This window comes from Ovis aries, chromosome 13 (genome assembly GCF_016772045.2).
Source record: "Ovis aries strain OAR_USU_Benz2616 breed Rambouillet chromosome 13, ARS-UI_Ramb_v3.0, whole genome shotgun sequence".
Lineage (NCBI taxonomy): Eukaryota > Metazoa > Chordata > Mammalia > Artiodactyla > Bovidae > Ovis > Ovis aries.
In genome coordinates, this window is record NC_056066.1 from 63,781,806 (window position 1) to 64,268,135 (window position 486,330).

Genomic DNA, 486,330 nt, shown 5'->3' on the forward strand with positions numbered 1-486,330 from the left:
ATGGACATGAGTTTGAGTGAACTCCGGGGGTTGGTGATGGACAGCGAGGCCTGGCGTGCTGCAATTCCTGAGGTCGCAAGGAGTCGGACACGACTGAGCAACTGTACTGACCGGGAGTAATCCAAGAGTCCCTCCCACCTAGCTAAATACAAGCTCGGATTTAGCTGCGCTCACCAGCCTCCGCTAGGTCTTCCTGCCCGCAGCTGGTTAGTGCGCAAGGACTTCTAGGGCTTGTAGTCCTGATAGCTCCGGAGCTGGAGGCGCCTGCGCGTTGGCCGCCAACTCGTTCTAGTAGCTGTGGTCCGGAATCGGGACCGGCTGCCATCTTAGTCGAGGGACTGAAGAGTAGCCGCCGCCCCGTGTCCCGGTAAAAACCCGCGGGCGGACTGGAGGCAATTTTGGGGAGAGGGAGGGTCCTGGATGAATACGTCGGAGGAGGGCGAGAGGTAGAGGAGTGCGGCGCGTCAGCCGGGACCCGAGCCGCGGCTGCTTCCTCTTCCCTCAGAGCCGGTGCCCGTGGTGGGCGCGGGGAGCTCGGGCTAGTGGCAGGGGCCGGGCGGAGGGGTGGCGGGGATGGGTCATCTGGAAGCCCCGAGCGGCCCCTGTTGGGCTCAGACGGTCGGAGCCCCTCTCCTCGCGGGCGCCAAGTTCTGAGAGAACTGGGCCCCAGCGGGCGCCCCCGGGGTCCAGCCCAGAGCCCGTCAGCCCCGCCCGGGGGCTCTGCTCCTGCGGCCCGGCCTACGCGAGGGGCCCCGCGGCAGCGGCCGGGGCGGGCGACGTGGCCCTGCGAGGGGCGGCGGCCGGGCCCACCTGCCACCCGCTGCCCTTCCCGAGACTTTTTGGAGCTCGCACCAGCGAGAGGGGCCAAGTACAGCGGCTGCCTCTCTTCTCTCTTCCATTCCCCTCCGTCTATTGTCCCCCAGCGTGGTGGTCCCGGCCCCGGCGTCGTCGTCGGCGCCCGCCGCCGCCGCAGCGGCCCCGCCGGCGCCGAGTTTTGCAGACGTGGAGCTGTCACTGCCCTTCCTCCTGAAAGTGCCCTTTTCTTTAGCGGAGAGAAGGAAAAAGTAGTCGTGATGAGGACAGGACTTGGTGGGGACTAAGTGGGGAACTCAAGTTCTTAGACTTTGCTCCGGGCCGCGACGTAGAGCGAAACACAGGATCTCTGCGCCCCAGGTAGACGCTGGGCCTCAAGTTAGCGATGTAACCTGGTGGATTTGCAAACTACCCGAAATCCACGATTCCCCAGTAACAACTCACCTTGTTTTCTTGCTAATGTTTGTATCTTGTTAGATTTTCCGCTGTTATTCAGCTTCAGTGTAGTTTTTGGGAGTGAGGGGTGGGGAAGGAAGAGACATTTCAGGGAATTTTTCTCTGAAAATTAACGAGGCACTTGAGCCATCCATCTATCACTGTACTTAGTTTGAGTCTTGCATGTATTCCTAATATAATTAGATCGTAGGGAAGTACTAGAGGCAGTGTATTTCCACCCTCAAAATGGGCTAGAGAGTTGTTTCTCTGCCGAAATAAAGTTCTCAGAGCAGGTCTGGTGAGAGTCTTAATCATGTATTCATAGGTTTACTCAGGTTACAGTTACTTCATTTTTAAGATTTAGAAATGAAGGTGGAAATTCACCTGCTGTTTTCAACAGTGGATATAAGTTTTTTGGGTGTGAGTCCGAAAGGAATTCCTTCATCTTCAGCATATGAGTCAAGTCAACAAGGATATGAAATAAACAAGTGCAGGATAATTCCTCAGTGTATTCTAGAGTAAATCATTTTTCCATTCCTTAAAGAAACGTCTTTACACCAACTGGAAGAGACAAACCAGTAGCCCCCAAATTTGGTCATTAAAATAATCAGGGCAGCTTTTTTAAAAGTAGAAATTTCAGAGCCTTATTTCCCGAGATTGATTTAATAGGTTTGGGTCGGCCTTGAGGATTAAAACTTGCCTCAGGCAATTTTGATGGTTTTGGAAACCTTTGAGACAATACTTTGAATAAACCAAAAGCTTTGAGATGGAAGAGGAGGTAATCAGTTGTGTCTGATTTGAGGAGGAAGAATCTGCTTCAAGCTGAAGTTGGGTCTTAGCTGAAGTGTTATTGTAATGGAGAAAGGGAAGGACAGGGCAGAGGAAACACCTCAGTACTGTTAGTAAACACAGGATTGTGGAAGATAAAAGGGAGCAGGGAGTGGGATGGGGAAGGAGAGCATTATGGATGTGAGGCAAGAAAAAAACTTGTTTTATGTTGTTAGCAATAGATACAGATTTTTTATTATTTATTTATTTATTTATTTTTAGATACAGATTTTTTAACAGGAAAATGATATTGAGTACATGTTTGCTTTGGGAAGATTGCTTTGTGGCATGAGTGAAAGGACGGAAGAATGGCTGTTGCAGTGGTTTAGGTGAGAAGTGAAAGGCTTGTCCTCATTGAGAGGCCGTGGGCATGATCAAGGGATTAAATTTAGTTCTTTACTAGTGCAATATTGTCCTATTTTTGTATGAGGATTTCTTTAGGGCCATTCTGGGTAAAAGGTTCCTTTTCTGTCAAAAGAACCCATTAGCAAATCAGAATAGTATTGCACAGTTATATATGTTAATGGTATCAGAATTTATTGTTAGCATCCTTGATCAGGTACAATTTGTAGAATTTAGAGATTAGACTGAAATTTATGGCTATCAATGCTATTGGTTTATGAGCTTTTTGGGAAGTGTTTTTTCTCCCACCCTCAGAAACTTGGTTTTAGAATTTTAGAGTTGGGGGACTCCCCTGGTGGTCCAGTGGCCAAGACTCTATGCTCCTAATGCAAGGGTTGTGTGTTCGATCCCAGTTCTGAGAACTGGATTCCACATACTGCAACTAAAGATTCTACATACCACATCTGAGACCCAGCATAGCCAAATAAATAAATAATACATATTAAAGAGTTGGAAGAGATTGTAGAGATTATCTAGTCCACAGTAGCAGATACATTTTGATTTATGGGCCAACTTTCACTTGAAGTAGCTGCCAGAAGCCCTGTGTTGAGAAGGATTTTAATCATAAGGGTTCTCTGGGAAAGTGAGTTATGATTGATTAGTGATGACTCCTGTGGACACTAGTTATCTAGTGGTTGGTATCAATATATGTGCCAGGTATATGCTATTCTTGGACTAGCCAACCTTTTCTGTTTTGTTTTTTTTTTTAAATAAAGAATCAGAGCTAAAAGTAGAACCAACTTTTGTAACTCTTAGTCTGTTCTCCAGTGTACCAAGATGAATGTGTACTACTAAAGAACTTTTGGTATTAGACCAAAAGAAAAAGTATTTCTAGCCTGTGCCTCTTGACTGTTCAGAGTTTAACAAGGAACTTTGGCCTAGAAGTGAGTTGTATTCATTCTGGCTTAGGAAATTTGTGTTTATACTCACAGAAAAATAGCCACCCTCTGCCGCCTTTTCTTGTTCCTCACCCTTCTCTGTTTTGGGTTTAGGGGATTGGTTTCTTCCAAGTTGCGGGGATAGTCCTTACTGTGACCTCAAAAGGTAGAGTATGTATTTATATGGCCCTCCTCATTTTGCCATGTAGCTATACGCAGGTGAGGAGTTACTCTATAGTATGGGTTAAGGCAAAAGTGTATTAAAGGCCCCCCTCCCCCCCAACCCCATATTTATATCACCTAGCCAAATTTTGGGCTTATAATATGCACTCAGTAAAGGCATGTTGACTTTTGTGGCTGTAAATGATACTGGCTTTGAGTCAATATAAATTAGCAAGTGGGGTTGAAGAACTGAATTGCAGCATTCTCTCACTAAGAGGTCAGCCCTCTGCTAAAAATGTTGGGCTGGAAACTAGCCTCACAACTAGAAGTAGTTAACCAGAATCTGTTCCTTTTTTTGTCCTCTTTCAGTCTAGCAGTGTACTGTCCTTGGAGGACTGATGCCAACTCAGCTCTTTGCTTCTTTACAGAATTGGCTATACTCAGATCCTTGGAGTACTTTTTTCTTTTCTTATCCCTAGGAGCTTCCAAGTTGCAGGGATAGTCCTTACTGTGATCTCAAAAGGTAGAGTATGTATTTGTATGGCCATCCTCATTTTGCCATGTAGCTATACGCAGGTGGGGAGTTACCGTATTGTATGCGTGAATCATTTTCTTCCCAATTTAACCTTATTATCCTGCCTGCTCCATCAAAAATTATCTATTCTGTGAAACTTTTTAAAGGACATTGTGCTGTCCTATTCCAAAGGTCATTGCTGATCTGATGTGTTTAAACACAGGAGTAATGTGTTAATGGACCCTCCTTCCTTTCTCAGGTAACATGCATTTAACCGTGGCCTTCTGGAGACAGCGCCTTAATCCAAAGAAGTGACTTCAAACAGTGAAAACTTCAGGTATGGTGGCATGCTTGTGAAAGAGTGGGGGTCAGAAATGATGCTGAGGGTGAGCACTGGTCCTGTTAACAGCTGTGGGAGTATGGGGAGAGACCAGTGTTGATGCTGCCTACATCACTTGGTTGAAGACATAGTTTCCATTTGGATCTGAAACCCATAGCTGCCTCTACAAGGATTAGCCTGTGAGCTACATTGTATTCTTAATTTGGGTCCTTTGACTTTTGTTTTTCTAAATAGCTTCCCTATACAGTCATATACTTTTCTCATTTGTGCTATTTTAGAAACATTTATCTCTATACTTGTCCATACATGTGCACATATATTGGTTAAAATATGTAGGAATTAAAAAGAAAACAATATAGTTCAATGGAAACAGAATAGAGGACTTGGAAAGAAAAGGTCTGGGTTCTGATTTGATTTTGCTGCTGACAAACTTGATTTTTGGCAAAGTATTTAATCTTGGCAAGACTTAGTTTATATGTAAAGTAGTTATGTTGATTTCTGCCTGCCTCCCTGGCATTGTTGTGAGGATCAAATAAAATAATACATATTAAATCTTTAGAAAAAAGTGAATTCCCATCTGAAGCCATTATCCAGATTTATAAGGTGGGAGGGGTTGGCAATAATATTGAAAAGGAAAACAGGACAGGACAGATTCATCTGAAAAGATCAGGAGAGGGAAAAAAAAAAAGACCAGGAGGAAGAAAAGGAAGTCTGCTGGTTAAGAGAAAAAGTAGAGCACAGGAAAAGTCAAGCAGTGAGAGAATAAGGAGTAAAGGAAGTAGAGCACATGAATTGGTGAGAAAGCTGTATAGGAAAGAGGATCCCTTTCATTTGCTTAACCCTAACCTTGCAACTGTTGTTATTACCACATCTCTTCATATGAGTGTCCCGTCCGTACTTAAGCTTCTTGTCCCCATTGTAAAATCATAGTAAAATTAAAATTGTGTGACTCTTTGTGTTTAGTTTATATTTTTGTTAACAAATTGCCTCATAAATGCCAAGAGACCAAGGCTGTGGCTTGCTTATTATGGTATCCCATGTTAGTCTATAATCAAATGTGTGATTAATCTGTGGGTTTAAAAAAAAAATAATTACAAAGAGAAAAGGAGATGGTAGGGTGGTTTGTGAGATACTAAAGAAAGGAAGTGGATAAGAGGAAAAGTAGATAAATCAGAGGCAGTGAGAGGAAGAATTCTCAGAGGATAATGAAAGGAAAGTATGAAATGAAAATGAAAAAAGTATATAGAACAACAGGGGAAAAGATGGCGTTATCTGCAATGATTGGAACAAGGCAAATTTCATATCTTTACTGGTGGTATAATACCTCACAAAAAGTTATGTACTGGGGAAGATCATCCTCCATACCAAATATCTTTAAAATATTTCTAAAAGTATCCATTTCATCCTGAGCTCACAGAGTAGTTCTTTGTGGAAAGAAAACTGGGCCAGCATTCAGGAAATATGTGTTCTGGCCTTGATATTGCTTGTTACTTAATTTCTGTGATCTTGAGCAATTTGCTTAAATCTCTGGACTGCATTACTTTCTACTGAAGGTATGAACATGATGCTTTCTCCTTCCAGCTCTTTGGTTATTCTTTGTGCTGCTTATGCCAGCTCACCAATTTTTCAGGGCTTTGTTGATACAATGTGGGACTGGTCTCAAAAATATCTTATAATAGGATTTCAGAGCATCCATTGCTTTGTAAATGAGAAGCCATTTTAAATTCTACTTTATTTTTTATTTTTAGCTGGGCCATGCAGGTTGTAGGATCTTCATTCCCCCATGCAGTGGACGCTCGGAGTCCTAACCACTAGACCACCAAGGAATTCTCTTTCTGCTTTAAACATTGGTTGAGAGACCTGCAGGAAGAAATGTTGAGCTTGTAATATTAAGCAAGCGTTTATTGAGCCCTGTTATGCTAGTTTCCAAGGGATACTCTACCTCAAGGATTTTGTGTTTTTGTGAGGAAAATAAAACTATTCACTAGTAATTACTGTAAAAAAGCAAGATGATAAATGCTATAATAAGGATTTCATTGCATTTCAATTTAAGATGTTTGGATTTCTTGGTTCCTTTATTATAACTGAATATGTGCTAATTGCAGGAACTCATGGAAAAAAGCAGTTCCTGCCCTCAAGAAACTTAATTCTTTTCATGTCTGCACACTGTTTACTCTCGTAGATATATCCTTCTACCCCAAGAAAGAGAAGAGTTTTATGCTGTATCATCACTTTGTAGTTTTGAACTAAGGATTCATCTCATTATTGAGCTTACCTTACTCCGGGAGTAGTCTGATAACAAATATATAGTTTGATTGGATTCCCTAATATTTCAGTTACAGATATAGTTTTCTTTTAAGGTGAGGAAAAAAATTCAAAAATGCCATCTGCATTTAGGTGAACTTTGGTTTGCTTCTTAGTCATTTGTGCAAAGAAAGAATAGGCTCTAAAATTTAGTCTCTTGAGTCTTCGTTCCAGGCAGTTAATTCAGTTGGTCACAGAAGAAAGGATGGTAGTCTTAAGGAATCATATTGTAGGGATTAACAGTGTTCCCTGGAGTTAGACTATCTGATTTTGAATTCTTACTGTACCTTAAGTACTGGCAGTGTGACCTTGGCTGAGTTGTTTCACTTCTCTGTGCCTTAGTTTTTTCATTTATAAATCGAGAATAATAATAGTGTATATCCATAGGGTTTTTGTGTGGATTAAATGAGATAATGTATTTTTGCTTGAACAATAGTTGGTTCACAATAAAGCAGGAAATGTTAATTGCCAGTGTTGTTACCATTATCACATTATCATCATCACCAACCTTGTCTGTTCTAAAACTATCATTAACCAACCTTGTCTGTCTTAAAATTGTCATCTTAATTTATTCATTCAGTAAATTTGTATAAGGGGAGCACTGTAAAGTCAGATGCCTACAAGGGCTAGATTTAAATAGTAATGGTAGAGCAGGTTGGGACTTAAGTGATTTACGGAATTCATGTTACTCCAGGGGGGCAGCTGTTCGGCAGCTTTGGTTTACTTTTTTAAAAAAATTGAGGTGAGATTTATCCATCTGGCAGGAGGTAGGGCAGGAGGCATATAGATGAAGTGTGACCTGAACATCTTTTTTGTGAAGAGAAGCTGGAATTTAAGATTTTGTGAGAAATTTTTATTTTTAAATGTTGGCAACATAATGAATTCATAAAAATGCTGTGAGCCAGACAGATTCACCACTGTGGGCAGACTTTGTCTTGTGGGTTGCTGTTCTGTAACCTCTGATCTGGGACTTGACTTTTTGCTGCATAACCCATGTTCACTGCTCTCTGGGAAGAGAGTCCTTACTCACATAGAGATTTTTAAAGTTCAAGCGATACCTTACTGCTGTCTAGGGCTGAATGAGGCGTAAACAGAAAGATTAAGGCAAAGAGGAGGAGGGAAGTTATTTAAAACTGGGATTCAGAATGGGAAAATTGCAGGAATGAACTTAAGGTGGTGAAAGAAAGTGCAGTGAATTTAAATTAATCTGAAGAGGGTTTGTGTGGTCCCAGTAAGAACAGAAAGTTTAGAAAAATTAAGAGATCAGTGTAGGGGCAAAATAATTTTCTCGTCTTCCCTTTCAGATTCTTTGACTGGTCTAATAATTGCTGTAAGATAGAGTAACAAGAGAAAAACAAATTTCCTAAATACAGTGTGGGAGCCTCATAAAACTGAGACCCAAAAGGCAGCCATAATAGGGGCTTATATAAATATCCTGAGCCTTATAAGGAAAAGGGGTAGGGGCTGGTGATACAAAGGGAAGAGGAGAGATGTTTGGAAAATAAAGGTTGCCCTGTTACTTACTTAGTTTAGTTTCTTTTCTTTCTTTCTTTCTAAAATCATTTATTTGGCTGTGCTGAGTCTTAGTTGCTGCATTGAGAATCTTTTAGTTGTAGCATGGGAACTCTTAGTTGCAGCTTATGGGATCTAGTTTCCTGACCAGGGATCAAACCCAGGCCCCCTGCATTGGGAGTGTGGAGCGTTAACCACTGGACCACCAGTGAAGTCCCTGCAGTTAAGTTTCTTAGGTAAAAAGATACTTTCTGGTAATAATTCTCTTCTTAGTACAGGCCTCCTTTCCAGTGTAAATGTAGGCAGTTGTGGGAGGGAGAGAGGTAAAGAGCTTTTGCAGCTGAGTTTTGATTTTCTTTAGTTCAGAATAATTCTTATGCCAAAGTGGCATATTTTGGGGTAGTGTACTCTGCTGCCCTTCAGCAGTCTTCTTATTTTTAGGATAAACTTAAGTCCTATTGACTGGTAGGATGAAGTGGTATTTTATGAAATTTATTTTGTTAATATTGAAGTCTACAGTATTTATTGGCACCCCACTCCAGTACTCTTGCCTTGAAAATCCCATGGATGGAGGAGCCTGGTAGGCTGCAGTCCATGGGGTCGTTCAGTTGGACACGACTTAGCGACTTCCCTTTCACTTCTCCCTTTCATGCACTGGAGAAGGAAATGGCAACCCACTCCAGTGTTCTTTCCTGGAGAATCCTGGGGACGGGGGAGCCTGGTGGGCTGCCGTCTATGGGGTCGCACAGAGTCGCACACGACTGAAGCGACTTAGCAGCACAGTATTTATTAGAGTTGATAGGGTCCAGAGGCAGGGAGACCAGGCTAGGGAGGTTGTAGTGAGAATGGAAAGTGAGGGACAAAAGCTTGTATCTGGGTCACCCTGTGACAGTGGGACACTGCAGTCAAGAGGCAGATTTTGAAAGCTCTTCCCATATTTGTTCTTTTGTAATAATTAGGATATGTGAGGATAATACTGAAGAGGCTACCCCTCCGTTTTCATAAGGATCTTCGTTACTGTCAGCCGTGGCACCCCCTTTAATGGTGGATCATGTATATAGTCTCATAATTACCCAGCTTTAAAAGAATAGAAAAGGTAAAATCAAAGTAGTTCAACTGCTTATTACATTTCTAGTTTAGCATTTTTGGTCATCTTGATTAACCTCTTCTGTAGACTTTGAACATGGAATTTTTTTTATTTACCAAGGTTTGGATACAGTGACAAAAGGTTTTCTCATGGAAAAGATGTAGAATTTTGTTGCAGAAACTGGACACAGTAATTAATTTATGATTCAGAATGTTTAAAACTGATAAATGTAGAAACGTGAAATGTGTTTATTTTGTATAGCCTGAGAAAATGATTTTCAGAATTTGATTTTCAGTAGGCCTTTGGTTCTGTTTATACTTTTCTCATGAAACTTTTCTTGACATATACAGGAAAGTTAACTTCTTATTCTTGACTAAAATGCAAAATGTAGTCATTGTAAGTAGTCTTCTTAATAAGTAAATCTAATAGTGTGTTCAGTTCAGTTCATTTGCTCAGTCGTGTCCGACTCTTTGCGACCCATGAATCGAAGCACGCTAGGCCTCCCTGTCCATCACCAACTCCTGGAGTTTACTCAGACTCATGTCCGTTGAGTCGGTGATGCCATCCAGCCATCTCCTCCTCTGTCATCCCCTTCTCCTGCCACCAATCCCTCCCAGCATCAGTCTTTCCAGTGAGTCAACTCTTCACATGAGGTGGCCAAACTATTGGAGTTTTAGCTTTAGCATCAGTCCTTCCAATGAACACCAGGACTGATCTCCTTTAGAATGGACTGGTTGGATCCCCTTGCAGTCCAAGGGACTCTTAAGAGTCTTCTCCAACACCATAGTTCAAAAGCGTCAATTCTTCGGCGTTCAGCTTTCTTCACGGTCCAACTCTAACTCTCAAATCCATACATGACCACTGGAAAAACCATGGCCTTGACTAGACGGACCTTTGTTGGCAAAATAATGTCTCTGCTTTTGAATATGCTATCTAGGTTGGTCATAACTCTCCTTCCAAGGAGAAAGCGTTTTTTAATTTCATGGCTGCAGTCACCATCTGCAGTGATTTTGGAGCCCCAAAAAATAAAGTCTGATACTGTTTCCACTGTTTCCCCATCTACTTCCCATGAAGTGATGGGACCAGATGCCATGATCTTAAGTTTTCTGAATGTTGATCTTTAAGGTGTGTTAGAGCCTGAATATTCAGAATATTTGAGAGACAGCAACTTTTCCCTCATCAATGAATAAGAACACTGAACTGAGCCTGTGAAAAGTAGAGTTGCAGCCATCATAGAAATGCAGTAAAAGGATCAAATTGAGCTAAATCCAAGTCTAATTTAATGCAAAGAGAATTTGTTTTTTGAATTTTTGAAGCATGGTCTAACCTAGATTCTGAAGTTCATTTGTTTTGAAAATTTAAAGAGATTTTTAGGTGGTTCATTTAATTATGGGTCTGCTGTGGAAGGAAAGGAATATCAAAGAGGGATTAGCTGCATTTGCTTCTGTGGAAAGCTAGTAAAAGGGAAATCCTAGATTATCTTTTACCCTTGAATTTCTGGAAGGAAAGATAATTACTGTAGGTCTTAATTAAAAACTGTTAATGTATGTATTGAAATGTATAGAACCTGGCTACTATTGCTTTTTATTGTCCAGAATGTTGCTGACATTGATGTGCAGTCATCTGCTCTCCCTTTCTCTTTGCCCTTCAGGATTTAAACTTTTTTCCTTTTTCTTGTTGGAGTTTTGGGAGAGTTGGAGATATAGCATAGATGTTCAGTCTGTTCTGTTGATTTTACTGTTTAAATTGATACTTTCATTAATAAGGGGCAAAGAAAATGATAGACTTATATGTCCTGATTATTTTTTGTCATTGTAAAATATGCATAGCATGTTGGTAAAATATGCATAAAATTTACAACTTCAACCATTTTTAAGTGTTTAATTCAGTGATATTAAATATATTCCCATGCTGCATACCTATTACCACTATGCATCTCCAGAATTTATCATTCCAAACTGAAACTCTGTATGTGTTATTAAACAATAATGCCATTCCCCTCCCTGGTATCACTGCATTAATTTTTGTCTCTATAGAATTTGACTATTCTTGCTACTTCATATCAGTGGAATCATACAATATTTGTCCTTTGTGTCTGGCTTTTTAACTTAGCAGTGTCTTCAAAGTTCATGTAGCATGTTTCAGAATTTCATTCCTTTCTAAAAAGCTGAGTAACATCCCATTTTATGTGTATAATCACGTTTTGTTTATCTGTTCATCTGTCAGTGGCCTTTTGGATTACCTTTTGGCTATTGTGAATAATGATGCTATGAATGTGGCTGTATAGGTATCTGTTCAAGTCCCTTCTTTCAGTTCTTTAGGTGTATTCTCAGAAGTGGAACTGGTGGATCAAGTAGTAATTCCATGGTGGGTTTTTATTTATTTTTTTATTGAAATATAATTGATTTACAAATGTTAATTTCTGCTGTACAGCAAAATGACTCAGTTATGCACGTGCACATTCTTTTTTATGTTCTTTTCCATTATGGTTTATCCCAGTGCTTCCCAGGAGGCTCAGTGGTAAAGAATCTGGCTGCCATGCAAGAGACTCAGGTTTGATCCCTGGTTCAGGATGATACCCTGGAGAAGGAAGTGGCATTCCTCTCCAGTTTTCTTGCCTGGGAAATCCCACAGACAGAGGAGCCTGTCAGGCTACAGTCCACAGGGTCACAGAGAGTCAGACACGACTTAACAACTCAACAACAACAACATGGTTTATCCCAGGATATTGAGTATAGTTCCCTGTGCTATATAGTAGGACCTTATTGTTAGTAACGCCATGTTAATTTTTTTTAGTATCCACCATAGTGTTTCCCCAGCCGCTATGCCTTTGTACATTCTCACCAGCAGTTCTCAAGGGTTCCAATTTTCTACACCCATGACAACATTTCATTTCACTTCTTTTTTTTTTTTTTAAAGAATAGTCATTCTAATGATGAGAGAAGTGGTATCTTGTTGAGGTTTTGATTTGCATTTCTCTAGTAATTAGTGGTACTTTTCTTTTCCTATGCTATTTGTATATCTTCTTTGGAGAAGTGTCTATTCAGTTTCGTTGCCCTTTTTTAAACTGGGTTGTTTGATTTTTTTAGTGTCTTAATTATCTTGTAGGCTATTTCTTGTGCTAGGGTCTTGTGCTATTCCACCTCCTTTCCTGTTATTGACAAAGCAGTTAGAACCATTCTCTAATACATAGTCTCTCAGTAAATGAATGTTTGATAAAATGTTAAAAGTAGTGCTTTCTGGAAAGGTAAAGGTTGGTTGGGGCAGGATTTTCATTACATTTTCTTTGGTTTTGTAATTCTATATTCTCTTTTAACTATTTACTTGGGTGGGGTAAACATTTATAAAGGATTAAGCTTTAGGCAAAGAAGTCCCTGTGTCATCCAGATTTTATTTTGGAGAAGGAAAATGTTTTAATATCTTATTAAAAGAAACTTCACTCTTATAGGACTTGCTGTTGCTACTGCTTGCCTAAGAAAATATGAATCATTCTGAGGTATCCAGACAAATATTTTACCTTTTGTAATTCTGAAAAGGAAGAAGTCTGTTTTAATCATTTCAGTGATTACTTGATTTTTGTGTGATGATTTTGAATTTCTTTTTTGTGCTATTTATTAGGGGTTTTTCTGTTGTTGTTCAAGAGGGATTTGAGAGTGGTCCTAGACTCCATATATAAATACTTTTGAAATGGACCAAATTGAGTAAGTTCAGGTATGCAGTGACATAGATTTTTTTGTTTCATTTGTTTCCCTGTTGTTCTTTTCTTTTTTGGGGGGAGGCTCAGTTATGGAACCGGAGAAGGCAATGGCACCCCACTCCAGTACTTTTGCCTGGAAAATCCCATGGATGGAGGAGCCTGGTAGGCTGCAGTCTATGGGGTCCCAAAGAGTTGGACACAACTGAGCGACTTCACTTTCACTTTTCACTTTCATGCATTGGAGAAGGAAATGGCAACCCACTCCAGTGTTCTTGCCTGGAGAATCCCAGGGACGGAGGAGCCTGGTGGGCTGCCGTCTCTGGGGTCACATAGAGTCGGACAGGACTGAAGCGACTTAGCAGCAGCAGCAGCAGTTATGGAACTGTGGTTTTAAATCATGAAATTAACATTGAGCAAGACTAGAGATCTCAGTTTTCGGCTGCATCTTCTGTTCTGACCTTGGACCATTCATTTTGATTGGGTTGTTTGTTTATTATTGAGTTCTAAAAGTTCTCTGTGAATTCTGGGTGTAAGCCCTTTATCAGATAAGTGTTATATTTTAGTTAGATATATTCTCCCAGCCTTTTGCTTCTTTTTTCATTTTCTTAATGGTGTCTTTTGAAGAGTTCAGTTCAGTTCAGTCGCTCAGTCATGTCTGACTCTTTGCGACCCCATGAATCGCAGCACGCCAGGCCTCCCTGTCCATCACCAACTCCTGGAGTTCACTCAGACTCACGTCCATCGAGTCAGTGATGCCATCCAGCCATCTCATCCTCTATCGTCCTCTTCTCCTCCTGCCCCCAATCCCTCCCAGCATCAAGGTCTTTTCCAATGAAGAGTAGAAGTTGAAGAGTAGAAGTTCCTAATTTTAAAAAGGCTAAATTTCTCGATTTTATATTTTGTGGACGGTACTTTTGGTGTCACAGCTAAGAAATCTTTGCCTGATTGGGCACTCCATTTAACTTTGCTGGATTCCCAAGCATTTATCTGTAAGAACAAATAAGATGTGTGCGGTATTTTGCTTTCTTTGAAATGGTGTTTTATTCAGTTCCTTTGGGACTCAAAGTAGAGGAGGTAGTCTTTGTAAATTTTTTTTAATTGGAGTATAATTGCTTTGCAATATTGTGTTAGTTTCTGCTATACAACAAAGTGAATTAGCTATATATACACATACATCCCCTCCCTCCTGAGCCTCCTTCGCATCCCCCCGTCTCACCCCTGCGGTCATCGCAGAGCGTGAAATGGTGCTCCCTGTGCTGTACAGCTCCCCACTGGCTGTCTGCATGCTCGTGTGTACTGTCCGTGCCGCTCGCTCCGTTCGTCTCACCCTCCCCTTCCCCCATGACCGCACGTCTGGTCTCTATTCCTGCCCTGCATATAAGTTCATGGGTACCATTTTCCTAGATTCCACATGTATACGTTAATGTACAATATTTATTTTTCTCTTTCTGACTTCACTCCGTATGACAGACTCTAGGTTGATCCACATTACTGCAAATGACACAGTTTTGTTCTTCTTTAATGGCTACTATCCCCTACATTTGTGTACCACATCTTCTTTATCCATCTGTCTGTCGATGGAGATTTAGATTGCTTCCATGTTCTGGCTGTTGTAAATAGTGCTGCAGTGAACATTGGGGCACTTGTGTCTTTTTGAATTATGGTATTCTCAGGGTATATACCCAGTAGTGGGATTGCTGAGTCATATGGTAGCTCTATTTTTAGTTTAAGGAACCTCCATACTGTTCTTCATAGCAGCTGTATCGGTTTACATTCCCACCAACAGTGCAAAGAGTTCCGTTTTTCCACACAGTCTCCAGAACTTATTGTTTATAGATTTTTTTGAGAGGAGGTAGTCTTGGAATAGAATACTAAGGTGAAAATTTGCAGGCCCAAACTGGAGTGTAAAATTGACTCTGCTTTCATAATCCTATTTGTTTCCTAATGGATAAATGGTTATTTGTCCCAAATGGCAACCCACTCCAATATTCTTGCCTGGAGAATCCCATGGTCGGAGGAGCCTGATAGGCTGTAGTCCGCGGGGTCGCAAAGAGTTGGGCACAACTGAGCAACTTCACTCACTCACTCACTCTGCCCCCAGTGTTTAGAACTCTTGGAAATAAATGATTCTGATTTTTTTCGCTGGATTTTTAATACAATATTTAAAACTATGCTTTTTAGTTCTTTTAATATAAATGCATCAATTTGTTTATGTAGTATACATAGACATTACTTGTTAGCTCATTATTGACATCTGGTTTCCTCAATAATTCTCTTTCTAAAGAAATGTTTATTTTGGCTTCCCTGTGTCTTTGTTTCTGCTCTCAGGCTTCCTCCAGTTGCCGTGAGCAGGAGCTACTCCCGCTGCAGTGTGCAGACTCCCCATTGCTGTGGCTTGTCTTGCTGTGAAGCACAGGTTCTGGGCACATGGGCTTCAGTAGTTGCTCAGTGGCATGTGGAGTCTTTCTGGAACAGGGATTAAATCTGTGTCCCTTGTATTGGCAGGTGGATTCTTAATCACTGGACTACCAGGGAAGACTGATAATTCTTAAACAATGTGTAAAAATGATCTGAGAAAGGCTTGTTGGAAGGATGGAATGGTGGCTGTCCAGAGTCTTTATTTTGAGGAAAATTTATGGGTTTTAAGAGATAGTCAGAAACAAGAGTTCTTGGACACCAGGAAATTGAGCTTTATATTTAATCGAGTTGTATAGTTTCGCACAAGACTTTTGGCAGAAGAGAGCAATATTTAGAGTAGTACAACAGTAGTTATATTTATTGTGGCATGTTAAATCCTTTAAACTCTAGCAGTAAATAATCAAAGCCAGGACACAGCTTATAATAATAGTTAATACTAAGATGTTTATCCGAAAGCTGTTTGGGAGAACTGGGAGAAAAATTGCCTTCTGTAATACTAGGTGCAAAGTTCAAACCAGCAAATGAATATTAAAACTTACAGTTCTGGTGCCAGTTTCCTTCAACTCTTTTATACTGTTGAACCTTGAAAATTGTACCTTCTTATGTTTCTCTTTGGGATTCCCTGGTGGCTCAGACGGTAAAGCGTCTGATCGCAATGCGGGACACCTGGGTTTGATCCCTGGGTCGGGAAGATACCCTGGAGAAGGAAATGGCAACCCACTCCAGTACTCTTGCCTAGAAAATTCCATGGATGGAGGAGCCTGGTGGGCCACATACAGTCCATGGGGTCGCAAAGAGTCAGATACAACTGAGCGACTTCACTTCATGTTTCTCTGAGTAAGATAATTGTCTTTTTTACACCTATGCTTTAGAATTCACACTGGATTCCTGTTTGGCTGGAAGATGGGGAAGAACTCTGGATTATCTGAGATCATTACATGATGTTCAGAGCCAAAGTGTCACTGTTGTGGGGGATAGGGGATGGTCTACATCCTGCTTCCCTATTAAGGTAATTTTTTCCAGTAAATAGGAAAGCAGTTTTTCCCCATTGTGAATGGATCTGAGTTAGTTTCTCTCCTTTTGTTGAGAAATTAAGTTATGGGAATTAGCATTTGCTTTCTACCCCAACCCAAAGAACTGTTAATCCCTCTGTCAGTATCTTTGTCAACCCATGAGCCAAAGTTAGCTCCTTTGCTGTCATTAGTGGAGAATGAGATCTAAACATTGCTCTTACAGTCTTTGCTGCTGTGACCCCAGTGAATAGGAATTAGTTTTCAGCTCAGCTGGGTAATGTGGCTACTGGTTGCATACACCAGAACTACTTCAAACCCCCATATTTCCACTTCCAACTGGGTTGAGGCTGGAGTCCATTCTGCATTGTAGTGGCTAGTGAATGAGGACAGATTTTTCAAAACAGGTCTTTTGATATGTAGCCCTTTCACTTGAGTAGGGGTTTGGGAGCATGGCTGAGTGGCCCTATCCATGGGAGACTACTCAATATTTAATTACCACGTATGCTTTTGTATTTTAGTAAGGCTGAGAGTTTAGCTTCATTTGGTTTTAGTTCTCTGAATACCACTGTGTATTTTAGCTCTTTGAACTCTGTCTGTACTTAATGCTTCAGCAAGCAGTTTTTCTCCTTACTGGTTTTGTGTGTTTTCTGAAATGTCTTTTTGGTGGCTTCTTTTAAGAAATTACAGGCCTATAATTATCAAGTTTTGTAGGATAAATTAGACATGGCCTATAAAAATAACTGATTATGTTGGATGTGTTATTTCTGAAAAGGAACCCAAGCAAATTTCATAATGCCCTGGTTATTTAATGATTTATGTATAAATAGGACACATATTTAAAATAAGGCTAGAAATGTAGTTTCTCTGTTTGTTACTTATGGGATAAGATGTTACTGAAATAATCTTGTGAACTGTGTGTCTTTCCACATTTTTTTTCCCCACTGCCTTTCATGAAGATGTTAAGGTTAGTTTTTATTGCTGGCAATATTTTAGCACCTTTTTACATTAGACATTCAGTCACATTTTTCTAATGTGATAGTAAACATTACTCAAAATAAATGATAAAGTATTAAGAATTGGCCCTGTTTTAAGTTTCTTTGTACCTGACAAGACTAATAAATAATGGATTATTTTAATATTGTACTAGATTTTAGATTCAAATTGCTATCTTCATTGACTCAAATCACAGTGGTTTACTAGGTGAAGATACAGGCTCTACAGTGTATTCGATTGTGAAAGTGTTTTAAAAAATCATGTGAAACGTCACAGTTTTCCATAGGAAATTCATAGTCACCTATTTCCATTTCTGTGAATTTTAAAGCTGTAAATGGAGGCAAAGTTGAAATTGGCTTTAGAAATAATCTTTGGAGGAGGTGAAAGAAGATTATAAAACGAAAGAGACATTAAAACAGATAGATTAATCTAGCAATGAGAGACAGAGGTAGAAGAGAGATCCTTGAAAGGGACATGAGTCCTGGAGAGATCTCCCTAAGATACATAAATCTAATGTCAGATGTTTTCTTTTGTTGTTGTTGTTGTAAAAACTAAGAGCATTTTTTGGTCCCCCAGCCCCATTCCTTAGGAAGCACTCATTTTTCTCTCCCAATGTTTTTGCCTTTTCCAGAATGTCACATAAATAGAAATCATAGGCTATGTTAGTTTCTTAGGATTGCTGTAATAAATTGCCACAAACTGGGCAGTTTTAAAACAGCACAGCTTCATTTTCCCCCCATGTTCCAGGAGTCTAAAAGGCCAAAATAAGGTATAACTAAAGTTGGAACTTCTCAGGAATAATCTGTTCTATGCCTCTGATTTCTCGCATTCCTTGTCTTGTGTATATATATATCTCCAGTTTGTGTCTTCATCTTTAGCTTGATCCATTATATTTGTGATTTATATTTGATTATATTTGTGAAGATCCTTTAAGATCAAGTAAAGTCAAATTCTCGTTTCCACGTGGACATAAATTTAAGGGGAGACACTGTTCAACCCAGTGGTAGTCTTTAAAATTTTTAATTAATGTTTTAAGTGTTTAAAAAAATTATCATACAGTGATTGGCTTTTTTTTGGGTGTTCAGTTCGGTCACTCAGTCGTGTCTGACTCTGCAATCCCATGGACTGCAGCACGCCAGGCCTCCCTGTCCATCACCAACTCCTAGAGTTTACTCAAACTCATGTCCATTGAGTCAGTGATGCCATCCAACCATCTCATCCTCTGTCGTCCCCTTCTCCTCCCGCCTTCAATCTTTCCCAGCATCAGGGTCTTTTCCAGTGAGTCAGTTCTTCATATCAGGTGGCCAAAGTATTGACTTTCAGCTTCAACATCAGTCCTTCCAGTGAATATTTTTGGGTGTACAGTTGTATGAGTTTTAACACATTTATTGATTCTTGTAACTAATACCACAATCAGGATACAGAACAATTTCATCACACCAAAAACCTCCCTTGTGCTGTATTTTTTAGTCAAGCTCACCCTCAGTTCTTAACCTCTGGCAGCAACAAGTTTGTTCTCCATTTCTTTGTTTTGTCTTTTGGAGACTGTCACATAAATAGAATAGTACATATTAAACTTTTTGAGAAGGGGTTTCACTCAGTATGATGCCTTTGAGATTCCTCTGAGTTGTATTTTTAAAAAAATTATTTACTTTTGGCTACACTGGTATTTGTTGCTAGAATGGGCGTTCTCTAGTTGTGGTAAATGGAGCTACTCTTCATTGTGTGTGAGCTTCTCATTGTGGTGGCTTCTCTTGTTGGGGAGCATAGGCTCTAGGTGTGCAGGCTTCAATAGTTGCAGCATGCGGGCTCAGTAGTTGCAGTTACCAGAATTAGTTGCTCTGAAGCATGTGGAATCTTCGCGTACCAGGAATTGAACCCATGTCCCCTGCTTGGCAGGTGGACTCTGATTCATTGTGCCCCTAGGGAAATCCTGTTGCGTTTTGTTAAAAACATTATTGCTGAGTAGTATTCCAGTGTGTAAATGTACTACAGTTTATTGATTTACCTGTGGAAGGAGATTGGTTTCCCTGGTGGTTTGGGGGTAAAGCATCTGCCTCCAATGCAAGAGATGTGGATTTGATCCCTGGGTCCAGAAGATCCCTTGGAGCAGGATATGGTAACCCACTATAGTGTTCTTGCCAGGAAAATCCAATGGACAGAGGAGCCTGGCAGGCTACAGTCCATGGGGTCATAAAGTCAGACACTACTGAAGTGACTGAGCATGCACACGCACGTGGAGGGAGATCACCTTGTTTCACATATTTTGTAACTGTGAATAGAGCTACTGTAAACATTGTTGCACAGATTTTATATGGACATAACTTAGTGACTAAACAATAGCAGCACTTTACAGGTATTATATCAATCTTAAAAGCAAAACTACAATTAAGTTATTCCTGTTTTGTGGATGAAGAAAGTAATTCAGTGATTTGCTTAAGTTCACACAGTAAGCAATACATGTGGATGTGGAGAGATGTGGGTCTAGATCTATTTGACTCCAAAGCCTGCACGCTTAATTGCCGGGGTCCAGCCCCAGCAGGATCCAGGGGTTCCCTCAGGATGGATGGAGTTGAAGAGAGAGACGGGGAGAGAGATGGAGAGACCAAGCTTAAGTGGAGCAGGTCTGTAACTTTATTTTTTAAAAAGAGCTTTTATACCTTGGGTTGTACATAGAGGGGAATGGAAGATGCAGAGTCATGCAGGGTCAGCAGTTCTGACCTGTATTGAAACCAGGCTTTCTTTCTGCATACCTTTCATATACAAAAGTCTTATGTGATTTACATCATCTTCTGGCCTGGGGACCTGTTAACATTTTATGACCCTTTTTTCTGATAAAGGTTTGTCAACCAGAAAACTTATTTTTCTCTAAAAGTGTTTTTTCTAAAGTCTGGTGCCACTCTCAGAAAGTACTAAATAAAGTTACATTCCTATGGGGCAAAGGTGCAGTGGGTTATAACAAAGAAAAAATTTATTAACTCAAAGGTCTAATGTTGCTAACACCAAGGCTACTACTTATTTTCCCTGCATACCAACTATATTAACTAATATACTTCCAGGCACACAATGGGTAAGGGATATAGAAACTTGGCAGCAAGCATCGTTTCAACAGTAAAATCCTTCACCAGCACTATTCTAATAATTTTTACTCCTCGAAGGGCTCTTTACCTCTTAGGACTTTAGAATGTTTAAGTTCCCCTGCCTTTCATGGTTGGGAAGTTGTGAACAATCATGTGCGTTAGTGTAAGAGTATGAATAAACCTGCCACGAAAGTTAGAATGCTAACAGAGGGGTTTGAATTGACATATTCCTTTCATGCCCAGGAGACTTATCGACTAGAGCCCTAAGTTGATTTTCTCCAGAGAAAGGTGGTCGGAGATAGCCCCCTGTTAATGCCAGAAGAGTTGGTGAAAGGCATAATATAGTAAACAGTAGACAGACAGATTTTGGTATGGGGTAGATGCTCAAGCAGGTCCAGGGAGTCCCTCGAGTCCTGATCTGCCTTGCCTGTCAGGTCTCTCCTCATGACCTTGTCATGGGTGGGATCTTGTGTGCTGGCTCCTGGCACTTAATTACCATGTTATAGTATCTTTTAATGTATGCTGTAGAGTAGACTAGAAGAATTGTTTCTGCTTTCTAGTTTAAGGAAGGCTACCAGATGAGATGCTTGAGCAGAATATTGAAGGTTAAGAGAAGACCAGATGACCAGAAATTTAGGGAAATAGTGGGGCAAAGTTTTAACAGAACAAGATAAGTAAATCACAGAAGTATTAAACAGATGGCATTTTGGAGAATGATGAATAATTTTGTGTGACTGGAGCATAGGGTATGTATGGGAGAATGGCATGTGGAATAAGATAATAGGCAAAGCAGGATCATGGCAGATGATCAGAGTTGTGTAGAAAGTTCAGCTTAGAAATCTTTTGATAACACTGTGTGGACAGGTTGGGGTAAGGCACGGAGAAACACTGAAGTGAGTATGATACTACAGGAAGAAGCAAATGAAGGGAGTAGTAATGGGTGTAATGAAGATGTAAAGTTAAGTTTAATTGTAAGATAGTCCACCCATGTCCAACTGTTTTATTCTAATGTCTTAAGAAAGTTTTTGCCTCTTCCATACTTCCCAGTTTTATGCCATGAGTGTGATGTATGTAGGATGTTACAGATTTTTCACTTTAATGCTCAAGAGCATGTGTTAGCAAACTATGACCCATGGGAGGAATCTGGCCTGCTGCTTTTTTTTTCTTTATAAATAAAGTTTTATTGGGATAGCCCCATTCATTTTATGTGTTCTCTGTCACACTGTCACAGTACGATGGCAGTTGAACAATTGTTACAGACATCATATGGTCCCCAAGTCTAAAATGTTTGCTTTTGGCCCTTTACAGAAAAACTTTGAAGAACAGCAGATTGAAAGCTTTCTTCCATCTAATAACCGAAATGCATAGGATAGTGCTTACTTAATATTATATATTGTTCTTTGTTAACTAGGTCACTGACCACATAGTCATTCACAATCTACCCATAGTGTATTTGGAAATTTTTTTGAACCTGGGCCTTGGTTCCCTCTTGTTTAATAATTTTTAAGTTATTCTATTTTTCTGAACACAAGATCAGATCATGTTCAAATAAGGGTAGTTTTACTTCTTTCTCTGCAGTCCATATGCCTTTTGTTTGATTTTCTTGCCAAGTTACACTGGCTAGAACATTTGAATAAAAACGATGAGGGCTGGCATTCTTTCTTGTTCTTGATTTTAGGGGGAGAGCATTCAGTCTTTTACCATTAAGTAGGATAGGAATCCCAGGGACTGGGGAGCCTGGTGGGTTGCCGTCTATGGGGTCGCACAGAGTCGGACACGACTGAAGCTACTCAGCAGCAGCAGCAGGATGTAAGCAGAGACATTACTTTGCCAACAAAGGTCCGTCTAGTCAAACCTATGGTTTTTCCAGTAGTCACGTATGGATATGAGAGTTGGACTGTAAAGAAAGCTGAGTGCTGAAGAATTGATGCTTTTGAACTGTAGTGTTGGAGACGACTCTTGAGAGTCCCTTGGACTGCAAGGAGGTCAAACCAGTCCATCCTAAAGGAAATCAGTCCTGTCCATTGGAAGGACTGATGCTAAAGCTGAAACTCCAATACATTGGCCACCTGATGCGAAGAACCGACTCATTGGAAAAAACTCCTGATGCTGGGAAAGATGGACAGCAGGAGGAGAAGGGGACAACAGAGGATGAGATGGTTGGATGGCATCACTGACTTGATGGACATGAGTAAGCTCTGGGAGATGGTGATGGACAGGGAAGCCTGGTATGCTGCAGTCCATGGGGTCACAAAGAGTTGGACACGACTGAACAACTGAACTGAATTGAAGCTATAGTTTTGATTTTTTTTTAAATTAGATGCCCTTTTCCAGGTCGAGGAAGTTCTCTTTTACTTCTGGTTTCTTCAGTGTTTTTACCATGAAAGGGTGAGTTGTGTCAAATGCCTTTTGTGTGTTGAGATGATGATGTTGTTTTTGTACTCTGTTCTAATATGTCTATGTAATATATATTACATTAATTGATTTCTGGATATTATCCAAGCTTGTATTTTTGGTATAAATTCCACTTGGTCATGGAATATTACTTAATTCAATTTGTTTGTATTTTGTTGATGATTTTTGCCTCTCTATTCAATATAAGAGATTCACCAACTGTGTACAAGCGATCCATATCCTTGCCAACACTTTTAATCTCTCTCTCTTTTTTTTGGTTATTATTGGCTGGACCATGCAGCATGTGGGATCTTAGTTCCCCAACCAGGGATTGAACCTGTGCCCTGTGCATTGGAAGCATGGACCACCAGGGAATCTCCTGTTTGGAACTGTTATAGTTTTTTCTTTTTTTATATATAAAATCATGTCATCTGGGGACAGATAATTTTCCTTCTTTCCTTCCAATTTTTTCTGTCTTTTTAAATGCCTTAATTGCTTTGGCTAGGACTTCCAGTACTGTGTTGACTAGAAATGGTGAGAGTGAGCATCCTGTCTTGTCCTAGTATTAGAAGAAAAAATTTCAGATTTTCACTGTTGAGTGTAATGTTAGCTGTGGGCTTTTTCATATTTTGTTGAGGTAATTTCCTTCTGTTCCTAACCTGACAGTTTTTTATGAAACAGTATTGAATTTTGTCAAATGCTCTTCTGCATTAATTGTGATGTTCATATGGTTTTTATCCTTCATTGTAATTTGGTGTAACATATTGATTTTCTTTATTTTTAAAAAATATTTTAATTTTATTGGAGCATAGATGATTTACAGTGTTATGTTAGTTTCAGGTATACAGCAGATGATTCAGTTCTATATATTTTCATTCTTTTTTAGATTCTTATATGGGTTATCACAAAATACTGAGTAGAGTTTCCTTTGCTATAGAGTAGGTCCTTGTTGGTCACACTGATTTATTTATTTCGTATGTTGACCCCATCTTGCATCCCAGGGATTAATCAATCCTTCTTGGTCATGATGTATTACTCCTTTCAATGTGCTGTTGAATTCAGTTTGCTGGTATGAAAATGAAACATTTTGAATGTTATAATGTGGTAGCTCTGGAAATACCAGATTCTTCTCCCATCTCATGGTTTCTTCTTGCTGCCTACTGTGGTTGTCATTTGATTGATTGTTTCAGACTAATTTTGTATAGTCCTGTTTTCTTTGTCTTGTATGGTCTCTGAAGTCTATTCTGTTAGATTAGTAGTTTGACAGACAACCTTTTCACTGATTGATTGATATAAAATCGGTTTATGATGTTTAAGATTCAAGAGTACAAAATTATATTTTGACTTCTGTATACACTACAACATGCTAACTAGCAAGAATTTAGTTTCCATTCATCACCATGCGCTTGACTTCCTTTATCCATTTTGCCCTTCCCACACTTAGTTTGTGCTAGCCACTATTCTGTTCTCTCTGTGTACTTATTTTTGTTTGGTTTGTCTACTCAACCCCCACCCCCATACACATATGAAAGAAATCATACAGTATTTGCCTTTTTCTGTCTTATTTCACTAGCATAATACCCTCCAGGTCTATCCATATTGTTGCAAATGGCAAATTTCCTCTCTTTAAAAAAAAATTTTTTTCTTTTTTTAAGCTGAGTAATAGTCCCTTGTTTTAAATATATACTACATCTTTTTTTAATCCAGTCATTCATGGATGGCAGCTTAGTTTGTTTACATATCTTGCGTCTTGTATGTAGTGCTAGATTGAACATCAGTATGCATCTATCTTTTCAAAATAGATGTTTTCAAATTTTTTGGATAAATACCTTGAAGTGGAATAGCTGAATCATATTCTTAATTTTTGAGAACTCTCCATACTGTTTTCAGTAGTGGCTACAGTAATTTTCTCTCCCACAAACTATACAAGGATTCCCTTTTCTCAACATCCTCTCTAACACTTGTTATTTCTTGCCTTTTTGATAATACTTATTCTAATGGTGTGAGGCGTTATCTCATTTGTGATTTTGATTTGCATTTCCCTAATATTTAGTGATGTTGACAGCTAAGAGTTTTATGATTTCAGGTATTACATTCAAGTCCTTAATCTGTTTTGAGTTGACCTTTTGTATGGTGTAAAGCTGGTGGTCTAGTTTCATTCTTTTGCATGACCAGTTTTTCCAACATCATTTATTGAAGAGACTATCTATTCGCCATTGTGTGTTCTTTTCTCTTGTGTATTAATTGTCCATATATGTGTGTGTTTATTTCTGAACTCTCAATTCTGTTCCATTGATTTGTGTGTCACTCTGATAGTACTGTGCTGTTTTGATTACTGTGACTTTGTAATATAATTTGAAATCAGAGTGAATGATACTTCAGCTTTGTTTCCCCCTACCCCCCCTCAGGATTGCTTTGGCTATTTGGGGCCCTTTGTGGTTCCATACAAATTTCAGGATTTTTTTGTTCTTCTGTTTCTGTGAAAAATGTCATTGGGATTTTGATAGGGTTTGCATTGACTCTGTAGATTGCTTTAGGTGCTTTAGGTGATACGGACATTTAAAAATGTTAAATTCTTCTAATCTATGAGCCCAAATATCTTTACATTTCTTTGTGTTGTGTTCAGTTTCTTTTAATAATGTCTTTAGTTTTCAGTGAAAGATGATCTTTCACCTAGCTGGTTAAATTTATTCCTAGATATTCTGTTTGTTACGGTTGTACATAGGATTGTTTTTCTTAATTGCTTTCTGATGATTTGTTGTTAGTGTATAGAATAGACTTTTATATATTGATTTTTTTTGGTACCCTGAAATTTTAGTATATTTTACTTTTAATAGATTTTTTGGTGAAAATTTTTTTAAATATATAAAACTATGTCATATTTGTTTCCTGTCTTTTATTAAACTGTAGGACACCCAGTTGGCATTGGAGAATTGGTTGTTGGTGTGGGGAACCCATCCACTGCACTCAACTTGAGACTTGTAGAATTAGCGACCAGCACCTTTAGGCTGTTAAGAAAATGAAAAGAGAAGCCATAGGCTATGAGAAAATGTTTGTAAAACATATAAAGGACTTATATTTAAAATACACAAGTAACTCTTAAAATGCAACAGTAAGAAAACAAATAATGAGTAAAATATCTGAACAGATAGCTCGTGAAACAGTGTACATAGATGGTAAATAGTCAAACAAACAAAAAGATGCTCAACATCATGTCACATGGGAATTACAAACTAAGCCACTAGTGAAACATCATTGTACACCTATTAGATTGGCTAAATTCCAGAAATACTAAATTCTGACAATATCAAATACTTGTGAGGATATGGAGCAGTAGAAATTTTCCTTCAGTTCTAATTGGAATGCAGAGTGGTACAGCCACTTTGGAAGATGATTTGGCAGATGCTTACAGAGCTAAAACATAGGTTTACCCCTATCATCCTGTAATTGTAGTCCTCTTTACCCAGTTGAGTAGAAGACTTACATACACAAAGAACCTGCATGATAGTATTTATAGCAGTTTTATTCATAACTGCCAGAAGCTGGAAGCATCTAACATCCTTGGAATGAACACATGTGAAATGTTTATTCAGCAAATTAAAAAAAAAAAACTGTCAAGTTCTGAAAAGATACAGAGGAAACTTTAATCGTAGTACCAAGAAGCCAGGCTGAGGTTCTTAAATTGTGTGATTCCACTATCTAATATTCTGGGAGAAGCAAAACTGTAGAGACAGTAAAAAGATAAGTGGTTGCCAGAAGTTCTTATTGAGGGAAGAAGAATGAATAAGGGAAGCACGGGATTTTTAGAGTTGGGAGATTATTCTCTGTGACACTATACTATTGAATACGTGGCAGTTATGCATTTGTCAACATCCTTAGGACTGTATAAGTTTCATAAAGAGTGACCCTTAATATAAATTGTGGACATTAGTTAATTAAAACTGTAGAATATTTCAGGTTCTGATTAGCAAGGCAGACAAGGTTGCCTACCTTTGTAGAAATTAATAAAATTAATTTAAAAAGTCAGAAAAATTTCAGTAATGTGGTAGAAAGTAATAGTATGGCTGCATTATACTGGGTAGTCAGGGAAGACCTGAGTACTACCTTGAGGGCTGAATGCAAGATGCTAGCTATTTAAAGATAAGTGGGAAAAACATTTTCAGCAGAGGGAACAGTTAGTGTAAGCCTATAAGTCCAGAATGACTTTAGTGTGTTTGAGAAATAGAATCCAGATTTACAGTGGCTAAGGAGGAGAATGTTAAGGAGAGGAGAACTCAAGAAAGTAGGTCATGTGTGGAATGAAGCGGAGCGTCTGTAAGCCAGAGAGGAATTTGGATTCTGTTTTAGGTGAGTTAGGCAATTATTGGATATTTAAGCAGAGTAGAGCAAGATATAATTCTGATGTTCAGAAGAATACACTAACTTTGATGGGAAATGGCTGAGAGGGAGAAGGAGCAAATGCAGAGGCTGCTGCTGCTGCGTCGCTTCAGTTGTGTCCGACTCTGTGCGACTCCATAGATGGCAGCCCACTAGGCTCCTCTGTCCCTGGGATTCTCCAGGCAGGAATACTGGAGTGGGTTGCCATTTCCTTCTCCAGTGCAGAGGCAGGGAGCCTTATTTAGTGACTTGTAATAGTTTGTTGACAGGGAAGGGCTGGTTGTGGCTTGGGCTAATGTAGTTAAAAGAAAGTAAGCATATATTTTAGGGTATATAGTAGGGTATATTTTGCAGATAGAATCTTTACAACTAGATGAGGGAAAGATTTAATGCTCATAGCTTTGGCTTGAGCAACTGGGTGAATGGTGCTGCTGTTGAGCCAGGCAGAGTTTCACCTTAGTCATTTTAGTAATGCAGACAGTTGTAAAGGTTAGACCTAGGAGTCTGGCGCTCAGGGGAGAAGATGGGCTTTGAAGTGTAGATTCTCTATCTACTTAGTCTTGAGGTATTTTTCAAATTGTACAAGTATGGTATATATTTTCTTTTTAAACTCAAATAATACATATAAAACCACAAGTTCCCCATGACTTCCTTCTTTAGTACACAGGAGGGCAGCCACTATTAACAGTTTGGAATGGATACTTTTTCTGCCTTTATTTATATTTACCTATAGGGATATGCATTTTGTTTTTATTTGCAAAAATATTACATTATATATATTCTATAACTTAAATATTCTTGAACTCTTTCCATTTCAGTTACTAGTAAGTTGTTCTAATTGTTGCATAGTTTTCTGTGGTATGAATTTGTGATTATTTAACTGGTTGCCAATTAATACTAAGGTTTCTTTGATTTGTCTTTACTGTTATCCAAGTGGTGTGTTTTTTTATTCTTAGAGATTTAAAATAAATAATTTTGATTATATGAAACTAATGTGAATTAGAACATACATTATTAAAATTATCAGCATGTTTTTGCAAAGCATCTCACAGTTCTATCACAATGATTCTCTGTAATTATCTGGAGAGAATCACTGTTTCTAAAAATGTTTGTAGTCTGTACTTTCATTAGTCTTCTTTACATGAAATTGTGTTTTAAAATACATTTTATTACGATTTTGAATTTATTTTCTTTGCAACTTTATAATGTTAATTTAGAATAATCTATACTATTTAAAAGGGTATTTTTCCAGCAATAAACTGTCGCTGTAGATCAGCAACTAGAATAATACTTTATCATGCATAAAGTCAGCATCCAAATGTTGGACTTTTCTCACTGCCTCCTAATTTCCTTATCTTGATGTCATAATTCTGAGGCAAACAGTCTTTTGGGTATTGAGGAGACAATAAAAACTATACATATGTGGTACTGATGTCTTTGAGGACTCTTTCTGTAACAAGCAGTTTGAATCAGAAGAATATCCTGTGCAATGCTGTGTTGACTTTTATGGTACACCTCAGTGCCTTTATATTCTGGGTGACTACTAATGGCTTTATTTATGATGTATGCCTTCTGTATTTAAAATAAAATGGCCCTTTTAGTAAATTGTATAAAACATCCGAAATGGTGCAATTTAAGTAGACATAGAAAGTGAAGGAAAAAAATATACAGACCAAGCCAAGGGAATGAGCTAGTCATTTGAGTTAAGGCTGCCAGAATTTTAGCTTTGAACATGTTGTTTTTCATTCTTCCCTACATCTGTCTGTCCCTCCCTCCCTGTCTCCTCAGCATATGGGATTCTGGTTCCCTGACCAGAGATCGAACTCATGCCCCTGCTTTGCAAGTGGTCCTACCCCCTGGACCACCAGGGAATGGAAACCTAATTTTGTATGAATACTGTAGACATGTTTACAGTTTCAGGTTACTTTGTTTGCCTTATTGTATTTATGTATTTCTTACATAGGACCTGGCAGATAGTGAGTGCTTAAGTAAATTTTACTTTAATCCTTGACCCACTCAAAATATTCCTGATATTTTATCAAGTCCCCAAAAGCCTAAGAACATTTTATTTTAAAAACATATTTAGTTAAATTCTGACAGTATGAATAATAAACATTCATAGCATTTTCCCCCCACATACATAATCATTCAGTCTTTCAACAACCTTGTGAGGTAGAGATGGTGTTATCCCCGTTTCTCTGACAGGAAACAGACCTAGAGAGGTTCAGTCAGTTCAGTTGCTCAGTTGTGTCCGACTCTTTGCGACCCCATGAATCGCAGCACGCCAGGCCTCCCTGTCCATTAAAAACTCCTGGAGTTCACTCACACTCAACGTCCATCGAGTCCGTGATGCCATCCAGCCATCTCATCCTCTGTCGTCCCCTTCTCCTCCTGCCCCCAGTCCCTCCCAGCATCAGAGTCTTTTCCAATGAGTCAGCTCTTTTCATGAGGTATCCAAAGTACTGGAGTTTCAGCTTCAGCATCATTCCCTCCAAAGAAATCCCAGGACTGATCTCCTTCAGAATGGACTGGTTGGCTCTCCTTGCAGTCCAAGGGACTCTCAAGAGTCTTCTCCAACACCACAGTTCAAAAACATCAATTCTTCGGCGCTCAGCTTTCTTCACAGTCCAACTCTCACATCCATACATGACCACAGGAAAAACCATAGCCGTGACTAGACGGACCTTTGTTGGCAAAGTAATGTCTCTGCTTTTTAATATGCTGTCTAGGTTGGTCATAACTTTTCTTCCAAGGAGTAAGCGTCTTTTAATTTCATGGCTGCAATCACCATCTGCAGTGATTTTGGAGCCCAACGAAGTAAAGTCTGACACTGTTTCCACTGTTTCCCCATCTATTTCCCATGAAGTGATGGGACCAGATGCCATGATCTTAGTTCTCTGAATGTTGAGCTTTAAGCCAACTCTTTCACTCTCCACTTTCACTTTCATTAAGAGGCTTTTTAGTTCCTCTTTACTTTCTGCCATAAGTGTGGTGTCATCTGCATATCTGAGGTTATTGATATTTCTCCCAGCAATCTTGATTCCAGCTTGTGCTTCTTCCAGCCCAGCGTTTCTCATGATGTACTCTGCATATAAGTTAAATAAGCAGGGTGACAATATACAGCCTTGATGTACTCCTTTTCCTATTTGGAACCAGTCTGTTGTTCCATGCCCAGTTCTGACTGTTGCTTCCTGACCTGCATATAGGTTTCTCAAGAGGCAGGTTAGGTGGTCTGGTATTCCCATCTCTTTCAGAATTTTCCACAGTTTATTGTGATCCACACAGTCAAAGGCTTTGCATAGTCAATAAAGCAGAAATAGATGCTTTTCTGGAACTCTCTTGCTTGTTAGAGAGGTTGAGTGAGTGAAGTCGCTCAGTCATGTCCGACTCTTGGCGACCCCATGGACTGTAGCCTATCAGGCTCCTCCATCCATGGGATTTTCCAGGCAAGAGTACTGGAGTAGGTTAGTATCATACAATAAGTGTTGTAGCCAGGAATCAAGCCCAAGTGTCCTGATTTTGTTATAAAATCCCTGTTATGTAGATCATGCCCTTACCACATGAGGATTAACTCTTCTGAGACTATGGACTGAAGAAGACATGTTAGGGTTGTTTATTTTAGTATAATTCAGGAGCCATCTTTGTTCCTTTCACAGATCAGATGTTTAAGTGTTTGCAATGTGTCAGGCACTGTTTTGGGATTCTGGGTTTTATCAGTGAACCAAAAAAAATGATTCCTGCTCACATGGAGTTTATATTCTATCCCAGAGAATCAAAACCAATAAACATAATGACCAAGTCAATTACTTGGTATGTCAAAAGATCACATTGTCTGTAGAAGAAAAAAATGATCAGGATAGGTGGAACAGACTGTTAATATTGTGAAGAAAACAAATAGAACAAAGGTCTTAAGGCAAGAATGTGCTGGCATGTTTGAAAAATAATAGGTAGGTGCCTGAGTAGGGGTGGAAAGTAGAGGGGAAATAAGATCATGAGGTAGGGAGGAGTGGAAGCTTGTATCATATAGGGTCTTTCAGTTGAGTGAAATGGGAAGATTTGAAGAACTTCTTAACATCTTAAAATCATCCAGGTTGTGTTAAGAATAGGTACTGAGGCTGGACAAGGATGGGAAAAGGGAGACGTTTTAGGTTAATCTGGGCTTCCCTTGTGGCTCAGCTGGTAAAGAATCTGCCTACAGTGCGGGAGACCTGGGTTCGATGCCTGGGTTGGGAAGATCATCTGGAGAGGGGAAAGGCTACCCACTCCAGTATTCTGGCCTGGAGAATTCCATGGACTGTACAGTCCATGGGGTCACTTTAGGTTAATCTAGGAGAGGGGCATAATTTAGGAAGAAGATAGCTGTCAGGTGGCTATGAACAGGTTGATGATAGAAGTGATGAGAAATGGCTGGATTCTAGGTGTATTTTGCAAATAGAGACCTTAGAATTTGTCAGCAGATGGGAAGGGACATATGAACAAAGGAGTCAAGAATAACTCCATAGTTTTTAGCTTGAGCATCTGAATGGATGAAATTGTCTTCGACTGAGATAGTTTACTGAGGACATTGGGGTTCCGTTTTTGATGTGTTAGTTTCGAATGTCTTTTAGATACCCAAGTGAAGTTGCTGTTTATAATTCAGGAGTGAAATCTGGGATAGAAATGTAAAGTTGGGACTTGTTGCTATATAGATGATATTTAAAGCCATAACACTGGATGATATCCTTGAGGAAATGAATATGAAGATATGAGAGAAGAGGGAACCAATAACTGAGCCCTAGGACCTTCCAGTATTAAGAGGGTAGAGAGACCAGAAGGAATCATCAAAGAAGACTAAGAAGGAATAATCAGTAAGGTAGGACATTAAACCTCGAGAATGTGTCTTGGGAACTAAAAGAAGAAAGTAAACCACAGAAGAAAGAAATTCAGCCATTTCAGATTTTGCTGATAGTTTAGCGCAGGATGGATACTAGAATTTTAGCAGTGTGAAGGCCACTGGTATTTTGTGGTCTTCCGTGGGACGTGGAAATGGCCTGGTTAGCATTTACCTAGTTTTCAAGTGGGAATTTTTAATGTTTACAGTGTTTCCTTTGCCCTGTTCAGGTTTGCCTTCCTGTTGGTGATATGTCTGGCAGTGGATCACAGCTTGGTTCAATGGGTAGTTTGACCATGAAATCACAACTTCAGATCACTGGTAAGTCTTAAAAACATCCACTGCATTATTTCCCTCATTCTCTTTGTGCCCCCCCCACCCCGCCACCCTCTCCAGTATCCTGGAGAATTTCCATGGACTGTATAGTCCATACGGTCGCAAAGAGTCGGATACGACTGAGTGACTTTAACTTCACTTTCACCATCAATAAAAAATCTTCTGAGAAGAAAACCTTTAGTGGCTGTTACATATCAGGTGTTAAATTTTTTGCTGAATGAATAAATGAACATAATGTGTAGATACATAAAAATAACATTTTAATTTCAGGTTGTTATTGGGTATGGTATATGATTTGGGTTTGTTAAACATGCTTGGGCAGTTGCTATTGTTTTTTGTTTTGATTTGGATTTTTTTTAGCTTTGTTGAGAGCTAATTCACATACTATACAGTTTACTCATTTAGAGGTCAGTGATTGTTAATACATTCTCAGAGTAACCATCACCAGTCAATTTTAGAACATTTTCACCATTCCAGAAAGAAACCTCTGCCCCATATTCCCCAGCCACCTTCAGCCCTAGCTTAATTATTTTTCTCTCTATAGCTTTGCCTACTTTGGTCTCATACAAATAGAATCATAAAATGTGTGGCCTTTGTCTGTTGACTTTTTCACTCATTGTTTTCAAGATTCATCCCTGTTGTAGCATGCATTAGTATTTAATTTCTTTTTATTGCCAAATACTATTCCATATGTGGAAATACTTTATCCATTTATCAATTGATGGGTGTTTGGATTGGTTCCACTTTTTGGCTGTTATGAATAATGCTATGAACATTTGTGTATAACTGTTTGTGAAGTTGTATGTTTTCCGTTTTCTTGAGTGTGTTCCTGGGAGTAGAGTGACTGGGTCATGTAATATCCACATTTAGCATTGTGAGGAATTCCAAATTAATTTTCAAAGCATCCAGACCAATTTGTATTCCCAGCAGTCATGTATGAGGGTTACAGTTTTGTAAGCACCCTTGTAATGCTTATCTTTGGTTAGAGACATTGTAATGGGTGTGACATAGTATCTCGAGAGTTTGAGTTCATTTCTCTGATGGTTAATGATGATGAGCGTTTTTTTCATGTGCTTATTATTAGCCATTTGTATATCTTTTTTTTTGAGAAATGCCTATTTAAATTTTTTGGTTGCTCTTACTACTTTCCTAATACCTGTTTTTTTCCTCTAACCATACTAACCAAGTGGATCACTTTCAGATTAATGTTTCTTAAAATGCCACCTGATTTGTACCTGCTCAAAAACCTTCAGTGCTTCTCCTTGGCTGTGTTAGTGAATTTCTTTAAAACTGGGCTAAGACCTTTCACAGTCAGGCTCCATATGATCTCTTTGTAGGGTCTTTTTATATAAACCATTTGTACTAGCCAGTGAGGCACTGGATTTTTCTCTAGACAAGCATGTGTGTATTACACAATGGAAACTTAGTCTCTCTCCTTTTAATTTAATGGCATTTATTGATTATATTAGTTTCTGTTAATACTGTACCTGGCTTACAGCCGCCTCTAGATTATGAATATAAAGTTATAAACTGTATTATTATTATCTTTCTCGAAACCTAAAAGTATTTAAGTTATATAAAAGTAACACCTTCTTAAGTTGAAAGCAGGCTAAAATTTATTCTTGGGAATTCTTTCACTGACTCCAGTCTTTTTTCTTAGTGATATCTGATTTTCAGTGAAAGATTCTAATATTTCTTTGCCAAAGCCAGATTCTAGTTGTTTCTCCCTTCCCCATCTCTGGTGGCTCAGATGGTAAAGAATCTACCTGCAATGCGGGGGACCCAGGTTCAATCCCTGGGTCAGGAAAATCCTTTGAAGAAGGGAATGGTTACCCACTCCGGTATTCTTGCCTGGAGAATTTCGTGGACAGAAGAGTCTGGAGGGCTGCAGTCCATGGGATCCCAAAGAGTTGGACACGACCGAGCAACTAACACTTTCACTTTCTCCCCATCTTCAGTCTAGTCTGAGTAGCTGTTTTACATTGGGCCAGGCTTCCTAAGACCTTTTTTTAGGGGACAGCTTAAGTTAAAATTTTTCATTTAGAGAATTTAATAATCAGCTTTTCAAGTTATGTAAGCAATATACATGCTTTTTTATTTTTTAAAAGTCAGCAATTTAAAATAGTAATATGAGGAAAGAAAAAGTGAAAGTGTTAGTGTCTCAGTCGTGTCCTACTCTTTTCGATCCCATGGACTATAGCCCACCAGGCTCCTCTGTTCATGGAATTCTCCAGGCAAGAATACTGGAATGGGTAGTCATTCTCTTCTCCAGGGGATCTTTCTGACCCAGGGATCGAACCTGGCTGGGTCTCCTGCATTGTGGGCAGATTCCTTACCATCTGAGCAACAAGATTTAAGTTATATTCGTTTCAACTTTTCTTTGCATAAGCTATCTATCTTTGCTATTGTGACTGTCATGGGAAGAAAAACACTTAATACCTAAATGTGCCTCAAGAAGACATAATTCTTAGCCATTTATAAGCTTTTAATCTTGAGTCTAAAATTTCTGAGAATGTACAAGTATAGGGCAAAAGCATTTTAACAAAAACAGGCACTGTGAATTATAGATAAAAGTTATATATTTAGCAAAGACATCATTAGATATGGCAGATATGGAGAACATCAGATAATAAACAGTAGAGTGCCAAGTTGACTACAATCAAGTGTCCTTTGTAATTCACTATTTACTTTGCTTTTGGTGCTAGAAACCTCAGAACAAAGTTTTTTTCCCGCAAGTCATTTTAATTGACATTGTATTTTTTATTCTGTGTTAATGGATTAGCTGCAGTATTTGAATTTTTTGTTTATTATTTTATTTTGGTAAGCTGCCTCAACACTTCTAAAATTCAAGAAAGGCATAAATATGCAAGTATGAAATATATGCCCTGGTATATGGTAATGGCAAGTGATAATGACTTTGGTCAGGAAAAAGGGGTAGTATTTGACTAGAGTTGCTGTGAAAGAAAGTGGTGCTTGAAGCATTGCTACTATTTAAAAAGTAGAAAGGTATAAAAGGATCTTTCAGGAATGAACATGACAGAGCAAATGGCCCGAAGGAGGGAAATGCCAAGGCTGCCCTCGACATCCCTGAAAGCCGCTGCTGCAGAGCAGGGACCTGTGAGAATGCATGGGATGGGTCATCTCCTCGACATGAGTCAAGGCTGCCAAAAAAAGTCATTGCTAAGGGAGCTGGGAAGTAACCAGCGTTTTTAACAAAGAGCAGTGGATTGGTGTTTTAGAAAGCTGCTGTAAAAGACTGGTAGGGAAATTTAGTGTCAAAAGTTAAAATGTTACTCTGGGGTTCTGCTCAGATTTATTTCTTTAACTCTTTCTGTCATGCATACATTACATGCGTACATACATAATTTGTTTACAGTATATACATTTGCTAATGGCTTTTCCTTAACAGATGAGGGCAAGTAGAAAATTTATTAGAGAAATGACACCTTATAATAAGTTTTAATAAAAACTTGTATAAGTTGTAGCAAGAGTTTTAAAAAATTAATTCATAAATTGATACTATGTTGATAAATAGATTGTTTAGAGAACTTGATGTGTTTTAATTTCACATAATTCTTTATAGGAACATCAAGGGAAAGGCAGCCTTGCTTTTCTTTTTCAGAATTTACATAAAGTATACCTCATCACAAGTGATCTAGTTCTCACAGGGAAAAAAATTCCTTTTCTATTTCTTTAATTTTGTATCTATATGAGGTGATGAATGTTCACTAAATTTAATTGTAATTATTTCCTGATGTCTTATATTTACACATTTACACCTTAAACTTTAAAATCATGCCAGTTCATTAGTCACACTTTTTATGATTTGACTCTTAATTTATAGAAATAACATGAATAGCCATTTTGTTATTCTAATTTGAACTGGAGTACAAAGGTGGTCTTTTGTGCTACGCTTTCATTGATCAAGGTACTATATGAGGCATCCCCTTGGGAACTTCTGTTGGCATTGAAGTGATTTCTTAACACTTTTGTTGGGTATTGAATATACCTGTATTGATCCTTGTGTTGGGCAGATCCTTTTGTAATTTATCAGATAGTTACAAAAATTACAGCAGGAAATCAGAAATACCTACTTACTCTTAAATATTTTTGAGAGTTTATCATATTGCTAATCATAACTTGATCTCAGTACCCTTGTTTGTTTTAACCTTGTCTTTATAGCCTTCCGATTCCCAGAATAAGTTGATTTCCTGGATCATTCTTTATTCTTTATCTCTAATTCTGTGGCCTGTTCCTTTACCTTGGACATAAGTCTGTTTTCTTACATCCTCCCCTATCTTTAGCCATTTCCTGTTTAATTATGTTCTGCACTTAACTTCAGCTATTATACTTACATGGGCGGAATAAGTACTTTGGTATTTCCTAGAAATTTCTTAGTCTCAGTCCTTACTCAGAGCTCATCATTTGAGGAAGAGAAACCATCTTATTTCAGTTCTTAAAAATTGAAATTAAACATTACTGTATTTTTCCAGATTTACTAGAATACCATATATTTAGCTCTCAATGCTTAGAGACCAGGAGGGTCCTTCATACTTTAAAGTCGAGAGTTTATATCCAGTTCTGCCCAGACAAACCATAGTTCTGCTACAGAGGCCTCTTGTGGCCTCTCATGACTTCTGACCACAGAGGGTAATCCTTGCATAACTGGTTTTATCTCCTATCAGTTCATCATATTGCTAATCATAACTTGATCTCAGCACCCTTATTTGTTTTACCTTGTTCCTTACAGCCTTCTGATTCCCAAAATAAGTTGAATAACCCAAGGATTCACTTTTACTTTCTTTACATTTATTTATTTATTTATACTTTCTTTATACTTAAATTGTCAAAACTTTTATTTCATATTGGAGAGGAAGTTTAAATATACACGCTTGGTATACCTTCCCATGAAGGGGATTGCAGGTTGAGTTAAATAAGTAAAAACTAAGAACTAAGACTGAATGAAAAGCGACAGGAGCCATATATAAATAAGAAAATGCTGTGCAAGCATAGAATGATTTTGACTTGTTAGGTTTAAAGAACCCTTCAAAGAGAAGAGATTAAAGACAACTCAGGAAGTAGAATTGTGTTGGATGAAAAGGAAAAAGGATCATTATCAGTGGAGGGAAGTAGCACATATGAGCCGTCAAAGTACATGGTCCTTGTGAGGGACAGCAAACTGGTAAGAGTGGTTAGAACACCAGGGGCCTGTGTGGGATTTTGTATAGCAAGAGGCTGTAAAAGTGCATAATAAGCAATGTAAGATGCCCCAGAAGAATTTGAACTTCATTTTTCAGGCATTAGGGAGTTGAAAAGTATTGACATGGTCACCTCTGTTCTGGGAACAATTCTAGTAGCTATGAGGAATTGGATTGGAGAAGTGAGAGTAAAAATAGACAGTGGTTAGAGGCCTTTAGGTGTAGGCCAGGTAACAGATGATACTGACATTTTTCTGATTCATTTTCTTCTAGTTTATAGTTCATAGTCTTTTAATTTATCTTGGGAATTTAAATTTTAGGAAGTAGTACATTGATCTGTTTTACAATGTTAGGACTGTAATGAAAGTTCTGTGCAATCTAAACTTTGAGATTTGAACACTTAACATAATTTCTCCTGTCCAAGCTTTGCTGTGACCGTTGGATAAACTTTTAAATTCTATTGATCTTGTTCTTTTTTTATGTGTAAAAATTAAGATGATAATACCTGTCTTGCAGGATAGTCGTGAGAGTCAGAATGATAATATTTAGGTGCCAGACACAGTAAAACACTAACAGTTGGTGTTAGTCTCCCTTACTCTTTTTATTTTCCCATTTAAACTTTCCTAAAATGGCTCTAGTGGGGTTAAGTGGGATTATGTGGTAAATAGCTTTCAAAAGTTTGAATCCTAAAAAGCCACTCAGGATAGCTGCATTTCTCTTTGTTCTAGGCTTAATCAGTTTTAGAGGATCACAAGAGCCCCTGAAACAAAATGAACTTATGCATGATTGTATGGGCTGTTTCACTTTTTCTCGGACCACAAATGTATTAAAAATAGGGATTTTTATGGGGTAATCCTGTGATTAAATTAAGTTTTGTATTAAGTAGTAGGGCTTTATACTACATATTAGTCAGAGAAAGGTCTGATCCCCACTTGAGCATTTTCTGGTCTGAAAAAGACATTTTGCTTAGTGTTTCCACTTTGATGTCTCACAAGCATCTCAAATTTATACATTCATTATAATACACTTGATTTCCTGCCCATGCCACCCTCCTCAAACTTGTTCTTTCCTAGATCTTTTCCATCTTATTCAATGATACCACCTTCTATCCAGTTACTCATGCCAGAAACACAGGAAATATCTTTGCTGCTTTTCTGTAGCTCACTGATGTAATCTAATCCTGTTGATTCTCATTAGAAAATATTGATTCCTCCCCATATCCATGTTCACCACCCTAGTCTAACCTACTGTCTCTTAGATGGCTGTGGCAGTCTCTTACGTGTAAAAGGACAGAAGTAAAATATTAGATCAAAGTGAAGTTGGGGGATTCAGGGCCACCACTTGGGACTGTGCCTGCTAGAGTGCCCAGATTGTCTATGTGTTGGACTATATATTGCACTTCTTGCGTAGCTCCTATATAAACTTTCCTAGCAACTTGCAACAGCCTGTTAGTCTTGATAGGCACTGGCATCTCTGAACTTTGCTGTTAGAGTAGATATCCAGGTAGTAAAATAGTTCCTTGGCTGTGGTCATCTCATTTATAGGGGACCAGTCAGTTGTCTCCTGTGGGAGCTGTGGGGTGTTGCAGATGCGAATCTACTCTTGGTGCCTTCCTTCCACACAAGGCTGGGACAAGGCTGTTTTATGTTTTATGGCAGTGGTGACTAACTCAGGCTCAGGATGTGAGAAGCTCTTGCTAAGGTAATACATGAGATGCTGGACATAATCTTAGTTGGTAACTCTTCCTTCAGTGGCTTTCTAGCATGCTTAGAATAAAACCCAAATTCCTTATCTTGGTTTGCAAAGCCAAATGTGATCTCACCTTATTTACCATTTTTCTCTGTTTGCTCTACTTTTCTTAGATCAAAGCTTTTGTACCTCTTTCTTAATGTTCCCTTCTTCCTACCTTTGATCTTGACATGGATAGCTCCTTGTTGTTTAGACGGTTGCTTGAAAGTACCGTATCCTTAGAAAACTTCTTTACTACCAACTCATATTCTGCCACCTTAGGCTGTTTTTCATCACAAGGGCTTATCTCTAATTATAAACTGTTCTGTCCAGGGTTTAGAACAATAATATCTGATAGATGGTAGGCATTCACATATTTGTTAACCAAGTTTGTCAATGTACTTTTTAATTGACCTCGAGATCTCTGGGACTGGTGATACTGCTGATGGGAATTTGTGTGGATGGTGTGAGGAAGTCCTATATTTTTTAATAAGATGGTAAGAAATACACAGGTCATACGTGAATAAAATTTGTGAATATTTTAGAACAAACTGCTTTGCTTCTCTTGAGTAAAAATAATGCTCTGTTTAATCTTTGTGAAATTAAATTGATTTGAAGGATGGACTAACATCTCAAATACTGAAATATTTTCTCTCTTATTTAGTCATTTCAGCAAAGCTTAAAGAGAATAAAAAGAATTGGTTTGGGCCAAGTCCTTATGTGGAAGTCACAGTAGACGGACAGTCAAAGAAGACAGAAAAATGCAACAATACGAACAGTCCCAAATGGAAGCAGCCTCTCACAGTGTAGGTTTGAAAGTATTTTCTGTGGTGTTTTTTGTTTATTAGGTCAACAGAAATGCAGCTTTTAGAAAGTTTTTCACTTTTTTTTCGTTCCTCCTCCCTCTTAATTTTATCCCCGTTGTTCTTTTAGTCTCGTTTCTCTTTAATTATTTGTTTTCCTAGTTTCTCCTTTTCATTGCCTTCTCGTTTAGTTGTTGATGGTATCTCTGTTGCCACTAAATAGTAGCTGAGAGATCCCAGGGTTGCTGCTGCTGCTAAGTCGCTTCAGTCGTGTCCGACTTTGTGTGACTCCATAGATGGCAGCCCACCAGGCTCCCCGTCCCTGGGATTCTCCTGGCAAGAACACTGGAGTAGGTTGCCATTTCCTTCTCCAATGCATGAAAGTGAAAAGTGAAAGTGAAGTCGCTCAGTTGTGTTTGACTCTTCGCAACCCCATGGACTGCAGCCCACCAGGCTCCTCCGCCCATAGGATTTCCAGGCAAGAGTACTGGAGTGGGTTGCCATTGCCTTCTCTGGATCCCAGGGTTATGGGCCCAGAAATATTAGCAGCTCTTTCCTTAATTTAGTTTGGAAATAGAGGGATATCAGGAACTCACTTCATTTTTTCTTATTTAATTTTTATTTTAAATTTTAGTTTTAAAATGTTGTGTTTTTTTTTTTTTATTTAAATTTTTGGTTTTTTAAAATTACAGTGCCCACACCAAACCTACCCACTTTTTTTTTTTTCTTTAAAAAAATTATACATTTTGTTCTATCACCCTATTTTTATATTAAACAAACATTCTTTTTTTGTGAGTACATACAGGTCTAACATCCCTAATATAACTATATAATACTGTTTAATATGGATGGACTGTGATTAATTTTACTAGTTCCCGATACAGCTGATTTCTAATGTTGTGCTGTTAGTGCAGTATACATTCCTGTGCATATGTCTGTGTGTTGCTGTTTTTATCTATCACTTAAATTCATAGAAGTGGGATATAGCTCAATTTCAGCACTAATTGACAAAGCCCTAAATGTTGGTAAGAAAAGCATAATAGGTTGAAGGGAATTGTAGGTTAATTTTTTAACTTTTTCTACTAAAATGGAAGAAAATGTATGATTTATCAACAAATAGATTTTAAAATAATACAGCATGTTATATATTAAAGCATAGTTCAAAATATAACCAGTTGTTATTTTATCAAATGTAGACAAATTGCTTTCATTCCCTAACATTTGAAATTGTTCATTTTTTTCTCTTTGAAAAACAAACCTGTTACTAAAAATGTTTTATTTTTAAATGGTGAGATGAGACACCTGAAATGATAAGCTCTTCTCTTTACATGATACATGCCTCTGTGAACAATATTTCTAATAAATGACAAAACAAATTGGATATACCTACATTAATCTTTAACATGGATTTTTGAAGTTCTAGTATATCTTGTTGTACTTAATAATGATTTGGAACAAATAAATGAAACTTAAGAATTTTCCAAAGATGATCTTGAGACCTAATTTCAGAAGTATCATTCTAATGTTTCTCATCTGTATTTATTTCAACATTAGTGTTTCTTAGACTTCATTTTTAATTAGTGCCCCATTAGAGATTTGATCTAGATTAAAACAGTGTATGAGTAACATTTTTTTAAAAAAACAAACCTTCAAAAGGCCACAGGCTCCAGTAATGACTGGAGATGTTCAGAATAATAGGCTGAATGCTCATCTATTTTCTACCAACTGCTATCTGTGCTTACTATAAATATACTTTCAGGCTCTTGAGCTGGTAGCAACATGAACTTAGTGGTTTAAAAGTTAAGAAAAAAAGCTCTCCTTGTGACCCTATATGGTAGTGCTCTTCAGCCTGGATATTTGGAGGGAACACTTACTTCTGAATTTTTAAGTTACAGGAGATTGGCCTGCAATTTTAACACAGCTTCCATTGTTAGGTAGCATGCTTTCCATACTTGTCTCGAGTTGAATTGAAATATTCTGCCATCTTTGATGGTAGAGTTTATCTGTCAAAGTAAAATTAAATTTATTAACTTTTATTCCATCCCCATTGTGATTACTCAGATGACTAACAGAGAAATGTTCTCTTAATATTTACTATATGTTCTCCTGAAAGTAACATCTGAAAGTTTTGAAAGAGAATGAATACATTGTACCAAAAATGGGCAATGATTAGGTGAAAGTTTCTTACTTCGGTTACAGTATCTGCCCCTGGGAAGTCCTTGGTGGTCTAGTGGTTAGGACTCTGCACTTCCACTGCAGGGGGCGTGAGTTCTGTCCTTGGTTAGGAAAGTCTTACAGCCTTGAACCATAGGGCTATTATAGGTTTTATATTGTTCTGTTTTTCTAATTGAAATAGTGTTTATACAGCTTATTGCAAATTCAAATTTTTATTCTGTATTGGCATTTAGCAAGGTATGGCCTTATTTGACAGTTGTCCTGGACACTTTGCCTCTAGCAGTGTGAAACATGGGGTAATATAATCCTAAAATCTCTAAGTAGCTGACTGAGAACATTCTTAATACAAATTTTAATGACAGATCTTTGTTCAGATTACAGTCTGTCACCAACTGGCTGTGTGATATTTGGCAATTTGCTTATTCTCAGAATATCAGCTTCTGTATGTGAAGATGAAAGAGGTATTCTCACCTCAGGGTTAGTGTGAAGATTAAATGAAATAATCCTAAGCTCAGCACACTACCTGACATAAAATAAGAATTTAGTTTTTTGTACAAATCACTTTTTTGTACTCAGTTCTTTTCAGTCTCTCAGTCGTGTCTGACTCTTTGTGACCCTGTGAATAGCACGCCAGGCCTCCCTGTCTATCACTAACTCCCAGAGCTTGCTCAGACTCACGTCCATCGCATTGGTGATGCCATCCAACCATCTTATCCTCTGTCGTCCCCTTCTCTTCCTGCCTTCAATCTTTCCCAGCATCCAGGTCTTTTCTAATGAGTCAGTTCTTTGCACCAGGTGGCCAAAGTATTGGAGCTTCAGGTTTTTGTACTACTAAAGTAAAATTATTTTTCAACAGTTTGTAGCATGATGAGCACTTTTACTTTTGTTGGTAATGCATACATGTAATCGTCCCTATAGGTCAGCAGTGCGTGAAGATGACCGTGCAAACCTGTAGCATTCAGATACGCTTTTCATAAGATTATAGAATACAGGCAGTATTGGCTGTAAACTGTAAGATAGGCGGTGATATTTTAATTGTAATTTATTTAGAATTCCATTGTGATATTAAAGGAAATACTTTTTTCACCTTTTTTTTTTTCATTTGTAGTATTGTCACCCCTGTGAGTAAATTACATTTTCGTGTGTGGAGTCACCAGACACTGAAATCTGATGTTTTGTTGGGAACTGCTGGATTGGATATCTATGAAACATTAAAGTCAAACAATATGAAACGTATGTATGTGAAAAAAGAATAAGCTCAGCTTTTGTTATTTTGCAAGAAATTCATGTGCCAAATGTGGAGAAAATGACTGTTCACTATTTGTTTTTAAGTTTACATGGTTGTAACATTAATAGAGAGATAAAGCTAGAACTATTTAATGCATTCTTAATTTCTGGTTTGGCCATTCATTTTGGATCCAGTATTTTAAGTAAATTTTTAGTAGATATTTATTGAAGGCTATACTCAATTATGGAAAAGAAATAGAGCAGAGACGATTTTATTTTAGATGGTTTTATTTATATGTGTGTACCTCTCTTTTGATATCTATAGATACATAAAAACTTGTAACATGGCTTATTTTAATTAATATATCATGATTTTAAAAGACTTTTAATCCCTTGAGTATCTAAAGCATACTTCTAAGAATTTTATTTCTCATTTAGGATTTATAAGACAAAAATTAAGATTATGTTTTCACTCCATATAATTCAGACATACCTTGCTGAGTAGTCTTAGTTGTCCTGATGGCTCATTTTGAAGAAGAGAATGAATATAATAAGTGAGATGATTGAGCTATTTAGTGTTTTTGTTTGTTGTTTAGTTACTAAGCTATGTCCAACTCTCTTGTGATCCCATGAACTATAGCCTGCCTGGCTCCTCTCTCCATGGGATTTCCCAGGAAAGAATACTGGAGTGAGTTGCCATTTCCTTTTCCAGGGGATCTTCCTGATGCAGGGATCAAACTCACGTCTCCTGCATTGGCAGGCGGATTCTTTACCACTCACTGAGCCACCTGGGAAGCCCCATTTAGTATCTTACATTGTGGATATTAAGCGCTAGGAAATTTTTTTCTATTTTTTAAAATGTTTTTGGTATGAAAAATCCTGAAACCTTGGGTGAAGGGTATTAAAACAATATGTGTACATATAAATATACATTTTCTGACAGTCATGTTTTTAACAGTTATGACTTAAAAAAAACAGTGACCATTTTCTGTAATTTTATTCTCTTCCAGTTGAGGAAGTAGTTGTGACTTTACAGCTTGTAGGTGACAAAGAACCAGCAGAGACAATAGGAGATTTGTCAGTCTGTCTTGACGGGCTGCAACTAGAGTCTGAAGTTGTTCCCAATGGTGAAACTGCATGTTCAGAAAGTAAGTAATCATTTAAAAAAAATTCGTTTTTATTTATTTGGCTGTGCAGAGTACCAGCTGCAGCACACGATCTTCGATCTTCATTGTGGCATGCAGGATCTTTAGTTGTGGCATGTGGGATCTAGTTCCCCTAACTAGTGATTGAACCCAGGCCCCCTGCATTGGGAGCACAGAGTCTTAGCCACTGGACCACCAGGGAAATATATAGGGTCTTTTCTTAAACTAGCCACTGTAAAGTATGTTGTAATTACTGCCATTCTTTTTCACATAAAGAAATTATTTTATTTCCATTTTATAAAGAGACATTTTTCATTTAAACTTTTAGTACATTGTTTCTATTAGGAATTAAGAGTTGAAAAGCTAGCCAAATATAAGCCAAATCACTGTTGTCTCTGAGAGTGAATTGATTTATAAAGTAGCCGTTCTGTAGGCCAACAGTGGCAGTCAATATGACACATTTGATGCTACACCTTCTCCAGTGCCAGTGGTAGACATAGTTTACTGTCTGTAGCAGTGTCTGATTTAGTTTAAATTTGGCTCAAAATCCTTAGTACGGTACTAGACAAGCCAGTACAAGCTGGCATTGTTTGCCATTCCTCTTCCATTTTTGTAGGCTACATTTACTGAGCTGTCTTTGAGTTATAATAATGACAAAACCAATTTGTTTTATGTTGATGTATTTTATAGTTTATGATTTACTAGTGTTAAAGGGAATAAATATGAGATGTAGTTAAAAGAAGTTTGGCACCTGAGTTAGTCCCTGAACAGCTAGCATGCTTAATAAAACCACCTCTCAGTGGATTTCCTTTAGATATTTCCATCCCTTATTTGCTAATAAGTGTATTTTCACCTGGAACACAGATTTTTGAGACAAAGCACAGGTTAATGATTTCCTTGATTAGTCTGACAGAGATCTTTCTTTTTACCTAGAAACTGCATTATGAAGCATTTTGCGGTTATCAGGTGCTATTATACTTCTGTTTCTACTTTGGGAGACTTCCTACTTCGTTTCTAATTCATGACCTTTTTTTCATAGCATAACCTTCAAAGTAGTCCTGGTTATATCTTCCAGATTGGTTCTTTGGGGTTAATGAGGGTAGAAAGAAATTTCTGAATTGGTTATACTGGTTCAGAGTTGACACATTCATATAAATGGAATCATAACAATAGGTAGTCTTTGTATCAGGCTTCTTTCACTTAGCGTAGATAATGTCATTTCAGGTTTATCAGTGATGTAGCATGTCTCAATAGTCTGTTGCTTTTTATTTCTGCATAGTTTTAAATTGCATAGATGTACCATATTTTATCTATCCACCTGTACCATTTTTTTTTTTAATTTTTTTTTTTTTTAGTTTTTTATTTTTTAAATTTTACAATCTTTAATTCTTACATGCATTCCCAAACATGAACCCCCTCCCACCTCCCCTCCCCATAACATCTTTCTGGGTCATCCCCATTACCTGTACCATTTTTTAAAATAAAACCTTGAGACACTTGCCCACCTTGCTGAGTATGATATAGCAATAATATAGTGGTGGCTCAGCATCTTTTAAATGAAGTAATCCATTACTTCATTGGAGTAGTATAGTGATGATCTCACTCTTTGAAAGCCGGGACTGTATTCAGGGACTGTTGTTCTTTAATTCAGTGGACCTAGGCTGTTACACTTGTTCTTTTTGCATTTTATAGTTTTTTAAACTTCTCTGTGTACTACTCTTGCTGCAGTCTGTGCCTACCTATAGTACTCTGCCTCTCTATCATAGTTCCTTACTGAATCCTAAGGATATTTCATGAAAAAAACTTGAAGAAAGTATGACTGTTGTAGCATTTGTTTTGGCCACTTTGAGACCCATTTGTGCCTTTTCTGTTCTCAAAGCTATTTTCAGGGCCTTTGCATAAGAAAGATATTACTGATTTTTCTATTTTCAAAATCTTCTCATTATCCTGCTGATAATCAGCACTTTTAGGGGGAGGTAGTTGGAATACAAAAGATGACTAAAATACATTTGAATTAGATAGAATCAAGCAAATGGGGACTTCTGTGGTGGTTCATTGGCTAATAGTCCACACTCCCAGTAGAGGAGGGCCTGGGTTCCATCCTTGGTCAGGGAACTAGATGCCACATACCACAGGACAACAAAGCCACAACTAAGAGTTTGTATGCCACAGCTAGAGAACCTGTATGCCACAGCGAAAATCTTCAAAGTTCCCGTGTACTGCAGCTAAGACCTGGTGCAGCTAACTAGCTAGCTAAATAAGTAAGTAAGTAAATAAGACATCTGAGACAAGGCAGAAGTAGCACGTGAGTAATATATCTTGACTCATTACCATCTCTTATACAAAATAATCATTTGCACACAGACAAAAAGTAGTCATTTGCACAATTTTGATAAAACTTCTCAGTCACGTGAACATTTATCTTATTTTCCTTTTAAATATCACGTTGGACTTTAACTCCATTCCAGCGTGTTCTTTTTACCTCACGCATGCTCAGTCTCTTCAGCCATCTCCAGTGCTTCACGACATCATGGACCGTAGCCTGCCAGGCGCCTCTGTCCGTGGGGTTTTCCTGGCAAGAATACTGGAATGGGTTGCCATGCTCTTCTCCAGGAATATCTTCCCAACCCAGGGTTGGAACCCAGTCTTTGTTACTAGAAAGATACAATGAATGGTTTTGATTACAAAGCATCTTTACGTACAAGGTGCATACGACTTCTTGAAATTCATTTTCTGTCTAACTTTTAATGTTGTTAAAGGTGCTTCACAGAATGATGATGGCTCCAGACCCAAGGATGAAACAAGGTAAGAGTTCACTTGTTACATATCATAGAATGCAGAAAGAAACAAGGGAGAATGAATAAATTTCATTTTCATCAAAACTTCAAGTTCCAGTTGATATAAAAATGTGTCAAATTTCAGAGCTCTAGGTAAGAAAGGAAATATTCATGGAAAATTCAAGAGCCTTAGCGTATATGACTGCAGTTCTGTGATGCAGGCCAGAGGTACCCAAACACTAATAGTTCTTCAGCTTATAGAAAGTGAATATCTTGGCGCTTTCCCAAAGGTAGGGAAGTTTAGAATCCTAAGGTCATTGTTGGACTGTTCCTTTTCTAGGAAAGCTGGGCTCTAATTTTCTCACTGTGATTAAAGATAGAAAAGGTTTTAAAAATTAATAACTCTCTGTAGACTGGAAGACATCCTATGTTTTTGTGTTTCTTTTAGTTTTATTTTTTCTTCAGGTTTTTCTGAAGCCATGAAACGCCCCTCATACGGGTGTCCTAATATTTCAGTGCTCCTTTGCCCTCTCTTGCATAATGAACCCACACTTTCACATTAGAGACGATGGCATACAATTTTGTAGTGCGTTGAAAGATTCTGTTATGCCACTCTATTTCATTTTTGTGAATCTTTCTCAAAATACTTTACTTTATGAAACCACTCTAGACAGCTGTAAATTTCTTGCAAAGGCATTGCTAGAGCCCTGGCTTTATGCTATTTATTTATTTAATGCTTTGTGTTTTCCCAAGTGAATCATTGTCACAAATAACCTGAGGAACAATGTCTTCCAGGTTTATGAGATTGCCAGACTGATCTTTGAGCATGTCTTTGTGTTAAGCATGAATTCCTTTGCTTTAGCGTTTTCCAGAGAGCATGTCTCTTAGATGACGGGTTTGAAAAACATTTTGTAAACTGTCACATGCTGTTTAAATGTTGCTATACAGGAATCATGGCAGTGAACCCTTTGCTTTTGTTTGCTGACTTCATCACTTGGGCATGTGTCCAGTGAAAAAGGCAAAAACCTCCCCCCACACCAGACATTTAAGAAGTTTACTAAACAGCTTTAGGTTCTTCTACTTTTTTGTTTAAATCAAGCACTACATGTATCATCAACATAGTCCTGTTGGTCTCCTTTCCCCCATAGCACGTCTGGGTATTTTGTATTTCTCAGTGTTGTCTTCTGTCACTTTTATGAATTACCAAGGTGACTGATGCTTAATGTTCAAGATTTTGTTTTTCAAAGTGCCTTCTTGACTGTTAATCATTGATTTGTATATTATGACCTTATTGTATTAGCATCTGGGTTCTCAGGGTTCTTTATCTTGTTCATAAACATCTAAACTTACATATACTAATAGATCAGGTAAATATGTATGGTGAAATAAACAGGCTTGTAAGAGTGAAGCAGAGAGCAAAGCCATGGTAGCACTTAATTTGTAGCTAATTGTTTTTCAAATATAATGGTGATATGTTCACACTGACAGCTTTGTATAGTATATTGTTGTTGTTCAGTCACTCAGTTGTGTTCAACTCTTTGTGACCCCATGGACTGCAGCATGCCAAGCTTCTCTGTCCTTCACTATCTCAGAGTTTGCTCAAGCTAATGTCCATTGAGTTGGTGATGCCATTCAACCAACCATCTCTTCATCCCCTTCTCCTGCCCTCAATCTTTCCAGCATCAGAGTCTTTTTCCAGTAAGTCAGCTCTTCACATCAGGTGGCCAGAGTATTGCACTTTCAGCTTTAGCATCAGTCCTTCCAATGAATATCAGGGTTGATTTCCTTTAGGATTGACTGATTGGATCTCCTCTCAGTCCAAGGGACTCTCAAGAGTCTTCTCCAGCACCACAGTTCGAAAGCATCAATTCTTTGGTGCTCAGCCTTCTTTATGGTGAAATTCTCACATCCATACTTGACTACTGGAAAAACCACAGCTTTGACTATACAGAACTTTGTCACCAAAGTAATGTCTCTGCTTTTTAATATGCTGTCTACATTTGTCATAGCTTTTCTTCCAGGGAGCAAATGTCTTTTAATTTCATGGTTGCAGTCACCATCTGTAGTGTTTTTGGAGACCAAGAAAATAAAGTCTGTCACTGTTTCCGCTGTTTCCCCATCTATTTGCCATGAAGTGATGGGACCAGATGCCATGATCTTAGTTTTTTGAATGTTGAGTTTTGAGGCAACTTTTTCACTCTCTTTCACCTTCTTCAAGAGGCCCTTTTGTTCCTCTTCACTTTCTGCCATAAGGGTGGTATCATCTGCATATCTGAGGTTACTGATACTTCTCCCAGCAATCTTGATTCCAGCTTGTGCTTCATCCAGCCCAGCATTTCACTTGATGTACTCTGTATATAAGTTAAATAAGCAGGGTGACAATATACAGCCTTGACGTACTACTTTCCCAATTTTGAACGAGTCTGTTGTTCCATGTCCAGTTCAAATTGATGCTTCTTGACCTTCATACAGATTTCTCAGGAGGCAGGTAAGGTGGTCTGGTATGCCCATCTCATTAGGAATTTTCCAGTTGGTCGTGATCCACTCAGTCAGAGACTTTAGCATAGTCAGTGAAGCAGAATTAGATGTTTTTCTGGAATTCCCTTGCTTTTTCCATGATCCAGTGGATGTTGGCAATTTGATCTCTGGTTCCTCTGCCTTTTCTAAATCCGGCTTGTATATCTGGAAGTTCTTGGTTCATGTATCATTGAAACCTAGCTTGAAGGATTTTGAGCATTACCTTGATAGCGTGTGAAATGAATGCAGTTGTGTAATAGTTTGAACATTCTTTGGTGTTGCCCTTCTTTGGGATTGGAAGGAAAACTGACCTTTTTCAGTCCTGTGGCCACTGCTTAGCTTTCCAAATTTGCTGATATAGTGTGTGCAGCACTTTAACAGCATCATCTTTTAGTTTCAAATAGCTTAGCTGAAATTCCATAACGTCCACCAGCTTTGTTCGTAGTGATGCTTCCTAAGGCCCATCTGACTTCGCATTCCAGGATGTCTGTCTCTAGGTGAGCTATCACACCATCTTGGTTTTCCTGGTCATTAAGACTGTTTTGTGTACTTCTGGCTTGTGCTTCTGTTAGGTCCATACCACTTCTGTCCTTTATTGTGCCCATCTTTGCTTGAAATGTTCCCTTGGTATCTCTTATTTTTTTGAAAAGTTCTCTAGTCTTTCCCATTCTATTATTTTCCTCTATTTCTTTGCATTGGTCACTGAGGAAGGCTTTCTTATCTCTCCTTGCTATTCTTTGGAACTCTGAGTTCAGATGGGTGTATCTTTCCTTTTCTCCTTTGCCTTTAGCTTCTCTTCTTTTCTCAGCTATTTGTAAGTCCTCAAACAAGCATTTTGCCTTTTTGCATTTCTTTTTCTTGGCGAGATGGTCTTGATCACTGCTTCCTATTCAGTGTCATGAACCTCTGTCCATAATTCTTCAGGTACTCTATCAAATTTACTCCCATGAGTCTATTTGTCATTTCCAGTGTATAATCATAAGGGAGTTGATTTAGGTCTTACTTGAATGGTCTAGTGGTTTTCCCTATTTTCTTCAGTTTAAATCTGAATTTTGCAATAAGGCGTTCATGATCTGAGCCACAGTCAGCTACCAGTCTTGTTTTGCTGACTGTATAGAGCTTCTCCATCTTTGGTTGCAAGGAATGCGGTCAGTCTGATTTTGGTATTGACCATCTGGTGATGTCCACATGTAGAGTCATCTCTTGTGTTTTTGGAAGAGGGTGTTTGCTCTGACTAGTGCATTCTCTTGGCAAAACACTGTTAGCCTTTGCCTTGCTTCATTTTGTACTCTTAAGGCCAAATTTGTGGTTACTCCAGGTATCTCTTAAGTTCCTGCTTTAGCATTCCACTACCCTATGATAAAAAGGATGTCTTTTTTTGGTGTTAGTTCTGTAAAGTCTTGTAGGTCTTCATAGAACCGTTCAACTTCTTTGGCATTAGTGGTTGGGCCATAGACTTGAATTACTGTGTTATTGAATGGTTTGTCTTGAAAATGAACCAAGATTGTTCTGTCATTTCAGAAATTGCACTCAAGTATTGCATTTTGAACTCTTGTTGACTATGAGGGCTACTTTATTTCTTCTACGGGATTCTTGCCCACGATAGTAAATACAGTGGTCATCCGAATTAAATTCACCCATTCCCATCTTAAAGTAGTGAAGAGAGGCAACACTCAGAGTCTCAAAAAGGTGTACAACTCAAAAGGAGTTTAAGACTCATCACCAGTGTCAGAGCTGACTCTTGCTGCATTCTGTTCATGTTCTGAGGTTGCTCGGTCTTCCTGCAGGCAGTCAGCACCAATCAGGTGCTGACTGCCTGTTACTGAGCTTTTCCGTTTATTCAGAGTAAGCATTTGAGGAACGCCCACAGCAGTATGTGTCATGCCCTACTGTTCACACAGATCATCTGGAGATCTCGTTAAAATGCTCTCTCTGATATAGTGCATCAGGAGTGAAGTCCAAGATTGTGTGTTTCTAACAGGCTCCTGTGAATTGTGCTTGACTCTGGTCCAAATATCGTACTTTGATTTCTGGGGACCATAATGTGAAGATGATTTAATACATGGTACTACCTCTGTTTTGGTTTCTTGGATCTATTAAATTTTATTCAGGATTTCCGTGAGGCCCAGGGTATGATTTAGTGCAGTGTAGTGGTTTCCAATTACCAGGTAGTAGGTTATCAGAGCTTTAGCTGAATCGTCTCCAAACTAATTCATGCTCTGCCTTGTAATCAATGATTCCCCTGGGAAAAGGAATTGACTATATTTAACTAACAGTAGTGACTTTGTATGGCACCCCACTCTAGTACTTATGCCTGGAAAATCCCATGGATGGAGGAGCCTGGTAGGCTGCAGTCCATGGGGTCACGAAGAGTCGGACACAACTGAGCGACTTCCCTTTCACTTTTCACTTTCATGCATTGGAGAAGGAAATGGCAACCCACTCCAGTGTTCTTGTCTGGAGAATCCCAGGGATGGGGAAGCCTGTTGGGCTGCCATCTGTGGGGTTGCACAGAGTTGGACACGACTGAAGCGACTTAGCAATAGCTGCAACAGTAACTTTGTATCTGACATTCCTGTTCCTGTTCTCCCCCTTTTCTTTCTCTCCAACTGAAGACATTGCTCTGAAGAAACGATAGTTCCTTTAAAAAAAAAAAGTCTGTGGACACCTCTGTTCTAGATCACTTGGAACATTTTGTATACCATTTTCTGGGGTAGAAGGAGAACACCTAGCTCTTGGAAGTAAATGTACTTCCTTCTCCTGCTGTGGAACAGTAGCCTTGTTTCAGACCTAGATATTAAAGAGCTAATGAAAACCAAGAAAATGATGACAAAGTTATCTGTGGTTGTGATAAAATAGTGCCCTTTCTAAGTCATTTGGAATTTTGAGAATCTGACTGTTTCTGCTTATGCAGGGCCTCTGAAGAGTTATTTGAAATCTGAACCAGCATACCTTATAGTTCTGAATAGTCCCAACTATTTCTGTACCCTTGAGTAACTCCTTACTCTATTTCTAGATGTGCTTTGAGAAGCTGTATGTACATCTGCCATAAGAGCTGTTTATGTATTTGGTAGGGCTGGCCAGAAATTAGGAAGCTTTTCTCAAGCTCCTAAAAGTTGTGGTCCTCCTGTTGGTTTTCTGTTAAATTTAAAGAGCATTCTTATTCCCTTCCATGCCTTTTTACCCAGAGCGAATGCAAGTGGATCAGATGACCCTGAGGATGCAGGGCCTGGTGAAAATAGGAGGATCAATGGGAACAATTCTCCATCACTCTCAAATGGCGGTTTTAAACCTTCTAGGCCTCCAAGACCTTCACGACCACCTCCACCTACCCCACGTAGACCAGGTGTGTATTCCAGCCATACACTAGAGATATAGATCTCAGTACTGTTTATTATAAAATTCTATTTGGGAGTTGATCCTCAGATAAATGTTAAGAGACACTGGTAGGTTGATTTTCAAGCTGAATTTTTACATTTAAGTTTTTGGCCAAGAATAATCTTTCTATAGTTAATTAAGATATGGCCTGTTCCCTAAGTTTTTCTGCCAGGGTTGAGGCAGATGCTCTACTAAGAATGAAAATCATGTGTGTGCTATGAGTTCCCTAGTAGTTAGGATTCGGGGCTTTCACTGTTGTGGCCTGGGTTTAGGAAACTGAGATTCTAAGTGTGCCCCAAAGCAGGAGGGGGCAGAAATCACATGTGTGCTATAAAAAGTATAGGCAGTACAGATAAGCTTGCACCTTTCTCTCCATGTTTGTACCTGCGTTGACATAAGCATTTCATAGAGTCAAGGATCTGTTTGCTTATTCTTATTATATCCTTTTAAAAAAAACAATCAGTGATTGGCAAATAACCTAACAATGGTAAATGATACTTGGATTTTTAAAGCAAAAATCATGCAAGTCAACATTTCATGTAGTAAAAATAGAAACATCTATCGTCTACCTTTTTATTTAAAATTCTATCCTGTTTTTAAATTCCTAAAAATTGTTTTTCTGTTTTCCTCAAATCTTAAAGCATCTGTCAATGGCTCACCATCTACCACTTCTGAAAGTGATGGCTCTAGTACAGGCTCTCTGCCACCAACAAATACAAATTCAAGTACATCTGAAGGAGCAACATCTGGATTAATAATTCCTCTTACTATATCTGGAGGTGCAGGCCCTAGACCATTAAATCCTGTACCTCAAGCTCCCCTCCCACCTGGGTGAGTAATTGTTTTTGGTTAACATTTGTTTTCTTTAGGCTTCTGCATAAACTTACTAATAAGGAAAATAGTACTGAATTCCATTCTCTTAAAAAAATATCACTGTGGTTATGCATGTGTGTTGGGAAGTCTAGAGTCAAACTGAACAAAATAGCTTGCCGTATTTGAAATTACTCCCTCATTTTAAAGCCAACTGGAAGAAAAAAAAAAATTTTTTTTTTAAGAAGGACTGAGCCTTACCAAGGCCAAGTAATAAAATAGTTGCCTAATTCAGGTTGTCTTTTCTTTGAAGGGAAAATATCACTTAAATTTTATTTCTTTGCCATTGTAAAGTCATGGCAGAGTTGAATTTAGGAAACTGAAAAATTGCAACTCAATCTCATGTACATCTCTACTTACTGTTTTTAAAATTAATAATGCTGAATAGTTATACACAGATACATTGTGGCAGTTCAAAATGCTAATCAAAATTAACTAGGTGATAAGAAACTCATGAGGATTTTAATTGCTAAAAGAGACTGTATTATTTATGTCGGTAGTTAGGCCATTTTCATTTTTGAAAGCCAGATTAGGAAATTCTTTGTGTCGGGGATTAGTGAAGAGAATCTGGGTGGATTCTCTTAGAAGTAACTGGTTCTTCTAAACTCTGCTGGTTTATTCCTGTCTTTTTACTTTAGATAAACCTACCAAGGAAACTAAAATACTCAGGTTGCCTTTGTCCTTAAGCTTGCAGGAGCACATCTGATAGTCTTATTCTTTGATTTCAACTTTTCTAGAACCCAAACTGTCCTTTGCCCTTCATTTAACAGCTCTCAGTCTTTCTTCAGATTTTGTAACAATAATTACAGTTTTCTTTGCCACTCAAGTTCTGTGTATACTCTGATCAGATTGAAACAGATTTTGTCACCTGAGTGCATTGCCTCAGCCTCTTTAGATATAGAAGACATCTCCTCAAGCAGATACTTAAGCAAGAGAAATCTCATCCACTGTTACCCTCAGGATAACATTTCTTGACTTCATTCCTTAATTCTTTTGGTATCTGCTTTATATACTGAAATGCTCATTTGTCTCAACTCTGGGATTGAAAAACGAGGCAACTCATACATGTAGCTTATCAGCCTTTTTAATTTTGTGTTTAAGTTGGGAGCAGAGAGTGGACCAGCATGGGCGAGTTTATTATGTAGATCATATTGAAAAAAGAACGACGTGGGATAGACCAGAACCTCTACCTCCTGGGTAAGTGTCTGAATTGGAAAAAAAAAGTATTCAGAACTATAGATTACATCTGTGGGGCTTCCCAGGTGGCGCTAGTGGTAAAGAACCCACCTGCCAGTGCAGAAGACATAAGAGACATGGGTTTGAGCCCCAGGTCAGGGAGATCCCCTAGAGAAGGACATGGCAACCCACTCCAGTAGTCTCGCCTGAAGAATCCCCTGGACAGAGGAACTGGCAGGCTACAGTCTATAGCGTCACAAAGTTAGACATGACTGAAGCGACTTAACACTCACATAGCATAGATTACACCTATACAAAATTTCCCTGCCTTCCTCCTTTTCCTCTTCTGTCAGTCTCGTTTCTATCTACTTTGCTTTATGATGGGTGCAGACTGAAAAGAGATTCTGGGGAATTGATTGACCATGATGAAATATGTTTATTTTCACTCATTTCTGACCTAAAGAAAGATTCCCTAAGTTTACTTTGTGAACTTACCTGGCTCAAACTGCAGGGTTTTAAAAGGAGGGTTTTTTCCTCCTTATTTATTTTTATTAACGTATGGTTGATTTACAGTGCTGTTAATTCTTATTGTACAGCATGCTGCTAAGTCACTTCAGTCATGTCTGACCCTTTGTGACCCTAAAGACTGTAGCCTGCCAAGCTCTGCTGTCCACGGGATTTTCCAGGCAAGAATACTAGAGTGGGTTGCCATTTCCTCCTCCAGGGGATCTTCCCCACCCAGGGATCGAACCTGGATCTCCTTCATTGCAGGCAGATTCTTTACCACTAAGCCACCTGGGAAGCCCTTGTACAGCACAGTGATTATGTTATATATGTTATTTTTAATATTCTTTTCAATTATGGTTTATCATAGAATATTTTTTCACGGGAGGATAATTCCTTTACAATGTTATTAGTTTCTGCTGTACAACAGGGTTAGTTTTTTTTTTAACTGAGTAAGAATTATAGACCCTATCATATTTATGGTAAAGTTCTTATAAAAGCTAATACATAATAGCAAAGTCATTATAAGATATTTGGAGAAATATTAATATTAAATGGGATATATTGATATATGGTGTTAATCATTTAACATATAAAATAATTGGAAGGAAGAAAATATTTTTATTTGAGGGAAGCCAGGCATAAATACATGAAAATATTTAATCTTGCTAGTAATCTTAAATAAACACCTAAAAGGTGTTTTGTGTGTTAAATTAACATATAATATCCAGTTTTGGCGAAATTGTAGGGGAGCTTTGCCTCTTAATGTTGCTGGTGGTAGTCTAAAGTAGTTACAGCTCTCACAGAAAGTATATATAACTGTAGCAATACCCATACCCTTAGTAACCCTCTCCAGGAAATGCATCCTAAAGAAGTAATGCAAAGGAAGAAAAAAATTTTCAATACATAAAAGGTATTAATTATTTTACCACAGTTGGCCTGCATGCATAGATCGAAATATTGGGGGAAAATTTTAAGGTGTCCCAGAAGACAAAACCTGAATTTGCCACGCCCTGGCAACTGTTTACGTAACATTAATGTTATGTTGACAGTTGTTTAGCATTTACATTGTATTAGGTATTGTTAGTAACCTAGAAATGATTTAAAGTATATGGGAGGATGTGCCTGGTTATATGCAAAGCCTTGCTATTTTATATGAGGGACTTGAGTACCCAAGGAGTGTCCTGGAACCAATTCTGGATAATATTAAACTAATAGACATAACCCCAAACTATCAGCCAGGTAGACATCAAGTTACTTTATCAATGTTTCCTTGAATGTTATGCATCCATTTCAAATGATAAATAAAATAGTTTTCTTCTTGAGCAAAAGTGCTATTCCTGACATCCGTGAAAAGCACTTGCACTCTCTGGCTCTCACGTATATTTCTGTTCCTATTAGGATTGCAACAGTGAAAAGAACATTTCAAACAAAGAAAATGAGAGCTTTTGTCTTACTGATTTGCAATTTAATCAGTTAAGATACATTGTTTTAGAAACCTGACTGATACATCTTAACTTTTAAGAAAGAGATTTTTATATACATTCCTTTTAAGTTCATTTATAGACCATTTAAAAATATATAAAAGGTCCCCCCTGGTGATACAGTGGATAAGAGTCTGCAGTGCTGGGTATATGGGTTTGATCCCTGGTCCAGGAAGAGTCCACATGCTTTGGAGCAGTTAAGCTCATGTGCTACAACTACTGAGCCCGTGCTCTAGAACCCTACAAGCCGTAGCTACTGAGCCTGCATGTTACAACTCCTGAGCTCTGGTGAGCTCGCACACCCTAGAGCCCGTGCTCCACAACAGGAGAAGCCCACGCATTGCAACTGGAAAGTAGCCCCCACTCTGCACCTAGAGAAAACCTACACAGCAACAAAGACCTAGTGCAACCAAAAAATAATAAGTAAATAAGTTTTTTAAAAACTGTAAAGTACATACTTTTTTTTTCTTTTTTTTTTTTTTTTTCTTTTATTTTTACTTTATTTTACTTCACAATACTGTATGGTTTTGCCATACATTGACATGAATCCCCATGGGTGTACATGCGTTCCCAATAAAGTACATACTTATAAAAGACTTCAGGTAACTGAAAAGTAGCTGTGTAAGGTAAAGTCTTGCCAAATCTGTACCAGGGCTAAAATGAAGTCCCACTTAGTTCTTAACAGTTTCACAAATATTTGTTGAATTCAGTTGTTTTTATCTTGATATAGCTGGGAGCGGCGGGTTGACAACATGGGACGTATTTATTATGTTGACCATTTCACAAGAACAACAACGTGGCAGAGGCCAACATTGGAATCCGTCCGAAACTATGAACAATGGCAGCTCCAGCGTAGTCAACTTCAGGGAGCTATGCAGCAATTTAACCAGAGGTTCATTTATGGGGTGAGCATATGTACTTGGCTTTATAACCTTAATGAGGGTTGAGTTTTAACCTTTTCTTACATATAAAATGTAAAGCACTAAAAAGAAAGTACAAATAAGATGGCAACCCAGTTGTTGCTATTGATGATATTATTATTTTTCCATCTTGTTTCCCATAGTCTGTGTAGGTGATTTATTCTTTTCTTTTTAAAATTTCCTTAAGTTCAACTTCCTTTGCTTTGTTACTGGCAGAAAAGAAGTTCCGACAACTTAAAATTTATTTACAAAAGAATGATAAAAATAAATCCAAGCAGTGTAAAAAGAATTCAAACAGTTCTGAATTTAATACTGCCTAGCTTAGCAGAACATTAGACTGTTTGGGTCTAACAGCACCTGACTCAAGTGAAACTCATGATAGAATTGAATCATTTTGTAACATGTAAAGGTAAAATTTACACAATACACTATTTAGTGCTTGAGAAGACTAAAGTTTGATTGCTTATAGAATTATGTTAAATATATTATTATGACTTTGAAGCCATATTATCTTTGGTATCAAAATGTCTCCTTTCTGGAAATCTTTTAAATTTATGTAAACCAACTCACCAAGAGTTCAAGAGAAGTTGACCCTCTCCGTTGCCGTCTCTTCCCTTCTACTGCCATCAGTATCATCTCTGTTAGAATCCATCAAAATAAATTCCTGTTCTCATTAGGCATTACCTTTTTGCCTTTTCTCCGTATTTCTGTTTCTTGGACTTTGTCATCATAATAGTTACCACTCACCAATGTAGATAAATTTGCACCTTGCTCAGCAGCTTTCGCTTCACCACCTGGTTATGACTAAGATAACTTTCTTTCATGTAACAATTTTTCCTGCCAACTTCTGTAGACAGCTGTCAATGTTTTCCCCTTCCCAGTGGTTTTAGAAGTGAAATTAATTTTTGTCTCATCTACCTTACAGTTTTCTTTTTTTTTCCCAGTGCTGTTTTACATCTTCCTTCCTTTCTAAATTATAATCATCTTGGGTATACCTGGCTAAATTTCTTTTAGGTTTGAATGCCTAGCTGGCTTGCCTTCTTTAAAGCTAGTTTCCACATGGGTGTCCAGTGGAAAGAGCATGGGCTTTGGAGTCAGACGCATCTGGGTTCGAATCCTGGTTCCACAGTTACTTTCTCTGTATGATTTAGAGTAAGTTCCTTAACTTCATCAAGACTCCTTTACTTTTATCTATACAATAGATCCATAGATAAAGTTCCAAATTTTGGGGGTACATATTAAATGCATAAAAATGTCAGTTTTCATGTGTGTTTTTTTAAAATCTTTTTTCTCCCTGCATTTCTGTCCACAAATGCAGGTATGCATTTTAGAATACATGATCTTTTACTTTTATTGAAGTATGGTTGGTTTACAATACTTTATTCGTTTCAGGTACACAACATAGTTATTCAAATTTTTATAGATTATGTAACATTTAAAATTACTGTATTGACTCTATTTCCTGTGCTACATAATATATTCTTGAAGCTTATTTTATATGTAGTAGTTTTTTTACCTTGTAATCCACCACTGTCTTACTTCTCTCTTCCCACTGGTAACCGTTAGTTTGTTCTCCCTATGAATCTGTTTCTATTTTGATTATTCATTTGTTTTAGTTTTTGTAGTTTTAGATTCCATATATAGGTGATAACATACAGTATTGGTGTTTCTCTGACTTACTTCACTAAACATGATACCCTCCAGGTTCATCCACTTTGTTGCAGATGGCAAAATGCCGATTTATGTGGGTGGCTGAATAGTATTTCATTGTATATGTATGGTATATATTCTTCAGTTATTCATCTGTTGATGAAACACTTAATGTTGCTTCTCTATCTTTCTTGGCTATTATAAATAATGTTACTGTGAACATTGGGGTGCATATATTTTTTTGAATTCATATATATATATATATATATATATATATTTATCCACGAGTTGAGTTGTGTCATATGGTAGGTCTCTTTTTAGTCCTTTTGTTGTTTTTAGGTTTTTTGGCCATGCCACGCACTTAGTTCCCCAGTCAGGGATTGAACCCAGGCCCTCTGCAGTGGAAGCATGAAATCTTAACCATTGAACCACCAGAGAACTTCCTATTTTCAATCTTCTGATGAATCGCCATACTGTATTCCAAAGTAGCTGCATCAGTTTACATTTCTGCCAGTAATATACAGGATTCCCTTTTTCTGTACATCCTTGCCACATTTGTTATTTGTGACATTTGTGATGATAAGCATTCTGATGGGTGTGAGGTTGTCTTTCATTGTGGTTTTGATTAGTGGTGTTGAGCATTTTTCATGTGCCTGTTGGCCTTTTGTATCCAGTATATGATCTTTTAAAACCCTCTTTTTAAAGACAGTTAGAAAATTCCTAAAGCACCCACATTGTGTATTGCTTCACTGTAACTTAACCGTTTTGATACTCTAAGAAATTTTTCTTGAATTGCAGCTTTTATTCGTGAACCATTTTTTCTTTTCTCCTGTCTACATTCCTACTTTTCACTCTTATTATAGAGTGGTTCTAAATTACAAAGAACTTAAACAGCCTATTTTAGTTATGAACTGAATTGAATATTCTTAATGCTAGCTACTTAAAAAGTGGTGAGGTGTTGTTAAGAAAATCTGCTTATTTGGTAGGTGAAGTGGCCTTTGTTCTGACCCTGGTTATAGGGCAGCAGATGCTCATACACTCAGCATTTTCAACCTCAGAATGGATATGGTTGATGATGGATCGTTATGTAATGGTTCTGGCCCATGGCGTCATTTTGCCTATTCTTAGCTTATCTGTCTAGGGAAAGTCGGTGGGATAGGCTTGGGTCTTAGAAAAATTATCAGAGCAGTTTGTCATATGCTGAACTGCTCCAGACTGTTAACAAGGGTCAACCCTTGTATAGTGTTTCTCCTTGGCTTCCCTATTCCCTATTTTTTCATTACTGTTGTCTGTCAAGAGAAGGGCCAGTCCTTGACTGGTCTGGTCTTCTATGAGCTTTTATGAGAAATAGAGTATCTCTCATATGCTTTTAAAACTTTTTAGTCAGTTAACTCAGTTTCCATAATAAATCAATGATATGGGGCAAAAAAGACCAACAGTGGAGGAAACTGCCATAAATTTAGACTTAAGAGCCTAAAGCAATGTGCAATATGATGATTTTGGATTCTGATTCAACCCAGTAAGTAGCCAGAGGCATTTAATAGAGATTGTGTATTAGATGATAAAATTAACATGGATTCTTTGGTAGGTGTAATAATAATACTGTGATTGTATAAGAAAATTTTCACAAATTTTAGGTGTACTAAAATAGGAGTGAAATGATGACTACTTTTTCCCCCTCTTTTTTTGCTCAGTAAAGAATATGAAAGAAAAATAAATGTTGGCAGTTTTGGTTACTGTTGAATCTTGTTGCTGGGTACATGGGGTACACTATCTTATTTTACTTGTGTATATTTTCCCATAATTTTTAAAGCAATTAGTCTATTATTTATTTGCCTGTCTTACAGAAGAAAGGGTTTAATTGCATCTTACTGAGAGACCAAAAGTATCCCCCACTTTATTACATATTTAAACTAAAACACACTCATTAACCCTTCATCCTACACACTCACAGTATGACTTTTGCTTCTCTTTTTCCAGTGGTTGACTCCTATTTTCCTTTTATCTAGCCAGACCTCTCTCTCCACCAGTGTGATGGTTTCAAATGAATTTTTGAAATCTTCTCTACAGTTCTAGGCTTATCAATGCCTTCCAAACTGGAATTCTTTCCTTTTGCTCATCTGATAGCCTATTCTTCATATTCCTCCAACTCTCTTCTCATGATTTTGGGGTTAGAAATACAAGATTTTTCTCAGCCAACTGATAACTGAGTACTGTTACTCTTAAGTGACTTTTGTAAGGTTTATATATTTCTGTAATTTACTGATTTAGGGGAACAGTGGTCAATTTGGGTGTAAAAGTACTTGTAATACTTGAATATCAGATCGTTTCAAATATTAACAGATTTTTTTTTTTTTTCATGAGAATGCATTGACTTTCGTTCTTGACTTTCATTCACACTTCTCTAAGATGTGGACTGTATAAGAGTATGTTATGTTGCAGATGGCCAGGGAAAGGCTTATCAGAATTCATAAGCTTGCTTTCCAATTATCTGTTAGTTATTTAACCATTTTGGGGATGATTCTTTTTAGAATCAAGATTTGTTTGCTACATCACAAAATAAAGAATTTGATCCCCTGGGTCCCCTGCCGCCTGGATGGGGTAAGTCACATGGATTTTTTTTTTAATTAAATTCAGTCATTTTAACAATTACGTATTTATGAATGGATGATACACCTTGCTCTTGCTTGAGTGAATATCTGAGAAGCTTTTTGGGTGTCTTGGTTTAATTTGGAGTGCCAGATAAGCATTAAATTCCCCAAACGTTCTAAGTTACTCTTCTAAAATTTTAAAGTATTTTGCCCACTCAGCATAAGAAGGACTGGATTATGATACGAGGAAAATCAGGATGGACCTCCAGAGCATTATGCTTAGTGAAAAAAAATTCATTTCAAAAGATTATGTGCTAATATAATTCAATTCATATATCATTCTTAAAATGACAAAACTATAGAGATGAGAAATAGATTAGTAGTTGCCAGGAGATAGCCACTGACTGGTAGGTGGTTCCAAATACAGGAGGTAACATGAGTGGTTCTTATGTAGTGGTAGAACAGTTCTGTCCCTTGACTATGGCAGTGATTACACAGATCTGTACGTGGAATAAAAGTTTATAGAACTATATATTACAGAAATGATTCTATATATTACAGAAATGAATTCAAACTTTAAAAATCAGTAAAGATTGAGTTAAGTGTATAGTCAACAGTAATGCATCAGTGTCAGCTTCCTGATTTTGATACTTTGCTATCATTGATGACATAAGATGTCATCATTGGGGTAAACTGATCAAAGGATATGTGAGATTCTTTGAGCACTTTTTGCTTCATACTATAATACTTATCTCAAAATAGAAAGCTTTAAAGATGATTTTGATCATATTCGTGCTTTTAAAACACAGTTCAGAGGTTGATAGAGTCGATGTTATCTGAAAGAACAGTGGAAGGGGAAATGTGGTAGGGTACTGACTTTGTGTCCTGCACCAAGGAGTACTTGAGTAAGCTCTATTATCAAGTACCTTAGTTATTAAAACTTTGTTAATAGACTTTAAGATGAGCCTGCCCTACCAGATTATTTCATATGTGTTATATAAGTCATAGAGCTATAGTAAGTTTCTAGAATAAACATGACAATATAGAAACAGTTCTGCATGGAAGAGAAAGACTATATATCAGTAGAAAGTGGAAAACAGCAGAGTAGAACCATTTATGGAACCAGTTGAAGTTTTATCTTCAAGAGCTCCAGATATTTCAGAAAGTAATAATTCTAGGTAGTTTTGTTGGGAAACATCAGTTTGATAGATTGCTCTAGCATTGTTTTGGGAATGGAGGGGAAAAAAATTGATGTCCAGGTCACATGAATCTGGGCAGTAAATAAAATTGGCTGTTTAAGCCTGCCTTTCAATTACGGCTCAGCTGGTAAAGAATCCACCTGCAATGCGGGAGACCTGGGTTCAGTCTCTGGGTTGGGAAGATCCCCTGGAGAAGGGAAAGGCTATCCACTCCAGTATTCTGGCCTAGAGAATTCTATGGAACTGTATAGTCCATGGGTCACAAAGAGTCAGACTGAGCGACTTTCACTTACCACAGAATACACAGAACTGTGCAAAAACGTTCTTAATGACCCGGATAACCACGATGGTGTGACCACACACCTAAAGCTGGACATCCAAGACTGTGAAGTCAAGTGGGCCTTAGGAGGCATCACTACAAACAAAGCTAGTGGGCGTGATGGGGTTCTAGCTGAGCTATTTCAGATGCTAAAAGATGATGCTGTTAAAGTGCTGCACTCACCATATCAGCAAATTTGGAAAACTCAGCAGTGGCCACTGGACTAGAAAAGGTCAGTGAAGGACAATGCCAAAGATTGTTCAAAGTACCACACCATTGCATTCATTTTGTGTGCAAGAAGGTCATGCTCAAAATCCTTCAGGCTAGCCTTCAACAGCATGTGAACCAAGAACTTCCAGATGTACAAGCTGGATTTAGAAAAGGCAGAGGAACCAGAGATCAAATTGCCAACATCCACTGGATCATAGAAAAGGCAAGAAATTCCAGAAAAGCATTTACTTCTGCTTCACTGACTACACTAAATAAAGCCTTTGACTGTGTGGATCACAGCAAACTGTGGAAAATTCTTCAAGAGACAGGAATATCAGACCACCTCACCTGCCTCCTGAGAAACCTGTATGCAGGTCAAGAAGCAACAATTAGAACTGGACATGGAAACAACAAACTGGTTGAAAATTGGGAAAGGAATTTGTAAAGACTGTATATTGTCACCCTGCTTATTTAACTTATATTGAGAGTACATCATGTGAACAGGCTGGATGAAGCTCAAGTTGGAATTAGGATTGCCAGGAGAAATACCAATAACCTCAGATATAGATGACACTACCCTAATGGCAGAAAGGGAGAGGAACTGAAGAGCCTCTTGAAAGTGAAAGAGTGAGTGAAAAAGCTGGTTTTAAACTCAGCATTCAGAAAACTAAGATCATGGCATCTGGTCCCATCACTTCATGACAAGTAGATGGGAAAAAAATGGAAACAGTGACAGACTTTATTTTCTTGGTTTCCAAAATCACTACGGATGGTGACTGCAGCCATGAAATTAAAAGACATTTGCTCCTTGGAAGAAAACCTATGACCAACCTAGATAGCCTATTGAAAAGCAGAGACGTCATTTTGCTGACAAAGGTCCATATAGTCAAAGCTATGGTTTTTCCAGTAGTCATGTATGGATGTGAGCGTTGGACCATAAAGAAGGCTGAATGCCAAAGAATTCATGCTTTCAAACTGGTGCTGGAGAAGACTCTTGAGAGTCCCTTGGACAGCAAGGAGATCAAACCAGTCCTAAAGGATATCAACTCTGAATATTTGTTGGAAGGACTTTGCTGAAGCTGAAGCTCCAGTACTTTGGCCATCTGTTGTGAAGAGCTGACTCATTGGAAAAGACCCTGATGCTAAGAAAGATTGAGGGTAGGAGGAGAATGGGGGCGATAGAGGATGAGATGACTTGATGTCATCATTGACTCAATGAACAAGGTTGAGCAGACTCAGGGAGACAGTAAAGGACAGGGAAGCCTGGCATGCTGCAGTCCATGGGGTCGCAGAGAGTCAGACACGACTGAGCGACTGAACAACAATTGCCCTTGAAGTAATTTGTCCTTAACATTCCTGTGAATCAGATAAAAAATGTAATAGTTCATAGTTATAACTATCATTGTTACTAGCTTATAAAACAAAAGGAAGGCATATGAAAGTGGTGAAGGTCCTTATTCACCAGTGTCTGGTAGTTTGGTAAGGGGTCTTTTGGCTCTGTGGGACCTTATAATGGACAGTGTATGATTGTTATGAAGTACTTTAGAAAAAAATGTTCTTAGAAAAAAATGAACTAGAGCTGTTTGGTTGCATTCCCTGACATGAATGGTCTTAGCTTTATTTCAGGAATTGTTTTACATTCATGTTACAGAAGAGAAGCTGTTGGACTGAAACATCCGTAGGTTGTGTATTAATCCTCTTGGTTTTATTGCAGAAAAACCTTGACCTGATTTGCTTCTGTTAGAAACGCAAACTAGTTTGTATCTTCTCTAGGGTAGCTGTTAAGAAAAATTGTTTCTTGCTCACAGAAGCATGAATTGCAGTCTGTGTTGCCTTTATTTGAAAAGCCTTTCCTGCAGAGCTAGTCCTTGTTTCTTTGTTTATCATTATATCATCAGGATCTTTCTCATTTTAGCCAGCAACACCTCCCTGAAATACTGCCTCTAGAGACCCAATCCCTCCTTGTGTATGTTATCAGAATTTTTCCTTGGTTATTTTATGTTCTGCTTATTTTTAGGTTTCATGCTCCTGAAGTTGAGATGCAGCCCCTCCCCCTTCTTAAATGAGTTCATGATCATCCTGTTATTTAGACTGAGCACTGCTTTATTTGTGAACTGTACTCTTCCTTTGGGGCATATGCTTTATTTGTGGAGCCAGGGATGGCTCTGGTATTAAATGAGAAGCACCTGATAGACCCTCATCATTGATCCAGGAAATAAAATCCCAGTTTGTAGCCTGTGTTGGTGTTCTGAAATTGTCAGCATTATTTTTGTGATGCCATGTATTTTTAAATCCCACTTCCTCACCCTTTCGGACTTTTGTATGCTTGGACTAGACATTACTATATTAGAAGCTGACAGTGAAGAATTTATAACACATGCAAACTGTAGAGGCTGGAGAACAAAGAATGCTTTTGGTTCAACAATATAGTCTAATAGGGCTTTTTATAGCTGGTTTACCCATCAAGTACAAAGCTGTCTTCTCATTTTCAGAGTTGCTATGAAAGAATACATAGAACATCAAGCAGCTTCTGTTGTTCAGTGCCTTACTCATCAGGTCAGGAAATGGTTTGATGTGTATTCAGGTTTGGTGTTCAGTAATTTCAGAATTGTTTATCATATGATTTTTCAACAAAGTAAGAAATCAGCTCTGTAATCACAGCACATCTCATTAAGCACATGAGCCTTCAGTTTGCAAGTTTGAGGTCCCATCTTTGAAGTTTTGGTCTTCACACCCTCTTGCAAGAAGTGCTGGTATCAGCACTATATACTTAGATCAAACATAGGAATAAGTTTTCTTTTTTTTTTCCCTGGGTAAAATCATTTTGTTAACCTACCAAAGCACTTCATTTTTTCTGATTTGAGGTACAACCATTAAACATGGTTCACAAGAAAATACAATGACTATTCAACTACAATTACAGGAGTTTGAAACCTCACTTATTGTTCATACAATACTTTTACGACTTCATACAACTGTACAGTCTGTTTAAGCTAAGTTTGAGTTTATTGCTAACCAAAAGACGAACATCAAAGCCCTATAGTTTTCTAACAACAGAAGAATAACTTACGTTAGGAATCCACTACTTTAAAAACCACTTGACTAGTGATGTGTATGGTTTTCTTATTCTCTTAAGCTTTCTTTCCACTTTATCTTACCTTGTGTTAGCCTTTGATGGAGTTGTGTTTTCGTTTTGAAATGTTTTTAAGCTTTTATTTAGAAAGCCTACCTAGTAAAGTCACAGAACTACAAATGTGTGAGCTGTAATCTAAGTGCACAAACTAAATATTTAAAATGTCAAAAAGCATTATTCAGATTTTTCATTGAACAGAGAAACTGTTTGGATAAGACATTTTAAAATGATAAAAACCAAAGCACACCAAAAAAAAAAAAAGTTTTGGAATAAGGCAAAACTACTCCAAAGCCTTAAATCTGTTTATCTGAAAAGAAAAAAATGGGAAATCTCCATGCCATCCCTAGCTTCATGCCACCATTCAATAAACATTGACTGTGGGTAAGATGAGGGTGTCCTTAGCTGAGGTCAGTAACTCACCAGGGCTCTCAGACCTCACACTCCTTGGAGAACCCAGGCAATGACTCTATTCATGTTAGGTTTTTGAGAGAATCTCTGGCCCTGAAATCTGAACTTATATGGCAGTTAATAGATAAATATATACTCAACTAGGCACTTATGATGTTAGTTTTAGATTACAAAAGTTACTTAAGATTGTTGGTGTACAAGAAATTTATAAATTCTGTAAGTGTATTTAAAAATTTAAATTTAAACTTTCTGGAACATTGACTTTTTTATTTATTATGTAGCTAGCTATAGTACTGTGGATGCTTCTTTTTGCCTCAGAGACAGTTCTTAAAGTTGGTTACATGTTTCCACAGTCTAGGTGGCATGACCAGCAAAGTCACAGTTACTATCTAGGGTGTGTCACAAGATGCAGAGTCCATTTCCTGTATTTTATGTATTCAGAGGTTTTGTTTCCATTTTAGGCTCAGCTGGTAGAGAAAGTAGCAGAGCTGTCGGGAGCAGATTCATGATACTCACGAATATATTCCTTCTTTCCTAGCACCAGCCTTACCCCCACCTTCCACCCCCCTACCCCAGTATCATCACTGCTACTTGAGATCATGGATTCAATGCTGGAGAGAAGTTGAAAGTTACCAAACACTACCTTGACAAGGCCTATATTATATGTAATTTAGCCTAACGCTCATTCTGCAATATCTTGCTTAAAGAAAAGTCCAAAAGTTTTACATAAGTGTTGTTTGGAAAATAGACATGAACTTTCAAACCGTAGGAATAAAAATTGGTTTTCTCACCATGGAGTTAAGCTTAATTTTTTTTTAATTGGTAATTTTAAGGTAACCATGCTTTTTAAAAAGTGGGAATCCATTTTATAATATTTAATACTTAAGTGTTCATTTTGAGACATCTTGGCCAAATTTAAAAGATTTAGACAGTGGAAGAGACCTGTCTTTTGAATAATTAACTTGTAATGGAGCAGAGAAAACAATAATTCAAAACAGCAGAACTAATGTTAATATTAAAATTTCAAAACTACTTGGTTATTAAAAGAAAATGACATCTACACATCTTCTAAACTTAGTGAGAAAGCTCAGAGAAGCAGAACAATTGTGTAGAATGGGTATAAGAGAACTAGGAGAATCCTAAAACAAGATGCAGGTGGGGAAACACACTGCTTCAGATACAGATCCAGTAAATTAAAGAGGAGCCCTGCTGCCCAACTCTGGTGTAAAACGTTACTATAGATATTTAGGATAGGAAACTGGTTGTATTACGGAACAGGATGTATTTTGAAACAGTGTCTTCTCTAGTTAAGTAATACCTAGCATATAGCAAAGAAACAGGTTTCCCTGGTGACTCAGATGGTAAAGAATTCACCTGCAATGCAGAAGACCCAGGTTTGATCCCTGGGTCAGGAAGATGCCCTGGACAGAGGAGCTTGGCAGGCTATAGTCCACGGGGTCACAAAGAGTCAGACACAACTCAGTGACTCAGCACATAACAAAGAAACAGTTAAATTACATACCCCCATTATATTTTCAGAAATGAGATGGTGCGATATGAAATAAAAATCTCTGAATGGAGATGTCAGTTTCCATCCTGCATCAGCTAGAGTCTAGCTACTACTTAATTCTGAGATTAGGGGCTGATCACTTAGCCTGTCTGAAAATCCTTATCTTTAAAGATAAGTGAAAACTACCTACTCTGTGGGACTGTTAAGGTTAATATAAGGTCATGTATGCAAATTTAATACAGTTAATTATTCTTGCTGTTGGTTAGGTTGAACAGAAAGATTCTGTGGGCAGGATATTGTGAATTATATCTGTTTAGTTTCTAGGATATAACGATATTTGTATAACTTGAGTAAGTATGTAGATTTAGTAGTGAAAGAATAAATTAAAGCTCTTAAAGTTATGATTTTAAAGCTACAAAATCAACAGTGCAGTGAAAAAATGGCAAAATCAGCTCATCTTAGTTTGAGGAAGAAGACTATGCCAACTCGATAACGCTTTGCCTCTTTTTTTTTCTGTTTTAAAGAGAAGAGAACGGACAGCAATGGTAGAGTATATTTTGTCAACCACAACACTCGTATTACACAATGGGAAGACCCCAGAAATCAAGGGTAAGAACTTGTAGTTAAAAAAAAAACCAAAAAACAAAAAAAAAAACCTTGTAGTTATTAGTATACAGATAACCTCTTAAAGATTATACTGTATTTCCAACTTATTTATGAAAAAGATCAGACTTACATATTCTTTCCCCAAAGGGCTTAATCACCCACATATTTTAGAAAGAGAAAAAATATACAATTACATTTTTTTCCCCAAAAAATTACCTGTTTGTTATAAGACCAGCTTACTAATTCTAAAGCAGGGTTTTGCAAGCTGAGATCTCTCAGTAGAATTCAGGGTGTATGTGACTTAGAGGGGGGAAAAGACATGTTGGTGTGTGCAGGACCAAGGTCCAAACCTTTACCTGAAACTGAGTGTTCTTTCCATTTTGATTGTAGGTCACAGCTATAGTAGAATTAACAATCCTAGGACTTTGCCACCAGTAGAAATCCCAGATGTTTTAAAATACCATTCTGCAGTTGTTGCAGATATTTCAAAATATTGTTAACATACATCATTACAAGAACTTGCTGGTTAATGTGTCACTAAAGGGATACATTATTACAAGCTTGTCTTTTTAATGTTTACTATGTATATAGAATTGTCTTTGTGACATTGTGATACTGTATTAGTTTGCTAGAGCTGCTTTAACAGTACTACATATGGAGTGACTTGAACAACAGAAATTTGTCTTATACATGGAAACATAAGATTTTATATCATTTTATGCTGCTTTAAAACCTTATGTTTTTAAAAGAAATATTTATATAGGCCACACCAGCTGGTGGGGCTTCCCAGGTGGGACTAGTGGTAAAGAATAGGAGACGTAAGAGACACTGGTTCTATCCCTGGGTCAGGAATACCCTCTGGAGGAGGGCACTGCAACCCACTCTAGTATTCTTGCCTGAAGGACCCTGGCGGGCTGCAGTCTGTGGGGTCACAAGCAGTTGGACATGACTGAAGTGACTTAGCACGCAAGATATTAGCAACAAGCTGGGAGGTCTCCAGGGGTACTTTCACTTGAGACTGACTACAAATTTAGGGCATCTCCCCAATGACTTTCAGGTTTAATACCTCACTAGAGAGACTTGAACTCATCAAAACATTTTATACTCACAGCCACATTTGTTACTGGTAAAGGATATAAATTAGAACGATAGAAGGAAGAGATGTTTAGGGCAGAGCCTGAGAAGGGTTCCAGATACCCCGAACTGATGTGGAATATAGTATGTTTTGAATATTACCAACCAGGGAATCTCACCTTTCTAGTATCCAGAGTTTTTTATTGGGGCTCCATCATGTACTGCCTGCAAAGCTAACCTTCAGTTTCCAGCTCTTCCCCAAAGATGGGCTAATACCTTTTAGTGTCTAGTTTATTCCAGAGATCAGAGCTGATAATGGCATATATCCCAAAGCCTTCTTTATAAACCACCTGATTAGCGGTCTGATGTTTGAAGACCCTAAGCTTCAAAGGGGTTTCAAAGTATCTTCAGAGATACTCTTGACAGGCAGGATATTCCAGAGGCGTAGAGATCTTTTCCCAGTAGCTGAGGGCAGAGGTCTGATCTCTATTTGGGTGTGATTAAATCTTCGTGTCTCACATAGGTCAGAGTTTTAAGAACCTCTATATGCTTTAAATTTAAAATCTATTTCTGGGTACCAGCAGATCACATTTTATATAGTTATAGTATTTAACTTTAAATATTTTTGGGACTTCCCTGGTGGTCGAGTGGATAGAGTCCATCTGCCAGTGCAGGGGATATGGGTTCAGTCCCTGGTCTGGGAAGACCCCACATGATGCAGAGCAGCTAAGTTCGTGCACCACAACTACTGAAACCCATGTGCCGAGAGCCCATGTTCCACAGTAACAGAAGCCACCGGAACAAGAAGCCTTTAGACCACAACTAGAGCATAGCTCCTGCTCAACACAATTAGAGAAAGTCCATGTGCAGCAAGAGAGCAGCCTAAATAAATAGAACACTTAGCTTTCAACTTTTAAAATATGTATTTTCAGTTTCTTAAAAAGTAATAATTAAGAATTTCATAGGTAACATTTTTAATTTTAAAATTCTATCACAAAGGATAGACTAGACCACATCACCTTTCTCTAATTTGCTATCATTTTTCGTTCCCCCTTGAACCTTTTAAAGCTTCAGAGTGGAAATAAGAATCATATTTTTTACGAATAATACCAATGAGCCGGTTCTACCCAATTTGTTTTCAGGACAACTTGTTACTGATACTGTCCTGCAAATATGACTACAACAAATGAGAAGTATTATCTTCTTAAAAGTTTTAGATAGTCTGTTTGTCTGACATTTGCATGTAGTTCTGTGAATATAGTTAAATGTTAACTTTTTGACGTTCACAAAATATTGTTCTAGGTGGTGATTCTAAGCCTTTTGTTTTTCTGAAGTAAACTTGAGGAAAGTGACACTCCTGTCAGCAATAGTGGCTCTCTAAAACAGTGAGATTAAATGCCACCAGCCCCTCCTTTTCTTCCTTTCTGATGTGAACTTGAATATTTCCATTGTTTTGTCATCTCACCAAACCCACCAGATGAGAAAATTGAACCTGGAGAATAGACAAAAATGAATTGGAAAATATGGATAAAACTTGAAACATTGAAGTTTAAAGAGCTTAAGCAAGATCTTAAGACAGGTATTAAGTAAGTGGTTAGGCATACTCCCTTAGAAAGATTTGAGTTGCCTTAACAGAATAATAGAGATTCTGGACAAGGGGAAGGTCTTCCCTTGGAGGTTTGGCAGAATGTCTTGGGAAATGGTGAGTAGCCGTCTACTACACAGGGTTCATGGAAGGGACTTGGAGATAGAATGCAGAGGTAAAACTGAAATGGAACATAGAGGGTGCAGCATAGGGGCAAAGTGAGGGCCAAATGGAGGCGTTTAGATCTTGTATTTGGTTAGTGATGAATAGTGATACCACTTTAGAAGAGAATAGATTTGTTCAGATCTCTGTTTTGGTATTCTGTCAGCAATATGAAATGAGTCAAGGACCAGAGTAAGACTCAAAGCAGGAAAACCTTTTAAGTGGCTATTTTGAAAGTTTAAAAGATAAATAGAGCCAGAGTAAGGAAATCAGCCCTAAATATTCATTAAAAGGACTGAAGGCGGCAGAGGATGAGATGGTTAGATAGCATCACTGACCCAATGGATGTGAGTTAGTAAATTCTGGGAGATAGTAAGAGACAGGGAAGCCTGGCATGCCACAGTCCATGGGGTTGCAAAGTCAGACACAACTTAGAACTAAACAACAGAACAACAACAAGGATGGTACTAGGGATTGGAAGCTGTGATGAATGAACATGAAGAGTTGTAAGGCAGAAATGGTGGAGCTCGGTTACCATGAGATGTTCAGGCAGGTAGGTAATTCAGGCAGAGTAGACGAGAGAAGACTGGTTGATAGATCTGGTCACATGTTTACCGTGCTTGTAGGATTTTAGTAAACCGCTGGAAAATGCTAGACTAAAAACTGGTTTTCTAGAAGATATCTACTGCATTTATGGGTATGTTTAGTTTCTGTACTTGGCAAACAAGGAACTCTTAACACTGTTTATTTGTTTATATATTTTCCTATGTTTTTTATAGTCAATTAAATGAAAAGCCCTTACCTGAAGGCTGGGAAATGAGATTCACGGTAGATGGAATTCCGTATTTTGTGGACCACAATAGAAGAACAACCACCTATATAGATCCCCGCACCGGAAAATCTGCCTTGTGAGTTTTCTAAATGTTTCGATTAAAAGTAAAACTGATTCCTAAGATTTTGATGTAAAGATATCAATTACTGAAAAGTGCAGTTCTTACTATTTTTATCTGTTAACACAGCACTAAATGAAAGTATTTAGTAATTATCAATACAGTACTGCTCACCAATTAATCCCTGATTTATGATATCCACATTCTTTCATTTCTGTCACCTTTTAACTTGAAGGCTCCTTTCTTTTTCATTTCTGAAAAGTAACTATGTTTGTTTAATGTATTTTGTTTGGGTTTTTTTTGTGTGTGGTCAAATAGACATAACAAAGTTGAACATTCTAGGTGTACATCTTAGTGGCATTAAGTAAACTTATTATTGTGCAACCATCACCACCATCCATCTCTAATACGTTTTTTTAACATCCTATACTGATACTCTGTACTCAGTAAGGTCTTCACTCTTGTTCTCCCCCAGTCCCTGATAACTACCATTCTACCTTCTGTCCCTGTGATTTGACTAATCATATAATTTGTCCTTTGTGACTGGCTTCTTTCGCTTAGCATCATGTTTCCAAGTTTCATCCATGTTTTAGCTTTTATCAGAATTTCATTCCTTTTTGCTGCTGCTAAGTTGCTTCAGTTGTGTCCGACTCTGTGCGACCCCAGAGACGGCAGCCCACCAGGCTCCCCCATCCCTGAGGTTCTCCAGGCAAGAACACTGGAGTGGGTTGCCATTTCCTTCTCCAATGCATGAAAGTGAAAGTGAAGTCACTCAGTCATGTCTGACTCCTAGTGACCCCATGGACTGCAGCCCACCAGGCTCCTCCATCCATGGGATTTGCCAGGCAAGAGTACTGGGGTGGGTTGGGGCATTGCTTTCTCCGTCATTCCTTTTTAAGGCTGAATAATAATCCATTTTATGTGTTACCATATTTCGTGTATACGTGTGGCTCATGGACATTTGAATTATTTCCACCTTTTGGCTATTGTGAATGATGCTGTGAACATGAGTGTACAAATATCTCGTTAAGTCCTTGCTTTCAGTTCTTTTGTGTATATACTCAGAACTGTTGAATCAAATGATAATTCTGCGTTGTTTTGAGGCATTGCCAGACTTTTCCACAGTGGGCATACTGTTCTAATATTCTTACTGGTAGAGCACATGGGGTTCCAGGTTTTCCACATCAGTGCCAACAGTTGTTACTCTGTGTGTGTGTGTATGTGTGGTGGTGGTGTTCAGTTGCTAAGTCGTGTCCAACTCTGTGACCCCATAGACTCCAGCATGCCAGGCTTCCCTGTCCTTCACCATCTCCTGGAGTTTGCTCACATCCATGTCCATTGAATCTGTGATGCTGTCTAACCATCTTACCCTCTCCCACCTTCTTTGCCTTCAATCTTTCCCAGCATCAGGGTCTTTTCCAGTGAATTGGCTCTTCATATCAGGTGGCCGAAGTATTGGAGCTTCAGCTTCAGCCCTTCCAGTGAATATTTAGGGTTGATTTTCTTTAGGATTGACTGGTTTGACCTCCTTGCTATCCAAGGACTCTCAAGAGTCTTCTCCAGCACGATTTGAAAGCGTCAGTTCTTTGCTGCTCAGCCTTCTTTATGGTCCAGCTCTCACATCCGTACATGATGTGTATAATGCCATCCTAGTTAGTATGGAGTGGTATCTCATTGTACGATACCAAAATCAGCCAAAAACAGTATACGAAAATTATTGAGTAATATTTTTATCAACACAGATGTAAGCATCTTTACCAAAATAATGGCAAATTAAGTCCAGCAAGATATAGGAGGGATATTACACCATCATCATGTGGAGTCCCTCCTCCCCGTGCAAGATTGATTGAATTTTGTATATTAAACCTATTTAATTCAGCACATTACTAGATTAAAGGAGAAAAAGCAATGTACAGAGTATACAAAATACAGTGCTAGTTTACTATAAACTTTCAGTTGCCTTAGAAACTTTCTTATCTGAAAAATAGTAGCTGTATAAGATTAATGGCAAAATACCTCTTACGATCAGGAATAGGACAAGTATTTCTTCTGTCACTACTTCCAAATTCAACATTGTGTTGGTAGTCCTGTGAGATGGGAAAGAAATAAAATTGAAAGAAGTAAAACTTTTTTCACGCAGATCACAGGTAACACAATTGTCTATAAAAATCATATGGAATCTAGGGAAAAAAACTACTAGAACTAGCAAGTGAATTTAAGTGTTGCCAGATACAAAGTCAATATATAAAATCAATTGTATTTCTACTTTGAACATTTAGAAAATGAAGTTAACAGTAGCTCAGGGAAAAAGCAAATAATCTTGTGGTGTGAAGTCCAGGCCTAGTTTGAAAGCCCATGGTGTCATCAGTGATCTGAGCTTCTTTCTTTCTGTCCTACCATGCCAGACCATCATCTCTGTGAGAGTCACCTAATAGTTTGTGATAGCTGCTTGAGGCTTCAGCTGTCATAGTCCCACTCCAAGGTGGGATATGGAGGAAGAACAAATTGGAAAGGGGGAAGAAAATGCCTTTCCAGCTATCCCAGCTCTCTTTAAAAGAGCCTTCCTTCTTGGAAGTCCTATTCAATAGCACTTCCACTTAAGATCACTAGCCATAGTTAAGTCACACAGCCACACTGGGAAGTGTTTTTATCCTAGGTAGCAGTCTGCCCAAGTAAACCTCAAGATTCTGTTAAGGAGAAAGAAGAGTGAATTTGGGAATAGATGCCCTTCTCAGACAAAACCTCCTTTACCTAGCCCTGTTATATTTGGCTGAATATAAGAGAGAATCTCAGAAACAGCGGCTTTAAAAAGATCAAAGTGTACTTCTGTTTTCTTATTTAAAAGTAGTCATGGGGAATATTTCATTTTTAAGGTGGTTTTAGGAGTATGTTGTACTGGGACATTTTTGTATTTAACTACTAAGTACTTAGGGGGTGTGATATTGTGTTTTCCTTCAGTATTTTATCTTACAAGCAGATTTATGTCCTATTAACATTCTTCCTCAGAGACAATGGACCCCAGATAGCCTATGTACGGGACTTCAAGGCAAAGGTTCAGTATTTCCGTTTCTGGTGTCAGGTTAGTACCAGTACTGTATTTCTGTACTCCTTTTATGATGTTGCTTACACAATCAGTGATTGTAGAATTAATTAACGTATAGACAAACAGGTAAAAAATATGGAAGGATTGGACTTTTTCTATTTTTAGATTCAAGAAATAGATGTACCACTTAGATAATTTATGACTTCTCTTGTCCAGAAGAATAAATTTGAAATCATTTGAAAAAGGAAGCATTGCTACTCATTTTAGTACTCACTGTTTTCAAGTTGGAGAAATCTTCAAATGAGTTAAAACTTTTTCTGGTGTATAAATTGTAGCCAGCTCCTTTCATATCTAGCATTTGGTATGGCTTTGATAGATCCATGTATATGTGTCACTTTGATAGATACATTAGTGCACATATGTGATTATATTCAGAGTATTTTTAACAGACATTATCAGTTATTTTTAATATAAATGTTTAGTGAATTAGTGGTTTATGGGTTCTCAATAAAATAAATGCCCTAGTCCAAGTGTGACTATGATGAATATTTTTAAACTTCAAACTCTTATAATTAAGTGGGCCCATGTAAGCTAAAACAATTTGAATTAACTTTTTGAAAATTTAGATTTCTCCTGGTAGCTCAGACGGTAAAGCGTCTGGCTACAATGCGGGAGATCTGGGTTTGATCCCTGGGTCAGGAAGATCCCCTGGAGAAGGAAATTTGAAAATTTAAGTAAAAACTTGACTCATTAAGTAATCACTGGTGTGTACAACATCTTCTTTCTTCTGTTTTTTATATATCAGATGATTTATAATTAGCATGAATACTCACAAATGTATGGTTAAACATTATTAAATAAAAATTCATATTCATAGTCTACTTATTACTGTAAATGAAAAAAAGTAAGTAAAACTTTATTCTTTTGGTTTTTCGATAGGCCATTTTAATGGTGAGAGTTTACTTAAGACATTCTTATATTTCAGCAACTGGCCATGCCACAGCACATAAAGATTACAGTGACAAGAAAAACATTGTTTGAGGATTCCTTTCAGCAGGTACTGTTTTATTCATCAATGGTTTGCCCCCTGGCTTCTAACCCAAAACATTTTGGTGCTGGCAGTTTAATCTAAACACTTCAGTTTTTTGAGATGAAGTCCTTGAATTTTTTAAGTCAATTTCATCATCAGATTCCTTAGTACTTAAAATTTAGGAAACTGAAGATAGCTTTGTGTGTGTATGTCTTGTGTATGTTCTGTGCTTTTGAAATGTCATAGTAATTTAATACTAGTTTCATGTTTCCATTTCTAAACTCAGTATTTGATTTGAAATAGATATTTAAGTAAGAAAATAGGCTTTTGGTAGATAAATGTCTACCAAAGTTCCATATGAACAAAGTTCATATGAAGATTGTTGGCTCCAGATAGAGAAAGAGAGGGAGAATTTATATTTATACTTCTGTATTACTTGCATCTTTACAATACGCATATTTATTCTTATAATTTTAGGAGTTTTTTTATGTAGTAAAAAGTGTAATTGGTCATTGATGGCAGTATCTAAAAATAATGTTCTCAGGAGTAGTCTCAAATGTTTTGGTTATCTTTAGAACCTGAGTTACTTTACTGCTTGGTCCATTTTACAACTTTGTTTACTAACCAAATGCAGCTAAGTATTAAGTGATTGGGCTTCCCTGGTAGTTCAGCCCGTAAAGAATCCACCTGCAATGCAGGAGTCACAGGAGTCTCAGGAGACATGGGTTCGAATCCTGGGTTGGAAAGAACTCCTGGAGGAGAGCATGGCAACCCACTTGAGTATTCTTGCCTGGAGAATCCCATGGACAGAGAAGCTTGGCAGGCTACAGTCCATAGGGTTGCGAAGAGTTGGACATGACTGAAGCAACCGAGTATGCACGCAATCATTAAGTGATTGTTGTATGAAAATAACCAGTGAGAAAAATATCTTAATATGAAATCTTCCGGTTCGTTCTTGTTTTATGGACAGATGTGGATGTGATTCTTTACTATCAAACCTTTATGATAATTTTGGTAGCTACAGCTTCACAAAGTGCCAAACTGCATGCAAACAAAAACAAGATTGAGATAGTTGACAGTGGCTGTCTGCTTACCTTCAGAAACAATTACATTCTTTACTAATGGAACCTCAGTTGTTAACCTTGAAGGGAAATGCTGGTTGGCATCCTGCTAAGCAGGACAGATAGTTTTTTAGGAACAGAGCTTCACTAAGGCCACTTTAGGGAATTATGAGTCCTTCTCTTGGTCTGATGTAAGCAAAGCTCCAAGGCCATTCTCTGTCCCATTGTTGCCTGTTTCTTCTTTTCATGTTCATAACCAGTATGTAGTCACTGAGTGGTCAGTCCCTGGTGAGCCAGTTTCTTGGAGCATGACTTGATGATAGCAGTGCTGAAAAGATGCAGACATGAGTAAATGTCCCTTTAGCATCTGACACTAGAGACTTCTGCAGAATGACAGACCAGGTGGTGGTAAAACAGTTTTAAAAAATTCTTACCCTAGACTGTACATCCATCCAATAAATGTGAAATAACTTAAAAATGTGTTTGCTTTGGAAGAGTGACATATAACAAAATTAACATCAGATTTTCTTCATAATGTTTGGATAAAGTTGTTTAGGGTGGTGTGTGTTTCGACATAGCAAAACTGCTTATGGGGGAAATGGCAGGAGAAACATTTCCTTTTTTCCTTCATCTTGTGTGCTGGGTGTGCTAAGTCACTTCAGTCATGTCTGACTCTTTGCGACCCTGCCAGGCTTCTCTGTCCATGGGATTCTCTAGGCAACAATACTAGAGTGGGTTTCCATGCCTTCCTCAAGGGGATATTCCTTACCCAGGGGTTGAACCTGTGTCTCTTACATCTCCTGCATTGGTAGTTGGGTTCTTTACCACTAGCACCATCTGCAAAGCCCTCCTTCATATTAGACATTTGTTAAAGGGTATTATTTAAAGGGGAACAGCAAATGAGATCAGGGACTATCCTGTGGTTTGGGGAGCAGCCACAGGGACAAAGAATAACCAGAAGGAACAAATGAACAAAAAAGATAATTTTAACTACATATCTCATTTCCACTGGTATATTTCTAGCCTATAGTATTTGTAGAACATTTGTCATAAGCATCAAATTATTTGTTTCATGTGGGATATGAATTCATGAACATATAGGAACTGAGAGATCCTTAGAATAAGCAGGTCACTTCCTGGGCCTCTCTAGATATTTAAATTTGATTGTTCATTCTTGTCCCCTTATAAAATAGAATCATTGTATGGACTTTCTTCTCTCCATGTCATTTTTTTTCTTCTAAGAGTAATGTTTGTAATCTACATGCTCAGTTTGGGGCAAGTATTTAAATACTTTTAAAAAGGAAGAGCCTGACTGACCTCTCCACTGTTGCTCAGTAATGGCACTGTCCTAAAAATATGAAGATGATCATATTAACTACTGTAGTAGAATACAAACTTTGAGCAATTTTTCCAGTTTTCCACTGAGAACGAGTTTCCAAGGTAACTGTTCTCTCACAGCTGCTGTTTTTCATTTTCAAGTTAGCCAATTGGCTATTATCTGTACCTTTTGGGTATAAAACAAACTGAAACCTGGCCCAGACCAAATAAGGACCTGACGTCTGATTGTGGTCAGTTACTCTGCTCTAAGCAAGTGAGAGAAGGAATTTTGTTATATATATATATATATATATGTATATGTATATATATATATATATATAATTTGTATATATATATAAAATTGTTATTTTGTTATAAATATATTTTTCTATATATAAAAATTGTTATATATATATATATATATATATATATCTGTTTTGAGAGTATAGAAGGCTATGTAAAATAGGACTTGAAATTTTAAATTCTCTTTTCTTAATGTTGAAGCTTCTAATCAAACCCTGGAAGACAGACTCAAGCAGTGGTAGGATCATTTAAAAGAAAATTATATATAAAGTATAGAGAAATATAAATATGTGTAATTTATAAAATATTATGAAACTTTAATGTATTTTCTAATATGTGTGGAATTGACCAAACTACAAACACCATTCTATATCCTGAGGAATTTAAGTTACTTATAATGAAGGAGATTTCTAACCCGGAAGTAAGTGATTAAGGTGTTTCTACTTTTACCAATTTTATACCTTTTTTTTTTTTCGGTAGATAATGAGCTTCAGTCCTCAAGATCTGCGAAGACGTTTGTGGGTGATTTTTCCAGGAGAAGAAGGTTTAGATTATGGAGGTGTAGCAAGGTAGTGATAATATGAATACTCAGAACTTAGTTCCTTTCCTCCAAAGGTATCATTACACTTTGCTTGCAAGTATTTTCTCAATTTTCTATTTCAGGAAAATGAAATGTAGCAAATTTTTGTACCTTTATTAAATGTTGCAGTTATAAAACTTCAAAAGCCATTAATTGAACACTTCTCTCTCTAAGGTACCGCTAGTTGATTTCACCCACATCACTCATTTATTCATCAGGATAATTCTGTGAGAGAATTTTCCAGGTAATAATGAGGTATAGAGAGTCACCAGAGACACATAACTAAGTTGTAGAGCCTGGATGCAAGTTTCACATCATCAAACTAGAAGCCAGTGTTCAGTTGACTGTATCATATCTGTTCCGTAAAATGTACAAGGCCCTAGAGTGTTCAGGTCACATTCTGCAACACAGACTGTTGATAGAAATAATAGTCATTCAGTTCCTAACTGAGTTTAATATATATATAACTGTTTTGAGAGTATAGAAGGCTATATGAAATAGGACTTGAAATTTTAAATTCTCTTTTCTTAATGTTGAAGCTTCTAATCAAACCCTGGAAGACAGACTCAAGCAGCAAGTTGCTTTGCTTATTCCATAATGATATATCATACAGAGTTAAAAATTTGCATATCAGTGGCCTTACAAAAAGCCAAGGATTTTGAAGTCAAGATTGCATTTGAATCCTTTTTCTGTACTTAGTAGTATGACTTGGGGCAACTGCCTTCATCTGTATAATAAGAGTGATCATAACTGCTTCTCTGGGATTGCTGTAAAGTGTAGAAATATAGTTTATTAATATCCTACTTCAGACCCTGAGTCTTTGTGGAGTCACTAACTGGTCGCTGCATTTTAGTGGTTTTTACTTAGGTTTTGTTTCAAAGTTCATATTTCAAAATGTATGAAGTAATCACAGGTAAATAAAAATATGAGTAGAAACATTTAATTTTGTTTAAAGTAAAGATAATTCAGGAGGAGGGTAATCATTCATTCCTAGCTAGTAGTATTAAGTATAAGCAAGACTACCACCAGAGGCCATAAATCAACAAAAAAAGGAATCTCGGGCATGAACTGATAAATTGCCCCAGATTCACTCTACCGACTGTTCTGCCAGATCCTCACCCCTGTTACATAGTTAGTAACTATAATCTTACATTAGTATTGGTTGATACTTTCACAGCATTTGAATTAGAGCTTCTCAGTGTATTTTTCTAATGAATGAGTAGCTTGAATTAAGTGTTTTATTGCCTCTGTGATATTGGAAGTTTTTTCATATTTAAGAGAGCAGTAGCACTTAATGAGCATCACTGAGGGGCTTGGACATGGATGGAATAATGTTAGACTTGTTTCAGCTACTCTAACCACATGGGTCGACAGTGAAGTTTAAACTTGCCTATGTTTAGTATTTCACTGATTCTAAGACTAAAGTTTTCATATTTTAACATTTCTGAAACTGAGATGTGTATTACAGTTGGAAATTTTTTTTAGTGGTTCATCAAATAATGTTGTCTTTAAAGTCAATGATGTCTTAGATTCTTTGAAATAAGCAGTGTGTAAATATCTTTGTAAAATAGATGGCGGTTTGTACAGAAGCTGTAAAAATCAATGTGAAACTAGAGAAATATCACCACGTGAGGAGTATAGATTCCTGAGAGCTTTATAGCACTTCTCTTTGATTTATTGGTATGGTTACTTACAAGATTTTTCACCCTAAATTTTCTTTTGGTTTCAGAGAATGGTTCTTTCTTTTGTCACATGAGGTGTTGAACCCAATGTATTGCCTGTTTGAATATGCAGGGAAGGATAACTACTGCTTGCAGATAAACCCCGCTTCTTACATCAATCCAGATCACCTGAAATATTTTCGTTTTATTGGCAGGTTTATTGCAATGGTAAGTTCAAGTGGAGAACTGTGTTTACTTTGCTAATTCAGCAATACTAAAGCATTGTGCCTTTAACTTTCTCGTTGGAAATTTTCTCATCACTAAGACATGTCTTAAGATTGGGTTCTTATATCTTCCCTTTTCCCAGAAATATTCCATAATAGATTGTATGATGGGGAGTTTGTTTTGTCTTTTAACTGAAGAACTCATCTTAACATTCTGAAATACAGGGACCATTATAAAATTATGGATTGTTTTCTTCTTGCATAGGCTCTGTTCCATGGGAAATTCATAGACACAGGTTTTTCTTTGCCATTCTATAAGCGTATCTTGAATAAACCAGTTGGACTGAAGGATTTAGAATCGATTGATCCAGAATTTTACAATTCTCTCATCTGGGTTAAGTAAGTTTGTTTCCTTTTAATTATCAAAATATAATCTATATGTTTTCTTTTTAAAAAAATATTTATTTCTTTGGCTTTGCTGGGTCTCAGTTCGTGGCACACAGGATCTTTGATCTCCTTTGGGGCATGCAGGATCTTTTAGTTGCAGCATGTGGGATCTAGTTCCCCGGACCAGGGATTGAACCTGGGCCGCCTGCATTGAAGTCTTAGCTACTGGACCACCAGGGAAGTCTCTAGTCTGTATGCTTTCATTATAGTATTGGTAATGTATTCAGACTGTAAGCATGTAATTGGTTTACTGAATTTACATGATTTATGTTAAATCTCATTATTCAGTGTGATTATTTTTATAGAAATATACCCAAAAATCTTAGGTAAAATATGACTATTAGAGCATCATATTCCAGCTTTGTTATTCTGATGTTACAGTTTGACAATAATTATTGAAGAACATACTGCTTCCCAGGTGGCTCAGTGGTAAAGAATCCACCTGCCTATGCAGGAAAACAAGGATTTGACCCCTGAGTTCGGAAGATCCCCTGGAGAATGGAGAATCCCGTGGATAGAGAAGACTGGCAGGCTGTAGTCCATGATGTCGCAAAAGAGTTGGACAAGACTTAGTGACTAAAACATTAATTACTGAAGAACATAGTCCTTTAGTTTTAAAAAGAACCTTAAATGATTGAATTAGTGTAACAGTGTTACTTTCATTTGGGCAGAGAAAACAATATTGAGGAGTGTGGTTTGGAAATGTATTTCTCCGTTGATAAAGAAATTTTAGGTGAAATCAAGAGTCATGATTTGAAACCCAATGGTGGCAATATTCTTGTAACAGAAGAAAATAAAGAGGAATATATCAGGTAAGAGAATGCTCTTTTTGGCATAGTTTTTAGCCATTCTGTTGGACTATATAGCATGTTGATAAATTGCTTAGTAATATACTAGTATACAGTATTTCAAAAAGTATTATTTGCCTTTATACTAATTATTATGAAACCTGATTCTGTGTTATTAAGGACACAATTCATCACTTCCTATCTTGTAAGTACATTGAGAGGAACAAATACTATAGGAGACATTGTTTTATCTAGTTATAATCATGGAACTGGAATCTGATGATATTTAATTTGAGACTTGATGTTTGGGAAGCATTCAGTTATGTAGAAATAGAGCAAAAGTTATTGGAAGCAATATATAGGGTGGAAAGCACAAGTCACAGATTGTGAATAGAGTTGCCATAGTGTGTGGTGCTGTCAGGAAGCTCAGGATTAATAGCCCCTTTGCCATGTCCTGTACTTCAGAAGCCAAGGAAAATGAACCTTTAGACAGTGTGGTGGCAGTAAGTTACAATAATCCTTGTAACAGTTAGAAATATAGCCCAATGGTAGATATAGAAGCCAGGTGACAAGAAGTTAAGAACTAAGTTCAATAGACAGTATAAATTTCTTTGTAGCAACAAGTCTGACAGCAAAGCACGTGAAAGGTAGGATGGATTCTTGTGGAGGCAGCAGGGTAGAGGGACTACCATGAAGGTTAATTCAAACTGTAAGCCTTACAAAGAATTAGTCTAGTGGATGTTAATGAGTTTTATCTCCCCTTTATGGTATATTTCAGTGTAACCAGAAATATGAAGATTTATAAAGTAATAGAAAAGAATTTTGAACGGATTTATAAAGTAATAGAAAAGAATTTTGAACAGATAAGACCTTTCAGTTTTTCTCCAGAAGTGAAAGTTTGAAGGGTAGAGGCAGTGTTGGATCACCCTTTTAAATACCAATTCTGTAACTACTATGCCGTCTAACATCATGGCATTGAAAACAATCTCAATTTTATATGCAAATGTTTTTGTGGGGAATATTGAAAGATCAGGTAAAATTTTTAAGTAAAATGATTTTCTCTGTATATTCTCTTATGCTTTGCTTTCATACTTTTAGTCTCGAGTTATTAGTTCACTCACATATTCTCAGCACTAGTTCTGTCAGATATGGGTGAGATTTCACATAACTGCTGCTGCTTGAATTCCTGCTTCTGGATCTCTTGCCTGTTTTTCTATTTTTCAAATGTTAATATATCCTCTCCAACTTTCTTGTGATTAATATTTGCATGACTTATCTTCCTCTATGCTTTATTTTCAATCCTTTGTCTTTCTGTTTAAAGTATGTTTCTTATAAGCAGAATATTTTAGGTCTTATTATTTTTATCCAGTCTGATAATCTTTATTTTTAATTGCAATTAGTACATTTAAGTTGAATGTTGTTACCGACATGATTGGATTTACATTTGCCACCTTGCTATTTGTTTCTTCTTTTTCCCAATTTCTTTTGTTCCTCGTTTCCTACCCTCCTTTGTATTAATAATTTCTAGTTTTCTTTTTATATATCTTTGGTGTTTTTCTTCACTATACCTCTTTAATTTTTTAATGATTGCTCTAATGAAAATATACATCCTTAACTTACCACTTTTAATTAATTTTACACTGCTACATTCATATGTGTAACATTGTACTAATATACTAATATATTATAAGAGGCTCATAATAGTATAATTTTATCTCACTTCAGCCATTTGTGCTATTTTTATCATTGTATTTCTGATGTTTATAGCCCCATAATACTATTTTCTTGCTTTAAGAAATCAATATATTTTAAAAGAAATTAAGGAATAGTAGTCTTTTATATTTACTCACATTACCATTTCTAGTTTTCTTCATTTTTTTCTGCAGATACATTTTTTCACCTGGAATCATTTCCCTTCAGCTTTAAAAACTTCCTTCACCATTTCTGTTAATGTGTGCTTGCTGGCAGTGAATTGTCTCAGCTTTTATCCGAAAATACTTGTATGTCACTTTCAATATTTGAAGGATATTTTCACTCGATTTAGAATTCTAGGTTTGTAGTTGTTGTTGTTGTTGTTGTTTTAGCACTTTCTTTCAATGCTGTTATTCCATTATTGGCTTCTGTTTTTGATGATATGAGCCATTGTTTTTATTTGCTAGATGAAGTATATGCTTTCTTCTCTGGCTTTTAAAAGATTTTGTTTTTTTAAGCATTTTTACTCTGCTGTATCTAATTGTGATTGCTTTTATATTTATCCTTTCTGGCATTTTGTAAGCTTCTTGTGATTGATGCCATTTTAGCAGTTATGGAAAATTTTTGTGCTTTCTCTCTATAGATGTTCCTTTTGCTTTGGTTCCTTCTTTCATTCTTCAGAGACTTCAGTTATATGTATATTTAACCTTTGATATTATCCCAGATGGTGTTTATATTTTTTACATTTTCTCTGTGATTCAGTTTGGGCCATTTTGATTGATCTGTCTTTGAATACAGTGCTCTTAAACTCATCCAATTAAATTTTCATTTCAGATATTCTTAAATTTCCATTTGGTTCTTTCAAGAGTTTCTGTGTTGAGAATCTTTATCTCTTCATACAGTTTGTCCATCTTGTCCTCTAAATTATTTAATACACTTTAATAGTTTTTTAAAAGTATTTACTAACTTCAACATTGGGCTATCAGTTTTCCCAGTTATTATTTATGGACTTTTTTCACTTATGAGTCACGTTTTTCAGCTTCTTTACACATGTAGGCATTTTTTCATTATGGATAACACATGGTAGAGACTCTGAATTCTTTCTTTTTTTTCTTTGAAGTATATTGAGTTTTGTTTTGACAAAAAGTTAAGGACAGATCACATTCATTTTGTGGATGCTTGCTAGAGCTACTCTATTTCCATTTTGCTTTTAATCCTAAAACATATTCTTCATTCCTTAGAACAGTGGAAAGCCCAGGTATTTTCCATGTAACTTGTGAGAATTAAATTCTGTCTCTGCAGCGCTGGGTGACTACCAAAATTTCTGCTTGGGTCTTTGACTCTCCAGTTGTTCACTGGACAGGGTTCCCTGGCATCTCATCATTTTGCACATGTGTATTTAGGAGTCAGTTAAGGATTTGAAGTGTATTTGAAGTGCAGATTTCAGAACTCCCTCTGTCTTTTTTCTTTCAGGGATTTTTCTGTGGCTGCTTTGGCAGCTTTAAGCTGTCAACCTTATGTCTCCACAGCCCAGTGATACTGTTTCTTTTGAGTTTCATTTCTCTGTGCTCTATGTAAACTGTCAGTGCCCTCCGAGGAAAAGTGTAGTAAATGTGGCTTTGCTCCAGTGTGCCAGGCTCCTTCAGGAATCTTGTCCCCACCAGTTTCTGCCTGCCTTTGGTTTCTATCTGATGCCTTCAGACATTTGATATCTATTATTTGCCCAGTGTTTATAATTATAATCACCAGGGAGATTGGTCCAATACAACCAACACTGCTATTTTCCAAAATTTCAGAGTTTAATGAACTTTAGAATTTTTGTTGTCTGAAATTGTCATCAAGTAATCAAATGCCTAAAATATATGTTTGTTTGCTCATTAAAATCATTCTGTAACAAAGCAGAAAGTTTTTTATTTGATGTGATTTTAACTGTTCATATTGATATGTGTCTTTGTAGATGAAAATTAGAAGAAAATTGAATCTGATACAGTCAGTATGTCCAAAAATTTGAGTCAGTCAGTAGAAGTTGAGCATTGAATATTTGATATAAAGGAATTATTGTTACCTTTTTTGTGTGATGATAGGAATATAGTTTGTTTCTTGAAAAGAGACTAATAGAAATATATACTAAAATACTTGTTTAAGATGAAATTACATGCTGTCTAGGGTATGGATAGAAGCATAATGAAATAAGATTGGTATTGTCTTGAAGCTAAGATATCTGTACATAGGGTTCATTTATTTTACTTATATGTATTTGACACTTTTCATAGTAAAGTTTTTAAAAATTATTTTTATACTCAAAATTTAAAGGTAAAATCTAAACTTCCTCATAGTCCTTTTTTTATAATTACTTACCAGAATGGTAGCTGAATGGAGATTGTCTCGTGGTGTTGAAGAACAGACGCAAGCTTTCTTTGAGGGCTTTAATGAAATTCTTCCCCAGCAATATTTACAGTACTTTGATGCAAAGGAATTAGAGGTAATGAGTTCTCCTTTCTTCTGAAGCATGCTGGTAAATAATGCTTCACGTATCTGTTTTCAACTCACTTCACTATCTTTCCAATGGCAGTAATATTTTTTTCTTCTGGCAGTATGTTTCTGAAGAATCCCCAGTGGTTAAAAGTCTATAGTTTATCCAAAAAATATAAAATTTTGCCAAAGGTATTAGAACCTCTGCCCAGTGAGGAACTTATTCACCTGAATATGTGTATATATGATACCAAACATGGAAACTCAACTTTTATATATTAGTTCAGTTTAGTTCAGTCGCTCAGTCATGTCCGACTCTTTGCGACCCCATGAATTGCAGCACGCCAGGCCTCCCTGTCCATCACCAACTCCCAGAGTTCACTCAGACTCACATCCATCGAGTCAGTGATGCCATCCAGCCATCTCATCCTCTGTTGTCCCCTTCTCCTCCTGCCCCCAATCCCTCCCAGCATGAGTCTTTTCTAGTGAGTCAACTCTTCGCATGAGGTGGCCAAAGTACTGGAGTTTAAGCTTTAGCATCATTCCTTCCAAAGAAATCGCAGGGCTGATCTCCTTCAGAATGGACTGGTTGGATCTCCTTGCAGTCCAAGGGACTCTCAAGAGTCTTCTCCAACACCATAGTTCAAAAGCATAATATAGCTAAAAGTTTGATGAAATTCTTGACACACACATTTTTAGCTAAAGCCTCCTGATTAATTTTTGAAAATCATTTAATATGTCTTATCTACGTCTAGCATTTTTATATAGGTTGTACATTTACCTAAAGAAACTATCTTGTCTTTTTTATCCCTAAAGGTTCTTTTATGTGGGATGCAAGAGATTGATTTGAATGATTGGCAAAGACATGCCATCTACCGTCATTATACTAGGACAAGTAAACAAATCATGTGGTTTTGGCAGGTTTGTCTCAGTTTCTTTCTTATGGAAGATAAACCATAACTTTGTAGAAAATGCTTACCACATATGGAAATGAGTAATAGAACAAAATGTACCAGTATGTTCAGGGTCCTCATTCCATTTTATGCATTGTAATAAGTGAATACAGCATTCTTTGACTGTTGCTAAGTAAGCAACACATGCCTTGTACCTTTGCCTAGAGAATAAGATAACGCCAGATAATAACATTCCCCTGCATTTGATCTAAATGCTTTGAGGATTGTATAGAATTGGCTGAACTATGATTTTCATTATTCTTATCTCATTAAGAATTATTTAATGTTTAGAACTTAGAGGCCCTTGGTTTGGAATCATAATGGTGTCTCCTCAAAAATTTCTGCTACAAGCACCTGAAAAATTGCTCACTAATCATTAGAAAAGTGCAAATCAAAACTAAAGTGAGATGTACACCCATTAAGGTGTTTAATAACACCCACTTAAGGTGTTGTTAAAAAAAATGAAAAATATTCATCCTTGGCAAGGATGTGGAGAAATTGGGGTTCCTCCTACATTGCTGGTAACAATATAAAATGGTATACCACTATGGAAAACAGTTTGGTGGGTCCTCAAAATGTTAAACATAGAATTATCTTATGGTTCAACAATATATTCTTTTGGTCATACCCAAAAGAATTTAAGGCAGGAACTCAGATACTTATCGTATAACTATGTTCATAATCAGCATTATCCATATTAGCCAAAAGGTGGAAGCAACTTAAAATGTCTATCAACAGATGACTGGATAAACAAAATGTGATATGTACATACGATGCAATATTGTCCAGCCTTAAAAAGAAAGGAAATTCTAACACAGGCTATAGCATGGATGAGCCTTAAGGATATAATGCTAAGTGAAATTAGCCACAAAAGGACAAATATTGTATGATTCCACTTGCATGAAGTATCTAGAATAAGCAAATTTATAGATACAGAAAGTAGAATAGAGTTTACCAAGGACAGGGGAGAAGGAAGGCAGAAGCAAGGAGGAAAGTTTAAAGAAATGAGTTTTTGTTTGGTAAACTAAAGTTCTGGAAATGGTGGCGATGGTTACACAACAGTGTGAATGTATTTAATGTCATTGAATTGAATACTTAAAATGGTAAATTTTTATTTTATATATATTTAACCACAGTAAAAAAAAATTTTTTTTAATGCCTGCTTTTTATGTAAAGAAACTTGTAAGAAGGGAAGGGATATTTGTATACTTCTGGATGATCCACGTTGATGTATGGCAGAAACCAATACAATATTGTAATTATCCTTAAATTAAAAATAAATTAGAAAAAAATAAAAATAAAAATAAATAAATTAGAAAAAAACTCATAAGCTGAAATGACCAAGCTTGTATAAGTTAGTACCGTAAGATAAAAATTGTTTACAAAAAATTTCGCTGAGCCAAAATTCTTGTGCTGCAGGCTAGAAAGCATTCTCTAGAAACTTAATGTTTTGAGTCAGGGTTGTAGGAGTTAAAAGCCACATAATTCTGGCAACACATAGCTATACCAAAACATAAAGAACATTGAGAGAAGAACATTCCTGGGATATAACCAGGTCAGAATTTGTCAGCTTAATTTCATTTGTTCATAAAACCAAAAAGTCTGTTCTAACTCAAACTTTGCGTCCTTTGTAACCACATGTATGTCTGTGGGACAGGCAGATCTAGGGGTAAAAGGAGGGGTGCCCTAGAGGAGCGGATCTTGAGGCTGCACGAGTAGGGTACTCTCGAGCCCAGGGCACTCTTCTTTTTCTATTTACCTATAAGGTTGTGGTACTAGGATTGGTATTGGTGGAGGGGGCTGACTAGTGGGGCTTTTGACAAGCAGGAAGCAGCTCTACCATCCACGGTGATAGGTGCATTTTCTGGTGCATCTGACCCTGGTAGTTCAACTAAGATATGAAATGATCTTTTTTCCTTTTTTGTTTAGTATTCTGAATGCATACTCTTTTAATGTGCTTTTAACAGTTTGTTAAAGAAATCGATAATGAGAAGAGAATGCGGCTTTTGCAGTTTGTTACTGGGACCTGCCGACTACCAGTTGGAGGATTTGCTGACCTCATGGGTATGTCTACAGGATCACACTACTGTTACCTTAATGTGTAGACAGTATATCAGAAATAACAAAGTATAGCTATTTTCTTAATTAGATACAGTTAACTGGGATTTGTGTCAACTTTTAAATCACTTTGTAATCCGTATCTCAAAAATGTTTAATTCTTAGGCTAGACTCCACATTGTTCAGTCATTTGGCAAACATTTCAGTGTCTCCTGTGAGCCAGCCACTGTTGTTTGTATTATATTTTAATGACTTATTTACTACTCTTCCCTGTTATATCTGGAGCTGCTTGAGATATAGATCCATATCTTCCATCTTTTTATTTCTAATGCCTGTCACATAATAGTCACTGATTAAATTGTATGTTGTTTAGAAATGAATGACTATAAGAATATTTTGTGATTAAATAATAAGTAAATTCAGGTCTTTATTTAACACTAACAATATGCAAGTAGCATGGGAGGATAGAAGTTGGAATCCTTAAGTCTGCTACAAAAAGAGTCAAAATTAAAGAATCAAGTAGGTGACTTCCCTGGCAGTCCAGTGGTGAAGACTCAGCATTGCCAACACAAGGGTCACAAATACAATCACTGTCCGGGGGAGTAGGATCCCATGTGCCCTGTGGTATAGCCAAAAGGTAAAAAAAATAAGTAGATCAAGTAGATGATTTTGGATAGTGCGTTGAACCAGTTCAAGACTTTAAAAACCAGACCAAAAGAATTTGGACATTACTTAGAGTTTTGGAAGCTCTGGGAGCTTTTTGAAGACAGAATTTGCTGAAGCTGAATTTTAGGAAGACTTGATAGTATAGCATGCAAATAGAAAAGCGTGGAAATAGGAAGAAACCATTAGAGCTATGATAAAAAACTGATCTTAAGAGAGAAAATAGGGATGGAAAAAGCAGAAATAAGAGGAGTTCCAAAGGCAGAAGTAAAACTTGATTAGAAGATTAAATAAAAAGGAAGAATGCTCACATTTTATGCAACATGGAGAAGCTGTGGAGTGTAAGGAATCTGCTGAGTATAAGGTGACTGTCAGAAGACCAAGTAGAAAATTTCAATGAGAGGACAGTTTTACAAGTGTTGAATTTAGAGGTAAGAGTTAGAGAAAGTAGACTCATAAGAGCAGTGAAGCAGTGACATTTGAAGCTGTGAGAATGGATGGGCTTGTGCAGAAATAGAAGACAAAGAATAGAGAGCTGATGCTTAAAAACATGTGTATTCAGGGTTGAGACAGAACTACCCTAGAGGCAGAGGAGAGGCCAGGGAGTAAAAAAGAAAAATATTTTAGTCTCTCCGAAGCAATATAGAAGGGAAGTTTTTATCTAGTGCTGCAGAGAAAGAAGTCTCAAAAAGGATAATTTCCAAGTACCTTTTTGGAGAGGTCACCTTTGAGAATGCTCTCTAGTTTGAAAAAGAGAGACCATGTTGGGGTTTGGAGAGGTTAAGGAATAGTGACTAAAAGGAAGGAAAAAATGCTACAAGTTTCTCAATAAAAACTGGGAACTTGATTATGAAAAAAATAAGAACTAGGTCTTAGAAATAATATTAGGATTGGGTGGAGTAGTCTGAAGCAATACAGAAGGATACTTTTGGAAGACATACAGTGAAATTGTGATTCATCAAATTTTAGAGGACAATTAGTTTAACCTCCCTTCCACCCAGTATAGGAAAAGAAAGTTGTAAGAGTAAAGTATATAATAATTAAATCTGGTGGATCTTGACCTTATCAGGTCTAATATCCCATTTTTGTAACATATTTATATCTTTAATATTATATAATGAAGTTGGTAGATATGAGTGTATCTACAACCTCCAAAAAATACATAACATAACACTAACTGTAATATCGTGAAGTTTTTAAGTGATTTATGAAGAAATTATATTTATTTCAGTACATGTATATCTGGGAAACTATTAGAAGACACAAAAAGTTGTTCCTGTTTAAATGAGCTGATCTAAGAGAAGGTCAGAAGCTCTTTGTATATAAGAATTACTGAAATATGAAAGAACAGATAGAAAAGGTAAAAAATAATAGACAAAAAAAAATTAGTGTAAGAGAAAGAGGGAAATAGCCTAAATGAATTAAGGATAATATACTTGCCAAAATATAGCTGATTAAAATAGAGGAAAAATGAGGTAGAACTTAAAGTATAATGTCTAACCATGGAATTCCAGGATAAGCCCAGGCTCTGATATTTAGGACTTCCCTGGTGGCTCAGACGGTAAAGCGTCTGTCTACACTGCGAGAGACCTGGGTTCGATCCCTGGGTCGGGAAGATTCCCTGGAGAAGGAAATGGCAATCCACTCCAGTACTATTGCCTGGAAAATTCCATGGACAGAGGAGCCTGGTAGGCTACAGTCCATGGGGTCGCAAAGAGTCGGACACGACTGAGCGACTTCACTTTCACTTTCTGATATTTAAAAGGCCTCAGACCTTTTTAAAGTTGAAATAGGTTGAAAAATAGGAATAAACGTACAGGAGTCTATATGAAGGTTGTTTGGTTTAGGGACAGTTGTCAGTAAGATTGAAAACAATAGACAGCCTAAAATTTCAGTTTATGTTTACAACATGATGTCTTACAAGTCCATAAAATTTTAGAAAGCATCCAGGGTAACTGATATTATTTGTCAAATAGCCTTTATCAGTGAAATTCACTGAGAATCCTTCATTTCATATTTCTCTATTTTGATATTTGATTCAGTCTATTAATAGTAATCCAGACTCTACTGTTATATACTAATTAGCACTATTAAACTTGTCATCTGTGTGGCTAGAAATGCTATAATACATGGAGAGAATGTGCAGTACATAAACTAATGATTGCAAGCTCAATTATTATTTTAGCTATCCTATTTCATAATCACAGTATCTTATGTTACTGGGCTTTTCACATAACTACTTAAGAAAACACTTCAGTGTTAGTAGATGCAAAAGTACTACCAGTTTATATTAGTATTTGTGTTTAGTCAGGTGGAACATGAGGAAATTCTTTGGCTTGACTTATTTTACCCATGGCAGAACATTAAATGTGCCTGGTGCAGTCTTATTCAAAAGTCCAGTAGTACTTCCAATCCTCGTGACCACCAATAAATGCTGCTTAGGGGGCAGTAGTGATGTTTTTAGAAAACTAGTACTAAAAGATAACCAGTAACAGCCGACTCAAGATAAATGAGAGGCAAGAGCTGGGTAAAAAGGGGGTAAGGGTACACCCTACCGGACCTATTGAATTCACTAGGTAGTTTACATTTTCTAAAGTTGTCACAGTTTTCTATTTAAGTCAAGTTTTATAAGATAGTGAGTTTTAAGTTTCCCTGTTTAAAACTGAAATTAAACTTTTTATGCATTCTATTCTTATGTGAGATATTATTAATTAGAGCATTCTGGTGTTCTAGCTAAGGGGTGTAGATGAAACTGCATTTTCTCCTCCTTAGCATGTATTAACAATATGGTTCTCAAACTTGAGCACTCATCAGAATCATCTGGAAGCTTGTTAAAATATTGTTGCTGAGCCTCACCCCTAGAGTTTTTGATTCAGTTCAGTTGGGCCCTATGTATTTGTGATTCGTAAGTTCCCTGGTGATGCTGATACAGCTGAATTGGGGATAGCAATTTGAGAACCATTACACTATCAAACTGTTGATGATTTCACTACATTTTAGGGAGCAATGGGCCACAGAAGTTCTGCATTGAAAAAGTCGGGAAAGAAAATTGGTTGCCTAGAAGTCATACCTGGTAAGTAAAATCAGAAAGAGTGTTTATGTATAACTGAAACTCTTTACTGTCCACCTGAAACTAACACAACAATTTAATCAACTGTACTCCAAAATAAAAATTTTAAAAAGTGTAGAAAATAGCCTTTTCTCATTTATCTTGTATATACTAAAGCATGTTACAAATTAGAAATGAAATATTTTCCCCATGGTATTGAATTATTTTTAACAGCTTTAGTGACATATAATTTATGTAACAAAAAACTTACCCATTTTAATCTAGTAATATTTAGTAGATTTTCAAAGAAGTAACCATCACTACAGTCCAGTTTTAGAGTATTTCTGTCACCCCAAAACAGTCCCTGTTACCAATTTACAGTTAATCCCTTTTCTCACCACTGCATTTTTTTTTTTTTTAAATGTGATATTTAGGAAACACTTCAACATTTCTCTGTAGACAGAGGAGGAAATCAAATCTAGGTAGCTATAGAGAGAGATACTCTTAGCATAGTGACAGAAATAATATTTTCTTATTATAAATGTAGTTTAACCGCATTTCCAAAAATGTACAAAACTAAAAACCCCAATCTTAACTCAAATACAAAATGTCGGAATTCAATGTAATGCCAACAATATTTGCACTTTATTTTGTGAGACATTTCAGTAGTCATATATAGACCTTGCCGGACATTTGTGTATTTTCCCTATCTGCCCTTTTTATGAGAGGGCAATGGCAACCCACTCCAGTACTCTTGCCTGGAAAATCCCACGGATGGAGGAGCCTGGTAGGCTGCAGTCCATGGGGTCGCTAAGAGTCAGACATGACTGAGCGACTTCACTTTCACATTTCCTTTCATGCATTGGAGAAGGAAATGGCAACCCACTCCAGTGTTCTTGCCTGGAGAATCCCAGGGACGGGGGAGCCTGGTGGGCTGCGGTCTGTGGGGTCACACAGAGTCAGACACGACTGAAGTGACTTAGCAGCAGCAGCAGCACCAGCAGCCCTTTTTATGCTCTTGTGTGCTCTTTTGTATTTTCATTAATACGACTTTTTAAAACAGCTTGGCATGTTTGTTGAAGAATCGGTTGACCATAAACACATGGGTTTATTTTTGAATTCTCACGTCTTTTCCATTGATCTTTATTTGTCCACGGTGACAGTAACATTGTGTTGATTATTTTCTTTTCAGTAAGTTTTGATATTAGATATGCATTCTCCAACTTTTTTCAAGATTGTTTCTGCTCTTCTGGGTCCTTTGGATTTCCATATGAATTGTAGGATCAGCTTGTCCAATTCTGCAGAGAGATCAGCTGGGATTTTGATACAAATTGATTGATTAATTTAGGGGAGTATTGCCATCCTAACCGTATTATCTTCTGACTCTGAATATCAGGTGTCTTTCCCTTTACTTAGATGTCTGATGTATTTCAACAGTGTTTTGTAGTGTTTATTACATAAGTCCTTCTTTTCTTTTGAAAAATTTATTCCTAAGTATTTTATTCTTTTAGAAACTATTATAAATGGAATTGTTCTCTTAATTTCACTTAAGATTATTCATTGCTAGTATATCGAGATACAGTTGATTTTCTTACACTCATCTTGTACACATATGTTTTGATTTGACTTTTGTCCCTTTTTTTAAACTTGGAACACACTGTGCCATTACGTTATTGTGAACAGCTTATCTCAGTCATGCATGAAAACCAGTCTCATTACTTTTTCAAGTTCCATGTTTTTATTTGTTCATTTCTATAACTAAATTTAGTTTCCCTTTGTGGTTACATTATTTCATCTGTTACCAAGTATCTGTTGAGTGAGTGCTCAGTCATGACTGACACTTTGTGATTCCATGGATCACAGCCTTCCAGCCTCTTTTGTCCATGAAATTTTCCCAGCAAGAATACTAGAGTGGGTTGCCATTTCTTCCTCCAGGGGATCTTCCCAACCCACCCAAGGATCAAACTTATGTCTCCTGTGTCTCCTGCATTGGCAGGCAGCTTCTTTGCGACTGAACTGCCTGGGAAGCCCGCCAAATATCTCCCTGCACTTATCCTAAAACTATAGCAGAAGGCCAAGGCTTTAGGGCAGATTCACTGCCTGTACCTTGTGAAAGTGTCCTTAATATGCCCCCAAATTAGAAGATATCTTTTAAAATTCACAGTTAAGAATAAGAGAAAGTCAGTAGGGCCAGCATATTAGATATGAGAGCAGAAAATATTTTTATTGTTAATGGGGTATGTTTAAAACCTTTTGATAAGAGACCTATGACCCACAAAGCCTAAAGTATTAATGTTGACCATCTAGCCCAAACAGCAAATGTTTGTTGGCCACGTTTGATTATAGAGTAAATGGGAAAGTTTAAGAGGACTGGCATTTTACTGTGTACCTATTGAGCATCTGGTACTATGCTATATATGCTTATTTCTTCTTTATTGTATCCTGAGAGGTAAATACTGTTAACTTTCATTTTACCAAAGAAAAAAGACTCAGAAAAGTTAAAAAAACAAAAACAACAAAAAAAACACAGGTGCCCAAGGGCCCAGTGATGGAGCTGAGATTTCGACCTAATTTTGCCTGGCTTTGAAACCATTGTTAGTATATATCCTTTTCTCAAGGTAACAATTCTTTCTTTTAGTTTTAACCGCCTGGACCTGCCACCCTACAAGAGCTATGAGCAACTGAAGGAAAAGCTGTTATTTGCTATTGAAGAAACAGAAGGCTTTGGACAAGAGTGAATTCTGAGAGCCTGCACCACCAAAGGACAAGAACTTATTTGCAACGATTGTCCTTTTCCTTCTTTACCTATTGCACACTTGTAAAATTGGACTGTGACTGTTTAGAGAGTTACCTTGAGTGTAAGTAAATTAATGTTATCATTGAGATTTATCTCCCAGTGATTCTGGGTTTCTTCTCAGTGTTTTCAGAAATCAGATCTGCAAATGACTTAGTCATAAACCTTACTTACCATGAGATTAACACAGCAATGAAATCTGCCTTGTCTTATTCCACTAGATTGTTTCCTTAACAAAAAATTTGTGTATGTGTCTCAGAAGTCTCACTTAGGTTTTTTTTCTTTTAGAGATTCTGAAAATATGCAGGGAATTTCCATGGTAACTAAAATATGTAAGATCTACCTATTACACCTCATGGAAAGAGGTATTTGTTTAATACAGCCCAGCTTCTGAGGTTGTGAGCAAACTTCCGGCTTGTGCTCTCCCTCTTCTTTCAGCCTGGCCTGACTGTTGTTTTTCCTTTCCGGAGCATGAAATCCATGCATCGTTTGATGTTATCCCTAGAAAAGAGATGCTAGACTCTTGTATCTCACCACAAAGTAGTTTTGTTAATTTGAATTCAGAGAGAAGTTGGTCCCGGTCTACAAATGACTTAACACTCTTCATTTGGAAATTTGATTGTTTTAATTGCCTTGCAAATACTAAACTGCACAAACAATATTGACACTATGCTGCCTTCACTGTAGAGGAAAAAAAAAAAGCCAATTTTTGGAATTAATTTGGGTGAATTTATCGAAGGCCATCGACAGTTTTTGCATGTTCCTGTATATCGATTCCATCTTTAAATTTCACCATAATCCAACAATTCCAGTTACATTTAACTCCTGCTAAGGAGTTCAAATTAGAGTGCTTTCTAATCCAACTAGAGGTCAATTTTTATCTATAAAATCACATTTTCATTAGGGAAGAAGAGCTGTGGTACTGGCTAAAAAAGCAAATAATGCATTTATAGCAGGACGTTTCTAGTGACCACAGAAATGTATCATTGTCTGTGTGAATTAAAACTTCACAAATTGACAGTTTCTCTGACAAATGTTACAGTAGTTACTTCCATTCTCTCTTGTCCTGATTTGGATTTTCTGTTCACCTCTAACAATTTTAACAGGTTTTTCCCATGACTATTTAACATTAGATTGCTCTGTTAGTAACTGATTAATGCACTTTGACCTTCTCTGTGGTCATTTTTTTTAACTTAGCCTGCTTAGACTTAGCAAGATGACTGCTGTCAGAGGACAGTGGGAGAAAGCCTAAGCCAGCTGAGTGCCTATCATAACTGAACTTATAACCTAATATCTCATGAAATAGGGACTTTGGCAGGTTTCAGTAGCATAGCATGAAAAAGTAACATTGAGCCAAAAATAAGCAAATAGCAAACCCCTGTTCTATTTGGAAAGGAAATGGGGGTTTTTGTCCCTAACTGCTCTTCCTTTTACATCTTGAAACATTGACAAAAACATTTCTAAACTTATATATCTGTATTCTAAAACACTGCCATCATAAAGCAGACATGTGAGTGAAAGGGTTGCCTCATCCAGAAGTTGTTGTGTAAAGGGAGAGATGGGGCGGCTCCCCCCAGTCCCATCTTTATTTTGATTTTATTCTACATAGTCCAGGAAGTGTACTATGGTCTCTAAAAGCCCTAGTTTTTCAAAGTGACTCTGCCTTTTGTTGGTAGGGGGCAAAAAACTATTGCTTTGTCTTTCAGAGCGAATGTCTGCCAACTACCCATTCATTATATGTCTGAACTTTGGTAATATATGGCCATGGAGATTAAACCTTCTATAAAGACTTCCTATTGAGGTGAATGCTCATATTGAAATGTAGTTACCTACAATATTTACTAGAGATTTATGAGATTAAATTAAGAGATAATGTAAGAAAGTAGACTTTTTTGTTCTACATAATGCTTGATGATTCATTTAGGGACCTAGAAATATTGTGCGAAAATGTATAAATATCATCCAAAAGGCTTTCTGCCCTATATTTTTAAAATACAGAATAGTTATATATGAAGTAGTCCCGGCCCTAGTTCTATAGGGCTTGGCTATTAATATTTTTATGGAAGAAATGTTTAGTTCTGGAAAAGGTAAATGCTTGTATATATTTTTGCAGCCTGGGATCTCCCTTACTCCATTTCTTCCTTTAATTTAAATGGCCACATGTATATGTCTTTCCCTGCTGTGTTAGGAAAATGGGGGCTGGATATCCCAAGAATCAGAGGTTATATAAAAATACTGCAGATAGACAGCAGACATAAGTATCTACCAAATGCTATCTTAAATTTTGGTCCAAACTGATCATTTGGAAATAGATTTATTGTAAGTGTTTAATTAGAACGATTTCTTAAATCTGAACTAAATTGCTTTTAGAGTCCTTTTTCTTTGTAAGCATTGTAAATGCTAATAAATCCTGTTAATTTTTTTACTGCATGTTATGTTGAAATAAAAACAAAGTAAAATGAGCAATTGCCTTATTCTTCTGCTCTTTTGGGAGGTTGGGGAAGGCAGTGTTTCACATAGCCTGGGTGAGGAGGGAAGGACCTTACTTGTTTTATCAAATAGATTGATTTAAAACTGGTCCAGCAGCTCATAATAATGAATTCCTGCTCTGGCTTTTATGATCTTAAATCAGAGTGCAGGAGAATTTTAATTTCATAAGACTTACAATAACTCTATTTAAAAGTTTGTGTACTAATTTTTCATCAAGAGATTGACATACCAATGTCATCTCATCAGAAATTTTAGTGAAACATGACTCACCAGCCCATAGAGGTTCATCCTAAATCAACTATGTCAATTAGGCCCACTCTGCCAATTTTTTATTTACCTGGTTAATAACTTGAAATGTTATTAGGGATGACTTGTGGAATTAGACTTCTGTTTTTCATATCCCTCCTTGTTTTGGATGTAACTCCATCCTTTTAAATTCCTTTAGGTTAACTACTTGTATTTAATATTGTTGGCATCTCCAGCCCCCCCCCCCCATTTATTTTTTTAGTTGCTTTCAGAATTATTTGTATATATGCTATGCTTTTGTTAACCAAAAATGGAATAGCAGCACTGGATTGTATATTATTGTATTGGAGTTCCTTTGTTTTCTTAAATTGTCATTTCAAATACTCAGGTAACTCTACAAATACCATAGGGAGTCAAGTGCTGTTATAAAGGTCCTGCAGTGGGCTCCTTCACTTGCGTTTCCTAAAAGATGTAAGACTGTTTACAATTAAACTTTTTGGTCCTTCCTTTGCACACTTTGCTATTAGTCTTGAATAAGGTTTTCCCCACCTGCAGGGAAGTCTTTTATGTGACCAGGATGTATAGATTTCTCCCCCTCTACTTTCGTACGTGGGCAAGTTACTGCCTGTCTGTGCTTGGAGTAGATGGGAGAAAAACTAGGAAGGCTCGGGTGAGACTGGATTTGGTGCCTGTGTTGAAGAGAACCAAGATGAAGATGTCTCCTTTTCTGGCACAACTAAGGGTGCCCTAAGACAGAATCTCAGCCATGGGTGCTCAACAGAGAATCACCAGCTAGTTAACAAGATTTTTTCTTATTAGGAAACCAAGTGGTCATGCTGTTATTTAAAACTGACCCAGTGGAAAGACGCTAAGAGAAGTGGGTTTTTTTTTTTTTTTTAATTTATTTTAATATGGTGATCTAATGGTGACTGGAAGACAGGTTCCTTGGAGATCCTTCAAAGTAGACCTTATCGTCTTTAATCTGTCCTATATAAGCAGCTAGGAAGCTCTAGTTTCACCGTTGCTAAGGAAAAGAGGGAAGAAGACCTGTTTCCCCCAGCATGAGGAAATCCTCCCTGGGAAAATAAGTAGTTATTTTTACTGAACATTTGGCTTTCCAGCCCCAAACTCTTCAAAGCATCAAACTGGGACTCAGCTGTGGCTGACTGGTTGCTAGTCTCTGGACTTATAGAAAGAGGATCTCATGTTGTAGAACTCCGGAACAGAAACTGCTGTCACTCCCAGCTCATTTCATTGGTCAGTTTCCATGTGTCTGTAAAGCTTCTTTGTGGTCAGGACATTTAAGGGGAGGATCCATGGGAATCTTTTAGGTCTTAAGTGGAGACCTAGGAAGGACAGTATTGGTCCCCCATGAACAAGTTCCCATTGCGCAAAGATGCTGTGAGCATCAGGGTTTCCTCAAAACAACTCACAAGGAAGGGACCTTGAAAATTTTTAGTCACTCCTGCAGATAAGTGAAAACAGCCACGCTGTTACTTTCCTCATTTCTAATTCAGACCTCTTCTGTTTGTCTTGTCTACCCTAGCAACCAATATCACACCTCTATTCACTTACTCCGGGACAACTCTCAGCATTTATTACTATATCTCAAACACTTAGATATGTAACATGCACTGTCATTTAGTGTTCCTGGTCACTTTACAGATGAATGATCATCTCTGTTTTACAGAAAATAGGTTCAAGATGATTGAGAAACTACAAGGGTCCTTAGCTGTTATGGCAAGGGTACAAATTGGAATCCAGGACTGTCTGACTCCAAAGACTGTGTGCTTAAACATTTTGCTGTACTTCTACTTAACAGCAACTCTGGGAGTCTTCTGTAACTAGTCCTATCTAATTGGCCTTCAAATCCTGTTAAGTCCATCTCCAAAACTTGAGAATCATTTCTTTCAGAGCTGCCCCCATTGCCACAGCCCACATCTTCATCCCTACCCTCATTGACTGTAGCAACTTGTCATTACTTTCATTCTCTCTGGTCCATTCCAGTCCGTTTGTGCTGCCTCAGAATGATCTGTGTAAGACTTTAGTCTCAAATAGTTCTCCCTAGTGGTTCCTCCATTCCACAGAATATTAATTCCAAAACTCAAAGCCTATCACTCAAAGCCTTAACTACTTCCAACTCCTTCCAGTGCCTCCTTAATTCTTACTCTGGCTCCAGCCAGTCACATAAACTATAAGCCATACTCTTTTGTTCTTTTTTTTTTTTTTTTTTGCTTTTATGATTATGATCTTGTTCAATTCATTCACCCCTCTCAGTCTGGTTCACCATATGTAAGATGGTGATGATACTCCTGTGCTTATCTTGGGGTCCAGTCACTGTATCCTTCTTCCCTTGCTAAGCACTTTTCTAATGTTTCCTGCATTCAATAATCATTTCTTTGTGTCCAATCCTTTTTTAAAAAACTTTACTTTGAAATGATTTTAGATTTACAGAACTGTTGCAAAAACAGTACAGAGAATTCCTGCACAACCCTTCACCCAGGCTTTCCCCAATGTTAACATCCCATATAACTTGGTACAATTATAAAAACTTGACCATCAATAAAGTAACACTCAACTTTAATACTAAACTTTTTAAACCTTTATACAGCTGTCACCAGTTTTTCCACCAGTATTTTTCTCAGTCTCGTCCAACCTGTGACAGTCCCTCATTCGTTCCTAGTCTTTCATGACCTTGATTTTTTTTTTGAAGAGTATTTCCCCGGGCACATTGTAGAATGCCCCTCAAGTTTAATGTTTTCTCAGTCAAGGCCATGGATTTTTGTGGAAAAAAAACAAAACCGGAGGTGGTGTACCCTTGGTGCATGGTATCAAAGGGCACGTATGAATATGTCCCGTTTGCAGCTATATTAACCTGAACCCTCCGGTTAACACGGTGTCTGCCAGGTTTACTCATTGTAAAGTCACTATTCAGTCCTGTTAATGTGCGGACGCCCATGGAAAGAGAACCAAGTCCTCCCCAACTGAGGCTACGGTGGAAAGAACTTCGGGAGCTAGATCATCTGTTGAAATTCAGCAAACTCCAGTGACTAGAAGAAACTAAACTGAGCCTACTGGAGTTAGGGAGGGTGTCAGCCCAGTAACGCGGAGGTTCACTAATTAGTAAATCATTCCCTGCTATAGACCACAGGAAGTTCTGCGAAAGACGGAACACACACAGGGCTCTGGGACGGTGAGGGAGCACGGAATGTGAAGGGGCTCCTCCAAGGGAACACAGGGATTCAGAGTATGCAGACTGCCAGGCTAGCCTTGACCACTTCTCAGAGCCTGCATGGAATATTCCAAAGTGAGTCGCTCTGGAGACCCCCAAGGACGCTTGACTCCAGCCCGAACTCCAGGTTTTCTAGCGTTTTTAGAGCATTTGGGCTTCGCGCCTTGTTTTTGCCTCAAACTGAGAGCAAAGGCCTTAGCACCCCCAGTCCTCGCCTTCAGAATCGCTAATCACCCTCCACCCAGAGCCAACTCAAGACGAGGGTTGAAAGCCTCTTCCAACAACGCGAACGAGCATCTTTTCGGCACAGTGGGAGTGAGGAATTTTCCATAGCTGAAGTGCTCCTTTGCTCTCTTGCCGCTCACTTTCTGACTGCACAAGGCAAATTCCCCTCGAACCCTGAGGGAGCTGACTAAGATCCGCCTACCCGCCCGCCCCGCCGTCCTACGCTGGTTTCTGATAGGCTATCAAGGCTGTCCGCCTTGACAGGGAGTTGTGCGCAGGCGCAGAGAGGCTGCGGGACTGGGCTGAGGGCCGGCGACGCAGAGCTACCGGATCGGTCCGAGATGGTGAGTGTCCGCCGGGAGCTTGTGGCAGGCGGCCGGGAGGTGGCCGAGCACGACTTTCCACCACCATGAGCCTGGCCTTCCATCCTCCGGGGACGGCTCTGAGCGCCTGGCTGGGCATCCGCGGGGCTGGGCGGGGCCGGGCCCGAGCTGTCTGGAAGGCGGAACTGGGGCGGCGCGGGCCTCCAGACTCAGAAGGGACTGAGGCGGGGCCACCGGATCCGGCAGTCCCTTGACCGGAAGCAGTTGTTTAGGGCTCGGCTAGGGGTGGATGGAGGTGGGGAGGCCTGCCCACAAACCCCTGCATCCTAGCATCCTGGACCTTGTTGCACGACTGTAACTGTAATGATTACATTTACTGGAAGCTTAATTCGTGTCTGGCTCTGCTAAACGCCTCCCCGTACCTACATACGTACATGTAGGTACACCCCGTAACTATGTAGGTGTACCTACATAGATAAGTAGGTACACCCATTATCCCCGTTTTACATACTTGGAATCTAAATCCCAGTGAAGCTAAGTGTCTTGCCCCAGGAAATGGCGGAGGTGGATTTGAACCCTAGAAGCTTGATTGCTGCCTTTGTGTCCCCGTAATTCTTTTGAGCCGCTGGGACATGATGCATGAGTCAGAAACGAGTGGGATCCACCCTTGGGGTTCTTGCCCTGCTGGCTGGAACTGTGGGCTCATTACAGGTTTGTTTTCTTGTGTTTTTAATCCTCCCAACTTTAAAATAACTTGAGAAGACCTTTTAAAGGTTAAAGGTTTAAAACCGTTCCCACGTTTAAAACTTGTGAATGGTTTTTTAAAATCTTATATAAGTATTTAAAGACCATAAGAAAAATGGAAAAGGAATAAGAAACAATGCCATGATGTGGAATTAAGTAACGACTTATGATTAGGTATATTACAATTAGTCTTTTTCTCTTCAGTTTTTCCTCTGTATAGTTTAGCAATGTACTTTGCTTTATATAGTTAGCTAGGTTATAATATAGAGAAGTAACTTCATCTTTCACATCACTTTTTAAACTGTAAAGAAAAAAATTAACTTTTAACAGATAAATCTTACACACAGTTAAAAAGAAAATCTGAAAAGATATAAATGGAAAATAGATCTCCCACCCAACTGGGACCCCCAACCTCGGTCTCGCAACCTTGGTCTCCTTCAGAAACAAACACTGTTAGTTTCTTTTATTATATCTGTATGTATATATCAGTTCAGTTGCTCAGTCGTGTCAGACTCTGTGACCCCATGGACTGTAGCACACCAGGCTTCTCTGTCCATCACCAACTCCTGGAGCTTGCTCAAACTCATGTCCATTGAGTCGGTGATGCCATCCCATCTCATCCTCTGTCGTCCCCTTCTCCTCCTGCCTTCAATCTTTCCCAGCATCAGGGTCTTTTCCAAAGAGTCAGTTCTTCGAATCAGGTGGCCAAAGTATTGGAGTTTCAGCTTCAGCATCAGTCCTCGCAATGAATATTCAGGACTGATTTCCTTCAGGATTGACTGGTTTGATCTCCTTGCAGTCTGAAGGATTCTCAGGAATCTTCTCCAGAACTCTCAGGAGCCTTCTCCAGCACCACAGTTCAAAAGCATTGATTCTTCGGTGCTCAGCTTTCTTTATAGTCCAATGCGCACATCCATACATGACTACTCAAAAAACCATAGCTTTGAGTACATGGACCTTTGTTGGCAAAGTGATGTCTCTGCTTTTAATATGCTGTATAGATTTGTCAGCTTTTCTAGCAACGTCTAGGTTTTCTAGCTACGTCATAGCTTTGTCTAGGTTTGTCATAGCTTTTCATATATATATATATATATATATATATATATGAGACCCCTTTTTCTTACACGAATCAGAGCTTCCTGCAACCTGTACCATGCTATTGTGTATTCATAAAAACAAAACATACTTTAGATGCATGTTTTAACAAATTCAACCATTACGGAAATATGTAACTTAGAAAAGTGTATGTAGTCCCCATCTCACTCCCCTCTGCTGATCACTGTTGACAGTTGGATATGTCTTCTTCCAGATTTGTTTAGTGCATAAGCACATTTGTATATAACGTTTGTTACATGAAATTGGAATGTGTGTATTTATACGTATCAAGGTGACACAGTGGTAAAGAATCCGCCTGCCAGTGTAAGAGACAAGGATTCGATTCCTGGGTTGGGAGGATCCCTCGGAGTACCAAATGGCAATTCCATGGACAGAGGAGCCTGGCGGGCTACAGTCCGTGGGGTCAGAAAGAGTCAGACACGACTAAGAAAGCACACACACAAGCTTATTTTAGGTTATATGTATAATCTCATTCTTTAACTTTGTTCATTAAAAAAAAAAACAAATATTTTTCATGTTGATACATACAAATCTATTTTATTCTTTTATAGGACTGTTTTCCATTCCATTGCATTATATCCATTTAGATGGTTTACAGTTTTTCATTCCAGACAGTGCTGCAGTACTGTTGTTTTTCTTTTTTCCCACTCATGCTCATGTTGATGTAGCATTATGTAGTAGTGATACTTATGGCGTGCACATTTTAACATTTTGGGGGGGGTGTGTGTGTGTTAGTTGCTCAGTCATGTCTGATTCTTTGCGACCCCATGAACATTTTGGTAGAAAATGACAAATTGCCCTTTACTCTGGTGATATAAAAATCGGCTATAATTAGCATCCAGTTTTACTCCACCACACAAGTTATTTTCATCTTTGTACATTCTCCTTCCTCTTTGTTCATGTATTCACATTCAAGATATACCTGCTAGTTTTTTGTTTCTGTTTGTTTTAATACCTAAAACATATAACTTTGTTGTTATCTCTCTTTGTAATGAATCATTTTTAGTGACTGAATAATAATCAATGAAATATTTTTATCATAATTTGCTAAACATTCCCCCCGGTATACATTTGGGTTGCATCTAGTTCTTCAGTAATAGAAATAACGCTGTGATGAGTGTCTCTGAATGTGTAGTTTCTTTTTCTTTCTTTTTTTCCCCACATTTATTAGATTATTTCCTTAGGAGAAATTCTCAAAGAATTTGAAGCAAGGGGATCAGCACATACGGTTCTCATAATAGTGTTGTCCTATAGCTTTCCCAAAAGGTCTCATTGCCTTTGTACCAGTTTTGCCGTAATAACTGCCAGTGTTCAAAAACATAACCTCGGCATTGCTGTAATTTTCATGTCTTTATTTACAGGGAACGTTGAACATTTTTCTTGTGTTTGTGGTTTCTCTGAGGTGTATTTTCTCCTCTTATCCTTTTTGCCCACTTAATTTTTAGAGACTTGCTGTTTTTCTTAATCAGTCTGTGTGATGTTTTGAAATTACTCTCTTGTCTGTTGTATTTGATGCAGATGTTGTCCCCTCCTTGTAATTTCTTTTTGTTTAACAGAAATTAAAACTTTTTTATGCTTGGTCGTCACATTGGTCACAGTTTCTTTGTGAATCATTTGCTTCAATGGTTACCCCTCCTGTGCCAAACCAGCAAATAATCCTGGAGTTTTATTGCTACTTGTTTTTTTATTTGTTTGGAGTGTTTTTTTTGTCTGTTAGCAGCATGCACCTAGAAATTAGAGAACCCAGGAGCCTGGCCCCTTCTCTGGTGCAGACTCCCATGTTAATAGAAATAAAGACTCGGGGTGCTGAGGATCCCAGCCGGGCTCTTTCTAGGAACAGGGCAGGAATTTGGAGATGTGAGCCGACCCCGAGGGGCTGCATATCCACTTAGATACATCTGGTACCAGTCGGCCAGCACTGCAGGGATAACAGACTTTAGAGACAAAGGTGGCATGACTTGGATGCCTGGCTGGGACTCTCGCATCTGCTAATGTTGCTGTGGCTGCTCTTGTCCTTTTGGCAGCGTTTGTTTTCTTTCTTGGCTCCTTCAGGGCTGAACCTGACATTTGTTTTAAGCAGTTGCTCCTGAAGGCAGGTGCCTACTGTAGGCACCTGTAGACCTCATGACCCCCACCCCCCAGGCCTAACCCCACCCTACTAGCTGTGATCAGGCTGGAGAAGCTATTGTCTAGTCTTCCAGAAAAAGGTTTTTATTAAGTTTGATTACATAAAAATTCAGAACCTCTGAGTTATTGAAGAACACTGTAAACTTAAATTAGAAAAGTGGGAGAAGTGTAATTTATATGATGGGCAGAAATCTAAAATTTCTAACTTAAGAGTTTTTGAAAATCAATAAAATTAGTAGAAAAAGCAAAAGACTTGGAAAAGGAGAGATGCAGACAGTCAAATTCCAGCTTACCTTCACTGATAAGTTTTGGTTTTGTTTTTTTTCTGACTAGCCTCATTGATAGTTCTTCTTCTTTTTTTTTATTTGGCTGTGTTGAGTCTTAGTTGTGGCATGTGGGAGCTTCATTGCAGGGCACAGACTCTCCAGGCCAGGGGGCGCAATAGTCATGGTTCCATGGTATGTGGGATCTTAGTTCCCTGTCTGAGGATCGAACCCACATCCCCTGCATTGCAAGGCAGATTCTTGACCACCAGACCATCAGGGAAGTCCCCTCACTGATAATTCTTAAAAATTAAGAAAGGTTGACTTTCTGTTATTTGGGTTTTGCTTGTCAGATTAGCAGAGAATCAAAAACCTTCCAATACCGACTCTGTCTATTCCTTGAACATGCCGAACTGCTTCCCATTTCACTATGTTTTCATGCTGCTTTCTGGAGTACTTTTCTTTCTCATCATTTAGTTCTTGGCTTAAGGATTACATCCTTGGGTGTTCTGACCACACTCATCCAAGAAGCATCCCCCTGCCCACCCCGGCCCCCTGGCCCCCATCCCTGTACGCTACAGGAGTATTGCCACTTGTTTTTGAAAGTCTCTTGTACCAAAATCAGAACTCGTGAGGATGGGGACATCTTCATTTGTGGTCAGTGGTGTATTCAATGCTTCTCTTGACCTTCTGTGTGTCCTTGGGCAAAATGCTTCTCCTTTCTGAACCTTGGTTTCCTCCTTGTAAAATGGATCTCATACTAACCATGGAAGGTTCAGATGAGATGTGTCTGAAGACATTCATCCTAATATCTGACCTGCAGCAGATACTGAGTAGGTCAGGTATACTTGTGTGTCCTCCCTTTTTTGGTAAGCATGTTTACGTTTTAAGCAGCTAGATCTCAGTGGTTGGGTCTCATTAAATTTAGGATCATATAAACCCTCGCTCATCACGCTGGGTACTGTAAGCCCAGGGTACTATACTTAAAAAGGTTGATTTTTGTAAAACACAGTTGAGGAAATGGTTTTTATTTGTTCCTCAAGTATCTATTAAGCTGTACCAGGTACTGGGATTATAAAATATCTGGGTTCCTACTCCCAGGTTTCCTTGGATCTGGAGGAAGAGATCAGAGAAGGCAATGCCACCCCACTCCAGTACTCTTGCCTGGAAAAATCCCACGGACGGAGGAGCCTGGAAGGCTGCAGTCCATGGGGTCCCAAAGAGTCGGACATGACTGAGCGACTTCACTTTCACTTTTCACTTTCATGCATTGGAGAAGGAAATGGCAACCCACTCCAGTGTTCTTGCCTGGAGAATCCCAGGGATGGAGGAGCCTGGTGGGCTGCCGTCTCTGGGGTCACACAGAGTCGGACACGAAGGAAGCGACTTAGCAGCAGCAGCAGCAGGAGATAAGCAGAACAGATAGTTACACTCATAGCTGATAAGTGCCATGGAGTCAGGGTGCCTTGGGTACCTAGAAGAGGGGCAGGTGTCCAGAGCAGGCCTCGCACAGGAGGCTCATGAGCGGAGCCCAGAGACTTGGGAGTTAGTTACATCTAGTGGTGAGTGAGGGAGAGGAGGTTGTCCGCTTTCGGAAAGAGCAGTACTCACGAGGCCAGGCTGGGTTCCGGCGGGCTGTGCTTGCCCCCTGCAGTCCATTCTCCACACAGCAGCCAGGGCATCCTTATGAAACAGATCTTGTCATTGCTCACCCGAAACCTGCTAGTGGCTCCTCATACCCCCTGCCTTTAAAAACCAAAGTCATCACTCTGGTCTACGACACCGCTGAAATCTAGTCTGATCCTGCCTCCCTCTCCTCTGGCTGCCTGCCACCCACTGCCCTCAGCCACACTGACCCCTTTGCATTTTTTCTGGAACATTCTCCCTGGAAATCCACCTGGTTAGCTCCTTTGTTTCTTTTCAGATCTCTACTCAACTATCACCTTAGCGAGGCCTTCTGTGACCACCTTGTTTAAAATTGCCATCAGCCCCTTGCTTTCCAGATCCCCCATCCCTACTGAATCTGACATTTGTATTTTATTTATGCTTTTGCTTAATGTCTGATTCCCTCCCCCCACTCCACCCCCAAAATCAGCTTCATGAGGACAGGGTTTTTGTTGTACTGTGTCCAGCACAGCACCCCTAGGCCTAAACAACATCTGACACATAGAAGATTCCCATACAGTTATCGAATGATTGTCGTACAGAATTTCATCTTTTTCATTTCAGCCTCACTTTCCAACCTCCAGGGGTATTTTGGACTTCGATTCTGCCATATTTAGCTTTCCCCATCCCTAGTTTGATTGCACGTTGATTGAAATGTCCTAAACTGCCATCCTGCTTATTCTTAGGTATTCTTATTCTTGCAATGTTGAGAATGTCAGAGCTCTGTAGTCCCATGTCAGAGATCTGTGATCTCTTGGATACACAGAGAGATGGGTTAAAAAATGTTTTTAAATAAAAATAATATAATAGAGTAAAAGAGGCTGTTAAAAAAAAAGAAAACCTTATCTATAATTCCCTACTCTTGGTGTGGCTTTTTATTTCATTCGTGATCCTTCTAGCCCTCTTCTTGTTTTCACGCGGATGCCATTTCCCAAGCACTTTCTTTTTAAGGTGTTATAAATATTCTGATTACCATCGTTAATGTGTTATATTCCTGTGAATGGACATTCGTAATCCCCTTGACGTTTTCCCTAGATGTTGGGCAGTTTTGGCTCTTCCTGCTTTTTGTTACTAAAGATGTCACTGCAGCAAACATCTTGCCCTTAGTTCTCTCGGATCGTTTCCTTAGGATGAATTCCAGGAGGGCTGCCAGGTCAGGTTGAGTACTGTGTAGTATTGACCACTATCCTATAATACTCTATCACTCCTCTCCGGAATAGTGTGTGGTCGGAGTTCAGTGAAAGTCCAATGAATGAATTAAGATCTCATCCACGCATAACCCACTGCATTGTACTTTCAGTCCACATAGCTAGCCATGTCCTTTTACCAGGGCTCCACATTACAGAGGCATCAGGCTCTTTGCCATTTTGTAGGAGGAACTTGTTTGCCCTTCCCTCCAGCATTTGAGAGTATTCACACGTCAGTGGAAAGTGGGTGGCAGTGACTGGATTGTGAGGCTTGGGCCTACTAGAAAAACAATCTTTCTTTGTGCTGTCTCCATCCTCTGCCGAGAAGCTCCTCCTCTGGGCCAGCTCATCAGCCTGTGAGGGTGGGGTACCACTCTCTTTTGGTGAACAGAGCCTCTGTGTCCAAGAGTCTGACCTTCAGCCTGTGAGGAACATCTCACTAGATTCTGGATGGTCTAGAAGGGACCTCCTGAGATCAAACACACTTGAAGACCAATTTCCATCCACAGGGGGAGTTAGGCCTAGTTCAGTTTAACAGCTGTTCATTGAGCCCCTGCTCTGCAGACCATTAGAGAGACTTTAAGTCAAACAACACTTACTGATTCCCAGAGAGAGAGACAGTCAAGAGTTCAGGGAGTCCGTCGGAAATGGCCAAAGGCCACTGAATTGGAATCAGTAAAGGCTTCGTGGAGGACGTGATATCTAAGATGATCCTGAAGAATTTGTTGGATTTCAGCGAAGAGGCCTTGTTTGGTAAAAGCTGTGGAGGCAGGGAGACACGGACATACAGGTGGAGAGCGGAGGGAAGGGTAGAAGAGATGGGAGTAACGACAGAGAAGGTCTTGCCTGGCGAGGTGAGGACTCACAGTCTGATTGTCCACTCGGTCTACAAATCGCACGTGCCAGAGTCACCCACCCAGACCAGCTCCTGACGATGCAGGATTCACGAGCCCCTCCCCTGCCTTTCCTCTGGCTGTGTGCTGGGTCACACTGTCTCAGGTGCCAGCTTACCAGTCACTGAGTCCATCCTCATGGGATCATTTTGCCGCCTTTGGGATGTGCTCTTCAGGCCACAGATGACTGTGTATCTCCTTCCTGTGAGACACCTCCATTTGGAACTTTTCAAATCATTAGTTTCCTCTGGTTTGTCCCCCAGCTGTACCAAGTAGCTGAGTCATGGATGTGCCTATACTCCTGGGAATAGTATTTGAGTTCTGCTCCCTACTAAGTGAGGGGCAGAGAGCCCCTGGTGGGCAGAGGGAGCAGCCCCACCCCACACTGTTGGTTTTGATGCTGGTGGTGGCCTCAGGACTGTTCTAGGTAGTCCCGGGGAGCTTGCAGGAGGTGCCATGTGCCCGGGTATTAGCTGTTTGTTGTTGGGAAGTGTGATTCATCTGCCTCGGGTACGAGGGAGTTGATCCAGGCTTCCTGACTGCTCTAACCGTGGTCTTATTCTCTCTGGCAGGCAGAGGTGGAGGAGACCCTGAAACGACTCCAGAGCCAGAAGGGTGTGCAGGGAATCATCGTGGTAAACACAGAAGGTACACCCTCCTTCCAGCCATGAGCTGAGTGCTGGCCGGCCCCCAGAAAAGAGCCCAGCACGGCATAACGGTTGCTTTTTCCTAAACCTCTCATGTACCTGATCTAGTTCTCATCCTTTTATTTTTTTAAGTCACCTCCAGTTTCCTAGTACCATTACTAGAATTCTAAATTTAAAAAAAGGAAAAATCCTCCCTACCCCACTGCCCTGACACGTCATACTTCTCAGTGTGCCATACTTCTTCAGTCAGCCCTTGTCCAGTGCCTTTTCTCTCGGTCATAATTATAGTTGTTACTCTCTTGCATCTGTTTACTCACGAGTTCCTGTTTGGGGTTTTGATTTTGCTCCGTGGTTCACATATACAAAATTTTTAGCTCCAGCCCAATGTCCATTCTCCATTCCCCCTTAATGTTGTCTCTGCTTCTCTTCTGCTGTCTCACACTGCTGTCAGCTGCTTTGGGCCTATAGTTTTCCTTCCTCTTCTGGGACATTATTTCAACAACTGTAAAACGGTATAGATGCTAATTTTTCTCAAACCACAGTAGACGTGATGAAGAAGGAGACCGATACTATTACACACCTGTTCTCTGCCAGGCCGCGGGCTGGTGCTCCACAGACAGGTCCTTTCTGTCATTTCTTGAAGCGGCTCTGTTGTCTCCATTTTGCAGTGGAGAAGAGTGAGTCTAGAAATTCGATTTTCCCGCCATTATAGAGCCAAGATTTTACCCCAAGTCTGTCCGAGCGCACTTGGGCTCCCACAGGGTTCCCTGAAGGACCAGAGAGTGGCTGCTGGGCTCAGTCCCCGGCCGTGTCCAGGGTCCCCCAGCTGGGCCCCCTGCCCCATTCTCCAGCCCAGTGCATTCAGTCCGATTGGCTTTGTTTGACGCTCCTGGAGAGCCTCTGTGTGTATGCATTGTCATTCTGGGCCTTATTTTGGAATGGCAGAATTCTCAACAGTGCCTGCTTAAATAGAGCAGAATGAAAGTCACCAAGGGTAACAAATTGAAGGTGGCGTGTCCTCAGTTAGAATGTTGTGTTCCAAGTCGTCAGACCCCGGCCAGCCCATAGCTAGGTAGAATGTGTGCCCCAGCTTTGTCAGGCTCTGATTAAACCGTGTGGTCACTGCATTCAGAGGCAGCGGGGTGGGGAGCCTGAGGACACTATGGGAGGCATCTCAGGTCCACCACTCATCAGCTGGGTGGCCAGGGCTTTCCCTTCCCCTCTTCAGAACTTAGCCGCCTCAAGCTGCTTCCTTGGTCCTTGCTCCAAGGAGCTTCTTGCTCTAAGACCCAGAAGACTTGGTATGAGACTCTTCTGTAAATAGACATTTTAGAAACAGCCCCAGGGGCTGACTCCCCAGCTGGGACCCCCCCTAGACTGCCACCAGTATTCCAGACCACAAGCCTCCATTCTTGTGTAAAACTGCCCTCAAAGTTGAGCTTTTTCATTAGGAAAATAGAGCCCCAGCTTCTTACCTTTTTGACACTGATGAGCACTTACTTTTTGTGTACTAATGTGGCAGTATGGCACAGTAGCTAATGTGGAATGTGCAGTCAGACTGCCTGGGCGTGAATCCTGACTCTGCTCTCTTACCAACTATGTGATCTTAAACAAGTCACTTAACCTCTCAGCTTGTTTTCTCATCTGTAAAATGTGGACAGTCACACTATCTCTTTCTGAGGGAAGCTTTTAGAACAGTGCCTGATGTATAGTAAATGCCACATGAATGTCAAAAATTCTTGTGTGTTTCTTTCTTTATCCGTCTGTTTATTTGCTTGTTTATTTGATGGCAGAGCCACACAGCATGCAGGATCTTAGTTCCCTGACCAGGGATCGAACCTGTGCTCTCTGCAGTGGAAGTATAGCGTGCTAACCACTGAACCACCAGGAAATTCCCCGTGTGTTTTTTAATTTGTGGTCCATTCATAGATCTCCCTCTTTAGATTCTCATTTACATTTCACACATTTCTGCAAAGTAGGGACATTTGCCCATTTTTCAGATGACAAACCAGAAGCTGAGAGCAGTCAGGTTGACCTGCCCTGGATCACCCAGCCACAGATGGAGGTGGTCAGAACTCACTGCTCTGGGGGACCCTTAGCCCCTCTGAAGGCTTGCATTAGAGGTGCTCAGTCAGGGTGATTGTATTAGGGATCTCTGATACACCTCTGGGGCTTTCCACCTCCGTGATTCAGTTCAGCTGCCTCTTCCAGCAGGATGTCCTCCCTGACCAGCTCAACCTGGAGGGATTGCTCCCCTCCTCTGAAATCAGGACATGCTCTTGTCCCAGTCGCTTACCAACCACCTGCCACTGCCTGGTGATGTCTCACCCTTGGCCAGATTTAAATGATGTTTCAAAATAAAAATGTACCTTTAAGCAGACTTAACCAAGAATGGAATGTAAGGAACATCCTATTTGTACCCTCCAGACCCCCTGCCATCTGCTGCTACCCACACAGGGCAAAATAAAAGTCTCAGATGTGTAAATCCCTGAGGGCAGAGCTTTTATCCCTTATGATCATTTCTGTATCCCAGCACCCACAGTAATGCTGACACAAAGTTGGTTCTCAATAAATACCTGTTAAGTTTTACTGTTGTGTTTTAATTGTTGATTGATGAGGGGGGTTGGTGGGCGGACCTGGCTATACAACCTGACAGATCTGAGCCCCAGATTCGAAATCACGGCTTTGAGGTGACCAGCCACCACTGCAGGCGCTCAGCCCCCGTTTGTGGAGGCCACGGCCTGCAGTAGGCCACCTACTCACTTGGCTGTCTTTGAGGTGTTCCCCAGCTCTGGCATCCTGTGAATCTGGAATTCTCTCTTTTGCTTGTTTGAAATTATCCCCGGTGTTGGTCCCTGCCCTCCGTCCCCACCCTGCCAGCTCCATGTTTTCTTTCGTTTTTACAGTGAGCCAACAAGAGGTTAGTTTCTTTTCTCCCTTACACACCCTCTCACTTGGTAGACATGTGATCACACTCATGACAGTATATTTGAACTACTAAAAGCACACCTGTGTCTACTCATTTTTTAACAACAGCCATAAATATTTGATGCAGTCTCCCTAAAGACACTGGTGAGCACATCAGATCTGCCTCTGGCCCTTCGGGAGCGTCCAGTCTGCTGGGGACAGGCGTCAGGGGCGCCTGACCACGTCCGGGGGTGGAGGGAGACATGAGGGACAGCGGGAGTCAGGAGAGAGCAGGGAAGGGAAAGACAGCTCCAGGCAGAGGGACCTGAGAGAAGGTGGCCTGACGGAATACAAAAAGAAAGCCAAGGGGCTTGACCCCCACCCACCCCCAGACTTTGCCAGGCCTCAAGACTGGCCCCTCAGGTTACCTGGGGATGGCGTTTATAGCATGGGTAATGTCAATAATAAATCAACACTTACTCTGTGCATGCTTTTGCTCAATATTTTCAGATGAATTAAGACACATGTAGGCCTCCCAGCAGCACGATGAAGCACAGGCATTATTTTACAGATAAGGAAATGGAGGCTTAGGTTAGATCACTTGTGTAAGGCCACGTAGCCAGGAAGGGGCAGAGCCAGGGGAGAAGCCCAGGTCCTCGATTTCAGAGTTCCTACTGGTCATCTCCCCAGCTGCTTATACTGCTGTCCCAAGGAAGGTTCCACCACTGAATGAGGCCTCGTGGGGCCCTGGTGGGTACCTAGTTGCCACCCAGGACACAACATCTGCCCTCGTGACCTGGTCATCTTCTCCTTTAGAGGCAAGTGATCACTGCAACCTGTCCTCATAACTCCACTTGGCTCAGAGCAGCCTCTGACTCACTGCTGCTTCTCCTGCTCCCATGCCCTCTTCTGCCTATACTCACTGTGCCATAATAAGACAAGGTTTGGTCAGTTTCTTGCCACCCATGGGTAGGTCTGCGGGTGACTGTCTTTGGCTGAGCCTTTGGCTGGTCAGTTCTAGGCCAGATGGCAGGGTCCTAGAGCCGAAATCCAGCCACTGATGTGTGGGGAGCGACTTGGGGCACACTTGTCACAAGAGCCTGTGCACTGTGAGCACTTGGGGCCCCATCGCTGGAGCCTCTAGCTGACATGTTACAGTGATTCATTGGCTCCTGATGACCTAGTCGTGGCCTGAGGTGTCTCAAGCTAAGCCCCATCCCTCACCTCCATGACAGCAGGCACCGTCCAGTGAGGGTGGGCCATTTAATAGTTCATTGCAAGGACGCAGTCCTCAAAACAGGAAAGGCTTGGTGCAGGATGTTGTTCAGTACGAGGTGATTAAGTAAAAAATGCAGCCTGAGTCCCCAGCAATAGGGGAATGATTAACCCTGTGGAATGGCCACTTGTGGGCTCATTGAAAGCAGTAGCAACGCTGTTTACAAGGGTGTGTGCAGACAGAGAAACAGGCTTTAACTTGGGGGCACCGTCATGTGTGTAGACAGTGTGTTTATGCCTGAGCCCTAAGCCTTCCTTGTTAGGAACTGGAGCTTTAAAACACTAGTGATGGTTCTGTCTTGGCACGGGCTGACCTTCTTGTACTTTTCAGTATTTACAGATTTGTAGGAACTATTCTTTGTTCATATTCTCAGTGTTATGAGTGATAGTCTATCCTTCTGTTTCTGGAAACCAGTCAGTATGTGGCCCTGTGAAGGGAGCCCAGCAGTGAAGCCGGCAGGACTTCATTGGAATCCTGGCCCCACTGCTTCTGTTTATCTGCTGTGAGACCTCAGCAGGCCACCTCATTGCTCAGAGCTTCTGTTGCCTGGTTGACAAGTAAAGATGGTGACGCCATCCTTAGAGCAGTTCTGGGGACTGGAGCTAACATCCTTCAAGTGCTCAGCACTTGCCTGTCAAGTCCTCAGTGAACACTGGGCGATGAGTGTTAACTGCCAGTCTAGGCTCTGGACTTCTGGGTGCGGGGCTGGGAGCAGGGCAGAAAGGCACTCCCAGGGTTCTGCTCAGTCTCTGCTCTCCCCACAGGCATTCCCATCAAGAGCACCATGGACAACCCCACCACCACACAGTACGCCAACCTCATGCACAACTTCATCTTGAAGGCCCGGAGCACCGTGCGCGAAATTGACCCCCAGAATGACCTCACCTTCCTTCGAATTCGCTCCAAGAAAAATGAAATTATGGTTGCACCAGGTAAGGGGTCTTCCCCATCCCCACTTGAGAGCAGACCCTCACTGTGCAGGCTCTGTAGCTATCGGGAAGGCTTCGGGTGTGGGTGTGTCCGTGGGTTCCACAGAAAGGCCTGAAGAGCAGAAGGTACAGATTGGAGAGTCCCATCACCTGGCCCAGCCCGGCTGGCATCCCCAGCAAGTCCTCATTCACAGTGACTCTAGGCAGACCCTGTCCTGGGTTCTGGGCCCTAGTAGGGAATTATAGTGTCATGGGGGAGATAGACGTACGTGTGTGTGTGTGTGTGTCTGTGTGTCTGTGTGTGTCTGTGTGTGTGTGCGTGCGTGTGCGTGTGCGCGCGCGTGTGTGTCTGTGTGTGTATCTGTGTGTGTGTCTGTGTGTGTCTGTGTGTGTGTGCGTGTGTGTGTCTGTGTGTCTGTGTGTGTGTTGGGCACATGGAGGAGGGCGTGATTAGGATTGCTTGTGGCAGTCAGCAAAGGCTTCCCAGAGGAGGGCACAGGTGAAGAGGAAGCGAGTGGGGGGGCGGGGGGTGGTGGTGGTGGAGTTGGAGCTGTGCCGGAAGGAAAAAGAATGCAGTGACTCTAAACCAAAGCGTGAGGCAAAACCACCATGCACTCATTCATTCTAAAAAAAAAAACACAAAAAACATCAGTTTGCCCAGTTCTTAAATACAGTCCTGTTTCTCTGGTCCCCATGCAGACAGTCTTTCCTCCAGCACGGGAAGGGATTGCTCTGTTTTCACATGAAGTACTTGGGGACTGTGTGGTGCAAACAGTACCGGTCTTAGCATCTATTCTCAGGGTGACGAGATGCTCACCCTGGGAGGTGCCCCTAAGCACCTGACCACAGGAGGGGTCAGCAGGGCCACCTGCCCTGCCCCACTTCACTCACATGCACAGCCTGCTGTGGTAGACAGATCCTCCAGCACTGTCTGCAGTTACTCCTCTCTCACCGTCCCCTTGGTGGCTGAGCCCCGAGGTGAGTGAGCGTGAGGTGTTGGAGCAGCAGGATGCGTGTAGGAAGGAGGGGAGGTGATGTGTGTGGTCCAGTTTAGAAGGCCTCAGGCGCCAAACTCAGCTGTCTGACTTGACTTAGTGAGCGGAGGTTTTTTCAAGGCAGTCAGTAATAGGATTGATTGGGGGCCTGGATAAAGGAGGGCAGGGGGAAGGCTGGCACAGTGACTGGCCCTGGGCTTGCCACACAGGCAGCGAGGAGGCTGGCTGCAGAATTCTGAGGTAATTTGAGAGGGGCCAGCCCCTCGCAGCAGAGCATCACTGCTCCTGTCCCCAGGCCTGTCTGGGCCCAGTGGCGCTGTTTGGAAGGCTGTGAAGGAGAGCCCCATAGAGCCAGTCACAGGGGCCCCCAGTCTCCTGGGGACACTCCCTAGAGGGCTGGAGACAGAGCAGGTCAGTTCCAAGTGAAAACATAGAATAACTTCAGAGTCATTTATTCCAAAGACATACATACATTGTTTATCATCATCGTCGTCTAATGGGTCTCAGGCCAACCAATGATGAGGTCTCTGATACTGTCAGAAAATAGACTGCAGCGGGCACGCCAGCTGTTTTTCCAGCTTCACCTCTTATGAGTCTGACCTTAAGCAAATCACAGAGCACCAGCAAACCTGTTTCCATCTCTGTAAAATGTCTGGCAGGGGATGGTCCTGCTCTGGTATTCGGGATGCCTCATCTGGTTGAATATGTTGGCACGAGGTCAGCAGAAAAGCTTGAGATCAGATTTAAATTCAAATTCCTCTCAAGATTTCATGCTCTGTGGTTACAGACAAACCTCCACTCCCCTAAAAGTTAGGCTGCCAACCCTCCAAATCGGAGCAGACCTCATACCCCCACATGGGAGCTCACAGTGTGAAGCAAGGACAAATGATGTCTCCAAATCGCCAGACTCTCCATAGACAGCATTTCTTGGCTTAAAGCTTCTAAGAATGTCTGCTTGGAACACCTGAGTTAACACAGGGCAATCAAGCCTTAACACACTACTTCCCACAAAGCACTGGAGTGCTGTTATTGAATGTGGAGCCTGGTTATTTGGAAGAAAAGACATGGGTATTGCTAATAGTATCTATTCATTAGCTGTGTTGGTAGCTTGTTATTTCTATTTTTGTTAGTGATTTTTCACTTACACAGATTGCTTAGCCATGAGACTTGTTAGATAATAGCTGGTCCTTCCAAGATGTCCATCGTCAAGGGAAGAAGCAAGGTTTAGGCTTGACTCTGAACAGACACAAAGCAGATATGGCCAAGGTTTTCAGGTGTCCAGCAAGAGGCAGACCAGAGGCGCCCAGCACCTGAGTCAAACTCAGCTCTCCCACCTGGCGTATTAGCCTTGGCTTGGCCAAGTCATTTAATTCTCTGAGCCTTCGTGTTCTCATTAGTAAAAATAAGAAAACACTGGTCCCTGCCTCATAAAGTGATTTGAGGATTCACTGATATGCTGTTTGAGAAGGGATCAACCCAGAGCCAGCACGGGGAAGCCTTGATAAATGTTTGAGTGTGATTATTAAGTGGGCAAAGTTTAAACACCCTGCTTCTCCCATTTCCTCTTCTGTAAAATGAGAGGCAGTCAGGCTCACCCCAGAGGACTTGGACTTGCTGTGATTTCATAACGGACATTCCTTCTGACTGGCTCGATCCCCAGAGCTGGAACTCAGGTGCTTTGGCCCCCTTTGACCTGGTGCCTTTGAAATTTTCTACTTCAGAAGGTTCTGGAAGGCCAGCAACTGAACTTGTGACAGAACTGACATTAACCCAAGACCAGCAGGGTTGAAACGGCAACCCACTCCAGTATTCTTGCCTGGAGAATCCCAGGGACTGGGGAGCCTGGTGGGCTGCTGTCTAAGGGGTCGCACAGAGTCGGACATGACTGAAGCGTCTTAGCAGCAGCAGCAGCAGTGTTGAGGTTAGAATTCCATCTTGGATACTAACTATCCTGGTAACCTTAAACAAGTGGTTCTCCCAGAACCTGCAGCATCAGCATCACCTGGAGCTTGTTAAAATGCAAATTTTTAGGCTCCACCCCAGGCCCAGGGAGTCCAAGCCCTTGGAGTGGGGCCATCTGTGTTGTTTTAAACAGCCCTCCCGGTTATTCCAGCACTCTAGTTGGAGAACCAGTACTGTAGGCAGTTCATTTAAACTCTGAACCTGAGTTTCCCAACCCCAAAACTTGATAACCCTACCTCTCTGTTGGTACTGGGAAGATTAGAAATGAGGGTGCTCTGCCAAGCGCCACTGCTGGGCAGGGTTAGGAGCCTGCTTGCTTATGGCGTGTGCAGAAGCCCGCACAGCAAACATGCGGGTTCATCTTGTTTCCCAGCCACAGGAAGCAGCCTGAGCGTCCATGCTTTTCACCCCTCTCCACCGCACCAGCATTTTACAGTTGGTGATTGAATGATTTATTGGCTTTGTGGTGTGTTTTTCTCCCATTTTACAGTTGGTGATTCTTTTTTTCATGTTTCCTCTCTTGCAGATAAAGACTATTTCCTGATTGTGATTCAGAATCCAACTGAATAAGCCGTTTTCTTGGCTCCCTGCGTCATTCCTTAATTTAATGCCCCTTAAGAGTAATAGCGTTAGTCATGTCCACTGACGGGCACGTGGAAGGCACGCCGGCGCCCTCCCAGGCCAGTCCGTGGCCCGGTGGGCCGCACCCCTCCCCCGCGCCCCTCCTGGCCGGCTGCCCGATTTCCGCGAGGAAGCCACGCCCAGGTTTCGCAGCAAGAGCTCGTGGGAAGCCCACGCCCCATTTCCTTCTGACTTTGTCGCCCTTGGAAGAGGCTGCTTTTCTTTAACTAAAAATAACCACAATGCTCACCCGGCTGGCTGTGTGTCTTTAAACACGGGGTTGAAAGGGTCTCGCTTCCTGTGTGGTCACGTGGTCCGGAGGCTGCGCCGGCACCGCCCGCAGCCGGGTGTGCTCTGTGCTCTTTGAGTACCTGTGGCCGCACTTGCTGAGCCGGACACGGCTTATAACTGCTGTCCCGGTTTCTGGGCCTCTTGGCCCTCGCCATCCCTTTTATCGTTTCTCATCCCATCAGTGGTTTGAAAGATTTTTTTCCGACTGCACTTCACTAGGGAAAGGAGAGTGAAATTTGTTGAGTGCCAGGTGTGGCTCATATCACCCTTGCAGTTCGCTGCGGACGGGGTGGTTCAGCGTCTTTAACGGTCAGGAAGTTGGGTTCTCCGGAATGGCTTGCCTGAGACCTCATGGACGGAGCACAGGGCTCCGACTCCAGGAGCTCTGCTGTTTCCATACTGCCTTCCCCAGAAATCCTAAGTGGTCTGGTTCACCTATGTGCGCACCCTGAGTAAGCATCCGCCTTCCCTTAAGGCGCGGAATGGGGTGCAGTGGGGCGGGCGGGGTCAGGGGGTGCGTTCACCACTCAGTGAAGCCAAGCCATAGGCCATTGGTCGCTCAGCAGCACTCTGGGGGTTTTCCCTCCTGAAACTATGTGTATTTACTTTTTGTTAGGGTTTGTTTTTGTCTTTTGTTTCTTGTGACAGAGGAAAAGGGCTTCCCTGGTGGCTCAGATGATCAAAAATCCCCCTGCAATGCAGGAGACTTGGGTTGGATCCCTTGGTGGAGAAGATCCCCTGAGAGAAGGGAATGGCAACCCACTCCAGTATTCTTGCCGGGAGAATTCCATCTACAAAGGATGGTGGGCTACAGCCCATGGGTCACAAAGAGTCGAACACGACTAAGATGACTAACACTGACTGACAGAAGTAAAAGATTTCAACTATAAAGCAGACCTCAGCTTTCCCCCTCCTTGTCCTGCTCCCTTCCCCAGCAGTAACCTCCATCCCCAGTGTGTGTGTGTCCATCCAACAAAAATGCTTTTCTAAATTTTCCAGTGAAGTTTCCTTCACAGTGCATTCCCAGGGGAGTGTACCCTTGGGAGCCTGGAGGTGTAGTTTATAAGGGCTCAGCAAAATTTCTTCAAAATCTGTTTTAGTGGAAGATCATAGGAACTTTTCACTTCATAATCCGTTTGTCTTAGTATAGAAATAATCCTTTTAAATACTTATCCCCAAATCTTCAAGCACACCTGAACCTCTGGGCAGTCACTTCTGCTCTTCCTGTCGCTGTGGGCTGGGAAGTGGTGATCACAGACGACACTGATAAGTAATTCTCAGAGATTCAGGGCTCGAGAGGAAGTGCGATGTGACCACCATTGTCTTTGTTCTCAGAGGCTATTGAGTCTTGGATTCAAATCTAAGGTTCTCCTGTCCTATCTTGAGTTTCTTCAAAAAGAGTAGCAGGGGAAGATGGTCTGGTTGGCAAATTACCCCAGAGGAGAGGTCAGGTTTCTATTACAGGACTATAGGAAGTCTGGCTCTAGGGCAAGAGTTTGGAAATGGTTTAGGGACCTGGCCCTCCTCCCTGCATTTAGTTCCCCGACCACTCCCTCTTGTTTGCCTTAAAATTCTCCATGGTAAAACTTCCCTCCAGGCCCTGAGGAAAGTTTGGGCTCCCTCTGGCTTTGTGGAAAACCAGATGGTCTATGAACAGAAAGATGCTCCACCTCCTAATCCCCTGGGCAGTGGAACCTCACACCCGGGAAGCTTGCCTTGGATTCATTCCACTAAATAATGCTATAACACATGCGAATACCCTAGTGTTTTCTGTACTTAAAAGTAGTAAGTATACAGGAATAAAATAACTGCTAAGGTTAGAAACTGACAGTGGAGGAAGGGCGTGGCTTCTGGGTTTCAGAAGTATATTTGCCCAAATAACAGGGTGTTTCTATTCCCAGCATTATGGGGGGGGGGGAAAATTGGTTTTTGACTGCATGAAGTGGCATGCAGGATCTTAGTTCCCCAACCAGGGATCGAACCCACACCTGCGTGGGAGCACAGACTTTTTACCACTGGACCATGAAGGAAGTCCTGAATATTCTTAGAGAAGTTGAAATAATTTTATATCCTCCATTTAATTCTATAATTGCTACAAGTAACATTTTGCTGTGTTTATCACATAACCAGCCATTGCTCCCTCCATCCATCCATCTGTTGAGTTTTTGGATGCATTTCGAAGTACCGCTGCTGTTGCTAAGTCGCTTCAGTTGTGTCCAACTCTGTGCAACCCCACAGACAGCAGCCCACCAGGCTCCCCCATCTTTGGGACTCTCCAGGCAAGAACACTGGAGTGGGTTGCCATTTCCTTCTCCAATGCATGAAAGTGAAGTCGCTCAGTTGTGTCTGACTCTTTGGGACCCCATGGACTGCAGCCTGCCAGGCTCCTCTGTCCGTGGGATTTTCCAGGCAAGAGTGTTAGAGTGGGGTGCCACTGCCTTCTCCAGATTTCGAAGTACAGTTGCAGGCAGGACATACTACTAAACACACGTGCGTATCATTAACTAGTGTGTTTGCCCTTTTTAGAGAGTCGGTAAGATCTGCATACAGTGAAATGCAGAGACCTCAAGTTTACCATTGATGTAACAAATGCTTACACCTGTCAATCCAGCCACCGCCCCCCCACCCCCTCCCCCCAGCCCTTTGAGATCACTTCCACCCAAAAAGCTTTCTCCTGCTGCTGCCCAGGCCGTCTCCACCTCGTCTCACCAGAGGCAGCACCTGTCTGATTGCCTTCAGGTGTGATCTTCACCCTCCATGCTGTCACTGGGCTCCCCACACGGGGCCTGAGTTCAGGTAAGTGGTTGCCTCCCTTCACCAATTATCTTTCCTTAGCCCCTGCTGCTGTTCTGGAATTTGGATGTTCCTCTGTGAGCTGGTATTGCCTTTTCTTCTGAAATGAGTCCTAAAAACACTCCAGGAATTACAGGTTTTCTCCCTTTTCATATATTGGACTCAAACCCAACTGTTCTTTTTGTGCATTTTTTCATTGAGAATCCTAAATCATCTTTCTGCACCAAATCCAAGTTCTCATGAATTACCCAAAAAAGAACAAAGAAATGGAGACCTCATGAATTGGATCATTGCAGCAAAGATCAAATCATTAAATTTGAAGATTTGATAGAAGTCATTTGATAGGTAGAAATCATTAAATTGGCAGGTACATCAAACTGGTAGACAAAATCCAGGGTCAGTGAGCTTAAACTGATGCTGCTGCGGCTGCTAAGTCACTTCAGTTGTGTCCGACTCTGTGTGACCCCATAGACAGCAACCCACCAGGCTCCCCGTCCCTGGGATTCTCCAGGCAAGAACACTGGAGTGGGTTGCCATTTCCTTCTCCAATGCATGAAAGTGAAAAGTAAAAGCGAAGTTGCTCAGTCGTGTCCGACCTCAGCGACCCCATGGACTGCAGCCTTCCAGGCTCCTCCGTCCATGGGATTTTCCAGGCAAGAGTACTGGAGTGGGGTGCCATTACCTTCATATTCAATTGAGAAAGAAAATAACACATTCAAAGTACTGGTCCTACCATTTTGTTAAACAAGCTCAGCTGGATCAAAGGGCACTTTTTTTGCGTCTCCCAGGTCTTTAACTTTATTCCCTGGGGCTTGCTCTTCCCCTGCCCCTGGATGGAAAGTAGGGCAAGTCCTGGGCTTCTCCCATCAGCAGATGACGTGTCCAGTCCAGTGTAACAAAATGACTAAAAGGTGTTTGAGATAGAAGCTGCCCCTTCCTCAGGCTGGGTGCGCTGCCAGCCTTATACCTGGCAGTGGAGGGAACAGCAAGTGCTTGACTGTGGCCTATTTCCCCACCTTGTACTGTCTTATTTGCAAAGAGGGGAGTGAGATGAGGAAAGTTCATGCTTTATCAGTATCGTGAACTGGCTTCTTCCTCTCGGAGCCTGGTGTGTTCAAAGCTGATGCTTGTGCTTCTGGTGCATTCTACTTGGTTTTCAAAACTCTGGCTCTTGTCCCCCTAGCCCCGTTACCTTCCACCGTGCAGGCCCAACCTTCCATTCCCTTACTTGATAATGCATTCTCTCTGGCTGGCCCTCTGTAACTTTCCTTTAGACTCCTGGTTCTCAGGGTCCTCTCTGCATGGTCCCCCTCTGTTGATTCAAGGTTAAGCAGAATCACCCTCCCACTTCCCTCCATCTGTGGTGAGACTCCAGCAGATTCCACAGTTTCTAAAAATTGTCCTCAGATTTCTAGCTCTTTTGTGGGATAAGATCAGGCGGAAGTGTGAATTCACTTTGGGCTGCTTTGTCTTGCCGTCCTGCATTTGTCCTGTTACCCCTCCTGGCATATGGCAAGTATTGGGGGTCTCAGCAGAAACTGAGATGAAAATAATCACACTTTAACATCCTCGTTCACAAGATATATGTTGTTGAAGACTTGCCTAAAGGTGAGATGGAATAGGGAATTTCATCATTTTTAATTCTCTGGGCTTAAGCACTGTTTTGACATGCAAGATTGTGTTTTGGCTTTCAGGTAATAGGTTTTCATATATATTTAGGAAAAATATCATGAGCAAAAACAGCAGACTACCTAAAACTTTTTATTTTGCAAACTGCTGCAAAAGAGTGCTTTGTTCATTCAGTTACTAGTGAATGACTGCTATGCACTAGGTCCCAGTCTAGACATAAAGGAGACAGTGGCAAGAGCTTATTTCTAGTGAAGATGAGCCAGCCAATTGAAAAGCAAAAACCAAGCTATGCTTGGGCCCCACCCTAGGCCAATTTAATCATAATCCCTGAGAGTAAGCTCAGTTTATAAAAGCTCCTTGGGTTTTTGTGACATACAGCTAGGGTTGAGAACCTCTGGCATAGTCCTTCATGCCCTGGTTAAGAGTATAGGAGGCTAAAACAAAAACATCATACAGAGATAAGAACTTTTGAAAGATAAAAAAATATGAAGGGAATAAATGCAAGAGAAGAGTTGTAAGATTAAGTTATTAAGATCTCCCAGAAGAGGGAAAAAAGAAACAAAGATTTTGTTCCAAGTTATGCTATAAGTAATGAAACTGCTTTAGACTCAGATCTGTCTCTGTTGAGTAAAAGAGCAAACAGAGGCTCAGAGAAGGAACCTGCTGGGTCACAAGGTAATTGGTGGCCCAGACCAGGGGTGGTTCCACCCTCACCTGACAGCCAAGGCCAGCTCTGCGCTTCCTCAGGCCCATGAGTTGCAGGCAGAAACCACACAACAGCACAGAAGAGGCGCTGCCCAGAGCTGATGCTGTTTTCTCACCAGTCTTCTCTGAGCCCTGAGTGCCCAGCATCAGTGCTCAACCTAGACTCAGGCTCTGCTCATGGTGTGGGTGGGAGACCACCCCTCAGATAGGCAGCGTCTCGGAGAGATGACACAGTGGGTGCTCAGAGGAGAGGTCCTCACCCAACAGGTATTTACTAAGCATGTGCCATGCACTATATTCTGTCTAGGGGCCAGGAGAGAGCAGGGGCCAAATATGTAGGAAATGCTGCCCTTAAGGGGCTTACATATTAGTGGGAAAGAGAAATAAAATACATTTGTAAAATTATATAGCATATTAAATTTAAGCTCGCAGTGAGGTATCACTACGTGACCATCATAACGGCAAAATTTAAAAAACTGGCAACACCGGATATCAACAAGGAAGCAGAGCAGTTGGAACTCTCACGTGTCATTGACAGGAATCTAAAGTGGGACACTGTGTTAGTTCCAGGTGTGCAGCATCTTCAATATCTGTACACTGGGAACGATCAGCACAGTCTAGTTAACATCTATCACCATACGTAGTTACAGAATTGTTTTTCTTGTCATGGGAACCTTAAGGTCTACTCTTTTAGGAAATTTCAAATATAAGTGTTGTTAACCATAGTCACCATCGTTGTTCAGTTGCTCAGTCGTGTCTGACTCTGCTGGGCTGTAGCATGCCAGGCTCCCCTGTCCTTCACTATCTTCAGGAGTCTGCTTGAGTCAGTGCTTGATGTCCATCTAGTCAGTGAAGCCATCCAACCATCTCATCCTCTTCTGCCCCCTTCTCCTGCCTTCAGTAGCCACCATGCTGTACCTTATATCCCCCATGACTTTTATGTGTTTATTTTAACCATCCCCAACCTCTGGCTACCACCTGTCTGCTCTGTTCTCAGTATCTGTGAATCTGTTTTTTGTTTTATTTATTTGGTGTTTTTTTTCCTCCATACTTCATGGCTTGCAGGATTTTAGTTTCCTGACCAGGGATCAAAGCTAGGCCCTTAGCAGTGAGAGTGCAGAGTCCTTGCCACTGGACTGCCAGGGAATTCCCTTTATTTCCTTGCTTTTCCTTAAAAAAAAAAATGTTTATGTGGCTGCTTCAGGTCTCAGCTGTGGCATGCAGGATCTTCCTTGTGTCACGAGGAATCTTTCCTTGTGGTGCACAGGCTCTCTAGTTGTGGTGCACAGGCTCTCTAGTTGTGGTGCGTGGGTGCAGTACTTGTGGCCCATGGGCTTAGTTGCTCCTCAGCAAGTCGGATCTTAGTTCCCCTACCAGGGATTTAACGTGTGTTCCCTGCAGTGCTGGGTGGATTCTTAACCCCTGGACCACCAGGGAAGCCCCTTTCTTGCTTTTAGATTTCACACAGAAGTGAAATTATGGTCCATCCATGTTGTCAAAAATGATAAGATTTCCTTCCTTTTTCATGACTGAATAATGGAATATTTTCCATTGTGTGTGTGTATATATATACACCATATTTTCTTTATCTGTTCATCTATTGATAGACACTTAGGTTGTATCCGTATCTTGGCTATTGTAAATAATGCTGCAGTGAGCATTGTTGGTTAGTCTTTCAGTCGTGTCCAATTCTGGGGCGACCCCACGGACTGTAGCCCACCAGGATCCTCTGTCCATGGGATTTCCCAAGCAAGAATAATGGAGTGGGTTGCCATCCTTCTCCAGGGGATTTTCCCAACCCAGGGATTGAACCTGTGTCTCCTACTTGGCAAGCAGATTCTTTACCACTGAGCCAACCAGGAAGCCTGCAGTGAACATAAGGGGTACTTTTATCTTTTCAAGATAGTGATTGTTTTCTTTGGATAAACACTCAGAAGTGGAATTGCTGGATCATATGATAGTTCTACTTTTTGTTTTTTGAGGAGCTGCCACGGTGTTTTCCATAGTTGTTGGGACCAATTTACTTTCCCACCAACAGTGCACAAGGGTTCTCTTCTTTCCACATCCTCACCAACACTTGTTATTTCTTCTCTTGAGAATAGCCATTCTAACAGTTGTGAGCTGCCATATCCATGGTTTTGATTTGCATTTCCCTGATGGATTAGTGATACAAGCACCTTATCATGTACGTGTTGGCCATCTCTATGTCTTTTTTGGAAAAAGTCTACTCAGGTCCTCTGCCCATTTTTTAATTGAATTGCTTGTTACTGTTGAGTCATATGAATTATGTATATATTTTGGATAGACACCTTTTATATCCAAAACCTCTAAATTTTATTGTATAAATTGTCTCCTATTTGGTAGGTTTCTTTTCATTTTGTTGATGTACAGAGCTTTTAAGTTTGATATAGTCCCAGTTTATTTTTGCTTCTGTCGACTTTGCTTTTGGTGTCAATTCCAAAAAACCATTGCCACAGGGACTTCTCTGGCTGTCCTGTGGTTAAGACTCCATGTTTCCAATGCAGAGGGCATGGATTCAGTCCCTCATAGGGGAACTAAGATCCCACAATGCCATGCGGCATAGCCAAAAATAAAATCATCACCAAGACTGATGTCAAGGACTTTACCATCTGTGTTGTCTTCTAGGAGTTTTATGGTTTCAGGAATTATAGTCCCGTCTTTATTTTGAGTTGATTTTTGTGATTTTTGTGTCTGGGGTCTAGTGTCATTCTTGTGCACGTGGCTGTTCAGTTCCCCCAGGAAGACTGTCCTTCCCCACTGTGTATTCTTGGTTTCTTTGTAGGTAAGTTGACTAGATATGCATTGGTTTATTTCTGGGCTCTCTATGTTGTTCCATTGATCTATGTGATACTATTTTATTATAGCTTTGTAATATAGTTTGAAATCAAGGAGTGTGATGTCTCCAGTTTTCTTTTTCTTTTTCAGATTGCTTTGGCTATTCAGTCTTCTGTTCTATTTCTGTGAAAAAGGCCATGGTAATTTTAATAGGGCTTGCATTGAATCTGTAGAATGCTTTGGGTAGTATTAACATTTTAACAGTATTACTTCTTCCAGTCCTAATGAGCACAGCATGTCTTTCCATTTATTTGGGTCTTCAGTTTCTTTCAGCAGTGTCTTCTAATTTTCAGGGTACAGGTCTTTCACCTCCTTAAATTTATGCCAATATAATTCATTCTTTTTGATGCAAGTTTAAATGGAACTGTTTTCTTATTCTTAATTTCTTTCTGATAATTCATTTTAGTATATAGAAAGGCTACAGATTTTTATATATTGATTTTGTATCCTGCAACTGTACTGAATTTATTAGTTATAACAGTTTTTTGGTGGCATCTTTAGTATTTTCTACGTATAGTACCATATCATCTGCAAAGAGTGACAGTTTTACTTTTTTCTTTGTGATCTGAATAGCTTTCATTTATTTTTCTTGCATAATCTCTCTGGCTAGGACTTCCAATACTATGTTGAATAAATGCAGTGAGAGTGGGAATGTGCTTGTCTGTTCCTGATTTTAGAGGAGAAGTTTTCAGCTTTGAGTAAGATGTTAGCTAAGGGCTAGTCATATATGACCTTTATTACACTGAGGTATGGTCCCTCTGTACCCACTTGGTTGAGATTTTTATCATCAATGGATGTTGAATTGCAACTTACTGAAATACATCAAAAAGATAAAATTTTAAAAAAACTATAAATGGATGGACGGACAGATAGTAATGAACTAAGTGTTAGATGTAGAATGTACCTGGTGAGTATATGGGAGGTCATTGAACAGTTATTTCAGGTGTTCTATTTGCTTGAAAATTTTCATCATAAAACAGTTAGAAAAACATATATTAGAAGGTGATAACTGCTCTGGGGAAAATTAAGCGAAGTATTGGGTGGGAGGATAGTGACTAGGGTGGGAGCTGCAATATTCAATAAGATCATTCAGGAAGGCTTTCCTTGAGGAGACCTTGGAAATAAGTGCTCCAGGCAAAGAGACCAGTAACTGCAGAAATGTCCTGGGGCACATGCCTGTCTGGGATTCCCAGAGTTGTGATAGCAAGGCCGCCAGTGCAGTTGAGGCCAAGAGGGCAAGAGTGAGGTAGATAAACCTAGAGAAGCAACAGGGAGGAAGATCCTACAGGCCTCACGGGCTAACTGTTCAACCTTTGACTTTTAACGATTGGGGTGTAGGAATAACCTGATCCAACACCTGTGTGCCCATGATGACTCTTGTCATTGTAGTGAGACCAATCTCAAGTGGGCAAGGCCAAAGCAAGGAGACCAGGGAGAAAACAATGGCAGAAGACAGTCAAGAGGTGATGATGGCTCTGACCTGAGTGGCAGGAGTGGAAGTGGAAAGAAGTGGTAAGATTCTGGAGCTACTTTGAATGTAGAACTACAAGGATATGGGCATGGATGACGGGGTGTGGGAAAGAAGTCAAAGATGACAGATGGAGTCAGGGAAGATTACAATTAGAGTCTCTTTGGGGGAAGATCTTCGGTTCATTTTGAGTAGGTCAAGTTTGAGATGTCTGCTAGACTTCCATCTAGAGACATAAAACAGGCCAGGCCTTTGGATTCAGGGAAGATACGGAGACAAGCAGTGAGAGTAACCAGAAGACTGGTGGAGGGGGTTGTCAGCCCTGCTGCTGACTGGCCAGATAGGAGGAAGATGGAGCAGAGACCTTGGGATTTGGGGATGGGTTATCCCCAAAGGCTTACCCTGACAAAAGAAAGGTGTAGCCACTTCCTCAATGCCATGGCCGACCTAATTCTTCCAGCTGCTCTTAATGGTTCTCATCACAGTCTCCTGGAATTTTGTGTATGTGGGATATGTCCACTTTGACACACAGACCTAGATCAAGAGTCAGCAACTAAAGCCCTCAGGCCAATTTTGTCTGTTTTAGCCAATAAAATATTATTGGGACACAGCCATGCCCATTCAGTTGTTTAGGCCTGTTTCTGCACTCCAATAGAACCGCGTGGCTTCCAGAGACCCTACGGCCTGCAAAGTTGAAAATATCTAGTTTGCCTGACCCTGTCTCTCCCTCTTTCACTACAGGAACATTCTGTTGTTCTGTTACACAAGATATTTAATGATTAGACATTTAGGTGCCTCCCCCCTTTTTTTGGCTATTAGGAAAATGTTCCAACAAACATACCTAACTGTATTTCTTTGGGCTCATGTGTACATCTGGATTGCAGGATATGAGCATCTTCAGCGTTGGTAGATTTTGTCAAATTGCTCTCCAGTGAGGCAGAAATGATTTACACTTTCATCAGCAGTGTAAAGAGTTCTCATTTTCCTGTACTACCCTAAAACTTAAGTCTTGTATGTTTTTAGACTGTATTAGTTAGCAGTCATGGACATCATGAGATGGTCAACACCGAAATCAGATTGATTATATTCTTTGCAGCCAAAGATGGAGAAGCTCTATACAGTCAACAAAAACAAGACCGCGAGCTGACTGTGGCTCACATCATGAACTCCTTATTGCCAAATTCAGACTTAAATTGAAGAAAGTAGGGAAAACCGCTAGACCATTCAGGTAAGACCTAAATCAAATCCCTTATGATTATACAGTGGAAGTGAGAAATAGATTTAAGGGTCTAGATCTGATAGATAGAGTGCCTGATGAACTATGGAATGAGGTTCGTGACATTGTACAGGAGACAGGGATCAAGACCATCCCCATGGAAAAGAAATGCAAAAAAGCAAAATGGCTGTCTGGGGAGGCCTTACAAATAGCTGTGAAAAGAAGAGAGGCGAAAAGCAAAGGAGAAAAGGAAAGATATAAGCATCTGAATGCAGAGTTCCAAAGAATAGCAAGAAGAGATAAGAAAGCCTTCTTCAGCGATCGATGCAAAGAAATAGAGGAAAGGAACAGAATAGGAAAGACTAGAGATCTCTTCAAGAAAATTAGAGATACCAAGGGAACATTTCATGCAAAGGTGGGCTTGATAAAGGACAAAAATGGTCTGGACCTAACAGAAGCAGAAGATATTAAGAAGAGGTGGCAAGAATACACGGAAGAACTGTACAAAAAAGATCTTCACGACCCAGATAATCATGATGATGTGATCACTAATCTAGAGCCAGACATCTTGGAATGTGAAGTCAAGTGGGCCTTAGAAAGCATCACTACGAACAAAGCTAATGGAGGTGATGGAATTCCAGTTGAGTTGTTTCAAATCCTGAAAGATGATGCTCTGAAAGTGCTGCACTCAATATGCTAGCAAGTTTGGAAAACTCAGCAGTGGCCACAGGACTGGAAAAGGTCCGCTTTCATTCCAATTCCAAAGAAAGGGAATGCCAAAGAATGCTCAAACCACCACACAATTGCACTCATCTCATATGCTAGTAAAGTAATGCTCAAAATTCTCCAAGCCAGACTTCAGCAATATGTGAACCGTAAACTCCCTGATGTTCAAGCTGGTTTTAGAAAAGGCATAGGAACCAGAGATCAAATTGCCAACATCCACTGGATCATGGATAAAGCAAGAGAGTTACAGAAAAACATCTATTTTTTCTTTATTAACTATGCCAAAGCCTTTGACTGTGTGGATCACAATAAACTGTGGAAAATTCTGAAAGAGATGGGAATACCAGACCACCTAACCTGCCTCTTGAGAAACCTGTAGCAAGTCGGGAAGCAACAGTTAGAACTGGACATGAAACAACAGACTGGTTCCAAATAGGAAAAGGAGTATGTCAAGGCTGTATATTGTCACCCTGCTTATTTAACTTATATACAGAGTACATCATGAGAAACGCTGGACTGGAAGAAACACAAGCTGGAATCAAGATTGCTGGGAGAAATATCAATAACTTCAGATATGCAGATGACACCACCCTTATGGCAGAAAGTGAAGAGGAGCTAAAAAGCCTCTTGATGAAAGTGAAAGAGGAGAGTGAAAAAGTTGGCATAAAGCTCAACATTCAGAAAATGAAGATCATGGCATCTGGTTCCATCACTTCATGGGAAATAGATGGGAAACAGTAGAAACAGTGTCAGACTTTATTTTTGGGGGCTCCAAAATCACTGCAGATGGTGACTGCAGCCATGAAATTAAAAGACGCTTACTCCTTAGAAGAAAAGTCATGACCAACCTAGATAGTATATTCAAAAGCAGAGACATTACTTTGCCAACAAAGGTCCGTCTAGTCAAGGCTATGGTTTTCCAGTGGTCATGTATGGATGTGAGAGTTGAACTGTGAAGAAGGCTGAGTGCCAAAGCATTGATGCGTTTGAACTGTGGTGTTGGAGAAGACTCTTGAGGGTCCCTTGGACTGCAAGGAGAGCCAACCAGGCCATTCTGAAGATCAACCCTGGGATTTCTTTGGAAGGATGATGCTAAATCTGAAACTCCAGTACTTTGGCCACCTCATGCAAAGAGTTGACTCATTGGAAAAACTCTGATGCTGGGAGAGATTGGGGGCAGGAGGAGAAGGGGATGACCCAGGATGAGATGGCTGGATGGCATCACGGACTTGATGGACGTGAGTCTGAGTGAAGTCCGGGAGATGGTGATGGACAGGGAGGCCTGGCATGCTGCGATTCATGGGGTCGCAAAGAGTTGGACACGACTGAGCGACTGAACTGAACTGAACTGAGTTAGCAGTCTTTCATTGTTTGTAGACTCCTTTGGGTTTTCTGGCTATGGATAATAGTTTTGCTCCTTTCTTGTCTTGATGCTCTGGCTGGGCCCTCTACACAATATTGCATTTTGTTCAATGATAGGATTCAAAATTTTGTTCCTGGCTCTAAAGAGAATAATGGTTAACATTTACCATAGAGCATGGTGTTTTACCATCAAGTATAATATTTGACACACGTTTGAGTTTTTTTATTTTTATGTTGGGAGAACTCAACTAGAAAACCATCTGGACTCATTTTTTGTATATGGCTACTTGGTTTGTCTACTTCTTTTTAAATTGTTCTTGGCAAACTATCTTTTTTTCTAGAAAACTGTCCATTTCTAATTTTTTAATGTATTGGTATAAAGTTTATAATCTTATTTTGTCATTTCTGCTGTATCTGTAGTTACATCCCTTTTGTACATTATGTTAGTCGCTCAGTCGTGTCCGACTCTTTTCGACCTCATGGTCTGTCCATGGAATTTTCTAGGCAAGAATACTGGAGTGGGTTGCCATTCCCTTCTCCAGGGGATCATCCCAACCCAGGGATCGAACCTGGGTTTCCTGCATTGCAGGCAGATTCTTTACTGTCTGAACTACCAGGGAAGCCCTTTTGCTCATTATTTTATTGGTCTTTTGAAAGATCCAGCTTTGTTTTGTGGCCCATATTGTGTTTCTGTTGTCTATTTCAATTTCTGCTCTTCATTATCTTCCACTTTCTTTGGGTTTACACTTACTGCATTCTAAAATTCTTTGACACTCTGCTCATAAATTTTCCATATTTCTTTTTACCTAATATCACTAATGGGCTTCCCTAATGGCTCAGAGGTTAAAGCATCTGCCTCCAATGCGGGAGACCTGGGTTCAATCCCTGGGTCGGGAAGATCCCCTGGAGAAGGAAATGGCAATCCACTCCAGTATTCTTGCCTGGAGAATCCCACGGACGGAGAAGTCCATGGGGTCGCAGAGTCGGACACAACTGAGTGACTTCACCACCACCACCAATATCACTAATAAAGATCTTTTAAATTCTGCTTTAGTTCCCCGTACCCTCAACCTGGAGTTTTTATATGCATTCTCATTTTTAGTTTGACCCAAGTAGTTTTCATTTCCATATGATTTCATCTTTAAGTAAAGAGTTTTCAATAAGTGTTTTAAATATCTGAAGACCTAGACTTTACTCTGCTCTTGTTTGTGGTCAGAGAACATAGTCTGTATGAAATTGATTATTTGATATCTATTGAGATTTGTCTTGGGGCCTAGTAATCAGGTCATTTTTTAAGATAAATGATTTCCTGTGTGCCTGAAAGTAATATATTGGGTTCAAGTTTCTACCAGGGTCCATTGATTAGAATTATTAATAGTATTAAAATCTTCTATATCCTTTTTCTTTGACTGGTCTATCAGTTACTGTACAAGGTCTTAAATCTCCCACTGTGATGAAGGATATGGTCGTATCTTCTTGTATCCTGTCACTTTTGCTTCATATTCTTTCAGCCTTTTTTTTTCTTTAACCTCTAACACACATTTGGAATTGTTCTATCTCCTTAGAAAATTATTCTTTCCATCCTTTTGTGTTGACCCTCTTCATCACTAATAATGTCTTTAGTCTTAAGACTATACTTTCAGGGATCATTTCTATATTTCGTTACTATTTTAGTGTTTGGAAATACTGTTTACCTTCTGAAGTGTTTGAAAATATGTACTTGACTTTACAAAGCCAGGTAATTACTAATTATCTTTATCCTCCTCTTCTCAAATAAATGAAGCTTCTGAGAACACTTAAATTCCGACCACCCTCTCCAGTCCTACCTGTGATCATGTCCTGCTCCTTGCTCTGCTCTCCACAGTCACCACTCACGTTCTGTGGCAAGTGCTTGTTCAGATAGACTTCCATGCTTATCAGTTTAGTTACTTGCCACTTCTCTAATTTCTTCCCTTTAGGGTTCTGCAAATTCACTACAAAGTGTTTAAAGTGAAGTCGCTCAGTCGTGTCTGACTCTTTTGCAACCCCATGGACTGTAGCCTACCAGGCTCCTCTGTCCATGGGATTTTCCAGGCAATAGTACTGGAATGGATTGCCGTTTCCTTCTCCAGCAGATCTTCCCGATCCAGGGATGGAACAAAGTGTTTAGATGAGATTTATTTTTATTTATTCCGTTCCAGATTTTAGGTGAGGCTCCCCATCTTTAATCAGTTTTGGAAGTTGTTGAGGAATTGCCTGTCCCACATTCTCTTCTCTTCTGGAAAGCTGACTGGACCCGAGTTCTCCTCACTTTACCATTCCTGTCCCTTCCTCTTTTATATGTTCCATCTGGCTTGTTTTCTCGCTCATTGCTTCTGACCTTTCATCCGGTTCAGTGATTTTCTCTTCTGCTGTATCTAATAGGCTTTCTTGCCTCATCCTTTGAGAACTTGACTTTCAGTAGCTCTGTTTTTCAATTCTAGAAATTCCATGTAAAACTTTCACGCTCCTTTGTAGTGTCTTGCTCCAAGTGTCTTCATGTGTTAATCCCCCACCCCGACCACCTTTATCTTTCTCTAACCAAGAACCCCACAAAGGCAAGGACGTTTGTTTCAGTGCTGTCATCCCCAGTGCCTCCTACCGTCCCAGGAACGGAACAGGCTGTGAGCGCTGTCAGATGACACAGTAACAGTGGGGACAGGAGGATGCTGTGCCGCAGCCCGGCCCCGCCCCTCCCGCCGGCGGAGCTCTGCTCCCCTACCCGCCTTGGCAACGAGGATTTGCAGCCTCCCCTCAGACCCGGCCTTAGGAAGACGGCGCCCCTCCGCAGGCCGTGACGTCACGGGACTGTGACGCGCCCTCGGAGCCCCCGCCCCTTCGCGTCGCGGGGCTGGCAATACAGGCTTTCTGCGCCGTGACGTCACGGGTCCGGGTGGGTGGATTTTGCGTCGGCCCAATGGGAGCGGCGCGCCGGCCTCCCCTTTAAGGAATGTTGTGACCTGACGTCACCCAGGCGAGTTACCTCCCCGAGCCGCCGCCGCCGGGCTCAGCGCGAGCTCCGGAGCCCTTGTGCGTGAGGCGCGGAGCCCCCGGAGCCCCCGGACCGCAGCCACATCCCTGCGTCGCGCGCCTCGGAGGTCCGGCCTGCGCGCCCCGCCGGGCCGGCGCGATGCCCTCAGACCGGCCTTTCAAGCAGCGGCGAAGCTTTGGTGAGGCCCAGTGGGCGATCTGCGAGCGCAGGGTAGCGGCGTGGGGGTTGGGGGTGTTGGCCGACCGACCCGACTGCCGCAGGTGACGTCAGCTCCGTGACGTCAGGCTCGGGCTGGACCCCCAGGCTGGGAAGCCGGCTCGGGCCTGGGCCGGGGCCTCTGCCTCCCATCTCTGTGTTGTGCCCGGGCCGTGGGGCACGAAGGCCCCCGGGGGCGGGAGCGTCGAGGAGGCGGGGCAGGGTGGGGCGGGGTCGGGGCCGCCCCTCGGGTACCCGCGGGGCGGAACCTCGGCCCGGCCTCATCCCCGCCCGCTGTCCGTAGCCGACCGCTGTAAAGAGGTGCAGCAGATCCGCGAGCAGCACCCCAGCAAAATTCCGGTGAGTCCCTCCGCCCCCTCCCATCCCGGCCCGACCCAGGCCCCAACTCGGGCTCACGCGTCCCCCGTCCCACCCCGCTCCCAGGTGATCATCGAACGCTACAAGGGTGAGAAGCAGCTGCCGGTCCTGGACAAGACCAAGTTCCTGGTCCCAGACCATGTCAACATGAGCGAGTTGGTCAAAATCATCCGGTGCGCGGGCAGCAGCTGTCAGAGGGGGACTTGGGTTCTGCTGGGATCAGGCAGGGCGCTGGGTCTTCCGGCAAAAGATGGAGTGGAGGTGGGGTATGGGACCGGGAGCTGGGTCCCTGTTCTGGGGAGGTTGGGAAAGGTCAAGGTCAAGGCTGGGGTCAGTGTCCAGTCAGAGGTAACCGCCTCTAGAAGGGCCTGGGATGGGTGTGAAATGGAGGATCAGGGTCATTTTGGGGAGGGGTTCAGGCTGCGCTCCCCAACATCCAGGCCCCTCACAGTGTGCTGCCTCCTGCCCCCCTCAGGCGCCGCCTGCAGCTCAACCCCACTCAAGCCTTCTTCCTGCTGGTGAACCAGCACAGCATGGTGAGCGTGTCCACGCCCATCGCGGACATATACGAGCAGGAGAAGGACGAGGATGGCTTCCTCTACATGGTCTACGCCTCCCAGGAAACCTTCGGCTTCTGAGCCAGCAGTAGGGGGGGGGGTTGGCTTGGGTATGGGGGGGGGTGCTGTCAGGCTCTGCCCAGGGAGCTCCTTAACTGAGCTGCCTCTGCCCCTGCCCCTGGTGGGTGGGGCAGAGGTGCCACCTCCTAGCCAGGGGGTACCAACTACACCTCCTCTGCCTCTGGGTGGATCCTGGCCCAGTCATGTTAGGGGGTTGCTCTTCTGGGTGCTGGCTGGGATTGGGGAGAGTGGGGAGCAGCCCCCAGCACCCCTGCTCTGTGTGGTTTCTTTTTTTTAGGCCCCTGCCTGTCTGCCCATCTGCCCCTCCCTGACCTGAGGCGCTGCCCCTGCCTGGACCTGCCCACCCCTAAAGGACTGGCCCCGGGCTCACCTGGTCTTGATGTGGTGTATGGATCTGTGGTCACTGTCCCTCTGCAGAATAAAGATTGCTCAGGCCTGCCTGGCCCTCTGCCTCCAGCTGCTTGGGGACTGGGAACGGCTGGGGGGTGGGGAGAGGACTGCCCCACACCATTTTTGGCTGGCGTGCACACAGACCTGTGTTCTGTAGACTCAGAGCTTTCTCAGGAAACCCACACCTGTGTGTAGTGCCCCACGGCAGTATTATGGGTCATGCCCACCCCTTCCAAGAGTGCAGTGTGGTCCCAGGGCAGATGTGTTGGTAACAAAAAACATTTATTAAGTAGCCACAACCTAACAAACCCTGCTCACCTGCTTCGTCCCCTTTCCTGCTTGGGAGGGAGGGCTCCTTGGTATGTAGAGCCACAAAGTGGGTGATCCAAGGGGAGATGCTCTTGGTGACTCCCCCCACGGACCTTGCTGCTGGCGTTGGCTCCTCACTGGTACCAGTAGTCGTCACCCTGGACTCAAACCTCATCTGCCCTTGGACTTGCCTACTGGCAACTCTGGTTAGAGGGCCTTGGCCCAGCTGCTGGCCCTTTCACCCTGGAAGTCTGTGCAGCCTTGTGCCCAGCCAGGCCTACTTGAGCACAAGCATGGCCTCCGTGCCGTCCTTGGTGGTCAGGTAGAGGCCGTGTGTGAGGTAGTACTCGCGCCGCAGGAAGGCATAGAAATAATCAGAGATGAGCAGGATCTGGGGGGAGAGAGAGGTTGTGAGAAGCTTTATGATACCTGCCCCTGAACCTTGGGTCATTGAGGGGCCAGGTAGGTGTTAGGGAGATGCTGCCCAAGGAACCCCCCCATCTCAGGGCATACACTTGACCCTGCAGGGTCTCACTGGCCCCTCAGAAGTTGCCGTACCTCCTCCACCAAGCCCTGGCCTCAGCTCTCCACTGGTGCCCCTCCATCTCACCTGGGTGCCCACTGGCCCTTTCACACCAGCTGTGTCCCCTGTCAAGCCTGCTTCTCCCACTGGGAACCTATATCCCCCATCTTCCATCCAGGTGTTCAGGCCACAGAATCAGCAGACTCATCTCTTCCCCACACCAGGCCCCCAAGCCTGTTGGTTCTTTTTCTGCCTGCCCCTACAGACATCACCCCGGACAAAGCCACTGTCACACGAACAGCAGTGGTCTCTCTGGGCTTCCTGACCTCAAACCTCCCGCCTGCCCCACCCTAGAAGCAGAGGTTGCTTTTCAAAACACAAATCTGGTCGTGCTGCTTCCTAGCTTCAGGCCTGTAAAGGTGCTCCATGGCTCTTCGGGTGAAGATCAAACTCGGGGGCTCTGAGGCCTTGCGCCTGGTGTGTGTGCTTTAGCCTCTCCCGTGCTCCACCTCACTCAGCTCCAGCCACACTGGCTTCTTCCCTCCCAGGTCCGGACCTTTGCTGTTTCCTCTGCCTGAAATGTTCTCTTTCCCTTTCATCTCGTCAACACCTGCTTGCCCTTCAGGCTCAGAAAGGATCACTTCTTCAGGGAAGCCTCCCTCACACCCCAGACTGGGTCTTGACACCATTCACTTCTATGATAGCACAGACCCATCCAAATTGCAGTTCTGCTTTCATCCGTGTGACTGCCTGATGACCGCGGCCCCTCCCCTGGCCTGGGCAGAGTCTAGAGTGATTCTGCCCTCATGATGTCTGTGCCTGGCTTGGTCTGTCTGTTCTCTCTGGGCCCCAGAACTGAGAGGTCCCTAGCAGCTCAGTCCACCACCCCCCTCCCTGATGCCCTGAAGTGAACAGGGATTTGCCAAGGCCCCCAAACCCTGGACCTGCAGTCTTACAATTCCATTCATCCTAAGCCCCCAGGACCTCTGCTGCCTGAAACAGGATGGATGTGGGGAGAAGGGCTCACCTCTACAGACACCACCAGTTCTCAGGCACTTTAAAGCCTTTCAGACTATCCGCACCAACCACCTCAACACGTAAGCCTGGAGCTGGGGGAGCACCTGGCTAGGGTCTCTAAAGGCAAGTCAGAGGTGGGCTATGGAGCCTGGGGTCTCAGCCTCTGACTCCCCAGGCCCCGGTCCTGGAAAGCCACCCTCACATGTGGGCAAGAAAGAGGGCACAGAGGGGTCTGGAGGAGGCCCTCAGAACCCACACCATCAATGGCCTCAGGACCACGACCTGCCATTCTGTCACCGCAGGAACTCATCTGGAAGGCTGATGGAACCCATCTTACAGATGAGGAAACTGAGGCACCAAGAGTTCAGTAGTTGGCCTAAGGCTGTACTGGGAGAGCTGGACTGGTGGTCATCATCCTGCAAGGCGATACATCTGGGACCCAGTGTGCAAAAGGCCCAGAACCCTGCCACTGAGGCTGTCAGAGCAGAGGCCCTGAGGCCTTGTCCCATAACTGCCCGTGGGGCACAGTTACCACAGCAACGGTGGTCCTCACCCCCAGCAGTTGCTTTCTCACCCAGGTCCAAGTGCCTGGGGAAGGGGAGCCTGGAGCTGGTGGGGACTGATCCCTGAGCCAGGTCAGATGACAAAAGAACTCCAATGTCACACATAATCAACCAGCCAAGTAGGAAGTCAAAATACTAGGTTATTAGTTTGAACTATATGAAACCGCCATTTATGCAGATCAAAAATGGTTGAGTATTAACAATTTGATATGATTCAACTTAATATAAACTGGAAGAAAATCAAGAAAGCGTAGTAATCTAGAAGTGCCAGAGCAAATAACTGTTAAGACCTTAAGGAGCTATTCTTTTTCCTATAAGCCTAAACTTTGTAAATTATATATTCATGTTATGGTGACAAAAATTAAAATCCAATTAAAAATAATCAGTCAACAAATGACTGAATAAATAAATAAATGGAGAATCCTTTTTGGAATCCTTTCAAGAGAATTCCAAATAATATATGTAGAGACTCTCCCCTTAGGAGGAATTTAATTCTTGCTCACTCACTACCCCCTGCCCCCAAGCTTAGGCTAGACTTCGTGACTCACTTCCAAAGAACAGGGAAAAGAGAAAATAGCCACTCTGCACTGGAGAAGCCTGGCAAACACTATCTTAACCAAACGATGAAGGATAAACAGCACGAAGTGTGGCTAGTGTGTACTGCCTAGGCTTTCCAAAAACCTTAAATGTGGCCTCATGATGAGAAAAGCATCAGACAAACCCAGAGGGGACACTCTTTTGGGATACCTGGCCAGGATACCTCAAGACTGTCTGAGTCACGAGAAATTAGGAGAGAGAGTGTGAGCAGAGGACACAGGAGATGTGACGACTGAGGTAGTGTGGTACTGGGGGCTCGATCCTGGGAGGAAAAGAAGACATTACAGGAAAAGCTGGTGAGATCCACATCAGATCAGGAGTTTGCTTCGTAGTAACAGACCAGGGTCAGTTTATTGGTTTGGACAAACATACCATGGTAATAGGGCTTCTCCAGTGGCTCAGCAGTAAAGAACCTGCCTGCCAATGCCAGAGACATGAGTCATAGGTTTGATCCCTGGGTGGGGAAGATCCCCCAGAGGCGGGCATGGCAACCCACTCCAGTATTCTTGCCTAGAGAATCCCCAGGGACAGAGGAGCCTGCGGGCTCAGTGCATAGGGTTGCAAAGAGCTGGACAGGCCTGAAGCAACTGAGCATGCGTGCACGGTGATACTATGTTAAAATGGGAGACTAGGTGGGGGGCATATGGAAATTCTCTGCACTATAAATTCATTCCAACATTTAAACATTTTAAAAAGCAATGTATTATTGTTATATGCAACAACATGAATGAGCCTCAAAAATATCTTGCTGACTGAAAGAAGGCTTCAGGAAATGTACGTGAAGATTTGTTTTACCATTAATAAAGGAAATTGAAGATGATTCGATGAAATGGAAAAATCTCTCATGCTCTTGGACTGGAAGAATTAATATTGTTAAAATGGCATGCTACCCAAAACAATCTACAGCTATAATGTGACCCCTTATCAAGTTACCCATGACATTTTTCACAGAACTAGAACAAATAAACCTAAAATTTATATGGAACCATGAAAGACCCAGAACTGCCAAAGCAATTCTGAGGAAAGAGAACAAAGCAGGAGGCATAACCGTCCCAGACTTCAGATAATACTACAAAAGCTACAGTAATCAAAGTGTCATGATACTATCACAAAAGAAGATATGGATCAATAGAACAGAAAGCCTAGAAGTAAATCCACACACCTACAGTCAATTAATTTTCAACACAGGAGGTGAGAATATACAATGGGGAAAGACAACCTCTTCAGCAAGGGGTGTTGGGAAAGCTGGACAACTGCATGAAGTCAGCAGTAAGAACACATCCTCCTACCACAGACAGAAATAAACTCAAAACAGCTTAAAGACTGAAACATAAGACATGACACCATGAAACTGGAACACAGTCAACATTCTCTGACATAAAGTGTGCCTATGTTTTCTTACGTCAATCTCCCAAGGCAATAGAAATAAAAGCAAAAACAAACAAATGGGACCTAATCAAGCTTATAGGTTTCTGTACAGCAAAGGAAACCATAAACAAAATGAAGAGACAACCTACAGAATGGGAGAAAATATTTGCCAATGATGTGACTGACAACGGCTTAATTTCCAAAATATACAGCTTATACAGTTCAACAACAAAAAGCAACCCAATTGAAAAATGAGCAGAAGGACTAAATAGACATTTCTCCAAAGACGACATACAGATGGCCAACAGGCACATGAAAAGATGCTCAACGTCGCTAATTATTAGAGAAAAGGAAATCAAAACTCCCATGAGATATCACCTCACACTGGTCAGAATGGCCACCATTAAAAAGTCCACAAATAACAAATGTTCTGGGGAGGGTGTGGAGAAAAGAGAACCCTCCTATACTGTTGGTGGAAATGGAAGTTGGTGCAGCCACTATGGAAAACAGTAAGGAGCTTCCTCAGAAAACTTAAAACCAGAGCTGCCATATGATCCAGCAATTGTGCTCCTGGGCATATATCCAGAAAAAACCCTATAATTCAAAAACTATACACGTCCACAGCAGCACTATTCCCAGTAGCCGAGACGTGGAAACCTAAATGTCCATCGATAGATGAACAGGTACAGAACACACACGTACAACAGAGTACCACCTGGCCAAAAAAAAAGAACCAAATAACACCCGTTTGTAGCAACATGGATGGAACTAGAGATTACTACACCAAATGCAGTAAGTCACAAGACAAATATCATATATCATTTATACGTGGAATCTAAAATATGATACATATGGACTTACCTACAAAACTGAAACAGACACACAGACACCGAGAACAGACTGGCGGCTGGCAAGAGGGTGACGGGGAGGGACTGAGCGGGAGTCTGGGGCTCAGCAGAGGCAAACTGTTCCATACAGAATGGAGTGACAAGGTTCTACTACACAGCACAGGGAACTGCATTCAATATCCTGTGATAAGCCACAATGGCCAAGAACATTAAGAAAGATAGGGACTTCTTTGGTGGTCCAGCAGCTGAGACTCCACGCTTCCACTGCAGGGGCATGGGTTCGATCCCTAGTCAGGGAACTAAGATTCCGCATGCCACACAGCAGCCAAGAAAAAAAATGTATATAACTGAATCACTTTGCTATACAGCAGAAATTAACACAATATTATAACTATATGTCAATATAAAGTTTTTTTAAAGATTTGTGTTTTTCACTGTATGTAAATTTCACATAAGAAAAATATAAGTTTTGAGCTCTGGTTAATGATACACATGCTGAAATATTTGGCAGGAAATGTACCGATATCTGTATTTCACTATGAATACATCACAGAAATAAGATGGATTTAGAAATGGATCATTTGTGATCACTCAAGTATAGGAAAATGGTAATGGTGAAGTCCAGGTGGTAGGTATACAGGTGTTCAAGGTTACATCTTTCAACTTTGCTTGTATGTGTGAAACTTTTCATAATAAAGCAACAGGGGAGGGTGGTGTGAGGGAGAGAGTCCTGCATGTTGGCTTGGTTTTCTGGAATCGAAGGTCACTAGTCCTGAGTGGGTGCCCTGCCTCTGCCCCCAGGGAGAGGGCATGTCGGGGATACACTGGCCTGGAGGCTTTGCGCTGAGGGAAGCCCCCAGCTGTCACAGGCTGGCTGAGAAAGCCTCGTTTGACCTCAAGACTTTCCATGTGGGCCAAGAAGGGATTTCCCTGAGGCCCTGGGATTCAGCCGACACCCTATCTGCAGACCCAGTGCCCCTTTGCCCCATCTGAGCAGGGCAAGTCGGGAGAGGAGCCTGGCCAAGTCGGTGGCTGTGTGACCCTCTGTGAGCGACTGCCCCCTCCCTCCCTATGCAGCACTGTCCACGTCTGTAAAATGAATGATAAACTCTAGTTTATTCCTTACAATGGTGGCCCCCCTGGTTCCTGCTCTGACCCTCTGTGCTTCCAGAGACCTGAAGAGCAACCCATTCTTTTGTTTTTTTTTTTTTAAATCTTTTAATGGCTTTAATTTGAAAACAAAAGTGAAAAATGTTTTTATGGAGTATGAAAACCTGGTTGTAGGGAGTTCCCTGGTGGCCTAGTGGTGGCCGGGGTTCAACCCCTGGTTGGTGGAACTGAGATCCCACAAGCTGAGCAGCACGGCCACAAAAACCGCCAAAAACTGAGTTGCAGGATTTCCAGTTTATTACATGAAAGTGAGAATTACACGATGTAGGAACTGAATGCTTTCTAAGGTAGTTAGTGGTCAGAACTGCAAAGGTCAGTGTCTGAGAGAGGAGAAAAACACTAGTGCTGATAAACGCTGCCCATTACAATATTTTATTCTTATGAATAAAAATGCTGATAATACTCAGGCATTAAACACTTCACACATGTTAAAACAATTACTTCTTGCAATAAACCTTCATAGTAGGTACATTATAATTATCCTATCTTAGAACAAAGAAACAAAAGGTTCTTCAAGTAACTTGACCAAAGTCGTATACCAGCAAGTGTCAGAGGCAGGCTCTGAACCCAGACTGTCAGGCATCAGACACCACACGCTGACCCATGCTGCTGGAGCCGCTCTGCTCTAGTGGAGCAGCCTGTTAAAGCCGCCCTCAGTGACCACAGCTGAGCCCCTTGGCCTCACTTGCCATCAACCACCAGTTGCCACCAGTTTCCCTCAGAATTCCAACTCAGCCCCCTTTTGCTCGAAGGCCTTCCTCATCCTCCTGGCCCCTGAGGGGTCACACACACACACTCACTCACTCTCTCTCTCATACACACACACACACCATGAAAGCCTCTCACTTGCCCGCTCAGAAGCCTCCAGTGCTCCCCTCTTCCTGCGCTGCACCTGCATGTCCCCGAAGCCCCAAACACAGCCGGGGCCACACCTTGGTGCTTCTGCGCAAGCCCCATCCCTGGGCTAGGATGATCTTTCTCCCAAAGGGCTCCTTCTCATCCCTAGAGAGGCAACGTCTCCCCCCCAACCCCCACACTCAATGAAGTCACTTCCCACTGCCTCCCCACCAAATGGTGGCATCTACTCCAGCTCTGGGACCCCAGACCCAGCATGCAGCTTGCATCCTGCCCCCGTGAGGGCTCAGTCAGACAACATTCCTCTCAGTGGCAGCTCTGGGTCATGATGAAGATACCGACAGACAGACAGTCGTGCTGAGTGGCTTGTGGGATATTAGTTTCCTGACCAGGGATCAAATCCAGGCCCTGGCAGTGACAGCACCGAGTCCTAACCACTGGACCACCAGGGATGTCCCAGAAGATGAAGACTGAATGGGGCAGCTGATAAAAGGTGGCTGAGGACAGAGTGGGTAGATCAGAAGTGGTATGAAATGGTCAGAAGGTGCTCCACTACAGGGTGGGAGTGAGGAGAGACCAAGAAACCAACACCTGAGTATCTGCCCTGGGCCGGGTCCTTTAATAATAAGCACATCAGTGGCTCAGCAGGTAGAGAACCTGCCTGCAATGCAGGAGACCCAGGGGATGCGGGTTCAATTACTGGGTTGGGAAGATCCCCTGAAAGAGGAAATGGCAACCCACTCCAGTATTCTTGCTGGGAAATCCCATGGGCAGAGGAGCCTGGCGGGCTAGTCTATAGGGTTGCAAGATTCGGACACGACTGCACAATTAATACACACACTCAGGAACTGTCACAATACCCTGGGGCAGGGCTTAGAAGCCTCAGAGGTGAGCAGACTCAGAGGTTAAGGGTCTTGCCTGGGATCACTGGGGAGTAAGTGACACGTTGGGGCTGCAGTGTCTATCCTGCCTGTCTGAGGCCTAAACACCAGTCGATCCTGGCCCCCACAACCCTCCTCAGGGGTCTGCACCCACACACGCTGGGTCCTGTTGTGGCCCTGTGCTCACGCTTCATATCCACTAGGCCCAGAGCTGTGCTCCCAGTTCACAACTGTGTCACTGAGCCAAGGAGACAGTTTCTTGAGAAAAGGCAAAACGAGCATATGAGACATCAGAGTCAGCAATTAAGGCAGCGTGTCTAGAAGCCATGGGGTTCAGGATCGCAGCCATGGCCAACAGCCCTGGGCTGCAGTGTCCTGGAGAGGCAGGTGCTGTCATCCCAGGCATGTCCCGGCTCCCCAGGTCTCACCTGTGCTGGGGATGCTGACACCTGACAGCCACGGGAGAACTCCCGTGACTGTCATCACTGGCAATCATAGTGCCTCAGCCCCCACCCTTGCTGCCCAGGATCTAGGAAATGGGGATTTAATGGGGAGCAAGCGGGGCCAAGGGCTGGTGCTGGATGGGGCTTAGGTGTGACCGGCCAACTCAGGCCTCAATGGACAGGCATGGGAAGAGATGGTGGAGAAATGGCCCCACCCTCTAAAGTTCTAAAGATGCAAAACAGTAGGGAAATCACTGGATCTCAGCCTCAGGGTCGGGAAGGTCACGAAGGTAGATCATAGCTAGTTATGAAGGCAGTTATCATCTAGGCGGCACTTTCCAATTCATCCACGTTTTCCCCACTCACTTCCATATTCTCCACTCATGACCCTGTTCCAGGCTGGGGACACTGAGGCTACCAGCCGCTCACACCAGGTCTCAAGATCCCCCTCCCTGTGCTCCAGATTCCAGCCCACACCCCTGATCTCTTCCCTTCCTGGCAGAGGGAGGTTTTCAGAGCACAAGTCTGGCCTCAATTGTCTTTACTTCAGACCAACAGCTCAGCCTGGTCCTCAGCATAACTTGTGGCTCTGAGCACGGCTGTCTTGAAAGGGCCTCATTCCCTATCAGGTGGCACGTGCTGGTCCTACAGAACTGCATTCCACAGCAGCTCCCTCACAAGCTCTCACCCCCAGTCCTCACCTCCCAGAACCTGGTTTGAACCTGGCAGGTCCTGCAGGACTCCACTTAGAGGCGTCCTCCCCGCAGAAGCGTCCTTAACCACCAGCTCTGAGCTCCCAGCACAGTCACCCTGCCCTGGCCCCGCCCATTTCCTTTTCTTTCTCTCCCACAGACAGCAGAGCTACTGGGAAGCAGGGCTGTGTCTCACATACCCCTAGCAGAGTGCCTGGCACCTAGTTAATATTTACAAATCAATCAACTAGGCACGAAGTTATGTGACTTGCCCAGGGCCAGTGAGCTGGGCAGGCAGGGGGCTGGGAGGCACTGTGGAGTTCCTGTTGGCCTTGACACCGCTGTACTCCGTCTGTGCTTTTTCTCTCTGGTTGTGTGGGTAAGACAAAGGTGGGGGAAAGGGCCTGTGAAAGACAAGTCTGGGATGCTGAGTGTTAAGTCTGAGGATGGGAGGGACAAAAGAATGAGCTAAGATGTTAACAAAACGCTACCAGCTGAGGAGAGCGAGCACCCACGCATGTAGAGCTGGACAAGGACGAGGGCTCCAGCCTGGGCCACTGGCACCTCACACCACGAGGAGCAGGCCTCCCAGCCGGGGCCATATACCACAAGAATGAGCCTGACAGTCCCTTGTCTGTGCATAACACAGGCTCCACACCACTGGACCACTGGTGACCTGCACAACCCGTCCCCACTTTTTCTCACTGGGGAAGGCAGATTCCCTTCCCCAGAAGGACACACAGGACTGAATGAGCTTCCACATGAGTGAACAAGAAAAGATCATGGAGATGTTTCATTAAAAAGAAAAAAGTCATACTTTCATCATGCAGCCAACAATAAACATGAGTGAGTGAAGTTGCTCAGTTGTGTCCGACTCTTTGCGACCCTATGGACAGTAGCCTACCAGGCTTCTCCGTCCATGGGATTTTCCAGGCAAGAGTACTGGAGTGGGGTGCCATTTCCTTCTCCAACAATAAAACACATACACAAACAGAACTCCTCCACGAGCAGACGAGGTCATGTCAACACACAGGGAAATGTCCAGGAGGCTGGACAAGCATGTGATCCAAAAGATTAAAGGGATCACTTGGGCTTGCTCCCCAGTAAGAGCTCTTTCAACATGAGCCACTATTAATCATAACTCTAGGGGAAGATTTCCTTATGTTACCTGTTTTTAAGTTGAATTAAGGCAAGTGGGACACCTTACCTTCCTCTTAAAACAGCTGAATTTAAACATTCCTGTTTACATGTAATCTGGCTCAGCAGTAAAGAATCCGCTTGCCAAAGCAGAAGACTCAGGTTTGATTCCTGGGTCAGGAAGATGCCATGGAAAAGGAAATGGCAACCCACTCCTGTATTCTTGCCTGGGAAATCCCATGGATAGAGGAGGACAGAGGAGGATAGCCGTGGACAGAGGAGGGCGACAGTCTGTGGGGTTGCAAAAGAGTCGAACACAACTGAAGCAACTAAGCAACAAGTCCTAGATGACAACATTATCCATCTGCTCATCTCTGAATTGCAGAAAAAAGAGAGAAGGCAAGCAGATTGCTCTCTTTCCCTTGGTTTCTAGGTCTGAGTGCTTCCTTAGGAATTTGCTCTGGGTATTTGAAGAGCACCTTGCTCATAATAGCTCCCATGTCAACACGTGTCAACATACAGATCCTCTCACCCTGCCCCACCTGACCTGGAGGTCACTTGCTGAAGGTCATACAGTGGCAGAGTGGGGGACCTTGCGGCACGTGTGCATGTGAGACACAGACTCACCTCTTACGTACCTACAGGTGGTTTCCTGTTGCTATTTCCTGGTTACTGACTCTCAGGCACAATTATAATCAGCAAATGATCTGTGCCACAGGCTAAAAAATACTTCATGGCTCTGAGGAAAGGATGGGGCCTAAGTCACTAGTTTACCTGCCAGTATCATTAATAATTACCAATGATTTGTTCTATTATGAAACATGGAACTGACCAACTCAAACAGCAGGATTTCAAATCTTCAGGCTGAGATGCAGTCTACATTCAGCTCCAGAGTCAGCAGTGATGGGCCAGACACCTGCTGAAAATCCGTAGTCATCTGGTTCCCAGGACAGCTTTGCTCTGTCTTGCCCAGGCAGGGGAGAATAAAGACCAGGTAACTACCAGGCACTGCTGCAGGTAGAAGAGCTGGAAGGAGCAGGCTGAGAGACTGAGGACACCCTCCGAATGCCACACAGCTCACCAGAAGCACTAACTCTAGGTCAGACGGAGGCTGCACTGGCTAGGGCTATGGACGACACGCAGGGGCTTCACTGGCCATTGAGACCAGGATCTGGCAAAAGTGGGACAGAGCTGCCACCCCTTGACCTTAGCCAGTGAGGGTGACCTGGCTCCCACTCTGCCCACCTCCCCCCTTCCTTCTGAGTCTGGAAGGCCCAGCCCATACTCTTATTCCCTAAGGCTTTCCCTGACCACTCAACAGGAAAGTTGATCTTGCTCTCTTGGGATTCCTACAGTGGTTATACTCTGCACATTTGGCCATTAATCACATGATGTTCTCCCTGCCTCTCTTTGGTTCCTTCAATCATTCCACAAATATCTGCTAAACAACTGCCCTGTGCCAAGCACTGACTGGGTAGCTGGGGACTCTGCAGTGGGTAGGAGGGTGGATTTCTGCCTTCGTGAAGCTCACAGGCTAGCGGGGGAGGCAGAGAGAGAAGCAGGTAAGTTATGTAGAGTTATAAGCTGGGTAAGCGCTATGAAGGAAACACGCAGAATGCCAAGACAGAGACTGTGGGACAGGGAAACCTCACAGAAGATCTCTCTGGGGAGGTGACAATTAATCGCTACCAACTTCTAAATGTCCATTTGCACTTTGTAGCTCCCAACAGGCTGGAGGGCAGGGGAAGCAGACCCTCACAACAAGGGGTGCTCTTGTAGCTCAGTTCGTGCTCTGGGACAAGAATGTGACTCTAAGGACTGCCTTGGTGAGTAAGTGCCCCCTGTGACACGCCCCTTGAGTGATCCAGCGGTGGCAGCAACAACAAAACCCGAAGCCAGCAGTCCCAGAAAGTATTTGACTCAACAGACCTGTCTCTGGCTCAGAGCACAAAGCCCAGACCAAGGAGGTCAACGAAACAGGCATGCTGGATGCCTGAACAAACGGCCAGCTTCAGGACACCTGGCCCACTGCCAGGAGGCCTGGAGGCTGGCATAACTTGTCTGAAGGGCAACTTGGCAAAATCTGCCAAAACATACAATGCTTACGCCCTCTGACCCAGTAAATCCCATCACCTGGAATCTATCCTAGAAAATACTGGCATGTGTGCGCAACAATATGTGAGGAGATACGCAGGGTTCTTCCATTTATAACATCAAATCACCAGAAGCAACGTCAATGTCCATCACTTGCGGCCTACCAGTCACAGAAATCACAGGACATCCCGCCACAGAATGGGTATCACGGAGCCGTTACAAAAAAAAAAGTGATCTCAAGGTAAAATTATCAAGTGGAAAAACAGCCAGTTAAAGAACAGTACTCAGCATGGGATGTCTTTATGTTTGCATGTGGACTTAGAGCTATAAGTCTCTTAACACACAGAGGAAGCTTGCAAAGACACACACCAAACTGATTCTAACAATCACATCTGCCACAGGACAAGAAGAGATGCAGGCTTTACTTTACATCTCATATGCTTCTATTTTGTCTTCTTTTCCCCGGCAGTAATGAATTCACTCATATGATTAAAAATGCATTTTAAACAGTTTTTTTTTTAAGATAAAGTTCAATGCCAAGAGATCAACCTAGTGTTTCTCCATAGCTCAGCCTCTAATACTCATCATCCAACTGGCCTTGGTTCCTACCCCTAACCACTTCCTCCTTTTTCCAACAATTCAGTTTCTCCTGGCTTTGCGGCACCTGACGACTTGTAAACATTTCCTGTAACATTTTCAGACACCGTTTTTTCATAAAGACAGCCACAGGACAGAAAGCTGTTATCTGGAAAGTTCCATGGATACTTCATACCACTGCAACTGTATTCCTGACCCACAGTGACCTGACAACAAGCTGTGGACTATTTCAGTGGAGCTTGCCAAGCCCCCCAGAGGCCCAGGGCAGGCCCCATGCCAGTCATCATTTTCAAAGGAAAAGGAAGGGGATTTTAACAAGACAGAAGAGCCAGAACAACTTTTTGAATTTCTTCAATGTACTTCAAGAAATTTGCAGCCTGCAGATTTCTGTTTGCGTGGACAGAGGCAGGAGGTGCTGAGTATCTATCCACCAACAGTAACCTGTGTGTGTGACAGGCAGAACAGATTCCCTGGCTTGCTCCCACCCAGCCTACCGGGCTCTCCATCTCTCTTCCTGCTGTGCACAAACTAAGACAAATAGCCAGGCTGGACATGAGTTGTCCAAAAACGTCCATGCAGGAAATACCAGACTCATCACTCATTGCAAGAGCCCTAACTCCCTTCTTCTTTTCCAGCAGCTAACCTTGGAGGCAAAAAGTCTCCATGGGGATTATTCACTGGCATCACTGGTCTCTCTAGCGAGCTGTGCTTCCCATTCGTCCATTATGCACAGGAAATGCCAGGCTGTGCCAATGGCAATTGAAATGGTGAAGGGCACAAGTGATTCTCATAAGATCTCGACAATTAGGACACAGCTGACCTGAGGGAACACAGCATGGTGAACGAGGGGCCGGCCCTCAGAGAAGCGTGCTAGACAACCTGCAACAGAATCGCTGGAGAACTTGTTAAAAATACAAAATCCAAGGACTTCCGTGGAGGTCCGGTGGCTAAGACTCCACACTCCCAATCAATGCAAGGGGCCTAGGTTCGATCCCTGATCAGGGAACTAGATCCCAAGGGCCGCAAGTAACGATCCCGGTGCAACCAAATAAAGAAATATTTTTTAAAAATACAAAATCCAATCGACACCTCTGGGAGTGGGATCAGGGAATCTGCTTTAAAAAAATCAAAGCCATGTAATTATGACAGCTGTAGCATAAACACGGGACTTAAAAACACCTTAACAAGGAATCTGTATTTTTTAACAAGCTTCCTGCAATGATTCTGATGCAGAGAAGCACTGCTCCATGGCCCCAAGGGAGAGGCTGTCCCCAGGTCAGAGTTCCATGCTGGTCCTTCTCATTCTAGGATGCCTCTCGGCCTCCTCTCTGGCTAAACTACTTCTCTCCTAAGGACTCTGCCTTTGCTCCTGCTGCTCCAAAGTCCGCAGTCTCCCCTCCCCACCCTCACAAACCACTCTCACCCTGGGGGCCGCAGTCGAGGAAGTCATGGAAAGCAGAGTGCAGGGGAAGAGCACACTAGCCAGGATGGTGTGGTCAGGCTCTCACCCCACGGTCTCTCGCTCTTGCCCCACGTTTTGTAAATAATGATGATGTAACAGCTGAGATCACTGAGAGCCCTGCTCATGTGCATCACGAGGTACTCGCGTGGCCATGGGCTACTTCTGTTCCGTAAGGACATATACGCTCCACCTGGAAAGCCAGTGGGTTATGTGATGTTATGGCTACTGCTGAGTCTGCCACACCAGCCAGAAGAGGATAAATGTGTTTGCAGTTCCTATTGCTCCTTGCGTCTTCTTCTAGCCTCTTAGCTTGCGCCTTGCCTATCCTGGGTTCAACTAATAGTGCGCACAGTGAGATACAGCGAGACAGCTGGTGCCGTGAGCAGGATCGGCGATACACCAAGCCTTCCCCGAACTTGGTTCTTGGCTCCTCCAATGATCTTGGGCAATCGACAATCTCTGTGAGCCTTGGTTCCCATTTGTAAAACAGGGATCACTGTCTCACAGGCTTGCTGTGAGAATTCAATGCAATAAACGTCAGCCAAGTTCAGTTTCCCCCACTGCTCTTACTGCCCTACCTTCTCTATAGAACATAGAGCTACTTGAGGGGAAGAACTGCCCCTCGTTCACATCCAAACACTTGTTGGCAGAACCCAGGGCCCAGGTGGAATGTTTGAGGCTGCAAAATGAATCCCTGTTGCTGGGCTGTCCTTGACTCTTACCTGTCCAATGTTGAAGGTCAGTGTGATGGCATAAAAGAAGTTGGAGTTGGCACTTCCTGCATAAATCCAGAGATGCCACAGGACAGGGAAGAGCAGGGAGCAGATGATGATGATACAGGCGAGGACAAATATGTTTCGCAGAACTGCAAAGAAGATGGCCACCATTAGCAGGACTGCAAAGACACACACGGTCACCGTTAGCCTAGCGCTGACTCTCTCTGGGTCCCTTGCAGTGATGTCCCTGCAGCACAGAGAGGCCCAGGAAAAGCTTGGTGGAGCTCAAAGGCAGAACGCCCCTGCTTCCCCACCCCAACACATACATACACACACACACTCAGACGCGCACACACACACAAGACGCAACCTCAGACCCTTGGCAATGGCTCCTTCCGCCTCCTTCCATGGGAGGTACAAGACTTTAACTCTACCTCCGACTCCAGGCTCAGCTGGCTACAGTCGGTAATGCTGTGAATGCCTCTGGGCACTGCAAGGGGCGGGGGAACTTCAGCAAGACACTGCCCTTAAACCCCCAATCCCAGGGTGTCCATGAGTGACTCCTCTCCTGGCCCCAAGCAGGGTGCTTTCTGACCTCTGTGGATCATAGATACGAATGGCAGCACCAACCCCTCAGTGTCTCTACGGTGCCACAGCCCAGGTCTTAGGAAACACATTTTCCATTCTCCTCAGTTCATATCTTAGGTACCCTACCTTGCTTTTCAAATGTCCCTCACTCTTCCTTAGATGATCTCTTTTTCATACCCTCCCTCTTTACCATCATCCCCCCACTCCCTGAGGGAACGTAGAATCTCACCAGAGAGAAGCTCCCCCAAAGCCCCTGAGAGGACCGGCTACACACAGTGGTCTGGGGGCAGGCTGGCAGGCAGAGTTCCACTGGGGTAAGGCAGCCTGACAGTGGGGCACAGACCTCAGAGAGACCTTGGTTAAAATTCCTAGGGACTTTCCTGGTGGTTCAGTGGTTAAGAATATGCCCTGCAATACAGGGAATGCACTTTTATTCCATGGTTGGGGAACCAGGATCCCACATGCCACAGAGCAACCAAGCCTGCGCACTGCTTCTAGAAGTCCCCCATGCGCCACATGAAAATCCAGCAAGCTGCAGTGAGACCCAATGAAGCCAAATAAATAAATTTAAAAACAATTCCTGCTCTGCCAGCAAGTTTCTCAGAATCTCAGCTTCCTCATCTCTAAAATAGGGCTAAAATGCCTACTTCATGGAGTGTTCCATGAATTGAACAAGTTGTGGAAAAGCTAGCAAGGATGTATTACTGTGTGTTTGCTATTGCTATGGTAACAAATGATCGCAAACTTAGTGGCTTAAACAATAGAATGCATTGTCTTACAGTCCGGGAGGACGGAAGTCCACAGGCTCTGGTGGCTCTAGAGGAGAATCCACTTGCTGGCCTTCACAGCACCCGGAGGCTGCCGGCATTTCTGGCTCAAGACTCCCATTTTCAACCAGCAATTGATTGAGTCCTTCTCATGTCGTATCATTATGACCTCCTCTTCTGCCTCCCTCCTCCACTTTTTTTTTTAAACGGACTTTAGTTTTTAGAGCAGTTTTAGGTTCACAGCAAAGCTGAGTGGTACGTTCACAGCAAAGATGAGTGGTACGTAGAGACTGCCCATGTACCCTCCTGCCTCTACTTCTGCTCTTAAGGGCACTTGTGTGGATAATCTAGGATACTCTCCCCATCTGCAGGCCGTCTGTCACGTAAGGTGATCTAGTCACAGGTTCCGGGATCAAGGAGGGGGCGTTATTCTGCCTAACACAGGGGTCTCCAGGGTCTGGGATCTAATGCCTGATGTGCTGAGGTGGAGCTGATATAATAGAAATAAAGTGCACAATAATGCAATGCATTTTATATATAATATATAGTATATATAACATATTTATATGTAACTTATATATTCTATATATATATCTTATATATTCTATATTATATATATATAGTCTATATTATATAACCCAAACCATCCCTCCCCACTCCATCCATGGAAAAATTGTCTTCCATGAAACCAGTCCCTAGTGCCAAATGATTTTTCCCTCCTTTTAATTCAACAGGAGATATCTGACAGTAGGATTATATGCCATTTTTGTTTCTTTATATTTTATTATATTTTTAAATAAAGTAATAAATATTTACAATTAATTAATTAGAATACCTTAAAAAAAACTGAGCGATTAATAAAAGCTTAGGTCTGATTCTCAGCAGACACTCAGTCAGTAGAGGTTCCCCTCCCCTCTCTGATCCTGACCGTCAGGAAATCCCTTCTCCAAACTCAGAGTTCAGAGATATTTAAGAGATAGGGAAACTCCTGAACCTTAAGGCCTCTTATCTCAGCTGTACAACGACTTGGCTGAAATGCTATTCTGGGAGTTCAGGCGTTGGAAAGGGGACTGGGTTACAGCCAAGGTTCTCAATTCTGGTTGTAAAATGAACTCACCTGGGGAGCACCACCCATGCTACGTGAATCAGTCTACAGAGGTGGGGCCCAGGAATCCATATTGGTTTCTACAAGCTTCCCTGGTGATTCCAATATGCAGCCAAAGCTGTGAGCCACTGGGTCACAGTGGCAGACCTCTGCCCAATACGGGCCCGTGCTGGTCTGCAGCAGAGACTTGGCTGGTCAGTGTCACAGTGAGGATAACCAGCCAAGGTAGTTCAGAGATCTTGTCAGAGCTGAATGTTTCCAACTTAAGCTTCATTCTTTATTGAGTAATTACAGGTGTCTTGCTGCTGCCTGCTGTTGTTAAAAAGTCCTTTCTTTCATAAAATCGAGACAAATGGCCAGTAGTTGACTGTTTTAGTGTCTTCAGTAAAATAAAAAGTTGGAAACTCTGTCACCAGGATTTTTTTTTTAATGCTAGTAGTCCCTGAAATCCCATGATTTGGAAACACTGACTTGGAGGGCTTACAAGGTACTCTCTTCTGATCTGAAATTTCCACACTTCTGGGTTTTCAAAGCTGAGAGGTGAAAGCCCTGACTCAAGCCTCTTAGAGAACTCTAAGAGGCCTCAGTCTTGCTCCCAGAAACAGGAGTCTGGGGAGAAAGATGTCTGCACTGAGAGTTATTAGTAAACAAAGTTACAACCTCAAGAAAAGAGATGAAGTGAGTGAAGATCACTCAGTTGTGTCCGACTCTTTGTGATCCCATGGACTATACAGTCCATGGAATTCTCCAGGCCAGAATACTGGAGTGGGGAGCCTTTCCCTTTTCCAAGGGATCTTCCCAACACAGGGATTGAACCCAGGTGTCCAGCATTGCAGGCGGATTCTTTGCCAGCTGAGCCTGGTGAAGGGAAGCCCAGGATATGTCTATTTACCATTCCTCCACTTCATCACTATTTACATATTTTTCTCAATGGTTCTTTCTTTAAAAAACAAAACAAAACACTCCTAATACTTTCAGAGGTTTTGTTTTGTTTTTTCTTTTTCTGCATTGGGTCTTCGCTGCAGCAAATACGTTTCTCTCTAGTTGAGGTGCTTAGGCTCAGCAGGCCCGAGGTATGTGGATCCTAGTTCCCCTACCAAGAATCAAACCTCTTTCCCTTGCACTGGAAGCTGGATTCATAGCTAATCGATCACTAGGGAAGTCCTTCAGTGGTTCTTTCTGATTTCTGGGTAATTATTTTGCTGAAAAGAATACACAGTATTCCTAAAATAAAACTCCTGTGGTCTGACAGTCCAGCTGGCTCTTTGCTCCATGTCTCCAGTCACTCTGTATTTTAGGACGGGTGACAAGGAGGTGACCAAGTGCAGAGACTGAGAGAGGTTCACATGCACCTCCTGGGGGCAATCACAGAAAGCTCTGACAATGCTTTCCCTGTGCCCTGAAGAACTGTCACCACATCCAACTGGCTTCTGGCCTGTGGTGACCTTTGCAGGACTGTGGAGCTGCTACTCACTCTTGCTGGCTGACTGGCCTGAGGATTCCAGCTATACGCCAGAGCAGATGGAGCCAGGGACCCGGGGCACAGGACGGCCTGTTCCAGCACCACGATGTGTCGGAGATGTCAGAGGTGACCAGGTGACCCTTCATCCGCCACGCTGGGCCAGATAGAATCAGATTTCCCACCAAGTTCCCTGGGTGACTTCCTCAGATCTCTGGCTCCATCACTGACAAACTGAAACCTCAGGCAAGTCACTTTCCCTCTCTGAGCCTCAGGCATTGAGAAATAAAATTCCACTGGAAGAATCCAGTCCCATTGGGAGGGGCACAGAAGGTATTTAGGGACTTCAAAGGTCATGGTGCTGTTTCTTTTCTTAAACTAGGTGCTGGGCACATGGAAATTTATTGTATTTTTTTAGTAACAAATGCATATTTTAAAATCAATATTCCTTTATCTGTATGTAATAATTAATACCAAAAAAGAAAAAATGAAGGACACACACACACACAAAATCCAGCCCTTTGGTAACTGGCTCTTTGAGCTTGACCACTGCAGGCTGGCACGGGCCTTGCCAGCAGGCTGTTCCCTAACACCGCGCTTGTGTGTCTGTGTGACTCATCCTGGCCCCAAGCTCCGCAGAGTCCCAGCATCTGGGACCTGCACTCGGGGGAGGGCCCACATGCCTCTCCTCCCCACTAAGCAGGACAGGAAAACAAAACGGCGAATGTGTGAGCAGGCATGCTGACACTGGTAACTCATGTCTAAACCGAATTCTTAAACACATTAGAAGCTGATTATATTCAACCTAGGTGTAAAGACCTCACAAGGATTCCACTCACACGTCCACACAACCAGGCTGAAGATGCCCTGGACAAACAGAATGACTCATAGTTGTCTTGCCCCAAACAGACATGCCAAGTCTGAGCGTTCTCTGCTTCAGGAGCTGCACCTGGCAGACAACGCTGTCTGCGGGCCCTTCAGACAAGCTCAACTTGCTCAGTGAGCCAACAACAGCATCTATTAGCTCATCCAGGTTTCCGGAAACCCCATCCTTATTTTTTGTGCCTCATCACCCAGAGGGCATAAAATAGTTCAAGTTTTGAAAAATATGTTTATTTCAATGACTCTGAGTGACTCTGGTTTTCAAGCCTGAAGCTTTGATCATGAAACTATGCAGGAGACCTCCCTGTGTAATTACTACTACTAATAATAACAGTGGGGCTATTTACATTTATTCTTTCTCAGACCTCAAACACCCCTGAAAGATATTCTGACAGATGAAAAAATGGGAAACTCAGAAAGGTTAAACGACTTGCTAGTAATGGGAAAGCCAGAATTCAGACTCAAGACTGTCTGGCTCCAGACTCTCTTTAGCAATAGGGGATGAAAGATCTCACCTGAGGGAGACACCCTCTGTGGGAGAGACAGCCAGAGCAACTCCATCTTAGGGGAAAGAGGACCAACGTCCCCCAGACTCACCCCATCACAAACTAGGGTATGTTCACATGTCCTGTGCCTTTGGGACTTGCCAAGGGGCCCCAGGCTGACTCTGAGACCCCTCTACTGGGTGAACTGGGTGATTCTTGTCTGTTCAATGAGGATGCCACAAGCAGAAGATGCTACTTCCTGCTTCTGATCTGCTCGACTGGTCACTGCCCCACCTGGAGGAGCAGTCCTGCTTGTCCTGCCCACTCAACCTGTTTACCTTTGCTCAAAGGCCCACTCCTATAGACAGGTTTCTTTCTAGCAGCTGGTCAGTTTCACTTCCCGGTTGATGCTCAGCAGCCCCAAAACAACAATAAAGACATTTCCTCTGAAGCCTGTCCTCCCCAGGTTTATTGCTGTGCAAGGAAAATTCTGTAGCTCCCTTCCTGTTTTAGAGAATCAGGTGGTGTTGGGCCACTGGCACTGCTTCTTTATTGAAGTGAAGTCGTTCAGTCGTATCCGACTCTTTGTGACCCCATGGACTGTAGCCTACCAGGCTCCTCCGTCTGTGGGATTCTCCAGGCAAGAGTACTGGAGTGGGTTGCCATTTCCTTCTCCAGGAGATCTTCCCAACCCAGGGATCGAACCCAGGTCTCCCGCATTGCAGGCAGGCGCTTTACCATCTGAGCCACCAAAAATCCCATCCACACAGATTAGGACTGACATATACACAAGAGTACCATATATAAAACAGATAACTAATAAGGACCCACTGCATAGCACAGGGAGCTCTCTAATAGCCTGTATAGGAAAAGAATCTAAAAATGGAGTGGATGTATGTATATGCATAATTGATCCACTTTGCTATATTCCTGAAACACAACATTATAAATCAACTAAACTCCAATAAAAACTATTTAAAAAAAAAAAAAACCATCCACAAACATTTGAACATTTGTTAGGTTGTTCTGTGTGTCATCGGGTGTAATCCTGGATGCTGGGGACACAAAGGTGAGTGAGTCATGAGGCTACTCTTAGGGAGCCCACAAACAGTGTAAAGAACCCAGAGGACACAGAGCCTGACTCAGGGCAACAGCAGGAAATACTAGAAAGAACAACTAGATCAGCACTAGGCCGACTTCGGAGGAAGAGCCTGAACGGGTCTTCACATCAGGCACGAAGTCTACGGTGCAGCACGGGGAAATGGTTCAAAGCCACACTGTCCAGCATGACAGCCACTACCCATGTGTGGCTTCTTTAAATTAGATTAAAATTCAGCTCCCCAGTCACACTCGTGGTTACTCTATTGGACTGGGCAGATACAGGGCATGTCTATCATCACAGAAAGCCCTACTGGGCAGTGCTGGCTGGAGGCTCCTGCATTTGGATGCCAATGCCAGCCCTTCTACTACCAGTCTTGTGCCCTTGAACAAGCGACTCTATCTTTCTGTACCCTAGTTTTCTCATCTGCAAATGGGGATACTTTTCCTCAAAGTCTGGTGTGAAGATAAAATGAGCTGATGCACATAACATTCTTAGAACCACAGCGACCAGGTACACAGTCAGTGCTCAATAAATGCTGGTTATTTTTATTATTACCACTTGTGTGTAGCACCAAGGGGCAGATGTTGTGCTTCATGTCACTGCTGCCACAGCAGGTGCCCAAAAAATGCCTGTTCCTTCCTAACCACCGGCTGTTTTCTTCCAGGGCGAGGTGACACAAACCTGTGCCAGAGGGTGCGAGGTGGGGGTACTCACATCTGTAGAGATGGTTCCACACGGGGAAGAAGGCCATGTAGAGGGCCACATCCCCCACCGTCGGGTAGGACTTGAAGATGGCGATGATGGCGATCTGGATGAACATGAAGAAGATAGGGTGCTCCCTGGGGCAAGGTGGGGCAGACAGAGAGAGAGGCGGAGGTCAGTCAGGGACCAGGCCCACCCAAGAGTCTCCTCACCCCAGCCCTGAAACCCAAATACATTCTCCAAGGGACTTTATGCAGGGCAGGCCCCACCACCCACAAAACACAGGGCCAGGCCCAGCAGGAGGGCAATAAACTGCAGGAACCCTAAGATGCCCACAGGTAGTGAGAAGAACCCAGCACACACTAGAGACACAGCCCACAGAGACACTTCCCATCAACCCCCACCCCCTGCAGCTCCGGGCCTTCCCCCAGGAGCCTAGAGGAGGAAAACAAGTGAAGTCAGCGGCCTCTATTACTGGGTTTAAACGACTGCTTGTCAGAGTAATTAGGCAGCACCCTTGCCAGAGGCCCCTGACACTGGACCCCAGCAGGAAGTACCTCCTGGCTGATGCTTGTTTTCTCTGACAACAGGGTCAGTGGGGACTACAGATCTTTAGCTGTGATGAGCTCCTTTCCTGAAATGGCTGCATGCAGCTTTTTGCTCTTAAGGGCTGGAACTGGGGAATTTTCTGGTGGTCCGGTGCTAAGGCTCTGTGCTCCCAATGTGGGGGGCCTGGGTTTGACCTCTGGTCAGGAAACTAGATCCCACAAGCCACGACTAAGAGTTTGCATGCTGCAACTAAGACCTAATGCAGCCAAATAAATAAAAACGAACTTTAATGGGGGAGGGAGGGGCTGGAACTGGAGTTCTAGTCACCTTAAACCAGTAAGACTGGCTGCCACTTCCTGAACCTTCGCTTGTGCTCAATTCTGTGCTAGGCATCTTTTCCTGCATCATTACACGTGATCCTCACTACCTCCCACCTGGAAGGAGGCAATGCTGTCACTTCACTTTGTGGATGAGGAAATCAGGTTCAGAGAACATAAGAGAGTTCGAAAGTGATGGAGTGGCTTGTCTCCAGAGCACCTAAGCACCGCCGGTGCTGTTCTCTCGAGTGCCCAGCAGGACCACAGCTCTGATCAGGAAGGCTGAGATGGAACTCAGCCTCCAGTGCTCCTCCAAGAGCTGACTGAGTGCAGAAGAGAATCTGCCAGGAAGAAGCCAGATGTGCAGCCTCCTCAGGTCTGAGCAACGTGCACATGGCCTACTTCTGCACAGGACCCAGAAGGGTGTCTTCAGGTTAATGCCCAGTTCAGGAGGGTGTCTTCAGGTTAATGGCATTCTTGCCTTGTAGGTCAAAGGTCAGGTCACTCAATGGATGTAAATCTGAGATGTGGAGACAAATTTGTACACAACCAAATACTACTATGAGGCAAATGACTCAGAAACTCAGCTAAAAAGTTTCTGAGTCGAAGTTTCTGACTACAAACTCATGCAGTCCTGTAATCTCTAGGAAGGGTCTGGCTATCTCAGTGAGCATTTTCCTAAGGCTCATCCAAGTCATTGGTTTGGGCTTTTTAGGTAGCTGGTAACAGCTGCACCATTTCCAGGAAAAGGCTAATGACAAGGTGGTACCAAAAGACATGGTTAATGTATGGCTGAGTCCCTTTGCTGTTCACCTGAAACTATCGCAAAATTGTTAATTGGCTCTACTCCAATACCAAATAAAGAGTTTCTTTAAAAAAAAAAAAAACCCACACAACAATGAGACTTCCCTGGTAGCTCACCTGCCAACACAGGGGACAGGGGTCAATCCCTGGTCTAGGATGATTCCACATGCTGCGGAGCACCTAAGCCCGTGTGGCACAACTACTGAGTCCACGCTGTAAAGCCAGAGCCGCAACCATTGAGCCCACTAGCCACAGCTATTGAAGCCCATGTGCCTAGAGCCTGTGCTCCGCAACAGGAGAGACCACCGCAATGACAAGCCAGCGCATCATAACTGGAGGGTAGCCCCCGCTCGCCACAAATAAGGAAAAGCCTGTACAGCAACAGAGACCCAGCAGAGCCAAAAATAATACATACATAAATATATATAAACAAATACTGACACCAGAACCTCCTGCAAGAGCCGCTGGGGAGCAGTGACTGGTGGCCCTGTTCTCACAAAGCCGGCACTGCAGGGGCTGGAGTGGAACTGTATCCAGACACAGAAGGGCAGCCAAGAGGGAGGTCAGGTATCTTCCTACCTTCCATTCCCACAGCTCTGTGGCCCTTGGTGGGGGTTGGGGGCAGGGTGTCACAAGATGGTGGTGGTCCCCAGGAGCTATCTGTAGCCTTTCACATGCCGACAATAGAAGGTGGTGGAGAACAGGCTATACACGTGAGGACAGGTGTGCCAGGTTCCCTGCTTCTTTCAGCCCAGACCCAGGCCTGACCAGAACCGGGGAAGGACATATGTACCACAGACAGCTGGAGAGCCTGGCTGAGTAAGGCTGCCAGAATTCTGGAGCCTGCCAGGCCAAGAAAGAAGGCTTTTTCTGTCAGATACCAGGCCAAGGCTATGTTATAAGAAGGGAACACCAGCTCTGAGCTTTACAGAAAGGGAACTGTGAGCCTTGGTTCACTGGCCATGGAGAATGAATGAAAGGTCAGAGCAAAGAACTCAGCTCTTGAAATCTAAATCCAGCCCTTCTACCTCCCTGGACCACCCAGCTGTATCTATGCTGATTGGTGCCTGTTTGCCCCTCTCTGAAGCTAGGATAACAAAACCATTTCCGGGAGCTATTTAATCCTATGTGTGATCTCTCTCAGGAGCTTGGCAAGGTGCAGAGGTCTGAGCATAAATTCTGCAGCCAAACAAACCTGGTAACCCCAGCTCCACTGCTAACTGGCTGTGTGACTCTGGGAAAATCGTTTCACCTCTCTGAACAGCAATTTCCTAGACTAGCAAATGGAAGTGACAGTAACATAATGCCTACCTCCAAGAGTTGCTGGAAGGGTTAGGCATGAATATAACTAAAAAAGGTGGGATGGACAACACATGTTAGCTCTCTTACTCTGCAGAAGAGTATTCCATAGGCAATCCATTTGAGGGAAGTTGATCAAAGCTGCAGGTGACCAGCCCCTCAACTAACACCTCCTGAGTCCCTTTGGGCAAACTATCACTGGGACACAGCTAGAGGACTCCCAGCGAGATCCTCTTTTTCCAAGGATATCGTCCCCACCTCAGTCCAGCTCTTGTCTAAAACAGTGACTGGGGAGGTGGGAGGGAGGTTCAATAGTGAGGGCACATATGTATTCCTATGGCTGATTAATGTTGATGTATGGCAGAAACCAATACAATATCATAAAGCAAATACCTTTCAATTAAAATATATTTTTTAAATGAAAAAATACACAGAATAAAATAAATTGTGATATATACACACACAAACACACAAATAAAACAGTGACTGGGCTCAGCGGCAATGTGGGTTCAAGTACCCCAAAGTGAGGCCAGGGGGCATATGGGGCTCCAAAGCACTGCCCCTTATAGCTGGCACCTTGTGTGTCACTCTCCTGCAGGGTACAGTCACTGAAGCAACTCAGGGTGAGGTTCCCTGGGCAGAAATGCCTCAACCCAACAGCAGATGCTCCGAGTGAGAAGGACATCTGTAAAGCTACAAATGACTCTGGGGACAAAAACTCAGTAGGTCCAACCACTTACTTTAGCTTTATAGCTAAGGGGATGGTGTAGAAGAAGACGTTGATCTGAAACACACACACAAAGAAGAGGCTGAAGTGCTCAAACATCTCTGCAAAAAAGTACCAGAAGAGGCCAATGTTCGGGGTGAGATCTGGAACAGAAAGTCTGGAATGAAGAAAACAAAGGGAGAGAAAAAACACAGCCAAGTTAGAAACAACCTCCTTTGACCTGCTTTTCTCCTGAAGGTTTTGGTCACTGTTGGGTAGTCAAGGAAGACTCTATCTCCACAGAGATCAGGATGTGAGGGGCTCTCTGGGCACCCCAGATATAGGTAATTAACAAAAACAAGGGGCAGAGACTCAGAGAAAAATAACCCATAAAAAGGATCACCTGAGCCAAACTCTGGCATGCAGCAGAGATCTAAAACAAGGCAGGGATTCATGCTAGAAATCAAAAGACCAGCCCCTTCTTTTCCTGCCCCAGATACATACGCTCAAAACCAGGAGATACCTAGCACTGTCGCAAAAGACAAATGGGTTTGAAATATGTTCCTCTAACCTATTTTGAGCATTCTAAGGATTTGTCTAGGGGAAAAACTCAAAGATCCTGTTACTGCCCATTCTTTCTCCAGATGCATACAGCAGGAGCCAGAAGACTGAGTTCCTCACACAGAAGTGAGACTTCCAGGGGTCCAAGGAGCCACTGCCAGGCTCTAGCAATGATCCCAGACCCTCCTGGAGAAATGGGGTTTAACTGGAAAACTTTTTGTCTTGGTGATATCAGATAAAGATGGGTTACAATTCTGGCTGTTCCAAAAATCTTACATAACATTAAAAACATACATATGGGGCTGACACGGAAGTCAGTTCAGTTTTAAAAGCACAAGGGAAGCATGGACAGGAAGACAGAGGCCATGGTTCACGGTCAGCTTTCAGACAAGACCATGGCTCATGGTCAGATTTCACTGAAGAAGGCCTCCACCCAGGCAAGTCTTTGCTTCTTGCTGTAACTATATTTCCTTTTCTGTGAAATGAGGGAAAGAACACAATCTGTGCACCAGCAGAAAACTAGGAAGTTTTTCACCAGGCATTACAAACTCTTATAGGAGGCAGAGGATGAGAAGCTGAAGGTTAAGTCACTGTTAGGCTCAGCCAGGATTTAACACAAATAAGCAGCTCAGAATCCCAAAGGGAAGCCAACCACAGACCCCCTTCCCACCCTGGTGGGGTAAAGAGTCCATGACCCTCTGAGCTGTGAGTTCCTTCAGGCCTGAGCAGGTATCCCCCTCAGCAGACCACAGAGAAGTGAAGTGAAGTGAAGTCGCTCAGTCGTGTCCGACTCTTTGAGACCCCATGGACTGTAGCCTACCAGGCTTCTCTGTCCATGGGATTCTCCAGGCAAGAGTACTGGAGTGGGTTGCCATTTCCTTCTCCAGGGGATCTTCCCAACCTAGGGATCGAACCCAGGTCTCCCGCATTGCAGGCAGACGCTTTAACCTCTGAGCCACCAGAGGATATTTGGAAATATTTGCAGAATTCATCTTGCAAACCCATTTTGATTTTCTCTATAAGTTTGACATATGGAAAGTGTTAAGTCACTCAGTCATGTCCAACTTTCTGTGACCCTATGGACTGCAGCCCACCCCTCCTCTATCCATGGAATTCTCCAGGCAAGAATATTGGGGTGGTATTCTTCTCCAGGGGATCTTCCCAATCCAGAGATCAAACCTAGGTCTCCTACTTTGCAGGTGGATTTTTTACCATCTGAGCCACCAGGGAAGTCCCTTGACATATGGAACGTGGCTTTATTTTAAAACTGTTGGAGACCCTTTTGCAATAGAGGAATAAATACATCCATTCCTGTTTGAGACTGAATTGAAACCTTCTAGTTCAAGGCTGATAAGTGCTTTGGATGTTCCCAGAGAGTGTTCTTTAATTGACTTAGATCAAACCAGTGGTTCTTGAAGTGTGTTCCTCAGATTGGCAGCATCATACCACCTGAAAATTTATATATATAGATATGCGAATTCTGGGGTACTAATGAGAGGGTAACAGGCAGGAAGGCCAGGGGTCTCCAAACAAAGGAAATAGGCTGCAAGTGTCAGACAAGTTTTTATTTCTCTCTTAAGCAGCAGGAGGAAACAAACTACAAGTGTCAGCTTTTTTCCCTTCTCCATACAAAATTAAAAGGAAGTTTCTCTTAAAATTGTGTTGCCATGACGACACTTGGTTCCACCTGAACTTAACTTTTCTCAAACCTTGAGCTAACCAATGCATTTTTCTTATGGAAATGTTTTTCTTAAGCTATGTTAATGAACTATGTATTTACCCTAGACTCTGTCTTCAAGTTGGTTCTGCCTAAGACTCAGAACCAACTTGACAAACCAGTATGTTTTACTCATAAAATTGTTCTCCTAATCTATGTTAATGAATCTATATATTTACTTGGAAACCTGTCTTTCTACAGGATTCATGTCAATCGTGTTATGGCCCGGGATGACTCACCTAGTGCCAATGTTATCTCAGAATGGATGTTGTGGGTGAGGGGCCTGGTGCCACTCTGAGTTTTGAGACATCTCCTTTCTCTAATTAACAGCTTGCTGATAGGTATATAACATACTGCTAAAGGCTAGCAGGGGGGCACTCTTTCTGCCCCCTTCTGATGTCTATGTCAGAAGCTTTCTCTATCTCTTTTATACTTTAATAAAACTTTATTACACAAAAGCTCTGAGCGATCAAGCCTCATCACTGGCCCCGGATTGAATTCCTCTCCTCTGGAGGCCAAGAATCCTGACATCTTTCACGGCTCAGCAACAACCTTTCACTTACCCCAGACTTACTTAATCAGAATCTATGGAGGTGGGGCCCAGCAACCTGGGTGTTCAAGCCCTGCAGTGATTCTGGTGCACACCAATGTGAGGACCACTGCTCTAGATGTGGCCTCTGCTTGGTCTCCCTCTGATTCCAGATGGAGCTGTAAAAACTAAATCAGCTTCCAGAGTTTTCTAATGGAGGCATTACTTACATGAAGCCATAGACTGCAGGGATGAAATCCCAGGAACTGAGAAGGAAGAAGGAGAGGCAAACGACTACCACTAGACTTCCAATATACATCATGGCATACTCCCAAGAGAAGATCCAGAAGGCTTTGCTCTTCACTTTCACAGGTATGTACTGCCGCTAGGAGAGAAGGCAGAATGGTATACTTAAGGATTTTAAAGACAAAAAGCAGTTATGAGTCAACTTTAAGATCCTTCCAGCAAAAAAACACAGGATACAGAATAGGTGAAAAACCTAAGGACTGAAAAGATATGTTAGGTACAGTGAAAATGTTAGTCACTCAGTCATGTCTGACTCTTTGCAACCCCATGGACTGTAGTCTGCCAGGCTCCTCTGTCGATGGAATTCTCCAGGCAAGAATACTGGAGTGGGTAGCCATTCCCTTCTCCTCGGGATCTTCCTGAAACTGGGATTGAACCCAGGTTTCCCAACTTGCAGCCAGATTCTTTACCTTCTGAGCCTAGGTAAACACTAACCAAAAGAAAATCAATTTGGCTATTGTTACCAAATAAGATAGAGTTTAACATAAAAAGTATTTTAGAGATAAAGATGTTCTATCATTATAAAAGTGTCATCAGAAAGATATTACAGTTCTAAACTTGTACGTACCTAATAACACAATCTCAAATATATAGAACAAACATGGACAGAGTTACAGAGGAAAAATATACAAATCTACCATCAGTGGATAACTGGTAAATCTAATAGACAAAAATCATAGTGAAATAGAAATATGAATAGCATACTTCATGAACTTGTTCACCTAAGAGCTTACCAAACAAATTTATAATTCCATACACTGAGTCATATTTATAGTATTCTATTTATCAGAAGCAAGTCACTGGTTTTGATCTTACTCAAAAGGATTGTGTACTCTGCATATAATTGTGCGGTCATGAGAAACTCTGGGCTGGAAGAAGCACAAGCTGGAATCAAGATTGCCAGGAGAAATATCAATAACCTCAGATATGCAGATGACACCACCCTTATGGCACAAAGTGAAGAAGAACTCAAAAGCCTCTTGGTGAAAGTGAAAGAGGAGAGTGAAAAAGTTGGCTTAAAGCTCAACATTCAGAAAACGAAGATCATGGCATCTGGTCTCATCACTTCATGGCAAACAGATGGGGAAACAGTGGAAACAGTGTCAGACTTTATTTTGGGGGGCTCCAAAATCACTGCAGATGGTGACTGCAGCCATGAAATTAAAAGATGCTTACTCCTTGGAAGAAAAGTTATGACCAACCTAGATAGCATACTCAAAAGCAGAGACATTACTTTGCCAACAAAGGTCCGTCTAGTCAAGGCTATAGTTTTTCCACTGGTCATGAATAGATGTGAGAGATGAACTGTGAAGAAAGCTGAGTGCTGAAGAATTGATGCTTTTGAACTATGGTGTTGGAGAAGACTCTTGAGAGTCCCTTGGACTGCAAGGAGATCCAACCAGTCCATTCTGAAGGAGATCAGTCCTAGGTGTTCTTTGGAAGGAATGATGCTAAAGCTGAAACTCTAGTACTTTGGCCACCTCATGCGAAGAGTTGACTCATTGGAAAAGACTCTGATGCTGGGAGGGATTGAGGGCAGGAGGAAAAGAGGACGACAGAGGATGAGATGGCTGGATGGCATCATGGACTCGATGGACGTGAGTTTGAGTGAACTCCAGGAGTTGGTGATGGACAGGGTGGCCTCGCGTGCTGCGATTCATGGGGTCGCAGAGTCGGGCACAACTGAGTGACTGAACTGAACTGAACTGAAAGGGATTGTGATTAACATTAGTATGTAGAGATCATGGAGGCCACATTAAGATTATGTCCACCACAGTTGATTTAACACCTGAAAAATCAATTACTGTAACATCCCATACTAACAGATTAATATAACCAAATCAATTTTCTATATACTTTAACAAGTAATTCAAAATTGAAATTAAGCAGACAATTCCATTCATTATAGTGTAAGAGAGAAAAAACACTTTAAAAATAAAATTAACAAACATAAGTACAAGGTATGCATACTATAAAATATGTAATATATGAACTATAAAATATTTCTGATGGACATTAAGATCCAAATAAATAAAGAGGTATTAAAAAATACATTTATATAAAACAGCATGTTTGGAGAATTCACATTCATTTAAAACATTTTGCTGCTGCTATAGCTGCTGAGTCACTTCAGTTATATCTGACTCTGTGCGACCCCATAGATGGCAGCCCACCAGGCTCCCCTGTCCCCGGGATTCTCCAGGCAAGAACAATGGAGTGGGTTGCTATTTCCTTCTACAATGCATGAAAGTGAAAAGTGAAAGTGAAGTGACTCAGTCGTGTCCGACTCTTAGCAACCCCACGGACTGCAGCCTACCAGGCTCCTCCGTCCATAGGATTTTCCAGGCAAGAGTACTGGAGTGGGGTGCCATTGCCTTCTCCATAAAACATTTTGGGGGATTAGTAAAAACCGACCAGAGGGACTTCCCTGGTGGTCCAATGGTTAAGAATCCACCTTGCAATGCAGGTTCAATCCCTGGTCACGGAGCTAAGATTCCACAGAGCATCTAAGCCCAAGCACTGCAACTACTGAGCCTGTTAGTCACAAGTAGAGAGTCCATGTGCTGCAATGAAAGATCCTGCACAACACAACAAAGGTCCCACACGCCACAACTAAGACCTGACACAGCTTAAAAAAAAAATGACCACATACCTTAATCAGGCCCCAAAGCAATATCAATAAACTTTAAATAAAGAATCTGTTCCATACAGACCCCATTCTCTGACCATAATGTAACTGGTCAAAATCATTAATAAAAAGATAAAAACACATTAGGAAAAATTTAAACACTTTTGTAAATAACTGAGGAGTCAAAGAAGGAATGATAATAGAAAGCTTTGATATTAGAAATTAATGGTTATGAAAATATCTTATGTAGGTAAAACAGTACTCTGAGGGAAACACAACCATATAAACTTTGTGTGTGTGTGTGGTTGCACAGCGTGGCTTATGAGATCTCAGTTCCTTGACCAGGGATTGAACCTGTGCCCCCCTGCAGTGGAAGCATGAAGTCCTAGCCACTGGACCACCAGGGAAATCTCCATATAAACTTATATTTGAATACAAGGCTGAAAATAAACAAACATCCATTTTAAGATTTTAGAAAAAGAACAGAATAAACTTCAAAAGAAGGAAGGAAATAATAAAGGTAAGAGTAGAATCTGTGGAAACAGAAACAAAGACACAGGCATACTTCATTTTCTTTATTGCACTTCGGCTTACTGCACTTCATAGGTTTCACAGATACTGTTCATCACAAACTGAAGGTCTATGGCAACCCTTATCCAAAAGCATTTGCTCACTTTGTGTCTCTCTGTCACATTCAGCAATTCTTGCAACATTTCAAACTTTTTCATCATTATTATGCTTGTTATGGAGATCTGTGATCAGGGGTCTTGGATGTTACTATTGTAACTGTCTAGGTGAACAAGATGCCCTCTAAGTGTTCAAGTCAAAGGAAGCATTGCACATTTCTTACTTAAAATCAAAAGTGAAAGTCGCTCAGTCGTGTCCGACACTTTGCAATCCACGGACCGTATAGTCCATGGAATTCTCTAGGCCAGAATACTAAAGTGGGTAGCCTTTCCCTTCTCCATGGGATCTTCCCAACCCAGGGATTGAACCCAGGGATTGAACCCAGGTCTCCCGCACTACAGGCAGATTCTTTACCAGCAGAGCCACAATCAAAAGGTACAAATAATTAAGGAAGGTACATCAAAAGCTGCGATAGGGTGAAAGCTAGGCCTTTCACCAATTAGCCAAGCTGTGTATCCAAAGGTAAAGTTCTTGAAAGGAATGAAAAGCACTACTCCAGTGAATACATGAATGATAAGAATGCAAAACAGCCTTCTTGCTGATGTGGAGACCAGCCACAACATTGCCTTAAGCCAAAGCGTCATCCAGAGCAAGGCCCAACTCTCTTTAATTCTATGAAGGCTGAGAGAGGAGACAAACCTGTAAAAGAAAAGTTTGAAGCTAGCAGAGAGTGGTTGATGAAGTTTAAGAAGAGAGGTCCATCTCTGTAACACAGAAGTGCAAAGTGAAACCATAAGTGTTGATGTAGAAGCTCCAATAAGTCATCCAGAAGATCTACCTAAGAGAATTAATGAAGGTGGCTACACTGAACAACAGATTTTCAATGTAGACAAAACAGACTTACATTGCAGGAAGATGCCACCTAGGATATTCACAGTTAGAGAGGAGAAGTCAATGCCTTGCTCCAAAGCTTCAAAGATCAGGCCAGCTCTCTCATTAGGGGCTAACGAAGCTGGTGACTAAGTTGAAGCCAATGGTCATCTACCATTCCTCAAATCCTAGGGCCCTTAGAAATGATTCTAAATTGACTTTGCAAACACTCTTTCTACAAATGGAAACACAAAGACTGGGTGACAGCACATCTACTGAATATTTTAAGCCTACTTAAAATGTTGAGACTGACTGCTCAGAAGAAAAAAAAGGTTTCCTTTCAAAATATTACTGCTCATTGACAATGTACCTGGTCATCCAAGAGCTCTGACAGAGATGAACAATGAGATTAATGTTCTTTTCATGCCTGCTAACACACATGCATGGGGCTTTCCTGGTAGTTGGTAAAGAATCTGCTTGCAATGCAGGAGATCCTGGTTCGATTCCTGGGTTGGGAAGATCCACTGGAGAAGGGATAGGCTACTCACTCCAGTATCCTTGGGCTTCCCTGGTGGCTCAACCAGTAATGAATCTGCCTGCAATGCGGGAGACCTGGATTGGGAAGATCCCCTGGAGAAGGGAATGGCTACCCACTCCAGTATTCTGGCCTGGAGAATTTCTTGGACGTATAGTCCATGGGGTTGCAAAGAGATGGACACGACTGAGTGACTGTCACTTTCACCACACATTCATTTTGCATCCCATGGATCAAGGAGTCATCTCAACTTTCAAATCTTATTATATAAGAAATACATTATGGGGGCTTCCCTGGCGACTCAGTGGCAAAGAACCTGCCTGCCAATGCAGAAGACGCATGGATTCAATCTCTGGTCCAGGAAGACGCCACGTGCCATGAAGCAACTGATCCCATGCGCCACAACTGCTGAGCCTGTCCTCCAGAGCCCAGGAGCTGCAACCACTGAAGCCTGCACACCTAGAGCCTGCAGAGGCTCTAGGTGAAGAGAAGAAGCCTGAGCACCCAATAAGAAGCCTGAGTACCACAATTAGAGAGAGATCTGCTAGCTGCAACTAGAGAAAAATCCACATAGCAATGAAGACCCAGCATAGCCAAAAATCAAAATAAGTAACTAAAATCACTTAAAAAAAAAAAAGAAAAACCCTTTGTAAGTCTATAACTGCCACAGATAGTGACTCCTCTTTTGGATCTGGGCAAAGTAAATTGAAAACCATCTAGAAAGGATTCTAGATCAGTAAGAATATTCAAGATTCATGGGGAGGTCAAAATATTAAAATTGATAGGCGTCTGGAAGAAGCTGACTCCAACCTTCATGGAGGACTTAGAGGCCTTCGGATCTTCAGTAGAGAAAGTAACTGCAGAGGTGGTAGAAACAGCATGACAACTAGAAGTGGAGCCTGAAGATGGGACTGAATTGCTGCAATCTCATGATAAAACTTGATCAGATGAGGAGTTGTTTCTCATGGATGAGCAAAGAAAGTGGTTTCTCAAGACTGAATCTACTCCTGGTGATGATGCCGTAAAGAATATTGAAATGACAATAAAGACTTAGAATATTATATAAACTTAGTTGATACAGCAGTAGCAAGGTTTGAGAGAACTGACTCCAATTTTGAAAGAAGTTCTACTGTGGATAAAACGTTATCAAACATTGCATGCTACAAAGTAATTGCTTGTGAAAGTACTAGTCAACTGATGTTTGTTGGCAAATTCCATTTGTTGTCTCGTTTTAAGAAACTGTCAATTCAACCCCAGCTTCAGCAACCTTAACCCTGATCAGTCTGCAGCCATCAACATCTTACATAGTAAAAAGATTGATTCACTGAAGGCTCAGATGATGGTTTGCATATTTTAGCAATAAAGATTTCTTTTTTTGGCCCATGCCGCAGCCTGTGGGATCTTAGTTTCCTGACCAGGGATCGAACCTGGGCCCTCTGCAATGGAAGCATGGAATCTTAACCACTGGACAGCCAGGGAAATATCAATGAAGTATTTTTAAATTAAGATATGTACATATTTTTAGATATAATGCTATTGTACTCTTAATAGACTACAGATAGTATAAACGTAACTTTTATTATATCCCAGAAAACCAAAAAATTCATGTAATTTGATATATTGTGATATCTACCTTCCTGCATTTGTCTGAAACCAAACCTGAAACATCTAAGGACTCAAGAAGCCAAAAGTCAGCTCTTAGAAATGACTAATGAGACTGATAAGTCTCTGATAAGATAGACCAAAGAAAAGAAACAACAAATAAACAATATAGGAATGTAAAAGGAGACATATCTATGGCTGCACCAGGATTAATAAATATTAAAAAGTATGCTAATAACGGGCACTTCCCTGGAGGCACAGTGGATAAGAATCCACTTGCCAATGCAGGGGACATGGGTTTGATCCCTCGTCCAGGAAGATTCCACATTCCGCGGAGCAACTAAACCCGTGTGCTACAGCTACTGAGCCCATACTCTAGAGCCTGTGCTCCACAACAAAAGAAGCCACCGCAATGAGAAGCCCAAGCACCACCTCAATAAAGAGTAGCCCCTCTCCCTGCAACTAGAGGAAGACTGTGCGCAGCAATGAAGACCCAGCGCAGCCAAAAATAATAAATAAAAATTATTTTAAAAGTATGCCAAGGGGTATTTAAAAACAGGCAAAATAGACACAGTCTATGGAAATATAAATAATTCAAATGGTTCACTTAAAATGCTGGTATTATTAAAAAAATTAAAAGGTAGCAATAAAGGAAATGACAGTGACCCTTGACTAGATCTTGAACCCACTTCTCCCCCAAAATGCTGTAAGTCATGAATAAACGGGGGAATTTGAATGTATACATTAGACAATATTAATCTTTGAAAGCTAATCTTGGATGTGCTAATAGTACTATGATTACATAGAAGAATGTTCTAGTTCTTAAGAGTTAGTTATTGACTGAGTACTTAGGACTGATATGTCTTGTTTGTAACTTTCCTGCAAACAGGTCAGGAAAAAAAAAAACAAAAGGAAAAGAAATCTGTACATCTACAAAGAGTTATACAAATGGTAACTAGAGAATTCAAAAATAAAGGGTCTTTATTACACTGTCTTACAAATTTCCTGAAAGCATGAAATAAAAAATTGGGGAAAAAAACAAACAATTCAAGAAGAAATTGAATATTTGAATGGTCCTATAACCATTTAAGAAAATGAATCAGCAATGAAATTTTTTCCCATTAAAAAAAAAAAAAGAGCAGGCCAAGCCAGTTTTACAGGAAAATTCTACCAACATTCAAGAAGCAGGTGATTCTAATCTTACATTAACACTTTCACAGCAAATATAACCTTGCTACTAAAATCAACTACCAACACAAAAGCAAAAATGCTAAGTGCAATATTGTCTAATTCAGCAACACATGAAAACGATTACCATAAAGTTGTATTATGACTAGGCTGGGTTTATTACAAAAATTTAAGGTTAGTTAAGATAAGGAAAGCTATTGATAGTGTATCACAAACAGCTTAAATAACTAAGATCAGTATCTAGTTACATGCAACAACTACTCATGATAAAAATAACAAACAAGGTAATTCAGTCAAGTTAGCAGGGTATACAACTAACATACAAACAGACATGATAATCATTTTGTAACGAATAGAAATATCGAATCACTATGCTGTGGGCCAGGGACTAACATAGTGTTGTAGGTCAATTATACTTCACAAACAAACAAACAAAAAAACCCATAGCAAAAGAGATCAGATTTGTGGTCACCAGAGTGGGGAATAGGGAAGGGAGAACTGGATGAAGATAGTCAAAAGGTACAAACTTCCAGTTATAAGATAAATAAGCCCTAGGGATGTAATGTACAACATGATAAAAATATAATTAACACTGCTGGATGTTGTATAAGAAAGTTGTTAAGGGAGTAAATCCTAAAAGTTATCATCACAAGGGAAAAAAATGTTTTTCTTTTGTATCTGTATACATTACATAATAATGTAATGGTAATCATTTCATAATGTATGCAATTCAATCTCTGTATGTATACCTTAAACATATGGTGCTACACATTTAACTACTTCAAGCATGCAATTCAGTGGCCATTTTGGTTATTACTCATAGGTTCTTGACAATTGTCTTGAAAAAAGTTTCAGGTGTGTAAGGGTTAGCTCCTCCTCTAGGATCTCACCACAAAGAAAGCAAGTTTCAGCCTAGATTCTGGCACCCTTAGCAACATTTATTAAATAAATATCCATTAGCAAGCAAGCACACAACAGTTCACACAAACTACTGTAGAAGGCTGATTAAGTCCCAGCTCTCCTCCTATCAGTTGTTCCAATCACCACTTGTAAGGAAGGTTCACTCAAGGCAGAAGTGACAATATACCAGAGATAAAATCACTGCAGATGGTGACTGCAGCCATGAAATTAAAAGATGCTTACTCCTTGGAAGAAAAGTTATGACCAACCTAGATAGTATATTCAAAAGCAGAGACATTACTTTGCCGACTAAGGTCCGTCTAGTCAAAGCTATGGTTTCTCCTGTGGTCATGTATGGATGTGAGAGTTGGACTGTGAAGAAGGCTGAGCACCGAAGAATTGATGCTTTTGAACTGTGGTGTTGGAGAAGACTCTTGAGAGTCCCTTGGACTGCAAGGAGATCCAACCAGTCCATTCTGAAGGAGATCAACCCTGGGATTTCTTTGGAAGGAATGATGCTAAAGCTGAAGCTCCAGTACTTTGGCCACCTCATGCGAACAGTTGACTCATTGGAAAAGACTCTGACGCTGGGAGGGAAAGGGGACGGGAGAAGAAGAGGACGACAGAGGATGAGATGGCTGGATGGCATCACTGACTCGATGGACGTGAGTCTGAGTGAACTCTGGGAGATGGTGATGGACAGGGAGGCATGGGGTGCTATGATTCATGTGGTCGCAAAGAGTCAGACACGACTGAGCGACTGAACTGAACTGAACTGAACTGAAGGTTCTGTTGCCCTTAGGGTCGCATTCAGTTCAGTTATGATGGTGTGATCACTCATCTAGAGCCAGACATCCTGGAATGTGAAGTCAAGTAGGCCTTAGAAACCATCACTACGAACAAAGTTAGTAGAGGTGATGGAATTCCAGTTGAGCTGTTTCAAATCCTGAAAGATGATGCTGTGAAAGTGCTGCACTCAATATGCCAGCAAGTTTGGAAAACTCAGCAGTGGCCACAGGACTGGAAAAGGTCAGTTTTCATTCTAATTCCAAAGAAAGGCAATGCCCATGAATGCTCAAACTACCGCACAATTGCACTCATCTCACATGCTAGTAAAGTAACGCTCAAAATTCTCCAAGCCAGGCTTCAGCAATACATGAATAGTGAACTTCCTGATGTCGAAGATGGTTTTAGAAAAGGCAGAGGAACCAGAGATCAAATTGCCAACATCCGCTGGATCATGGAAAAAGGGTCGCCATTAGGTAACCAGAAATCTAAGAAAAAGCTAGACGCAGGATCAGTTAGGAACTAAGCCTCAGGCACCATCTCCAATGGAAGAAGTTACAGATTTTCCTAGATTCTTATTTCCTCCTCATGCAAATATAGGAAGTATCTAAAATGTTTTAGTCCATTCCACTTCTTTTGAATATTTCGATTTCACCTATGAGTGCCTACTTCTGATATTCAACTAATCTCACCAACAAAAATCCAATCTGCTTCTGACATTAACTGTGCCGTAATCAGCAAAGGTGCAGCTCAAGCTATAGAAGCACGGATGGCAGCCACTTGTGGAGCATGGCCTTTCTGATGCAAAGCTAGTTGAGTACCACAGTGCATGGATGCTTCTTCAAAGTAATTCACTGCCCCTGAAGTTGAGGCTGAAACTAACTGCCATATGTATAATGTCAGATGGCCTATGCAGAAGTATTTTAAGACAAGTTATAAAGATGTCATATATAACTCCATGGTAATGACTTTCAGGAGAATGGGAAGTCAGCCAAGAAAACAGAGATAACATTAGTGTTAACAAACATGAGAAGAAAGGAAACGGATCAACCCCATGGCTGCTCTCTAAGCTTGCACATATGTAGCTCTACTCTTTTTTTTTTTTTAGTGCAGGATATTAGTCCCCCACCGCTGCCAGGTATCAAATCCCTGTGTCCTCTGCAATGGGAACTCAAGAGTCCTAACTGCTGGGTTACTCTTACCTTAAAACTGTGCTGTCCCCTAGTCACATGTGATTATTTAAATTTAAATTAATGAAAATTAATTAATATTAAAAATTCAGTTTCTCAGTCTCACTAGCACACTGCAGGTGTTCAACTGCTACATGAGGCTCCTGACTACTATACTGACAGTATACAGATATACAATATATCCATCATCACAAAAGGTTCTATAGACAATGCTGCACCAAAAGAACAAAGTTTTCAGAAAATAGTACATTTCTGGGAATGGAAAATAATTAAACAAAGAAGAGGCATACATAGACACATTTAAAGAGTAAGCCACCTAGGTTCTGAGTTCCCTTCTAGACTTCTACCTGCCTTTGATAATTCTGATCTTCTCTTCTTCCTGAAAAATACTGCCATCTAGCCTAGAAGGAAGAAAGGGAGGGAGGGAAGAAACCACAACCCATGAAAGAAAAACAAAAAAATTGAAAACACTTCCTACCTGCTAAATGACATTTAAAAAGAAATAAGCTGGGAAGTGAGAATGCCATAAAGAACCCAATCAGGTAGACTGTTCAAAGTGGCTCTCTTTGTAGACCTCTGAAGCATATACCCAACATATGAAGCTTTTCTAACTTGGTGAATCCCATGAGAGCCTCCCAGTTTTTGCTTGCTACCATATTCTCCGTGCTTTATTGGACCTAAAGCGCTATTGTTGTTGAGAGTAGGAAATGATCCCCCTCCTTGCCCCTGGCAAATCTGTGATTATGTGTATTAAATTTTAGGTATAATTTTTAAGACTTGGTCTTAGAATCAGGTTTGCTTTAAGGAACAGAGCTCTGAAAATATAATGTGGAATATTTACTGAGTCTATTTATAAAAACTTGCCTTGCTTAAAGATTAAGTAATCTTTTAGAACTACTTCTGTTTACATTAAAGCAAGGCATACCTGAAATTTTTGAAAAAAGAAACTCAGGCAATCCTTTGATGGCTTGTTATTTATAAATACTCCAGCCAAACTTAATCTAGAGGTCCACACTACAAATTTCTCAGTGAACAAATGAGCATTCCTTTTACTCATCTATCTTGGTCAGTAGCAAATGCTACCTTAAAGTGAAAAGTACATAAGTAGGAAGGGTTGAAAGGGTGGTGACCTAAACATTCTGATCAACTTTTTAAAACTTTTCATTGCAAAAGTAAAATACAAAATACATAAAACCAATATAAAACTTAGTGACTGATTATCAAGCAAAAACATTCATGAGGTCGAGGGAGATAGAGACTTCATGTCACTCCCTAAGTTTCTCTCTGTGCCCTGTCCCAGTCAGAATCCCCTCTTTCCTCAAAGTAACAATTTTTCCTGGTTTTTATAGTACTCACTTCCTTGTATTTCTTAACAGCTTTCCATCTAAATGTGCATTCTTTTATACTTTAATCTTGCTCATTAAAAAAACAGTTGTATCAAATTTTTGAATTTAAGTACAGTTGATTTTACAATATTGTGCTAGTTTTAGGTATACATCATAGTGATTCAGTATTTCTGCAGATTATATTCCATTACAGGTTATTACAAGATATTAAGTATAATTCCCTGTGCTATACAGTATATCTTTATTGCTTATCTATTTTAAATGTAGTAGTTCATATCTGTTAATCTCATGCCCTTAATTTGTCCCTCCCCACTTCCCTCTTCCCCTTTAGTAACCACAAGTTTGTCTTCTATTATCTGTGGGTCTGCTTCTGTTTTGCATATACATTCATTTGTACTATTTTTTTAGATTCCACAGGAGTCTTTGGCAGTTTCCTTGTTTTCTGATAACACAGTGTTCCAGGATTATCCTGCACATTTCCTGCCCTCAACCTAGAGTCAGCCATTTCTCTAAAACCCTAGTTTCTTTCCGAGGCTAAAAATAGTAAGATTACAATCTGAGCGCCAAGGATAATCACTGATACTGGGTTGGTCATTGTTTCTAGATCTTTCAGTGAATATAAACACACATATTCAAATACCTAGAGAAGCCAGGCATGTAACAAACAAGTGAAGTGTAATAGAGATGAGGCATATGGACTGTGGAAAACTAAGGAGGTAAACTAAAAGCCAGATCTTCCAATTTTTCAAAAGGAGCCAGAAATATACATTTTTAACATGAATTTTAAAAACAATGACAATGAATAATATAATTAAACACTAAGGTTACATAAAACATATCTGTGGGACAGATGTGGTCCATGGGCTATGTGTACCTTTAACCTGAAAAATTAAACCAGTGTGTCGTTATATCCCAGAAGTCACATCGTTGCTAACACGTAAAAATATTTAGAGAAGTAAGATAATTCTCAGAGTGCTTCAGGAAAAGCCAAACTATAATAAGAAAGGGGAGAAATGTATAATTATTGCCCTCCCCATTAACTCTCTAAAGTACAGGGAGAAAGGCATTTTTCTACACAGAAACTATTTTCTTTCTAGGACATGGTGAAAAAAGGAAAAAGTCAGTAATCAGAAAAAACAACTCTCAAAGAGAACTGAAATCTAACAAAAGTCTTTATATCTAAGCTATTGAAATCTCAGGCTGAGACCCAGAAGATATATTTTACATGATTAGGTATATTCAGTTCAGTTCAGTTCAGTTGCTCAGTCGTGTCCGACTCTTTGCGACCGCATGAATCGCAGCACGCCAGGCCTCCCTGTCCATCACCAACTCCCGGAGTTCACTCAGACTCACGTTCATTGAGTCAGTGATGCCATCCAGCCATCTCATCCTCTGTCGTCCCCTTCTCCTCCTGCCCCAAATCCCTCCCAGCTTCAAAGTCTTTTCCAATGAGTCAACTCTTCGCATGAGGTGGCCAAAGTACTAGAGTTTCAGCTTTAGCATCATTCCTTCCAAAGAAATCCCAGGGCTGATCTCCTTCAGAATGGACTGGTTGGATCTCCTTGCAGTCCAAGGGACTCTCAAGAGTCTTCTCCAACACCACAGCTCAAAAGCATCAATTCTTCGGCGCTCAGCCTTCTTCACAGTCCAGCTCTCACATCCATACATGACCACAGGAAAACCATAGCCTTGACTAGACAGACCTTTGTTGGCAAAGTAATGTCTCTGCTTTTGTACATACTATCTAGGTTGGTCATAACTTTCCTTCCAAGGAGTAAACGTCTTTTAGTTTCATGGCTGCAGTCACCATCTGCAGTGATTTTGGAGCCCCCCAAAATAAAGTCTGACACTGTTTCCACTGTTTCCCCATCTATTTCCCATGAAGCGATGGGACCGGATGCCATGATCTTTGTTTTCTGAATGTTGAGCTTTAAGCCAACTTTTTCACTCTCCTCTTTCACTTTCATCAAGAGGCTTTTTAGTTCCTCTTCACTTTCTACCAGAGGCAATAAAACTGGTAAAAAGTTTATTGCAAATGCATGATCAACCCCTTACCCTCATTTTCACCTGTTCCAAAAAGAAAGGAAGCTAAGAATGCTGCCACCTCTGCCCTGGTCACTCTCGTGGAAGCAGGAGAATGAACAGAAACTGGCTGGGAAAGGAGCAGTAAGAGGCAAAAATTCTAAACAAGGCCCTGCAGAAAGCCTGGGGAAGTGCCCTGTTATCAAGAAAGACCTGGTTGGCTTTGGCTTCTTTAGTACAAGCCAGTGCCATGTGATTTGCTCCAAGCTCCAGCAATATAGAAATCACAGGGTTAATTTTTCAGTTCAAAGACAAGAGAGGTCAGATTGCATGCGTGCATGCTCAGTGGCTCAGTCGTGTCCAACTCTTTGCGTCTCCGTGAACTATAGCCTGCCAGGCTCCTCTGTCCATGGGATTTTTCAAGCAAGAATACTGGAGTGGGGTTGTCATTTCCACCTCCAGGGGTCAGATCAGATTAAAGCAAAAACCATAAGAACACTCAGAAGGTTATTTCACCCTGGTTTCTGTTATACCCTTTCAAAGAAAATAAGGACCTCAAACGCTCTAAGGAATCCCAAGCAAAAGGAAGGAAGGGAATAGAAACTTCCCTGACTGCACCAGGAGCCTCCCTCTGTCGGCTTCACAGCTTCAGCCTTGAGGTCCTGTGCACTTGGCCCATCCTTCACTGTAGCCTCTTGGTCCTGGGCACTCTAGGGTTGTTTTCTTCTGCATGTGATCAGAGCATAGCATTTTAAGCTTTTCTCTAATTTGGAAACTAGGCCCTAAGCCAAGGTCAGAGAAGAGTAAAGTTGGGGGAAGGGACCAGATGGGCTCAAACTACCATTCTCAGAAGTGACTCACCAGGGAGCCAGCTGCAGCATCCCCTGCCTTTGATCATGAAGCTTCTCTGCATCTCATGTAGGAAAGAGAAAAACAGCTTTGCCTCTGGCACTGATCAGACATGAGCATGTCCACCACCTGCCTCTTGTACCCTCTAGAAATACGACCAGCAGGATGGAGGCAGATTTGCAGGGTCAAAGGTGTAATTTCAAACTAATGCTTACAGTTCTTTTGACTCTAAAGAGTGAATTATTTTCTCTCCTCCCTGTGCTGTGCTTAGTCGCTCAGTCATGTCTGACTCTTTGTGACCCCACAGACTGTAGCCTGCCACGCTCCTCTGCCTGTGGGGATTCTCTAGGTAAGAATACTGGTTGCCCACTCCTCCAAGGGGTCCTCCCAACCCAGGGATCGAACCCAAGTGTCTCTCACTGCAGGTGGATTCTTACTGTCTGAGCCACCAGGGAAGCCCAAGAATACTGCAGTGGGTGGCCTATCCTTTCTCCAGGGGAACTTCCCGACCCAGGAATCAAACTGGGGTCTCCTGCATTGCAGGCAGATTCCTGAGCTACCAGGGAAGCCATCTCCACACTGGTGACCATGTCCTTTCTAAGAACATTTAAATACTAATAACCATAACTAATATCTATTGAACTCATGTCATACTCTGTTCTACATACTAGACATGTATTAACCCTCTGCAGTAGCTACTACTGTATTATCCGCATTTTACAGATAAGGAAACTGAGACATACAGAAGTTAAGTAGTCACTTCCCAGGGTCACAGAGCTTATCAGAAGCCAAGCCAAGCCAAGCCAACTTCAGAGCCTGTATTCTAATGTCTCTCCTTTGCATTATAAAATTCTCACACAGAAAAGTTGAAAAAATATTATAATAATCAACCATATGGCTGTCATCTAGATTAAATATTAATACCCTGCTATATATAAACTTTTCTGTGTGTATGAATTTTCTACACATGACATTTCTCCCACAAACACTTCTGCATATAGCTTCTAAAAATAAGGACATGCTCCTATATACTATAGTACTCTTCTCAATCCAAGAAGTCAACAATTTCCTATAATCATCTAATATCTAATCTATCTTCAAAAATATTCTGAATATCCTCCAAACATCCTTTATAACTATTTTTTCCAAACCAGAGTTCAATCAAGACTCACCCATTTCAGTCAACTACTGTCTCTTTCATCTAGAACAGTCCCTTCACTTTTTCTTTTTTATGACATTGACTTTTTGAAAAGATGTAGACCAGCTGTCTATATCTCTATATTTTGATAGTCCTATATTTTGGTTGGTCGAGTATTTCCTTCCATTGTTTAAATGATAGTATCATTTAATTTGTGCTTCTGCTATTGTGGCTCAGACGGTAAAGCGTCTGCCTGCAATGTGAGAGACCCGGGTTCGATCCCTGGGTCACGAAGATCCCCTGGAGAAGGAAATGGCAACCCACTCCAGTACTCTTGCCTGGAAAATTCCATGGACTGAGGAGCCTGGTAGGCTACAGTCCATGGGGTCGCAAAGAGTTGGACACGACTGAGCGACTTTGCTTTCTTTAGCTTTTCTGCTCTTGTACTTCCTAAAAATCAGAAGTCATATCAGGTTTCCGATATGACTTAGGCTTAACCAAAGTTAACATTCTGGGTAAAAATACCTTGGAGCTGATGCTGTGTGCCCTGAACTGATCACATCATGAGGCACATCATGTCAAGCCATTTCACCATGAGTGATGCTGAACTGGATTGCCTGGTTAAGGTGGTAACTTCCACAGCACTCCTTTGTAAAGATTCAATTTTCCCTTTGCTTTTAGCCAATAATTTAGAGGTAGGCGGGGGTACTAGTTTGGCACCATGAAAATGCAAATACTCTGTTCTCCAAAAAATCTTTCATCTAATGATTTTAGCATCCAGTGATGATCTTTGCTAGATTTAATCATTTCACTGATGATTACCCATTCTAGCCTTCCTTCTGCAGTTATAAGCTGGCAGTTCTGTAAAGAACTTTCCTTCATTAACTAGGGAAGAATTATAGCTCATTTTAAGAAGAAAGGGTAACTGCTTAGTTTTTTCTTCTAAGTACTGATTTTCAGAGTAAAAAAATTGATAAAAGAGCCATATTTAATGATGGCACGTGCATTTTTTTCTCTTCCCCCCCTTTTCTGAGCATCACTATAGACACAGAGACTTTTCTTCAGTGTTTCACAATTACTTGCGGTAATTATTCTTTTGATACTCAGAATATAATAAATTTAGTTACGTTTTAAAAATTATTATTAAAACAAACAACTCAATCAAAAACTGGGCAGAAGACCTAAGCAGACATTTCCCCAAAGAAGATGTACAGATGGCTAATAAACACATGAAAAGGTGCTCAACACTGCTCACTATTAGAACAATGCAAATCAAAACTACAGCGATGACCATGACCTCACACAGGTCAGAATGGCCATCATCAAAACATCTACAAACAATAAATGCTAGAGAGGATGTGGAGAAAAGGGAATCCTCTTGCACTGCTGGTGGGAATGTAAATTGATACAGTCACTATGGAGAATAGTGTGGAGAGTTCTTTAAAGGAACTAGAAATAAAACTATCATATGACCCAGCAATCCCAGTACTGGGCATATACCCTGATAAAACCATTCTAAAAGACACATTTACTCCAGTGTTCACTGCAGTACTATTTACAATAGCCAGGACATGAAAGCAACCTAGATGTCCATCATCAAATGAATGGATAAAGAAGTTGTGGTACATATATACAATGGAATATTACCTAGCCATAAAAATGAATAGATTTGAGTCAGTTCCAGTGAGGTGGATGAACCAAGAGCCTGTATATGGTGACAAATACATTACCATATATAAAATAGATAGCCAGTGGGAATTTGCTGTATGATGCAGGGAGCTCAAACCCTTGCTCTGTGACAATCAAGAGGGGGTGGGATCGGGTGGGAGATGGGAGGGAGGTTCAAGAGGGAGGAGACATGTGTATACCTATGGCTGATTCATGTCGATACATGGCAGAAACCAACACAACATTGCAAGGCAATTATCCTCCAATTAAAAATAAATAAATAATATTATTTTTATTTATTTGGCTGCATGGGTCTTAGTTGCAGTGTGTGGGATCTAGTTTCCTGATGAGGGACTGAACCTGGGTCCCCTGCATTGGAAGTGTAAAGTCTTAACCACTGGACCACCAAAGGAAGTTCCCCATTAGTCTTCAATACTATTTTGCTCTCCATCCATTAAGATGTACCAGTCGAGCCTGTGCTCTCACATAAATGACATAATCTCTCCTAGATGGATGTATGTGCTTATAGAGGGCTTTAAAAACTCTAGAAAAATATAACCTCAAGAGCAGCTGTATCACTTTCCTGTGGTTATCAAATCCAATTCAATTAGGGGGATGAAAGGATTTTTAAGACCATCAGGTCTAACTACCCATATGATGCTTACAGCTTTGCTACAGCTCCCCACTATGTGGCCATTCAGTATGTAGCCTAAACACACTGATCCACAGGAACTCCACTCACTTGAGGCATCCCAGGCTGTCCTGGACCTGCCTTATCCTGGGCTGTTTATGGTTCCCACCCGTTAGTTCTAGGGTCTCTCCTCGGAGCCTACAGATCTCTGTGAAACTCACACCTAACGATAATTTCTTCTTCTGTTCCCTCCCTCATATTTAAACAAGTGGGTTTATTTCCCAGATGTCACTGGATTGATTTTCCAAATGTATTACTGTGCCTCACAAGGCCCTACTGCCTTTCAAGGCCACTTCATATACTTAGATAAAAACACATAAATATAGTATGTGTAATTTCTACATAAATGGGTCCTATAGTTTATCTCACTCTTTCCAGTCCTGTTCACCACATATACACAGCTGCCACACAGCCAATTCTACCTCCTAGAATTCTGCATCTAGTCCCTCATCTATCCATTTCCCATGACACTGATCTGGGCCCTTAGTCAAGCCCTCTGACTCGACCTAATATGATGGCCAAACTCTTCCCAACCTCAGCTCCTCCTCACTCCAATCCAACCCAGGGTGCTGCCAGAGCTGTCTTCCCACAGGACTTCCTGCTCGGCAACCTTTATTAACGGCTTTTTATCTACAGAGTCTCCCAGAGTGTCTAGCATACTGACTCCAGATGCTCAGTCCATATTTGTCGAGGGAGGGGCTGAACAAAGTGACTTCTTGAGTAGCTAGATTTCGTGACTCAGCCACACTGTCCATTGTTATCAGGACAGAATTTCCTTGAGTTTTAAATAAGAGCTATTTTACATAACATAGTATTTAGTATTTGGCTTAACAAGCCACTTAAAATTTTTTGGTCAGTTCATGTGTCTCAGTAAATATATTTTTATAGTATTAATTTGATAAATAGTTGTACAGAAATTCTGGTTGCATGCATTCTTCATGGTGCTCAGATCTTCTAAAGAATAAACTGTAAATATGAAGCAAGAAAGGAAATAACCAACAACATACTGTTATGTAAGAAGATGTCTGCTTTCTACAAGAATCTAGAAAACAAGTCAAAGTAAAATAACTTCACAGCATGATGATATAGCTATTAAACTAGCAATCATAAATCGAATTTGAAAAGCCAGTGCTGATGGCCTGGGAGGAAGTGGTTCACTTTAGATGCTGATGGTGGCCCCACAGATTGGCTCCAGATTTCTGGTGAGCACTGTGGTCTTGCATAAAAAAACTATACAATTTCTCACACTTTTGGTGCCAAAAATTTAGCTAGAAGAACACACCTTAAGGAAATTAAATGTCTATACTACTTATATTAGTGACAACTAGGGCAGCTCTCAAATTCCCCAAATAGGAGAAAGACTAAGCTAACCATGTGCCACTGTACACATCAGCCAAAAGATACATTAGGAAGTCACTTAAAATGATAAGCACACATGGCCTATTTCAGTAAATGGAGTACATACTCAGTTTCAGCAACAGTTGCACAGAAACTTTATAATTAAGAACACGGGTTCTGAGAGCAGACATTTCTTGGTTTGAATCATGGCATTGCCTTCCATACCCTTTCATGAAATGTTTCCTTCTAAGAATGGATTTGGAACCATGCAGGACCTATAAGCAGCTACTTGCTCTTGAGGAGATGTGTATAGTCTTACTTGAGTAGAAAAGACAGATGCTTAGAGAGCAGGCTCTGCCCAAGCTCACATCTCAGCAGTCACTTGATTAAACTGCCATACATTCTAGCTGCAATGTATGTGTCTAATATCATTACTAGTAGATGAATACACAGCTTATAATATGACCAACCTGTTAAAAGTTCTTCTGTGGTTGAAATGAGATGATGCCAGGAGAGTGCTCAGCATAGTGACCAACAAGTAGTAAGTTCTCAGTAAATATTAGCAGTTTGCATTCTTCAACTAAACTACTGATCTCCCACTATGGTCCAGGCACTGCATCCGGTACACTCACAACATTAAATTCATGCAAGAACCTTACAAAGACAGTGTTGTTATACAAAAAAAAGTTAAAGAAATGGGCTCAGAGAAGGATCTGTGAATATTAGGCCAAAAAAAGAAAAAAACCAAGAATCCCAATTACAAACATAAAAATGAAATGCACTGATACATTTGCAATGATATGTATAATTAGAACATAATGATCAATGGGGGTTCCCTGGTGGCTCAGATAAAGAATCTGCCTGCAATGCAGGAGACCTGGGTTTGATCCCTGGGTCAGGAAGATCCCCTGGAGAAGGAAATGGCTACCCAGGGGTTCACTTTGTTTAAAGTTAGTCAAGTTTCTTTGTGTTTTCAAGGAGAAGCAAGTAAATGTGAACTGGGGACCCAGTCCTACAGCCTTTATTGTGCCATGCCCTTCTTTCCCCTAAGCAAGGACCAGGCTGTGTATTAAATGTCACCTGAGTGTTGGCTTCTGACCAACAAGTGCTTACCTGGAGGAGATAGAGGAGTCCTGGGACAAACAAGGTGAGTGGGTACAGAGACTGGTATGTTGCTAAGGCAAGAAAGATAGCACTGAGGAAGGCACTACCTGTAAAAAGAAATAAATACATGGACTAATCCAGGCACATCAATTAGGATTCAATTCAGGCAATCCCCCCAAATAAGAAACTTCCCATAACTGCTGTCAAATAATTTGTGAAATGTCTCCTGGTGCCTAAGATGTATGCAAACTCATAAGACTGAGAACTTCTTGGCTTAATTTCTAATAAAAAGAAACCAAGAAAGTCACAACCACTTACCTTTAGCAATACCACAGGTATATTTCTTATAAAATTTTCAGACCCAGAAAGATTTTACAAAACTTGAGCCCAAAGATGAATAAAAAGATCTAGTCTGTTAACACCCATGTCCTATTTAACTAAACAGTTTATTAAGCTTACAATCATTGCTTATGAGATTCAGAGCTGTGAAACCTATACTGTTTTGGGGGGTCACAATAGGCAGCATGCAGGAACTTTGTTCCCCAACCAGGGATCAAACCTGGACCCCCTCAGTGGAAGCATAGAGCCCTAACCACTGAATCACCAGGCAAGTCCCTAAAACCTATACTTTTGATTGTTGCAACACTCCATCACTATTTTTATAATATCCTTTCCTTTTGTATATGCTTTTTATTTTTTCAAATTAAAATATATTTATCTTCATTAATATTCTACATAAAATGAGCTGCTATTCTCTATTCTCTACATAAAATGGGCCACTATGGAATTACTAAATATGATGTTATAAAGAATTTTCAATGACCTGGAGAGATACTTATACCATTCTATTAACTGAAGATCATAAAAGAGATACATGCTATAACCTCTTTAAAAAAAAAAACATAAATATATTTTTTTAAAACCTAAATGGTTAGGCCGCAAATTTCACAGTGCTTTCCTCTGGGTGGTTGGATTATGGTAATTTTTCATTTTTGCTTCTCTGTATTATCTAAACTTCCTATAAGGATCCTTTGTTTTTGTCTTCAGAAAAAAATGGATATCTTGTCTCCCAAGGTAATAGAAATGAAAGCAAAAATAAACAAATAGAACCTAATCAAATTTATAAGCTTTTGTACAGCAAAGGAAATAATAAACAAAATAAAAAGACAACCTACAGACTAGGAGAAAATATTTCTAAATGATACAACTGACAAGGGATTAATTTCTAAAATATATAAACAGCTCACACAATTTAATAAGAAAAAAACAAAACCCGATCAAAAAACGAGCAAAGACTTATACAGATATTTCTCCAAAGAAGACATACAAATGACCAACAAACACATGAGAAGATGTTCAACATCACTATTAGAGAAATGCAAATCAAAACTATAGTTAGTACCGCCTCACACTGGTCAGAAGGACCATCACTAAAAAGTCTACAAATAACAACTGCTGGAGAAGGTGTGGGAAAAGGCAACCCTCCCACACTGTTGGTGGAAATGTAAGTTGGTGCAGCAACTGTGGAAAACAGTATAGACTTTCCTTAAAAAGCTAAAAAACAGAGTTGCCATATAATCCAAAAATCCCACTTCTGAGTATACATCTGGAGAAAACTCTAATTCAAAAAGATACATGCACTCCAATATTAACAGCAGCACTATTTACAAGACATGGAAACAACCTAAATGTCCACCAACAGATAAAGAAAGAAGATGTGGTATATATACTCAACAGAATACTACTTAGCCATAAGAAAGAATGAAATAATGCCATTTGCAGCAACATGGATGGACCAAGAGATTATCATACTAAGTTAAGTTAGAAAGACAAACACCATACGATATCATTTATATGTGGAATCTAAAATATGACACAAATGAACTTACTCATGAAACAGAAAGACACACAGACATAGAAAACAAACTTACTGTTACCAAAGAGGGAAAGGGGATGACAGAAGGTTAAGTTAGGAGTTTGAGATTAGCAGATACAAACTACAACATTATAAATCAATTATACTTCAGTTTAAAAAAACTAGATGGATGTAAGAAAAAACTGATATATATTTTTAAAAACCAAGTAGCTATTCCCTTTCAGATGGTTTAAGATAAAGGAGTACCCTAAAATCAAAGCTAGAGATACCTAGTTTACCACAGAGATTCTAGAGTGGCCCAGAAATCAGTAGAGATCAAATAATGGTCCAAGGCTGGTATCTATAATGATAATATTTCATCAAATAGTGTTGGCTCATGGTCACTCTTATTAGTGCGGGGTCAAACTTTTACTGAAAAGAAAACAGACATCCTCGCAAAGGTGTTTCATAAAAGAAGGAACTATTCACACCACTCAGTCTAGGGAATTTTACCCTCTCCCAACTCAGCTCCAGAAATAAACAGAAGGAGCTGTTCCATAGGACTTTTCTGCCCACTAATGTGGTCTATGCATAGTGGTCTGACTTGTAGTTGTTGTTGTTTTTTTAATGGTACAAAAGTGATAAGCATTCAGCAGAAACTATACGTCTAATTTTGAATATTCTTTTTCCTCAGACTAGTGATGGTGGGCAGCAGCAGCCACAGCTCCCAGTCAACCACTCAATCTCGAGGTTAAACAATCAACACACTTGCATCCATTCAACTATTCTGCTTGTCACTTTCAGTATAGATTCAATAAACTGCATGAATATTCAACACTTTATTATAAAATAGGCTTTGTGTTGGATGATTTTGCCCACCCAACTGTAGGCTCATGTAGGTGTTCTGAGCACATGTAAGGTAGGCTAGGTTAAACTAAGCTATCATGTTCAGTAGGTGAGGTGTACTCAATGTAGCTCTGACTTAGGATATGTTCAACCTGTGATGGGTTTACTGGGACATAACTTCATTATAAATCAAGGAAGATCTATACTTGGAATATCTAAGAGCCACGTTAGAAGAGAGAGGGTTATGAAAGCGACTACTTCACTGGAGAGTGATGGAGAAAATAACTCTGGGTGCTCCACACTTCAAGCCAACAAAACTCACCAGCTGAAGACAATTCCTCGTTGAAACAAAGTGGAAAGAAGACAGAGAAAGGAGGAAGCTGGAAGTAAAAGACCAAGGACAGAACGCTATAGAATGGGCTATTGTTGACTAATGCCAGCATGATGGCCTATATCCACAGTACTTGTCAATATGACTGAGCAGGGACAGATCATGCCCAGCCAAGCTATGTTACCAGCAGAGGCCCCCACACAGCTAGAACCAGAATCATCCAACCAGTTCTAAGATAGGGAGATGGCAGTGGTGGGCAAGGTCCTATTCTGGAGTCCAACAGCTAGGGGGACTCAGAATTCCTTGACCAGGGCAAAAAGGTGAATGATATTTTGTGGGAAACCAGCAAAGAGAGGGGGAAAGCTGGAATGAACTTTTGGGAAAAAAAAAAAACAAAAAATTTAGCCGTGTCAGGTCTTAGCTGCAGCATGCAGGATCTTTCATGGCAGCAAGCAGGCTTCTCTCTAGCTGCAGAGCATTATCGGCTCAGTAGTTGCGGTGGCATGGGCTTAGCTGCCCCTCGGCATGTGGGATCTTAGTTCCTTGATCAGGGATAGAACAGTGCAGTCCCCTGCACTGGAAGGTGTATTCTTAACCACTGGAGCACCAAGGAAGTCCCAAGAACTTTTAAATTTAACACTGATTTCTACAGAGATTAATGGCCCTGGGAGTGAGAAGAGGCCCAAGGGTCTGTTAACAGAGGAGGGGTAATGTTTCAACTCCATTCATTCTTACAAATGTGGTGAAAACAAACACATGGCTTTCACCCCTCTCTCCCGCAAGAGACTCCAGGGAGTGAAAGAAAGCAAGCCACCTTCTGGCCTAAGCACCCAAGATCAGTAATTATTTGTCTGGAGCAGCTAACTATTTATAAGGCCCAAGAGAGAAGAAACTGCTCCAAGCTAAAGAATGGATTTGTGAGTCCAAGATCAGGAAGAAGCAGTCTTTCTCCTTCGATGAAACAATTAGGAAGGAAAAATCTGTTCCTTCTGCTAGTGCCTCTACCAGTATGTGGCATCAGCAGCTCTCTGGACATTGCAGCTCTTCTTCAACCTTCCTGCTCTCACAATCCTTTCACCAGTCACCACGCCCCACTGACCCACCTCTGGAATATCCATCGCTGCAATGTGCACTCTCATCTTCTCTCACCAGTTTTTAGCAGGTTCTTCTTCTTCTCAGGGGTTTCCCCCCCTCCCTCCCATCTAATCTATCCTCCACAGAAGTACCAGCAGGAAACTTCTAAAAGACAGTTTAGATTGTGACAAGCCCCTCTTAAAAGACTTCTCAGGGTTCTATTTCACCTATCAGATTATGTCCAAATTCTAGCAGCAAACAAGACCCTTCAATGAGAACTTCCCTGGCGGTCCAGTGGCTAAGACTCCATACTCCTAATGCAGGGGCCTGGGTTTGATCCTTGGTCAGAGAACTAGATCCCACATGCCTCAACTAAGAGTTCCCACGCTGCAAGTAAAGATCCCACGTGTAGCTACGAAGATCGAAGATCCTGTGTACCACAACTAAGTCCTGGCTCAGCCAAATAATTAATTATTTTTTTAAAAGACCCTTCACTATCTGGGTCTTATTTCCCGAGCTTCATCTCCTACACATCCTACACATCAGAGCTTCATCTTCTACACATCCTCTGTTCTTCAGCTATACTGGATCATTCCCCAATGTCTAAAAACATCATGCCTTTCATTCTTCTGTGTCTGTTCTCAGGCTATTTCTTAGCTGTCCTTCTCTGTCCTCCTTCTAGTACAGACCCATCCTTTAGTGACCAGTTGAAATGTTACTTCCTCTATGAGGCCTAAGCAGAGATGCTAATGATAGTCAAGTATAGCTACCATTTACTCATCACTTACTAGGGGCTAGGCACCTATCCTCTGTATGTCAAACTTCTTTAGGTGAAGAAACCAAGGTACAGAAACAAAGATAATGTATCATGTTAAGTAATGGGATCATTCAGCTGATTCCAGTGCCCATTTTCTTACTCAACACTCCCATTCAGTACTGACACTCCTCTAATAATTTGCTAATATTTCTCTCTCATGTGTCTGTGAGTTAATCAAAGGCAATAAACCTCTCTTAACTTAGAATCTCTAGCATCTTAGCACAATACCTCGCCCACATGGTGAATGAATGAATATCATTCAGTGATACATGTGAAATCCTTTTTATTTCTGTAATTATCTTGTTTTTATTTGGCTGCACTGTGCAGCTTGTGGACCAGGGATCAAACCCACACTCTCCAAAGTGAAAGTGCAAAGTCCTAACCACTGGACCACCAGGGAGTTCCCCTGAAAACTTTTTTTTAAATCTTAGGAGAAAATCAATTTTCTTTTTTTTTAATTGAGATATAATTGACATATAACATTACATAAGTTTTAGATGTACAACATAATGATTTGCTATTTCTACATATTGTGAAATGATCACCTTAAGTCTAATTGAGACCAATGTTCTTGAGAAAGGAAAACTTATAAAGTATGAAATACAGAGTAATGAAACACGTAGTGTTAGTCATTCGGTCATATCCGACTCTTTGCCATCCCATGGACTGTAGCCCTCCAGGCTCTTCTGTCCACAGAATTCTCCAGGCAAGAATACTGGAGTAGGTTGCCATTCCCTTCTCCAGGGGATCTTCCCAACCCGGGGATCGAACCCAGGTCTCCTGCATTGCAGGCAGATTCTTTACCATCTAAGCCATAAGCTGCTTACCATATATTCTGACTTTTAAATAAAACAGACCCTGCAGAATAGCAGTTGAGGACCTGTGGCAGCCAGCCAGCACAGAGGATGTGGAGCAAACTATTATAAGACTGAGGCCTCTGGTCTGGGGGCAGAAAAATGGTCCTGCAATGGTCAGGAGCCTGGTGTGTGGGAGGCTAGGGCATGTGTGGATGGGGCACACACACAGTCTGAACAACAGTGAGGGGGGAGTGTGGAGTCACACGAGAGACTTAGGGCTGACATGTTTTAAAAAAAAAAAAAAAAAACTAGAAGAGGCAAGAAGAGTGAATTAGGAAGGCAGGAGGATGGTATGTGCTTGAGACAGGGTCAGGAAAGATAAAAATAAAAGGTGTCTTCAAATATTTTAGACATCCTTGAGAGTCCCTTGGACTGCAAGGAGATCAAACCAGTCAATCCTAAAGGAAATCAACCCTGAATATTCATTGGAAGGACTGATGCTGAAGCTCCAATCCTTTGGTCACCTGATGCAAAGAGCCAACTCACTGGAAAAGACCCTGATGCTGGGAAAGATTGAGGGCAGGAGAAGAGGGCTGCAGAAGGTGAGAAGGTTGGATGGCATCACTGACTCAATGGACATAAGTTTAAGCAAACTCTGAGAGACAGGGAAGGACAGGGAAGGCTGGCGTGCTGCAGTCCATGGGGTCACAAAGAGTCGGACACAACTCAGAGACAGAACAACAATACAATATGCAAACATTTCTGGAGTGCCGGTTCTAGGCCAAGCCTGTGCTGAGTGCAGAAGACTGATGACTCAGATAGTTTCTGTCCTCAGGGAGCTCCCAGTAAACAATGACAAAATATGAGAGGAAAGTCCGGTGCAAGTTTTCAGAACCCATCAGGAGAAGATGACGCCTGAGTTTTGAACAATGGATAGGTGAGGTCTGGCAGTCCAAGGGAACAGCGGTTGCATAGGCAGGAGGGCGGAGGGCGAGGGGAAGAATGGTGTGCTGGGGGTGGAGGGATGAGGATGGTAATTAGCTCAACGTGGCAAAAACAGAGTTGGAAGGAGTGGCTGGAACAGGGTACAAAAGGGACTTTTGTGAATGTTGGTAACATCCTGTTTCTTAATGTGTAGGTTACTCATCATCTTGTGAAAATTCATTCAACTGTACACTAATGATTTGTGCTCTCTTCTGTATGTTGTACTTCAACAAAAAGTTATAATCTAAAAAGTCTCAGCAAGGGACTTCCCTGGTGGTCCAGTGCTTAAGACCGTGCTTCCAATGCAAGGGGCGGGGGGTTCAATCCCTAGTCGAAGAACTAAGACCCCACATGCCATGCAGTGTGGCCAAAAAGAGTCTCAGCAAGCAAGTAGGTAGGGGTCAAATCAAGGAAGGCTTAGCTTGCATAATAATTCAAGAACATGTCTACAAGCCTGGGCATGGTATCTCAAATGATAATGAAGTGGCAGCCTCATTTGGGCAAGAGCTAGGGTATCCTGCTCGTCTAACCAGGAGAAACTATACCAAGAAGACTGAATTTTACAAAAAAAAAAAGATATAATTGCTACCATTTATCTGCTAGAATGGCCCAGATACTCAGGCACTAGGTTTTCTGTACCAGCTCTAGTCTTTGGCCTTATCATAAGAATATTAAAGTAAATTAGTCAACTGTATATGTGCACTGGCTACAGGAAATTTCATTATCTAGCCAATCGAGCTTTGACTATGTTTTCTAAGCCTCTATTTGTTTCAGCGTGAAGGCCAAAACAAGCCTTGGCAAGACCTGGGCTAACACTCTGCCTCCAGAGACTGTAATTTGAAGGAATCTGGGCCTGGGTCGGGGGCAGAGCTACAGGACAGTGGAGGAATGTCGATGAAGTGGGGCTGTGGGGGCTGGTTCAACATGTGGAATTCAAGTAGAATGAGCAGAGACTGGGGCACAAACAGAATAGAATATTCTATTCTGTACTAGAATAGGCAGTGGGACAGACTGGAATGTGGTCAAAAGGACTGAGGTCCCAAGGACACTCAGAAGAGGAAGTTGCACTAGGGCCTGACCAGCAAGCAAGGCAACTGGGCAGGAGGAGGGGCTGGGGCCTGGCTGTGTTCCAGCCTCCCCGCCCACTATTCTTTCGACAGTGCAGGCTTTCTCAGAGTGGTCCATCCATATTAGTGATGATGATGACGATAATTCACTGAGCATACATTCTGTTCCAGCCACAACTATAAGCACTTTAAACCTATTAAGTCATTAAGTCCTTCCAATAATTCCATGAAGTGGGTACTATTTCTATCCCCATTCTACAGATAAGTCAACTGAAGGACAGAGATGTTATTTGCCAAGGGTTCCCAAACTGGTGAACAGTAACAGAATATGAACCAAGACAGTCGCATTCCAGAGCCCCTAGTCTTTAACTGCGTCACTATGCTACCTTCTTGACCTCAGTCCATGACTGTATCATTAACATCATAACAAATAGAGCAACTATTTAAAGATAGGCAACTATTGGGTTTTTGTTTCTTGTTTATTCCTCCACTAATCCATGAGGCTGATCTTATCTGTGTGATCAAACTGAAGCTCTAGGGGCTATGTGATTTGCCTGAGGCCTCAGCAGTGGCCACAGGACTGGAAAAGGTCAGTTTTCATTCCAATCGCAAAGAAAGGCAATGCAAAAGAATGCTCAAACTACAGCACAATTGCACTCATCTCACATGCTAGTAAAGTAATGCTCAAAATTCTCCAAGCCAGACTTCAGCAATATGTGAACCGTAAACTTCCTGATGCTCAAGCTGGTTTTAGAAAAGGCAGAGGAACCAGAGATCAAATTGCCAACATCCGCTGGATCATGGAGAAAGCAAGAGAGTTTCAGAAAAACATATATTTCTGCTTTATTGACTATGCCAAAGCCTTTGACTGTGTGGATCACAATAAACTGTGGAAAATTCTGAAACAGATGGGAATACCAGACCACCTAACCTGCCTCTTGAGAAATCTGTATGCAGGTCAGGAAGCAACAGTTAGAACTGGACATGGAACAACAGACTGGTTCCAAATAGGAAAAGGAGTACATCAAGGCTATATATTGTCACCCTGCTTATTTAACTTATATGCAGAGTACATCATGAGAAACGCTGGACTGGAAGAAACACAAGCTGGAATCAAGATTGCCGGGAGAAATATCAATAACCTCAGATATGCAGATGACACCACCCTTATGGCAGAAAGTGAAGAGGAGCTAAAAAGCCTCTTAATGAAAGTGAAAGTGGAAAGTGAAAAAGTTGGCTTAAAGCTCAACATTCAGAAAACGAAGATCATGGCATCCGCTCCCATCACTTCAGGGGAAATAGATGGGGAAACAGTGGAAACAGTGTCAGAGTTTATTTTGGGGGGCTCCAAAATCACTGCAGATGGTGACTGCAGCCATGAAATTAAAAGACGCTTACTCCTTGGAAGAAAAGTTATGACCAACCTAGACAGTATATTCAAAAGCAGAGACATTACTCTGCCAACTAAGGTCTGTCTAGTCAAGGCTATGGTTTTTCCTGTGGTCATGTATAGATGTGAGAGTTGGACTGTGAAGAAGGCTGAGCGCCGAAGAATTGATGCTTTTGAACTGTGGTGTTGGAGAAGACTCCTGAGAATTCCTTGGACTGCAAGGAGATCCAACCAGTCCATTCTAAAGGAGATCAGTCCTGGGTGTTCTTTGGAAGGAATGATGCTAAAGCTGAAACTCCAGTACTTTGGACACCTCATGCAAAGAGTTGACTCATTGGAAAAGACTCTGATGCTGGGAGGGATTGGGGGCAGGAGGAGAAGGGGACGACAGAGGATGAGATGGCTGGATGGCATCACAGACTCGATGGACGTGAGTCTGAGTGAACTCCGGGAGTTGGTGATGGACAGGGAGGCCTGGCGTGCTGCAATTCATGGGGTCACAAAGAATCGGACATGACTGAATGACTGAACTGAACTGAACTCAGCAATGGTCTAAAACAAACAGGTTTCGAAGTTGGGTAGATCTGACAAAATCCCAGCCTGGTTCATCCTAGGGTCCTTGGGCCTGTGAGGTTACCCAGAGGAACCACATATGGAAGTGATGGGTTCATCAGGGCTCAGGATCACTACTCTGCCATGTTCTTCCAGAGCTCCAGGAAGAGAACCTCTCATTTTAACCTTCTCCCAGTCCTTTCCAGAAGACTCAGGGAGATCCTGTCTATCCTGAGGGGTCTTTTAAATAGGAAGATAATATTAACAATCAGCACCACCATTTACTGAGCATCCAGTACCTGCCCCAACAATACACTGTTTCACATTACCATCTCATTCATTATGTTCCCTTTACACAGTAGAGATTGTTTCAGTCCCCATGTTATAGACAAGGAAACTGAGGCCCCAAACAGTTAGGCCACTTACTTAAGGTGATATTGTCAGGAAGGGCTGGAGCTACAGTTAGCCACCAGGTCTGTCTCGACTAAAAACAATGCACAACCTAAAAAATTGAGATTTATGTTTTATTTGGTGGACAAGACTGAGGACTTAAGCTTGAGACAAACCATCTCAGATAGCTTTCAGAGACTGCTTCGAAGAAGGGAAGAACCAGGATATATAGCCGTTTTTTTGTTTTAAACTTTATTTTGTATTAGGGTATAGCTGATTAACAATGTTGTGATAGTTTCAGGTGAACAGTGAAGGGACTCAGCCATGCATATACATGTACCCTACCCACTCCAGTGTTCTTGCCTAGAGAATCCCAGGGACGGGGGAGCCTGGTGGGCTGCCGTCTATGGGATCACACAGAGTTGGATACCACTGAAGCGACTTAGTGGCAGCAGCAGCACCATACAAGTACCCTATGGTAGTTTTTGAAACAAAGACCAGGTAATTTGAACATCAAAAGTCTCCTGTTAATGAAAGAAAACTAGATATCTCAAGTTAAGGAATTTAGCACTTTTCTTTAAAAAAGCAGATGCAAGAGTCTCACTGAAATCACTCCTTTGATATGCACCTCAGCTACCTGGGTGGGTACATTCTCACCCTGAGTCTCCTTAGGGTACACTGTCTGGGGGGGAAGCGGGGAAAGGGGTGGGGAGGCTGCAGCACTGACCGCTAGATGGGTCATCCTGTTTCTATCCCGAGTTCCTTCCGGATTCACTTTGGGGCAGCTGGAATGTGATGCTTGAGGGCTGCAACACCCTTTATTTACTGATTTTGAAGACAACATTTTTTTGTTGACATCTATCTGACATCAGAGGAGCCTGAGCTCTTACTCTGGACTACCTCTGGTAGTACTGATCTTTCTTTTCCCTTGGGAAGCAAGTGCTGTCATCCAGGCCTCTTTTGGTGGAATAAGGACAGTTGGAAGGGTCCTTAGGCAGCAAACCTCAAGAATTTCCAGTCTGGAGCATCTCACTGTTGATAAACAACCACAGTGAACAGGCAGGATACCTATCAACATCTGTTTGTTTTCCTTGTGAAAACCTAATGAAGAGAACTTCAGAGGGATGGAGTATTTTAACTAGCTCACAGATAGGCAGAGTACTCCTTCACCAAAGCTCCAACCTCTGAACTGAAACCAAAGCCACTTCACTAAACTAACATCAACCCTGCCTACAGACCTGAGTTTCCAGGCCAACACCCCAACAAGGACATCACAATACATTGGCCTGGACCTTGTCCTGGCCTGTGGCTCTTGACATGTCCCAGACAACCCTGGCCTGACACACAGGAGGTCAAGGGAGGGCAAGATGGAGTCAAGGAGACAATGCAAATGAGGCCACTCCCTTCTGAGGGGACACTTGCTCCATCGAAGTCTGGGAAGAGAGATACTAAGTTAACTTCCACGGTCCCTCATCAATTAAGTTACTTTTTTTTTTTTTTTAATTCAACTATGGTATTCAATTTATTTATTTATTTATTTTTATTTTTTAAATTTTGGGAATGCAAGTAAGAATTAAAGATTTTAAAATTAAGTTACTTTAAATTATGTGCTCATTGAAGAAACTTTGAGGAAGAAACAAAAATTACTCATGAACTTACTCTACTAGAAACAAGTACTCTTTTGGAATCTATTTTCTATTTGTGCTGTGGTTTTCACATAGTTGAAATTATATTTTATTAAAATATATAATTTTGTACTCAGTTTTAAAAAATAAATGTTCTCTCACATAATTTAGAATTATTATTAAATATCATGTGCATGGGTAAACTGTATTTTCTTTAATTACATCGGCAAACTTATGTTTTACTCAGTCATTCCTCTATTTTGAAGTAGTTTCCAATTTTTCTATTATAAATAATCCTTAATTAATGACTTTGTATCATAAAGCCTGGTCTGTAATTCTGCATTATTTTGGAATTAGGTTATCAAAACTAAAATTCATAAAAGTACAAACATTTTACTGCCAAACTGCTTCTCAAGAGGGTTGTACTAATTTATAAGTCAACTTGCAATGTGGGAAAATGCCAATTTGCCAGCACTTTGCCAGCACTGAGAATTATCTTCTAAAATCTTTGCCAATTTGAAAGGGAATAAAAAAAGCCACTTCTCTGTGTTTTCAATTTGCTTTGCTTTATTAGTTATCTAATAACTAATATCTGAGGTTATTGATTTCTCCCTGCAATCTTGATTCCAGTTTGTGCTTCATCCAGCCCAGCATTTCAAAACATGATGTACTCTGCATAGAAGTTAAATAAGCAGGGTGACAATATACAACCTTGATGTACTCCTTTCCCAATCTGGAACCAGTTCATGTCCAGTCCTAACTGTTGCTTCTTGACCTGCACACAGATTTCTCAGGAGGCAGGTCAGGTGGTCTGGTATTCCCATCTTTTGAAGAATTTTCCAGTTTGTTGTGATCCACACAGTCAAAGGCTTTGGCATAGTCAATAAAGCAGAAGTAGATATTTTTTCTGGAACTCTCTTGCTTTTTTGATGATCCAGTGGATGTTGGCAATTTGATCTCTGGTTCCTCTGCCTTTTCTAAATCCAGCTTGAACATCTGGAAGTTCACGGTTCACATATTATTGAAGCCTGGCTTGGAGGATTTTGAGCATTACTTTGCTAGAGTGTGAGATGAGTGCAATTGTGCGATAGTTTGAATATTCTTTGGCATTGCCTTTCTTTGGGATTGGAATGAAAACTGACCTCTTCCAGTCCTGTGGATACTGCTGAGTTATCCAAATTTGCTGGCATAATTGAGTGCAGCACTTTCACAGCATCATCTTTTAGGATTTGAAATAGCTCAACTGGAATTCCATCACCTCCACTAGCTTTGTTCGTAACAATGCTTGCTAAGGCCCACTTGACTTTGCACTCCAGGATGTCTGGCTCAAGATGAGTGATCACACCATCGAGGTTACCTGGGTCATGAAGATCTTTTTTGTATAGTTCTTCTGTGTATTCTTGCCACCTCTTCTTAATATCTTCTGCTTCTGTTAGGTCCTTACCATTTCTGTCCTTTACTGTGCCCATCTTTGCTTGAAATGTTCCCTTAGTACCTCTAATTTTTTGAAGAGAGCTCTGGTCTTTCCAATTCTATTGTTTTTCTTGCATTGATCACTGAGGAAGGCTTTCTTCTCTCTCCTTGCTATTCTTTGGAACTCTGCATTCAAATGTGTATATCTTTCCTTTTCTCCTTTGCCTTTAGCTTCTCTTTTTTTCTCAGCTATTTGTAAGGCCTCCTCAGATAACCATTCTGTCTTTTTGCATTTCTTTTTCTAGGGGATGGTCTTGATCCCTGCCTCCTGTACAAGGTCACTAACCTCTGTTTATAGTTCTTCAGGCACTCTATCAGATCTAATCCCTTGAATCTATTTGTCTCTTCCACTGTATAATCATTAAGGGATGTGATTTAGGTCATACTTAAATGGTCCAGTGGTTTTCCCTATTTCTTCAATTTAAGTCTGAATTTGGCAATAAGGAGTTCATGATCTGAGCCACAGTCAGCTCTGAGTCTTGTTTTGCTGACTGTATACAGCTTCTCCATCTTTGGCTGCAAAGAATATAATCAATCTGATTTTGGTATTGACCATCTGGTGATGTCCATATGTAGAGTCTTCTCTTGTGTTTGTGGAAGAGGGTGTTTGCTATGACCAGTGCATTCTCTTGGCAAAACTCTGTTAGCCTTTGCCCTGGTTCATTCTGTACTCCAAGGCCAAATTTGCCTGTTATTCCAGGTATCTCTTGACTTCCTACCTTTGCATTCCAGTCCCCTATAATGAAAAGGACATCTTTTTGGGTGTTACTTCTAAAAGATCTTGAACGTTTTCATAGAACCATTCAACCATCAACTGGCTGAGGCATAGACTTGAATTACTGTGATACTGAATGGTATCACAAAATCACTGCAGATGGTGACTGCAGCCATGAAATTAAAAGACGCTTGCTCCTTGGAAGAAAAGCTATGACCAACCTAGACAGCATATTAAAAAGCAGAGGCATTACTTTGCCAACAAAGGTCTGTCCAGTCAAAGCTATGGTTTTTCCAGTAGTCATATATGGATGTGAGAGTCGGACTATAAAGAAAGCTGAGCGCCAAAGAACTGATGCTTTTGAACTGTGGTGTTGGAGAAGACTCTTGAGAGTCCCTTGGACTACAAGGAGAACCAACCAATCTATCCTAAAGGAAATCAGTCCTCAATATTCATTGGAAGGACTGATGCTGAAGTTGAAACTCCAATACTTTGGCCACCTGATGCAAAGGACTGACTCATTGGAAAATGACCCTGATGCTGTGAAGGATTGAAGGCGGGAGGAGAAGGGGATGACAGAGAATGAGATGGTTGCATGGCATCACTGACTCAATGGACATGATTTTGAGTAAGCTTCAGGAGTTGGTGACGGACAGGGAAGCCTGGCGTGCTGCAGTCCATGGGATCACAAAGAGTTGGACATGACTGAGTGACTGAACTGAACTGAACAGTTATCTATGGAGTTGAGTATTTCTTCATCGTTTTTAGTCATTTATATCCCTTCTTCTGTGAATTCTCCCAACTGTTTTCACCTTTAAGGAATTGTTCCATCATTAATTTCATTAAATATCTAATTATGTGGTACAAATGTGAAATGTAGAACTAAGAGTTGGAAATTTTATAACTGAACTAACTTTGTGTATACTGTTAATAGAGATTACTAATATACTCAAAGAGTTAGAGTAGTTTGGAGACCTAACTAAAATAAAATTCTGGAAATATTTTAACAGATTAGAAATGTTACTTGTGACAGTCTCTATTTATAGCCACCAACAAAGGAAAATAACTTAGGTGTCCAGCAAAAGGGAAGGCCTGGGACCCCATGACAAGTATATCTGAGGAATGGAAGAGGAGGTGGGGTAGGGTGGGATGATAAAAGACTTTTACTTCTCATTTCATATGTTTGAACTTCTTTTATTTTTACCAAGTACTTGAACTACTCCTAAAACTTAAAAAAATTAAATTTAGATTTAAAGAAACTAACAAATATGTGACCAATATCATACATGATTCATATGAGACAAATAATAAAAGTAAAACAAAATTGTGCATACAGTATCACAAAAAAGTTTATAAAATTCACTTGACAGAAATCTGGAGTGACATAATAAAAATTTTTTTCTGTGGAATTAAAAACAGTGTGGCTGCCAAAGAGTTATATATACTTTTTAATATGATTTTTCCCCCTCAAACAAAATCTTTTCATTGACCTAAGAAGTCTTATGAAAGGTGTTCTTCAAATGATATACTTTACATTTTTGTGTGAGACTCCTATTGTATATACCTCAGAGGGCATGGCTTCAGTCTTTCTGCCTTTGTGCTTGGCTATTTTATTATTATTCTTTTAATGTCTGGGCATATCGTGTGGCATGTGAGATCTTATTTCCCTGACCAGGTATAGAACTTTCACCCCCTGCATTAGAAGTGAGGAGTCTTAAGCACTGGACTGCCAGGGAAATTCCTCAGCTATTTTAAAGGTGACATTTCCAAAGACCAGTGTTCAATCCCTTCTGCCAGGTGGCAGCAGATAGTTCTTACTTTAATGGACACCAGGCACCTTGATAAATGAATCTACCTGAGATAGACACTCTGGAAATAGGAACTAAGGTGGGGGTGTTCACAAACAGTAAAGAGTCATTTCAAGTAATCTGACAGTAAGTTAAACTAAGTAACCTACAGAAAGACCACCACAACCACTCCAACAGAAGCAATGTCTTAAAAAGACCCAAGTCCTTCCATGTGCTACCCTAGACAAGGTAAATTCTAGGTAAAAGGCTCTATGTGTAACTTTTGAGTCTTTGTTCCCTAAGTGTGTGAACTATTCAGTAATAATGTAGGGAAACAAGGGCTCTCATACATTTCTTATGCCAGTATAAGTTGGTAAAACTCTTGAAGGCAATTTAGTGATAAATTTCAGAAATCCTAAGGAAGGTATATAGCCTATGACACAAAAATTCTATTTCTAGGACTCTATTTCTCTGGTAAGAAAATAATTGAACATGGGTGTGAAAATTACTGTTAGAAATTACATTACAGAATTAACTGCATGGGAATTCCCTGGCCGTCCAGTGGTTAGGACTCAGCACTTTCACTGCTGGGGGCAGGGTTTGATCCTTTGTTGGGGAACTATGCCTGGTGATGAAGCCAAAAAAATTTTTAAATAAAAAGAAGGAAAATTAACTGTAATACTATTTAAACAGCTGAAAACTGAAAACTATTAACTAGTATTTAATAGTAGAAGTTGGTTAAAGAATTTCTATTTATTGGTCAACACAATGGAACAGTAAGCAGCCATGACAAATGACAGACTAAATGTTTATTGACATTTGCAGCAGGCCATATTTTTGGTGCCAATTCTTTATCCCTCCCTATGTCCAGGCTCTTTGCCATATAACTGTGCAGTGCGCTCCCACTGTGGATGGGGAAGTATCTACCCCTGAGCTCAGACATATGTTATGTCTGCATCATGTGATATAACCAGAAACTTCAAATGCTCAAGCCTCACAGTTGTGTCTCTGCCATCAGTATGAGAAGAATATACTTAAATTAGTCCCCTGGTCCATGAGGATGACAGACATGCGGAGAAGAGCCCAGCCTAGATTAGCCAACTACAGCTAGCTGTTGATGCATGAATGAGCCCCAATGAAACCAACAGACTGTCTAGCCACATCCAACCTATATCAGCTGACACCTAGCTGACTTACAGACATACGAGCGAAGTAAACGTTTACTGTTGTTTTAAGCCACTGAGTTTTGGAGTGCTTTGTCAAATAACATTTTTGTGGCAACAGTTAATTGATACATTTAAAAGTCTATAAGGAAAATGGGGGGAAAATCTGGAAATATGTACCTCTAATGTGAGTTTGAGTGAACTCCAGGAGTTGGTGATGGACAGGGAGGCCTGGCGTACTGAGGTGCATGGGGTCACAAAGAGTCGGACCAGAGAAGGCAATGGCACCCCCTCCAGTACTCTTGCCTGGAAAATCCCATGGATGGAGGAGCCTGGTAGGCTGCAGTCCATCGGGTCACTAAGAGTTGGACACGACTGAGCGACTTCACTTTCACTTTTCACTTTCATGCACTGGAGAAGGAAATGGCAACCCACTCCAGTGTTCTTGCCTGGAGAATCCCAGGGATGGGGGATCCTGATGGGCTGCCCGTCTATGGGGTCGCACAGAGTCGGACACAACTGAAGTGACTTAGCAGCAGCAAAGAGTCGGACACAACTGAGCAACTGAACTGAATGCTAATCAACGGAGGATGAGATGGCTGGATGGCATCACCAACTCAATGAACATGAGTTTGAGCAAACTCTGCAAGATGGTGAAGGACAGGGAAGCCTGGCGTGCTGCAGTCCATGGGGTCTCAAAGAGTCGGACACGACTTAGAGACTGCACAAAAACAACAAATCACATGTATGTCATTTTTTCCTCCAAAAACCTCACTGAAATGACAATAAAGCACTAAAAATTGTCTTAAATCACAAAAAGCTGGAGAAGAGGTTATAGTAAAATAAATTTTAATAGTGGAAACATTAAAAGCAGGAAGAAGAGGGGACTTCTTGGTGGTCTAGTGGTTAGGAATTTGCCTTGCAGTGCAAGAGATTTGGGTTCCATCCTGGTCAGGGAACTAAGATCCCACATGCAGCAGCGCAATTAAGCCTGTGGGCCACAACTACTGAGCCTGCATGCTCCTGAGCCCTCGCACCACAACTAGAGAACCTGGGTGCGGCAACAAAAGATCCCACATGAAGCAAAAAATATCCCACATGCCGCAACTAAAACCCGATGCAGTCAAACAAATATTTTTAAAAATGAAACAATATTAAGCTGCATTAACAAAAACTATTTTTTTAAAAAGGAGGAAGAGGGATAAATGAGCAATATGGAACAGATTACAACTTAACAGCCTACAGAGATGAATACCAATAAAAATCAGGCCAACTCACCCCATGCTGAGAAATACAGCACCTTGAAGATATCAGATACTATGGTACGTGGGGTAAGTTACAGAGATGAAAATCAAACTGAAAGGTTTTGTACAGGCCAGCCAGAACCCCAGGTCTCATCTCAACTATGTGCAATCAGTCAGCTACCTCTACACAGCCTCACCCTTTATTCTACTCTACCCCTAGAGATTATAGTTCTGGAGAAAATTAACTAGAGGCACAGGTCAAGGGATATTAAGCACAGTAATAGGCTGAAGAGAAGTGTGGACTAAAGAGTAGTAATGAGATTACATAAAAATGTAAGAAAGAGAAAAACAAATACTGTATATGAACACATACATATGGAATTTAGAAAAAATGGTACTGATGAACCTATTTTACAAGGCAGGAATAACGTGGAGAATAGACTCGTGCACACAGCAGGGGAAGGAGAGGGTGGGACAAACTGAGAGAGTGACTGACATATATACAATACTGTGTGTAAAATAGATGGCTAGTGGGAAGCTTCTGTATAACACAGGGAGCTCAGCGTAGTGCTCTGTGATGACCTAGAGTGGTGGGTAGGAGGGAGGCTCAAGAGGGAGGGGGTATATGCATACTTATAGCTGATTCATCCCTGGAGTAGGAAACGGCAACCCACTCTAGTATTCTTGCCTGGAATATCCCATGGACAGAGGAGCCTGGCTGGCTACAGTCCATGGGGTCGCAAAGAGTTGGACAGGACTGAGTGACTGAGCACACACATAGCTGATTCATGTTATTGTACAGCAGAAACAACACTGTAAAGCAATTATCCTTCAATTTAAAAAAAATTTATGTATTTCAACCAGCCCCCTCCCCTGCTACTGCCCTCACAACTCCAGCAGTTGATCACATAAACCCCCACCCCACTGCAGTTCCAACCCTGTTACCCTTACGCAGGGAACTGGAAGATTCCTCTGTGTAAAAACTAAATACATTCAGAGGAAAAGAAAACCTATAAATGATGACATTTAGGGATCCCTCCATCAAAAAAAGTCAGCCAACTGTCTGATCTTGCTACAGTGAGAGTGATCCATCAACAAGTCTTGCCCATGTACACAGTCTCAAATCGACAAGTTAGTATAATATCCTTAAATGATAAGCAGACAGCTAAGGATCACTATAAATAAGAGAAAATCTCCCCACATGAAAGACAGAGCTCAAGATAAACAGGAAAAAAAAATAGGCAGCCATGGGTGGGAGGAAAGGGGGCGAGTCCAGGAAGACAAAGGGATCATGGTTAGAACAAACGGAAACTAAAAACAAAAACAAAACCAAGAAAACTCAGCTTAGAGAGGACACTGTGCAACAAAATAAGAATGATGCCTCAGAGAAACAACTGGAGACCAACACAGAACTTAAAAGTATAAAATAAAAATTAAAAATTCCACATAAGAGTCAAAAGATAAAAACAAGGAAGTATTCCAGAAAAAAGAGGAAGTAAAAATGATGGGAAAAATCAACAGAAAATAAAACATGCAAATTAGATCAAAGCAGGGGGCCTGGGTTCGATCCTTGGTCAGGAACTAAGATCCCACATGCTGTAAGACCTCACATGCCACAATCAGAGAGTTCATATGCTGCAACGGAGATGGATGATCCTGCATGCTACAACTAAATAAATAAATAAAAGCAATTTTAAAACAAACAAACAAACAATAGATTCTCAATGTAGAGGAAGCAGTCTTCTTTCAGAAGAAGATGCCATCGAGACTTTCACAGCTAGAGAGGAGAAGTCAATGCCTGGTTTCAAAGGACAAGCTGATTCTCTTCTGTGGGGCTAATTTTTTTTTTAATCAATAAACTATGTTTAAATTAAGCTATGTACATCGTTTTAGATATAATGTTATTGCATACTTAACAGAATATAGTATAATGTAGACATGACTTTTATAGGTACTAGGAAACCAAAAAATTCCTGACTCACTTGATTGCAATATTTGCTTTACTGCTGTGATCTGGAACCAAACCCACAATATCCCTGAGGCATGTCTGTATTATTAGGCACTTGAAAGATCTAGCAGAGCAACTGGGGGAAAAAACAGTGAGTGGTACAAAAGGACTAAGCGCAACAAAAACAAGCAAAAACTCCACAATTTAAAAAAAAAAAGGTTGTACAAATAGAAAAAATAACCATAGTTACTACTTTTCCCAGTAGTGAATAATACCAATACTGTCATAAAATATAGGTACTAACTACTGATTTAATCAAAGCTGTGAAGGACTTCCCTGGTGGTCCAGTGGTTAAGATTCCACTTTTCCACTGCAGGGAGCACCAGCAAAGAAACAGGTATCAAAGAGCTAAATTGTTATCTCCCATAATGAGAATCAGCAATAGATAATGAATGTCTAAAATTCATAATTCATCAAACAGCAACACTAGGTCTTATTTACAAACATGGAAATAGATACTAGCAAAAAAAATTAGCTCCTTCAAAGAACCTGAACTAGGGATAGGAAGAAGGAGGCACAGTGCCGGTGTTCTCATTGTAAGCTTTTTAGAATTTTCTCGTTTTTGTTCAAACTATGTTAACAGTGACTCTCTGAGTGGTAGAATCAGGGTGTTTTAATTTTTTCTCTTGGCTTATCTGAAATTTATAAAATAATATTATACTACTTGTGTATTTTTAAACAATCTTTTTGAATGCTGTTTTTTGTGTTTAATCCACTGCATAAGTGTTATAAAAAACCCTGCACAAATCAGGAACTGAGGTTTGTTCTCTCCTTTGGGGCCTTACCTTTCATTGTAGCCAAAATGAAGAAAGCAATGAGGGTGTTGTTGATGGCGCAGGTAGACTTGGCAACACAAGACAAGATCGTGTAGGGATTTAAAAGATAGCTGGAGAAAAACACACATATCTGACATTAGTGATCCTGGTCAAAGGACCAGGGAGGCCTGGCCACCACAGACAGAAAGTTCTTGAGGCTTACTAAAAGCATACTTAAGGGAAGGCAACATCTTAGAAATGAGTTCTCCTAAGTAAAAGAGGATGGAGTAGGGTTGCGGCCAGTGAATAAAAGGCACTGAACATTTACCGCTTATTCGTTGCCATGTGTTTTATAGGAAAACAATCATATTTCATCATCACAGAGATTCTAGAAACTAGCAATAACACTACTCTCATTTTGCAGATGAGAAAACCAAAACTCAGTGGTTAAGTAACAAGCTTAAGGTTTTACAAGCTAATAAATACATTCAAAATCATATCTTTCTGGCTCTAAAGCCTATATTTTCTATTACTTCAGGCTTCAAAAATTTTAAAAGTTCTACTAATTCCCACAGAGCCATATATTTTAGGAATGGCTACACTTGTCTCTGAAAAACAGGAAACTACTTTTTCCTTAATCAGGTTCCTAAACTCTAACACAGGTTACCCCCATTCAAGAGGTGAGAGTGGCTTAAGTTTAGTCCTCTTGGCAGTCAAGCTACACCCACCAAGCCAGACCCTAAGGACAGAATAAGTGTCTGCTGAATTCAACAATAGGAGACTAGGAGAGTCGCACACAAGCTGGTGGCCACTGAACTTCACAGGACAGCTTGAACTTCCACTGGCAAGGAATTAAACCGAAACAGTCTTTTCCTGAGGTGGGAAGGAATGAACTGAAAAAAATGAATTTGTAACAATGAACAGGGAAATCTTAACACAGTCATAACTGTATTTTTATTTATTTTTATCTTGCTTCCACAAAAGATCTGAAGTAGCTCAAATGAGAACAGATGATAAAAGTGAGAGCAAAATTAAAATAAAAATGAAGAATTAAGACCAGGAAAAACATAAAAAGGAAAAAGCCAAGATCAGGGAAAGAAGAACAATAGCTCTTCTACAGCATTGTAATAATCAGCTTTAAATCTGGCTCTGAGGAGTTTCCTGGCAGACACAGTGAAAAGGGAGAACAGTTACATAATTCTGATGATCAGATAGGAAGAAACATACCAGTGTCTCCGGAAGAGATTATAATTATTACTCACAAATAAAGACCTTAAATCCAATACCTCTCAGAGCTGTAAGTTATCAATTCTAAAGCCAACAGCCCAGAAATTGTTAATTTTTTTTCTAGCAATTATAGATAGATTTGTTACACAACCTTTAAGGAAATGACTGCTGCTATAACAAAACCACCCCCGAGTCCATAAGGCATTTGTAATGCTGCCAAACCTCTATTAGGTAGTTCCCACCAATATTTCTGAAATACAGATATGAACTGACATCTCAAATGTGCTTGGTGGGAGGGGGAAAAATGCCATTTCTAAATAGCAGGTGATGTTCAAGAAGCAGCTACACAGCCACCTATCTGGAATACTGAATAGGAGAGTCACACACAAAGCAGAGGGTTGAATAAACTGTCCTCATAAGACCCCTTCTAAATCTGACATTCTAAGGTCATGTCTTTCCATGAGGAAACTGGTCTGCCTTGTTTACTGTGTATCCTTAGGAACAAGTATATTATTAACATTTACCATCAGTTGACTGAATAATTATTCCCATTTGCCTATCTCAGCAACATAAACAGGAATAACCTGAAAGAATTAAAAGTTACAGGCAGCACTGGTACCCCTAGAGAATTCTTTCACAGAACCGCAGTTCAGTAAGTTCTACTCTCCCATGTTCGTCAGCTGGGATGGGTCTGTTTGGCCCTTCAGTTCAGTTTTCTGAACTACAAATGGGGGAGTAAATTCTACATGAGACATAGGAGTTGCTTGGAATAACAGCTGCATAAAGACCAGAATTTTCTGCAACCCATATATTACAACTGAAAAATTTTTTGTTGTTATTGTTTTTAGAAATACTGGTTACATGGAGGCTGGAACCCAGATCAGCATTGAGTGAAAAAGCATCTGTGAAGGGCTGATTGTGTGTGTGCCTGTGTGAGGCTTTGTCCCAACAGAGACAGAATGGCTCTGTCTCTTTTCCTGGCCAGAACCCCAGCTGTGCAACAGAACTATAGCAAACACTTGATGACTAAGACTCCAAATCTCCGAAAATACAACAAACAACATGAGAAAGTCTCATCAGATTTTCCTTGCGTTTGTTGGCACTGAGCCCCGTTTGGTCAGAGGATACTTACAACATGGCCACTTTCAGAGGGATGTAACGCATTTCCATAGGGGTTCGGATGAGTTCGGCCACATCGGGGGCATATTGGTCTAGTTCTAGGAGAAGTTTCTGCTTTTTAAACTGAAAAAAAAAAAAGACAAAACATGAAACAAGTAGTAACTTCCCACTGATTTTAGATTGAAGACAAAAGTCCTTCCATGGCCCATGTGGCCTGCCTTGCTTGGCCCTACTTCTCCAGCCTCAGCTCACACCCACTTCCCACACCTCTCACTTTCTGGGTTCCAGCACCATGAACATGCCACCCTTCTCCTGTTCCCAGGCCTCTGTATTTAACCTGGAACGACCTCTTCTTCTCTCTTCCCAGTTAACTCCCACACAGTCTTTGAGCTCCCAGTTAAATCATCACTTCCTCAGGAAGGCACACTCTCCACCGCCCTAACTGTAAAAATCTCATAACAGCGTTTACGGTTAGAAATTTTTTATTAATTTATGTGACTGACTAACATCTTTCTCCTTCAGCAGACTATAAGTTCCATGAAGGCAGGGACCATGTTTATTTGCCAATACCTGGCACAGTGAGCAAACAATAACTATTGAATGGCTGACTGAATGATTGAATGGCAAGTCAATTTTTAGTCATTTTTTAAAGATATCATCAGTCGCCCAAGGATTTCAAAGTTTCATCAAAGTGAAATATTTTCATACGAAATGGAATGACCCCCCCCCGAATGTCACAATGTCCTGGGTTTTCTTCTGTGCTATCCTTTTTGAAGTTGTTTATATATGTGTTTGTGTATATATGTATCTATATATGTGTATATATATGTATGTATATATATATATATATCTTTTGGCTGGCATACATGCTCTTTGATTTTCATTGCAGCATGCGAACTCTTAGTTGTGGTCTGTGGGAACTAGTTCCCCAACCAGGGACTGAACTTGCACCCCCTGCATTATGAGCTCACAGTCTTAGCCACTGGACCACCAGCAAAGTCCTGTGAAGTTTTTGACTTCCACAGAGGAAGTGGGAAATGACCATGATGAAGAGAAGGAGAAGGGCTGGGTGTGGCTGGGCAGCTGGATAGTTAAGAGGCAGTGAGATGGAGGTGGAAAGCTTTCGCCTTCCCTTGTGTGTGTCCCAACAAGTTCATGTGTGTGTTCTAGAATGAAAAAAAATTAGGCAACCCTATAAGCAAACATGGGTCAAACTACAGATAGAAAAAGCCTCTGAGGGACTTCCCTCGTGGTCCAGTGGCTAAGATTCTGACTTCCCAATGCAGAGGGCCCGAGTTCGATCCCTGGTCAGGGAACTAGATCCCACATGCCGCAACTAAGACCTAGTGCAGGCAAATAAGCCTCCGAACCCCAAATGCGTACCCCTGCTGAGTTAATGATCTTAGTATAAAATCAATGCTGTAACCTATTATAAAACAGTAATTCAGAGAAGCCAAAGTAGTGTGTGATTAAAGATTTAAGGATGAAAACACAGATGGCAACAGAAAATACACTGGGTTATACTACTTACATAAAGTTACAAGCATGCAAAATAATACTATATAGTATTTAGGGATATTTACAAACACAGAAAAAGTTAGGACCATGTGTGGAAATGATAAACACCAAAATCAGAACAGTGGTAACTGGTGAGAAGGGGAGTAAGGAGATGAAAGTATCAGAGACTCAACTACATGTGAAATATTTTACATTTTAAGCTGAAATAGGTTCAGAGTATGTAATATTTTTTACATGTTTTTTCATGTATTGGATATTTAAATTTTAAAATTAAAAAAAAAATTTAAAGAGGCATCTTTCAGTTCGAAAGAAAATCTCAGGATCATCACAGGAACACAGGTAACCCCAGATTTCCTGCACAGGTTCAGGCTGAGGCTTAATCAGAAAACCTGAACAAACTTCAAAAGCCTCCCTTTGATCATCTCTGGGAGTCCAAGTTAAGTGGTAGGAATTATCATCAGTAGGATTTATGCTGCTATTCACAGCTGGGGTTATTTAATTTAAAGGGCAAAATATAAACTAAGGTGCTTTTATCAGAGAAGGGGGCTGGCTCAGCAAACAAAGCCTTTCATGAAGACAGCTGCAGCAGGGGTGGAAGGACGGAGGCCCCACTAGCTGGGGTTCTGGAGTTCAACTGCAAAAAGAAGGCCACCTGGAGGGCAAAAGAGCCACAAAGACAGGCTATTAAAAGGAAACAGGGAGTTCACCCAGGAGCAGCCGGAGAGACAGGTGGGAATGCAGGCCCACTCCCCAGGCTGGAAGCCAGCCAGCAGGACAGTTAAAGAGAGGAGGCAGTTAAACAGGGATGTGGAGGCCCCGGGCAAAGGTGACAAGTGCCAAAAAGGAAAGAAGACTTCCGTGTCACCCCAACCTTCCAAAATACTTTAAAACAGAAAGATTTTATGCAAGGAGAGTCTCCACTAGAGAAGGGTAGTCAGGTCATCAGTCCTCAGACACTCTACTGACTCTCTTTTCGTCTCCCCTAATCTCACCAGCACAGCTGCCATTATGCCTGGCCTCAGAGGCTCAATACTGACTCAGAGCCCTGATGCACAGACAAAATTCCTTTAAAACATCCCCATGCATCCCAGTTACAGAAAGAAGAGTGGCTAAGAATATGAGGAAAACTAAACACACACCAAGAAAATATTAGAAGTATAAAAATAAATGGGAGTAAGGAGTACAATTTAAAATCCAAAGATAAGTATCAGTATATTTCTAGATATATTCAACAGCCACAACAATGAGATATACAGCTATCACAGGAGAGATTAAAAGTGACCTAAAAATTAGTTACCTGAATGTGTTACCTTTGTAATCATGAATCAGCTTCTCTATATACTTCAGCAGAATTAAATAGTCTGCTGAATTTTAATATAATTAAAAATTATATTTTTCTGAATTTAAAAATCTCCAGGGTAGAGTTTTCCTTCCCTTTTACCGACTACTCCATGCAGCCATTTCCTCGTCCCTTGGAAAACTGGTCTTTTCAAGGACATAATTCCCCTACTCCAAATAGAGAGCTTTTTCTAATCACTGAAGCTGTGTCTACACACTTTTGCATCCCCAAAATCTAGGGTGGAGGGTAGGGAATGAATCGTCCACTCCTACTACATCTTTAACTGTTAGTGTCAACACCTTTCAAATGCAGGAACCTACCCTTCAAATTCACAACCCTCTAAGCATATCAGAGGATAGAGGTTTTTATCACTCCCTATCAAACCACCTGCAGCTTTCTGACATGAATTCTGAATTCCAAATGAGCACAATCTCAGCAGAGGACAGACTAGACCAATTTTGCTTTTGTCAAGCGAGGCAGACGTAAAATGTCATGTGAACCAACTGGTCACAATCAATCAGCACCCATATTTCACGTGCTGAAGCTGGAGATGGGGGTGGGGATGCAGTCTTCCCTCTCTACCCTGGTTTTCCAGGAGGCATCTGGGGGCAGATGGGCTTCCCTGGTGGCTCAGACGTTAAAGAATCTGCCTGCAGTGCAGGAGATCTGAGTTTGAGCCCTGGGTCAGGAAGATCCCCTGGAGAAGGGAATGGCTACCACTCTAGAGGAGCCTGGTGGGTTATAGTTCACGGGGTGGCAAAGAGTTGGACCCAACTGAGCGACTAACACTACTAATACTACTACTATAACTTCACTAGCAGGGATAAAAAGTCTCAAATTCCAGCTAGACCGAATTAAAACTATTGGCCCTCTAAATTAAAGTATCTCTTTTACTGACACTAAAGCCTGACTTTGTTAGGAAACTCACTGAAATCTAGTTTCATTATTTCCCTATAAGCTTTTCCTCCCATTAAAAATTGTTTTAATTGGAGTATATGACAATTGGTCAGGAAAAAAAAGGAATACATATGATGTTAGCATCTCTAATCAGCTTTCATTAAAACACAAGAACACAGATGAACATCTGTTTCATCTAAGAACATTGTGTTCTTAGATGAAAGCTACCAACCCTCCCTTAGATATTCAAATATATCCCATATACATACAAACACACACACACACTGGTGAGTATAGACATGGTCTATTTTCTATTTTTTCCTCCAGTGTTTTATGTTAAAAACTTTCAAACTATAGAAATGTTGAAAGAACAATTCAATAAAACACCTAGATCCACCAACTGTTAACACTTCCACATTTTATCTCTACACACACAGACAAAAACACACACCAGATGCATTTTTTCCCAAAACTATTTTAAATTAAGTCACAGATATCATGGCCCTTCACCCCTAAATATTTTAGCATGTAACTTCAAAGAACAAAGATTGGAGTTTACATACACAATCTATCTTGGGAGAAGAAAACAACTACTGCTATTTTATCTCTGAATTCCTCAGCTTAGAAATCTCATGCCCAGTCATTTCACCACTGGCCTTCCAGGGAATCCTGTTAAAGCACTCTGTATGTGTGTGTGCTGTCGTGTCTGACTCTTTGAGATCTCATGGAGTGTAGTCCTCCAGGCTCCTCTGTCCATGGAATTTTCCAGGCAAGAAGACTGGAGTGGGTTGCTATTTCCTCCTCCAAAGGATCTTCCCAAGTCTTTGGGAATGAGAGAACCCGAGTCTCCTGCACTGGCAGGTGAATTCTTTACCACTGAGTTACCTGGGAAGCCCTAAAGCACTCTACATTGGCCCCCAAATTTTTTCTGTTCTCTTCCAGCTTTCTTGATATATAATTGACACATAACATTATATAAACTTAAGGTACACATCATGGTATGAGATCAAGGCTATACATACATATTGCAAAATGATTATTACAATAAGGTTAGTTAACACGTCTATCACCTTGAATAATTATGTGTGCAGGTGGGGGGGAATGAGAGTACATTTAAAGTCTATTCTCTTGGCAACTTTCAAGTAACAATATGATATCGTTAACTAGAGCTACTATGCTGCATAGTAGATCTCTGGAACATAATTATCTTGTATCTGGAAATTTGTACCCTTTGACCAACATCTCTCCATTTCCCCCACCCCCAGCCCCTGGCAACCACCAATATATTCTATCCTACAAATTCGACTTTTTTAGATTTCACATAGAAGTGAGATCACACAATATTTGTCTTTCTCTGATTTATTTTACTTAGAAAATGTCCTCAAGGTTCATCCATGTTGTCACAAACGCTCCATTAGTTTAAGATGTATACTCCCTGGTCTTAGTGATATTTAGTTTCTAAAATGTATTTCTTAATTCTTTAAGGGGTGAAATCAAAGACTCCTTGAGCGCTGGTAACAAATATGGACTTTCTTCTTGGAAAAAAAGCCATAATACACACACACACAATTTTTCACATTTTAAGGATGTCTGCTGCTGCTGCTGCTAAGTCACTTCAGTCGTGTCCGACTCTGTGCAACCCCATAGACAGGCAGCCCATCAGGCTCCCCCATCCCTGGGATTCTCCAGGCAAGAACACTGGAGTGGGTTGCCATTTCCTTCTCCAGTGCATGAAGGTGAAAAGTGAAAGTGAAGTCGCTCAGTCGTGCCCAACCCTCAGCAACCCGATGGACTGCAGCCTACCAGGCTCCTCCATCTATGGGATTTTCCAAGCAAGAGTACTGGAGTGGGGTGCCAATGCCTTCTCCGTAAGGATGTCTGTGGACCCATTAAACCTGAAAATGGACTCCAAGTAAGAACCCTCAGTTTAGATATTTTAAAAATCTCTTTAAGGTCTTAAATTCCAGAATTCAACAAGTTTATGTTATTGATGACCAGTACACAGAAATTCAAACAGCTAATTCTGATTCTACTGCTTAATAACAGAAGTGAAAATGAACCATAAACAGACAATACCAATGGGATGCAGCCTTCACTCACTACAGTCTAAATCCTCTCAGTGGCTCCCAGCCAATCAATGAGGACTGCAGCCAATTTTTAAAATAACTACATGAATAGTACACACGGTTAATCTGTTAACTCTCTCAGAACCTAGGAAAATGAGAATGGACCCAATACACAATTCCCCTGGGCTATTACATATGGCTTTTAACAGGCATTGAATACACGTCAAATTTTCCAATTAAGATTGTTCTATGCAGGGTAACAGAAACTATATTGAGAATCCAGTTTTACCTTGGACAGGCATAAGACAGTGAGTTAAAAGCTATACTCATTTCCCTTTAGAAAGAAACACTGGTGAAAGCAATGGAGGATTTTTAAGGGTCTTAATTAATGTAACAGCAATTCAACTCCATTTGCTCCAGAAAGTCTGAACTTGGATAGGTAAGTGAATACTAAGCCACAAAGATTAAGCTGACCTTTCTGTTAGTAATTAGTAAAGCCATCCTGTTGGTTTGGGTTTGGACATTCCAGGGATGATTGAACAAGCCAGAAGCTTCACTCCCACTTCTTAGGATTTTAAGGCAGTTGATCTTTCAGTACATGACCTTTGTCCCACCCACTGACTACTCACCACAACTTTATTGAAGTCCTGGATTGCAAAATACAGGGCAATGGCAGTGAGTGCATCAGTGATCTGTCAATAGAAAGAGAAATAAGAGGAAATGAACCTACTAAGTGCAGGAGTAATGGAATGCCACCAGAGTCTGGAGTTTTTGGATGGCAGTAGACTATCTATTATAATCAGGCAGAAAGTCAACCCTCACTTTGACCACAAAGATAAGGCCTTTTCAGGGAGATCTGACCAGAAAACTCTGAGGATTAGGACCCAGGCTTAATCAAGTTTGGCGTCCCGTATCTGTTCTGTAATTGCAAGGTATTTCAGTTTTCTATAAAACGAGAATAATACCCATTGCTTTGCAGGGCTGACCCAACTCAAGTGCTTAGTACACAGTATGTCCTCAATAAGCCACAGCCATTATAATTATAAAGGAAGACCTCAGTGGACCTCTTACTTGACCCAGATTTTCAACTCTAGATCAGGCAAGTGTTTCAAACCACTGCACTCAAAACACAGCCCCATTGTCTTAATTTTAAGGTTCTCGCCCTGAAAGTCTCATCTGGCCTATGTCCTCTTCACAAAATCCCTTGGCAGAGTGCTTAGGAAATTCAGGATGCCCTCTCCACTGGCGCCACGATTAAAGATAATCATAGAATCTTGAAGCTAGAAATTCAAGACTACAAAGTCCAGAAATGAAAATTTTAAAGTAGAATGAATTAGAATTGGTCAGATGTCAGAGACAATGCCTCACAATTCCATTATACTATCACAATCTCGTGAATCCACATTTAAAATAGCTTTTTGCTTTTATGTTCTGAGAAATTCCTGAGCTCCTAAAATAGATTTTTTTCCTTAAAAACAAGAGGATAAAGGATTTTTAAAACACATACATATTGATTTTATGCAGAAAGTTACTTACCATAAATACCAATTCAGCATAGTCAATCAGAAAATGAAAGAGGTATATTATCAATGGAGTCTGCAGGAGAAAAACAAACAGATTAAATTTTACTATTGTCAGTTTCCAGAGTAGGGGATAAGAAAGAGGCTATTCTGTCAAGAAAAATCTCTTCTTTGAATAATGTTCTACGCTACTTTGCCAACATACATATAAGGGAGAATTATTTACTATCACTTGAATCATTTTGTGCCACTGGTACTGACAAACTGCTGAATTGACTAAAGAGAATAAACAAAATCTAGTACGTTTTAAATAGGCTTCCCTAGTACTACCTGTGGAGAAGGCAATGGCACCCCACTCCATTACTCTTGCCTGGAAAATCCCACAGACAGAGGAGCCTGGTAGGCTGCAGTCCATGGGGTTGCTAAGAGTCAGACACGACTGAGCAGCTTCACATTCACTTTTCACTTTTCACTTTCATGCACTGGAGAAGGAAATGGCAACCCACTCCAGTGTTCTTGCCTGGAGAATCCCAGGGACGGGGAAGCCTGGTGGGCTGCTGTCTCTAGGGTTGCAGAGTCAGACACGACTGAAGCGACTTAGCGGCAGCAGCAGCAGTACTACCTGACCTGCCTCTTGAGAAACTTATATGCAAGTCAGGAAGCAACAGTTAGAACTGGACATGGAACAACAGACTGGTTCCAAATAGGAAAAGGAGTATGTCAAGGCTGTATATTGTCACCCTGCTTATTTAACTTATATGCAGAGTAAATCATGAGAAACGCTGGGCTAGAGGAAGCACAAGCTGGAATTAAGATTGCCGGGAGAAATATCAATAACCTCAGATATGCAGATGACACCACCCTTATGGCAGAAAGTGAAGAGGAACTAAAGAGCCTCTTGATGAAAGTGAAAGAGGAGAGTGAAAAAGTTGGCTTAAAGCTCAACATTCAGAAAATGAAGATCATGGCATCCGGTCCCATCACTTCATGGCAAATAGATGGGGAAACGGTGGAAACAGTAGCTGATTTTATTTTTCTGGGCTCCAAAATCACTGCAGATGGTGACTGCAGCCATGAAATTAAGATGCTTACTCCTTGGAAGGAAAGTTATGACCAACTTAGACAGCATATTAAAAAGCAGAGACATTACTTTGTCAACAAAGGTCCATCTAGTCAAGGCTATGGTTTTTCCTGCGGTCATGTATGGATGTGAGAGTTCGACTATGAAGAAAGCTGAGTGCCAAAGAATTGATGCTTTTGAACTATGGTGTTGGAGAAGACTCCTGAGAATCCCTTGGACTGCAAGGAGATCCAACCAGTCCATTCTAAAGGAGATCAGTCCTGGGTGTTCTTTGGAAGGAATGATGCTAAAGCTGAAACTCCAGTACTTTGGCCACCTCATGCAAAGAGTTGACTCACTGGAAAAGACTCTGATGCTGGGAGGCATTGGGGGCAGGAGGAGAAGGGGACAACAGAGGATGAGATGGCTGGATGGCATCACTGACATGATGGACGTGAGTTTGAGTGAACTCCGGTAGCTGGTGATGGACAGGGAGGCCTGGCGTGCTGCGTTTCATGGGGTCGCAAAGAGTCGGACACGACTGAGCAACTCAACTGAACTGAACTGAAAGTGTATAGTGTTTAATTTCCAATTATTTTAAAGTTTACTTTTTATATTTTTGTAATGTATTTACTATTATAGTCATAGAAAATACTATGTATTTTCAATGATTTCAATCATTTAAAATGTGTTGTGACTTGCTTTGTGTTCCATCATATGGTCAATTTTGGTAAGCGTTCCACACACAATTGAAAAGAATGTGTATATTAATATTTTTTGGTGTGATATTTTATGGATGACATCTAGGTTGTTTGTTAAGCATTTGTTCAAATCTGCTATGCCCTTATTGATTTTCTGGTCTGTTTGTTATATCAGAGACTGAGACATATATGTTAAAATCTCCCTCTATGACTGTGGGTTTGTCTATTTCTTCTTTTAGTCGTGTCACTTTCATAGATTTTGAAGCTATGTAGTTAGATGAATTTAAGTGTAGAATTACTGTATCATCTGGGTGTTGATCTGTTATTAAAAATAATTCTCTTTGTCTCTAACATTTTGTCTTAAAATGTTCTACCAGGTTCTACTCTGGGCAGGTTGTTTTGCCCTCTGAGTGTTAGTTTCTAGTTTCCTCAGCCATAAAACATATATAGTGACCTATTTCACATGGTTCTTGGGAGAATTAACTGGTAATATTCACAAAGTACTCAGCATAGTGCCTAGCACACAGTAAACCTCAATATGTTAGCTACCTGAGATCAACTTTTTACCTCCTTTTGAAAATAGGGGCCTCAGCTTTGCCTTTCGAAGTTCTAAAAGAATTAAACATTTAAAACTATCTACTAATGGATTCTTTTTTGCATTTATCTTTGTCTGTAAGAGGTAGCAACTTGATATTTATATTACCAATAGCCTACTTTTGAAATGTTTTGATGCTTCAGATAGTTTAGAATGGCACTAAATAGAACAGAACAAAATGTTCTCAAAAAGTCTGTCAGCAAGGGGGGTTGTTTCCTTAATGAACTAACAAGTACACAGCAATTAGTTTAACTGCATATTTCAACTCCCCTCACCAGTTCTCACTTACATTCAACATTTCTTATTTCACTGAGAAAAGAGAAGCAATTACATGAGAACCACCTTATTTTCCCACTACCCAGTTGATCAATTTCCTCTATCTATACTTATACTCTCTACTTTTCTTGTATTAACAATGGATGAAGTTTCATTCTTCCTATTTAAAACCAAATCCTCCCCTGTCAACTGGATCCCATTCCTTCTGACCTCAAAGACACTGCTCATTTGATCTTTCTTACATTCTCAACTTCTTATCTACAGAATTCTTCCCATCAGCATTCAATATGCAGATCTTCATATTTTAAAAATCTTCACTAGACATCTCTATCCAGCTACCATACCATTTCTCTGCCCTCCTTTAGAGTGAAACTCCTCAAAGAGGTTGTCTCTACTCTGTCTTTCCATGTCTTTCCCTCAATGTATATCAGTAAGTTGCTTGTCCCTATACTCCACCGAAATTACTGCTGCCAAAGATCTCAATTTTGGCAAATTAATCATCAATTTTTAGTCTAAATTTTCCTCAACCTTGAAACAGCATTTGACATCATTTTTGTTGTTGTTTAGTAGCTAATTCATGTCCAACTCTGTGTGACTCCATGGACTGTAGACCAGCAGGCCCCTCTGTCCATGGGATTTGGCAGGAAAGATACTGGAGTGGTTTGCCATTTCCTTCTCCAGGGGATCATTCCCAACCCAGGGATCAAACCCACGTCTCCTGCTTAGCAGGCAGATTCTATACCACTGAGCCACCTAGTAAGTTCTGACATAGTTTTTACTCCTTCCTTAAAGCATTTAGCTTCCATGAACTACATTCTCTTGATTTTCTACCCTTTCAGCTCTATTTGCTAGTACCTCTTTCCCTTCCCAACCTTGATGTACTGGGGAGCTCCAGGTCCTCGAATTCTTCTTTATGTAAATTCATTCTCTAGGTATCTCAGTTATCTATTTCTGTGTAACAAATTATCCAAAAACTTAATAGCTTAAAACAGTACACATTTATTATCTCACACAGTGCCTAAGAGTCAGGAATCCAGGAATGGCTTAACTGGGTGGTTCTGGCAGAGTCTCTCGTGAGACTGCAACCAAGCTGTCAGCTAGGGCTGTAGTATCTAAAAGAGCTTAAGTATCTGCTCCCAAGCTTACTCATATGGGTGACACAAGATTCAGTTCCTCAACACAAAGGCTTCCTTAAGGTTGGTCATGACATGGCTTCCCCCAGAGAAAGTCTACAATGGAAGCTGTTAACTGGGTAGCTCCTGGGGAGATCATACCCCAAGATCAAAAGGCCACTGCTACCTCCCTGAAATCCTGGATTGAGACCCTCACCTCCAGGTTGGCTACTCTACCTGAGAATCCACCTGCTCTGACTGGGCTTACTACAAGGCCAATGTGAAGGCTGGCTTAGCAGATGACTTTGAAAATAAGTTTAATTCCTTGCAGGTTCCCATGTCACAGCATAAATATACTAACCAACTGGAGGCTAAAGAAAAAGATGCAAATACTGTTCTGAGTTCTGTCTCTCTCAAAGGCCAGGACTAAGGAATAAGAGACAGCTGGAGCAGATGAAGAACACGGTTCTATTTGATCAGTAACCATTAAGAATTTGAATGAAGTCTTTCCAGAAACCAAATTAGACAAGAAGTAGCCCAATTTTACAGGAGGAAGCTCAGGCGCTCATCTTACAAACAATGGACGTTAAAAACAAATAACGAAATAATTAAATAAAACAATTTTATTAAAAGATAGATAAAGACGAGGGGTAAAGGAGGAGAGAAATAGGTGAGGGAGATTAAGAAGCACAAACTTTCAGGTGAAAAATAAATGAGTCACAGGTCTGAAATGTACAGCAGGGGGAACATGATTAGTAATCATGTAATGTGGTATTAGCGAAGACTCCCGAGAGTACCTTGGAGATCAAACCAGTCAATCCTAAAGGAAATTAGTCCTGAATATTCATTGGAAGGACTGATGCTGAAGCTGAAGCTCCAATAGTTTGACCACGTGATGCAAAGAACTGACTCACTGGCAAAGACCCTGATGCTGGGAAAGATCGAAGGCAGGAGGAGAAGGGGATGACAGAGGATGAGATGACTGGATGGCACCACCAACTCAATGGGACATAAGCTTGAGCAAGCTCCAGGAGCTGGTGATGGACAGGGAAGCCTGGCATGCTGCAATCCATGAGGTCACAAAGAGTCGGACACAACTAAGTGACTGAACTGAATATCCTTGTATGTTGACAAATGACAACTAGACTTATGGTGAGCACTTAAAAATGTATACAAATATGTAGTCACTATGTTATATACTGGGAACTAACACAGTGTTGCATGTAAAATATACTTCAAAAAGAAAAAAGAGATCAGAGTAGGAGGGAAAACTGGATAGTCAAAAGGTACACATTTTCAGTTATAAGATAAATAAGTTCTGTCTAAGGATGTAATGTACAATAAATGATAAATATAGGTAGTACTTCTATAGTTATAAATGAAAGTTGTTAACAGAGTAAATCCTAAGAGTTTGCATCACAAGGGAAAAAAACATTTCTATTTCATTAACGTTGTATCTACTACGGTCATCATTTCATGATGTATAAAAGTTAAATCATTATGCTGTATAAAACTTACACAGTGTTGTATGTCAATTACATCTCAATAAAAGTGGAAAAGAAAAGATACAAAGATAGATAGGGAGATATAGAGATAGAAAGAAAATCTAAACTCCTAACCATGTCTACAAAAAGTCCTGTATCATCAGGCCCCTAATTTCTTACAACTTATCTCTATTATTCCCCTTTGCTCATTCTGCCTTAGCAACACTGATCATCTTTCTGCAACTCACAAATGCCAAACTCATTCCCAAATCAGGGCGATCATATGGCTTGCTTGATTCATTTAGATCTCTTATTCAAATTTCACTTCCTCAAGTGCCTTCCCTGAACACACTAAAATAGTCATATATATGACCACCACTCTTTATCCTTTTACTCAGCTTTATTTTTCTATATATACTTACTATTTAACTACCACATCAAACTTAACATCAAACTACCACACAATTGCACTCATCTCATATGCTAGTAAAGTAATGCTTAAAACTCTCCAAGCTAGGCTTCAGCAGTACGTGAACCATGAACTTCCAGATGTTCAAGATGGTTTTAGAAAAGGCAGAGGAACCAGAGATCAAATTGCCAACATCTGCTGGATCATGGAGAAAGCAAGAGTTCCAGAAAAACATCTATTTCTGCTTTCTTGACTATGCCAAAGCCTTTCACTGTGTGGATCACAATAAACTGTGGAAAATTCTGAAACAGATGGGAATACCAGACCACCTAACCTGCCTCTTGAGAAATCTGTATGCAGGTCAGGAAGCAACAGTTAGAACTGGACATGGAACAACAGACTGGTTCCAAATAGGAAAAGGAGTATGTCAAGGCTGTATATTGTCACCCTGCTTATTTAACTTATATGCAGAGTAAATCATGAGAAACGCTGGGCTGGAGGAAGCACAAGCTGGAATCAAGATTGCCAGCAGAAATATCAATAACCTCAGATATGCAGATGATACCACCCTTATGGCAAAAAGTGAAGAAGAACTAAAGAGCTCTTGATGAAAGTGAAAGAGGAGAGTGAAAAAGTTGGCTTAAAGCTCAACATTCAGAAAATGAAGATCATGGCATCTGGTCCCATCACTTCATGGCAAATAGATGGGGAAACAGTGGAAACAATGGCTGACTTTATTTTTCTGGGCTCCAAAATCACTGCAGATGGTGATTGCAGCCATGAAATTAAAAGACACTTACTCCTTAGAAGGAGAGTTATGACCAACCTAGACAGCATATTCAAAAGCAGAGACATTACTTTGCCAACAAAGGTCCATCTAGTCAAGGTTATAGTTTTTCCAGTGGTCATGTATGGATGTGAGAGTCAGACTATAAAGAAAGCTGAATGCCGAAGAATTGATGCTTTTGAACTGTGGTGTTGGAGAAGACTCTTGAGAGTCCCTTGGACTGCAAGGAGATCCAACCAGTCCATTCTAAAGGAGATCAGTCCTGGGTGTTCATTGGAAGGACTGATGTTGAAGCTGAAACTCCAATACATTGGCCACCTGATGCAAAGAGCTGACTCATTTGAAAAGACCCTGACGCCGGGAAAGATTGAGGGCAGGAGGAGAAGGGGATCACAGAGGATGAGATGGTTGGATGACATCACTGACTCAATGGACATGGATTTGGGTAGACTACAGGAGTTGGTGATGGACAGGGAGGCCTGGCATGCTGCGGTCCATGGGGTAGCAAAGATCAGACACAACTGAGTGACTGAACTGAACTGAACTGAACTTACCATTTAAGTGAAATCACATTTTAAAAAATTTAGCTTTATTATTCCTGCCTGGAAAATCCCATGGATGGAGGAGCCTGGTAGGCTGCAGTCCACGGGGTCGCTAGGAGTCAGACACGACTGAGCAATTTCACTTTCACTTTCAGGCATTGGAGAAGGAAATGGCAAACCCACTCCAGTGTTCCTGCCTGGAGAATCCCAGGGACGGGAGAGCCTGGTGGGCTGCCGTCTCTGGGGTCACACAGAGTTGGACACGACTGAAGTGACTTAGCAGCAGCAGCAGTTGGTATAAAAAAGATATACAACTTGACATGTTCTGACCTATCTATACACCCATGAGAGCATTACCACAATCAAGATAGTGAACATATCTACCATTCCCAAATGTTCCCCTATTTTACTGTTCATTCCAAAGAACCAACTATATTTCTGTGCCTTTCCATACTTTCTGTTTTCTGTTCCATTTGTTTCCACTCAGGCCATTATTATTCCTGTTATTCTGCTTACTTTTGAGTTATCTTCTTTTTCTAGTTTCTTAAGGTAGAAACTGAGGTCAATGATTTAAGACTTTCTTTTCAATATAGGCATTTTACATCATAAATTTCCCACATATTTTGATAGGCTGCGTTTTCATTTTCACTCATTCAAAATACTAATTTCCCTCCTGATTTCTTCTTTGATCATGGGTTATTGAGGAATATGTTACTTAGCTTGCAAATACTTGGGGATTTTCCAGGTATCTTTCTGGTATTAACTTTTCACTTGATTCCATTGTGGTCAGAGAATATACTTTGTATGACGTCAATCCTTTTATCAAATTTATTGAGCCTGTTTTATTTCTCAGAATATGATCTATCTTGCAAATACACACTTGAAGGGATTGTGTGTTTTGCTGTTACTGGATGGAATGTTCTGTAAATGTCAATGAGGTCAAAATGGTTGGTGTATTGTTCAAGTTTTCTATACCCTTGCTGACTTTGTCTTGTTCTATTAATCATTTACAGAGCGATACTGAAATCTCAGACTATAATTGGAGATCTGTCTATTTCTCCTTGCAGTTCTATCCATCTTCATGTACTTTGAAACTCTATTAGGTGTATTAGCATCAGGACTGTTATGTCTTCCTGATAAACTGACCCCTTCATCATGGTGAAATTATTTTCTTTATCCTTGGCAATATTCTTCGCTCTTTTTACTAACTTATTGTCTGTTTCTCTCAGAAATATGAATATAATAATGCCAAAGACTGTGTCTTATTTGATACCCCTAGCATCTAGCAGGGTAGCTGGCATTTGTGTACTTAATAACACTTTGTTAAAGGAAAGAGAGAAGGGAAGAGGGGTTGGAACACCTATGCAGACACAGAGTGAGGCACTAGGAATAAGTGATCAAAAGGTGCCAGAACACGTTCTAAGCAGCACATATCATAATGGGTAAAACAAGTACAGAGGCAGTTTCAAGAGTATGATATGAGTCATGAAAAGGATAAGCACAAGATGCTTCGAAAGATACAGAAGAAACATCTAACTTAGTCTAAGGTGATGAGGGATGGCTTCCTGGAGGAGGCAAAACCTAAGCTAGTATCTGAACAGCAGGGTCAACCACAAAAAGAGAGAAGAATGGCCCTCTATAAAAAGACAACAGCATGAGCAAAGACATAGGTAAGAGAGAATATGGTACTGGAGCATAATAAAAACATGTCAGAACTCTGTCAGGGGGTCCTATTCTGTCTAGAGAACACACTGCCCAAGGCACACAGCACACTGAGCTCTCCTGGGTACTAGGCTATGCTTGTATAAGCCCATATGCTTCTGTTCCCGATTTCTGAACTGTGTGCTCATAAAGAGTCTCAGAGAGACTTCCCTGGTGGCTCAGATGGTAAAAGTGTCTGCCTACAATGTGGGAGACCAGGGTTCAATCCCTGGGTCAGGAAGATCCTCTGGAGAAGGAAATGGCACCCCACTCTAGTATTCTTGCCTGGAAAATCCCATGGATGGAGGAGTCTGGTAGGCTACAGTCCATTGGGTCGCAAAGAGTCGGACACGACTGAGCGACTTCGCTTTCACTTTCCAAGAGTCTCAAATTTTTCCCAACCTGTTTGTGCTAGCAGTTCTTGTTATTGTGGTTCAATTAGATAGTAATACAAAGATAACGAAGTATGAATACAAAAGGGTTGTTACCTCCATGAGAACCAAGTTGAATGCTTTAAAAAGACTAGATAGGAGAACCAAAAAAACTGTTCTCAAAGTAGGTATGAAGGAGATAGTTGTAAAAATTAAGGACCAAATTGCCAAATTAGAAGACGTCTAAGTGACAAAGCCAATAAAAAAGGTCTGGGGCTTTCCTGGAGGCTCAGTGGTAAGGAATTTGCCTGCCAATCCAGAGACATGGGTTCAATCCCTGGTCCTGGAAGATCCACATGCTGCGGAGCAACTAAGCCTGTGCGCCACAACTACTGGGCCCAGGTGCTATAACTACTGAGCCCATGCTCCACAGTAAAAGAAGCCATCACGATGAGAAGCCCGAGTACTACAACCAAGAGTAGGCCCTGCTCGCCAAGACAGAAAGCCCACGCAACACTGAAGACCCAGCAGAGCCAAACATTAAATTTAAAAAAAAAAAAAAATGGGGAGGAAGAAGTGGAAAGACATGTGATTGAGGGAGTGAGCAGGGCCCACAGGGCTTTGTATGCACCCTAAGGTGCTTGGATTTTATCCTGAAATCAGTGCCAAGCAGGACAGGGACAAAATCAGATTCACATTTCAGGAAGACGGCTCTGACTACAGGATAAAATAAAAAGGAGCAAGACTGAATGCAGAAGGGCTTGTCAGGAAGCTGTTTTAGTAACCCAAATAAGAGGTGATGGTGACCTAAGAGTGATTTTACTATTCTTAAGTAACTTTATGGGATAAATGGCTTTGGTGGGCTTTCTAAGAAACCAACACTGCTGACACAGTTTACACGGGAAAGCACGTTCCAAAGAACAAATTACATGTCAATTAGCATATAACCTATTCGTGAACTACGAACCGTTTACAACTTATCTGCCAACAAAAATGGTAACTTCCACAGAAGTCTCATCTGCTTCCCCAAATTACAATCTGGATCATTTCCACTGCAATTATGAAACCCTCTTCTTAAGCAGAAGACATCTAAAAAAAGGGCTGTTTCTAAAAATGATTTTCAAAAATAGATCTTTTTAAATGTTTGTACAAAACAGAGGTTAGGTTTGGCATCTGTGACTATAAACTACTCTTAGTACCCAAAAAAGAAAGCAAAAACACTTACTTCGTGAAATACTGCTCCAGAATAAGGAGACACTCCCAAGTCCAACAGTGAGAGGCCTTCAACCACTGAAAAGTAAGACATCCAAGTTCACTCCTACTTTAGAGACATATGCAGATTGGCCATAAACCAAAGTGCTAGATACTCCCAAGAACAAGAAGGGCTTCCCAATTTGTCTAACCCCCTTCTATCTCATTCCCAGCAAGTGATTTTAAGTCTTGATTTCAGATGATGGTGAACCTTCTTCCCAACAGAGCAACTCTTTTCATTGTGGGGCAACACTCATTACGAAAAAATTTTATATTAAACCTTAACATTCCTTCAATCTTCTTCTAACTTCCACCCATGCTAAAAAGGGTTTTGTTTGCAAATTCCCTGGTGGTCCAGTGGTATGGACTTGGCACTTTCCTGCCCGAGGCCCAGGTTCAATCCCTGGGCAGAAAACTAATATTCTGCAAGCCCCTGCCAAAAAAATAAATAAGTGTTTCACTTCTACATATTCTGCTCCATTGCAAAAAAGAGAAAAATAACAAATTAGAAGCTGTGAGATATATTGTCCACAGAATAGGAAAATGGGCAGTTACTCTCATATGCTGACTGTTTGAGTGACATTTGTTATTAACTTTTCTGCAAGCAACATGTATTTTTAAGTGTGTGCCTCTTGATCCAGAAATGATTGTTCTTAGGGTAGTTTATCAGGGGAAATAACTGGACAAGCGCCCAAAGAAATATGTTCCTTATTATGCTCAGAGTACTAAAATATTAAAAATTAATATTTCATTAATGTTTCATTAATGGATATTTATGTAAATGAATTAAGAAGTGTATACATATATGTATGGGTGGATAGAGAAAAGCACTTTACAGTTAGAAATCATACTTTGCTATTAATAATTGACTAAATAAACAGGTAAAAGAGAAAAGAAAACTCTTCCTTATAGAGAAGTGTAAATGTCAAATGTAGAGGAAAGATGAAAATAGAAAATCACCATTTGGCAGATCCCACAGTAATAATCATGAAAGGCAAGTGTCAATAATGGATACTAACAATTAGTGGGTAAAAATATGACTGGAAATAGTATTTGCAAGGAGAAAAATAAAAACTTATGTGGGTAAACCTGGCATTCACTATCTTTCTCAAGTGACCTACCTTAATATCACCAGTAATATGCTGACTGGTTAACATTATCAATATCAAGTTCCTCCTGACTTGATTCATCATGATGGAGATAAAAAAACTTCTGTGGTGTTTATGCCAAAAATGTAGTTCTTACCAAAAAAAACATAACTTCAATCTCATCATGAGGAAAACATCAAGAAAACCTAAACTGAGAGACAAAATAACTTGCTGACTCATTGGAAAAGACTCTGATCCTGGGAAAGATTGAAGGCAAGAGGAGAAGGGGACGACAGAGGACAAGATGATTGGATGGCATCACTGACTCAATGGACATGAGTTTGAGCAAGCCCCGGGTGATGGTGAAGAACAGGGAAGCCTGGCCTGCTATAGTCCATGGGGTTGCAAAGAGTCAGACACAACTGAGTGACTGAACAACAACATGAAGGAGGAAGTATCCCAGATAGGAAGAGACTAAGGATAGACAACAATTAAATGCAACATGGGATCGTGATGGGATCTTGGACCAGTGAAAGGACATTTGTGGAACAACCGGTAAAAATCCTATAGGTTAGTTAATGGTATTGTATCAATGTTAATTTTCTGGTTTAGGTCATTATACTATGATTATGTAGGATATTAGCAGGAGAAGAAGCTGGGTAAAGGGTGGTAGTGGTGATTCAGTCGCTAAGTCATGTCTGACTGTTGTGACCCCACAGACTGTAGCTTGCCAGGCTCCTCAGTCCATGGGATTTTCCAGGCAAGAATAATGGAGTGTGTTGCCAATCCCTTCTCCAGGGGATCTTCCTGACCCAGGAATCAAATCTGGGTCTCCTGCATTGAGGCAGATTCCTTACCATCTGAGTCAACAGGGAACCTATGGGATATGAAAACTCTAGCATTTAAAGTTTGAGAACATGAAAGGGGACTTCTGTGGTGCTGTTCTGTTTGCTGATCTGGGTGCTGTCTACATGGATGTAGACAGTTTGTAAAAAATTTCTTGAGCTCTAAGTTTATTATACTTTAGGAAGAAAGTTTTTTAGAAAATCTTCAAACTCTGGCCCTAACCTCTCCCCCATCCCATTACTCACCTACTTCGGATATGTTCACTCCCTTCAACATTTCTTGATCCTGTTTATCTTCTACCTGGAACTTCCCTTTCTCTAATCTCCCTTTCCAAACTCTGAATCCTTCAAGAGTTAGCTCAAATTCCATAGCCTTAAGAAACTGGAAAAGGAGGGGACGCTTTCTTCAAGATCAGAACTCCAACAAAGGAACTGGATGTACACAGGAAGTACACTTTCCACAAATGATTATACCTATTTCTCCCATTAGCCTGTGGATCCTTTGGCCCAAATTCTGTCCCTTTAATATAAAACAATGTTTGATAACTCCAATACCTAGGAAGACACAGTAGGAAAAACTGCACTGCAAGTCCCAGAAGGAGAATAGGCTTCCAAGCACACTCACTCACACCCTTTCCTCATTAGCCAGGATTGGTCCCCGCATTGGGGCTCCTCTCACACACCACCCCACACCCCAGGGAACATCATGTGCGAATCTCCCGCCAAATGCACTCCAGCCAGCATGCACTTCCCTCATCCTGACCCTTCCTCAGATCACGCCTCTCAGCTCAAAACCCGTGTGGGACACACCCCCTCAGATCCCCACCCCGCAGGTGACCGGCCTGTAGGGCCCCAACCTCACCACTGCCCCACGCTCCCTCCTCCCAGCAGCCCCGCTCTCCCGCGTTCTCTAAGCACGCTTCAGTGGGTCAGTTCCCTCAGAATCGAGCTTGCGGCCAATGCCCCCGCCTTCCATTCAGAGGCCAGGAGCGCACAGGCGGGACCTGACCGCCTACTCGAGCCGGTGGCCTCACCTCTCTTCCAAGAGCTCAATGGGGACACCACCTCCACCCGCTCCGAGATGAACTCGGCCAGACTGGAGCGGAACAAGGCCGCCCGCACGGTCACGGCCACCACCAGCACCAGGGCCAAGGGAGCCGCCATGATAGCTGGCGCGGGCTCGCAGGCGGGGAGGGAAAGGCGAGTCGGAAGAGCCTGGACCTGCGTACCGCCTCCTGTAGTTCCGCGGACCGTCGCACCTCGCTACTATCGCCGGAGCGGCCATGCTGGGGACTACCACTCCCAGGAGGCCGTGCGGCGAAATGGGGGCGGGACAACGGCAAGCAGGGCGTCTCAACCTCTCCTCAAAGGGTTGGGCGACGTCTCTGACGGTAGTAGGTGAACTGTAAATCGCCCAGAGAACGAAATGCTCCTGAAAGAAGACAGGTGAAGGCAATTGTCGTCCTAGGATTGTGAACGAGGTTTAAAAGACGTTTGTTTCACTCATGTCTATGTTTTTAATGCTTAAAATTTTCTTTTTTATGTTTTTCAGTCAGTTCAGTCGCTCAGTCGTGTCGGACTCTGCGACACCATGGACTGCAGCAAGCCAGACCTCCCTGACCATCACCAACTCCTGGAGTGTACTCAAATTCATGTCCACTGAGTCGGTGATGCCATCCAACCATCTCATCCTCTGTCGTCCCCTTCTCCCGCCTTCAATCTTTCCCAGTATCAAGGTCTTTTCCAATGTTCTTCATATCAGGTAGCCAAGCTTCAGCATCAGTCCTTCCAATGACTATTCAGGACTGATTTCCTATAGGATGGATTGGTTGAATCTTCTTGCAGTCCAAGGAACTCTCAATAGTCTTCCCCAACACCACAATTCAAAAGCATCAACTCTTTGGCGCTCAGCTTTCTTTATAGTCCAATTCTCACATCCGTATGTGACTACTGGAAAAACCATATCTTTGACTAGATGGACCTTTGTTGGCAAAGTAATGTCTCTGCTTTTTAATATGCTGTCTAGGTTGGTCATAACATTTCTTCCAAGGAGCAAGCATCTTAATTTCATGGCTGCAGTCACCATCTGCAGTGATTCTAGAGCCCCCCAAAATAAAGCCAGTCACTGTTTCCATGTTTCCCCATCTATTTGCCATGTAGTGATGGGACTGGATGCCATGATCTTAGTTTTCTGAAAGTTAAGTTTTAAGCCAACTTTTTCGCTCTCTTTCACTTTCATCAAGAAGCTCTTTAGTTCTTCTTTGCTTTCTGCCATAAGGGTGGTATCATCTGCATATCTGAGGTTATTGATATTTCTCTTGATTCCAGTTTGTGCTTCATCCAGCCTGGCATTTCACATGATGTACTCTGCATAGAAGTTAAATAAACAGGGCGGCAATTATACACCCTTGACATACTCCTTTTCCTATTTGGAACCAGTCTGTTGTTCCATGTCCAGTTCTAACTGTTGGTTCTTGACCTGCATATAGATTTCTCAGGAGGCAGGTAAGGTGGTCTGGTATTCCAATCTCTTAAAGAATTTTCCACAGATTTATGTTTTTAAAGAATATTAAATATGTGTTCATTGATTTATTCTACAGTTTGTTGTTGTTCAGTCCCTAAATCCCCTCCAACTCTGTGACCCCATGGACTGAAGCATGCCTGTCCTTCACTATCTCTGGGAGTTTGCTCCAACTCATGTCCATTGGGTCCATGATGCCATCCTGCCATCTCCTGCCCTCAGTCTTTCCCAGCATCAGGGTCTTTTCCAGTGAGTCCACTGTTCACATCGGGTAGCCAAAGTATTGGAGCTTAAGCTTCATCATCAATCCTTCCGATAAATATTCAGGGTTGACTTCCTTTAGGATGAACTAGTTTGATCTCCTTGCAGTCCAAGGGACTCTCAAGAGTCCTCTCCAGCACCATCGTTAGAAGGCATTAATTCTTCGGTACTCAACCTTTTTTATTGTCCAGATCTCTCACCCCTACATGACTACTGGAAAAACCATAGCTTTGACTACACGAACCTTAGATGTCAAAGTGAAGTCTCTGCTTCTTAATACACTAGGCTTGTCATAGCTTTTCTTTCAAGGAGCTAGCATCTTTTAATTTGATGTCTGCATTCACCATCCACAGTGGTTTTGAAGCCCAAGGAAACAAAATCTATTGTTATTTCCCCTTTTCCCACATCTATTTGCCATGAAGTGATGGGTCCAGATGCCATGATCTTAGTTTTCTGAATACTGAGTTTAAACCAGCTTTTTCACTCTTCTCTTTCACCCGCATCAAGAGGCTCTTTAGTTCTTCTTCACTTTTTGCCATTAGAGTGGTGTCATTCTTCATACCTGAGGTTGTTGATATCTCTCCCAGCAATTTTGATTCCAGCTTGTGATTCATCCAGCTCAGCATTTCATATGATGTATTCTGCATATAAGTTGGAGAAGCAGAATGGCAATATACAGCCTTGACATATTGCTTTCTCAATTTTGAACCAGTCTGTTGTTCCATGTCCAGTTTTGATTGTTGCTTCTTTACCTGCATACAGGTTTATCAGGAGACAAGTAAGGTGATCTGGTATTCCCATTCCTTTAAGAATTTTCCACGTGCATGCTAATTCGCTTCAGTCATGTCCAACTCTTCGCGGACATGTCCACTGGACATATGGACTGCCCATTCTCCAATGGACTGTCCATTCTCCAGACAGGAATATTGCCAGAATTCTCCAGGCCGGAATACTAGAGTGGATTGCCATTTCTTCCTCCAGGGGATCTTCCCGACCCAAGGATCGAACCCAGATCTGTTATGTCTCCTGCATTGGCAGGTGGGTTTTTTTTTTTTTACCACTAACACCACCTGGGAAGTTTGTAATCCACAGTCGAAGGCTTTAGTGTAGTCAAAGAAGCAGAAGTAGATGTTTTTCTGGAATTCTCTTGCTTTCTCTATGATCTAATGGATGTTGGCAATTTGACCTCTCATTCCTCTGCCTTTTCTAAATCCACCTTGTACATCTGGAAGTTCTCAGTTCACATACTGCTGAAGCCTAGCTTGAAGTATTTTGATCACTACCTTACTAGTTTGTGAAATGAGCATAATTGTATGATAGTTTGAACGTTCTTTGGCATTGCCTTTCTTTGGGATTGGAATGAAAACACCTTTTCCAGTCCTGTGGCCACTGCTGAGTTTTCCAAATTTGCTGAAATATTGAGTGCAGCACTTTAACAGCATCATCCTTTAGGATTTTTAAATAGCTTAGCTATATGACCCATCAATTCAACCCCTAGCTATATGTCCAAGAGAAATGAAACGTATGTCCACAAAGAAACTTGTGCACAAATGTTTATAGCTTATTCATAGCTATTACATATAATAGCCCAAAAGTGGAAACAATTATCAACCCTGAATATTTTGTTTTCTTGTGAATAGAAAAACAGGATGTGCTATATCTATACAATGGACTATAATTGAGAAAAACAATAATAATGATGAAGTACTGATACATGCTACAATATGAATGAAACTTAAAAACATTATGCCAGGGATTTCCCTGGTGGTCCAGTGGCTGACTTTGTGCTCCCAAAGCAGGGGGCCCAGTCAGGGAACTAGAACTGACAAGCTAAAACTAAAGATCCCCTATGCTGCAACTAACCTGAGTGCCCCCACTAACTGCAGCCAAATACATAAACTAATATAAAAAAAAAGCCAGCCAAGTTCCTCTGTCCAAGGGATTTTCCAGGCGAGAATACTGGAGTAGGTTGCCATTCCCTTCTCCAGGGGATCTTCCCAACTCAGGGATCAAATTCGTGTCTCCTGCTTGGCAGGTAGATTCTTTTTCCCACCAAGCTACGTGGTAGTTAAACGAATACATACACACACACACACACACACACACACACACACACACACACACACACAGAGTACAGTTCCTGTAATTTCCCAATCACCACATGTGGATGAGGAAACTAAGACAAAAAGAGATTTAGTTTGTTTGGGGTCACACAGCTAATAAGTGGCAGAACCATGATTCAAATGTTGTGGTTAAGCTGCTATGCCTGAGAAAATGAGAGGAATTGGGGTTGAATTAGGTTGGGTTGTATTGTTGCTGTAGCTGAGAAGGAAGGGTAGAGAATTGAAAGGAGGGAAATAATACAGGAACAAACAAGGTGATATCTTTCCTGAGATCCTAGATGATGTGTGGGTTCCCTAGAGAAGAAGGATCTGAGGCTCTGAGTCATCAGCCTTAAGCCATATACCCAGGTAGCTTTTTCTTTAGCACTTATTAAATACTCACCATTGCCAGATCCTGCACTAGGCTATAGAAGTACAATCTATCAGGTCCATATTTTTTTGTACTCCCAATAGCAAACTGACTCTGGCCATCTTTAACCTAAAGGAAATTAACTAGGAGGCTGTGAGAGAGCTCAACAGGATCAAAGAAAAACCTAGAGAACCAGACTTGGAATATCAGAACTCAAGAAGACAGCAACACAAAGCCTGGGTAGCTGTCAAGACTACCAGGTACCACCACTGACATGAGTGAACTTCAACCAGTTTTTAATGACCTTGCAGTGTGCCATTCAAGAGTCACAATTCTGGGACCTCCCCGGTAAGAATCTGCCTTCTAATGCAGGAGACTTGGGTTTGATCCCTGGCTTGGGAGCTAAGATCCCACATGCCACAGCTACTGAGCTTGACAGCCTCAATGAAGAACCAATGCAACAAAGACCCAGCGCAGCCAAAAAAAAAAAAGAAGGCCAAAATTCTTGGACACAGCATGGGATTAACTGAGATTAGGTCCTGTACCTACCTCTTGGCTGTGTGTAGGGCAGCAAGAGAAAAGAATCTGTGGGAATACAGATCATGAATTGATTGTATTTGCCTTAGGACAGTACATCCTGAAGGCAATTCAGTGAAATCTTTTGGGTGAAGGTAAAAGGTGATTGCTGACAAAGATATGTATAGTCAAAGCTATGGTTTTTCCTGTAGTCATGTGCAGATGTGAGAGTTGGACCATAAAGAAGGCTGAGCACTGAAGAATTGATGCTTTTGAACTGTGGTGCTGGAGAAGACTCTTGAGAGTCCCTTGGACATCAAGGAGATCAAACCAGTCTATCCCAATGGAAAACAACTCTGAATATTCATTGGAAGGATTGATGTTGAAACTAAAGCTCCAATACTTTGGCCACATGATGCAAAGAGCTGATTCTTTGAAAAAGACCCTGACGCTGGGAAAGATTGAGGGCAGGAGGAGAAGGGGGCAACAGAGCATGAGATAGTTGGATGGCATCACTGACTCAATGGACATGAATTTGAGCAAACTATGGGAAATAGTGAAGGATAGGACGTGCTGCAGTCCATGAGGTCACAAAGAGTAGGACACAACTCCTCTCTGTCCACTGCCACCTCCCAGAGTTTACTCAAACTCATTTCCATTGAGTCGGTGATGTCATCCAACCATCTTATCCTCTGTTGTCCCCTTCTCCTCCTGCCTTCAGTCTTTCCCAGTATCAGGGTCTTTTCCAATAAGTCAGTTCTTCGAATCAGGTGGCCTAAGTATTAGAGTTTCAGCTTCAGCATCAGTCCTTCCAATAAATATTCAGGACCAATTTCCTTTATGATGGACTGGTTGGATCTCCTTGCTGTCCAAGGGACTCTCAAGAGTCTTCCCCAACACCACAGTTAGAAAGCATCAATTCTTCGGCACTCAGCTTGCTTTATAGTCCAGCTCTCACATCCATATGTGACTACTGGAAAAACCATAGCTTTGACTAGATGGACCTTTGTTGGCAAAGTAATGTCTGCTTTTTAATATGCTGTCCCGGTTGTTCACAACTTTTCTTCAACAACAACACAAAAGATGATTGGATGCTGGATAGGGGGAAAAGGAGCAAATATCCACCTATAAGGGTTTCCCCAGTGGCTCAACAGTAAAGAATCCGCCTGTGATGCAAGAGACTTACAGGAGATTTGGTTTGATCCCTGGGTCAGGAAGATCCCCTGAAGCAAGAAATGGCAACCCACTCCAATGTCCTTGCCTGGGAGGTCCCATGGGACAGAGAAGCCTGGCTGGCTTCAGTCCATGGGGTCACAAAGAGTCAGACATGACTGAGCGATTAAACAACAACAAATCCACTAATAATGCTGCTGAGAAACATAGGCACTGTCTCTCCCATGCTGGAGTTTTTAGTCTAGCAGGAAGTCATACAGAATAAGAGCATTAAGACAAATAAAATAATTTGAGGTTATGATTAGACTAATGAGGGCAACAGATCTGGGTCAATGATGATGAATAGCAGAGGACATGCTATAGACTGAACTGGATCATTAAGGAAAGCCTGTCTGAGGAGGTGATATTTAAGCTGAGACCTAAAGGATGAGAAGGAGCTCTTGCTGTAAAGAACTCGCAATGGTGAGTTGTGTGTATGGAGAAGAGGGAACTAAGATTACAATGCGCTTGCAATGAGGGAGGTCAGTGTAGGAGTAAAGTGACTGGAGGAATAGGTAAGAGTCAAATGGCCTTTGTTGGGACTTCCCTGACGGTCCAATAGCTAAGATTCCAAGTTCCCAATGCAGGGGGCCCAGGTTTGATCCCTGATCAGGGAACTAGATCCCATGTGTCACAACTAAGAGTTCATATGGTGCTACTAAAGATCCTTCGTGCTGCAACTAAAAGATTCTGTCCCTCATGCACAGTGAAGATCCAGGGTCCTGCAAAATATGTCCATGGGATTAGCCAAATTTAAATATGTCCATGGGATTTTCCAGGCAAGAGTACTGGAGTGGGGTGCCATTGCCTTCTCTGAAATTTAAATATAAATAGAGATAAATATTTTTAAAATGGCCTTTGTAGAGCATAATGCTGAATTGGACTTTTTGTCTAAGAGCAATGGGAAGTCCACTAAAGAGTTTCAAGGAAAGTTGGAACATGATTACAGTTTAGATTTTAAAAATGATAGCCATCTGGCTACTGAGTGAAGAATGGATGGAGTGAGGAGTGGCAGCAGGGAGGCCAGTGAGGAGGCTGCCCAGTTAACCAGGTGAATGCAGACAGTAGCTTGGCTCAGGAGGGTAGAGAGAACTGGGTGGATTCAAGAGATATTTTGGAGGTAGCATTGATCAATTGTTTCCCAAATTCCCCTATTTCTTATGCCTGGCACTCAAACCCTGGCTTTTATAAAAGTCTGAGACATTCATTAATAAAAAATTGAGACAGAAACTGAGAACCAAAAATTCTCAGATTGAGGAGTAGATAAAATCTCTAAATCTTTTAAATACAACTGAAGCTGAAGGAGGACTTCCCTAATGGTCCAGTGGTTAAGAATCTACCTTCCATTGCAGGGGATGTGGGTTTGATCCCTGGTCAGGGAACTAAGATCCCACATGCCAAGGGGCAGCTATGCCTGTGTGCAGCAACTACTGAGCCCTCTAGCTCTAGAGCGTGTGTACTGCAACAGAGAAGTCCACAAGCCACAACAAATAGCCCCTATAGATATAGATATAGATATAGATATAGATATAGATATAGATATAGATATAGATATAGATAGATAGAGCAGCAAGCAAACAAAACTGAAAGCTTTTCCCCTCCCTGGCTGCCTGATGAGTAGCTGCCATTATGTGACATGGTAACCAGCCAGGCAAGGAAATTCATGACTCACCAAACTGTTGCACACCAAGTCAGTGGTGATACTGGGCCCAGAAAGCAGGGTTCTCAACATCTGTTTCCTATACTAGCTACTAGCTGCCTCTTGTTCCTGGGCTGGGTCTCTGGTGTAGCCCCTTGGGAAATCCATACCTGTTCTCTCCTCAACCCTTGGACCCAAGTATTATAAAGGCCCAAAAGGAACCAGAGGTCTGGTCTTACATAGTGCCCTGAGGACAAATTTCTGGTACCTTCTACCTCAAGACCTCTCAATTTCCTTCCTGTCCCCTACCACAAATACCCACCATTGCAAAAGTCATCCTGTTAGGAAGACCAAGTTATAAACTAGGCCTCCAAAGGCTAAAATTGACTCTGCTTCCCCCAGCCTCTTCTCTCTGAACCTTTATCCCTCCTTAAAGGAGCCATCCCTCCCCCAATTATGCATCCACACCCTTCATGCCCTTCCCCCAAGTACACATTGCTGTTCTGGGAAAGAAGATGGGTATAGTGGGCTTTGTTTACTGCTTTCTAGAATCCATTCTTTCTTTCCCTTTTCCAAACAGGACCCTGAATTTTCAGCCATGTGATCTGAGTAAGATTGACCTCACTCCCATTTTCAGGAATGGGCCCTAAGTGGCTTTAACTAACCAATACATCCCACATCCCTAGCCACAGTAATTGGTGCAGGCATGAGTACATGACGCAAGTCAGGTCAATCAGAGTAAAGAAGACTCAGTTCTGGAATCTTGCATTGAGTCATTTGGGCAATGGCTTTTTATTTTCTGCTAAGTTTGAGCTTGGAAGCACCCAGACCCAGGAGCAGCTGGTAGCTTAAGATAAAATAAGGTAAGGCCACAACTAAGGCCTGACTGATTCTACTGGTCAAGATACAATGAACCAGTTTTCAGTTGAATCAGTTTATTACTTACATAGTCAGCAAGAAGAATAAGCCAGGTTTCCATGACCCTTGCTCTACACACCAAAAAGGATGACACTGAAACAAAAGAGGCTGAACAATTGCAACATGAGTGTAGGGTACCCTATTGCTGAAAAGCCAATTCTGGAGCGCAGTTAGCAGGTATTATTCTGCAACGCCATTCTGAGTAGAGTAGGGAAGAAAGTCCTACAGCTCATCAGTACCCAGGAAGCAATAAGAAAACTGTCTCAGGGCAACCTCCAATGGGAGACAGGGAGGCAAGTGGAAGATGCTCTCATTACCCTACAAGCCTTCCACTCTTTCGTGTTCTGGAAGGATCACTAGCCATTCTGCCAAGACTTAGATAAGCTGCTCAAACTTTTGCCAGTGTGCCCTATATGAATGAATGTACGCAAGGTAACCATGGTGTCCTGGCAGAGACCTTCCCCAATAGACCCAGGGATCGAACCTGGGTCACCCGCATTACAGGCAGATACTTTACCATCTGAGCCACCAGAGAAGAATGCCAGAAAATAGATGTAGGTAGGTATAGATATAGATGCTCCTCCTGGTGGCTCAGAGGTTAAAGCGTCTGCCTGCAATGCAGGAGACCTGGGTTCGATCCCTTGGTTGGGAAGATCCCCTGGAGAAGGAAGTGGCAACCCACTCCAGTACTCTTGCCTGGAAAATCCCATGGACGGAGGAGCCTGGGAGGCTGCTGTCCACAGGGTTGCAAAGAGTCGGACACGACTGAGCGACTTCACTTCACTTCACTTCTTATCTATATCTATGAAGTGAAGTGAAGAAGTGAATAAGCCTTGATACCTCGCACTTTCCAATCCCTTATATACTTTCAAGCTTTGACCTAAACCTACTCCTCTCTATCTTCACTGCCACCACTCTAACCTAAGCCACCAGCATTTCTCACCTACACATGTAGCTGCTGTTCTCTCTTGACTGGTCACCTGCTGCCACCCTCCATCCTCCAGCCGTTCTTCATGCCTGACATTTATTAACTGAATGAATGAAGGGACAAGTGAATATCACTAACCCCTCACTTAAAATCCTTGACTGGTTTTCTTTTACACTTAAATCTATTCTACACTTAAATCAAAGCCATGGGACTTCCCTGATGGTCCAGTGGCTAAGACTCTGTTCTTCCAGTTCACGGGGCCCGGGTTTGATCCCTGGTCAAAGAACTAGGGTTTCCCTGGTGATTTGAATGGTAAAGAAACTGCCTGCAACTCAGGAGACCTGGATTCTGTCTCTGGGTCAGGAAGATCCTTGGAGAAGGAAATGGCAACCCACTCCAGTATTCTTGCCTGGAAGATTCCATGCACAGAGGAGCCTGGTGGGTTATAGTCCATGGGGTCGCAAAGAGTCAGACCCAACTGAGCGACTAACTGTCTTTTAAGGAACTAGATCCGACATGCCACAACTAAGACCCAGCAAAGCCAAATAAAAATAAATAAATATTAAAAAGAAACCAAAGTCCCCTTGTAAGACTGCTTACAAGGGCCAACATGATCTATCCCCCTACCTACCTCCTTTGCCCCATCCCTCACTTTTCTGCCCTATTTGCATCAGAAAAAATAAACTATCAATCATCATGCCCTTGGTACATTATACTTTGTACATCCCAACAGCATTTGTCCTCGTTTGGCAAAGTTCCACTTATCCTTCAAGGCTTATTCTTAGTCTCCTTCTCTGTGAAGACTTTGATTTCATCAAGGAATCTGTTCTTTCAATATGCTTCCAAAGCACTTAGCAGCTACCTCTAACCTGCACTCAGTGATCACTATCTGATAATTCTGTTATCTGAAATACATAGGAGTCTTATTCTTCTGTGCATTTTGTCTACTGAATCTTTTTTTTCCCTCAGTGACAACCTGTTTATTGAATTTTGCAGCAGTATGGGGTATCTCCTATTGTATACTAGAACCCAGGATTCAGAGAGGTGATAAAGTGGCAATGGTTAATTGGACAATCTCGTCTCCAAGAAGAACCTTCCATTCTATCCCTGATTCTGCAGTAGCTGCCAGGTGGATCATGCTGCTGCTGGAACCATCCTGTTTCATGGCCAAAGATAGAGTATTGGCAGTGGATTGCAGACATTCTTTCTTTGTCACGCCTTCCTGGTAGGTAGCCTCAACATAGCCACAGATATAAGAGCTCCCGGAGTACCTGATGGTGAAGGCCTACCTTACCATCATACCCTCCATAGGTACTGAGGACACCTGTCGCCCTTTTTGGGAGTCCCAGCCCTCGGTGATGATTTCTGCCATCAGGTCTTTTCGGTATTGGTAACACATCTCCTTAAGGAGGCTGGCCGCCATGTGTACCAATGGAGGGTCAGTCAGCTCAACACTGTGCCAACCAAGCTGATAAGTGACTACACTGGCTTCTGACTGAGTATCAGCTGCTGAGCCTGAGTGGCAACAGAAAGTACCACCATGAATAGGGGTCAGCTTGTCAGTCACTCGATTGGTGGTGTATGACTCTGTGGTTGTTCTGAAGTTGGCTTCTAGAATTATGTTCCCATCAAATTGCACGGCCAGGATAGGGATCCCTGTGAAGACTTCCTGGTTTTCCCAGTCAGAGGCAATGGCCTTGGGCCCCCAGACTGGCCCCTCTCCCAGAGCAGCTGCTAAGGTGGCTGCCATCTTCCTGCACCGATATTGCTATGTCTGCTGAACCTTACTCATGATGGATTGTTTCCTTGTATACTTTAGCAGTTGTTTCCTTGTGGATTATTAGCTGTCTGGAAGGGCTCTATATATAGGAACTCTGTGTAACCTGCAATGATTGGGGGAGGAAGGGGGTCCATGGAGGAAATCTGGAGGAGATTTGCATTAGTTTCTGCCAGGAATCTGAGAGGTGCTTTTGGAGTAGATCTCCTTAAATGTTAATTTCTCAGCCTTGGAGTTTCCTAGATATGCAGGTATGTAAATATGAACCCCACATTCATCACCTCATTTTCATCAAGGACAAGCATGCAATTTCAAATTCTTAAAGATAGTTTCTTTACCCCATCCAAAGACCAGTTTGTTTGGACCTATATCCCTTTTGTCTTCTTTGCTAAGGACATATATCCTTTTTGTCTTCTTTTGTCTTCTGTACTCAGACATTTGCTTGTTTTCCCCTAGTCTGCACTTTCACTGTTGGTACAGCCCTTTAAGTGTCCTAGGTTTATCAAGGTTCTCAGTTACAACCCTTACCTTCATGTAAGTCAAAGCCTTCATCTCCCCCAAATGTCTATTAAAACCCAAATGGTTGCAAGTCCATTTGTGCATTTAAAAGGATGTTTATTGTTTTTATCTCCAGCAGTTCCATGTGCTGTGTAGCAGGAAGTTCCAGATATTATCAGAAAAGGAAGTCCAACTCAATAGTTAGTAGACAGAATTGTCACTGTCTGTTTACTTGTCTATTTTCTCCATGAGTATCAAGCCCTGAGAGGGCAGAGACAGGGTCTGACTCATCTCTGGCTCAAGACACCCATCTAAGAGACTTCACACAGAATAGAAGCTCAGGGAATTTGTTGATGCCAAACTTCCGTTCAAACACCCCTATTGATAGGGAGCTCAGTTTCTCCCGCTCCCAAAGTAATCTTTCCTTTGGAGAGAGTTGTGTTACCTGGGTGACTATCTGGCTAGTGGGGGACAGCCCTGCCCCTTTTCTGTGTTTATTCTTCCCAACACTTGGCTTACTCATTCAGATTCTGCAGAGTAGGGCTCAGGGTCTGGATGATCCCAGTGATAACCCGTACTTTGAGTTTTGTTCCAGGAGAAAGCACATGGGCAGGTTCAAAAGCAGGTGGCGCAGTGGTAAAGAATCTGCCTACCGGTTCAGGAGACGCCAGAGACGTGGGTTCGATCCCTGGGTTAGGAAGATCCCCTGGAGTAGGAAATGGCAACACACTCCAGTATTTTTGCTTGGAAAATTCCACGGTCAGAGAAGCCTGGTGGGCTACAGTCCAAGGGGTCACAAAGAGTTGGACACAACTGAGTGAGCCCACACAAAGTTCTCATGCACTGTTAGTGGAAGTCTAAACTGCCACAACATTTTGGAAGAGCAACTTGACAGCGTCTATTGAAATTTTAAGTATGTATAACTATCAATCTTGCAGTTTACTTCTTTGAATCTATTCTATTCATATTAATACAAGAAGAGTTACTGCAGCATTGTTCGTGGAAGCAAAAATTGAAACCCAACCAAATGTCCATCAATATGTGTTCAACTAAATAAACTTTCCACAGCCATAGCAGTGGGAAATTGTAAGATGGTCTTTGTATTTAATGAGGAAGACCTAAGCATATTGACGTAAGTAGAACTCCAGTGTCATATTACTGAGTGAAAAATGTGAGTCTGCAGGACAGAGTAAATCATATGACATACTAACGAAACAAACTAACTCATAAGCAGTATAAATTGGTACATCCTGAAGGCTATTTGGCAGTTTCTATCAACTTTAAAATACTATTTAAACTTTTAAAATAACCTCAGCTGACTAATCCCCACTAATAGGCATTCATCTTACAAATAAATAGGCAAAATAATGGATAAAATATTTAATTGCAGCGTTGTTTGTAATAAAATATTAGAAACAACTTTTTATTTTCCGTAGGGGACTGGATAAATACTGTGCATAAATATAATGGGATACCATGTATGTGTGAAAAAGAAGGAGGCTATTTTCCATACTGATTTTTAAAAGTCTGAAAAATATACTATAAAATGAAGAAAAACAAAGTGCAGAAGAGTCTTTCTTTCTTTAGAAAATACATATACGTATTTACACGTTGAGTTTTAAATGCTAGACTATCTCTGGAAGGAATTACAAGAAGCTAGAATTGGTGATTGCCTTTAGGGGAGTAAAGAGACAATTGGGAACAGAGAAGAGAGGGACACCCGCTTTTCACTGTTTTCCCTATTGAACCTTTGGAATTTTGATCTCTGTCCCTGTAATTGTCAGTTCATAAAATTTTTTAAAGCATAGTGCTTCTAAAACTAGAAGCAAAACAAGCCCTTTGAAACAATACACTTCCTGTGTGTACATACATGTGTTGTGTAGAAACAAGGAAAACTCCAAATGAGGAGCAGTAGTGAAAGGTCTCTGGGGTGGGACGAGGGGTGGTCAAGGGTGGCCCTGACTTTATTTTGGTTTTGTTTTTTATACTTTTTAAAAAATTACAAAGTCTGCTTGTGTTTTATATAATACTTTATATAAATTGTTGCATCATTTAAGATACATTTTAATTCAAAAATTTTGTTATTTTCTGACTTCACCGTGTGGCATGTGGGACCCTAGTTTCTTGATTAGGGACAGAACCTGCACCTTCTGCAGTGGAAACATGGAGTCTTAACCACTGGATTACCAGGGAAGTCCTTTCTTTTTTTGCGGGGGCGGGGGGGGGGGATGTCCTTAAATACATTTTAATTTTTAAAAATAGACTTCAGGATATTTTCCTGGTGGTCTATTGGCTAGGAATCTGTCTGCCAATGCAAGGGATGCAGGTTTGATCCCTGATAGGGGAACTAAGATCCCACATGCCGTGGGGCAGCTAAGCTCATGTACTGAAATGAAGAGACAAATAAATATTTTTTAAAAATAGACTTCAGGTGGATAGAATGCAACTACCCACACCCCCAGGCAAAGGAATGAGGCTGACCCCCTCCTTTCGGAGAGAAGGATTCACCTCATGCCATTTGTCCCACCTGCCTTCCCCAAGGACACCCTGGCTCAGATTGGGGCACCCAGGGTACACCCGGCATCATCTAGAGAGCTTCTCCTGTCACCTCTTACCTACATGGCTCCCTGTCTCTAGTGTCTGAGGGTCTCTGGTCTTCAGAGCTGACTGACTGTAGGGTCATATTTTCACAGAATCTCATTGATGTGAGGTTGAGCAGGGTCAGCCCAGGAAACTTGGGACACCTGGCTCTAACATCTTACCTCTCTGGTGTCCCCTTCAATGCCCCCATCACCCTTCTCCCCACCTCCCAATCTGTGTTTTTCTCAGAACGCTCAGTGGATAGAAGGCGTCTAGAAAACCCATTTAGCTAAATGAGTAGGGAGTGAGTGCTCCCTTTCTCTTGACTAGGTGCATTTTAGGAGGCTCTAGAGAGGGCAAGGCTTGGGAACTTCCCTGGTGGTCCAATGGTTAAGACTCCAGGCTGCCAATGCAGGCAGCACAAGTTCGATCCCTGGTCAGGGGACTAAGATCCCATATGCCACAAGGCAGGGCCAAAAGATTAAAAAAAAAAAAAAAAAAGGCAATGCTTAACTGTGAGGGAGGACCCAGTCAATGGTGGAATTTCTGGCAGTAGTGAGGAAGGGGTCCTGAGGCAAAAGGGTTTTGCTGTCACTCTTAGGTCATTTTATAGGTAATGCTGTATAGCATTACCATATAGCACTTAAGAGCTATGTGGACTCTGGAGTCAGGCCGATAGGGTTCATATCCATCTGTCATCTGTGCATGCGTGCTAAGTTGCTTTAGTCATGGCTGACACTATGTGACCCTGTGGACTGCAGCCTGCCAGGCTCTACTGTAGGGGAGAATTTTCTGTCAGACCTCCAGCAGATAACTCAAAGTCTCCATGCCTGAGTTTCCAAACCTGCAAGATGGGGACCACAAAAGGATCTTCTTCAAAGGACAGTACTGAATCTACATTGAGATGTTACGTGCAAAACCTTTAGAACATCTCCTGGAACAGAGAAAGCAAGTAAGCAATGTTAGCCATGGTTATTATTACTTGTACAAATGCTTTTTTTTTTTTCTTTTTTAAAGGGCACAAATTACAAAGCTTTGATAGTCCCTGCAAGAAAAATCCAATCTAGCAAGTTAACACAGCTCCTGGGTAGACAGTGAAGAGGTATTAGTCAACAGCTTTGTAATCCCACCCAAGTCAGGAGCCGTGGTCACGACACAGTGAACAAAAGTCTAAAGGAAATGATGTTCTGACCAAAATCTGTGACGACTTCATCTCAGAGATGCAAGCCTCTGACCTGGGAGTTATGAATGGCTCCAGTGTTCTTGCCTGGAGAATCCCAGGGACGGGGGAGCCTGGTGGGCTGTTGTCTCTGGGGTCGCACAGAGTTGGACACGACTGAAGCGACTTAGCAGCAGCAGCAGCAGCAGCAAACTCAGAGGAGCTGGTGCGAGTTGACTAAGCATGTAGGTCAGTGGTCACATTGTATTTTCTTAACTAAATTGAGTAAATATATTTCAGTGTTGCCTTTTTTTTTTCTTTTAAATCACTTTTTTGAGGTATAATCAATTTTGACAAATATATCTACCCTACCATCCCACAATCAAAACAGAACACTTCTACCACTCTAGAAAGTTCCCTCACTCCCCTTTGTGGTCAGTCCATCCGCTCATCCCCAGGAAGCTATGGATCTGCTTCCTGTCCGTATGTATTACTTTTGCCTGTTCTAGATCTTCTTATAATGGAATCCTATGGCATGTACTCTTTTGCTTCTGGTTTCTTCTGTAAATCATGATATCTTTTTTAAACATTTATTTTTATTTATTTTTGGCTGTGCTGGGTCTTTGTTGCTGTGCACAGGCTTTCTCTAGTTGCAGCGAGTAGGGGGATTATCCAGTTGCAGCGTGTGGGCTTCTCACTGCGGTGGCTTCTCTTGTTGCAGAGCACAGGCTCTAGGGCATGCAGGCTTCAATAGTGTGGCCCACAGGCTTAGCTGCTTCGTGGCATGTGGGATCTTCCTGGACCAGGGATCGAACCCATGTCCCCTGCATTGGTAGGCAGATTCCCAACAACTGGACCCCCAGGGAAGTCCTACATTTTGAGAGAATAAAGATGAATTAAGTCTGAACCCTAGGAGGAGAGGGTGAAGAGGTTAGACCTGGAGGTAGAAGCCTCAAGTTCCTGTTCTGTCCCTCTTGCTCGCATATTCTGTTCCCTGGGCTAGTCCTACCCTCTCATCCAGACTTCAGTTCCCATATTTGTAAATTTGTGGCACTAAATGATCTCTAAATACCATTCCATGCAATTCTATTACAGGTAGAAGGGTTTTTTCTCCTTCAAGAAGGTACTTTTTTTTTTTTTTTAAGGTTCATAGGTAAGGTTATGCCCCAGGATCTTAGAGTAGACCCAGTGAATTCCTCTGGCAGAAAGGTAGGGGAAAGTCTTACCAACTAGCAATGAAGAAACAGAAAACCAACTAGCAATGAAGAATAAGCAGGGAGGCCCCAGGAAAGTCTTGGAGCAGATCAACAAGTATTTACACTCTACTCAGAGCCTCTGGGCTTCCCAGGTGTTGGGCTCAGTGGTAAAGAACCCACCTGCCAATGCAGGAGACACAAGAGATGTGGGGTTCGATCCCTGAGCAGGAGGAAATGGCAGCCCACTCCAGTATTCTTCCCTGGGAAATCCCATGGACAGAGGAGGCTGGTAGGCTACAGTTCAGAGCGTTGTAGGGTGTCAGTCACGACTGAGTGACTGAGCACATGCACAGAGCCTCTGTCTCTGGCTTTTCTGCCCACAACTCCTGGCAGGAGACTCTTGGCTGGAATCAAGAATCCTGGAGGATTTCTAAGACGCAGGAAGAGCTCTGAGGACTTCAGAGAGCAGGCCGTGGTGAAGAGCCGAAGCGACCACTCCGGGTCCCAACAGCAGGGTGGGCAGAACCGAGGGAAAAGGCAGTAGGAAGAGCTTGATCCAGAGGATGGATCAGAATCTGTCAAAAAACATCACTGAGTCCAAAACCTCCCAGTATCCAAATAAATCCGAGGCTTCCAAGTGGCTCAGGCTTAGCACCTTTAATATCACGTTCAAGAACTGCAGTATGAAGGGCAAATTGTTGCAAACAAATGAAAGGTTTAAATATAGGGGACTATCTGAATAAACTTCAATCCATCCTTAATGTGAGACAATGAAATACTATGTGGCTGTTAACAAAGAATTAGGCAGCTCTGTGTACACTGCTAGGGACTCTTCTCCAACATGTATTGTTAAATTTTAAAAAAAGCAAATTTCAGAAAAGTGTGCATAGTACACTATCATTTGTGTTCAAAATAGGGGGATCATACCTACATATGCATGCTTGTACATGTAGAGATTATTTCTGACAGTTCACACGAGAAGCTGGTAACAGCAGTCCCCCCTAGGGACTAGAAGTTGATTGGCGGGTCCCAAAGGCAAAAAATGGGAGGGAAACTTTTACCCTTTGTTCTCTGAGATTTCAAATCATGTCCATTTTAAACTATTCAAAAATGGATAAAAATGTAGTAAATCCAAGAACAATAGTCCAGCTCCCAAGAGCAATTTAAAAATGACTCTAATATTTATCTGTAACTCTCGAGAGACATCAAAGGGTCTCCACCCCTTGTCAACACTCTTTAGAATCTCCTTTGTTCTCACCAGTCCTCCCAAGCCCCACTGCTGCCTCTCAGTGTTGCTCACTTACCAAATCTGTCATTTCCCATCAGAAACTGTCCCCCAGGCCCTTTTCCACAAGTCTTGCTTTTTTCTTTCCTTCCTTCTTTCCTGTCACTTCTCTGTCCTGTTTCTGTCTCCCTGTTATCCCAGTTCTCTACCTAAAAAGCCTGGAAAGTGGTCAGACAAGAAAAAACTCTCCTTAGAAAGCAACTGGCAGAAAAAAAGTGAGCAGGCAAAGGAATTCCCCATGTGTGTGTGCCAAGTGGCTTTAGTCGTGTCCGACTCTTTGTGACCCTATGGACTGTAACTTGCCAGGCTCCTCTGTCCAAGGGATTCTTCAGGCAAGCATACTGAACTGGGTTGCCATGCGCTCCTCCAGAGGAATCTTTTCAACCCAGGGATCGAACCCATGTCTCCTGCACCTCCTGCATTACAGGTGGATTCTTTACCATGGGGCCACTGCAGAAGCCCCAGAGGAATTCCCTGTCATGCAGAGAAACAGAGAAGCAGAGGCCCACTGAAGGTCAGAGAATCACCTAAAGCAAGTTAGAAGCAGAGCCAAGACAGGGGTGTAGGGCTCCTGATATATATATATTTTAATATTTGTTTATTTGGCAGTGCCATATCTTAAGTTGCAGCATGCAGGATCTTCTATCTTCCCTGAGGCATGCAGGATCTTTTGTTGCAGCATGTGGGATCTAAGTCCCTGACCAAGGATCAAACCTGAGCCCCCTGCATTGAGAGCATAAAGTCTTAACCACTGGATGACCAGGGAAACCCTAGAGGGCTCTTGATTTGAATCATATTCCTGGCCTTTCAACCCCAAGGTCAACTTCTACTCATCCTTCAAAGCCCATCTCAGGTGTCCTCTTTTCCAGGAAGGCTTCCATGGAGCCTTTATTTTCCCCCCAGATTCCCCTAGTTCCTTGTTCTAATCACTATCCTAGCCTCTTGGGCTTCCCTTGTGGCTTAGCTGGTAAAGAATCCCCCTGTAATGTGGGAGACCTGGGTTCAATTCCTGGGTTGGGAAGATCCTCTGGAGAAGGGAAAGGCTACCCACTCCAGTATTCTGGCCTGGAGAATTCCATGGACTGTATAGTCCATGGGGTCGCAAAGGGTCAGGCACAACTGAATGACTTTCACAGCCCTTATCTCCCTGCATTTTAAAGTCTTTGATTATATTTCTGCTTACACTGAAGGGGCTTCCCAGGTGGCGCAAGTGGTAAAGGACCTGCCTGCAAATGCAGGAGACATAGGATACATGGATTCAGTCTCTGGGTTGAGAAGATCCCCTGGAGAAGGGCATGGATCTTCTCACAAGACTTTCAGGATCAAGCGATTCTAAGCCAAGAAACAAAAGCAGAATTGTCCCATTCCTCAATGGACTTGAATGAAAACTGATAATAAAATCAGGTGCAACTCCAAGAGAAGACACTGGAGAAGAACCAAGTGGGGTCTATAAGAAGCCTCCTATATAAAGTGGCACACATGCTGTGTGTTAAGATCACTTGTATATTAACCAACCAAGTCTCAGTGACAACATCACTACTGTCTGAACAGCTTATGGGAGAGATGGAATGCTTGGCTCCTGATGTTTCCTGTTTCTTCACTAGCAGTCTATGAGGCTCAGTAATAAATACATGAAACTTTAAAAAAAGGACATGTAGACTTGGGACCTATGGGAACAGTTTCTTACAGTGAGTTACACGAATGTATGCATCTGTCAAAATTTATTGAATCCTACATTTATGACTTGTGCACTGCACTGTAATTTAATCTCCAAAACAAGGCAAAATGATCTTGTTAAAAAAACAAACAAAAAAAGAGAATAAAGGGTGGACAAATTAAGGGGGCGGGGGTGGGGGGAAAGAAGGGCATGGGAACCCACTTCAGTATTCTTGCCTGGAAAATGCTATGGATAAAGGAGCCTGGGGCTTCAGCCCATAGGGTAGCAAAGAGGAGGACACGACTGATGCAACTTAGCATGTTACACTGAAAGAGATTCTCCAGTATAGAAAAGGTTAGATATCTCCTGGAAAGAAACTAGGTATTCCTGAGTATGTGATGAATTCAAAATGTACAGTGCTCTAAGAGACAGGCAGACAATGTGTTTGTTTTGGAGGCTGTGAGAAGTGACAGGTTAATTCTTTTCAAAGACAGCTTGGGAAAAAAAAAAAAAAAACAAAGACAGCTTGGAGAACTTATTGGAGGAAGGTGCCTTTTGGCTGAGATATACACCCTGGATTTGCATCCCACATATGCAAATTACTCGATTTCAACTATATGACTTCAGCAAAAGAAATTATTTGCAATAAGACAAAATGTACTAGAGTAAGATGAATAACTCAAACTGCTTCTTAATTTTCACGCAAAAAAACTTTTCAACACACTCACAAGGCTGAAATCAAGCCCATGTTCTCATCTGGAGACCCAAATAGGGAAAGTTTGGCCCTAGGCTCCCTCATGTTATAGGCAGAATTCATTTTCTTGCTGCCATACTACTAAGATTTCTGTTTTTTTAGTATTTTGAGCAGGGACCACTCTCAGCTTCCAGAAGTCCCTCTTGCGTCCTTGCCATGTGGCCATCTTCACAACACGGCAGTTTGCTCCTTCAAGGCCAACATAGGAGGGTCTGCTGCTCAGGAAAATGATTTTTTAAAAAATACTGTACATTTTTTCACACACAGTCTTTATAGTTGTACGTTATTTATTATCGAACATATAAGCACACAGAATACGGAGCCAGCCATTTTGCAGATGAGAAAACTGAGGCCCAGACAAAGAAAGTGACTTGGACAATGAACCTAGGATAGAACCAGGATTGAAATCTGGATTTACCGACAATCGGGCCAAGGTTTTTTTCATGGTGTATACACACACACACACACACACACACACACACCACAGTTACCCTCAATTCAAACATCTCTTGGTTGAACAACAAAGTTTTTTGAGTATAGGTTCTAAGGAAGTGCCCCTTGGTTAAGGTATAGGTCAGTCTTTTGGGGGAATATGGGGATTATGTTTGCCTTAGCTGGCTTTACCAATTAAATTTCTTTCCCTGTCTCAGTTTTTTCACCAGTAAAATGAGAAGAATAAATTTTATCTATATTAGGTTGTGGAGATTAAAGGAGTTATCAACACAGGTAAGGATGTAGAATGGGCTTCCCTGGTGGTGCTAGTGGTAAAGAACCCGCTTGCCAATGCAGGGGACATAAGGGACATGGATTCCATCTGGGGGTCGGGCAGATCCCCTGGACGAGGGCATGGCAACCCACTCCAATATGCTTGCCTGGAGAATCCCATGGACAGAGGAAGCTGGAAGGTTACAGTCCATAGGGTCACAAATAGACACAACTGAAGCAACTTAGCACACACATAATACCTGGCACATAGAGGTCCTAAGAGTGTCGTCATTAATATGGTTTGTTTAACTCTGTAAATCTAGGGCTAGTTCGGGGTGGGGGGTTGTGTGTCTAGAGTGATCAGGACCTGCTGGTTTCATCAGATTCCAAACTGCCCACCAGGCTCTTGCTCTCTATTTCAGAGGGGAAGAGAAGAGAGGGCAGTGGTGAGTTAGTTCTCCAGGGGGCTCATAATTTTGAGTACATGCAAGATCCCATGAGGGATACACCCAGGCTGACACATCTCTGCCCTTTGAAGTGGAGGAAACCCACGCCATTAGGGAGCCCCCAGAGTTCACTAAAGGGAAGCGCAAGGCCCAGATAGAAGAGAGGCCTCTTGACCTCCAACCCTGGAGCCTGAAAAACCGGGCTAGTTTTGGGACTTCCCTGGTGGTCCAGGGGTTAAGACTCTGTGCTTCCAATGCAGGGGATACGAGTTTGATCTCTGGTTGGGAAACTAAGATCCCATGTGCCCTGCAGCCAAAAAAGAAATATTCAGCAGGTGCTCATATCTGGGCAAAGATTAGAAGGGCATGAGCATCTGTTAACTCTGCAAAGGTGAGCTCATGTGCACGTGTATGTTTGTACATGGATGTCTTCATGTATACACATAGATGCCCGTGTGTATGTGTGTGTACAGGAGTGGCACCTTATGTCTGATTGGAAATGAGATTCCAGGATTACCTTCAGCATGATGCCCAGGCCAGGCCAGGGTCCCAGAATACTAAGCCCACTCCAGTGCCAACCAAGGTCAGTAGATGACTCTGTTGCTTTATAATTCTAAACAAGTAACTTAATCTCTGTGTCTCAGGGTGCCTTAGTTTCTCCACCTATAAAATGAAAATTTGGGGATGAGCTGAGCTCTGAGGTCTTCTCCAACCCTAACAGTAAATCTCTGCAGTAGAGAGGGATAGGTCCCAGGGGTTTCAGGAGGGGATTCTGCTAGGCTCAGCCACTCCACTTTCATGATACCTTTGACTCATGAGAAATGTAAGGCTGAGATCTGGCCTATCTGCCTGTACACAGGGTTTATAAGATGGGGAACAGAATCCAGGCCATTTAGGGGACCAGAGTGTATGACAAGAAACCCTTTCCCTGGGCTTGGGGGACCATAATCCTATGCCCAATAGAATGCTTCCCATACCAGGGTTAAGGGTCCAGGTATAGGAGTCTTCTCATACCAATCATTTCTCTTGAGCTGAGCCTTTAAATTTTTTAATTGAAATATATTTTTTACAATGTTGTGTTAGTTTCAAGTATACAGCAGTTATTCAGTTATACATACACATCTATATTCTTTTTTTACATTCTCTCCTATTATAAGTTTTTACAAGATGTTGAGTATAGTTCCCTGTACTATACAGTAGGTTCTTGTTGGTTGTCTTATATATAGTAGCGTGTATATTTTAATTCCAAATTCCTAATCTATCCCCCATTCTCCAACCTTTAACTGTTGAACCTTTGGTTGCATCTACTCTATGCCAGGCCCAGCACAGGCTGAGTGAAGTATATAGACAAAGATCCTGCCCTTGGGAGGCCCACAGTCTACTTGGGAAAACACATATACACAATTAGTCATCATCACTTACTGTTTATTGAACAAATACATGATTGTACCGTCCATCAAGGTAGTTCTGGACACCTGGGTGGGGACAGGAAATGTGACCTAGAGGAAGAAGGAGTGAGTAGAACCTTGAAGACAGAAAAACTCTGAATTCAGAAAAGCCTGAACAGGGAATTCCAGGAGAAAGCTTGAGCAAAAGTATGGGTGTGGGAGAATGAAGAGACAATAGGAGTCTGAGCATAGCACAAGGTGGATGTAAGTGAGGAAGAGAAATGAAGTGAGAGCACTGGGGCTGGATCATGGAAGGGAAGAATGCCATATTAAGGGGCGTGGTACTGTGGGAGCCACAGGAGGTTTTAGCACAGGCAAATGATGTGACAAGAGAGGTGTATTAGGGATTATCCAGTTTAAGTCAGCAAGAGGTGAAGAGAGGCTATGAGGTTAGCAGGAAGCAGATGTGATGGGCAGAGGCTCAAGGTTGCAAAGAATGAGGATGGTTTGGGGATACCACTCCAAGGGCCAAAACACTGCTCCCTCACTGCTACCCCTCTTCCCCAAGCCGCTGGGTATTGTTTCCCTGTTCCTTCTCCTAGTTGCTAGGATTGAGGAGTCCCTCTGGGGTTTCAGATTAGGCCGGGACAGGATTTTATCAGCAGAGCAGAAGCTCTGGCCTAGTTCTCTTCCCCCCCAACCCCCCCTCCCAGTGAGACAGATGGGCAGTGCTCAGATTCATCCCCACCAGCCCTGCTCTACTGAGAGAGGACGCACAACCTCTGGAGATGCTGAGGATGTGTACTTGTGGTCTTTCCAGCCTCTTCTCAGGCCACTGGGAATGATGGGGGCCTAGAATATGGGACTGGAAGAATCCTGACGGTGATGACTTTGAAAGAATCTCTAAAAGGTAACTTGGATGTTTCGATAGATACGAAAATTGAGGCCCAGAGAGATGACATGACTTGCTTGAGGTCACACAGCAAGTTTGGGGAAAGGATGAAGCCCAGGTTTCCTGGGGGAGGCTGAAGCACCCTCGGGCTTTGATTATCTGGTGCTTGTAGAGAGCGGAGAGTGTTGGAGCCAGGAACTATGTGTTCAAATCCTGGCTTTGCCATTTACTATAACTGTGTGACCCTGATTCCTCAACTTGAAAATGGGGATAACACACACCATTTCGGTTGTTGTGAAGAATAAAAACACATATACAGCAGTATGGCACAATGCCTGGCACTCAGTAAGTGCTCAGAAATGTCAGCTAATGGTCTAGCAGCAGCAATAGTTGCTGTTGAATGCATTACTGAGTATGAATCTATATACTAACCATGAGATCTGTTTCCCTGTGTGGTGGTGGTGGTGGTTAGTCACCCAGTTGGGTCCCACTCTAATAATCAATCAATCCCTGTCTCTCATTTTTCTGTCCAGCCCCAGTAGCAATATGGATTAAATTAGGTGTGTAAGGGCTTCCCAGGTAGCCAGGGGTAAAGAATCTGCCTGCCAGTGCAGGAGAGTCAAGTTCCATCCGGAAGATCCCCTGGAGAAGGAAATGGCAACCCACTCCAGTATTCTTGCCTGGGAAATCCCATGGACAGAGGAGCCTGGCAGGCCACAGCCCATGGGGGTCACAAAAGAGTCGGACACGATTGAGCACACACACGCACAAGATGTGTAAACGTTCCAGTGCAGAGTACTCTCTAGGTCAATGTTTATTTAGCCCAAAGCAATTCCTCTCCAAGTTCTACTGGCAAAATTTTCCTGTCAGCCTAACTAACTCGTCTATACTTCCTGCGATCCCCTGGAACCAGGGAAGAGGGTTGTCTCCCACCTGTTAGGCTTGCCCAGCAGAGGAAAAAAAAGGAGTGGGAAAGCAGCGAGCGTGTACGGCTAAGAAAGGGAGACAGAAAAGGCAGAGCCGGGAGACGGGTGGTGGGGAGGCTGGGGTGCACGAACGTGGTGTGGAGTTGAGAAAACTGTACAGACTGAGGGACTTGAGTGTAAGATGCAGGTGAAAGGACAAGAGAGGCGGCGGGAGAGGTGAGGGAGCTGACAGATGCGGAGGGTGTGCAGAAAGATGGGGGTCTCGTAGGAACGAGTGGGAACCCCCCTCTTAGAGAGGTCCGTGGGTCGCCCAGAGGCAGGGCGGTCCAAGCTTCCAGCAGTTGTTTCTCCAGGCCTCTTCTTCCCTAGCCTGGGAGTCTGGGATCCCCGCGAGGGAGCCACTAGCCGGCTAGCCGCGGAGGAGGCGGGGAGGGGGGATCCGCAGCCTGGGATTGGCCGCCGCTTGGCCGGGCGGTGACGCGAGGCGGGCGGGCCCCTTTGTGACGTCACAATCAGCTGTTTGAACGTTCCAATTTGTGCGGTGAGTCCAGCAGCCGCGGCTGTAGACTCAAAGCCCGGCGCGCGAGCGCAGTCACTCTGAGCGCCGGACTCGCTCCCAACCCAGCCCCCGCGATGCTGCCGGGCCTGTGATCCGCCGCCGATCCCGGGACGCTCCGCCTCACAACTACCTCAGCGCCACCTGGGCCCGCCGCACTGCCCCCAGTCCCCAGGTGAGTTCCCACCGGCTTTGGCCTGGGGGGCTCCTGGAGCCTCGGGACACGCCCCGCGCCCCCAGTTCCCGGGTCTTTGTCAGTCTCAGCGGGCGGCTGCTGGGGCTGCATTCTGGGCTCCGGATTGGCTGCCCCCGCCTGGTAGACCGTGACGTCTCTCTATTTGCATATGACTTTGAGACGTCACCAAGGCCGGCACCGCCCCCCCCACCCCCTCCCGACTCGGGTCGCTTGTCCTCCGGTGACCCGTTGGGCGCTGGGTCGGAACTGGGCCCAAGAGTGAGGGACGCTGAAGGCAGCGGGACCAGAGGGCCCTCTTGTTTCCTGGGCTAACCCAGGAGCTGAGGTCAAACCTCTGATCTACTTTGTCCTTGACACCTGAGAGAGGTTCGAAGAGACTTGAGAGAGGTTCCGAAGGCGCTACTGGGTCTAGATAGGTGGAGGGGGTTGTCAGAAGTTCAGGAGCCCCTGAAGCTTGAACTCTAGATCGCTGGGGCAGCGCCAAGTGGTGGTGCAATCTCCTCTGGCTCCAGGCTCTGCGCCCCTGGGACTAACATAATAACATTCTCCTAATCCCTGACCTGTGTGCAGCGCCTTAGCTGACGTCATTCCCAGCCCCCGAACGAGGGGTCTTAGAGCCCATTTCATGGAAGGAGAAACCGAGGCCCTGAGAGGGGAGGTGGCTTACTCGAGGTCGTGCAGCTAGTTAGAGTCATGCCTCCCTCGTGAGTGGCGGCTGCATTAGCCACTGGCACATACCTAGTAGAAGCTTATTACAAATAACAAGTTACACATCCTCCTTGCACCTAAGACTCTACTTAGGGTTAGTTCAGTTCAGTCGCTCAGTCGTGTGGGACTCTGCAACCCCATGGACTGCAGCACGCCAGGCCTCCCTGTCCATCGCCAACTCAAACTTATGAGTCGGTGATGCCATCCAACCACTTGGGCTAAGCCCCATCCAAATTTGATAATGCTCCCAGGTTTCCTCACTCCTGGATCTTTTTCCAGGAGGTCTCTGGAGACTGGGTCCCCTTTTGAGGCCCCCATCCTCATTCTGTACCTCAGAGTTCTGGAACCCAGTAAAATCACTGCCTCCCAGCTGTTTTGGCCACAGAAAGGTGAGTCAATGGCTGCATCAGAGTGTCTCCCGGGCCAGTGTTGGGATGGGGTGGAGATGAGAGTTCCCTCTGTTTGGCTGTCCTTCACCTCCCACCCTGGTGGCTCAGATGGTAAGGAATCTGTCTGCAATGCAGGAGACCAGAGTTCGATCCCTGGGGTCGGGAAGATCCATTGGAGAAGGAAATGACAACCCACTCCAGTATTCTTGTCTGGAGAATTCCATGGACAGAGGAGCCTGGCAGGCTACAGTCCATGGGATCACAAAGAGTTGGACACAACTGAGCAACTATCACTTTCATCTTGCACCCTCAGAGCTGCCAGCTAGAAATGATTGACCTGGACTAGTGCTGATGATTACAAAGCGTGTGCTCCCCTCTCTGCTCACAGAGAAGCATCAGACACTGAGCAGGAGAGCCTCTGACTTTCCAAATAGATGGGCCTATGGATTGGACCAAGAGTCCTATCTCAGCCTAGACTCTGCTCACAGATGGGCTGGGGTAGAGGTGGCTTGGGGATCAAGTGTTATTCCGGGCACAGCTGTTGCAGTTATTAAAGGGAATGGTTCTCCCAGGAGCAGAACTGGGAATGTGAGAACCAGGAAGTTGGCAGGGCTGGGAAAGAAAAATTCTGGGAGCCTCCCTCTGTGGTCATGAGAGGAGGCGGGCACTGGCTGGCTGGTGAGGCTGTCACTTCTGGCTCTGTCACTGACTTGCTGTGTGACCTCGGGCAGGGAGCTTTCCCAGCCCTAAGCCTTCCTTACCTCAATCGGTTTGTAATTTGAAGAGGCCTGGAGCAGACTCTGGTACACAGTGGATGCTCTGGTAAATGCAGGATGAATCTCCGTGCCAGGAACCTCAGACCCTTTTATAGAGGGACAGAGGGCCCCCTGAGAGGGGCAGTGACTTGATCAAAATCTGACTCCTGTCTGACTCCCCCCGTCTCCCCATGGTTTCTGAAACACCTGTTCACTTTCTTTCCATTTTCTCGATGAAGCAGTAGGTCCTTGGAAACAGGGTGTGCCTCATCAAGGCCCCAGTCTTTCCCTTCCTTCAGGAGGGGTCAAACTCTCTGAATTTTTGGTAACTGAGTCACTAACTCCCTGTGGCTACAAATGGGCTGGGATATGTGGCTTGTGCTGGGCGGGCACTGATTGAGGGTGACCCAGCCTTTCATAATCCCTGAAAATCTACCACCAGGGAGGCCAACACCCAGGCACCACTTCCTTCTGGAGCCCACTGTGGGGTCTGCAAATGTATACATACTCTCAGGGTGTAGAGCTTAGGTGATTCTGTGGCAAGTGTGAAAAATATACCCAGGGATTGGAAGATGTGCAACAACCATAGAAATACCCCAGGTGGGTTTGCAATAAGAGTAGAATGCCTCCAGGGAATGGAATTGTGACTGTATCCCCAGGGAGCTTTATAGAAAGTGTGGAAACATCCTTAGAGGAAGGTGACAAGTAGCTGAGTAGCAAAACTGTTGGCTGTCTTCAGGAGAGTCAAGCTTTAGGGACATCCAGGGGGCCTGGCCAGCAGCCCCTAAACCAGGTCTAGTCCTGAAGTAGGCTGTTTCCATTCCTGGAGCAGAGAGTTTTCTTTCTCATCTTCAGCCAGGCAAGGACTGATTGAGGGCTTGAGTCCTGGTCCAACCCTCAGTCTTCATCCTTAAGGGGTCTTGGGGTCTGATAGCTCTCTCCCTCCATCATCACCTCCCACTGACCTGCTGTTTCACTGGGACCAGGCAACCTGATCTCCCTCCCTAACCAGGGATGCAATCCTTGAGCAGGAGCTTGGAAATAGTGGGGATGAGGGTAGAGGGCCTGTGGAAATAGGACCTTCATCTGACAGACACAATTGAGGTTTATGTAATCACATGGTGAGATGGTAGCTGTTCTGTGGGATTTCTGCTAGTGAGCCCTTTTCAAGCCACACAGGCTCAAGTAGTGGTTCTTTTTTTGTTTTTCTTTTTAAATTGTTTTTGGCTGTACCAGGTCTTAGTCGCAGCGCTCGGGATCTTCAGTCTTTGTTGCAGCATGTGGGATCTAGTTCCCTGACCAGGGATGGAACCTGGGCCCCTGAGTTGGGAGGGCAGAGTCTTAGCCACTGGACCACCAGAGAAGTCCCCTCAAGTAGTGATTCTTAATCTCTGGGGTCAAGGACTGCTGTTTAGGGAATCATGATGAAAACCAAGGTCCTTCAGTTCAGAAAAATACACATGGACCATGGTCCCAGGTCACTAAATTAAAAATGCCTAACCCAGACAGATACCCAGCAAAGGCAATGGAGTATAGTGATCTGGAATCTGCATGGATTAGAATCCTTTCTCTGTGTCTTACTAGCTGTAAGATTTTAGGCAAATCATCTTATGCCTCTGAGCCTCAATTTCTTCACCTGTAAAAGAGGGCTAATAATTATATCCATTTCCTAGAGTTATTATGACGATTACATGAGGTAATAGGTTAAAGGCTTAACACAGTACTTGGCACATGAATATTAGCTATATGATGATGATGATGATAAATAATCACAATATTGGGTGATTTCTTCCTTGCCTGCAGAAGTGTTTTTACCCTTCAAGGTCCAGGTTGGACGTACAGTCCTTTGAGGACCTTCCCTGATAGAGTCTTATATATCAGTCCTAGAGCTTGCATATTAACAATTATTAATAATAAACCAGTTGATTAGTTTATTGAATGCTTAGTCTGTATCCAGGTACTGTTCTGAGCACTTTGTGTTTAGTTCATTTAATTCTCATGAGAGCCCAGAAGAGGATACTATTATTAGCTCATTTAATTCCTTTAAGGCCTGAGAGGAGGATACTATTATTCTTGTCATTTGACAGATGAGAAAACTAAAGCACAGATACGTTAAAATAACTTCTGCTGCTGCTGCTGCTAAGTCACTTCAGTTGTGTCCTACTCTGTGCGACCCCATAGACGGCAGCCCCCCAGGCTCCCCTGTCCCTGGGATTCTCCAGGCAAGAACGCTGGAGTGGGTTGCCATTTCCTTCTCCAAGGCATGAAAGGGAAAAGTGAAGGTGAAGTCGCTCAGTCATATCCGACTGTTAGGGACCCCATGAACTGCAGCCTACCAGGCTCCTCCATCCATGGGATTTTCCAGGCAAGAGTACTGGAGTGGGTGCCATTGCCTTCTCCAAAATAACTTCTAAGGTCATACAAAAGACAGAAAAGCCTGAAGGCAGGCTGACTTAGCAGAAAGTGAACAAACAACACACATACACAAATGTGTTTACACACACACATACACGCACAGGGCAAAGCTTTCCCACACATTTCCATTGTACTCTTATCAATGTTTTGGGTGCTGGGGAAGGTATCCCCAGCCAGGAGTTGAGGGGAGAGCAGTCCCTGGTACCTCTGACTCCTCTCTACCTCACAGGTTTCTGCACTGCCATAGACCATCCCCCTCCCCCAGGCCTCTTTGCTCCCCCACCATGCTTCAGCGCCTCACCAGCCTCTTCTTCAGTCCCCCACCACCTGCCGCCGAGGACCCCGACTGCCCCCAAGCCTTCGTCTCTGAGGAAGATGAAGTGGATGGCTGGCTCATCATTGACCTGCCCGGTGAGTCTGGGGCCAGGACTGACTCCTGAGCCTGTGAAGTTTTCATTAGGGCACATAGTCCAGCCATGAGCAGGGAGCTGCTAGGGGACTGGGGAGTTCCCAAGGCAAATTGGGGCTGAAGCAGTAGCATTGGAGGTAGGGGTAACAGCGCCGTCCCATGCAAGCTGGGGCTCTCTCCTGGCAGAGGTGTTGCAGTCCACACCTCAAGCGCCCTAGGGCAGCAGGTTGAGATTTGTGGGTGCCCCATGGGTGTGGCTGGAGGGGCTACGGGTCTGACTAACGATGCCCTTTCTCTCCCTGTCCCATTGTGTCTGGTATGTGTGTGTGTGTGTGTGTGTGTGGTGTGTCTGTGTCTCCATTGTGTCCGGGGTGTGTGTGTGTGTGTGTGTGTGTGTGTGTGTGTGTCTGTGTCTGGGTCTCCACTGTGTCCGGTGTGTGTGTGTGTGTGTGTGTGTGTGTGTGTGTGTGTGTATGTGTGTCTGGTGTGTCTGTGTCTCCCCACTGCGCCCCCTCCTTCCGTAACCCATAGACAGCTTCACAGCTCCACCCAGCCCCGGGGCTGCTGCTGCCCCAGCAGGCCGCCCTCCACCCGCACCCTCCTTGATGGATGAAAGCTGGTTTGTTACCCCTCCGGCCTGTTTTACTGCAGAGGGGCCTGGACTCGGGCCTGCCCGCCTCCAGAGCAGCCCCCTGGAGGACCTCCTCATCGAGCACCCCAGCATGTCCGTTTACGTGACCGGCAGCACCATAGTGCTGGAGCCTGGCCCTCCTTCCCCGCATCCAGAAGACGATGAAGCTGCCCTGCCTGACGGAGACTCTAGCGACGGGTGAGCGGGCCGCGAGCAGAGCCTGGAGGCCTAGAGAGGAGTGTCTTGGAGCCCAGGAACCCCCTGGCACTGCCCGGGAGGACCCTTTAGAGGCGGGTGTTCGAGGCAAAGGGCGGGGCCGATGGGCCAGGATGTAGCTCGGCCCGAAGGCAAAGGAGCCTTTGAGATTGGGAGAGGCGTGTCTTCGTGGCTGGGGTGGAGCTTGAGAAAGACTGGAGCAGACGCTTAGGGTCTGTTGAGGTTGGAAGGGCGAGGCCGCAGAGCTAAGTAAGTGTGGGGGTAGGGTACAGAATGCCAGGGTCGAATCGGAAGTTGAAGCTGAGCCTTCACGGGGCCACATTTACCCGTTTTAGAGTCTAGGACCGAGGAGGCATCTCGGGGTGGCCTGGAGGAAGGGCTGGTACCCACGAGAAAGGCATTGGGCGCCCCCCTCTGAGCAGAGACTAAACCTTGAGGAGGGTGCGGGGACAAATGGGAGGTGCCAGCACTCCCCTCGATCTGTCCAGCCCTGACTGACTGTCTCTCCCCGCAGGGAGCTGGCGCCTGCTCGCCGCGAACCCCGGGCCCTGCACCACGCCGCCCCTCTGCCGGCGCGGGCTGCGCTGCTGGAGAAGGCGGGCCAGGCGCGGCGGCTGCAGCGGGCCCGGCAGCGGGCCGAGCGCCACGCGCTGAGCGCTAAGGTGGTGCAGAGGCAGAACCGCGCCCGCGAGAGCCGTCCGCGCCGGCCCAAGCACCAGGGCAGCTTTGTCTACCAGCCCTGCCAGCGCCAGTTCAACTATTGAGCTTCCCCCGGCCGTGCTGCAAACCCCTCGCTGACTCCCGACCCCATCCAGCCCCTCCGCCGCAGCCAGTGTGCTGATGGGGGGGGCGCCTGCAGCCCACCTCGGGCTGGATACCACAGCCTCCCTTCTTAATTGTGTGAAGTGGGCTGATCGCCCCTCTCTCCCACCCCTACTTCCCTTTCTCCGATCCTCTAATCTGCCTCTGAACACACCCCTCACCCCGCTCTGCAACCCCGCCCCCCCCCGCCCCCCCCAGCCCCGCTCTCACCTTCTGGCCCCGTCTGGTATCTAATCCTCCATCTCCTCCACTGACAGTCTTTCCTTCCCTGGTGTCCCTTCTGGATCTTTGCTCTGACACTCTCCATCCCCATTCCTCCAGTCCTCTATTTCCGACCCACTCCTGTTTCTGAGACTGTCTTCTTCCAGTCTCATCTGGCTCATTTCCTACCTTCAGCTCCCACTTTACAAGCCTCACTCTATCTAATGTCTGGACCTGCATTCACTCCTACTCCCTTATTACTCAGTGATTCTCCCAGTGAGACTAGAGGGTTCTGCCTTTAGTCTCCCCCTTCCTCTCCTCTGGAGGCTGGGCTCCCTGAAGTTGCTCAGGCATGGAAAGGTAAGGTATGTGGGAAAGGACTGTGAGATGTGAGTTAGTGGGAGAAAGTGGAGGGAATCGAGGAAAAGAGGAAACCTATTGGAAGGGTAGTCAGGTCAGGCGGGTTGAGATGCTGTAGGGAGCAGGGCACAATAGGGGCTCACACTGTGCTTGCTCAGAGAGGCCAAGCCTTGCTCTCAAGCTGGAGCCTGGAGTCTACTCCCTCATCCCTTTTCTATAATTCACCTCCCAAATCTCTTCCTGAAATCAAACCCTCTGCAGATCCCTGTGTCTGAAGGGCTTAGTTAGTACCTTGCTGCCCTTACTTGCAACGTCAACTTAGCAGTAAAGGCTGGGCAAAGCCCTGCCATCCTAGATATCTGTTCATATGCCCAAGGTGCTAGAACTAGCTTAGGAGAGATGCAGGCTGGAGGGATTCTAGGCAGGGGAAGGACACACCCCAGAATAAGAATGCAGAATGGTGATGCTGGGTAGGACAAGCTGTGGGGTGAAGCCATCCCAAGAATGGCAGTGCAGCCTTTATCTTGCCTCTGGCCTGGTATTTCACACTCTGCCAGGATGGCTAATAAACAGTCCCGGGTAGGAGGCCAGGAGCCCCACTGTCCCAATCCCCATAGTCCCTGCCCAGGTTCAGGGCCTTTAAGGAAGGCTCTCTTCATTTTCTTTCCCAGGGCTCTCTCCCTTTCTAGGCTGCTGGGGAGAAATAGGTACCCTAGGGTTTTCTCTTCCCTTCTCCTCCCGTAAGTACATGGGAGAGGGGACCTGGATACCTGGATGAGACACAGGGGATAGGTCAGTCAGCTTTCTCCTTCTCACGGCAGGATTGAATTTTGGGCTCAGACACCAGCAACAGCCTCTTGGGATGCCCCGAGTTGCTTCTCCTTTCCTTTTTCTAACTGTCCTTTTCTAGTGTGTGCTCTTTCTTCCTTGAAACTTTTAATATTTCTTGTTACATATGAACATAGGTCTTCCCCCTCACTCCAGTTCTAGGTTTCTAGGCCTCGTGGCCAAGCTGAAGTTTAGAGAAAACTCTGCTAACCCTAGGCCTCATGGGGGTTGTATGGATAAGGGAGGGGGTAGCCCTACAGAAGTTGGGAAGGGGACAGAGGAAGCCCTGTTGGGGTCTCATACGAAAGGGAATAAGCCACATTTACAATATAAAAGCAGTTCAAAGTCCCCACACTGGTCCACCAGGGCTCCAGTAGTTGACAGCCTTGCCCCTCTCCCCAAGGTTACAACCTAGTCTCTGATTCTTCCAGCTACTCCTTGGTTACATCACAGCCAGCTTAGGGTCTTCAGCACTTCCAAGAGCTGAAACTCCCTCCAGCACTTCTTGCCTACTCTTTCGCTGCCAGCTGGAGCTTAGGCTCAGTTCTGGGCAGTGCTGTTCACAACCCTTCTGTGGGGGAAAAGTGAGTTAGAGCATTTGGCTCCAGTTTTGGAAGGCCCCTACCTTACCCATAATTCTGTAAGGCTCCTGTAGTTTTAGAACCCTCCAATATCATCACCTAGCTGGTTGCAAGGCTCATATTTTTTTACTTTCCTATAGATTTCTGTAGCATTTGAGTGTGGCAATATTTTAATTGTGTATAGATCTCTAAGAACCAACACTAGTTGGTCTTCCTGTTAGTCTGACTCCTGAAGCATCAGACCTCGTCATACTGTACTGACTGTGTACGTGCCTTTCACCTTGAGCATGCTTCAGGATTTTTTTTTAAACCACAGAACTTGAATACATGAGGGAACCAGAACTCACAAAGTCCTATGCAACCTCAGACAGGAGGAGGTTAGAGAGTCTGTCCTTATGATGTTTTCAGAGACCCTGGAGAAGTCTGTTCCAGACTGTATTACTTCATGTCAGCACTACTAGCGCTTTGCTAAAACTCAGTTATATGAGAGGGACCCATTTCTAGAGTGTGTCCCAGTTACATGAAAGGACAACTTCCAGTAATTCCCCAATACAGCTGTCTTCAAGCTGGGTGTCGTTTCCAGCTCTTGCCAGTCTGGCCCCACCAGGGTACCGCGTGTGTATGAATGCAGTGTGCTGCTGTTTTGGAGTATGCTTGCTCCCTGACCCCTGTCTGGAACCCTGGTAGTCTGCTCTGACACATGATGTCAGGTACAATGAGGACCCCACCAGAGCTCCTGGATGACTCCTCAGATCCATGTGGCTTTCTGTGAGGGGACTGAAGGCAGACATAACATGGCCCCGTGTACCTTTCCTCTTGCCCTGCCCCCTGGTTCCAGGTGGAACCAGTAAGATGAATGCATCCCTCTTGGGTGTTTTGTGTTGAGACCGGCTGAAAAGAGGAGACTCTGGTTGACCATGTTGTGACATGTTGCAGACTCGAGGACACAACCCCCTCAGCCTGGTCACGTGGCATGCCTGTGGATGTGTGTAACAGGATTCTGATTGTTAGACTGTAATGTTATTCCTCTATGGGAGAAAAAGTTACTATAAAGAAAAACAAATAAAAATCTATTTAAAGCACATTATGCTTTCTTCCTGAGTAGAGCTAAAGTTGAAGTACTTTGCAATCTCAAACACAGTACTGACATGGTGTGTTATTATAAGGCTGGGTTTGGTTCTGGTTGTGTGTGTCACACAGGGGAGGAAAAGGATAGATGAGCTTGCTGGTGACAGAGCCAGACAATGTGGGGTGACTCAGAAATAACTACTTTTAGAGAAAACTACTTTTATAATGCAAGACACATTTCAAAAAATGAGAATAAGAACATGAGAGCAATTCACTCTTTTGGTCTCAGGCACTGGGTTATGGAGCCACTGCAGGGGAAGGGATGGAGTACATGTCTAGCTATAGGAGACACGGCAGAAGGCTGGGGCCCAGAAGAAGATAAAGACAAGACCTCAAGCACTGATGTCCCCTGAATGTTGGGGGTAGGAGAGGGGCAGAAGCAGCTGGTGTAGAGACCACGATTTTTAATGTAAGGACAGAACCAGGAAAGGGAGAAACCTAGGCATGTCCATAAGTCACCCCAAGCCATGGTGATGTAAATTAAAAACAGAGCAGCCAAAGAGTGGAACACAGTGAGTATCTCTGAACTACATAATGCAAAATGACCACTTTTATTTGGGAGCTGCTCCATCTAACCTCAGATATGGACTGAAGTTAGAAACCTGACCTAAACTGGGCTAGATTCTTGATGCTGTTACAAAAAATCTTGCTGGTCGGTCTGGGCTTCTCTCTTGAATGGAGGAGGTGTATACATGCTTGTTTTGGAGCAATCATGCGCATGGAGAAGCAGATGAAAGAGGTAGAGAAAAGTGCCATCTGATTTGCTGATTGCTTCCTGTTTCTAGATGATCCTGGGTGACTTTGATCCTAAGTTGATTCTGTTGTTTTCAACCAAAGGAAATCTGACCAATGTCAAAGTGCCTGGTACAGTGCTAAAAAGAGCTAATTTTCCAAAGCCAAGCCATGAGCTGAGTGCACAATTATGTTCATTTCCCACAACTTCCCAGACAGGCATCTCAAGTGCAACGAGGACAAGATGGAATTCTAATTCACAAAGAAGGCTGTTCTATTCACTTATGGTCCAAAGAAAGAGCCTGCTTACCCAATAATCCCTTACCAATAACATACGTTTATGTTCTAGGACAAAAGACATTTATTTAACACATTCAGTATTTCACATTGTACAAACCCTTAGATTCTCTTTATTCACTGGTCCATTTCTACAACAAATACATCCAAAACACTATATAATAAAATTATTTACAACATTTCCAAATGAGAAGATTTCCTGTTGCCCTACTACTGCTATTCACACACAGTACTTCCACAGCACAATACATCATTAGAGATCTAAAAATGCTCACCCTGTACTCTAGGCTGCTTAGGAAATGTGAAAACTAATAACATAATCGCATTAGCTCCTCTCAATACATGGCAACATTTTAGAAACCTTGAACTTCCTCTTGCAACACCAAAATGGTTCAACAACTCTCCTTTCCCCATTGCACTTTACGAAACAGGCTGCAGGGACTAGGAAAAGGACCACGTTATTAAAATAACTAACTGTACAGAAATGGATTTTTAAAAAGTCACAGCTCAAAATTGCTTTTTGTAAAATTCACACACATTTACAAATATCAAGTCGTCGTCCAGCTTGTTTACTTGGATTTTCTTCGCTTGGATTGCACCGCACTGGTTACGTCTGTGGGGGAGAAAGAACAGACATGTTCAGCTGAGGCAACTTTTTACCACAGTGCCTTTCAGGCAGTCCACAAGAACCAGGGCTGACCTGAGTGGAGGCCTACTGGACTCTGAGTCAGTCTAAGGGACTCAAAAGGCCCACTTAGTGTGAAGAGGGTCTCAGGCTTCTTGGCCTGATAAGACTAGGGCCTGGCTGGCAACTGGGGAAATGTTATACAGGTAGTAGGAGGTGAAGCAAACATACATGGAAAAGGTGCCAAGGTGGGGACAGCCTCTTTAGTGGGGCAATTAACCCCACCATCTCCATCCCCTGTTTCCATCACTCAACAAAATGATGGATAGACTGACAATGCTTTTAGTCAGAAATCAATGAGTGATGCTACAAGCAAGTGAATATATTGTGCCAGAGTGCAAAACAAAACAGCCTCTGGATCCCTTCTGGAGCTAAGCCATTTTTTTTTTTTTTTTTTCACTGAAGAACTCTTAGCCACGCCATAGTCAAAGTCTCTAAATAACATGACTATGACCTTGGTCAGGAAGTGTCTACTATGGCCTAATAGCAATTCGGAGCACGCCATAGCCTGCTCTGAGCCCAGGTGAGCCTGAAGGCTTCATGGAAGAGGTGGGAACTGAGAGGTTTATATCAGTGACAGGGTAACAGTGACATAAAAGGGAGGGAAGGAGTGTGTTTTAATTCCTTTAGTATTACGTCTTCAACCAACCAACTTAATCTTCTCCCATATTTAAACCATCTTTCTCAAAAACTTTTCAACGTAAGTCTTCTACAGCAAAGTAATAGTGAATAGCCTAAAGCTCTCCAACTGTAAACATTTCTTTAAAATCTCATATTAATATTAAAAATTCACCCTCATTCTTCATGCTGCTCCATAATAGATATTTTTGATTTAAAATATTTTTACTTCCCATAAGGACCAAAAAAGTGCCTTCTATTTAACATAAATGTGTTGGATGAATTCAACTTACCCCTTTCTAGAAACTAGGCTGAATTTTCTGATGCTGCACATTATTAGGTTCAGTATTCTAAGCAATTTTTATTTTCTTTTTTGTATTATATCATATTTTGAGAACCCAGACTTAAAACGTACATACAAAAAGAAAAAATTTCACTAGGTAAAATTTTAGCTAAGTAATTGCTAAGAAGTGAAACCTAGATGATTTTCTAAAAGGTGGCCTGTGTGGTGATTTCAGGCTTCTGTTGGTAGAAGTTTCAATACACCTTGCTTCTTGCGGGGAGATGGTGATGCTCATGCCAGGTGGTAGAATTAGTTTCTCTGATTTACTCATTAGTCTTTTGCTAATCAGAGGACAGTAAATCTGATATGATGTTGATAACGGTGTAAATTCCATATAAATAAACCTAGTCCCACATAGCACACAACTCCCCATGATCAATCAACTCTTTACATCCACCACCTCTCAACCTTCACTTTCATTGTAGATTTGTCATTTGCAGTGAAAACATACAGGGTTTTGTCTTGACTAAGTGTTCATCCTTAGAAAAATATCTGTTACTTAGGTCAACTTTGGGAGCTTCTCCTTTGTTATGATATGAATGATCAAGTGGTGTGTCTAAGCAACACATATGGCTGGGAAGCATGGTTAGCAGTCGGGGAATAAACAACCTTAGGCTCCCCCCTTCATTCCCTCCTTGCTTGTTCCCATCTGTCAGTGCTCCAAAGCACCCAGGGATCTGGCAGGCCGCCTCTGCTTCTGAGGATGAATCAATGAGTGGGGCCATGAATAAACAAGTTATCTATGCTAGAAACTGCAAAAAAAAATAAAAGTCTTTTAGATACTAGGGTGAGAGGTGGCAGTGGTGGTGTAGGGTGTACGTTTATACTCCCATGAAAGAGAAAACCTGGTCTTGAAGTCTCTATCACCTTCTCTGGATAAATCCAACCAATCTGGTCACAGAGCAAAGTTACCTTTGATGTTTCTATAAACCTGAAAAGTTATTTTTATGGTTCAATTTTATACTCCCTCTAAAATATTACCATGTTTACCATTCTGTTGAACACAATAAGAAAGTCTGGAAGCTAAGTTTTTAAGGTAAGGAATTCTGGGGAAGTAATGTAGTAGGCAGAGGTATATTCAGGATGTACTTAATATGTAAGGCCTGCTCCTTATGGCTACCTAGCTTATCTGATTATGCATAATCCTACCCCAAGCCCCTATTATAAATACCATATTGGGGAAAAAATCATATACATTATTGAAAAACTCTCAGGTTTTTTTTTTTTTTTTAACCATCAAATATCTTTTTATTTTTGGCTGCACTGCGCTGCTTGCCAGTATCTTAGTTCTTTGACCAGGGATTGAACTCAGGCCATGGCAGTGAAAGCCCAGAATCCTAACCACTAAGCCACCAGGGAACTCCCAACCTTTAAGGATTGTATAAATTAATGTCTTCACAGATACACAAATAGTCCAAAGACTAATAGTATAGTTACTTCGCTGATGTTCATATTTTACAATTGACTCTATGGTAAAAGTGAGGGTCAGTAACAGTCTTTCAGGTGGTGTCTATGTGTGTCCTTGGGATACATTTAAATTTGTAATTTGAAAGAGCCTTTTTAAAGCATTTTAAAAGTAATTTTTAAATGACTGCCTCATTTTTTGACCTTAAGCAAATCTGGCCAAATCTATATAGTTCAAGTTTCTATTAAATCTTCTAGTATGTGAGCTTTACCTTCTACGGAGTTTTATAAATTAACCTTGACCTTGCTCACTTCATTACGCTTTTTACTATTCTTCTTCTAGCCAAGATTTCCACTTAATTGTAAAAAAATTCTGGAAATTTCCTTTCAAAATTTGTATGGCTTGTTTCTAAATGACAACAAGAGTACAGTTTCTGGCAGTTACTGTTCAGGGTTTTCCTCAGTCTTCCACATGGCAGGTGGATTCTTTACCAGCTAAGGCACCAGGGAAGCTCTTTCCTTCCATATGATGTAGCTAATTATGCTTATTCTATAATAACACCACCTACATTTAAAGTGTATCTGTATCAGTTCACTCAGTCTTATCCAACTCTTTGTGACCACCTGAGCCACTGATTCCAGTGTATCTGTATACTCTGTGCTTTTTAGATTGCTGCTTTTCAAGTCACTAGCTGTGGACAGGACAAAATTATCACCCCACTTTGCTGTCAGAGGCATCTAAGGGCACACCAGGGACACCCACAGCTACTGCTGATTACAGCTTGCTCTGAACTTCCCTCTTATTAGGATATTTCCCCTGGTTTCAAACTTGTACACCAAACTTCATCTTTTTAACTGCTGATCTTTTTTACCAGTTGAAAATATAACACAAAACTACTATAGACGTAAGACTAAATATGGAATGACAAGGGAAACTAGAAAAATCATTTCTGTGTGAATGGGGAATTCATCATGTCAGGAAGAACTACTCATCTGCATATCCGTAACACATCTGATCAAGTGCAATTTTTAAAAGTTCACTGATTGGTGGGAGCCAATTTTCATTGTCTGTAATTAAAAGTGGCAGGACAGGGACTCCGGAGGTCAGGTGGTTAACAATCTGCACTTCTGGCACAGGGTGTAGGGGTTCAATCCCTGGTCAGGTAACTGAGATTCCACATGGCATGAGGTGTGGCCTGACAAACAAAAGTGGCAGGGTGCTGGGGGTTGGTGGTGGTGGGGGGAACCCAACCAACTAAAATCAAACAACAGATTGCAGAGAGTGACCCATCGACCATGTGGGCCTTGCTGGACTTGCGCAGAAATCATCCATCCCACCGGCTCCAATCTGGTAGTCCGGTGGGCCTTGGTTAGCATGAGGTAAGCAAACTCTTTTCTCAAAGCAGAAGCATGATTAAGGTTACTGGTTTTCCAATAATACAGAAAGTACCAATACTTCTCATTAGAAACTGCTCATAATATTTCTCAGCTTTTAAGATTCTCATGAAAAAACACAGACTGTTTCTGATTTTGTTTGGGCATATATAACCAAAATCTTAAGAGCACAAAAAGGCAAAACCCTCTCTTCCTTTCAAAAACTGAAGAAGAACTGATGCTGCAGGAAGATGTTTCAGGTATCTAGCACTATATATGCCTACAAGTTTGGGACATGTAGCTTAGAAGCCAGCTTGATATTTTATGACACTGGTTCATTTTTGGATACAACACAGAAGGCCAAATAATATGCATATTAATTCTTTAATTTGGATCCAAGAGCTCTAACACTTAAAAATCAAGAGCTATAGCTTTCATTTTTGATTTAAAAAGTAACTTACCCTAGAAGAGTTAAAGATAGATAGCCTGAGGGCTTAAAGCTGATGTGGAGATCTAGACAAGACTGTGATTCCTGGGGTCTGGCCAGAACCCTGCCATCCTCTAGGGAGATACTTATGCAGCATTGCTCCATGTAATATCGCAAAGCCTGTGAGTCATTATGACCTCTTCTAAGCCAGTTGCTAAGCCTCAAAGCATGGATGGGACAGGCATTCCAACATGACTACCATCACCTTGGGACAATGTTCAGTTTAAGTGTACAGGCCTGTACACCCCAATCCACTTCTAAAACAGGCTCCAGCTTTACATCTTTTCTTGGCTAGCAGTTATCTACAGAGTGGCTCTAATTTGGGCATCTCTTAACTGTCCCTCCCAGCTACCAGATTAGCTCTTTCTGGTGCACTGTAAATGACATCTTTAGTATCCTGAGGCTCTGGGCTCAGGCCAGATTTCCAAAAATCTGGTTGTATGACATCTCTAAAGGTCAACACTTATCTTCTTGCTTTAAAGATATTCTACAGCCTGGAAAACCATGATCCTTTGGGAAAATACAGAATTGAGGGGAAGCAGATTTCCTCACAGAACTCCAGGAATCTTCCACATTATGCTTCCTTCCGAACAAGTTGTTGCCTAGGAGATGATTCCCAAGGAGGGAGAAGGAAGTTGTTGGTTCCACTTCTGCATCCAAAGTGGGGATACCCACAGGACCCTGACTGTGGTATACATGGTATGTCTGGAGAGGAAAGAAGGCCCCTCCCAACCTCTCCCCTATCTGGCAGGCTGAGGTAAGGTGATGTCTACATCTCTGCTTTGCCTGTACTTGATCTGCAGATTTGTGACCTCCTCGAGGAACTCTTGTGAGGCATTTGATTTCTGACCCAGAAACAGCTGAGCTCTCAGTCAGTGTCTGGTGTTGGGGCATCGCAATCTGCCCTGGTCTTCAGGCTGGTATCCTAATGGTGTGTGACTGTTTCGTAGCAGCCCTGCTGCTATCAGGCACTTGGCCAAGATCCCAGCTCTTGTCCAACTCAAGCTACTTAAGCTCAGTACACTTTCTGAGAAGATGATACCCTCCCTCAGCTCTGGGCATTTGCACATGCTTTACCTTTTACTTGGATGATGTTTCTTCGTTCTCAGTCTCAGCTTAAACATCTTTTTCTCCAGAAAGCCTACACTGACTTGACAGAAGAACAAAGCATCCCAATCAAAAGTTCCTTTGATTTTTAAGTAAAAATAAAAAACATATTTTTCATTTTCACCAACATATTCACTGTTTCGTTCTACTATCTTCCGCCTTTTTTCAGGCAACTTCATAATCCCATCTTCCCAAAACTTTTGATGTGGTTCTTTTGAGCAAAGAACTCTCCCAGGTACCTTCTACAGTCTTCCAGGGAAAGGAAATTTTCTCCATTAAGAGAATTTTGTAAAGACTGAAATAATAGAAATCTGAAGGTGCGATGTCTGGTGAATACAGTGGATGAGTCAGAATTTCCCAGCCAAGCTGTAACAGTTTTTGCCTGGTGATCTGTTGACTAATTCCAGAGACTTTTCGTCAAGTGCTGCTTTCAGCTGGTCTAACCAGGAGTAGTACTTGTTGGAATTAATTGTTTGGTTTTTTGAAAAGAGCTCCTAATAGAGGACTCTCCTCCAATCCCACCATATACAACATCACTTACTTTGGATGAAGACCTGCCTTTGATGTGGTTGTTGGTGATTCACGTCACTTGCCCTATGATCTCTCCTGTTCCACATTATTGTACAGTTTCTACTTTTCACTGCCCATCACAATTTGTTTTAAAAATGGAACACATTCATTACATTTAAATAGAAAATCATATGCAGAAATACGGTTAAGAAGGTTTTTTTGCTTATGTGGGATCCAAACATCAAAGTGCTTAACATAAACAAGCTGGTGCAAATGATTTTCAAGGCTTTATCTGGATATTTTGAGTATGTCAGCTATCTCCTGCGTGGTATAACACTGACTATTCTCAATTAATGTCTCAATTCGATCACTATCAATTTCAACGGGTCTACCAAGCCATAGAGCATCGTCCAGTGAGAAAACTCCAGCACGAAGCTTTGCAAACCACTTTTTACACGTTTGATCAGTCACAGTAGCTTCTCCGTACACTGGACAAATCTTTTTTTTGCACTTCAGTTGTCCTTTTACCTCTCTTGAAATAATAAAAGCATAGTATGTAGAAAATGTTCCCTATTTTCTTCCATCTTCAATACTAAAATGGCCATACAAAAAAATCACCAATTTTGGTAAGTTTTTAAAAATGCACACTGATAATGATAGCTGTCACAGTACAACACAAAAAACTGTTTTAAATGAAGTTAAAAACAACTAAGCACTACTAGAGCTATCTTATGGAAAACAAACTTTTTGGCCAACCCAACCTCTACAAACTACATAACATTGCTATTAAGAGCACCAAAGCCAAATCTTTCTTGATAGCTTACAATCGACGTGACAAAGACTATGTTTTTTCACTGTTACATCCCCAGAGCCTGGCATGCAGTAAGTACTTAACATATAGTTGATAGATGGTTATTAACATAATAATTACTGATTGGATACTTCTTGCATTTAGGCACCACAGTAAGCACCAAGCATACCGTGGTGAGCAAAACCAGACATTCCCTGCCCTAACTGAATATGTATATTAACTACTTACCACATAAATTGACATAAGTTACAACTGTGGTGTTAAGAAGGAGAAGAACATGGTGCTATGGTTCCACATAGCAAGGACAACTGAGTTAAGACAGAGTGAGAAGGAAGAGTGAGAAGTTAATGAGGAAAAAAAACGAAGAAAGAGAGACTACTCCTCACAATAGGCATCACATATACCCAGGCTCTGATGAGAGGATGGCATGTCCAAGATGCTAAGGGAAGTCAAATGAGCTGGGAGAGGTTGACAGGGGCCAGACCAGACAGGACCTGGGGTTCATGCTGGTGTTTTTAGACTTTAATCTCGATTATAATGGTAAGCCATTAAGAGGTTTAAAGCTAGGGTAGCAGTGAAGATGGGGAAAAGTGGATGAACTTGAGTCATCTGAGAGAAAATCAGTGGCTTTCTGAGATATATGTGAGGGTGAAGAACACAGGTGTCAAGCAGGACATGCCGAATGGACAGACAGATGGGAGCAGGGGACCAACAGCAAAGGACCTGGCATCAGGGGTGAAAAATCACATCTGTTTTCAGACATGTTGAGTTTGCGGTCCTGTTAAGAATGTATGTGCAACTGTCTAAGATCTCTAAAGGTCAGTACTAGAAAACAAATGTATGAGTCATCTGTGAAAGGTTGTAACTAAAGAAGGGAGGCATGAATGAGATCACCTGGGGAGAAAATATAAGTTGAAGAGAAAAGGTGACTCAGGATTAAAGTTTGAGTAGGCCAACATCTACTGCACGGGTACAGAATCTGAGAAGGAATAGTCAGAAGACTATTGAGAGCTCTGGGTCAGAGAAGCCAAGAGCAGAGTTCATTTAAAGGAGAGACAGCAATCAACAGAGAAGAGAAAACTGACTGTGTCAGGTTCCTGAGAGGCTCAGAGAAGATGGGATCAAGAAGGCACTGGCCTTTGGACTGAAGGAGAGACAGTTACTCTATTATAGCACGAGCAAAGGAGGACACTGGTAGATTTATGTCCTGGTAGTGAGAGTTCTCTGTGAAGAGGTGAAAGTCTCTGCTGAAAGAGAGGACATAAAGTAGGAGCCAGAGGTTTAAAAAGAGTAGAGAGAAGGAAAACAAGCTGACCATGGAAACAGAGGAAAGACAAAGGAGCCATAGTGAGGACCTGTCTGAAGCGACGATCATGGAGCAATCTGCCCTGTTACGTGCTTGCTGCTCTGATACATACACTGCAAACACACAGTTAAATGAACTAACAAACAAAGGAAGGACCCACTAAGCAGCAGAAGTCAAAGCAACTTGAAAATGTAAGGAATACAAGCGAAGATGAAGGGCTAAGGCCACTGAGCTGTGCTAAGAACCCTGTTCTTCTATGTGACCCAGAAACAGCACCCACAGCCCACTGCTAACCTTTAGTAGAGCTGGAGGCTGAAGCAGGCCGAGAGGATCTCTTTCGATGTCCGTTTTCCACACTTTCAGAAGACACAGCCGGCTCTTCAGTTCGCGAGTTTCTTCGGCTTGGAGTTTTGGACTTTTCAATTATCTCTTTGGGCTCACTGCTAACAGAGGGAAGCAGAAAGTCCAAAGAGGTGAGGAAAACAAGTCACACAAAAAATAAAGATTAACAGTTTCATTCACAAGGTAGGAGATTAAGAACTATATAATTATTCTGATGAGACAATGTTCCAGTCTGGGACAATAATCACAGTTACACTCTAATGTTACTGACAATTTAAAAGTGAGTCCAGCTTGTTATACTGGTAAAAATAAAATAAAATTTAAGCATAATACTGGCAAGATTGTGGAAAAACAGGTAAAAGACATTAAGAACTTGGAACAAACATCATCAAACTTCCTCACCCATTTTACTAAGATGAGGATACTTCCCTTCAAAAGTTAATAGCACCAGGTTCGACGCATGATACAGGATGCTCGGGGCTGGTGCACTGGGATGACCCAGAGGGATGGTATGGGGAGGGTAATGGGAGGGGGGTTCAGGATGGGGAACACACGTACACCTGTGGCAGATTCATGTCAATGTATGGCAAAACCAATACAATATTGTAAAGTAAAAAAAAAAAAGTTAACAGCACCTAAAATCTAGGAAATGAATAACATACACTGACATTTACTATGAGTTAGATAGATAATGGGATATTACAAGTCACACTGGAGAATTTATAGGAGAATATATTTACAATACACTGCTGGGTATATTCTGGAGAAGGCAATGGCACCCCACTCCAGTACTCTTGCCTGGAAAATCCCATGGGCGGAGGAGCCTGGTAGGCTGCAGTCCATGGGGTTGCTAAGAGTTGGACATGACTGAGCGACTTCACTTTCACTTTTCACTTTCATGCACTGGAGAAAGAAATGGCAACCCACTCCAGTGTTCTTGCCTGGAGAATCCCAGGGACGGAGGAGCCTGGTGGGCTGCCGTCTATGGGGTCGCACAGAGTCAGACACGACTGAAGCAACTTAGCAGCAGCAGGAGCAGCTGGGTATATTCGGAGAAGGCAATGGCAACTCACTCCAGTACTCTTGCCTGGAAAATCCCATGGACAGAGGAGCCTGGTAGGCTGCAGTCCATGGGGTCGCTAAAATTTGGGCACGACTGAATGACTTCACTTTCACTTTCATGCACTGGAGAAGGAAATGGCAACCCACTCCAGTATTCTTGCCTGGAGAATCCTAGGGACAGAGGAGCCTGGTAGGCTGCAGTCCATGGGGTCGCTAAAATTTGGGCACGACTGAATGACTTCACTTTCACTTTCATGCACTGGAGAAGGAAATGGCAACCCACTCCAGTATTCTTGCCTGGAGAATCCCAGGGACAGAGGAGCCTCGTGGGCTGCCGTCTATGGGGTCACACAGAGTCGGACACGATTGAAGCGACTTAGCAGCAACAGCAGCAGCAGCAGCTGGGTATATTGATTGCTCCAATCCCCCTTTTAGTACATGAAGATTAAAAAATAGTAATATCCAGTATTACTGAGGGTATAGGGACAAAAACTCATGATGGAGTATGAACTGCACAACCCAATCATTCTCAACGGGGCAGTTTTGCCTCTTAGGGACACTTGGCAATGTCTGGAGATGTTTCTGATTGTTATGACTAGGGGATGCCACTAAACATCCTGCAATGCATAAAGCAGCACCCTCCCCCACACTCCACACAGAATTATCTGATCCAGTCAGTAACGCTGAGGCTGAGACACCCTGGTGTAATCCTCTGGCTCAGCAATTCTGTTTCTAGGTGTCTAAGAAAACAAATCTTTTTACAGAGCTCTGACTACACACATGGATGCCAAAGCATTTTATTCATATTGATGAAGACAGAAGACTGAGATGCTTAACAATAGCAGATTACCTAACTAAATCATGGCACATCTAAATGGAGCTATAAGAATCATGCTGTAGGTTAATAATAAAAACTGTTCATAATGCATTATAATAGGGGAAAAAAGCTATCACCATTATGAACAGTATAATCTCATTTTCATTGTAACATATAGAGTATATATGTAACACATATGAATGGGTGTGACATATTTGTATGTGTGTATACAACATATGGGATTTATATATGGACATAATACTACATATTAGATGTATACAAATACTATAGCATATATTAATATATACCATCCTTTGAGAGTTTTAACTCTATCTGTACAAACTCTGGAAGAGGACTGGAAGAACTAAAATATAAACAATGAATAAAGCTGAAATGTAGGAATACTGGCTAACGGATAACATTCTTCTTCGTAATTCTCTGATCTGAATTTCAATTTATCTTTAGTGAACTCTCACTACTTTCACAGTTCAAAAAAATTCATGTTAAAGTCATTAGGAAAAAAAAGAAGTTGATTACATTTACTTCTAAGACATGGAAATGAAACAAAAGGAATGCAACAAAAACAAAACCAAAAACCAGTTGAAGGGATGCCTCTTCTGAGAAGTCTTCCATGACCTCACTCCCCAAGAGGAGTTGCCCCTTCTGTCTTTTGGGTTCAGAGTCTGTGTCTGGCATTCTAGAGCACCCATTGGGCTGTACAGCATGTTTTTAGTGTCTTGTGTCTTCCACTACAACGTAAGCTTCTTAACCATGGCCTGTCAACTATCCATATCCCTCTACTGCTTACTCTTGCCAGAGGACCCTTTGCCTGCCAATCCGGCCACAGAGTTCATTACCCTAGCTTTACTTTTAACAATTGGCCGGCAAGCCAAGGCAAGTCAAATAGGAGGCTGGGCTGGCACTACAAGTCAGGGGGATGTACATATCCTTTTAGAAATGGTGTGTAAGGATGGCTTTCTGACTAGGAGTCCAGAAAAGGGTCAAAGACTCTAAGGAAGAAGATTCCTAATGGAAGTGCTTCTTTCTCCCGGTAAAACAAAAGCCTCAGCAATACCGTCCTGGTGTTTATAGGGTCAATGGTCAGGCAACTTGGGGAACAACCACCTATAACATATCTTTGGTCTGATTATCTCTTCCCTAGCTATACAGTTGGTGTATACTTTGAAAAATGCAAATGAATTCAAACATAAGCCCAATCCAAATGAAACTAGATAGGCAGAGTGGTGTTGTAGGAACAGCAACGAATCTGAGTCAGAAGAACAGGGGTCGAGTCTTACCCATGCATTTACTGGCCATGATATTTAGCTTTATGTTTCAGATTCTTGATCTATAAATTCCCATCTTATCTGCTGCAATACATTAAGTGTGAGAGCTCTGGAGTTAGAAGGCCTGAGTTTGAATCTCAGCTTCACCATTTACTAAACCTGTGATTCTGGGTGATTTAGTTAACCTCTCTGAACTTTAGGTTCCTTATATGTAAGACAGAATTTTCTTCCCTACTAGATACTGTGAAAATTAAATGTGATAATACATCTAGGGAGCTTTTAGCCCAACATATGACATGGTATAGCATTCAAATAAACATTGGCTATTATTACCACCTCACAGGGTAGTTATGATGATTAAATGAGAAAATGACTGTGAAGCTGTTTTACAATCTAAGTTGATACAGAGCATGACAAATTATTTAAAATGCTGTCTAGTACACTCCTACACTAAAAAAGGAATGACTTTTTTTTAATACAGTAATACTCCTCCCCATGGGGCTAGTGAGGTCGAAGCTACAGTTGTATTTCATCTTGTTAGGTTATGTGGGACAGCACAGTACAAGAGACAAAGCATGAGCTTTGTGGTCAGAGCCCATCTGCCTTTCTCTCACTTGAGGATCAAACAGCTACACTTAGAAGGTATTGCAAGGAATACTATTAATGATAATGATGGCAACAATTCCTATATACTCAACACTTACTATTTACTCACTATGCTGAGTGCTGAAAAATGTTACGTGATTCAGTTTCAAAACAACTACAAAAGGCAGAAAACTGGCCACCAAGTTTTATTCAAAGAAATGTTACCTCTGAGAGGCTGGTACTCACAACAGCTCCCTACTTCAGCAGGAAGAAAAACTGGTACAAAGAGTGAAGGAAAAGGCCAAGGTGAGGAGAGGTTTAAAGGCTGAGAAAGCTGATACCTTTCAAAGAGGCTTATGCCATATTCATGCTAAGTCTATAGAAATGATCATCTTACCTTTGTCCAGAGACTATGGCAGCATTTGCCTCGAGTTCTGTTAAAAATACAAAGGACAGAAATGAGATGTACGAGCTTCTCCTGTATATGTCCACTGGGAGAGGCTAGGTATCTGTGAGAATTCTAAATGCCGTGTTTAGGCTGCTGTGTCTCCAAGTGTGGCAGGATCCTCACCCTAACGCAGTACAGAGACAGAGTTGGCGTGGACACAACTCGACTGTCTGAGGCATAAGACACTAATTCATTCTATTTTCACTTCTACTCCATACTGTGAAATAATCCTGTTTGGATCAACAGAACTAAATTCACACTGCCTGCTTCATATTTCATCTAGCTAACTAGGTTAGTAAAACAATCCTCTTCCTCTCATGTAGAAAGAGAGTGTTTTCATTCTTAGAATATCTCTTCTCTCCTGACATATTTTTTGAACAGTAATCTTCAAATATGTCTTAAATATCCATTAAGGATGTATTCTTCTCCAAAGGATTTCCCCACTGAATTTTAGAGGGCAGACTGCTTTACTCTAAGGTATCACCTACAACCCCATTATGTCCCTCTCTTCCTCAACCTCTCAGCAGTGCCCTCTAAAAATGGAAACCCTCAGTAATTTGTCTAGCTGGGTTTTGCTTAAATGAGCATGCTATGGATTTACCAGGCGCTTCTTAGCACCAGCAGGAAAACATCTTCTTCCTCCATTATCCACCTTTAGGTAGTCTCATCTTTTCCAAAAGACCATCCCCGATGTACCTGGTCTCCAAGAGTCCTTTCCCCATCCCCCCACTTTCAGGGAATTCAGCACCTCAGACTCAGTGTACATGTCTAACCTACCCTATTTATTACAGAATAAACTCCTTGAAAGCAATGAAGTCAAAGTGCCTTGGTTATTCTGACCTCAGTGCCTGTTAGCCATGTGACCTTGGTCAAACTTTTTGACCTCTCTGTCCTCAATGCCTCACCTGAAAAAAAGAGCGATAACCATTTTACCCACTTCAAAGTTAAAAAGATCCATCTTTTGGAGAAAAAAGGTGGGTCAGGAGATGGAATTCTCTTCCCCTTTCTAGCTGCTCCTTTTCTCACCAAAAATGAGTTTAACTATCTATCTGCTCCATTCCTATCCTTCTCAGGTATCATGTGGGTACTTGGGAGCAAAAATATCCGGGTGGTTAAAATTGTGTTTTTTTTCAACCACTTTTTCCAGAGGTCTGGTTTTACCCAAAGAATGTACAATAGAAAGTCCTATCCATCATATAGGACATAGCACCCTGAGGCAGGTTTTAAAATAATCACAACTTTTACCTTACATTAAAAAAAAAAACTTTATTTATTTATTTACTTGACTGTTCTGTTCTGTGTGGCTTGTAGCATTTTAGTTCCCTGACTGGGGACTGAACTGGGCTCTCGTCAGTGAGAGTGTGGAGTCCTAACCACTGGACTACCAAGGAATTCCCAATTCTTACCGTACTTTTACTAACTCGGACTCAAAATTAAACATTAAAAAAAAAAATTCTGTCAAGTGTATGAACTGTATTGTCAGTGAGATTCTAACCTCCTTGTGGAAAACAGTCGTACTTTTTTGGGGGCATACCTACAATAACCTACAATGCAAAGAGCCAGGCAGGACTAAACTGTAACAAATCTATGCTCTTTATCTGCTCTGGCACTCTAATCTATGAAGGCAGTGTGCTATTATTGCCATCAAGATCCTCAAGCATTCAGAGCTGACCCAGCATCTCACAGTAGTTATCTGTCAGATTACCATGGACTCCACCTTCCAGAAACACCATCCGTAGTGCTATTTACAATATCTTGGTCATGGGAAGAAACTTAATGCCATCCAGAGATGACTGAAATGACACTGACTCTCTAGAGGAGTGGCTACCTCACTGCAGCCTAGGTTTTCAGAACAAGCCTCCACTTCTGTGATGATAATCCAATTACTATCCTAATGCAATAATGCCTGCCACCCTAGTGAGTTACCATGTGCCAGTCAGTCAGCTGCCAAGTACGGGGGCAGGGTCATGGAACAGGGCAAACTGTGCAATGGAAACCACCCACGGCTGAGTAGCAGACAGACAATGGGCACTGAGATGCCCTTCTTGAGTTCCCTGGCTGACACCAGGAATGCGTCAGAGAGCAAGCCGCTCAAGGGAAAAATAACCTCAAATAGTACTGCTGCCACTCAACCAAAGTCTGCCCTAAAGCAAGTATAGTTTCAGCATTTCCTGGCACACTGAGAACAGCAGTGGTTCCTTCACACGTGATCAATTCCACTCGAGAAATTTTTCCACGATGGGCCTTACCTGGTCTGGGAACAGACCCCTGCAGTGCTGTGGCTGGAGTTTCCTTTGGGGCTAAACTCTGTGAAGGAGCTAAGGCAAGAAGTAAAAAAGAGAAAGAAACAGGTCTTTAACTTTCTTTTCTAAACAAAGCAGAAAGCACCGAATCAAGAGCTAAGTAACTGCTGAAATACATATACTCTTAGAAAGCAGTACTTGAAGTTAACTTTGAAAGTACAGTACATTTCAAACCTGACTTAAAAATTAATTACTTTAACACTCAGTAACAAAGACTACCGTGAGGAGAGTCTGTTTTTCCTTTTTGTATGTACAAAGATCAAGGAAGGATATGGCCATAAGATAATAGCACCCATAATTTTTGCTTCTTGGAGTCAAGTTCTGTCCAGTATTCTAAAAAACCCCAAAGCATACTTTGGCAGGCAACCCAAACCTCTTTCAGAGGAACAATTATACCATCCAACCTTAGCACTGAAAAAACTGCCTCAATCCTCTAAAGACTACATTCCTTGAGAACTGAATCATATAATTTATCTTATACTTTTCTACAGTACCTGACAAGTGTGATGGGCATAAAGCAGGTATTCAATTCATATTTAATGAAGCAAATCAATTTGATATCTACTTATCTAACAAACAGTTACCAAGAACTTTCTAGGGGCAAGGCTCCGTGCTAGGCACCCTTAGAGACCAAATTACATTTTTCTTGCTCATCAGAAATTCAGTCTAATATTAAAGATATATATACAACTGGCACTCAGGAATGAACTGTGATGTTAAAATGAAGCAGATTCATTAAGTACAAAGTGCTATGGGAGTTCAAAGCAAGGGAGATCAATTCTAAATTGAGAAATCTGAAGGTACCCTAGAGGCAGAAACATCAGATTAGGCTTTGAAGGACAAAGAGAACTTGGGCCCCTGAAGAGGAGTGGAACAGAATACACAATGTACTCTAGAATGGAAACTTCTTGGATCATACAGTAAAGATTGAGGGCATAGATATGCCACAGTCACTCAAGGTTATGTCCTCCCACCTTGATACTTAAACATCCTAGATAAACACAAGTTTTTTCTTCTTGCGCAAATGTGACTCTTGCAGATTTCTCTCTCTGCTTAGTCAATGACACATTTGTGTTAAGAATTTATTTTGGATGCTTATATAACACAGCTTAAAACTATAACTTTTATTTTTTACTCCAGTATTGGTTTCTCACACTTTTAAGATAAAATCACAAAAGGCCTTTGAGAAAGAATGGAAATAATCTTATCTAAATTTGAGAGGTTTCTTTCCAACTACTGGTTCATCTCCCTAACACTCATGTATTTCTCTAGGATTATATAGGACCCTGGTAAAATATTTTCCAAATCATTATCCTCTTGGTACCAGAGGGCAAAGTTACCTGAAAGGAAGTAGAATGGAAACATTTAATAGTGGAAAACATGTTTATGTCACATATATATTTTTAAAATTCTTTTAAAAAAAGTTTTAGAAGGTTTGAAAAATTCTTAGGGCTCACCTACACCAACAGAACTAGAACCAGAAATCTATTAATATAGTACCCAGCTCTATGAACTCTTTCTCCTCCAAGGACAGAGAACTCCTTAAAGGCCTTTATCCCTCCCTGCACCTCTGGTATTGAAGTGAACAGGTAGAGAGGAGAGTTAGCCTTTCCTGGGCTCTGTAGGAGGCAGCGTGCTGGCCTGTATGCTAAGCCCCTCAATGAATCTTTGTATCAATTCTGGGAGGTAGGAATTATTGACACAATCTCAGTTTACAGGTGAAGTCCATAGCTTATAAGAGGTTAAGGGATTTATCCAACCATGATCGGTATCAGTGGAGCTAGAACTTGAACTATGATCCTGTCCTCAAGCTTGTGTTCTTTTCCGCCCCTCCTCCAGCCCCTCCAAGCATTTTAGCTGCATAAACAAGATAGGCGCTCTTGGCTGGCCTAGAATACAGCAAAGGTCCTTTGAGCTTTGGCAGTTTTTGACTGATTCTACTGTGGGGAAACAGAGCTTCTGTACCACTTAAACCTCACAGGAGTAGGAACATTATGTGTATGTGTAGGGGTGGGGAGGTGGCGTGGGGTGGTGGTGAGGGGGACGCCAAGAGAAGGAAGGGAAATGTAAAGACACCTATGTTTCCTATGATGTAGCCCACCTTACCAGTACACAGGAAATAATCTGAACTAGAAATACATCAATGGGATGGTCTAATTTTCAAAGAGACTTCATCAAAAAGAAACTGGTAATAAGAATACTTATTACTGAATGATTACTATATTCTAGCCCTGTGCTAAGCATGTTACATACAGTATCTCATTGAATTTTTGCAATTACTACTTGTCCCTATATGACCAAGGAGGAAACTTAAGTTTGGAGTAAAGTAACCTGCCTAAGATCAAACAGCTGGTAAATGCTGGTTGGCACTGTGATACTTCCTTCCATGTCTATTATCATGAAACCTGGTTTTCTGGAAAGCTCTCCTCTAGCCAGTCAGAAGGATTCCTGGGAGAGAGTACAATGAGGAAGGGGCTATGAGAACCCTGCTCTGAACAGCTAAAAGCAAGTCTTTACCATGCTAAGAACCTGCAGGAGCTGCTGTTCACCGTTCAGCAACAAGGTTAAATTGGACGCTCACATATAGACTTTGAACAACTGAACTCTGAGCTTCCTACCTGTAGGATGAGATGAGGGTTACCTGACATGGTTGGTATGAAGACAAGGTAATGTATGTAAAAATGCCTCTTTGTAAAATGAAAAATTTTATAAAAATATAAGGTATATAATTATTCTAGGAGTTGAGAGAGAACCATATTAATAATGTAAACAACATGGGAATCTAGGAAGTATATTTCCCAATGTACTTCAATGGAACTACCACTATAGCCATTTAGCCCACTCTTCTTCCTCCAAGTAGAAAAGGAGCCATGCTTTCTCTGGTGGGATAGGTCATCAAAAATTGACACGAGATGATGCCAGGTATCAAGTACCTACCTATGCTGGGCAGAAGCTCTGGATGAGATCCCACCTTCTCCTCCACTAGGCCACCTGCAAGTGGCTCAGATGCTATGCCAACATGATTGCTTTTTGTGGTCGGCGCCGCGGAGATGAGTTCAGAGGGTACCAGAGCGGTTACTATTGAGCGTACATTGGTGGGGAGAGTACTGCTAGGTAAGCTGGGTCCTGCTGAGGCGGAGCCCGGGCCCACAGGGCTAGAGGTCATTTTTAGCAGAGTGGGTGCTGGGGGAGTTGGGGTTTTACTGTCCAGCTCTGTGCATAACTGCTCTGTTCCCAAGAGCCCTGGAGCTGGGGTCTCTAGCCCTTGGCCTTCAGTCTCTCCATCGGCACCATACTGCTCTTCCCCTTTCTCGAGGGAGCCTGTAACTTTTTTACATGCCTTGGTCAGCAAAATCTGGCCGATTTTGTCCACTTTTCCTTTGCCCTTACTAGATGAGACTGGGCTTCGCCGGTTGACAGAGGAGCCTGGACTATTGGTCAAAAGGGGAGAAACCACTGTGGTTGTCTGTGAAGAGGGCAGAGTGCTTTGATCTGCTGAGGTGCTCACCTGAGGGCTAGTCTCATCTGGATTCAGTTCTTTTACTTGCTGGACAGGGGGGTGAGGAGGAACAACTGGAGAAGTTGTACAAGGCGGGGAAGGAAGCTGAACAGGGGTGGCTCTTGAGTTAAGGACCAAGGGTCGACCTGTCTGTATGTTTGGAGCAGGACTACTGGTGGGGGCATTAGGCAGCACAGGAGCAGAAGAAAATTTTATATTCTGAGGTATGTGTAAAGGGCCAACGACTGCAACAGAGGGAGGCATCAAGCCAGAGTTGGTTGTCAGCGGGGCTGCAGGAATTGTGCTTGGCTGTGATCCTTTCATAACCTGAATTATTGAGGATGAATTGATAAAGACAGGCGTAATGAACTGAGGCCGGGCATTTGACTGAGCAGCTGACTGTCCCTCAGAAACCATAACCTTGTTACCCACATTGGGCATTGTGACAACTGTTGACATTAATGCAGACTGCAGGTGAGTTGGCAGAGCTGCTGATGTGTTCGCTGAAGTTGTAATGGGATTGGAAGTCACGAAAACAGTTATCTGATTTGGGGGCAAAGGAGTGGAAATGGAGGAAGAGCTGACAGGTCTTGACATTACTTGAGGGATGCTTGGGGTGACATTAGAACTGACCTCACTCAATTCTGGATGCACAAGGGTTGAACACGGCTCGTTACTGTGAGGTAAATTTAGGGAACTGGAGGGTTCTTTAGAAGACGGATCCTGCAGGGAGGGAATGACAGATGCTTTTTTTGGGTCCTCTCCAGACACTCCTGGAGGTGTTACTTCCAGATCTGTAAGCCCGGGGGGTTTAATAGTCACGTTAGGAGCTCCAGAGTTGTCAAGAAGTTGACTTAGCGATGTTGGTGCTTCCCTCATAGCAGGAGACACCAAATTTTTGTTCTCTTCGACATTGGGAGGTTTGTTAGGATCCAAAGGCTGCCCATCCTTTTTGCATTGATCTTCAGGGACAACCATTTTCACTTCTTGGGGAGGGACTGCTTTTAGCTCAATGTTTATCTGCTCCTTCCTAACCTGGGAATTCTGGCAATCACTGTCCTGTGGCATATTCAAGCTCTCCTTGTTATCCTCCAGAACACCCCCTATCGTGGCCACAGGCATGGTAGGATTCTGAGGATTCAGCCCACTGTTGTTAGGGAAGCTCCCAGGTACAGGCGGATTGGCCAAAGGAGTAGGACTAACCAATACATTTCTTGGCAGCTCTACATTTTGCAACAACGTTGCATTTGTTTGAGAGGCAAGTGTAAGTTTAGGGGCTTTCGAATTCTGTCTCCCAGGACTTGGGGTGGTTTTCCTACTTGACCCAGGACTAGACCTGCGGCTGTTGCTTGGACTTGCCCGTTTTGGTGCTCCAGAATTAGACTGCTTTCCAGAATTCACCACCACAGAATCTAATTTGTGAGTCTGTGGGGCAGCAAAATTGGAAGGATTATTCATGGTAAGGTTTGAAGGTGCTTGCCCGATGGCCTTCAAAGTTGTCGGATTTAGGCCCTGTTGATCAAAGCCCCTGTTTAAATTTGGCCTGGGAGGTAAAGGAATATTAATCTGTGGGGGGAAGAGTCCTGCTATGGAGGCATTGAGTCTTTCCGGTGATAGACTGATTTCTGAAGGTTCCGTGCTAGGAGGGCGGTTGTTGGGTGTCTGGGGATAATAGGGTCTGGGGCTGGCTCTGTTGGGTGTTTTAGGCCTAGATGTTTGGGTGGGAGCAGCCACATTTGGAAAGTGGTGGCCATGAGAGCTGGGCAGGGAATTTACAGGAGGTTGCTGGGGAGTTGCACCTTGAGTTGCTGAAAGCGGTGATGGTCCAGGTTTTGGCCCTGTCATCATTAACTGATTCTGGGAGACCACTAAATGTGGAGGCATATTATTTGGGCCTCCTGAGACGGACGGTCCTTCACTGCCACTTGCTTCTGGGAGCGAGGACATCTCCCCCAGTGGTGAGCTGGCAGGGTTCTGGGGGTTCTCCTGGTACATCATTTTCCTTGAAGTGCTTCCCAGAGGAGTAGTCACAGGCATTGGCATTCTCTGCTTGTCAGGTGACGGGGGCACTGAGGCAGGGCCTTGCAGGCTGACCATGACAGGCACGCCGCCGCTCGGCTGCGCGGGCACTCTCTGGGCGTCCGGGGTCAGCGGGCCCCTGGGGGGGTGGGCACTCTGGGGGACCGGAAGCCTGGCGGGCTTGGGGTCCTGCTGCAGCATGAGCATCATCATCATCTGCTGCTGCTGCTGCTGCTGCTGCTGCTGCTGAGACTGCGGCTGGCTGGGAGGTGGCTGCGGCTGCTGCGGTGGCGGCTGTGCTGGGGGTGCCACATGCTGCACGAGCTGAGGAGGCAGCTGCTGAAGTGGCCTCTGTTCAACTGGTTGAGAAGGATAACCTAAAACGAGCCCCCAAAATCAGGGAAGTTAGACTTTCAGCAAGAAAAGCTTTGTGACCTTTAGGGTATGGCCAAGCAATCCTCATCTAGGTGGCACAAATAGCTCAGGCATGCCCGTTTCCAGGGGGGTAAGGGGCGGCCCTTCCTTCTCTGGCATAAGCAAAGAGGCACGCTGCTTCAGGAAGCAAAAAGCAAAGCATCGAGAACCTGGAGCTCCTCAGTCTTCAGGGTTTGCATGAGGCATCACTGTACTAAGACTCTAACAGGCACTGCGCTATGCACTGAAACTGGCCAAGTCTATGCCAGCCTCACATTCAGATGAAATGAGGACAACTCCATCAACAGCACACGGATGACCACCCAGTACTGGGCTCTCATGCAGGCATAATGAACATTTCACTGGATTTGTGAATGAAGCATTTAAGATTCACTTTTTTTCTTTTAGCACAGATTAATTTTTTTAAAGACTTGGTTTTGTTGAAAATACCAGCATTGAAGATAGCCTTTTTATTCCTTCAACAGAAGTAAAATATAAAGTTCTAGGGTTCAATTCCTTAAGAAAGAAGGATTTAAAATCACTTCAATCCATTGACTTCACACACCATGCTGCACCCTCCAGGCTCGCTTCTTTGGGAAACCCAGTGAATTAAACTGTCTCTCCAACGTAAGTCAGTTTAATAAATAGTAGGAGCTAAATAGAAGCTGATACACACACTGAAAATAAAATGAGGGCACTGAAGTTCTTTTTACAAATGCTAATTTCCATTTACTTTTTTACATGTCAAACTGTATTTGGAGAAATACTGTCTTTGAATCCATAAGTGGAGAATAAGTGAGCCAAGAAGCATAGCCCTCAGGAATAAAAAATAACTTTGGGAAAAGAAGTCTGAGGACAATGCCTTATAGATTCCTAGAAGGCGACATCTCAAATGATTCCTTCTTTTGTGAAGATTTTATTTGCATTTTAGAACCAAAACCTTACATAATCAGCAGAAAGGACCAAGAATAAAGGTGGTTCAATGGGAAAAAGTGGACATAAAGCTGGGATACAATTTTTACAAACTAAATTTATTTCACTGTTACACGAAAAATATATTAGGAAAGTTTTACAAAGGCACAGGCATAAGGACAGCTGGCTCTAGTGGTTAGAAGTGCCGGCTCCAGATTTTCACAGAGCAGCTATCAAATGCTATTGAGCCATAGGTTCACACCCTGTGTTTAATAGCTAATCAATGTCTTCTGGCCAATGACAGACATGACACCAGTGAGTAGAATGTTTTCTTTTTTAATTATTTACTTATTTGGCTGAGCTGGGTCTTAGTTGTGGCATGTGAGATCTCGTTACCTGACTAGGGAACAAACCTGGGCCCCCTGCACTGGGTCCAGTCTTAGCCACTGGACCACCAGGGAAGTCCTCAGAACCCACTTTTGAAGTTTTGTGGGTTTTTTTAATCCTTTTTTGTTTTAGGCCCAACTGACTTTACATTTATAACGCCAACAACATATGGCATTTCTATAGGTTTAACTCAGGTTCCCATGTGAAGAAACCTGTAATTTCTGTAGAAATTACACAGCCTCTTGATGTCAGGGCTATGACACAAATGCCTTTGTCTTTAAAATTAGGGCATCAAACAACATAAATACCAAAGAGAGCAGCAGAGACAATACAGCAGCCTCTTGAAAGTAACAGTTAACGGCAAGGCCGCTATAAAGGGTCCAGAAGCTGGAGGCAGCAGTCCAAAGAGCACTAATGGTAAGAAGACAGCCTGGGGCTGTGGTGGCAGAACGGTGAGGAGGCACAGCCAGGACACACACAGTGCATGCAACATAACCAAACCCAGATTTATTAGTTAAAAGATGAAAGTTCATATGCCTTTAGGGGCCAGACTGGTAAAGAGGAGAGGTGGGTTGCTATAAGACAGTAGTAGTTCTGTGGACAGAGCCAAACTGCAGAGCGGATGCTCTACCTAAAGGCATCTAAAACCAGGTTTCTGTTTGCTTTCAGATTCTGCATGACAATTCAAATATACTGCAGGCCAAATTCAGCCTATAGGCTCCCAGTTTGCAAACTGTAGAAAGGAAGCAATAACGTGTGAGAACTTCTGGGATTTATAGAATTCAGATGTGTCTGAGGGAAGAAGGTGCCTTCCTGTTCACAATGCCTCTGGACATACCCGCCAAAGCCTGGTGATCTCTCAGCCTCAACTGTGCTGCTGCAATTCACCGATGGGAAGTGTGGTATGCCCAAACAATTTGCAATCAATAACATATAGTATTGATATCATAATGAATTTACTTTTTTTTTTAATTCACTTTTAAAATACATAAATTAAGGATACTAAAGTTTATCCCTAAAATAACTTACAAAATCACTTCCACTTACAGGCCAAAAAGGATGTGGAATAACTAGAAAGGAAGGAACAAAACATAATCCTTTGTATACACACAGAAGTGTGGCCTGCATGCCATAGGTTTGTGTGTCTTCTTCATAGGGGAATAAAGTTACAAATTACTGCTCAGGCTAATAGTAACCAGGTTTGGAGACATTGTGGCAGCTAGCCTTAGTTCTATAATAGCTACATTAGAATGAATTAATTTTAGGAGACTTTTTTCAACATTTTAGAGGATGGTATTATTTTATAATCAGAGGGGGATACAACACAGAGGATTTCAACAATACTGGTCTTTTTATTATTAACCGGGGTAGGAAGTACATGAGTGTCTCTTTCATTACTCTTTACATATTTTTTTATCTTTAAAGATTCATAATAAAAGCTCTATTAAAAAATCTTATTTTAACCCCTAGTAGTTCTCTGCTTTGAGAAAGCCCCAGTAGAAAAGGCTGCAGGAAAGGCAGGCAAGCAGGATTAGAGTGAAAGCATCATTTCATTTAATCTTATTTCATTTTGATGCCAACTAGAACCTTTGATATTGACAAGAATAAAGAGGCACTAACTTTAGTTTGATTTTATGAGGACCTAATATAACAAAAACTGATTTGAGCAAAACACACACACACAAATACATATACATACACATGCACATACACACACTTTCAGAGGTTATATTTGAAACTTTTCACTAACAAGTAACAAGGCAAAGTTTCCAAATACTAGACACTTTAAATCACTAGTCTAGTTAGTAGACAAAATAAAACACTATTGTTTCCTTGAAAAAAAGCCTTATAATGCTGTAAATAAATGATGACAAGTATATAAACTTTAGCTAACATTTTATCACCTGGTGGTCGGTTTGAAAATTCTGGCAGTTTAGGGCCTGAGCTGTCCAAGTTAATTCCTTGTTCTCCAGGCAATGGCTGTTGATCAGCCTCCTCCAGACCAGCTGGGCGAGTATCTGGGGTGCTAAAAAATAAATTACATGTTTGAGAGTAAGTTGTACAGTTTATACATGAAAACTGCTTAACCCCTCCCCTACGTCTGAATAAATCCATCTGCATTATCGTTCTTAGCATTATTTATATCCCTCTAGTCTGATAAAACGTTCAATATTTGGCATAAAAAAACTGTCAGTTTCATTAAATGTTAAAATCCACTTAATTTAATAAATGGCTATTTACTCTAGGTGCTTTCTACAAAATTCTGATATAATGATTTTCATTTAATTATCCATCCATCCAATGTTTTAAGACCTGATTTTGGGTTATCAGTATTGTACTGTTCCTATGAAACCACACTATCTTTGGCGTAGCTATCAAATTCAACCAGGGAATCCAGACTTCTTTTTTTGTGAATATTGCAACGGTGGCTCCAACAATCCATAACACCTTGCAAGAAATTGGACTGGCTAATGAAAATGGTATTCAGAGAACAAAGAAAGCCGGAGAATACCAGAACAAAGCTAATTAATTTTGTTGCAGAATGTCTATTTAACAGACATCCCCATCAGCTCTGGGATGCTTTCATTTTCACCTAAGTGTACCTTACAATTTTATTAGAGAAGGAAAAAAATGAAGAAACACCCACATTCCCAAAGACCCAGGGCTCACAGCCCTCATTTCGTTTTTGTCCTGGTATTAGTCACCCACTTTTAGATAGTATTTTATCTCGTTGTACTCTGTAGTTTCATAAACCTTACCTTAAATCCATTTTAAAAGCTCTAGCACATGGTAATTTAGAACCTGAAGCAGGTCCTAAGCACAACTAGATTCCTGTATTGATTTGCTCCTTAAATGACTTCTCTCTTGCTTCAATTACAGGTAAGGATTCCTGTAGTATTCTTTACTTTCAAAGAATTATACTGCTAAAAAATATCTCAGGCCCAGCCACCTCATGTTACTGGATAACAAAACAAAGGCCTACAGAGCTGTAAGAAAACAGCCTGAAGATTCCATGGTAAGCTCGTGGTAGAGCTGGGAGCATGCGCTCTTCTTTTTAACTTACTGTCTCCATTCCTAGGAGCCCTGATGTGGTATAAGGCCCTTTCCACATTCTGTAGCTATAACAAGTAAGCAAATCCCTAAGGGCTGGTACAGATACCAAAAATCTATACTAATGGCAACTGAAGAACCTTGCAGTGTTAATCCTAGATTACTGAGAGGAATAAATATTGCCAAAGAAATATTATTCCCATACAGATTGATAGTAGTAAAGAATTTAACTTAGAAAGAGCTACTGGAAAAATCAGATAACCAAAGAGTTTACTAATTTTGAATTCACGAAAAATACAGGTTGCTAATATAAATTATTTTTTGATTTATAAGATTCAAGAAGAAAGTGAATATGATATAGTTTTATAGTACCACCAAAGGCATACTGTAAGAAGACTGAGAGAAAGGTAGTGGGTTGGCCAAAAAGTTCATCCAGTTTTTTTCCAGGTGTTATGGAAAAACACAAACAAACTTTTTGGCCAATCCAATAGATGGTTTTATTTTAAACATTTATGTTTAATTAACTAAAGCTCCCCTATTCTCTTCTGTAATTCTAGTAATTTACTTGAATTAACCCGCTTTTATACTTCTTAGTCATTATTTTCTGGTAATAAATGTCTCTGGATTTCACTTTTGTGATTAAAGGCAGAAAATCCAGTTTAGTCAATATTCCTTTTTTATCAAAGCCAAAAATATGACTTAACACTTAGCTTTAGGAAACGAAATATAAATTAATTGCCCTTCCCACTGTGATCTTGCAAAAGACTCATCTTTACCAAAAGGGTAACTGATTGAAAAGGTCTAGTCATCTTAGTATGAGGTTTTAAGCTGCTAAGGATGATAAAGAGCCTTTAAAAGAAAGGCACTTGCACAAAAAAAAAACATTTCTATTTGAGAGACAGAAGGGAGTCTCCGTAAGTAGTTTTCATTCCTAAAACACATATAGCCTCTCTGGTTCCCCAGCAGTCATTATAAGCCTGACATGCTTTGTAGAGTTGTAGTGTGGTAGCAATGGCTAATTCTCAGGCTCTGAATGGCACAATCCCCTCTGAGACTGTACAGACTTAGGAGACATATATCATTTGACTGCAATATATGAACCTTGTTTGGCCCCTTATTTGAACAAATTGTAAAAAAAAAAAATTATTTTGAGATAATCAGGGAAATCTGGACGCTGTCTGAATATGTGAGAATATGAAGGAAGCATTAGTTTTTTCCAGGTGTGCTAATCGTATTGTATGGTCACAAAAAACAGAAAACAAAAACCAAAAACCTGTCCTTATTTTTTCAAGGTACACAGTGAAATACTTAAAGTGAACTTGCTTTAAAATAATCAAGAGGTAATGGGAAGAACATGAATGAATGCAAGATAGATGATGAGCTGAAAATCTGAAGCATGGGGAATTTCATTATACTGTTCTTATACATGCTCAAAAATTTCCATCAAAAAAGGTGTTCACATAGAAATAAATGAGTAAGATTTCAGACAAGACTATCACAACCTACTTTAGATCCTGCTGACTATTCTTCTTCTTCCGAGGGGGCTTCTTCTTCTTCGGTTTATTTGCGTTGCTATTGTTTTGCTTATTGTTTACCCCGAAATGGCCCGCAGAGATATCACTCTGCAACAAGTTGACCAACAATGGGCTCGTCAGCGTGACATCCTTATTGACCGGGAAGCCTGGATTCTGACCACAGGACATCTGATTTCCATTGGGTGCTCCATTGAAAGGTGCATTGAAGGGCATCCCATGGCCTGAGAAGTGGTTTCCCGAGGCACTGTTCCCCTGCATGGCCTGCACGTGGGGGGGGACCATGTTGCTTTGCTGCATGCTAACATCTGGCATCATCTGAGACAAGCTGACATCATTATTTGCTGTCGTAGCAGGATCACCATGCTGCTGGGCCATGTGGGGGCTGGGCCCTGGTGGCCGCAAGACCTGCCCCTGCATCCCCATAACCTGAGACGGACTGCTGTTCACGGGCCCTTGCTGTGGCAGCATCTGTCCTGACATAGGTCCTGTAAACTGCACCATGTTTCCTTGCAAGTTTGGCGTTGGTCCCCTCATTATCTGTGCTGGTCCCGGCATGACATTAGACTGGTTCTGAGTGTTAAACTGTTGCTTATTCCCCTGCATCTGATTGGTCATGATCTGCTCTATCATTGGATTCTGTTGGAGCAAAACTTGCCCCTGAGGCCCCATCATCTGGTTATGTGGTGCCATCATTTGGGGGCCCTGCTGGGGAAGCATCTGCTTGGGTGGGGTCATCCTTTGGGGTGAGGGCCCAAGATTTTGGCTCTGAGGATTCACCATCATCTGACCCTGTGGCATAAGCTGGGCCCTTGAAAGGATCATGGGGTTCTGAGGGTTCAAGGTTCCTTGTTGCTGGACCATCTGGCCCTGGGAGGGCACGATCTGCTGGTGCATGCTCATCAGTTGAGATGGTGGGCCCTGCTGGGGCTGGCCTTGCATGTTGCCCAGGTTCACTTGAGGAACCCCAGAACTACCAGCCTGTTGGTTGTTCATGTTGCCATGAATTCCCATGAGGCTGGGCTGCATCATATTTGGTGGCCCGTGGGACACCTGCATCTGGTTTTGAGGAGGACCAGCTCCTTGACCACCTGAAAAAAAAAAAAGGCACAGTTTCAGAAAGAAATACTATTATCTTCTTGGTATTAAGATTCTCAAATTACCTTAATTAGAAAAACACCCCTCACCCATATCCAGTGATTAGCATAAACAGATGTGTTATGCTTAACATATTTCTGTGAGTTTTCTATAGTATAAGGCTGTGACTGTGGCATACATTCTCAGTGACCATACAATAGAGAAAAAGAAACCATTTCTTTATTCCTATTTGGTAACTTGATAACATTTTGAAGATCAATATAGTTTTCTTTCTCTTAGACTAAACAAAGAGAAAGGTAGCATCTCATTATTTAAAAATAACTTGTAACTACCTTAAAATGAAGAAAATTAATGAAAAGTGTTATGGGATAATGAAATAAGCTCTACTTTAGATGAGACAGGAAACAAAAAATGTGCTGCAGCCTCTTAAGAAAACCTCAGCAAAGTTGAGAAGATGTTTAACAATGCTCCTTGGGAAACTATATTCAGACTCTCCAAGGTTATGGATGTGTTATCTGGATACTGCACTTTAAAGAAAAGAACAGCTAATACTTCCTAAAGATAGGTCTCCTCCACCCCAATGTGGTAAAAATTATTTAATCTTGATCTGGAAGCTGAGCCTCTGGTGGAAGTCAACTGACAGACAATTAAGAAGCTGCAGACAGAGGACAGACAATAAAGGATGATAAAGCTTCAGTGACCCTCTCCTGCAGCAATCCCTAGGAGACCACATGGGACATGTTTTAGTCTTAATTGTTTCCAGTTCAGACAAAGAGCACTTCCTGGTTTGCCACAGTGTATACTTACTGTTAGGTCTTTGGGGTTTTCCTATAGCTGCTTATATTCTCTCTTCCTTTCTGCAGAATAAACTTCTAGCTTATTTTATCTCCTCCCCACCCTTTTCATTTTGAAATGAGGACTAAAAAGTGATAGCCACAATGAAATCATCAAGCCAGTCCATGTTCCAGCCAGGAGGTGAGAGACAAACTGTCCTTTGTTCATACAATCTAGATTTTTCCGGAATCCTAAGATCTTCCAGACCAGCCTTAAACTGAATTCCATGACCACTGTATATACTATATACACTAAATATTCCAGTATATTCATTCAATTGACAATCATCTATTGAGTAGCTAATATGTGCAAGGTACTTCTGGTACTGAGGTAACATCAATAAGCAAGACAAACCAAATCCCTTACTCCATGGAGTCTAGTTGGCAAGAGTAAAATAACAAACAGACTAAGTATTTTCACAGGAAGAAGTAAAAGCTTAATAAGAGAAATAGAGTAAGAGAACAGGAAACGACAGACAAGAGTAGAGCTATCTTAGATGGGATAAACGGAGAAATCAAAACAGTAAGTGCATGGGGAAGGCACCTTATAAAAATATAAAACAGCTGCACTTATGGGGAGGAATTGTGAATGATTTTATTACTGTTTTAAAACTTCCTACAGAATGTGAATTTACATAGCTCAGGAACTGCAGTTTTGCACTAGCAGATGGAGAAAGTCATGGTTTGCCCTACATTTCTCTAGCCCTTCAAGAGGTAGTTTGAACTTTTTAAGTTTCGAACTTTTCTCCTTTCTTAGTATTTACAATTAACAGTGGAACCACACAACTAAACTAACTCCAAATGGGCATGGGAACTCAGAAAGTATTTGCGCTACCTCAATCCAAACTCCTTATGAGAAAGGGTAAGAGGATTAATCATGTGCTACCTAATAGCAACCAGATACATGCAGTCTCGGCTAATATAATATTGCTTACAAATATTTTCAAGCCATTCTGCTGTACACAATATGCCCTCCTAAATTTCTTCTTATATACACTATTGGCATTACACCTGTACTGATAAAACCTGGTCTTCAAACACCACCTTGTAAACCAGAATTCAGACATTCAACATATACAATGTTAACATGAATTATAGAGATTTTAAATGTTGCAGTTATTCAAAATGCCATATACCTCCATGCCTTTGTAACCACCATCTCCTTTGCCAGAAATACCTTTGGTCCTTTTACTAACTGAGGGGTCAGCAACCTATGATCCATGGATCAAATAAGGCCCACTGCCAGCTTGTAAACAGACGTGAATTCACTCAGAGGTCAGGAACATAGTTTTGTATTAGCATACAGGCATTGTGGAACATTGCTATGCTCATTCTTTTATGTACTGTTTATGGCTACTTTGGTGCTACAACAGCAAAGTTAGGTAGCTGCAACAGAGAACATATAACCTGTGAAGCCTGAAATATTTACTACCTGGTTCTTTTCAGGAAAAAAAAATGCTGACTCCAGCTCTACCTCTAGGTTTATCTCCTTTCTTTAGGTGTTTCTAGATTTTTTCAAGACATTTTACCTACTTTTAATATAACAGTTATTGCCCTGAAAGGATATTTATAGGTCTGAAACGAACGGCAAGGATCAAGGCTTACATTTCTCTGTATTTCCTTGTTGTCTACCTACCACACAATGTTCAATAAATGCTGGCTGAATAAGTCATAGAAAACAAACCTGCATGCTGGACATTTTGATTCGCTTGCAGCTGAGGGGCTCCTGAATTCCCAGGGGTAGTTGCTGTGGTCGAAGGCACCTGACCTTGCATAAAGTTCGGATTGGCCTGTCCTGCTGAGAAGCCAGGTGGGAGGCGTTTAGGCATTCCTTAATAGAAAACAACGAGTAAGGCAGTTACCTAGCAAATTTATACTCTTGCTTAGATGTGGAATGAATAAGGAAGGATGAGCTGCATGAAGTCTCCACTGGCTTAGCTCTCTCTGTCACACTGGTAGGATCTTTAACCAGGTTGGGAAAGATGGTTAAAAAAATCAACACAATTTCTTACATGAGCATTGTCAAAATGAAAAAGAAATACTAAAAAATTTACACTTTGAACATGCCAAGGAAAAGATGGCAATCTGCTCCCTAAATGTGATCTGAGGCCACGTCACAGCAAGGTTTAGGGCTCACTTTTCTGTAATACAACGGACCCCAAACCTTTACATACTTTAACGTAGGTACCAAAGGAATACACTAAATTCTCTCATATTCAAACAAACTGATCAGAAATACTATAAAACAAAGACCTGGGTCCTGATATTAAGCATAGATAGGTGATTTTTTTTTTTTTTATCCATTGAGGGAATAGATGACAATTTTTTTTGTGGAAAAATTTCTCCCCTGTATTGTGCTGGTCTCTTTGGAAGAGATAAGAGATCAGCAACAATTTATAGGAGCATCAAAGTGAAGTTATATTAAATTTATCATTACACCTTCCTCTCAAAAGGGTTTGCTGAAATTCTGACAGCTATGGTACCAAAAACTGTGCTCTAATGGAATCTTACTAAAGTAATACTTTCTTTTATAGGAAGGTTTAATTTCAGAAAACAAATCTGTAATAAGAATCTCAGAACCCATTCACTGTTTATAACATAGGCCTGGATGTGGCCAGATCACCTAGGTGAGCACATCATTTGCTCTATGAAAGCATCAAGACCTAAGCTCACTTGAATTAGTCCATTTATTTAAGGGCCAAATTTTCAATGTCCTGAAAAACGCTTTGTAGACAAATATGCATTTGTCCTTTCTTTAGCAGTGACAAGTCCCCATTTGCATGCTTCCATTGTAATTATATCAGTAATCACATTTGCAGGAGGGACTACCCAGCCCCCACTGATCCAAGGCTAGATGCCCAGAACAGTGAAGTTTGGAGCCAAAACATTCTTGCATTTTCTCAAAACTTCTTAGGATTCAAATATTACAGCCTGCATGTCAGTAAAAGTAATTACAAGAGAGTGAAAAGACTGATGAGCGATTTAATTTTACCAGAAATCATGGGAACATGCCTTTGCTATGTTGCACTAAAGATGCAAGGGTTTTTTTTTCTGGATAGGCAATGGGTGTCTTTTGGTGGGGGGGTATGTTTATCAGGTGACAGTATTACACTCTCTATACCTTACTGAAAAGCTCCAAGCACATTCATGTGCACTAGATCAATGATTAATAAGAATAAATAATAAACATGGAGATGGATAAGTTTTACTGTAATCGTTTTACCTCTCACACATTAAGCTCCATTGCTTTTTCTTCATACAAGAGGCACCTTACAAAATAAATAAATAAATCTCCTTTAGGTATAACTGGTGGAATTCCCTCTCTAAGGAGCAGGCATTGGCATTATAAAACTGTAAAAGTCAATGATTTCTGAACTTACTCCCCTTTAATACTTTAAGCAAATTTAACAAATACCATGCTAATAATATTTTTGCTAACTAGGATTACCAAAATTGAAAACCACAAGGGCCATTTCCCCAACAAAACCCTACACTTATCTTTTCATTTTTGCTCTATTGCATAACCTTATTTTCAACAGCGGAACAGCTTAAGTTGTTAATAAAACCATGATTCTTCCAGACGCCTTAATTTACTAGTACAAGATCAGGCAAAAATATTTGAAAAACAAAATGAACATATATCTATATTGAATTTTACCTGCGTTTTTATCCAGAGGACTAGCTTAAACATAACCAGTAAGACGCTGCATAATGTATCAAGTTAACTAAGTCATATCAAGTGTCATCACTATATTCACAAAACCAAATAGTTACATCCTCGTTTCACTCCCTCCATTAACTCTAAAAATTGAAGTGCTACTAAGATCTAGCTCCAGTCAATTCACAACACAAACAGCTCCAGTGCTCCTCACCTCCTAGGCCTGGATGTAAGCTCTGTGGCCCCTGATTTGGTGGCTGCTGCTGTATCCCCATGAAGTTAGGTGGCACGTTTCCCTGTTGAACCATAGGATTCCGACCCGGAGAGCTGACGGGCTGCTGAAATCCCTGGGGAAGTGGGTTATTTTGAGGTGGCCTTGGTCCCATCTGCTGCTGAGTTTGGTTAACCGTTGGGGAGGAAGCAGGGGATCCCTGCTGGAAGGAGGAGGGTGAGGAGGCAGGAGACTTGTTGGTGAGGTGGGGCTGCTGCAGGGGGGTCGGGACCCTGGAGGGCCCTCCCTGCAAACTCTTCATCTGAGGAGCTGTGAACTGGCCTGGGTTGCTCATCTGAGGAAAGTTTGTATGGGCTTGTGAAGCTTGCTGGCTGCCAAAGGGATATGGAGGGGGAGGGTGGGAAGGTGTCTGTACCGTGGCTAAGGATGGTCTTGCCTGGAGTTGCTGTTGCATTGGGCCAGGCAAGGGAGCCTTCTTCCACCCTTGATTTGCAGTCATTGTGCCCAGAGAACTCTGGGCTGGAGGAGGCTGAAGGGCTCCGGAAGGCAGCTGGTTCCAGCCTGGAGGAACAGGCACCTGAGTTGGGGCAGTAAACTGGGGTCGAATGCCCTGTGGCTGTTGCTGCTGATGTTGCTGTGGGGGTCTTGCCTGCAGCTGTTGCTGCTGTTGCTGCTGCTGCTGTTGTTGCTGCTGCTGCTGTTGCAGCTGGGGAAAACTGGCTGGGTTTATTTGTCTGTTCACAGGGACGGGCTGCATTGGGTGGTGCGGGGGCGCTAAAGATCCTGAGGGATGACTTTGTTGTGGTATATGGAGCCCAGAGAGGAGTGGATCCACTGCATCTGTTTAAAGATAGTCAACAAAGCAATAATTAACTTACTGCAACCTAGATTCTAGAGCAATCCTAGAGTCTTGGCAATTCTGCAAAACAGAGAAAAATCTTCTGGTATCATTTAATGTTTGTGAGCATTTACTATAATGCAAAACAACTATCGAGATGAGAGAAAGACTGAATCTTGTCTATAAAGAGCGTATGATTCTAAAGTGGATATAAGAGCCAGGCAAACTATGCAGAGCAGTATTCTCCAAAGCATATTCTGAGGGACTATATTCATTAGTATTAGAAAACAAAACAAAAAATAAAGTCAATCAGGTTTGGGAGACACTGGACCTAACACAGCCTTAGACAGGTTTCTTCACTATAGGACTTCCAGTGCTTCCAACATGTTACTTTTGGAACTCTGGGAGGGAGGATCTAGTAGGACACATTAACCAAATTTACTTCACTACAGAATTCTCGGTTTGGAGGAGCAGAGAATACATTTTTAGGAATGTTGGGGTATAATTGATAAGAATAGTGAGAAACTCTGAGAAGAAATTTTGAAAAGGAAATAATGACTTCCAGCTTGAAGAAACTAAGGTAGATTTTATATAGAGAACAGCATTTCAGCTGAGCAGTTAGAAATCTGGCATCAGAGAGAGAGCTGAATTCTATGATGCTCTGTGCAGGGAGTGCAGCCTCTTCAATTCTCAAAGGTTGGAGGTCAATACCTGACTGAGAAGCAGGGCGAGGAGTCCTGGGCTGCAGTTCTGAATTGGGGCCTGGTGCCATCATGGAAGATGACACGTTTCCACCCTGGGGTATCATAACAGTGGCAGGGCTGGTCATCCTTATTAACCCTAGAGAAAAAAAAAAAATCTCTAGAATAGAGTACTGGAATTGACACAATGCTTGTTTTTAATGAAATATTTCAAAGATGTAAAAAGGTATAAAAAATTTTTATACCATCGTCTACCTTATTTAAATGTAAACCCTGCCCTACTCTGCCTGCTTCATATATATATGAAATATATATAAGAAGCCTCCTACTCCTTCCCAATCTCATTCCATTCCCTCCTTATCTTATATTGGGTTAACAGTTTCAAGTTTTTATCTTTTCTACATATATAAACTGTAATACATTTTTTGAATGCTTTTAATCTTTGTATAAGTGACACCATTCGATATGTATTGTTTAATTTCCCTTTTCACTTAATACTATTTTTTTGAGATTCACCCATCCTGACTATAATAGTGCCCCATTTTATGGAGTTAATACAGCCATTTGCCTGCTGATGAACACTAAGTTTTCATCCTTAGAATTTTGCAATGGCATATATTTGTCCTGTATTCCATAGACATGTAAGAGTCTCTTTAGATTACATACTTAAAATCAGTAGGTTTTAAAGTATGAGCATCTTCCATTTTACTAGATATTGGTAAACTGCACTCAAAAGTGGTTATACCTATTTATACTTTCACTAGCAATTTGAGAACTCCTCTTGATTCACATCTTGCTAACTTCTGATACTATTAGATTTTCTAGGATTTATTAATAGCATCTACCTTTATAAGTGAAAACAACTTATAATTATCCTCTGCTCTCGTCCTAATTTTAGCATCACATTGAAAACAATTTCGAAGTGAGCTGGAAAGCATCTTTTCTCTTTTTCTATGCTCTGAAAGAATAAGTGTATCTGTTCTTTGAATATTTAGTAACATTCACCTGTAAAATCATCTGAGCCTGTGGTTATACTAGTTGATCCACAGGGAGACAGATTATTTTGTTTCTTAAGTAGTTGTAGATTTTTCATTTGCTATGTCTTACTAAGTCAGTTTCAGTTAAATTATACTTTCAAGAAACCTGTTAATTTGCCAAAGCTTTCAAATTTGTTAGCATAAAGTTATTCATGGAATTTTTTTTCCCATTCTTTCTAAAAACTGAGATATAATTCACATGCCATAATAAAATACACCCTTTAAAGAGTACACTTTTTTTCATTCTTTACACTGCTCATGCCTCTCTCTCTTACTTGTCTTACTAGGATCAATAATTTCAGTTGTCTTTTCAGAGAAACATCTTCTGGTTTTGCTGCTCTGTTCCATTAGGTTTTTTAATTCATGAAAGTGAAAGTGAAGTCGCTCAGTTGTGTCCGACTCTTTGCAACCCCGTGGACTGCAGCCTACCAGGCTCCTCCGTCCATGGGATTCTCCAGGCAAGAGTACTGAAGTGGGTTGCCATTTTTCCTGCTCTTACCTTTATTATTTCCTTGCTCCTAAATTATTACTTTGCTGTTCTTTTTCTCATTCTTATGTCAGACACTTAAGTCTTTTAATTTTCAGACAGCTCTAGTATAAGGTCTGCTCTAAATATCTGAGAGTCAAATTTTCTAGTCTACATCTCACAAGTACTATTTTCATTGCCATGTTATGTGCTTGGTTGTGTCTGACCCTTTGTGACTCCATGGACTGTAGCCTGCCAGGCTCCTCTGTCCATGAAAATTTCCAGGCAAGAATACTGGAGTGGGTTGCCATTTCTTCCTCCAGGGGATCTTCCTGACACAGGGATCGAACCTGCCATCTCCTGCATGGCAGGCAGATTCTAAACCTGCTGAGCCACTGGGGAACTATTCTCATTATTTCCTTCTAAATATTTTCTAATGTCCATCTTGAATGCTTTTTTTAAAAAAAATCACTGGGTATTTAGAATACATTTTAAAACTTCTAAAAATATGGGGTATTTTAGTTTTTTGTTATTTTTGGCCACTGACTTAACTGCACTATGGTCAGAGAAAATGATCTATGTGATACCTGTATTTGGTATTTACTGAAACTCGCTTTTGGAATAACATAATCAGTTTATACAAATGTCATTCATGAGAAGATTAAGAATTCTTAAATTATTAGTACAGTTTCTAAATATGTCCATGTCTAATATGTCTCAAACTATTTTAATTATATTATTTGAGCTTTCTTTATCCTTACCAATTTTTGTTCGATACATCAATTACTATTGGAGGTGTGTAAGAATCTTCCTTAAGATTTGCTATCTACATGAATCCGGGCCATTTTTACTTCACATATTTGAAGCTAGTTTATTAAAAATACAAAAGTTTAGTTATCTTCCTGGATTTTTCCTTTTATATTATACAGTCATCCTTTTTATCTCTAGCAATGCTTTTTATCTGATAAAAATATTGTCATACTCCTTTTTCTCAGTTAATATTCACCTGGATTCTCTATTTTCTTCTATCCTTTTAACTATGAACTGAGACCTTATGTTTTATATGATTCCTCTAAGAGTACATAGCTAAATCTGAATTGCTCAATCTAATTAATCACTTTCTTTATCAGTGCTTATAATCCACTTGCATTTATTGTTAATTACTGGTATATTTTATCATTTTATGATATCACTGTTTTTTACCCTTTTTTTTCTGTGCTGTTTTCCTACTTCTCCTGAATTTTACTAGACTTTTTTTCATCATGTTCTTCCTTTCAACCCCTCCACTACTAGTTTAGAAATTATACCTTCTATTTCTATTATTTTAGTGATATTTTAAAAATGTCAACAGGCATATCTAAAGGCCATGTATGATCATCATTATTACTAAGTAAGTTAATGTTTATTTACATTTACACAATGTTTACCAATTATTTAGCTCACCATTCCTTCTTAGCTCTTATTTCTTCCATCTTAGGTTCAATTTTCTTCTTCCTGAAGTACATCCTTGAGCAGTTCAATTAGCAAGGGTCTGTTAATGGTAAATTCTCTTAGTCTCTTTAAAAAGGTCTTTAATTCACACTACTCTTGATACTATAGCTTTTGTTTAAAATTCTAGGCTGTTAATTTTCTCATCACTTTGAAAATATTATCCTCATGTTTCATGGCATCAATGTTGCCACTGAGAAATTAGCTGCGGGTCTGATAATCTTCCCTTTGTAAATTATTGGGGCTTTATTTTGAATTCCTTTTAACATTCTGTTTTTCTGCTCTGCAGTTTTTCAATTTTGTGTCTAGATGTGAATTTATTTATTTTTTTGTAGGGCTCAGAATTATTGGACTTCTGAATCTGAAGACTCATGTCTTTCATCAATTCTGGAAAAATTTCAGCCATTCTCTTACTATTGTCACTCCTCAATTTCCTTATCATCTTCTGCAACTCTTTTCAGGGATATATATTAAGCTTTTTCATTTTATCCTTCACTTCTCTTGATTTCTTTCATATTTCCATCTATTTATTTATTGTGTGTTGCATTCTCACTGTTGGCATTTTTTCAAATTCACCTTCCAATTCAGCTGTCTCTAATTGGCTGAATAAGTTATTCACTTCAATAATTTTAAAATTTCTGTAGATTCTAATTTCTCCCTAAATTCTCTTTGTGTTTTGATAGTGTCTTGTTCTCTTCTTAGAATTTTCATTATTTTAAACATGCTGATATTTCTGTTACCTAGAATTCTGGAAAGAGGGTCTAATCTTAAATTTATAAATTCAGAGAATAAGCTTGTTTATAACCGGCAATAAATATGAGAAATCTGCAATGGTTTGAGGTGACAGCTTCCATGGTTATTACCACTTTAGAACCACTTAATAACTTAGCATTGCTGTTCCTGGGTCATTTCAGTGACACATGTCCAACATGTATGAGGATAGAGAAGACAATTCTATAACCACCCTTTCCCCAACTCAACTAGAGCCCAGATCAAGGGAGATAAGCTTTGCCTTCGGCCTCCTGTGCCAGAGAGCAAAACTTTTTCTTATTTATCTTTTACTGAAAATACTGGCTTCATGAAGGATTCTGAACTCTAACTTCCTTCTTTATGTGGACCCAAGACAAGGCTTCCTATTTTTTCCCTCTTGGCCATTAAAACTCAAATCCATTGGCTCCTGCAGCATTTCCTCACGTGTTCTGCTGCTGCTGCTAAGTCACATCAGTCGTGTAAGACTCTGTGTGACCCTACAGACAGCAGCCCATCAGGCTCCTCTGTCCCTGGGATTCTCCAGGCAAGAATACTGGAGTGGGTTGCCATTTCCTTGTCCCGTCACCTGTTCACTGTTATTTAAATGTTCTTCTTTGTTGCCCTGAGGATTTTTCCTTATTGTCTTACAAGCTCATCTGTGCATTAAATGTTCTATTTTATCCGACATTTTCAGATGTTCTGTAGCTGAGACAGGGCAGTTAGGCAAATGTTTACCTGTTAAAAATGGATTTGTTTCTTGGAACCCCACCGCACTTTCCAAAGATGGTAACTGGATAGTAAGAAAGTTCTTGGGAAATAAAAAGATATAGGTTTTCTTAGTCTACAATCAGCTTCCTATCCCCAGAAATGTTTAAGCACATGCTGGCTAACATGCTCAGGAGTGATACTGTAGAATACATTCTAGCACGATGTGGGAATCTTGACTAGAGTCATGCTTCACAACTGGGGGCAATTTTGTACCCTAAGGGATATCTGGAAAGGTCTGGAGATAGTTTGTTGGAACAACTAGGAGGAAGGTGTGGTGGCGCTACTGGCACCTGATAGGCAGAGGCCAGGGATGCTGCTGAACATCCTACAAGGCACAGGACAGCTCCCCATAGGAAAGAATTATCGATTCAAAACATCAATAATGACACATGACTAAAAGACTACTATGGTACCTCATAGATACTAGATTCTATGAAGCTTTGAAACAAAATTGGCTATGGATTTTGTTTTCATTTAAAAGGACTCCTGCTTATCAGTCAAGTTTCTGTTGCCAATACAAAGAGAATAAAGTAGTGTTAAGAATAATTTAGTCTAAGACATTCTAGATACACAATTCTAAATTTATTATAAAGGTTAGTTAAGGTCTCTTTCCCTAGAAAAATTTGCTTAACTAAATATTAAATTTTGTTTGCATCCACCGTCCCAGTGGACAACAGAGAAAAAACATTCTTATTTTAAGTATGCTTGGCAGTAAAAAAAGATACCTAGGTGCTAAAATATTACTGTGACTATAGATCATTACTAATTGATTATTCTTGAAACTTTATATTTTATCACAGTGTCCTTCATTAAACAATCTAATTTCAACCTAAATCTTTTAAGTTTCCTATATTGATAATGAACTACATACATCACTAAAATTTACACTCACTTTTCAGAGATACTTAGTAAATATGCCTGCTGTTTGCCAGATACTAGGAGAGCCTGCAATTAGTGTGCTGATATTGGCTTAATGGAGTCAACATTTTAAGGTTGGAAGGGATCTGTAATATTGTTTCTTGGACATAAATATGTTTACAGGTAACTAAGGCCAGTAACTATTAAGACATCTGGCCAGAAGTTGAGACTAGAACCCAGATGTCTCATCCTAGGTCTGGTCTTGCACTAACTATATGCAACTTGGCTATACTCTGCTCACTCTTCTGGCTCTTCAATGGAGGCAACTTCGTTACCTATAATCTCTCATTAAGCTGCCTTAACACCAAATGCTCAGATTTCTGCAGAGAACTAAACTTATTTAACTCCCTACTATAGGTTCCAGGTTGGGTATTTTCCATTTACTATACAGTACTCCAAAACAGCCCAACAACACAGGTCCTGACACACAACAGGAACTCAGTGAAGGTCTGCTACATTGCTCAGGGTGCAACCATCTTCAAAAAAGAGCTCAAAAGATTATAGGGACTATTATCTCAGTGAAGAAACTGTTGCATGGAGAGGTACAGTGATGCGCTTCAGGTAAACACCAAGTGGCAGTGCCAGCATGAAAACCTAGCTCCAACTCTCCATGGCCAAGTCTTCAGCTACAGTTCAGAAAGAACGGCTTTATAAACTGAGCTTCTCTATTCTGCTGCATTTCTTCAAGAGCTACTGTGGTAGGTTGGAAGGGAATGATTGGGTACAATTTCACGTACTTAGATTCTCCTTCAATCACAGCAGCTGTGCTTTTCTGGCTTATTGGAATAAAAGTTCCTACAGCAGAAGAATCCTGAAAGCTGCTAGTGCAGTGAAAACAGCACTGACCTGGGGAGTCAGATTTGCCCACTGCTACTTGACCATGGGCAAACTGCTTCCTTTCTGTGAACTCCATAGTTTCCTCAGCTTAAAATGAGAATACCAACTCAATTTTAACCTTCTGTGACTCACAGAAAGTGGGTTCAGTCTCTAAAGAAGAAATTTCAGGACTGCTACAAAGGTAGCAAATAATCTGTAACTCTCTCAAATTCTAAATACAGAAAAACACATACTCTCCCACATACTTCTACAGATTTCACCTAAGCATGCACAAACTCCTGGATTCTCAGTCACAGAGAAAGGTGACTCTCTTTCATAACATAGAAGGCTACGTTATGCTATAAAACACCCTGAGGATAGAAGATGTTTTATTCAGTTCTATTTGCAACACTTAGCATAGGTCCCGTCATACATTGAGAACTCAATAAATGTTTCCTGTTTCCTGCATGGCTCAGGGCTCATCTACCTTTAAGTATGAGCCCCAACCATTGCGAAGACTATATATGCTCCATGCTCTGTGATCCTAGTCTCCTAAGAGTCTAGATTCATGTCTTGTTTTCCTGAACCAATCAACAGAAGTGTGTCAGGAACCTCCACCTATCTTGCAGGACTCAAACGATCATACATTAGCAAATAAAGCCAAAAAAAAGGAAACTAGTCAAATGTCATACAACTGAGTGGGAGATCTCACCTGGACCGCCTGCCATGGGAAATCCCGCTTCCATCCTAACTGAATTTCCAGCTCCCATGGGTCCATTCATTCTCACATCTTGGCTCCGGTTCTGAGCCAAAGCCAGGTTGATAGCACCTTCCCCTGAAAATGATAGTCAGGTTTAAAAGGAAATCAGAATAAGATGTAAATTTTGTTGAAAAACAGATATACAAGAGCTCTAGGTTTATGTGTTTTTAAAGAATTATGCTAAGTTTATCACCACAAAAAGGGTGAGTTCAATACTATACAGGCCTCTTTTCAACCTCACCTGAGCAGGTTCACTTACATGAAGCACAAGGAGAACATAACTAATTCTCACAATACAGTAGATGGACAATCATTAATGATGTATGGCATCAGCAGAGAGCTTGGAAGGCGGAAATATTTATTTTCAATCAACTCATCTTATATGTGTGTAGGAAGAAAATATTCTCAGAAAGTCTCAAATCCTGGATTACTTTTTGAGAATTTATGATCAGAAATTAGAAATATGAGTAGGTCTAACGCAGAAAGAACATACAATGGCATGGGGACACTGTGATATTTGTAAGTAAAATACCATTTTCCTTTTAACAACTGCAATATAAAGAGATATGCAGAGGAGAAACTCATGCAATGAAGAGTAGATACCCTGGCTACTAATCTACCTCTGAGATATGATAAGAGCAACATTTGTATAGGGATTTTAATGCTTAAGAAACTGTATCTTATTTGAACCTCACAATAGCCTGGTAGGTAATGTCACTACAAGTGTTCCAATTGAGTAGACACTAAAGTTAGAGGCAATTTATTTTATTTTTTTAAAATTAGAATGACATGATGAAATTCATTTTTTAGTAAATATTATATACCTAGAAGAATGTATGAAACAAATTCAATTCAAAGGATAATTACAACGCAAACCTCACATAACCACTATTTACTTTAAGGAGCAAACTCCCTATAAGCCCTCTGTGCTTCTTTAAGATCACATGTTTTTCCTTTCCTGCTGGAGTTGACTACTAAAGGGGCAATTTAAACCTCACTTAATAAAAAGATCTCTGAAACAAGTTTTGGGATGCTTCCTGAGCTTAAGCCCAAATTTTGACTATTCTTACTCTGGTAGACAGCACCACCTTGCGGACAGAAAAAAGTATAGCTAGCCTGTGGTTGAGGATTTGAAAGGCTGCATTCACCATGCTCCTTACTGTTTTAGGGCAAGATGACAAAGAATGAAGCCAATGAAGGCACAGCAGTTTCCTGTCTTGTCACGATATAGGTCAGCTAGATAAATAGATAAAATATTAACTATTGTAACTATTGTACCAGATAGCTTGGTAATAGGGAACAAATATCTTAACAATAAGTGACCAATCACCAGGGGCTATACAATGTTCTAAATTGCCTATGGGAGTTAAGAATAAAAGAGAAAAAGAATACAGATCTTGAGGGTTTCCACCAAAGGGAAAGAACTATTAACATACTAAATTTGCGAAGACGTTCTAGGTGGAAGAGCTTTTGTTTTTGAAATGGACAACAGATCATAAAAGTGGCTTGTGGCTGTTACTAACAGCTCAGATGTGGTCCTTGCCAGTCTCTCTAATCTCAATTCAAACTAGTTTCTCCTTCAATAACAAGGACTCAGGCTCAGTGGCCTTTTTTACTTTCGTAGGCACACAAACCCACTTTTCACCTTAAGGCCTTTGTACAAGTTGTTCTCTCTGCCTAGAGCAATTCTCCGGCACTCCTCACATAAACCGTCTTCTCAATTTTCAGTGTAAGATTAAGTGTCACAAGCCCCTAAAGTCTTCTCCAATCATTTTTTCCAATGTCAGGTCACCCTTATCAAAACATCTTGTTACTTCTTCAGAGCACATCCCATGTAGTTACTCATTCACTTATTTTCTTGTCTGCCTCCCCTTTATGGGCTTCTGAAGTAGCACTAGTGGTAACGAATCTGGCTGCTGATGCAGGAATGCAAGAGACACCAATCCCTTGGTCAGGAAGATCCTCTGGAATAGGAAACGGCAACCCGCTCTAGTATTCTTGCCTGGAAAATCCCATGGACAGAGGAGCCTACAGTCCATGGGGTCACAAAAAGTCAGACATGACTGAGCACGTACACACACTCTTTTATCTGTTCTCCCAGGATAGTTATTAATAGTTATTCATAGTAACTCCATTTATTTTCAATTCCTAATTTAAATGATAAATTTTATGGCCACCTTAATTATATCCTGTAAACACTGAACAGTGCCTGGTGTACATAACAGGCACTCCATTAGCTATTTACGGACTATATGATGAAAAGTCATCTTATCATAACCTTACAAAGAATCATAGACATTTTTCCATATGGCAATTGCATTCCAGGAAAACCTCACGGTCCATAAAAATCTCACACTGAAAATAATAGGTTTCATGGGAGAAATACTGTTGAGGCAAACTCAAAACCCATGCGGCTTTGTAACTAGAGCTCTAATGAAAACAAAAATTGGTGTAGGCAACACACCTGAACACTAGAGTGGAAATGCCTGGTCAAAGCTGGGAGGGAACACAGATGCAGTGGAGCTTTGAGCTAGTGGGGCTGCCCTCCAGGTGGGCATGGGAGGAAGTAAAGTTCACAAGCTGAGAGCCATGCAATGCTGAGGGTGTACTTCTGGGGAAGGTACCTGAGTGTAACTTCTCATTCTCAATTTGCTGAAAAAAAGCTGAAAGGGCTCCCAGCCATGTAGCAACAGATCAAAAGGTTTATGGACAATTAACCTTCTAATCCTACTTTCTAACTGCCTTTGCCCAGGCAAAAAAAAATAATGTATGAATAAACCCAATTTCCACACTATACTACTGTTATTATCCTATTTACAAGCTGCACATAAGTTAGTTGTTGTCAAGGAAACACACATAGAAGAGAACACTACTGGCTCTCCAACGTGCTGACTGGGGTTGGCAGACTATGACCCATGGGCCAAATCAAGCCTGTTGCCTGTTCAGATAAATAAGTGTTACTGGAACACAGCCACATTCACTCATTTACATATTGCTTTGACTGTTTTTTGCACTATAGCAGCAGAGCTGAGTTGTCTTGACAGAGATCTTCTGGCCCACAGAGCCAAAAATTTTTACTCTTTGACCCTTTACAGACTCCTACTTTAAATCAGAATGAATTTACAGGGGAGTCACAAAATGTCCTCAAAAGAGATGTCTCCTCAACTCCCTGGCCAAAACTCAAAAGAAGGGTACAGGGAGTGTTCTTCAATGGAGAAAAGACTGTGTGTCCTTGGGTGTAGGACAACCTGTTCCTCCAGCCCTGCAGCAGACACCACAATAGTGACAAGACCTCCTCTTTAAACCTAAAAGGCATCAGCCCATCATCAGTTTCACAAAAGCAACAGCTGCTGCCACCACTTTCACTCCTGCCTGAATTCCCAGTGAATGCGGAAAGAGAAAAGGAGATCACCCATTTTAGTACACCCTTTTAGATGTACTCTAAAAGTTAAAAAAAAAAACAAAACTCTTTTCTGTAGTATGATAATCACTGCCACATGTAAATTTCATAATTTCTTATAATATATGTGATCTATTTTGCTTCCATGCTGGTATTTGCATTTTAATTTATGGCTATAGGAATAAACAGGAATCTTACTCTTTTGAAGATTTGTAGGAAGTAGGGATGATTAAGAGAAGAAACTTGGGGTCATACAGACAGCGCATTCTGCCCTGCTCACCGAAGTTCTCGAGCAAGCTATGTGTCTGCCCTTTTGGCTTTCTGAACGTCACCAAGACGGTTGGCAAGAATAAGCGTCTTACAAAAGGAGGCAGAAAGGGAGCCAAGAAGATAGTGGTTGACCCATTTTCTAAGGAAGACTGGTATGATGTGAAAGCACCAGCTATGTTCAATACAAGGAATAGTAGGAAAGCACTGACCACAAGAACTCAAGGAAACAAAATCACATCTGATGGCCTCAAAGGTTGTGTTTTTGAAATGAATCTTGCTGATCTACAGAATGATGAAGCTGCCTTTAGACGATTCAAGCTAATTACGGAGGATGTTCAGGGTAAAACCTGACTGAGATTTCCATGGTATGGATCTTACCTGTGACAAAATGTGCTCAACGGTCAAAAAATGGCAGACCATGACTGAAGCACATGTTTATATCAATGTGCTTCATCTGTTCTCACATGTGTTTTACTAAAAAATGCAACAATCAGATTTGGAAGACTTCTTATGCCCAGCACCAGCAGGTGCGCCAGATTCACAAGATGATGGTGGAAATCATGACCTGAGAGGTGCAGACAAATGACTTGAAGGAGGATGTCAATAAATCGATTCCAGACAGCACGGGAAAAGACAGAGAAAAAGCTTGCCAACCTATTTTTCCACTCTATGATGTCTTTGTTAGAAAAGTAAAAATGCTTCAGAAGCCCAAGTTTGAAGTAGGAAAACTCGCGGAGCTACATGGTAAAGGTAGTAGTTCTGGAAAAGTTGCTGGGGATGAGACAGGTGCTAAAGCTGAATAAACTAATGGATATAAGCCAACAGTCCAAGAACCTGTTTAAAATGCAGACTTTTAATAGTGACAAACAAAAGATCTTATTTGTGGTTTAAAAAAAAAAAGAGAAGAAATTTGATGTTTCCTTTCTCCACTGGAAAACACTACCACAAAGCCCTTATAATTCAGGTAAACAGGTAACATAGACTATAAAATGTTTAGGGTTTTTAAGAAACTGCTTATATGTTTCTTATTTAAAAAATGCATGCTGATGTGCTTATAAAACATAAACAACTTATATGGTGTTATTAACAATAGCTGTTTGACTTCTACTCTTCCCAAAAGTTCATCCTATGTTTAATAGATTGCAGTGAATTAATTTTACTTTTCTGAATCCTTTTGGACAATCAAAACAAACTGGTTATTGTTTAAGCCACTATTCTCGTATTTATCAAATTATGGAATTCACCTCATTTCTCAATCTATCTCTTAACAATCTGTTTGTTATTATTGCTCCTTCTGGGGCACAATAATCTACAATCTTAACTGCACAAAATGTGTCTCACTCCTAAACATAAAATGTTGACCTTTCAGTTACTGAGGTTTTGTGGAACTTTTAGGTCCTATGCAAGCACAGGGTCAGAAGGGCTTGGCTGACAAGGGCAAGAAAAGGCTGGAATCACTCACTGGTTGCCACCTTGTTTGCATCAACGCAGGAAGGGGAAAGAAGGTTTTAGTACATTGGACACCAAAAGACAGACGCTCCTCTGTGCTTCCTCATACCTGGTAGTTCCATCTCTCAGGTTTATCTCCCTCATCAAGGTCATGAGTTCCTTCTGAGTTCATAAAGGCAAAGCCTATATTTTGCTTATCACGTATTCCAAGAGCTGAAGCAAACTAGTGCTATTATATATGTGCTTCCTTTACTTTCATTCAGCATATGTTTATTAAAGAACTTAACATGTACAGGCAAGTAAAGATACAACAGTCAGCAAAACAAGATGTGGTTTCTCCCCTACTGGAGCTTGGAGTCCATGGGGGAACAAAACAATCATCAAAATAATTGCTCTAGTGAAGGTGTAAGAAATGATCAGAGCAGGGGAAAACCAGACTTTTGCAAAAGCATGTGAAAAAAGATTCTGATTCAGTCAAGGAGTTCAGAAAACACATCCTTAAGATTGAAGCTGATACTTGAAGGCTGGGTATATAACTAACAGAAAGGGGAATGGTAGGGAACAACATCCATACAGAGGAGACATCAATGCAAAGGACCTGTGACAGGAAGAAGAAATGTATAATCAAGGAACCGAAAGAATGCTGAAGAGGCTAGAACAGACAGCAAGGAGGAGGGAGAGGAGCTGGATGAGAGAAGGCTAGATGAGAAATGTAAAGGTCAGACTATGCGAAGCCCGAGGTCACAATACAGAGTTTGGACATTATTCTGCAAATAATGGCCAGTCATAGCACAGTTTTAAGGTGTGTGTGTACTGTATTTTCATTTTTAAAAGATCATGCTGACAAAAACATCTGCAAATGAATACGGCTACAAAGGGATTGTTCAGGGCCTCTGTTAGATAAATAAAAAATAAATACTAAATCAGGCATATTGGGTGAAAGGAAGCAGATGAAATTAGGTATTTTTTTAAGGGTTTTTTTTTTGTTTTTGATGTGGACCATTTTTAAAGTCTTTATCGATTTGTTGCAATATTGTTTCTCCTTTAAGTTTTGGTTTTTGGCCTCGAGGTATATGGGGTCTTAGCTTCCTGACCACGGATCAAACCCATACCCTCTGCACTGGAGGCAAAGTCTTTACCACTGGACTGCTAGGGAAGCCCTGAAATTAGATATTGTTTAAAAGACAAATCAGTCCTTGGTTGGGGTGCCAGTAAAACCAACGTTGGATGGACTGATAGCCAAAATCAGTCCAAGGGAATGGAGTCTGAGGCTATGGATACTGAAGCATCAGGACCCAACCAGCCTCAACTCCTTTTCATGTGAAGCACAGGTGACACGAGTCGCTGTCATATCTGACTCTTGGTGACCCCATGAACTGCAGCACACCTGACTTCGCTGTCCTTCACTATCTGACTTTGCTCAAACTCATGTCCACTGAGTCACAATGCCATCCAACCATCTTATCCTCTGCCCCCCTCTTCTCCTTTTGCCTTCAAACTTTCCCAGCATCAGGATTTTTTCCAATGAGTTGGCTCTTCACATCAGGTGGCCAGAGTATTAAGAGCTTTAGCTTCAGCATCAGTCCTTCCAATGAATATTCAGGTCTGACGTCCTTTAGGATTGACTGGTTTGATCTCCTTGCTATCCAAGGGACTCTCAAGAGTCTTCTCCAGCACCACAGTTTGAAAGCATCAATTCTTCAGCACTCAATCTTCTTTATGGTCCAACTCTCACATCCATACTGGAAAAACTATAGCTTTGACTAGACGGACCTTTATTGGTAAAGTGATGTCTCTTAATACACTGTCTAGGTCTGTCATAGCTTTCCTTCCAAGGAGCAAGTGTCTTAATTTCGTAGCTGCAGTCACCATCCACAGTGATTTTGGAGCCCAAGAAAACACAATCTGTTACTGTTTCCACTTTTCCCCCAACTATTTGCCATGAAGTGACGGGACCGGATGCCATGATCTTAGTTTTTTCAGTGTTGAGTTTTAAGCCAGCTTTTTCACTCTTCTCTTTCACCTTCATCAAGAGGCTCTTTACTTCCTCTTGGCTTTCTAGCATTAGAGTGGTATTATCTGCATATCTGAGGTTGTTGATATTTCTCCCAGCAATCTTGATTTCAGTTTGAGCTTCATTCAGCTTGGCATTTTGCATGATGTACTCTGTATATAAGTTTAAAAAAGTAGGGTGACAATAATAGCCTTGACGAACTTCTTTTTCAATTTTGCACCAGTTTGTTGTTCCATGTCCGGTTCTGACTTGCTTCTTGACCTGCATATAGGTTTCTTAGGAGGCAGGTAAGGTGGTCTGGTATATTCCCATCTTTTTAAGAATTTTCCACAGTTTGTTGCTATCCACACAGTCAAAGGCTTTAAAGTAGTCAATGAAGCAGAAGTAGATGTTCTTCTGGAATTTCCTTACTTTCTCTATGACCCAACACATGTTGGCAATTTGATCTCTAGTTGCCCTGCGTTTTTTAAGTTAAGCTTGTACATCTGGAAGTTCTCAGTTCATGTACTGCTGAAGCCTAGTTTGAAGGATTTTGAGCATTACACTGCTATCATGTGAAATGAGTGCAATTGTATGATAGTTTGAGCATTCTTTGGCATTGCCCTTCTTTGGGACTGGAATGAAAACCGTCCTTTTCCAGTCCTGTGGCCACTGCTGAGTTTTCCAAATTTGCTGACATAATGAGTGCAGCACTTTAAAAGTTTCATCTTTTTTAGGATTTGAAATAGCTCAGCTGGAATTCTATCACCTCCACTAGCTTTGTTTGTAGCAATGCTTCCTAAGGCCCACTTGATTTCACACTCTGGGATGTATAGTTCTAGGTAAGTGATCACACCATTGTGGTTATCTGGGACATTAAGATCTTTTTGTATAGGTCTTCTGTGTATACTTGCCACCTCTTCTTAGTATCTTCTGCTTCTGTTAGGTCCTTACCATTTCAGTCCTTTCTTGTGCCCATCTTTGCATGAAATGTTCCTTTGGTATCTCCAACTTTCTTGAAGGGATCTCTAGTCTTCCCCATTCTATTGTTTTCTTCTATTTCTGTACACTGTTCACATATGAAGGTCTTCTCTCTCCTTCCTATTCTCTGGAACTCTGCATTCAGCTGGGTATACTTTTCCTTTCTTCTTTGCCTTTTGCTTCTCTTCTTTTCTCAGCTATCTGTAAGGCCTCCTCAGACAACTACTTTGCCTTCTTGCCTTTCTTTTTCTTTGGGATGGTTTTGGTTACCACCTCCTGTATACAATGTTACGACCTCAGCCCATAGTTCTTCAGGCACTCTGTCTATCAGATCTAATCCCTTAATCTATTCATCACCTCCACTGTATCATCATAAGGGATATGATTTAGGTCATAACTGAATGGCCTAGTGGTTTTTCCTACTTTCTTCAATTTAAGCCTGAATTTTGCAATAAGGAGCTGATAATCTGAGACACAGTCAGTTCCAGGTCTTGTTTTTGCTGACTATATAGAGCTACTCCATCGTTGGCTGTAAAGAATATAATCAATCTGATACCTGGTGATGTCCATATGTAGAGTCATCTCTTGTGTTGTTGGAAGAGGGTGTTTGCTGTGACCAGTGTGTTCTCTTGACAAAACTCTGTTAGCCTTTGCCTTGTTTCATTTTGTACTCCAAGGCCAAACTTGCCTGTTATCCTAGGTATTTCCTGACATCCTACTTTTGCATTTCACTCTCCTAAGACGAAAAGGACATCTTTTTTTAGTGTTAGTTCTAGAGGTCTTGTAGGTCTTCATAGAATCAGTCAACTTCAGCTTCTTCAGCATTAGTGGTTGGGGAATAGACTTGGATTACTGTGATGTTGAATGGTTTGCTTGGAAATGAATGGAGATCATTCTGTTGTTTTTGAGACTGCACCCAAGTATTGCATTTCAGACTCAACTGTTGACTATGAGGGCTACTCCATTTCTTCTAAGGGATACTTGCCCACAGTAGTAGATATAATGGTCATGTGAATTAAATTTGCCCATTCCTGTCCATTTTATTTCACCGACTCCTAAAATGTTGATATTCACTCTTGCCATCTCCTGCTTGACCATATCCGATTCACCTTGATTCATGGACCTAACATTGCAGGTTCCTATGCAATATTGTTCTTTACAGCACCAGACTTTACTTTCACCACCAGACACATACAGAACTGAGCAATGTTTCCGCTTTGGCCCAGCTCTCTTTTTGGAGCTATTTCTCTGCTTTTCCCCAGTAGTATATTGGACACCTACTGACCTGGGAAGCTCATCTTCTGGTATCATATTTTTTGCCTTTTTATACTGTTCGTGGGGTTCTTAAGGCAAAAATACTGGAGTGGTTTGCCATTCTCTTCTCTAGTGGACCACATTTTGTCATAGCTTCTTTGAGTTATGCAAGCCCCTTCACCACAACAAGGCTGTGATCCATGTGATCATTTTGGTTAGCTTTCTGTGAGTTACTTGGCATTGTGAATTCAACTTTAGAGGAACAGACAAAGCGGCACATGCTACAAATCATGCTATATTCTAGTATTCCTATAATCTGGAACCAGACATGTACCTTCAATCTGAACGGAGAGAATTCCCAGATCCCGAAGCTGCTGGTTGTTGCTCTGAGCCAGGATCCGAAGCCGCTCCGCTGCTTCCCGGGGGATATTGAACGTCACACGCACGCTATTCCAGGGCTCCACCTTCTGTACCTTTAGCTTGCTGGATTCTTGGTCATGAAAGGAAGAGAATAATATTAGTAATGTTTTAGCCATCAGAAGACATGGAATGAACAACAACAAGGAAGTAAAAGAACAAGGTAGAATACCAGTATGGAATAGCTGAGAGAGCTTAAGCTTTGGTATTAGACCTTAAACTTAATCCCAGCCTTACCACTTAGCACCTGGGAAATCATGAACAAGTTATTTAACATTTCTGAAACTTAATTTTCTCTTCTCTAAAACCATGAAAAAACTACTTCATGAGACTGTGAGTGCTAAATTATATAATAATATGCCGAAAATCTAGCATAGCACCTGACACACCATAGGCACTTAGTAGATGGAAAGCAGTAAGATGGAGTAAGGATCATAGGAGGGAAGGGAGAGATAAGCTTAAATTACTAGAATAAGGTCTACTTCTAGACTCAGTTTAATGTATGTGAACTGAGAAACTAAGCAAATTTAAGTTTCAAATTTTAAGAGAAATTCTATAAAAATTCAACTGGCAGATATGCCAACTGTAGGATATCAGAGAACATGCAGCTACAATTCACTAAACTTGTTTAAAGAAAGAGCACTGAAAAGGAAGATAGTAGATTCACTTATAAAATGTTAAGCAATTATACTTCTTCAAATGAAAAAGTTGAACTTTTAGTACTCATATTTAAATTTTCACTGAGCATCTCTGTGAAACATATTCATAGATATAGGGAGCAAACATTTCTTCCAATGTCCTGTAAATGCTTCAGTTTAAGGAAGGCTTAAGTCTTGATTCTTTACGTCTCTGATTTTTAATCTTTTTATATGTTAAACAAGAGTAGAATTTCCATTGAAGCACACCAAACTGAGGAGAAAAGCAACATAAATCTCACAACTATATTTCAGTTAGGGTAAGAAAACATTACATTTCAGCAAACCTGAAAAGTCAATGCAAACTTCAAAGATGTTTTTAAATTATAATGCAAAAGTTAAACTAACTGAGGAGGTAATGTTGTTTGTAATTATAGTTTACAGATGGAAAGCAAATACCAGGTCCAGTTAGATAATAATAATTAAAAAAAAATTTTTTCCCCAGACAAAACAATTTTCCCTTTTGTTATAAACTCAGCTACATCAAATCTTTTGCAGCCTCTATTCAATTATACATTCAAGCATTGAGAAAATGGTCATTTAGGCATATATGTCCTTAAAATAAGAAATTTACATGGATAGGGGAAAGTATCTACATGTTACCTAAAAGCCCCTTCTACCTCCAAAACCATTATACATTATCAGTTTATCCAGACATGGAGTCCACTTGTTCTAATATGGAAAAAAAGAGACCACTGGCTAAGAGCATTGAGATATATTAATACAGGAAATTTAGGAAGGATTATGCATGATTCAGTCCAAATGTATTTTATAGGGTAGGAAACTGAAGCCCAGAAAATCTAAGAGATTTACCCAGAATCCAGTAGCTGCTGCTGCTAAGTCACTTCAGTCGTGTCCGACCCTGTGCAACCCCATAAACGGCAGCCCACCAGGCTCTGCCGTCCCTGGGATTCTACAGGCAAGAACATTGCAGTGGGTTGCCATTTCCTTCTCTAATGCATGAAGGTGAAAAGTCAAAGTTAAGTCACTGAGTCGTGTCTAACTCTCAGCGACCCCATGGACTGCAGCCTACCAGGCTCCTCCGTCCATGGGATTTTCCAGGCAAGAGTACTGGAGTGGGGTGCCATTGCCTTCTTCAATCCAGTGGCTACCTATCACTAAAATGGCATTAACATCTAGCTCTGATTTTCAGGCCATTTTCCTTTCCATGACACTTATACATCCAAATAGCAAAAGGCAGGGAGCTTGAGATTCTGCTGCCACAGAGGACAAATGCTGCAGGGCTTCTTCTCAGTCTGAACAGCACTGCAATCTTATTCCTACGTGGCCCAGACAGACATTAAACTTGCTTTTGATGTTACCTACTCGTGATAAGCCTACAGAAAAAATTTTAACACTTATATTTTATCAAAAAAATTTTTTCTTAACTTTCATCATATTTGAGAACATCTAATTTAAAATACTTTTTAGATCAAGAATATAACTGATTACCATGTCTGAGCTTACCAATGTATTTAAAAGCCATTAATAAGCTAATTCAGCTATTTAAAAACAAGAAAAAATGTGGATAATTAAGAACAATGAACAATCAGGCCCAGCTAGCCCTTAAAATATGATACATCATAACATGATTATGGTGGCAATTACAACTTTCACCATAAAATTCTCTAATAATGTATTAAATAATCCATAGAAAGAAGCCTGAAACAAGTTATTTTTTTAAAAGAGCCATTAAAAAAAAAAAAAAAAGCTCTCCTCCTGATATTAATTCTAAAGAATAAGACCTCAAAACCTAAAAAAGTTGGTTAGCACTGAAGAGTTGCGATAAAAGGATAAAATCTAGGCTTTGCACTATGTCTGAAGGGATTAAATAACTGCACTAACCAGAAAAGATGGGGAATATATAAACCAAAGTCGACAAGCACAAATTCCTGTAAGACCACTATAGATTATCTAAATGTGTAAAGAGGCCAGATGGGACTATGGTGAGGGGAAGGTATGTCTTCAGCGGCAGCTGCTACTTAGCACCACCTGGGATAGGACAGTTCAATGTTATTAGACCTTTCCTGTATAAAGACAAATCCAAAATCTGAATTTTAATATAAAATATCTATTTCTTGAAGCACTGGCAATAAAATTCAAACACTAAAAAACAAATTTAAAAAAAATCAGAAAAACTCAAGTGAGCTGTATGTAACACATGGCTGCACACTGGATCCAGTAGGCTATCAGTTAACCTCTGATCTAAAATTTAAGAGAACAAATTTCAAATACATTTTAAGTAAAGCCAAAAAAGGCATGGAGTAAAAGATTTTTGAAAGCTTTAAGTGGCCTCAAAGAGCCAGTCATTTTATAGGAAAGGAAACTAAAGACCAGAGAGCTAACAGCAATAAATAAATTTGGGTCTGGAGAATTCCTCCCATCCATTTTTGCTGTTGTTGTTTAGTCACTCAGTCATGTCCAACTCTTTTGTGACCCCATGGACTACAGCTTGCCAGGCTCCTCTGTCCACGGGATTTCCCAGGCAAGAATACTGAAATGGATTGCCATTTCCTCCTGCAGGGGATGGATCTTGCTGACCCAGGGATTGAACCTGTGTCTCTGGCACCTCCTGCATTGCAGCTGGATTCTTTACTACTGAACCACCTGGGAAACCCGCTCCTATCCATTACAACAGATAATTTAAGCATTACAATGCTAAGCAATGCTTTATATTTAGTCACTCCATGTACTTAAGAAAATACAACAGCATTTCTATTAAAAAAAAATCCTAAAATTCCAACTTTCCAATTAAAATCAGCCTTTCAACCTAATACAGCACAGTTGTACTTTGTAAAACTCAAGATAACCACAGAAGGGCAAATCAAAAACAGTAACAAAAGAAAAAATAATTAAGAAAATTACCCATGTGTAACAAATTGGGCACATGCTCCAATATTGTGTCCAATTTCCATTTGAAGTCTTTATCATCTATATTTCCTTTGAAGGCCACAAAGATTGTGGAATCCTCCAAAATATTATCACTTTTTGAGTCATCATCTTCTAGGCCAGAGTCAAAATCCATCTCTGAGTCTTCTACTGTTGATGAACACAAGGAAGTATAGATGTCTTCTAAGTTTGGAAGGTCATCCAAAACCATGGTGAATATTATTCCAGAAGCATATGTCAAGTGGACAATAAAAAAACCTTTCAAAACAGAAGATATAAAAAAGTATTACAACACATACTTACACAATCAATAATACATAGTTCTATGAAAACTAATTTATTTGACAAGTAATAACAAAATACTATAGAGTAAATTAAAAATTACAAGAAGGATAAACTATTTTAATTAAGATATTCTATAAGTTCTTAAAGATACTAGAAATAAAAATTTACCAGTTTTAACTAAAATTCCTTTTACTTTGTCAGCCTAGGATATAGGCAGAAAGGAACAAGAGATCACAAGAAACTAAAATAGGTATCTTCTAAGAGTTAATTCATATAAGCCTTTGGTTGACCCCCACAGAGCAAGATCCAGGCTGACCACAGACTCTGCTTACTCCTGTCCTAACAAATGCTTCAGAGCAACCAAGGTTTCTAAAGTCCTCCTCTTCAACCTGCAAAGGACAACCTGACCTAACTAAGAGCATCTGCAGGACTACCTAAAATTCCAAAGTCTTTCACAAGGATCATTTAAAATAACTTTTAAAGGGTTATTGAAAGTGGCATAGCTAAAAATAATGATTCAGAAACAGAAAAAAAGAAAGACAAAGTTTTGAAAGAAAAAAAAAATACTTTTGCAAAAGTAAAACAACTGGTTACCACATGTTTACAGAGGCAAAGAACTATGTCTAGGACAGAACCAAATTACTTTTTAACTTTCAGGTTTAGAGAACTCAAATTTTCTGCTATTTTCAGTTATGTTGCCTACCAAAGAATACAAATATTAAAGACCACACCACGTGGCCATTTCTTCCATTATCTCTGGGACTGATGATCACATTCTTAATCCAAAAGTGAATGAATAAACATCAATTTTATTAATGTATGTTAAGCAAGAATGGCAAGGAAATAAGAACCTCACACAAATCTTCTAATTAAAATAAATTCCTTACATAAAGCATAATTACATCTACGGGTTTTTTTTTAAAAAGATGATTAAGAAAAAAAGACTGAAAATAAATCAACTAAAATACAAATAGTGATTGTACTAGGTTGGCAAGATTGCTGGTAAATTTTCCTATTTTCCAAATATGCTATAAGTCATTAGGAAAAAGGAAAGCTACATATGTTGTACTATGATTATACTTCCTGCACAAATAGGAAAAAAGAAGAACTTTTAAAAATTAACGATTCTGTTTTAAAAAGAGCAAAGGCTTTTCAAAAACTAACCTAAGCAACCTTAAGGGGGAAAATTTCTTTGCTGTAAATACGAAAAAAAAAAATTTACATTTGAGCAGAGTAATGGCAACCCACTCCAGTACTCTTGCCTGGAAAATCCCATGGATGGAGGAGTCTGGTAGGCTGCGGTCCATGGGGTCGTTAACAGTCAGACATGACTGAGTGACTTCACCTTATAGTCTGGCAATTATAACCTTTACTAGCACCATCAGTGTACAAAGGAATAGTATAATTTGGATGGTTAAGAAAAAACAGCATTCAGAAAATCCTTTATAAATACCATTGCCCTTAGTCAATCACTCTCTACATTTTACTGATATCAAGGAATTTTAAAGGTAAATAAACTAAACTAAAAAATATTCTGAGGGTTTAAAAGCTGCTGCCTGGGAATTCCCTGGTGGTCCACTGGTTAGGGCTCCAGGCTTCTACTGCACGGGGCACAGTTTTGATCCTTAGTTTTGGTCAGGGAACTAAGATCCCCGGGAAAACTCCCCTGCAAAAGTCAAAGAAACAAAACCAAACAAATTCCTGCTTGGTCATGCCATGTAGGCTGTGCATCCAGATTTGGAAAACTCTCTACTGGCAGACAAGAAGTCAGCTACTAACTTTGTTAGGTATGATAATAATGGTGCTGTGGTTATACAGGACAAGAGATGTCTTAAGAGATAGTAAGCATTTATCTTTTTGGGCATGCCACGTGGCACACAGGATCTTAGTTCCTGACCAAGGATCGAACCCTGCAATGGAAGTCCAGAGTCTTAACCACTGACCCCTTGGGAAGTCCCACGAGATGCATACTGAAGCATTTAGAGGTAAAATGTCACGATGTCTATAACTTACTTTAAAATAATTCAGGAAAAAAAAACAGATTAACCAAATGTTGTTGTTTAGTTGCTAAGTCATATCCAAGTTTGTGACCCCATGGACTATAGTCCACCAGACTCCTCTGTTCATGGGATTTCCCAGGCAAGAATATGGATGTGGGTTGCTATTTCCTTCTCCAGGGCATCTTCCTGACCCAGGGATCAAACTCGACTTTGAAGGCGGATTCTTTTACCACTGACCCACTTAACAAAATGTTAATAATGGTTAATTATAGATGATGGGTATATGGGTGTTCACTGTATTTTTATCTGTACTATAATTTATATATATTTGAAATTGATCATAATAAAGAGTTAAAAAATTTTTTTTTAAAGGGAAAAGCAAGCATACCAGAAACACAGTACTGTTTCACAGTAAAACTCCACCAGATATAGGAAATATGAAACAGCTTCTAAATATCTTCCAAATCACAGTAGGTTTTAAATATATATATATTTGAATATATATTTATAAAAATATAAATTTATGTATCACATATTTTACATATATTTAGCTACTTATAAGAGTCTTTTCAGATATAAATATATGTATTTATACATATTCAGATTTATATGTGAATAATCGTTTAAAGATTGTCACACACAAAAAAAGATTGTCACAGACTATTCAGATTATCTGCCATTTGAGTAAAAAGATAAGATACTATTATATACCTCAGAAATCATAAATTCATATACCTACAGGCTTTAGGTGTGTAAAATAAAGGAAGAATGTTGAATATCAAATGTATTTGCATATACTGTATGAATGGTTTGAGCAACGGGAAACTCAAACACCCATCTATGCTAGGCACCCGCTACTTTGCTCCACTTTATTACTTTCTTTCTGGAGGGATGGAAGGAGTTGCGCAGGCACAGGACTAACATTCTGAATTTTAAGAGAAGACTGGCAGCTCAGACGGTAAAGAATCTGCCTCCAATGTGGGAGACCTGGGTATGATCCCTGGGTTGGGAAAATGCCCTGGAGGAGGGCATGGCAATCCACTCCAGTATTCTTGCCTGAAGAATCCCCATAAACAGAGGAGCGTGACAGGCTACAGTCCATGGGGTCGCAGAGTGGGACACAACTGAGCGACTAAGCACAAAATCCGTATGTTCAGTAAAATCTCCAAGTTTAAGAACAGATTTATATTTCTGGAAAATACCCTATGGGCCAAATGAAACACACTGTAGCGGCATATGGCCCACCAGCCATCAGTTTTCAATTTCTAATTAAGTCTAGTCAGTTTCTAATTAAGTCTAGTCAGTTTCTAATTAAGTTTAACTTTGACTTTTCACTTTCATGCATTGGAGAAGGAAATGGCAACCCACTCCAGTGTTCTTGCCTGGAGAATCCCAGGGACAGGGGAGCCTTGTGGGCTGCTGTTTATGGGGTTGCACAGAGTCAGACACGACTGAAGCGACTTAGCGGCAGCAGCAACAGTCTAAGTCTAACCTGGATTAAGTTAAATCCAAGTATAACTTACAAAACTGGTAGAACACTAGAGTGTTAAATCGCTCAGTCGTGTTCTATTCTTTGCAACCCCATGGACTGTAGTCCACCAGGCGCCTCTGTTCATGGGATTTTTCCAGGCAAGAATACTGGAGTGGGTAGCCATTCCCTTCTCCAGACGATCTTTCCTACCCAAGGATCAAACCTGGGTCTCCTGAACTACAAGCAGATTGTTTACTGTCTGAGCCACCGGGGAAGCCTGGTAGAACAAGGGCCTCAGTGAGTTATGCTGTGTTTGGTGGAATGCTGGAAGAGACCAGGTATTCAAAATGCATTTAAGTGTTATGATGCGCCTCTTGGGAGGTCTGTGGATTCACAGAGAGAATAAAAAAAGAGCAAGATCAAAGTCTTAACCTCAGAGAAACAGAAGGCATTTAAACTTAAGAGAATTTCGCTATATAACTTTGGTAGTGTCATTCCACTGGTAGGAATTAAGTTTGAGCCATATTTACTCTCATGTCATTTAAGTTTTCACTCACCAAAATGTTTTTCTTAATTTTTATCATTTGTCCAGGTCATCTTCTAAGTCCAAACAAGCTGGCATTTTTATGGCCTGTATTTTAAGGTAGCAGTCAAATAAATATCCTAAAAACAACAAAAAAAAGGTAAAGTATTATACAGAAATTACAGAGGTGACCATCCTTCCATCAGAACACAAACATGACAATTTATCAAGTCAACTCAGACACATTCAGATAACAATAAAATAGGGTTTTCATGAAATATGCAAAGAATAGTTCCCCCCACCTGGAGATCTTAGAGCACTCATTGGGCTTCCCTGGTGGATCAGATGGTAAAGTATCTGCCTGCAATGCAGGAGACCCAGGTTTGATCCCTGGGTGAGATGGGAATGGCTACCCACTCCAGTATTCTTGCCTGGAGAATTCCAAGGACAGAGGAGCCCGGAGGGCTTTAGTCCATGGAGGTACAAATGTAAAGAGTAACTCCATCAACAAGCAATTTAAAGTATATAGAAGCAAAACTCAGGGATGTATACCAGAATTATGAAACTGGGACCCTAAGCCTTAGAAACCTCCCTATACATTCATTTTTTAAATTGGTCAAATTAGAACACTCTTTGACATAAATTGCAGCAATATCTTTTCGGATTCGTCTCCTAGAACGATGGAAATAAAAATAAATGGAAGAACCAAATTAAACTTAAAAGCTTTTGCACAGCAAAGGAAACCATAAACAAAAGACAACATACAGAATAGAGCAAATACTTGCAAATGAAGTGACCGACAGGGGATTAATTTCCAAACTATAAAACTGACTCACAAACTCAGTTTAAAAAAAACAACCTAATCAAAAAATGCATGGAAGAACTAGACATTTCTCCAAAGAAGACATACAGATGGCAAACAAGCACATGAAAAAATGTTCAACATCACTAATTAATTATTAAAGAAACACAAATCAAAACTTCAATAAGGTATCACCTCACTCTGGTCAGAATGGCTATCATCAAGAGTCTATAAATAATAAATGCTAGAGAGGGTGTGGAGAAAAATAAATCCGTCTACACTGTTGGCTGGAGTATAAATTGGTACAACCACTATGGGGGAACAGTATGGAGGTTCCTTTAAACTAGTTATCTACATTCCCACTTCTGGGCATATACTGAACAAAACTATAATTTAAAAAGATACATGCACCCCAATATTCACTGTAGCACTATTTACAATAGCCAAGACATGGAAGCAACCTAAATATCAATCGACAGGATAAAGAATATGTGGGGTGTGTGTGTATACAGATATACACACACACAAATGGAATATACTACTCAAGTATAAAAAGAATGAAATAATGCCATTTGCAATTATACTGATGGACCTAGAGATTATCTGAAGTCAGACAAAGACAAATATCACAGGACATGCAGAATCCTGAAAAAAAAAAACAAAGAAGATACAAATCAATTTATTTACAAAACAGAAAAAGACTCACAGACACAGGAAAAAAAACTTACGGTTACTAAAGAGAAAGGGGGAGTGATACACTGGCATTACCATATATACACTACTATATATAAAACAGAGAACCAACAAAAACCTACTGTATAGCACAGGGAACTACACTCAATATCGCCTAATAACCTGTAAGGAAAAAGAATATATACATATACGTGAAGTGAAAGTAGCTCAGCTGTGTCTGACTCTTTGAGACTCTACAGACTGTCACCTGACAGGCTCCTCTGTCCATGGAATTCGCCAGGCAAGAATACTGTTCCCTTCTCCAGGGGATTTTCCCAACAGGGACCAAACCCAGGTCTCCCACATTGCAGGCAGATTCTTACCATCTGAGCCACCAGGGAAGCCCAAGAATACTGGAATGGGTAGCCTATCCCTTCTCCAGGGGATCTTTCCGACCCAGGAATCAATCAGGGTCTCCTGAATAGCAGGAGGATTTTTTACCATCTGAGCTACCAGGGAAGCCCATATATACTACTTTGTATATATACTAAATACAAGACCTACACTTTTTTTCCTATTTTATCTATACTAGCTATACATTTTATTTTTCATTAAATTTTCAGTTCAAGTTTTAAAGCATTCTTTATTGTACATATAGAAACTTATGTATGGAAACTGCATAATTTTGGTATGCATCAGAAAAAATTTCCCTCTTAAGAAAATATGTCTACAATGTCTTTAACTGGGCTGCTAACGTTTTACATTATTGCCAAATACAGATTTTATCATCTCAAATTTTTATTTTATTTATTTTTAAAAATTTTGGATGTGCTAGGTCTTCATTACTGCATACAGGTGGAGAGCAGGGGCTACTCTCTAGTTGCAGTGGCTGGGCTTCTCAGTGCAGTGGCCTCTCTTGTTGTGGAGCAGAGGCTATAGGCACATGGGCTTCAGTAGCTGCAGCACACAGGCTCAGCAGCTGTGGCTCACGGGCATAGTTGCTCTGCAGCATGTGGAATCTTCCTGGAACAGAGATCGAACCTGTGTCCCCCGCAGCGGCAGATTCTTATCCACTGTACCACCAGGGAAGTCCTACAATCTCAAAATTTTAGGTAGGGCTTCACTGGTGGTCCAGTGGTTATGAACCCGCCTGCTAAGGCAGGGGACATGGGTTTGATCCCTGATGCAGGAGGATCCCACATGCTGAGGAGCAACTAAGCTCACGAACCACAACTACTCAGCCTACATGCTGCAACTACTGAAGCCCACGTGCCTACAGCCTGTGCTCCACAGCAAGAGAAGCCACTGCAATGAGAAGCCCGCATACCACAACTAGAGAGCAGCCCCTGCTCGACACAACTAGAGAAAGCCCGAATGCAGCAATGAAGATCCAGTGTAGCCAAAAATAGATAAACCTTAAAAAATTTTAGATGGATGTATGAACTGCTGCTGCTGCTGCTAAGTCACTTCAGTCGTGTCCAAATCTTAGCGACCCCATGGACTGCAGCCCACCAGGCTCCTCCGTCCATGGGATTTTCCAGGCAAGAGTACTGGAGTGGGTTGCCATTGCCTCCTCTGGATATATGAACTAGGTATTAATAAATAATTATTAGAGAAATAACTATCGCTTAACTATTTTTATCAAGAAAAAGCCAATTTTTAAGTTTCCAATCAATAAAAATTAACCTTTAAGAAAGGCCATAAAGAAAATCTTAATAAATCCAAAAGTAACAACAGGAGAGTCAAATTACTCTGGTGACAATGCACCAAAATTATAAATTTAAAATAAAACCATGGCTTTTTCACCTTAAAGCAACAACAAAACCTTTGGATCTGGGTTAAAAAAGAAATCAAAACAGCAAAACTTTTAGAAATAAGGAGAATACTACATATTGGAACCTAAAGAATATAGCCAAACCAGTTGAGAAGAAAATTCACACAGCCAAGAACACCTATATCAGGAGAAAATAAAGTGAATTAAACATTTGGCTAAAAAAGTTAGACATGGTATAGTCAAAACCCACATCCCCAGGTAAGGAACCCACAAAGGAGAGGATAATCACAGTTGCAGGGCTTTTCCCCAAGGAGTGGGGGGTTACAGACACACACAAGGATCCCCAGCACAGAGATTCTGCACTGGGAATACGAGTCCCCAGAACACATAGCTTCGAAGGTCAGCAGGGCTTGTGTACAGGACAGCTAGAAGACTGTAAGAAAGAGACTCTGCTCTTAAAGGGTGCATGTCAAATCTCACGTGCTCTCCCAGTACAGAGGCAGTAACTTGACAAGAGCCTGGGTCAGAAACACTTGCTAATCTCGCAGAGCCTCCTGGAGAGGAAGGTATCAACTGGGACACTACCTGGGGACACAGATATTGGCAGCAGCCAAATGGGGGAGCTTGTTCTACCATGAGAATACTGGTGCTGGTAAGAGACGTTTTGGAGTACTCCCTCTAGCCTTCTAGCCTATTAGTCTTGGGGGCTTTACCCACCCACTAGCAGGCCAGGACCAGCCTCAGCCTCTGAGGGATCTTGCCCCTTCCACCCACGGGCCAACACCAGATCTGAGACCCCTGGGATCCTACAGACAGTTGTGCCAGGACCTAGGCCCACCACCAATGGGTTGGCAGCCATCCATGAGGCAGGACCTGGCAGGCAACTAGGCTGGGAGCCAGCCTTGCCTACCAGCATGTCTATAGTACACGGCCCCCCAACAAAATGACCCACACAGTCCACGGAGGGCACCTCGAGAGTATATAGCTCCAAGTGACCAAGAGTAGCATGCAGCTGGGCCCCATAGGACGTCTCCTGTATAAGGCTACTTCTCCAAAATTGGGAAATGTACAATAACTGACTTACCTATTACATATTGGGTTGGTCAAAAAGTTTGTTCAGATTTTTCCATAACAGTGAAAAAATCTGAACGAAACTTTTGGTCAAACCAATAGAAATAAACAGAGATTTAGGCAAAACAAGGAGATAGAGGAGTATGTTTCAAACAGAGGAACAAAACAACACCAAAGAAGAAGAACGAAAGTTAGTGGAGATAAACAATCTACCTGACAAAGAGTAAAGGGTAATGATCATAAGATGCTCAACAAACTTGGAAGAATGAATGAACAAAGTGAGAAATTAAGAGTTAGAAAATACAAACAAGAACCAAACAGAGCTGAAGGACACAATAACTGAAATTAAAAATACACTAGATGTAATCAACAGTGGATTAGACAATACAGAGGAACAGATCAGCAAACAGGAAGTCAGAGTAATGGAAATCACACAAGCTGAACAGAAAAATGAACTTATGAAAATGAGGACAGCTTAAGAAATCTCTTGGAAAACTGCAAGCATACTAACATTAGCAGTTGAGAGGCCCAAACAGGAGAAGACAGAAAAAGGTAGAGAATTTATTTGAAAAATTAAGAGTTGAAAATCTTCCTAACCTGGGAAAGGACACAGACATCCACATCTAGGACTTAGTACAGAGTCCCAAACAAGATGAACCCAAAGAGGTCCACACCAAGATAAACTATAATTAAAATGGCAAAAGTTATAGACAAAGAGAGAATCTTAAAAGCAGCAAGAGTTGGGAGTTCCCGGTTGTCTAGTGGTTAGGATTCAGCTCTTTCACTGCCATTGTTGGGGTTCAATCCCTGGTTGTGGACCTGAGATCCCAGAAGCCACACAGAATGGCCAAAAGAAGAGAAAACAAAGCAGCAGAGAAAATGCAAATAGTTACACCCAAAGGAATTCCCACAGGACCACGAGCTGTTTTCGGCAGAAACTTTACAGACCAAAAGTGGCATGATATAATCAAAGAGATGAAAGGAAGAAACCTACAACCAAGAGCAGCTTACCCAGAAAGGCTATCATTCAGATTTGAAGGAGAGATGAAGAGCTGTGCAGATAAGCAAAAGCTAGAAGTTCAGTGTCACTAAACTGGCTTTACAAGAAATGTTATAAGGACTTCTCTAAAAAGAAAAGACCGCAACTAGAAATATCAGAATTATGGGGAATTCCCTGGCAATCCAATGGTTAGGATTCTGTGCTTCCACTGGAGGGGGAACAGATCTGACTTCTGGTTGGCAAACTAAGATCCTGAAAGCTTTGTGGCATGGTAAAAAAAAAAAAAAAAAAACTTATTTGTAAAGGAAAGCATACGGTAAAGGCAGATCGACCACATATAAAACTAGTAGGAAGGTTAAAAGGTAAAAGCAGTACATCATTTCTATCCACAGTAAGTAGTCAAGGGATACACAAAACAAGAAGAGGTAAAATATAATGTCAAAACATTAAACGTGGTTGGGGACGGAGTAAAAACGCAGAGTTGTTAGAATGTGTTTGAACTTAATTTACACACCCACAGAGCTATATATGAATCTCACGGTAATCACAAAGCAAAAATCTTTAATACACACATGCAAAACAGAAAGGAATCCAAACATAACACTAAAGATAGTCATCAAATCACAAGGGAAGAGAGAGAAAAAAATAAGGAATACAAAAAAATCACAAAACAATCAGAATAAAATTAACAAATGGCGGAACCTGGTAGGCTACAGTCCATGGGGTCGCAAAGAGTCAGATTCGACTGAGCAACTTCACATGAAGGAAATGGCAATCCACTCCAGTATTCTTGCCTGGAGAATCCCATAGACAGAGGAGCCTGGCAGGCTACAGTCCGTGGGGTCGCAAGAGTCGGACACGACTTAGTGCACTGTCTCATATACCATCAATTACTTCAAACCTGAATGGCTAAATGCTCCAATCAAAAGACACAGAGTAGCTAAATAGATACAAAAACAAGACCCAGCCTTCAAAAGACTCATATCAGATCTAAAACAAAACACAAGACCGAACATGAGGGTATGAAATAAGGTATTACATGAAAATAAAAAGAAAGCTGGGGTAGCAATACTTGTATCAAACAAAATAAACTTTAAAACAAAGACTAACCAAGAGTATTTTAAACCTTGACTATTTGATATCAATGTTATCACATTTCCCTGAGAAACTGCAACTTATTTGGTACAGATATTTAAAACTCTTCCTTCTTCCACTAGTGGCTACTATTCTCTACTCTTCTCTCATCTTCCTTCTTTCAAAAAGTTAACAGTAAGCTGGAGCTAAAATGGAGGCTACCGAACAATGCCTGGTTCATCTCTATCATCACCTCCATCCTAATTTTTCACTGATATACTTAAGGACACACTGAGACTCAAAGTTATTAACAGCACTGGCAACTAGGGCTGCTGCTCAAACAACTGCTGGACTCAAAAATGACTTTTCTGCCGAAGAGCAGGCACAAATGGGAGCCAGGAGGATAGCAACAGATTTATAACTTCCTCCAACTACCTGTTCCTAAACAGCTTTCTCCAGAGGCAGCAATGGCAATGCTGTTACATTACCCTTCTGTAAGAGATTCACTTAAAATGGTCAGTGCTAATAGTACTATATAGCCACAACCTTCCTCCTGTACTTCAGACTTTGTAACATACAAAATAGTATACACACCCTGAGATTTGAAGGCAAATGCAGGAAGGGCTGAGACAGCAAAAGCCCTGGGAGCATTACATACTGGAAATCATTTTTTTGTAGCCTAGACTTCAAATTATCAGCAGTAACAAAAAATCACCTCTTTCAAAGTAAAATTACCAGGCCAAAGGAAGGAATTTCCTCTCCTCAATCCAGCAGGAAACACATAAATGACTGCTGGACACTCGAAAGTATTCAGAAACTATGTGAATCAATTAGTCCTTTAGTTTAACACCTTAAAAGAGAATTCCTACAGCTACCAAATAGCCAATGAAGCAACAAGTCTACCCTATCTGTCACACACTAGACCTATATACCCCTCTCCTTACTCAAGGAAGAAAAATTGAGGGGAGCGATAGAAAAACTTTCTGCAACATAAAAGAAGAGAAACTCTGCCTCTGTAATCCAGAAAATGAAAATATAAGGCAGCAATCGGTTAAATTTTAGAAATCAATTACATTGCTCTCAACAAACTTGATAAAGCACATTGAAATAAGAGCTCAAAGTTCACAGGCAGAAATGAAAGAAGCTAGTTGAGATGCAGGAATAAATACAAGGGGAAGAGAAAGGTAAAAATTACAAATATACCAAAGCAGAATTCAAATCTTTACTAGAAAAGTAAAGAGCAGAATACTTTATTAGAAACACAGGGACAACAAATTCAAAACTTTGTTTCAGAATGGAGTAGGGAAGGACAAATAATGCAAAGTATGAGAGAGGGCTGATGAGAAGAGAAAAATAAACTTCAACTAATTTGCTATCCTGGAAACAAACGCACAGAAATAATAATCAAAGATTTTTTTAAAGGAAATGTAAACTTTCCTGGATCAAAGAATGTTCTGCATCTCCAGCTCAAAAGAGCTCACAAAAGATCAGCAAAATTACTAAAAAGAGAGTGACTGGATTTGTTCTAGTGAAACTTTCAGATTTTAAGGATAAAGAAAATGCCCCACAATCAACCAATAAGGAAAAGAGAAGTCATATACAGAAGACCAAAACTTGCTCTGGCCACAGATTTTTGCTTTGCAAGACCAGAAGATAATGGCAATATATTAAAGAATTAAGAATGGAAAAAACAAGGTGACCTAATAATTCTGCTCCCTTCCCCACCAAGTTGTCATTCACTGTGAAATCAACAGGATACTTTCAGATGTACACCAATCATGTACTTTTTAATAAAAAGTACATAAAAAGTACATTGTCTGAATCTAATTAACCAAAAACAAAGACCTTGAGAATAGGAAGGAAAAATGCAATCAGTTAAACATAAGACTGTGCTGTGCTTAGTCGCTCAGTCGTGTCTGACTCTTTGCAACCCCATGGACCGCAGCCCACCAGGCTCCTCTGTCCATTGGGATTCTCCAGATAAGAATACTGGAGTGGGTTGCCATGCCCTCCTCAAACATAAACATAAACATAAGACTAAGTCTAAATAGTTATTATAAATATCAGTTCAGTTCAGTCACTCAGTTGTGTCTGACTCTTTGTGACCCCATGGACTGCAGCAAACCAGGCCTCCCTGTCTATCACCAACTCCTGGAGTTTACTCAAACTCACGTCCATTGAGTTGGTGATGCCATCCAACCATCTCATCCTCTGTCATCCCCCTTTTCCTGCCTTCAATCTTTCCCTGCATCAGGGTCTTTTCCAATGAGTCAGCTCTTTGCATCAGATGGCCAAAGTATTGGAGTTTCAGCTTCAGCATCAGTCCTTCCAATGAACACCCAGGACCGATCTCCTTTAGGATGGACTGGTTGGATCTCCTTCCTGTCCAAGGGACTCTCAAGAGTCTTCTCAAACACCACAGTTCAAAAGCATCAATTCTCCAGTGCTCAGCTTTCTTTACAGTCCAACTCTCACATCCATACATGACTACTGGAAAAACCATAGCTTTGACTATACAGACCTTTGTTGGCAAAGTAATGTCTCTGCTCTTTAATATGCTGTCTAGGTTGGTCATAACTTTTCTTCCAAGGAGCAAGCCTCTTTTAATTTCATGGCTGCAGTCACCATCTGCAGTGATTTTGGAGCCCCCCAAAATAAAGTCAGCCACTGTTTCCACTGTTGCCCCATCTATTTCCCATGAAGTGATGGGACCAGATGCCATAATCTTAGTTTTCTGAATGTTGAGCTTTAAGCCAACTTTTTCACTCTCCTCTTTCACTGTCATCAAGAGGCTCTTTAGTTCTTCTTTGCTTTCTGCCATAAGGGTGGTGTTATCTGCATATCTGAGGTTATTGGTATTTCTCCCTGCAATCCTGATTCCAGCTTGTGCTTCATCCAGTCCAGCATTTCGCATGATGTATTCTGCATAGAAGTTAAATAAGCAGGGTGACAATATACAGCCTTGACATACTCCTTTCCCGATTTGGAACCAGTTTGTTGTTCCATGTCCAGTTCTAACTGTTGCTTCTTGACCTGCATACAGGTTTCTCAGGAAGCAGGTCAGGTGGTCTGGTATTCTCATCTCTTGAAGAATTTTCCAGAGTTTGTTGTGATCCACATGGTCAAAGGCTTTCACGTATTCATAAAACAGAAGTAGATGTTTTTCTGGAATGCTCTTGCTTTTTCGATGATCCATCAGATGTTAGCAATTTGATCTCTGGTTCCTCTGCCTTTTCTAAATCCAGCCTGGACATCTGGAAGTTCATGGTTCATGTACTGTTGAAGACTGGCTTGGAGAATTTTGAGCAATTTACTTTGCTAGCATGTGAGATGAGAGCAATTGTGTGGTTGTTTGAATATTCTTTGGCATTGCCTTTCTTTGGGATTGGAATGAAAACTGACCTTTTCCAGTCCTGTGGCCACTGATGAGGTTTCCAAATTTGCTGGCATGCTGAGTGCAGCACTTTCACAGCATCATCTTTTAGGATTTGAAACAGCTCACCTGGAATTCCATCAACTCCACTAGCTTTGTTCATAGTGATACTTCCTAAGGCCCACTTGACTTCACATTCCAGGATGTCTGGCTCTAAGTGAGTGATCATACCATCGTGATTATCTGGGTCATGAAGATCTTTTTTGTACAGTTCTTCTGTGTATTCTTGCCACCTCCTCTTAATATCTTCTGCTTCTGTTAGGTCAATACCTTTTCTGTCCTTTATTGTGCTCATATTATAAATATGATTAATACCAAATACTATTTTTGAAAAATTGTTATTCAAAACAAAGGTACAAAATAAAAATTACTATCAGTCACCACGATCTTTATTTGAGTAGTATGAACAATTTTGCTAATATGCTCTGTCATTAATTTAATGGGTTACCTGCCCCTCCCCATTAAAGGATAATGAGTTTTAGGCTAGGTCAAGGAACACTGGCCTATTCGAGATACCTCATACAATAAGAACCATACAATAAGTGGTCTTTTGTGACTGACTTCTTTCACTTAGTTTTATTTCTCCAAGGTGCTGTATAGCAATAACAGTACTTCATTATTTTAAATTACCATATAATTTCCCTTTGTATGGGCTTCCAGGGCTTCCCCGGTAGCTCAGCTGGTAAAAAATCTGCCTGCCATGTGGGAGACCTGGGTTCGATCCCTGGGTTGCGAAGATCCCCTGGAGAAAGGCACGGCTACCCACTCCAGTATTCTGGCCTGGAGAATTCCATGGACACAGGAGCCTAGCAGGCTACAGTTCCTGGAGTTGCAAAGAGTCGGACACGACTGAGCGACTTTCACTTTCACGGCCTTCCCAGGTGGCGCAAGTGGTAAAGAGCCCACCTGCCAATGCAGGTAGACATGAGATGCAGGTTTGATCCCTGGGCTGGGAACATCCCCTGGAGGAGGGCATGGCAATCCACTCTAGTATTCTTGCCCGGAGAATCCCATGGACAGAAGAGCCTGGCAGGCTGCAGTCCACAGGGTTGCAGAGTCAGATATGACTGAAGCGACTCAGCATGCACACACACATCCCTTTGTATGTAAACACCATATTCATTCATTCATTCATCAGTTGATAGACATTTGGATTGTGTCCACCATTCGCTATTATGACTAATGTTGCTATGAATATTGGGGTATACAAAATTTTGGTGTGGATATATGTTTTTATTTCTCTTGAGTATATATACACTGAGGAGGAAAATTGCTGGGTCATATGTTATCTATATTTAACCTTTTGAGTCAGACTTTTTTCTGAAGGAGTTACATCATTTTGCATTCCCATCAGCAGTATACAGGAGTTCCAATTTCTCCACATCTTCACCAATATTTGTTATCTTTCTGATTATAACCATCCTAGTGGGTGTGCAACTGTATCTCACTGTGGTTTTGACTTGCATTTCCTTGACAGCTAATGGTGTTCAGCAAATTTTCATGTTTATTGGCTACTAGAATAATTTCTTTGGGGAAATATCTATTAAAATTCTTTGCCAATTTAAAAATTAGAATGCTTCTCTTTATTACTGAATTGCAAGAGTTCTTGATTAGATATAAATTCCTTTTTAGATATGATTTGCAAATATTGTTTTACATTTTGCGGGTTGCTATAAGTGACTTTTTAAATTTGGTTCTCTTCTGACTGTTCATTATTGGATATTGTATCATATGTCTTTACAGGAGATGACTTTGTTTTGTAATTTGGGACAAATTGAGTATCCGGAAAAAGTTTTATTAAATTCTTACTTCAGGACTTCCCTGGCAGTCCAGTGGTTAAGACTCTGAGCTTCCACTGCAGGAGGCATGGGTTCAGTCCCTGGTTGGAGAACTAAGATCCTGCATGCCTCAAAATAGGGCCAAAAAAAAGCAAAAGTTAAATATAAAAAGTAAAACTACAATCACATATTGGTTATATATTCATACACAGTATATTTATCAGGTCATGGACTGAAGAGCTAAAGCAAAATATATAATATTATATAATAGATAATATGTATTATACAAATCATTATATAATTTCATTATTATTTTTAAAATTTTGCAGGACAAAGTACACAAGAGTAAAAAGGCAAAATATAAAGTGGGAATTATATTTGTAAATGACAAAAGGTTAATAAATTTAACATTAAAAATTCAGGAAATATTAACACCCCCCTCCAAAATTGGCCCTCCAAATAGAAAATCTATAAAATTAGAAGTAAAAATCATCAAATATATGAAAAGTTTGTTCATTTCATAAGTAATCCAAAAAACCAAAATGAAATATGCCTTTCTTCCAACATAAACATTTTTAATGAAATACTCAACTGCAGCAAAGGTTAATATAAGGCAGATTAACATTCATATTTTGCTCATAAGTGTTCATTTTCCTTAACATCGTAATTATAATCCTCATATCTAGGAATCTAACAATAAATAATTAAAGATGTGGTTAAAGATTCATATTCAAAGATGTTTATCAAAATACTGATGGTGAAAAACTGGAACCTAGCTCAAGGCTCAACAACAAAAGTGGTGAATCCATTTAAATGTACTCAAATATTGCTTCTCCATTAAAAGTCATGTTTTCAAAAATACTTAACATCATGGGAAATGCTCACATTTTAAAGATAAGAAGTATATAAAGCTGATTATTTTTATTTTCTTAATGTTTGAACACACGTTGGGAAAAAGACAAAGGAAACCCAATAATAAGACAAACAACCCAATAAAAAATCTGCAGAAGATTTGAACAGATACATTACACTGAGAACATGAAAACATGTTCAACATCATTGGTCATCAGCAAAGGCAAATTAAAGCTACACCTACTATAATGGCTAAAATTAAAAAGAATAATAAAATCAAATGTTGACAAAGATGTAGAGCAACTGGAACTCTCATGCTGGTGGGAATGTAAAAATGAAATAAATGATTTGGCAGTTTAAAGTTATATAAAGTTTCTTACCATAAGACCCAGCAATCACTCTCCTAGGTATTTACCCAAAATAAATGAAAACATGTCTACACAAAGACATGCCTATGAAAATGAACAGAACTTTATTTACAATGGCCTCAATTGAAAGTAAATTGGCAACAAATCAAAGGTCTATCAGTTAGTATGTGGATAAACTGAAGTATATTCCTATAGTAGAAAACTGACAAATAATAAAAAGCATCAACTACTGAAAGGATTTTCAAGTAGAGCAGGGAGGGGATTTTGTCCTCTATTGAACATTTGGCAAAGTCTGGACACATTTCTGATTGTTACCACTAGAGAGGGGAGAGCTAATGACTTCTAGTGGATAGCAGTCAGGGATGCTACTGAATAACCCACACGCATGGGACAATCTCCAAGACAAAGAATTATCCTGTTCAAAATGTCCACAGTGCCAAGGCTGAAGACTTCTGAACCACTGATACATGCAACAACATGAATGAATGTAAAAAACCTCATGGTGATCAAAAGAATATTTCTATGACATTCTAGTAGGCAAAACCAACCTACAGCAATAGGCATCAGATGGGTACTTGTCTGGGATTGGGGTGGGGACTGATTACACAAGGATGAGGTACCTTTGGAGTGAAAATGTTCTATATCTTTATTGTGGGGATATATACATCTATCAAAACTCAAACTGTGCATCTTACTATACATAAATAATACATGTAAGATTAGTAAAAAAATAAATTGTCGAAGCTGGGTTAAAGGTACATGGGGGTTCAGGATAGCATTCTACTTTTGTATCTGTCTCAAGTTCCATGACAAAATGTTTAAAAATAATACATATATAAACACTAAATGATACAGGGAGAAGCCTTAATTGAATCGTAAAACATACACACACACCACCCACTCAAGATTAAAATCTCACTGTGAGAATGATCTTTGTATAATGTCTCCATTTTTGAAGGGGAGAGAAGCTAATGTTAAAGATAGAAGGAAGAAAGAGAGATAGTTTGATACAGGGAAGGTAAAGAAAATTTTACAAACTACTCCTCACTATCACTATTCCCTTTAATATCCCACTGACTCCCAGCCTGGCACTAAGCCATGTCTTCTGTGGTAGACAGACTTTTAAGATGGCCACCAATTATCCCAGCCTCCTGGTATTCATGCCCTGGTATAATCACCCCTGCCCCTCTTCCTCCCCTTGAATGTGGGCTAGCCTAGTGACTTACTTATAGCCAAATATATATAGTAAAGGTGATGGGATGGTATTCCCATGATTAGGTTATAAAAGAACGAGACTTCCATCTCCCTAGGAGACTCTACTGCCTTCTCAGCTTGCCACGTTGGAGGGGCTACAAGGTAAGGAACTGACGATTGTCTCCAGCCAACAGCCAGTGAGAAACCAAGGCCTTAAAAATCCAACATCCCTTGACAAAATAAATTCTGCCAACAACCAAGTAAGCCTAGAGGAAATCCTTCTTCAGTTGGTCACTGAGATGACTCCACTCCTGGCTGACACCCTGACTGCTGCCTGTGAGACCCTGATACAGAGGGCCCACCTAAAACTGTGTCCAAACTCCTGACTTCTGGAAACTGTGCCCTAATAAATACATGTTTCAAGCGGCTAAATTTGTGGTAATTTGTTATGTAACAATAGATAACTAAGGCACCCTCCTTAGAAATTCTGCTGAACATTCATGTCTCTTTAAACTGGCAGGGACTTCCCTGGTAGTCCAGTGGCTAAGACTCTGTGCTCCCAATGCAGATCCCTGCTGGGAACTCTTGATCCCTGGTCAGAGAACTAGATCCCACATGCCACAGGTAAGAGTTCACAAGCTGCAACTAAAGATCCCATGTGCTACAACTAAGACCCAGCACAGCAAAAGAAACAAATAAATATTTTAAAATAAATAAATAAACTGTCTGGCAGTTTCTTAACAAGTGAGATATACCAGTTTTGTTGTTGTTTAGTTGCTCAGTTGTGTCCAACTCTTTTGCAACCCCATGGACTGCAGCCCACCAGGCTCCTCTGTCCATGGTTGAAGTGGGTTACCACTTCCTTCTCCAGGGGCATCTTCCTGACCCAGGGATCAAAACGGCATCTCCTACATTAGCAGGCAGATTCTTTACCACTGAGCCACCAGAGAAGCCCAAGATATACCATACAACTTGCTTAAGGTCCTACTACTAAGTGACCGAGCTGTGACTAGAGCCCAGTCAGTCAGTCATAAAGGCTGGACTCTTCACTACCCCCCCCCCCCCCCCACCACTCTACTCTATATCTCAGACCCCTCGTGTACTAGGTAAAAGCACACTCAGTTCACTAAAGAAGGATAGTGAAATAACAAATATTTAGGCATACATGCCAGTTATTGTTTGAAATGTTAATGATATAATGGGGAAGAAAATATATACATGGTACCTGCTTTTATGAAGCTTACACTCTGGTAAGAATTAGGTTTAAAGAACAGGATTCTAAAATAAAAATATTTATCCTTTATTCATATATTTATCCAAATATTTATACAAAAAAGTCACAAGTTGCGTAGTGGCCAGATCTGCTTTAACTAGCTGGAACAGTGGTTCCTAAACTTGTCGGCACTTCAGAATCCCGTTGGGATCTTTTAAAAATTCCTAGGCCATATCCCCAGGCTAATTAAATCACAACCTGGGGTGAGAGGTGGTGGTTGGGAGGCAGAACAAAGACATCAGTACTTTGCAAAGTTTTACTGGAGATTCCAGTGTAAAGACAAGTTTGGAAAATCACTAAGCTTGAGTTTTTATCTGTCTAAATAATGATAAAGTTCATTCATGGTGACACAGAGTGAGGTAAAACAAAGAAAAACAGGAAAAAAAAAAACCTGTATATACTTGCCCTTCCCTGAATGAGAGATTTGCAAGGTAAAGGTAGCTGTGATTGTTTTCCCCAGTGTTATGAATTCTGAGAATATTAGACAGAGAGCCAAATAATTACTTTCCTTGGATTTTTCCATGCCTCCATTCTCCACCAGAATCACAGACAAATGAGATACTCACTTTTTCATCTTTTCCTGGTATTTTCCAGAAGCCAACAAAGAATTCTACCATGTAATATATAATCAACATAACTGATAAAGACATGACAGTTGCTTTTCTAGTAAACAGATCTTATTTAATTGAGTCACTTTGGGCCAATCCACATGCCAAATGCAGCTTGCTAAAGTAAACACCCTGCGGACACTGAGATCAAAATGGCTTCTTTTTAAAAAAGGCTACTTCTTAATTCAATCCTTTGTTTAGGTTGAAAACAAATACTTTATAACTCAAACTTGCATTTGTATACTACAGAATCAACAGACCTGTTTAAGAACTCTCTGACCACTCTCAGAAAAGATAGTTAGAGGTTGAGTAGGAGCCCTCTCCATTCCATCCAGGACCTAGACAGAAAGGAAAAAGGGCAAAGAGGAAGAAGAGAAACATCAGAAAGACAAGACTTAATATAATCAAAATAAACCTATTCAAAGCAAAGTTTTGTGACTGGACAAATTCCTTCTCTCTACCCAGTTTCTGCTAATTTCAGTCTAGAAAGAGTTGTAAAAAAAAATGAGATTACCTACAGCCATAAGTCCAGTGATTTCTTTTAAAGGAAAGCTTATCACCAAGGAAGCTTTTTCAAAATACAACAGCAATGGTTATACAAGTATGTTCATTTTATTTTTTTTAGTATGTTCATTTTATAATTCACTATTGTTACGACTTGTACACTTTGCATTGTGTTATACTTTCAGTGACAAATATTAAAAAAAAAAAAAACAGATATATTTGTTCTGGACAGAAGCCCTGAAGGATTCTAATTAAGGTAGCAGATACAGTCTCACAGAGGTTACAAGATTTGCCCTAGGTCACATGTGTAGTTAGCTACTGACTTAGTCCTTCAAGTCATTTTCCTACTTGTTCTGCTGTAAAACCTAAATAAGCTAATAATATTTAACTTTAACATTTACTCTCCTACTTAAAAATTATTACAAACGACAAGTGCAAAAACCAAACAAGTAAACAAATGGAAAACACAGATGTCCTGGGTTCACAACTGTGAAACACAGGCCAACAGAATGAAAAAAGAGCTAGGCCGAGCATGGCAGGATGAGTGTGCTCCAAGTTCTAGTTGTGACCTTCCCATAAGGTTCTATGAATTGGGGCAGGGTGCAATCTCTCTGTGTGTGCTCAATCACATCTGAATCCTTGTGACCCCATGGCCAGGCTCCTCTGTCTATGGAAATTCCCAGGCAAGAATACTGGAGTGGGTTGCCATTTCCTTTCCTAGGGGATCTTCCTGACCCAGGGAGAGAATCCATGTCTCCTGCACCTCCTGCATTGGCAAGTGGAATTCTTTACCACTGTTCCACCTGGGAAGCCCTACGATTCCTAAATTATAAAATGAGAGGACGGATCACTAAGCTAGAACTAAAGAGGATTACAGGTTCCTTCTAAGTTTAAGAAACCTCAAGGACTATTTATCCCCCTGGAGTAGGAAATGGCAACCCACTCTAGTATTCTAACATGGAAAATTCTATGGACAGAAATCTGGCAGGTTATAGTCCATGGGATCACAGAATCAGACATGACTAAACATGCACACGCAACAACAAACACATGGTTTCACTTTAACAAATAATCTCGCTACTCAAATGTTTTCAGTTGCTTTGTAAAATAAGAATCCTAGAACTCCTCGGTCATCTGCCTCATGAAAGTGAAAGTGAAGTCACTCAGGCGCGTCCAGCTCTGTGTGACCCCATGGACTACAGACTACCAGGCTCCTCTGTTCATGGGATTTTCCAGGCAAGAGCACTGGAGTGGGTGCCACTTCCTTCTCCAAACACAAATATATTCTTCAGCTTGTGTAAAATACAAATCTCCTAGGTTTGTTGTCTAGATGCATAATATAGACAATACCCTCACTACTTTACCACCACCATCACCACGAGACTTTTTTTGCATGAGTAAAACTTTACATTTTGAAATCATTTCAGACTTAAAGAACACAAGATAATTTTTTAAATGGAAAATATATGTGTAAAGAAGTCCCTCGTAATTTCTTTTTTCATAATTTCTAATCTATTATAATTTGAATACTTTCAATGGATGCATTTGTTCAACCTCTCTTAACAATCACCTACTATGTATGAGGCTCTCTGCTAAACAGGTTCCTGCTCCTGAAGTTACTATATAAGAAACAAAAAAATTGTGGAATGGATAATTTAAATAAGATTTTCATGAATGCCTAGGTCTGGATATTACACTTATACTGCTTTAAAAGTTAAGTTGGCCTTTAAACCACATAGCCTTCAATGTTTCAAGATAAGGTATCTTAAAAATTGTATTAATACACAGTTAAATATAAACTGTCAAAGACAATTTGCCATGGCACAACTAGTGTAAGATCCAACTCTATCCTCCCTACATCATTTCATAAGCTTCTTATAAAAACTCTTACATGTTTCCTGTTCCTAAGTCCAGGGCGCCCAAGGGAAAATTTATGTAAACCTCCAGTCAAATCACAGAAACTTAGTGCCCTGAAAAGATAAACAAAATGCCTGTTGAGAAGACTTGTCATTTCACTACTGTAAAATTCCTGGTTTGCTCTTTGTAGGCATAATAGATGATTTAAGAGATTAGGGAATATTAACATTAAATCTAAATTTCAATCCTGATATTTTATTAACAGTATAAGAAAAGATAAATTTGTGAAATACAATCTTTACCTCCAAGTCTCTCTTTTCATTTTTCTTAATTTCATATTCATAAAAGAACAGGTGCAAGATATGTATAATTTATGAAGCCTCATAATAAAATAAATATTTGTGAGAAAGATGTATGAAATACAAAATCTGAAATCCCTAAACTAACACAGATACATACAGTTGACCCTTGAACAGCTCAGGAGTTAGGTGCTCTGATCCCAGGAGCATTCAAAAATCTGAGTGTAAGTTTACAGTCAGCCCTCCATACTTGTGGTTTTACATTCATGGATTCTACCAACTATGGATGTGTAGCACTGCAGTTATGTATTTACTGAAAAAAATCTGCATATAAGTGGATTGGCAAAGTCAGACAATGTTGTTCAAAGGTCAATTGTAGTTAATAATTTTAATTGAGCATAATCAGCAGAGTAAGTCAGAGGCTCAACGAAAGTTTTCCCGTTTTGTTAGACACCATGGTAAGAGGATAAAGTAAAATTTAGAAAAAAAACTACACTATACATCATATTCTAATAGTGAACCACTACGTTCTTTCATTCAGAATAAAGCTTCAGTCAAAAAACAGAGCAAGAGGACTTCCCTGGTGGTCCAGTGGTTAAGCTTCCACACTTCCAAAGCAGGGGGCATGAATCTGATCCCTGGTTGGGAAACTAAGTTCCTGCCTGCCGCGAGGCCAAAAAAAATTTCTAGTCTTTTAATCCATGCTGTAATATACAAATGACACTGACATGTTGACCAAATCTTACAATGTAGGAACTAATAATTAAAAAAAAAAAAATCCCTAAACATAACTTGACAAGATTCTGAGCAACATCAGAGGGCCCCAGGTCCAATACCCTCAAGGAACAGACAAAAAAAATTAAGGCCCAAGTAAATAATTTGTCCAAAGCTTCTCAGTAGGAGGGAAGTCTTTCATTTCATGTATGACACTTCTTTCAAAAGAAATACTTCATTTTAAAAGCAGCAGCAAAGTATGTTATATAATGATAATGAATGTTGCCCTACCTTAAGAAAGTGTTGGAAAACAACTTTAGAGAACAATGGCTTTCTTTCTCTATTAAGTTTCTAACAAGAAACTGTTAAATCATGAAATCTGGGCTCTAAATTACAAAAAGTCCTTAGACCATCATTCTAAGAGTCTGCCAGTGTTTCTTTTTCTCCACTATCTTAGCATACAGTCATCTCTCAGTATTCATGAGGGACTGACTCCAGGACCTTCCCCTCAAAACCAACATCCGCAGATGGTCAAGTCCCTCATATAAAATGATGCAGCATTTGCATATAATAGCACATCTGATCCACATACTAGAAATCATCTTTAGATTACCTATAATACCTAACACAATGTAACTGATATGTGACCAGTTGTCAAAACAGTTGTAAATACAAGGTAAATAGTTTCCAGTCCTGAGAAATTCAAGTCTTGCTTTTTAGAACTTTCTGGAATTTGGGGGGAGAATGTTTTCAATCTCCGGCTGACTGAATCTGCAGATGAGGAACCCACGGAAAGGAGAGTAAAATGTATTCAAAGACAGTTTTGTCAGGCCTTTTTTTGGGGGCGGGGGCTTTTTACCCTTATAATTGTCACTTTCTTTTAAAAATCAAACACTGAAGTCCTTAGATCAGCTTTCTAGTTCTGTAGCTACCATTTCATCATAATTGATGACCCAGAATATACTTGGCAAACCTGCAGATAGAATTGTTATTAGATGAATACACTATCATTTTCAAACACAGGTAGAGCATCCAAATTGACTTGGAAAAACCAGAAAAGCATTTCTTCAAAATCAAGAGAGATTGTTTAAAATAATTATAACCCTAAACAATGAAGAAAGAAGTTTTTGATCAAGAAAAGAAATTCAACAGCATAATAAACGTGCTCATCTATATTAAACAAAGAAATTTCTGCCCAAGTTGCAAAAATGAGAAAAACAAAATTAAAAATCAACAAGACAAAAATATAGAAAAAAATTAGAATTATTAACTTCAGTGGAATGGTGGTGACCAAGACATGAACCTAGAAATCATAAAGAAAAAGACTGACTGACATGATTCGATAATTAAAATAGTCTATGTGTTGAACAAACCACAAAGTCAAAAGCCAACTGAGAGACCGGGATAATATATCTGCACCATGTGACAAAAAGACCCCAAATACACAAAATAGCTATTTAAAGTTGATAAAGAACTGGCAAAGTTGATAAAGACAGCCAAATGAAAGAAACACTGAGGAGGACAAGAAACAAAAATAAATTCTGAGTGTTTTGGGGTTGGGTTTGTAAAACAACTTATGAATTCAGGACTTAACTCTCTTTCGAAAAGAAAAAGAAATTGTTTTATTCAAGAGCTTTACGCTTCTTAGTTTTGCCTGCTTACAATGCTTTTTTATTTTTTATTTTTATTTTTTTTACAATGCTTTTTTAAAAAGCAAACATCACAGGATTCTGTCAAAGAAATGTCCCCTACTGTATATATATCTGCAATCTGTAAGGTTTTCTTTGGTTAAATTATATTTGATTTAAGCTATACCTTAAAACTTGAAATTTATCTTTTATAACGCATCATTCTTTGTTACACTATATAAACTTTTTAAATGCACAGTACAAACTTAAAGGAAAATATCAAATCTACACTGAACAAACGGTCAAACGAATGAAAAACTAGCTCAACACTAAAAAATACTCATCAATGATAAAAATAAAAAACATATTCACCACTCACTTTCACTCACAAAAGAAAAAAAAATGCAACTTCACAGGAGAGATCTGGCAGTCACAATCTTAACTCTATAATCAAAGTTAACATCAACAGGGGAAAACCAGACATTTATGCACCTCGTGATATGATGCGATGTAAAAAAATGTATTAAATGTTTTTGTCAAAATGTTAGGCTACAATCTAATCACGTCTTAAACCTTCCAATTGAGGAAAATACAAGGAACAAGTTAAATGCCACAAAGAAAACAATCAGGCATATTCAGGATGTGGGACAAACAAGAAAAATGCTCAGGTCTCAACAAATCAATGCCTTGGAGGGTGGGGGGAGGTGAGAGAGCAGATAAGAAATGGGAACTGCTTCAGATTTAAAAAAAAAAGACTACAAAAATAACAAATACAAATACAGTGCATAGTTCTTAATCTCATCCCACTTCCAATCAGCCAGTTGTAAAAGTCATTATAGAAACAACTGGAGAAACAAATACAAACTTAATGTTTGAAACATTAAGGACTTATTGATAATTTTGTTCCCTGTGATAATGGTGTTGCAACAATGTAGGAAAATGTTCTTATTTGTAAGAGACGCATGCTAAAGTATTTAAAGGCATACTAATATGATGTCTTTATTTTAAAAAGGTTTAACCTAATAAGTATATTACGAAATGTATGGCAACATACTGAATTGTTCATTGAACTATTTCTGGAAGGGTCTTTTGGGAATGTCTGAAAATTTTTTTCATAATAAAACATTTAAAATATCAAAAATCCCACGAAACTGTGATATATCACTATTACGTGTGTGAGCCTGCTTAGTTGCTCAGTTTTGTCCAACTCTTTGCAATCCTTTGGACTGTGGCCCCCCAGGCTCCTCAGTCCATGGGATTCTCCAGGCAAGAATACTGGAGTGGGTTGCCACGCCCTCCTCCAGGGGATCTTCCTCACACAGGGATCAAATCCGTGTCTCCTGCATTGCAGGTGGATTCTTAACCCGCTGAGTCATCAGGGAGGCCTCAATCACTATTACACTAGAAGAAAAAAAGTATAAAATCTACTGTTAACTATAGCAGAACTGTATAAACTGGCAGTTTTCTAAAGAATAATCTAACAAAATAGCAAAAAAGCGATACCCTTAGACCAAACTGAATTATTTTAGGGAATACAGTCTAAGAAAAAAATGTGGGGGGGGATAAAAAGCTGTTCAGTTCAGTCGCTCAGTCGTGTCCGACTCTTTGTGACCCCATGAATCGCAACACGCCAGGCCTCCCTGTCCATCACCAACTCCTGGAGTTCACCCAAACTCATGTCCATCGAGTCAGTGATGCCATCCAGCCATCTCATCCTCCGTCGTCCCCTTCTCCTACTGCCCCTAGTCCCTCCCAGCATCAGGGTCTTTTCCAATGAGTCAACTCTTTGCATCAGGTCAGTAGTATAATTTAGAATTGCAAATAAAAAATAAAAACAAACTGGAAATCATCCAAATGCCAAATAACCAGAGAGATTTAAACTTTACTGTGGATTCACTGAAAATGATGACTATATTGACATGTAGAAAAGTGTATCAATATAATGCCAAATGAAAGAGTATAAAAAACTATATGAAAAGACCATATGCATATGATGACTAGGAAGTTATGTTTGTTTGTAATATTTAAACATAATTTTTTAAATGTCATGAAAAAAACGAAAAAATAAAATAAAATAAAATGTCATGAAGACACATGCTCTTAGAGAAAATATGTGCGATGCAAATACAGAACCAGGAAGAAATGCCTGGGCACAAAGAAGGAAATGCACCTGACCACGGCTGTTGACCACAATTTGAATGAATAGTCATAATTTAATGTCCATAGTCCTACTGTGGGCAAAAGTCAACAGAACTATCACTGAAAGGATACAGAAAAGAATATCAGTGGCTTGGATAGTATAGAATCTTCCTCAATTCCTTCCATTAGTCAGATGTTTTTAAAAGACATGGGAAGAAACAAAATGGTTCACAGAAAAATCAAGAGGCAAAAAATAGGATGGAAAATCAGTGATTCTGAAGAAAAGTTTGAAGGAAAAATGAAGAACAACATGATTATAAATCCAAAGAGAGGCTTCTGAATAGAATAGAGACCCTAAAAAAGCAGCTGTGTATCAATGCCCACAGGTGACTGATCAAGAGGCTAGTAAAATCCTCGTGCGCCGTGGTGGTGTTTTCCGCCTATGAGGAATTTCTGGACTGTCTTGGGGCAAAGTTACTGGCATGGGCAAATGAGGGAGACGGGGTGTGTTAAGTCACTAACTATTTGTTTATCCAAGTTCTCCTGATCACAGAATCTCCCTAAAGCTTGAATTAATTATCCAAAGTCTGAATTAGTTGTCCACCGTTTCAAAACTCTGCAAGGGCTATCCTGCTCCCACACACTACCTACTCAGCAGCACTCAAATATCTGAGATCTGGAATCTAGGACCTCAATGCATTTACTCTGCCTTCATCTTCTCACAACTCCTCAATACACCAGCAAATCAGACTTCTTTATCTCATTTCCTAAGTATTCCTTACAATCTACTATGTCCATCATTCCCTTAGTTCTTCTTTCCTTAACTCAGTTCATTCTAGTTTTATTCTTCCATTTACTTAGCAAATTTTAATTTAATACTTCTGTATCATGCCACCTGTTTTAAGTTGAATCTCATCTCCCCAAAGAGATTTATCCTAACCCTCAGTAGCACAGAATGTAACCTGATTTGGAATCACTACAGATGCAATTAGTTAAGATGAGGTAGACCCCCAATCCAATATGACTAGTGCCCTGATAAGAGAGAAATTTGGATCCAGAGGCACAAAGGTAGAATGCTATGTGACAACAGAGACAGAAACTGGAGTGAAGTAGCCGCAAACCAAGAAATGTCAAGAACTGATGGAAGCTAGGAAGAGGTACCGGAGAAAGCAATGGCACCCCACTCCAGTACTCTTGCCTGGAAAATCCCATGGACAGAGGAGCCTGGTAGGCTGCAGTCCATGGGGTCGCTAAGAGTCAGACATGACTGAGCAACTTCACTTTGACTTTTCACTTTCATGCACTGGAGAAGGAAATGGCAACCCACGCCAATGTTCTTGCCTGGAGAATCCAGGGACGGGGGAGCCTGGTGGGCTGACGTTTCTGGGGTCACACAGCGTCGGACACAACTGAAGCGACTTAGCAGTAGCAGGAAACAAATACACCACCTTTTCTATGAAGCTGTCCCTGATTCTTCAAGTAAAAGTAATCTCTCCTGAGTTCCCACAGCACTCACTAGTTCATTTAAAACACACTTTCCCCTCTTTTATTTATGTTCACATCACTTCCCCAGATGAATTTGTTTCCTAAAAGGCAGAAGCTAACTAATCAACTGTATACAGACCTCAACAGTGGTAGGTAGTCAGCATATACTGACTTTCATAATTAACTTTTTCTCAATACATAATCATTCTGATTGTAAAACTTCTGAATGAGTTATCCTCATATATACTGAAGAGTTACACACAACCTCAGATGAAGATTCATTTTCTTTAGGAAGCGTTCCTAGATTCAAATGTACTTATATTAATTATATCAATATATATTACACTTAGATATGTGCTTGCATGTATATGTACATTCTACTGATAGCTAATATCCACAATGGAAAAGAATGTTATTGATTTGTAACTGATCTAGTCAAATGCTGGTTTACTTAATATCTTCCTACTTTTATTGGTATTTGGCAGTTAACCTGTGTCTTTGAATTTCTCCAAAATGTTTGAACTTTTAAGTCTGCATTTGATGGAAAGAACACAGCCTTACTTCCATGTAACATTTAAATTTATGGCAAGGGACTTAATCTTTTGACTAATTTCCCTGAGTAAAATCTGATTCACAGGCATCTGATTCACAAATCTGCAACTAGTTATTTCTTCCTGAAAGAAACTGCAGTCTGGTCTTAAGAAAATGTACATAAATGGCACTATGGAACTAATATTCAACAGGTTCAATATCAGTAAAGGAGCTGGTTTTTGGCAATTTTTGTTGCCTCTTTGTGTATGGGGGGACTTGCAGCTGATTAATGCTAAATACAAACCAATTATCTATTTAAAATATGAATACCCTCTGAATTTGGTGATCATTAACATTATTAAGACTGACATAGTTTTTCTCCTAGGTTTATTGAGATATAATTGATATACAATATTGTATAGGTTTAAGGCGTACAATGAGATGGATACACATGTATATTGAGAAATGGCTAGTATAATAAGGTTGGTTAACATATCCATCACCTCACATAATTACCATTTTTTATGTGTATGGTAAAAACATTTAAGATCTATTCTCTTAGCAACTTTCAAATATATAACACAGTACTATTAATTATAGTCATCATGCTGTACATCAGACTCCTAGCACTTATTCACCTTGTAAGTTTATACCCGCTGATCAAATCTCCCCACTCCCCATCTCCTGGCTCCTGACAACCACCCTTCTACTCTCTTGTTTCTGTGAGTTTGGGTTTTTAACTGACATAGCTATCATGAACTGAGTGTTAATATTCTAACTGAAACAGAATATACAATTCTTCACAAGTTAACAAAGAAGCAGTTCTAGCCTTTCACTTTGTAGGCTCTCTATATAAAATATAGCTTATCACCAAATTATAAGGCTGCATTTACTCCCTCCAACAAAACCATAGTATTCCCTTTATGTACACATCTATATATACCTCTAGTCATTCATTAATTAACTCAGCAAATGTTTATTGAGCTCCTAGGCAGCCACCTTAAGTCCTTTTTAGAGCAAGGTAAGGTAGAAAAAAGATTATAAATTTTTTAAAATAAATAAATGTGACAGACAACACAGTTAAGTAGACACCAGAGCTGAAGGAAAGGAGAGATACAGTCCCAGCCCTTAAGGAACAATCAATTTGGTGAGGAAGGAGAGAGAAAACTACCTCCATATCTCTCCTTTCTCACCTTGCTGCTCCTGTATTTTATGACCAGGCTTACTTTCCCAATGCACAGATTTCATTATGTCACTGCATAGCCAAGCACTTTTGATGACTTCCCATTACTTAATCAATTCTAAACTTCTCAGCCTCAAACTGAAGAGGATTCAAAGCCTTCCATGTATAGTATGCAGAGATTAAGAACACAGGCTTTGGAATTGGACTGCCTAGACTCATTCTCTATCAATTGTTAGTTCTATTTCTCAGTTTCCTTATCTACAAAAAGGGGATTTAAAATTAGTGCCTCTCTCACAGGGTTATTGTGAGGATTAAATGAAATGCTGCTTGTAAAATGCCTGGCACATTATCTGGCAAATGGTATGCATGCGAAAAATGAGAGCTCCTACTACTATCATTACTGTTGTTCAATCTCCACTTCCAGCCTCAACTTTAACAACATTCCTGTGACAATCCTGTTCTCCAACCAAACTAGACTCTTTACTATCTCTTAAACTCCCATCTCTACATTCATGCTTTCCCTCAGCCTGGAAAAAAATTGTCTCTTCTTCAAGTTGTAAGATCCTAAACATTTTTGGCAATCCTGCTTAAAAGGCCTTCTCTTTCAGGTACCATCCTCTGATAGCCCAGCTCCATAACACATTATATATACACTCCACATGACACAAATCCTGGCTAGATTTATCCTTGTATTCTGCAGAGTTCTAGCCCAGTGTACATGATAGGGTTCAATTTGTTGACAAATGAATAAATGCCTTTATTTCCTCTCTGTCATGCAAATAAACGCTCTCTTGGAAAACAGCTCCCTATCACAAGCAAAAAGATCTCTTCTGTAGTATTTCATAAAGCTGGTCAGCTAGTTTTCTTTTCTATTACCAATGTGGTAATTTCTATTATAGTATCCAGCACATAGTAGATGCCTAAATATTCAATGATTTGAATTTCATCTCATCTTACTTCAAGGATCAATTTATTCATTATGACTAAGAATGATTCAATCTTAAAAACATAATTTAGTTTTTACCTGCCCCCAAACTCATCTGTCAGTTTCTGGCCATCCTGACAATATCTTGATATGTCCCTTATTAGTTCAGGAGAGGTAATATATAAAACTTTGGTAAAGCCAGAACTAGAAAACGAAATGCCTGTAGGGAGATAAAGTAAATGAACAAAACAAAAGAGTAGTGAAAACTGCAAAGAACTACAGGGAGGAGTTCCACTCCAGCAGATAGTCTAAGGCAGCAGCTAAAATTAAGCAGCCACCTGGAAGCATCTCCTGCAACACTTAGCTCTCGGCCCCTTTCAATCTGAAAACTGAATAAAGTCTACAACTGAGTTGAGCATATTGAGCTTCCACTCTTGACTAGGAATCATAAATGAACAATAATGTGAAATAATAAATAATAGCTAACATTATTGAGCATTTTCTAGATGCCACTCTGTTCTACATGTTATAAGAATTAGCTTACTTAATCCTCACAACAACTCTACTTTCCTTATTTTAAAGATGAGAAAAGCAAGGCACAAAGCGGTTATCCAACGTGTCCAAGGTACACAATTCACAAACCATGGAGCTGGAAACAGGGCCTTCAACAGATTTCACCAAAAAGAGCTCACAATACGAAGACAGAGTACCATTCAATAAATGATGCTGGGATAATTAACTGTACATCAGAAAAAATGAAATGACTCTACCTCACACCACACATACATGTCAATTCCAGATAAGAGGTCTAAACATAAAAGGCAAAAAGATAATATAAAGAATAGCTACTAAATCTTGGGAGAGAAAAAGATAAACTTGATTAAAATTCAAAACTTTTTAACAACTTAAAGAGATACAAAAACATTAGCAGGAGATAAAAACAAACCAGGAAATGATATCTGTAACACATATAATCAACAAAAGGATTAATAATAAAAAAATATGAAGAAATCTTTTGGAAAAGACAACCCAATAGAAAAAAAATGACAAAATAGGCCCCAGGAAGGTCTAAACTGTGAAAACCTGGCAAGAACCAGTTGTCACACAGTGGACCCCAAAACAGTAAACCATGGCACCACTGACCAATATAAAATATTCAGGGATCTATGTCATGTTGCAGATACACAGAGCATGGGGAATCCGGCCAGAAAGACAGTGCCAAGATGGTTATTCTTCATCACACAGGATGGTAAATCAGAAGTTTACTGTCCAACATTCAGACACACAGATCAGGAACTGGCAAATGTCTTTGGTAAAGGGCCAGAAAGTAAATATTTTCAATTTTGTGAGCTATATATTCTCTGTCACAACTATTTAACCTGCCATTGCTAGTATGAAGGCAGGCAAAAGCAATATGTAAATGAGTGTGCCGATGCTGCAATAAAACTTTATTTACATAAACAGGTGGTGGAACAGATTTGATGCATGGGCCACAATTTGCCAAGACCTGACATTGACAGTTATGATTTCCCTGCTCTAGGAATACTTTCCCAGTCTATTGACACATGATTTTCTTAAGCAATAAAGGACATCACACTTTTACATCTCTGTACTGGCTTCCAAAAGTCTATTATTCTATAAAAAAAAACCTTTTTCCTTATTATCTGCAGCAATTCTCACTCATTTTCCTTTCATTCCTTTTTTAAACCTCTTTGACTGCCACCTCAAACGAGAAATCTAAAAAATTCCCCTTCTCGCTCATCACTCACAATGTAATTATATCAACACTTGAAAATTCTAACTCTAGTCAACGTGCCCAGCTTCTGGCTTGGTTCAGGCCCTCATTCCCTCATTATTTCTTTTCTGCTCTCCAATCCACCCTCCCTCCAAAACACATTCATTTATCTCCTAAAAATTAAACCTCATCATAACTCCACTCCTTGAAAGCCTTGAATGCCTCTCTAAAAGCCAAGAATTCAGTCCAAACTCCTTAGCAAGGTCCTTCAACCCAGGTTCCAAACAACCTTCCCAGTCTCATCTCCAACCACTCTTTCACACAAACACACTATGCTGCAGACACGTTAAATTACATTCCCTGAAAATATATGTTCTTACGTGAAAGCTCTTCTCTCTTCTGCATCTGGCAAACTCCTTTATCCTTCAGGACACATCTCAAGTCTCACTTATTTCCAAAGCCTTCCCTAATCCTAGAGCAGAGACTTGCCTAACTGTGTCCTAAGAAACTGACAGCTCTCCTTTGGCATTTAACATCCTGAATGGTCACTGTTTACATGTTCACTTCTCTCATGGGACTGAATATCCAAACTGAAAAGACCCTATCCTGCCTTAAAGATCTATGACTCCTCACAGCCTATCATAATGGCTGATATAAATAGATGTCTCAGCAAATAGTAAATGTCTATTAAATGGAAGACATCCTTTGTGGTTCCTTAACCTGGGGTTCACAGATGGGAGTTCACAGACAGAATTCCGGGGGAAGGAGGGGAGGGGCTGTGAACTTGGATAGGGAAAAAAAAATTACTTTATTTTCACTAACTTCTAACTGAAGCTACCATTTTATTCAAATATGAATGTAGGCAGTAAGCCATTCTTGTATTAGCAGATCTGTGATTCTGCTACTGTAATCACAGATATCTTTATATCATATTATAGTTATTGCAGAATTATTATGCTCATTTGAGATAATTATCAGACCCACCACTAGATCTAATTTCTTAATTTGCTGATAAAGAAGTGTATATCTATATTACATCACAATTTATATACTGCAATAATTGCATTTCAATACAACTGGTTTCTCTATAACCCCATGTGTTTTGTTTTATGTAATTAAAAATATTATCCTGAAAGGGATCCATAAGCTTTGCTAGACTACCGACAAAGGTCCATCTAGTCAAAGCTATGGTTTTTCCAGTAGTCATGTACAGAGAGTTGGACCAAAAGGAAGCCTGAGCACTGAAGAATTGATGCTTTCCAACTGTGGTACTGGAGAAGACTCTTGAGAGTCCCTTTGAGTGCAAGGAGATTAAACCAGTCAATCCTAAAGGAAATCAATCCTGAATATTTATTGGAAAGACTGATGTTGAAGCTCCAATCCTTTGGCCACCTGATGCAAAGAGCCAACTCGCTGGAAAAGACCCTGATGCTGGGAAAGATTGAGGGCAGGAGGAGAAGAGGGCGACAGTGGATGAGGTGGTTGGATGGCATCATCAACACACTGTACATGAATCTGAGAAACTCTGGGAGATAATGAAGGACAAGGAAGCCTGGAATGCTGCAGTCCATGAGGTAGCAACGCCTGCCTCCAATGCGGGAGACCTGGGTTCAATCCCTGGGTCGGGAAGATCCCCTGGAGAAGGAAATGGTAACCCACTCCAGTATTCTTGCCTGGAGAATCTCATGGACGGAGAAGCCTGGTAGGCTACAGTCTACGGGGTCGCAAAGAGTCCAACACAACTGAGCAACTTCACTTACTTTCACTTAGTGACTGAACAGCAACAAAGGGGCCCATGGTACAGACAAGATTAGGCTTTCCTGCATTAGAAAGACCCAAAACAAATGAATCATCTTGCTGAATAAGGATACTGAACATATGTTAAAAATATCATTGCTATGAACAACTTCATAACCTTTTTGTTGAAAGTCTCTTTTAATTATATGGGGGCCCTGGGACAACTATAACAAAACTGAGAATTCTCTCATAGCCCATGGGGACTTTGAATTCCTCTATCATGATAGAACGTCAATTACAGTCATGATAGAGATTCATTGTTCACTGTTACCTTTTAGGCTTTTTGTATCCCTTTGCTGTACAGTAAACACCTAGAAGAGAAGGAGCATCTTTTAAGACTCTACATAAAGATAGAAGTCAAAAAGATTCTGAAGATAACTTCTTTGCACAAACAGAAGTACACTAGAAATTATCAAATAGCTAGTTATCTATACTTTCCTCCTATCCCCCTCATTTTTTGTACTGACAAACTCAATACAAAAAGAACTTACTTAGTAGTTCTTTGATATATGCTGCCATACTTGACTTAATACTTTTCGCCCACCCAGCAAATTCCTCTAAGGCAGTTGTGTTGAATAAGGAGGCAACAGGCCTGAGTTCTAGTACTACTTTCTGCCATTTACTGGTTAGATCTTGAGAAGTCAACTTTACTTTTCTGTGTCTCAGCTAAAATCACTACATAATCTAAAATCATTACATGATCTAAGGCCTTTGCAGTTTTCACACATTTAATCCTTTACCATTCTCATGGCTTCAATAACGCCTTTCTGATGACCTCCCCAGGTGACACTGCTCTTAAAAAACAGTGGGCTGTCCCCTTCCTGGGAAGACACCTTGGGTCACCGCCCACAAACAGCCAGGTCCCTCCTTTTAAAGACACACACACAAACTCCCTAAGTTGATGAAGGCTCTCTCTTCTTGCCAACCAGTTCCACTTTGCATTCTTTTGCTGGCCAGCTCCTGCACCCACACCTCAATCCCCCTTCTCTCTCTTCTTCATCAAAGCATTACTTTTTCTGTTCCTCCTGCCAATACGGAGGTGCAGGATCCTGGGGGCACATACGTCCTCAGTCCCTTGGGAGTTACACGGACTTGCCCCGCAACTCTAACGACTAGACCAGTCTGATATTCGCCTCTGTACCGAAAAGGCCCCCATTTCCAATCAACCCTTTCACCACCACCCCCCGCCCCCCGCAAAGAACTGTCCCAGCCCTGACAGCCTGGGCTCAAATCCCACGCCCCTCCGCGCCCTGCCGGCCTGGGGTCCTGAACATGGACCACGACCTGACCCAGCTCCAGTTCCTGATCCCCAAGCCCCACGGATCCCGATCCCGATCCCGTTTGGACCCAGCGACCCTTCTCGGCGACCCCGGCCACGACCCCACGTCCGACTCTCTCCAGTTCCTCAGGCCTGGAGCGCCACCCCGTGCAGACCCCAGCCGGCTCAGCACTCCCTCAGCTCCCGGACACCGAGTCCCGCACCCTCCCCACCACTGCCGGGCCCCCAGCAGTCCCCAGCGCCCGCGCCCGCAGGCCCCGGGCCCGCTCCCCAACATGGCGACGGGGACACGAGCGCGGCGGGCGGGCGGGGCGGCTACGGGCCGGGACCGCACAGGGGCCGTGCTCCACGGTCCGCCGGCGCCATTTTCCCGCGCCGGGCCCGGGCGGCGCCTCCTTCCCGCGGAGCCAGCCGGGCCGGCACCGCGGACGCCCGGCGGGCCCACCCCTTACGGGCCCGCGTCGCCGTCAGCTCACCTGAGCGCGGCCCCAGCCCTCCCGGGCGGGCCTCGGAGCACCGGCCCGGGCCGTGCGTGCCCGCGGCCCTCCGTGTGTCTGTCGGTCCGTCCTCGCGTGCGCCCGTCTATCCGGCCGTCGGCGCCCGGCCGCCCGCAGCCCGACCCGGCTGGGCCTCAGGGAGCCGGCGGGGAGGGGGATGGGCCGGACCGGGTCGGGGAGGGAGGGGGAGGGAGGGAGAGAGGGTGGGAGCGCGGGAGAGGGCGGGGTAGGGCGGGGGCGGGGCCTTGGCCACGTGACCAAACGTCCCCGAGAGCGCGGGGCCGAGCGCGCACCAGCTCGGTTGGGTGCAGACTTCGAGCCGGGATATGAGATTGTTTGTCTCCTGGCGCTGTAATAGTCCCAGTGGCTGCTGCCCCCATCTTGGAGTCACTGCACAGCCATATGGAAACCCTCTAAGCTGAGTGTTCTTGGGCAAGTCAACTCTCCAAGCCTCAGTTTATGTACCTGAGATACGGATATAATAATAGTCTTTGCAAAGAGGAAATGAGGGAAAGCATGGAAAGCCCTTGGCACAGTGCCTGACACGTAGTATCTAATAACGCTAATGATGATAAAGATCATCTTTAGCCTTTATTACTGATGTCTGCCTGTAAGTCCCATCACTGTGACCCTAGCAGACTCAGTGGGTACAGGGGAGTGTGGCCCTTTCCCCCTCTTCCCAAATGTAGGGAAGCCTCCCGAGCCCTGGGCTTGATGCCTGTCCTAAAGGCCTGGATTCAGATCCGGCTTTCACTCTTGATAGCTGTGTAATTTTCCTTTGCCTCAAGTTCAACTTCCTCATCTGTGAAATGGGAGTTAAGGGTCGATTACAAGCATCATGTTATATAGATAAACAGGGGATTGTTAGCTGATTGTACAGCTCAGGCATGTTGGTCTCATCTAAGAAAAGCCAGAGTCATTTCATTCCACCAATATATTTATTGAGCACACACCATGTGCTTGGAGTGGTGCAGTAGCCCTCTAAGGCCAGTCCACATTCTCCCTGGCTCCCCTCCAACCTATTCTCCACCCTGCTGTCAGAGCAATATTTCTAAGTCAGAAATCTGATCATGTCTCTCCTCTATTTAAAACTATTTGATGGTTCAGATTGCTCTTATGATAAAGGCCAAATAGATGTCTCTTGCCCATCCCACATCGCCAGGCTTATCTCCTAGCACTCTTTAACTCTCTCTGGACTTTAAGTACACTGATCTTCACATTCTGTACTTCCTTCCTTCTTAGGATCCTTGCACATGCTGATCGGTCCATCTGGTGTGCTCCCCCTCCTCATTAGATAATTTGTCAGCCTTCAGATCCCTGCTCAAACATCACTACCCCAAGGACACCTTCTCTGAGGATTCTTTAGGCAAGTTCTCTTCCTTGTCCTCAATAGGACTCACTAGGTTGTTTATCACCTGTTTTCTGGAGGCTGTGGACCTCATTAGGAGGGAGAGTTTATCCATCTTGTTTATTGCGGTTTTCTCAGCACATAGCACAGGGCCTGGCACAGAGCATATGTTCAGTAAATATTTGTTGTGTGTGAATCCTGAGAATGGTGGTGGACCCTAAAGGGCAGAGAAAAATAAAGAGAACCACAGGCAGCCAAAAGGGCACCTCGGACACTTGAGCCCAAGAAATTAACACCAAGAGGGTTTACAAGAACCTAGAAAAAAAATTTTAAGCTTTTTCTTCTTTTAGAAAATGGAGCATGATTTACATACAGGAAAATGCAAACATCTTAAGTGTACACCTAATACATTTTTACCTACGTTACCGTTTACCACCACAGTTATCACTTTAACTTCAAAAAGTTAAATATAGAATTACCATCTGATCCAAAAATACTACTTCTGGATATTTACCCCAAGAAAGTAGAAGCAGGGACTTAAGCAGATATTTGTACTATGCTATGTACTATGTTCTATGTACTATGCATATGTACTGTGCTATGTACTCATGTTCATAGGAGCATTATTCACTGCAGCCAAAAGGTAGAAGGAGGCTATATATCTGTCAGATGAATGGATAAACAAAATGGTGGCATATACATACAATGTAACATTAGCCTTAAAAAGGAAGGAAATTTTGGCACATGCTATAACATTGCAGACATTGAAAACATTATGCTAAGTGAGATACTGTTGCTACTGCTGCTAAGTTGCTTCAGTCGTGTCTGACTCTGCGCGACCCCACAGACGGCAGCCCACTAGGCTCCCCCGTCCCTGGGATTCTCCAGGCAAGAACACTGGAGTGGGTTGCCATTTCCTTCTCCAATGCATGAAAGTGAAAAGTGAAAGTGAAGTCTCTCAGTCGTGTCTGACTCCTATCGACCCCATGGACTGCAGCCTACCAGGCTCCTCCATCCATGGGATTTTCCAGGCAAGAGTACTGGAGTGGGGTGCCATTGCTCTCTCCGTAAGTGAGATAATTCAGTCACAAAAGATCAACTACTATGTGATTCCTCATACGAGGAAACTGAAAAAGAAAGCTGAAACTGTTGGTGGCTTAGTCATGTCCAGCTCTTTGTAGCCTTCCAGGCTCCTCTGTCCATGGGATTTCCCAGCAAGAATATTGGAGTGGGTTGCCATTTCCTTCTCCAGGGGATCTTTCTGATCCAGGAATCAAACCCGGGTCTCCTGCATTACAGGCAGATGCTTCACTGACTGAGCTACAAGGGAAGCCCCTATTAGCTGTGTGACTTCAGGTAAATCCAGAGTTCTTATCTTACGGATGATACAGCTTGGACCAAAAGGAGAAAAATGACTCGTCCCAGAGGGTCCAAAGTATTTTTTCCCTTTGTTTTTAAATCCTTACATGGTTTTTGTTCCCAAAAGACTATAAGCTCTATTTTTGTAGTATCATAATATAATTTAACATTTTTGTGCTACAATTGCCTCATCTGTAAGGTGCAGATAATAAGGGTGCCTTACAGGATCAGACGGTAAAGAATCTGCCTGCAATGCAGGAGACCCAGGTTAAATCCCTGGGTGGGGAAGATCCCCTGGAGAACGGAACGGCTACCCGCTCTAGTACTCTTTCCCGGAGAATCCCACGGAGAGAGGAGCCTGGTGGGCTACAGTCCATGGGCTCACAAAGAGTCGGACTCAACTGAGTGACTTTCAGTTCAGTCCGGTTCATTCACTCAGTTGTCTGACTCTGCGAACCCAGGGACTGCAGCATGCCAGGCTTCCCTGTCCATCACCAACCCCCAGAGCTTACTCAAACTCGTGTCCATAGTGTTGATGATGCCATCCAACCGTCTCATCCTCTGTTGTCCCCTTCTCCTCTTGCCTTCAATCTTTCCCAGCATCAGGGTCTTTTCCAGTGAGTCGGTTGTTTACATCAGATGGCCAAAGTATTGGAGTTTCAGCTTCAGCATCAGTCCTTCCAATGAATATTCAGGACTGATTTCTTTTAGGATGAACTAGTTGGATCTCCTTGCTGTCCAAGGGACTCTCAAGAGTCTTCTCCAACACCACAGTTCAAAAGCACCACTTCACTTTTCACTTCACTTCAAAATGAATTAGTAGATACAAAATGTTTAGAAGAGTGACTAGCACTTATGATAGCCTCAATAAGCAACAGACTACCTGAGGCCACTGAAGAGGTTATCAGGCTGTTTCACAGAATTCTCTGAGCAAGAAAAGCAGTCCTGAGACATCCAGGACTGTTCTGGATTCAGATTTAGATAAAAAGAAACTGTTAGATGCTCAGTCATGTCCAATTCTTTGTGACCCATGAACTGTATGTTGGCTGCCAGGCTCCTCTGTCCATGGAATTCTCCAGCCAAGAATACTGAAGTGGATTGCCATTTCCTTTTCCAGAGGATCTTCCTGACCCAGGGATCAAAACTGGATCTCCTGCACTGCAGACAGATTCTTTACTGTTTGACCCACCAAGGAAGTCCAGTAGATAAAGAGAAAGTTCAGTTCAGTTCAGTTCAGTCGCTCAGTCGTGTCTGACTCTTTGCAACCCCATGAATCGCAGCACGCCAGGCCTCCCTGTTCATCACCATCTAATTAATTATTCTTTGATGTGAACAATTTGGCCTTTTTTAAAATTGGATGATAGTTGTTTTACAATGTTGTGTTAGTTTCTGCTGTACAACTACATGAATCGGCTATAAGTATACATATCTGCCCTCCCTTTTGAGCCTCCCTCCCACACCACCATCCCACCCATCTAGGTCATCACAGAGCCCGGAGCTGAGCTCCCTTTGTTATACAGCAGCTTCCCACCAGGTATCTATTTTACACTTTGTAGGGTATATATGTCAGTGCTAATCTCTCAGTTTGTCCCATTCTCTCCTTCCCACTCTGTGACCACAAGTCTGTTCTTTACGTCTGCATCTCTATTTTTCCCCTGCAAATAAGTTCATCAGTACCACTTTATTAGATTCCATATATATGTGTTAGGGCTTCCCTCGTAGCTCAGTCGGTCAAGAATCTGCCTGCAGTGCAAGAGACTTGGGTTCAATTCCTGGGTCAGAAATGTACCCTAGAGAAGGAAATGGCAACCCACTCCAGTATTCTTGCCTGGAGAATTCCATGGACAGAGGAGCCCAGCAGGCTACATAGTCTGTGGAGTTGCAAGGATCGGACATGACTTAGCGACCAAACCACAACCACCGCATATATATTTCTTTCTGACTAACTTTGATTGGCATTTTTTGAACATTTATTTTCATGTTTGTCTGATGGGCTTAAGCTTTGCAGTGGTAAGAACAGCATCAAACAGGAAAAAAAAAAAAAAAAGAAGACTAAAGCCTACTAGAGAGCATCAACATGCTACTGTCTGTGGGATTCATCACGATGGTGCCAAATGGCAAGGTTATCACATTTGGTTAGGCAAGCTGTGTCTTACTGGAGGACATCACATGTAAATGGATGCCACTCACTGGTACACACTGTAAAGTATACCTTTATTGTGGTAATTTACCAGTAGATGGCAGTAATGTGCCTTATTACAAAATCAGTTCAGTTTTCAGACAATAGGAAATAGTGTCTTGAAGAGGGATAAAAATTTTGAAAAATAGAATACACAATCGAAAAAAATGAAAGAGTATCAAGAAGAGACCAAAAAAAAAGGAGAAATATTTAGGGCTTATAAAACCTGATTTCAAAAATATTCTGACTATTTTAAACATTATATTAGCATATAACATAAAGACATGAAAATACACAACTTATAAGTGTAATGATGATTTTCCACAAAATGGACACACACATCCTGTTCAGTTCAGTCGCTCAGCCGTGTCTGACTCTTTGCAACCCCATGGACTGCAGCTTGCCAGGCCTCCCTGTCCATCACCAATTCCTGGAGTTTACCCAAACTTTTGTCCATTGAGTCAGTGATGCCATCCAACCACCTCATCCTCTGTTGTCCCCTTCTCCCCCCACCTTCAATCTTTCCCAGCATCAGGGTCTTTTCCAATGAGTCAGTTCTATGCATCAGGTGGCCAAAGTATTGGAGTTTCAGCTTCAACATCAGTCCTTCCAATGAACACTCAGGACTGATCTCCTTTAGGATGGACTGGTTGGATCTCCTTGCTGTCCAAGGGACTCTCAAAAATCTTCTTCAACACTGCAATCCAAAAGCATCAATTCTTCAGTGCTCAGCTTTCTTTATAGTCCAACTCTCACACCCATATATGACTACTAGAAAAACCATACCTCTGATTAGACGGACCTTTGTTGGCAAAGTAATATCTCTGCTTTTTAATATGCTGTTTAGATTGTTCATAACTTTCCTTCCAAGGAGGAAGCGTCTTTTAATTTCATGGGTGCAGTCACCATCTGCAGTGATTTTGGAGCGCCCCAAAATAAAGTCTGCCACTGTGTCCACTGTTTCCCCATCTATTTCTCATGAAGTGATGGGACCGGATGTCCAACCAACATCCAAATCAAGAAACAGAACATTTGAGCCCCACAAAAGCTCCTTCGTTCTCCTTTTCCACCCCTCTGAGGGTAAATAGTACTCTGACTTTTAACTTCATAGATTAGGTTTATCAGGTATTAAATTTTATGTAAATGGAAGCATATAAAATGTGCTCTTCTGAGTCTGCCTTCTTTTGCTCAATTTTGTGTTTTTGAGATTCTTCTATATTGTTGCAAGTAGTTGTAGTTGGTTCCATTTCATTGCTACATATAGTTCCTTATTTTAATTTGTCACAGTTTATCCGTTCTACTGATGATGAGCATTTCAGTTTTCACTGTAGGTCAACTTTTAATAGTACTACTATGAACCTTCTTGCCTATGTATTTGAGTAGACACATGTATAATTTTTGCTAGATTTATACCTAGGACTATGATTGCTCGGTCCAAGAGAAATATCAGTTACCTCAGATATGCAGATGACATCATCCTTATGGCAGAAAGTGAAGAGGAACTAAAGAGCCTCTTGATGAAAATGAAAGTGGAGAGTGAAAAAGCTGGCTTAAAACTTAATGTTCAAAAAATGAAGATCATGGCATCCAGTCCCATCACTTCATGGCAAATAGATGGAAAAACAATGGAAACAGTGAGACTTTTCTTGGGCTCCAAAATCACTGCAGATGGTGACTGCAGCCATGAAATTAAAAGACTCTTGCTCCTTGGAAGGAAAGGTATGACAGACCAAGACAGCATATTAAAAAGCAGATATTACTTTGCTGACAAAGGTCTGTCTAGTCAAAGCTATTGTTTTTCCAGTAGTCATGTATGCATGTGAGAGTTGGGCCATAAAGAAAGCTAACCACCAAAGAACTGATGCTTTTGAACTGTGGTGTTGGAGAAGACTCTTGAGAGTCCCTTGGACAGCAAGGAGGTCAAACCAGTCAATCCTAAAGGAAATCAGTCCTGAAAACTCACTGGAAGGACTGATGCTGAAGCTGAAATTCCAATACTTTGGCCATCTGATGTGAAGAACTGACTCATTGGGAAAGACTGATGCTGGAAAGGATTGAAGGCAAGAGGAGAAGGGGACGACAGAGGATAAGATGGTTGGATGGCATCACTGACTCTATGGACATGAGTTTGAGTAAGCTCTGGGAGTTGGTGATAGACAGGGAAGCCTGGCAAGCTGCAGTCCATGGGTTGCAAAGAGTTATACACGACTGAGTGACTGAACTGAAGTGAACTGAACCAGGTATTAGTTATAGAATGTGGGATCTAGTTCCCTGTGAGGTGAAAAGTTGCTCAGTCATGTTCAACTCTTTGACTCCATGGACTATACAGTCCATGGAATTCTCCAGGCCAGGATACTGGAGTGGGTGGCCTTTCCCTTCTCCAGGGGATCTTCCCAACCCAGGGATCAAATAGGGGTCTTCTGCATTGCAGGCGGATTCTTTACCAACTGAGCTATCAGGGAAGCTGCTAGTTCCCTGACCAGGAATCAAACTCAAGCCCTCTGCATTGGGAGCACAGAGTCTTACCTCCTGAACCACCAGGGAAGTCCCCCTTATCATGTATTTGGTTGCAAACATTTTTTTCATTTTGGGGGTTGTCTTTTCACTCTCTTGACAGTGTCCTTTGATGCACAAAAATTTTAAATTTTGATGCAGTTTAGTTTACCTACTTTTTTCATCTGTTGTTTCTGCTTTTGTTTGCCATAGATCCAAAATCATGAAGATTTACTTCAGTGTTTCTTTCTAAGAGTTTTATAGTTTTAGGTCTTACATTTGGTCTTTGATCCATTATGAGTTATTTTATGTATATGCTGTGAGTTAAGGGTCAAACTTCATTCTTTTGTAAGTCAATATTTAGTTGTATCAACATAGTTTGTTGAAGAGACTATTCTTTTTCCATTGAATGATCTGGGCATCCTTGTGAAAAGTCAAGATAGATTGATCATAGGTAGATGGTTTATTTCTGAACTCTCAATTCTATTCCATTGATATATTCATCTTCCTGCTGGTAGCACAGTGTTTTGATTCCTGTAACTTTGTCGTATAGCAAGTTTTGAAGTCAGGCAGCTTCATATCTTAACTAAGAGATGAAGGAAATACCTAAGATACCCAACTTAAGAAGCAAATGGGTACATCCTAGAGTTATTTTAGGTTGGAGAGAATATTATAAAAATTCTTTAAATTTCCAAGTTTATTTTTTCTTTGTTTCATAGTCAGCTAAAGTTAGCTTGTCAGTATGAGGTAAATTTATGCTCTCTATTTTGAACTGTGGTGTTGGAGAAGACTCTTGAGAGTCCCTTGGACTGCAAGGAGATCCAACCAGTCCATCCTAAAGGAGATCAGTCTGGGTGTTCATGGGAAGGACTGATGCTGAAACTGAAACTCCAGTACTTTGGCCACCTCATGCAAAGGGCTAAGTCATTTGAAAAGACCCTGATGATGGGAAAGATTGAGGGCAGGAGGAGAAGGGGACGATCGAGGATGAGATGGTTGGATGGCATCACCGACTCAATGGACACGAGTTTGAGCAAGCTCCGGGAGTTGGTGATGGACAAGGAGGCCTGGTGTGCTGTGGTTCATGGGGTTGCAAAGAGTCGGACATGACTGAGCGACTTAACTGAACTGATGGTAGATCAAGAGAGTAAAAACTAAATAAAGTAAAAATAATTAAGAAAACAATGTCCAGGCGAACCTTGTCTGTCTTCCTTATCAGTGTTCCCAGTGCATCAGGCAGTGTATGGCACAGAGTAGACATTTAAGAAAATATTAATGAAATAAAATATGATATTTCATATACTGAGTGAGGAAGCAGACTTTCCAAGATATCAGAATCTTGCTTTGATAAATAGGAATTGTTCCACTTGACAAATCTTTTATTCAAAGCTGTCCTATCATTATTTGTATATTTAAGAAATAAAATAACCCCAAGATGCCCATGTAAGCCTCCAAAACCTGCTGCATGGAAGGTCCTGTAACATCAGTGTAGGAGAGTTGGTATGACCACAGGTGTTACTCAAGCATTTAAAGATATCAGGGCAAGGATAATCAAAGCTTCATTGGAAACCAGTTAAAATGTTTAATGAACTATGATGAATCATTATAAATTATCAGGTAAATCTATATATTTTGATATTGACATGAAAAAATGTCCATGTTATATAGGTAAGTGAAAAAAAAATGTTGTAGACACTGTGACTAACATAATCCCATTTTTACTTTCAAAAAGAACAATGAGTGACTTCCCTGGTAGTCCAGCGGTTAAGACTTCAAGCTCCCAATGCAGGCAGCCCAGTTTGATCCCTCATCAGGGAACTAGGTCCAACATGCCACAACTAAGACCCAACGCAGCCAAATAAATAAAATATTATTTAAAAAATAAATAAATAGAATGATGATGTATGTAATAGCTACAGAAAGAGTAGTTGGAGGAATATGTGAGATTTTTGGAGGGGTTGGAGGAATATGTGAGGAAGAGTGAGATTTTTGAAAAGTTGAGATTTTGAGGGCATGGATCATTTATATTATATGCTTATGAAATGTTTGATATTTGAATGACTGTTACATCTGTAATCAGATAAAGTAATAAAGTTTTTTTCAAAGAAGAGAGGGACATGATCTTCGGAGTCAAACCAACTGCTTTTATATCATGGATCTGCCAGCTATCAGCTGGGTGACCTTGGACAAGTTATTTCATATCTCTGAACCACAATTTTCACATCCATAAAATGGAGAAATTAGTATCAGCCTCATAAGAATGTTGTGCCGACCTTAACAGTTTCATCATATACTTTCATTCTCTCAGTATGTTCTAGAATAGAGGTTGACAAACTATTGTCGTTAGGCCAAATTGGATCCTGTTTTTCTAAAATAAAGTTTTATGGACTACAGCCACAGCCATCTGTTTACCTATTGTCTATGCCTGCTTTTGCACTATAACAGCAAAGATGAGTAATTACTATAAGGACCAGATGGCTTGAAAGACTGAAATATTCATATCTGGCCCTTTGCATAAAAAGTCTGTTGACTGATCCCTGCTCTAGGAAGAGTACACTGGTGTTCTTTCACCTCTTCATCATGGCATATTTGCATTTACTGTTCTCTTTTTCTAAAATGACATTCCCACACCCCACATCTAATATTTTCTGTCAATCTTGCTCATCTCATTATCTGGAGAAAGCTGATCCCATTCCAAAACAGAATAAAATTATCTTTCCTGTTGTACTTCCTCATAGCTTTCCTCTTAGACTGTATCATGATGGCAATTACCCTAATTATCTGGGTCCTTATTTATTTAATGTTTGACTTCCCCTATAGACTGAAAATCCACACACAAAAAATTGTGTTTGTTTTTTTTTTCAATACTGAATCTCCAGTGCTTAACAAAGTACCTGTAACACAATGGGTAGATAACATTCATGCATGAATGATATAATCTGTAAAATGTATTTATTATCTGATACATACTGTGTAAAGTATGCTTTATAACAAACAGTTTACCTAGTAGATGTTCAAATGGTTAAGAGCATAGATTAGGAATTCAATATCCTGAGACTGAATCCCAATTCTTCCATTTAATACAAGAGGAACATTAAACTAGTTCCTTAACTTCTTTTTGCCATCTGTAAAATGGGAATAATATCAGTACCAACTTCATGAAGTCTGTAATGAAGATTTATAATGTAATTAATATTATCCACATAAAGCATTTAGCATACAGCCTGGTACACAGTAAGTGTTCAATAGAGTCTATCATTATAATTATTGTTATTAATTATTTTTATTAGTTTTAGTCTTGGATGCCTGCTACGTGTTAAGTTAGTCGTGTCTGATTCTTTGCGACCCCATGGACTGTAGCCTACCAGGGTCCTCTGTCCATGGGATTCTCCAGGCAAGAAAACTGGAGTGGGTTGCCATGCCTTTCTCCAGGGGAATCTTCCTGACCCAGGGATTGAACTCACGTCTCTTAATCTCCCACATTAGCAGGTGGTTTTTTTTTTATTATTAGCGCCACCTGGGAAGCAGTCTTGGATAGATGGCAGATATTGTTATGACCTCCACAAAGTTCATTCCAGCTTGCCCTGGAGTCAGGGCTACTAGGATAAGGTGAGCCAAGGTCTCCTCTCTCATTCCCCTCCCAGCACAACGAAACATAAGTCAGAGCCATGGTTAAGCAATATTCTTTCTTTAATTCCCTTTTGCAAATGGAAGCCCCTGAGCTGGTCCCCACCCCCACCCCTACCCCACACCCCAGGGCCCCCCAGATGTAAGGCCCCCACCTTAACCTGATGGGAGGAGGAGAAGAGCCCTCCCCTGCTCGCTTCCCTAGGATGGTCCGTTTTTAAAAAATCCTAGTCATTTAAGAAATGAGGCTGGGGACAGGAGAAAGGAGCTGGAAGACAAGGCCAGGTCAGGCCCAACTGGCAATGTTGGGGTGGTGAGGACTCTTGAAAAGGGTTTGCAAGCACATCCCTAAGCTCAGGGCCTGCACGGCTGAGGGAAAGGAGACAGACAGACAGTCTGACTCCTCAAGGTCCTGTGGACACTGACACCACCACTGCCACCACCACAGGCCTCCAGATGGAGAATTTTCCTGTTACTCTGGGATAGGGTTTGCTAAGCATCCCCTCTGGCCCCTGATCTGGGGCATCCCTGGGGTCCCTCTGAGACCAAACCTGGGAGAAGGAGGGACTCTAGGAACATGCAAAGGCAGGGAGCAGAGACTCCCGCCCCACCCCGCTGCTCTACAGGATGGTAGCTCCGGCTGCATCTGGGCTCCGAGGGTCCTTCACACCGATGATGAAGTTATTGGTTCTCCGGCTGCCATGGACCCAGGATAAGACATCTACCTTCTCCACGTGGTGACCCCTGGCTTCCAGGAACTCAATCTCTTCCTCTGTGAACTCACCTGTGTGAATTCCCCAACATACACACATTCAGAGAGTTTAGAGCAGGGATCCCCAACCTCTGGGCCATGGACTGGCACCTCATTGTCAGATCAGGAGTGGCATTAGATTAGAAATAAAGTGAAAGTGAAAGTCGCTCAGTCATGTCCAACTCTTTGCAAACCCATGAACTATACAGTCCATGGAATTCTCCAGGCCAAAATACTGGAGTGGGTAGTCTTTCCCTTCTCCAGGGGATCTTCCCAACCCAGGGAGTGAACCCAGATCTCCTGCTTTGCAGGTGAATTCTTTACCAGCTGAGCCACAAGGAAAGCCCAAGTATACTGGGGTGGGTAGCCTTTCCCTTCTCCAGGAGATCTTCCCAACCTAGGAATCAAACTGGGGTCTCCTGCATTGCAGACGGATTCTTTACCAGCTGAGCTTTCAGGGAAGCTTTAGAAATAAAGTGCACAGTAAATGTAATGTGCTCGAATCATCCCCAAATCATCTCCCAGCCACTCTAGTCCGTGGGAATATTGTCTTCTACGAAACTGATCCCTGGTGCCAAAAAGATTGGGGACCACTGGTTTAGAGCACTGGCTCTAACGAGCTGTGTGACCTTGGCAAATTGTGTTACCTTTCTGAGCCTCAGTTTCCTCATGTACAAAATGGGTATTATCTGAGAACTTACCACATAAAGTTGTTACAGGGACTAAAGCAGATATTATACCCAAAGCACAAAACTCAGAGCCTTGAATATAGTAAGTGATCAATAATGTGTCGTCATTCTTAATACTGGAAAAAGGGCTTGGCTTTGGGGGTCTCATTCTATCTGTCTAGGCCAAGCTGCCAGCATTACCAAACAGTCCACTAACTGGTCTTTGTACTTCCAGTCCTGCTTCCCTACAGCCTATTCATTAGTCAGACCATGTCACTTCCCCTGCTCAAAACCTTCCAACAATTTTGATGATTCTTAGAATGAAATCCAAAATCCTCACCTAAGTCTCTAAGGCCCACATTATCAGGAAACTCGCATCTCTTTAAACTCCTCTTCTCACTTCCTTTTACTATCTTCCTTGCTTAACTCTGCTCTAGCCTCCTTAAGTAAATAAGTGTTAGTCACTCAGTCGTGTCCAACTCTTTGCAACCCCAAGGACTGTAGCCTGCTAGGCTCATCGGTTCATGGAATTCTCTAGGCAAGAATACTGGAGTGGGTAGCTATTCCCTTCTCCAGGGGATCTTCCTGACCCGGAGATTGAACCTGGGTCCCCAGTGGTTCAGGCAGATTCTTTACTGTCTGAGCTACCAGGAAAGCTGGCCTCCTTGCCATCCCTCAAGTTAGTCAAACATGCTCCTACTTCAGGGCCTTCGCATCTGCTATTCTCTCTGCCTACAATGCTCTCCTACTAAATAATCACAGAACTGGCTCTCATACTTCATTCTAGTTTTCAAGAACTTTCCTGACCACTATCTAAAACAGCAGCCCCTGTCATCTTTACCTTGCTTTATTTTCTTTCAAAGTACTTACCGCCACCTGCAACTTGTTTATGTATTCATTAGAAAACAAGTTTTTAAAGGCAAGAACGCTCTCTTGCTCACTATTGATCCCCATTGCCTAGGACAGAGTGAGGACACAGTAAATGTTTAAAATTTAATGGCTAAATGAAGAAATCAATCTCACTCTCCTGCATAAGTTCAGGTCTTCATCATCTCTTACGTGGACCATTATCTCAGCCCCTTTTTGTGTTTCTCTGACTTAAGTTCTCTTCCTTTCAATCCACCTTCCCTACATAAAACAAATCAAGTCATATTCTCCTCCTGCTGAACTAGATAAAATCCATACTCCTTAACATGAACCTTCATGGTATGCCATGTATCTTTACCTCCCACTGCTCAACAAAAATCTGATCTTCTTATTTCCCCAAATGGGATGATTTGGGGGTACTTCTTGAGATAAAGACACATATTAAATAACATTACATCACCAAGTTGGAAATGTATTCCTTTTGGGGTTCACTTTTAGTCCTTTCGATAATAGAAAGGACTACATCCTAGTCTAGTCTCTAACATTTCTAATCTTTTTCTTTAAGAGAAAGCAGACCTCAGAACCATCTGTGGGCAAAAACATCTAACTAAAACCTAAAAAATTTGATTATTTTTATAGCTGTTTACCACCTGTTTGTGGCAAATGATGCCATTTTTCCATTTGTGGTTATAAGATTTACTTTTAAAATAGTTAGGTGAAAAGGGAAGTCCATTTGTAGACACACATTATGTAAATAATGCTTTAAATGGTATGCAAATATGGCAAAAGTCATGAAGGTACTGGATAAATTCTGAAGTTTGGGAAACCATGTCTCTAGTTCAGCTGGCCTCTTGCCTGCTCTCTGAACCATTTTTTTCTGTCTTTGCCCAAGGTGTACCCCCTCCCCCTGGTCCAGAATGTTCTTTACCTCCACATGCCAAATTTCGGCTCATACGTCAAGGCCCAGCTAGTTGTTACTTCTTCCATAACGCCTTCCAGAGCCCTCAAGGGCGTGAACTTTCCCTTCACCAAGCCTCCACTCTCCATATCCTTAGACTTGTGTGTCCTTCCAGGGAGGGCTGGGATGAGCACCCCTCACCCCCACAGTAACTTAGTAACCAGATAGTAACTCTATCTGGTCTCGATAGAGACCAGAAGATAGTAGTTGAGCAATATTCATTTTCAAGGAATTGACCTCATTACCCATCAGCTGGGATCCGAGGGACATTGGCCAACTACAGGGTGTAACTACTCAGTCCAGGAGATATCAAGAGCCATGGAGTAAAAAACTGTCTTTGGCATGTATCTTAATATCGGTTCTGCCATTTATTGGTTTATCTTTGACTAATTAATAACCTCTGTGAGCATCAGTTTTTTTTTCATCTGTAAAATGGGGAGATTGAACAAGCAAGGACCATGTCTCATTCAATTTTGTATCCCTTTTGGACTAGCATAATACATTGTTCTAATAAAAACTTCTCAAAGGTACACAATCTTCCCCAGTTATGAAATTAAGTGGGGTCCAAAATTAAGCACCCATCCTTCTTAGAGGAAAGTCTGTCTCCTCACCATAATCTGTAAAGTCTTTGATCTGGCCCCTGCCTGCTTCTCTGATCTTATCTCACCCTCAATCACCCTGGTTTCCTTTCTACTCCTAAACCACCAGTCCAATCCTGCAGTGAGTTCTTTGCATTTGTTCCCTTGGCCTACATTCCTGCCACAGTTCTTCTCCTGGTAGCCTCTTTCCCACTCTTCAGATCTCAGCTTAAATGTCACCAAAGAGAGAGCTTCCACAGTCATGGAGTCACTCATATATATCATCCTGCTTTAATGCTCTGTGGAGAATTTATTTCACTTTTTTCTGTTTCCTTACTTTCCTGTAAGCTTATAAATGCAGTGTCCCCAGCACCTAGGATAATACCTGGCACACAGTAGGTATTCAGTACAACTGTTGAATGAACAGTTTGCAAAATGAACAACTATATCTTATTTTACAAATGAGAAAACCAAGGCTCAGAGTGGAGACCTGCGTTTTGCAAGGCCACAGACAGGAAACAGTAGGGTAGATTTCAATTCCCAGACCTTTCACTGTTCTGATAGGAGTTGGTAGAAAGAAACCTGACTTTCACTGGCAGGGAGCTGGTGCCGGTCGAGGAAGGGGCACCCTTGGGAGGAGCCCCTTTCTCCACCCTGCCCTGTGCCCACCCCATGGGGACCTTTGCTCTTCACTCACTGTCCACCTGCAGGAGGTTGGTCTGCAGGTCTGGGTGCAGGCGACCACGGGCCAGGCTGTCACTCAGGTTCCGGTTCAAGGTCAGGACGTTCAGCAGTACCTGCAGGCAGCCAAGGGGCAGAAGTCAGGGCTGTCCCAGAGGTGTAGGTTCAGGGCTCCACAGCCCTCGCCCCTGGTCTAGACTCCTTAGTATTTGAAACATTTACACCAGGGGTGTCATCTGAGTTTCTGAACAGCCCCAGAAGACAGGCAGGCCTGTGACGACCGTCTCCATTACACAGAGGGGAAACCAAGGGCCAGAGAAGAAAAGGGATTCATTCCAGAGTTTGGAAAGAACTAGGGAAGAGGCACCACTAGTGCCCAGGCTCCTTTAACATAAGCCACGGCTCTCCTCCCTTCTTCTTGGCCAGGGGAGGGCTAGTAGATGGGAGTGGTCTGGGGTACACTACGTGCAAATACTTACAGCTTTGGGGTTGGAAGTGTGAGTAGGCTCTGCAATCAAATTGCCTGCCCATCCTTTTTTTTTTTTTTTTTAATTTAGATTGGAGGATGATTGCTTTACAATGTTGTGTTAGTTCCTGCTGTACAACAACGTGAATCAGCTGTAAGTATATATATATGCCGTTCCTCTTGAGCCTCCTTCCCCCCATCCCACCCCTCTAGGTCATCCCAGAGCACCAAGCTGAGCCCTCCCAGTGTTTTACACAGAGTAGTGTGTGTGTGTGTATATATATATATGTATACACATACACATATATATATGTATACACACACATATATATATATATCAGTACTACTTTCTTAATTCATCCCACCTTCTTCCCCTACTTGTTTGCCCATTCTTACTAAATTGAACTGAACTTCTCTGGGTCTCAGTTTCCTCATCTATGAAACAGAAGTAAGGATTTCTTCCAAAGTTGAGAAGGTTATAAGGTTAACACATATAACACTGCCTGTCACTTGCTAAAAGCTCCATGAATGTTAGCTATTGGTTATTATCTCCATTTTACAGATGAGGAGACTGAGATTCAGGTTAAGTGAATTCCCCAACACCACACAGTTGGAAATTAGCAGCACTTAGGCTGGGGCCCACAGGAGTCTGATTCCAAAGCCCAGGTTTATTAACTCATCATCTGCCAAAGTACAGATCTGGCACATAAAACAGATACTCAAGACCTTCATGGAACTGTAGTGAGATGTTTTAGAAGGGAGCAGACCCTCCCTTTCAAAATCAGACCCTGAAGAGGGCTGCTTGTTATTCGGATAATGACTAGAGGCACAATGGGACTTGACATTGACAGAACCCAAGCAGCCCAGATGCTCTCTGACCTCTCAGTTCTACTGACCCTGTGATTTCCCTGAAACCTGGGATGACATGGAGCTTCAGGGCTCCATTTTTACTAAGAATGATGTAGTTCATGTCCCCAGCACTCAGGAAGGGACTGCCACAAAGCAGCCTCTGCCCATGTTTGCTGCGTGAGTTAAGAGATGAGTACAGGGACTTTCCTGGTGGTCCAGTGGTTGGGAATCCATCTGCCAATGCAAAGGGACACTGGTTTGATCCCTGGTCAAGGAGATTCCGCATGCCACTAAGGCAGTGTGCCACAGTATTGAGCACATGCTCTGCAGCTGGCGAGCTGCAACTACTGAAGCCAATGCCTAGAGCCCGTGCTCTGCAGCAAGGGAGGCCACTGCAGTGAGAGGCCCACACACCACAGGGAAGAGTGGCCCCTGCTTGCTGCAACTAAGGAAATCCTGCACACAGCAGCAAGGACCCAGCACAGCCAAAAATAAATGTGCTTAGTTGCTTCAATTGTGTCCAACTCTTTGCGACCCCATAGACTGTAGCCTGCCAGGCCCTTCTGTCCATGGGATTCTTGTGGCAAGAATACTGAAGTGAATAGCCATTCCCTCCTCCAGGGGATCTTTTCGACCCAAGGATCAAACCCGCATCTCCTGCATTGTAGGTGGATTCTTTGCTGCTGAGCCACTGGGGAAGCCCCCCAAAATAAATAAACAAGAGATGAGGACAAGTCAGAGACATGAGGGGCATTCACAGCCCAGGTCACAGCTTGACTCCTGGCCATGAAAGGCCTACCTGGGGGAACCTCACCTGGGTCAGGCCGCTGAGGCCCCGGGCAGCTCCATTGGCCCCCAGGGCAAGGTAGGTTCCACAGAGTCCTTCTGCTGGCCGGACCACTGTGGGCAGCAGAAATGACAGTGGCCGCTTCCCTGGCTGCACTGAGTTCTCCTGTTGTCAGAGATCACAGGGGAATAAGAGGTGGAACAAGACAGGAAAGGCTTACTCCACCACTCTTCCAACATCGCTCCCTCTCCTGAACCTTCCACAGCCCCAGTTTTCATGGGGACAGCCCATTCCCAGGCCATAGTTTGCTGTCTGTGAAATGGGCAGGGTCCTTGGATAACCAAAGTAGATAATGGATCCCCTGAACTATAGGGCTGCTAGGGGGCTACCACAGGTGGCGGGAAAGGGATCAAGCCCAGAAAGAGGACCGTGAGAAGGAACAGATTCATCCCCGCCCTGGGCATCTCTGTCTTTATCCTGCTGGGACCCAGCCTGCAGGATGCTAAGAACACTGCTCTCACAACAGACAATAATTCATATCTCTTTTCTCTTTGGGTCCCTCTTCAGAGCCCCTTCAGTGCTCAGCATCACACAGTCATAGACTGCTAATTCTGCAAAGTACCCAAATCATTGGCCACCCAAGGTGGCCAATAGCCTCACTGTACAGTAGGTGAAGAAACTGAGGCCCAGAGAGGGGACAAGATCTTCCTTGGGTCACACAGTGAGATGATGGCAGAATGGGATGAGGTTTCTTGGGATCCACCAGGCTCTAAGCCCTGGACTTGGGCTGGGGAGGAAGTGGATACCTTGTTTAGCTGTTTTACTTGATAATATAATCTCCTAGAAGTGGGGAGAGAGGGGCAGTCATGCCACTGCACCTTCTACCTAGATCTCAGTGTCCCCAGGAGAGAAGGGAAGCGAGGCCCTACCAGGCTGGGTGCAGGGTGGTTAGCAGTCCTGTTGGGCCAAGAGAAGTCCAGCATCTGGCTGTTGAGCAGGATCCCCGAGGGGGTGATGAGGCCACTGCCAAAGGGTCGGTTCAGGGAGCTGGGGACCAAGATCAGGGCCAGGTGAGCCCTGAGCCTGCCGTTACTCCTACCCAACCCCCACCTCCTTCCTGGTCCCAATGATCCTTTGTGCCAGGTTCTGATCTGAGTCGGCATACCTGACCATGGCCACAATGAAGTCGTCAGGGCCCATGATCAACACCTGGGCAGCCGTGGGAGCCCCATTGAGCTCATAGATGGGCAGGAGTGGGACAGGGGCTGTCTGGGAGTCATTGATCTGGCCCCGGAAGTAGGCAGCCTCCACTTTGCTGAAAAGATAAGTAAGAGATGAACATACACTGGGCGCTCTTTACCCCCACCTACCACACTTAGCAGAGTCTCTTTGTGTAATTATTTGATTAATACTTGCTTCCCCCAGCCCCTGCCCCACTACTGAACTGTTAGTGAGAACAGAAGTTCACTTATTCCTGGCATATTGCAAATAAACAGGAAATAGTTATTGAATGAATTTATTTAGATGTTATTCAATTTTTTCTGGAAAAAAGAAAAGCTCCTTCTTCCTAGGTGGCGCTAGTGGTGAAGAACCTGCCAGCCAATGCAAGAGATATATGAGATGTGGGTTCAATCCCCGGGTCAGGAAGATCCCCTGGAGGAGGGCATGGTAACCCATTTCAGTGTTCTTGCCTAGAGAATCCCATGGATAGAGGAGCCTGGCAAGCTACAGTCCATGGGGTTGCAAACAGTCAGACATGACTGAGAGACTTTCACTCACTGGGATCAAAAAAATTTGAGAGCTGTATGAAGTAGACCACCTTGTTGTACCGATGGGGAAACTGAGGCACACAGGGAGGCATCTAGTGTCACACTGTGAGCTGGGGTTGAGCTGACATTTACTTGGGACTGCGGGCCTTACTGCTCCACCAGCTGCTTCACCCGAGTCTCTCCCCACACCTGCCACCACACCTGCTGCCACCTCCGTAGTACTCAAGAGTCCTGCTCCTGGGGCCCACCTGAGCATGTCATCCATGCTCTCAGTGATGGTAGAATCGTAGATGGGATCTCCCAGTCTGCTGGCCAGAGCTAATGCAATCTTCAGGGTCTGTAAACAGAGCAGGGGTGTGAAGAGGCTGCCAAGCCCCTCCCAGCACCTACACCAAGATCTTCCTGTGTGAGGAAACTTGGAGGTGATTTAGTCGGGCCTTATGCCAGCACCCCGTCCCCCCACTCTTGGGTCTCCCGACCCAGGTGGAGCAAAGGGGTCAGCCTTACCTCTGCCACCCAGTGAAGAGCCTGCTCCCGGGATACCAGGCTGGTGAGATTGAACCCCTCAAGGATGTTGAGAGCACTGATGAGGGCAGGGCCTGTGTGTGGGGGTCGGGGACTGAGAACCAGGTGGCCTGAAAGGACAGGAAATGACCGATGGCAGGGGAGGGGTCAAGGCATCTCCACATCCCACCATCACACAGACTTGAGACCACTGCACTGAACCTCCTTATCAGATAGGGAAACTACATTGAGAGGCAAAGGGGTGCACCCAAGTTCACATGGTGAGTCAAGGGCTGGGCCAGAACGTTTGTCTTTTGTTTCCTCTTCCTTACGAGGAAACTAAGGCTCAGGAAAACAGTGAATTGCCCAGAGTCACACTGCAGTCCATTGGCAGAGCAGAGACAGGTATTCAGATGTCCAGACTTCTGGTCTACCATATGTCTCCTTTCAGCTTCTCCCTCAGGGCCCCTGCTGGTCCCACTCTTGAAACTTCTTGGAAACAGCAAATTTCTCTTCCAATTTGAGGTCTCTGTTATTAGATGTTTGGATATCAAAGGAATAATAATACCTGACAAATAACACTAATTAACTCATTTAATCCTCATAATGGGTACTGTTATCATCCCCATTGTACAGGTGAGGAAACTGTAAATGAGGCAGCTGGTCCAAGGTGATAAGAGGTAAGGAGAGCCCAGAGTACTCAAGGTACTGGCATTTCCAAGAGAACCTAGTCTGGGGAGGGCAAATGGAAATCAAATATGATACATTCAGTGCCCACTCTGTTCAGGGCAACTTCCAACATCATCTCATCAACTCCTCTTGGTATCCTGAGAGGCAGGTGCTATTATTATCTCCCTTTTAAGGAAAGAAACAAGGCTCAAAGAGCGAAGTGGCTTGTTTAAGATGAATGGCACAACTGGTACCCAAAACCAGGTCTTCTGGCTCCAAGGCTACGCTCATCCATTGCTCAATATTCCACCCCTTCTGGCAGAGGAGTCAGGCCTAAGAGATTGAGGCCTGGAAACCTGAACACAGAAGCAGCCTCTGCTGGAGCTTGAGGTGATCTGGGCCTCCTGAGGAGAGAGGGCCTGAGGGCCGTCTGAGGAATCCAGAAGCCCACCACTTTGGGTTCAACAAACATGGAGTTCACCCATGTCATAAGCTTGACTTTTTGGGTTCCTCATTGGTTTTGAGTTTGGTAGGTTCAGTTCGTTTCCTCTCCCGGGCCTCAGTTTCCTTTTAACAGAATGAGGAGGAAGGCCTCTGACTGTCTTGAAGAGTTTGTTCTAACATGAAGCTAAGATGGATACTGGTCTTAAGGACTCATCTTAGGAAGTACAGGCAGTGACAGAGGGGCTGGGAAGAGAGCTGAGACAACACAGAACCCAAATCAAGAAAACCCATGGCCAGAACCCCAAACCCTAGGCTTCAGCCTTTGACCAGACCTCCCTCTCCATCTCCTAAATACTTGGGGTAACTGACCCCACGACTACTTCAGAAGGTAGGCTGGCTCTGGCTTGCTTCAACAGTTGGCTGCTTAGGCAACTCATTGCCTCAGTTTCTCTCTTGTGAAATGGGGAGGAACCACTAGGCCAAAAGGATGTGGCCATGGACTGGGAGGCTTCTCCTCAGTGGGGACCCTGGGAGCTGAGGGAGAGGTCACCTCTGTACACGCCACACACAGGCTTCTCCAAGAGGGCACTGTAGTTGCTGAAGTCCTCCTCAGTTATGACGCCCCCTGCGTGCTGAGCCTGGAGAGGAGAGAATGACCCCCCACCACTGTGAGTCACACACCACACTGGGAGCATGCAGTTTAGCTTAAGGTATATGTTTGGATCACACACAGATCAAATGTTTACAATTTTTGTGCCTTCTGCAATTCCCATCATGAGCTTTAGGGAACCCCATCAGCTGTGGCTACGCGAGAAAAAAGGAAAGGGAAAAAGCACTAACGATAAGCACCCAGTATGTGCCAAGTGTTGTGGTAGGTATGATCTATGAATAACCTCCCTAGCCTGGCAGCCAAGGCCCTTTGTGACCTGGCCCCTGCCTACCTCTCCCACTTCACGTCCTGCTGCTCCCCAATGAGCTCTGTACAGCAACCAGAGTGACCTGCAGGTGCTGGACTCATGACTCTATGTCTTTGCACATACTGCCCCCTGCCTATGTAGAAGAAAGATTTTCCACTTACAGCAGCACTTGCCTAGGAGCTATCAAAACTGAATTCTGTATTTCACTGCTGCTGCTGCTACTGCTGCTCAGTCGTGTCCGACTCTGTGCAACCCCACAGACGGCAGCCCACCAGACTCCCCCGTCCCTGGGATTCTCCAGGCAAGAACACTGGAGTGGGTTGCCATTTCCTTCTCCAATGCATGAAAGTGAAAAGTGAAAGTGAAGTCGCTCAGTCGTGGCCGACCCTCAGGGACCCCATGGACTGCAGCCCACCATGCTCCTCCATCCATGGGATTTTCCAGGCAAGAGTACTGGAGTGGGGTGCCATTGTATTTCACTACAATCAACTAAAGTCACTCCAAAATCATGAACTATGGATGATCCTGGTAGTAACAACCCTTACAGGACATAACAGAGCACTCCACTGACCAATGATCCAATCTTGTACAAACTTATGGGCTCATTCTATCCAACATTCTATTTTTTAATCCTAAATTACCATAACCACTAGGAATCCCCTCCTTTTTTTTTTTTTTTTTTTTTAGTACTTTTTTAGAACTTGAAACCTCTGGCTTCTAAACTACCCTCAGTGACCTACACATTGAATTTCTTGGCTTCGTCTGGTAAGTTAATAAACTCAACTGTGGGAAAGCTCTGATGGTCTTTTGTTAGAATTTTGTTCATTCCTTTCTCCACCACCAGAAGATATGCAACCCAGGTCTGGCTAATCAGGGCATTTCTTTTCCATGCCACTGTGATTGGTTTGGGAATAGACCCATAATGGGCCAATGAGACCTAGCCTTGAGGCTTTGCTGGAAGTTCTGGAGTGAGAAGGCTGTTTCTCTGGGATGGCTTGCTAGAAGGATGGCTGGTGAAGAGCAGGTGTGGAAAGGATCTGACAGAGAGTGACTTCAAACAGAGGAAAACAGAGTTGTGAGATGGAAAAAGAGAGAGACTGACCAAGTATGGATGGAGCCCCTGGACCCAAGAGATCTAAAGCCAGTACTCTGCTGGGCTTTCCAGGGAAATCCATTTGAGATGGGTGTCTATCACCACATCCATAACACCAGTGTCCAGCACTGAGGCTGGTACAGAGCAGGTGCTCCATGAATGTAGAATGAATGACGGGCCTGTTTAATTCCCACCCCCAATGCACAAATAAGAGAATCACTCAGTTGGTCCGTGAATCCTTATCTCAAACGTAATTTTCCATTGGTGGTTTTGAACCATCAACAATGGTCCCGAACCCATTACTGCCTCAGACTAAGACTCTTTGGAGTAGGTTGGTAAGCCCTTGTGTCAATCTTCCCTAATCCTGAGAGTCACCAGTGACAACTGTGTCTCTCCCTAGAAAACCCAGGGAGTAGGGAGGGACTGCGGGCTCAGGGAAGCTGAGGCTGATCCTGGGTCCCCACTAAGCCTGGGAGGGCCAGGACAGCCCACTGTACAAGTTGGTCCCAACACTGGGGAGCTCAAAGATACCCCTCTCAATCAAGACAAAATATTCTCATCACCCTAGGAGGTTCTTTGCGCCTCGTCCCAGTCAACTCCTCCAATCCCCAACCACTGATCTGATTCTGAGGTTAGTTAGTTGTGTCTATTCTAGAATTTCAAATGCATGGAATCCCCAGTAAACACATGTAGAAAGAAAGCGGGAAGCAAAGGGGAAGAGGACTTCCCTAAAGTAGGGTCCTCCGAGGCAGGGCGGGGGCAGGGGATGTGCTGCAGGCGCTTACCTCCGCCACCATCTCCAGCGTGAGGTTGCCACCTGCGTAGAAGGCGGCGGGGCCGTAGGTGCCGAGCACCTCCAGCACGGCTGCCAGGTCAGGCCGTCGCAGCAAAGAGCCAGGTAGTGGTGGGTGGCCCATCGGCAGGAACGTCTCACGGAAGCGGTCAGACGCATTGGGTGGCGGCTGTTCGGCCAGGGCTTGGGCTGCAGGCAGGGATGCGCGGCTAGGCTGGGGGCGTAGGGACTATACGCGCAACAAGTAGGGTGGATGACGGCTGAGAGGTAGGCCCATAAGACCTCAGGCCCCTCCAGGGGCCTGTTACCGAGGAGGTGGGTTGTATATAAACCCCTCCCAGATCCCCTGATTTGAGACTCCCTCTCAGAGATGTTGTCCAGTGGTAAGGAATCTGGCTGCCAATGCAGGACAGGCAAAAGGCACGGGTTGGATCCCTGGGTCAGGAAGATCCCTTGGAGAAGGGAATGGCAACCCACTCCAGTATTCTTGCCTGGAGAATACCATGGACAGAGGAGACTGGTGGGCTACAAAGAGTCCGACAGTACTGAAGCAACTGAACACACACACACACACACACACACACACACACACAATGAAGCTACCAGTGGTGTGGGTAGGGGGGTCTGAGGAGCCAATCGGAAGAGAGGCACTTCCTGGCTTCGGACCCAAATCACAGAGGTTTCCTCTCCCCTCTCCATCAACCTCATGCCTTTCCCTCCACCCCCAGGCCCCACTGACCTAGATCATGGGTCACGTTGAAGCCATCTTGGGCCACAGCTGCTGCAAAGGCCAGGACTTGGGACCATGGCAGCCTGGGGGAGCCGGAGAGCAGGGGGTGGAGGAGGTCCTGGGGGAAGGAAGAGGGGTCCTGGGGGGGAGGGGGGTTCCTGGGAAGGAGAGTCCTGGCAACCGAAGGGGATATTAGGAGGGGGAAGTTGGGAAGGGGAGAATCCAGGAAGGTAGGAGAAGGCCACCCAAGGAGGAGTGCAGGCAGGGGTCCCTGGTCCCCAGGGGGAGAATCCTTACCTGCCATAGAGCTGGTGAGCTTCGTGTAGCCCCTTCACCATTCCGGGAACCCCCACCAAAAGCCCGGGCTGGGCAAGGCGGGCAGGTGAGGGAGAGAGGAGACCAGGTCACTGGAAGGGGGGGTGCTGGGCTGAACTCCGCAGAGCCCCAAGCCAGGGATGGGGGGCTGGCACAGGGGAGAGACACAGGCCAAGTATCCCAGAGGAGGGACAAGCTGTCCCCTGCATGCATTCCTCCCATCTCCCTGATTTCCTATCAGTAAATGCAGAAAGGCTTCCTTTCTGTATTATAACCGAGAGATTTATAAATTAAGCAAACCCTTTTAAGGGCCGAGACAACAATTTAGATAGAAACCTGTCTGTATTGGATTATACCTACTCTTGTCCTTTAGAACAGTGGACAAGGGACCTTCATTTAACCTTTTCATTATCACATCACCATTACTCTGAACTGCGATAATTCAGGGGTGAGTTGGGCTTTTGCTACTGCACTAAATATTTATTTCTCCGAGTTATTCTATTTCCTCCTTTGGATTCAGTAGATAGTGGGTTTGCTTCCAGCACTTCCTCTATAATCTTCCAGTATGTCAGGGACTGGGAAAGTCATCAACAACAGCCTCAGAATGAGATGTGTGAGTGATAATGCAGCTATTTTGTGACATCTCTGACTACCCAGTGGCCTTTCTTCTTCTTTCTTATGTGCCAGATAGGCAAGGTCGCCAGAGAAGTCAGGTGTTATTTACTGCCTGTTATCAATCACTCAGATTTTTTGGTGCATTATTTTATTTTGGGGGGCCGCCTATCTCCCTCATGGCCTGAGATCATTCTACTTAACTCTTTCCCTTGTCTCCACAGTAAACATTCAGCAAAGTAATGCTGAGGTTAGCAGAAGGGCAGTAAAGGAAGACACCCCCCCCCTCTTCTCACCAGGGTCCCCACCTTGGTCTCCCAGGATCTCTGCAGGGCCTCTTCCCTGAGAGCCCCAGGTGCAGACTCCCGGAAATCAATTAGGTGGCTCTTATTTCGTCGGATGTCATGTACCAGCATCACTCCCCCTCTAGGATAGACACAGAAGAGGGAGGGTGATGATAAGATGCCACTCCTCTGAACCATTAACCTGCCATTCCTCAACCTCCCCCATGGTGATGGCTGTAGTCTGTTTGTCATCTGGAGTCAGGGGTCTGAGCTCCCTCTCCAGCAGGGGTTCAGAGCCTGAGCTACCTGCCCAAGATGGGGAGTGAAATCAAGGGGTTTGGGAACTCAGAATCCATGGACCTCTTCCAGCCTGTTTGTTACTGGAGACTTTAATCCCTGATTAAGAAAAACCCAGAGACTGGGAGAGCAGGACATTCTACTCCCCCTCCCCCATTCGCCCCCTCCCCCACCAAGCTGGACCCCTGCCAGCTTCCTGCACCTGCCTCTGTGGTATGGCCTTGCTCCCTCTCCCAGGACTGAATTATGTAAGCACAGACCATACACAAAAGTCAGGGCCTGGAGGGTGTGTCTTGCAGGAGCCAAGATATGGACTTAGTCAGCCTGTCCCTGGTCTATGGTTTGTTTCCATCTGAGATGAGGGTTACATCTGAGATAACTGGTTTGCTGCCGACTCATGTAATAGAGAAAGCAGGACAGATAAACAAAAGGGAGTGGTAGGAACTGTGGCCAAGTGGACAGTACAAGCCCCATCATGGGAAGCAGCTTCTATTCAGCTCCAGATAATTGCAGCCACATGAGAATGTAGGCCCAGTGTTATCAGGTCTCCTGACTGTCCAAGAAATATTAGAGATCTAGATTTTTATGAAAAAATTCTCAATTTTTTAATATTAGCAAACAAAATTTTAAAAATTTAAGGGTGCAAACCAAACCAGGCTGTGTGCTGGGGGTGGCCCGTGGGTAGCCAGTTTATCATTTCTGTTTTAGGAGGTTTTACCCTGGGGTGGGGGGTTCCCAGGTGGCGCTAGTGGTAAACAACCCACCTGCCAAAGCAGGAGATTAAGAGACATGGGTTCCATCCCTGGGTCAGGAAGATCACTGGAGGAGGGCATAGCAACCCACTCCAGTATTCTTGTCTGGAGAATCCCCATGGACAGAGGAGCCTGGAGGGCTATAGTCCATAGAGTCACAAAGAGTGGAACTGAAGTGAATGAGCATGCATGAACCCATGGGGGCGGGGTGGGGTGGGGATTTATTTTTGGAGGATAGAGGATTCATTGCTTTCATCAGACTCACAGGGATTTGTTTTAAGGATTTGTAAATCCTAAAAATTTAAGTATCGCAGTTTTAATAAATGACAACATACTCCCAGATGTATACCTCAATTTATAGCTTTCTGAAGTCATTTTCCCAGTTAAAGGAAAACACCTCCTCTGACTCCATGAAAAGACAAGGGGGTGAGACTGGGTGTACAAAGAGCAAACGTAAGGAGTTGGGACCGTCTCCCCTCTGCTCAAACTAGATCTCCCACATGAGGATGATAAACCAAGAGACAGAAGTAGCCCTGGGGCACCCCAACCCTCACAGCTGGGAGCTTCTTACCCGCCCAGACCAGAACTGTGCGGAGCCACGATCCCCAAACACAGTGCCGCTGCGACAGCCGCGTCCACGGAGGATCCCTGTTTACTGAGCACCTCGATGCCCAGCGATGTGCAGCGGGCGGCATCAGTCACCACAGCTCCCTGGTGAAAGATCTGGAAGGGACAAGGAACGAGGTGGGACCGTAGGAGACCCCCTACCTCCCTAAGGCACCTCCACTAACCCCAGGACCTCCAACAGAGGCTGGGGACGGGAGGCCTGCCCTTTTATCCCCAAGACTTTTGCCTACGAGTCTGCCCCCGACCCGATCCGTTCCCTTCTGTGAGCTCTGTCCCCCTCACGCCCGGGAGCCCCTCCCTTGAGACCGTCCTTCCCTCAAGTCACCGCCCTCTCCCCTTTCTATTTGCTGACCCCCTTCCATCACTCAAGCTCGTCCTCGGTTCCCACGGTCTCCTCCAGCGTTTCCTCACCCCTCCTGTCCTGGTTCTCTCCGCTCCCTCTCCGACCCCCCACCCCCACCCCTCACCTGGGGGTCCCCGAAGTAGATCTGCATAATAAGCGCCACAGTGACCCCGGTGGCAAAGGTGAGACAGGCCGTGACGATCACCGTGAGCCCATCCTGGCGGCAGGAGCACTCGGACGCCGCCGCGGAGAACGGATCTTTGCGCGTCTCTCGCAGCGGCGACCCGTCCTGGCTGCCCATCTCCGACGACGACGAAGGCAGCCGCTGCAGCCGCGCCGACTTCAGGAAGGAGTCCGGGTCTGCGGGCGGCGGGCCGGGGGTCTGTCTGGGCTCCTCTCACCTGGCCCTACCCGCTCTCTAGGCGGGGTTGTTCTGCGTCCCCCTCCCCTCTCTCCGCCCAGGTCAAACAGATGCCACCAGACAGCACTGCCCCCCTTTCAGCGTCTCTCCGAGGCACCCCAGGGAGGGCGGAGTCGGGGTGGGGAGTGGTCCCAGATTGAAAAAGACTGGGACCCCCCAACTGGGCAGCAGGGTGGCTGGATTCCCTCCCGTCCCTAGACCAAATTGCGAGGGACCCAGGACCCAGCGCTGAGAACACTTCCTGGAGAGGCGGGGGTTGGGCTCTCCCTGGAAACCAGATCCTGCCCTAGCTGAGGCCCAGCCCTCTAGGCCACCAGGCAGCTCCATAAACCTATTGGACAGGCCCTGGCTTCCGACCTTGTTTCCCTGATCCATCCATCCATCCATTCGTTCAACAAATATGGTGGGTCTGCTGTTTGTCCGGTCCCATGCTAGATGCTAGGGGAATGGAACAGACAGTTTCTGGCCCTTATGGGTTTTGAAGACCAGTGGAAAGAAGATAAAAAAACAAGTAAACAAAGGAGTATATCATTACAAGTTGTGGCAGGTACTCTGAAGAAAAAGAAGGATGACATGGTTCTACTGTATAGCACTGCTGCTGCTGCTACTGCTAAGTCGCTTCAGTCCTGTCCGACTCTGTGAGACCCCATAGACGGCAGCCCACCAGGCTCCCCCATCCCTGGGATTCTCCAGGCAAGAACACTGGAGTGGGGTGCCATTTCCTTCTCCAATGCATGAAAGTGAAAAGTGAAAGTGAAGACGCTCAGTCGTGTCCGACTCTTTGCAACCCCATGGACTGCAGCCTACCAGGCTCCTCCGTCCATGGGATTTTCCAGGCAAGAGTACTGGAGTGGGTTGCCATTGCCTTCTCCAATTCCTAGCATACAGAAATACAACACTTTGAATTTCTATCTTACAACTAGGCTGAGCTCATTTATTAGTTCTAATAGTTTATTAATTTCTCAGGATTTCACATATACTAGATCCTGATATCTGGGAATAGAGAGTTTTATCTCTTCTTTTCCAATATAGATGCCCTGTATTTCTTTCCCTTGACATATTTCCCTGTCTAGAATCTATTCTACAGTGTTCAACAGAAGTGCTGAGAGAAGATGTCTTGTTTTTGATCTTTGGAAGAAAGCATTAAGCTTTTCACTATCAAGTATTAGATTAGCTTTGGAGTTTTTCACAGATCCTTTATCATACTGAGGAAGTTCCAGTCCATTCCTGTTGTGCTTAGTATTTTGATTAAAATAGAATATTGGATTCTGTCAAAAGTTTTCTTCTATGTTTATTAAGATGATCATATGCTTTGGCTCTTTATTCTAATATGGTATATTATACTGATTTCGAGATGTTATAGGAATATCCTAGGATAATCTCTACCTGGTCAATATTTAATCCTTTTTATATATAGGTGGATTTGGTTTGCTAGTATTTTCTTGATGATTTTTACACATATGTTTATAAAGGACATTGGTCTGTGGCTTTCTTATTTTTTGGACTTCTTTGTCTGGATTTGGTATCAGGGTAATGGTGAACTTACAGAATGAGTTGGAAGTGTTTCCTCCTTTTCACTTTTTGGGAATAACTAATAGGGGTTTCCCTGGTGGCTCAGATGGTAAAGAATGTGACTGCAATGCAGGAGACCTGGGTTTGATCCCTGGGTCAGGAAAGATCCCCTGGAGAAGGAAATGGCAAACCACTCCAGTATTCCTGCCTGGGGAACCCCATGGACAGAGGAGCCTGGCAGGCTACAATCAATGGGGGGCAAAGAGTTGGACATGACTGAACGACTAACACTTTCACTTCTTTCAGTGTCAACATTCCTTTCATGGATCACAGTCTTGTCACAGTGAGGGGACTTGCATAACTCAGTGAAGCTGTCAGCCATGGCATGCATGGCAGCCCAAGAAGGAGGGGTCATAGTGGAGAGTTCTGACAAATCACGGTCCACTGGAAGAGGTAATGGCACAGAGAACTATATTCAATATTCGGTGATAAACCATGATGGAAAAGAATGTGTGTGTGTGTATTTGCAGGCTTCCTAGGTGGCACAGTGGTAAAGAATCCATCTACCAAAGCAGGAGATGCAAGAGATGTGGGTTCAGTCCCTTCTAGGTCCAGAAGATCTCCTGGAGAAGGAAATGGCAACCCACTCCAGTATTCTTGCCCGGAAAATCCCAAGGACAGAGGAGCCTTACAGGCTACAGTCCATGGAGTCACAGAGAGTCCGATACAACTTGGTGACTAAACAGCAACAACTCAGTTGATTATGTTTGCTTCCAACCCTCAGCACCAACACCAGAGTCTGTAAATAAAACTGGAATTCACTCAACAAACATGTTAAATTCCCACTGTGGATCCAGAACTCTCCTTGTCTCCTACAGGTTTCAAATGAAGGAGAGGGTTTTGAACTTAGATTTATTGATGCTAACTATACTAGGAACTTTATATACATTCCCTCCACTCCCATAACTTCTGAGAGTCCACTTTCTCCATTACACAGAAAAGTAAACTGGGGCTGAAGAAGGTGATACTGCCTGCTTAGAGTAAAAAATAAACAGATAGCAGAATCAAGAGTCTCCATAATTTGAAAACGTCTTTTCCATTGCTCCACATAGCATCAGGAGCCAATTCTGCCCTCAAAAATGAACCTTATATACTAACTCAAGTTTATATTTCCAGGATCTTGTCCTTAAATCTGTTTTTCCAATCAGATATGAGGAGCCAGAAGATAAAGGTTCTATGGCCCCATCACAATTAGATATATTCAAGTCTTCTTATTCTACCAATCATTTATTATGAATATATAATATAAATATATATAATATATGAATATGCAATACAAATATATAATATAATGTATATTACATGTGAACATATAAATATATAAGTGAATATCATTTTCCATTTATTCAATAAAAATATTTACTGGGTACCAACTCCATGGGAAATAGATGGAGAAACAGTGGAAACAGTGTCAGACTTTATTTTTTTGGGCTCCAAAATCACCGCAGATGGTGATTGCAGCCATGAAATTAAAAGACGTTTACTCCTTGGAAGAAAAGTTATGACCAACCTAGATAGCATATTCAAAAGCAGAGACATTACTTTGCCAACAAAGGTCCGTCTAGTCAAGGCTATGGTTTTTCCAGTAGTCATGTATGGATGTGAGAGTTGGACTGTGAAGAAGGCTGAGCACCAAAGAATTGATGCTTTTGAACTGTGGTGTTGGAGAAGACTCTTGAGAGTCCCTTGGACTGCAAGGAGATCCAACCAGTCCATTCTGAAGGAGATCAACCCTGGGATTTCTTTGGAAGGAATGATGCTAAAGCTGAAACTCCAGTACTTTGGCCACCTCATGCAAAGAGTTGACTCATTGGAAAAGACTTTGATGCTGGGAGAGATTGGGGGCAGGAGAAGAAGGGGACAACCAAGGATGAGATGGCTGGATGGCATCACTGACTCTATGGACGCGAGTCTGGGTGAACTCCGGGAGCTGGTGATGAACAGGGAGGCCTGGCGTGCTGAGATTCATGGGGTTGCAAAGAGTCGGACACGACTGAGCGGCTGAATTGAACTGAACTGACTGAACTGTGTTAAGTGGTGGGAAGAAAATATCATTGATTTTACTGATGTGTAAGGACAACAGCAAGACACTGGGAAAAGGCTAGTTTGGGACCAGAAGAAATAAGTCTTTCAGAAGAAGAAAAATGAGTGTAACTTTTGGCTATTCTGAATTTGTGGGACAACAGCAGGAGCTATCAAAGGCAGTTGGCTTAGTAGGCATCTAATTTGTATTTGCTTAGACACCAGTCCTCATTCAATTTTCTTTTAGAGAACACCAGTTCCCCTCTCTCATTCCTCATTCCCTCCTCCTGACCAGAGTGAGTATATAACCTAGGTCTAGCCAATCAGAACAGGGACCTCAGTACAGTGATTGGTTCAGATGCATGGGACCAGCAACAGCACCAATGATATTTAGACTCCGGGTTGTTGTTGTTGTTTGGTTGCTTGCTAGAATACTGGGAAAGACAAAGACTTTCTTTCTGGCTAGGTTGCTAAGATGATAAGATGTAAGCCTGTTACTGCTGGGGGCTTCGTACCCCCACAAGATGAGAGGCTTTCTGAAGGTGAGCCCACAATAATGAAGGCAAAGCAAAAGATGGAGAAAAGCCAATTCTTTTTCAGGTACTTCATTGCAGCTATGCCTGAAGCCCTATATCCTGAACTTTTCAGTTATGCTACCCAGTAACATTCTCAGTTTTAACTGGGTTTATGAGAGACGAGGGGCTTCCCAGGTGGCGCTGGTGGTAAAAACCTGCCTGCCAATGCAGAAGGTGTAAGAGACGCAACCCCTGGGTTGGGAAGATCCTCTGGAGAAAGGAATGGCAACCCACTCTAGTATTCTTGCCTGGAGAATCCCATGGACAGAGGAGCCTGGCAAGTTACAGTCCATAGGGTCAAAAAGAGCTGGACATGACTGAAGTGACTTAGCACAGCACAGCACATAAGAAACGAACCCTAAAATAGTTTATTTGCTAGAACTCAGGAGAGAGAGCTTAGCAGGAGACTAGGATCATAGCTGGCTTGCTTATTCCCTTGAGGGGAGAATCGTTAAAGATTTTTGAAATAGGGAGTGACATGATCAGAAATGGGGATTGAGTTGGGAGGGGTGGGGAAGAAGGAACGAGGCAGGAAGAATAGCTAGAAGCCTATGGGTAATACAGATCAAAGAGGATGGCAGCTTAGTCTACAGTGGTGATGCCAGGGATGGTGAGATGGAATTTGGAAGATACTTAGGAGGGGGACAGAAAGCATCTGATCACCATCTGGAAATGAGAGGAAGGGAGAGAACCATGGGTGGCTCCAGGGCTTCTACTTTGGGACAGGATGAATGGCAGTGTCATTAATTGAGAGTGACATTGGGGGGAGAACAGATTAATGGGGAAGAGATGATGAGAACAGCACAGAACATGCAGAAGGTGAAGGACTTGCAGGACATCTAGAGGCAGATGTCTGGGAAAGAGAAGAACACGTGGGCCTGGAACTCAGCAAAGAGCAAAGAAAGTTCTCCCCAATCGTGGAGTGGTCACCATCTAGCTCCGTTACCCACAGAGCCTACTGCGGGGTGCCTGACACTTGGTTCTGGGAAACAGCAGGCTAGAGACTAGCTGGGCACAACCAAAGTCCTGCATAGAGGATAGGGCAGTGCCACCCAGTGGAGCCAGGAGATTGAGAACACAGGAGGACATGTTAGCCAGTAGGGTGGTCCTACTGATTTAGAGGAGCCTTGGGGCTTGGAAAAGAGTGACGGAAGACATGGCTACACAGGTAGGATGGCGAGGTCCTTGGAACCTTAGCACACAGCTTGGTCTAAAGAGCAAGTTCCCAGAAACTCCAGTGACCACGGTCTTTGTGGGATTTTTGTACACTTGTGGGCAGAACCTGTATTAACTCCTTAAGGAACTCTCTGAGGTTTGAGAACTCCCTCCTCTGCCATTCTTTCATCTTGAGATCTCTTTCCATTCATTTATTTCTTCAACAATTTTTGCTGAGAGATTAGCACTGTGCTGGATGGTGCATAAAGGATGGTGAACAAGACAGCCATGATCCCATCCTCATAGGGCTTGTAATCAAAAGTCACCCAAATAAATAATCACCAGTTTTGACAAATGCTAAGACATTCATAGGAAAGAAGGATAAAACATATCAGGGGTTCCCAATCTCTAGACTGGGAGATAGGCATTCCCAGTTGAGCTGGAAGAAGAAACTAAGGCCCAGATCAGGGTATGTGTGCCCATAGACACACAGTGAGTCGGGGCAGTGTTGGGACCAGAAGTGGTATTCTTGACTCCTGTATAAAGAACCTGGTTTCAGTCCTGGTATCCACCAGGACATATCCTCCCACTTCTCTCCTGCTTCCTTCTGATTCTGGGGCTATTCCCTTTAAAAAAGAAGTTTTAATCTGTAGCTTTGACATGTGATGGCCATAAGCCTCCCATGGTCCCCTCAAATCCCCTCCATGTAGGCTACAATCGAGTCAGGTTGACAGGGGCTGCTAGTCAGAGCCAGGTGACTGGAGAGTTGTGGACGGGGGAAGAATTGGTGGTTGTCAGCCTAGGAGTAGCTACAGAAGGGCCAGGCTAGAGAGGGCTGGGCCAGAGAAGCAGAATCTGCCAGGCTGGTAAGGGACAGGGCTCAAGAGCAGGCACTGAGAGGAAGAGAGAGTGAAGCAGAGGATGCTCTAATGCCAGGAAGTGACGTTGAGGGAATGAGGGATGGTGGGGGGTGGAGGATGAAAAATGGAGGGGAGGACAGAGCTGAGCCACATGGACAGGAGAAAGAACATTAGGGAAAAACTGCTCAGAGAGCTTTCAGCTCCAGGTCTCCCCCAGGTCCTGTCTCCTGCCTCCCTATTTCCACCTCTTGCAGTTCCTGTAGAGTGCTGAAGATAACACAGTAAAATTCTGGAGCCTGCTTGCTAGGGGGCAGGGTACCTTACTAACATTCTGGGCAGAGTGAGGTAGCCACAGAGCAGTGAAGGTGCTCTGGTCCCCAAGGACTTTGAGAGGTCATATGGTCCATCCCCCTGTCTCCCAATACTCATCATTCACAGACAGCTGAGAACATACAGAGATTTTCAGCTTCTTCTCATGGTCTTTCCTTCCCACAATCCCTGGCTGTGGGGAAGTTCTTCTCAAGATCTACCCTCTATCCATCCTGCTGCAGTCTCTGACTTGATTTCTCCTATTCTGTTCTCTGTGACTAGAGAAAATCCTCTGCTGGTTGATCACAACTGTTCCTTAGGAACTCCCCTTCGACATTCCTTCCTTATTAGTTGGTTCTTCGCAAGGGGTAACCCCAACCCCTCCTACTGCAGTCTCCGGCATCCCTTCCCTTGTCGCATCCTAAGCCTCCAAGGCAGAGATGCATCCCCAACCCCACCAGAAAATTAACAGAGACAAGGGAGGAAAAGGGCGAGGTCCAGGAGAAGGGTATCAATTAGGGAGATGGAGCTGGAGGTGATGCTCCGCGCAGATGAAGGAGAACCAGAGACGTCCCAGGGGGCAGGGATGGGGCAAGCGGGCCTCACCGGTATCCGGGTCTCCCAGGAAGGCATCTTCGTCCTTGCGGCCCCTCAGAGGGACCGCGGGCGCCGGCTCATCCTCCGGCAGCCTCGGGAAGCTGGTGATGCTCATGTAGTCCACCGGCGAGTAGGCGCCCAGGGCGCTCTCCTGACTGGCCTCGTTCTCCGCCGCCATCCTCGCCCGCGCCCCCCAGCAGCGCAGCGCCTGCCGGAAGTGCTGCGGCGGGGGCCGGGCGGGGGTGGGGGTGGGGGGGCCGGGGGAGGAGGAGGGCGGGGCCTAAGCTCCTGGACGGCCGGGAGGGGGCGCCTCAAACTCTGACCCAGGTGTCGGGGTTTGACGTGCCCCCTCCCGCTTAGCGTTATCAGCCTGCACCGGGCGCGTAGGTAGGGCTCAGGGTGTGGGTGCAGAAGCTGGAGGACGATCGGGGTCGCGCAGTGGGGAGTCAGGGGGGGAAGAGCATTCAGTAAACGCGACCTTAGTGGCTCGGGGCACCTCACGCAGCCCAGTGACCAAACCCCTTCTTCCTTCTAGTTTGAGCTAGAAACCTCCTCAGACTCCAGGTTCCCTCATCGGCTCGCAGTCCAGTTCACTGACTGCAAACCTCTCGTCGACCCCAGATGCTGTCTCTAATGCCAAACTTCTCGAACCTCAGACCCCTTCTTGAACTCCAAGATCTTTATTCTCCTATCTCATACTTCCTCCGACCGCAGAGCCCTCTTTCGACTTCAGATTCCGCCTTCATCAACCCCTCTGCCCCCAGCCCCAGCCCCCTAACTTCATCCACAACCTGCTTCATTTTGAGACCCTTCTTGGACGTCTCTCCTGGGTGGTCGGATCCTTCCCTGGACCACCCTCCTCAGCATTTCGCCAACTCCTCTTTCAATCACAATCCCTTCTGGGAACCCTGACCTATTAGCAAGTGTTGAACTCATGTTAGGATTTTAAAAGCGGGTCTCTAGATGGCATTCTAGCAATCATGATTTAGTTGGCTGGAATGGGATCTCTGGAACCTGCGTGTTTACCATTATTTAAAGAGTTTTTTATGTGGTTCTGGAAAGGACACTTTGAGAAAGAAGAAATGGTGGTGGTGATGATACGGCAGGAATGGGCTGGGGTGGGAGAGGGTAGGGAATGGGTCTATGGGTTCTTCTATTCCGTCTGTGACCACTTACAAACTGTAATCTTGGGTAAAGTACCTAATTTCGTTCCGTATGGGTTTCTTCATCTGTAAAATGGAGAGAATAATAGCAGCTGTCTCTGGTTGTGAAGATTAAATCGCATATGGAAAGTTTTTAGAATATGGCTTCACACCTACTTAACATAGTAAATGCCATAGTCTTTATCATCATTTCCTTAATCTCGTGGATTCTCATCTTGTCCAACGTGATCCAAATATTTCCCACTCTGACAAATTCCAACTACACCAGAGCTTGCTCTACTACCCAGTCTCCAAGGATGGAATGTTGGTTCCCTTTATTATCAGGCCTCTTGTCCAAATTTCCATTTAACAGTCTATCTGCCTGTCTTCCAGTACTCAGATGAGAATCACATTTTCCTTACCCTTTCCTGGACATGAAGAGAGTATCTGCTTTTTCTCATGGTCTCTTCTTTCCACAATCCCTGGCAGAGGGAGGGGGCTGGTTAAGACCTTGGCCACATATCCCCTCCTCCCCCAGCCTCAGGCTCCAGGCTTAGAGATGACTTTAACCCTGTGAAATCCCTTTGGGGTACAGCATCTGCCATGCCATCTGTAGACAGGAGAGGGCAGCAGTGTGTTGGGAAACCGCTCGAGCTTAAGAGAAGAGCTGGGAGGAGCAAGAGGTAGAGGGCTGCCCAAAATTTTGTGTGTGGGACTGGAAGAGGACTGTTTATACTAGGACCGTGTGCCCTTGGACTAGAACTATTTGCCATCACTTCATGGCAAATAAATGGGTAAACAATGGAAAGAGTAATAGACTATTTTCTTGGGCTCCAAAATCACCGCAGATGGTGATTGCAGCCATGAAATTAAAAGACGCTTGCTCCTTGGAAGAAAAGCTATGACCAACCAAGACAGCATATTAAAAAGCAGAGACATTACTTTGCCGACAAAGGCCCATCTAGTCAAAGCTATGATTTTTCCAGGAGTCATGTATGGATGTGAGAGTTGAACCATAAAGAAAACTGAACACTGAAGGATTGATGCTTTTCAACTGTGGTGTTGGAGAAGACTCTTGAGAGTCCCTTGGACCACAAGGAGGTCAAACCAGTCAATCCTAAAGGAAATCAGTTCTGAATATTCATTGGAAGGACTGATGCTGAAGTTGAAACTCCAATACTTTGGCCACCTGATGCAAAGAACTTACTCCTTAGAAAAGATCCTGATGCTGGGAAAGACTGAAGGCAGGAGGAGAAGGGGATGACAGAGGATGAGATGGTTGGATGGCATCACTGACTCAGTGAACATGAGTTTGAGCAAGCTCCAGAAGTTGGTGGTGGACAGGGAGGTCTGGCATGCTATAGTCTATGGGGTCACAAAGAGTTGGACATGACTAAGCGACTGAACTGAATTGAATTTAGGATGTGCTGGGCATGAGATTAGTTGGACGAAGAACAAGAGAGCAGGTGGGAAGGGAGGCTGGGTCAGATGGGGTTCTGCGTAGGCTTCAGGAAGTGGGGGCTGCCTGCTTCCAGGCCTCAGAATCACTCTTGGAGTTAGGTACTTAAGGATCCTGCTTGACATGATGGCTGTTCTGTAAGCGGATGGGTGGGAGTGGGCCCTTCTTGGTGGTGAGTGCAGAGAGATGGAGGGTCCTGGCTGGTCCCTCCTTTCTGGAGTGGAAGGCATAGAGGGAAGCTGGAGGTATTTGAGCCCAGGTGTCTCTTGATGAAGTAAGAGACTGGGAGGGAAAGAAGGGTGTGACTGATTTCTTCTATTTGCCTAGACTATTTCACAAGCCTCAGCTTCAGCCAGATAAGGTGGTAAAAACTTCTGGAGGCAGGAGATCTAGGTTTGGGCCAAGTTATGGTCTTTTTTTCTGGGACTTTGTACAAAGTCCTCCCTTTCCCTGAGTCTACAATTTATGCAATGAAATGGGTTTATTAGCAAAGACTTGAGGCGCCTCCTAGTCTTAACTTAATGAATCTTCGCGTTTTAGGTCTGGATGGAAATTTGTGGAAGCAAGGAAAGTAAAGAACTCTCCTTAGGAGTGGAAGAAAATCTGAGTTTCCTCAGGGTAGCGGTTAGTTCCCAGAGCGAAAGTGTGTCACCCGGAAAGGACCCTACTCCACCTGGCTTTTCTACTCGGTAGGGTGACAGGCTTGTGCAATCAGATCGCGGGGCGGCTCCTCGATGGGCCTGACCAAACTCCGTTCGTTAGCCCAGCTCTTTCCTGCTCATGCCCCGCCCTAACTCAACTCTGCATCTGTAACTCCAAGACCCCACCCCACCCTGGTCACTCCATGGTCCTGCCTCCTCTCCTGTCACATCCAGCCTTGCCACTCCCGGTCACTCCACGGGCCCACCCTCTCTCCTGTCACGCCTGGCCCCTCCCGTTCTGCTTTCCCGCTGAGGCTCCACCCCTTCCGCAAGTAAGCTCCGCCCCATACCCCAAGCAATGCTCAACTTTGGCCTATGGGTTTCTTTGCTAGACCTGGTGCCAACACCACCAGGCACGGCTCCGCCCCTCTGGGCCTCTCCCTCTTGCACCTGCCTAAGCCCCGCCCCGCGCCCCGCCCCCAGGCCCCGCCCCTTCTTAAGGCCCCGCCCCTCGGTCGGCCTGTTTTCAGCGCCTGGGCGCCAGCTGCTACCGCCAAGGCGGCTATAGTGTTCGGAACTTGAGGTGATGGGACTTCCCGAAGAGCGGAGCCGGAGCGGCAGCGGGAGCGGGGCCCGGGAGGAGGCTAGGGCCCGGAACCCGGTGCGGAGCTGGTCTCCTCCGCCCGAGGTCAGCCGTTCGGCGCACGTCCCCTCGCTGCAGCGCTACCGCGAGCTGCACCGGCGCTCCTTGGAGGAGCCGAGAGGTGAGGCAGGGCCCGGGCGGGCCTGAGGGACGTCAGCTAGAAGAGAAGTGGGGGTTCACAGGAGAGGGAGTAATTAGGGGTGTTCCGTCGGGAAATGGAGGTTCCGTGAGGAGATGGAGGTTCCCTTGGGAAACTGGGGAGTTGGTAAGGAGATAGAGGTTCTGTTATGGAAGAATAGCGGTTCTTTAAGGAGATGGAAAAGGGGTTCCGGGAGGAGGGGGGTTCTCTGAGGCGAAGGAGGAAATGTCGTTCTGTAGGAAATGAGCGTCTCCTAGAAGTTGGGGGGTTCCTTTGCGACTTGGGGGTTTCGCAGGTTCTGTGAACGTCTGAAAATGTGAAAATGTCCTGAGAAGACAGTTCCTCATATGAACAGTCGGGCTCTTAGGTGCCAGGAGCGCCTTGAAAGGAGGCGGGCCACGAAGAGAACTTTCTTTACCGCTTTTCAGCCCAGCTCAGCCGAGTGCCTCCTGACACCTTTCGCCTGTGAGTTAGTCTCCACTGCTGAGGGGCACTCGAGTCCCATCCTGCCAATCCCCAAGTTAGTAATGGAGATCTATTTTTAGTATTTCAGAAATCTCGATGAAGACTACCATGTAAGACTGAACAAGTCACTAAAATATTGTCTTTAAAATAAAAAAAAATTAGGGCTGGGATTATAATAACTCCGTAATTCTGATAGGTAGTGCCATGTCTTTGAGACTCAAGCTGGGTAAGGGGTCACAGATGTAGCTGAATTGGAAGGCGGTATGATGCTGGCAGTGGGACATGCATGAACAATCTGGATTTAGATCTTGGCTCTGCCACTCATTTGCTCTTTGGTCTTGAGATTTTAAAACCTGTCTGAAATTCCTTTTCTTTATCTATAAAATAGAGGTAATAATACCTACCTTGAAGATTTGTTTGAGGGCTAAAATGAGTAGTAAGTGAAGTGTGCATTACAGAGTGCCTAATGCACAGCAGCTTTCACTAAATAGTGGTTAGTCTGATACCCATAAGAGCAATGGGGATGAAGCAACTGTTTAGTAAGCAAGATAAGATTAAATCAGGTGTAGAGCCGTTGATTGCTGCAGGCAATGTCCAAGTTTTAGTGCTCAGACCTCTTTTTTTTTTTTAGGTGTTTTTATAGATATCTGTTGACTAAATTTGTCTATATAGACCACCCCTTAGACAAATATTACACTTAATCTTTTAATTGACTCTTGTGGTTGGTAATTCTTTCCTTGTCAAGTTCCTACTCTTTACAAAAGATTTCAGAGTAGGCTTCCTTTAATAGGGAAATAAGCCAATATCTTTAAATAAAAACACAATCACATGGAAGTTTCATAAAACACACCTACAACACCACCTGTATCCACCAACTATCCCAGGATTCTGACTTCTTGGGATAACATTGTATTTTTGTTGGAATTCTCTAGGAATAAAATATAAAGGCCAATTCATATACTGGCTCTAAAGCAATATCATATCTTCATCTTTCCAATGGAGACTTCCTAGTTGGCTCTTAGAGAGGTGATCTTATCTATAGACTCACTTCCTAATCAGAGTTTACCTTCAGATTAGATAACTCCAGCTTGTTTCTTTTTCTTTCTTTCTTTCTTTCTTTCTAAAATTGAAGTATAGCTGATTTATAATGTGTTTGTTTCAGGTATACAGTTCAAAGTAGTTCAATTATTTACACATATGTCCATATTCAGACTCTTTTCCCTTATAGGTTATCACAAAACAGAGTATAGTCCTTGTGCTATACAGTAGGTTCTTGTTGGTTATCTATTTTATATATATTAGTGTGTGTGTGTGTGTGTGTGTGTGTGTGCGTGTGTGTGCGTGTGCTAAGTTGCTTCAGTTCTGACTCTTTGTGACCCTATGGACTATAGCTTGCCAGGCTCCTCTGTCCATGGGATTCTTCAGGCAAGAATACTGGAATGGGTTGCCATTTCCTCCTGCAGGAGATCTTCCTGACCCAGGGATTGAACCTGCATCTCTAGCATCTACTGTATTGGCAGGCAGGTTCTTTACCACTAGAGCTACCTGGGAAGCCTAGTACTGTGTATGTGTTAACCCCAAACTTCTAATTTATCCTTCCCCTCCTACCTCAGGCCTCTTTTCACTTCTCTTCCCTCTCTATATTTTTTCCTGTCATGAGTTCATGTTTCCCATGTTTTCATTTTTTTAAATTAAGGTAACATTATTTAAGCTCCCTGTATACAACATTGTATTTCTACTTCTGTGTACACTGTGATGTGATCACCACCAAAAATTTAGTTTCCACCCATCACCATACAGTTACCCTCTTTACTCATTTTACCCTCCCCACTTCACCTCTGGAAACCAGTAATCTGTTCTCTGTATGTGTGTTTGTTTTGTTTCATTTGGTTGTTCATTTATTTTGTTTTTTACGTTGCACATATGAGTGAAAGCATATGGTATTTGTCTTTGAATCTGTCTGAAATGGTAAGTTTTCATTCTTTTTATGGTTGAGTAATATTTATATTACTTCCTTGATGGCTCAGACAATAAAGAATCTGCCTGCAATGCAGGAGACCCAGGTTCAATATCCAGGTAAGGAAGATCCTTTGGAGAAGGGAATGGCAACCCACTCCAGTATTCCTGCCTGGAGAATCCCTTGGACAGAAGAGTCTGGTGGGCTACAGTCCACAGGGTCACAGAGAGTTGGACACTTGGAGACTGACACTTTTTTGGCTTTAATATTTGTATATTTATATAGGTAAATACATATCTCTATATATCACATCTTCTTTATCATTCATTTATCAGTGGACACTTAGGTTACTTCCATTCTTGGCTATTCACTGTAAACATAATAAACATAGGAGTGAATATATCTTTTCAAAATAGTGTTTCTGTTTTCTTAAGAAAAATACTCAGAAGTGAACTTGCTGGATCATATAATAGTTCTGTTCTTAATTTTTTGAGAAATTGCTAAGTGGCTGCAACAGTATGCACTCCCACCAAAAATGTATGAAGGCTCCATCTCTCCACATCTTTTTCAACACTTGTTTCTTACCTTTTTGATAATAGCCATTCAGATGTGTGTGAGGTGATATACCATTGTGGCTTTTCCTAATAACAAGTAATATTGAACATCTTTTCATGTATCTGTTGGCTATTAGTATGTCTTTGGAAAGATGTCTCTTCAGCACCTCTGCTCACTTTTTAATTGGGTTGCTTGTTATTTTGTTGTTGAGTTGTATGAGTTCTTTATATATTTTGGATGCTAACCCTTTATCCAATATATGATTTGCAAATACCTTCTCCCCAGTGATGAGCTATTACTGTCACAGTAACTCTTTTTGTGTATACTTAGCTTTGTATCCGGGATCTCACTTATGCTCTAGCCTCAAATTTCATAGGTCTGTAGAGCATTTTATTCCCATACCTTGATGTTATACCATATTTGACATTACTGTGAGTCAGATTTACCAATTTTCCCTTCCAAATCTGCTCTTCTTCCTAATATTCTAATCCCTGCCAATGGCACTATCCCAAATCTTATCCATCTGTATATCTTATTTATTTATAGGTTGCTAACTGCTTACTGGGCACAAATTCTGTTTGTTTGATGTAGAGACTGTTATCCCCATTTTTCAGAGAAGGAAACTGACACTTAGAGAGGTTAACTAAATTGAACAATGTCACAGAGGTATTTAGTGGTAGAGCTGAGATTTGAACTAACATAGTTTTGATTGCAGAATCTATACTGCCAGTAGCTATGCTAGTCTTCTTCCCTGATCCACAGTCTGCCTTTTATGAAATTCTATCAAATACTCTTTCCAAATATCTCTTAGGTTACCTTTTCTTCCATTTCTATAGACCCTTTTAATTCAAGGGAGCAGCCTTCTAATTGGTTCTCTCTCCCCTAGTCTCACTCATCTCCATTATTTCTGGTATATTTAGAATTAACTAAACACTATTAGACTGATAATGGAAATAGTGCTTTCATATGTTACTTCAAAAACTTTCAATAGTTCCCTATTTCCTACAGTTTAAAGTTAAAATTCTGCCTTTCTTTCAGAATCTCTGGATAACTAGCCTACCCCACCTTTCTGTTCTTATCTTCTGATACTCCCTACCGCATGCCCCTCATTCTATAACAGACCATTCTTGTTGATATGCTGTATCCACAGAAGTCCCTTTCCCATCACCATGGCTTTGCCCATTCCCTTCTATTCCTCTCTACCTAATCAACCTTCACCAGTTCCACAGAGCATTTCCTGATCATGCCAGTCCATTTTTATCTTTTCTAAACTTCAGTACTTAGAACATGTGCCAGAGAACCATCCAGAATTCAACAGCTCCATCATAAAAAAATAAAAGCAAGAACTAAATGATTATGCATTTCCCTGACATTCCAGTGGTTAAGATTCCATGCTTCCACTGTAGGGGGCACGAGTTCGATCACTGGTCATGGAACCATGCTGCCTATGGCCTGGCGGGCCAGAAAACAAAACAAAACTAAGTGATTATAAAACTCAGATTTCTTTACTTCTTGTTGATGGACATAAATGTGGTTCATATATGGTTTTACATAATCTGTACCTACCACTGTCACTTAAAATGTATTTTTTTGAGTATACACAAATTAAATGTGGTTCTAACAAGATGGACTTTAGAGTTAGATCTTATTTTGTATTCAGGTTACTTGCTGTGTGATTCTTGGGAGAGTTTCCTATGTGTCCTGAGCTTCAGTTTTCTCATGTATTAAAATCAAGATCATCAGAGGGCCATATAAAGATTAAATGAAATTAGCTCAATCCTTGGACATTAATGGCATTCATTAAAATGCCAATTCCCATTTGTTCTTTCATTAATGGCCATTTAGTATCCTATTGTATTACTACCAGTGATTAAAGAGATTTCATCTCTTCAGTTTTCATCAGTTTTTTCATTGTTGAGCTTTAGGGTTGTTTCTAGTTTTAAACTACTATAAATGGTGTTAGTATAAACATCTCTTGAGTAATCACTTTTTTTCCTGTGATATTATTTTCTTAGGGTGTGTTTCCCCAAAGTTAGCAGTTGAAAGAATATAAAACATTTTATGACTCTTGTCATGCATTGCCCTGCTGTTCAGTAACGTTGTGCTAATTTCCTACAATGCTGTTATCATATAATAGATCGGTTTTCTAGGATCACTTGGGCATTGAGTTTAATACTTTCTTAGTCTTTGCTGGTCTCAGAGGCATATAATGGCACCTTGGGGTTGATTTGATTTGGATTTCTTTAATTCATTGCAAGTTGTATAGAAAGAAAAGAAAGTGAAGTCACTTAGTCGTGTCTGACTCTTTGTGACCCAACGGACTGTAGCCTGCCGGGCCCTTCCGTCCATGGGACTTTCCAGACAAGAATACTGGAGTGGGTTTCTAATTCTTTCTCCAGGGGAATCTTCCCGACCCAATGATTGAACCCGGGTCTCCTGCATTGCAAGCAGACTCTTTACTGCCTGAGCCACCAGGGAATCTGGTAGCAAGATGTATACCATGTGATTTAGCTTTCAGTATATTCTGTCTTGTATACTCAAAAATATTTTATGTTTTAGTCTTATTGCTGCCAAAATCTTATCTCTCTGTGCACCAATGCCAAACAGAAATACGGAGACAGAGTTATGGAGGAGAAGGAAAGAATAGCTTTATTACTTTGCCAGGCAGAAGAGGAGCACAGTAGGCTAGTGCCTCAAGAACTATGCCTCCTCTCTGGTGAGAAGGGAAAGGTTATATAGTCAGGCGGGAGTATGTGATAAGGATCAAGGCAATAACAGTCTTGTATTCTTTCCTCTGCAAAGTTCAAAGGGGTGGGGTTCCTGACAAGATTGGATGTGTGGAGGGTCTTAGGTGGTCCAGTGTCCTAACCTTGACGAGCTTCTGTGGTCCTTTAATCTTGATGTTTTACTGCTATTCCTCCCTTGATGAGCAACTGTGATGCCATTTAGGTCATGGAGGCTGAATTCTTACGTATAAGAAGTGGGGGACAAACAGGCCTGTGTCCCCAGGAGTCCAACGGGGCCCTGCTCAGCATCATTATCTCTTTAATCAGACTGTATAAACTACATCATCCAACTTGAACAGGTCACTTTACTTCTATAAATTTGATTTCTTGATATCAGTAAAATGAGAGGCCGATAACCTCTAACTTTCCTTCCATTCTTATGGTTCTAAGTCTCTCTCTCCTCTAGCTTGTGATCCAGTACTTAGATTATCCTAGGTGTTCTGCAACAGCATGTTTAACCTGTTGAGTAACTTTTCTCCAGAGTAACCAGGCAAACGTTTCAATATTGTAAGTCTTCTCTGGTTAAAACCGTACAATGACTTAAAATTGCTCTTAGAAATGGAAACTGTTAGTTGCTCAGTCATGTCTGACTCTTTGTAACTCCATGAGCTGTAGCCTACCAGGCTCCTCTGACCATGGGATTTTCCAGGCAAGAATACTGGAGCGGGTTGCTGTTTCCTTCTCCAGGGGATCTTCCTGACTCAGGGATTAAACCCAGGTCTCCTGCATTGCAGGCAGATTCTTCACCATATGAGCCATCAAGGAAGCCTATTGCTGTTAGGCTCAAATTCTCTGTGCTTAGAAGGATTGCATGTTATCTGCCTAGTTTATGCCTTATTTTCTGCTATTCTTTCTCTTATTCTCAGTGCTTCAGCCTGAAGGAATTCCTCTTAACGTATCCCCATGGTTCTTTTCTGTCCCATAGTAATGTTTTTCCTGGTGGGAGAGTGAAGAAAAACTCCTATTCATCTTTCAGACTTTAGCAACAGTGTCTTCCTCAGGGAAGTTCAAATCTTGACTTAGTAAATGTGTAAATAGATATCACTAAGTCATGTCCAACTCTTTGCAACCCCATGGACTGTAGTCTGCTAGGTTCCTCTCTCCATGGGATCCCCAGTCAAGAATACAGGAGTGGGTTGCCATGCCCTCCTCCAGGGGATCTTCCTGATTCAGGAATTGAACTTGGGTCTCCTGCTTTGCAGGCAGATTCTTTACCCACTGACCCACCTTGGGCAAATTATTTAGCCTCTCTGAGCCTTGATTTTCAAACCAATAAAATAAGAATGAAAAACCCTACCTCCTACGGTTGTGGTAAGAACTAAATGAGATAATGCATTTAAAGAGTTTAAAAGCCACATCTGGTACTTAGCAAATAACACTTGGGCAAATAGTAGTAGGAGAAAGAGATGTTCATTAAGTAATTGCTAAGAGTGAATGAACAAATTTTTCCTTGTCATGGAAGGCTTTGTGGGTAAAGGATTTCTTCCTTTCTCTAAAGTTACTGATTAACTACAATGTACTAGGCATTGTGATAGGCACTGGTTACAGTTTGAATAGATGGTGAAAAATAGCGTGGATATTTTGAGAAGGGAGGAAAGAAACTTGAGTCAAGATTCAGCCCATGGGAGTAAAGATGGTTTAAGAGTGTGGTGGATGTTAAGATTTGAGAGGTAGAAGAGGGACCCAGGTGATAGGTCCTAGAGTACAGGGCAGAGAAATTGTGACTTGGTGCTATGCATAGAATGGTAAGCCATCTGAGGATAAATGTGCCTCAGAAGCTAAATGATGTCTGGTCTTTCTTTTCTGTTGTAGAGTTTTGGGGAGACATTGCCAAGGAATTTTACTGGAAGACCCCATGTCCTGGTCCATTCCTTCAGTACAACTTTGATGTGACTAAAGGGAAAATCTTCATTGAATGGATGAAAGGAGCAACTACCAACATCTGCTACAACGTACTGGATCGAATTGTCCATGAGAAAAAACTTGGCGATAAAGTTGCTTTTTACTGGTAAAAACACCTATCTTATAGCCTGTGGCAGATAAAAAGTCACCCTGACATTTATATAGCATTTTATAGTTCACAAAGTACCTTAAAAATCCATGCATTTGATGCTTACAACAACCCAGAAGAATAAGCAAAGTATCATTAACTTAATGTCTCAGGTGAGGAAAAATACCTCAAGTTAAATGACTTCCCTAAAATCATGTAACTAGTATGTGACAGAACTGACATTCAGAATCAAGTGTCCTGACTTCTAGTTTAGGGTTTTCGACTTGTAGTTGGAGAGGAACAATGTGAGGGGGTAAATGGAAGCAAAAAGGACTCTGTTGTTTTCTTATTCTTGCTTTGGGATAAAACTGGATTTTGGATTTTTTGCTGCCACCACCACTGTTATCATCATTACCTTTGATTGAGCTATATGCCAGATACTATGCTCAAGTGCTTCACACATATTATCCTATTTGATGCTCACAACAACTAAAAATATATTATTTATTTTCCTCATTTTACATATATGAAAATGAAATTCTGAGATGTAAATAGATGACTTATTTGAAGTTAAACAGCTAGTAATAAGGACTGATATTCATATCTTGGTAGCACAGTTTCAGAGTTTATACTCTTAACCATGACATTATACTATCCTTCTAATTTCTTATACAAGCCTCTCAACAGTTTTGCAAGTTAGGTATTTTTAGCCCAATTTTATAGCTGAAGAAATGAAGCATGCATCTCTGCTTCATAGTGAATAAGGTCATAGAGTGAGTAACTGGTGGAGCCAGGGTTCAAACCCAAGTCTGTCTGATTCCTTGTTTTTAACACTCAGCCATGCTGACTCCTCCACTGAAACTAACACCCCCTCTTCCTAGCAACATAGCTTAGAGGAGGTGTTACTAAACTGAACCTGAAATAGGACCTTGAAGTTCCAGTTATCGGGGTGTTTTTGCCACCAACCATAAGCACTTTGAGAATTAATGTTTCTTTTTTAAATGAGCCAGTAGAAGAATATTGGTATTTCATGGATGCATTAAATTTGTAGTCAGTAAAACATTGCCCAGTTTGTGTGATGTATTAAGAAAAACCCTAACCTGAGAGATAGGAAATTCAGTTTTTCACTCTAACTCTGCTACCCACTTGCTATGTAACCATAGGCAAGGCATTTAACTCTCTGAGAGTCAATTTCCTTGTCCATAAAATGGGGGTAATATTAAATCCCACCCTTGCCTTATAACTGGATTGTTAGGAGAATCAAATATGATTTAGTAAAAGCATTCATTTATTTATTGGGAAACACTGTACAAATGTGAGTGGTCTGTTATCATATTACCATTGCTCAGGTTGGGGTCACTTTGCCACTGAAATTCACAGTCCATTATGCCTTTGAGACTTTGTTTAGCTCCTGCCATGAGACTTTATGCTTGAGCTCCAGCTGACACTTGGGCCTATCTCCTAGGTTCTTCAGAGATCAGAAAACCTTTAAAGATCTGGATAGGAGATACTTTTGTCTGAATTTGTCCCCTGGTTTAAAATCAAGTGCATGATGAAAGACTGAAAAGGCACAGGCCAGAATTGTTTATTCAGTGGATATTGCTGCAGAATCCTGAGGCCCTTCTTTCCAGTTCCCCTACCATCTGTACTTGAACAGAGCCTGTCTTTCCACGTATGTAAAATGAAAGGAGTAGATTAGATCAGTGTTTTCCCAAGAATGCTTTTGGAACTACTAATTGCTAGACATATTAGCAGGAACTTTTTTTTTTCCCGAGCAGGAGCTTCTTGATTCATGAAAAAAAAAAACAGACTGAGAAGCACTATATAATAAATTACCTTTCCGGGATTTCCATTGTGTATTGATACAGTAAAGGCTCCAAGAAGTCCTACAGTAAAGATACCTGATTAATTTTAACATGGGATTTCTAAAGTTTATTTGAGCCCCAAACATTTTTTATAGCATGCGATTAACATCACAAGAAGCAGTATTCCATGAAACACTGATTTATGAAGCACTCGATATATAGTCTCTACATTTACTTCTTGTGCAAAATTCTGTAACTCTGTAACAAGACATTTTTACTCCATTTTTACATTGGTCAGTCAACCAATAAGAATTTTAAAGATATTGAGTACTCAGCCCTATGAGTGTTATGGTATAGGGGTAAGAAGAGTGGAAGACAAGTACCACATGGGCCATTATTATTCAAGTCTCAATCTGCAAATAAATCACATTTGTTAAAAGAAAGTAAAGTGCAAATATCCCAGATATTTGTTTACTTCCCTTTTTTACCTCTATATTTTTAAAATAATATGCTTATACTGCAATTGCTTTTTTTTAAAGAAAGCATTGACTTCCTTTTATGATAGATGAGAATTCAGTTCTTAAATACTACTCCAACTTCTTTCTCTTAATCTCAACGTAATTATACCTCTATTTTTTAGTTAATTTAAAATCAGTGCTTATTTTAGAATAATATATGATTGTATTTCCTTTTATATAAAGGTTTTTGTTTTCAAAGAAGTTAAAAATCACCTAAAATTTTCTTATACCATTTGCCTTTATCATATACTCAATATTTTTCAAACTATCATATAATTTATTCCAGGAAGTTCTCTTTTTCCCCTTGGCCCTAGAGCCTACCTTGTTTCTGCTCTAATTTTTATTAATGTTTTTAAAGTGACATCTTTTCAGTGATTTGCTCCAGTTGATACACTTCTTATGGAGCCATAGTATGACTTTCTTTTCAGCCTAGACATTTAGATAACTGAAGTGGCTTTCTTTTCTTTTTTCTGAGCAAACTCCTGGAAATAGTGAAAGACAGGGAAATCTGGAGTGCTGCAGTCCAAGAGGTCACAACGAGTTGGGCACAACTTAGCAACTGAGCAACAACAACATAGTGGCATTAGAAAATCACATTTAGGGCATATCTTATATACATACTGAAATAATTCACAAACGAAGTACTTCAGTTAGCCAAAATAGAACACTATTAAGGAAGAGTTTGGCTTTTAACTTTTGACTTGACACATTGTAAATATTCATGGAATAACAGTATTTTTAGAATTTGAAGTGATTGTTTTATTAGAATCCATCTAGGCCAACTGTCTTTACAGATGTAAAGGGTTTATGCAGGGGTCAATTTATTCATTAAATATTTATTAAGGACTTACTACGTACCAGGCAATATTCTGAACAAACAAACAAACTCTCTACCCTCTTGGAAGTTATGTTCCAGCTTAAGGAGACAGACAAACAAATCAATAAATATATGACAGGTAGTGATAAGTGCTGTAGAAAAATACAAAGCAGTTTAAGGAACAAGGAATGACAATGAAAAATGGGGATTGATATCGGTGGCCCTCTCTGATAAAGGTGACATTTGAGCAGCAATATGAAGGAAATGCAAAATGTCATGCATATAGTTGGTTTGGGAAAGGAAACTATTCCAGGTACATGGAGGAGTAAGTGTAGAGGCCCTGGGACAGGAGTGTTCTGCTACCTAGTGTGTTTGAATACTAGCTAGGAAGTTAGCATAGCTGAAGCAGTATTAGTTAGAAAAACAGAGTGATAGGGAATGAGGTGAGCAGGACACTAGATTGTATAGATTGAAAGATTTGGGTTTTTTTTTCACAGTGAAATGGGAAACCACTGGACAATCTTGAGCATAGAAGTGACAGTGATTTGACTTATGTTTAGAACCTGTCTTTATGTTGAGAATAGACCGTCGAAGGGCAAGATTAGAAGCATGGAGACTTATGAGGCTATTATAGAAATCCATGTGAACAGTGATAGTGATTGAAGGTGCTTAGAAGTGGTCAAAATCTGGATCTGTTTTGAGTGAAGAGCCCATGGAATTTGCTGACTTGAATTGGATGTAAGGTGTGAAAGAAAAGGGAATCAAGATTGTATTCAACAGTGGTGAGGTCCAGGACTGGGACATCTTGACTATTTTTGGACACCTATGAAAATATTTTATGCAGGGGAGTGATGTCACAGCTGGGCTCAAGAAGATTAATCTGGATTCATATGGAAGTGAGAATATAAAGGCAGAGAGCTGAGAGTTTTGTTACTCAAGGTAGAGATGCCTAAACTGAGATATTAGTTGTGGGAATGGAATTGAACAATAAAATTTTACAGTAATTTAGGGGAGAGAAACCGATATAGGTAACTGGTTGTATAGATGCAGGAGAGACAGGCAAAGAAAGTAAGAGAAGAGTCAGTTGTTCCCTCAGTCTTTCTAGTACTTTACCTCTTTCAAAGGCACGTAGTCATCTGATCCAAAGGCTAAATTTACCCTCTAGACAAGACTATGGTTTCAACCTCTCTTGTACTTTCTCCCCCCCTACCATGACAGATAGGGGTGTTAGTGGGGATTTATGTGTATATGTATGAGAAAAAAATCAATGACAAAGTTATTAGAATAGTCATTCACAGAAAGATAGTCAGTGAGGGACATTAGAGGTGGCTTTGGGAGTGGGGCCTGACTAGTTAAAGGGATACTGGCAAACAGTGAGAGATTGGAGGATTAAGTAAAGAGTTTCTGAGGAGAGGGTAGAAAGAGAGGTTGGTGGTTGTTTTTCTGGTGAGTTATACAAGCTGCTCAGTCTCTAGGTTATTCCAGGAGAGGAGCCCAATCTCTCAAGCCCCCAGAATTTGGTTTAGTCCCTTCCTTCTACTTTTTGCTTTGGATTGCCTCTGGTTATCATTATCTCTGAAACATCTTCTACCTCAGTCTCAACTGAAGTCTCTTTCCACAGGCTCTGGCTATTTTTCAATGCTTCCTTAGAAACTTCTGAGAAGCAGGTGTCTTTAAGAGTGACCTCAGGGCAAAGGCTCTGCTTTCAGGATCCCTGTATGTTCCCAAATATGAATTCGAAAGTATGTTATTTAGAGCTCTCCAGATCCTTGTGGGGTATGAGTGAGTGTGTGTACTTGAGGAGATGGGGATGGTTGAAAAGAGGAGATGAGCCCATGGTCTAGCAAGGAGAAGACTGTCAAGGTAACATGGAAAACCACAGCTCTAAAATGTGTTGTCTTAGCATTCATGTCCAAGGACTCTATTCATTATCTAGGTCCATGACCTGGAGTTCATTTCAGTGAACTTTTTTGTTCTCTGTATCTTCACTAGTTTCACAATAGTGTATTTACTTATTAAAATATACCATTTGACCCTTGAACAATGTGAGTTTAAACTGCATGGGTCCACCTATAATGCAAATATTTTTCAAATGTAAATTCTACAGTACTGCATGGTCTGTGGTTGATTGAATCAGCAGATATGGAGGAATCAAGGATATGGAGAGGCAACTGTAAGTTATAAGCAGATTAACCCCCATGTTGTTCAAGAGTCAACTGTACTTGCTAAGGAAAAACATTCATTGAGAAGGAAGATGACCTCAGACCATTCCCTTCCTCTCTCTGGGCCTTCCCTTTGTGGGAATGATGGGAGGTGAACTACTGATATTCTGCAATGCCCCTTCCTACACTGATGTGTCAGGATTCTATGATTGTTTGAAAAGGAAGTGGTTCTTAGAAGTTCTGTTGCAACCTGTAGTGGCTCTATGGTGACTCAGTATGCAGGCTGGTCTTCTGTTGATACGGTGAAGAAAAGGATTTTAGAAGGTTTGAGGTGAAGAGGCTGAGGAAGAGTCTACTCCCCTTGCCTGGTAACATGAACACTTTAGCACAAATACTTTAAACTAATGGGAGGTATGTGGGGAAATAACTATGCTGGGAACAGTCTGTCTCCACTTGAATCAGATGGGCAGATTGTGGAGGAGGGCAGGGGGATTTCATGTTTAAGGTGTATCGTTAATTTTCTTCTCTTACTTCTCCCTGAGTTTTATGACCATTGATGCCTTAAAGAGCAATAAGTGGTGAAAATGAAACAAGTAGGCTGTGCTGTCCAAGACATTAGTCACTTTTTAGAAGTAGGTGGGATCTGAATAACATGTATAATAATAAATAGAATATGTTATATATTAATATATTATTATATGTACTAACATATGTAAGAATAAGTATGTAATAACTGGAGACTGTCTTGAGGCCTGACACAAGTGTCCTGAGCCACGTCAGCTACCTGTGTTTGTGTCTGGGCTGACTTCTTATACACGTGTATTGAGTAAACATTTAATGAAGAGAATGACTTTACATAATGCCTTTTTATGAGCCTTCTTAATCTCACTATAAACAGAGGTAAACAGGATACTTGCTAAAGTTACTTCCGTCACTGATCTTCAGAATTTCTATCACAAATCTAGGGAACTGCAGTGGCAAGGCAGCAAGGAGGAAAGTTGGGGAAAGAAGAGGAACCCAGTACTGGCCTCTTGCCCTTGATGAGAGCTGGTAGTTAGGTAGGGGCACAGGTTCTTGCCTTTGGACAGCCTCACATTTACAACAGTAAATACAGAAGGCTTAGAGTTGTCTGCCTTTTCCTGGATTTGGTATGAAAGAGTTGGGTCACTGGTAATGATACTTATTGTTTGATAATCATACTTTAAACCTTTATGAGAATTTGAGACTCCCAGACCTTTGAGGTCCACTTCCTGTACAAAGCAGGAGTTGTAGCCCCTGAATCTTCATTCCCAACAATTCTTATAAGTGATCATTCTGATTCTGAAACACTACCAAAACCACAGAGTTCACACAATACCTATCACCTTGTTAGGCACCTCTGTTACCAAATTCTTAGGTATATCCCCTCCCTGTAACTTTATCCCTACTTATGCTCTTCCCATGGTCTTAATCCTATGTTCTGGGGTCACATAGCATAATCCCATTCTTTTTTCCATGAGACATCTCTTTAGGTATTTGAAGTCAGTTATTATACCCCTTTGCCAAGCTGAAGGTAGGAATCTAAATCTAGAAGATGCCTCGAAGATGCCTTCCATTGTTTCCCCATCTTCTTGCCATGAAGTGATGGGAGCAGATGTCATAATCTTAGTTTTTTGAATGTTGAGTTTTAAGCCAGTTTTTTCACTCTCCTCTTTCTCTTTCATCAAGAGGCTCTTTAGTTCCTCTTTGCTTTCTGCCATAAAGGTTGTATCATCTGCATATCTGAGGTTATTGATATTTCTCCTGGCAAATAAAGAACTTAGTGCTTGGCAAACAATATACTAGCTATTTTTATGATTATGCCAATTAAACTAATGGGAGGTATGTGGGGAAATAACTATGCTGGGAACAGTCTGTCTCCACTTGAATCAGATGGGCAGATTGTGGAGGAGGGCAGGGGGATTTCATGTATAAGAGAATGGAGTCAAGAAATAAAGGTGGTTTTTTTTGGTCTGAGCACTGGAAAAATATAATTTCCATTAGTTGAGTTGGAGAAGAAACCGGGAGGAAAAGCTTTGAGGAAGGATCAGAAATTTGTGTTCATATACAGCTGTAAAATTGCAGCTGTGACATGTGTTAGGTAGCCAATAAAGAATTTGAAGTAGAGATATGATATATCAAGAGTTACACTTTGAAAATATCACTCTCTTGATCGTGTATATATTTTTAAAAAAATAATAATAACACCCCCCTCACCCCCCACCAAAGCCTATTCACGGATCTGCAGGCAGAGGTGCTAACCATTGCTTTATGACCTTTGGCAAGTGATGAAACCCTTCTGAGCCTCAGTTTCCTGACCTTTCAAATGGGAATAGCAAATCTTGTCCTGCCAGATTCAAAAAATTCCTACAAGGATTAGCTGAGTTGAAAGACAAGAAAACACACCGAAAATGTATGTTATTATGAATTGGTGCTAATACTTACATATTCACACATATTACACACATCTAAGGGTATTATTAGGCAGAAGGATTCAGGACTGGCAGCCACACATGACTTCTATACTTTCCAAAACATCCTTCTTTCCTCTGATGAGCGTAGCCTCTTTTCTCAAACTTGGCTCAGAATCCACAGTTTCTAGGAAGGATTTCATGATTGATCATGTTTAACTTATTTCTTTGCATCCTTTTTGTTAATTTCCTACTTCTGTGTTTTCTTGTTCCCCTTGGTTGCTGTTTCCCAATATTGGCCTGATATGGTGGGTGGTTTAGATCTCTCTAATTAGAGATTTTAAGCATCTGAAAGTAAGGAATAATCTCTTACTCCCTTACTTTCGTAATTTGGCAAACAGAAGGCGCTGATCGTTGGGTGGCCACTCTGGCGAAGATCATCCATTTCCAGTCCTCTGTGGCTTGGGAGTTTAGTAAGTAAAAAGTTTTGAAGTAGGGGAAGAACCTTTAGTCTAGGAACCTCTCCAACTCTTCTTTACCTACAGAATAAAATTTAAACTAAACATTTGCGGCCTTATATATGTATGACCCGTCTCTAGCCTGTATTATTAATCTTTAAAGTTTTGAAACATTCTTAAACTGATAGAAAAGTTACAAGTACAGCTCTTTCTCAGTTACCAGGGCCTGTATTTAAGCAGAGGCAGGAATGTGGAGCTGACAGGCCAGTGGCCTGGTGCTGGGTCTGTAGCAAAATGTGACCTGTTTATAACCCTTTAAATCCCACTTCAACCAAGAGGTGAAGTTAATCAGTGAATCTGGGGCTCTGAACACACATGGAGTCTGGAGGGTCAGCTTTCTCTGGCCAATAGCTGCTGCTGCACACCTCTATTTGGAAGCAACACCTTGCTGCAGTGACTCATCTGCATCCAGGGGCTGCACAAGGGCAAATTAAAGCTGGATTACCTGGGCCTGACTGTCAAGGGTTTTTTGGAGATATCTTCATGCTTGCCTTGGCTGAGTCCATCTACCTCGCCCGAGTGCTGATCTGCCAGCACCATATCAGAGTCTGTAAGCAGGTAGTGAACATAGAATCCTTCATTGTCTGCGAGGCCTCCCTGGAAGACATTTGTCTTTTTCCCCTTTTATCCTTACCAGGAGGCCTCATAAAGAGGAAGGAAAAGAAAGGCCAACCTGGTGCTGGACCTGGCAATAAAGAGCAAGTTTAAGCTTGTCCATTACCACCTGGACTGGTGAATTGTCTAATTTTCTAGTCAGATAATAAAACAGGATCAACACTTAAAGAGAAAAAACAAAGGAAAAAATGTACATGAAAATTGCATGTACAGTACAAATAGCTTTTTTCTTGAACCATTTGAGTAAGATGCAAACCTTGAATAGTATACATTTCCAACAAAGACTTTCTCCTGTATAACTGTAATACAGCTATCAAAATCAGGAAATCAGTACTGATCCACCATTATTATCTAATCTTCAGATTTGACGGAAGTTTTGACAGTTGTCTTAATAATGTCCTTAATGGCAGAAGGATCTAGTTCAGAATCACGCATGATGTGCAGTGGTCGTGTCTTTTTAGTCTCCTTCAATCTAGAATAGTCCCTTAGTCTTTTCTGGGTTTTCATGGCCTTGACATTCTATCATTTCAATCTTATAGGCTACAAAATACAGCTTAAGGGTCTAAATTGAATTGGCTGATCTTTCATTTTATACCAATGATTGAGATTTTTAAAAATATATGAATTTTTCAGCAAGGACTTCCAAAGAGTTGCCTGTTTAAAATTGTATGAAGTAAGGGTTGCTGCTTCTGCTGCTGCTAAGTCACTTCAGTTGTGTCCGACTCTGTGCAACCCCATAGACGGCAGCCCACCAGGCTCCACCATCCCTGAGATTCTCCAGGCAAGAATACTGGAGTGGGTTGCCATTTCCTTCTCCAATGCATGAAAGTGAAAAGTGAAAGTGAATTCGCTCAGTTATGTCTGACTCTTCACCACCCCATGGACCGCAGCCCACCAGGCTCCTCCATCCATGGGATTTTCCAGGCAAGAGTACTGGAGTGGGTTGCCATTGCCTTCTCCGAAGTAAGGGTACTTTTGTGCAAATTCATACATTGAATTAGAGGTAAACAGTAATCTAGGTCTGGTGACCCAAATATTTACCTGAGGATATTGTTAATAATCCAGATTCCTAGATCCCACCCAGCCTATTGAATCAGAATTTTCAGAGGATAAAATTTCTGACTTGTATTTTTTAAACTTCCTCACAAGTTTTTGATATGGTGGGCAGTGGCAGGATCTCTTTGAAAAGTAATTATTTATGTTAGTGATCTAATACCCAGAAGAATTTTGATGTGTAACTCTTCCTACATTTTAAAGTTCAGATTTAAACATTTTATCAAAAGATTAAATCACTGCAAAGAATCTAATTTCTAATGTGTTTTTATTGTATATATATATATATGTTATATATCTTTTTCAAAATCTTGAAGCTGCACATTTAGCTCATATAATTTATAGATAATGTTCATCATATAACCTAATTTGTACAGACAGTTCTGTCAACATGTCACTCCTTTTAATATTGATTTCTTATAGAAGCTCTCTGGTTTGCTTCCTTGGGGCTCTCCCTGTGAATTTATGCAATCTCAAATTGTCCTTTTGTTTGGCACTCTAGAGGTGTTTTTTTTTTTGAACCTCAGCATTGTATAGGCATAATAAAGTTTGGGATAAAAGAGAGACATGGCATTTTTTTGTAAAGTGGGAGAAAGAAAGTGGGAAAGGAAAACCAACTTAGATCACTATTAGGAAAGAGTACATATGAAAGTTGAAACTCTGGACACTTACTCTCTTAAAACTTTTCCTGCTCAGGTACCCATGCTGCTGCTGCTGCTAAGTCGCTTCAGTCATGTCCGACTCTGTGCGACACCATAGACGGCAGCCCACCGGGCTCCCCGATCCCTGGGATTCTCCAGGCAAGAATACTGGAGTGGGTTGCCATTTCCTTCTCCAATGCATGAATGTGAAAAGTGATAGTGAAATCGTTCAGTCGTGTCCGACTCTTAGCGACCCCATAGACTGCAGCCTACCAGGCTCCTCCGTCCATGGAATTTTCCAGGCAAGAGTACTGGAGTGGGGTGCCATTGCCTTCTCCACAGGTACCCATAGGAATAGAGTACTATACCTTAAAAATTACTAATTTAAGCTATATCTACCTAAATAGCAAAGAACTATTGACATGAATCTTTTTGCATGTGTCTGTTATACTTGAGAGACTTGTTGTACATGTAGTGTGTTGTCCCTGGCGGTTCTTCCCACTCACTTTTTCTAACCTAGGCATATTCTCATCTAAGGCAGCATTCCAAATACAGTGGTAATAAAGGAGCTGAGAGGGCTGCCCTCATTCATTTATTTTGGGGGAGACTAGCATGGTAGGAACAACTGGATGATAGGAATGAGTATCATTTTCCTCCTGTAAGAAGGCATGTAGGCATTGGGAGAAAGGTTACCTTCTATACTAGCCCAGGCCTGCCTTCTCAACAGAGAAGATGTGTAGAAACCACCTGGCACCAAAGCCACTTTGGCCAAGGGGAACAGGCGCAAGGTCTCTGGCTCAAGGCCTAAAAATAGCTGGCAGGAGAACAGGGTGTATTAATAGCTCAGATTGCAAAGCATGTGTCCCATAGCCTGAACCTCATATTCAGGGGCTTCTTCCAGTCTCTTTCATGGCATAGAGTCCAGGATTGAGTCCATTGTAGGGGCTCAAGAAACTTTTCTAGATATGTTTCCAAATCCCATTCCACAAGTTTTAAACTTTTCCCCTCTGTCTACCATTTCCCACTGTCTGTTTAGCATCTGTCTTCTTCATTTGTATCCTCTGTAATCCCCTCTTTCCTTCCACGTTTCCTCACTCTGATCAGCCTAGATCTGGCTGATCATGTAACCAGAGAAGTTTATTCATTCATTCTTTTATCTACTCATTTCATAGTTATGTATTAAGTGCCTACTATGTGTCAAACTTTATGCTAGGCACTGAGGAGGAAACAGATAAAAAGATATCCTGTCTGCCTTTAAGAAACTCACAATCCAGTGAGGGAAACAAGTGTATACTATGACTATAATGCTAAAAATAAATAAATGCCAAGTCTTTAGGTAAATAGAGACAGTATGAATGAATGGACAGTATGAATGAATGAATAGTGCTAAGGTACAATCTTTCAGGAAAGAAAGATTTGTAAAGATGTCTATTTTTTCCAAATTATTCTATGTGCTTATTGCAGTTCCAGTCAGAACTGGAATTAAGTTTTTAAAATTTGAGATATAATTCATAACATACAATTTGCCCATTTAAAGCACACCTCAGTGATTTTTGGCATATTCGCAGAGTTGTACAAACATCATCACAATCTATTTTAGAACATTTTCACCACCCCCAAAAAAAACCTCATACTCATTAGCACTCACTCTTCATTTTCTTCCAACTTTCCTTGCCATCAGGCCTAGGCAATCACTAATCTATTTTTTGTCTCTATTCTGGACAGATCATATGAATGAAATCATACAATATGTGACCTTTTGTGTCTAGCTTCTTAAACTTAGAATAATCTTTTCAAGGTTCATCCATGTTGTAGCATGTGTCAGTACTTTATTCCTTTTTATACAAAATAATACTCCATTGTATGGATGTGCCACATTTTATTTATCCATTTTTCAGTTGATGTATACTTGGATTGTTTTCACTTTTTGACATCATGAATGATGCTGCTGTGAATCTCTGTGTACAAGTTTTTGTATGGATGTATGTTTTCAGTTCTCTTGGGTTATTATAGTTTTACTAAAATCCATGCTTGGTGGACTTTAACCCCACAGTTCTCAGGACTCCTGCACTGATTTTCTTCTTTCTGTTAATCCTGGGTTTTGGAAACATCTCTCTCCTTATATAGTCCAGTTTATTTAGCAGGAGAATGCCCTGAGGCATATAGGCTCTAGAGCTAGCCACAGGTGACTGTTAATATTTAAAATAGATTAAATTAAAAATCCAGTTCCCCCAGAACATTTTAAGTGTTCAGTAGCTATATGTGGCTTGTGGCTACCATATTGAATAGCTCTGCTTTACAATAATAGTGCTGCTAAGTGCTAAGTAACCTCCAGGCCATCACTTCCTATCTGTACATTTGGTTTCTCATCTGTGAATAAGGGTGGTGAACATCAAAAGCCCTATCTTCCTCTGGCATTCTAAGTGATTTATGATTCAGTCTTTGGTATTTGCCTCCTCCCACCTCCTCCTCCAGCCCTTTTCCTTGTTCAGCCAGGAGTATCCAGAGGGAACATTAAGCTGCTAATATGTCAAGCTATGTTGCTCCCACACCCCACTCCCTTGGTGAATGGGAAAGTGACTTGAGGATATACTTATGTCTAAGTGCATCACATTTGTGCAGTGCTTCATGGATCATAGAACACATTATTTCTTAATTTTCCCAAATCAAAGAATCTCAAAACTGGAAGGGTCTTAAAGGTCATCTGAAAGTTCACTGAACATGAATCACATGGATTGCTTATAAAATGAAATTCCAAGGACCCCACTCCCTTGAGAATGATCAAATAGATGACAGGGTTTCCCTGTTCCAACCTGCACAATCCTACACTTCTGGACATAGAAAAAGTGTTAATCACTCAATTGTGTCTGACTCTTTGCAACCCCTTGGACTGTAGGCCACCAGGCAACTCTGTCCATGAAATTCTCCAGGCAAGAATGGAGTGGGTAGCAATTCCCTTCCTCAGGGGATCTTTCTGACTCAGGAATTGAACCTGGGTCTTCCTCATTGCAGACAGATTCTTTGCCATCTGAGCCACCAGGGAAGCCTGACATTTGAAAAGGCTTTCTTTATATTGCACTCTCCCAATTGAGCTAGCTCTTCCAATTATAGTTACAAAATACTAATTTGTTTATTTCCCATAATAATCCTTCAGGTTCATTCATTCATTCAGAAAGTATTTATTAAGCACCTGTTATATACAAGGTTCTTTGCAAGGTGTTGGGGATTCAGTAGTGAAGAAGACTAACTTGGTCTCTGCCTTCAGGAAGCTTACAGTCTAGTAGGTGAGACAGACAATTAGCAAAAAATCCCAAAAAACAGTAAATAAATAAGACAATTACAAATTGAGAAAAATGCTATAAAAAATAAACAATTTTGTGATGAAGAATGTCAGGAAGGACTGATGCTCATCATGGAAAGCTTCACTAGGGAAGTGACAGTTAAACCAAGATCTGAAACATGAGGTAGAGCAAACCATTCGGAGAGTTCAGGAAAAATAGTCAAAGACCATGGCATGTTCTCTCAGTCAGAAGGCCAATGTGTTTGGAGTCTGGTAAGCATAATGGAACAATGGCACATAATGAGTTGGAGAAGATACTGTAGCCTGGTTTGTGTTTATAATAGATCATTTTGGTTTATGTGTAGATTGGAAGGGGGCAGGAGTGTAGTGGGAGGCCAGTGTGGCGTCACTGTGGTCATCTAGGCACGACATGAAGGTGGCTCGTACTACGGTGGTGGCAACAGAGAGACAGGTGTTTGAGACTTACTATCAGGTTTCTCATTATATTCTCACCTCCAGGCTAAACAGATAAGTCCAGTCTTCCTTTTATAACAGTTTGGACTCCTCTCATCTGGGTACTTCTCCCCTGGAAGACCTAACTCAGTAGGTTAGATCCTGCCTTCTGATGCTTCTATGAGGAACCCAGTTTTCCCCATCTATTTTTTTTTCCTCAGCTCTTTCCTCCTATCTTGTACTTTACTTTTCTGCTAGTTTAGGGAACTAAAATCTCCAATTCAATGACTATCCTCATACAAAGAGAAAGAGCTCTCCAGTCTTCCCTTGTCATTAATTAGTTATAAGTTTTTCACTGATTTGACCATGAACCTTAAGTATTTACTGTGCCAATTGTGCTTAGAGAAAACAGAAAGGAAGAAGACACAATTCCTTCCCTTCAAGAGCCCAGGGTATAATGGGAACAGGAAGGCCCCAATAAATGTAATACAAGGTAGAACCAATAGATCACAAGGAAAGTAAGATAAAGGGACTTGGAAGGAAGAAAAATTTTTCCACTTTGAGGTAGATGAGGAAAAAGAGAAATTAGGGAAGACTTTCTGGAAGATGTTACCTTGGAGTATCTGGGACTGGGGGTGGACAAGTGCTTTTTTATATGGCGTGGTCAAGGATGACCTCACTGAGAAGCCAACATTTGAGCAATAACTCAAAAGATAGGGGATAAATCATGTGGCTCTCTGGGGGAAGAATACTCAAGTGGAGGGCAAAAGTTCTGAGGTTAAGTGTGATTGGTGTTGCCAAACAGTAAGGAGGCTATGTGGCTGGAGCAGAGAGGTGGGGAGAGGAAGAGAGAAAGGGAGTATTTGAGGACAGAGAGGTAGTGAGGAAATCATGTAGCAGGTCAGTGTGAGGACTTTTACTCAAAATGATATGGGATGACATCTGAACATTTTGATCAGAGGAATGACATGATCTGACATACTTAATGGTGACTTCGGACTATGATGGTAGTAGATGTGAAGGGAAGTAGTCTAATTCTGAAGATATTTTGCATCAGTAATGGATAACAGTGAATATGGAGAGTGTAAGGATAAGCTAGTTGTAGAAGTTTTCCTTAAAAAAAAGATTCTATACCTTGAGCTGTCCCATACCATATGGCTTCCAGGTAAAAGGGAAGTAGCTGGGTCTGCTGCAGGGTTCCCAATCTGTAGCCCATCAGCTAAATCTTTCATTAATAGTTTTGTTTGACCACAGTGTTTAAAGTTAAAGTTAATTGCATCAAACTTAAAAATTCAGAAACAGATTCCAGGTCTCTCTTGAAAAACCAAAAAATTGGGCAGTATTGAGACCTTATTCCCAGAGGCCAAAAGTTAATAGGCACTACATTTAAGTGTTAGATGCCTCCTCTTTCCAGACCATGTATTCTCAAGTTTTCCAGTCCCCGCACCTCCCTATCTTCCCCCCTAAAACTAAGTGGGCACATGCTGCTGTTTGCTTTCTTCTTTTTATTTTTTTGATATAGTAAAATATTTTACTTATTTTATTCAAATTCTAAAATTATGAAATGTTCCAAATATATAAAATGTAGAGATTTATATTATAGGCACTCACTTATTTATTTTATATGCTTAACGTATTGATATTTCACCTAGTCTTTTAAATTATTTATTAATTTATTAAAAATTTATTATTTTTATTTTTTAACATTAATTTATTTATTTTAATTGGAGGCTAATTACTTTACAATATTGTATTGGTTTTGCCATACATTGACATGAATCCACCATGGGTGTACATGTGTTCACCTGCTGCTGCTGCTGCTAAGTCACTTCAGTCGTCTTTTTTAAATTGAAGTATAATTTGCTTACAATATTGGTTTTAAGTGTATAGCGTAGTGATTCAATATTTTTATAATTACAAAAATGATCATCAAAATAAGTCCAGTTACCATCTGTCACCGTACAAAGTTGTAGTATTATTACTATATTTTCTATGTTATATATTACATTCACAAGGCATTTATTTTATAGCTGAAACTTTGTACCTCTTAAGCTCCTTCACCTATTTCACCCATTCCCCACTCTCCTCTGCCCCCAGCAACAACCCAAGATCTATGAATCTGTTTCTGTTTCATTATGTTTGTTTATTTTTAGAGTCCACATATAAGTAAAATCATAGGGTGTCTGTCTTTTCTCTGATTTACTTCATTTAGCATAATATCCTCAAGTCTGTCTATATTATCACCCCTGGCAAGGTTTCACTCTTTTCTCATGGCTGAGTAATATTACATTTTGGGGGGGTGTGTGTCCCCATGCACATGTGTGTGTGTGCATGTGTGCTCCCTCCCCTCTCCCAACCATCCGGGGCCCCAGCCCAGTGTGTATGTCAGAGAAAGAAGACACTGGAAGGAGTAAGGTGCCTATATCAATAATGTATAATCTGAGCACAGAGCCAGGGAGAGAGATGTACACTCTGTGTGTGTGTGTAACTGGAAGTGGGCTCAAGTAAGCTGTTCTTGTGTTCTTGTTTAGGTTTGTTCTTATCTGTGCCTGTGCACCTTCTATGTACCAGTCTCTATTCTAGGTATTGAATCTCATTGCTAGGGACGTAGCAATGAACAAGAGAGACAAGGTCATTGTTATCACGGAGTTTATATTCCAGTGAAAGATACAGATAATACGCAAGTGAATAAAATACATGAGCTAATTTCAAATCATAGAAAGTTCCACAAAGAAAATAAAACAGAATAATGTGATAGAGAGTTTCTGGAAGGTGCACATAGATAGATACTTAAGTGTGTGGTGCATATACTTGCAGATGGGCCCATGTTCGAGTCCTATATTAATGCTGATTGTTCCTATGTGTGCAAATGAGAAGTTCCTATGTCTGCAATGTTTTTTATACTAGTATACATGTTTTTATGTATGCAGGGGTACACAGGTCAGCATACATATGGGGATATGTATGCATGGGTGTGAGATGTATGTCAGCATTTAGCTGTAACTAGAGACGTTCCCGTGTGCCACTTGTCAGTGAGCCAATTAAGGAAGTGACTTTTTCTGCATCCGGCATTCAGGGCCATTTGCCAGCTTCCTCTCTCCCAGTTCCTTCCCAGTTTAAACAGCTCTATGCTTTTCTCCTCTCAGCCCTAGGAAGGTGAAGCCAATGAGAGGATAGTAACTAACTCATTGAGCCAGGAGCTGGAAAGAAGCTGATAATCTTCCGTAAAATCGCCAAAGACCTGGCTTCCCTACTGGTCCCTGTCCTTCACACTATGAGGAGAAACAGCCCTGACTTGAAGTCAGAAGACCTGAAGATCTGTTCTTGGCTCTGCCGCTTTTTATTGTGACCTTGACAAGCTCCTACCTCTCTCTGGGTTTTAGTTACCTCCTTCGTAAGTTCTCTGGGTGGTAAGGAAGGAGAGGAAGCACAGTGACCTTTATGGAGGGCTACGTGGTGCAGCCCAAAGGAGGTGGGAAGGCATTCTGAGCTGGGGCATTGGTGTGATTAAGATTGTGGAAGTGGCACTTTGTGTATAAGGGAAGCAAGGAAGAATCTCCTTAGAATAAAATTCAAATTTCTTACCGTGCCTACAAAGCCGTATGTGATCTGGCTGCTGCCTACTTCTGATTGTTACTCTCCTTCTTGTTCACTACGCTCCAGCCATATTAGCTTCCTTTCTGTTCTTTGAATAGGCCAAGCTCTGTACTACCCGCCTAGGATACTCTTCTCAAGAACTCATACATTTGCCTACTCTCATTGCTCAGGTCTTAGCTCAAATGTCACCTCTCCAGAGAGAGGCCTTCCCTGACCATCCTACTTAAAGAACTTATCCTCTAGTATTTATCAGTATTTAAATGTCCATATCTTTGACCCAACAATTTCACTTCTAGTAATTCATCCTGCAGATATATTTTCAAGTGAGTAAATGACATATTAATAAAGATACTCATTGAAATATTTATTTGTTAAATAAATTATGGCACACATAAATAGTAGAACATTATGCATATGACAAAGAAAATGAAATAGCACTGTAAGTCTTGATGGAAAATGATATCCAGATATATTGTTAAATTTAAAAATTAAGCCAGATGATCAAGCTCTATATTTAAGATTTGTGATATTCAATAAAAAACAAGATACAGAAAAATGAATATTGTATGTCACCATTTATATAGAAAAAAAAGAGTATATAAACATAGAAGCATGTTTATATGCTTGTCTAATAGGCCTGTCCTGTGCTTAAAGCTGTTCTTTCCCACCTCCCCATTCTATGTTTGTTTGGGGACTGTGAAGTATTTATTTCTGAACAGCATTAAAATTCAATTTTCAAATTCATTTTAAAAATTTACATATCTTTTTATGTTCATTTCAGTTCAGTTGCTCAGTTGTGTCTGACTCTTTGCGATCCCATGGACTGCAGCACGCCAGGCTTCCCTGTCCATCACCAACTCCCAGAGTATGCTCAAATTCATGTCTATTGAATTGGTGATGCCATCCAATCATCTCATTCTCTGTTGTCCCCTTCTCCTCCTGCCTTCAATCTTACCTAGCATCAGGGTCTTTTCTGATACGTCAGTTTTCGCCTAAATATTGGAGTTTCAGCTTCAGCATCAGTCTTTCCAATGAACATTCAGGACTGATTTCCTTCAGGATTGACTAGTTTGATCTCCTTGCAGTCCAAGGGACTCTCAAGAGTCTTTTCCAACACCACAGTTCAAAAGCATCAATTCTTTGGCGCTCAGCTTTCTTCACAGTCCAACTCTCACATCCATACACGACCACTAGAAAAACAACAGCTTCAACTAGACAGTCCTTTGTCGGCAAAGTAATGTCTCTGCTTTTTAATATGCTGTCTAGATTAGTCATAGCTTTTGTTCCAAGGAGCAAGCGTCTTTTAATTTCATGGCTACACTCACCATCTGCAGTGATTTTGGAGCCCCAAAAGATAAAGTCTGTCACCGTTTCGTTCCCCCATCAATTTCCATGAAGTGATGGGACTAGATGCCATGATCTTCATTTTCTGAATGTTGAGTTTTAAGCCAACTTTTTCACTCTCCTCTTTCACTTTCATCAAGAGGCTCTTTAGTTCTTCTTTGCTTTCTGCCATAAGTGTGGTGTCATCTTTGTATCTGAGGTTATTGATATTTCTCCTGGCAGTATTGATTCTAGCTTGTGTTTCATCCAGTCTGGCATTTCACATGATGTACTCTGCATATAAATTAAATAAGCAGGGTGAAAATATACAGCCTTGACGTACTCCTTTCCCAATTTGGAACCAGTCCATTGTTCCACGTCCAGTTCTAACTGTTCCTTCTTAATCTGCATACACATTTCTCAAGAGGCAGGTAACTTGGTCTGGTATTCCCATCTGTTTAAAAATTTTCCGCAGTTTGTTGTGATCTACACAAAGGCTTGGCATAGTAAATAAAGCAGAAGTAGATGTTTTTCTGGAATTCTCTTGCTTTTTCTATGATCCAACAGATGTTCCAATTTGATCTTTGTTTCCTTTGCCTTTTGTAAATCCATCTTGAACATCTGGAAGTTCTTGGTTCACATACTGTTGAAGACTAGCTTGGAGAATTTTGAGCATTACTTTGCTAGTGTGTGAGATGAGTGCAATTGTGCAGTAGAATTACTTATTTAAAATTCATAAAATTGAAAAATAATACTGAAGGGGGTATTCTTACAGTTAAATCTTTGTATACAGTCTGAATCCTTAAGATGTCTTTTTAAAAATTTCTCGGTCATTATTATGTCATTTTTTATATCTTTCATAATTCTTATCATAATTGGAAATTAAATTATCTGTTATATTTTTACTTGTATATTTCCTGTACTTTCATTGGAATATAAGCTTCATGTTGGGAGGGATTTTGCTTATCTTATTCTCAGTGCCTTATTTCTATTCATATATATAGAACATAGTAGTTGAATAAGCAAATGAATCGATGAAGAAATGACTGAAGGAAACCAGGCTGAAGCCTAGAAAGGAGTAGGAGGCAAGGCTGAGGAGGTAGACAGCAAGAAGTTGATAGAGGGTGGTGATTCTCAACTTTAAAGGTGCATCTGATTTACCTATTGATTCTTTATACCAACTTGTAGTAAAGAAGCAGATTCTTGGATCTTGTGATTGTGATTCTGAGTTTGGGCTCAGGAATCTACATATTGACAAGTTCCCTAGGTGACTTGGGTACAAGTAATCTAGAGACCCCACTTTGAATAACACCAATGCAATGCTGACATCACTTTCAGGAAGAATCACATTCGTGATACCATTTCTTCTTAATACATGCCTTGAATGGAAGAGAGAAGATCATGATCCCATTTTATCAAATGAGGTTCAGAGATGGCAGTGCATTTTCCAGTGACACACAGCTTGTGTATAAAGTATATTTTGTAAGGCCAGTGCATCTGATCAGTCAGCTCAAGGTGTGGTGGCAGATGGCTCATCTTCACAGAATATTCCCAGGCCTTGGTGTTAATGAATGGATTTTATGACTGTTCTTATTTTTGTTTGTTTGTTTGGGGAAGAAGTCATATTCCCTAGTGACTGGCTCTTTCTGGTACATCTCAGGGAGGGCAATGAGCCAGAGGAAACCACCCAGATCACATACCAAGAGCTTCTGGTCCAAGTGTGTCGGTTCAGCAATGTTCTCCGAAAACAGGGTGAGTGTGGGGATATAGGGAGAGGACTGGAGAGCCCAGCCTGGGGGTATCTGAGGACTCGGGGGAAGTTGAGAAGGAAAAGAAGGAATCTGCTAACAGAGGAACAGAAAAGGTCACCTGGGTGGGGAGGTGGGGGAGAACAGATAATTGGATGAGAAGGAACACGTGGCAGCAGGTGGGATCCACCATGGTCCATGATCTGTGTCCTTTACCTGCAGGCATTTGCAAGGGTGACCGAGTGGCAATCTACATGCCCATGATCCCAGAGCTCGTGGTGGCTATGCTGGCGTGTGCCCGCCTTGGGGCTCTGCACTCCATTGTGGTAGGAATTGGGGCTGGAGAAAGGGGCCGGGTTGGGGGTACGGCTCAGGAAAAGTAGGCTGAGCCTGGATGATGGAAGATCTGAAAAACCAGACTAAGGCATTTAGAATGTTTGTGTCATAGGTTCCTTATTCCTTTTCTTGTTCACTCGATCCTTGGGTTGCCCTCTTTCTCAGTCTTTCTTCCCTTTTCTAGTTTGCAGGGTTCTCTTCAGAGTCTCTCTGTGAACGGATCCTGGATTCCAATTGTAGCCTTCTCATTACTACAGGTGACTAAGTCTCTCACCCCTTCCCCAAAACCCCCACACTCAGTCTTGGTCTTCAACCAGCTAGCTGGTATTTGGGACTGATTAATGTAAAGGGAAGGGGCAGCTTACCCTTTATCTCCTGCTTCCACCTCAGCCTACCCTCTGTTAGCTCAAATTAGCTGTAAGATCCATAGACAAGAGGCCTACCCAGGAAGGACTGAACATTGTACCCACTAGGGATCAAGGGGGTAGAAGTGTGGTGCCTTCCTAAGGCTTGGAATATCTGTTGCTCCCCAAAGATGCCTTCTACAGGGGGGAAAAGCTTGTCAACCTGAAGGAGCTGGCTGACGAGACCCTGGAGAAGTGTCAGGAGAAGTAAGTGTGTTTGGTCTGCTGGCTACTGCCCTGAGTTGACTTGGCATTTCCCCAGTGCCAGGTCTCCTTTGTCCCTCCTACCCTAGATAGGTATGGGTGGGTCTTGCCAAATTCTCTTTTGAGCCAACTAGCCCACCACTTCAGGCTTTTCTTTCCTCCAGGGGTTTCCCAGTGAAATGCTGCATTGTGGTCAAGCACCTGGGGCGGGCAGAGCTGGGCACAGGTGACTCTCCTAGCCAGTCTCCTCCGATTAAGAGGCCGTGCCCGGATGTGCAGGTGAGTCTGGTACCATTATACCCTCCTCTGGGCTCCAACTGGCTCCCTCTTCCTCCCCAGGAAGTTCCTGATGACCGTCTTTGTTTCCTTATCATAATGCTGAGGATCTAGGAGCAGTCCTCAGAATGGCCTCCCTGGCAGGGCTGACTGGGGATAGGGGACTTTGACCTTGGATGTAGGTAGGGAGCTTTGGGAACTTAGCACAAGAGATTGTGAGGAAGACTCCTGTGCTGGTTGGAGTATTCTGATGGGCATCAGGGATCTTTAGAGATCGGGATTGGGTTAGAAATGGGCTGACCTGGGTGACTATATGTAGTCATCTTAAATACTGGGCTTTGGTTTGGGGTGGGCTACCTATGTGGTCCCACCATGGAAAGACCAGGATCTGCCACTCAACAGATGGCCCTTGATAGCTTTGGATACATGCTTCTGATGAAAAAGTCCAGTGGTGGCCTCCAGGTCTAAGGGGCATGAAGGATAAGAGCTCCAGGGTCCAGAAGGACAGAGGGTTTCTGAAATTCTGTGACTTGAGAGGCTTTGAGTAATCTTAGAGCTAGACAGACTTCAGTCTGGTCTAGGAACATTGGAGACCCTGTCAGCATTCGGGGTTCTGAGTGTATAGAGGCTGTGAAGAGAATCAGGAAAATGGAGGCTGGGAGGACCAGTGAGAGAGGAACCAGAGGGAAAGGAAGCAGCCAGAGGTTTGGGGCACACTGACCCTTCCCTCCCCCTCCCCTATCCTTGGACCCTGCTCACCACCCTTTCCGTGGGCTCTTAACAGGGTAAGCCGAAAGAGAAACCCAAGCACATCCGGCCCCAGGTATCCACCTCTGCATTGCCTTGGGCACTGCTTTCCTGCATGCTTGTTTGCTTGTCCAACTGCTCTTTGCCTGTTCGCCCCATTGAGGTGACTGCCAGACCTAACCCCTTCTCTCTACCCTTAGTTAGTCTAAATCACTCTGAAGGGTCATGAGGCCAAATGCTTATTTTTCTGAATTGGCATAGAGCATGGATCTCAGAGGTAGCAACAGACATCCCATTTCACTCCTGCTTCTCAGGACCATTGTGGGAGAGAGGACCAAGCAGTCTGTCAGAAAGTTTCCACTGTGCAGTTAGCTGAGGCAGAACCAGGAAAGGAACAGGAGGAGGAACAGGTAGAGGAGAGGCAGACCTTGACTTTGGGAATCACCATCAAGTTGGCAGCTGAGAAGAAGCCTTCTAAATATATTTATAAACTACTTTCAGATTTACAAACTACACATAAACTCTGATATAATTAAATTCAACGAAAGTTATATTGTAGGTGATTCTAAGAAGAGAGATTCTTAAGTGGGGACTCAAAGCTGATTAGTATAGGGAACTCAAAGCTGATTAGTATAGAGGAGAGACTGGGTTTGGAGTCCAGAGACCAATTTTTAGCTATATGACCTTAAATGAGTCACCCCTTCTCTTTGGACTTCAGATCCCTTATCAGTAATGGAGACATGATAGTAAATGCTTTAAAGGAACCTCTTTCCTTACTAAAACAAAACATAAAAGCCACTATTCCTCTGAGTTTTACCATCCTCACAGGATGTCTTACTCTAAATCTGCTATGATCAACCTCTTAGGCTAATGGTAAATATAATACACCTTTTCTCTATTCTCATTAGCACAGTGGAGACAGATCTGAGTCCTAGGGGGAAATGTTTTCATTTGAAAACTCAGGCAGGGACCTAAGACTTTTCTCTTGAAAAAGGAAACAAACTTAGTGGTTAGAATATAGCTCTGGAGTCAGACCACTTGGCTTCATATCTTGGCTCTGTTACCTGCTATATGGGAACTTGGGCAAGTTTCTTAAGCTCCTTTACTTCAGTTTCCCCATCTCTAAAATAAGGATAAAGTTGTACCTACCTGACAGGGTTTTGTCAGTATAAGTAAGGTGTTCAACACATAGTAACTGCTCTATAAATGTTAGCTTTTATTATTTCTAATATAGCAGACAGGCTGGCATTTCTAAAAGGGAGTTAAAAAAGAAATAAACTCTTATAATTCTTAATACCAGAGGTTGTCAGGCCACAGGCTCCTGGAATTTTATTCCTTGGAGGTAAAAAGACTCAGTTACCAAAAACCCAAAGACCATAAAAATCGGCTTACGAAACCCAGGTGGCTTGGCCTGAGAACTATAGTCAAAACTATGGAAATCTTGGCAGAGTTCCAAACCCCTCATTCTTAAGCAGTCTTCAAGGGAGGGCCTGTTACAGTTGGCAGGGACCTTCCTCAACCATATTACCTATGAGCTTCCTCATATTCCTCTCTCGCACCTGGCAGCTGCCCTCCCTAAGGCTTTCCTGGTCCAATAACAAAGGCCAGCTCTTTGATTCTTATTTCAGAAAATGCAAACCTTTTCCTGGTTCCAAGCCCTGGGCCCTCATAGGTGTACACCTAATTCACAACCAACATGTGTGCCACTGATTGCTCTCAGCCTGCTTCCTGGTGCTGGTTATCAGCTCCACACCTGGAGTACCCACCCCAAAGTACCCACCCCACCGTCCTTACCCACACCCACAAAGGAAGCAGTTTTACAAGATTAAAAGAGTCCCCTCATTGCCACAATGTAACTGTGCTTTGCCCTTACATGTCCCTAGTGCCTTTTCTGTGACAATCCACACCAGCACCATAGACTAGCTCCATTTGCTCAGAGCACTATTGATACTCTTCTTAAACATGTTAATGCCCTCATCTCAGTTAGATCATCTGGTGGGCAAAAAATTACTCATGTGACAATGTATGTGTAAAGCCGTATGGCTATTCCAATTTAAAAAAAAGTAGGGTGTATTTTTGTATTTTCTACCTTGTGGGGACCTCTCTGTTCTTTTTCTTCTCAATGGTGTCTCTCTTGACCTGGACTTGTCATGCTTATGTGCCAGAAACTTCAAATTCTCCAGAGTAAGAGACAGATAGTTCAGAAAAAGGAGAATGGTAATTTTATAATTTATCAAGGTATGTATCTAACACTCTGGGGCTTTTAAACCAAATGTGCACACAATAAATTACTATATAACCATATAATGAGAGGAATAGGATGTTTCCTCTTATACTATCATGTCTACCTGCCAGTTGGGACTATAGAACAAGGAAGTAATGAATATGAAACAGTTTTGTGACAGTTAAACCAAACCCACAATAGTTTCCATCATCACACTCTTGTTTCACCTCCCAGAGGAGTTCAGTGGAATTGAACTAACTTTTCACCTTCCTGACATTCATCAGTCTCCTCTACCCACCCAGACAATCCAAGGCTTGATATTTACTAGGTAATAACAGATTTCCTTTGATGTTTCCAAAATCCTGTGAGACTATCAGGGCAAGAATGACTATCCTCATTTTAAAAATGAGTAACTTGAGGGAGAGTGGCTTGTCCATGGTCATATATATCTAGGAAGTGGCAGAACTGGGAATCGAAATCCAGTGCAACTTTGGACGAATTCAGGGAATACAACTTCACTCAGCAAAGAGTAGACTTAAAACCAGTTTTTCAAATAGTTGATATAATTCAGAAAGTAAAACAGTTTCAAGGAGAGTTTAGAAAAATTTCAGGATGACAGATCTGAAAGGCACTTCAGTATTAGAGGGACATCCTTCTACTGGGAGAAATCCACCTTGATCCTTTTCCACCAACTTAAAGCAAAGTTTCCTGCTGAATGGAACCTCAAGAAAGTGTCTTTCTGAGAAACCCATTGGTACCACTGGTATAGGGGCAGGGGCAGAGCTGGAGTAGGAACCTCCAGATGTGGATGATGTCCGGACATGCAAAAAAAGATGCTTGGACCAACATCTGTTGACTCTTTTGCTACTAACTACTGGGGTCAGGTACCCACCTCACCTGCAGGCTCTGACTAATTCTGCATTTCTGAATTGTGTGGTATCTGCATCCCTGCTGATGAGCCACTAGTCCCATAAGTACATATGTGTATATACAGGCCTGTGTATGCATATTCATTCATCCAACAAAATTTTACTGAGTGCCTGTTGAGTGCTAGGCATTTTACTAGGTGTTGGAGATTTAGGGGGGTGGGCAAGAAAGATAGACATGCCACTGTACTCATAGAGGTCACTATCGGGAGAGACAGTAATCAAGTAAACAGCTAAATAAAACAACTGGAAATATGTGCTATGTGGTAAAAAAAAATAAGGTGCTGTGATCAAGAATTATAGCAGGGGTGGGAATTCCTTGGCCATCCAGAGTTAAGACTCTGTGCTTTCACTGCTAAGGGCCCACATTCAATTCCTGATTGGGAAACTAATCTCACAAGCTGATTAAAAAAAAAAAAAGAAGAAGAAGAAGAAGAATAGTAGGGGTGAGGGTGGGTCTGGGAGCCTATCAGATGCCATTTAGATTAAACCTTTCCAAGAAGGTGACATTTAAGCTAGGAATTGAAGAGTGAGAAGGGACCAACCAAGGGGGCCCGCCTCAGCCTGAGGCCAGGTGAGAGAAGTTCTGAAGCAGGGTGCTGGGAGTACCCAAGAAGCCTCCTGTTCTGTTTCTGTTCTCCCTGCCCCATTTCACCCTCACTGGGCCCTTCCTCCCTCTCAGGACCTCCATCTGCCACTCCCACCCTGGCCTTTCCAGGTGCTAGGTAGGGGTGAATTTTGCCCCCAGCCTGACCTGTTAACAATTCTTCCTTGCCCATTCCTATTTTCTTCCCCCTGCAGATCTCCTGGAATGAGGGGGTTGACTTGTGGTGGCATGAACTCATGCAGAAGGCAGGGGATGAGTGTGAGCCTGAATGGTGTGATGCTGAAGACCCACTCTTCATCCTGTACACCAGTGGCTCCACAGGCAAACCCAAGGCAAGTGCGTGTATGTGTGTGTGTGTGTGTGTGTGTGTGTGTGTGTGTGTGTACATACACTGTGTAAGGGTGAGAAGTGAGTTTCTGAGGAAGCATGTAATGACATGAAATTTACAACTCTGAGTTTCAGAAATATCACATTACCTTTTCTAAATCAAATTGACAAATCCTCAGACACTAATGGTGAAGCCCAGGGTGAGACAATTCAAGTGGGGAGCCTCAGGGTGCCCAGAAAAGGAGGAAAGGATAAATCCATGGGGCTGACATCTGTGTTTCCTGCCTATACCCACGTGGTTTGGTTGAAGAAGAGCTGCCTGTAAAGTCAAGGCCAAGAGTGGGCACAGGGATCCCTCTTGGCCTTCTTGACTACAGCTCTTAGAGTTCAGTCCCTTCCACATGCCACACTGGTAACATCTAGTCCCTCCCAGAGCAGTGTGGGAACTGGAAACACTTAGAACTCCGACTTAAAAGATATATCACTCTACCTTCCACTTGCCGCATCCATAAATTATTCTCTCTGCATGCTTTGGAATATTCCTTAGTGAATCGTTAGAGACACAATTTGGGCCTCTCTTTCCTTGGAGAAGTAAATGGCAACCCACTCCAGTATTATCGCCTGGAAAATCCCATGGATGGAGGAGCCTGGTAGGGATAGGGTATTAATGGAGCAAGCAAAGAAGATTATCTTTTTTCCCCACTCTCATTCTGTCAACGTATAATTGAGTGTGTATGCACAAGCACACAACAGAGATACTATTAGATGTGAGTGTACCAAAAGGGTCCATGTGTGTGAAAGTAATGTGGGGGGTTCAGAAATACCATCTTAGGGTGTGGGTGTGGATGATGGACTGACTATATAAATATATGTGGTGTGTGAGATGGGAACGTGGAGGAAGGAAGATGGAAGAGAGATGGATGCTGTAAAAGCAGTGCTGGCAGGGCCAGAATCCCTGGGGAGGCTTTTCCTCTACATTTGGTAGTCAGTGAGGGTGAGCCCAACTTGAGGCCCTATTCTCTCCACAGGGCGTGGTACACACAGTTGGGGGCTACATGCTCTATGTGGCCACAACCTTCAAGTATGTGTTTGACTTTCATGCGGAGGATGTCTTCTGGTGCACCGCAGACATTGGCTGGATCACTGGCCATTCCTATGTCACCTACGGGCCACTGGCCAATGGTGCCACCAGTGTTTTGGTAAGAAGGGTGCTGGGACCCATGGCTACCTGGTTTATTTAGGGGATGGACAAGATGATCCTGGGTGATGACCTCCCAAAGCCACCTTGCCTAGAGGCAGAGGGACTTATACAATGACCTGTTGCCTTGAGAAAGAAGAGTTCTCAGAGGGTTGTATATGCTGAATGGGAAAATCTCTTGGCTTGTCTGGTAAGGGTGTGAAGACAGGGATTTGTCAGAAAAGACAAAATACTGAGCCTGAGGGTATGGTAGGGGAATGGAGGAACTACTGAGAAGGACTGAAAATGACCAGCCATTACTGGGGTCAGTTTGAGGGGATTCCCACATATCCGGATGTGAGCCGCCTATGGAATATCGTGGAGAAGTACAAGGTGACCAAGTTCTACACAGCACCTACAGCCATCCGTCTGCTCATGAAGTTTGGAGATGAGCCTGTTACCAAGTGAGACCCCTCTCTGGCTGCTGCTTCTTAAGTGTCCCTCAGAGCTGGTGCTGGCCTTTGCACAGTCCTTTCCATCCCATTATTCTAACACCCTGGCTTGGACTAGGGGAGGGGGCAGAAGAGCCTGTGCACGTCTTCCTGGTTCCTAATGTGCTCAGAGCCTCCCTTTCTCCCCACTCTCCTGCCCAAGGCACAGCCGGGCGTCCTTACAGGTGCTAGGAACTGTGGGTGAACCTATCAACCCCGAGGCCTGGCTCTGGTACCACCAGGTGGTAGGTGCGCAGCGCTGCCCCATTGTGGACACCTTCTGGCAGACAGAGACAGTAAGTAACAGGTTCAGAAGGCTGGTGCTCAGGCAGTGTGTGCGAAGAGTGACTCAAACCCCTGATCTCTGACTTCCACAGGGTGGCCATATGCTGACCCCCCTCCCTGGGGCCATACCCATGAAGCCTGGTTCTGCTGTGAGTGAGGCTCCCCTGGCTGGTCCTGGGCTAGGCCAGGGAGAGTCTTGGGGCATTCAGCCTAGGTAGAGGGTGGGGGGCTGGACTGATAGGTGTGGGGAACTGGGGGCTCTGGGACTCTCTAGAGGTAGAGAGTTGAGTCAGAGTTGTCTCATTCCTCCTTGTGAGTCCTGTCTCCTGTTTGCTTTTAGACTTTCCCATTCTTCGGGGTAGCTCCTGCGATCCTGAATGAGTCTGGGGAAGAGTTAGAAGGTGAAGCTGAAGGCTATCTGGTGAGATCCTGGCCCTTGTGGGTCTTTGATGAGGGGGAGGGGAGGATGGTCCACAGAAGGGCACAGTGTGCTTTCCTTTAGAGTTTAGAACCTAACCTTTCCTGGTAGCTGCTTTTGGCTAAAGCTCCCTGGTTGAGGGTTTATCCTCTGCAGAGAGACCCTAGTGGGGCAATCCTTCTGGATATTTTGCCTGCCTCTAGGCCTTTTGGCCCACAAGGCTCTTAAGGGCTCTACTCAAAGATACTTGATGGTGCCTTTTTGGGTCTGAAGGACATAGTGGAAAATCATATAGGCTCCAGAGTCAACCTGCCTGGGTTCAAACCTGGCTCTGCCTCTTCTGTGACTTTAGATAAGTTACCTAACCCCTCTGAACATAAATATTCTCATTTGTAAAAGAGTTACAATAGTACCTTTGTCTGGAGAAGGAAATGACAACTCACTGCAGTTCTTTTGCCTGGGAAATCCCGTAGACAGAGAAGCCTGGAGGGCTGTAGTCCCTGGGATCGCAAAAAAGAGTCGGATACGACTTAGCAACTAAACAGCAATAGCAGCAGTATCTTTATCTCCTCTGGTTGCTGAATTGATTAGATGATTCATGTGAAGGGTTTATTTAGCACAGAACCTAAGAGTTGGTGCTTGATAAATGTAAGCTGCTGTTGTGATCATTTAGTAGTTGTAGGGAGATCATTAGCACCCTCACCCTCCAACCCACTTTGTTTTTACTAAGAGCAAGCTTCCCTGGTGGCTCAGACAGTGAAGAATCTGCCTGCAATGCAGGAGACCTGGGTTCGATCCCTGGCTGGGGAAGATCCTCTGGAGAAAGGAATGACTACCCAATCCAGTATTCTTGCCTGGAGAATCCCATGGACAGGGGAGCCTGTCAGACTACAGTTCTTGGGGTCCCAAAGAGTCGGACACGACTGAGTGACTAACACACTTTTAAAAGAGCAAGTTAGTAACATGGGCAAGACTTGAATCCAGGTCCTCTGACTCTTAGAATAGAGTTCTGTCCATCCCACCAATCTGCTGCCACAGAACATTACTGATTGGGGGCAATACTTATTTACTTATGTGTAGGTCCCACATTTTTATGTAACTACACTCATTTGCAACAAATTGTACCTGCATCCCTGAGGGATTACCTAAAAGGAGACTCAAGGTACTTCCTTTGTCCAGTAGCTAAGATTCCACATTCCCAATGCAGGGGGCTGGGTTCGATCCCCGGTTGGGGAGCTACATCCTGCATGCCACAACTAAGACCCAGCAGAGCCAAATAAATAAAAATAATTTTTTTATAAAAAGGAGACTCAAATTTACTAAATGCTTATTACTAACAGACCATGTGCTAGGCAGCTTCCACATACTATTAATTTAATCCTCAAAATAACTTTGGGAGGTAGAAATTATTTTCTCTGATTTACAGATAAGGATCCTGAAACTCAGAGATGTAAAGTTACTTACCTGAGGCCACACAGTTAGTAAGTGGCGGAGTCAGGATTCCAAGCCTAGACTGTCTGTCTCCAAAGCATATATTTTGTTCTACTTCTTGGGAATGGCATTCAGGCTATTTCTCCTAAGGTTTGGCAAAGACGTAACTGTCTTCTTGTGAGACAGTGTAGCAGATGGTTACCACTTCCTCATCTTCCAGGTGTTCAAGCAGCCCTGGCCAGGGATCATGCGCACAGTCTATGGGAACCACGAACGCTTTGAGACCACCTACTTTAAGAAGTTCCCTGGGTACTACGTGACCGGAGATGGTGAGCCTTGGCTATCCCTTTCCCACCCCTCCCACTAAGACAGGTACCATCCCCTTTCGTTTTCAAGAGGAGTTGGTTAGGGATGTGTCTTATGTATCAATGTGTAATATCCAGTCAGAGATACAGAGAAGACCATAAGAACAGGAATGAGTGTTGCAGGAAGGCTCTCAGCATGGTGCTGAGATTCGATGTATGAGGGAAAATGTTCTTGTTTCCATCACTGCTGGGCTGAAAGACAGGCAGCACATGGCAGTATGTATTACCATGTCATGTGTGTCCCCATGTCTGGAGCCTATGTTTGCCCATGTGTCCATCCACCAATCCATTCTTCCATAAATATTTATTGAGCACATACTACTTATCTAAGCACAGGAGATGTTACCATGAATAAGGTGGGCAAGGTCTCTGCTCTCATGGGGTTTACATTCTAGTGAGGAGAGACAGGCAATAAATTCAGCAAATAAATACTGCAGGGACAGCCACCATACATGGGGTGGTGAGAAGTTTCTTTGAAGTGATATTTGACCAGAGACCTGAAGAAACAGCCAGGTATGGGAATATCTGGAGTAAAAACGAATGTTCTGTACCAGAGAGACATAAGCATGGAATGTCTGAGGAGAAGACTGAAGCTTGTGTAGCTGGAATGTAGTGAGCAACAGCAAGAATGTTGTATCAGGTTGGAGAGGGAGATAATAATACAGGGCCTTGTGAGCCATGGTGAGGAATTTGGATTTTATCCAGTGTACAGTGGGAGACCATCAGGCTTTTTAAGCAGAGAAGTGATTATAATTTATATATTATTTAGAAACTAACTTTGCTTGTTTTATGGAGAATAGACTTTAGGTCAGTATATTAGTTATCTGTTGCCATGGAACAAATTAACTCCAAACCTGGGAACTAAAAACAACAATTATCTCATAGTTTCTGAGGATCAGGATTCTGTGAGTGGCTTCACTGGTGGTTCTCATTCAGAGTTTCTTGTGGGTTGCAGTCAACCTGTGGTTGGAGCTGCAGTCGTCTAAAGGTCTGACTGAGCCTGGAGGACCCACTTCTAAGCTCACTTATGTGGCTGCTGGCAGAAACCTTCAGTTCCTTGCCACATGGACCTCTCCATAGGGCTACTCATGACGTGGCAGCTGGCTGCCCCCAGAGCAAATAATCAGAGAGAATGCACCCAAGATAGAAGCCACAGTGTCTTCTATAATCTCATCTCAGAAATGACATCCTGTCGTTTCTGCCACATGCAACTGCTCATGAGACAAACCCTAGCACGGTGAGATAAAGGACCACACAGGGGAATGGATCCAGGAGACAGAGGTTGGTGTGAACACCTTGGAGCCTGGCTAGCACAACAGGAAGACTTGTTAGGAGGCTGTTGCCGTGGGTACAGCAGTTCGGTGATGCGGATCGCTGCGGTATCCTACTGTGGTGTATTTATTTTCTCCTCCCAGGCTGCCGGCGGGACAAGGATGGCTATTACTGGATCACCGGCAGGATTGATGACATGCTGAACGTATCTGGTGAGGGCCAGGGACCATCTTCCCTTCTCATTAACCCTGCTCACCCAGCAACTCCCAGCCAAAGCCTTCTAAGAGAGCCAGACCACACCTGGAATGCAGCATTCATTTCTGGGCTGAAGAGTAGCAAACACTGAAGAGTACCTGGAGGAGGGGAACCAGGATGGTGGGGCAACAATGTTCCTTGAGGAATGAATGAAAGGCTGTCCCTATTTGACCAGACCGGGACTGCCTTACTGGGACAGATGGAACAGGGGCTGGGATCTCTCTCATGGCAACTTCCTTTCCCTTGACAAGGACACCTGCTGAGCACGGCAGAGGTGGAGTCAGCACTTGTGGAACACAAGGCTGTTGCAGAGGCAGCCGTGGTTGGCCACCCTCATCCTGTGAAGGGCGAATGCCTCTACTGTTTTGTCACCTTGTGCGATGGCCACATCTTCAGCCCAGCTCTCACTGAGGAGCTCAAGAAGCAGAGTAAGGACCTTCCCTGGGCAGGGATTGCCAGGTCTGTCCTGATGGCCCAGGCACCACAGCAGGTTGTTGGGGAGGGGCTGTAGTGAGCTAGTTTCTCAAATCACAGATAGATCCCAGGGGCTGACTGCCCTCTTCCCACTCAGTCTCCACCATGTTGATAATGATTGATATTTGTAGAATTCTTTCTTTGTGCCACTGAACTAAGTGTTTTAAATGCATTAATACATTTAATCTCTAGTCACCTCCATGAGGCTTCCCAGGTGGCACAGTGGTAAAGAATCTGCCTGCCAGTGCAGGAGATGCAGAAGACATGGGTTTGATCCCTGGGTTGCGAAGATGCCCTGGAGTAGGAAATGGCAACCCACTCCAGTATTCTTGCCTGGAAAACTCCATGAACAGAGGAGCCTGGTGGGCTATAGTCCATGGGGTCACAAAGAGCTGGACACAACTGAACAACTGAGTGCACACACCTCCATGAAATAGATCCTATTTTTACTCTCATTCTAAAGATGAAGAAATTGAGGCTCAGAGAATTTAGGAGTAAATCACTTGTTCGAGGCCACACTGCAAGTAAAGTGAATTTCAACTCTAGCAGGCTGATTCTAGAGCTTGAGTTCCATGAAGGTGAATTAATATACAATGAGAGAGTAAAGAGACAATGTGTTAAAAAGAGAGAAAGACAAAAAGCGAGCCTGAGAATGATTAGGTTGGGAACAAAGCCATCTGTGCCTTGGTTTGGGGCAGCCTGGCTAAGGGTACTGGAAAAATGCGTAATGATTTGTTGGTTACAGTTAGAGAAAAGATTGGCCCCATTGCCACACCAGATTACATCCAGAATGCACCTGGATTGCCTAAAACTCGCTCAGGTATGTTCAGAGACCTCTAGGGATTGGGATTGGATGGGCCAAGGCCCACTGGTGGCGAGTATGCATGGATGGAAACTTTTGGCAGGGCTGGAGTGGGTCAGTGTGTTGTCACCAGGTAACCATAAGCGTGTGGACCCCCAGGGAAAATCATGAGGCGGGTGCTTCGGAAGATCGCTCAGAATGACCACGACCTGGGGGACACGTCCACTATAGTCGACCCATCCATCATCACCCAGCTTTTCAGCCACCGCTGCTTGACCATCCAATGAATAAGACCCTGCCTGGAACCCAGGAGTACCCCCTGCTTGGCTTTCCAAAGTTTTGCCCACCCTCCCTGCCCCCATCTAGGAGTGCTGAGGGCCAGTGCTGACCCACAGCACTTCCCTTGTCCAGCTGTCTGGGACCGAGGACCATCTTTGCCTCTGGGTGGAGGCAACTTCCTGCAACCGCCAGGCAGATGCGAGAGGGCCCAGGTCAGTCTCAGGCTGTACCCCTAGACTGCAAAGAGCTCTTGGAGCCCTGAAGGGACCTGAAGGTCATGTCCCAAACCCAAGTTAAGTGTTCAGTGGGCAAATGAAGGCATGGACTGAAACAGGGAAGCAACTCTAATCCTATGTCATCTTTCTCAGGAAGCACCAGTACTTATCTTAGGCATGCACTTGCCCCGAGAAATGCCTGTTTGTGAGTCATGAAACAATGATTATTTTTTAAAACATTTTGTTGCTTCTCTTGTGGGTCTAAATTCCCTTTTGTACCGGATGGCAGTGCCTGTCTGCCATTTGTTCCAGGGGCTCTGCAGGCAGGCTCAGTTTCCAGAGGGCTTTCAGATCATTTGCGTCTTCGGAGGAGTACATGTGTTATGCTCCCAGGACCAGAGAAGCTCGCTTTTCTTGCCCTCTGTTCCCAGCCTCCCCTGAACAGTCTTGCCCGCGAGAGACGTTCTCAGATGAAGCTCTCTTTTCCTACCCCAGTTGTACTCAGGCCCTGTGGTTGTAGAAATAAAGTCTGTGACTTCATGAAGGTGGTGACTTGCTTCCTCAGTGTCTTACACAGTGTATACTTACTGGCTGCTCTGATCTGTGTGGGGGATGGAAAGGGGAGTGATCTTCCTCAGGAATACCCCAATATTCCTTCCAGAATTTGGTTCTAGGCAGCGCTAGGCAGGGCAATGCTGGAGACCCAGGTTCGACCCCTGGGTCGGGAAGATCCCCTGGGGAAGGGAATGGCAACCCATTCCAGTATTCTTGCCTGGAGAATCCCATGGACAGAGGAGCCTGACACTCCATGGGGTCGCAGAGTCAGACATGACTAAGCAACTAACACTTTCATTTTCACCAGGGCTTCTCGGCCCTTTGACAAGCTCCTGAACTAAGCAGGAAAGCAACTAAAGCCAAATTATAACTGTAATGCGTGATCATGGTTGCTCTCCCTGCTAGAGACTGTCTCTCTTCCCTGTGATCCTGTGGGAGCATTAGTGAGTGACTAAGGACTGAAATTTCGACTGAAGGACTGAAATTTCAGGGTCCTATCTATAGGATCTGGAGCTAGGGAGACTGGTTATAGCCAAGTTCCTTCCCCTGCTCCAATCTGAAGTGGGCTGACTAGGATTATAGCTTCTCCCTCCCCTAAATGTACAAACAAAGGAATCACAGAATCAGCCAAGTAGTTTTATTTAAGGCAGAGGTGAGGAAAGGCTGTGCCCCTACCCTTTTCCTCCTACCCCTCAGTCCCAGCCTAGGTCCAGAACCTGCTGGAAAGGCTGACAAGGGGCTAACAGGAAGGTGGCAAGGTTATGGACCCTGACCTCAAATCAGCTTCCTCTAAGCTGTATCCACACCCTGAGGATTTAGGGGCCTCTAGATTGCACCTAAGGGAAACACAGCTTTTCTGGTTCTCAGAAGGGAAAGCTGGGGTTGGGGGGTTGGGGAGAGGGGGGAAGGTACTCAGCATCTGCCCTTCCACGAAGACCCTGGAAATCTCTAGAAGAGACCAGCCTTCACAAGGTAAGGGGAGAGCAGCCCCTCAGGAGGGCAGGCGAGGAATGACCGGACAAAGGATGGAAGGTCTTTGCAGTGCAGTCGGGCAGGCCCGGCTGTGCCCTCACACAGGGTACGGGTTGTCCAGGACCGCCACTCCAGCCGCCACACCGCCATCTGCGTGCTCAATGGCTTTGGTTCGAAGCAGATGTCCCACGTGCTTGTTCATCACAAGTGTCTTTCCCTCCCTAGAGAAATGGGGGCAGGAGACACACAACTCCATCACCTGGACTCAGCCCTCAAACCCAAGACCTTCCTTGGTCCCGGCTGAGCAGTACATGGGTGACTGACTACACCTGAGAAAGCGCTTGGATTTCTGAATCAGATTTGGGTTTGCATCCTAGTGTGGATATTATTAGCTCCGCCTTTGAAACAAGTTACTCAGCCTTTCTAAATACCAATTTCCTCAATTTAAAACAGAGATAATACCTCTCACTTTTTAAGATGGTGACAAGGTTTAAAGAAAATCAGAAAAGCATTTAGCATGATGCCAGGCTCACATTTCATCTTCTGTAGCTCTAAATTTCCTTCTCTACCTCTCTCTCAAGATGGCGGTAGGGGGTGGGGAGGAATTGGCAGGCGGAGATGCTCTAAGTGGAATGGTTGGAGGGGAAGATTATAGAGAGGGCAGGCTCTTGTGAGGAGCATGGTAGGATCTGGTATTCCTTCCTTGCTTTGATCTTGGAGTGAGTAGCAGGAAGTGGTAATGAGGGACCAGGAACTGTTCCTTACAAATTCCCCAGTTGTCTTCTTCCTGATTCATTAGTACTCAAGTCCAAGCCCAGGGGCTACTCAGCTTTTCAAAGCCACTGTTTATCCTCTAGCTGGCCCATCCCACCTTTCCCCAGCATCCCAGGTGCCCTGGGACTGGGCCTAAACTTTTCTTCCCTGGGGTCTCCTAGTGCAGGGTTATATTGTTAGCCATCTTGATATCACTTGGAATTTCCTTTACAGTTGCAAAGCACTTGTTATCTGGACTTCATTTGATAGCCTTGTGAGGTAGGCAGATCTTAGGTCCTTGGCCTCATTTACTACATAAGAACACATGTTGCTTGGCTCACCTGACATAGACCCCGAAGATGCCCAGCTCTGAAATGCATTGGATCACTCGGGCAGGGCTGCCGGGTCGTAGTAGACAATTCCTAAAAGGTTCGGGTTCAATCTTCTCCATGAGGATGTAGGAGGCTCTCTCTTCACTGTCCCTCAGCCGCTCCAAGGCTTGTACCATCTCCTCCCCGTATAGGTTGTTACCTGCAATTTCACTAAGCAGTCACCCTGGACCCTCTGCCCACCTTCTCTACCCTGTACTCCCACTTCTAGGGCCATGTGGGCAGGTCAAGAGGGTCAGTTCCTGACAGCAGTTCAGTGAACCCAGGGCAGGCTTGTTCTCCAAGGAGGAAAATGTCACCTTAACAGGAGGGCTCTTACAAAAGTGGACACACCTCCCACCATACCATCCTGCCCTGCTATGACTGTTCCTTCTCAGCCTCCCTGACTGGCTCCTGCCCCTCTTAAATGTTGGGTTTTCCAAGGAATCATTCCTCTACCCTTGTTCTCTCCTCCGTGTATGCACTCTTTTTCAGGGAGATCTCTTCCAAGGCTTCATCTATAGCCTATAACTTGTTAACTCCCAAATCTTTAGCTAAAGCTCCATGCTCTAAACATCACAGATATCCCAGAGGCTACCAAATCCAACTCAGCATGTCTGAACAGAACTCATTACTTCTGCCTGGGTCTGCTCCTCCTGGGCCATCCTGCACCCAGTCAAGTGAAAGGCATTCCCGAGTCACCGACCTCCCTGTCCATTACCTGTCACTGACTCAGACGTGTCTCTTCAGTCTGTACTCCACACTATCACAAGCTCTGGCCCAGCCTTCTGAATTGCTCTTCTGGACAACTATACCAGCCTCCTCTACGGTCCCTCCACCACCAATGTCTCCCCGTGTACTCTCCCATGGCTGAAACATGGATCCACCATGTGTCCCTCCCTCCTTTAAACTTGCTAATGGCTTCCCACCACCCATAGGATAAAGCCCAATTTCCTATGTATATTCAACATCCTTTATAATCAGGTCCCAAGCCATCTTTTCCAAACCAAATCATTCCCTCTCCTACCTCCCACGCTGTGCTCCAGCCTCAGCAGTTAACTTATTAACCTCCAAACGTACCACACTTCCATGGACCAGTGGAAGCCTATGCCTGAGGTTGCTCCTTCTGTATGGAATGCTCTTCCCCCTTTTCTACCTGTGAAATGCCTACCCAACCATTAAGGCCAAGATAAAAAAAAAAAAAATCCATCTCTGGATCCATGAGGCAGATATGATCCCTGCCCTCAAAGAGTTCAAACCAGGCAGGAAGGTATCCAGCCTCCTGATATGCCCCCTCTTGCACTCCCACAGGCAGCTCAGACTATACTTGCCCACACCCTCCAGTGCTGGTTAATCACATTCCATGGTGCTTGGGCGTTTCTGTAGTGTAGAGGTCATCACGTTTGCCTCACACATTCTCTTGTGCTCCACAGCACGTGATCACAGGGTCTCCCGTGACACTGTCCAAGGTGGGCACCTGGGTCAGTTCCTCTCGTGTCCCCTGGAGCCTGGAACTGTGCCCACAGCAAGTGCAGGTCAGCACTGGTTACCTCCTGCAACCCCCTTCACTGAGCAGCCCTGCGAAGGGGGCACCACCTACCTCCACCCTCTCTCTGAGGCTTTAGCACGAAGCAGCTAGGGGCAGCAATGGCCTTGGTGATAGCCTGGTCCCCTTCTTCACCCTGGTAGGAGGCAAGAGAGTAGTCACTAGCATCTTAGGCCGAAGAGCACAGAGCCAAGGTCCTGCTGGTTGTGCAGAGCAGCATTAGAGGAAGAGCAGGAAGAGAAAGGGCCATAAAGTAGGCTGGATGCTACTATTTGGACAAGACAACCCCAGTGGACCCCCTGTAGCAGGGAGTACCAGCTTTCTCTGGCAACTGTTCAGGAGTAGCCCAAGGCCTGAAACGCAGGTACAGATACTCCTCAGTTCTTGCTGTCTACCTCAGCCCCATTCCCTGGTTAGCATCCCCATTGCCATCTTTGCTGAGGGAGCTTACAATGGATTCCAGCCTCACTTTCCAGGGTTCCAGGGGACCTCAGAGCATCACTAACTCAAGTCCAGCCCAGTGCCAGCTCCAGCCTCCCCAACACATTGGGCTCTGGGTCCCCAATACTGAGGAAGACTGAGCTGGGAGAAGTGGGCTGTCCACGCACCAGGTCTAGTGAGTAGAGGCCAGCAAAAGTGGCGCGGAGGCGGGCCACAGCCTCGGGCTGCCCGGGGAGCAAGGACTCCAGCATGCCCGCTCTGCTCAGCTCCTGCTGCACCTTCTTGGTCCCGGCCAGCTGGGTGGCAATGTCCGGGCACTTGACAGCACATGACCTCTCCAGGAGCAGGCGTGCTTCCCAGTTCTGTGGAGTGAAGAAACCAAATGGAATTCTACTTTGACTTTGCTGACCTTTAATGAGCACCCATCAGGTGCCAGGTATCCTCACATGCATCACCTCCCAGGGCCCTTGTAACACACTTGTGAGGCAGGTGTGGCCTCCTCCTAACATGCAGGATTCTTACCCTTGGGGAGCTCACAGCCTAGCACGATGACACGACTGTAACTAAAAGGGGAAATGACAAAAGGTAAAAGGGTGAACAGTGGATGAGGAGGTTTGAAAGGGGAAGGAGACACTTGTTTATGAGCTCAGATTCCTATTGTACATCAAATAAAATACAAACTGCTGTTCTTCTCCTGTAAGGGGATCCTGTAAGGATATACTTCTTGTCTCCTTCTCAACTTCATTCCAGGCCATCCCTTCACCCCATTCCCACCTTCCAGCCACACAGGTCTACCAGTTCTCAGACACAAATGTCATGTCTACCTCAGGGCCTGCATTTGCTGCATTTCCCTCCGCCTGGGATTCTTGTCATTTGGGCTTTTCTAATGGATGGTTGGATCCTTTTCATCCTTAAGTCTTGGCTCAAAGTCACCTTCTCAAAGCACCCTATTTAATGTCATTTCTCCATAATTCTCTATTGTTTCCCCCAGCCAGGAAAAAACAACAACAACAACAACAACTTTTTCTTTTTTTTTTTACAACAACTTTTTCTACTTTTGTTTACTTTCTGATGACCATCCCCCTGAGCACACTGTGAGCTCCACAAGAACTGGACTCTTGTCTGGCTCTCATTTCCTGTTGTATCCCCAGTGTTTAACACAATGCCTAAAGCTTTGCAGGTGCTCAGTAAATATGTTGTTGTTTAATGAGGGGAAATCTGACAGAACAGGGAGAGTGACAGGTGAGACTCAACAGGGATGAGGTACTCAGGTTAACGAAGTAATATGAGCAAAGGTCTTCAGGTGAATAATCGCAGGACGAACAGTCTGGTGGGTCAGGAGTTCAGGGTATGAGAGGCAGGGAAACGTCAGAGGACCATGCCCCACTCCCCCACTCTAGCCTCTCTTCTAGGGCACCAGAGGGACAGTCTGTCCTTGACTCCAGACCACAACAAACTGCCCACAGCAGGATCAGGGCCAAAGCCAAAGGAGCAACACCACCACCCCATGCCGTTCTCACCCCGACACGTGATGTCCTTCCTCTGATGTTCACCTGCAGCACCTCTGCCTGGTCTTCATCAATAACCGCAGACACCTAACAACTGAGCTACTGTTCCGGGTAGAGCTAAAGGTACCCTGCATGTCGGAGATAAAGCCAGGAAAGCACCCCATTGTGGAAAGGAGGGAAAGCAAAACTCAGAGATGAGCATGGGGGCTTGCTCACCGTCTCCTAGCAAGTCACTAAGCCTAGAGGATTTGTCTCCATGTCTAAACCCAGTCTGAGCTTCTCAGTTCCCTAAAAATGTTCTCCTTGTGCATTAATTTCCTTCCTATTAACTCTAAATAAAGTTTTCTTTGGCCCTTTCCCTCAAGCCCCTTATCCTAGAACCTGGATCCATTTTTCCCAATAGATAGTTTCTCTCTTCTCTAGTCAGCAAGCTCCTACCACTAACCACTTCCTAGAGGAAAGGGCCTTCTATAGAGCTGCCACCTCTGTGGAGCTGCTCCCTGTATAGGCTGGGCCTCAGAGAGGATCTTACACTCAAAGAACTATAGATCTGGAAGGACCTCCCTCAGTTTTCTAGTATAGTCCCCTCAGAAACTGAGCCCAGAAAGACACAGCATCCTGCCCATGGTCACCCAAACGTGGAGTCAAACGCTCAGGATCCCCAGACTACTGCTCATGGTATTTTCTAACTTATTTTCTCCTTTACCTTCTCCCAACTGAAAGAAGGCCTTCCTATTAGCTTCTCCATGCTGTGGATCAGGGGCAGGAGGAAGAGAATGATATGCTAAGAATGACACTGGGCTGAGAGTCAGAAGGCCTGGGAGCTCCCTGTGGGGACCTTAGATAAGCTCCTACAAATCTTAGTTTCTCCATCTATATAATGGGGATAATTATACACCTCCTGCAGTGTAAGGATTAAATGAACCAGTAGATGTGGAATGCAATTTTGAAACTACATGGTAAGATAGTAAGCTAAGGTGATATCATTAGTGTCCTTAGTATGAATGGACAGCAGATAAAAACTTTTGGATGCAGATAAAAGAGAAAAAAGATCTGGCAAGAAGGAACTGGTCACTGGTGCAGTGAAACTGGTTTGCATTGGCTAGTGAGAGCTGATTGTGCCCATCTCTTCCCAATTCTGTTCAGAGATGTTAAGTTGGGTAGCTTTGAAATTGGTCATGATGGGAGTAGTTACAACAGAAATCAGCAAATGCTATAAATAAGGGCGTGCCTCCCCAGAGAGATTATGGTTACATATTTACCAGCATAACCCTAGAAACTAAGGTGAATGGCTGAAGCACTGTGGATTTGCCAGGATTTAGATTCTGGCAGACGGTGTGTGTATTTAGGGAGTGAGAGGTAGCAAAAAGCTTGTGGGAGGAGAGGAAGTTCCGGGAGGAAGAACTGAAGCCAGGGCCCAAGGAAAAACCCAGGTTGTTACGATCCGTGTGTGGAATCTCTGAGGAACAATGGTGGGTCCCAGGAGGCAGAAAGTGGGCTAATGGAAAGCACCAACCTGTAAGCTGTAATGGCCTGGCATGTAGCCATCCCGGAAGTAAACCACAGCAACCTCCTGGCCGTCCCTAGAAGACAGGATAGAGAAAGCTGCTGTGTTAAACGAAAACTGATGTGTTCGATGATTCAGTCTGCTTCAGGCTGCATCAAAACGCCTTTGACTTCTTTGAAAGTCAGCCCATGGGGGTGGCCTGAACAGGGATTCACTGGAAGCATGAAGTAGACACCCACACCATCAGTGCTTCCACTAAAAACTGGAAGGGGAAATGCTCTCCAATAGTTCCAGATCTAGAGTCATTCTAGGAAGGCTGCAGGGAAAAAAAAAGAAGGTGACCAGAATCAAATTAGGTAAACTCTGAAAAAGTGGGCTCAAAATTATTCAGCGGCAGAATCATATTGCTAGCAAAACACACTTGTATTTACACCGCTTAAAGTAGCTGAAACCAGGCTGATGTTTTTTTAAATGGTAGTGGGGTGAGGGTAGGCAGATGCAAAATATGAATCTAGTTTAAGCCACAGACTGTATTTTGGAACTTCTTCCCCTTTTCTTTATTTGATATTGTTTGATATATCTGGAAAGTAAATTAATGACTTTGTTTTGTTAAGATAAAAGCACATTTTGAAAACAGTTAAGTGTGAATTCCCTGGCAGCCCTGTGGCTAGGACTTGGTGTTCTCACTGACAAGGGCCTGGGATTCGATCTCTGGTCAGGGAACTAAAATCATTCCAGCTGCATGGCATGGTCAAAAAAAAAAAAAAAGAAAAGAAAATAGTGGTATTATGAAATGCCAAGAGGTTCTTAATTTTAAGAATCACAAATTTCCAGGTCTAAATATGTAATATTAATACTAAAGTCACCTGGTGGACTTCTCTTGTGGTCTAGTGGTTAAGAATCTGCCTGCCGATGCAGGGAACAGGGTTTCAATCCCTGGTCCAGGAAGATCTTACACACACACCATAGAGCCCATGCTCCACCGTAAGAGAACCCATTGCAGTGAGAAGCCTGAGCGCAGCAATGAATAGCAGCCCCCACTTGCTGCAGTTAGAGAAAGCCTGCGAGCAGAAACAAAAGACCCAGCTCAGCTAACAATAAAATAAATGTCAATCTTTAAAAAATTAAAAATATAAAGTCAAGTCACCTGATGGTGGCCCATAACAGGAAGCATGGAGCCTGGCTTGGAGCACAAATCCAGCCCCCTTGAAGTCTTGCCTATGACCTCAGAGAAGCAACTCCCAGAACCAATCAAAGAATGAGCTGGCTACTCCTCTTCCTCCTTGACCGCCCAACCCAATTGCCCAAGTCCACAGTGACTAATCAAGAAGGGCAAGAAAACTTTGAGAAGCCCAGAGGCATATGAAAAACAAGGTTATCCAGAATGTCGATAGTTCTGATACAACCCTCCAGAAGCAGAACTAGGCTTCTCCAAAACTGCCTGGGATGGTGGGATATTTTCAGTGTTCACCCTAAAATTCAGAGAGAAGGAAGCAAGCCATCACATCTCCCAGAAGAAATGGTCATTTAGGGGAAGAGGGCGGCAGGATGAGTTTCCCAAATCAGCCCTCTACTGGATCCTTGGGAATGCTCCTTGGACACTTACATAAATAGTCTTCGGTCTTGGTCTAGAGACCCTTTTTCAGAGACATCTTCGAACCTTCGTCGGATTACATGGATATTCCTGAGAAAGAAGGGCAAGGGTTAGAGAGACTGCCTTCTCTGCTCTGACTGGCTCTCCGCAACCCAGGGGCCACACATGCAGGTCTCCCCTCCTTTACTTACCTGGCCAGTAGCTCATTCTCTATGGCACGCTGGTCAAATATGTTCCTTTCCTTCTCTTGAGCAATCAGTAGCACCTGAGCACTGGGAAAAGAACACTTGTGGCCCCAGGTGACCCCATCCCACCCCCTTCAGCACTGAGAATGAGAACGCAGCTTCCCTGAAAGAGAAGACATTCTCTCATCTCAGGACTGCCTCAGGCACAGATACCTGAGGCTACACAACACATTATTTCCTGAAAGTAGAAAACATGAAAAAATGGAGATCTCTTTGCTCCTTCGCCAGTAGGCAGATGTAGTAATGTCAATTTTCTGTGTAAATTAAAATTTAGATTTAAAAACATCCCAAAAACCCAAGAGGACTTTTTCTTAGAATTTAACATAATGATTCAAAAATCTTCTGGAAGAGTAAAGAGGTTAAGAGTTGTTGTTTAGTAGCTAAGTCATGTCTGACTCTTTTGTGACCCCATGGGCTATAGCCCACCAGGCTCCTCTGTCCATGGAACTTCAGAAGAATATTTTGTAAGAGAATAATGGGGTTTGGCGCTTAATGACCCTATTATTAGATTGTGAAACATATAATAAAACAAGACCCTATTACTAGATTGTGAAACATATAATAAAACAATGTGTGGTTCTTGAATAAAACACTAAAATAGCTCAGCAGAATCCTATAGAAACTCTGAAGAGCAAATTATGAATAAGGCCTTATTTCCTGGGGCCTCCCAACATTTCTGTGTCGCACATGGGGCCATGTTTGGTCCCACAGTATTAACAGGATCACTGGGGCTTACCTGGCCTCTTCCTTTCTGCTTATCCACATGTTTCTTAAAAGAACAAGAGCTCAAGGACTCAGGGAAATGCTACTGCCAAAGAATCGTCTGTTTGATTACCAATCAAGCTATTTTCAGTTATCAAAGACAGGTCCAGTTCCCAGCCAGACTCTCTTAGAGCCAATGCTTAGCAGTACCAAACTCCATTTTTGCTGTAGCTATACTGCTCTGTGCCCAAGGCTTCTTGCTAAGACTCTTGAAGAGTGGGCAGACTTCGCTTAGGATTCTAAATGTGGATTTCTGACCTACTGTACTTGGCCTCTTGTCTGTCTGTCTCTGCTTCTCTCTTCCTCAGCTAAACCTCTTGGGCTACACTTTGCCTAACTCTTCTCCACTTAGCTAAAACACAGTTCCTGCTATGACCCCTCTTCTAGTCGGCCTGAAATCTCTTGACTTCAGAGCTGATATTAAGCTGAGTCTTGGCTTTGAGTTGGGTGTCTGGAGACAAGCTAAGTACTTTCAGAAGCCATCTTGCCTGGAGAGTCCTGAGGGCCAATGACCTTGCTCTTAACTTTGTAGCCTGATCTGCTCTGCTCATGGGTGGGAATGTGGCAGTTGGCCCAGGCTGGCCCACCTCCAAGAAGAGGCGGAGGAGGGAAGCTGTAGGTTAAAGTGGAACTGCATGCTCTGGTTAATGAAGTCAGCCTGCCCCCTGCCAAACAATTGGACTCAGACTCGGAAAACTCAGATTCTACCTCTTCCTGCCTTTAGTTCTGATAGTCTGCTGGGAGCAGGACTGGGCGAGTGTTCAGCTAAGGAAGGTGAAGTGGCAGGAGCTTGCTGACTGGGAGTGGGCACCCTGACTCCCAGTCCTGCCAGGGACCTAAGGTACACCCTTGGATAAGTCAGTTTCTTCCCTTGGACCCTGATTTCCCCATTTATAAGTAAGAGAGATAAACAGGTCATAGTTGCCAACCTTTATATTAAGAATCATCTCTTCTTATCCCTACTCATTCTAACCACAGACGTTGTATTTTGAAAGTGTTCAAATAAATTTCTAAATTGAAATCACAATTCATTTTCCAGGCTTAATTTTTTAAAATTCTTTTTAAAAAGTATGAGATAATTGACAAAAATTCATCTGCTCTACAAATGCTTGCACCTCAGTTTTTCAGTCTATCCTATGGGACCATTCCTCTTAAAAGAAGAACAGTGTAACAGAGAGATCACAGGTTTCGAGGCAGATAAATATGAATTCTAAACTTACTAGCTGTGTGACTTTGGGTAAGTCATTGCAACCTCTCTGAGCCCTCAGTTTGCTCTTCTGTATAATAAAACTAGAACTCTTTAAATGGTAGTTATTATTACTATTGTTATTATTGAAAGTAATACATAATGACCCTCAATGAGTGTTTTTAAAGCATTTTTCAAATCTATGGTTTCATTTAATTCTCAGTACGATCCTTTTAGGTATTATTATTATTACCTCCACTTTACAAGTGAGGAAACTGATGTTCAAGGAAAAGAACAGACTTTAGCAAAGGTCATATTTGGATCAGCAGAAGTACCTATTTGACTCTCAAAATGAGGGTATCCACTCTTAGCTCAGGGACCCCACACCTCCTAATTACCAGTGCCTAATTCTGAGTACACAAGTCTCTTCTCTCCACAGTATTCACAGCGTGGATAGAGAAATCCCCCACAGCATTTGTTTATCAGCTGTTTCCTAGCTGACCCATCTCTTGGCTTCATTCTTAAAATATAACCTAGCCAAGACTTCCACTTGACAAAACATTTGTCTGATGACTTCCAAATGCTCCGAGTCTGAGGTTTCTTGAGTCTCAGTGAAGCTCAACAAGCCCAGGGAGGCTCTCTTGAAGGCAATAAAGTGATGAAGAATGCAGGTTCTAGAGGGAGATGGACTCATGGCTCTACCGCCAACTTCACCACTTGACCTTGAACAATTCACTTCACGTCTCTAAACCTCAGTTTCCTCATCTTTAAAGTGGAGGAGATGAATAGTATCTACCTCAGAGTGTTTGAGGATTCACTGAGATCCTGTATATGAAATGCTTACTTCGCACAGAGTGTGGTACTAGTGGGTGCTCATTAAGGGTTAACTGATAATGCTATGTTAACATTGCAGTAATTGTTAGTACAGTGGCTGCACATTCATCCAGAAGTCACTTACCTAGCATCTTTACACATCTGGAACACAGGTGAGAAAAAGAAGGAAGCAAAAAATGCCTCTGAACAGTTAAAACAGACACTATAAAATCCCTAAATCAAAGTTTATGCATTTACTCATTAAAGGGGCCCTCAAACATAACAGATCAATTTCTTTCCCAAACTATAACAAATCAAAAAGGAGGTATAAGAATGGGAGTGGAGGATTCTAAATTCAAGCCCAATGACAGCAGTAAGAAGTAAGAGCTCTTACTGGGGAGACAGACAGAAAAACCATGAAGATAATGAATAAGAGCTTAAAGCCTAATAGCTGGGTTATTAGAGCAGGCAAACAGCCTCTCACACCTCTCGCTCTAAGCAGCAGCTTTGCATTACATCAAGATGCAATTAGTGACAGTTATAATGAATGACCTGGAGCCAACAAGAAAAGATTAAAGTATCATCAAAGACTAAATTATATCACCTCTTACTTAAGAAGACCAAAACTCCCAGTAAAATAATTTTGACACGCCAAGGTGTAAGCTTCTATTTCAAGAAGAATTCCCTCATTTCCTAATGATGTCAGGCAAAGAAGTTACTGTATCCACGAATGCTGAATCTAAAGTAAGATTCTGTTGCCACTTCTTTCCCTTACTTGGCTGAGCCGTAGAGCTCCCAGGCTTTGGCAATCCCCATGGCCAGTCCCTTGCTGGGATTATTGGAGAGGATCTTGGCAGCTTCTTTGGTCTTACCCAGGACACTGAGAACATGTCTGTTGAAAGAGAGATGTCTTAGCAATTGGATGGACCTTGAAGACTCTTCAGCTTGTGACTCATAGACACTTACTGGAAGATTACTTTGAGAATCAGCTGAGCACTAAGAAACATCCTACCATGATGCCCTCGGAGGATCCACCTCAGGCTGGAATGTGCTGGGCTGCCCTAAGCCTGGTGGCTGGTGTACACACCAGAGGAGCCCTGAGACCCTGTGTTTCCACTCCACACCAGCCTCCCAGTAAACTGAAGCCCCTTTCCCTGAGCCCCACATGTCGTCCGGAATCCTGCTACAGACTGTGTGGAATCACAGAATCCTAGAGCATTACTACTGACTAGATGTGGATGCTACTAGGGTCCAGCCTTCAAAAGGGAAGCCCCTGTTCCCTCTCTGCCTTAGACTCTGACCTCCTTTCAGGTCTTTCTTACCTCAGGACCCTCACAGATACTGTTCCTTCTGCCTGGAACAGTGACTTACACAAAGAGGGGGCAGGATGAGATGAATCACAAAGTCCCTTCTCTCTCTGACATATCAACACCTAATTACAAGTGGAAACTGTGTTATGAAGTGGAAACACAGGACCCAAGGCCCAGGAGGGCACAGTCAGCATTGGAGATCCCTGCCCCACCTGTGATTGTAGGCTCATCAGGCTGACACCTCACCTGTGTGCCCAGGACTGCCCAAGGGACTCACCGATGCACAGCTGGGGTCCGGGAGGCTAGGCCCCCAAAGCTGGCAGAGATGGTGTTGATCTCAATCTGTTTCAGGGCTGTGGTGCCATCTGGATTGCACTGGAACATGTAGTCTGAGCGATTCAAGCCCAGGAACACAGTCTAGGGGAAAAACTGAAGGCTTAGGACGTTTGCCCAGGGACTGACCCCGAGGGCCTAGCCACAGAGCCAAAAGGTACTGTGAATTGTATGCAGAGATTAGAGGGGCCAGCTGACGCTCCCACACCCAGTGGAATCATTCCTCTGGTCATCCCAGGATTGGCCACTAATGTATAAACTCCATGGGGACCAATGCGAGGCAGATTCCCATGAGCTCAGTGACTAGGCCAAATTTTTCTGGTAAAAAGAGAGAGAGAGAAATGGAAAGGGCAGGTCTCATCTAAGATCGGGGTGAATGGAGAATGGTTACCTGGGCAATGCCTTCTTTTAGGACTTGCTTGTGGATGTCAAAGAGACGAGCAGTAAAGCTATCCCTTTTGATGGTGCTGGAAGAGGAAGCAGGGTATTCTGTGGGCTACATGGGACATTAAGGGCCACGGATTTCCACTATTTCCTGAATCCTCTCTAGGTCTACTGGCCCAAACTTGAATACCCACACCAACCCCATAGAGAACAGTAGTTTAGAACCCAGCTCTAGAGCCAGATGACCTGGGTTCAAATTCCAGTTTTCCCACTCACTACTAGGAAACCTCAGAGTCGCTTCACCTCTATGTTTCAGTTTGGTCATCTGGAAAAGGAAAAGAAATATAAATTTATAACATGGCGCTGTTGCTGTTTAGTCACTAAGTCATATCTGACTTTTATGACCCCATGGACTGTAGCCCCCCAGGGTCCTCTGTCCATGGCATTCTCCAGGTAAGAATACTGGAGTGGGTTGCCATTTCCTTCTCTAGGGAATCTTCCACCCCAGGGATCGAACTCACATCTCCTGCATTGGCAGGTGGATTCTTTACCACTGGCCCACCTGGGAAGCTTAACAGAGTTATAGTGAAGAGTAAATGAGATTTTACATGTATAGAACTGAACATAGGGTGTGGCCCCAAGAATTCAAAACTAGCATACGCCATGACCATTATGTAGTTGGTAAGCTTTCTAGGTGACCTAACATTAACTCTCTATAGCTTCCCCTATATTCTGATATCTCCCAGGACAAGTCCTATCCGCCTCTTGCTTGTCAGCCTCAGATTAGAAGACAGCAGTTATGCCTGGTGCCTCAAAAGATTTTTCTGACTCTAGCTAAACATCCTCATTTTTTTCTTCAATGAGTCCTCATCGGAAGCCTTCCATATCTGAGTCAGATACTCTGGTATGCACTCCCAGAGCACTATGGGCCTTTCCTGCATAGTGCTGCCTACAGTTATAACGCTCCATTTTATTTGTGTGATGGTGAGCGTCGTCTCTCCTGTTTGACATGTCTGTGTTGACTCATGCTCATGGACAAGTGTGCTGCCGTGACATGGGCCACGAGATGGAACCCATCAGTATGGTTTTCTGGAGCCTTAGGAAGAAACACCCACAGGTAAGTACCTTGTTGCCTCTCGAGATTCAGGCATGAATCTCTGCATATCTGCTCAAGCCTGACTCTCAGGCTTACCTTGCTACAGGGTCCCCACTGAGCCTATGAGGCTCAGGCCTGCCCTGAAGTTCCTCCGCTTCCCATCAGCTCTCTCAGGGGGTCTCCCAGCCCCTGGTAAGGAGGAGAGACACCAGCTGGGCTTCTGCCTCTAGCAAAATTGAGACACGTTTACCCTTTTTTGAAGAGATGCTCCCCTTCAACCCCAGGGCCTAGGCTGCTATTCCAGCTGTGATCCTGGCCTTTTCTCCCTTATAAGCTAGGGTTGTGTGTATTTTGGAGGAGAAGGTAGTAACAAAGGCAGGGGTTGCAGAGTTGGGCTACAGGGAAAGTCTCACATGTAACTGCAGCTTTGGGATAAAGGTAAAAAATCAGGCTGCTCATATTTCTCCACAATCCAGAGTCACAGGTACAAAATCTGGGCCTATCCCAAGAAAGACCCAAGGAAAATGTATTGGAGAAGTTTGTATACTCATGATTCAGTGGATTTTTAGCTCCAAGTCAATGGTTTCCAGAGCCTTCCTTGGTAAAGCTCAGCTGCTAAAGAATCTGCTTGCAATGCAGGAAACCCCGGTTCGATCCCTGGGTTGGGATCCAGGGGGAGAAGGGAAAGGCTACCTACTCCAGTATTCTGGCCTGGAGAATTCCATGGACTATTCCATGGGGTTGCAAGGAGTTGGACATGACTGAGTGACTTTCATTTCACTTCACTTTAATGGTTTCCAAACTTCTTAGCATTATGAACCCTTCTCCTATTCACTGTCACACCAAATTGCACATTTTTAAAAGATTTAGTGTTTAACAAAATAAATTTTTGATAAATTAATCAGACATGTAATTATATTTATGTGTGTATATATATGTGTATTCTCTATCTACACACACACACAAATATTTAATTATAATTTCATTCTAAAATAAATATCCATTGCCCCAGGGCCTCAAGGGGAAAAAGAAGTTAAGAGAGAAGAGACAAAGAGGGGTGGGTGGAATGAGCCATTTCAGGGGCCATGTATCCTCATGAACTGGGCGTGGCCTAGTATGCACCCCATCTCATCCAGAATGAGAGACCTGAGGTGACAAGAAAGAGCCACTACTTAAGATGAGTAAAAAATCTGACTTTAAATCCAATAACCCCTTCTGCCCTCTATTTTCTCTAAAACTAGGCTGCATGCATGCGTGCTAAGTTACATCTGACTCTGTGACCCTATGGACTGCAGCCCGCCAGGCTCCTCTGTGCATGGGATTCTCCAGGCAAGAATACTGGACTGGGTAGCCGTGCCCTCCTCCAGGGGATCTTCCCAACCCAGGGATCGAACCGGAGTCTGTTATGGCTACCTGCATTGGCAGGCAGGATCTCTACCACTAGCGCCACCTGGGGAGCCCTGACCTTCTCTAATTCCAAATGGAAATTTAAGTCTTCAAAGCAGGGGGCTGGCCGCAGGTCAGAGAATCACAGAATGTCAGCGTTGGAATGGATCTTAGATTTAGGCCAACCTCCCTTATAGCTCAGTTGGTAAAGAATCTGCCTGCAGCACAGGAGACCCCGGTTCAATTCCTGGGTTGGGAAGATCTGCTGGAGAAGGGATAGGCTATCCACTCCAGTATTCTGGCCTAGAGAATTCCATGGTCCATGGGGTCACGAAGAGTCGGAAATGGCTAAGAAAATTTCACTTCACTTTCCCGTTTTACAGATGAAGAAATTGAGGCCCAGAGAAAGAAAGGGACTTGTTTGAGGCCATATAAGCAAGTGGTAGAGCCAGGGTTAGAAGCCAGCTCTCCTGACTTCTATTAATTTTTCTTTCTCTTGGGGAATACCTGTCCCCCACCACAAAGTCACTTGCTCGGGTAATACCTCATGAGTCCCAGTCTTCCAGCCCCTCAGCTCTAGCATCTCCTGCCCCCCCACACCCTCCTCCGTACCTGGAGAGAGTCTGCTCCAGAAAGACAGCATTTTGGCTGACCGCATCCACCAGGAGGTTGAAGTCCGCCTGCACAGCATAGGCCTGCTCCAGCAGGGCACTCGGGACTGGTGAAGGGAAGAGTGTGAACGGAGCATAGCTCACCACCTGATCAAGGAGAGAGAGTGGGCATGGGTAGAATGCCTGTGAGTATGTTGTCTTCCTGCAAACATAATCCCATGGAAAGTGTCCCCATATTACTGAAAACACACAAACTGCAGAATACTGGTTACCTCTGGGAAGGGAGGGAGAACAGGATGAGGAGTGGGTATTAAGAGAACTTCTAGACTGTTTCAGACCAATCACTTCTGATTTTTTTTAAAATGTAAAAAGATTAAAAATTACAAAGTCTAGACAAATTAGCCAAAAAATCATTGCACATTGACTGTATGCTTAGTACTGTTTTAAATACTTTACATGGATTCATCATTTAACCTTTTGAGAAAGATACTATTATTATTTATACCTACTAAACAGATAAGGGAACTAAGTCTCAGAGAGGTTAAGTAACATGACCAAAATGATACAAGGCTATTAAGTGAAACTGGGATTTGAACCATGATGGTTTCTAAACAGCCACCACACACACACACACACACACACACACACACACACACACACACACACTTCTCCTGGCAGGTTCACATCCAAGCCAGTGCCCTTGCCTTCTGGTTGAGGGAGAGAGAGAGTCCCGCAGGCACCGCTGTAGCAGAAGTGGACTCTGGCCCACAGAGGAGAAGCCAGGGCTGGTTTCCCCCCAGTGTTGGAGATGGTGACCCAGGTTGCCAGATCTAGAATTCATTCAGCTGCATTCTGAGTTCTCTGGACTTTGGCAGAGTCAGGAAACCCAAATACCACCTAGGATACTATTTTTAGAAGGGGATAATACATTCCGAGATTTCCAACAACAAATGATCTAGAACTTGGGAAAGAGGGACTTCCCTGGTGGTCCAGTGGCTAAGACTCCATGCTCCAAATGCAGGAGGCCATGGCTTCAATTCCTGGTCAGGGAACTAGATCCCACATGCTGCAAGTAAGAGTTTGTATGCCACAACTAAGACCTGGCACAACCAATAAATACAAAATTTAAAAAAAAAAAGAACTTGGGAAAGAGAAGATGACTTTGTGACTTATATTATGACTTTGTGTTTATATTATATTATGAAGCATCACTGAGTCTAACCTCTGAGTTAGTATGTTTGTCATTATGGTAGTATAAGTTAATGGTGTTTGGAGTTGCCATTTATAAATTTATTTTAAAAATATTATTATTTTGAATAGATAATACAAATACATAATATAAATTCAAAAGACATAGTGAAAAGCATGTCTCATTCTCACCCTGTCCCCAGTGACCCAGTTCTCCTCCCCATGATACGCTCATGTATTCATGATCATGCGTGCATGCTCAGTCATGTCTGATTCTTTGCCACCCCATGAAAAATTATATACTAGTGTCTCACATACCCTTCTAGACTAATGTGTATGTATACATACATATTTTCTCTTTTTTTAACACACGCAAAAGCATATAATATGTACATTGTTGTGTCCTTTGCTTTATAAATATTTCAGAGACATTTCCAAATACATTCAAATAGAATACTTTCATTATTTTCAGTGGCTGTATAGTATTCAATTTTTGTATATACCATAATTTAGTGAATCTAGCCTTCTAGTATGGAGAAGGCAATGGCACCCCACTCCAGTACTCTTGCCTGGAGAATCCCATGCACAGAGGAGCCTGGTAGGCTGCAGTCCATGGGGTCGTGAAATGTCAGACACGACTGAGCAACTTCACTTTCACTTTCCTGCATTGGAGAAGGAAATGGCAACCCACTCCAGTGTTCTTGCCTGGGGAATCCCAGGGATGGCAGAGCCTGGTGGGCTGCCATCTATGGGGTCTCACAGATTCGGACACAACTGAAGTGTCTTAGCAGCTTAGCAGCAGCCTTCTAGTATGAACATCAGGTGGTTTCCTTCTCTTCCCCTCCATTACAAATAGATGCTTCAATAAACATCCAAGAGTATACATTCTAGAAACACTAGTGAAGGAAATAGAAGATGATTCAAAGAAATGGAAAGATATCCTAGCCTCTTAGATTGGAAGAATTAATATTGTTAAAATGGCCATACTATCCAAAGCAACTAATTCCTATCAGAACAACCATGATATTTTTCACAGAACTAGAACTAATAATCCTAAAATTTATATGGAACCATAAAAGACCCTGAATTGCAAAGCAACCCTGAAAATAAAAGAACAAAGTTAGAGCTATAATTCTCTCAGACTTCAGACTATACTACAAAGCTAGAGTAATCAAAACAGTGTGGTACTGGCAGACAAACAGACATATTGGTCAATGGAACAGAAATAGAGAGCCCAGGAATAAACCCATGCACCTATGATCAGTTAATCTACAGCAAAGGAAGTAGGAATACACAGTGAGTAAAGATGGTGTCTGCAATAAATGGTACTGGGAAAACTGGATAGTTATATGAAAAACAATGAGATTAGACCATTCCCTCAGACCATCTTCAAAAATAAACTCAAAATGGTTTAAAGACCTAAATATAACCCTGAAACCATAAAATTCCTAGATGAAGACTTCCCAGGTGTTGCAGTGGGTAAGAATCTGCCTGCCAACACAGAGGACATGGGTTTGATCCCTGGTCCAGGAAGATTCCACATGCTGCTGAGCAACTAAGCCTGTGTGCCACAACGACTGAAATCTGTGTGCTCTAGGGCCTGCAACAAAGAGTCGCCCCCACTCTCTGAAACTACAGAAAACCATTGTGTACCAGTGAAGGCCCAGCCCAGCCATAAATTTAAAAAATTATTTTTAAAAAAGACAAAAAAACTCCTAGAAGGGAACATAGGTAAAACACTTTTGACATAAGACAAAATGAAAAGACAGGCTACACAAAGGGAGAAAATATTTGTAAATGATATGACTGACAAGGGGTTAATATCTAAAATTTACAAACAGCTCATATAGCTAAATATCAAAAACCAAACAACCAATCAAAAAATGGGCAGAAGACCTGAATAGACATTTCTCCAAAGAAGACATACAGATGGCTAACAAGTACATGAAAAGATGCTCAAGATCACTAATGAGAGAAATGCAAATCAAAACTACAGTGAGATATCACTTCACACCTGTCAGAATGGCTATCATCAAAAAGACTAAAATAACAAATTTTGGAGAAGTTGTGGAGAAAAATGAACCCTCAAACACTTGGTGGGAATGTAAATTGTTTCAGCCAGTATAAAAAGCTGAAAATGGAACTACTGTATGATCAAGCAATTCTACTTCTGGCTATATATCGGATGGGAATTAAAACACCAATTCAAAGAGAATTATAATCCTAAAGCCAGAGGCAGAACTTTTACAGTATCAGTCTGCCTTAGGTGAGAGTCTTTCTCATTCACTTGGGCCTCAAACCAGTTATTAAGTTTGGACCCTCCACCAGGCCCTTAACTAGGTTCTGGGCACAGAGAGACAAAAGAGATGCGGCTTGGTAAAAAAAAAAAAAGATGGTGGCAGCTTTTTAGCCACTAAGGGGAATAATTATAAGGTAAGTGTTAAGTCACAGAAGAGCTTGTCTAACACACTTCTTTGTGTAAAAAAATGGGAAAAAGGAATATATACATATTTTCTTGTTAAGAGTAAGGTTACAAAGAATAAACAAGAATGCTGAAACACGGGTTGCCTTTAGAGCAGGAGAACTGGGTGGTTAGGGAATGTGGAAGGGAGGACTGAACTGTAAACTCGTGCACCTTCTGAGTTTCAAACCATGAAAATGTCTTACCTGGTCACAAAACAAATTCTTTTTAAAGGGATGAGATTTTTTTTGTTTGTTTTGAGATCTGGTTTAGAATAAGCAGTTCTACTTTTATGTATCAACCCTAGAGAAACATTCATACAGGTGCCCAAACAGGCATGTGTGTGACTGTTCCCTGTAGGCCTTTATGTAATCATAAAACATGAGAAATCACCAAAATAGCCATCCATAAAGTTAAACTGTGATCCATTCACACTTGGAATACTATGAATGAAGGGAGTTGGAAAGAGTTCTAAATCAGATTGTTAAATGAAAAACAAACATATACCTCATAGAATAATATACTTGATTCAGCTTGTTTCTTAAAAACTATATATAGTTGACCCGTGAACAACAACGGGTTTGAATTGCACAAGTTCACTGATACATAATTTTTTTCCACAGTAAATATTACAGTACTACATGATCTAAGGTTGGTTGAATCTGTGGATGCTGAACCTCTGATACAGAGGAACCATGTATATGGTGGGCCGACTGTAAGTTACCCGCAGATCTTCAACTGTGCCGAGGGCAGACACTCTAATCCTTGTGTTGTTCAATGGTCAACTGCATTTATTTTTATATGTGCATGCTAAGTCTCCTTAGTTGCGTCCAACTCTTTGTGACACTATTGACTGTCCACGGGATTCTCCAGGCAAGAATACTACAGGGGGTTGCCAGGCTCTCCTCCAGGGGAATCTTCCCAATCCAGGGATCGAACCTGCATCTTCTGTGTCTCCAGGATTGGCAGGCGGGTTCTTTACCACTAGTGCCACCTGGAAAGCCCCTCTTTATATACTTATATATGTATATAAATGCACAGAGAAAAACCTGGAAGGATATACCACAAACCAATTACAGGGATGGTAATATGATTAGGGGAGCTTAAAAAATAAGTTTACTGGACAAGGTGCTTCATGTGAATTATCTTCTAATTCTCTTACCAATTCCATAAGGTAGGCCCCATTATTATCTTTTTTATATTTGAAGAAACTGTAGCTGAGAGAGGCTAAGTAACTTGCCTAAGTCACAGTTTAAGCTCTTTAGACTTAAAGTTGATTACTCAACTTAAAGCATGATGCTTTTTAATATTACAGAGGTAACTTTAGAGATAAATTTTATAGAGATAGAGATAAACTTAAGAGATAAAATTAAGACAAATTAAGACAAGATAAATTTATCTCTTATAGAGATAAATTTAAGCTACTGGAAAAAAAAATAAAGCAAAAGAGATGTGGGCTTTAAGTCCAAAGGAACTGCCTCTAGCCTAGCAGGGGCCTTGTAGGATCTAAGCTGTGTGGTCAATGCTGAGAAGAGGGGTCAGAGGCTTACATGCGAGGAGCTGGGTGCCTGTGAGGTCCTCAGCAACACACCCTCAGCCAGGGCCCGGTCCACAGCCTGCCTTGCTAGCTCCTCCAGCTGCTGTTCATCCTGCAAGAGGCTCCCCCAGCCGGTGGCCATCCCAACCTGCAAGAGAAGGAGAGAGGAGGGCTTAGTGACAGATGGCCTGGGGCCCAGCAACTGGCAGTGTGGTACAGGGAAGAGAACACTGGCTGGCAGCTCTTAACGACTTTCATGAGCGCAAAATGGAAAGTCTGACAAAGCCTTTCCATTGACAGTCTCTCTTTTGAGTCCTAATACAATGACGGCATTATTCTCCCAGTAAGGAAGCGGAGGCTCAGAGAGATGAAGTGACTTGCTCAAGATAATGACTAGCAAAACCTGGACTTGAACCCAGGTCTCTGAACTCCCAGCCCAATGCTTTTCATTGGAGTGAGTGAGTGAAGTCACTCAGTCGTGTCTGACTCTTTGCGACCCCATGGACTGTAGCCTACCAGGCTCCTCCATCCATGGGATTTTCCAGGCAAGAGTACTGGAGTGGGTTGCCATTTCCTTCTCCAGAGGATCTTCCTGACCCAGGGATCGAACCCAGGTCTCCCACATTGTAGGCAGATGCTTTACCAACTGAGCCACAAGGGAAGCCCTACTTTCATTGGAGAGAGAGGCGCTAATGTCATATATGACTGGGACAAGTTCTTTCTCTTCCCAGAACTGCAGGTTCTCTGCCTGTGAAATAAGGGTCTGAACTAGACCATGGTTTCCAAACTGGCTGAATACTCTGCAGAGTATTCTTTGGAAAAGAATACAGATCCTAGGCCCTGCTAGAGATTCTGATTCAAGAGGTCTGAGTGGAGGGAAGAGCTGAAGCTCTCTTTTTCAAATAAATATTCCTGGAATGGGAACCACTGCAACATACTGTTAATTCCCTTTCTAGCTCCAACAACCCATGTAGGCAGGTTTCAAATAAATTATGCAAGAGTGGAGAAAAGGAGCCCTCTGCGGAATACTCTTATATGCAAATAAAGTGAACCCCTCCCTCATACTAACCAGAGGCAAAATCACTAGAAGGAAATGAAGGCATTCCTTGTATGGACATCTATCATCGCAGAACCAAACACAGAGAGAAAACATTTCTGAGAAGTCATATTAGCAGGATAGGAATAACTGAAACCCAAGTTCCCAGTGTAATAGGAGTCCCACTGGCTGCCAGAGACACACCGGGTGAACCAACTCACACTTTGACACTCACTGACTATGCAGCAGGCCCCAGGGGTTTAAGAAGATCTGAAAGAAAAATTGTGGACAGAACACGGCTGCTCAGCTCAGTGGTCACAGGAAGAGAGCTGGAGAATAATCTCCATCATATTCGGCTCCATCCCCCACTCCCCATGACAGAACTGGTGCTAAACAAATCATGAAAGTCTGTGGGCCTCAGCACAATGTATTGAAAGAATGAGCATGTGATTTCAAAAGGGTCCTCCCAGGTGAGACACAGATAAGGGCAGTCCTAGTAGAGAATGAAACTCTGGGGTCAGTCAGATGGGTTTGAAGCCATGATAATTACTTCTTTTATAAATAAGGACACTGTGTCCATTAAATGAAAAATAAAATCTGTGTGCAGTGCCTTAGCAGTGTTTGGAGTTTTATATGTGGGAGCTTCTTTTCTGGCTGTACCCATTTTACAGTGAGAATACTTGTCAGAGGTAACACAGCAGCCTTGTGGCAAAGCCAAGACTAGCACCTGTGAATTTAGAGCAATGGAACCCTCCAGTAGCCCCCATCTCTTCACAGCTCTGAGATTCCAACATCTTTGCCTGCTGTTGGCCTTTTATTTAGCTGGTAAACGCTGACTGGCATTTAATGCCAGGACCCGGACTGAGGATGCAAAGAAAGATAAGACAAAAATAATTACTATGGAAAATACTGATCGGGCCCTTTCTCATTCTACAGTCTCAACCCTTCTTGTGGCTTTGTTTTGCTGATGACATCAAATCTGTAACTTCACTGTAGTGCTTTTCCTGACCTTCATAGGAGAATATCCAACTGCTTACTGACAGTCTCCATAGAACCAGAATAGAATGTATTGTCTGCCCATAAATCTGCTCCTGCTCTTGATGAACCCCACCCAGGCACCCAAAGTGAAAGCCGCTCAGTTGCATTGGGCTCTTTGCGACCCCATGGACTATACAGTTCATGGAATTCTCAGGCCAGAGTAATGGAGTGGGTAGTCCTTCCCCAGGCACCCAAGCCTTGTATATACTTCTTGCCTACACCCTTTCTGCCCAAATCCTGTGGATTCTAAGTATATTGTACTCTGAACTCCTTGATTTCTCTCCACCTCCACTGTTGGCAGCCTAATTCCGAATACCGCCATCTCTCCCCTAAGCACTGAACAGGTTCAGAGTGATTGATGTATCTTCAGGACACACCAGCTTCTCTCCCTGCTTCCAGGCCTTGGCATTTGTTTCTTTGGGACAATCCTCACCCCTCCCGACCAGCGTTCACGACTTAAGTTTCAGAAGCTGTCCCTATTCCCCGCCCGGGGCTTCCTTCTACAGCTCATTAGTTTTCCCTGTTCCGTAAGGAATAGGGGTCTTGATCACTTCTCTAGCTCCAGCGCCTACTACTCAATTCGATGAATGTTAAATGAATGAATGGTGAATGAATGACAAGCTGGAGCCCGATCACCAAAAGCTTTAACGCGCCCGCAAGAAAACCCGGTCGGACTTTAAGCCAAGGGCCAGGTCAATGCTTGCGGGAAGCCGGGGCCAACAACACGGTCTCTTGCCCAGGCTTGCCCTACCTCCTGGGCCCGCTTGCTCTCAGTGGGGGCAAAGTTTGGTTCTAATCGTTTCCCCTTCTGTTGTGTTTAAAGAAAACAAAAACAAAAACCCCCAACAACTCCGGCTCTAGTCTCACCGGCATCGAGTCCCCGACACCAGCCCGATCTGGAGTCAGATCTGGGGAATCTGAAATCAAGAAGCACCAGCCCCACCCCCTCACTGGACACCAGTTTCCAGGTCCCTGCCATGGGTGTGAGCGGCAACATCTCCCGGCCACCGGGGTTCCGATCGCTGACCAGACCCCTCCCTCGTGTCCTTCCTCCCGAAGAAACATGACCCTTGCGGGCCGCCGTTGCTATGCCCCAACCTACTCTTCCGTCGTCCAGCCGCGTTCCTTACTCTGGTCTCCGACGCCTTAACCCGAGCTTCAGGGGGCGGGGCCTCGAGATACCACGCGCTTGCGCAGACCGACCCGGCGGGGCTTAAAGAGCAGGGCGGGGAAGGAGGCTTGTACTTGCGGAGCTGGACGGCGTCTGGGAGGGGACAGTCCGTGCCTGGACCCAGGGGGATGGGACCTTGGGAAGGAGGGGAGTGCAGAGCGCGTAGGGCGTCAGAGCTGGCGATGTCCGATGCAAGATGGGGGAACCCGGTGGCCAAAATGGGACAGTCACTACAGAGGGGACACACAGTTGATGGGGGTAGGAGTGGTCATAGAGGCCAGAGAGAGACAGAGACCCGCGCAGGGTCCCCATAGCACGCTGAAGGCTGAGCCAGTGTTGGAACCCAGGCTTCTGTTTTCTACTTAACTGGGTCCCAGAAAACAACACCCGATTTCTCCAGCCATGGGGCAGCTTCAGGAAAAGCCTTAATGGCAGAAGCAAAGTAGTTTCTCATTTTTCCTGCAGTTTTAAAGTTAGGAACTTTGAGGGTGATCCAGTGCTTCACAAAATGTCCAATATCACTTACACCAGAATCTTCTGCAGTTTTGTGTTTTTTTTTTTAATGCAGATTTTTGATCCCTATCCTTCCTCACCCCTTGGCAGTGCCCCTGTTCCTTCCTTCTGGGTTGTAATAGGTTCTTCTCAGTCTGAAGCACCTGATATTACTTTTAATTAAACTGAATTTATCCGTCTAGGCTCTGGGGAATTAACCATGAGAAAGACAGAGCCCCTCATTATACATCTGATTATTAAAGGTAGATAGGTAAACTCTTTTTTTCTGGGGAAGTAGGGAAGCCTTCCAGGGTCTTGAAGGATGGGTAGGAATATGTAAGCAGTGAAGGAAGTAGGGGTGGAGGTGAGAGGCAGGAATGGGGACAGTGTACCAAACAGCCGGAGCAGAAACAAAAAAGCCGAATAATGAATGTGGCTAGTTTTGTTTTGGAGACAAGGAGGAGTCTGGTGTAGACACTGGGGGATTGGAGCAGCCTCTTAGGAGCTCATTCTTGGAGGAAGCCTTGGATACTAGGTTAAGAAGTTTAGCATTTGTGCAATGAGTTATGTAAAGATATTAAGCAAGAAAGAGATGTGGTGTATAAGATACTGGTGACAGCATGGCTGATGGTTTATAAGCGCAGAGACCAAGGCCAGAGAGAGAGCTCAGAGGGAGCTAAAGTATGAGATAATGAGGCAGGCCTGAGAAGATGGAGAGACGGGGACAGATGAAAGAGATATTTAGAAGAGAGAACTATGACTGATGATAAATCAGTGGCCCAATCCAGAGGACAGGATGGTTCCCACTCCTTAAACATGCTCTATCTATAGGACACACAGCTTTCTAGTTTTGTTGGTGGGAAGGAAGGGAGAGGTGGTCTGCTTGTTGTCACAACAGTGATTCCACTGTTTTGCATGCTTTTGTACCTGAGAGAGAGACTGAAGCAGCAATTACTATAATAAAACCCAGGTGCCAGGAAAAATCCTGTGTTAACAAGGAACAAAGGAATCTATTTCTAGTGCAGCATGAAATTAAAAATAAAAAACCGTGACCCAGCGTTCTCAGTGCAGGTTCTCCTCTTTCAAGTTGGGTGCCGAATGATATATATCAGGTGCCTATTGGTGAGATTTGGAGAGTTTCCCAGACCTCAACACCTCTTTGGTTGAGTTCTCTCACATTGTGGCAGATAAGGTATCTTCATTCCCATTTTGTAGATGTAGCAGCTGAGCCTCAGAAGTTACGTGATTTGTTCAAGAAACCCCAGTTTGTGGTGAGACTGGGAGTGAGGGGCTGTTGGCCATGCATCTTTTCAGCGAGGTTTTGCCTTTCTTGCTCCCTCTGCCCAGATGCTTTTTCCCCTTGTTATTGTTGTTTAGTCGTTAAGTCGTGTCTGACTCTCTGCAACCCCATGGACTGCAGCATGCCAGGCCTCCCTGTCCATCACCAGCTCCTGAAGTTTACTCAGACTCACGTCCGTTGAGTCGGTGATGCCATCCAACCTCTGCTTTTCCCCATAAATCTTGGCATAAGTGAGGACTTTTATCATGTCCATTTTACAGCTGGGGACTTGGAGGCTTGAAGAGATGCCCTGACTTGCCAAAGATCGTGGAGCTTCACACTGTTTGTCACTGTGCCCCTACACATGCACGTTGGGGTGTGCCATGAGCTCAGGCTTCTCAAAGCTGACTTCTGAATCCATTGCAAACTCTGTTCTTAGGGTTTGTGGGAACAGTTGAGTCTGGATGAGGTTAAAAAAGAGAAGAATGGCTACACTGCTGTGTGAATGGAGGCCAGTCTCTTGAATTTGTATGTTGCCTTTTGCCCATAAGGGCCTCTGGCCAAGCCTAGACTGGGCCTCTTGACTGGGACATCTGTGTTGTCCCAAGGTCTGCATTTGTGCACGTGGCTGCTGTCTCTTTTTAGCAATGGCATCACTTTGCCTGGAATTATGAGGCTGTCTCCCTGCCTGGCTGAGGGCCACTGCTTGGCCATTCAGAGTAGAATTCCTCTGTCTTCCAGCCCATAGCACAGGCCTGGCCCAGCAGTGCTGCTCAGGAAATGCCTTGGGAACCAAAGGGAGGACTTCTCCATGTGTTGAGGATTTACTGTGTGCCAGGCCCGTCCCAGACGCTTTATATGTATTATCTCATTTACACGCTGCAGGAGGGAAAAGTCACTGTTCCCATTTTGCTGAGAAGAAACAGACTCAGCTGGGCTTCGCCTTAGGCACACTTGGGATAATTGATGGCATCAGGACTGATGCCAGGGCCTGTGTGCTCATGGTGTGTGATGAATTCTTGAAGCTGTAGGCTGATAAAGGGGAGACACGCTCCTCAGCACCTAGGATCCTCAGAGACTTTCTACTCACAAGCTTCTAGTCCAGCTCTCATTTCATCCAAGAGGAAGCAGAAGCCCAGGAAGAAGCGATGACTTACTCTCTGACAGTCCCTTTTTTCCCCTTACGACTTATCCTTATGGGACTACCTGCAGGGCAGGGTGAGGTCCGATTTTACCCATTATTATACTACTCAGGGGAGCTTCCCAGGTGGCCCAGCATTAAAGAATCAGCCTGCAGTGTAGGAGACTCGGGTTCAGTCCCTGGGTTGGGAAGATCCACAGAAATGGCAACCCACTCCAGTAGTCTTGCCTGGAGAATCCCACCAACAGAGGAGCCTGGCGGGCTACAATCCATGGGGTCACAAAGAGTCGGACATGACTTAGCGACTAAACAATACCAGCCAGGTAGCTGGTATTGTTGACACCCAGTAAATGCTTTTAAATTTTATTTATTATGAAACTATTGAGAAAAGTATAAAGATTAGTGTAACAGACACCCATATACCCACCACCCAAAAACTGCTAATGTAACTGAAGGCCCCTGTGTGTCCCTTTAAACTGCCCCACCCCACCCCCAGCAAAGTTAAGAGTCTCCAGGATTTGTTGTTTGTTATTCTATGCCATTTTTAAATTGAGATTTAATTCATATACCATAAAATTCAACCTTTTCAAGTTTTTCAGTTTGGTGACTTTTAGTGTATTCATAAGACTTCATCTATCATCACTATCTAATTCCAGAACAATTTCACCCCTAAAAGGAACCCTATACTCATTTATCAGTGACTCCCCTCATTCTTCCCTCTCTTCAGCCCTTGGCCATCACTAATCTGCATTCTGTCTCTATGGATCTGCATATTCTGGACACTGAATGTAAGTGAAATCTTGTACGTGGCCCCTTGTGTGTGGCTTCTTTCATTTATCATAATGTTTTCAAGGTTTATCCATGTTGTGGTATGAATCAATATTTCATTCCGTTTTTGCCTGAATGGTATTCCATTGTGTGAATACAGCAGGCAGGTGAATTATCCATCAGTTGGTGGAAATTTGGGTTGTTTCTGCTTTTTGCTATTATAAATAGTGCTGCTATGAACCAGTTTTTGTGCATATTTTCAGTTCTGCTGGGTATGTAAGTGGATTCGCTGGGTCACATGGTAACTGTTTTACTTTTTGAGGAACTGCCACTGTTTCTAAAGTGGCTGCACTATTTTACATCCCCCCCAGCAATGTACGAGAGCTTTAATTTTTATATCCTCACCACTTGTCTGTTTGATTATGACAATCCTAGTGGGTGGGAAGTAGTATCTCATTGTGGTTTCCATTTATATTTCCCTAATAACTGAGTTTCCCTGGTGGCTCAGACAGTAAAGAATCTGCCTACAATGTGGGAGATCCAGGTTCAGTCCCTGGGTTGAGAAGATTCCCTGGAGAAGGGAATAGCTAACCACACCAGCATTCTTGGGGCTTTCCTGGTGGCTCAGATGGTAAAGACTCTGCAGTGTGGGTAACCTGGGTTCAATCCCTGGGTCAGGAAGATTTCCCGGAGAAGGATATTGAGCATGTTTTCATGTGCTTATTGGCCATTTGTATATCTACTTTGGAGAAATCTCTGTTAAAGCCTTTTACCCATTTTAAGGGCAGAGGATATTGCTGTTTTAAGAATTGTTTATATATTCTGGATACCAGACTCTTTTATGATATATGTAATATATTTTATTATATATATATATATATACACACACACACACTCTTATACCAGGTATATGATTTGTAAATAGTTTCTCCCATTCTGACAGTTTCCTTTTTGGCTTCTTGATAGTGTCCTTTGGAGCACAAATGTTTTAAATCTTGATGAACTCTAATTCATCTATTTCTTCTTCAGTTGCTTGTGTTGAGCGTCATGTCTATGAAACCATTGCTTAATCTCAAATCATGAAGACCTAGAGCCAGTTTTCTGAAGCAAGAGAAGCTACCGCAACGAGCAGCCTGTGTACTGCAACTAGAGGGTAGCACCCGCTCTCCATAACTCCAGAAAAGCCCGCGTAGCAATGAAGACCCAGCATGACCGAAAGTCAGTCAATACAGTTATTAAAAGGTTTAATCACAAAATCATGGAGACTTTACACCTATGTCTTTCTCTGTGAGATTTATAGTTTCTGCTCTTCAACCATTTGATTCATTTTTAGTTAATTTTTGTATATGGTACGAGGTCGGTCATATGCATTTTTAGTCCTTTTACTTGGTGTGTGTTTGTAAAAAATAAATGAGTCTGTTTTTCCTTTTTTTTGGACTTTAACTAACATACATGTTCTTACGCACCTTGATTTTTCTCATTCAGTCTTATGTTGGGAGAGTCATCCATGTTGGTAAGAGTAATCCGTTCATTTGTTTTCACTGGTCTTCAGGTTTCATTGCATAAAAACACCACATTTCATTTGCCTTTTGTCCTATGAATGATCCTTCCAATTGTCTCTAGTATTTTGCTATCACAAATGATAAACAGTCTAACATGTGTCTCCTTGGGCTATATGTTGAAGGTCATGGGCATATTCAGCTTTACTAGATAATACAAAATTACTCTCCTAAGTGGTTTTACAAATATATATTCCTGCCAGTGATGTATTAGAATTGCCCTTATACAGCATCCTCACCAGGACTCACTCTTGTCAGGCTTTTTCGATTTTGTTGGGCTGTGTGCGTACCTGCATACTAAGTTGCTTCAGTCGTGTCCAACTCTTTGAGACCCTATGGACAGACTGTAGCCCAGCAGGTTCCTCTGTCCATGGGATTCTCCAGGCAAGAATCCTGGAGTGGGCTGCCGTGCCCTCCCCCAGGGGACCTCCCCAACCCAGGGACGGAACCCACGTCTCTTATGGCTCCTGCACTGGCAGGCGGGTTCTTTACCACTAGTGCCAAGTGGGTGTGAAATGGCATCTTATTAGGATTTCCCAGATTAATAGCAAAATATTTATTTTTCAGTAAATATTTGCACGATTGAGTGGATGGCATGAAAGTAGAATGAATTCAGCTCTTTGATGAGATGACCCTTGGCTCTGCCTGTGGCTAGAGGGTGGCAGGGCTCTGGGCCTAGACTGTTGGCTATTTGTAGAGAGACCCTGAAACTAGGAAGTGTTGAGTGAGACTGACAACTCTGTATATGTGGGGGAAGGCAGTGGTCACCCTGAAACCAGTGATAGGATTGTTGCCTCAGGGAGAGGGTATCATCTTGCCCTTCTATCTCCCCAAACTTTCACCAAGAAGGAAGGGAGGTGGAGAGAAGCCTGAAGGGAACTGTATAGGATGACAATAGGGTCCCACCACCTTAGGAATGACCCTTCCTTGAGGACCTTCTCATGGTCTCTGTATAGATGGTATGTATTTTCCTTGTTTATTCACTAAGTTTGGGAATGATGATAATAATAAAAATAGTAAGGATTGTGTATTGAATACATTATATGTGGGGCGTTGCGCCTTTTCCTTTTTATAAGTAATATCTCATTTAATTCCTGTGGAGTGTGCTGTGTGCTCAGTCATTTCTGACTTTTTTTCGACCCCATGGACTGTAGCCCGCCAGGCTCCTCTGTCCACGGAATTTTCCAGGCAAGAATACTGGAATGGGTTGCCATTTCCTCCTCCCACCCAGGGATCTAATCTATGTCTAGCGTCTCCTGCTTTGGCAGGTGGTTTCTTTACCATTGCACCACCTGGGAAGCCCTCCTGTGGAGTAGGTGCTGTTATTACTCCTATTTTATGGATGAGGAACAGAGGATCAAAGGGACAGGATAACTGAGGATTGGCACTCATGCAGTCTAACTCCAGAACTCCTAAACATTGTGCTGTATTGTTAGCCTGGCTCAGCTAAACCTGGAACAGCAAAGAAAGGAGAAGCTTGCCCGGCTTGGGTGGTTGAGAAGCATAAGTCACAGTATCAGCTGGGCATGGAGAGGGCAGCGGGGAGCAGAGCGAGAGGCCCCTGGGAAGATAGTTCCTAAGAGGCAGATTACCCACCCCCCACAGTGGACATGACCCATTGGAAAGTCCTCATGGGCACCTTTTCTGTGCCAAGTCCTGTGCTGGCTGCTGGCGATGCACAGTGGGATCCACTCTTGTGGGAGAGACGGGTGGTAAATAAGCCAACCTACCAGTACAGGTAAGTGCGGGCTTCCCAGGTGCCGCTAGTGGTAAAGAACCCGTCTGCCAATGCAGGAGATGTAAGAGATGTGGGTTCAATCCCTGGGTGGGTAAGATCCCCTGGCGGTGGAAATGGCAACCCACTCCAGTGTTCCTGCCTACAGAATCCCAGGGAGAGAGGAGCCCGGCAGGCTATAGTCCACGAGGTCGCAAAGCACTGGACACGACTGCAGGGACTTAGTATACATGCACTAGCAAGCGTAACTTAAAAACTGAGATATATGATACCAAGAGGGAAGAGATAACATTTGTAGAAGGGACCTACTTTAGCCAGTGTAATCAAGGGAGGCCTCTTTGAGGACGTGACATTTGAGCTGAGACTTAAAGGACAGGAAGGAGGCAGCTATGCCCTAGTTTGGAGTGGGAGTATTACGAGTAAGGGAATGGCAGAGAGAAAGTTTCCAAGGAGGCAGAAAGGAGATTGGTGTTGTTTATAAGCTCTCGGAAGCTGGTGGGTATGTAATGGAGTGAGTGGGAGGGTGGGGCTGCCTGAGGTGAGGCTGAGGAGTTGGCAGGGTCTCTAGGTCAAGGGCAGCAGACAAGTTTACAGTATGCAAGTTTAAATGAGGTCCAGGGACTCCTTAGATACTCTCCTCCTGTTTGTCTCTAGGATGGGGGTCTAAAATACTCGGAAGTGACTGAATCCTAATACAAGTATCCCCCACTTTTTGAAAGTTGGATTTACTTCAGCTTTCATAAAAGACTTTCTCTTTTAAAAATATTTATTTTTATTTATTTGGCTGCACCAGGTCTTAGTAGCAGCACAGGGGATCTTTAGTTGCGGCATGCAAACTCTTAGTCACAGCATGTGGGATCTAGTTCCCCGATCAGGGTTCGAACCCGGGCCCCCTGCATAGGGAGTGTGAAGTCTTAGCGACTGAACAACCAAGGATGTCTCCATAAAAGATTTTTACTTCACTTTTATAAAAGATCTATCTTAGAATGGAAGGCCACCCACTCCAGGATTCCTGCCTGGAGAATCCCATGGACAGAGGAGCCTGGTGGGCTACAGTCCATTGAGTTGCACAGAGTCAGACATGACTAAAGCAAGTGAGCATGCATGTACATTGATATAAGCAACAGCTTGGGTTAAGCTCCAGGGAATTATGCAGAGTGAAAAAAGCCAATATCAAAAGATTATCCACTGTATGATTTCATTTATATAACATTTCTGAATTGACAGTTTTAGAAATGGGTGACAGGAGGTTGCCAGGGGTTAAGGATGGGAGGGAGGAGGGTATGATTATGAAAGGGAGCACCTTTGTGTTGTTGGAACTGTTGAATATCTTGACTGTGGTAGTAGATCCTTGAATCTGCACAGATGAGAGAGTTGCGCAGAATTTAATACATACATGTACATGCACACACATACACACAGGGTGTAAAACAGGGAAAATCTGAATAAACTCGGGGGATTACATCAGTGTCGATACAGGGGATCTCTCTCTCTCTTATTTCTTTTTTGACTCTTTGAAAAAAATTATTTTTGTTTTAAAAAATATATATTTACTTATTTGGCTGTGCTGGTTCTTAGTTGCGACATGCGACTCTTAGTTGTGGCTTGAGGGATCTAGTTCCCTGACCAGGGATAGAACCTGGGCCCCCTGCTTTAGAAACACAGACCCTTAGCCAGTGGACCACCAGGGAAGTCCCTGTATTGTTTCTTATAGATGCTTGTGACTCTATAATTGTCTCAAAAATTTCAAGTGAAAAGTGAAATTTAAGACCCCAAGTGTTAGGTAGGAAAATAGAGACATTTTAATAACAATATTTTCAACCTATTAAAAAAAATCCCTGCAGGCTGTCCTAAAGGAGACCTCTCACCCTTAAGTTTGCAAAGTCTAGATTCACAGAGAGGTGGGCAGTATACCCTGAGATGTGAGGGAGCACAAGGTCACCCCACATACCCCACGATCTCCAGGGTAGACCATTTGATTCCCAGGATAGACCGTTCGGGTTGGCTTCCAAGCCTAACTCGTTGAGCCTCTGTCTGCCCTTCACTCCCTCACCCCAAGCTGATGGACCATAATCACAAAGGCATAACCACAACCTCATCCCACCATCCATCCATCCATCTCTAACTGGTCTTCTGAGAGTTCTTCCCTCATTCGCCACTCCAAAAACAGATACCTGGACCTTAGGAGCAAGCCTAGAACCAGTCCCAACCTGGAGGGCATCAGAGATTGTTTGTTGAATGCAATGAAACAGGAAGCTGATGTAGGCTGGGACAAGCCTGTCCTGATCCTGAGACCCCAGGGAGGGCCTGGATTTTGGGGTGGCTGTGGTCTTACAAGATTCTGGGACCTCTGTGTTAGGCCTACAAAGATGTCTCTTCTAGAACGTTGATTGCCCTGGACACTATCTCAGATTCCATCCCAAGAGTGGAAGACCCAGCAAGGCCTCCCCACTAGATGACCTCGACATACTTATCACTGTAGGGCTGGTATGTTCACACTGTTGACCTCTTACCATGGGCTAAGCACTCTGGTTCATTTGTAGCAGAGGTCACCAGCCCCCAGCACCCCACGATATGGGACGATGGCCTGTTAGAAACTGAGTCTCACAGGAGGAGGTGAGTGGTGGGTGAGCAAGCAAAGCTTCATCTCTATTTACAGTCGCTCCCCATTGCTCACATTACCTCCTGAGCTCTGACCTGTCAGGTCAGCAGCAGCATTAGACTCTCATAGGAATGCGATCGCAACTGTGAACTGCGTACCCGAGGGATCTAGGCTCCGCGTTCTTTGTGAGAATCATCCCCAAATCTTCCCCACCTTCCAAGGTCTGTGGAAAAATTGTCTTCCATGAAACCAGTCCCTGGTGCCCGAAAGGTTGGGGACCGCTGATTTCTATCTTTCAGCAACATTTTAAGGCAGGTACTCTTTGTATATCCATTTTTCAGAGAAGGATCCCGAGGCTCAGAGAGGTTAAGTTACTAGCTCAGGGTCACTTAGCTTGTGAATGGTAGAGCAGCAATTTGAAGAGGTGGTCCTAAAACGTGCTCAGCCTCATCCATGCAGAGGCAAAGCTGAAAAAGAATCATTGCCCGTTGGATGGGGCCAATGACACTGTCATCAAACATTTACAAAGGGTATGTATATGTCAGACACAGGCTAAGCTCTTTACAAACCTATTTCCTTGCCTCTGCATAACAATCCAGTGGAATAAGATTATGCTAGTTTTATGATGGAAATTGAAGCTCCAACAAAAAAAACGTTACCTGCTTAAGCTCACATAGCAAGTACGTGGCAGAGCTGAACAGTCTGACTCTGAATTTTTTTTTTTTTTTGGCCACTTTGCACAACATGTACAATCTTAGTTCCCTGACCAGGGCCTGAATCCACACTCCCTACAATGGAAGTGCGGAGTCTTAATCACCGGGCCACCAGGGAGGTCCTAAACAGTCTGACTCTGGAGCCATATCTATGGGACCCTCTTCTGCCAAGTTTCCTCTTTTTATCCCCTTCTCCCCACCTCCATCGGAGAAGGCGATGGCACCCCACTCCAGTACTCTTGCCTGGAAAATCCCATGGACGGAGGAGCCTGGTAGGCTGCAGTCCATGGGGTCGCGAAGAGTTGGACACGAGAGTGACTTTACTTTCACTTTTCACTTTCATGCACTGGAGAAGGAAATGGCAACCCACTCCAGTGTTCTTGCCTGGAGAATCCCAGGGACGGGGAAGCCTGGTGGGCTGCCGTCTCTGGGGTCATACAGAGTCGGACACGACTGAAGTGACTTAGCAACAGCAATACCCCTCCTCCATACACTGACCCTCCCAGGCTTTCTTCTTGCTGCTCTTTCCTCTCTCCTACACCGGGCTCACCCAGGTCCAAAGCCCCCACCCCTCTCATTCATATGCTGAGCATAGTTTGGAGGCTGGGGTTGGGTCAGACTATGTGGATGGTGACCTCCAGGGGTCAGCTCACACCCTAGAGTGTCCTTCAGCCCTTCCTACTTCCACCCAGGTGCCTGGCAAGGAAAGTCTTGGAGGGGCCCACCTGCCAGTCCTCTTACCTATCAGCCATGGCCAGAATGTGTGTGGCCTGCAGGACGCGGTGGACAGAGCGAGCAGGACACCCCTACCTGGCAGAGAGGCCAGCGTGCCAGGCAGGGGGGCAGTGCTGGGCCTCTTAGGGCTGGGTGTTTCTGGAAGCTGATATGAGCCACAGCAACTGCTGGCATTATCTGGGTTCTAAGAATAGCCTGGGCTAAAGAGTTGGGGGGCGGGGCCAGGGAAGAGAGCAGGAGCCTTTTTCCACTGCCCCCTCTGCCCCTGCTGCTTGTCCTAGAAACTGGGAAGCCTTCCTTCTGGCTTACCACGTGCTCATGGATACACCTTGTCCACCTTTGGGTGGAGGATAGGGGGCATCCCAGGGATTCAGACCCAGGGCTGAGAGCACTGAGTCCACACTCTGAGGTCCAGCCTTCCCCCAGGCCCTTCCCAAGGGCAGAGAAGGGGCTTGGTTTTTCAAGGACTGACATTTTGGAGGCGACCTTTATTCATTTAGCAAACACTAAGAAACAGGTAGACATGATTCAGAATTCAAAGGTACAACCACCATGTGTAAAATAGATATCTAGTGGGAGGCTGCTGGATGGCACAGGGAGCTCAGCTTGGTGCTCTGTGATGGCCTAGAGGGGTGGGTTGGGGCAGGTGGGAGGGAGGCGGCAGAGAGTGGGTATATGGATCCAAGTAGCTGATTCACTTTGTTGTACTGCAGGAACTAACACAATGTTACAAAGCAATTATACTTCAATAAAAAAAAATCCAAAGGTGCAAAAGGATACACAAGGGGAAAATACCAGTCTCTCCCTTTCCTGGCCTCTAGCCACCTAGTCCTCTCTGCTCCTCACTTTTCTCACTCAATGAAATATCCTGAAATTACGGTAATGTAAATTACCGTAATATATTATGAGAGGAAACCCACATGTCACATTGTGAGTCTCCACTATGTGCCAGGCACTGTTCTAAACACTTCAGATGTTCTAACCTATATAGTGCTCATCAGAATCCTATGGAGAAGGCAATGGCACCCCACTCCAGTACTCTTGCCTGGAAAATCCCATGGATGGAGGAGCCTGGTAGGCTGCAGTCCATGGGGTCGCTAAGAGTCGGGCCCGACTGAGCAACTTCACTTTCACTTTTCACTTTCATGAATTGGAGAAGGAAATGGCAACCCACTCCACAGTTCTTGCCTGGAGAATCCCAGGGACAGAGGAGCCTAGTGGGGCTGCTGTCTATGGGGTTGCACAGTCGGACACGACTGAAGTGACGCAGCAGCAGCAGCAGCAGCAGCAGCAGCAGCAGCCATTGTTAAGAGGTCAAGTATTTTTGCTGGTAATTGATCAGAGCTAGGATTCAATCCCAGGCAGTCTGACATCAGACAAGGTATTCCTCATCACTGCTCCCAACTGCTGTTCACACTTAGGTCCCATTCACTACGCACCACACTGTTGCTCTTCCTAAGGGCCGAAGCCAGAGATGCATTGCCATGGTCAGGCTCAGGCTGAGCTGCAGCAAAGAGCAAGAAAGCCGAGGTCTCTGCCCTCTTGGAACTGGCATCCCCGTGCCCATGAGTATCTGTCAACCAAGGTAGGAGGAGGGAAAGTCAGTGTCACTCACGTGCCCATCTACAGTCTGCTGTTCATACACACCCTGTCCCTTATCCACCGGCCCTTTACTCACTCAGCCCCTGAGCAGCAAGGCCTGAGAACTCAGAGCTATAGGTAGGTACATGGAGGGCCAGACAGAAGTAGACACAAGAGATCAGAGAGGCCCCTGTGAGCTTCATCTCCTGCCCCCAGGATCCATTTCAGCAGAGCTGGTGGGGGGATGTCTCTAATCCAGGGCCCAACCATTGTTTGAAGTCGGGAACAATTGAAGGGCAAGGGAGCTATAGATAGACCCACAGCTGCTGTCACCTGTTCCCGCCTGGGCACTGGGCCCGAGCATTGTCTCCGGGGGGTACTCTACCAGTGAGGGGCCCTGGGGGTGGGAGCTTGGTCCAGCTAGTTCAGCTCCACAGAGACTGAGTCAGAGGCCAAGACAGAGAAATAGAGTCTCAGCGGGCCGAGAGAGACAGGGTAACACAGAAAGACCAAGATCCTTGAGGGATACAGAAGACTCCCACCCAGTGTCGGAACCACTGAGACTCACTGGGGCTCTGGGAGGGTCACGTTCCCCACATGCCTCAGCGGCTGCCAAAGGAAGGGGCTTGGGGAGTACTCTGGGAGACCCCTGAGGTCTATGAAAGAGAAAGGTTGTGCTTCTGGGTCTAGCCACAGCTTTCATTCACTTCTCATTCACTCTGTGACTTTGGCCAAGGACCTGCTTCTTCCTCCTTGCCTCCGTTTCCCCAGCTGTCCAGTGAGAGAGAGGATTTGCATGGTCACTGAAGGGCTCCTCCAGCCTCTGATGCCTGTCCGGATGTCTTCCTCATCTGTCTAACCTCTCTCCCTCTTGCTGCCATGGAGGCCATGGTCCCCTCCTTTGCTTGCCCTTTGTGAAGATGGGGGACAGCTGGTCCCGCAGCCCCTCCCCCCAGTAACCTTTTGGCCATAAATCCATGCTGAGGCGTCTCTCCACCGGATAAACAGCCCTGATACCTTTTGGCTGTCCTCATCCTATTTTCTGCTTGAAGCATCAGAGCCAGGGCCCACTCGGGCCCTCTGCAGCTGCCCAGGGCCCCAGGACAGGGGACAAGCCTGGGATGAGCAGCTCCCCCCTCCCACTGTCCACCCCCAGGGTGCCAGAGTAGAGGCCCCTCTCTGGGCCTCACCCCCTCGCATTTGGACCCTTATGGCAGCCGCCTCCTAAGTCAGTCTTCCTGCCCTGGTCTCGCCCCTGCAGCCAGTTCTCCACACCAGCTGCCGTGGGGATCTTGTGAACACATAACTCTAGCCACACTGTCAGATGCCCTTGCTCAGAGCTCTTTGATGAAAAATATAAAATAAAAATGCCTTTGATGACTCCCCAACTCCTGCGGGATAAAGCACTGAATCCTAAACTGGCTTCTGAAGCTCTTCCTGATCCAGTCCCAACTGCTCTGTGCAGCCTCAGCTCCCTTTATGCCCGGGTGGCTGCTCTGGCTTTGGTCTGGGTTCATGCTCTCCATCCTGGTCCTCTGTCTTCAGTGCCTCTCCCCGCCCAGACCCCTCCTCTGTTCCTGGGCGGCCACAGCCTCCTCACTGGCCTGCCCGTGGCATCTCTCACCCTTTCCAGTCCCTTCTCCATATGGCTGCCAGAGTGATCATAATTTAAACGTCAACACTTACTCTCCTGCCCCGTCCCTTCACACTTGCAATAAAGTCCTCGGAGATTCCCAGTGATCCAGCCCCTGCTTACCTGTCTCACCTCACCTCATAAAACTCCCCAAGTTCCCTCCCCAGCAGCCCTAGCCTTGCGATGGCTTCAGACACATCAAGCTATGTTCTGCCTCGAGGCTTTTGTATTTACTATTCCTCCTGGTTGGAATCCTGTCTCCTGGGTCTTCGCCTGGCTGGCTCCCCTCTTATCCTTCAGGTTTTGCCTTACATGTCACCTCCTCAGAGAGGCCCTTCCTGACCAGTCTGAACAGTTAACACCTCCATTACCCTCTCCACCACCACCCAGCGTGGTGCCTTCAAAGCACGTGCTACAATCTTTTATCCCTCAGGCTCCTCCATTCTGACGTCTTTCTTCTATGTCACGCCTTTCCTGGACAATCAGTGTTGTGTTCCCCTCCTGGCCACAGAGGAGAAGCTGTCGGATGCATACTGAGTTGAATTCATGTACCTCCCTCCTTAAGGCTTCCCAGGTGGCTCAGTAGTAAAGAATCTGCCTGCTAGTGCAGGAGACCTGGGTTCAACCTCTGGTCAGGAGGTTCCCCTGGAGAAGGGACTGGCAAGCCTCTCCAGCACTCTTGCCTAGGAAATATCATGGACAGAGGATCCTGGTGGGCTACAGTCCATGGGGGTTGTAAAGAGTCGGACACAACTGAGCAACTAACGCTCCCTCCTTAACAGAGTCCTTCAATGTCTTTATCCAGAGAAGGACTTCTAGGCACTGGGTGGCACTGGTGGCAGATATTATTGGGGGCTGGGATGGGGTTCCAAACTCATCCTCTCTGCCTACCTTCCCACCCTTGCTTTCTTCAATACTCAGATCCCACTGGTATTTTCGGCTAGAAGAGGAGAGGCCAGCTTTTTTTTTTTTTTTCCCTTTCCTTTTTGGGCTTTGCTCCATCAGCTCATTTCTCATGAAAATCTCCCCAAAATAGTCCTGCCTCCAGGTCTGGCCACTACTAAGCTGTGGGTCCCAGGACTCTTGGCAATTGCTGATCTGAGGCCTTTGGTGCAGAGGAACTGGGGACCCCTAAGCCCAGCTCAGCTCCAGCTCCCCTACATCCAAGACTTTCAGTCTTTCCTTCAGCCCTTTACTCTCCTGACTCTTGCTTCTCCCCTCCCACTCTTAGCTAGGTTCAAGGTTCCCTGGTATAAATGGGGGTAGGCAGGCAGCATATCAGTTTTTGAGGGCAACGACTGGCCTGTCCAGGGCCACCTGGGTCTGGGGACCCAGGGCCACGGGCTAGAAAGCCTGACACCCAGCTCTCCCTGACAGCCCTTCCCAGGGCTGTTAGGCGCTCTGTGCATGCTATGCTATGTTGCTCAGTCATGTCTGACTCTTTGTGACCCCATAGACTGTAGCCCACCAGGCTCCTCCATCTGTGGGGATTCGCCAGCCAAGAATACTGGAGTGGGTTGCCATTTCCTCCTCCAGGGGATCTTCCTGACCTAGGGGTCAAAGCCACATCTCTTATGTCTCCTGCATTGGAAGGTGGGTTCTTTACCCCTAGTGCCACCTGAGAAGCCCAGAAAAGATACAGGAAAGTACAGAAAACAAGCCATTGCACATTTTGGCATATTTGCTTCAAGTCTTTGGACCCAGAACTCTAGCAGGGTTCTAATGACCCAGGGTTCTAACACCCCAGGATTCTAAACCAAGATGCATATATGTCTTGTCTCTGTACTTGTAACATTGGGAAGAGAGGCAGAACAAAAAACTTCAGGTTGTCCATGCTGGCTACTCAGCGGGTGGGTTAGTTGGGATGAGAGGATGGTTGTTAAGAAACAAAACTTCCAGAAGGTCTAAAATTCTGGAACCCTAGCGTCTTAGAAGGCAATGGCACCCCACTCCAGTACTCTTGCCTGGAAAATCTCATGGACGGAGGAGACTGGTAGGCTGCAGTCCATGGGGTCGCTTGGAGTCAGACACGACTGAGCCACTTCACTTTCACTTTTCACTTTCATGCATTGGAGAAGAAAATGGCAACCCACTCCAGTGTTCTTGCCTGGAGAATCCCAGGGATGGGGGAGCCTGGTGGGCTGCCGTCTCTGGGTTCGCACACGGACACGACTGAAGCAACTTAGCAGCAGCAGCAGCAACAGAGTCCTAAGGTTGGAACACACCTCAGAAGTTGTTCAGTCCAAGGCCTCAAGCCCTGTTGCAACCTCTCCTTGATTCTTCTTCGCGTTGGCAGGCTCACTTTCTTCTAAGGCAGCCTCTTTCTTTGCTGATTGGCTTCAAGCTTGAGAAAGTCCTTTTGTGTGTGGTCTCCAAATGCTGCTTCCTTGTAACAGCACCATTGATCTGCTCCTGAAAGAAAGTGTTAGTTGCTTGGCTGTGTCCAATTCTTTGTGATCCCATGGGGTGTAGCCCACCAGGCTTGTCTGTCCATGAAATTCTCCGGGCAAGAATACTACAGTGGGTTGCTATTTCCTTCTCCAGGGGATCTTCTAGACCCAGGGATCAAACCTGGGTCTCCCCCATTGCAGGCAGATTCTTTACCATCTGAGCCACCAAAGAAGCCTGTTCTGCTCTTAGTTAAGTCGCTTAGTCGTGTGCAACTCTGCGACTCTACGGACAGTAGCCTGCCAGGCTCCTCAGTCCATGGGATTTTCCAGGCAAGGATACTGGAGTGGGTTGCCATTTCTTCCTCCAGGGGATCTTCCTGACCCAGGGACCGAATGTAGGTCTCCCGCACTGCAGGCAGATTCTTTACCATCTGAGCCACCAGGGAAGCCCATAGACTTCCTCTGCTCCAGGACAACTCCTCAGGTGTTTAAAGTTGATACCTTAAGTCCTTGCAGATTGTAGCATGTATTGCATCTCTCAGATGCATCTTGGGCTTCCCTTGTGGCTCAGCTGGTAAAGAATCTGCCTGCAATGCGGGAGACCTGGGTTTGATCCTTGGGTTGGGAAGATCCCCTGGAGAAGGGAAAGGCTACCCACTCCAGTATTCTGGCCTGGAGAATTCCATGGACTGTGTAGTCCATGGGGTCTCAAAGAGTTGGACACGACCGAGCGACTTTCACTTCACTTCAGGTGCATCTTAGGTTTCCTCATTGCTTTGCCATGTTTGTTTGTGAGCTCATCTCAGCGGGAAGGTGTGCCCTGCATAGTAGAAGTGAACGTTACAAGGGCAGTTCCAGAACCATTTCTTTGGGCTGGTTTTTCAGTCCCAGATTTCTACACCAAGCAGTTAATTCTAGAATTCAGATCCATGTTATATTTGGTACAGGCTAGGCTTGTTAGAGGTTCTGATTCTCCAGACCAATTCTATTGCTTGGGCCTTAGGCACAAGGCCCTGCTTTCTGAGCATCTTTGAACAGGAGCATCGTTTTCCTTACCCTCTTGGCTTTTTATACATTGCTCAAACCCAGGTCCTTATCTTCTGAACCCATATGGAAATTACAACTCTATAATCTAAACTATTAAACAAGTTCATTCATTCTTGTTTCATTCTCTTCCTTCATAGGTATTTATTGACTTTCTATTACATGCATCCCCTCTGCAGGGTGCTGGAGACGCCGACCAAGCTCTTGTGCTTTTCAGAGTGTGGGTGTGGGTGGGAGGGAGGGGCAGGGAAGAAACAGTCTAAGTTTTATGAAGAGCATTAAAACAGAATGATGTTCTCGAACTTCTCCGGCAGTCTAGCTGTTAAGACTCCAGCCTTCCACCGTAGGGGGCGCGGGTCTGATCCCTGGTCAGGGAACTAAGATCCTATGTGACTCTGCCAATTAAATAAATGTCAGGTTATTTACAAATAAACGAAAAGAAAATGGAGGAGGGGTGCTGGTAATTTTGGGTTCTTGAACAGGATGTGTTTATTTTGGGAAAAATTCATCAGACTGTACAAGAATATTCACTGCAGCCCTGACTGTAATGGCAAAAAGAGAACAATCTAAATGTCCACCAGTATCATTTTGTAACATGGGGAAGTACCTGTAGGGTAAACTACTCACAGGGTCTGGGTGATTGTAATTTTGATAGACATTGCCACAGTTGGCCATGCTTTTTTATTTTTTTGGCCACATCGTGTAGCACGTGGGACCTCAGTTCCTCAATCAGGAATCCAACCCACACCCTCTGCTTTGGAACCGCAAAGTCTTAACCACTGGCCTGCCAGGGAAGTCCTTGGCAATGCATTTTAAAGTGCATACATCTTCAGCTTTTGGCGTGATTAGTTTCAGAGAGAACCCATCTGTG

The 486,330-nt window shown here is 42.3% G+C and overlaps 9 protein-coding genes and 2 pseudogenes across 65 annotated transcripts; 6 read left to right on the forward strand and 5 right to left on the reverse strand.

Moving 5' to 3' along the window:
* The first annotated feature begins 290 nt into the window (after positions 1-290).
* ITCH (itchy E3 ubiquitin protein ligase) lies at positions 291-100,289 on the forward strand. Of its 19 annotated transcripts, none has more exons than XM_042230054.2 (28): positions 291-367; positions 3,998-4,041; positions 4,292-4,369; positions 11,589-11,642; positions 16,263-16,399; positions 32,348-32,438; positions 40,044-40,185; positions 43,466-43,590; positions 44,595-44,732; positions 47,489-47,534; positions 53,212-53,369; positions 54,043-54,232; positions 55,373-55,468; positions 58,166-58,340; positions 62,537-62,606; positions 69,900-69,984; positions 73,582-73,710; positions 76,699-76,771; positions 77,721-77,792; positions 80,927-81,015; positions 82,756-82,915; positions 83,177-83,310; positions 84,030-84,170; positions 88,200-88,320; positions 89,127-89,231; positions 91,231-91,327; positions 94,985-95,057; positions 97,672-100,289. In XM_042230054.2, exons 6-28 carry the CDS (start codon positions 32,369-32,371, stop codon positions 97,769-97,771), a joined length of 2,589 nt encoding a protein of 862 aa, XP_042085988.1. In that variant the 5' UTR covers positions 291-367; positions 3,998-4,041; positions 4,292-4,369; positions 11,589-11,642; positions 16,263-16,399; positions 32,348-32,368; the 3' UTR covers positions 97,772-100,289. The 19 variants fall into 19 exon arrangements, with proteins under 19 accessions (XP_042085988.1, XP_042085992.1, XP_042085991.1 ...); XM_042230058.2 differs by having other exon boundaries at positions 11,597-11,642; XM_042230057.2 differs by lacking the exon at positions 11,589-11,642.
* Positions 100,290-104,302: 4,013 nt separating this feature from the next.
* Positions 104,303-121,924, forward strand: DYNLRB1 (dynein light chain roadblock-type 1). Of its 3 annotated transcripts, none has more exons than XM_004014508.6 (4): positions 104,303-104,364; positions 112,911-112,986; positions 117,933-118,100; positions 121,581-121,924. In XM_004014508.6, exons 1-4 carry the CDS (start codon positions 104,362-104,364, stop codon positions 121,622-121,624), a joined length of 291 nt encoding a protein of 96 aa, XP_004014557.1. In that variant the 5' UTR covers positions 104,303-104,361; the 3' UTR covers positions 121,625-121,924. The 3 variants fall into 3 exon arrangements, with proteins under 3 accessions (XP_004014557.1, XP_060253721.1, XP_042085995.1); XM_042230061.2 differs by having other exon boundaries at positions 104,312-105,054; XM_060397738.1 differs by having other exon boundaries at positions 117,933-121,638.
* A 14,424-nt stretch (positions 121,925-136,348) lies between these two features.
* Positions 136,349-139,386, forward strand: MAP1LC3A (microtubule associated protein 1 light chain 3 alpha). 3 transcript variants are annotated; one of them, XM_015099492.3, is made up of 5 exons: positions 136,349-137,909; positions 138,231-138,286; positions 138,371-138,477; positions 138,780-138,949; positions 139,220-139,386. In XM_015099492.3, the coding sequence occupies exons 1-4, from the start codon at positions 137,870-137,872 to the stop codon at positions 138,940-138,942; spliced, it is 366 nt and encodes a 121-aa protein (XP_014954978.2). In that variant the 5' UTR covers positions 136,349-137,869; the 3' UTR covers positions 138,943-138,949; positions 139,220-139,386. The 3 variants fall into 3 exon arrangements, with proteins under 3 accessions (XP_014954978.2, XP_060253720.1, XP_060253719.1); XM_060397737.1 differs by having other exon boundaries at positions 138,780-139,386; XM_060397736.1 differs by having other exon boundaries at positions 138,371-139,386.
* A 209-nt stretch (positions 139,387-139,595) lies between these two features.
* On the reverse strand, positions 139,596-232,928 carry PIGU (phosphatidylinositol glycan anchor biosynthesis class U). 2 transcript variants are annotated; one of them, XM_012189096.5, is made up of 12 exons: positions 232,781-232,928; positions 229,788-229,852; positions 219,541-219,600; positions 218,634-218,696; positions 212,198-212,307; positions 209,869-209,969; positions 188,975-189,072; positions 168,407-168,561; positions 165,404-165,547; positions 161,707-161,831; positions 154,611-154,753; positions 139,596-140,032 (listed from the first exon to the last, which is right to left on the reverse strand). In XM_012189096.5, the coding sequence occupies exons 1-12, from the start codon at positions 232,908-232,910 to the stop codon at positions 139,919-139,921; spliced, it is 1,308 nt and encodes a 435-aa protein (XP_012044486.2). In that variant the 5' UTR covers positions 232,911-232,928; the 3' UTR covers positions 139,596-139,918. The 2 variants fall into 2 exon arrangements, with proteins under 2 accessions (XP_012044486.2, XP_060253718.1); XM_060397735.1 differs by lacking the exons at positions 139,596-140,032; positions 154,611-154,753 and having other exon boundaries at positions 156,637-161,831.
* A 10,321-nt stretch (positions 232,929-243,249) lies between these two features.
* LOC101113166 (proteasome subunit beta type-6-like) lies at positions 243,250-243,963 on the reverse strand (annotated as a pseudogene).
* A 14,044-nt stretch (positions 243,964-258,007) lies between these two features.
* On the forward strand, positions 258,008-267,625 carry TP53INP2 (tumor protein p53 inducible nuclear protein 2). 5 transcript variants are annotated; one of them, XM_027977112.2, is made up of 5 exons: positions 258,008-258,207; positions 259,216-259,325; positions 262,725-262,906; positions 263,436-263,733; positions 264,266-267,625. In XM_027977112.2, exons 3-5 carry the CDS (start codon positions 262,780-262,782, stop codon positions 264,513-264,515), a joined length of 675 nt encoding a protein of 224 aa, XP_027832913.1. In that variant the 5' UTR covers positions 258,008-258,207; positions 259,216-259,325; positions 262,725-262,779; the 3' UTR covers positions 264,516-267,625. The 5 variants fall into 5 exon arrangements, with proteins under 5 accessions (XP_027832913.1, XP_042086010.1, XP_042086009.1 ...); XM_042230076.1 differs by having other exon boundaries at positions 263,556-263,733; XM_042230075.1 differs by having other exon boundaries at positions 262,761-262,906.
* Positions 267,626-268,746: 1,121 nt separating this feature from the next.
* On the reverse strand, positions 268,747-360,600 carry NCOA6 (nuclear receptor coactivator 6). Of its 20 annotated transcripts, none has more exons than XM_060397722.1 (19): positions 360,444-360,600; positions 358,960-358,999; positions 358,652-358,711; positions 346,287-346,365; positions 344,152-344,229; positions 328,027-328,132; positions 323,690-323,971; positions 320,047-320,202; positions 310,318-310,440; positions 303,373-303,501; positions 301,806-302,663; positions 299,618-299,764; positions 295,977-297,093; positions 293,324-293,445; positions 287,126-290,083; positions 284,135-284,203; positions 281,835-281,871; positions 277,640-277,788; positions 268,747-269,313 (listed from the first exon to the last, which is right to left on the reverse strand). In XM_060397722.1, the coding sequence occupies exons 7-19, from the start codon at positions 323,922-323,924 to the stop codon at positions 269,270-269,272; spliced, it is 6,144 nt and encodes a 2,047-aa protein (XP_060253705.1). In that variant the 5' UTR covers positions 323,925-323,971; positions 328,027-328,132; positions 344,152-344,229; positions 346,287-346,365; positions 358,652-358,711; positions 358,960-358,999; positions 360,444-360,600; the 3' UTR covers positions 268,747-269,269. The 20 variants fall into 20 exon arrangements, with proteins under 20 accessions (XP_060253705.1, XP_060253704.1, XP_042086000.1 ...); XM_060397721.1 differs by lacking the exon at positions 360,444-360,600 and adding an exon at positions 339,628-339,717 and having other exon boundaries at positions 358,960-360,341; XM_042230066.1 differs by lacking the exons at positions 358,652-358,711; positions 360,444-360,600 and adding an exon at positions 359,429-360,341.
* On the forward strand, positions 313,991-314,877 carry LOC121816274 (small ribosomal subunit protein eS1-like; annotated as a pseudogene).
* Positions 360,601-371,518: 10,918 nt separating the features above from the next.
* GGT7 (gamma-glutamyltransferase 7) lies at positions 371,519-395,959 on the reverse strand. Of its 3 annotated transcripts, none has more exons than XM_027977117.3 (15): positions 395,745-395,959; positions 388,349-388,584; positions 387,826-387,977; positions 386,230-386,347; positions 385,292-385,359; positions 385,004-385,077; positions 384,257-384,453; positions 382,012-382,099; positions 380,352-380,479; positions 380,093-380,181; positions 379,241-379,390; positions 379,005-379,122; positions 378,103-378,240; positions 375,997-376,089; positions 371,519-372,254 (listed from the first exon to the last, which is right to left on the reverse strand). In XM_027977117.3, the coding sequence occupies exons 1-15, from the start codon at positions 395,911-395,913 to the stop codon at positions 372,192-372,194; spliced, it is 1,881 nt and encodes a 626-aa protein (XP_027832918.1). In that variant the 5' UTR covers positions 395,914-395,959; the 3' UTR covers positions 371,519-372,191. The 3 variants fall into 3 exon arrangements, with proteins under 3 accessions (XP_027832918.1, XP_027832916.1, XP_042086011.1); XM_027977115.3 differs by having other exon boundaries at positions 375,990-376,089; XM_042230077.2 differs by having other exon boundaries at positions 375,990-376,089; positions 386,218-386,347.
* A 3,538-nt stretch (positions 395,960-399,497) lies between these two features.
* Positions 399,498-442,530, forward strand: ACSS2 (acyl-CoA synthetase short chain family member 2). Of its 2 annotated transcripts, XM_004014514.5 has the most exons (19): positions 399,498-399,741; positions 407,335-407,530; positions 428,384-428,475; positions 428,694-428,797; positions 428,992-429,064; positions 429,343-429,418; positions 429,580-429,694; positions 430,476-430,514; positions 434,390-434,527; positions 435,551-435,721; positions 436,030-436,163; positions 436,354-436,486; positions 436,568-436,624; positions 436,816-436,896; positions 438,545-438,653; positions 440,105-440,173; positions 440,468-440,644; positions 441,436-441,510; positions 441,652-442,530. In XM_004014514.5, the coding sequence occupies exons 1-19, from the start codon at positions 399,564-399,566 to the stop codon at positions 441,777-441,779; spliced, it is 2,145 nt and encodes a 714-aa protein (XP_004014563.2). In that variant the 5' UTR covers positions 399,498-399,563; the 3' UTR covers positions 441,780-442,530. The 2 variants fall into 2 exon arrangements, with proteins under 2 accessions (XP_004014563.2, XP_004014562.2); XM_004014513.5 differs by lacking the exon at positions 430,476-430,514.
* A 634-nt stretch (positions 442,531-443,164) lies between these two features.
* Positions 443,165-467,776, reverse strand: GSS (glutathione synthetase). Of its 8 annotated transcripts, XM_042230080.2 has the most exons (15): positions 467,484-467,776; positions 466,306-466,439; positions 465,800-465,848; positions 464,556-464,690; positions 459,358-459,503; positions 456,271-456,346; positions 455,824-455,963; positions 455,012-455,128; positions 451,422-451,502; positions 451,243-451,320; positions 449,646-449,712; positions 446,789-446,983; positions 446,235-446,316; positions 444,608-444,797; positions 443,165-443,734 (listed from the first exon to the last, which is right to left on the reverse strand). In XM_042230080.2, exons 4-15 carry the CDS (start codon positions 464,682-464,684, stop codon positions 443,611-443,613), a joined length of 1,425 nt encoding a protein of 474 aa, XP_042086014.1. In that variant the 5' UTR covers positions 464,685-464,690; positions 465,800-465,848; positions 466,306-466,439; positions 467,484-467,776; the 3' UTR covers positions 443,165-443,610. The 8 variants fall into 8 exon arrangements, 7 of the variants coding, with proteins under 7 accessions (XP_042086014.1, XP_042086013.1, XP_060253722.1 ...); XM_042230079.2 differs by lacking the exon at positions 466,306-466,439 and having other exon boundaries at positions 467,719-467,776; XM_060397739.1 differs by lacking the exon at positions 465,800-465,848.
* Positions 467,777-486,330: the final 18,554 nt, after the last annotated feature.

Bases quoted from the DNA above. Each gene is read 5' to 3' on its own strand.
- GSS (XM_042230078.2), bottom strand. From the start codon at position 467,681: ATGTTTCTTCGGGAGGAAGGACACGAGGGAGGGGTCTGGTCAGCGATC. The intron at 456,347-459,357 runs GTACGGAGGAGG...TTCCTCTTCCAG, and splicing joins CTGGAGCAGACTCTCTCCAG to CACCATCAAAAGGGATAGCT. The intron at 451,503-455,011 runs GTAAGGGAAAGA...TTCTTTTCCCAG, and splicing joins GAGCTCTACGGCTCAGCCAA to TGCTCAGGTGCTACTGATTG.
- MAP1LC3A (XM_060397736.1), top strand. From the start codon at position 137,870: ATGCCCTCAGACCGGCCTTTCAAGCAGCGGCGAAGCTTTG. The intron at 137,910-138,230 runs GTGAGGCCCAGT...CGCTGTCCGTAG, and splicing joins CAAGCAGCGGCGAAGCTTTG to CCGACCGCTGTAAAGAGGTG. The intron at 138,287-138,370 runs GTGAGTCCCTCC...CCCCGCTCCCAG, and splicing joins AGCACCCCAGCAAAATTCCG to GTGATCATCGAACGCTACAA.
- TP53INP2 (XM_027977112.2), top strand. From the start codon at position 262,780: ATGCTTCAGCGCCTCACCAGCCTCTTCTTCAGTCCCCCACCACCTGCC. The intron at 262,907-263,435 runs GTGAGTCTGGGG...CGTAACCCATAG, and splicing joins GCTCATCATTGACCTGCCCG to ACAGCTTCACAGCTCCACCC. The intron at 263,734-264,265 runs GTGAGCGGGCCG...CTCTCCCCGCAG, and splicing joins GACGGAGACTCTAGCGACGG to GGAGCTGGCGCCTGCTCGCC.
- DYNLRB1 (XM_060397738.1), top strand. The intron at 112,987-117,932 runs GTACACCCTCCT...CTCTCCCCACAG, and splicing joins CATCGTGGTAAACACAGAAG to GCATTCCCATCAAGAGCACC.
- ACSS2 (XM_004014514.5), top strand. From the start codon at position 399,564: ATGGGACTTCCCGAAGAGCGGAGCCGGAGCGGCAGCGGGAGCGGGGCC. The intron at 435,722-436,029 runs GTAAGAAGGGTG...TACTGGGGTCAG, and splicing joins ATGGTGCCACCAGTGTTTTG to TTTGAGGGGATTCCCACATA. The intron at 436,625-436,815 runs GTGAGTGAGGCT...GTTTGCTTTTAG, and splicing joins CCATGAAGCCTGGTTCTGCT to ACTTTCCCATTCTTCGGGGT.
- PIGU (XM_060397735.1), bottom strand. From the start codon at position 232,910: ATGGCGGCTCCCTTGGCCCTGGTGCTGGTGGTGGCCGTGACCGTGCGG. The intron at 189,073-209,868 runs GTAAGGCCCCAA...TTCTTTTTACAG, and splicing joins CATTTTGGCTACAATGAAAG to GTAGTGCCTTCCTCAGTGCT. The intron at 161,832-165,403 runs GTAAGTGGTTGG...ACCTTGCCCCAG, and splicing joins CCCTTAGCTATAAAGCTAAA to GGAGCACCCTATCTTCTTCA.
- ITCH (XM_042230055.2), top strand. From the start codon at position 32,369: ATGTCTGGCAGTGGATCACAGCTTGGTTCAATGGGTAGTTTGACCATG. The intron at 53,370-54,042 runs GTGTGTATTCCA...CAAATCTTAAAG, and splicing joins ACCTACCCCACGTAGACCAG to CATCTGTCAATGGCTCACCA. The intron at 82,916-83,176 runs GTAAGTTCAAGT...CTTCTTGCATAG, and splicing joins TTGGCAGGTTTATTGCAATG to GCTCTGTTCCATGGGAAATT.
- NCOA6 (XM_027977107.3), bottom strand. From the start codon at position 323,924: ATGGTTTTGGATGACCTTCCAAACTTAGAAGACATCTATACTTCCTTG. The intron at 284,204-287,125 runs GTAGGTACTTGA...TTCTTGCCTTAG, and splicing joins AGAGCTTCTGCCCAGCATAG to CTCCTTCACAGAGTTTAGCC. The intron at 269,314-277,639 runs GTTAGCAGTGGG...TCTCCCCCACAG, and splicing joins AGCCTCCAGCTCTACTAAAG to ACGTAACCAGTGCGGTGCAA.
- GGT7 (XM_042230077.2), bottom strand. From the start codon at position 395,913: ATGGCGGCGGAGAACGAGGCCAGTCAGGAGAGCGCCCTGGGCGCCTAC. The intron at 387,978-388,348 runs GTGAGGGGTGGG...TGTCCCTTCCAG, and splicing joins TCTACTTCGGGGACCCCCAG to ATCTTTCACCAGGGAGCTGT. The intron at 379,391-380,092 runs GTGGGCCCCAGG...TTATCTTTTCAG, and splicing joins AGCATGGATGACATGCTCAG to CAAAGTGGAGGCTGCCTACT.